This window comes from Moschus berezovskii, chromosome 6 (genome assembly GCF_049115385.1).
Source record: "Moschus berezovskii isolate FMDL1 chromosome 6, NW_MosBer_1.0, whole genome shotgun sequence".
Classification (NCBI taxonomy): Eukaryota; Metazoa; Chordata; class Mammalia; order Artiodactyla; family Moschidae; genus Moschus; species Moschus berezovskii.
Genome location: NC_142465.1, coordinates 60,929,729 through 61,354,530, shown reverse-complemented (window position 1 = coordinate 61,354,530; position 424,802 = coordinate 60,929,729). Strand labels below are relative to the sequence as shown.

The window sequence follows — 424,802 nt, the reverse complement described above, 5'->3', positions numbered from 1 at the left end:
AATACTGGAGCGGGAGGCCATTCCCTTCTCCAGGGGATCTTCCTCATTGCAGGCAGGTTCTTTACCCTCTGAGCCACCAGGGAAGCCCAAAGAACCCTTACCCAACTCCCAAAAGAGAAGCATTGCTTTTCATTCCTCCTCCCTCCCTGGCTCAACTTTCTCAGCCTATTCCTCCTTTCTTGAGGAAGTTATGGATCCAGCCACCTCCAGAAACAAGAGCCCTCCCCTTCCGTCTTAGCCTTGAAGTCTCAGCTCCAGCCTCAGCTTCCAAGTCAGTTCTGCCATCCTCCACTGGCTCCCCGGCTCCCTAGGGCCCCAGAGCAGAGCCATCCTTCTGGGGAAAAGGGGCGTCCTTGTTGATTGCTTGGAGGGAGGCTTGTGTCATCATCTGTCCACCAGGTGGCGTACACACTCCTGCAGCGCAGCTCATTCGGAAACCCAGCACAGCCCCCTCCTAGCACACTAATTATGCACCTGCCCTCGAACCCCCGTCCAGCCTCTCACTTCCTTCCCTGGGGCTATTCTGCCACACCCCCTCTACTCTCCTCCAGCCGGCTCCTCCCCCTCCCCCAGCGCCTGTCTGCTCCCCACCACCAGCAGCCCCACCCCCTCACTCCCTCCCTCTGCCAGCCGTGCATCTGGCGCCCCCGGGGAGCCACTGATTCTCTGCCTGTCGCCTCAAGATCCTGGGCAGAGCGAGAGGGGCCCCCAGCTGCGGCTTGGAACACACACCCCTCCAGTCAGCATCCTTCCTCTGCCCACCAGGATGGCCAGGAGAGGGTCTACCTGAAGGCAGTGCTCAAAAATTCCCCACCTGGCAAGGATGGCAGAGAGACCTAAGACAGAGATGAAGAGACCGGGACAGAACCAGAGGCTGATACAGACAGAATTAGAGACGGAGAGAGGGACTGGGGTGTGTGTGAGAGAGAGAGTGAAGAAGCTGGGGGGAGGAAGCTGTGACCTGAGACTAGCAAAAGGAGGCGAGGTGGGATGGTTAGGAGTCCAGAAAAACAGGATGGGCTTCTGTCCTGGGCACCATGGGCCTGAGTGTGCCCCCTACCCCCACTACCCACTAACACCTCAGCAGCCCCTGTGTTTGGCACTCGGGCTCAGGGTTCTGGATGGAGCCTTCCGGCCCGCGGCCTGGCTGTTCCTGCCTCTCCCTGCCTCCCTCTCTGCCCCACCTACACCCAGGTTCCTGGTCCAGGCTGCTGTCTGTCTCTCCCGGAGTACCTGTGTCCACTTCATCTTCTCAGCATTTCTGATCCTTGTTTTGTGTCTTGTCGCATCCATGTGTCTGTCTGTCTGTCTATGTGTGCCCAGGCTTGTCTTTTGGACTGCCAGTGCCAGCGTACACCTGTGCGTGTCCATCACTGTGAGAATGTCCACCTCTCAGTCACCTCTCTGAGTACCTGGCTGGGTAAGGGTGTCTCTTGATGAAAGTTGCATTTATCTCTCGGGTCTCTGTATGCACACTCTGTGTAAACCGACTGTGTCCATCTACGTGGATCAGCGCCACTAGGCATGCCCCTGTCTGTGTACATGTGCGCTGTTCTCCGTGTGAGTGTGTTTCACTCTGCCTGTATGTTCACCTCTACTGTGTGGCCTGCCCCTGCGAGGCACCTGCGTGCATGCCTGGGGGCGTGTGTGGGGTCTCCCAGTACGCATCTGTGTCTCTGTCTCTTTGCTTGTCCCTATCTCTCTCGCTGTCGAGGTGTCGGTCATACCACAACCTCAGCCACAGCCTCAGTGCATAGCAACAGCTGACAGCTGAAGACTCCCTGGGCAGGAGAGAGCGAGAGACTAGGGGGAGGAGGGAGCTGATGAAGAAACAGCCAAGAGGATCGGGGCAGAGACAGGACCAGACTGGGGACAGAGGCAAGGACAGGCCAGAGGAGAAAGGGGAGAAGGATCTAGAGCGACTGATGGTGGAAGATGGGACCCTGGGCGGAAAGGGATGGATGGAGATCGCACCGAGAAGCCGGGCCGCTGGTGCGGCTCCTGCCCAACCCCCACGCAGGGACGCTCTGGGCCGCGTGGGGGGTCAGCAGAGGGGGCGAGGGGCAAAGGCGAACGGCGCGTCTGGCGGAGGGGTCCTGAGACCGCAGAGGTGCCTTGAAGGCGGGGGTGGGGGCGGCGGGCGCCGTTTGTCAGCCCTATTGACAGACGTGATGGGGTTTCCGTCCGTGATCAATGATACTCATCTCCGGGCCGAATGAGCCGCGGGGCGCCCATCCATCCCCGTCAGCGCCGCGCGGCAGCAGTCGCCCGGGGCCCCGCCCGCCCTCACCTCGGCCCCTGCCCTGCTCCTGCCCGGGGACCCTCCAGGGCCCGGAGCACCGAAGAGGCCGGGAGCTCCGAGGGACCCGGGTCTTGCTGGGCTGTTGAGCCTCACCAGGCTCCCCACTCTCCGTGCCCCGCTCCGGGAACAAGGTCCCGGAGCCGGGAGCCCCACCCCCGGCCCTGTTCCTCAGCGGCGCACCCACCCAGCCTCTCGGGTCCGCGGCCCCCGAGCCCCGCAGCCCGCTCCGCTCCGCACCTGGGCCGGGGGCGTGTCTGGGGCGTGTCGGGGTGAAAGTCACCTTCGGTGCCCCCGGCCGGGCGGGAGGGGGCGCGCGGGGCGCGGCCGGGATTGGAGCGCCGCGGAGCCCCGCCCCCCCGCGCGCCCGCCCGGGTCCGACCCAACTTTCTCCCCCGCCCGCGCCCCGCCCCCGGCGCCGCGCTCCGCGCCTCTCGCCGCTCAGTCCGCGGGCCGCGCCGCCCGCTCCCGCCGCTCCGCCAGCCACCCCGCGGCACGCCCGCCGGGGCCGCGAGTCCCCAGGCCCGGCGCCCGCCCCGCCCGGCCGCCCGGGAAGATGCGGTTGCTCCCGGAATGGCTTCTCTTGCTCTTTGGCCCGTGGCTCCTGAGGAAGGTAAGGGCGGCCGGGAGGTAGTGCGAGCGCGGGGGTCCCGGACCCCAAGGTCCCAGAGTGAGAGGGGCTCCGCGCGCCCGCCTCGTCTACAGCGCAGAGCGTCTCAACTTTGCCCGGCTCGGGGTGGGAGAAGCGGGGGACGCGGACAGACAGACTCCCGGTTCAGGATAGGCGCTCTCCCAGCGCAAGTTGGCTGAGGGTCCCGGGTGGGGTGGTGGGATGGGGTTGCCAGGGTGGAGGCCCGACTCGGATCCCGCTCCAGGCGAGGCGGGGGAGGGGACGAAGCCAGACCCACGAGTGTGCCAGACGGAGCGGGAGTGCGAGACAGACAGACAAGCCAGCAGGGTGTCAGCCTTGCCGTCTTTCCGCGCCAACCTCACTCGCCTTCCTCGCTGTCTGTCCTTCCACCGCTCCACCCCCGCCTTCTCATTTCTCTCCTCTGCTCCTGTCACAATGCCAGGTGGGCACTGTGCTCCGAGCAGACTCGGCCTGAACACACGCGCGCACACACGGACCCACACAGATACCGCCGAACTTGGCTACCATCTCCCATCGCATTTCCCGCGGAGACACCGTCTCCCCTGCACAACCTCACAGACACACCCCTCTCGTGCGCCCGGCGGGTAGGGGGTGTGGGCTGTCTGGACAGACTCTCTCCTCCCGTCCTCTCCTCGCTCCATCTCCCCGAGGCTGGCCTGTTTCCCTGAAGCTCCAGGGCGAAGACAGGCTAAAGGGGCCCAGACTTGATCTGCGTCCCTCCAGACTTGGAGGCTTCAATTCGTTTACACCGGGTGCTCATGTGTGCTGGTGTGGAGTGTGTGGGTCAGCGTGTGCGCCTGTGTGTGTGCCTGTGTCCCGAGCAGCCAGGCTTGCGTGTCTAGTGCTGGAGTCCAGGGTGCGTGTATGCTGGTGGGAGTGTGGTGTTGGCTCTGAAGGGGTGAACGTGAGTCCCTGATTCACAGTGCAGCCATCTGTGCCCCGCTGTGCATCCCACAATGGGGGCCTAGGCCCTGGACCCCTATCTTCTTACACCAGCCCCCTGCCTCTGACTTTCCTGTTTCCTATCCTAAGTGTGACCTACCTAGTCTGGGGGCAGACAGGTAGCTCCCCAAAGCCCTACTCCCTGCATCCCAGCCCCCAGACCCTACAGAGTCTGGAAAGGGTGTAGACCCCACACACACACTTAGCCTCCCACCTGCTCATTCAGATCGCCTTCAGCAGCTCCAGCTGGGCGGGGGCCCTTAGTGAAGCTGGTGACAGAGCTCCCTGATTCTCTCAAACCAGCCTGGTGACCTTGAGGGGCTGGAAGGTGGGTGGAGGAGCCCCCTCCACAAATACTGCTTCCACTGGCAGGAGCTTCTCTGGGACCTGCTGCCTAGCTCTGCCCTCGTAGAGCACTCTGGGAGGGGGTCTCTGCCCCACAACCCACTGGGATGTGAAGGTCCCCCGGGGGGGAAGAGGTAGTGGGGCTGGATGGTCCTCCCCTGCCCCTCCTTCCTGGTTCCTCCCCACTCTCCTCTCCATCAAATAAACTCCCCTGTGGACAGATCTGGTTTAATTTCCTTTGCCCCCTGAAGGGGAATGAAACATCTGGTGAAGACTTGAGGGAGAGTGAGCGTGAGGATGTGAGCAATGGGGATCTGAGTGTGTGAGAGCTGCTGCTCTGGGCCTACATGTTGGAGTCCATGGAGGAGAGGGTGTCTGCCATTTAGTGCGGCTTGTCTGCATGTGAGAATCTGTGTTTGCATGTACATACAGACTGTGTGTGCATGTGTGTAACTGTGAAGGGGGGATGTGTGTAGGACAGTGTGTGTCTCCCTCTCTGTGTGTGCTCATGTGTGGTGTATGGTGTGGGTGTGTGCACATATGATGCACACCTCAGAGTATCGAAGTGTGTCTCTGGTGCATATCTGTGTGTTGGGGTGCCTGTGTTGTCTGTATGTGAGTCTCCGAGGCTTGCGTGTGTCTGTGTCTGCGTTCTTGTCATCTTGAGTGCATTTGAGTGTGGGGATGAGAAGGAAATGGCAACCCACTCCAGTACTCTTGCCTGGGAAATCGCATGGACAGAGGAGCCTGGCAGGCTATAGTCCTTGGGGTCACAAAGAGTCTGACACGACTTAGGTTCAGAAACAATAATGGGATTGTGAGCCTCAAGATGTGTTCATGTATCCGAATGTGGTTGTGTGTGAGTGCATGCGCTCAGGGCTGGCACTGGGCTGACACTAAGAGGCTGGTGGGGAACAGTTTGCAGGGAAACCCTAATTGTCCCATTTTAAGCACCCTGCCTTCTCCCATCTTGCTCACCGGCCCCTCCTGCAGGTGCCCTGTCCCTCCTCCCTCCTTGCTCCAGGCTCCTGGTCTCCTATGGGGCCTGCGACTCCTGGCTTCCACTGCCCCTGGGGCTGTGGCCCAGGTCTCCTGCAGGATCTTTCTAACACGTCTCTGACTTCTCGCCCTCTCTGTCTCTGTCTTCCCCACCCCTTGCCAAAGCAGCCGCCTACTGGGAGAAGCAGCAGGCGATCAATAGGCACTAATCACCAATCACTAATTACTAATTAGCTGGGGGAGGGCAGGGGCGGGGCCCTGAGGGACCTTCCAGCTCTAGGCTGCCTCAGGAAAGGATTAGGCTGAACTGAGTCTCTCAGCACTGGCTGGTCCCAGCCCTACATCTAGCCACCCTCTCCTGACTCCATATCCCCCTCTAAACCCCCAGCTAATCTCTGGCTGGGCCACTTAGGCACGTGCAGCCTGGGCCAGGGCCCAGAGCTGTCCTCGGGATCAGGGGCCGCAGCTGAGCCAGGAGCATAGGCCAGGGGGGGCGCTGATAGCTCCCTTGGGTCAGAGCCCCAGAGTATGGGAGGGGCACCCGACAGAAGAAGGTAGACTATCTTAGGTTTGGGGTGAGGGAGGAGCTGGGGGTCCAGGACTGGGTGGCTGGGGAAGAGGTGAGGTAATTTGGGGACAGAAACAAGGTAAAGAAGAGTCACTGGGTTCAGAGACAGTGTCCTTGGGGATGGGCGGGATAAACGTTCAGAGAGACCCGGTGAGTGGAGGGGGCATCATCGGGTCAGAGATGAAGTCATTGTGGAGGAGGTGCAGAACTTTGGACCGAACCCTAGAACTCCACGTGGGTGGGGACGGGGGACAGGGTCACAGAGAAAGGGCAGGGTCTGTCGTGGGGGAAGGGTTCCAGGACTCCCACCTGGCCGGGCGCTGTGGCGAGTCCCAGGGCTTGGGGTGGGAACGAGCTGCGGGCCAGGGATGGGGAGCGGGGAGCGCTTGCCTTGAGCGCTGGAAATTGGCGAGTCTCCCCCTCTCCCTAGCCTACCCCTCCTCCACATTCACCCCGCCCACTCCCCCTCCGGCTCCGGCTTCGGGAAATTACATCCCAGCTCCGCGGCTCCCACCCACCCCCCCACCGCGCCCCGGAGCCCGCGCCTTTATAGGCACATTTATTGCAATAATAAAGTGAGGCGCGGGGCTGGGGGCGGGGGGGCGGTCGTTCCCGGGGGGACTGCGCCGGCTCTAGGAAGCAGGGAAATAAAATAAAATAAAATCAAAATTCAGATAACGGTGAGCCTTGCGCTGCAGGCCAGGAGCAGGCGGGCAGGCGGGGCTGAGGGGGAGTGGGCGCCCGGCCCAAGGGCAGAGCCCGCCCCAGCAGCCATCCCCGCCCCCTCACGCTATAGCTATAGTAGGGTCTGCAAGAAGGTATCTTCACCTGCCCAGACCCCTCTGTGGCCTGATCCTGCCGGTCTTCTGCCTTTTTCTCTGGCTTGACTCCCATACCTGTCCTCAGCCCGTCTCCCCATCCCTGTCTCTAATCTCCTTCCTCCTCTCCCATTTCCCATTCCAGCCCCCATTCACATTCCCCATCCCCACCTCCTGGGTCTCTGCATCCTTCAGCATCCCCGTTTCTGCCCAGTAACCATTTCTCATCCCCCATCTCTGTTCCCACCCGCATCTGGTCCCATCCCCATCTCCCAATCCCCGTCCCACTCCCGTTCCTCCCAGGGCCCATCCCTCATCCACCATCCCTGTCTCCCCCATCCCCATTCCCATTTTAGTTCCCACCTTGTTCTGTTCCCCATCTTCACTGTCTTGGCCCCCGTCCCATCTGCACCCCAGTCCCTGCCCAGTGCCTGTCCACCGTTTCTGGCCTCCTCTTCCTTCCTGCTCCCATGCCTGCCCTCGTTCCAGCCTTGTCTCTGCACCGTGTGCCTCTGCTGCCCAGGCCTCAGCCCCAGCCCCCCTCCATCTCTGGCCCAGGCCTTATCGCATGCAGCCTGTCCTGTCCACCCCACCTCTGTCCTCACCCCCATCTCCATCTCTGCTTCCCAGCCAGACCCTGCCCGTTTTACCCACCCTGGCTGCGGGGTACCCCCGCCTCTTTCTAGGTGCAAGGCCTCAGTACGCACTTCCCTCTCCTTCCCCGACCCAGGCCTGGAGCACTCTCCTTCCCCAACTACTGGGTGCTTTCCCCTCCCGCAGTCAGAATCCTGAGCGGCCCCGCCTGACCCACACAGCAGAAAAGCCAACGACCAGTCTGGAGGCCTGGGGGAGGTGCACCCTGCAATGCGGCTGGGGGGCCGACAGCCTGATCCTCCCCCCATTCCCAGCAGTCCCGTCCCCAAAGAGCCCCCCACCACAAGTGGAGTTTGTTCAGCAGAAAAAGGCATCCTCAACTCCCCTCCAATGCGTGGGCTCGCTGCCTGGGGGGCAAAGCACTCCTGGCTCGGCTCCCACCCAGCTAGGGCCCAGAGGCGCCTGGTGAAGCGCACCCCCACCCTCACCCCCCCACTCCCTCCTGCCACCACACCTCCGCCCCCCCAAGCCGACAGCCAGGCTAGCCTCTCCCCTTCGCAAATGTCACTGCGCCCAATTAGCTTAATTAAACCAGCTCCGAAGCTACCGGGACCCCTCCTCGGACAACACCCTGCTCCCACTCTCGATCTAGAGGGGGAGGGACAGCACGGTGGATTCTAGGCAAACAGGGGCTCCCTTATCACCTTGCTTTCCCCTCCCTCCCACCCCCACCCACAGCTGGAGATAGACCACCTGAAGGGTAGAGGGAGAGAACCACAGTTAGACAGACAGAAACAGAAAAGCAGAATCACTGAAGAAAATTAGAGACAGAGACGAAAAGAGACTAAGAGAGCGCGAGGGAGATGGAAAACAGTGAGCGGGGGAGCGCGAGTGTGAGAGCTAGGAAGCCAGAGGCAGGGCTTGGTCTTATTTTATTCCATGTTCCCATTTCTCGGCTCGTTTCCTCGCAGACTCTCACCCCTCCCTGACTGAGTTCTCCCCCCAAGGTCGCTTCGGTCGCTCCCCCCAACTCTTCCGTTTTATCTTGGCTGTCTCCAGCGGCGGGTGGGGGGTGCGGGTGCCCAAAGCCCAGGGATTTGCCAGGATCAGAGAAGCGTAGACAGCAATTTGTCTGGGATCGGGGTGGGGGGACACCTGGCGCCCCTCACCACCCAGCCAAACCTCCTTCCCTCTCCAGCCCCTGCCTGGGAAGAGTGGCTGCACTGAAGCAGTGGACAGGTCCTGGACTGGGTGCAGGATGTCTAGTGCTGTTGGGGTGTGCTGGGGGAGGGGGCAGGCTCAGAGGTATTTGGGGTCATAACAGCAGGTGTAGGGACTCAGGGATGCCCCTGGAAAGAGCTAGTGGTTGGGTCCAGAGGGGTGAGGAGTTTAGGTGTCAGAGTTCAAATGACTCCTCCCAACCATTCTTGGACTTCCCCTGGAAGCTTCGATACACTCCCACCTCCAATGCCCTCTCCAGGGCTCAGGCCCTGCCCTCTCTAAGCCCACCTCCTGGAGCCTCGGTCCTTTCTGCTAGAAGGCCCTTCCCTCCTCTGCGGCCCAGGACCCCTTCCCCCATCCCCTCTCAGGCCCACCCTCTGGGTGTTAGTTGCCAGCTCAAGCTTGTCAGCCTGAGTCAGTCTCTCTTACCTCCCCCACCCCCCACACCTGAGCTGGGAGGAGAGATGGACGGGAGGAGGAATGAGGGGGGCGATAAATATGTATGACGAGCGGGTGGCGCGGCATTAATAACCCAGGATCGCAGAGCTGCGGGAATGGGACCAGGCGGTGGAGATTCGAGCCTAGCAGCTTGACTCTGCTGTTCCTGTCCCCGGTGGACACATGGTATAGACACATGGTATATGCAAACAGAGGGGGACACCCATGCTGCCCGGCCTCTTTACCTACTCAAAGCTCATCCTGTAGGCCAGTGTGGGGATCCCCCCACCCCCCAGGAACATTCATGTACAACTGACATGTATGCACCCCCCCCAGGGTAACACAATGAGACCACACTTGTTCTATCATTGTGAATACACTGACCCAGCCTGAGAAAGGGCTTGACACGTGGACAGAGCATGAGAGGAGATCACAGAGGAAAAGTGACTCCCTCAGTGAATCACACACAGCCACCCTCAGATCCACAGCCAGCCCAGGCATACGACTCCACCAGCCACAGAGAGGCAACCACCACAGCCCAAGACAGCCTCACTCAGACCCACACGCACGGACACAACCAGCCTAGGCACATGTATAAGCCAGACACCTATACAGAGCCGCCATGGACTGACACAACAGGCATTCAGCCACCACAAGCAGGCAGACACAGCCTCTTCAGACTGCTACACAGGGCATACAGATACGCATAGACACACACACACAGAGTCACCATGCGCAGCCACCCCAGGCAGACACATACACACCCATCACCAGAGGTTGAGACTTGAGCATGCGCGCGCACACACACACACACACACACAGTCATCACTCCAGGCAGATAGACAGATGCATATACAATATAACAGAAATACAATCACCCCAGACTCACTCATGGTACTCCCCCCCACCACATCCAAACCCACAAGCAGTAAGGGCCACACTGAATGGCCACAGCTAGCACGGTCTGACTGACACACTCTGACATGCACAGCTCCTCTCCTTTCCACTCCCCTTGCTGGAGCAGCATCTCCATATTTCTTCCTCTCCGCTCTCTCACGTCTCCTTCACTCGCGGCCACCCCCCACCCCGCCCTGGATAATTGATGGCCCGGGCCTGGCCCGGCCGCTCCCGCCTCTCGATCCATCTTGTACTCTCTCCGCGCTGTCTCCTAGATCGGCTGCCACCTGAGACACAGAGACGGTGGGGGGCAAGCAAGGCAGTCCTCCTCTGTAGCCCTCCTAGTCCAGGGGAGGACCACCAGGCGGCCTCCCCAAGAGCAGGAGCACTGGAGGTGGAGAGGGGTGCCCACTAGTAGCCCTGAAGCCTCAGCCTACAGCAACTATGCAGACTCTCCACTGCTCTCCTAAGCTCCATTGGTCTCCCATGCTCCACCCCTCAAGGGAGTAGAGGCTGAGGCCTGGGTGGGGGCTCCAGTCTTGGCAAAGGTGTGCTGGGAGGTCTCACTCTTTCCTGATGCTGGGCACTGACAGTGGTCATGGCCTCCCTTGTCTGAGTCCAGCTTCTCCATGGTCCATTACTCCCAATCAAGCCAGAGTTCAGAGCTCCAGTCCCTTTCAAACCCACACTGCTTTGGCACTTTTGGTTTTCTCAGCCCTGGTCAGAGTTCTGTGAGAAGACAAGGATTCTAGTGTCATTTCACATATGTAGAAACTGAGGCCGAGACCACACACCTTGAAAGAGCCGCAGGCCCATTCCAACGGGCACTCCCTGAACCACTGCTGTGGCAGCCCGATTCCATTTGTTCTCCCAGCTCCTGCGGACGGGGACCCGCTTGGCCCTGGCGGGTGGCCCCAGAGAGCTCCAGCGTCTCTCTTTTCCTCCTTCTTGGTCCCCAGGCCGTCAGTGCCCAGATACCGGAGTCCAGGAGGCCGCAGTACCTGGAGCTGCGCCCCGCCACGGCCGGAGGTGGTACCCCTGGCCATCAGCTCCCGGCAGCGCCAAAGTCCTCCGACGGCCTGGGCACCGCGCGTGCCTGGAGCTGGGCCTGGCCGGCTAACCACACAGGGACACTGGCCCGGGCTGGGGCGGCGGGAGCGCCCGCGCAGCGCACGAAGAGAAAGCCGTCCATCAAAGCGGCCCGCGCCAAGAAGATCTTCGGCTGGGGGGACTTTTACTTCCGGGTGCACACTCTCAAGTTCTCGCTGCTGGTGACGGGTAAGATCGTGGACCATGTGAACGGCACCTTCAGCGTCTACTTCCGCCACAACTCGTCCAGCCTGGGCAACCTCAGCGTCAGTATCGTGCCGCCCTCCAAGCGTGTCGAGTTTGGGGGCGTCTGGCTGCCGGGGCCCGCCCCCCACCCGCTGCAGTCTACGCTGGCCCTGGAGGGGGTGCTCCCAGGGCTGGGGCCCCCGCTGGGGATAGCGGCGGCGGGGCCGGGGCTCGGGGGCGCCCTCGGCGGTGCGCTGGCGGGGCCGCTCGGGGGCGCGCTGGGAGTGCCTGGGGCCAAAGAGTCTCGCGCTTTCAATTGCCACGTGGAGTACGAGAAGACGAACCGCGCGCGCAAGCACCGCCCGTGCCTGTACGACCCGTCGCAGGTGTGCTTCACCGAGCACACGCAGAGCCAGGCCGCCTGGCTGTGTGCCAAGCCCTTCAAAGTCATCTGCATTTTCGTCTCCTTCCTCAGCTTTGACTACAAACTGGTGCAGAAGGTGTGCCCAGACTATAACTTCCAGAGCGAGCACCCCTACTTTGGATAGCCCACCCCGCCCTCGTCCGGGGCCCTGAGCTTCCCGCGAAATCCCGGACTCCCTTAAGTGGAACCCCTGCCCCTACCCCGCAGCTCCTGTGGCCGCGTCCACCCCTTCCACTCTGGGGGTGGAGAGGAACAGCCCTTCCGAGACTGTCAGCCGGTCTGGATCCCCTTTTCCTTACGGGGAGTGCCCACGAGGCTGGGGTATCCCCCCATTGGCTACACCTCAAGTGGGGGGCCCATAAGGCAGCCCCAGAATCGGCGGGGCTTGGAGGCGGTCCCCGCGTCCCCTGCGTCCCCAGTGAGTCCTCTTCACGCCTGCCCCTGGCGCTGGGCTGGATACTCCCTTTGCCCGCAGCTTTAATAACACCTTGCCTGGCATCCTCATCCCACCCCTTACTCCCAGGCGCTTGTCTTCCACCCTATACCCATGTAAAGACCATAAAGGCCTATACACCGTGGCCTATTCTCAATCCCTCTGCCTGTCTTATGCCTGTCCCCATTTCCCCCGAACCCCAATAATTAGAGTAGGGGAAGCAAAACTCCTGTGCTTAGGCGATCCACTCGCCCGCCCTCTGCCCGCCTCCCTCCAGTCCCTGCCAGCCTTGCTCCACCTTCCGGCTGCTTCCTCTCGGTGATTTTTTTTTTTTTTTCCTAGGCCAAAACAGAAGGGAAAGGGAACAAAATAAAGTGAAATCCAATACGCGTCTGTGTGAGACCTTTAGGCAAGGGTGGTGGTGGTGGTGGTGTGCGTTTCTGTCTGGCAGAGACCTGGCCAGGGTCTTCTCCCTCGGCGGCTCATGGGGAAACTGAGGCAAATATTGACGGAGCTGGCACCTTGGAGGTCATCCAAGACGAGATCAGATTCAGACGAGGAGGAAGACCCTTGGGGTTGAACCCTGCAGGAGGTGGGTATTTTCCTCCCAGAGGTGGGCGGAGTGAAGCTGCCGGAAATGGGACGGGGATTAGACCTGAGAGGGGACCACCAGCGGGCTGTCTGGGGGAGGAGGAATAAGGCCTTGAATGAGAGGGAGATGGAGGGACCGCGTAGGCGGAGCGCTGACAACCTGCTAAGCTCCGCGGGCTGGCGGGAGGCGGCAGGTGGGGGGGGAGGGGAAACAGAGTTTGCGGCATCTGGAGTCATCGATCTTCCTTTTCCTTCCTAATTTCGTGGGCGCTGAGTTTGCAGACGGTTGGGGGAGGGAGAGAGGAAGGCCTGAGACGAGGGGATGGGGGAAGGGACGACTGCTAGTTTGGAGAACTGGGCAACGCCGCTCCCGCTAGCCGTCTGCAAACGCAAACAAGGGCCCCTTCAGCCAGCTGTCCACCCTCCCACCCCTGCAGACGCAGCTGCTAATTTTATCCGCCCCCAACCCTGGCCCAGGCGTTAATTGGCTGCGGCTTCATTAGCAGTTCTCAAGCTCAGCCGCCCCCCTCCCCTCGGGGGACCCCTGACGACGAGGCTAGGGAGGAGGTACAGACAAGCTGAGGCACAGAATGACACCTCCTCTATAGCCTTCCTTCGCTTTGAGTCCTGGGTCAAGGTAAAACTGCGAGGCAGCAGTGTTCTCCGGAGGATTGCCCGCTGGCTGCACCGGGAAACTGAGTCAGAGGTGAGTCTCACCCAGACACCCTGAGTCTCACTCGCGGAGTGGAAAGTCAGTAAAGGGAAAATAAATACGTGATGGATGGATGAACGAACTGAAAGGAAGAGGGAGGTGGGAAGTGGTTCTGGGTCAGAGATTGTAAGAAGAACGGGAACCGGGCTGACTCCCGACACCAAGCCTATTATTGGAAAAAGCTGAAAGCACCTGAGGCTAGAGTGGGAGGGAAGGAGATTAGAGCTAACTAAGGGGGGACTTCTAAGGTCTGAAAGGAGAACCAAGTGGGAATAACTAGAATTAGCAAATTAGCTCATCTGGGCCTCAGTTTCCTCACTTGTGATGCAATAATAAAATAGTTCTGGACACTAAACGGGACTTTGCAAGTGAACATGCTTTGTGATGGATTGTCCTCCCCCTCTGACTCACAAACTTGCCTCCACCACCATCCTTTCCTCCTCCTCCTTTCCTTGTTCTTAGGATGTCTGGACACCTGGGAGCAGAGTGAGATGCCCCTGCTGGTAATTACACTTGTTCACCTCTTAATGTCCTGGTAGTCAGTGATCTATTCTGCTATCTCCAGGGCTAAGGCATGCCTAGCATGGTGAAGGAGTTCAGTGTGTTTGCCAAATGAATGAATGAATGAATGAATGTGTAATATTGCTATGTAAGGCAGTGGTTCTCAAAATCACTGCTTATAGAATCACTAAGGAGAGGTTTTGTTGTGTGTCAGTGTGATTGGGCAAATGCCCACTCTTTAAGACCCACTCTTTAAGACTTAAAACCTCTGAGGAAACTCTCAACACTCATATATTTATATCACACAGCCAATTCTGATACCCAGGTTTGAGAACCTACTCCTGGAGGGATCAGTGAGTCCCTCCCCTAAAGGACAAGTCCAGATGAAGTCAGGCTATAAGGAAATCCCTTACAGCTCCAAGAATCTATAGCCCCAGGGTACAAAGAGAGCTCACTGATTGCTGGAGCATCGCTGAATTGGTAACAAAATTCAACCGGTGCAGTGAGAAGGGGGCACCTCAGTCAGCTCCCACATGTCCCAGGGAAGGAGATGGCCACAGAGGAGGCAGGTTTGTGAGGATGAGGTGAGGGGGTGATCCATCCAACAGCATGTTTACATACAGTCTCATTAAATCCCCACCACATGTTATTTTATTATTGATTTGCAAGTGGGGAAACTGAGGCTCAAATCACCTAATTTGTTAGTCCCAGAGTGGGAACTTGAACTCGAGTCTCTCACCCTTCCAATCCAGGGTGCTTTCTAGGGGGCTCTCCAGCTTGTACAGGAGTCTTTGTATTTCCCAGTGAGCCTAATAATAACTGGTTTCCCTGGTAGCTCAGCTGGTAAAGAATCTGCCTGCAATGCAGGAGACCCCAGTTCGAATCCTGGGTTGGGAAGATCCCCTCGAGAAGGGATAGGCTACCCTGTTCTTGGGATTCCCTGGTGACTCAGACGGTAAAGAATCCACCTGCAATGTAGGAGACCTGGGTTCGATCCCCGGGTTGGGAAGATCCCCTGGAGGAGGGCATGGCAACCCATTCCAGTATGCTTGCCTGGAGAATCCCCATGGACAGAGGAGACTGGTGGGCTACAGTTCAATGGGTCGCAAAGAGTACGACACGACTGAGCAACTAAGCACAACACATTCACCCAGTAGATACCCAATAAATTGCTATTGTCTGAACAGACGAACAAAGCAAAACAAACGCTGAAGAGCTTCAGGACAATGAGGAGACAGGGCGGCAGTGGATCTCTCATCTTTCAGGCAAGAGCTTCTCCAGTTGGAAAACGAAACTGAAGAGAAAAAAAACTACAATTCCCAAAAGACCCTAAAGGGCCCACCTTACGCATGCGTAGATCCCGCCCTAATTCCGTGGCTTCCCGGTAGCTCCTTTCGCGCCTGCGCCCTCCGATCAGTCGCGTTTCGACCCCTTGTTTTCCCCCCGCCGGAGTTGGTACCTGGATCTCGTGCGACTTTCAATCTCTTGTTGCGATGTTGTCCTTCTCTTTTATTTGGGCGACTCGGGTAAGAATGGGGCTCCAGAGAGTGGGTGACCCGTAGAAAGTAAGTTCCCAACCTATCCCAGTTAGTTCTATTCTAACGATTCACAAACTTGGGCTTCTCTGGGCTTTTAATCGCACGTGGTCAGGGTCCTCGGGGAGGGGAGAGCGGAGGGTAGTGCGGATGTGCAACTAGGGGATCCTTGAGACCCCCCGGTGCTCGTAGGGTGATTGGGGCCCCTTCTCATTCCGGGAACCAGATGACCCAAGGCCTTGTGACTGGCCGTTTGACGTGGCATTAGGGAAGAGAACCATACTGAATGCCCCGTGGACCCTGTACTGGCCAGCCAGCACGGTTTTTGGCCTGGACCCGCGAGCTGAATCTTTCTTGCCAGATCTGAGCCATGCGAATGATGCAACTGGTCACCCCTGCTTGCATCAGGAGTCCAGCAGCTCTGGGCTGGAAGGAGGTGGAAAGAATGGGGAGCTCAAAGGACAAGATACAGGTTTTGCCCTCTTCCCTAGAGGCTGCTAAAGGTCTATGTTTCCACCTCCATTGCTCTGGAAACCACCTGTACAGCTTATTGCTCTAATCCTTGCCAGATTGGTCGCCACCATGCCCCCCGACTAGGGGATCACTTTGTTAAGGCTCTGCAGGAAAACCATGTGTTTCTGTGGGTGGGGACTGCCCGGGGTTCCAGAGACACAGGCTTCTAGAAGACAAACTTTGCCCTGAGGCTTTGCAGAGTGTTTTAAGGGCAGAGGTGGAGGGAGATTCTGAGGTGAGCTGAATGGATCAAATCAGAACCACCCCCAAGATGTTGATCTCAGCCTTGGCTCTAGATCTGGTTTTTGAAGGTGGAGGTGGGGTTAATGAGAACTGAACGGACTGACTTTACAACTGACTGCTGGATATGGTGCCTGAGGACCTGATAAGCATAACTGAGGACTGTTTCATCTGGACACTTTTTCTTTGACCCGAGCTTTTCTTTCCCTAGCCTCTGCGGAGATGTGGTCAGCTGGTTGGGATGGCCGTACGGTGCCAGCACAGTGAGGTGCCCCAGACTCAGACCGGAGAAGCAAGCAAGGGCTGGTCAGGCCAGGAGAGTCTATCAGACAGTGACCCTGAGATGTGGGAGCTGCTGCGGAGAGAGAAGGACAGGCAGTGTCGCGGCCTGGAGCTCATTGCTTCAGAGGTGGGGCCTGGGGAGAGGGGCCAGGGCTTAGGCCACAGCTGGAAGTAACAGATCATCTTCCTGCTATTTCTCCAGATCTCCCTTTCAAACTCAGGGCCTTCCTGCTGGGCCTCATCTCCACCTCTTCTGCTGATCTCTGAAGCAAAGGCAGGGCCAGTCTGGGTTATGGACAGGGGCATTAGGAATCCCGCCAGAGCCTCCTGGAGCTCCTGTAGTTTAGTCTGGTCCCTCTTCCATCCGAGGAGGAAACAGAAGCCTGGAAGCACAGGCTCACGTGGACAGGAGGCTTTGCTGGAGACACCTATCATAGAAGCTGGGTTTCTTTTTTTTAAATATTTATTTGGCTGTGCCAGGTCTTAGTTGCAGCATGCAGGATCTACCCTGCGACATGTGGGATCCAGTTCCCCAACCAGGGATTGAACCTTGGCCCCTGCATTGAGAGCCCAGAGTCCCAGCCTCTGGACCACCAGGGAAGTCCTAGCAACTGGGTTTCTGAGAAGGATGCTCTGGCCCTGTCCCTGACCTGGCAGGGAATCCTAAATGAACAGAGCTTTCTATAGAACCCAGCTCCTCCCTGCAGCCTGGGGCTCTGTCCGGAGGGGGCTGTGGGGTCCAGGGAAGGGGGCTCGGTACCTTCTGACACTGCCCCCTCCCCCACCCCAGAACTTCTGCAGCCGAGCTGCGCTGGAGGCCCTGGGGTCCTGTCTGAACAACAAGTACTCGGAGGGTTATCCTGGCAAGAGGTGAGGGCTAGGCACCGCAAGGCTGGAGGACAGCCTCAGGGATGGTGTTCCCAGTGGGGGACACCTGCCTGTACCCTGCAAGTGTGTCTAGAGGATGGTCTTCCCAGTCCTTTGCTGCTGGTCCAGGGGATGGTGGAACCCTTTCTCTGTGCCCTGATCTGCTCCCCTCCCTTTGCAGATACTACGGAGGAGCAGAGGTAGTAGATGAAATAGAGCTGCTGTGTCAGCGCCGGGCCTTGGAGGCCTTTGACCTGGATCCTGCTCACTGGGGAGTCAATGTCCAACCCTACTCTGGATCCCCAGCCAATCTGGCTGCCTACACAGCCCTTCTGCAGCCTCACGACCGAATCATGGGGCTGGACTTGCCCGATGGGGGCCAGTGAGTGTCGGTGGGGTGGCGGGAGGGCTTGTGGGCAGTATGGGCGCGGGAGAAGAGTAATTTATTGAATACCTACCGTGTTCCATGCAGATGGAACAGGCCTCTCCCAGTCCAGGAGTGGTTGATGAAGATAAGACCCCATAAGTGTTGCTCAGAGCCACAGGGGTAGTACTTGCTAGGAGCAGTGTTCCAGAGATCCCAGCCTTTGGAGCAGGGCAGGAAGCCAGTGGCTAAGTTGGAAAGTTCCTGTACTGAACCTGCCTCTTTACTCTCCTATCCTCCCAGTCTCACCCACGGCTACATGTCTGATGTCAAGCGGGTCTCAGCTACATCCATCTTCTTCGAGTCTATGCCTTATAAGCTGAATGTGAGTGCTCTGGGGTGTGAGGAGGGAGCTGTGAGGATCTGCTCCGCTTCCTTCTTAGAGCTTTAGCTTTTTGTCTGTCTGTCTAGCCCCAAACCGGCCTCATTGACTATGACCAGCTGGCACTCACTGCTCGGCTCTTCAGACCACGACTCATCATAGCTGGTACCAGTGCCTATGCTCGCCTCATTGACTACGCCCGCATGAGAGAAGTTAGTGGTGGGCTGGAATCTCTGCCCCTCCCCAAGGGGTGGTGAGGTGACTTGGGAGGAGGGGCAAGCCTTGGGCAGGCCTGTCTGGGCCCTCCCCAGGCTGAGGCCTATCTCTGTCCTCCTCTGTGCCCGCGTAGGTGTGTGCCGAGGTCAAGGCACACCTCTTGGCCGACATGGCCCACATCAGTGGCCTGGTGGCTGCCAAGGTGATCCCCTCACCCTTCGAGCACGCAGATATTGTCACCACGACCACTCACAAGACTCTTCGAGGGGCCAGGTCAGGCTTCCCTGAGGTCTTTCTGTGCCTCTCCCTGTCTTCATGCCCCACCCCGGGGCATGGTTGGGGCAGGATGTGAGTTTGTTCCCACCAGAGGCCCTGTCTAGGATACTTCTCCTTTTCTTGCCCCTGGTGGCAGCTCCCTGGCAGGCAGTTTGGGGGTGGAGGTGAGATCTGCTCCCCTCAAGCCCTGGAGTCCAGCACGCTGGACACCACTGGGCTGGACTCTGTGAGCGAGTGGGGGCCAGGCCAGCCAGTCTCCTCTGCTCTCCCCATCCCAATGTTCTTTCTTGTCAGCTTAGATTCTGACCGCCTACCTCCCACACAGGTCAGGACTCATCTTCTACCGGAAGGGGGTGCGGGCTGTGGACCCCAAAACTGGCCGAGAGATCCCTTACACATTCGAGGACCGAATCAACTTTGCTGTGTTCCCATCCCTGCAGGGGGGCCCCCACAACCATGCCATTGCTGCAGTGGCTGTGGCCCTAAAGCAGGTTGGGGAGCCTACTCTTGTGCAGTGGGTGGGGGCAGGACCCAGAGGCTCAGACCCTGCACCTTGCTAGCTGAAACTGGAACTGATGGAGGGGAAGTGTCAGGCTGGGAGGGCGTGGGGATGGGGTCCCAAGTGTGCTGGGGGTGGTGGGGCAGGAGGGGCCGGGCTTAAGGCGACAGTGCTGCTGCCTCTTCTCCAGGCCTGCACCCCCGTGTTCCGGGAGTACTCCCTACAAATTCTGAAGAACGCACGGGCCATGGCTGACGCCCTGCTGGAGCGAGGCTACTCCCTAGTGTCTGGTGAGTGGGGGTGGGGAGGGGGAGGTGCAAGCCCCATAGCCTCAGCCAGAGGCCCAGGACACCACTCCCTGCTCACTCTCCCCGCCTCAGGTGGCACTGACAACCACCTAGTGCTGGTAGACCTGCGGCCAAAGGGTCTGGACGGAGCTCGAGCTGAACGGGTGTTGGAACTTGTATCCATCACGGCCAACAAGAACACCTGTCCTGGAGATCGAAGTGCCATCACACCTGGGGGCCTGCGGCTGGGTGAGACCTGGGTTCTGGTAGGGGTGGGGGATGACTGCCAGGTGGACCGGGGCTGTGCTAATCCTCTTCTGCTTCTCTCACAGGGGCCCCAGCCCTGACTTCTCGAGGGTTCCGTGAAGATGACTTCCGGAAAGTTGTAGGCTTTATAGATGAAGGTGTCAACATTGGCTTGGAAGTGAAGAGCAAGACCAGTGAGTGGACAAGACCTCCCCTGCCCCCCAGCCAGTTCACACTATCTCCCCCTCCTCCAGCTGATCTCACTGCCTTCCCCTAAGCTCTGACCACTTTTTTTCCTCATCCCTGTCTAGCCAAACTCCAGGATTTCAAATCTTTCCTGCTCAAAGACCCAGAAACAAGTCATCAGCTGGCCGACCTTAGGCAACGGGTGGAGCAGTTTGCCAGGGCCTTCCCCATGCCTGGTTTTGACGATCACTGAAGGCACCTAAGAAATGAAGCCTGCGGACTGACATTTCTCCCTCTTACCCTTCCTAGACAAGCTGGGAAGGGGGTGGTAACTGCTCCTCTTCCAGTTTACTGCTGGAGGAGGGAAGGGCCCCCCACTTAGGGCAAGAGCCATGTGTAGTTCCCCTTCTCAGAATGTGCAGCTAAGAAGGTTTCTTCTTGTAATAACACTTAGGAAGAGGAGGCTTGGAGCGTTCTGCCCTAACCTCTCCCATTATCTCAGTATTATAGACCCCCTGCCCTTTCTTGGGGAGGGGGGAGTTCCTCTCCTGAGCCAGAGGAAGGGGTGGATAGGCACCCTCCTTTCTGTTTTTATCTAATAAAATACTAACCTGCCCTGAGCTTCTGTTACTGGGGTGAGGTCCCCTGGGGGTCCCCTGGGCCAGGTGGTGATTCCTCTCCCTCAACGTGTTCCTCATTTCCTTCCCACCACCACCACAAGGACCCCCAAGGCTGCCTCCTCCTTTCTGATCAGAGGCAACACCAGACGTGATTAGCAGGCGCAGCAAATTCAATTTGTTAAATGAAATTGTATTTTGCCCACGGCTGCTTCTGTTTGATCCCTGGGGACCGAGGGAAGTAGGGGAAGGGTTGGGGAGGCCCAGGTGTGAGGCGGGAGGGGGTGCCCATTGGTATTAGAAGCGGAAGGGAAGCGGGAAGCAGCGCAGGCACTGGAGGAGTGAGCCGCACCTTCTTGGGGGTAGGTGCCTCACCCCAAGCTGGCTGGACTGTCAGCGACGAGCCTAGTCGAGCCCAGCCAGCCAGAGTAGCACCGCCCCCAGGCTGGCGCCAGGGAGCCTGGAGCCGGGGCTAACGTGGGGCCCGCCACGTCATTTGGCACTCAGGCCCCTGCTTGGTCTTGTCTCTCACGTAGGCCACGCTCAACACGTACGTAGCGTGCACCCCGCCCTCCGAAGTCAGGGTAACGGGGTAGAGGGGCTGGCATGAGCCTTTTGGGTTAGGCTACTCCCTGCCCTTTAACTGCTCCTCCCCCTCGTGGGACTGAAGCTGAGGGTCAGAGGCGCTTCCGCTGCTGGGAGCAAGGGAAGGGGGGTGGGGCTGCCTCCCCTCCTCGTGGGAACCCGGCTGTGTAAGCAGAAACTGGACTGGGTGGCTAGCGTGGCGCCTTGGGGTTGAGGGTGGAGAGTGGAAGAAACGAGGAGGCTGGCTGCTGGCGGCTCACAACTGGCACTGCAGCCGAGCTTAGAAGTCTGGCCTGTCTTTCTTCAGTTTCTTGTAGTCAGTGGAAACTGCAAGGAACTATGGAGAGAAAGGGGGACTGCACTGAGGGCCCCATGCTTCCCTTTGCTGGGGTGGGAGGTCCCAGCTGGGATCAAGAGATGAGCGGATGGAGGTGCAACCCGAAGGCCACTGGGAGGTACCTTGTATTGGTCATTGGGGCTCAGGCGGTTCCAGGGCTCCGGGTTGTTCTTTCGGTCCCAGCTGTGGAGACGAAGGTGGGGGTGGGGTGGGGTTAGGGTTTTCTCTCTGGGAGCTGGGACTCTGGAGCCTAAGGGGACCTATGAGATCTGTACCCCCACCCCAGCACCCTCTATCCTCCCGGGGGATGGGGGTGTGTTCATTTCCCAGAGACAGGGAGGGGAGGGGGCACGTTAGTGGGTGCTGACAACTGAGGCAAGAAGGCTGTCACCCTTGTCAGCGTGGGGCCAGGTGATAGACTTGACAACCTGGCCCAAGGACTCCCGCCTGTTCGGTGCCACCCTAGGCTAGCCCCGCAGAGCTGGGAGGTGGGAATCAGGCAGAAATCCCGAAATCCCGAGGTACTGGGTTTGCAGTGATGTGCCTCAAATTCACACAACGCCATGGGTGCTCCTGCCTGCTGGCAGACCCTCCATTCCCGCCGCCTCTCTCTGGCGCGGCTTGGAGTCTCCGCGCTCCCCTGGTTCCAAAGGCGACCCTGGCAGCTCACCCGGCCACACCCCCAGCGCTTGGGCAGCGAGATAGAGGTACCCAAAGGCCGCCAGCGGCCGGCAGAGCGGCGTCGTCATGGTAACGCGGCCGGGAACGGTGCTTGTTCCGCAGCCCAAAGCCGGCAGAATCCCCAGCTACTGAGGGTGGGCCCGAGGGGAGGCGGGGGTCTCCCAGGTCAGGAGCAGGCTCCAGTCCCGAGATGTCACCTGCCTGGGAGTCCCCGCGAAGACCATCATTCCTGAGAGTCCTGTGCATTCCTGTCCCATCTTGCCCCACCCAGGACCCCTTCCTGCGTCCCAAGCCCGGCCTTTACCAGACGTCCGGGCTGCGCAGGGCGAGTCGCAGCAAGTAGAGCGCAGCGCTGCCCATGCCCAGGCCGATGAAGCCGATCATCGGGATGAGCTGCGGGAAGACAGAAAGAACTTTCTTTCAGGGACAGCCCCCTCCCAATCGCCTTTTACAAGCTTTTCTGCTCGGCCAACCCCCACCCCACCCCATTCCAGGTCTGGTGCTCCCTCCCTTTGGGGAGAGAGGACCTGCAGCCTCCCACCACATTTCCTGCCATAGTCTCCCTCAACCTAGAGCTAACCTGTTTGAGGTGGATTCAAGAGACACGGGGACATACTGTAGGGACGGACTGAGGGCACTGCAGAGAAATACTAGGAGCTTTGGGGAAACTTGGCAATAAGCAGGGTACGGGGAGATTTCGGGGCTGCCAGGGCAGCTAGAGAGTTAGAAGGTAGAATCATGACTCCTGGGACCAAACTTACCCCGGGATGTCTCTTGATCTGCCTGTAGAAGCGGGCTCCGAGGCTGGTTCCCGCCATAGCGCCTTCCAGTGTCTGCTGCTCTCCAGCGGCCCTGAGCCCTTGCTCCTCCTGGGGTCCCGCCCCTCTCTGGGGAGGGGTCAGCCCAGCCCAGCCTGGCCCAGCCCCGGCAACTTCATCAGACTCACCCCAACCCCCATCTCTCTCCTTATGGCAGTTCCAGGATCGGCCAGGAAGAGAATTGTTGGGGAGCAGGGGGATTTCTGCTCATCCATTCTCCACTCCAAGGGGTCCGACCCTGGCCCAGGAGACATTATCATGCTTTGGGCTGGTCCAAGGGAGAGGCCTCCCAGACTCTAACTGAGAGACCGACTGAGGGGGATCCTGAAGTGGGAAGAGGTACTCAACATGGGACAGGCGCACCGACCTCCAGTAAAGTGCAGCTGAGGGGTGTTCACAGGTGGGGTGGAGGGGTGAGGGGACGGGGATCAGGGACATGTGAGGGCCTCTGTAATGTTTCCCTGACACCCCTAGAGCCACTCAGGAGCTAGCAGGGCCACCTCCCTCCAAGAACAGTGGGAAATGGGGGGGGGCAGACAGACCCCAGCCGCACTAGACCTGGGTGGCTTCTCCAACTTGTGTTGTGGTTAGCCTGGAAGACTGTGGAGGCCAGGGGAGCTGGGCATTATCTCAAACCTGGCTCAGGATAGAATAAATCAGTTGGTTAAATCTGGGGGTTAAGAGACTTCCTTCTCCTACCTACCTCGGGTATCCATCCAAGGAGACCACTTCTGCCTCTGACTCTGATGGAAAGAAAGAGAATGGAGTGAAGGAAATTGTAGAAGAAAGATAAGATGTTGAAAGAGAAAAGAGAACACATAGAGACAGAAGCTAGAGTGATTGCATTCGACTGGACAATCAACTAGGGTGCATGCTGTGCTATCAGGTGGGATGCTATGCTATCTCTGCCACTGCCTTTGGGGAACTGGGGTCCTAGGGAGCCCTGCAAGAGCTGAGCCCTAAGCACCTCTCCCCATTCCACGCTAATCTACCCACTCCTTCCCCTACTGCTGTCCTGGCAGCCGATTCCTATAGAGCGCTCCCACTTCTCCCCTCCAAAGCCTCGTGGTGCCCAGGCAGGGGCGAGCCGTGCACCCGCTGCTGTGCCTGTCAGAGTACCGAGAGGGAGGGGTCCCTTCCTGAGGGCCCCCTGCTTTCCCCTCCCGCGCCTGATACCTCCCCCACCTCCTGCGCTGACAAGCGCGGCTGTAATTAGGCTGCGGGGTCCCGAGCTCTCCGCCTCCCTCCGGCGGATAATGAGATAAAGTGTCAGAGACAGGGCGAGAACAAAGAGACAGAGACGGTGCTTACGTGTGTGTGGGGGGCGGGGGCGGGGGACTGACGGGATGTCGGAGCGTGGAGAGCTCAGAGCCTGGCCCTGAGTACCTGCACTTCCAGGGCCGGGTCAGGGGCTGGGGTGTCCTGTCACTTGTGCCCCTTAGCCCTCCAGTCTCTGGGACTAAAAATCAATCCTGGAGCTCGAGCTCGAGGGGCCGCACAGCTGGGCTGCACATCTGACTCTTGCGGCACAGCTGGAGCGATAGGGACGTCTGGCTCCGGTGCCGCGCCCCTTTGCTTCTTGGGCATCTTCCTTGCGGGGCCCTTTCTCTGAGTCACAGTGAGCCGCGCCTCGCGCATTCCGGGCCCTCCGCCCGGCTTTTTTCCTGGGAGCCCCAGTGATCCTCCTGCCTTGGGCCTCCGCCCTTGCTTTTCGAGTTTCTTACTACGTTATTGCTTCTGCCTCTCCGGGGCTCCTTGACCCTTCATCTGCTTCTGGTACTTTTCTCTGACCCCTTGTCTGTGACCCTATTTCTAAGGCTCCTCCCGTCTCTGGATCTTGGTCCAGAACTCCTTGAGTTCCAGATCTCATTTCTTCCCACCAGAAGGACTCAGGCTACGCTGACCGAGCAGACAGAAGTCATTAGCCGGGGATTAGGCGTGGCCAGGGGCGGGCAGGGGTCCCGCTGGGATCTCTCTCAAAGCTAACCCGCACAGGACACTAATCCGCGCTCTGGTGGAGCTGAACTTCAAAAGCAGCTGGACTCGCGGGAGCGAGCAGGCCGCGGGGCCATGGTCGCGGGCGCCCCCTGGAGGCGGAGGTGCTCTCAAACTCTTAGGGGCGATGTCTCAGGCGCCCCCTATCGGGCCTCAGCGGCCCTGCGCCTCGCGGCTTTCGAGCAGGGAAGTTACTGCCAGGAGTGTAGGTCCCGCTCTCGCCATTCCCGCCGCCAGAGAAGTGAGTCCAGCAACTTCCACTCATCTGTTGTGAGGAGGAGCCGAAGGGAGGGAAGGAGAGGGGACTCAGAAGCTCCCACTTCGCCTGTTGCGGGCATCCCAGGTTCAGGCTGGCTCCTCTTGCGGAGCTGGGCGGCCCCAGGTGCCCAGGGCTCCGTCTCAGCGCCGAGACTCTTCTCAGCCCTCTGACCCTACCTGCCCCAGTAGGATCTCTGCCTCTTCTTCAGGCCTTATCACTGTCTCTCTCTGCCTTCCCATTCTGTCTCTCCCTCCGCAGCTCTCTACCTGCCTTTGTCCCCCTGCATCTGTTTCTCTGCGTCTCCCTGCGTTTGTTTCTCCTTTCCTCTACATCTACCTCGCCGTGTCTCTCTTTATAAATGCCTCCCTGTCACTGTCTTTCTCCCCCCTCCCATTCCCTGGTTCTATTCCTATTCTCTGGCTTGCTGCCCCTGGGTGTCTGCAGCAGTCCAACGGGACAGCCCGCGGGCACCTCGGGGCTCTGCCCAGGGTCCCCTTCCTGGTCACCTCCATACGCCCGTCACCTTGGCGCAGACTCCGCTTTCCCTCTGCAGCAGTGGGGCGTGGAGGGGGCGCTAGGGAGGGAAGACACAGTGCCCAGCATCTGCTCGGGAGCCCCGGGGCCCCTAACCCCCCTCTGCCGCTATTAAGGGCGCCGGGTCCCGAGGCTCTGAGATGATCATGGTTGCATCAGCCAGACAGCCGCGGAGCCCGGAGCCTCGTAGCGAGCGAACCATCTAGACAAAGACGCCCGCGCCATCTGTTTATGCAAAGCGCTTTCCGCTGGGGACCCCGGCGTCCCGGTGCCTGGCCCGGCTCTGGACACAGGGTCGTGAGCTCTCAGGAGCTGCAGATGCAGCCCCGCCGCGCTGCGGTTCCCCCACTCCCCAGCACCCAGAGGGGCCGCGGGGCGAGAGGAACGGAGGAGGCGGGGGTGTTGATGTGATTGGAGCGGACGCGGCTGTTTCTTCAATAATGGATGGAGATGATGCGGACGGCGGAGCCAAGCCCGCCCGGAGAGGAGAGAGGAATAGAAATGGGGAGAGGTAGAGGCGGGGGCGGGGGACTCACCCTGGCGAGCGCACACGCGCGCGCGCTCACACACACACACACACACACACACACACGAGCGTGCGTGCGTCACACTGTCATTCGAATACACGCCGCCGCGCGGCTCACACCCAGGCACACGCCCACGTACTGTCACCGAGACACACACCTGCAGGCAGAGAAGCCAGAGCAACACACTCACCAGAGGCTTTTCCTGGTTCTCACACCACATGGTCCTGCAGGCAGAGGCACACGGAAATGCCCACACGCGGGGCACACGCAGGCGTGAAGAATGCACAGACACGTAGACACATCAGAGCACATATGCCCATCTGATGATACCCAGGGACTAAGACAGCCAAAAACCTCAGAGGGTGGGGTAGTGGAGCAGAATAGGGACAAGACACACAGTGGCACAGACATGCACCGGGGGCACAAGTTCCAGGGGCACACACATCAACACACACACACAACATCTGGGACTCTGATAGACACACCTCACATCTTCAGGGCGGACACATACATTGCACAGCAGGGGCACAGAGGCACCCCTCACACACTCAGAGTTTCCCACCCAACCATGCTAAAGCTGCTGCCTCTGCCCTGCAGTGGTGAAGTGTGGCAGAGAGGTCACTGGGATCCCCAAAGAAGGCCTTGTTAGTCTAGCCAGGTAATGAGGTTCTGATGACAGGAGATGCCTGGGGCTGTGGACACTGAGCTGCTGCTTAACTGCCTACCAACTTCCTTTCTTGGCCCCCAGAGCCAGTGGTGTGGGCCTTAGGCCTCTCTAGCTACAGCCAACCCTGCTGGCTTCAACCCCCAAAGCTGGGGGAGAGGTAGCAGAGCCATAGAGGGGTATCGAGGCTGCATAGGGAGACTGCCAGGATTCCCAGCACAGCCAGGAGGCAGGCGCACACCTGGTGCTGCCCATCTTCTCACTTCAAGGGGCACTTTTCTTGCTCAGAGCCAGGGGGCCCTGGGGAGGGTTAGGATGTGGGTTATCTTGGACCCTCCTAACCTGACCCCTCCTTCCGTCTGTTTTCAATTCAGTCAGCTCCTTGGCCCAGACTTATGACCTTTGCAGCCTGAGGCAGCACCATCCATCACCCAGGCGGCTGCTAGTGGGAGTGAGGGGCTCTGGGGGCTCACACAGGGTAGCTGTCCCTCCTGCCTCCATCTCTTGAGACCTGCTCTCTGCCCGCGGGCCAGGGCTCAATGGGCGGGGCAAGTACTGCGGGGAGGGTGTGACCAAGGGGCTCAATTGCTATAAATGAGCCTTGTGTCCCCACCCCTGATAGCCCAGCACCCTGTCCTTCGAGCTCGGTACAGTCAGCCTTCCCGCTCCTCCCGCCCTCCCTCTCTCGGGCCCTTTGCTTAATTTCCTATTAACTGCTGATAAATCCAATTAAACCGCAGCTCTAATTAGGGACAGCTGCCGGCTCTGGGAGGAGGGGGAGGAGGGTGCCCCCCCCCGAGTGTAGGGGGAGAGAACAGCAGCTCTCTCTGCTTCTCGGTACCCCCACACCAGCATTGCCGCCCAATGAGCCAGTAAATTGGTTTTGCTTCAGCATTGTGGCGGGGGGGTGGTGGGCTCTCGAGGATCTTGGGGAGTTCTGGTTTTGAGTCCCTTAGACTGCTTGATGAAGAGTTGCGACCCAAGCCCTAGCCGTCCCTGCTCCCTCCGCCCTTTGGTGGTAGGTGGATCCAAAGGAGGGATGGGGGCAAAAGGTTTGATTTGTGTGCGGCGGTGGAGGGGGGCCTGTGATCTGCTCCCGTTCCAGCCCAACTGCGGTTCAAAGGGGCTGCCTGACTCTTCATTGTGACCCCGCCGCCGCCCCGAGGCGTCCCGGACAATCAAGGGCAAAGGGAACAGGAAGCCGAACCAGTTTCTGAGACGAGTTGTCTCGTGTGCTTCCCTACCCCCAACGCACCTCAGCCTTCTGGATGGAAGGGGGGCGCTCCCGTCCTGGGCCCTTCTCTTCCCTAGCCCAGCTGAGCCTCTGCCCTCCCCCCTGCCAGCAGCAGATGGTGCCTGGGTTCCCGCTGCCAACCTTGCTAGGCGGTGCCAACCTCAGGCCTGGCAGACAACGAGAAGAGGCTCTCTTGGCTGGCCAGGGTGACCCTCCCCCACTCGCCATCAAGCTCAAGACCCTCAGCCGGCCTCATTCCAGCGGACCACCCCAGGTTGCCTCTCTCTGTTCCGCTCCCAGGTCCCTAAACTCCTCGTCTCCTTCAGCTCCCTTTCCCACACCTTCCGGCTCCCGGCCACCTGCCACCGTGACCGGGGCCGGTACATTTGCATATTTACATATGCAAATAATAACATTTGCATACGGCACACCACAGGGGCGGCTCCGCGTGAGCTGGTTAGCTGTCTGCCCCGCGCCCTCTCTCTCTCTACCTGTCGCTAAGGGCTGGGGCGGGGGCCGCGCGGGAGGGGTTAGGCCCCCCGGTCTCGCTAGCTCAGTTCCCGGAGGATTTGAGTAAGTGTTGCCATGGAGACGGCACGCACCCCACCCCCTCCCAGACCGAGGGTCTGGAGCTTGGTGTCTCCAGTTCTCTCCTCTCCCCCCAACCCCTCCCATCCCATCCCTCGCATTTCAACCGAGATCTTGCATCGCCCCCTGGCGGCCTACCTCGGAACTGAGCCAGGTTCCCGAAAATGGCAATGGGCTGCCCACGGCGAAATCGCTCTGAGCTCTAGGGAGCTACCCTGCTACTGGATCCTGCTCCCAGCGGCAGGGGCGCGGGGACCGTGACCTCAGTCCGACTCTCTTCATTGACGACAGAGGCCTTGCCGAGCGGACGCGTCTATCTCCCCACCTCGCGCCAGCCTCAGCCCAGGTGGGTCTCGGGTTACTCGATGGTAGTGAGGGGAGACTGCTGGGGGAGAGTCTCCACCCCTTTGGAGGCCTTCTCCTCCCTCTCCCCTCGGCCCCCAGTTAAACAGCAAACTTTTCTTAACTTTTGTCAAAACTTTAATAAATTCGCAATATTCGATGGTTCGTCTCAACCCCCCACCCCTCCCGTCTCCCTAATTGAGACGCATTCTTTCTACCCCCACCCCCCCACCCCAGATTTGGGAAAAAAAGGCTGGGCCTGAGGGTTACGAGTGAGGCTGCTCCAGGCACCAAGAATCCGACGCCCTCGGCGGGGGAGGGGGACGGGAACCAGTCCCTTCCCGGAAGCCCTGTCATGTTTCGGTGGCCTTCCCAGCCCTCCCCAACCCAGCCATATAGTTGCTTTCGCCCATTTTCTCCCCAACCTCCACTGGGCCTGCCCAGAATGGGGTTTGGGTATCTCCCACTGGCAGGCGTCAGCACGCCTAAATCTCCTCCAGAAAGTCGGTGGGGAACAGCCCCACCTTGCGGCCGGTGTAGACCTTGACGTAGCCGCCGGCTTCATCGCCTTTCTGCACCACAATCTAAAGGATTAAAGGACGAGGGAGAAGAGAAAATGGAAGAGCTGAGCAAGGGAGCCCAGAGCCATGGAGGCCCAATCTAGTCCCATGAATGAGTTACGATCTGCAAGGAGTGTAGTTGGCAGAGGAGCCTCTGGGCCTGGCTTTGAGTTGGGGCACCAGAGCTACCTGGTCCTTCTTGAGAGTGATCTGCCCTATCTCGCGGTTCCCCACGAAGGATCTCGTTACGCGGTGCACACGCTCTCCAGCCCGGACCCGAATGATGAAGTTTGGAGGGAAAAATCCAACCTTCTCCCCTATTTTCCCCTAGAGGAGATGGTAGGAAAAATTAATCTAACAGTCTCAAGCTCTAAACTCAACCCCGGTCCTATCTGAGCCTCAGCCATCTCTTACCCGCCACCACTCCTCGTTGGAGTCATCAATGACTGTGATCTTCTCTCCAGGCCTGGGACAGGAAGGAAGCGGCCTCTGAGATTTAGGGATCTTACACATTCCGTCCCTTGGCTGTGCCCAGGTCCAGCCCCAAATAGGTTCCACGCCCTGAGTCCCCCCTTTTCCTTTCCCATAGGGAGCTGGGCTCTCCGCTCTCCACTCCCAGTACACCCCCACCCCAATTCTAAGGTCTCTCACGGGAAATCCAGATCGTCCTTCTCCAGGGCTTTGAATCGATAGAGAGCCACAAAGTAATGAGACTGCTGGAAGCCAGGCTGCTTGTGCTGAGGGTGAAAGGGGGTGAAGAGTCTCAGGGCTCCTCTGTCCCACACCGAGGGGCAGGAGGCCAAGGCAGGGACATTTTCCAGACACACTACATTCCACCTCTCTTCTGTGTCCCTGAACTGAGAGGAATGTGTTGGTCATGTGTATGGGTGAGGTGGTGAAGAAGGCAGATTAAGGACTGGAACCCATGGAATACGTGTGAGAGCTGTCAGACCTGGGCTGGGGAGAGGACCGGGGTCCCCTTAGGGAGAAAAGATTCTCACTTTGTCATCAGGTGTCTTCTTTTCAGCTTTCTTATCCCCTTCAGGGTTTCCTAGAATGGGAAACACCAACAAATTGTCTCTGGCTTTTGGACGGTAGCCCTCACTCCCTTACCTTTCTGTTCCAGGGCCTCTTATCTCCAAACCTGGCATGCCCTTTGGCTCTCCATCCCTGGGGCCACGACTGAGCCCCAACCCTCCTCCATCTCAATGGATGGAGGTGGGTGTTACTCACCATCCTGGGGTTTGCCTTCCTCTGATCTGGCAGACTCTGGCTCCTCTTCCATCATGGCCGCTAGAGACTGGAGAGGGCACCAGCATTAGGAAGGTGGCTGTCTCGAAAACCCACATTGCCCTGGCTGTCAAGTCAGTCCAGAGAACTACGGAATAGGATCTCAGGTTTGGAAGGAGCCTTGGAGGAAGTATCTAGCCAACCACCTGCCTACTGCACGGATTTGCTCTGAAACATCCTACTAGGTTACCACCTAAATTGTGCTTGAATGTAGGTGACAGGAAGCTCACTATCTTGCAAAAATCCACGTCCTTTACGTAATGTCTGCTTTTCAAAATATTACAGTGTGTAAGAGAAAAACAGGCAGCACAATTTTTGTAATTCAAGACAATAGAACCTGAGTGGGCTAGCCTCTCTGGAAGCAGTCACATCACACTGATAGTGCCTTAGAAGTCATGGCTCACGCCACAGAAATCCCTAATTTGCACCTAACCTCCATATCAACTACTTTGAGGCCAGATCTCTAGTTGTGTTTTTGTGCAGTTGATTTTTTTTTTTTGATCTAAGAACAGTTAGGTACTTTTTCCTTACAAAAATTTTGGATTCTTAGTTCTTGGTCTTTCTTCTAGTCTGTAAGGTTTTTGAATATATAATTCAGTGTATAAGTTTTCCCTCAGAGGTTTCCTACAAACTTCATGGGACATATCATTTATATCTTCATTTGTAGCAGTGAGAAAAACGTCCGTAGGTGAGAACCAAGGACTAAAGCATGTCAAAAAGCATCAGAAACCTCCCTATAGTTGGAAGCTCCCTAAAGGACCAGGATCCTTTGGGTGCTATCATTCAATTAATTTTACAAATCCATCTAACTGTGATCATTATCCACATTAGTCCATCCTTGTTGTCCAGAAAGATATAAAGATATCCTTGCTGAGCTGAACACAAGTCTGTTGTATTACCAATCTAGGAAATGAAAGCGCTCTTGGCCACAAGCTTTGTGTCTCAGTTTCCTCCTCTTTAGGATAGATGAGTCAGAACAGATTGTCTTCACGGGCCCACACAGGGTTCTAGAATGGCATGACAAGTTCTCCTTCCCAAATCCAAAAGAATAGATCACTTCTGTTGCCTGGCAATGCCAGAGGCCTAGGTCCTAGCCTTTAGTTGAATTACGGTGGTTAATCTGACAAGTTCAGAAGGGAGTTTCTAGAGTAAACACATGCTGGAAGGAGATGCTAAACTGAGGCCCTTTAAAATTGCACACAGAAATTTGTCTGTTGGGTTATGTGCAGTTTTAGGGGAAAAGGATCCCTACTCTTGTCAGCTTTCCAGAGAGGAGACAGGACCTGCTCACTGGGGTCTCTGGAGCAGATCTCAGTGGGAAGATTGGGTGCTCACATTTTTCTTATCTGCCTGTCCCTTCTTCCGTTCTTTGTTTGCCATGATCACCCCAGTGCGAAGAGTTTCAAACACAGGGTCATTGCGATTGGCAGAAGCTAGTTGGATTGGGAGAAGAAAAGAGAAATTAGTGGGGAGGCAGAAAAAGGCTTGGAGGAAAGAGAGACCATCTAAGTAAGGGAGAGATGGGACTGAGTAATAGATACCCGAGTGTGTGTGTTTAGAATTAGAAAAGTGTTAGCTGGGTATACCTAGGTCATCAATTTATAAAGAACTCTAAAGACATCACTGGAAATATGATGGAGAAAAATATTTACCAGGACTCCTTCCAGGCCGAGCATTATATGTTGTTAGAAAGACAACTCAACCAGTAAGTTGCTTGGGAGCTGGGGAATGCTCAGAATCATTCTTTTCTAGGAGAGTGGGTCCTTTGTGTAACTTTTGGCTTTTATTCCTCTGAGTGGCATGTGCAAGCTGGGGTACTACCAGCAGTGGGTTCTTCTTTTTTTCCATCCATGCTCCTCACAGAGAGTTCAGCCTCTTCTTCAGATAAAGGGTGAGCAAATTATCAGTGACTACATTTTTAAAGGGTGACAAATTATGAATCTTCCCAGGATGCCCACAGCTTTTGATCTGGCCCTGAGTCTGGCATTATTTTGTAATAAGGAGATGAGGAGAGTGTAGTTCATGGTTACAAATGGTCTTGCATAGAAAGAGCACAGAGTTTGATAGAAAGAGCACAGAGTTTGAAGTCAGGCAGATGAAAGGTTCGGTCTTGGTTCTATCTCTTCCTTACCGTACAGAGCTAAATCTTATCTCCCCCAGTCATAAAACATGGGAATACTGACTTTGTATTCAAGATGGCTAAAACACTAGATTGAGTGAAAACGATGGGAAATAGAATCTGTTTCAGAATTTGGCTTCCAAAGCTGGAGACAGTGCTGAAACCACCTCTAGGCTTTCCCACTCCCTCAGGTTCCGTATGGGGCACTTACAGAGATCTTTGACACAAGCGTACTGCTGGTTGCTGTAGAGTGGAGAGCTATAGGCCCGATGGAAACCAGGGGGCTGTAGGATTGGACAGGAGACAACATTAGAGATACAAGGCAGGACCCAGAACCCCGTCTCTCCCACAGGTGTTTGCCCCTTCTTGGAGTGAAAGATGGGCTGAGGAAGAAAAAGCAGGGAAGTGGGTGGGATGACTTGAGGGACTGGCAGAGGAGGAAGCTGGCCATATGTCCCCTCCCTTCTACCTTCTTGCTCCCAGAGCCTACTCACGATCTTGCCGAAGCATCTCTGCATCTCCACGTAGGACTGACAGTGTTCGTGGATGTTGGTTTTGCAGTTCTTACAGCGAAGCCCAAATTTGTTGTTGACTTGGGAGATGGAGAGAATACTGGGTGAGGTTCCTGATTTCCCTCCCCCTTTGAATGGCTGCTGCTACTCTAGCTCTCAGGTCCCTTTTCTGTCTGGGAGCCAACACTGTCTGTAAGTATTTTCTTAGAGCCAGATCTTGCCACAGCCTATCTGATAAGACAAATACTTCTCTCCTAAACCCTTCCCCCACCCCTGCCTTCAACAGCACACTCTCCACTTCCCTTCGTGACTCACGCACAATCATCCGGGCACAGACATCACAGAACTTGGGCTTCTTGAAGAAATGATCTTTGAATTTGTGAGGTTTATCATTAACAAGCTTAGGAGGCTCTGGGGGTGGCTCCTCCTCCTCCTCCTCTTCTTCCTCCTCTTCCTCATAGATGTAGTAGATGGGCCCACCTCCAGCTCCCACTGCCTCCCCATTGGCCTGGGGCTCTGGGGGAAGCTCCATCTCCTTTGTCCCTGTAGACTCCTTCCTGAATAACTGTTTCAGCCGCTGTAGCTGAGGGAGGGAGATCCAGTGTTGAAAGAACTGTCTTGCTTTCTAGAGTAGGTAAGGCTGAGGCTATCTATACATTTTTCTACCTGGGACAAGGGCCACACTCCAGGATTGGGGGGTGTGGGGGCTGCGGGGGCTGTCGAGCATTTTAACAGTAAGTGAGATTTTAATATATACAAGTGAGATCAATTCAAACATTTTTCTTCAAGAGCTGCAGGGGCTCCCCAGCTCCTCACACCCCGTGGTCAGAGGCCCAGACTCACCCTACCCTTCCGAGTCTCTGATGGAAAAGAGGAGGACTCCAGCACCTCTTTTTCTGTCATCCTGCAAGAAGTTGGACCCACCGTGAAATCTCATCCCCAGCTGCCATTCTTCCCTCCCTTATTCCTGTCTCTTGTAGTAGGGTGGTCCTTGAAGGGGAGTCTTTGTGAGAAATTTGGTTAAAAAGAGATCCTTTCACAAGGTTTATGAGCAGGGAGGGCCAGAGAAAAGCCCAGCAGACTAAAGAACTTCCCAACTAGCTCCTCAAACCAGTAAGCATCCTTCTGCCCTGAGGGACAACCCAAGTTTACAGCCCCAAGGCTGCATGGTTTCCAGATTTTCCTACAGATACTTTGTTTCTCCTGGAAACCTGGGGCAACAGAAATGTTACACACACACCTTCCTAGATCCTCTTTCAAGAGGTTTAATGTGTGTGTCCACAAGCATGCAAGTATAGGGATGGGCTGAGGACAGTTGTTCTCCAGCTCTCTTGTGAGCCCTGGGGGCCCAGTGCCTAGTTCCCAGCCTGCCTCAGGCTTCAGCTATTTTAAGTTTTCAGAGTAATATGAGCCTTTCCTTCCCTTACTGCTCCATTCTCCTGCTCCCACCCTCACCCCACCCTCCAATCCTAGCTCTTATCCTTGAGTAGTATAATAAATGCACTCCTAAAACCCAAACTAATCACGAACAAGGAGGGAAATGCAGAAGCTGAATAGACTATGGATTGGGGAAGCTTGAGTGAGCAATCCTGGAAATGGAAAGAGGATGAAGAGGCAACTTACGTTTGGGATTCCCTAAGTCAGTTCACAGCCTGCAGAGGAAAGAGGGAGCCCCTGTGATCTTGATGGTGGTGCTGGGGGAGGACTGGTCGTCTTCCTTGGGGGCTAAGCCCCCCCAGTACCCTCTGTACTCACACCGGCTACCCAGACGGTGTTTGTAGACCTCCTAGCCTCTTGCCTTAGTGTCAGAGCTGAAATGACAGGGCTAGAGGAAAGTGGACAGCTGAGCGACACAGCTGACACAGAGAAATTGGACACGGGGAGGGCTGGACCCTAACTCCTCCCACCCCGCTGAGTGCTGTTGCCTAGTGTTTCATCTATGGTGTGCAGGTCAGAACTGGCTAAATTCAGGAAGGCACAGTGTCCATACTGCATACTCATGTGGATGAATTTTTTTTTTTTTTTGGTTGCTCCATATGGCTCGTGGGATCTTAGTTCCCTGACTAGGAATTGAACCTGGGCCCAGTGAAAGCTCAGAGTCCTAACCACTGGACTGCCAAGGAATTCCCTCATGAGAGTGACTTTAAATAACTAAAGGTAAAGATGAATTATAAACAGCCTTTTTCATCCCTTTATCCCAAGGTCCAAACACCTCCCTCGTTCTACTCTCTCTGCAATCTTAGCTTTCAGCCTCTTAGCCACTGTCTTCTTGTGTTTTTTTATACCCTCAAGCACTGATCTAGCCTCCAATCTTTAGGAAGGTGCTTGGAAACTGGTGAAGGAAGGAAAATTTGAATTTTCAGAACTCCTCAAAATCAGCTGATTGCTTTTCTATCCATGGGAAGCTGGAAGAATACCTTGCTGCTATTCTGTGAGGGAGTGAAGAACATGTGGTACTGCTTTGCTCCCTCTAGTAGCCCTCAGAGATATCTGTCTCCTATTCCTCTAAAATCTTGTCCTCGGGGTGAACAGAATTCTGAAAAGCTATTTTAAAAAGCCAGGCTGGGACTTCCATTTGAGAGGTTCTGGGGGAGTGAGGGTCTAATGATCACACAGAGATTGTTCTGATAATGCTGGACAGAAAGCAACAGCTGTCACACAGGGAGTCTTTGTCATCTGTAAGTAATGTGTCCTTTCCCATCTGCAAACTCTTGGAGGTAGGATGGCCAAGCCTCAAGCTTCCTTCATCATTCTGACTCCCTGATTCCATCTCCTTCCTCTGCTGCCCTGGCATATGAACCAAGGGGTCAAATAGATATCTGGCAGTCTTATCTTGCAGGGATGCAGCCTTTTCCTAGTCTGAGCTATGACATGGTTGAAAGAGGAGATACTCCCATCTCGAGGACAGTAATTTGGAGACGGTAATGTCATGTTGCTTTATCCTGTGTGTCTGCAAAAAGTAAAGGAACTTCAGAGAAGGCTGGCTAGAGACACTGCTATCCAGACCCCAGGGATTTCCACGGCAAGTGCTATGTCAATTCTACCTGCTGCTCTGTTTTCTTTAAGGGGAGGGTGATATTGAGAAGGGGCTGCTGGATGGTTCTGGGTCAACAGGCTCTTTAACGGCACTGGCCTGACTGGCTGAACAACAGGGTTAGCTTTGTGAAGACCGTGGAGCTCTATCTTATGGGCTCGTGACTTCTGTTCTTCACCTTTCTTCAGTTGCGCAGGACAGGGACTGCTAAGCACACCTGGACAGTATGACATCTTGGCACAGCACGTTCAACTGATACAGCTTTTATTTTAAGAAACATGCAATCCTGTTCCTATCAGGTAGAACCCAGCTCTCTGGCTTTGGAGTTAAAGAAAGGCCCAAGTCCTCCATCCCTGAAGAGTTTTCAGAAGATGAGATGGGCAGATATGAGGCCAGCATCTTGACCCAATTTTGACCTCACTCACACCCCTCTGGCTTAGCTACCAGAACCCTAAATGAATATCACAGAATTAACAGGGTGGAAGGAACCTGGAGGTCACCTAGTTAGTCTAAGCCTCTTATTTTACTGGTAAGAACTCAGAGGTCCAGTGTCTAGAGTGATGTGCTTGATAAACCACAGTTCGTGGCAGAGTCCTGTCAGAGACCCAGCCATCTATCAGAATCACTTGTTAAGGAGGATGGGATGCAGGGGACTGTGTTAGGCAGATATGTGTGCATATGCCAGAGAAAGCCATCCAGCCCACACCAAACCCATCCAGCCCCCATCCACACCAGGGTGGCAACAGAAAACAGGGACTGATGTCCAGTGACAGATTTTTTTTTTTTATATTTAAAAACAAAATCAACCTCCCCCCAAAGAACCCCCCAACAAACAAAAAATCAGATTAAATAAAATTTACAGTGAATATACCCAGCAAACATCTGTATGTGCAATTAAATACTGTGTCTGTTACTGCGGCACAAACCTCAAACAAACAATATACAAGTGTTCTGGGGGGGGTGGGGGTGGAAGGAGGCCCAAGTTTAAACTCTGTGGGGTTTGGAGAGACAAGATGGGGTGAGAGAAAGGGGAAATCAATTTTGTTTTTCTTAATTCTGTCCATATAAATATATTCATAAAGACCAAAAAAGAAAAGGGACCTTGGGATGGTAAGGAAATAGGAGAACAGGGGAGTGTGGGACACTCCCAATTCTACCTGACCAAAAAATATGAATTAATTTCATGGTGAGAGAAGAGATAAAAAATGATAGAAGAGGATGGGAAGAGAGGGAAGCGGACATGGGCCAACCAGGGAAACGGAGGGACCCTTGGCAGGGGAGTGAGAAAGTCCAGTGCAGTGTGAGTGTCTGTCTCCATCTTCATCCCCACTGTCTTAGGCTCCAGTTTAGTGTCTGCCTGTAGACCTTATCTTACTTTCTGCCTCTGTCTGTGGTCTGACAGGACCTCTTGGCTCCCTCCACCCTGCCCCCACCCCTGCCATGCTGGTCCCTTCTCTTCTCCATTTATTGGGAGCTGGCTCGCTCCAGGATCCTCAGGTCATAGTTCTTTTTGGCCACTCGAAGTTTGAAGCGACTCACGGAGTTGTTGAGGCGAAGGGAGGCATTTTGAGCAGCCAGGGGGCTGGGGAACACAGCCACAATGGTATACAAGGCAGCAAGGTCTGCGTGGCGGCCATTCTCAGCAGTCCCACCGTTGTCCCCCCCACCCCCACCAGGCAGCCCCTGAGCATCCTTGAGCCACTGGATCTTGGCGCCGGACATGGCAAGCTGAGTGAAGAGTTTGTCTGCCTCGGTACGGGTGATGCCCTCCGGGAGATCTGTCACCTCCAGTACCCGTCCCAGAACTGGAAGGGGAGGAGAGAGGACACGGTTGTGAGAGGTGCACAGTAGGCAGGACTGGACAGTGGCCTGGCCAAGGAGGATCTAGTTGACTAAGTCTGTATACAATGCCCTCAAAAGCCCAGCCTTTCTCACTCAGTCCTTTCCTTCCTTCCCACATCAACCCAACTCCCCACAGTTCAGACTCTGATCAGGGCCAACTAGGAGACACAAAGAACCTTTCTCTTCTCTTAGCTTAGAGATGTAGCAAGAAGAGACTGGGAATCAGAATGCCAGAGTTAAGATCTGGAAACCTATACCTTAGTTCTTGCATGGGATGCCATCACCATGAAGGAAGTATGGCTTTTGGTGATGTTCGTTCACAAAGTTAACAGCTCAATCTGAAATATGTTCCATTTCCTTCCCAGAGGCTGGCCCAGGTAGATTCCTCTTCCTTATCATCTAGGGACGTCAGTTTCCCTTCCTTTTCTTGTTTAGCAAATTGCTTCAAACAGGGGAAACATCAAGAGATCTTGTATGCCTAGTATGGAAGGCCTGCAGGAGGAGAGCTACTCCCTCATGTTCTAGTATCAAGCCCTCCTAAACTGGGTCTAGGCCTACCAGAGATAGATATTCTAGATCAGGACCACTTCCACAAGATTCTGCTAATAGCAGGCTCAGCAAACTTCATCACTGTGTTATCCCCAATTTTTACTCTCATCTTCCCCAAGACCTGGAATGGCTTGGTAAGGAGGACCGAGACACAAGTCCTCCAGCTTCTCCTTGCTCTTGATACAAAAAGGTCCTCTTCTGACTCCCCACTGACCCTAAGCTGGCCTTTCTCACCATCCTGGACCGGTAATGCAGAGCTGGAGGGTTAAGTTCTTCTTGTAGGGCTTCAGCATCCTATCACTCACCAACATCTGTTGTCCCCAGGTCAGTGGAGGCAGATTTGAGTGCTTGTCTCTTGCTCCGGTTTCCATGCTTCAATCCGCTCTGTCCCTTCAACATTTGAAAGATAACTCTCATTCCAGGTAAACAATATTGACTGCCTTGCATCCCAGTCTGTCTGAGAGATTAAGGAACAGTATTGCAGCCCTGAGGATCCCACCCTATCAGGCAGTCAGATTGGCCAGAGAGCAGCCAGTGAGAAATAAAGAGCCCCTCCCTACTGGCACTGGGAAGGGGTGAGGATGAGCACGGGAGCGGGGTACAGGATCCTTCTGCTTCGCCCACTCTCTCTGGGTTGTCTCCCTTGTCCACCCAGCTGGTTGAGGTGATGGCTCAGAAGCAGGGGCCTGGCTGAGAAGGAGATCCCAGTGGCCCTGAGGCTGACGGGAGACACCTTACCTGGTGCACCGTATAAGCTGACTGGCCATGGAGCAAGGGAGGGCAGAGGGACAGATTGTACTGTAACGGCTGGCCCAAGAGGGAGTAGCGACCATCACCTAGGCAGGAAGCACAGATGGTTTTCCGGGAGTCTGAGCTATTTGTTATGACTTCTGTAAGACTTCATGGGCCTTTGGAGATGGACTGCAACAATGCATACTATTCCTACTTTTTCTTTGACAGGAGTGCCCATGTCACTGATTAAGCGTTGTCTTTCTTCCTAACCCCTTTGGTTCGCAGTTGTGTCTTGGACAAAAGGGGTTATCAGGTCCCCTCATCTTTGAAGAAGGGCTCTGTTCATTGAAGGCAAAAGGCCCTGGAGGAAACCTACAGACTGTTACAACTGTCTTTTATTTCTCATACGGTTGCTTCTCACCCTAAACCCAGGGCTCAAGTTTCTGACTTACATGAGAGGCAATACAGTGTAGTAGACAAGAAAAGAGACCTGTAGCCAGACTATATTCAAATTCTGTCTCTGTTACTGAAGATGGGATGCTGGGTATGTTCTTCTCTCATCAGCACTGGTGCGGTTAAATGATTATAAGATATAGCACCTACGTGTTACCTATTATTGGTGACAAATACTGTATTTCACAGCACTCTGGAAGTTTTAAACCATATTCTCATCTTATTCTTATACTGCTTTTGATAGCCAAGGCAGAAAGCAGATAAGATTATTTCCATTTTACATGTGATTAACCTCATTTTATATATTAGAAAACTGAGGTCTGGTTCTAAGTAACATGGTAACATACTCAGCTTCCCAAAATTAGTTAGTGGTAGAACTAGAATTTGAACTCAAGTTTTTTTTTTTTACTTTTTAAGAAATTGAGTTATTTCTGAAATAAAATATTGGCTGTATGCTTTAAAGCTATAAAACTCTAATTCTTGTAAATTCTTGGTTAAAAATTTGACTGTGCTTATTAAAATGGTCATCTATGTTCTGCACTTGAGATTTGTGAAAAATAAAGTTTCTGTGGGAAGGTGACCTCTGGTTTCCTGATCATAGGAGGGAGGTGGTCGTCTGGGGCTTGGTGGCTTGGGACTAGTTTCCTTGGTCCACACACCCCAGGCTGGAGGAAGGGGCCACATCCCCCACCTGCCCAGGTGAAGGGAGTAGGACTCCCACAAGCTGGGTGGCATTCTCAACAGACTCATATAACTTGTGATTCTGATTGAAAGAACAGCAGAAGATGCTCCCTCCTCGTCTCCGACAGTCATAGCTGAGCCCTCCTTTGGTGTCCACCAGGGAATAGACAACAATGAGCAGCTGTTCTAAGCTTCTGTCACGGTAAGTTGGGGGTGAACCCAAGTCTTTTCACTCAAATCCAGCATTCCCTTTTCTAAAACCATACTGTTTCTGACACACCCCATATTCCTAGCCCTCAGACTGATGGGTTAAACTCTTCGCTTTTCATTAGAAAGTTCAGGGAACTTCTTTTCCCTGGCTCACAGTCTCTGGGGACTTGGAAAGAAATACTGACTACATAAAGGAGATCTAGAGTTAAGGTAACTATGGGCAGCACTAAAGAGGGCCGTGTTTTCGGCCTAAAGGGACATTAAAGGAGGAGCTGACTTCCACGAACTGGATGGCCAGCCACAGTGATTCTCTGTCTGTTGCTACCCTCCTGATCTCCCCACTTGGGAATGGGATGCAAAGGGTGAATCTGACAGCTGACAGCAGCCCACCTTACTGAACCCTTACCCTGTGCGGGACCTCCAGGCCGGGGAAACTGCGTGAGGACAGGCAGGGGACTGAGTCCTGTGCAGACGTTGCTGAGGCTGGTGACAGGAGAGGGTGCTGGAGATTGAGTAGGAGACGTGACAGGGCTGCTGCTCATCTGTGTGCTGGCCTGTGGGAGAGAGCGGAGTACACATCACATATACACCAGACCCTGCCCTCTGGATTACTCCTACAGCTTGGCTTAAAAGTTACCTCTCTCAGGAAACTTCTCTTGCTGAACTCTGTCAAAGTCAGAGTGCGCCTTCAAACTGGCCCCTGAGTGCCTAATTAGTTGGAATTATTTTAATATTCACTTCCTGACAACCTGTTTTAAGTATTCCCTTAGCATTTTTAAGCATGCGTCCTATCTGCCACCTTAGGTCTTAGGTTCCTTGAAAGAAGATGCTTCTTCCTCGCTTTCCTGTGTTTTTTCTGAAAAGTGCCCAGGGTAAAAGAGCGCACAAATAAAAGAGGCTGCGTGGTCAATGGCAAAGATTGCTGCCTGAAAAGAATCTGGTCACCTCTCTGCCAAGATAAAGCTGGGTTGCAGGACTCACCTGGGGGCTACTCTCAGGATTATACAAGTCTCCAGGTTTCTGACCCCGCTGGTCCATGCTGTAATATTTACAGTGACTCCACTGGACCATGGATGGGTTCTGGGGAGGCTGGGGTCCATTAGGGACATTCAGCTGCATGACCACCACACCCGGTCCAGAAGGTGACACTCCTGAGTGGCAGGAAAAAAAGGAGTTGGTTGTGAATTCAAACTACATTTTAGCCTGTCAGCTAACCCTGAGTGGGAAAGTCAGTAAGCAAATCCACCTACTGGCTTCAGGGTCACTTAAACTGTGTCCTGCCAGGAATCTGAGACAGTTGCTGATTTGGTTTCTGACTCTCTCTCCTCAAACCAGTGGAAGTTTGAGGGGAAGATGCCAATGCTCTCCTGGCCTTCACCTGGTTGAGGGGTACTTTGGTAGGCTCGGCCGAAAACTGCTCCGTTCTTACATAGTTAGGTATTACCAAATGCCCAGATCAGATTGCTCAAACGTCTGGGCATGGGACAGGTCCCAGTCTGGAGCTTGGGCCAGGGCTGCAGGCATGTGCAGGCTTTTCTGGTAATGGCTGTAGATAAGTCAGTGATCTCTGGTTGTTCTGGAGAAGATAAATGTGCACAGCTTCACTAAGCCAGATCCAGGACATTAATTCTTGGGCAAGGATAGGGTGAGTTGGAACACTTCAAGTAGAGGGAATGGCATAAGAGATATATGTCACATTCAGGAAATGACAAATAATTCAAGGTGTTAAGGAAGGCCCAGGAGCTATGTAGGGGAAGTACTAGGGGATGAGATACATCTCTTCATTTATTCAGCGAACATTTATGGAACATTTACCAGTACCAGTTCCTATGCCAGGCACTGGGTATACAACAAGAAAAAAACTGGTCTCTACCCCAATGGAATGAACAGTCTATTAGAGAGTTGGACATTAAACAAATAGCTGGTGTCAAGAATTTGAAGCACATTCAGGTAAGGGTTGTATCCCAGAGGTGTTGGTAACAGGACTTGTGCTTCAGAGCGCTAACCCTAGTGGCCAAATGTAAGATGGATGAAGGGAGGGGGAGACTAGTGACTGGAAGACTAGTTAGAAGTCTACTGAAACAGAACAAAGTAGTTATGAATTAGAGCAGTGACAGCAGGAATGAGTGGGAGGGTGAGACCCTCTGAAGATTTTACTGACTGGATGCAGCCGTGGGGTTTTAGTCCAGGCAACCATGGATGTAGTCTCACCCTCTCATAGGCTGGGTGAAGGAAAGGGCTCACTGAGGAGGAATACTAAGTCCTGAATCTTCCTCATGGTGAAAAGCAAGGTAAGGGGTCAGGAAGAAGCAGTCTGATGGACAGTTCCTGCTGGGAGAGATGGGCAGGAGCTCCGCTTCCCCACAGGGGACTGTCGAGTGTGAGGTTTGCTCTTGACCCACAGCCTGTATTCCTGAGGATGGACAGGGTGAGTTCATGTGTGTGTGTGGTGGCAGAGATATGGGGCTGGGGGTCGCTAGATCGAAAACCTGCTGCAGCGCTGCTGTCTTCATGGCTCAGTGCTCTGGGGCTGCCACTGCCGCCACCATCACACTGCTTCCTGTGACAGGAAATGTTGCAGCCTCTGCCCTGGGCACCAGTCATGCTGGGAAGTGAGCGTGATTGCTTTTCTCAGGTAGCATCGGTCAAAGGAAAGGAAAAGAAGTGGGGGAGGTCTGACAATAGCTCAGGAGACACAGCATCTGTTGTATCCTATTCCCCAATTTGTGCTCCTCCCCCATCCTCCAGGGTTCATCTAATCAGAGAGTACAAACACCCAGAAGCACAGGCTCACATCTTCCCTTCCCCTGCCAGAGGGAACAGGGTATTTATCAACACAGCCTGTGGAAGAGCCATAGGAAAACTGCACAGTGGTGAAGTGTCATGCATTTAACAACTCCCCCTTTACTTCAGTTGCTCTGGGCACTGTATCTCCCATCCTAGGAGCCCCACCTGCGCCTATGTCCTTTAGCCACAAAACTGCAACTGACTTTCTTCAAATACCTCACTGCTGAGGGGGCCAACGCAAAAATAATCAAATCCACAGCTTTTCTGGAAGGCAACATATAACCTAAGACCTAAGCCTAATGCCCTGGGCCAGGAAAGGGTAGAGGATGTGTGAATGTGTGGGGTATGGGCACAAGCAAGGCAGTAGATGCTCTTTATAATGCCAACATGTAGCCATAAGGAGCTATTAGGGGTCTAAAGTGGAGGGGGGAAGAGAACAAAGTCCTCATATTATTTTCTCTGATCCTAGCAAAAACAAACGCAGGGTTCTCAGTCGCAGCCTTATTCCTGAGCCCTCCCCCGCTGGCCGGGAGCGTTGTTCCTTCACTCAGCCGAGGACAGAGAGCACTACTCTGCTGATGAGCTGATTTTCATGCTTCTCATCCTCAAGCCAGAAGCAGGTGGCATCCATTAGCAGCTGAACTGTGGCCACTTCTTAATGCACATGGCAAAAAACTGCCCAAATCTCCCAAAACAAAACCCCCCACGGCACTGCCCAGTGACAGCACTTCTATCTTATCAGGCTGGGGGACGGAGCCTGGGTTAGAGTAGGAAGTGGGAGAAGGGAATTGAATAAGGAAATCAATTTCATCTTGAAAGCTCTGAAAAGAGAGGGGACGTGTGAATGGCTTTTTAAGTGGCATCGTTAAACCTGGGCAGAAAGGTCGATTGGGCAGAGCAAAACCCATAAATATAAACAGATGACATTTATGTCTGGCAGAAGTGGTTTTTGTTTAGTTGTTGTTTTTTTTTTTTAAACACTGAGGTAGAAAACTGATAAGGCTTCTTCTTTACCACCTGGAATGAAATCTATGGAAAGGAATGTCCAGAGAAATAAAATCCCTCAGGCATCTTTCCCAAATTACAGGATATAATCCTACAGTATCTTCCTCTTTTTCCTTTTTTTGGTGGGGAAGAGGGTTATCTTCAGGAAGTGGGGAGAGAAAAGAGTTATCTCCGCTTTGGAAAGCCCTCAGCTACAGAATGAGCCAGTAAGTATGTGGGAAGCTATTTCTGTATGTACCTCACTCTGGCCACGCTGCTGTGTCACTGTGAGTTGAGAGTCTGTGCATAGGTTTCACTGCCATTTCATGTCTGAGTGCATCTTCCCAAGACAAGCTTGCAGAAACCTCAAAGGACCTGCAAGTCATTATTTTAATGGGGAGAAAACTATTTCCTAGGGTTATAGTTCTATCTAAAATCACAGTGGAGGAATTAAGGTCCAGGCCTGGGGGCAAACTGGGCAACAACAAAAATGTATTAATAAACCAGAACAGTTGCTCCAGGAACAGTCAATCTTAATCCCTGCCTTTATTTTTGGAAAACTGACCATGCTGCTACATGGGAGAAGGGCGGGTGACTGTCCTCTAAAGGTGACATAGCAGCCCTTGTGGGCAATGCTGGCCTTCTAGCTTTCCAGTAAAGGGCAAACTGGAAAGGAAGACAAAAGAAGCACTTTTCCTTTTCTTCCACTTCCTCTTAAGATTCCCATGACCTGGGATTGAAGATTTTTAAGATCAATGATATGGTGAATAGGTCTCTTAGATGATGTGGGTGGAAGAGGGTCATCATCTAGGAAAAGTACAAGGGGTCAGTCGGAAGCCTAGGTCAATGAGGGTGGCTAGAAAGAAAGGAAATATATTAGAAAATTCTAAAGCAGCAAGGAAATTAGATGATGAAGAGGGTTTTTTCTATTTCTATTAATTTGGGGAAGAGCCTAGATTATCCCCTTCCAATTCCAGTCCAGGTCTCTAGTGCCAACTTTCAGAACCAATAGCTGTTTCAGTTTACTTATCATTAGGTCCACAGTAGGTACTGCAAAATTATTTTCACTTGATTTGTTTCTAATTCAAAGACGATGTATTTGTATATGAACAGACATAAATGCAGAGACCCAGTAGATATACTGATATACTACTAAGGATTTACACAGAAATTCACATACAACTATACCCATATGCACACGCACACACTTAACAAACAGGAGAGAAAATGCCCTGCGGTATCAAGCACCACCACAGGCTACAGCAGTTCTTGGAGCTAGTTTCCATCATTTCCATACCCCACTGGGAATTTCAAGGTCAGCTGCCCCTGGCGGACACTAGGAGATACAGCTGGAGAGACCAACAATGGAGTAAAGGGTAGTAAGGGTTGTTGAATTTTAAAACCTCAGCCTGTAAGAAAGAGATCCATGGTTGGTCTGGATAAAGGTATAAGTCATTACTCCTTGAAGTTAAGAATTGATCAGGTCTTGTGAGCAAGACTGATTCTGGAATCTATTCTACAACACCCAACATAGAATACAGAAAATCTTATGTGAAACATCCCATTTCCAAAATATGAAAAACTGGCAAAATACCTTATCTCACCAGAAGAGGGCACTCTGACGTTCCCACTGTAGAGCAGAATGAGGAGGGCTGGAGGCTACCTTAAGACCCCCTCCCCTCCAGAACCCCGAAGTCAATTTAAATCCCTGAAGTCAATTTAAATGCAGTGCAATGATATGTCAGGGTAGGGTGAAAGGGAAACAGCAGTTGTTCTTGGTATATGGAGGGGCACGGGTTCTAGGCAAAGACAGACAAGCTGTGTGGCATTAAGTGTATTCACCTGGGATAACCAGCCCCTCCAAAGAAGGCCTTTTTACTTCCATTGCAGGGAAAGGAACAGAGTACAGAAACCTGTTGAAAATGTGTCAGAGGATGTAGCAGGGGTTACAGAAAGTGAAAAGACCCAAGTTCAAGCTTTAGGATTGTGACCTTACACAAAATTTATCCCTCTTTTGAGTCTTACATTTTCTCTTCACAAAGTTGTGGAGAGAATTAAAAGGACACAATGTATGTGAGTACAAATGAAAAATTGCTAAACAAATCTAAGATACAATTTTAAAAGCATTTTATCAGCCTCCCTCACACTCCCAAGAGAAAAGAAAAGCTATTTACAGGAAGAATGAGTGCAAGAGACAGAGATATAAGCACTTTATGTCATAAAGGCATGTGAGTCGTAATCCCGTCGTAGTGCTGAATTCAGCACAGAGAGGAAGAAACAAAGAAGGAGAGAGAAAGGAAACAAAGAACCCAATTGACATGTGGTTCCCCAGGGGTAGGGATCAGGCAAACGACCTCACCTCTTGAGGGGGTTAATTTCAACACCTCTGGAAAACACTAGCCAGCCAGGACTTTGGTCTTTCCTCCGGATGAAGTCACAGCTGGGGACAGAGCCAGTCCCTGAACTTTTTCTGCCCTAACCAGTTCTAGAGCACAAGTCCTTCAGCAGTGTTTTGCTCTCACCAGTGCCCAAGACCCCTCCATTCTTTATGCTCTTACCTGAGTACTGCTGTGGCATCTGTGGTGGACTGCATGGAGAGGGGGACTGAGGCATCTGGTACTGCTCAGAGCCAGGAGGCTGCAGAAACCCCACAGAAGGGCTGGGGAGATGGAGAAGAGGGGAGTGGTAAAGCGGTAGAGGGAGGAACACAGCTCCTGGCAGACAGCTGTTGCCTCCTGGGCCTCCCCTGTGGGAAGTCAAGGCAGCTCCAAGCCATTCCCAGACCAATTTGCCATGCAATTTCTAAAATCATTCATCAGTTCAAAGTTAATTATATATATTTGTACTTGATCATCTTTCAATTAGGAAGCTGCTAATCAGCGCTACAGATGGAATGTTAGTAACACATGCTCTTCCCAACAGTGTAGAAACACCAAATAGACAACTCATGCGAGTACATGAGCACGTGTACACACATACACAAATTACACACACTCTCTCTGTCTCTTTGTCTGTCTCTCTGTCTCCTGCTCTCAGAAACACAACAGAGACGCAAAGAGTGCCAGAAACAGACACACAGGGCTAGAGTGCTAGCGAGAGATGGGTAAAAAAACAACTAAGGAGATTCAGGATATTTTCTTAATGGCAAGCACAGATCATCAATTAAAGAAAAACAGGGGAAAATCTCACAAAATTCAAGACACATTAAAAAAAAAAAAAGACAGAAATAAACATATGTGCACTGAGAGAGACACAGAAATACACCGACGTAGGCCCAGACTTGCGTTCTAGTCCCAGCTCTGCCTCTACTAGCTAGATGTATGACTCTGAGTAAGTTTCTTAATATCCCTAGCTGGAATTTCCTCATTTATAGAAGGGCAAAAAATAAACCAAGGGGAGTGGATTAGATTTATCTAAGATAAACTTCTATTTCTAAAATTATATTCATTATACTAAGATATACAAGCTTCCCTGGTGGCTCAGTGCTAAAGAACCCACCCATCAATGCAGCAGATGCAGGTTTGATCCCTGGGTCGGGAAGATCCCCTGGAATAGGAAATGACAACCCACTCCAGTATTCCTGCCTGGGAAATTCCACAGACAGAGGAGCCTGGCAGGCTACAGTCCACGGGGTCGCAAAGAGTTGGACACGACTTAGCAACTAAACAACAACAACATACTAAGATACATAAACAGACTTATAGAGACAACACCTCAGATTCATCCATGGCTACAGAGGTACATGGGAAAATTTACATATGTATACACCAAACTGCTTCATAATAAGCAGTCTCTATTTCATAGTTTAGAAAAACAAAAATTGGGGGAAATTATAAAGTCTGTTTCTGAAGCAGGAATTTTTTTCCTGCTAATGAATTCTTATGCAAATATCAAATTAACAAGGAGAAAGAACTCCCTCATGTTCTACCTGCTTTGGGGTACCCCTGATCTTTTAAAAAAATAAACATTTATTTGACTGCACCAAGTCTTAGTTAAGGCATGTGGATCTAGTTCCCTGACCAGGGATAGAACCCAGACCCCCTGCACTGGGAGCACTGAGTCTTAGCCACTGGAGCACCCGGGAAGTCCCTACCCCTGGGATCTTTACCCCTGCCTTTCTTTTCCAGTGGAATAAAAAACATGGTGCAACAGCTGCTAAAGGTCTGTGGGAGATGTGCCCTGTCTCTCTGGGAGCCCTCACCTTGTACCATTCTGCTGAGCTGGAGGGATCATGCTGTAATACACTGGAACACCTCCTGCTGGGAGGGCCCCCTGCACAGATTGGCTTGCAGGGACCAGCATGGGTTGCTGGAAAGGCGGCTGGACCACATTTTGTGAGTCATTACCCACTGGGACCTGGGTGAAGACAAGAAGAGAATGACCACTTTTACTCGCAATGAAGTCATCCAAAGAACAGCTTAGTCATCACTGGACAGGGACACTCTAACCTCCTTCCCTACCTTTAGAGATCGTCTTACTCTTCTCACCTAAAGGAAACGCCTAGTGCTACCTCCATTTCCCTTCTCCAAACATCACCTTTGGGCATCTGATGTACAGGAAGGAGCCTAATTTCCTCTAGATCCTACTTTTCTGGGCATATACTCATTTGCATGGTATAAAGACCACACAAAATAAAGACTCTTCTCAGACTCTCTGGACCTTCTTTCAGAGGAAGAAAACCTAAAAGTGCTAGAGGTAAAGTGAACAGTGTTTTAGTGTTCGAGTTGTCAGACTCGAGGACAGATGTGGGAACTGTCCTCCTTTTCCTCGTCCTGAGGACTGGGTGGTTTCCCCATTCAGAATGCACCCACTTGGTAAGAAGGCAGTGGAGTGTACTGAACCACCAGGCCTTGCATCTGGCCCCCCATGCCGCTCCTCTGGTTGCTGAGCAGGCCCTGGTTCTGTGGCTGCTGGACCCCAATCATGCCTTGGTAAGCCGCCTGCTGCTGGTTAGGCATCATGGGCTGTAAACCTAGGGACAGGCAAAGCAGAGAAGACGTCAGCATAGCCTCAACAATGTTTAGGAGTAATTTTCCTTCTTTTTTGGAGATCACAGGTTCCTCTTTAGGACCCTAACCATTCCGGCCACTACTCCCCTTCCCCACCGCTTTTTAAACAGGGAAAGTAATTCTCTCCCAGTTGCTGTCCTTCCCTTACTTGCTGCCTCCTTACATCAGCAGTTCCTCTTACCAGGCTGCTGGGATGGCTGAGGCAGCTGCTGACCACGCTGGGGGCTGTAGGCCACCGGGTGAGACAGAGGTCGGTATTGCTGGTTGGAGTTGGGATACTGTCCAGGGGAATAGTAAGACACCTGGATCTATGGTGAGAGGAAACAGATGCATGAGAAGGTCCCTCAAATTCATCCCCCAACATCCTCTAACTATTAAACACATCACAGTCCATTCCAGAAGTCTATAAACAGAAATATTTTGGGTCTGCAATTGCAGCATTAGTGTACAAGTTTGAAACAGAAGAGGAAGGACCTGTGTTATTTGATAGATGTTTCTGACTAGAAAGACAATTCTCAAGAGAAAGGTGGGGAAACGGAGGTGGGTAGCGGACAGGTATCTCTTCTGATCTGTCTAAACTAGAGGAAAAAAGAAGGTTTATAATACTGGATAAATTGAATTCATGATTTAGACTGGAAACCCAAACCACTTACCTGTTGAGGGGGCTGCATGTAGCCCTGGGGTGGCAGGACTTGCTGAGTAGGTGGTGCATGGCTAGAGGTGGAATAGTTGGAAGTAGGGAGGGGCTGCCCTGTAGAAGCCATGATGAAGCTAGTCTGCTGAGGGTGCTGGGAGATAAGTGGGGGCTGGAACAGAGCTGAGGATGGGTCAGCTGCTTCAGTAGAACCTTGGCGACTAAGGCTCATTTGTCCAAAGGGGTTGCTGAGATCATCTGCCTGTTGAGAGAGTGGGGGAGACCCAAGGACTGAGGTCATATCAAGCCCCAGGTCTTTGGCTTCAACACAGACAGACAGATAGAAATAGTAACCCTTTCTACCGCCTTCCTTCCTTACACCAATTTGGGATATTCCTACCTCTGTGCCCTGGGAGGTACTTTTTAGCCCTAAGCCTCTGTCATGTGGTATTTCAAATTGCTATGAATCGAAAGCTGTTTGAAGCCCAACTCCAGAGCCAGTCTCCCTACCACATATGAGGTAACAATGGCCACTCTGATTATGATCTTCATTAGAATTAGTCCTGGGGAGACGGGAGCAATGACACAACTTCTATATATAGAAAAAACAGGACAAACTAGTGGGGAAAAACAAAGACTATTTAAGTCTTTCCATTTCCTGTCTTCCTCATGCTTCCAACCATGCAAAGGGCCTATATGTTGTCATAAATCTCATTTTTATAATAAAGGACCCAGATAACACCTTGTGTGGATGATTGGTAGGTTCATGTGGCTCCCCAGCTCTGCCTATGCACTGGAAAGACTGGTGGGATCCCAGCTCCTGCTGCTTATCTCCTTACTCCCTCTTGAAGTCATTTCCACCTCTGTTCTCTGACACTTGCCTAGTGTTCTCCTGCCCTTCAGAAACCACTTCCAATTCTCACCTCTGAAAGGAGGCCAGGGTGAGCAGCTGGGCTGGGGAGAGAGACTGACTGACTAATCTGTAACTGCCTTCTCTCTCAGCCTTCATCTTCAAGCAGCAAGGGTGAGGGTGTTCCATCTCTCACTTGTATGGTGACAGGTTAGTCTGTTAACTTTCTCATCTCTTTTGCTCCATGGATAGTAATCAACATACACATACATATACACAAGCAGAGCAGAAGTTCTGCAATGAAACTAGTAGAAACAAAAGATAGTACTTTCCTGTGGTTTCACTCAGTTTTCAGGGATCTGATCTTAGCTATTTTGCTAACTTAGTGGGAAGGAACAGATGACAAGAGCACTGGATTGCAGTTACTACTTTGAGGTTCATATTCTAGAACTTTTCAGTATGGAGCTAAGAGGTGGGAGGAAAGAAGGGATTCTAGTGAAAAAGCAGACAGGTGTGATTAACACAAAAATTGAAAATAGTCAGGGCTCCTATAACCATGACAGAAGTCACCAACTATGAGACAGACCAGATCTTTATAAAGGGTTTGCTGTCAGGGTACAAACAATTTAAACAGTACATGCTATACAACAGAAGAGGGTATTTTTTATGTAAAACAGGGAAACATTTGAAGCTTTAACCAGTGGTACCAGAGAAATCTGCAACTGTGTTTTTATTTTTAAAGGAAATTATAGAGAATCATTCTCTACAGTACAGAATAAACTGGGTTCCTCCAACATGGCCTGGGAGCAGATGAGATGAAGAATGCACATGGCAGAGAGGACGAGGAGCCCAGGTTAGATCAACATCTGATTTTGTTCCCCCCTCCTGAAACTTGGAGGAACTCTATTCTCTGTCTTACATTTAGGCATCTTTGATGCCTGAAGTACTGTGAGGAGGTCATTAGAAATGAAGTATAGTTCAGCCTGTGCCGGCCCCTAAAGAAGAACTATATTCCTAACAATGGTCCTCTAAAAAGCATTAACTTCTTTGCAAGGTTGTCACAGACTGATCCAGACATGCCCATAGACACAGGCCACACACGAACAAGACAAAAAGGGGGAATGGAGTTTATACCATGTTGTACTGCTGGGGCGGAGAGACTGGCAGAAGGACTTGGGGACAGGAGCCTGGAGAGAACTGAACAGGCTGCGGAGAGGGCTGCAGAGCTGGGACTGGCTGTGGACCAGCAGTGAGACATGTGGAAAGGCAAGAGCAAAGGGAGGTATAGGGAGAGGCAGGGGTGGGGGTGAGGGTGAGGCAGAGAAGGGGAAGGAAAGGGGAGGAAGAACAAGGTTAATCATAAAAGAAATTTCACATGAAGAGTAAGGCAGCTGAGCAGGCTGGAGACCAAGTCCAGGACTTGGTCTCTAGCTTTCATATCTTTGACAGGCAATTTCCCCTATCAGTACAGACCCACTGCAGACACTACCCCGTTAGCCACTCAGAACTCTGTAGCTGCTGTATACAATCTCAGGACTCTCAGAGCCAGAGTTTGCCGCCCGATTCTAAACACAGCTTTTTCCCTAAGCATTTTTCCTGGGCACAGGATTCCTGGGGAGCATAACCCTCCTTGAGAAGGGATTCCTGCTTCTGTAGGAAGGGTCATCCAAGGTCTAGCTTGGCTCTCCCAGGCAGGCTCCTGACTTCATACCACAGCTCTCTTGAAGGAGTGCTCATTCACAAGGATCATCTCCCTCCCAAGGGCAGAGAAGGAAAAATAAGCCAGTTCATGTGCTACTTCCTCCTGCTCCATAATTCTTCTGTGCTCCTCCAGGCTGAGAGGGCAGTATTAAAAATGCTCCCATAAGCAAACAGGGAGGGATTTAGGAATAAAATATAAATAGCCTAGTTTTAGCTTTTGTTCTTGGGTTCCTTCACTTGCCTCAAGCAGGAGGACTTGTTTATTAGGAACACGGTGTGTTCTAAACCAACTAATAGGGAGTTATTTTTTTCTCTCTTCTTCCCCTCCAGTCATTTCAATCACCTCATCAGCTCTCCAGTCATAGCTTCTGGAGCCCTATGAAGAGAGGGGGAAATAACACTGATATACACTGCTCATTTACATACACTTATCTCATTACAACCTCACAATTATCTGATAGGGAGATAACGTGTATTTGCAATTAAGATAATAGGGCTCAGAGAAATTAAATCACATACCCAGGATCACACAGCTAATGTGGCAGAGCAAGGGACAGGAACCTAGTTTTGCCTGACATATGTTCTTTCCACTCCACTCCAGCAGTAGGGAAAAGGTAAAGGAAGAAGTCAAACAATTACATAAATATCTTTTTGATTGTATAATTCTCCTTCCTTCTTTCAAATTTAGAGTATTAAGAGTTAGTTGTGGGGGAACCAAGGCATCAATATATATATCTGCCTGCCATATATCTCCTGGGAGACCCTTTCAGAGGGGATTAACAGCTCCAAAGGCAGACAGTCCAGAAATTAGAAGACTCCCAACATGGAGAATACTCCTGATATCTGCACTGAATACAATGTAAGTCATCTTGGAAAAAGTTACCAAGAATCAACTATGTGACCTGAGTGAGATACTGCCACAGCCTTGAAAATAAGCTCTCAGCAACTCTGGCACACCTATTTTCTGTAAGCTGATGACATTCCAAATGTAACTGCTGGCCAACCTGTTCAGCATGAGCTACCTGTGCTGGTAACTTTTAGACCCATTTTCTATGATCCTAATCCATTTCTTCCTCTTGAGGGATGGCCTGCCATATTTCAGGCCTTACATTCTCTGGGGGACAATGGGAGACCTTAGGGACAGTGAAGTGGTAAAATAACTGCCTGTTTTTCCTCATGTTTGTGAGTTTTGGATAAAAAGTGAAGATAGGGATGGAGGTTCAAAAGGGAGGGGATATATGTATACCTATGGCTGATTCATGTTGAGGTTTGACAGAAAACAAAATTCTGTAAAGCAATTATCCTTCAATAAAAAAAAATAAATTAATAAAAAAAAAAAAAAGTGAACAGAAAAGAAACAATGCTCTTCTCTTCGGCATCTCCTGACTGAGGAAGGGAGTGGTAAAGGCAAGCGTTCTCAGTGCTATTTTTAAGTTAATCTACCACTACCCTCAGCCACAGTTCTCCTCTTGGAGAGTCTCAAACTCCAGATAGGGAACTTTGAAGAACCATAGGGAAGCCAAAGACTGGCCCTGAGGGACGTGACTGCCACCTATTGGTGACTTCTGGGCTAGATCATTGCTCTTGGATCCTGACTGGACTCCAGGGAGAGGCTCAGAGGACTCATTTTCATAAGGTCTGCTCTAAGTTAATTGGGCAAAAGGTAGCCACTGGTCCTTTAATCCTCACAATCACTGCCTGGTTTCAAACGTTCTATTGATATGTGATATAGAAGCCTGCTCTAACAGCAGGGGCTGCCAAGAAGGGAAAGAGCATAGTTTACCCAGAACTGTCCCCCAGGCCTGGGGCAAATGCTTGTTGCTACAAAGCTAAAGGTTTTTCTTCAAAAGGAAAACCTTTAGGGTAAGCACAGTGGTGTGCATGTGATCACTTCCTTCATCCCCTGTTACACACCACTGAGAAATGAAACGGTCAGTATTCTGGGGTTTAACGACTTGAGTTTGGAGAGCCACCAGTGTTGAGAGACAGGGGTAAAGAGAAAGGAAGAAAGAAAAAGGCAGGAGGAAGAGGAAGAAAGGGATAAAGAGAAAAGGAGATATATATAGTAGGGTGGCACTGGTATAATATTAGCAGCTACCATGAATGCTTCAGAGACACCAAAATTAACCAGCATAAGATTTTTTACTTTGGAGTTTGTGATCACAATTAAGTGCAAGAATAAATTTCTGAGATCTCTGTACCAAATAATGTTCCTCTTCCCCAATTTACAGGACCTAATCTAGCACTGTACTGCCTGGAGATGATCAGTTGATACCAACAACCAACCCACTGACCCTCATGACTCAAGAAGTACGGAAAGAATCTGAGTAAAAGTTTTGGATTTAGGGCCAGTCACCTGAACATTCTATCTAAAAGTTTTTCAGTCCCAAGTGGTTATTCTCTTTACTTATCTCTTCATCCCCCTCCCACTCTTGCTGTCTGTTTCTAGATATGGATGGATGGAGGAGACAGATGGAAGACTAAGAGGGAGACAAGGAAACAGAACTGTATTAAAATACACACATTTTAGAAAACTCAAAAAATATACTAGGACCTTAAAAAAGTAAAGCACACACACACAGAAACAGCAGGGGATGGCCAGAGGGAGAAGTTCAGAGTTTACTCACTTACAGGTCTAAATTAAGACACAGACGGGGAAAGCACACATACATGCTATGCTTCAGTACAGAGTGAGATAAGCTGATGTGAATGAGACTTAATGAGGTGGTAGAAAGACAGTGGGTGGCAGAATAAGAAAGTCAGGACTATAGAGAAACTGATTAGGGACTGAGATGAAGGACTTGGAATGACTGGCATGTGTGTGAAGCTACAAAGCAGAGTTTCCTAGATCTTCACTGTTCTTTATTTTAGTTTCATTTTCCAATATATTGAATGGGGTAGTGATGAGCCATTCTGGAGTGTTCCCTCTCTAGTTTCCAATCCTTAGGGTATCAGTGCTTAGGACTTCTTGTACCTATGGAAGAGATCTATCTGAGGCCAAGCTGGACTAACTGAGTATGGAGGTAAGAGAGTCTGGGAGGTGAAACAAGAACTTAAACTGCAGCAGAAAAAAAGTACAGACATATTGGCTTCCTGACTACCAGAGAATACTTCAGGAGAAAGTGTAGGCTCTATTCATGGAAGAAAAGCGTAAGTGAAGATCTCAGCAGTTCTCCTCAAGAGTATTAAAGAGACTTTAAACCTAAAACACGTAGGAGGTTCCAGTTTAGAATAGGATTTAATTCTTATGCTGATCACTTGCATGGTCTCCATAAAAGCAAAACTTTCTCAAACCCTAGTTGGTACCAATGTCTAACAGCCCAACAACAGAAGGAGAAAGAGAGCTCTTTTACGGTATGGGAAACAAAGACAACACTGGGAGGTTTTATGGTTGGGCTTCCTAGATGGCTCAGTGGGTAAAGAATCCACCTGCAATGCAGGAAACGCAGGTTCGATCCCTGGGTGGGGAACATCCTCTGGAGAAGGGAATGGCTACCCACTCCAGTATTCTTGCCTGGAGAATCCCATGGACAGTGGAGCCTGGCGAGTTAATAGTCCATGGGGTCACAAAGAGTCAGACACAACTGAAGTGACTGAGCATGTGCTTATGGCACATGAGTCTTGATAAGTATTATTTACTTTTCCCCAAACGCCAATATATAAATATTTGTTTATGGCTCAACAGTCATATAAATACATTCAGCTAGACTATGGTGGGAGCTGTGATCTTTTCAAGCTCCATGTATGGATGTAGGAAGCAAAACCACCTTGAAATTACACAGGATGTAGAGGGAGACAGAGTACAGCAGAAATACGGGATAAGGTAAAAGATCCCGCTGACCATTCCCAGAACAAAGAGAAGGAAATATAAAGCAGAAAAAAAAAAAACAAATCCTCCCAGGCTGACTCTACTAAGAGCCCTTTGGCCAAACCTCTGCCCTTACTCCTCCCTCCCACAACTAGCAAACAAGAAGTTGGGGAGGGGGAGGCATGTCTCCAAAAACAGATCTTTCCTGTCACCCACAGTACAAGAGACATGACTGTACGTCCAGAGCTTGCTTGAATCAGAGCTGGGCGGGGGGAGCTCCAAACCTGAGTGCTGACTCACCTGTGAAATCATGTGATTATTCAAGGGTGGCTGTTGTTGAGGCGTGGGTGGGAGAGCAGGAAGTTGCTGCTGCTGCTGCTGCTGCTGTTGTTGGGCAGTACAAGGGAGAAGGCCCCGGACAGACTGGGATGAGGTGACCTGGTTGCACACTTCTGGGGCACCTAGCGCCATACCTAAGGCAAAGAGGAGACCCAGCAAGAGATTTAAGCACAAGCCATGAACACACCACCCCTGGAGGGCCCAGTCGCAGGGCGTGACTCTTTCCTTGCTGTCTTCCTCATAATTCCCCTTCTGTCTATTTCCCGTCTTAGGAGATCCATGCACGAGCACAGATGCATTTCAGATGTCCTATTGATGGGAATCCTCATCTTAGCAGGTTTCCACTCCCAGGTGTCCATAACCACCTTGACTGTCAAGGTTTGGTTTTGAAAATGAACGTTCCTAGTCCCTTAAGAGACCTGTTTTCACTTTTCATTTCTTCTCAACTTGCAGCATCTGATAAAAGTTGCTGAAGGCAACCTCCAAGTACATGCCTGTGCACACACCCCCCACACAGCCATCATCCAACTATATTCCTCATTTCCAGGCTGTCCAAGTCATGAATGCATTTACACAAAATACTTTTACTGAATATGTACTACATGAGGCACTGTACAATGAACTGAGGATACAAAGGTAAAGGAAACACAGTCCTTGCCCTTGAACAGTACAGGATCTTCCAATGGAGATGGACATCCACGTGATTACAATCTGATAAGGATAAAGGGCTTCCCTTGTGGCTCGGCTGGTAAAGAATCCACCTGCGATATGGGAGACCTGAGTTCGATCCGTGGGTTGGAAAGATCCCCTAGAGAAGGGAAAGGCAACCCACTCCAGTTTTCTGGCCTGAGAATTCCACGGATTGTATAGTCCTTGGGGTTGCAAAGAGTTGGACACGACGGAGCGACTTTCAAGGATAAAGGATGCATCAGTGACATGAATAAAGTTGTATGAAAGCAAAGATTAGGAAGCATAACTCTTGGGAGGGTTAGAGGAAGGATTTAAAGAGGAAGCGGCAGAAGAGACAGGTTTGAGGGATGAACCGAAGACTTTTCAGGCTGAGAGGAGACAAAGCTAATGCCATACTCAGAAAATGGTTGGAGGGTCAGGAAAGGATGAATGTTTGAAAGTAAGATTGAGATGGCACACTGGAGTCAGGAAGTTATGCTGTATTAAGTAATGTGGATTTTATTATTCAAGAAATGCAGAACCATGAATGTTTTTAAGGGAGGACTGATGTGATTAGATCTATATTTTAGATTAGTAAACTGGCTCAAAACAGGGTTGAGAATAGTAAATTCCCTGACGGTCCAGTGTTTAGGACAATGAACTTTCACTGTTGAGGGACCGGGTTCAATCTGGGGTTGGAGAACTAAGATCCCTGCAAGCTGCACAGGACGGTCAGCTGAGGATAAAGCAGGGAAACCAGCTTGGATAAAGGCAGAGGCAGTGGGATTAGAAAAGAGGTAACACAGAAGCATAAACAGAAGCAAAATCTTTGCCACTACTGATGTCTATTGAGGACAAGACCAACAGAACTTTGGGGATGAAAGTCAAGAAATTCTTCAGAGGCAGGAGGATGGTGAAATAGCGACTTACTGGGTAAAAAGAGCTGAATGACCCTCTGCTAAGAGTGCAGCAGAAATCGATGGAGAAAGTTACACAGCAGCTCAGGAGAGCTGATGGATGCTCCAGGCTGGCAGGTGGAACACATGCTCCTTTACCGTGATTGGGCTCCAGAGAAGCAGTTGCAGCTGCTGCTGCTGCTGCTAAGTCACTTCAGTCGTGTCCGACTCTGTGTGACCCCATAGACAAAATTTCAAGCCTACTGGTTGCTACCAATTAATTACAAAATTACAAACTCTAAGGTTCCCTCTACTTTACAAATCCTCTTTATAGTCTCAGGGGCCTCATAATCATCCTAATTTTAGTACACAACCTGAACCGGGATTGACAGGGCTGTCCCGCCTTGGTCAGAAATCACGTAAAATAATCTAATCCCAATCAGTTTTTTTTCAATTAGGAAAAAAGGTTAGAAAGGAAATCAGAGAAGGAACTCAAAGGACAATGGATCCAAGAAATCAAACTTCCCCTTATCTGGCTGTGTTAGGTTTCTGGGACACAATATGGGACAAGTGTTTTGTTAAAAGTAACTATCAGTGATGTCCTGCAAAAGACACACAAGCCGTGATGGAAGGAGAGAAGCTGTGGCACCTGGCCTGGAGATCCTTCCTGCACTGCCACCTTTGCTGCTCCCAATGCTGTCACCCCGGGTGAGGATGGAGATTCCACTGAAGCTGCTGGCTTTGGTGACAGGGGGCCGCATGCTCCGGACAGAGCCATCGGAGTCCGTGCTGCTCCAAGGCCGTGGCTCCAGGGATTTGAGTTCGCTGTCTGTGCTGCTCTGGCGGCTGCTTGAGGTGCGGCTCAGCCCCTCACGGTTCCCCCTGCAGAGACCACAGTGGTCAGAGCACCTCCCACCTACCACTTCAGCAGAAGGGCTAGGAGAGAGTTCATTTCTATTCTTTCAGTAACAGAGAAGGGGTGAGGGTTGGGGAGAATGGACACTGACTTCGTGTTAGTTGGCTGGCCAACCAAGACTTGATGGGAGCAGACAGAACAAGATCCAGTACAGTACAAAGAGCACAGAGGCAAATCTGGAAGACAGTGCGCTGGCAACTAGTTCAATACAGCAGACCAGAGGTGGATGGGAAACCACGTACATGATGCTGAGATTGGCTGCGGTCTCTTCCCCTGGCCCTGCAGGGATCCCACACATGCAGGAAATAGTGGGGAGCACAGGGGTACCAGTTCCTTCTGGGAGTTCTTGAAACAAAAGGACTCCAAGAAGTTACTATTGCTAGAAGGCAGGAGTAGTAGCCAACGACATGGATAAATCTCACATCAGGTCTTCCATATAACACATGTCTGAGCCAGCAGAGATGTTGCTTACGGCCACTTTTTCAGGGTTGGGAAAAAGAGTATAGTGACTAAAGGGGTACTGAGTCTGGTAAGGAGAAAACTCAGTCTGATAGTCTGGAATCAACCCAACCTGTTCTGTGGAAGTCTTGTGTTAGCATCTGAGAACAATTTATTCCAGGGTCTCTAAAAGCTGACGTTCTCAGCAGAATCAAGCAAACATATCCTGAGGACTCAGGATGTCAAAGATGAGGGGGCTGCTTGCGCCTAGTTGCCTCCATATTAACAACACTGTTGCCCTGGGTAAGGCACAAGGCTACTGAGAACAGGGATTCATCCTCTTATTTCACTCTGGAAACATCAGGGTTAGCCTGATAGTATAATCACTGTCATTATAAACAGCTGTGCTCCTCAAGCTATCTGAGGTTAGCCTGAAAACCCTTAGTGTTGACTCTTACTGCCACTTAACTGATAAGCAATCAGCAATCAGGAATTTTCCTTTCGGATTCCCCACCACTCCAATAACTAATTACCTAAGAAAACCAAATTTTGATTTTGATATAAACCAAATAAAGATTTTGATATGTATGCCAGGGAGCAATTGAGCAACAATCATGGTAGCTTGGGTTCCCTCCTTTTCCCACCCAAAGCAAACAGAATACTCTATCCCAAAGCCCACAGCTCTTCAAAAACATCAGGCTCAGAGTTATTCTAATAAAGAAAGTTATTTTTCTTAAGGGGGTAATATTAAAGAAAATACTTTTCTTTATTAGAATATCTATTCCAAAGATACTGTAGGGAAAATAGACAAAATATCTGCTAGGGTCACTATTTTAGTTTTTAGTCAATCATGGGGGGCTAAGACACATTGGCCTAAATGGTTAGGGACATGCTAATTCTCTGAATCTTAAGTAGATGTATTGATACATATAATCTCAATGCTTCTCTCTATACAGTTAGAAGACTGGAAAATATTTATGTTTCCCCAATGCTTTACCCCTTTGCTCTTGGGGATGTCAAAAGTAGAATGGGAAACAAGACATAAGAATAACTCAGGAACTCTCCAGGAACAGAACCAACCTGAAATAAGAGCCAACAGCTCAAATCTACTGACTGGACTCAATAAAGATGTGTTTTTCTGTGGGATGTGGGAATACAGCAGCTGCAATGAATGAGGCTGCTCATTAGACACTGGAACTTGAATTTTGCAAGACAAGCCCTTATGGCCTTTTATATCTAAATCAAACACTATAGTCTCTATTAGAGCAATTCTGCCATTTACGTTCTTTTTCTACCAGGGATAGACAGTGAAATGAGTCAACTTTAAACCAAACACCTGGGAAACTTGAACCAAACTGGCAGCACTTCTGTACTGATCCAGTTTCCCCAAGACAGTAATGGCCTAGTGCTCAAATGTGGACTGTCTGATGATCTTCTAACCTGGGTTAGTACACTACACCCCTGGGAGTTGGAGAATCTAAGTTGAGTCTGGACTAGGAAGAGAGATCAATTCTATTTCTCTACAACTAAAGCTAATCTCTAGTCACGTCTTTGTACTTCACTAAAAATAAGGCAATTAGGGAAAGTTACTAGATCTAATTCTAAGCACTGGATTGGGTTGTGTATGTGTTGGTGAGATGGAGGTGAAGGACAGAGACATTCACACTTGATAGCACAATCAGGAGATGACTTAGTTTTTACAAGTAAATTTAGTGCTGGTGAAAAGTCCTGTTTATTGGCCTTGGGTAGAGAGGCCCATGAAAGAGGGGGCAATAAGCATCAGTAAACCTCAGGTAGCTTATTTATCAGTGGAGCAGTAGAGTAGAATCTTCCAAAGAACAGAGAAGTTGCCATAGTTATTATTATTATTATTATCCACATTATTGCTAATGTAGATAATGGAATCTATATATCAGTATTCGTTTCACACACCTGGGAAGAAAGATTTAAAAGTTAGAGAAAATCAGCTTCTAATCATTTGAGCTCTGGACTAGTACCCAAATAGAGGAAGAAGTTACCCCCTGAAGAGTCCATGGAGCTGCATTTTAGATGACCTAGATCTTTAATCAAAACTCAGTATGGAAAGCAGTAGCTTAAAAGGAGGTCTGGACAGAAGGCTGCACCTGCTCACTAGCTCCTTCAAGCTATTATCTGCACAGTTTGATGCAGTCTGATGCTCCACGGCACTAATAAGGGCGTCATTCTTATCAGTGAATCAATTAGGCGTGATATTTATAGACAGCTTGTGCAGAGTGGTGAAAAGAACACTGGACAGAGTCAGTCCCAGTTTTGCCACTAACAGCCATGTAAACTTGGCTAGCTACTTAATCTCTCTTGCTTTTGTTCTCTTGCATGTAAACCAACTCACCAAATCAGGATATTCAGAGAATTCAGACACAGTATACTGTGGCAACTATAAAGTGCTGCACATTGTCACACACACTTTTAAAAGTTCTGTTTATTAAAGGTATCCTGGAATGGTTACGGAGTAAGCTCTTTTTTAAGGGGGACTCTATCTTGACTACCACTGGCAATGCAGAGCCCTTTTGCCTGGGCTTTCAGATGGACCTCAGGGCAGGCTGGTCTAGGAGAAAGAGTTCAGAGATGTGGAATGGGAGATAACTCTCCTTCCCAAGAAGGGGAAATCTTGCTATCCCACTTTCCACACGGTTTAATTAGCTCTAGAAAGGGTGATAGAGAAGGGACTACTAAAGTACTGGGGCTGATAGCTGTAACTAATGTGTGTTAGTGAGCACATATCAAGCTTAGGGGGCTTCCCTGGTGGCTCAATGGTAAAGAATCCGCCTGCACCTGCAGTGCAGGAGACCTGGGTTCAGTCCCTGGGTTGGGAAGATCCCCTGGAGGAGGGCATGGCAACCCACTCTAGTACTCTTGCCTACAGAATCCCATGGATAGAGGAGGCTGGCAGTCTGCAGTCCATAGGGTCACACAGAGTTAGACACGACTGAAGCGACTAAGCAAAAGCAGCATCAAGCTTTGGACTGAGAAAAGAGATAAACCCTTTGGAAGAGTGAGACCTGAATCCTAGCATTAAATTGTCAGGTTATCTGTATTCTATAGTTTTTCTGTTGGTAAAATGGAAAGTATATACTTAAAATGAGTCAGTGTCAGGATACGATCCTAAAGTGCTTCTCTCACATTGCCTCTTGTAATTGTCTGGGATGGGACTGAGAGACTAAGATGACGCGAGAAGCTTACAACTGCTTTGTGGAAAACGGAGAATATGAGGCACAGAAGTTAGTACAGTAGCTTTCAGCAACATTAAGAGTAAGTCATGGACAATTATATTAAGGACATGCCCTAAGTCCATTCTAAGGCATTTCTGAGCTCTTCTTACACGTTACATTGTCCTAAAGAGAAAACCACACAGACAGAGGTGTTTGTATGTTTTTTTTTTTAATATGTGTGTGTACTATTCCTTCTTAAGGATACAAAACATTCCCCTATGCTGGGTGAGGGATAAGTTCTTCACATCTTTCCATAGATTTGGAAAAGGCAGCCAAAAGACACCTGTTCTTTGACCTTAATAGGCTTTCCTTGTGGCTCAGCTGGTAAAGAATTCACCTGCAATGCAGGAGACCTGGGTTCGATCCCTAGGTTGGGAAGATCCCCTGGAGAAGGGAAAGGCTTTCCACTCCAGTATTCTGGCGTGGAGAATTCCATGGACTGTATAGTCCATGGGGTTGCAAAGAGTCAGACATGACTGAGTGACTTTCACTTTGACATATATGCTGAAATCCTCCAAAAATGCTCAGTTTCAGCAAACTTCTGAAATAGAGCAGTACCTATCCTAAACATACTCATTTGGTCCCCTTCACCACCTATCCAGGACTTACAATGAAATCAGCAACAATAAAAGTAAAGTCATTGAGCACTAGCCATTTTTTTTAAATGGGGAAAATATCCAATGTTGCAAAAATCACAAACTGACTTATTCCACAAGCAGCCATGCATGGAGCAAACTTACTCCGCTGAAAAGATTACAGCAAAACAAATAAAATTAAAAAAACAAACAAACAAAAACAAGGGGAGATATAGACCACACAGAGGTACCTAAAAATCTGCCTTCTCTTGTGAGAGCTAGAAGAAAAGGCTTCTTTGGAGAGTCTGTTGGTTAACATCAAAGAAAAGCATCATTACAGGATTATATTAACCTCACTGACAAAGCTCAATGAGAAGCAGGGAACATGCTAAGTGGTACTAACCTGATGTCATTTAGATATCCGTTCTGGCCAGTCTAGGTGAAGGGGAGAAAACGGAAAATAACTTATAAGAAAACAGCATGGCATAACCAAAAAGGGTGTCCATGATGCTATGAATACCCAAGGTCCTCAAACCAAGCTCACCCCCCAACAGGGAGAGAGGGAGCAGGGACAGGATGACCCACACCCACACACCCAATCTGACTTCTCACCTTTAATGGGAAAGCACATTCAGAGTTTTTAGCCTTCCCACAGAGTGTTTAAAAAGAGAGGTCAATGAAGGTAGGAGTATGGAAAGGAGAAAGAGGAAAGTATTAACCTAACTATTAATTCCCTTTTTGGTTCTAAATTTATTCTCTCTATAGGTAAGCTGAGCATAGTAACTGGTGTGCTTGGTCCTAAAAAGTATTCAAAGAAAGGGGAAAGGGAGAGAAGAGAAAAAAATTTAGTTTTTGTTAGAAATCATCCTCAATGACTATCCCATTTCTGTCCTCTACGCTGGCCAAAATGAAAGACATTCTGACCTGATACCCAAGGAGAGTAAGAAATTGGGGAAGCAGGTATTTTTCAGAGCCTAGAAAAAATGAGAAAATTAAAAGCCTGAAACATTCCTTTTGGGGATCATTTCCTGACAAAGCCACTGAGCTGAGTGAAGTGAGCATTATGGTGGACTCCCAAACCTTAGAAAAAGGTACACAGAGTGTCCAGCTGCTGAGCACAGGGGCCTTCGTGCGGAGCAGAGCCTGAGTGGGGCAGCTTTCCCAAACACAGCTCAGCTCCAGAGAAGGCTGTAGCAGCAGCATTTCCATCCAAACACCCTTCTTGCCACTTCCCTTTCTTTTTGGACTGCCTCTTCCTCCCCTCTGTGGCAACCCACAACTCCACCCTTAATCAGTTCCCTTTGATTGGCCAGGTACTTTCCTCTCCACATGGGAATCTTTGGCATATAGTAGTCTTTGGCCACTTCCCCCTGCCTAGACCTTTTGAGATTCCTGATGCCTCTTCCACAGCAAGAGTTAGGAAGTGCTAAAATGAAAATGATAAATCCATAAGGATTTAACAAAGAGTACACCTATTAGTAGAGGCTTGAGAGACTAGATATCAGAGAAAAAGGAGAGAAGAGCTTCCTTTGTTATGGTAGTATAGATATAGTCCAGTGTTGTACATAATAAGCCCTAATATCCTATGAAAAGTTACTTGTGCTTTCAGAATGGCTTTGCTAATGGCTGGCATGGTGGAACAGTCATTTTCCATGTGTCAGTGAAGCAGAGGAGCACATCACAGGTAGCTATGCTATGATGTCACGGGAACTTCTTAATTTAAAAAGCCCAGAGCAGAGCTAGCTATTGAGAGGTGGTTTACTTAAGGGGTTAAGAGCGTGGACTCTGGAGCCAAGGACTGCCTGAATTCAAATATTGGCTCTTTCACTAAATAGTGGTGTGATCATAGGTTACTTAACCTCTTCATGCCTCAGTCCCTCATTTCTAAAATGAGGAAGATAATATAACCTATCACATAGGCCTAGTGTGAAGATTAAATAAATTTATGTGTGCAAAGTGTTAAGGACAGGGTCTGAAAGATAATAAGCACTATTTGAATGTTTGCTATTAACTTCCACCATTCTGCCCTGTCCACAATTTAGTGTCACCACCAGCTGTAGCCATGTACAAATGACCACTCTCCTAGCATTCCACTTAACTGATTTTCAGATTAAGTTAGAAAAACCCTCTCTGGGCCACAGTTGGATAATTGGAAGGATGGGTTTTTCTGACTCAGAATGAAAGGCTACATAACATAAGAAGAGTCCTTCTCCTCAGACTTTAGGCCAGAAGGTTTGCTATGTATCTGACCACAGTGAGGCTCCTTGGAACAACTGTGTCTTCCAAGACAATGGAACAAATTCACAGAGGAGGTCGGTTTTTATAAGTTAGAGACAATATTTTTCTGAGCTAGGTGATAATGAAAAGATACTTTTTTTTTTGTCTTGATGAGGGAGAGTGAGGAAGTGGGAGGGGAGAAGTGTGCATCTAAGTATTGATTAGAATTGGCCATCTTTTGATGACAAAGTGAGGCTGGCTCTTCTTTGTTTAATAATTTGACTGTAAGATGGTGCTGCTATCTGGATTGTCTATTTTCTGGAGATTTGTTTCTCTCTTGCCTTTCCTGAATTCCTCCTATACTTCTGTTCAGTCTGGTAGAAAAAGGCCACCAGACACAGGGATACCAAGTATATCTGATATGGCCCACAGTTCTTAAGAATAAAGTTGCCCATAATAACTCATGTTGCCTTTTAGCCCATGGAGCAGACCTATTCTAAGAAACAAGGTAAGAAATACAGGAAAAAAAGAGACTTCCTATTCAGGTCAAGACTGTATGGAATAGTGAGTGTACCCTCTGTGCGTGAGGAATGTGGAGCTCAGAGAATGGATGACACATCTGTGCTCTGATAATCACCAACATAGCCTAAAAATGAGCCAGACCAAACAAGATGAATGTACATAGGCTGTGTGGACACTAAGTCTTCCACTTAGAAGCAAAGATGCCTAAGATAGTGGAAGTGAAAGAGGGTAAGCGGGAGGAGGGTTTGACAGGCAAGATCCAGGGCCCTTCCGTAAGTCCTGCCAAAACCATTTCTATTTTCAGTCTAATCAAATCTACCAAATTCAGCCACTCCATTTGTTCTCTTTATAGGCCACATGCATTAACTATAATATGAATAAAAATCTGCAGCTTCTTAATAAGCTACATTTAATTTTAGAGATCAAATATGGGGCTGGCTGATGTTGGTTAAAAACAAAATCAGAAAAAAACAACAAAACATTTATGGAGGGTTCATTCCATTCACAGTTCCAAAGATTAAGAGCTAAAAGCTAGGGGCTGACAACTCTCAGAAGCTACACTTACCTCTCGGGCAAATATTCTCTCTCGGACCCTTTGATATTCCTCCTCTCTCTCTTCTATTGACTTGCTCCTCCTTCCATCCTGCAATGGAACTCTGATCTAGATCGATGAGCAGAATTAAGCTAGTTAAGTTCTCCTCGTACTGCAAGCTCACTGCACACCAGCAAGGAAGAGAAACCGGGAGAGTTTATAGTTGCCATCAAAAAAATGGAAAAATAAATAAAATTTCCAGTGTTGGACAGGTTTCACTGGGTACATCTGACCATGCAGTTTGGGAGATCAGGTTTTCTGGATGGTTGGGGCCTCACCAGCTCCCCACCCCCCCAACCAGAGTATCAAGAACAATAACTTTTGATAAGGATTAGGTTGCTTCCTTATGTAGCAGGGTACTCTCCAGTCAGTAAGGATGAAGAGAATAGCCCATGGAGTAAATAGCATTGCTTTGGAGGGAAAGCAAGGGATAGGAGGGAGCTAGAAAGGGAGAAGAGACAGGTATTTACCAGAGCTAAATTTAGAAGAGTTTTTACAGAACTAGCACCTGACCTTATCCCTTCTTTAGTCACTGATGCCATGGCCTGTAGATCCAAGTCACACATAGCTCAGCAAAGAGGGCCTTGCAAGTGAAAGCCCAAGGGCAAAGCTAAACTCAGAGCTTAAGCATTTTTTCTCATCTTAACTACAGCTACTGGAGGGAGGGAAAGGGTGAGAGCTTACAGAAATATACAGTAGAAAGAGAACACAGCAACACAAAGAAGAAAAGAGAAAGAAAAGGAGAACAGAAAGAAGGATGGACAGAGAAGGAACAGACAAATGAGGTATGGTAGAGAAAAGGGAGAAGTACAGTGATAGAAAGATAAGAAGGAAATAGAGGACAGAGAACCTTACATTCTCAGAAAAATGTAGTGAGGTGACCAGAGGGGATGGCTGGGCAGACCACCACCTCTGCGAGCCTACCACCCCTGCAAGCCTACCACCCCACTCTCCACCACCATCTTTTCCCCTCTTTGCCTGGGAGTTGTGAGCACTGTCCTGGGTAGGATGTTACAGAATGTCCTTTTTCCATACTGTTCTTGAAGGCAAAGTGTTCTGAGGGAGGTAAGTCATCAAATGCATGTCATCAGGTTATAAAAGATTCTGATCTTCAATCCAGAGGCTTTTAAAGTTTCAGATGAAGCAACCAAGGACACCACTGGTCTAGGCTGATCTTCCTGACCTTCACCAATTGCCAGAAGTAAGCATAATTTCAGGAGTATCTCAACTTTTGACTAGATGTAGTTCTCACTAGCCTAAAGAACCTAAATTCTACTAAATGTCCTTTTTACCAATCCCATGCCAAGAAGATATAGGACCTCAAGTGTTACATTGTCCTTAGCCCCTAGCACTGGTTAACCAGTGGCATAACAGATAGAGCATAATGGGCTTTGAGGTCAGGCAGAATCTCAGCTCTGCTACCTCCAAGTAATGTCACTGGCAACCAACTTAACATCTCCTAGCTCAGTTTACTTTTATTTAAAACAGGGCTAATAATCCCCATCTAGACTGGGTTGTGGAGAGGATTAAATGAGACAATGAATATAATGTATTTAGAACAGAGGCTAGCAGAGGCAAAACACTCAGTGAAATAGCAATTACTGTGTTTATTATTAATATCACAGACAGAAAGTGCATAGAGCCTACCCTATTATGGATCAAGCCTGAAGCCGAGAGATGAAACGTTCACAGTAGGGAGAGATTCCATCCCACCCAATGTGCCTCTAGGCCTGAATAATTCCTGATCCACAGAAAAGGGGTTTTGGGAAAGTGGAGAGAAGGGCATCAGGATGGAAAGGCTCTTTCTTGTTTTTGAATTTTGTCTTTTGTGTGTTTCATTGTTTTCAGTCAGACCCAGCATGTTTGTCCACAATAGATAATGGCGCTTTTCTCAAGAGGACTCCCTCAAATACTCAAGTAGCAAGCAGGAAAAGTCCTGGTCTCAGGACCAGACAATATTGAAAGGAAACTAATTTTGACTCTAGAGGTAAGATATTATTAGAGTTATCATGAATTAGCAAGACTAGTTATTGGCTTTACTCCACCGTATTATTTAAACTGTAATCCTGGTTCTCTACCTAACCTCCTTTGGAGGCCAAGCAGAAGCAGGCTGGATCTTAACCCCATATGAGGCTAGGAAACTAACTCCAAATAATCACTATCTGAAGGATGCACTAGAAGTCAGGGCAAAAGCCAGGCCCATAAATGAAGGGATGGGACAGACTTTTCACTTCCATTCCCACAGGAGTGGATCAAAATGGGGATACTGCTTGAGGTTTCAAGCATCAAAAGCCAAACTGACTCACTCACCTTGCTGGAAGGAGTTGGGAAAAGAATAAAGGGTTTGCAGAAAGGGATCAGAAACACCTTTACAAGTGGGTAAATCAGATAACAATTTTCCCAGTTCAAGGCTAGCTCTGAGACAGGAAGAGTTCAAGTGGGATAAAAGTAGCTTTGGGTGGTTCCCAAAGAAATTCCTAACTATTAAAGAAAAAAAGAATGGAGCCATCAGTTGAATCAAGGCTGAAGCAGGGAGGGACCTTGTTTTGTCCCAAAATGAAGTGGAGTTAGAAGTCAGTGGCAGAGCCAGGGAGTTCCAGGCCAAATGAGAAAACCCAGCAAACCTCAGCACCATGTCACTCTGGGGCTAAGAGGGTGGCATTTAGCTCAACAAGTGTACTTAATCCTCAACATTAAGCTAAAGCCAACTCAGTGTAGCTCAAGAGTTTCCTTCCATACTAAGATATTTTGAGTTTTCTCCATCCCACAAAAACTCTTCTCCCCTCCCAGTTTCTCTTACTGCAATCTCTCTGTATAGACCCAACCCTTTCCAGTCTTCACCTGGTTATCATCTCGGTCCATACTGGCATCATCTCTCTTAAGAATGAATCTCTGTTGAAATTCTGTATTCTTCTCATCCTTTATATGTTCTGAGAATCTCTGTTCAGGGCTGGGATTGGGAGAGAAATGTGGAAGGAAGGGAAGAAAGACTCTTCTGTTAGGAAGCAGACTGTCTATATAGTTCTTTTAAATTCCACAACTCCCACCCAGGAGATTTCTGAAGCCAGGCATTCCAAAAGTTTTAACGAAAGTTTTAACAAAATCCTCAAGGACTGTTCTTTATATATCTATAACTTACCTTCTTCCACAGTTATTCCTATTCTATCACTAAAGGTGAAGACAGCCAGAGGCCAGTCTTCACAAAATGCCAATGCCTCTAGAATCCATCTCCAAGGCTTCAAAAAGAGTAGAAATTGGTAATATAACCTACCCACTCCCTCCACTGTTCCCTCTCCAGAAACAGAAATCTTGCATCTTCCTCTCCCACCCCAGAGCTATCCTAGGAAAGTCTTCCCAATCTATGGTTTCCTCCCTTACATTCTTGTGTTACTGGTTTTGTTGATGATGACAGCTTTTCCAGTTTGATCTACATTGTGGTCCATCCCAAAATAGGCAGCTACCCGGTGTAATAGCATCCGGTGATATGAGGTCATCTGAGGGAACTTCTTGAACTGGTTGCTGCAGGGAAACCCAGGGGGGAAAAGTGAAATAAGAACAAATAATAGCCAATTGTAATTTTTCTTACAAGTGTTGAAAGTGGAGAAATTCCTAGGAGACATTATTATAAGGAAGATAGATATTTACTCAACGGTAACCAAACAAGTTCTCTCAGCTTTATCTATAGTATTGAGTAGATTCCTCTGACCCACTATCTTCATTAAGACTGCTCCTTAGACAAAAAGCCCTAGGTCTCACCCACCTGGATGATATTCTACAAAGAAAAAAGGGAAAAACTTAAGAGTGAAATATGGGACAAAGGGCTAGCTGCTGAAAAGATATAAATATTTTTTCCAACTCAAGTCTAAGTGATCATTTAAAAAGTTGATTTAGTTTCCACACATATACATTTTGATTCATTTTGATTCATTGTGATTACTTCTTCCCAACTCCTCCTGGATCCTAGTAAGTTAATTCAGACTTTAAGGGAACGATAAAAGAGGGATATCCTTAAATTTTACCTAAATTTATTTCCAGTACCCCCTCCCACCTCTAAGGTGTATTTCATTCAAGTAACTTACTTGTTGTCATTAATAAAGTCCAGAATCTCCTGTTCTAATTTTAGCAGCATCATTCTGTCCCTGTTTAAAAAAGATTAAAACACAACAAAAGGTAGCCCTCCCATAGACATTGAAACAAGGATTGAAAACACAACCTGCTCACTATAGAAGCTTAAGGGAGGGATAAATCCAAACTCCAAGAGTGGATAAAAATTCAAAGGCTGCCAACCTCACTACCCTGTCTTATGTTACTTTAAAAAAACAATCAAGCCTCCTAATCATGTCCTCTGTTTCCCTTATCAGAAACCTAATTCTGTTGGCAGTCACAGTCATACAAACACATACTTTATACTTATACTAATCGTAATTCTACACTCCATCTGGTTATTTATAGAATTTTTAAACAAGTATGATTTAGCTTTGTTACAAATCAATTCTTTTTTCTTCTGTACTTTCAAATTGTATTCTTAAGCCTTTATATTTCTTTGTCTGCATTCTTCTTCCACAGAATTTTTCTCAACTCTTCTGAAAGCAGAAATCTCAATATAAGGGTATTCTGAATCCCTCCACAGAATATAAAACTACTTTGGAGAGAAATGGTGGTGGGGGGTATAGCGGAACTGGGCATCCCAGATTCTAACAATAATAGAAAAACTCTGAGAAGCTACTTGGCTTCTTGGGTATTCTGCTGATCCCGGCCCCTTTCCCCCTTCCATCAAATCATGTTATTACCTTGGGTTCTTTTTCAGTGTATTTACAAGAAATTCATGTAGGTCTATTCCAGTGGAGTCCGTATATTCTTGGCTGGAGTCTAGAACACCACAATGAAATAAATTTGAAATAAATGAAACTGCTTTGTATGATATTTAACCCCAAGCAGAAGCCTACAATCTGATAAGGAGACATAAGAAGAAAAGTAGAATCAAACTTCAGGAGTTTTAGATTTCAATGAGAGTAACCTTGATTTACCAGCTTCTCAAAATTTCCCATGATAATGACAGAAGGTGGAATCTGGGTCACAGTGTTATATTCATATTACACTGAATAGTCACCTTGCCATCAGTAAGTATTTACCAAATGGCCAGACCAAAACAAAGGTTTTATTCTAGTTAAAGAAAATAAATTCTAGGTAAGGTCGGACAGGGCTGAATTTTCCAGAACGTCAGCAAATATATTCAAATGGTGATTATTTATATGTTTATATTTGCTTATAAAATTTTAATACTACAATTGCTTTTTCCCTCTTAATTATTGTTAAAAAAATTTTTTTTTGGCTATACTACATGGCTTGTGGGATCTTAGCTCCTTGACCAGGGATCAAACCTGGGCCCATTGCAGTGAAAGAGTTGAGTCTTAATGACTGGGCTCCCAGGGAATTCCCTCCATTTCTATGGACCATGTCTTTTTGCTACCAGCCCAGGAATTTAAAACCAAAGAGAGCTTAATCAGTTCAGTTCAGTTCAGTCGCTCAGTTGTGTCCGACTCTTTGCGACCCCATGAATCACAGCATGCCAGGCCTCCCTGTCCATCACCAACTCCCGGAGTTCACTCAAACTCATGTCCATCGAGTCGGTGATGCCATCCAGCCATCTCATTCTCTGTCGTCCCCATTCTCTGTCTTCCCCGTCTCCTCCCACCCCCAATCCCTCCCAGCATCAGACTCTTTTCCAGTGAGTCAACTCGTTGCGGACCACCCCAGGAATTTAAAACCAAAGAGAGCTTAATAATTACATGCAAATTTAATTATAAAAAAAAAATCACTCTTAGGATCTCCAAACCAAACTATAAATGGTATTGAATCTGCTACCAGTAATAATCCATCACTATTTATTCCAAAAGCAAGAATAAATTCAAAATTGACTACAACGTCCTCCCATCGGTAGCCCAATGTTAACAGAATAGCTCTCTGTCAGCCCTTAAGGCAGAGCTGGATAAAGCAGCAAAGAAAATAACCTAGTTAGGCACCTCCCCAAACAATGATGAAGTCAGCAGGACACTGTACAGTGTTGGGCCAATAAGGCCAGCGGGAAGATGGAAGGAAAGGGCACTGCAGAGCCAGGCCCTAGGACAGATGAGAAAGGGGGAAAAGTCTTCACCTCTCGAAAGCATCCTCCTTGGGACCTTTTCTTTGTTTTTGTCCTTATCTTCCTTTTCAGAGACATCCTTTGTGGACTTTTCTTCCTCCTTGTCAGAGGGACAGCTGATGTGCAACTGAATTATATCCTTGGACAAGGGGAAAGAGAAATATAATCAAAAGGGATGAAACAATTAACTCTCCTGCAGCTCCTTTAAAATCTAAAAGAAGGCAAATCTTAGGGTGATAGCATTGTATTACAAAAGAGAATATTTTAATTAAATTGTTTTAGCTTTTGTTCTACCAATAAGGTAGAGGCCAAGTCCTTTCTGCCAATAATCACAGCCTACTCTTTGGAGAGCTCAAGTTATGCTGGCTGTTTCTGGCATAAGAATTAGAATGGAAATGGTTCTAACCACCAGAGGGAAAGGTGTGGTTGGGAAAACATGATCCAGCCCTGGAATCTCCCAGTCTGCATCATCCTGGGTGGACCAGGTGTGAATACCTACACTTCATGCTTTCACCCATGCCACTTTACTGCAACGACTTGTTTTGAAGGTTTTTCTACCCCAATTTCCAAGCCTAATGTGGATGCCATGGTTGTGACACCACTGTTCAGCAAACAACTGCCAAACTCAAAAGCTGCACTTACTCTTATAAAGGACCTACCTGGGTTTCTAGTGGCCCGTCAGCAAATGGAGCAGAGGATTCCTCACATACTGCAAGGCTGCGCACCAATTTCAGCTTGGAATTAGACTGAAAAAAAAAAAATATATATATATACACACACGCGCACACACACACACACACACACACATACATATTCCCTTGGGGAACATTTGAAAATCTTTCCGCTGAATAAAGGGCATCCTCTTTGGTTCTGTTAGTTGCTGCTTCTATTAAAGAGGGTTTCTTTCCCTTCTTCAAACAGGTCCTTCTCATCCATTCCTGATCCACTTGAAAGATAATTCTCTTGCTTACAGGAGTAGATACATAACAACAAAACAACTACTTTTGGCTAGATGATAGGCAAGTCACTTTGTTTAGCTCTCCTCTCTCTCCAGCTCAGTGCTCCAATATTAGACTCAGAAGTTAACTGAGAATACACAGCAGCAAAGCTTAGCAGAAAGACTAGATTTAAGAGCCAGAAGTCCTAGATTTAACTTCTGGTTCAAACGATGAGATATGAGACCCTCAGCAAACTACGTGACCTCTCTGGATCCTCTTTTTCTCACAATGAAAATGGGATAGAAATGCCTAAGTTCTTGTGAGAATTATATAACATATGTAAACATATGTACCATAAATAGTGTTTAGCATACAGTAGACAACAAATGCTGCTGCTGCTGCTGCTAAGTCACTTCAGTCGTGTCCGACTCTGTGTGACCCCATAGACGGAAGCCCACCAGGCTCCCCCGTCCCTGGGATTCTCCAGGCAAGAACACTGGAGTGGGTTGCCATTTCCTTCTCCAATGTGTGAAAGTGAAAAGTGAAAGTGAAGTCGCTCAGTCGTGTCCGACCCTTAGCGACCCCACGGACTACAGCCAACCAGGCTCCTCCATCCATGGGATTTTCTAGGCAAGAGTCTAAACCTGAGGTGGCAATGTAATGGGGAAAAGTGTCTAAGAAAAAAGAGAAAGAAAACTTTCTAACACTTGGGGTTCAGTGTAATAAAGAACTAATCCACTTGGTTTATTTATGCTACCTGGAGAATCCCCAAAAGATCTGAAATTCACTTTATAAATCACTGCCCTTTCAGGGATCTCCAAAGTCAAAAATTATAGTGACTCATTAAAAATCTACCTATAAACATTTATTGAGAGTTCTTATAATAAAACAAAAGTTTACAGTAAACACAAAAGCACAAAACACAGTATGTGTGTTTCAGGTTGTACAGTACAGTGAAAAGAATTTCCGCCTGGCTTTGCCACTTACTAATAAATGTCCTTTGTCAATCTCACTCAAACTCTATTAAGCCCAAGTTTTCTCCTCTGTAAATGGAGACAATAACAATAGTAATTTTTTAAACTTTTCTGTCTTATTTCAAGAAGTTTGGAGGAAGTGAAATAGCAGAAAACATCCTCTGGTTTGCTCCCCACCCCACCCCCTTTATGAGGTGTGCCATGCAGCATACAGGATCCCAGTTCCCTGACCAGGTATCGAAGCTTTACCTCCCGCACTGGAAGTGTAGACAATTAACCACTGGACCGCCAGGGAAATCTTGAACATCCTTTTTACTGTCAAGTCCATTACTTGTGGATTAGGCCATGGAAGGCAGTCCACAGAAACAATTTATCATACATCATAGTATTCTTCAAACCCAAGCTACATACTGGCTGGGACATTCCCAAATTCTACCATTATTTTTCTAGGGGAAAAGGGTGGACACCCTTAATTACTATTTCTGTTGACAATTTTTCCCAATGCAGGACAAGTTTAATATTTTACTGTTCCCTAATTAAAATTAAAAAGCTATCACACACTAACACCTATACTCCTCCCTGATAACACTGCTTAAAATAACCTGTGATGTGCTAATTTTATCATACAATGATTAAAAACAAAATCCTCCTCCCTAAACCAACCTAAAAGGTGAACCAAACCAAACCAAAACAAAGCCTCTATTTTTAGGACGTCCAAAAATGTTGAACCATTTTACTAATGAGGGAGGATTTATCTTACAGAAAATTCTCGTGGCAAAAATCCCCAAAACTGTTGGGGGAAAAATAAGAGAGCCAGAGATGAGCAGAGAAACTAATTTTACAACAGAACCAGTATCAATCTGCTCAGGCTTTGTGGGAGGCTTTGGTTGCGTATCCTTTCAGGTAACAGATATAAAGATAACAGAGAAAAATAAAGCCAGACATTCCAACAGGACATATGTATATATGCAATTCATGTTTGTGATTATGTTTGTGTGTGTGTGTGTGTGTATGCATGTTCACAATTAGGGTACAAAGTATAGGCAAAAAACTTCACATATATATAACCTAAATAAACTAGATATTAGTGTTAAGTCCATTTGTACAATGTACTACTAATAACACTAGAAGTTATAGAGGAAGGGCTCTCACCTTGGCTCTTTTCCTGGCATGACCATGGTTGGATGTCCGCCTCTGTGAGAAGGGCATTAGAAAATATTAAAGGTAGGGGAAATAAACACTTAAGTTAAAAGCAATACAAATTTACAGAGAAAAAGCACTAACTTTAAAACCACTGTAACAGCCAAACTATGATGAGACCCTGTTGTCGTGGTTGTCCCCCAAGCTACAACTCTAGCAACTGTGACATGGAGGCGACCACAGGCCACCTACAGACAAATCACTCACCGTGAAGATAAAAAACAGAAAGAGACTCACTGGTTGGCCTAGTTCACAGATTGATAAAAATTACTTTTGAATAAACCAGGGAATCCTCTCCTGATTAGGATGGTTCCAGAAATATCACTACCATAGCATGATGAGTGTTTCTTCCCCAAACTTTGCTAACAGAAGCCTGTTTAGCCTATAATGGATGTGAGTTATGGCCCCTAAGCATCACTTAAAATATTATCTTTGTAGGACAACACACTGAGAGTTCTAACTTCAGATACTCGAAAGACCTGTTCCTATGGCTGCAGAAATGGAATGAAGGCTCTTCTTGGCAACTGCCTACTTCCTGGAATATGAGAATTCTCCCAGTGCTAAGCTCCTGGTTGTTGGCTCTTATAGCCTATTTGAGTCAGGGACATAAGATGGGACAGGATAAAAAGAAAGGAGCATGGAAGATGTGGACAAGACCTCCAGAGCAAAGGGAGGTAAGGAGAGTGAGTAAGGAGCAGGATAGAAGCTGAGGAAGATGAATGAGGGCCTGAGGTGGGATGAAGGGAAAAATGACTACTTAATATATGAGGTTTCTGAATAGCTGAGAAGTCAAAATGGGGACTCCAGATAAGAGGTTGGGTAGGGTTATGCATGGAGAAGGCAATGGCAACCTATTCCAGTACTCTTGCCTGGAAAATCCCATGGACGGAGGAGCCTGGTAGGCTGCAGTCCATGAGGTCGCTAAGAGTCAGACACGACTGAAGCGACTTAGCAGCAGCAGCAGGGTTATGCATTGATACTTAGGGCTTCTAAGATGTTTGGAATGGAACTGTCACTGGGGTGTGGAGAAAAAACTGAGGCTGGTGGGTGGAGGCAGAGTACCAGCATGGTTCTGGGTAGGTGAGGATTTCTCTTTGCTTTGTCCTCTTCAGTTCAGTTCAGTCGCTCAGTCATGTCCGACTCTCTGCGACCCCATGAATCACAGCACGCCAGGCCTCCCTGTCCATCACCAACTCCCGGAGTTCACTCAAACTCATGTCCACAGGGTTGGTGATGCCATCCAGTCATTTCATTCTCTGTCATCCCCTTCTCCTCCTGCCCCAAATCCCTCCCAGCATCAGAATCTTTTCCAGTGAGTCAACTCATCGCATGAGGTGGCCAAAGTATTGCAGTTTCAGCTTTAGCATCAGTCCTTCCAATGAACACCCAGGATTGATCTTTAGAATGGACTGGTTGGATCTCTTTGCAGTCCGAGGGACTCTCAAGAGTCTTCTCCAACACCACAGTTCAAAAGCATCAATTCTTCGGCAATCAGCTTTCTTTACAGTCCAACTCTCACATCCATACATGACCACTGGAAAAACCATAGCCTTGACTAGACGGACCTTGGTTGGCAAAGGAATGTCTTTGCTTTTTAATATACTATCTGCTGCTGCTGCTAAGTCGCTGCAGTCGTGTCCGATTCCGTGCGACCCTATAGACGGCAGCCCACAAGGCTCCCCCATCCCTGGGATTCTCCAGGCAAGAACACTGGAGTGGGTTGCCATTTCCTTCTCCACATATACTATCTAGGTTGGTCATGACTTTCCTTCCAAGAAGTAAGCGTCTTTTAATTTCATGGCTGCAATCAGCATCCGCAGTGATTTTGGAGCCCCAAAAAGGGAAGTCTGACACTGTTTCCACTGTTTCCCCATCTATTTCCCATGAAGTGATGGGACTAGATGCCATGATCTTCGTTTTCTGAATGTTGAGCTTCAAGCTAAACTTTTCACTCTCCTCTTTCACTTTAATCAAGAGGCTTTTTAGTTCCTCTTCACTTTCTGCCATAAGGGTGGTGTCATCTGCATATCTGAGGTTATTGATATTTCTCCCAACAATCTTGATTCCAGCTTGTGCTTCTTCCAGCCCAGCGTTCCTCATGATGTATTCTGCATATAAGTTAAATAAGCAGGGTGACAATATACAACCTTGACATACTCCTTTTCCTATTTGGAACCAGTCTGTTGTTCCATGTCCAGTTCTAACTGTTGCTTCCTGACCTGCTTTACAGGTTTCTCAAGAGGCAGGTCAGGTGGTCTGGTATTCCCATCTCTTTCAGAATGTTCCACAGTTTATTGTGATCCACACAGTCAAAGGCTTTGGCATAGTCAATGAAGCAGAAATAGATGTTTTTCTGGAACTCTGCTTTCTCCATGATCCAGCGGATGTTGGCAATTTGATCTCTGGTGCCTCTGCCTTTTCTAAAATCTGCTTGAACATCTGGAAGTTCACTGTTCACATATTGCTGAAGCCTGGCTTGGAGAACTTTGAGCACGACTTTACTAGCATGTGAGATGAGTGTAATTGTGCAGTAGTTTGAGTATTATTTAGCATTGCCTTTCTTTGGGATTGGAATGAAGACTGACCTTTTCCAGTTCTGTGGCCACTGCTGAGTTTTCCAAATTTGCTGGCATATTGAGTGCAGCACTTTCACAGCATCACTAGTTACCAAATAACACTGCTACAATGGAAAATGGAGAACTGGAAAGCTGGATGGAAAGAATAAGAAATGATGGCGAATCTGGTCAGTGGCAAGATCTGTTACAGTAAGAGAATAGTCCAGGGATATGAAGCAGTATTTGTCACTATTTTTTCAAATAAGAACATACACATGGCACAAAACAGAAGAGTAAGTCTCCTTTTACATGTGTTCCCCAGCTTACCTGGATCCCTCCTAAAGTATCAACTAGTACTGAATTTCTTGTAATCTTTCCAGAGATCTTTTATGTATCTATAAGTTTATTGTACATGTGTACACACACTTTAAAAAAAAAAAAAGGATATTGTACACACTGTCCTAAACTGTACTTTTAAACTTTTCTTCAAGGATATACCTCCACAGAAGAGATACTGTTTTTCTTAGTGGCTACATGGTATTCCTTTGTGTGGCCATACACAAACTGTACCATTTAGGATGTTTCTCATGTTTGTTAGTATAAACACTGCTTCAATGACTATATCATTGAGTATACATACAAATACGTGTACAGTCCATTCAAAAATTTTATAAAGTATTGCTAAATTGCCCTTCAAAGATGTTATACCAATTTCAGTCAGTTCAGTTGCTCAGTCATATCCAACTGTTTGTGACACCATGGACTGGAGCATGCCAGGCTTCCCTGTCCATCACCAACTCCTGGAGCTTGCTCAAACTCATGCCCATCACGTTGGTGATACAGTACAACCATCTTATCCTCTGTTGTCCCCTTCTCCTCCTGCCTTCAATCTTTCCCAGCATCAGGGTCTTTTCAAATGAGTTAGTTCTTTGCATCAGGTGGCCAAAGTACTGGAGTTTCAGCTTCAGCATCAGTCCTTCCAATGAATATCCAGGACTGATCTTTTAGGATGGAGTGGTTGGATCTCCCTGCAGTCCAAGGGACTCTCAAGAGTCTTCTCCAACACCACAGTTCAAAAGCATCAATTCTTAAGCTCAGCTTTCTTTATAATCCAACTCTCACATCCATATATGACTACTGGGAAAACTATAGCTTTGACTAGATGGACCTTTGTTGGCAAAGTAAAAGCAGACACTACTTTCTGCTTTTTAATATGCTGTATGGGTTGGTCATAGCTTTTCTTCCAAGGAGCAAGTGTCTTTTAATTCCATGGCTGCAGTCACCATCTGCAGTGATTCTGGAGCCCAAGAAGATAAAGTCTGTCACTGTTTCCATTGTTTCTCCATCTATTTGCCATGGAGTGATGGGACCGGATGCCAAGATCTTAGTTTTCTGAATGCTGAGTTTTAAGCCAGTTTTTTCACTCTCCTCTTTTTCATCAAAGGCTCTTTAGTTCCTCTTCACTTTCTGCCATAAGGGTGGTGTCATCTGCATATCTGAGGTTATTGATATTTCTCTTGGCAGTCTTGATTCCAGCTTGTGCTTCATCCAGCCTGTCATTTCTCATGATGTACTCTGCATATAAGTTAAATAAGCATGGTGACAATATACAGTCTTGACATACTCCTTTCCCAGTTTGGAACCAGCCTGTTGTTCCATGTCTGGTTCTAACTGTTGCTTCCTGACCTGCATACAGATTCCTCAGGAGGCAGGTTAGGTGGTCTGGTATTCCCATCTCTTCAAGAATTTTCCAGTTTATTGTGATCCACACAGTCAAAGGCTTTAGCATAATCAATAAAGCAGAAGTAGATGTTTTTCTGGAACTCTTTTGCTTTCTCCATGATCCAGCTGATGCTGGCAATTTGATCTCTGGTGCCTCTGCCTTTTCTAAATCCAGTTTGAACATCTGGAAGTTCATGGTTCACGTACTGTTGAAGCATGGCTTGGAGATTTTTGAGCATTACTTTGCTGGCATGTGACATGAGTGTAACTGTGTGGTAGTTTGAACATTCTTTGGCATTGCCCTTCTTTGTGACTGGAATGAAAACTGACCTTTTCCAGTCCTGTGGCCACTGCTGAGTTTTCCAGTTTTGCTGGCATACTGAGTGCAGCACTTTAACAGCATCATCTTTTAGGATTTGAAATAGTTCAACTGGAATTCCATCACCTTCACTAGCTTTGTTTGTAGTGATGCTTCCTAAAGCCCTCTTGACTTTGTATTCCAGGATGTCTGGGTCTAGGTGAGTGATCACACCATTGTGGTTATCTGGGTCATGAAGATATTTTTTGTACAGTTTTGTGTATTCTTCCTCCTCTTCTTAATATCTTCTGTTTCTGTAAGGTCCATGCCATTTCTGCCCTTTATTGTGCCCATCTTTGCATGAAATGTTCCCTTGGTATCTCTAACTTTATAAATACCCATTTATAACTCTACAAAAATGTATAAATCTGCAAATTTCTCAGAATGCATAATTTTCATTTAATAGTCAAACACATACTGAAGGCGTAGTATGTGTCAGACACCATGCTAACTACTGGAGGATACAGAGATAAAAGACAGAAACCTTGTCAAAAAGGAACTCATAATTCTGCTGAAGAAGACAGACAAATGGACAGTTACAATACAGGATATTAAGTGCATTACAGAGGTACTTATGAAGTGCTATAGGAGTGCAAGTATCTAAGACCTAGGAATTCACAAATTCACATGTTCATAAATAATGAGTGCCTGCAAGGAACTGTGTTGGGCCTTAGAGATACAATGATGAGACTAAACTGACCTGGCAAAGGCCAGGGAAAGAATACCAAGGAGGGTGTTCTAGTTAGAGAAAGCATGTATAAAAGCATGCTTTCTCCAAACTCTTCAGCTCCCATTTATAACCGGGACCAGGGAATCCATTAGGCTGAAGCATAGAATGCCAGAGGTGGATGGATAGCAGGCAAGGGGCTAGGTCACAATATGCCATGCTGACAAATTTGGGACCTAGCCTAGGGCATGAAGAGACATAGAAAGTTTGAAGAGAATTAACACAATCAGATCGTTATTTCATAGCCATCTTTCTAAAGCAGTATGGTAGATGAATCAGAGGGGATTACAAGTATAAAGGTAGAAAGCCTAGCTCAGTTCTTTAAAGGACCCACCTAAGAGTTCAGTATTTGTTACGTCAGGGCTCGCCCATTCTAAACTGAATTTCAGAACCTATCTTACATAGCACTGTTTTCATGCCAAAGATGTTCTGAATTCCAATTGCTGATTCCAAGAATAAGTCTCACACAGCACAAGTAATGAAAGTACCCTTTCCTCAAACTTTCCAGCTCCAATTCATAATATTCCAGAACAATATTTGGAACTATCCAGCTCTAATTCATAATAGGTACTCTCAGCATCAGTAAGATTCTTGGGGAGACTTAAGACGAGGGGAAGCTAAGAGAAAGAGTAAAATTTTTAGTGTTACTTAAGAGGAACACTGGTAGAGGGGAGAAGGCTTCTGAAGGGTGGCCAAGGGTGGCCAAGAATGAAGACTTTGTAGAAGGAGCAGGAGCTCCAGGAAATGGCAGCAGCAAATCAACCTGTGCTAGCAGCCACAAAAGGAGTCTGAGGGGAGGCAGGTTCCCTTCCCAGCCTCCCACACAACCTATCCGGACATTCTTAAACCAAGGAAGTATCCATAAGGCATATAAAACCTATAGTCATCCTTTCTTTTCTGCGTATCTTCAAGAAGAACACACAACAGGAGTTCAGAACACCACTTAAAATAGTCTCCTGAGAACAGAGTAACTTGGACCCAAAAGTTCGTTTAATTATTATCCTCCATGTAACATGACGGCACATAAATATTCAGCACTTATCTGTCCTGAGGATTTAAAATTCATTATTGGTATCAGTGGAAACTAAAAGTAGAGCTGCAACAGCGGCAGAGTGTCTCCACAAACTGGAAGGATGGGTGGGGAATGACAACTCACATGCAAAAGACAATGGAAAGAAAAGTAGCCATGACAGAGATCTGGCAAACTGTAAGAGGAAAAACAGTAAAAAAAGCAGGCGGCTAGAGAACAAAATATTTCAGAGAGTTGTCTGATTTTAATTTAATTTATCCCTTTGTATTGTTGCTGTCTTAACCTTAATGACAAGGCCTAGGTGAACTGGTTGTCAAGAAAAATCATGCTTCAAGTTTCCAGACCCTCAAAAATGTTATTGCTACTGTTGTTTAAACTAACTACAGTTAACAGTCTACCTCCTAGGCATATAATAATGACCAGTCTCACCCTGGGCAAGAAGGAAAAGATTTATACCATTTTGGCTTGGGTAACAGAGGAAACTAGTTATAACCACAAGGAAGAGAACTGGAACAGGTAAGATAGAGAAGGCTCAGAGTCCGGGCTGGCTGGGTACCAAAATGGAGCCCTGGAAAAAGCTCGGCTGGCAATCTACTGCCATCATATCTGCACTGCAGTATGAATTTGGATGGAAAACAACATGGCAACCAAAGAATAAAATTCTTCTTACGCACATTTACCAAGTGGCAAGTTCAGAGACTATTTCTGATCCAGAAAATACTGACTGCTTTAACACAACCAGAATATGAATTTAACACTGTGTAAAGCCAGGCAGTTCTCATTTTAAGAGTTTATTATAAGCCATATTATGACATCAAATATCACTATATAGTTTATCTTTTGATCATTAAAAAAATGTCAAAATGTAGCAAGAACCAGTGTTACTCAGGTCCTAACAGATTAGGGATTTCACTCTGTTTTCTTTGAACTTCATTGTGGACTCTGACAAAAAGTGGAAGAGATATGTCTTGAGAGTTTAAGTTGGGGTTTTAGGGGGATTCAAATGTCTGTATAACTGACTGGCTTCCTATAGATCCCCAATACTGCCCATAAGGACATTTCTGTTTTGCTGAAAAGAATGCACATAGGATGCACTTCTAATCCTTACCTGTGTCTCTTGACGCAAACTGGTATCTTCACTCTCTTTCTCAATTTCTTCCTTGCTTGGAGTCTTAGATATAAACTTGTTTTTGTTTACAGATTCTTCCACCAGCTTTTTTTCCGATTCTTTCATTATTTCCAGGGTCTCTTGAGTAGTGTTGCTGTTAGACATCTTCTTCAATAGAATACAGTAGCCTCTATGGACTCCTAAAAAACATGAACTGCATTAAACAGGAGTTGTGCATCTATACTTAATACACTTACAAGATTAGCATTTCACACAGAAGCCTACAATAGCCTTCCTATAACCCAGTATAGGGTTCTTTGATAAATGTTGCCCCTAGACTATCTAATTTCATTTTTTTTTTAACTTTGGGGTGTGATGTGTTAGTAGCTCAGTCGTGTCCAACTCTTTGTGACCCCATGGACTGACTATAGCACCTGCCAGGCTCCTCTGTCCATGGGATTCTTCAGGCAAGAATAATGGAGTAGGTAGCCTTTCCCTTCTTCAGGGGATCTTCCTGACCCAGGTTGATCGATCAAATACAGATCTCCTGAGGTAAAACTGACATAAATTTCATATATTTAAAATGTACTAGGAGAAGGAAATGGCAACCCACTCCAGCATTCTTGCCTGGAGAATCCCATGGACAGAGGAGCCTGGCAGGCAATAGCCCATGGGGTCGTAAAAGTCAGACACGATTTAGCAACTAAACCATCACCACAGGAATTCTCTGGCAGTTCAGTGATTAGACTCCACATTTTCACTGCTAAGGGCCCAGGTTCCCTGGTGGGGAATTAAGATCCTGCAAGCCACGTGGTACAGCCAAAAAAAAAAAAAGTACAATTTGATGAATTATGAAACATGCATACATTTGTGAAACATCATCACAATCAAAATAGTGGGCATATCATACAAGCTTCCTCCTGCTTCTTTATAAGCCCTTCTCCCCTCTCCATATTCCCAGCCAACCACTGTCACTACAGTTGTGTCTCCATTTTCTAAAATTTTACATCATACATTATATGGATTCTTTTACTCAGCATAATTATTTTGAGATTCACCGGGATTCAGTTCTAAAGCAATGCAGTATAAAGTCCCCTTGGCATTTTATTTGCCTCCCTTGTTCCCTCCAGAAATTTGCTCACATTTTCAACTTGAGCACTTCACAGAGTTAACTGACAAGACTCTTTTCAGAAAGGAGGAAAATATAAAGCTCTATTCAATATTAGAGAAGATAACTCTTCTTTCCCAAGGGAGAACCCCCATAGCTACCACAAACCACAATACTGTTAACAACTTCAAGTGTTTCCTCCATCAAAAAGCAGCAAAATCAGACAATGTTTACAGAATCTTAAATTCTTTTTTTTAATCTTAAGCAAACTGAAAAGGTAAGAAGAGTTTGTAGTCATCTGCTCTTCAGAAAGACTGGGTTTCTCCCTGGAGAAAGGGAGAATCTTTGCTTTGCTATTCACTATTTGAGTTCAGTCACTTTACTGCATCCCAAAGACACAGAGATTTATACTGGAGGGGTTGCTAGTTCTTGTCACTTACTATAGCTACCTGGGAAATCCTGTAATAAGGTCAACATAGTAATCTCAGCACATATTCAGAAACAGAAGCTGATGCTCTACACAAAGATTCATGTTCTCAACAACTGTTGAAGTCAAACATGCTTAGTTCCAACAATGGTTTATAATAGAGGCTTCTCCTTATGTGGATTACTGACTGTACTTGAATCCTAAATAATTCTATCCCCTCTTTAAAAAGATAAGACTGGAAACCCTCTCAGATGTCATGTCTCTTGGCATGTGACCCTAGAAACTAAGCCAAACAAACAGAAGTGCTTCAAGAAAATTGTCATGCCAGACATTTTTTCCTCCTTCAAATCAATTTCAAGGATAAGACCCAGAAGGTTCTTAAGAAGCATGTGTAACCTCAACCTGGCAAAAATTAGTCCGCAAGATTATTGCTTTGTTCACCTTTTGGTAGCTCCTGAGCAGCTGCCTGGAGACTTAAGTTTAAAAGGCTAGAGTCATTCATACACTCAGTCAAATAGTTGAATTTAAAGATGAGAAACACTGGAAGATACTGACTACACAAGGAAAACGGCTGATATTTTATTTTTAATTGATTCAGTGTCTAGCTGCTACTGCTACTGCTGCTAAGTCACTTAAGTCGTGTCCGACTCTGTGTGACCCCTTCGACGGAAGCCCACCAGGCTCCCCCGTCCCTGGGATTCTCCAGGCAAGAACACTGGAGTGGGTTGCCATTTCCTTCTCCAATGTGTGAAAGTGAAAAGTGAAAGTGAAGTCGCTCAGTCGTATCCGACCCTTAGCGACCCCACAGACTGCAGCCCACCAGGCTGCTCCATCCATGGGATTTTCCAGGCAAGAGTACTGGAGTGGCTTGCCATTGCCCTCTGTCTAGAGATTTCTATTAAAAGACTTCCCTGGTGATACAGTGGTTAAGAATCCACCTTCCAATGCAGGGGATATGAGTTTGATCCCTGGTCAGAGAGCGAAAATCCCACATGTCATGAGGAAACTGAGCCCATGTACCAAAACTACTGAGCCCATGTACTCTGAAGCCCATGCGCCACAACTCCAGAGAAGCCTGAGCACTGCAACAGAAGCTGCCACGTGTCACAACAAAGAAATAATGCAGCCACATAATTTTTTTTTTAAGTTATAACCTACAGAGCTTATGGTCATTGGCTGCACATGGGAACTGCATACACACACAGACTTGTCTTTTCTCTCCATGGATAAATCAAGCCTCAATTCTCTTCAGTCTGAAGGATAGTAAAACTTAGTACATCCCTTCCCTGTATCTCTTAGCTGGGAAACATCAATAAAGATGCGAATTGGAAGAGTTCTTAGATACAACCTCATGCAATCATCCCCATTCTCCCCAAAGAAGAGTTCCTTTGTGTGAATTCCTGAGAGAAACTTTCTTTCTTCTAGAAAACTCCCAGGTCAGGATCAATTCACCATTTTATAGCCTTAACTTGACTCAGCTGGTAAAGAATTCGCCTACAATGTGGGAGACCTGGTTGGGAAGAACCCCTGGAGAAGGGAAAGGCTGTCCACTCCAGTATTCAGGCCTTGAGAATTTCATGGACCGTATAGTCCACGGGGTCACAAAGAGCTGGACACAACTGAGCAATTTTCACTTTCACTTTTACTGTTGTATAGTTTCTCCCTATAGAAAGCTATGAACTGTTTCAATCCTGACCCTAAATCTGCTTTAAGAGTCAAACAAAATTAAGTTTACTACTTTTACCACATGATAGATCTTTAATATTTTTCTTTTTCAGGCTTAAATAACCTTAAACAGATTACTCTGTCAGAAAGAAAAGGTTAGAGGTGGGGAGTGGGGAAAACTGGATGAAAGTGGTCAAAAGGTACACACTTCTAGTGAAAAAATACATAAGTACTGGAGATGTAATGACTACAGAGATGACGATAGTTAACTGTATGGTACATTTTGAAAGTTGCTAAAAGAGTAGCTCCTAAAAGATCTCATCAAAAGAAAAGAAATTTTTTGGCCTGGAATTGTATTTAACTGAATTTTAAAAATTCACTCAACATAAATTAAGCACTTTGAAATGAATTCAGTGGATCTGTATATTCACAATGTTGTGTAATCATCACCTCTGTCTAGCTGCAAAACATTTTCATCAACCTAGAAGGAAACCATCTATGAGGAAATGGATGTTAACTAACTTATTGTAGTAATCATTTCATAGTATATGTATGTGAAATTATTAAGCAGTACACTTTAAACTTATACAGAGCTATCTATCAATTAAATCTCAATAAAACTGAAAAAAAGGGAGAAAGTGGCATGGAAAAATGTAAAGTAGCAGCTGTTTCTTTTTCCGGGATGGGCTTCAATTACCAAACAGGTATATTGTCAAATCAGAAATAATAACTTTGCAGCTCCTCTTTATATCTAAGGCAGAAAAGGCTCAACCGTCTGGACACCTGGACTAATAATAACTTCATGGTGTCCAAGCACTGTTATTCAGTCAAAGCACTAATGAAAAAATTCAACAAAAAACAGTCTTTCATAACAGCCACCTGTGGAATATGGTCACATATTCCAACTTAAGTTGCAGGGAGTCACATGGTTTCCTTCACTCACTGGGAAACAGGAAAACTTGGAACTTTAGATTAAGACATCCATAAAATAGACAGTGATTAATGCACCCACTTTTAAGAATTTTGACAGTCATCTCCACTTAGACTACTGGCCTCTTAAAGATCTGTGTGAAACAAAGTAATTCTTACTCTAAGGAAAGAGGAAGCAGCAGAGGAAAAGGTACAGTAGACCTTATACTGGCTGCCTATCCAAATCTCCTCTTTCTCCCACACTTCTCTAGCCCAGATTTCCTCTTGGTGTTTGCCTTCCTCTGAGGACACGATCAGCGAAGGTGATCCTATCCCTGAGGTGGATCCTAATTAGCTAGCCTAATCATGGTAATTCTGTTTTCTTTTGTGACTGGGCTGGGAAGGGACAAGTGACTCAATCATTACCAGCTAGACATGAGAGGACTTTGCTGGGTCGGTGGCTTTAAAGAAAGGCCATTGTATTTAAAAAACAAAACAAAATCCATTAGAGAAATGGTTTTCTTCTGCTGAAGGTTGTCTTCTGTGTAGATGATGCCTGGACTGCAACAACCTACAAACACACGGAGAAAGGTGCATCAGAGAGAATAAACTAGTAATGAGAGGTCAGAGTGTTACTCCGAGAGTTAAGACCCATCACAAGTTACACGGAGCTCAAAGCTGTATTACTTTGCTGGGGTTCTGTTTTGTTCTATAATTTTAACTACAGTCACTTCTAACCCTATAATCCTATGCAGAAGGCTCTCTTTATCTGTTGGGGCATAAGGATCCCTGGAAACAACTGTTTCTGGGCCAAAACAAAGCAAAAGTTGCAGCCAAGGGACAAGATAATTTATTAGCAGGAAGAAAGGAAGAAAAGAAAGAAAGGTCTTTAAAGAGCAAAAATAAAGTCAGCAGATAAGGGTTAAAAGGCAAAAAAGCAATTTCCGCTGTGGATGGCTTATTCAATGAAGAAAGGAACTATTTCATATACAACTTGACTAAAACAAAGCAAGACAGTAAGCTCCCAAGAGAGCCTAGATGTGTGCTTCCCTACAACCTATTTGTGTACATTGTACATTACACCCTGGCAAATAGCACAATTTTAAGGCAGAGTGTCTCCTGAGGACACTCAGTGGCTCGAAGCTGCACAAAGGGACTGTCAGAAGTAAGGGGCAAGGAGAGGGAGTGAGGAAATAGGATGATACAGGAGAAGATGATTGGAAGCCAAGATTTGGCAATTTTTTTCAGGGAGAATATTGCATATTTCCCATAAATTTTTTGACTGCCAAGTTAAGTACCTTCCAGAGCATTGTGAGATTATATATCCTTCCATCAACTCTATAAAAAACCTTCTAGGCATTGTGCCAAAAAGAATATATAGAGGATATTCAGAGACAGAAGGGCAATTTAATTTTCTTCCTTTTAATCTATGACCAGGTAGAGAGAATGAAAGAAAGAAGAAAATAACTAGAGGCTAATTCTGACTTACTCTGTGGCAAAATCCCTATAAAATTTCTAATCCTTTTCTTTTTTTTAATTTATTTTAATTGGAGGCTAATTACATTATTGTATTGGTTTTGCCATACATTGACATGAATCTGCCCCGGATGTACATGTGTTCCCCATCTTGAACCCCCCTCCCACCTCCCTCCCCATCCCATCCCTCTGGTTCATCCCAGTGCACCAGCCCCGAGCATCCTGTATCATGCATCGAACCTGGACTGGCGATTCGTTTTACATATGATAATATACGTTTCAATGCCATTCTCCCAAATCATCCCACCCTCTCCCTCTCCCATTGAGTCCAAAAGACTGTTCTATACATCTGTGTCTCTTTTGTAATCCTTTTCTAATTTACACATCAACAATAAGTTACTCCCAACTGATATTCATATTGAAAAAATATTTAAAATCTAGGGGCTCAGGAGAATGGATAAACAAATTGTGGTATATTCATATAACAGAATACTCTTCAACAATTTAAAAAATGAACTTCTGGTATCTGCTTTCCTCTGAGAACACATGATTAGGGAAGGAGACCCTATCCCTGAGCCCCTAGAAGGTGGATCAATCGTGGTAATTCTGTTTCTTGAGATTTGAGAAGAAACAACTGATTCAATGACCACTGACCCCACTGGCTATATACTGACATACACAAAAACATGCATGGATTTCAAAACTGTATGGTAGGTTCAGTTCAGTTCAGTCGCTCAGTCGTGTCCCACTCCTTGCGACCCTATGAATCACAGCACGCCAGGCCTGCCTGTCCATCACCAACTCCCGGAGTTCACTCAAACTCATGTCCATCAAGTCGGTGATGCCATCCAGCCATCTTATTCTCTGTTGTCCCCTTCTCCTCCCGCCCCCAACCCCTCCCAGCATCAGCAACGAGTATGGTAGGTAGAAGAAAGCAAATCTCTTTCCCTAAAAATATAGACTATGTAAATCCACTTACATGAATTTCAAGAACAGGCAAAACTACCTGACAGTGGTTTAAATCAGAAAGGTTTGGGGGTAAAATACTGATTCAAAAGAGACATAAGGGATCCTTTAGGAGTGATGGAAATATTCTGCTTTGTTTGGGGTAGTGATCACATGGGTGTATATAAATGTCGAAACTTAGTTATTAACTGAGTGCTTAATATTTGTGTAAATAATTTTACAGTGTCTGAGTTAAGCAGTGTATATAATTGTTCTAAATACACAACTTAGACATGTAAAAGCAACCACAGATCAATAATATGTTTGATTATCAAAAAAAATAACTCCATGAAATGACAGATATGAGAAATAAATTACTGTACATCTAGTGTTTGCTATTTTTTAGATTTATTTTTATTTATTTGGCTGTGTCAAGTCTTAGTTGCAGCGGGCGGGATCTAGTTCCCCGACCAGGGAGTGAACCCTGGTCCCCTGCATTGGGAGCAAGGAGTCTTAGCCATTTGACCACCAGAGAAGTCCCAGTATTTACTATTTCTTAAGCCAACATTTTCACTTTCACACATTGGAGAAGGAAATGGCAACCCACTCCAGTGTTCTTGCCTGGAAAATCCCAGGGAAGGGGGAGCCTGGTAGGCTTCCGTCTATGGGGTCACTCAGAGTCGGACACGACTGAAGTGACTTAGCAGCAGCAGCAGCAACTGTATGTTATTTAAACACACATACATACACAAAGAGAAAAAAATGCCCTTAGGAGTCAAGACAGTGGGGACAAAATATTCATAGGCTTAAAATGACAGGTTAAAAATAAAACAAACTGTCCAGGCACTCATGATGGCTTAGCCTATTCATACACTCTTTGACACTGGAGTTAGGACAAAAGGAAAAACCATTAATGTTTATTGAGCACAATTATGAACCTGGTGACTTTATGTACTTCAAACTGTATCAACCAAGAGTAGTTAAGGAATTTACCCAAGGTAACACTACTATTAAATGACAGAATCAGACCTCTGGTGATGATGCCAAAGATTACATTCTTTCTATGACTCTGATTACTGTTTCTATACATTACTTTAATCCTAACAAAATGTTAGGGTATTTTTCATATGAAGAAACCAAACCTCTGAGGAATTAAATAACTTTCCCAAGTTAATACAATCAGTGGGCAAAGGCAAGATTCTAGCCTAGCTATGTCTGATCCCAAAACCAAAGTTCTAGGTGTCCCAAGGTAGACATTCAAGAGTGTCCTGAGACATGAAATACAGGATGGAAGGAGTGCCCAGATCCAAGGACCCTTCAGACAGTGTCGGTGCGGGACATATTTTGGGGCTTGAAACTCTCCCATTTTTTGCCTCAATCTGAGTCACCTCTCAGGACTTTAAATTTTTTATATTTTTTAGAAGATATCTTGTTTGATCTTCTCAAGGTATAAAATATCATCATTTAATAAATAAAATACATTGTTGAGGGCCATACAGTCTGTAAAAGAAGCTAGAATTCAAACCAGGTCTTCTTGATTCCAAAATCCCATGTTCTTTCCACTACAGTGTCCAAAGGACAAAAAGCAAAAAAGTATGGTAACTGTATGTCTGAAAACGAAAACTGGTTCAACTGCCCTTGGGACAAGGACAAGAAAGAAGGCTGTACTGAGTTATGAGAGATACAGGTCCAACATTCCCTTCTCGTCAAAGAGAGAAAGCAAAATATGGGGGAATAGAGTACAAGGTACTTATGGAACATATAAAGCTATAGCTATGTGACAGTCACCAAGTCTTTCAAAGATTTCAGAAGTCAAATGTCATAGGTTTCACTAGTACTAAGCCAATAAAAGCAGCAGCAGCAACAACAACTGTGCCAATTCTCCAAAGCAGGGAAGCATGAGAAAACCATTCTACTCTATAAATGCAGAAGGATTCACTGGAGGGTAAGGGAGGCCACAGGAGTTGGCTGATGTCCACAGCAGTTCCTCAGGCAAAGTAAAGAGAAACAAGATTAAGATGTTCTGAACACATACCCTCTTTCTCTGCTCAGTATCTGTTATGGTTGTACTTGCCCCAAAATGAGAGCTGCAGGTGCTCTGATTAATGGACTGAAGTGTCAGCTGGGCTTCATTATAGTTTTATCGGCTTCTCTACATTCTTGGCCGAAAATGCCCATTTTATTTCCTTGAGCAAAACAGAACAAATCATATTTCCTCCTCTTTCAAACAAAAAGCAGCAGTGCTCCAACAGTGGAGCACCTCTACTACTTCCATATTCTTTAGCTTTATCACAGTAATGCCACTATGTAGAAAATAGCACAAAATTTTAGAAATGGAAAAGACTTTGAAAGTTTACACTGTCTTTTCCCACATCCTGGCAAAACTGCTCTCAACTAAACCCAGACAAGACATGCTAGGAAAGAAAACAAACAAAAAAAATCACAATTTACCTATTGCTTATGGCATTTCAAGATGCCTTCTCTTGCAAACTTAAACACCATGCAGCTAAGTGTGTATTGCCCACTGTGATGAACTCAGAGGTCAACCTATGAGGTAGAGAGGGCACCTAAGCCAACAACTTAGTTTTAAAATAATCCTTCTGAATCTAAAACTGAATGTGAGTTTGGCCAGAGAAATAAAGTAAGAACAATCTAATTTCACATGAAGGAACTGGAAAAATTTAAGAATCATTACTCCTTAAGCCTCCGCTACAAAGGAGAGCTTGCTGTTCATTCCCCAATATCCAATCACTTCTTTCTTAATACAACTATTGATTTTCAGTTGGGCACATGGCTGACTGTAAAAATGTTATACATATTCTAACTTTCATTATAGCTAAAAATGAATGTGTGACTAGGTTGTGGTCCATGGGATATAAGTAGAAAGAAGTATTATTATGGCTGGATTGTGTCCTCTCAAAATTCACATGCTGAAGCCCTACCCACCCCCCTACTCCCAGTACTTCAGAATGTGATTGTTGGAGATAAGGCCTATAAAGAGGTGATTATATTAAAATAAAGCCAAATCTGACTGGTATCCTTCTAAGAAGAGGAAACTAAAACATACTGGCTACCTCTGGATTTCCTGAATGTAAGAGAAAGACTTCTTTTGCCTTTTTTAAGATACTATTTGAGTTTTGCTGTAATATATATTAAAAGCACAACACTCCCTTAAAAAATGATAAAAAATAATACCAGACCACCTTACCTGCCTCCTGAGAAATCTGTATGCAGGTCAAGAAGCAACAGTTAGAACTGGACATGGAAAAACAGACTGGTTCCAAACTGGGAAAGGAGTACATCAAGATTGCATATTGTCACCCTGCTTATCTAATTTATATTCAGAGTACATCATGTGAAATGCCAGGCTGGATGAAGCACAAGCTGAAATCAAGATTGCCAGGAGAAATATCAATAACCTCAGATACGCAAATGACACTACACTTATGGCAGAAAGTGAAGAAGAACTAAAGAGCCTCTTGATGAAAGTGAAAGAGGAGAGAGAAGAAGTTGGCTTAAAAGCCAGCATTCAAAAAACGAAGATCAAGGCATCCGGTCCCATCACTTCATGGCAAATAGATGGAGAAACAATCGAAACAAGCGACAGACTTTAGTTTCGTGGGCTCCAAAATCACTGCCCATGGTGACTGCAGCCATGGAATTAAAAGACACTTGCTCCTTGGAAGAAAAGCTATGACCAACCCAGACAGCATATTAAAAAGCAGAGACGTTACTTTACCAACAAAGGTCCATCTAGTCAAAGCTACGGTTTTTCCAGTAGTCGTATACGGATGTGAGAGTTGGACTATAAAGAAAGCTGAGCCAAGAAGAATTAATGTTTTTGAACTGTGGTGTTGGAGAAGACTCTTGAGAGTCCCTTGGACTGCAAGGAGATCCAACCAGTCCATCCTAAAGGAAATCAGTCCTGAATGTTCACTGGAAGGACTGATGCTGAAGCTGATGCTCCAATACTTTGGCCACCTGATGGGAAGAACTGATTCACTGGAAAAGACTTTGATGCTGGGAAAGACTGAAGGCAGGAGGAGAAGGGGACAACAGAGGATGAGATGGTTGAACGGCATCATCGATTCAATGAACAAAAGTTTGAGCAAGCTCCACGAGTTGGTGATGGGCAGGAAAGCCTGGCATGCTGCAGTCCATGGGGTCGCAAAGAGTCAGACATGATTGAACAACTGAACTGAGCTGACTCTAAGGAAAAGGCTGAGCATCGTTAAAGGGTGAGTTAGGGATGGCTTCCCCTTCAAGGATCACTGCCTTGTTGTGGCAAAGGGGTGCGCATAACTCCGTAAAGCTAAGAGCCATGCTGTGCAGGGTCACCCAAGATGGACAGGTCATAGCAGAGTTCTGACAAATGTGATCCACTGGAGGAGGGAATGCAAACCACCAGTATAACCATAAGAACCATGAGAATCTTGCATACTGGGCTTCAGCATTATGTGAACCAAGAACTTCCAGATGTCCAAACTGGGTTTAGAAAAGGAAAAGGGACTAGAGATCAAGTTGCCATCATTCACTGGATTACAGCAAGAGAATTTCAGAAAAACATCTGTGTTTCATAGACTACACTAAAACCTTTGACTGTGTCAATCATGAAAAACCATGGAAAGCTGTCAGAGAGATGGGAATATCAGACCATCTTACCTGTATCCTGAGAAACCTATATGCAGGTCAAGAAGCAAGTCAGAACCCTGTATGGAACAACTGATTGGTTCAAGACTGAGAAAGGAGTATGACAGGACTGTCTGCTGTCACTGTTTAACCTATACACTGAGTTCATCATGAGAAATGGTGGAATCAAGATAGGCGGGAGAAACATCAACAACCTCAGATATGCAGATGATACCACTGTAATGGCAGAAAGCGAAGAGGAACTAAAGAGCCTCTTGATGAGGGTGAAGGAGGAGAGTGAAAGAGCCGGCTTAAGACCATGGCATCTGGCCCCATTAGTTCAGTTCAGTTCAGTCGCTCGGTCATGTCCGACTCTCCACGACCCCATGAATCACAGCACGCCAGGCCTCCCTGTCCATCACCAACTCCCGGAGTTCACTCAAACTCATGTCCACAGAGTCGGTGATGCCATCCAGCCATCTCATTCTCTGTCGTCCCCTTCTCCTCCCGCCCCCAACCTTTCCTAGCATCAGAGTCTTTTCCAGTGAGTCAACTCGTCGCATGAGGTGGCCAAAGTATTGCAGTTTCAGCTTTAGCATCAGTCCTTCCAATGAACACCCAGGATCGATCTCCTTTAGAATGGACTGGTTGGATCTCCTTGCAGTCCAAGGGACTCTCAAGAGTCTTCTCCAACACCACAGTTCAAAAGCATCAATTCTTTGGCGATCAGCTTTCTTCACAGTCCAACTCTCACATCCATACATGACCACGGGAAAAACCATAGCCTTGACTAGACGGACCTTTGTTGGCAAAGTAATGTCTCTGCTTTTTAATATACTATCAAGGTTGGTCATAACTTTCCTTCCAAGGAGTAAGCGTCTTTTAATTTCATGGCTGCAATCAGCATCTGCAGTGATTTTGGAGCCCAAAAAAATTACTGCATGGCAAATAGAAGGGGAAAACAGACAGATTTCCTTTTCTTGGGCTCCAAAATCACTGCAGACAGTGACTGCAGTCATGAAATCAGAAATCAGAAGACTACTGCTTCCTGGCAGGAAAGCGATGACAAACACACCTAGACAGTGTGTTGAAAAGCAGAGACATTACTCTGAAAATAAAGGTCCGTATAGTCAAGGCTATGGTCTTCCTAGTGGTCATGTACAGTTGTGACAGCTGGACCATACAGAAGGTAGAGTGGCAAAGAATTGATACTTTTGAACTGTGGTGCTGGAAAAGACTCCTGAAAGTCCCTTGAGCAGCAAGGAGATCAAATCAGTCACTCTTCAGGGAGATCAACCCTGAATATTCACTAGAAGGACTAAAGCTGAAGCCCTAGTATTTTGGTCATCTGATGTGCACAGATGACTCACTGGAAAAGTCCCTGATTCTGGGAGAGACCAAGGGCAGAAGGAAAAGGGGGTGTGAGAGGATGAGATGGCTGGAAGGCATCATCAGTGCAATGAATATGAACTTGGGCAAACTCCAGGAGATGGTGAAGGACAGGGAGGCCTGGTGTGCTACGGTCCATGTGGTCACAAAGAGTTGGACACGACTGGGTGACTGAACAACAGTATCAAGGGATGGCTTTCAGAGTTCCCTCTTCTACCTGGTTACTCAGTCTTTTCAGGTCTTTACTCAGATGCCATCCCAGGGAGCTTTTTTCTGGTCACAATAACTAAAATTACAAAATCCCAAATACTTCCCATCCTATTTTTCTAAGGCCTCCCCCACAAAAAATTAGTCAGATACCAAACAGATTTTTTGCTCCTCTCTGCTAAACAGATGAATTTGAAGTTTGGTTTTATTCCTCTGAGACAGAAAGTACAGTATGAGAAGTTCACAACTCACAGAGACTCAAATGGTTCAAAGGAGGAGAATAGACTCATGGACCTTTTGAGGTCTCCCTCAATCCTTCAAATCTGTAAATAGCCAAGCATGGGAACACTGGAGGAGAGAAGAACAAGACCCATCACAATTTCTCAAGTATTCCTGACACAAAATGTAAGAAGATAAACACAGTACTCTTTTTTCATTTGCAAGATCCAGAAGGGATACTTTCTTTATATGAATGAATCATTTTCAGTCATAAGGTACAGAGGAAGATCCATGCCATGATCTGCCATGACAGGGAACTAACACTGAGTTAAATGAACTCTCGCTCTCTTTTATGTTGATAAATATGAACAAGCTAAAGAAGTGAAGATAGAGAACTCAGAAGCTGCTCCCAGATCATTCTGTAACACCAGATCAAATAATGTGCAATATAACATTTACATGGACTATCATATCAGAGCGGAAGAGAAAAAAGAAAAAACAAGAAAAAAAGCTGCCAATTTCTGACTCAGCTCTAAAGCGACCAAAATAAGCAAGGCAGCTTCAGATAGCAAGACAAATCTCCTCTAGTCCAGAGGCCAGAGTTTGACTTAGACTTGGCATAAGCCCAACTGACTGCAGCAGCTGCTCAATTCACAGACAGGTGAAAGGTATTTCCCACATTTTCTCCCAGTCAAATCAAAGCAAGAAGATAATGTATTATTACAACTGTGTGCATTAAGCAGCAAATTTTGAAAGGGAAGAGAAAACCACCTTATACCATTCTTGAAACAATTTAGTTCACAACTCTATGTACAGTATTAATGTCATATATCGCTGAATAAATGAATTCTGCAAGGTTAAATGATGATGTATTTATGTTCTAACTGCTCATTGGCCCAGGGTCAGCCAATCTGATCCAGGACTCCATGGCAACAGGCTCTATCACTAAGAGCTACAAGATGATATTCCCCTTGCCACCACCTTTTTTTTTTTAATAAAACATTTTCCACAGAAACTGCTGCAAATATTGTCAAAGAATAGTCTTCACAGGCAAATAAGAAATGCTGATACATTAAAAATGAATAGTAGGGGGAAAAAAGTGAATAGCAATGACAATGAATCTATGCAAACAACAAGGGATCTCCCAAACTCCAAAAATCGTCTTTTGTTTAGCTTCAAAGGAGAAATTCAGGAATCTTTGCACTGAAAAATCATCAGTAGGAAAAATTGTGGGATTAGTATAAGTAAAGTGCTGCCTAGCTGAAATTCCAATATCAAAGTGTCCCATGCCACAATGTATGGAGAAAGCTAAACATTTTAAGACTGCTAATCATTGTAAAGAAAATGTGTCATCTGCTGACATGGATAGACTTGGTAACTATCATAGAGAGTGAAGTAAGTCAGAAAGAGAAAAATAAATATCGCACATTAATGGAATCTTAAAAAATGATACAGATGATCTTATTTGCAAAGCTGAAATAGAGACACAGACATTGAGAACAAACCGTATGGATGTCAAGGTGGAAAGGGGTGGGTGGGATGAATTGGGAGGTTGGGACTGACATATAAACACAACTATGTATAAGATAGATAACTAATGAGAACCTACTGTGTAGCACAAGGAACTCTACTTGGTGCTCCGTGGTGACTTAAATGGGAAGGAAATCCAAAAACAGAGGGGATATACGTATATGTATAATTGATTCACTTTGCTGGACAACATAAACTGACACAGCAGTATAAAGCAGCTATATTTAAAAAAAAAAATTCTCCCAACCTTTCTAAGAGGGCTTCCCAGGTGGCTGAGTGGGTAAAGAATCTGCCTGCCAATGCAGAGGATGCAAGAGATGTGATCCCTGAGTCAGGAAGATTCCCTGGAGGAGGGCACAGTAACCCACACAAGTATTCCTGCCTGGAGAATCCCGTGGACAGAGAAGCCTGGCTATAGACCATGGGGTCGCCAAGGGGAGGACATGACTGAAGCGACTGAGCACAACTTTTTTAAGTTTCCATAACTTTCTTTGAAATGTTAAAACAAACATCAAACTCCACAGATTTCAGGCTCTTGTTTTCCACATTCTCAAATCACAGTCAGTTTATATCGTTTCTGTAATTCTGTATTTTTCCTCTTTTCAACACTTCCCTCCCTCATCACCCTCCTCTATCCATAGAGAAAAAATTGCTATGTCCAAATGAGGACATGCAGTAGTTTCCATCCCCCACTCCCAATTCTGTAGCTTTGCTTTCCATGGTTTCAGAACTGTAGTCCAAAAATATTGAATGGAAAATTCCAGAAATAAACAATTCATAAGTGCTGTTCCGAATAGCATAATGAAATCTCAAGCCATCCCACTAAGTCCTGCCCAAGACAGGCATCACCCCTTTGTCCATCATATCCCATCAGTCAGTTACTTAGCAGTCCTCTCATTTATCAGATCGACTGTCATGGTATCGCAAATGCTAGTGTTCATATAAGCCTTATTTTACTTAATAATGGTCTCAAGACACAAGTAGTAACGCTGGCAATTTGGATATGCCAAAGAGAAGCCGTAAAGTGCTTCCTTTAGGTGAAAAGGTAAAAGTTCTCAACTTAATAAGAAAGAAAAAAAAAAAAAAAACACACTGAGGTCGCTAAGAATGAATCTTCTGTGAAATTGTGAAAAAGGAAAAATAAAACTGCTAATTTTGCTGTCACACCTCAAACTGTAAAAGTTATGGCCAATACATTATAAGTGCTTAGTAGGTAAGGTGGAAAAGGTATTACATTTGTACAATAAGATATTCTAAGAGAGAAAGAAAACTTTTACTAATATAATTGCCTTTGTTAATCTCCTACTATGTCTAATTTATAAATTAAACTTTTTCATAGATATGGATGCCTAAGAAAAAGTATATAGTATATACAGGGCCTGGTACTATCCAGGTTTCAGGAATCCACTGGGGGGTCTTGGAACATATCCCCCGTGGATAGGGAAGATCTACTGTAATATATTTGTTCTTCACAGTCCATATGTCCCAATTTCTTCACCCTCAGTTGCAATCTCCTTGAAGTAAAGAGGATTCAAGATAATTATAAACTAGATACGGAGACTAGACCAAAAAGCATATCTTTCTCCCTAGTGGTGCTCATTAATATTCTAAAATCCACCTGATGTATTATAAGGCATCCCCCTTTCCTCACAGGCTTTTTACTAGTAATTGACACAATATCCCTGTAAAAAGCAACTCTGGGCCATATCTTTTGGTATTCGGAGGTAAAGTGAAGTTGCTCAGTTGTGTCCGACTCTTTGAGATCCCATGGACTGTAGCCTACCAGGCTCCTCCGTCCGTGGGATTCTCCAGGCAAGAGTACTGGAGTGGATTGCCATTTCCTGCTCCAATATGGAGGTAAGTGAATGCTAACAAGTAGACAGAATCTGAGGTGTCAGGGTAGAAATTTAGCTGGGAAACTACATTTTCATTTAGTTCACACTGTTGAGTTTTTGGTTTTAACAGTGGTAAAATACACATAACATAAAAATTACCATTTCAATAATTTTTAAGTATAAATTTCACCAGTATTAAGTACATTCACATTATTGTGCCTTCTGGAAGAGAAAATGGCTTCAGGCACACAAGCCATGATGTTAAGACTACAGTCATTTTTTCTGTGACTTTATTAAACATGTATTTATTGTATAAGTCACATATTAAGAACTATAGTTATTATGAAGAATAAATAGTCAAAATTTAAGAATATCTGACACTACTGCCCAGTAAAAATAGCCAAGTGTATTTCCAGAATGTTTTTCATGTGTTGAAAGTAGCTTCTTAGATGCACATCTCAGTTCCCAAGCAAGTCCAAAGTAGATGGAAGTCTACATTTCTTTTTTTATCATCAGCTGAGTTCCAAGAGGTCCATAAGAGTAGACTAACATGAAAGGTCAGTCTTCATTCCAATCCCAAAGAAAGGCAATGCCAAAGAATGCTCAAACTACCGCACAATTGCACTCATCTCACATGCTAGTAAAGTCATGCTCAAAATTCTCCAAGCCAGGCTTCAGCAATATGTGAACCGTGAACTTCCAGATGTTCAAGCAAGTTTTAGAAAAGGCAGAGATCAAACTGCCAACATCTGCTGGATCATGGAGAAAGCAAGAGAGTTCTAGAAAAATATCTATTTCTGCTTCATTGACTATGCCAAAGCCTTTGACTGTGTGGATCACAATAAACTGTGGAACATTCTGAAAGAGATGGGAATATCAGACCACCTGACCTGCCTCTTGAGAAACCTGTATTCAGGTCAGGAAGCAACAGTTAGAACTGGACATGGAACAACAGACTGGCTCCAAATAGGAAAAGGAGTACGTCAAGGTTGTGTATTGTCACCCTGCTTATTTAACTTATATGCAGAGTACATCACGAGGAACGCTGGGCTGGAAGAAGCACAAGCTGGAATCAAGATTGCTGGGAGAAATATCAATAACCTCAGATATGCAGATGACACTACCCTTATGGCAGAAAGTGAAGAGGAACTCAAAAGCCTCTTGATGAAAGTGAAAGAGGAGAGTGAAAAGGTTGGCTTGAAGCTCAACATTCAGAAAACAAAGATCATGGCATCTGGTCCCATCACTTCATGGGAAATAGATGGGGAAACAGTGGAAACAGTGTCAGACTTTATTTTTTTGGGCTCCAAAATCACTGCAGATGCTGATTGCAGCCAGGAAATCAAAAGACGCTTACTCCTTGGAAGGAAAGTTATGACCAACCTAGACAGCATATTAAAAAGCAGAGACATTACTTTGCCAACAAAGGTCCGTCTAGTCAAGGCTATGGTTTTTCCCGTGGTCATGGATGGATGCGAGTTGGACTGTGAAGAAAGCTGATCACCAAAGAATTGATGCTTTTGAACCATGGTGCTAGAGAAGACTCTTGAGAGTCCCTTGGACTGCAAGGAGATCCAAACAGTCCATTCAAAAGGAGATCATTCCTGGGTGTTCACTGGAAGGACTTATGCTAAAGCTGAAACTCCAATACTTTGGCCACCTCATGCATCGAGTTGACTCACTGGAAAAAGAGTCTGATGCTAGGAAGAATTGGGGGTGGGAGGAGATGGGGACGACAGAGAATGAGATGGCTGAATGGCATCACCGACTCGATGGACATGAGTTTGAGTGAACTCCGGGAGTTGGTGATGGACAGGGAGGCCTGGCGTGCTGTGATTCATGGGGTCGCAAAGAGTTGGACACGACTGAGCGACTGAACTGAACGTGAGAAGCAACGGAAATTCTTAACTGTTTCAAGCTTTCTAAGAATTTTTAAGGAGACAACCCAGAAACGGGATAAAAGCAACCTGTAGTGGGACTCATAAATTATACCAAAGCTAAAAAAATTTTAAATCACTACAGAAAAATCATTACTAGGCCCCCTCTACATCAGTTTCCTTTACACCTTCATATGAGAACACCAACATTTCACTCTGGTCCTAAGAGTCATTTTGTTTTAATATCCTAGGCCAGACAAAATGCAACATGCCTTTGATGCTCCTGTCCAACATGAAAGGGTTCTGGTCCAAGAGGTGATCTTCCTCAGTACATAGGATCTACTGTTTATCAAGCATTTATGGCATTCCAAACACTATGCTTAGGAATTTACACGTCATCATTTATTTTCACTTTAACAGATTCTGAAATTTTACTTTCAGATGCTAACAGAAAGACTTTTATGATTAGAAAAGTACTATAGGCTTTATGGGCTTCCCTGGTAGCTCAGCTGGTAAAAGAATCTGCCTGCAATGCAGGAGACCCCGGTTCAATTCCTGGATCGGAAAGTTACCCCTGGAGGAGAGCATGGCAACCCACTCCAGTATTCCTGCCTGGAGAATCCCCATGGACAGAGGAGCGTGGCGGGCTGCAGTCCATGGGGTTGCAAAGAGTCAGACATGACGACTAAGCACACACATAGGCTTTATACTTACAGAAAAGACACACAAGTAGAAATAGAAAAGAAAAATCACCCATACTCTGTAGCTCAGAAATAACTGCTACTAATGACACTAGTGTTTTGAGGTATGCTTTTTAAAACTTGGTTTCCATATTCAAATGGAATTTGGATGTTCAGATACATTTGGATGTTTCTACACCTAACAATTTTTATGTAATTTATATTATACAGAACATTTTAAAAATACTATGCTTTTTTCTACTACTAGAACTGTGACCATTTCTACAATTATTAATTACTTCTACCAACTATCCAATATTCTATTACATACTGGTACAATGATTTATTTAACCATTTCCTTCTTACTGGATATTCAGGAAGCTGTTTATTTTTATAATAAAATAAGGCCGTGATGGGTATCTGTGCACCTAAATCTTTATTCACATTTCTCATCAACGCCCTAGGATAAACATGTCCAACAGTCTTGGAGATAAAAAATTTACCCCTCAGTTCATTCTAGAAGCAAGGCCAGTCACATTATCTAATTAGAGTGTTTCTCAACGTTCCCCCAGCAACACATAATATCCACTTAGCACATCCCTTGGCAGTGGCTGGACTTTGAGGACATTTACCTGGGCAGTGTGTCTTACTTTTTATTTTTCTTCAACTTATAAGTTCCTTTTTAATAATATTAACTCTCCGTCCCCATATAGTCCACTAAAAAGATATGTATCCAGTACTCCTTAAAACTCATTGGCCTAAGAAAATTAATAGGGAAAAAAGAAAACTTTACATATAAAGCTATTTTCTTCACAGTAAATGTTACACACATTACTAGCTATCGTCAGTATACATTGGTAGTTTAGAGAGCAATCCAAAAGGGGGAAGCCTCAAAAACCACAAGAGATTAATACTCTAAGCCTTTAATATAAAATTAAAAGAAGGTAAACGGACATGGTCATACTGGGTATTTGAATATTTGTGAGTTGATATTTGGTCCATTTACAATCCTAGGATTTTTTAACATGGCAAAGGAAACAGTCACTTAAGCCCGGGAAGCTATCTTAAAGGTTTTACATGAATTAACTCTTAATCTTCAAAATATTTCACGTATTTTACATATGGAGAAATGGAGCAGTTAAGTAATCTGTCCAAGGTCACAAAACCAGCAGCTGGCATACCTAGGATCTGTACTCAGGCAGCCTAACTTCAGAGTCCAAGCATTTAGCTACTGTCTGTGCTTTTCCAAAAAAAGAAGTTCCTAAACAGGCTACAAATCAGCAAGTGTAGGTGGGCTAGAGGTACTTCCCCAATGGCTCAGCAGAGTAAAGCCTGCAATGCAGGAGACAGGGGAGGCACCGGTTCGACCCCTGCGTCAGGAAGAGCCCTTGAAGGAAGAAAATGGCAACCCACTACAGTATTTCATAGACGGAAGAGCTTGGAAAGATACAGTCCAAAGGTTAGCAGAGTTAGACATGACTGAGCGACTAACCACACATACCACAGGTGGGCTAGGAAAGGAGAACTTCTGAGAGAAGTTTTTTATTATCCACATATTTGCTGCAATATTTAAATGCAAGGTAACTTTTAGACACAAAAACAGTCCCTCTCAATTTTGCTGTAAAGTTCTTCCAACATATATTATATTTTAATTATCACAAACAAGGTGATGGTAAACATCTTTTCCAAAAGCAGTTTTTTATCTTTTCCTTTTCTTGGGGAGATAGGAGAAGTGAATGAAGAAAGGATAAAAAGAAATAAACCTTATTTCAACATTTTTTCACAGCTTTTCTTTCCTAGACCTTTTCTAAAATCTTGATGGTTAGAAAACAAAGATTAAACAAGAAGGTACTTTTAGTTAAAACAAAAAGATCTCTCAGTAAATTTTCCAATGCTAATGACGGAAACATTTAAGAAAGACTTTCGGCCTATCCCACCCACTCCCAAATGGAAGGAAAACCAAGTTAACAAAACCGTCATCTTTAACTTCACAGCAGCTTTCTTCCCCCTCAAAGGCTATTCCTGTCCTCGTTGCAGACGGGGAACTGCTCCCAGTGACGTCAGAGCAGTCGCCTGGCAACGATTAATGAGGGTTGTCCACCACAGGGGTTTCCTGAAAAGCTAGCAAGAAATTATCCACATATTTGCTGAAATATTTAAATGCAAGGATGCAGTGGAATTTCTATTAACCCTTATAGCCCTGGTCTCTTGCAAGCTTCTAAATAGGTTATTCTTTCAGAATGCTCTTGGCTTACCCGAGGACGGTATTTCTTTACTTACCCCTACTTATTTCCAAACAAAATTAGAATTTTGTTAGTTTGAAATATTTATGGCTGTAATAAATGTTAATACATTTGAACTACCATAAAAATAGGACTGTATAATGTAAGATAAAAGCAGATATTACTCTTTTCACTGCACACAGAGAACTTAGAAGAAATGAAAGCACAAAAAAGAAAAGAAGATCAGAAAATAAGCCAGCAAGTTCTTAAAGGCACTTTTCAACATATTATATCCACACATATATTGGATCCAAATACAGGCAAACCTAAAATATTCCTAGGCTCTAGTCCACTGTAAAATTTTCACATTGGCCTCTGCAGGCAGCCCTCCAGAGATCAGATTATTAAAATAGAGTTGCATAAAGAGAAAGTGGAGGTCCAAAAACTTAACCCAAAAAAAGGTAAGTTAGATGCACACCTAAGAGTATAACGATTTCTTCCTAAATCTTTGCTTTAGCTTCACGCCTTCAAACTGAGTTTCACTCTAACTACTGTGGCAAACAATTTTATATAACTATCTATTTTTGAGGTCTGAGAAACAGTGTACAAACTGCCTGCTCAGGACCAGCACAAGTAAGGTAGAAAAATTTCAAATTCCAAAACCCAACCTAGAATTACTCATGTTTGGTAGGTTCAAGAAATCTCTTTATAAGCCCCCTTTTCATTCCATACTTAGAAAAGACAGTTAAGTAAAATTCATTAGCAGCAGGACATAAAGGGTTAAAGAAGGCACTCTGCTTCAGCAATCCTGACTTTGGGCTCAGCCTATTCTAAAAGGAAAATAGCATCCCTGTCATTAACAGCATCCCACTCTGGCTTCAGTTCTGTTCAACGGTACCCAGTTATCATCAAGGCATAGATGGGAGAACGCACCGCTTCAGATGGATTTTTCTTCTTCCTCTCTCTGTCCCCTCCCTTTCAGAAGAAAAAGACTGCAAACAAAATCACTACGTCACTGGAGGTAGAGGGAATCCCATCTCTACACCCTTTAGAAACCAAGGGGAGCAAACAAAAACAAACCAATTATAAGAAACAAACAAGTAATCCAAAATAAGAAGCAGTAAACCCACAGGAAATTCTTATGACAACCTCAATGTCACAAGGCATGTTTCACTAAAAAGGCTGAATAAATTCTCCTTAGATGTTCATAATCAAAAAAGCTTCCTAGACACAGCAAAGGCGACATGTTTCTTTTTAACACATTTAAAGACTAGGGGACAGTTATGTAAAGACATAGGACAGAGAGACATATTTACCAACTGGGTGTGGATAGCTGTGGAATGACACAGTGAAAGATATTTATAGGGGATTCCCTGCTTCCTGCAATGTGCGTCAACAGCATCATCGAAAAGAACAGAAATCACCACTATTCTCATAAGCGAAATCTGAATGAAGCATAACTTGAAATAGCCATAGAAAAGGTAGAATCTGACTACAGAAAAGTTCTAGCAAACCTAATTTTAAAAATATTTTAAAGATAAAAAACAAAAATCCTCACAAACTTAACACCTGAAAATTATCTTATTTCCCTAAATGTATTATACAGTTAAAATGGCCAAGATACAAAAGATATCTTTCTAGCTTTTCCCCTACCCAGTCTGTGGAGTTCAAGGACTTTTATATAAAAGAGAGAAAATTATCCAAAACTCACCCCAGATGGATCTGCACTTAAACCAACAGCGAGCTCACATTATTAATGGAGACCTCATTGTAAGAATCTGTTCTGCCGGAATTTTGCCGGAAGAAATTCCTTCTGGGAAACCTGTGCCTCTTCCCCCGCCCACAGGCCCCTCCCACCCCCTTCACCCTTGAATGAAACGCTACTGATCCTTGCTGCTGCGTCTCTAGCAAGCTAATTGCTCTGACAAGCAGCTCTGAAGCAGACCATGGCCCAGCTGTTCAGAGGGATGTCACCTAGAGCTCTGCCAACAGTCACATTCACATGTGCGCGCGCAGGGAAACACACACACACACAAAGAGGCTATAAGAGCACCCCTTTCTACCTCCTCTTCTTGCTCTCATTCAAGCACTTCAGTGACATGCCTGCTTCCACACTGCTCAGAGGATAGTTTTTAAAGACACAGCACCAGCTCTTTTCTGCTATATATGCTGAGATGCCAAAACAGTCTTATTAGAGAAGAAGAATGAGTTGCGGATGTGTATTGAATTATAAGTTCACGTTTAAACTTATTTTGCCTTTTTCTCACCTGCAAAATAACTGAAGTCAGAGAAATGGTCTTTGCCTAAAAGCTACTGGGCTGGACTTTAGAAACTAAGGGCAAATCTACATAAAAAGAATTTTCTTTTCAGCAAACTATATTTAATAATCCTTTTTCAGTTTGAACACAGGATACTAGCAGCTATCTATTCCTTCTCCCATATCTGCCCCCAGAATGATGGGGAAAAGACTGGCTATAAAATGGGTGTAATAAGGAAACCGTGAAGCTATCTTACTAACAACTTACTTACAACTGATGAAAAGAATGAGAGTACTCATGGGTGGAGATGGGGATAAACAGATTAAAATGAAGTGGCACCAAAGACACCAGGAAAGAAGAGCAATAGTTCCTGAAAGCATGTATGGCTCTGGGACATAATTTTTAAGGATTAAAAAATGTATTTAAAATTAGGTTCTAACTTTTAAGAGCCTAACAAAAGGGAATAAATAGGCAAGTAATAGACATTGTAGGTGGTGCAAGGTCTGCAAAATCACAAAGTAACATATAAGTGGGGTTCAGACATCATCCTGAGAAAACCAATAAAATCTGTCACAGAGACACAACTAGTCAGTCATTCATACAAACATGTCTGTCCTGTGTTTGTGTTCTTACTACAGGCCAAACATTACAATGAGTTCTAGGAATATAAGATAAATTAAAGGTCATATAGAAGAAGGAAAAAAAGGGAGGATTCGGGCTTTTACTCTGAATGAGATGAGAAGCCACTGGGGGTTTTGAAAAAGTTCATCCTGAAGGGCCAAATGGACCACAAAAAGGAATCTGGCTCTTACACTCAGTGAGATGAGAGGCCACTGGAAGTTTTTAAGAGGAGAAATGGCATATTTCTGACCTATATATTTTTTTCTGCCTCCAAATTTTTATTTGAGAAGTTTCTAACATACAGAGAATTTGCAAAAATAGTACAAGTCACCCAGATTCACATACAGATTTAGTACATATATGCTACAGTATGTATATATTCTTTTCAGAACTATTTGCAATGTTCTCATAATGACCTTTCATACCTAAAATAATTCACCATGTATCTCCTAACAGGTTGAACTATGAGAATAGCCACCAACCAAGTCCCATATGGGGGCTTTCCTGATGGCTCAAACGGTAAAGAATCCACCTGCAATATGGGAGACCCAGGTTCACTCCCTGGGTTGGGAAGATCCCCTGGAGGAAGGAATGGCAACCCACTCCAGCATCCTTGCCTGGAGAATTCCATGCACAGAGGAACCTGGGGAGCTCCAGTCCATGGGATCACAAAGATTTGGACACAACTGAGCAACTAACACACACACAAGTCCCATATGAGTTAATGGGTAGCGCACATGCAAAGCAGATCTAAATAGCACTGCAAAAGTTAAGAAAAATGAAACAACTTTGGAATCATCATCCACTGGAGGCCGGACAGAATTTGCAAGCTGAACCCCCAACCAGGTCAAGTATCTGCTAAAATAAAAGTCAACATTCGCCACAGCATTTAACAAGATCCAGATCCTTATAATATTCAAAAATTTCAGGATATGATCCAAAATTACTTAGAATACAAAGAAGCAAAATAATCTCAATCTGCATAGGAAGAGAGATGAACAGATACAACATGAAGTTGACATACATGAAGAAATTATCTGACAGCTATTAAATCATCTATTACAAAAAAATGTTGCCAAAACGTAGAGAAATCACTCATGAAACTAACAGAATGTTTCAGGAAAGAAATAGAGGCTATGAAAAGGAACCAAATGGAAATTTTAGAACTAAAAATAGAGCAACAAAAACATATACACTCACTTGATGAGTTCAATAGCAGAACAGAAATGAGAGAAGAGTCAGTGAATCTAAAGACAGATCAAATTCCAATTGAAGACAAATCAAATTTCAATAGAAATACCAAATATGAATCAATACCAAATATGAACAATAAAGAGAAAAAAGATTGAGGCAGGAAGAACAGATTATCACAGGCCTGTAAAATAATACAAAAAAGCCTATATCTGGGCTATCTGTATCCCAGAAGGAGGGGAGAAAGTGTGGTGAAACAATTAAAGAAATAATGGCTGCGAGCTTCACAAACTTGACAGAAGACAAAAACCTACAGAGTTAAGAAGCTCAGAAATCCCCAAACAGGATAAACACAATAAAATCCATTCCTGGATTCATCACAATCTAACAGGTTAAAAACTACAAAGAACAAATCTTGGCAAGTAATAAGACAGAAATGATGCAGGACTTACTAAGGGAACACTGACCTGAATGACTGCATATTTCTCATCAGAAACTATTAAAACTAGAAGGAAGTAGAATAACATGCTTAAAGTGCTTAAAGGAAAGAACCATAAACACAGAATCCTATGTCCAGAGAAAAGACCCTTAAGTAATAAAAATGACAAAAGACATTCTCAGATGAAGAAAAACTAAGAGAACTGTCAGCAAACCCACTCTAGAATGACCAAAGAAGGTTGTTCAAAAAGGTGAGAAACAATACAGTAAGACTTGGAATACCAGGAATGAGGGAAGAAAAACAAAAATGCTAAATGTCTAGTTACATATAACATTCTTTCCTATTTGGTTTTTTAAAACATATTTTGATGTTTGAAAACAAGAACTGTAAGATTATCTCATTAAGTTTTCAATGTATATAGATAAATGTAATGGACAGGACAACTATAACATTAGAGGGGACAGGAAAGGAACCTGGAAAGGCTTTGACACTCCAACTGAAATGGTGAAATAGTAAATCTAAGTAGATTGTTAAAATTTAGGTGTGCATAAAAAGGCTATCCACTCCAGTATTCTGGCCTAGAGAATTCCATGGACTGTATAGTCCATGTGGTCCCAAAGAGCTGGATACGACTGAGAGACTTGCACTGCACATACACATATGTATATGTGTATTTGTGTTTGCATGTGTATTCTGAGAGAAAAAAGAGCAAGAGACAGATCCCTAGAGCAACCAATAAAAAACTATACAAAGATAGCCAAAACCTTAAAGACAAACAAGAATAATTAAAAGACAAACATGAATGATTAAAACGGAATACTACAAAATGTTCAAATGACTCAAAAGGCAGGAAGAGGGGATCCTCAGAGTTTAAAAACAGAAGCAACAACAAAAACCAAATTAGATGATACACCTAAATCTAAACTACCCGTAATTACATTAAATGTAAATGGTCTAAAAATGCCAATTAAAGAGAGACTGTTCAAATAAATTACAAAGCCACTTCAAATACAGTGATATAGGCGAGTTAAAAGGAAACGGAATAAACTATTCTGTATGATACTTTAATCGGAGAAGGCGATGGCAAGCCACTCCAGTACTATTGCCTAGAAAATCCCATGGATGGAGGAGCCTGGTAGGCTGCAGTCCGTGGGGTCACTAAGGGTCGGACACGACTGAGCGACTTCACTTTCACTTTTCACTTTCCACTTTCACACATTGGAGAAGGAAATGGCAACCCACTCCAGTGTTCTTGCCTGGAGAATCCCAGGGACAGGGGAGCCTGGTGGGCTTCCGTCTATGGGGTCACACAGAGTCGGACATGACTGAAGTGACTTAGCAGCAGCAGCAGCAGCATGATACTTTAATAGTGGATACATGACATGTATTTGTCAAAACCCAGAGAACTGTACAATACAAAGAGTGAAACCTAAACTACAGACTTTAGTTAACAATAACATACCACTATTGGCTCATCACCTGTAACTCATGTACCACAGTAAAGCAAAATGGTTATTAATACATTATTGACCAGGGATGTATGAATATGTCTTTTATTACCCAAATGTTACTGACTGGAGATTTTTCAATATTCACCTATGTAACAAACTGCCAGCCACAGGCATTCGTTTCTGAAAAATCCCCCGGTAAATAATGTGCTAACAGGGAAACGATGCGTCTATTGGAGAAGAATAGCATATGGGAACTCTGTGTACTTTCTGCTCAATTTTTCTGTAAACCTAAAATTCTTCCCAAAAATAAACTCTATCAATTTAAATTTTAAAAGGTTAAAAAAGATACACTATACAAATACTAGCCTAAAAAAGCTGGAAGGGCTAAATCGGTATCAGACAAAGTAGACTCCAGAGCAAAGAAATCACATGGATAAAGAATATTCAGTTCAGTTCAGTTCAGTCGCTCAGTCGTGTCCGACTCTCTGCGACCCCATGAACCACAGCACGCCAGGCCTCCCTGTCCATCACCAACTCCTGGAGTTCACTCAAACTCATGTCCACAGAGTCGGTGATGCCATCCAGCCATCTCATTCTCTGTCGTCCCTTTCTCCTCCTGCCCCCAACCTTTCCTAGCATCAGAGTCAACTCGTCACATGAGGTGGCCAAAGTATTGCAGTTGCAGCTTTAGCATCAGTCCTTCCAATGGACACCCAGGACTGATCTCCTTTAGAATGGACTGGTTGGATCTCCTTGCAGTACAAGGGACTCTCAAGAGTCTTCTCCAGCACCACAGTTCAAAAGCATCAATTCTTCGGCGATCAGCTTTCTTCACAGTCCAACTCTCACATCCATACATGACCACGGGAAAAACCATGGCCTTGACTAGACAGACCTTTGTTGGCAAAGTAATGTCTCTGCTTTTTAATATACTGTCAAGGTTGGTCATAACTTCCCTTCCAAGGAGTAAGCATCTTTTAATTACATTATGATAAAAAGGGACATTCACCAAGATGACAACAATTCTAAATGTCTACCAACACAGATTCATAATACACAAAACAAAAACTAATAACTGAAATGAAATATTGTTGTGGTTGTTTAGTTGCTAAGTCATGTCTGACTCTGACTCTTTTATGACCCATGGCCTGCAGCCCGCCAGGCTCCTCTGTCCATGGGATTTTCCAGGCAACCTCTGGACTAGGTTGCCATTTCCTTTTTCAGGGGATCTTTCCAACCTAGGGATTGAACCCATGTTTCCTGCATTGCAGGCAAATTCTTTACTGCTGAGACCCAGGGAAGTCCTGAAATGAAAAACAGACATGCACAATTACAACTAAATATTTCAACACCCCTCTTTTAGGAATAGACAGAACCATTAGATCAAAAATCAGCAAGGATACAGGGCTTCCCTGGTGGCTCAAGGGTGAAGAATCAGCTTGCCAATGCAGGAGACACCGGTTTGATCCCTGGTTGGGAAAAATCCTACATGCTGCAGAGCAACTAAGCCCATGAGCCACAGCTACTGAGCCTGTACTCTAGAGCCTGGGAGCTGAAACTACCTAGCCTGTGTGCCCCAACTACTGAGGTTCACATGCCTAGAGCCTGTACCCCAAAACAAGAGAAGCTAATGCAATGTGAAGCCACAGCACTACAACTAGAGAGTAGCCCCCACTTGGAACAACTGGAGGAAAGTCCTCACATCAATGAAGACCCAGCACAGCCAAAAATAAATAAATTTTTAAAATTACTTTAAAAAATTAGCAAGGATACAGAAAGAACTGAATAAAATCAACAAACAACAGGATCTAGTTGACATTTACAGAACACTCCAACTATAAACAAAACGCATATTCTTTTTCAGTGCTCATGAAACATCACCAAGATAGACCATATATGCCAAATCATAAAACAACTTGAATAAATTTTTTTAAAAACCTGAAATCATACAAAGAATCTTCTCTGAAAGTCGTTCAGTCGTGTCCAACTCTTTGCAACCACATAACTGTACAGTCCATGGAATTCTCCAGGCCATAATACTGGGGTGGGTAGCCTTTCCCTTCTCCGGGGATCTTCCCAACCCAGGGATGGAACCCAGGTCTCCTGCTTTGCAGGTGAGTTCTTTACCAGCTGAGCCACAAAGGAAGCCATCTACTCTCACCAAAATGGAATTAAATTAGAAATCAATAATAAATATATAGCAGGTCCATCTCCACATGCTGAGAAATTAAACACCACACTTTAGGCTTCCAGTTTAAGATGGTGGAGTCAAAGGACGTGTCCTCATCTCTTCCCGTGAGAGCACCAAAGTCGCAACTAGCTGTGGAACATCCATCGACAGGAGGATGTTGGAACTGTATGTAACAGGAGGGAAAGCGTAGGGCACAACTTTTGAAAGAATGACATGGCCCAAGGACACAACATAAACTGATTAGAATCAAATGGGACCAAGATAGCAGACAAGACCAGGCCTTGATCCTGAATCAGCAAGTGAAATGACACACCCAGAGATGACAGTTCCAAGACACTGATAAAAGACCAAGGAGTGGGCGGTGGCCCAAATCCAGGAAATCTCCGCCCCTTCCCCAAAATAGTTGGAATAGTCCTCCTACTCATTAGCATAAAAATTTACCCAGCCTATAAAAACTAACCATGCCACATTTCACAGCCACCACATTCACTCTCTGCAATGGCCCACACACTGTCTGTGCAGTGTGCTTTTCTCTGTATCCGAATAAATCCACTTACCTATCACTTTGTCTCTCACTGAATTCTGTGATGAGACATCAAGAACCTGAGCTTCATTAGGTCCTGAAACCAGGTACCGTGGGTTTTGGCTGGGTTTGAGTCCCAGCCATGTGGGTTCAAGTCCCAAGCAGGGTTTTGGCTGGGTTCAAGTCCCAATCTGTGGTAAATGGTTTCAGAACCCACCAAAAAAAGATACCCACGTCCAAAGACAAAGAAAAAGCCGCCTCAAGATGGCAGGAGGGACGCAATCATGATAAAATCAAACCCCGTAACTGCTGGTTGGGTAATTCACAAACTGGAGAACAATAATACCAAAGAAGTTCTCCTACTGTTGTAAAGGTTCTGAACCCCATGTCAGGCTTCCCAGCCTGGGTATCTGACAAAGAGACTAGGAATCCCCGGGGAATCTTGTCCTTGAAGGCCAGCGGTATTTGATTACAGGACTTCCATGGGACTGGGGTAAACAGAGGCCCCAGGTGTGGGGGCACAAACAAAACCCTGCACACACCAAGACCCAGAGGAAGGGTGCAGCGACCCCACAGGAGGCCGAGTGAAACCACCTGCTCAGAGGGCCTCCTGCAGCAGTGAGGGTCCCAGGGGATCAACACAGGGCAGAGGCAGGGGCAGCAGTAGTTTAAGAAGGTCACTATTAACCCTACCACAGAGCCTGTAGACCCCAGGGCTGGGTCACCTCAGGCCAAACAACTCCCAGGGAGGGAGCACAACCCCACCCATCAGCAGATAACTGGATCTAATCATCTTTATTGAAGAAGGCCTTGCCCACCAAAGCAAAACCCAGTCCCTCCCATCAGGAAGTTTACACAAGTTACACATCAGGAGTTTCTTAGCCTCCTCCATCAGAGGGCAGACAGAAGAAGCAAGAAGAACCAGTCTTCTGTTTTTCTAAGACCACTCATAATAAAAACTGTCAACAAACTAGGAATAGAAAGAAATTTCCTCTCGTCTATAGATAAAAGGCATCTATAACAAACCTACAGACTGATGCCTTCTCCCTTAGATTAGAAAAAAGGCAAGGTTGTCCACCACCCTTGATAGTATATTAAAAAGCAGAGACATTACTTTGCCAACCAAGGTCCGTCTAGTCAAGGCTATGGTTTCTCCCGTGGTCATGTATGGATGTGAGAGTTGGACTGTGAAGAAAGGTGATCGCCGAAGAATTGATGCTTTTGAACTGTGGTGCTGGAGAAGACTCTTGAGAGTCCCTTGGACTGCAAGGAGATCCAGCCAGTCCATTCTAAAGGAGATCAATCCTGGGTGTTCATGAAGGACTGATGCTAAAGCTGAAACTCCAATATTCTGGCCACCTCATGCGACGGGTTGACTCACTGGAAAAGACTCTGATGCTGGGAAAGGTTGGGGGCAGGAGGAGAAGGGGACGACAGAGAATGAGATGGCTGGATGGCATCACCGACTCTGTGGGCATGAGTTTGAGTGAACTCCGGGAGTTGGTGATGGACAGGGAGGCCTGGCATGCTGTGATTCATGGGGTCACAAAGAGTCGGACACGACTGAGAGGCTGAACTGAACTGAACTGAAGTGTTAGTCGCTCAGCCGTGCCCGACTCTTTGCAAACTATAGCCCACCAGGCTCCTCTGTCCGTGAGATTTTCCAGGCAAGGATACTGGAGTGGGTTGCCATTTCCTTCTCCAGGGGATCCTCCCAACCCAGGGATCGAACCCGATCGCCTGCACTGCAGGCAGATTCTTTACCGACTCAGCTGCAAGGGAAGCCCCATGGATTTAGTATAAGTCTACTCAAAATTCCAGCAGGATTTTTTGTAGACACAGACAAACTAATTCTAATATTTATATGGAAAGGCAAAGGAGCAAAAGGGAAAACGATTTTTACCAACAAAGTTGTAGGAACTATATTACCAATTTTAAGACTTACTATAAAGTTACAGTAATCAAGATGGTATAGAATTGGTGAAGGAAAGAACATACAGATGAATAGAACAAGAGAGTACAGAAACAGATCCATACAAACATACTGTTTTTTTACAAAGATGCAAAGGCAATTTAATGGAGGAAATACAGCCTTTTCAACAAATGGTATAGAAGTCACGTACATTCATAAGCAAAATAAAAGAATACTGACTTTAACCTTATACTTACACAAAAATGAACTCAAAATGGATTGATCTAAATGAAAAATGTAAAACTCTTTCATTAGAAAACATAGAAGCAGTAAATCTTTGTGACCTGAGATTAGGTAAAGGGTTCTCTAAAGATATCAAAATCACAACACAAAAAATAAAAAAATCAACAAGTTGGACTTCATCAAAATTAAAATCTTTTGTTTTGCAAAAGACCCTGTTAAAATAAAAAGATAAGCTACCAGATGGAAGAAAATATATGCAAATTATGTATCCAACAAATGATTTGTATTCAGAATAAAGAACTCTCAAAACTGAATGATAATAAAGTAACCCAATTTTTAAAAGGGCTAAGGTTTTAAATATAAAATATTGATACTTCTGGCAAAGATATGGGGCAACTGGAACTCTCATACATTGGTAAAGCCACTGTGGATATTAGTTTGGCAGTTTCTTACACAGTTAAAATACACTTATCATATGACCCAGCAACCCCACTCCTAACTATTTAACTTAGAGAAAAGAAAATCTACATTCATACAAAACCTGTGTAAGAATGTTTACAGCTGATCTGTTCATAACTGCCAAAGGAAAAAGGAAACAACCTAAATATCCTTCAATGAGTCAATGGATAAATTGTGGTATATTCATACAACTGAATTCTACAGTGCAATAAAAATGAACTAACGATACACACAACAACTTGGATGAACCAGGATATTAAGCTGAATGAGACCAGCTAGTATGAAAACGTATATTATGTGATTCCATTTACATGACGTTTTGGAAAAGTCAAGAATTATATGAACAGTAAACAGATTAGAAGTTGCCAGGGTCTGGGGATGAGGAAAAGAGACCAACTACAAGAGGCAAAAGGGAACTGTTTGAGGTGATGGAATATTCTGTGTCTGGATTGTAGTGATAGTTATAAGATGCTATATGTCTGTCAAAATCTATAGAAATGTTCACTTAAAAAGGGTAAATGTTACTCTATGTAAAATTATCTTATAAACATGACTTTTACAAATAAGAAAAATAATCAAATAGGGTAATCAATGACTGGAGATATATAGATTGAACAAGAACAGTAAAATGTTGATGATTATTGAGGGGTACATGCAAGGATTTGTTATAATATTCTATTTAATTGGTATTTTTGAAAATTTTCACTAAAAAAAAGGTCAGGAGAACCAGCGAAGGAAACTGAGAAGCAGTGGTCAGTGAGAAAGAAAACTGTGATGTTTTGGAAGCCAAACAAAAAAGTGTTTCAAGGAGAAGGTTAGGTCAAAATAAGACGAGAACTTACAACTGATTATCAGGTTTAGGAATAGAGGGTAGTGCTAGTGAAAGCTTAAATGGAGTGGGGTTAAGAGAGAAAAAAGGAGAGAAATTAGTATTAGCAAGAATAGACAACTCTTTCAAACAATTTTGCTGTAAATAGAAATGAGGTGGTAGCCAGAGCAGGAGATCAAAACGAGGTTTTTTAAGATGTGACAGATTGAAATATATCTGAATGTTACTATTCTTTGACAAAGTTATTCTTTTAAAGAATCATCAGCTAAATCTGGATGGAGTATGTTAAGACCTTCAGGTCATATTAAGTGATACAAGCAAGTTACATTTCCGAAATTATTTTTGAGTGTTCTCTATGGTTTAGGCACTATTTTAAGCACATCGAATGTTTTTCACTGAAATTTCATTCTCAATAGTGAACATTATATAAAATATCTGCATGCAAAAATGTTCAAAAGCATTACTTATAATAGAGAAAAATCTAGAAATAACTAACCAATAAAGGAATTACAATAAATGATGACAAATTCAAATGAATGAAGTTCATAGTTATTCTCATGCTGTGTTTACAAATTTTTAATGACAAAGGAAATACTTACAATAGCCTAGAAAAATCTTATATAAAAGTATATTTATTATATATTATGTATTATATATATTATAGTTAATATTATGATATTAACTAAAATTTATGAAAAAAAATAAATTTTTAAAAATATAACAAGTATCTTTCTCTGAGGAGATTATAGGTGATATTATTTAACTTATATGCAGAGTACATCATGAGGAACGCTGGGCTGGAAGAAGCACAAGCTGGAATCAAGATTGCTGGGAGAAATATCAATAACCTCAGATATGCAGATGACACTACCCTTATGGCAGAAAGTGAAGAGGAACTCAAAAGCCTCTTGATGAAAGTGAAAGAGGAGAGTGAAAAGGTTGGCTTGAAGCTCAACATTCAGAAAACAAAGATCATGGCATCTGGTCCCATCACTTCATGGGAAATAGATGGAAAAACAGTGGAAACAGTGTCAGACTTTGTTTTTTTGGGCTCCAAAATCACTGCAGATGCTGATTGCAGCCATGAAATTAAAAGACGCTTGCTCCTTGGAAGGAAAGTTATGACCAACCTTGATAGTATATTAAAAAGCAGAGACATTACTTTGCCGACCAAGGTCCGTCTAGTCAAGGCAATGGTTTTTCCCGTGGTCATGTATGGATGTGAGAGTTGGACTGTGAAGAAAGCTGATCGCCGAAGAATCGATGCTTTTGAACTGTGGTGTTGGAGAAGACTCTTGAGAGTCCCTTATACTGCAAGGAGATCCAACCAGTCCATTCTAAAGGAGATCAATCCTGGATGTTCATTGGAGGGACTGATGCTAAAGCTGAAACTCCAATACTTTGGCCACCTCATGAGACGAGTTGACTCACTGGAAAAGACTCTGATGCTGGGAAAGGTTGGGGGCGGGAGGAGAAGGGGACGACGGAGAATGAGATGGCTGGATGGCATCACCGACTCTGTGGACATGAGTTTGAGTGTACTCCGGGAGTTGGTGATGGACAGGGAGGCCTGGCGTGCTGTGATTCATGGGTTCGCGGAGAGTCGGACACGACTGAGCGACTGAACTGAACTGAACTGAACTTGCTTTCTTTATATAGTTTTACTTGCATTTTCTAAAGTGTCTTTAATAAGCATGGCTTGATTCTGTAATCAGATATTAAAAAAGTCTTTCTTGTATTGAACTACATGAGCTAACAGATGACAATGACAAGGAAATTAGGAAACCGGCAATTTTTAGGTCCCTCCATGCTCAGTACAAGAAGGCTTAAATGTGAGCTTTACAAAACAAATCTTCAAAACTGAATTTAGAATCTTAGCTGGGTTATAGAACAATGATATGCTCAGATCCTCGTAACTGTGAACAAAGCAAGTCAGTAAGTTTTGACACGGACAGTATCATAACTACAGCAAAAGACCTCTAGTTCTACACTGCATCACAAAAAAATTCAACAACAGCACCTTCAAATAAAAATTAAGGAATTCACTGGTTCCCACAATCTGTTCAACTAAGAAGTTAAAACATATGGACCTTGTTTGGATCCATATTCACACAATTATAAAAAAAGATACCTTACAGACAACTGGGGAAAACCGAACATGAAATAAGTATTGTATGACATCATCATCATTGCTAATTTTATAAAATATGCAAATGGTATGGTAGTTATTAAAGTCATTATTAGTTGTAGACACATCCTGAATTGTTTACAGGCAAAATGATGTGTTGATTTGTTTTAAGATAGTCCAACTTCAATAACAACAACAAAAACCTGTGTTGACTAGATATTGAATTCATGGTGGTTCATTAGACAATTCTCTGGTGTATTTATGTTTAAATCTTCCATTAAAAAAACTGAAAAGAAAGTTTACATGAGTGGGGAGAGTGAGGATTTAGATAAATTTCCAAGAATTTTTCCCATATCTGGATGGCAAATAAGACATCAAATGTCTAAAGAATCCAAAACAATATGTAGAACAGGAAACCGTTGGTGATTCTGACAGTAAAAATATGCTTATGTAATGAATAAGATATATCCTGAATTAACTCATAATTAAGACTAAAAATCAACAGTGTTATTCCTATCAACAGGACATAAAAGGAAGCAATAACTAAGGTCTATAGATGGTGAGTACCGAGGTGCACATACGTGCTATTTCTACAGCACAGAACAGGCAGAGAATTCATAGCTAAGGAAGACGTCAGTACATGTTTCATTTTAGTATGTATTTCCTTCTACTTCTCAAGGAGAGAGTTTCCTCAATGTAAAGCACACGGACTAACACTGACTGATCTGCAGGCTTTCTACTCAGTAATCATGTAACTGGCAAGCTACTTTTTTGAACTTCATCTATAAAAATGAGGGTTAACTATACCTGCTTCCCAAGATATTACAAGTCACTGGCACAGGACCTGGCACAAAGTATGCAACCTTAGTAAGATGTAGGAAATGGCAACCCAGTCCAGTACTCTTGCCTGGGAAATCCCATAAACAGAGGAGCCTGGCAGGCTATATATATAGTCCATGGGGTCCCAAAGAGTTGGACACAACTTGGCGGCTAAACAACAGAGTATTATTACTACTGAGTTTAACAGGAAAAAGAATATCCATTAGAGTGAGGTATGATATAAGGAAGCTCACCATCACTGTTTTATTCAATACTAAATGGTAAGGCTTAAACAATAGCAGCAAGACACAAAAAAGAAACAAGAGATAGAAGAATTAGAAAAACAAAATTTCCCTGAATTTAGCAATGTTACTGTGTGGAATCCAGAATCCAAGGACTAACCATTAAGAATTTAAAAGAACTCAGGTGAAATGATGCTCAATGTAGCAAAATTAACAATGTATCTATATTCTAACAGCAATAGAAAAAAAGAACACATACACAATAACAACCAATACTACCCAGGGATACACCTAATAAAGGAAAAAGATCTTCAATGAAAAATAAAACATTATTATCAAAGGATATAAAAAACCCAAACAAATATAGAGACCATATGCCTCACTGGAAAGACTCAATATTGCAAAGAAACCAGTTCTCTCCTTAATCTATAAATTCAATGCAATTCCATCAAAAAAAGTCAATGGAATTTGAATAAGATCAAAGGAGATCTGCCTGACTAGGCATAGGCTTTATATACAGTAATTAAAATATGTGTAAATAGAGCAAAGCAATGGAAAAGAACAGAGATTCTAGAAGAGATCTCCACATATCCAACAACTTGGATTATATTACAGGAGACAACATTAATATTCAGTAACAAATGGTTTGGGGCAACTATTATCCATATAGAAAAAAAAATCAGAGTCTTTTTCATTGCCACACACAAATATGAATTCCAGGTGGATTAAAAAACTTACATATGAAAAGCAAATCCTTAAAACTTTTAGAAATACGTATACAAGAATCTTTATGACTTCAGCAAAAGAAGGATTTCTTAAATAAGAATCTGAAGCACAAAGGAGGAAAAAAGATTGCAATATTTAATGAATTTTTTAAAAATTTAAACTTTACACTTAAAAAATCATAAACAGTTAAAAGATACACTATAGATTTGAAAAAAATTTTTAATATACATCTATGATAAATATTCAGTGTACACAAAAAGAAATAAACAACTCAACAGAAAATTTGGCAAAGACTCAAGAGTAGAAACCTAAAACACCAATAATAAAAGAAGAGAAACTCACCTTCTACTAGTAATTAGGAAAATGAAAATTAATACAAGGAGATACCATGTTACACACAACAGACTGTCCAAAAAAAATTTTTAATGAATAGTTTTATAATATCATGTACTGGTACATCAATAGATTGTTAATTTTTATTGCTGAGCTGTAATCCATTATATACACCTCAAAATTTGCTCATTTACTTATCTGCTGAGTACTGATCTGTTTCCAATTCTTAACTATTACAAATAGATATGGTATAAACACTCATGTATATAAGTACTGAGGCAGACATAAAGGGACTCATTCCAGAGGTGGAATGGCTGTGTTGTTACAACAAATGTATTTTTTTTTAAGTCAAACTATTTCAAAGTTACATCATCCTACATTCCTATCAGTCACATATAAGAGTTCCAGTTGCTCCCCATCCTCACCAACATTTATATTGGTGAACCAGTCATATTTTTTAAGATTAATCATGCTAATAATAGTTGTGTACTGGTATCTTGTGATTTTAGCTTGCATTTCCCTAATGACTAATGCTGAACATCTTTTCATGGGTTTATTTGCCAACCACATATTTTCCATGGCAAAGTGTTCACATATCTTGCTAATTTTTTAATTGAGTTCTTCTGTTGGGGCTTCTCTGGTGGCTCAGAAGGTAAAGAATCCACCCGCAATGTGGGAGACCTGGGTTTGATCCCTGGGTTGGGAAGATCCCTTGGAGGAAGGCATGGCAACCCACTCCAGTATTCTTGCCTGGAGAATCCCCATCGGCAGAGGAGTTTGGCAGGCTACAATCCATGAGGTCACAAAAAGTGAGACAAGACTGAATGACTAAGCATAGCATCGTTGAATTATGAGAGTTCTACATATATTTCACATTCAAGTATTTTCCTGTAGATGAAATCAGGTGCATTCAGAGTGGTATGGCTGAAGATCAGTAATTTTTTTTTTCTGGCTGTGCTGGGTATTTGCTGCTGCTCGTCAGCCTTCTCTAGTTGCAGCGAGTGGGGGCTACTCTAGTTACAATGTCTGGGCTTCTCATTAGGTTGGCTCCTCTTTTTGTGGAGCACAGGCTTTAGGCACACAGGCTCAGTAGTTGTAACGCATAGGCTTAGTTACCCCACGGCATGTGGAATCTTCCCAGACCAGGGGTCAAACCTGTGTCCCCTGCGTTAGCAGGCAGATTCTTAATCACTGGATTACTAGGGAAGTCCAACAAGTACATTCTTAGACATATTTCTTCCAATCTGTTACCTGTCTTTTCATTTTCTTTACCATTGTCTTTAAAAAAGAAATTTTATTTTGATGAAATAAAACATCAAACTTTTTAATACTTTTGTGGTTTGTGTTCATCTTATGAAATTTAGCCTAATCCATGATAATGATGATATTCTCAGAAGTTTTCTTCTAGAATTTCAGTTTCAGCTCTTACATGTAAGTCTATGATCCATTCTGAGTTAATTTTTTGATGATGTCAAATAAGGTTATGAGTTTTTTTTGTAATTTTTTTTTATGTGATGAAGGGTAGCAGAAGCAAAAATGTCACTTCTAAGGATTATTTAAGAGAAGGCACTTGAAAAACAGATGCAAGAAAAGCTCTCTGTATTTGCCTAAAAGCAGGAATTAAATTTACAAAGGTATCCTCCTCCCCTCTCTACCAGGAAAGACAAAAGTTAATCACAGAATACCAGCCTGGAGATGGCACCAGAGGACTCTATGTAACAATCTTCACTAGCATTTGCTTTTCCACAATTTGCCACCCTTAGAGACTCAAGGTCTTTCCACTTTGTCCTGTCACATCTCAAAAAATTTACTGTTCCTTTGTTAAGCTATATAAGCCTAACTTCTAACTGAACCTTTGAGTTACTTATCTAAGAAATTCTTCCATGTACATATGAGATACACGTTAATAAATGTATTTTTCTCTTGCTAATATGTCTTTTGTTAAAGAGAACCAGCTGAGAACCTAGAAGAACAGAAGGAAAAAAGATTTTAATGGTTATCCAATTATTAAAGGGCTACTAACTAAAAAGATACCCTTTCCCCACTGAAATGCTTTGGAAACTATCAAAATTCAATTGACCATAAACCTGTGGATCTACTTCTGGACTTCTATATTCCATTAACCTACATGTTTACTTTCACACCAATACCACACTATCTTAATTACAAGCTTTTATAATAAGTTTGTGATCAGGTAGTAAAACTCCTCCAATGTGGATCTTTATTTTCAAATTTGTTTTGTTTACTCTAGATTTTTTGTGTTTCCAGATAAATTTTATTCAGTCTATCAACTGATTTGGACTGTGTTGAATCTATAGATCTGGGAAGAACTGAAATCTTAACAATACTGAGTCTTCTCACAGGCAATATTTTGTATTTCTTAGTATACAGCTATCACATGTATCTTGTCAAATTCAACCCTAACGATTTCATACTTTTATGTTTTTTGTAAATGCTGTTTCATTCACTTTAATTTCAGATTGCTCTTCCAAGTATATAAACATAATTTTTATATACTGATTTTGTATCCTACAACCATCTTAAATTTAATTCTTTATGATTTCCTATACACATCATGCTGTCCTCTGCAATGGGAAAATAGTTTTATTGCACTGGTGAGATTCATCAGTTCTGTATTGAAAAGAAGTGGTGAAAGCAAACAGTCACATCTTGTTCTTAGGAGCAAAGAATTCAGCATTTCACCATTAAGTATAGTATTAACAGAAGGTTCTTCAAAGATGCCTTCTATCATTTTGTGGAAGTTTCCCTTCTAATTTGTTGAAATTTTAACACAAATGAAAGTTGAATTTTCTCAAATGCTTTTTCTGTTTCTCTTGAGAGAAGCATATTTCCTTTTTTTGTCTATTAATACAGTTAATGACATTGTCTGAATTTTGAATGTTAAACCAACCATTAATTGCTGGGATAAACCCTACTCAGTCATACTGTATGTCATTTTTATAAATTGTTAGCTTCAATTTACTAAAATTTTGCTAAGGATTTTTGCACCTATGTTCATAACTGATACTGGTCTGTGATTTCTTATATCTTTGGTTTTGGTAACAAAACAAGGTTGGGCTGATACAATGATTTGAAGTATTCTGAGCTCCTCTGAGTTTGTCAAAAGTTTATGTAGAAATGGTACATAAATTTTTCCTTAAAATTGCTTCACAGTGGTGAAGTCCTCTGTGCCTGGAGTTTCCTTTGTGGAAAAATTTTAAACCACAATTCAGTTTCTTTAACAGAGATCAGGTTATCTGCCTCCTTTTGATTAAGCTTTAGCAGTCTGTGTCTTCAAAGAAACCTGTCCATTTAATCTAAATTGTCAAATTTACCAGCATAGAGTAATTTGTTGTATTCATTATTATCTTCATAACACCTTAAGAAGTATCAGTAATGTCCCATCTCTCATTTGTGATATTGGAAATGTGCTCTTTTTTCCTCTTCTAAGTCTGGCTAAAAGTTTATTAATTTTGTTAACTGTTTTAAAGAACTAGCTTTTTAATTCATTGACATTCTCTGTTTTCTGATTTTTTTGCTCTAATATTTGCAATTTCCTTTCCTCTGCTTCCTTGGAGTTAAGTTTGTTCTTCTAATTTCTTAAAGTGAGAGCTTAGGTCAGTGATTTTAGATCTTTTTATTTTCTAATATAAACATTTAATGCTATAAATTTCCTTTTAAATACTGCATCCTACAAATTTTGCTATCATTATTTTCATTCTTTAAAAAATATTTTCTAAAATTTTTTTTTCTAATTTCTCTTGTTCTTCTTTGAACTATATCTAATTCACTGTGTCTAATTTTCAAATGTTTGGGAATTTACCAGGCAATTTTTCTATTACTGATATCCAATTTACTACCTTTATGATAAAATAACATATTCTGTGTAATTTAAAGCATATATTTATTGAAACTACTTTGATGGCCCAGAATATAGTTTACTTTGTAAATATTATGTGAACACCAGAAAAGAATATGTACCATGATGTAGTTGGGTGGAGTGTTCTATAAATGTCAACTAGGTCAAGCAAGTTACTTACTGATTTTTTGTCTAATTGTTCTATCAATTATTAATAGAGTGGTGTTGAAATACCTAACTATACTGGTGGCTTCTCTATTTTTCCTTTCAGTTTTCTTTTGCTTTATGCATTTTGAAATTGTTATTGAATGCCTAAGTATTAGCAATTGTGAATCTGCCTGGAATGCAGGAGAGACCCAGGTTTGATCCCTTAGTCAGGAAGATCCCCTGGAGAAGGAAATGGCAACCCACTCCAGTATTCTTGCCTGGGAAATCCCATGGTCAGAGAAGCCTGGCAGGCTACAGTCAGTCCATAGGGTAGGGTCACAAGAGTCGGACACGACTTAGTGACTAAACCACCACCATCACCATAGTCGTCTTGAAGAACTGATCCTCTTTTCATCATGAAGTAACCCTCCATATCCATAGTAATATCCTTATCCTGAAACCTACTTTGTTTAATATTAATTAAACAAATTGATTAATTTGTCCTGCTTTCTTCTGATTAGTGTAAGCATAGTGTATCTTCTCCCATCCCTGTACTTTTAGTCTGTGTCTTTAAATATATTTAAAGTGGGTTTCTCATAGACAGCACCCAATCAGGTCTTGCTTTTAAATGAAATCTGATAATTTCTACCTATTAATTGTAGTTTCAGGTCATTTGCATTTAAAATGATTACTGATATTGTTGGATTAAAATCAACCATCTTGGTGTTTGTTTTCCGTTTGTCCAATTTGTTCATCTTTCCCTTTTAGACATCTTTTATATTAATTAAGCATTTTTATGATCCAACTTGACCTTCTTTATTGGCTTATCAACGATATCTCTTTGCTTTCTTTTTAAAAGTAATTTCTTTAGCATTTAGGGTATACATCTTCAACTTACCACTTTGTATGCTATAAGAACCTTAGAACAGTATACTTCTATTTTACTTTTCCCAACTTTTTGGGCAACAGCTATCATATGTCTTATCTCTACACATGTCATAAATCCCATAATGCAGTTTTATCATTTGTTTTAAATAGTCAATTATCTTTTAAGTGGTTTTTTTTCAAATAAGAGAACTCTAATATTTTCTATATAGATTTCTGCTCCTCTTCATACTTTTACATAGATTGAAATTTCCAACTGGCATATTTTTCTTCTGCCTTTAACATTTCTTATAATGGTAGTTTGATGGTGATTAATTCTATCAACTCATATATTTTTAAAAGGCTCTATTTAACCTTCAATATTTTTATTGTGTATAATTCACTTACCATACAATTCACCCTTTTAACATGCACAGTTCAATAGCTTTTAGTATATTTACAGATGTGCTTCTATTGCCAAAACAGATTTTAGAATATTTTTATCACGCTATAAAGAAATGCCTACGCCCATCATTAATAACTTCCCATTTTCTCCCAATACTTGGCCCTAAGGAACCATGAATGTACTTTCTGACTTGAGTGACTTGCCCATTTTGGACATATTCCTCAATTTTGAAAGATATTTTCACTGCATATACCATTTAAGGTTGACAGGTATTTTTTTTATTTAGGACTTTAATGCTGGGTGGCTTAAACAATAAAGGCTCCAAGTTCAGGTGTCAGCAGTCTGTTTTCTCCTAAGGCCTCTCTCTTTGGCTTACAGATGGCCGCCTTCTCACTCTGACCTCAGACAGTCTTCCTCTGTGCACCCATGTCCCTGGTGTCCCTGAGTGCCCAAATTTCTTCCTCTTATAAGAACACCAGTCAGACTGAATTAGAGGCCCTTCTTTTAAAGAAGGTTCTTTCCTCAAATACAGTCATATTCTAAGCTGCTGGGTGTTAGCGCTTCAACATATAAATTGGGGGGAATATAATTCAGCCCGTAATACTTCTGTAAGATTTTGGTATTTTTGTTCCTGCCTCCTTTGAAGACTTTCTCTCTCCACTAGTTTTGTGCAATTTGATTAAGATGTGCCTTGGTACAGCTCTCTTCATGATTTTTCTATTTTGGGTTCTCACAGAACCAAGCAGCTCAAAGAACACAAAACAGAAAAATCATGAAGAGAGCTATACCAAAGCATATCATAATCAAATTGCTTAAAATCAGTGATGAAAAGAAAATCTTAAATGAGCCTTTTGGATCTGTGAGTTCAGTTTTCAATAAATTTAGAAAACACACAGCCATCATTTTTCAAATATTTTTTCTGTCCCCATGCCCACATTTCTCAGACTACAATTATATGCATTCTTAGACTTCCTGATGCCACTTATTCATTATTCACTTATCACTGTATATTTATACTTTCAATCTTTTTCTTATGTTTCATTCTGGATGCTTCTATTGTTACATCTTGAAGTTCACTATTTTTTTCTTCTGCAACACCTATCTGCTATTAATCCCGTCCACTATAGTTTTTCATTTTAGCCATTGTAATTTTCAACTTAAAGAATTTTGAGTTATTTTTGTATCTTCCATGTCTCTACTTAACATGCTTAATCTTTCCTCTAGCTTTTTGAACCTATGGTACAGTTATTACAGCTACAATATCACTGTCTACTAAGTCTGTCATCTGTTATTTCTACTGACTATTCTTTTTCTTCCAAATGAACTATGTGCTCTCTACTTCTTTGTATGGCCTGATAATTCGTGATTGGATGTCAAACACTGTAAATTCTGCATTGTTAGCTGCTAGGGTTTTTCTTTAAATTTCTTTAACTTTGAGCTTTGTTTTACGAATCAGTGACTTGAAATAACTTGATCCTTCTTGAGGCTTGCTTTCTACTTAGTCAAATCCTTTAAACTGCAGCAAATCTGGCACCATTACTGAGGCAATACCCTTTTAAGCACTCTATTCAATGTCCCAGATGTCAGAGCAGCTTCTGCACTGGTTAGTGAAATCAAAATATTTGTGGCCCTAGATTCCAGTTCTGACTAATGCTTTCTAATAATCTTTTCCTGGTCTTGGGTTAGTTTCCTCACTAATCAAGAATTGACACTCAGCTAAAGAGATTAAGGCAATAAAAGAACTTACTGTGGTGATGAAACTGTTGCTACTGAGCATCTGAAATATGGTTAATGAACCCAAGGAACTGAATTTTTATTTAAATATCTACATGTGGTTAGTAGCTATGGTACTGGACCATGAAGGTTCAGGGGAAACCTCTGCAAATCTCTGGAGTCCTCTTTCCTATGAAACACTCTGCCCACAAATTAGCCGCCTTGGCTTCCCTGAACTTTTACCTCTGTCTCAATTCAGGGAGACTGCCAGCTTTGTTTAGGTATCCCTTTCAATAATAGGTGCTGTAGTCTGGGAACTCTCTTTAGGTGCAAAAGTGGGAACAGGAGAGGGTTCAACTTATTTTTTTCCCTTCTTTCAAGTAATACTACTCTGTGCTACCCTTTGTCCAATATCTGAAAGCAGTTTCTGAAATACATTTTGTACAGTTATTTATCTGTTTAAGGCAAGAGCATACACAAAACAACTTCTTGCTATTCCATCATAACAGAAGCATACATTCTCTTGCACTGAGTTAACTTTGAATTATATTTTTTTACTTTTAAAATATTTAATGGCTTGTTTTATAAATCAACCAGCATTGCTTTTTTCTCTTCTTTGTTATTCATGGTTTTTATGCACACTCTTATTTCATTAAATATATTTATTATTTTATGTTCTATATCAAATAATCCCAATATCTGAAGTTTCTGTGGATCTCAATCAATCGTTTCTATTGACACTTACTCAGTAACTTGTTTGCTGGTTATATTATTATGAGCTCATATTTGTTAACAATCCATCTCCGTAAATTCTTTGAAGCTACAGCTGAGGTATATTCCACCACAGATGATCTGAGTTTGCTTCTCTCAGGTGCCTAGGAGCTCTAACAACTTGGATCTACTTTTTAAAAAAATTCAGTTTATATATATCTAGCTTTTTGACCAGAAAATAAATATACGTGGTTCAAAAAATTTAAACTAGGGACTTCTCTGGCTGTCCAGTGGTTAAGACGCCACGCTTCCACTGTAGGGGCACAGGTTCAATCCCTGGTCAGAGAGCCAAGATCCCACATCCAAGTGGCAAAAAAAAAAAAAATTAAACTAGTTCCCTTCCCCTTTTACTTGGTTGGGCCTATGGTCTGAACTAGCATAGTATGTTGTAAAAAATGTAACTTTGCCCCTCAAAAAGCTCTGGTTTTTGCCTTTAGAGCCCTAGAAGTAATACTAAATTGCTGGAATGTGTTGTTGGATAAGAGTCTTTGTTTACTAGGGGACCATGAGCTGTGCCAAACAGCCTAACAATGTGATTTATGGCAGGAACTTTGAGTCACACAGTATCAGCTCCATCTGAGGAGGGGCTGGAGACTGAGGCTGTCTACCCAGGCAATCAAACATATCCAGGGGATGATGGGGTCCCCATAAAAACTCTGGACACCAAGGCTTGGGTGAGCTTCTTGGATTGGCAGTTGCCCTTGTGTACTGTCGAACGTCATTGCCAGGAAGAGTTAATGCTCTCCATGTCTCCACTGGGAGAGAACAACTAGAAACTCAGCTTTGGAACCCTCTTGGAGTTTATGCATGTCTCTTTCATTGGCTGATTTTAATCTGTGTCCTTCTGCTGAAATGAACCATAACTTTCAGTGGAACAGCTTCTAGTGAGTTCTGTGAGTCCTTCTAGCAAATTACCCCAAGGGTGGTCTTGGAGATCCTCAGAAATTGGTGCTAGAAGTGAGGGCAGGTTTGGAGACCATTCCCTAACTCCGCACAAAGTCAGCGGCATCAGCTGGTGGGGCTGGGGTGGGGCTAAGAAGGTGGCATAAGTAGTCAGGAGATTGACTTCATATAGAAGGATTAGGCAAATAAGTGTCCTCAAGTAGCTTTCCTTCTAGTCTTCACTCAGGAACCTTCATGATGCCAAATCTCACTTTTCCTATCCCCTCCTACTACCCTAGCACCTTAACATCATCAAGTGATAGAAGTGCTAGGAAAATGAAACACAGCTCCACTTCTTAAAAGATCAGGGACATTAGCTCTGAATTAAGATTTCTAAGGTAAACTCATGCATGTATACTGTCAAGGGGGGCTGGAAATAAGGTTAACAGCTCTGCAGATAATATGCGTTTCTAATTTTGAACGTCACCTAAAAGACTTTCACAGTAAACTAAGACGAACTCAAATCTATTAAGAATGTACAATTATACCATCAGACTGTCAGGGATAGACCTTTTGCTCAGGTAAGCCATCCTTCTAGCATGCCAGTAATAAATATGCTCTAATTTCATTATGCAGACAAAACTTAGATAGCTACTTCAGAAACCAAGCATATCTTCTGAACTTTCAATCTGTAATCTGTGTCATTTTAGTTTCCAAAATATAATTCCAAGTAAGACTGTAGTCTTAGTCTTCTCATCATTATAAAAGATCCAAAATAGAGAATATCCAGAACTTAGGGTCCCTCTTTCCCTACACTGATAACTATTATTATTCAATGAGACTGCCCTATGTTAAGGCAAGTGGCTGTCTACCACATGCTAAGACCAGTAGGAACAGTGCATCAGATTTCTTCTATAGAAAACAAGATACTTGCTCCTGTGCTCTTACAAATGAAAACTGGAATTTAAAAATATATATGTGAAATTTAAAACCAAAAGAAGTTAAAAAATAATTAGAATAATAAGTCCATTCATCTCTGATTCCCTCCTAAGATAAAGACTTCCTAGAGTACAAGGACTATGCTTTACATGATCAGCAACTTGAAAATAGAATAAATACAAAAACTAGGAGTACATACAAATTAATAAGAACTGGGTAGTTTGAACCATGGAAAGCTCCCTAAAGAACATAATTTTGCACTGGATTTTTCAAGAAGTCATGGAAATGAATTGAGAGAGAGTCAACGTAACTCAGAGGAGAGCAAAAGCACATGGGGCAAGACAGTAAATTTAATTTTGTTTAACTTGGCTGACACAGTCCAAATTGGCTGACACAGTCCAAAGAAAGGAATTTAATGAAATGTCAGAACAGTCTGTGAGTGGGGCTGTCCTTAGGTCCTGCTGAGATATGTTGGATTCATGCAACTGAGAACTACTATCACAGGGTAGCGAAATGATCGTAATGATAAAACCTACAATCACTGAGCAGTGAGAAGCAACAGAAGGCTATAAAACCTGTTCTAGTTCAAAACATAAAAGCATTTCATTATGCAAGAATGGGAACCAAGTCTATACTATGACTTTTGTTAAAAAGGTCCGAAGTAAACTCGGAGATGGACAACAGGGCAGTGGGGACAAACAAGGTTTCTCTTTCGCCCAACTTAGTGACAGCTACCTGTACTTTCTGTTTACAATGATATATAAGGGGGAAATTATTTTAAAAAGTAAAGAATATGCATATAGTAGGGTGCTCCCATTTCAAAGAGGAAAAAAAAAAAAGAAGGAAAAACACAGGACAGAGACAAAAAGAGAAACACCATTTCTGATGCACTGGAAAATAGAAAAGGGAAGAAACATTCAAAATAACTGTCTCACTCTTCGATTTTGCCACCCTTCTTCCAAGTCTACAATCTCTAAGAAAGTGAAAGAACAGGAAATGAGAAGAAGTACTCTCAAACAAAACAAATTAATTCCCCACAACCCATATGCCAAGACCAAAGAATTTCAAAATGCCCCCAAGTATCTGGGTCATATTTATAACTAAATTTGAAACTTGGTTCAATGTCACGTTTTTTTGTAGGGATTCCTTCCTCATCTCTCCTGAAAGTATAACTATAAAAACATAAAATAAGCTTCATAACAAAAATCAGCATAATAATCGCTCTTTGAATAGAGACTAAGGGAAGCACATGGCATAGCTTCTATCTTTCCCATTGGTGCCAAAACAAAATAACAATAATCTAAAAGCCTGAATGATCTTACAATGCCATCACAGATTGTGGCCTGTACCCACACTGCCATGCAGCCTTCCGAGGATGAGCCAGTGGGATTTAACATGAACCAGATCTGTCAACCAAGTCGAAGACAGACACGTGGGTTCTAATGAGCAGTGGCGAAAAAACATACTGCTCCATTCAGCTCCAAACAATGATAAATAATTCAGGAAAAGAACTGCTGCAAGTTAGAGCACAGCAGCAAGGCTTAAAAATAGAGCTTAGGTGGAAGAATCAGGAGTCAAGAGAAAATGATTTATGTTAACAATTCCCAAGCCATTTGCAATACAGGATGCTGCTGAAATTGTCACTCAAAACAGATGCCAGAAATCTAATGTGCTTTTTCAAAAAACAAGTACTTTTCCCAAGAACTTGGCAAAGCTGGTAACAAGATAGGTAATAAACAATAGTACTATTTGGCAATAGTAGGTATCATTTTTAAAAAAAGCAAATCCAAATGACATAGGGAAGACATGTTCTTAAGAAAAAAATTAGAAGGGGGATTAAAATTCTATTTTTCATACCACTACATTCTCGGTATAACATCAATTTAGACTTACTAATAATTATACCTCTAAAAATTGAGAGTACACAGCACTCAAGATTTTTCTATTCAGTTTTCCACCACTAACAGATCTGATCATGCAACACATGCAAACACAAGATTCTCTCCTGTTTAAAAAAAAAAAAAGAGGACCTTGAAAACTGAACAGAAGTCATGACTATATTATTTCCACATTTAAATTAAACTCTAAGTCTGATAAAACTGATGAATTTGGGACTTCCTGGCAGTCGAGTGGTTAGGATGCAACATTTTCACTGTCAAGGGCCCGTGTTCCATCCTGGTCAGGAAACTAAGATCCCGTCAGCCCTTGCAACTCAGTCAAAAAAAAAAAAAAGAACAAATTTATAATTAGATGAGGATAATCCAAGATCATGGGTTCATGTAGATTTTCCAGGTTTCAATCTACTCAAGAATGCTTCAAGAATGGGGTCTGAGGAATAGTGTGGCTGGACAGTCTTTCTTAAGACTGGTATCTTGTGGACTATTAATATAAGAATGACTAGAACCCAGAAGTATTCTACAAACTCAACAATCTGTATAATGAAAATCTAATATTCTACATCCAAACGGCAATTCTTCACAGCCACCAAAACACACACCACTCTCTCTTCCTAATTCTAAGATCAATTTCAGACAACTGAAAATTTTAAGACTATATAATGATGCCTAATCTGTGAAGAAAGCTGATCACCAAAGAATTGATGCTTTTGAACTGTGGTGTCGGAGAAGACTCTTGAGAGTCCCTTGGACTGCAACGAGATCCAACCAGTCCATTCTAAAGGAGATCAATCCTGGGTGTTCACTGGAAGGACTTATGCTAAAGCTGAAACTCCAATACTTTGACCACCTCATGCAACGAGTTGACTCACTGCAAAAAGAATCTGATGCTGGGAGGGATTGGGGGTGGGAGGAGACGGGGACGACAGAGAATGAGATGGCTGGATGGCATCACCGACTCGATGGACATGAGTTTGAGTGAACTCTGGGAATTGGTGATGGACAGGGAGGCCTGGCGTGCTGTGATTCATGGGGTCGCAAAGAGTCTGACACAACTGAGCGACTGAACTGAACTGAATCTACCTTTAAAGTATAATATACAACAGAAACCATAATCTTGTCCTTCTATAAATGTTTCATTCTAACTAAGCAAAGCAGGCAGTACTGAAGAAATTCTTGTTCAGCATAAACTCCAGACCAATGCATAAACAGACCAATATGCTTCTGCCTCACCTATCTTCAAAAGAAAATTTGGTTATGTCTCCTCATAGTCATTTAACTTAAACTGCAGAAAGATCAGAACACACTTAGAACAACTTTCATTTGTTTTTTTTTTCTCCCACTCTTAAATTCTCTAGAATCTAAGATTAAATACTAAATAGTATGTTAAAAGGTAAAACATACTGGCTTACTGAAAACATGATCCATCCAAAGCACTTCTCCAGGACTTCCCTGGCAGTTCAGTGGTTAAGACTTCGCCTTCCAATGCAGGGGGTTCAGGTTCTACGTGCATCTCGGCCAAAACACCGAAACATAAATAATATAATCAATACTGTAGCAAATTCAATAAACATTTTTTTTAAAAAAGGTCCATATCAAAAGAAAAAAAAAAAGCCAACTTCAAAGCACTTCTCCAAGCATGACAAAACATGGTCAAATTAGCTGTTTTCCATACCTGCTGCACTCACTAAACAATAAACAATCATGTCCTTTCTATGTAAATCCACACTTTCTCACTGTTGACAAAGGACAGTATAGTCAAATATACCTGAGTTTAAGTCCTGGTGCTAGTACCACCCTCGGCTATTGTAAAGAAAGCCTATTCTGAGTCTTGTACTTCAGACAGATTCACTCTGATGCTCTTCTGACCTGTCTATCCCCTCAGGGCAAGATGCTTACAGGACCAAGGTGCCACACCTACCGGAAGCCCCTGACTCTACCATCACCAACTATAGTCTCTGGATTCTAGAATGCCCTGCCCAAGGCTCAAACTTACTTTCAGGGCCTTCAGAGGGTCTCTCCTCAAACTCCATCCTCAACAGACAATACTTGTTGTTCTCATCCCACGGTCTGAATGGTGGGCAAGGGACAGATGATGAGACGGATGTAGACGGAGACTAGACTTAAGAGGACATCCCTGTACTACCCCCTTCCTGTCTCAGAACTTTGAGGAGTCCAAGAATTCTGACCTTCCAGGACATTATGAAAATATATCTAAGCAGGAGGACAATTTTTTTTCCCCAAAGTTGTGTTTAAAATTCTGATTTCGGGAATCCCTGGTGGTCCAGGGTTAAGAATCTGCCTTGCAATGTAGGGGATGCAGGTTTGATCCCTGGTCAGGGAACTAAGATCCCACATGCCGCAGAGCAATTAGGCCCATAGGCCACAACTCCTGAGCCTGAGCACAGCTAGAGAGTCTGTGCACCGCAATGAAAAATCCCACATGACGCAACGGAGATCCTGTGTGCTGCAACTAAGACCAGAAGCAGCCAAATAAATAAAATTCTGATTCAAAACTGAAATATCTAAACACATGGAATATACGCTTTCATTCACACTTTCATCCTGGGACTTAAAATTGTCGGGAACAGGTCTACCTAGCCACATCACACATCAGCTGTGTGATCTGAGTAGTAGCCACCTCTATAACCCTCACTTAACTGATCTGTAAAATAAGTAAGTTAAAAATGCCAATGTAGGATTTTAATGCAATTAAATAATTTTCAAAATTATTTTACAGGGCGCCTGATGCTCAGCAAATCTGTGACAAACTGAAACTATCATTTATTACATGTTCTGCCATCACATTTCTCCCTGGAAGGGCAAAATAGGTACCAAAGACAAAGAGAAACTACAAGCAAAACACCACCATCTATAAGTCTCACTTTAAGGAATTCCACATTAATTCCATGGAAGTTTGATGGCATTGATAATTTCTCCCAGTAAAATGTTAAGCTCCAATTTTTAAAACTACACAAAGAGATAAATATTAATAAAACTTTTTGCAGTAATCCTTTCTTATTCCAAGTCATCATGCAGTACATCTTAAACTTATTCAGAGTTACATGTCAATTGTATCTAGATAAAACTGGGGCGGGGGGGAATGTAAGCTGTACAAGGGCAAGGATTTTTCCTTTTCTTTTCACTGTTATATTCCTTACTCTCAGACAGTTCTTGGCATAACAAATAAACCACTGTCTACTACTTAGCTGCTTCCTCTAATTTCAGAACAGTTTCCTTAGAAATGAAACTAACTGAAACTGTAGAGTATGTCTTTAATATAGGACAATTTTGTTCTCCTTAACTTGATGCCTCACCTTCCTGCACAGGGATACTAAAAATACTCAGTAATTTCACACATAATCCTACCAGAGAGCATAATCCAATTAACTAAATTATACTGAAGTTCTTATTTTGAGCTCCAAATATGATGGGATGTAGTAGAAAGATATCCAAAAGAGCAGTTTAAGGAAAAAGCACCTTTCTGCATATCTCTCATGCTTTTCTCCCTAAGCCCACTGAATCTTGCATAGGCCAATCCTATCAGCTCTTAAAGAGCTCAAAGTAAGTCTATAAACCATATCCTGCACCCCATCACATTCTCAAAAACATTATTATGGGGGTTTCCCTGGTGGTCGAGTGGTTGAGAATCCACCTGTCAATGCAGGGGACACAGGTCTAGTCTGGGAAGATCCCACATGCCATGGAGTAACCAAGTCCATTTGTCACAACTACTGAGCCAGTGCTCTGAGCCCATAAGAGCTGCAACTACTTAAGCCCACACCCCTAGAGTTTGTGCTCTGCAACAAGAGAAGCCACTGCAGTAAGAAGCCCGTGCAACCACTGCGAAGTGTAGCCCCCATTCACCACAACTAGAGAAAGCCTGCCTGGCAATGAAGACCCAGCGCAGCCACAAATAAATAAACAAATCTTTTCTAAGAAACATTATGACTTTCAAATTTTCTTAAACCAATCCACTTATCTCTTTGGTGAATGCTTATTTTCAAACTAAAGGTTAAAATATTGTGGCAGAAATACGTAATTTGGAAACATATCTATTCTGAAACAGACTAAAACATTGACAACATTGTACCTAACACTTTCAGAGAGACAGAAGGAAGGCTGGTAAAAAGATAGTGTGGCAGCAAACCCTAAATAACTGAGAATTAAAAATGTGTCAACAAAGGGGACCTGTTGTGGATGTGCTTTTGGATTCACACAAACCCTAAAACTAGGCTGGTTGTTTAATAAAATTACATACATTCTCCATATTGGTCTGATTCCAAAACCCATCTACAACATACGGCATCATCTTAAAGAACTACTTTTGGTGACTTCAAAATACTATTAGCAAAAAATAAGTATCATATTTCTGGATACTGGCTAAATAAATCTGCAGTAGCCCTAAATTCCATGACTGAATTTAGATTAACAAGCTCCTCCATGAACTAAATTCAAAGCTTTCTTGAAAAAAAGAAAAAAAGACACAAAAGGCAAAAAGTTCCAACACATCCTATTCCAAACCAAAAATACAAAGCTATAAATGTCTAGACATGCCTCAAGGTGTGTAATTACTGAAGCTAATTAGCATTCTTAAAATTAAACATCCAGAGCAATGCTTAAGGGATGGGGGTGGGGGTTGGGGAGATGTATCTCTCAAATAAATTAAGAAAATAGGATTCTGGAAATACCTAAGGTAAGTTGCTAGAAGAAGAAAAATGATTATCAGCTTCCTAAGTCTCAACTAAAATGTGAGACTTCTTGTTGCTATTATTCACTGGAAAAGTAAGAATTGAATTGTGCAGGAAGCTCAGAACTGATATTAATTTTGTAATAAAGATAACAAGAAAGATCCTTTCATTCATACTAACAAGATGGTGTTTTAAAAAGAAAATACATTTTTAAAAATCTATAGTAAATTATCACTTTCTATAAGTTCCTGACAGTAGAGTTGCACCATATAATTTTACCTCTATTCCTCATTTATCTTTACCCTAACAAAGACTGCACTATGAGATCCTGGGGTAAAAAGTATTCAGTATTCTGTACAGTATTGTTTTTAGAGATTTCTAATTCCACACCTGCCACTTAAAAACTGTGTGATGTTGAATAAGTTACTTCTTTTCTTGGTGCCTCAGCTTCCCTTAGGGCTTTCCTGAGTGGCTCAGTGGTAAAGAATCCACCTGCCAAAGCAGAAGATGTGTATCTGATCCCTGGTCAGGAAGATCTCCTGGAGAAGGAAATGGCAACCCACTCCAAAATTCTTGCCTGGGAAATCCCATGGACAAAGGAGACTGGTGGGCTACAGTCCATTGGGGCGCAAAAGAGTTGGAAAAGACTTAAAGACTAAACAACATAAACCAAAACAAGATCAGGGACACTATTTTTTAAACTTGGAAGAATTAATATAGAAATATTCTTAACTGTTTTATGGTTTCTCTGAAATTGAGGGCCTTGCTGGTATAGAATGAACAGAGTAAGTAGGTCCAGAGTGACATTAGGTTTTAAGGCCCTCAATATGCACTCTCCTTTTAGAGATAAATATTCTGGGATGCAGACTAATTTTCCTACGCCAGAAGAATGAAGTTCCCTTCCTGTACCTACTAGGAAAATTAATGGTACAGGAGACAAATATGTAAGTTCTAATGTGCTAAGTGCTAGCTAGAGCTGCTTACAAGGTCAAATGGGAATAGAGGAAGCGGTCATCTAAATCACACTGGAGGGAAGGCTTCCAGAAGGAGATGCTTAAACCTAATCATCAAGGAAAAACAGCCAAACAGGAAATGGAGAAACATATCTAGATTCCATATTTAACAACTGGATAATGTGAAGCCAGATACTTAATCTTTCTAAACTTCAGTTTCTTCATCTATAAAATGAAATGTAAGAGTACTTCATTTGGAACACTGTGTGAAGATTAAATGAGATAATACATGTAAAGAATAATGCCAGGAACATAATGTGAACCCAACAAACAATAATATCATTAATACAGATGTATGGGTCACCATGATGTTTTCTCAGAACTGCAAGTATCGCATTAAAAAAGCTATACCATAAGACACCCACAGAAAAGTGGCTGCAAAAGAAGTTAGAGGTTAGGGAAACAGGCTCATGAAACATCTTGTGTAGTGGGACTTCCTGGTGGTCCTGTGGCTAAGACTCCACACTCCCAATGCAGGGGCTCTAGGTTTAACCCCTGGGCAGGGAACTAGATCCTACATGGACCCAGCACAACCAAATATATATGTACATTAATCTGGTGTACTAACTAAAGCAGTGGGAAACTTATAAAGGACATCCAGAAAGGAGATACATGATTTTATTTCTATTTTAAAAAGACTACTTTTGCTACAAAAGTAATGGGTTAAGAAAGCAGATAAACTAGAGGCAGAGACACTAACTAGGGGAAAGATGAGATAAGCATTCTGGCTGGAGAATGAAGGGACTCTGATCCAAGAAGCATTAAGGAGGTAGAATCATTAAGACATGGTGACACAGGAGACATATATGATGATAGGGAGAAGTCAAAGAGGACCTCCAGGCAACCAGAGACAAAAGCAGCTCTCAAAGTGTGGCCTGGGAATGCCTAAGACTTTTTCAAGGAATATGCTAGATCAAAACCATTTTTATAAGCATGTGAAACCTTATTCATCCTTTTCGTGTATCTCAAAGATACACAAGAGCATTTTCCGAAATGGCAACCCACTCCAGTACTCTTGCCTGGAAAATTCCAAGGACTGAGGAGCCTGGTGGGCTACATACAGTCCATGGGGTCGCAAAGAGTCGGACACGACTGAGCGACTTCACTTTCACATGACATGTAATATCACAACTAACTGAATGAAAAGCAGATATGAAATTCATCTGTATTCTATTAACCCCAACACTAAATTATTTGAAAAAATTAAAAACAATGACACATTTCTTATAAATTTTGTTGCTGTTGTGGGAAAAAAATATTTAATTCACTTTTATGTTAACATGTAATGGATTTATTATCATACTTGAACTAATGTGTTTTAAATTTCTCAGTTTTAATTTCTAATACATTAATATTGATAGATATAACCTACATAAACAAAAGCTCTTTTGGAGGCTCTGGTAATTTCCAAGAGTGTAAAGAGATTATGATACCAAAAAGTTTGAGAACTGGGGTACATAGACATTTCTCAGTTTTCTGAGATATGTATATTGAAGGAGAATATAAAGAAAGAAAGAATAAAGCTCTACTTAAAAAAACATGGTATATATGTGATGTACTGACATAAAGTGCCCAGTAGGCAGTTACACTGATAGAACTGGATAACTCGACGACCAGATTGTGACAGGAGCTGAAACCTTGGATTTTAAAGGGAGAGTGCATGGTGAGAACAGTGGCAGATTAACAGCAGAAAAGACTAGAAAGGTGAGCAGAGGTTTCAGGATACACCAATATTTAAGGAATAAAGAAGTAGAAAAGAATTCCACATAGAAGAAAAGAAAAGGTTACAAAAATTAGAGATAAAAATGAAAACTAAAGCAGCATGTGAAAGTGAAAGTGAAGTTGCTCAGTCGTGTCTGACTCTTTGTGACCCCATGAACTATACAGTCCATGGAATTCTCTTATCACCAGCTCTAAACTAAAGAGTAAAAAGCTGCTCAGGATGCTGAAGAAAAGCAAAGCACCAATTCAGCATTAGTAATGGCAAGAAAAATAGAGAAGATAAGTGAAATCCAGTATTAATTTTAAAACCTCATTTTAGGCAGGAGTTTCAATTTCTTCTCATACAGTACTCTTTCCTTATCGGAGTTATTTACAAACAATAGAATGATTTCTGGTTCATCTTTTTTGCCTTCTCTGTCCACCCTCTGGAGGAAATGCAGACCCAAGAAAATGACCAAAAGGATACAGATAGAAAAGGAAAGATCCTGGACAAAACATACGAAAGGAACTGACCAAAGCAGTGACTCAATGAAAAGGCATTCATTCATTCATGCAACAAGTACTCACTCACTGAGTAACCATTTTGTGCAAGGCATCCATGATACACACTGCGGAAAATCAGCTGACTAATAATATACCAAGCTATGCCCCTGTACATCAGCAGAAGCAATAGACTGGGAATAGAAGTAAAACTTTCCTAATGAGACTAGCATAAGCAGAGACAGCTCTATTCTAAAGGTGACTCTAGCAGCTTCCCAGAGCTCAGTTAACAAATTGCTGAAATGTGTCCTCATTCTACAAAATAACTCCAAAGAAGTATTTCCTTCAAGTGTTTGATAGCTACATGATCCTGTGGCAATGCTTATCTCTTTGAATTTTACACAGGCAAGTTCAGTTTTGAAATGCAGAGCAAACTCTTTAAGAAACACTTGTATACATATTAAAACATCAAAAGCTCTGATGTAAGCTCCAAAACTAATAATAAAGGTCAAAGGAGAATTACCCAGCTAGATGCACCTAAGCTTAAAAAGCAACTTTTTTAACTGGTTAACTCTACCCTTTAGATAAAAGAAAATGTGATTTTAAAAATACGGTCATTCATTCAAGACAAGGACTGTAAGGATAACAATAAAGATATTTGAAAATATCCAGAATCTAGCATTACATCCAAACAGAACCCTGAACAAGAAAGGATATATTATCACACACAAGCTGTCACAAAAATCTTTTCACATCATCATTGTGTTCTATGGTAGCTGACCTATTTCTAGCTCTAAACCTGTATCTGATTGATTTGCAAACTTCTGAAAGTACCTGGGCTTCAAGAGACACTGAACAACATCAGAAGTATCTTTTGTCTGAGTTATATTTAGCCTCCATTCCCACCTTATGCCCACCCTTTTTAAAAAACAATCTGAGAAAGGAAGGAATTTTTGGACAGTAGTTAATAACAATGGATGTTCCTAGTGTTACTGAAAATTCTGAGAGTGGGATGGGGATTTCACTTCTAACTAACTTGGAATAACAGGAATGATATTTATATTCCTGGCAGAAATAATAAAAAAATCAGACAAATGTACAAAACACTGGTGTTTAAGACACTGAACATCAGGCAATGAAGGACAATGATTCCTAAGAGATGAGGAAAAGGTAAGCTCTGTATTATACTGCGTGCTCAGTCTATCTCTGACTCTTTGCAACCCTATGGACCGTAGCCGACCAGGCTCCTCTATCCACGGGATTTTTCAGGGAAGAATACTGGAGTGGGTTGCCATTTCCTACTGAAGTGAGATCTTCCCAAACCAGGAATCGATCCCGTGCCTTTTGCGACTCCTGTGTTGCCAGGCAGATTCTTCATCACTGAGCCACCTGGGAAGCCCCAACCAAGTTCTATATTACCTAAGTTTAATGCCTAAAGAGTTTCCAAGAAATATTAAAAGGAAGAAAGAGTCTAAGGGAAACTCAGGCATGTTCCTACAGGCTTCCTAAGTGGAGAACACAGGAGTGAGAGCCAGAGAGAGCAAAGGAGTTACAGTAAGCAACAGATTGGAGAAAAAAATCTGCAAACCACATAACCAACAAAAGACTTGTATACAGAATATATAAAGAATTCTCAAACTCAACAGTAAAGAAACAAAAAAAAAAAAAAATGGGCAGTAGACATGAACAGACATATTGAAAATCAACCATTAGGGAAATACAAATTAAAACCATAATGAGATATCACTACACACCTATCATAATGGCTAAAATAAAAAATACTGTCAATATCAAATGCTGGCAAGGATGCAGAAAAACTGGATCACTGGTAGGAATATAACATGGCACAGCCACTCTGGAAGAAAGTAAAGCAGTTTCTTATGAAATGAAATACGCAGTTACCATGTTATTAAGCAACTGTAATCTGGACCTTTATTCTAGAAAAATAAAAACTTATACAAAAACATGTATATGAATGTTCACATGTATATAAATGTATAGCCTTATTCACAATAGCCTGAAACTGGAGCCAACACAAAAATCTTTCAACACATGAATGTTTAAACAGACTTGGGATAGCCACCACGGAACACTACTGAGCAACAGGCACTATTGATACACACAACAACGTATATGGATTTCAAGGGAATTATGCTGAGTAATGTGGGGAATGCCAAAGAATGCTCAAACGACCACACAATTGCACTCATCTCACACGCTAGTAAAGTCATGCTCAAAATTCTCCAAGCTAGGCTTCAGCAATATGTGAATCATGAACTTCCAGATGTTCAAGCAGCTTTTAGAAAAGGCAGAGGCACCAGAGGTCAAATTGCCAACATCCACTGGATCATGGAGAAAGCAAGAGAGTTCCAGAAAAACATCTATTTCTGCTTCATTGACTATGCCAAAGCCTTTGACTGTGTGGATCACAATAAACTGTGGAAAATTCTGAAAGAAATGGGAATCCCAGACCACCTGACCTGCCTCTTGAGAAACCTGTATTCAGGTCAGGAAGCAACAGTTAGAACTGGACATGGAACAACAGACTGGTTCCAAATAGGAAAAGGAATACGTCAAGGTTGTATATTGTCACCCTGCTTATTTAACTTATATGCAGAGTACATCATGAGGAACGCTGGGCTGGAAGAAGCACAAGCTGGAATCAAGATTGCCGGGAGAAATCTCAATAACCTCAGATATGCAGATGACACCACCCCTATTGGCAGAAAGTGAAGAGGAACTCAAAGGCCTCTTGATGAAAGTGAAAGAGGAGAGTGAAAAGGTTGGCTTGAAGCTCAACATTCAGAAAACGAAGATCATGGCATCTGGTCCCATCACTTCATGGGAAATAGATGGGGAAACAGTGGAAACAGTGTCAGACTTTATTTTTTGGGGCTCCAAAATCACTGCGGATGCTGATTGCAGCCATGAAATTAAAAGACGCTTACTCCTTGGAAGGAAAGTTATGACCACCCTAGATAGCATATTAAAAAGCAGAGACATTACTTTGCCAACAAAGGTCCGTCTAGTCAAGGCTATGGTTTTTCCCGTGGTCATGTATGGATGTGAGAGTTGGACTGTGAAGAAAGCTGAGCGCCGAAGAATTGATGCTTTTGAACTGTGGTGCTGGAGAAGACTCTTGAGAGTCCCTTGGACTGCAAGGAGATCCAACCAGTCCATTCTAAAGGAGATCAATCCTGGGTGTTCACTGGAAGGACTGATGCTAAAGCTGAAACTCCAATACTTTGGCCACCTCATGCGAAGAGCTGACTCACTGGAAAAGACTCTGATGCTAGGAGGGATTGGGGTAGGAGGAGACGGGGACGACAGAGAATCAGATGGCTGGATGGCATCACCGACTCGATGGACATGAGTTTAAGTGCACTCCGGGAGTTGGTGATGGACAGGGAGGCCTGGCGTGCTGTGGTTCATGGGGTTGCAAAGAGATGGACACGACTGAGCAACTGAACTGAACTGATGCTGAGTAAGGGGGGAAAAGGTCAATCTTAAAGGGTTACATGGTGTATGATTCCTTTTAAATAACATTTTGAGGACTTCCCTAGTGAATCTGTCTGCAAATCCAGGGGACACAGGTTTGATCCCTGCCTGGGGAAGATTCCACATGCCTCAAGAGTAACTAAGCCCATGGACCACAACTACTGAGCCTGCACTCTAGAGGCCGAGAGCCACAACAACTGAAGCCCATGCACCTAGAGTCTGTGCTCTGCAACAAGAGAAGCCACTGCAGTGAGAAGCCCACACACCACACTGAAGAGTAGCCCCTGCTCACCACAACTAGAGAAAGCCCATGAGCAGCAATGAAGACCCAGCAAAGCCAAAAATAAATAATTTAAAAGTGGCAAATGCAAAGAAAATGTTTTGAAATGACAATATTATAAAGATGGAGAACAGATTCTGGTTGTCAGGGTTACAGGTTTATTAGCGGGGTGGAGGGAGGTAGGAGTGGTTTTAAAAGGACAACGGGGACTTCCCAGGTGGTCCAGTGGTTCAAACTGCATTCCCAATGCAGAGGGCACAGGGAACTGGCTGGGAAGATCCCACATGCTGCACAGTGCAGCCAAAAAAAGGGTAGGGGCAACAGGAAAAATTCTTGTGGGAATAAAACTGTTCTGTATCTCCATGGTGGTGGCTGCAGATATACAAATTCACATGTGATGAAATTCCATAAGAACTACATGCACACTAATATACACAAGGGAATAGATCTAAAATGCTGACCAGGTGTGAATAAACTCTGCAGACTATACCAATATCAATTTGATAGCTTGATATGGTCCTATAATTATACAAACTGATACCACTGGGAGAAAATGTGTGAAAAACACATGGAACATGTGCAACTTCTTGTAAATTACACTTATTTCCTAATGAAAAGATAAATGACTAAGAAACAATGTAGACTATAGAATTAGTAAAGAAAGACATTTAGAAAATTATTATAACTATATATGCAAATATATTCTCCAAGCCAGGCTTCAACAGTACATGAATCATGAACCTCCACATGTTCAAGATGGATTCAGAAAAGGCAGAGGAACCAGAGATCAAATTGCCAACATCCGTTGGATCATTGTAAAAGCAAGAGAATTCCAGAAAAACATCTATTTCTGCTTTATTGACTACACCAAAGCCTTTGACTGTGTGGATCACAGCAAATTATGGAAAATTCTTGAAGAGATGGGAATACCACACCACTTGACCTGCCTCCTGAGAAATCTGTATGCAGGTCAAGAAGCAACAGTTAGAACTGGACATGGAACAACAGACTGGTTCAAAATCAGGAAAGGAGTACATCAAGGCTGTGTATTGTCACGCTGCTTATTTAACTTATATGCAGAGTACATCATGAGAAATGCTGGACTGGATGAAGCACAAGCTGGTATCAAGATTGCCGGGAGAAATATCAATAACCTCAGATATGCAGATGACACCACCCTTACGGCAGAAAGCGAAGAAGAACTAAAAGCCTCTTGATGAAAGTGAAAGAGGAGAATGAAAAAGTTGGCATAAAACTCAACATTCAGAAAACTAAGATCATAGCATCCAGTCCCATCTCTTCACGGCAAATAGATGGCAAAAATGTGGAAAGAGTGTCAGACTTTATTTTTCTGGGCTCAAAAATTACTGCAGATGGTGACTGTAGCCATGAAATTAAACGATGCCTCCTCCTTGGAAGAAAAGCTATGACCAACCTAGACAGCACAGTAAAAAGCAGAGACATTACTTTACCAACAAAGGTCCATCTAGTCAAGGCTATGGTTTTTCCAGTGGTCATGTATGGATGTGAGAGTTGGACTGTGAAGAAAGCTGAGCGTCAAAGAATCGATGCTTTTGAACTGTGGTGTTGGAGAAGACTCTTGAGAGTCCCTTGGACTGCAAGGAGATCAAACCAGTCAACCCCAAAGGAAATCGGTCCTAAGTATTCATTGAAGAACTGACGCTGAAGCTGAAACTCCAATACTTTGGCCACCTGATGGGAAGAACTGACTCACTGGAAAAGACCCTGATGCTGGGAAAGATTGAAGGCAGGAGGAGAAGGGGACGACAGAGGATGAGATGGTTGGATGGTATCACCAACGTGACAGACATGAGTTTGAGTAGGCTCCAGGAGTTGGTGATGGATAGGGAAGCCTGGCATGCTGCAGTCCATGGCTTTGCAAAGATTTGAATACAACTGAGTGACTGAACTGATATATGCAAAATTATAAAGAAAAAACTAAGCATGTTAGAAGTAAAAAAAAAAAAAACCTGACATATTAGAGATAAAACCACACTATGTAAGACTAACAGCAGATTAAAATTTTTAACAGAATAAATTAGGAGAAAAAATTTGAGAACATAGGACTAGAAACTAACCAAAAACAGAAGAAAAAAATAAAATGAACAAAGCAGTGAACTGTGGAATAATTTCAAATTAACTAATATATGTGTCAGTGGTATTTCCAAAGAAAATGAAAAAATATTTAAAGAAATAACTTACAAGTTTCTAAACTGGATTAAACTATAAATACACAGATCCAAGAAGCTCAAAGAAAAAAACAGACATATTATTAACAAACTACCTAAAACAAGTAATAGAGAGTAAATCTTAAAAGTAGTCAATGAAAAAGAACTTTTTATCTATAGAGCAACAAAGATGAAGATAACAACATAACTCTCACTGGAAACTATTCAAGTCAGAAGACAATAGAGTGGTATCTTAAAAGACTGAAATTTAAAAAACAAAACAAAAATACCCTGCCAACCAAGAATACTAAATTCACAGAAAACATTGTTAAAAAATGAAGGCAAAGTAAGAACTTTTTCAGACATACAAAAACTAAAAGAATTCATCACCAGCAGACCTGTACTAGTCCTTCAGGATGAATGAGTATAACAGATGAAAATCTGGATCTACACAAAGGAGTGAAGAGCACCACAACTGGTAACAATGTGGGTAAATATAAAAAATTATTCCTTCATTACTTAAATACCTTTTAAAAATAACCAGTTATTCAAAGGAAGAAAAATTAAAATATATTATTTTAATATATTAAAATATATTAAAGGTTTAGTATTGTAAAGTTCTTAACAATATAACAACATTACCTTGAAGCAGAAAGTATGGCCCACAAGAAAAATGACAGTCAAGAGAAACTTACTTAGCAAGCCCAAACATTGGACTTAGATATATTTAATTTTCAAAAAAATTGTTTAAATTATATTTTCGTATTAGACTTTAAATCAGTCATTTTAAATAAGATCAAAAAGGAAAGAGGGAGGGAAAATTTTTTTTTAATTAAGAAAACTATGACTAAAAAACTAAAGAAAAACTGTGAGAACAATGTCTCACCAAAAATAGAATACTGAATGAAAGGAACCAAAAATGAAAATTTTGGAGTCGGAAATTACAATCATGGAAATTAAAAACATTAGTAGAGAGTTCGACATGAGATCTGAGCAAGAAGAAATAATCAACAAACTTTCAGTTGGGTCAATTAGGTTAGATTTTGAGGAACAGAAAGAAAAAAAAATAAAGAAAAATAACAAAATCTCAGCACAAAACATAACAATTCATTTTGGGAGTCCCATGACAGGAGAGAAAGGGAAAGAAATGATATTTAATTAAATAGTATCCAAATTTTTCTCAAATGTGATTTAAAACACTAAATCTGCATATCCAAGAAGTTCATCAGAAACCATGGAGGTTAGAAGGCAATGGGAAGATTTATTCAAAGTGCTAAAAGAAAAAACTATCAAGCAAGAATTCTATATCCAGCAAAACCACCCTTCAAAATCAGAGAAGAAATTAAGACATTCCTAGATAAAAATGAAAGAACTCATCACCAGTAAATTTAGTCTATAAGAAATACCAAAGAGAGTCATTCAGCCTGAAATAAAAGGATACTAGGCAGTATCTCAAATCCAAACAAAAAAACTTTACTAGTATTTACCAATATTACTAGTATTGGTAAAAGTAACTATATAGGTAAATATTAAACATAGTATAAATGCTTTGTATGTAACTCTTTGTCTATCTAATTTCAAAGAAAACCAAATAAAGCTATAATTATAAAACTGTGTTGATGGGCATGCAATATAAAAGGATATAATTTGCACGTAATACCACAAAAGAGAGGGGAGGGAACAGAGCTAAACAGGCACAAAGTTTTGCACACAACTGTAAATGAGTTGGTATTAATTAAGATGTCACTGTTATAAATTAAGATGTCAACTGTAATCCGCAGAGCAATCCTAAGGAAATAGCTCAATTTCATAAAAAAAAAAAAAATCTACAAAGCTTCATATATGACATCCTACTTACAGATGGAATGCATTTATCCTAAGCTCAGTAACAAGACAAAGACATCCATTTTTGCACTGCAGGTTCTACCTAGGACAATGAGACATAAGAAGAAAGAAGCGGCACCCAGATTGGAGAAGGAGTAAAAACTATCTCTATTTGCAGATAACATGATCATGTATCTGCACAATCCTAAGGAATCCACTAAAAACTAGTAAGTAAGTTTAGCAAGGTTTCAAAACACAAGGTCAATATACAAAAATTGATTGCATTTTATCCACAAGCAATGAACAACCCAAAAGTGAAGTTAAGGGAAAAAATTATTTACAGTAGTAAGAAAAATAAGACAAGCCAGGATAAGCCCAGCAGCCCCCACCTTCCCCAAGCCAGGGTCCTTATTGCTCTGTGATGTCCAGGGTGGCCTGAGGCCTGTGCCAGGCAGAACTGGGACCCTTCGTTTCCAGGCTGGGAGACAGCCAAGGATGCTTGAGCTGAATCACATGGTGACAGTTCTTCAGGCATTTCTTTCACAATATTGGAATTGGACACATTGGCCAAATAAAGTTCAATTAAAAAAAAAATGGTGACTCGGCGGTAAAGGATCCACCTGCCAATGCAGGAGACACAAGTTTGACCGCTGTTCCAGGAAGATCCCACATGCCATGGAGCAACTAAGGCCGTGCATCACAACTATTGAGGCTGTGCTCTAAAGCCCGGGAACTGTAGCTACTGAAGCCCACTTGCCCTAGAGAGCCCACATTCCACAACAAGAGAAGCCACAGCAATGAGAAACCCAAGCACAGCAGCTAGTGAAAAGCCCGTGCAGCAACAAAGGCCCAGCAGAGCCAAAAATAAATAAATTTAAAAAATAATACTTAGATATAAACTTAATCAACTCTGAATATTCACTGGAAGGACTGATGCTAAAGCTGAAGCTCCAGTACTTTGGCAACTTGATGCAAAGAGCCAACTCATTGGAAAAGACCCTAATGCTGGGAAAGATAGAAGGCAAAAGAAGGGGACAGCAGAAGGTGAAATGGTCAGATAGCATCACTGACTCACTGGACATGAATCTGGGCAAATTCTGGAGCTAGTGAAGGACAGGGGATCCTGGCATGCTGCAGTCCATGGGGTTGCAAAGAGTCGGACATGACTGAAGCGACTTAGCCTGATGATATGTATGTTCTGGAAAAGGAAATGGCAACCCACTCCAGTGTTCTTGCCTGGAAAATCCTGTGGACAGAGGAGCCTGGTGGGCTGCTGTCCATGGGGTCACAAAGAGTTGGACACAACTGAAGCAGCTTAGCATGCATGCATGTATGTTTTACATACCAGAGAATGTATGATACTGTCAAGATGAATAACACTCCCAAAACTGATTCAAAACATCCCTATCAAAATCCTAGCTGGCTTTTTTATTCATAAACTGACAAACTGATCCTAAAATTCATATGGAAATGCAAGGAACCTAGAACAAACAACATAATCTTAAAAAAAAGAACAAAATTGGAGGACTCACATTTCCCAAGTTCAACTAACTACACAAAGCTATAGTAATCAAAACAGTATTGTAGTGGAATAGCACTGAAAGTCCAGAAATAAATCCTTACCTGTACAGTCAACTGATTTTTGACAAGGGTACCAAGACAATCAATCCAACAGGCCAAAGGAGGGCATGGCAACCCATTCCAGTATTCTTGCCTGGAGAATCCCCACAGACAGAGAGGCCTGGTGGGCTACAGTCCATAGGGTCGTAAAGAGTTGAACACAACTGAGCGACAGTCTTTTCAACAACAATCAAAAAAATAGATTAAGTGGATTTAATCAAATTTAAAACTTGTCTGTGAACAATATCATCAAGGAACTTCCCTGGTGGTGGTGGTGAAGAATGCAGGAGACGTGGATTCAATCCCTGATTAGGGAACTGAGATCCCATATGACACAGAGCAACTAAGTCCACATGTCACAACTACTGAGCCCACACATACCAGAGCCCACATGCCACAACTAGAGAGTCTGTGTGCTGCAACAAAAGCTCCTGCATGACGCAATGAAAGTCCCATGTGCTGCAACTAAGACTCAATGCAGCCAAACAAATAAATATTTTAAACAAAACAATACCATCAAGGAAATGAAACAAAACCCATGGAAAAACTATTTGCAAATTATGCATCCGATAAGGAATTTGTACCCAGAACTCTTACAATTCAATAATAAAAAGACAAGTTGTCCAATTTTTTTAAAAGACAAAGAATTTAAATATACATATTTCCAAAAAAGATATACAAATGGCCAACTTGTAAGTGAAAAGATGCTCAACATCACTAGTAATCAGAAAATCAAAACCATAATGAGATTCTATTTCACACCCACTAGGATGGCCAGACTCAAAAAGACAGATAAGAAGTTTTGTAAGGACAGACAAACTGGTACTCTCATAAACTGCTGGTGGGAAAGTAAACTAGTGCAACCACTTTGAAAGCAATTTGACAGTCCATTAACAAGTTAAACACAGAGTTACTATTATGCACATGTGCTCAGTTGTCTCTGACGCTTTGCAACCCCATGGACTGCAGTTCGCCAGGCTCCTCTGTCCATGGGATTTTCCAGGCAAGAATACTGGAGTGAGTTGCCATTATGATCCAACAAATAGACTTTGAGGTATATAGCCAAGATGAATGAAAACGTATTTCCACACAAAAGCTTGTATATAATTGTTCGTAGCAGCATTATTAATATTTCCACCCAAAAAGTGGAAAACAACTTAAAAGTCCCCTAACTGATGAATGGATAAACAAAATATGATATATTACCACACAACAGAATATTACTCAGTCATAAAAAAGAACAAAGTATTGGGAATTCCCTTGTGGCCTAGTGGTTACAATTTCAGGCTTTCACTGCTGTGGCTCAGGTTCAATCCCTGGTCAGGGAACTGAAATTCCAAAAGCCATGTGGCACATCCAAAACACGAAACAAAGTACTGATACATGCTACAAATTGGATGACTCCAACCATGGGATCAAACCCAGGTCTCCCACATTGCAGGTGGATTCTTTACCAACTGAGCTATCAGGGAAGCCTGAACCATGAAAACATTATGCTAAATGAAAGAAGCCAGCCACAAAAGTTTACATACTGTCTGATTCCTTTTATATTATAATGTCCAGACTAGAAAAATCCATAACAACAGAAATCAGATTCAGTTCAGTTCAGTTCAGTTCAGTCGCTCAGTCGTGTCCGACTCTCCGCGACCCCATGAATCACAGAAATCAGATTAGAAGTTACCAAAGGATGGGAGGAAGAGAGAATGGGAAAAGATTAGTTAATGAGCATGGGATGGTTCATGGAATAATCAAAGTTCTGAATCTAGAAAGTGCTAGTGATTGCAGAACACTATAAATATACCAAATACCAATTAATTGTACACTTTAAAATTGTATGCTATGTGAATTCACCTCAAAAAAAAAAAAAGAAAGGAATTAACTTGGAGGGAAAAGTAAAGTCTAAGTCCATACAAAGATTTGTATACAAATATTCACAGCATAGTGTTATCTATAACTGCTAAAAACTGGAATAAATCCAAATGTCTGTCAGTAAGTAAATGAATGAACAAATTGTGCTACAGCTATACAAAAGATCACTACTTAGCAATAAAAAGTAATGAAGTACTGATACATACAACAACATATATGAATCTAAAATAATTAACTTAAAAAGCCAAACCAAAAATAATTAAATATGAGAGTGTACACTTATGATTCCATTTATATAAAATTCCAGGCACTGCAAACTATTCTATAGTGACAGAAAATTGATCAATGGTTGTCCAAAGACCACAGAGGCTGGGAGAAGAATTACAAATGGGGATAAGAAAACTTGAGGGGTGATAAATATATTCACTATGCCTTGATTGTGGTGACAGTTTCATGATAAGCACATGTCAAAACTTTACAGATTGTGTCTTTTCAGATGTAGTTTCAGTTCAGTTCAGTCGCTCAGTCGTGTCTGACTCTTTGCGACCCCATGAATCACAGCATGCCAGGCCTCCCTGTCCATCACCAACTCCCGGAGTTCACTCAAACTCATGTCCATAGAGTCGGTGATGCCATCCAGCCATCTCATTCTCTGTTGTCCCCTTCTCCTCCCGCCCCCAATCCTTATTTTTAAAAACCTCAATTAAGCTCTTTTTCGAAAACTATGAGAGGACAATGTACTCCTGCTGGCCACTCAATAATTGATAAGGCATTAATAAAGCGGTTTTACTTTCCCTTACTGAGTGTACAGGCAACTCTTGGCAAAACTAAACAGAACCCCTCAAAGCAGCATATACATTTGAACTTTTGTAAACGTAAAAACACTTCCATTAACCTATATTATAATTTCAGACATGTTCCATCTTTAATTTTGACAGATCTTCAGTCTGTACTGCTAGAAACTCTGTCAGTTCTGGCAAGTACACAATTAATGTAATCTGTAAATAAGCATTTAGATACACCAAAAAAAGCTCCTATAAGAAACTCTAATAAGGTTCCTTAAACTTGGAAACATCTGTGAATAGTAACCCAAGTGTGATAAAATCAACAAAAAACACTATTATCTGTATTATCACCTCTTAAGAATTCCCGAATTATAGATTTTTACCTTTTGTAGACATCTACTCAAAAAATATAAACTTTTTACCTATTTTTAAAAAAAAAGTTTAAAAGCTTTAAGGTTAAAATTCCTAAACTGAATTTTTCTTTACCAAAAGATATTTTCACTGTTTTAAAGACAAACAAAAAGTATGATGCACTGAGCAACAGGAAAAAGTTATGGAGATGAGAGTGAACTACAGTCAATCAAAACCATTTTATACTCATATTTATGTCAGATAATGAATAACATCATCTAATCCAAGCTACTACATCTCTCACTTTGACTACTGCAGTAGCCTTTTTGCATTTTTTAATTAAAAATTAAAATTCAGATGAATTCAATCTTGATATACTGTGAGTCTCAACTTCTTCACCCATTATATGGGTACAATAACTCTCCCAGATTGTGTGAGGATTAAATGAGATCATGGGTAAGCATTTACTTTGTTGCCTGGCACATAAAAAGTATTTCATAAATGTTAACTATTATTACCTGAATAAATGTTCAGCCTCCATGAGTTCAGTGCTGGAATGGTGTCACATATAAGTAACAAGTCTAACCTCAAAAAAAGAAAAAAAAAGTAAGTTAAAAGCAATATTTCAATCTCAATATACTGAGACTCTCAAAGAAAATAAAAGAGATCTATTTAAAAATCCATAGCAGCTTCTTAATATTTCCTTTTTCAATTCTATTTGATCGCAATATTTCTTACAACCCTACACTTTGCCTTGAACCCTCGGTGAAAGTGAAGTCGCTCAGTCCTGTCCAACTCTTTGCGACCCCATGGATGGTAGCCTACCAGGCTTCGTTGTCCATTTCCAGGCAAGACTACTGGAGAGGGCTGCCATTTCCTTCTCCAGGGGATCTTCCCAACCCAGGGATCGAACCTGGGTCTCCTGTATTGCAGACAGATGCTTTACCATCTGACACACACACACACAGACAACAGATGCTTTACCATCTGACACTGACACACACACACACACACACACCACACCACCCCCCCCGCGGTATCTGCTGCTGCTGCGTCACTTCAGTCGTGTCCGACTCTGTGTGACCCCATAGACAGAAGCCCACCAGGGTCCCCCATCCCTGGGATTCTCCAGGCAAGATCACTGGAGTGGGTTGCCATTTCCTTCTCCAATGTGTGAAAGTGAAAAGTGACAGTGAAGTCGCTCAGTCGTGTCCGACCCTTAGCGACCCCACGGACTGCAGCCTACCAGGCTCCTCCATCCATGGGATTTTCTAGGCAAGAGTACTGGAGTGGCTTGCCATTGCCTTCTCCACCCCGGTATCTACCCCTATTTTAATTCACAATAAAACACTGGTCATTTGGCTCCTCCCCCTCTGCTGATTCCTTCTACTTATAAGCAGTTCTCAGTCCACTTTCTAATAAAGTCCACTTTCATCCAGTCTTACTCCGTGAACTTCTTCAGCTGTTTTTTTACCCATTATCCCTCTACACAAGACAAACCTAGAAAATGAGCTAGCAGAATAGCATCTGGTAGATGTGAAGCAAAAGTAGAGTGGTCAGAGAAAAAATTTTCCTGAGTAGAAAAAATATCACAAACACAGAATTTAGTATCTCCTCACTCCAACTGCAATATTTATTATTACTGTTTTTATAGGACTCTGAGGGCTGGTTGCTGCTGAATCCACTTTAGAAACCCAGGGTGCTGAGTGCCACCACCAGAACCCTTAATATGCTCAAGCCAGCCTGTCTCCAAAACCTAAGCCCTAAAAAACAAAAACAAACAAAAAAAAAAACCTAAGCGCTAATAAGATCTATACAGTGAGGAGTACCTCCAATTCATCATTTTGTTTTATAACTCTATTTTATGAATCACTAAGTCCACCTTCCCAGTATCTTACACAGATTTCCAAGAAAAACCTCTTCCAGTTTCTGTAGAGTCCCTTCCCCTCAGACTTTTGGCATTAGATGTGTGGTGGTTTGGTTAGGATTGGGAGGCATGACCCGAGGATACTGCCCTTCCCCTTTTCATCGCCAATCTTGGTCCTGAAACACTACCTGCACAGTGAAATTTTTCCCCACGAAATGCCTTGTTCTTCCTCATGCAAAGAAAGTACTTGTTGCCTTTCCCTAAAGGCCCTCAAGCCACGCCCAGATGCACCTTATTCTTAAGTAAGCAAAGGAGATTCAAGTTGAAGCCTTGCCACACCAAAAAGTCACTTTCCAACTCTTGAGTCAGAGAATCAAGAGCAACATAATTCAAAGCCCACACTAGTACTTATTGCTATGATGGTTTTCTTGCCCAAACTGTAATCTATCAAAATTAAAAATGAAATACTTTCTGAAAGAAGTTGAATTCCTTTTTGCTATCCATCCTCTTTAACCTCTATATAATTGCAATTTTTAAAAAAATAAAAGGCAATAGAATCTGCCTGGAATGCAGGAGACCAGGGTTTGATCCCTGGGTCTGGAAGATCCCTTGGAGAAGGGAATGATTACCCACTCCAGTATTTTTACCTGGAGAATTCTATGGACAGAGGAATCTGGTGGACTGAAAGTAAAATCTGGACTCAAAAAATAGATGCAATCTTACCTGGCAACACTGTTCTCTAGGTCTGTGGGGTTCAGATCCAAAGTTCTCAGGCAGCAGCAATTACCAAAAATCTGGTCACTAGTATTGCACTGAGGAAGAGCAGAACAACCAGGCTAATCTGAACCAAGTTGCAAATACTTGTAAGAGTATCATAGTTGATAAGAGTTCTGTGAAGCACTCCTCATAGGAGTAGGGAGATTTAGTTCAGTCATCAGACTAGTAGCACATTCTATAAAGCCTAAATAATGATCCTGTCACCAGAAAAACAGATACTTTGTCCCAGCCTTCCAATCAGCTGCATTTAGCAACCAACATCCATCTTTCACAATAAAATGCCACCTCTGAGTTCCTATTCCTATCAAATTATCACTGGTTTGGGCAACAGATAAATCAGAAACTACAGTTAACAAATCTACTTGTCTGGGACCCAAGACAATTAATTAAACTTACTCAGAGAAACAGAATAGCCTCTAGTCACCTGGAGACAAATTTCAAAGATGCAAATAACTGAAACACTTGGGCACATGAAAATGGCTATAATCTGAAGAACAGCCACACGTCACTTCCAATGGTGCATCTATACTGAAAGTGACCTTCCCCCTCCAAAAAAATAACGTTTAAAGTCAGCTGAATCTTGAACAAATACTCTGACTTTTCTTTAAAATAAGGGCTATGACAGCTACCTTAACGAGAGACCCAATAAACTCAGACAAGGGGCTCACTGTGCTGACACTGTCACCTCATTTAGGACTTGAGCTGATTTATCCTGATGGGCTGACAGGTCACTGACATCTGCACCTTACCCAAGATTCTTACCGATTTCACATGTAAAAAACACTGTCCACTCAAGACAACTGCAATCCAGACACCTTCTCCTGATAGGGAACCTTTCCTTTCCCGACTTCACTGAGCACCATGGAAAAAAGTTGTCATTTCAGGCCCACTTCAGTAACTCTGGATGACTAACAACTCTGAATGACTGAATGGCTGGGAACAGAGACCATAAAAGGACTAGAATGTTAAACCTTAGCAATTACAAATAAAAGGATTTTTTTTTAAAAGATCAAAATCACCTGAAGAAAAAACTAATCTCTCCTGCATTAAGAGACATCTGGTATTACAAAGGTAATTTGAAAAGAAGATAGAAAGTCAAGACATAAAAATATCTGGTCCTTGGCCACACCAAGAAATCACAGAAGAAATCCTTTAACCAAGTAAGCTTTGTTCTAACATGAATTTCAAGAAAAAGACAAGGCAAGGCAAGGTATTTTTTAAAAATCCACAAATTATCCACTTAACTTGAAGGAAGGAAGGGAGGTAAGAGAAGGAAGGAGAAAGAGCAAGAAGACAAAAAGAAGAGGAACAAGGAAAAGGAATGCCCAGTGTTACAGGTTAAACATGGCCACAGATTAATTGTAGCAATTCCCATCAGGAAGTGGAGCTCAGGGACTTCTCCGGTGATCCAGAGGCTAACACTCTGCACTCCCAATGCAGGGTATCTGGGTTCAATCCTGGTCAGGGAACTAGACTCCACATGCCACAACTAAAGATCTGGTATGCTGCAAGACAGTGAAGACCCTGTGTGCAGTAACTATGACCCTGCACCTAAATATATATATATACACACACAAATAACAAATGCTGAATAGGGTGTAGAGAAAAGGGAACCTTCCTACACTGTTGGTAGGAATGCAAATTGGTACAGTCACTACAGAAAAGAATATGCAAGTTTCTCAGAAAACTAAAAGTAGAATTACCAAATGATCCAGCAATCCTACTCCTGGCTATACACCTGGAAAAAAACTGTAATCCAAAGAGACACATGCATGTACCCTTTTGTTCAAAGCAGCACTATTTACAACAGTCAAGACACAGATACAACCTAAATGTCCATCGATCGATACATGAATGGATAAAGAAGATGTGGTACACATACATACACACACACACACACACACACATACACAATGAAATACTATTCAGCCAAAAAGAAGAATGAAATAATACCATCTGAAGCAACATGGACCTAGAAATCATCATACTATGTGAAGTAAGTTGGAAAGACAAATACCATATGATATCACTTGTAAGAGGAATCTAAAATATGGCACAGTGGGGACTTCCCTCGTAGTCCGTGGTTAATATTCTGGACACGACTGAGCGACTGAACTGAACGTCTTTTTAAAATTTTTTATTTTTTTCAAGTATAGTTGATTTACAATGTCATGTTCATTTCTACTGTATAGCAAAGTAGTTCAGTTATACACATACTATATATTTTTTCATATTCTTCTCCCTTATGGTTTATCACAGGATACTGAATATAGTTTGAGTGAACTCCGGGAGTTGGTGATGGACAGGGAGGCCTGGCGTGCTGTGATTCATGGGGTCGCAAGGAGTCGGACACAACTGAGTGACTGAAATGAACTGAACTGAATGAGACATTACTTTGCCAACAAAGGTCCGTCTAGTCAAGGCTGTGGTTATTCCAGTGGTCATGTATGGATGAAGAAAGCTGATCGCCAAAGAATTGATGTTTTTGAACTGTGTGTGGTGCTGGAGAAGACTCTTGAGAGTCCCTTGGACTGCAAGGAGATCCAACCAGTCCATTCTAAAGGAGATCAGTCTTGGGTGTTCATTGGAAGGACTGATGCTAAAGCTGAAACTCCAATACTTTGGCCACCTCATGCGAAGAGTTGACTCACTGGAAAAGACTCTGATGCTAGGAGGGATTGGGGGCGGGAGGAGAAGGGGACGACAGAGAATGAGATGGCTGGATGGCATCACCAACTCGATGGACATGAATTTGAGTTAACTCCAGGAGTTGGTGATGGACAGGGAGGCCTGGCGTGTTGTGATTCATGGGGTCGCAAAGAGTCGGGCATGAATGAGCAACTGAACTGAACTGAATAATACTTTGCATCTGCTAATTTCAAACTTCCAATCTATCCTCCCTGGCTCTTGGCAACCAGTCTGTTCTCTATGTTAACAAGTCTGTTTCTGTTTTGTTGACAGGTTCGTTTGTGCCATATTTTAGATTCTACATATAAGTGATACGTCTTTCTCTTTCTGACTTACTTCAATTAGTATGATAATCTCTAGTTGCATCCATGTTGCTGTAAATGGCATTATTTTGTTCTTTTTATGGTTGAGTAGTATTCCACTGTATATATGTACCACATCTTCCTTATCCATTCATCTGTTAATGGACATTTAGGTTGTAGTCATTGTTTTGGCTACTGTGGTGCCGCTATGAACATGTAAGTGGTATCATATGGTATTTATCATTCTCTTTCTGACTTAATTCACACTGGAGAGGATGCAGAGAAAAGGGAACCCTTGGTACACTATTAGTGGGAATATAATTTGGAAGAGTCATCATGGAATACAGTATGACGTTTCCTCAAAAAACTAAAACTAGAAATACCAGAGGATCCAGCAATTCCACTCCAGGGCATATATCTGAAGAAAATGAAAACACTAATTCAAAAAGATACATGCACCCCAATATCCATGAAGCACTATTTACAATGGCCAAGATAAGGAAGCAACCAAGATGCTCGTGGCTTCTCTCAAAGCTGAGATGATAAAGAATCTGCCTGCTAATGCAGGAGACCCAGGTTCGATCCCTGGGTTGGGAAGACCCCCTAGAGAAGGAAACAGCAACCCACTCCAGTATTCTTGCCTGGAGAATTCCCGTGGACAGAGAACCCTGGTGGGTTACAGTCCATGGGGTTGCAGAGTCGGACATGACTTAGTGACTAAACCACCACTACAAGATGCTCTTCAACCTATGAATAGATAAAGAAGATGTGAGACTGAGAAACACACAAACACACACACACACACACAATACACAAAAAATACTCCTCAGCCATAAAAAGGAATGAAATCCTGCCATCTGCAGCAATATGGATGGATCCAGAAAATATTATGCTTAGTGAAACATGTCAAACAGAGAAACATAAATACTGTGTATCACTTATATGCAGAATCTAAAAAATAATACAATAGGGGGCAGGGGAGGGTTGGATTGGGAATTTGGGACTAACAAATGCAAATTATTATATATAGAATGGATAAACAATGAGGTCCTACTGCATAGCACAGGTAACTATATTATTTTATAAAAAACAATAATGAAAGAGTATGAAAAAGAATATATATACATATATAACTGAAATAGTTTGTTGTACACCAGAAACTAACACAACATTGTAAATCAACCACACTTTGATTAAAAGTAATTAAGTAAAAAATTTAAAGCAAAAATAAAGAAAAATTAGAATAATACAAATGAAAATACAAACAAAAAAGAAACAGACTCACAGATATAAAACAACAAACTGCTGCTGCTGCTGCTGCTGCTGCTAAGTCACTTCAGTCGTGTCCGACTCTGTGTGACCCCATAGACGGAAGCCCACCAGGCTCCCCCTTCCCTGGGATTCTCCAGGCAAGAACACTGGAGTGGGTTGCCATTTCCTTCTCCAATGTGTGAAAGTGAAAAGTGAAAGTGAAGTCGCTCAGTCATGTCCGACCCTTAGCGACCCCACGGACTGCAGCCTACCAGGCTCCTCCATCCATGGGATTTTCTAGGCAAAAACAACAAACTAGTGGTTACTAAAGGTGAGAGGAAAGGGATGTGGTGCAAATTCAGTTCAGTTCAGTTCAGTTCAGTCGCTTGGTCGTGTCCGACTCTCCACGACCCCATGAATCACAGCACGCCAGGCCTCCCTGTCCATCACCAACTCCCGGAGTTCACTCAAACTCATGTCCATCGAGTCGGTGATGCCATCCAGCCATCTCATTCTCTGTCGTCCCCTTCTCCTCCCGCCCCCAACCTTTCCCAGCATCAGAGTCTTTTCCAGTGAGTCAACTCGTCGCATGAGGTGGCCAAAGTATTGCAGTTTCAGCTTTAGCATCAGTCCTTCCAATGAACACCCAGGATTGATCTCCTTTAGAATGGACTGGTTGGATCTCCTTGCAGTCCAAGGGACTCTCAAGAGTCTTCTCCAACACCACAGTTCAAAAGCATCAATTCTTCGGCGATCAGCTTTCTTCACAGTCCAACTCTCACATCCATAAGGAATTAAGAGATACAAACTACTACATATAAAATAGATATGAAACAAGGATACATTATATAGCACAGGGAATTAGAGCCACTATCTTATAATAACTTTTAACAGTATAATCTGTAAAAATACTGGCTCACTATGCGGTACACCTGAAACTAATATAATAATGTGGATCAACTATACTTCAGTTTTAAAAAAGAAAAATATACCCACTATGAAGGCTTTAAATTAATTGTGTTAAGTAGTTAACTAATGGTTCTGGGGTAGGGTCATGGTCTCCACCTTTTACATTTTTTGAATTATTTAAATTGCTTATAATAATTAATTATTACTTTCACAATTTGAATAATACAAATCTGTAAGATTACAGATACTGAACTTAAAAATCTATAGTCCTATCTTTGAATTGGAAATACTGATACAAACTTGTAATACACTTTCTTTCAAAAAAAAAAAAACTACAAAAACCTTATTTCCTCGCCTTCTTCACTAAAAACAGCAAGAAATAATGAACAATCCACTAAGCAATAGTGCCTCTTGCTCCCAGACTGTGGCTTCTAAACATCATTTCCCAAAAACAGGGCAATGGCTGTTGCATGCCCATGAATGGAAATGGAAAAGAGGATCTCTGAATATCAGGTCAGACCAGAAAACAAAGAAACTAGGAGGATCACATGAAAAGAACACTGGAGGGAATTCCCTGGTGGTCCAGTGATTACGACTCCACTCTCACTGCCAAGGTCCCAGGTTCAATGTACTAAGATCACACAAACAGTGCAGTGCAGCCAAAACAGAAAGTTTTTGTTTTTTTTTTTAAAAAAGGACACTGGAGCCAACTTAAAGAGGTTCCCATTTGCCATTATGAGTTAATCAATGAGATATCAATAAGAATAAAAAAGAAATAAGACTGAAACACATCAATATATTTAAATTGATGAGTTCACAATGACAATTCAAAAAGCTTACCAGTCACCTTTGCAGGATATTAGTGAACAAACTATTTTGAAAATAAAGATTCATTAATTAAAATAAAGATTCAAAGCATCTGTCTCACCTTTCCTGTGTAAGATACACCTGAAAGTAACCAAGTAAATAATGAGGGAAGTATACCTTTATAAAAGTACTCCAGGACTTCCCCAGTAGTCCAGTGGTTAAGAATCAGCCTGGCAATCCAGGGGACATGGGTTCGATCCCCATCCAGGAAGATTTCACATGCCGCAGGGCAACTAAGCCCATGCATCACAATTGCTGAAGCCCACGCACCCTACAGCCTGTGCTTTGCAATAAGAAGCCACCACAATGAGAAGCCTGCACATCACGGCTAAAGAGTGGCTCCCACTCACTTCAACTGGAGAAAGCCCACGCACAGCAATGAAGACCCAGAGTAGCCAAAAATAAACCAAAGAAACATTAGAAAATAAAACTGCTAAAAAAAATTCCAGCTAAAATACATTTTAAAATAATACAAATTGAGTATCATCATTTTATAACCACTAATGAAATTCAATAAAGGATGTAGACAAGGTTCATCAATGGCTGCTGACATAATGAAAATCAGACTAATAGACATCACACACTTCCTCCTAATAGGAGTACACTGTAAAGTATTCTAGCCAAAAACACTGAATCTGAATCTGATCAAATCCACTTTGTGGGAAATTACTGGACAGATAACCAAGTTTCTTCAACAAATACTGGGGGAAAAAAAAGGAGAGGGGAAAATTTTCAGATTAAGTGATTTTTAAACATATATTAACCAATAACAAGATACAGACTTTATTTGACTAAACATACAAGCTGTTTAGAAAATATGATATAGTCAGGGAAATATGAACACCAGATATTTAATATTCAGGAATTACTGTTAATTAATTTAGAAGTATAAATGGTATTGACATTATATCTTTAAAGTCATTATTTAGGGGTATATACTGAAACATTCAGGGTGAAATTATACACCAGATTCTCTTCAAGACAGTCAGGAAAGGGGATAGGATTATAGATGAAACAAGAGTAGCCACAAGCTAACAACTGCATATGGAAGTTCATTTAACTATTCCACTGCTTTCAAATGTTTGAAATTTTCCATAGTAAAGTTAAATTAGCAATTCTCAAAAAAGAAAAATATACATATGTGAAATATAGCCACTGAAATAAATTTTATATACTAATCTTTTATTGAAGCCCAGTTCAATTCCTACCTCGATCCCTACTTCCTACATTGATTTATATCTTTTTTTCTTTTATACTTGTTTCTACTGCACAGTTAGATACAACTAAATTCTACAACATTCCATCTATACTATAGAATCTAACTCACTATACCTACTGTTGTTTTGTTCATAAATTATCAAGTTTATCTCCACAGCTAGCCAGTAAGGTCTTTTAATGCACATAAAAATTTTTTTGATCCCACAGCCTTAAAATAGTCCTAAGACTTTTCTTAGGACCAAATACCTTATCTGATACTTAGGACCAAATACCTTATCTGATACTCAAGGTGTCTCTGAAAATCCCTGGGACCTAGGGGAAAATGCAACAGTCTTCCCTGTCACCCCAAAGACTACTAAGATTTTACTCTGGTAAAAGCATATAATATTGTCTTTTTCAAATTTAACTGAGGTTCCCTCTATAACATCAAAATGGTAAGTCTCCAGCAAGCTAGGGCGAGCGAATAAGCACAAGCTTTCCTCCCAGAATTCAAATGGGAACTTGAGTATTTATACTCTTTCACAAAAACAAAATTATACATTACTAGGTTTAAATAGAAAGTTTATTACCTAAGTGGTTGATTAAACACACTGAAATTATTTAATAAAAATTTCTGCTATAATATAAAGAAAGTTTGCCCAAAGAAATAGTCACAAAGCCCAGGAAAAAAGAACTCACCACCTAACTGGAGTCCAAGAGCACTGGAAAACAAGTCTATGAGCATACTTACAAGTGTCAAGAGTTGATTTATAGCCCCTTTATCCTTTTTAAAAATGTTTTAAAATAACTGACTTTTCCATCTAATCATAAGAGAAATCCATGTTATTTATAAAGAGATAAGCAAAAAAAGAAAATAAAAACCATCCTACTACCTCCTTCATAACATTTTGTCTTACTAAACAGTGTTTTGAGAGCAGGAAAAAAAAAAAGGCACATGGGCTTACAATGAGAATAAGATGCAGATTTGTCTTTCAATTTTTTTACATTTCACCATTTGTATAAGTCCAGGACCAGAAAATAAAAAAAAAACCTATATTCCACTCTGGGAATTTTCTTGGTTTAAAATAATTCGGGGGCATTTTTCTAATGTCCTCAAAATTTCTTACCACAGTAGCACCCAAGCCTTACATTTCCAATTGCCAAGTCAGGTAGTAAACACATCATATATACTCTATATAAAATCTGTCCCTATTTTAATTTACATTTAGTTACTCAAACTACCATGCCTTTAATTTGCTATTTTTTATGTCTATCCAACTTCATCAAGAGATTTTTATTTCATGTACAGCTAAATATACACTGAATAAGTTTCTCCTCAAAATATCCTAGACTAGTCTGAATCCACACATATGCAAAACAATTCTACTGTCATAAAACTCACCCACCAATACCCAACCATAATGCTCACCTGATCTCTAACTCAGATGTACTGCCTCATCCATCCTGGTGAAGTATAAAGAACTGCATTTATCAAGCATAATCTGAAGAGACATTGGAGAAAGGAGAGTGGATAGCCTCCAGCAATTCACCTAGGAGGAGGAAAAAAATTATCCCTTTCACCACCCAGAGTCTAAACTCCAACAAATTTTCAGCAACATTCAAATAAAATTCTCAGAACAGTTTTGACTTTTCACTGGCCTCAGTGCCTTAATTAAGTAGCCTAGGTGACAGTGCAAAAATTAATTTGAAGTTAATATTTTTCTACCTTATTTCAAAGAGCCAAATATTGTCTGTCTTGACTATTAAAATCCCCTGAGATTTCAATTCTGCAGGAGCTCTACAGGATTCTAAATTTAGTCAAGTAACAGAAATAGTTGGAAGGCATGCAATTCATTTTAATATCTCAGGCAGCTAATTTTTAAAGTACTCTTAGAGTAGTCATCTACATATAAAAGAACAAATACATAAGCCATGTAATTGAAATATTTATTACCTATAACTTCTGGAAGTGACCAACATCACTCCTCCAAAAATATATTCCATGCTTCTTCCACAGGGACAGAGTTTTAAATATTTCAACAAAACATGGGACTTTCCTGGCAGTCCAGTGGTTAAGACTCCACACTGCCAATGCAGGGGACACCAATTCAATCTCTGGTCAGGGAACTAAGATCCCACATGCCATGGCCAAAAAAAAAAATTTAATGTTAATAGCAATTTCCTTACAGCTTATTTATTTGTTTCCACTTCAAAGGAATATATAGATAGGTTTAAAGAGTTTCACCTTCAACACAAAACCTTTTTGTACACTTTGCTATATGATACAAATTAGCACAACACTGTTAATCAACTATACTTCAATTTTTAAAAATCAAGGAAAAAAAGTTTTGTAGAAAGGACTGACATGTCTATTTCATGTAGAGTCCCATAGCAGGACGTTCTCAAGTTGTTGGACCATTAGCAACTAGGGTGTACAAGATCTCAATTCTAAGGCCAAATCTATTTTGGATTTTTCTGAAACATCAGACCTCATAAGGAGCCATAAAACCAGGCTCCAGCATAAATGTTCAATACAATAAACACCCTAACTTCATGTCCGTTTCATAGATTGTGTACACAAACCAATGTGTAAAGCGTACAAGCACATGAATACAACATGCAGGTTCAAAATACAAAGTATTAAACAGCTGGATTACAATTTCCCTATCTAAGGAGATTTCAATTCAGAGAGCAGAAAATAACAAAGAGGGAAACAACTCTTAAGTAACTATACCACAGGAAAAAAAGCCTGGATTATATAAGAGTAAAAAGGATACAAATACTTGTTTTCACCTTCACAGGTCACCACCAAGTTAGAGGGGGAAAAAAAAATACAATGCCAATTTTCTAAACAACATCCTATTATTTCCCATGGCAAGTCATCGACATTGCCTGTAACTCACTTCATTCTGAGAAATAATTCAGACACTTTATTATTGAGTACGTCTAGGAAGACACAGAAGGGTCTTAGGTCTGGAATCCACTCATTTTTTTGTACTGGAAATAACTGACCCCATAAAGATAGCAAAGGATAGATAATTAAATATGAGCAGTTCCCCTTTAAAGGAACCATTCCCCACTAAAAGAATCAGGGTTCCTTGCAGAAAGGACTGATTCCAGGTTTGGAGCAAGTAAAGTACAAAGTGAATCCAAAATACCTTGTTGTGCCAGGATGTAAAGAAGTTCTCAGAACCTGACCAGGACAAGTCAAAAAAGCATAGGAATTAGTTTGAAGGTGCTCCGATTGACCAAGCTGACAACAATTGTTGTATGTATAATACTAAATACTGATAGTATTTTATACATTGATAAAGGACTGCAACATTTTGAATTTTTTTAAATACCAAGTCTATGATCCTCAAAAACAAAAAACGGGAGAAATAAAGTTCTGCTTTACAGAATAACACCAACTAGTAAATGGAGAAGGAATGACAAAAATCAACATTTTGTAACCACCAATGTAATAATTAATTCAGGCAAGGATCACCAACAAATGCTAACACTACTGCGTAAAATGTAGAGAAAAAGAACCATACAATCTTAACAGCACCATCCTACAGATATTTCCTTAATTACAAAGGGAAAAAGGCACTTTTACAAAGAAGAAATGCAGCCTATATCAATTCATCTAAGTAATCAAACTTATCACCAATAATACGGCAAAATGACATTGTGTGCACAGAGAAGCACACACATTACCTAAACAGTATTCTTGTCAAAACTGATTAATAAAATGACATAATCATGACAAATGCAAATTGTGAAACATTCTTCAACACAACTGGCCTAAACTCTTCAAAAGTATCAATAACCCAAGACACAAAAATGGAAAGAACTGCTCTGAATTAAAAAGCTAAAAAGATATGAAAATTAAATGTAATTCATGATCCTTGAATAAATCCAAGATTGGAAGGACAGCTATAAAACATTATATTAATATGATTGAGGAAATCTGAGCATACACTATAATTATTATATCACTGTAAAGTATTTTAAATAAGGTAATGAATTTGATAACAATATTGTAGTAATATAGGAAAATACCTTGTTCCTAGGTGACATATGCTTAAGAAATTCTGGGTGAAGTTTCCTGATGTCTGAAATTTCCTAATACAAATTCCTAATACACAGTAAAAAAATAATAATAATGTGTATATGTATAGGGAGGGAAGGGGAAGCGAGAAGTGAAATGTGACAGAAAGGGAAAGAGGGAGAGAGGGAAGTAGGTAAAGGTGTGAGAGCACAAATGTGACAAAACATTCAATAAATATTAGGCAAAATCATACGGGTGCTCATTATATCACTCCTTCAACTTTTCTGCAGGTTTGGAATTACACATAAAAACAAGGATGTAAAAAAGAACAAGCAGCAACATTAACCCAAGCTCCTGGCTATCCAGTATAAATTTTGCTGTGTTCTATTAATAAAAAGCAATTCCAGGTGATGCTTACAAGTGCAGACTTCAGCATGAAAGTGGGTTGTCCTGGCTGCACAATGAACAAATAACCTAACTTAACCTCTCTGCAATGGTCTGAATGTATCCTCCCAAAATTCAGGTTAAATCCTAACCTCCAAACATATTAAGAGGTGAGGCCTCTGAGGTGGTTAGGTCATGAACCTACTGTCTTACACAGAAAGATTCTAGAGAGATCACTAGCTCCTTTCACCATGAAAGGACATAATAAGATGCTGGCTATTAACCAGGACAAGGGTCCTCAGCAGAATCAGACCATGTTTGATCTTGAACTTCTCAGCCTCCAGAACAGTGAGAAATAAATTTCTGTTGATGAGCCACCCAGTACTTTGTTATAGCGCCCTGAACAGAAAAAGACACTCCCTGAACCTCACCTGTAAACAGGGATAATACAGTACTGATCCACAGGGACTATCTTATAAGAATTAAACCATCTAATATGTGTTACTATTATACTTCTGTGATACCACATTCTCTGTTCACTTATATTCCTTTTAAGTATATGGGGAGACTGGATCAATTTTTAGCCTTTTTCTGTCCTGGCAACTAGCTTATGAGCTATTAATATAATAACTTTACTAAAATTTACTACAATAACTTTACTAAAACTTTACTACAATTTTGTAAACTGCCAAATATATCCAAATTCAAATAAAAAATTAAAATGCATTCCATCTAAGGACCAATAAAAATAAATCCACCATTTACACAAATAACAGAGCTAACATACTCTACCATGTTAAAGCAGCAGCTTTTCACAGCTTATATCTGCTCCTTCCTCACGAGAGGGTTCTATGTCAGAAACAGATATAGCCTGCCTTGGCCCCCAAAATATCAATCTTTACATTAAAATCCAATGCCCTCACTCCAGAAATGCCTCTTAAATTCTGGTATTTCCTGGAGTTTCCTCTCAGTTCTCTTATCACTCTGTAAGTTTGTCTGCATGACCCTATTTCTTCTCATGGATTGAACACCATTCATGTACAGAGTACCTCAAAATCTAAATACCTCTGCCCCTCTGAAGAGCTCCAGATTCATTTAGACAACTATATTTCCAAAAGTGAACGTCCTACCAACACTCCTCTGCCCATTTTAAAATCAGATTGGTCTTTTTTCTATTGAGTTGCATGAGTACATTTCACATACTAACCTTTTTTCAAATATATGAGTTTTTTGAAAGTATAGTTTATGTACAATATTACCTAAACTACAGGTATACAATATAGTGATTCATAATTTTTCAAGGTTATATTCCATTACCTTAAAATACTGGCTATATTCCCTGTGTTGTACCAATAAATCTTTGTAACTTTTATATATAATCATTTATACCCCTTTCAAGTATATTATAAGCAAATATTTTCTCCCATACAGCAGGCTTTTTCATTTTGTTGATGGCTTCCCTTTCTGTGCAAAACTTTTTAGTTTGATGTTCAGTTCAGTTCAGTTAAGTCACTCAGTCATGTCCGACTCTCTGCGACCCCATGAATCACAGCACGCCAGGCCTCCCTGTCCATCACCAACTCCCGGAGCTCATTCAGACTCAAGTCCACAGAGTCCTTAATTCATTTTTACTTTTGCTGCCTTTGCTTCTGGTGTTAAATCCCAAGAATCCTAATACTGATGTCAAGGAGCTTACTCCCTATGTTTCTTTCTGCAAGTTTTATAGTTTCAGGTCGTATGTTCAAGTTTCTAAACTATTCTGAACCATTTTTTGTGTCTGGTATAATACAGTAGTCTAGTTTTCCCAACACAATTTGTTGAAGAGACCCTCTTTTGCCCACTGTACATTTTTGGCTCTGTTGTCATAAATGAACTGACCATGCGTGCATGGGTTTATTTCTGGGCTCTTTATTCTGTTCTATTAATCTACTCATCTGTTTCTATGCCAATACCATATTGCTCTGATTATTATGGCTTTGTAATATAGTTTGGTATCAGCAAATATGATACCTTCAGTTCTGCTCTTCTTTCTCAAGATTTCTTTGACTATTTGCTGTCTTCTGTGGTTCCACACAAATTTTAGGATTGTTTGTTCCCTGTAAAAAATGTAATGAGAAATACAATAGGGGTTGAATCTGTAAATTGGTTTCAGTGGTATGGACCTTTTTCAGTATGGACTTTTTAACAATATTAATTCTTCCAATCCATCAGCAGAGAATATCTTTCCACTAATCTTTCCACTAGTTCTTCAATTTCTTTCACTGATGTCTTACAGATCTTACAATAAAGTGTAAACGCTTTTTACCTCCTTGGTCAAACTTATTTCTAGGTATTTTATTCTTTATGCTACAATTGAAAGCGAGATTATTTTGAAAATTTCTGAGTTAACATATAGAAACACAACTGACTTCTGTATACCTATTTTGTATCCTGCAACTTTACTGAATTCATTCATTAATTCTAAGTTGGTGTAGTGTTTAGGATTTTCTATATATAATATCATGTCATCTGCAAATAGTGACAGTTTTACTTCTTTCTTTCCAACCTGAATGCCTCATTCCTTTTTAATAATTTTATTTATTATTTGCCTGGTTTTTGCTAAACTGCACTGACTAGGATCACCAAAACTATGTCAAATAAAAGTGGGAAGGAAAAGCTTTCAGCTTCAGTTGAGTATGTTAGCTGAGGGCTTGTAATACATGGTTTTTATACACAGGAGGAGTTTACAAAGACTTCTGATTTAAAGAGTTGCTTTAATAGAAGAAAAAGTTTCTTTAAAAAATATGGATTTTATGATGTTGAGGTACATTCCCTCTGTACCCACTTTGTTGAAAGTTGTATCATAACAGATGTTAAATTCGTCAGATCCTTTTTCTGCACCATTGAGATGATCATGTGATTTTTATCCTTCATTTTGTTAATAAGATGTATCACACTGATGACTTGCAGATGCTGAACCACCTTTGCCGCTCCAGAATGAATCCCACTTGATTATGGTGAATGATCCTTTTAATGTATTGTTGAATTTAGTTTGCTAATATTTTGTTGAGAATTTCTGCATCATATTCATCAGGGATACTGGCCTGTAATTTTCTTTACTTCCAGTGTTCTTGTCTTTTTTCTGTATCAGGGTTATGCTAGCCTCATAAAATGAGTTTGAAGTGTACTCTCCTATTTTGTTTTTTGCAAGAGTTTGAGGACTGGTAATAGCTCTTCTTTAAATGTCTGGTAGAATTCACCAGTGAAGCCATCTGGTCCTGGACTTTTGCTTGTTGGAAGTTTTTTGATTACTCAATAATCAAGATTATTTGATCCAGATTCAATCTCTTTACTAATATAGGCATACCTTAGAGATATTACAGGTTTGGCTCCAGAACACTGTAATAAAGCAAATATCAAAATAAAGCAAGTCACAAATTTTTTGGCCCTTCAGTGCATATGAAAGCGCATTTACACTATATTGTAGTCTATTAATTGTACAATATTATTTCATCAAAAAAACAATATACATACCTTAATTTTAGAATAATATTTTATTGCTAAAAAATTACAAGATAACATAATAGTAACACAGATTACCGAACACAGAGCACCATAATAATAATGAAAAAGTTTGAAACACTGAAAGAATTACCATTCTGTGACACAAAGACACAAAGTGAATAAATGCTATTGGAAAAACAGGGCCATGAGACTTACTGAATCCAAGGTTGCCACAAACCTTTAATTTGTTTAAAAAAAAAAAAAAATACAGGATCTGTGAAGCACAATAAAGCCAATTTCAAAAAAATGAGGTACACCTCTAACGGGGTTTGGTTCAGATTTTCTATTTCTTCATGATATAGTTTTAGTAGGTAGTATGTTTCTACGAATTTATCTATTTCTTCTTCGTTGTCCAATTTGTTGGCATGTAATTGTTCACAGTAGTCTCTTGAGGTATGAGGAATTAACGTCTCCTCTTTGATTTCTTATTTGAGTCCTCTTTTTTCCTTAGTAAGTATAGCTACAGGTTTGTCTATTTTATCTTTTTTAAAATATCTAGCTCCTAGTTCCACTGATCTTTTCTATTGTTACTCTAGTTCTAATCTAATACTTATTTCCTTTCTTCTACTAACATTAGATTTAGCTTGTTCTTCTAGTTCCTAGAGGTGTAAAGTTACGTTATTTAAGATCTGCTTTGTTTCTTAACTTTGGCATTTTCTCAATGAACTTCTCTTTTGCTTCATTCTATAGGTTTTGTATTTAGTACATTGTATTTTCATTATTCTCTGAATATTTATTAATTTTTCTTTTTATTTCTTCTTTGACCCATTGATTACTCAGTAGAATGTTGCTTAAGCTCTACATGTTTATGAATTTTGCAGTTTTCCTCTTGTCACTGAGTTCTAGTTTTATACCACTGTGGTCAAAAAGATTTGATAACTCAAATCTTCTTAAACTTATTAAGATTTGTTTTGTGCCTAACATATGATCTTTGAGAATGTTCCAATGCACTTGAGAAGAATGTGTATTTGGATACACATTTGCTTTTGGATAGAATGATCCATACATGCCTGTTAAGTCTATCTTGTCTAATTTGTAATTTAAGGCCAATGTTTCCTTATTGATTTTCTGTCTTGATGACTTACACACTGATAAAAGTGGGGAATTAAGGTCTCCTATTACTGCATTGGAGAAGGAAATAGCAACCCACTCCAGTGTTCTTGCCTGGAGAATCCCAGGGATGGGGGAGCCTGGTGGACTGCCGTCTATGGGGTCATACAGAGTCGGACACGACTGAAGTGACTTAGCAGCAGCAGCATTACTGTATTGCTATTTCTCCCTTTAGGTCTGTTAATATTTACTTTATATATAATTCAGTTCAGTTCAGTCGCTCAGTCGTGTCCGACTCTTTGCGACCCCATGAATCACAGCATGCCAGGCCTCCCTGTCCATCACCAACTCCCGGAGTTCACTCAAACTCATGTCCATCGAGTCGGTGATGCCATACAGCCATCTCATTCTCTGTCGTCCCCTTCTCCTCCCGCCCCCAATCACCCCCAGCATCAGAGTCTTTTCCAGTGAGTCAACTCATCGCATGAGGTGGCCAAAGTACTGGAGTTTCAGCTTTAGCATCAGTCCTTCCAATGAACACCCAGGATTGATCTCCCTCAAAATGGACTGGTTGGATCTCCTTGCAGTCCAAGGGACTCTCAAGAGTCTTCTCCAGCACCACAGTTCAAAAGCATCAATTCTTCGGCGATCAGCTTTCTTCACAGTCCAACTCTCACACTTTATATAATTAGGTACTCCTAAAACCTGCCCCCTTTCTTATCTCTGTTAACACCTCCCAGTCATCTAAGACAGAAACTGAGAGTCATCTGTTCTCAATGACTTCTCTCTCCTCCCATATTTAACCAATTTCCAAACTCTGGTACCATCTCCTGGATCCATCTGATCGTCTTAGCTCCTGTCCCTTCTTCTCCACTTCCATCATTGATAGGCAGAGAAATCAGTTAATGGGACAAGACCTCCAGAGTTCTTTTTTTCCTCCAGCAAAGCAGTTGGCAATGTTCCCATGGTGGCTCCTCTGCTGGCCTTTTAGCCTTTATCCTTGAATAACTAAAATTCGAATCTATCCAGATGAACATGTATTGTGAGAAATAAACTACTGTTTCAAGCTACTAAGATTTGAGGGTTGCTTCTTACCCACCATACCCATCTCTATCTTGATTTCAACATCTTCTCCACGACTACAATAGCCCCCTAACAAATGTCTCTCCCTCTACTCTTAATCCATTGTATTTTTCAAAACTGGTACCAGAGTTACCCTTGTAAAATAATCATTCTGTTTCTCTGATGATAATCTTCAGAGGTTCCTCTTTGCCTCAAAATATTTCAAATTCCTTAATGTAATTCTTAAAGCCTACCATGAAATTAGGCTCTACAGATATTCTCTCCAGTCAATCAAATAATGCTACCTCTCCGTACACACCATAGTCTTTAACATTCCTGGGATTTTGCCCAGGCTGTTCTATTTGCCTGAAATGCATTCCCACCCTTATACCACCTCACCCTACCTTTGCTGTCCTAGCCAAACAAACTCCTTGGCAACTATCCTTCCCATTCTCTCAACAGTTATTCAAATTTCTGTCTCTTCTCAAGGACTCTTTTACCAACTCTCTTATTAGAACACACCAGCCCCCTAACCCAAAAGGATAAGTCTCCTCCATCACAAGGAATATCAAGGCCCTAAAGTCAGAAGCTCCCTCAAACTCCTTTGTTCAGTGACCAAGCATTTGTCCCCATCCCTTTCTCGACCTTTTCCTCTATCTTAATGAAAGACATAAAAATAATTCTACCTCCCTTATGGCAGAAAGTGAAGAGGAACTAAAGATCCTCTTGATGAAAGTGAAAAGGCTGGCTCCAACATTCAAAAAACAAATCATCGCATACAGTCCCATCACTTCATGGCAAATAGATGGGGAAACAATGGAAACAGTGGCTGACTTTATTTTCTTGGGCTCCAAAATCACTGCACATGGTGACTGTAGCCATGAAATTAAAAGACATTTACTCCTTGGAAGAAAAGCTATAACCAACCTAGACAGCATATTAAAAAGCAGAGACATTACTTTGCCAACAAAAGTTCATCTAGTCAAAGCTATGATTTTTCCAGTTGTCATGTATGGATGTGGGCCTTGGACCATAAAGAAAGCTGAGCACCGAAAAACTGATGCTTTTGAACTCTGGTGTTGGAGAAGACTCTTAAGAGTCCCTTGGACTGCAAGGAGATCAAACCAGTCAATCCTAAAGGAGATCAGTCCTGAATATTCACTGGAAGGACTGATGCTGAAGCTGAAGCTCCAATACTTTGGCCACCTGATGTGAAGAACTGACTCACTGGAAAAGACCCTGATGCTGGGAAAGACTGAAGGCAGGAGGAGATGGGGATGATAGAGGATCAGGTGATTGGATGACATCACTGACTCAAAGGACCTAAGTCTGAACAAGCTCTGGGAGTTGGTGATGGACAGAAAAGCCTGGTGTGCTGCAGTCCATGGTATTGCAAAGAGTCGGACACAACTGAACTGAACTGCTCTGGAGTTCATTTTCTCTTCACTCTCAAGGACTTCACTCCATTATCACCACTCTCTAATGTCTTGCTCGTTCCCTGAACATATAAATGTGCTGAAGTCTCTCACCTTAAAAAACTCTTCCTTGGGACTTCCCTGGCAATCCAGTGGTTACAACTCCACAATTCCAATGCAGAGGGTGCAGGTTCAATCCCTCACCCCAATCCTCACCCCAATTCTTGGTGAGGAAACTAAGATCCCACATGCCATGCAGCATGGTCAAAAATATATAAGTTGATTATTTTTAAAAAAAAACTCTTCTCTGAACTCCACCTACTCTCACTATTGTCCTCTCTCTCCATCTCTTTGTAATCTTCCTGAAAAATAGTTTACTTTCTCCCACCTCCTATTTATTCCTCAATGAAATGCAATTTTGCCTCTGCTCTCATCACTCCAGTGATCCTGCTCTCACTGATGTCAACAATGACCTAAATCCAGTAAGTAAGGGCTTCCCTGGTGGCTCAGACCGTAAAGAATCTGCCTGCAATGCAGGAGACGCAGGTTCAATCCCTGGGTTGGGAAAATCCCCCAGTGAAGGAAATGGCTATCCACTCTAGTATTCTTGCCGAGGAAATCCCATGGACAGGTGAGCCTGGTGGGCTACAAACCATGGGGTCACAAAGAGTCGGTCACGACTGACAAACTAACACTTTCACATCCTTTCTATCTTTATACTTGACATTTCAACTACACACAAACACAATTACCTTCCTCCTCTTTGAAAGTTTCTCCTCTAAAATCCTATCACATGCACCTTACTGGATTCCCATCAACCTTCCTAGTTTCCTCAATTTTCTTCCAGAGCTCCTGCCACCGATCACATCTTTAACTGTCAGTGTTCTCCAAGGCTCTCTCAGCTTTTAGCTCTTCAGTCTTAACATGATCCTTGGAGGAAACAAACCTTTCCCTTCAACTACAATGTATATGATGTTGATTCCTAAATATCTCTCCAGCCCTGATTTCTCTCTTCAACTCCAGACTGAAGCATCTAATTTCCTATTATGCATTTCCACAGGGTTCTACAGATACTTCAAATTCAACCAGTCCAAAACCAAAGACCTCACCTTTATTTCCAAACATCCATCCCTAACTCATGAATGATGGTCACCATCCATTATGGCATGGAATCCAGAAAACTAGGAATCATTCAAGAGCTCATCCCTCCCACTTACAACTATACTCACATACATACACAACACACACACACACACACACACACACACACACACACTTTCAAGTCTAATAGATTCTACCTTGAAACATCTCTTGAATCTGTACATCTCTATGCATTTGCAGGACCACTTTAGAGCCTCACAATTTGTTATCTGGATTATTTATTATATATTAGCCCCTAAATAGGACTCCCTGGTTCTAGTCTACTTTCCAATCCAGTTCCCACATTGCTACAAGCAATCTTTTAAAATACAACCCTTCAATAGTTTTCATACTGTAACACGAAATTCATTTTAGCCTATGAAATAAGGCCTTCAAGATCAGGCCCCTACCTACCTCTCTCTCTAGCATTTTCTCTAAACAATCCCCACAAATATCCCATGTGAAGGCACATCCCTCTCCTTGAAGTTTGACTAGGGCAGCATGCTGTTCAGCTCTACACTCCCACCCTTTACGTGGGTAGTTCCTCCTCTAGAACTCTCTTCCTCATAAGCACCTGTTCACCTTGTTAACTCCTTCAGGTTAACTACCTGTCACCCCTTCAAGATTCCTAACTCCCTGACAGAAAGTCTTTCCAGATCTTTATTGTGCTTCCAAAGCACTTTGTGCATTCCGCTAGCTCAGAGGTCATCAGGCTGCAGTATCCTGACTTCTCAGTCTATGCTCTTTGAAGGTAAGGACTATGTCTTAACACCTCCAGCACCTAATCCTGTAGCTATTTATACGCTGGTTGAATTAATAAGCCCACTGAGACTAATTCAAATTTTACCTTCTCTGAAAAGTTGATTCTGAACCTGTCATTTAGAATTAAGCATTCTTTCTCCTTGCTCTCATATTCCATTTTATACGTCAAGGCTGTATATTGTCACCTTGCTTATTTAACTTATATGCAGAGTACATCATGAGGAACACTGGGCTGGAAGAAGCACAAGCTGGAATCAAGATTGCTGGGAGAAATATCAATAACCTCAGATATGCAGATGACACTACCCTTACGGCAGAAAGTGAAGAGGAACTCAAAAGCCTCTTGATGAAAGTGAAAGAGGAGAGTGAGAAGTTTGGCTTGAAGCTCAACATTCAGAAAACAAAGATCATGGCATCTGGTCCCATCACTTCATGGGAAATAGATGGAAAAACAGTGGAAACAGTGTCAGACTTTATTTTTTTGGGCTCCAAAATCACTGCAGATGCTGATTGCAACCATGAAATTAAAAGACGCTTACTCTTTGGAAGGAAAGTTATGACCAACCTTGATAGTATATTAAAAAGCAGAGACATTACTTTGCCAACCAAGGTCCGTCTAGTCAAGGCTACGGTTTTTCCCGTGGTCATGTATGGATGTGAGAGTTGGACTGTGAAGAAAGCTGATCGCTGAAGAATTGATGCTTTTGAACTGTGGTGTTGGTGAAGACTCTTCAGAGTCCCTTGTACTGCAAGGAGATCCAACCAGTCCATTCTAAAGGAGATCAGTCCTGCGTGTTCATTGGAAGGACTGATGCTACATTGGAAGGACTGAGGCTAAAGCTGAAACTGCAATACTTTGGCCACCTCATGCGACGAGTTGACTCACTGGAAAAGACTCTGATGCTGGGAAAGGTTGGGGGCGGGAGGAGAAGGGGACGGCAGAGAATGAGATGGCTGGATGGCATCACTGACTCTGTGGACATGAGTTTGAGTGAACTCCGGGAGTTGGTGATGGACAGGGAGGACTGGTGTGCTATGATTCATGGGTCGCGGAGAGTCAGACACGACTGAGCGACTGAACTGAACTAAATGGCTGCCTGAGGAGGCCTTACAAATAGCTGTGAAAAGAAGAGAAGCCAAAAGTAAAGGAGAAAAGGAAAGATATGCCTATTTGAATGCAGAGTTCCAAAGAAGAGCAAGGAGAAATAAGAAAGCCTTCCTCAGCGATCAATGCAAAGAAATAGAGGAAAATAATAGAATGGGAAAGACTAGAGATCTCTTCAAGATAATTAGAGATACCAAGGGAACATTTCATGCAAAGGTGGGCACAATAAAGGACAGAAATGGTGTGGACCTAACAGAAGCAGAAGATACTAAGAAGAGGTGGCAAGGATACACAGAAGAACTGTACAAAAAAGATCTTCACAACCCAGATAATCACGATGGTGTGATCATTCACCTAGAGCTAGACATCCTGGAATGTGAAGTCAAGTGGGCCTTAGGAAGCATCACTATGAACAAAGCTAGTGGAGGTGATGGAATTCCAGTTGAGATATTTCAAATCCTGAAAGATGCTGCTGTGAAAGTGCTGCACTCAATATGCCAGCAAATTTGGAAAACTCAGCAGTGGCCACCAGACTGGAAAAGGTCATTCCAATCCCAAAGAAAGGCAATGCCAAAGAATGCTCAAACTACCACACAGTTGCACTCATCTCACATGCCAGTAAAGTAATGCTCAAAATTCTCCAAGCCAGGCTTCAACAATACATGAACCGTGAACTTCCAGATGTTTATGCTGGTTTCAGAAAAGGCAGAGGATCAAATCACCAATATCCACTGGATCATCAAAAAAGCAAGAGAATTCCAGAAAAACAATTATATCTGCTTTATTGACTACATCAAAGTCTTTGACTGTGTGGATCACAACAACCTGTGGAAAATTTTTCAAGAGATGGAAACACCAGACCACCTGACATGCCTCTTGAGAAACCTGTATGCAGGTCAGGAAGCAACAGCTAGAATTGGACATGGAACAACAGACTGGTTCCAAATCAGGAAAGGAGTACGTCAAGGCTGCATATTGTCACCCTGCTTATTTAACTTATATGTAGAATACATCATGAGAAATGCTGGGCTGGAAGAAGCACAAGCTGGAATCAAAACTGCTGGAAGAAATACCAATAACCTCAGATATGCAGATGACACCACCCTTAAGGAAGAAAGTGAAGAGGAACTAAAGAGCCTCTTGATGAAAGTGAAAGAGGAGAGTGAAAAAGTTGGCTTAAAGCTCAACATTCAGTAAACTAAGATCATGGCATCTGGTCCCATCACTTCATGGCAAATAGATGGGGAAACAGTGGCAGACTTTATTTCTAGGGGATCCAAAATGACTGCAGATGGTGACTGCAGCCATGAAATTAAAAGACGCTTAATCCTTGGAAGAAAAGTTTGACCAACCTAGACAGCATGTTAAAAAGCAGAGACATTACTTTGTCAACAAAGGTCCATCTAGTCAAAGCTATGGTTTTTCCAGTAGTCATGTATGCATGTAAGAGTTGGACTATAAAGAAAGCTGAGCACCAAAGAACTGATGCTTTTGAACTGTGGTGTTGGAGAAGACTCTGGAGAGCCCCTTGGACTGAAAGGAGATCCAACCAATCCATCCTAAAGGAGATCAGTCCTGAGTGTTCACTGGAAGGAACATTGGATGTTGCTCTGTGGCATGTGGACATTCAACATTGGATGTTGAAGCTGAAACTTCAATACTTTGGCCACCTGATGTGAAAAGTTGACTCATCTGAAAAGACCCTGATGCTGGGAAAGATTGAGAGCAGGAGAAGGGGATGACAGAGGATGAGATGGTTGGATGGCATCACCGACTCAATGGACATGAGTCTGAGTAAACTCTGAGAGTTGGTGATGGACAGGGAGGCCTGGTGTGCTGCAGTCCATGGAGCTGCAAAGAATCAGACGTGACTGAGCAACTGAACTGAACTGTAACACTCATGACCTTGTAGTTTATTTACTTTTTTGTAATCTATAAAAATAAAACATGAAATAAGGACAATAGGGAATGATGACAATCCTTGACAATATCACATCTATCTTATTATCGTTAGTATATAATCTATCACAGTTACCTATTAAACAGCTGAGTAAATGAATGAGTTGCTCTTTTCATAAATTTTCTTGTCGTATTACTTTGGAAGCAGTTCTGTAAACCTGACTTGAAGATCACTCTTTCTATTGTAAAAACAGAGAAGAATCAGAAACTAAGAGAATACCTTCTAAGAAAGAACTAACCTGGACAGAAAACATATGGGTGATGTTTATTCTAACAAAGAGCAATAATAAACTGAGTTCCTCTGATTTCTAAGCTAATACTGTAGCTTAGAAATGTACTAGGCTCATGGTAAACCAAACGAAAAGCTGGGTTTGTAAGATGAAACAGTAGCAAGTGAATGACGGTAATTCTTAACTGAAAATCTATAATCAGGCTTCCCTGGTGGTCCAGTGGTTAAGAATCTGCCTTGCAATACAAAGGACATCGGTTCAAACCCTGGTCTGGTAAGATTCCACATGCCACAGAGCAACTAACGCCATGAGCCACAATGACTGAGCCGAAGCTCTAGAGCCCATGAGCCATAACTACTGAACCCACATGCTGCAACTACTGAAGTCCGAGTGATTAGAGCCTGTGCTCTGCAATAAGAGAAGCCACTGCAATGACAAGCCCACACATCACTATTAGAGAAAGCCCATGTGCAGAAACAAAGACCCAGCACAGCTGAAAATAATTTTTTAAAAAGAAATAGACTTAGAAAAAAAAAATCTATCATCTTTTCAGAGGGCCTCAGGTGGCACTGTGTGTGCACATGAATGTGTATGGCTAAATCTGTGTACCCTACTTTGGGAAATGAACAAAGCACAAGTCTACAATAAAGGACAAGATAGAACAGAAAGAACACAAGAGACTCAGGGCCTAAAACACATTATAGATCTGAATAGATTCTATAGCTGAATCCAGTCAGTCTACTAAATTGAAAAGACAATTGCTACTTCCCAATCTATAAGAAACTAATAGGCAGAAAAATATTTATGAAAGCAATGCTAATTCCAAAGAGAAAAAGGAAGAAAAAGAAAGAAAACAAAGCATGGAAATAAAGCACCATTTTATCTCTGCAAATATTAACTTCAATGCTGTTCTGTTATTTAGTAGCACTAGAGAATGTCATTTGCTGCTGCTAAGTCACTTCAGTCGTGTCCGACTCTGTGTGACCCCATAGACGGAAGACCACCAGGCTCCCCCTTCCCTGGGATTCTCCAGGCAAGAACACTGGAGTGGGTTGCCATTTCCTTCTCCAAGAGAATGTCATTTAGAGACTAGTAATTTGATCATATTTAATTTAATACAGACTATCCTTATGGCAACCCACTCCAGTGTTCTTGCCTGGAGAATCCCGGGGACGGGGGAGCCTGGTGGGCTTCTGTCTTTGGGGTCACACAGAGTCGGACACGACTGAAGTGACTTAGCAAGCAAGCAAGCAAGCATCCTTCTATGAAGGCTTCCCTGATACCTCAATTGGTAAAGAATCTGCCTGCAATGCAGAAGATCCTGGTTCGATTCCTGGGCCAGGAAGACCTCCTGGAGAAGGGACAGGCTAACCATTCCAGTATTCTTGGGCTTCCCTTGTGGCTCAGCTGGTAAAAAATCTGCCTGCAATGTAGAGACCTAGGTTCAAACCCTGGGTTGGGAAGATCCCCTGGAGAAGGGATAGACTACCCACTCCAGTATTCTGGCCTGGAGATTCCCATGGACTGCACAGTCCATGGGGTCACAGAGTTGGACACGAGTGAGCGATTTTCACTTTCACCCTTCTGTGAGGTAGGCAATGCTTGCTGATTGTGGCCACCACAGAGATGTAAATACATCCCAGGTACATGGAAAGTATGCTCATTAATATATGTAGACACCTCTTTTTCTCTCTTCTGTATCACCTACTAACTATAGGTGATAAAATATTGAAGCTAGTCTAAGAATTCATTAAGGGCAGCTCCAATCTCAAGTGTTTACATTTTAAATCAGTAGATGTATCAAGAAGTATTATCATACTTAATCTTAAAATAAGTTAAAAATAAATAACAGTTAAAAATTGACCTCCAAAAGTCAATTTTCCTGTATCCCAAAAGGCAACAGACCATCAACTCCATTTTACATATAAAGACCTGATTCAGCAGAGTTCATGAGGGTAAACACAGTAAAGCCTTGAAGAACCTCAAATAACGTTAAAAATTCAAGTCTCAAGCACTGGCTCTGATTTTACTCCCTCACAAAGCCTACAAAGAAACTAAACAGGTTTGATTCCTTTCAGTCATTCTATCTTAGCAGTCATTACACTTAATTTTTCAGCCATCACATTCATTTAGTTAAGAAGAAAGAAAAATATTTTTGCATTACCATATAGGGAAAATACACCCTGCTTATTTAACTTATATGCAGAGTACATCATGAGAAACGCTGGGCTGGAAGAAGCACAAGCTGGAATTAAGACTGCCGGAAGAAATTATCAATAACCTCAGATATGCAGATGACACCGCCCTTATGGCAGAAAGTAAAGAGGAACTAAAAAGCCTCTTGATGAAAGTGAAAGAGGACAATGAAAAAGTTGGCTTGAAGCTCAACATTCAGAAAACTAAGAATCACGGCAACTGGTCCCATCACTTCATGGGAAATAGATGGGGAAACAGTGGAAACAGTGGCTGACTTTATTTTTTTGGGCTCCAAAATCACTGCAGATGCTGATTCCAGCCATGAAATTAAAAGATGCTTACTCCTTGGAAGGAAAGTTATGACCAAACTAGACAGCATATTAAAAAGCAGAAACATTACTTTGCCAACCAAGGTCTGTCTAGTCAAGGCTATGGTTTTTCCCGTGGTCATGTATGGATGTGAGAGTTGGACTGTGAAGAAAGTTGAGCACCAAAGAATTGATGCTTTTGAACTGTGGTGTTGGAGAAGACTCTTGAGAGTCCCCTGGACTGCAAGGAGATCCAACCAGTCCATCCTAAAGGAGATCAGTCCTGGGTGTTCATTGGAAGGACTCATGCTGAAGCTGAAACTCCCAAAACTTTGGCCACCTCATGCAAAGAGCTGACTCATTGGAAAAGACCCTGATGCTGGGAGGGATTGGGGGCAGGAGGAGAAGGGGATGACAGAGGATGAGACGGCTGGATGGCATGACCGACTCGATGGACATAAGTTTGGGTAAACTCCAGGAGCTGGTGATGGACAGGGAGGCCTGGTATGCTGCGATTCATGGGGTTGCAAAGAGTCGGACACGACTGCGCGACTGAACTGAACTGATAGGGAAAATACTCTAAGGGCAAACCTTGTCTTCCTGGTTTTTTTACAGTTAAAAATACTGCTAGGATATGTGCTATAGCAAATGCAGCACAATACTAATTATTGGCTCTTAGAGGTAAGTTAGGGACATTGACTGTAAAATTTTTTCAGCTCTTCAGTATGCTTGAAAATTTTCCAATCAATGTTGGGAGAGAAAGCTAATTATAATGTAAAAAGACATTATAAAGAGATGTTTTCTTACTTTACTCACTTGTCAATATATGAGCCGGAGAGGGCAATGGCAACCCACTCCAGTGTTCTTGCCTAGAGAATCCCAGGGACGGGGGAGCCTGGTGGGCTGCCGTCTATGGGGTCACACAGAGTCGGACATGACTGAAGTGACTTAGCAGCAGCAGCAGCAATACATGAGCAGACAAGTTTATCTGTGAATAAAGTGTATGTGTGTGTATGTGTCATGAATCTGAAAGAAGGCTCATTTGTTAGTAAAAATCCACTGATGCTGACTAGGTTTCACAGGACACAGTGATATATTAGACTTGAATGTGTTTATCCTGCCTATAGCCCGCTTTGCCTACATGCAATGAACGAAACTCTTGTCTAACATGGAGTAGGGGGAGTGTTTTGACAATAGTAACTCATCTAATGCTTAAATATTAGTAACTGTGGCTTTGCACCGTTCAACTTTGCCGTTAGATATTGGAATACATTCTTAAATAAATGTGGTTATGTATGCACTTCTTGCTTTATGTTTTTTTGCTAATGACTTGCCATTTATTTTATACTCATTTTAGACTAAGGATATGATAGACAAAAAGCAAATTTGAGCGATTTTCTTATTTGAGTTCAAAATGGGTCAGAAAGTAGCAGAGACAACTTGCAACATCAACAGAGCATTTGGCTCAGGAACTACTAACAAACACATAGTGCGGTGGTGGTTCAAGAGGTTTTGCAAAGGAGAAGAGAGCTTTGAAGATGAAGCACACTGAGCCGGCCACTGGAAGTTGACAATGACCAATTGAGAGCAATCATCAAAGCTAATCCTCATAACTACACGAGAAGTTGCCAAAGAACTCAATGTCGACCATTCGTTCGGCATTTGAAGCAAACTGGACAGGTAAAAAAGCTTGATAAATGAGTACCTCAAAAGCTGACTGAAAATCAAAAAAGCACCCTTTTGAATTGTCATCTTCTCATATTCTATGCAACAATGATGAACCATTTTTCGATCAAATTGTGATGGGCAACAAAAAGTGGACTGTATACAACAATCAGTGATGACCAGCTCAGTGGCAGGACCGAGAAGCTGCAAAGCGGTTCCCAAAGCTGAACTTGCACCAAAAATAGATCTTGGTCACTGTTTGCCAGTCTGATTCACAAGTGCTTTCTGAATCCAGCAAAAACCATTACATCTGAAAAACATGCTCAGCACATCAATGAGATGCACCAAAAAGTGTTAATGCCACCACTGCATTATGTGCTTCCACTGCAAGGGCACAGGTTCAATCCAACCTCTGGTAAGATCCCACGTGGCACAGCCAAAAAAAACAAAAAACTGACCAAATCACAATCCAGACAATAGACCTCTAGAACATATACCTCAAATTATCTAATTATTTTTCTTTTCTTCTCTTTTCCTTTATACCTAATAGAGGAATAAGACAAAAACCACATGCTCTAGAGAGCTCTTTTGGCACTGGAGAGATGACGATTCTAGAAAATTTAACTTCAGTGTGAGTAGGAAACTCAGAATGGAATGTACAAAGGGAAATATGGTAAACTAAAGAAGAATCCAGATTTGTGAACATTGGTTCAAAAAAGGCAGACAAAATGAGAAGTCTAGGATGCCCTGAAGTGTTCCAGAATGTTACACCTAAGCCAAGGAAGGCATCTGTTGTTTTGGGGTGCAGAGGTGTCCTGTTGAAACAATGGTGTACCCAAGGGCAGGAAGGTGTAAGAACAGGGAAGGTAAAAGAACAAGTAATTCATCTGTAGCAGAAGCCTAACCCTGAAAGCAAAGGGAAAAAGAAAAATATAAGGCAGGTGAGATAAAACAAGCTAGATTTTAATATAAGTGTGTGTGTGTGTGTGTGTGTGCGTGTATATATATATATACATATATATGTATATATATATATATATATAGGGACTTCCCTGGTGGTCCAGTGGCTAAGACTCCATGATCCCAATGCAGGGGGCTCAGGTTAGATCCCTGGTCAGGGAACTAGATTTTACATGCCACAACTAAGACTTTGCATGCCACAGCTAAGATCTGGCGCAGATGAATATATTATATACATAGATGCTTTATTTTATTTATTTATTGGCCACTCACCATGTGATCTTGCATCAGGAGCACAGTCTTAACCACTAGACTACCAGGGAAGAGCGTGTGTGTGTGTGTCTGTGTGTGTGTCTGTGTCTGTCTGTGTGTTTGGCCTAGCCTTTGTACTGGGAGCAAGATGACATTTAAAATTAAGCTGGAGAAAATAAGAGACTTCAGTTTTGTTTGGCAGAAGGGTAAAAACTAAATGAAACATTAGAAGAAGTAAGACTAGGGCAAGGAGACCAGTTAAAAGCCATTACAGTTATCCAGATAAGAGATGATGGTGGCAATGCTGCTGGAGAGAAATTAAAAAGATTCATCAGAAATTGAGCAGATAAGAGGCTACCTAACTGCATGATTACTTAATATTAAAGAGTAAGAATGACTAAAGTATGACATCCAGGTTTCCAGCTTGCACAACTAGGTAGTATAATTCAAAGAAAAAAGAATTCATTTATGCTTTGGTCATACTGAGTCTGAGATGCTGTGCGGCAGTCATATGGAGATGTTCAAGAGGTCACTGAATAAATGAGCCTAGTGCTCAGGTAAAAGATCAAAATTGGACACAGAGAATTACAAATTGCCAGCTTATAACAGATGCCAAGTGAAGCTATCAGAGTGGATATGTGACAAACTATGTAGAACAATATTCTTCTAAATGTTATCCAAGACAACTGACCAGAGACATCACAAATACCTGGAATGTTTGTTAATACACAAATTCCTGGGCTCCATCCCAAGCCTACTAAGTCACAATCCCTGCGCATAAGCCCAGGAACCCATGTTTCACCCATTCACTCATTCATTCATTCCATAAACGTGTACTGAAAGACCATTCTAGGCATGTTATAAAATAAACAAGACCCCTGTACTTATAGGTTTGAGGTTTTGGCTATGGCCAGACTATAGACAAGAAAACAAACAAGATAACTAAGATAGTGTAAGTGCTATGGAGCAAATAAAACAGAACTGTAACGAAGGAATAGTAAGAACAGGGAAATGAGGTACAAGGTAAGTCACAGCAGTTGGCAGTGGTGAGATCATGAAGGCTTTTGTAAGTCACATTCTTAAATTCTCCAAGAGATGCTTATGCCATTATGGTTTAAGAATCAGAGGAAAAGAGAGAATACAATAGTAACCTTAAGGAAAATACATATTTAAGGGATGAGCAGGGGACAAAGGGCCTGGAATGCAAGTGGAAAAGAAACTAATAACACTGAAACATTTTAAGAAAGAGAAGGGTCAAAAGTGACAAATGCTCCAGGAAACTTAAATCAAGGATGAAAAGAAATCCATTACATTAACAAGGTCCACCATATCCTTCCCACTGATTTTGATGGCTGCTGGAAGCTGCTCCACCAACAGTACTAGAAATACTAAGTGACCATTCGCCTTCTAACAGTTGCAGCACACTGCTTCCTGCAAGTTATCAGCTGGCTACTGTCCTAGATCTTTTTCCCTTTTCCCCAGAATCACAAAGGAGACAACATAATTTGTGAGCACAGGAAGAAAAATATATTTCAAATACATCACTTATTAAGTATGAGTTGCCACTGCCTTGATTACTTTCCTCCTAGTTCTGTTACAAGGCTTATGGAAGTCTGAACCACTCTTGTCCAAGGCACAGAGAATGCCCATAGTGTTGCTCACGTGTCAAAACCGTGCACAAATTCTTAAAAACTGACAAAAGTTCTTGCAACTGGCACATGCAACAAAAACACTGCCCCTACAAAAATATAAACTGCATCCTTGGAAAATCTATCGTTTAATATGAATGTTGACCACTTTAAGGTTTGATGAGCTTTTAGGAAAAAGAAAATGCTTTGCAGATATGAAATATAGTTTTGATCATTATTAATAATAAACACTAAAAAAAAATAGTAATAAACACTGCAGCAGGTTATCAACATGAAACACACAAAAAACATCATATAAGATAATGAATCAAGTGGCAAAGGAAACTAGTTAATAATTAAGTTAAAAGTTTACTTATATGCTGTACACTAGACAAGAATTATACAGAAGACTAGCAGTGGGAGCAAAATTACCTCCAAAATGGCCATCATCAAAAAATCTAAAAATTATAAAACACACACACACAAAGAAAATTTAAAAAAAGAAAGAAAGAAAGAAATCTACAAACAATAAATGCTGGAGATGGTGTGGAGAAAAGAAAACCCTCCTAAACTGTTGGTGGAAATGTAAATTGGTACAGCCGCAACGGAGAACAGTATGGTGGTTCCTCAAAAAGCTAAAAAGAGGGACTTTCCTGATGGTCCAGGTTAAGAATCTGCCTGCCAATGCAGGGGACACAGGTTTGATACCTGGTCCAAGAAGATCCTACATGCCTCGGAAGAGTAGTGCACCATAACTACTGAGCCTGTGCAGTGAAACTATTGAAGCCCACATGCCTAATGCCTACGCTCCGCAAAAAGAGAAGCTGCTGCAATGAGAAGCCCACGCATCACAACTAGAGAGTAGTTCCCATTCTCCCCAACTAGAGAAAGTCCGCACACAGCAACAAAGACCTAGCACAAAAACAAATAAATATTAAAAAAAAAACTAAAGACCGAAATAACATATGAACCAGCAATCCCACTACTATGCATATACCCTGAGAAAACCATAATAACCATAATTCAAAAAGACACATGTACCCCAATGTTCACTGCACACTATTTACAACAGCCAGAACATAGAAGCAACCTAAATATCCACTGACAGATGAATGGACAAAGATGTGGTTCATACATACACTGAACTATTAGCCATAAAAATATAATGAAACTAGGTCATTTGCAGTGATGTGGCTGGACCAAGAGTCTGTCATACAGAATGAAGAAAGTCAGAAAGAGAAAAACAGTATCATATTAATTCATATGTATGGAATCTAGAAAGATGGTACAGATGAGCTTGTTTGCAAGGCAGGATTAAAGACACATATGTAGAGAACAGACTTGTGGACACATGGGGAAGAAGTTGAGGGTTAAGACAAATCAGGAGCGTAGGATTGACATATATATATTGTACATAATGTATATAATGTACATATGTATATGTAATAATGTACATAATGTATAAAATAGCTAGTGGGAAACTGCAGTATAACACAGGGAGCTCAGCTTGGTCCTCTGTGATGACCTACAGGGGTGGAATGAAGAGGTGAGATGGGAGAGGAAGAGGTTCAAGAGGGAGGGGATATATGTATCAGTTTAGTTCTCACTTTGTTGTACAGCAGAAACTGACATAACATTGTAAAGCAATTATATTCCACACACACACAGAAAAAGATACATACATCCCAACGTTCACTGCAGCACTACGTATAATAACCAGGACATGGAAGCAACCTAAATGTCCATCAACAGAGGAATGGATAAAGAAGATGTGAAACACATATACAGTGGAATATTATTCAGTCATGAAAAGGAATGAAATAGTGCATTTGCAACAACATGGATAGACTTAAGAGATCATCATTCTGAGTGGAGTAAGTCAAACAAAAAAACAAATACCATATATTAATGCTTTTATGTGGAATCTAGAAAAATGGTACAGATGAACTCATTTCCAAAGCAGAAATACAGATGTAGAGAAAAAACTTATGGATACCAAAGGGGAAGGGGGCGGATGGGATAAATTGGGAGATTGGGATTGACATATATATACTGCTACATATAAAACAGAAAACTAATGAGAACCTACTGTATAGCACAGGGAACTCTATTCAGAGCTCTGTGGTGACCTAAACAGGAAGGAAATCTAAAAAGGGTGGGATATACATATAAATATGTTTGTGTGTGTGTGTGTCTGTGTGTTTGTATAACTGTGTTTGTATAACTTCGCCGTACAGCAGAAGCAGAACATTGAAAAGCAAACATACTCCAGTGAAAATTAACTTAAAATAATTACCTCCAGGGCTCCCCTGGTGGCTCAGTGTTAGAATCCACCTGCCAAGGGGAGACATGGTTTGATCCCTGGTACAGGAAGATCCCACATGCTGCGGAGCAACTAAGCCCAGGAACCACAACCACTGAAGTCCGCACGCCCTAGAGACTGAGAAGTCACTGAAATGAGAAGCCTGCGTGCGCAGCACACCAAAGAGCAGACCTCACTGGCTGCAACGAGAGAAAAGCCCACACAGCAACAAGACCCAGCACAGCCAAAAACAGATAAATAAACAGTATCAAAAAACATTACCTCCAAAAGATCAAGCGAGAACTTGACCGGTCTGCAAGTCAGTTTTTTCTCTTTCTCTTCCCACTGCCTCAGATGCACAATCAACAAATACCAATTAGAAATAAACTAAGTTATTTTATTAAAGTTTTTGCACAGCAAAGGAAATCATAAACAAAATGGCAACCCTCAGAATGGAAGAAAGTATTTGCAAATGAAGCAACAGACAAGGGATTAAGCTCCAAATATGTATAAGCAGCTCATGAAGCCCAGTTAAAAAAAAAAAAACCCGATCAAAAAGAGGTGGAAGATCTAAATAGATATTTCTCCAAATAAGACACACAGAGGGCCAGCAGGCACATGAAAATATTCAATATCCTCAATATGTGCCTTACTACAGAAAGGCAATCAAAACTACAATGAAGTATCACCTCACACTGGTCAAAAGGCCATCATCAAAAAATCTACAAATAATAAATACTAGAGAGGGTATGGGGAGAAGGCAGTGGCAACCCACTCCAGTACTCATGCCTGAAAAATCCCATGGACGGAGGAGCCTGGTAGGCTGCAGTCCATGGGGTCTCGAAGAGTCGGACACGACTGAGCGCCTAAACTTTCACTTTTCACTTTCATGCATTGGAGAAAGAAATGGCAACCCACTCCAGTGTTCTTACCTGGAGAATCCCAGGGACGGAGGAGCCTCGTGGCTGCCGTCTATGGGGTCGCAAAGAATTGGATACAACTGAAGTGACTTAGCAGCAGCAGCAGAGAGCATATGGAAAAAAGAAAACCCTCCCACACTGTTGGCGGGAATATAAACTGGTACAGCCACTATGGAGAACAGTACTGTTTGTTTGTTGTTTAGTCTCTATGTCATGTCCAACTCTGCAACTCCATGGACTGTAGCGTGCCAGGTTCCTCTGTCCATGGGATTTCCCAGGCAAGAATACTAGAGTCAGTTGCCATTTCCTTCTCCAGGGCATCTTCCTGACCCAGGGATTAATCCTGCATCTCCTGCACTGCCAGGCCAATTCTTTACCACTGAGCCCCAGAGGCGGATTCTTCTCCAGCGAAGCCCCAGGGAACAGTATGGAGGTTCCTTAAAAAAGTAAAAACAGAACTACCACATGATCCAGCGGTCCCACTCCTGGGTATAAACCCGGAGAACACCATAATTCAAAAAGATACCTGCACCCCATTGTTCAGTGCAGCACTATTTACAATAGCCAGGACATGGAAGCAACCTAAACGTTCATAAACAGAAGAATAAAGAAGACGTGATACATATATATATATAGTGAAATATTATTCAGCCTTAAAAAGGAACGATACAGGAGCATTTGCAGCAACAAGGTTGGACCTAGAGATCATCATACTGAATGAACTAAGTCAGAGAAAGACAAATATTATATGATACTGCTTATATGTAGAATTTTTTTTAAATGGCACAAATGAACTTATTTACAAAACAGAAATAAAGTCATGAACACAGAAAACAAACTTATAGTTACCAAAGGGGTAAGGGGTGAGGAATAATTGGGAAACTGGGACTGATATATCCACATTACTATATGTAGAACAGATAGCTAATAAGAATCTGGGCCTCCCAGGTGGCTCATTAGTAAAAGAATCCGCCTGCTAATGCAGGAGACACAGGTTAGATCCCTGGGTGGTAAAGATGCCCTGGAGAAGGAAATATCAACCTCCTCCAGTATTCTTGCCTGGAAAATTCCAAGGCCTGGCAGGCTACAGTCCATGGGTCACCAAAGAGTTGGATATGACTTAGCAACTACACAACAACACAACAGTAAGAACCTGTATAGCACAGGGACTCAATACTCTGAAATTTGGGGTGGGATGAACTGGGAGATTTGGATCAGCATATATACACTATTGATACTATGTATAAAATAGACAACTAACCAGTCCATTCTAAAGGAAATCAATCCTGGGTGTTCACAGGAAGGACTGATGCTAAAGCTAAAACTCCAATACTTTGGCCACCTCATGCGACGAGTTGACTCACTGGAAAAGACTCTGATGCTGGGAGGGATTGGGGGCAGGAAGAGAAGGGGACGACAGAGAATGAGATGGCTGGATGGCATCACCGACTCAGTGGACATGAGTTTGCGTGAACTCCGGGAGTTGGTGATGGACAGGGAGGCCTGGCGTGCTGTGACTCATGGGGTCGCAAAGAGTCGGTCACGACTGAGCAACTGAACGGAATGAGAAACTACTATATAGCACAGGGAACTCTACTCAATGCTCTGTGGTGACCTAACTGGGAAGGAAGTCCAAAAAAGAGGGGATGTATGTGCATGTATAGCTGATTCAGGCTTCCCAGGTGGCACTAGTGGTAAATAGTGGTAACTAGTCTCCTGTTAATGCAGGAGACGCAAGAAACACCATTTCGATCCCTGCGTTGGGAAGAGCCCCTGGAGGAGGACATGGCAACCCACTCCAGTATTCTTACCTGGAGAATCCCATGGACAGAGAAACCTGACAGGCTATAATAGTCCATAGAGTCGCAAGAAGTCTGACACGACTGAAGTGACTCAGCACACATGCATACATAGCTGATTCACTTTGCTATACAGCAGAAACTAACACAACATGGTAAAGCAACTATACTCTAATAAAAATTAAAGGGCATCCCTGGTGGCTCAGTGATAAAAAATCTACCTGCCAATGCAGGAGACACGGGTTCGATCCCTGATCAGGGACGATCCCACATGCCTGCCACAGAGGAACTAAGCCCATGTGCCACAATTATTGAGCCTATCCTCCAGAGCACAGTCTCAAAAACAAAAATCTATTGAGCCATGTGCCGCAACTACTGAAGCCCACCCACCCTACAGCCCCTGCTCCGCAACAAGAGAAGCCACCGCAATGAGAAGTGTGAGCACCACAACTACAGAGTAGCCCCCATTCGCTGCAACCAGAGAAAAGCCTGCACAGCAATGAAGACCCAGCACAGCCAAAAATAAATAAATAATTTTTAATTAATTAGTAACTCTGTAATGAGCTGTATGGGGAAAATTCTAAAAAAGTGGATATACGTATAACTGATTCACTCTGCTGTATAGCAGAAACACAACACTGCAAATCAACTATACTCCAATAAAAATTTAAAAAAAAAAAGAAATTGAACTGTCTCATTTTTAACTTACAGAGCTTTATTTTTTTTATTTTTTTGGCCATGCCACGAGGCTTGTGGGATCTCCACCAGGATTGTAGTTCCTCCACCAGGGATTGAACGCAGGCCCTCAGCAGTGAAAGCACAGAGTCCTAACCGCTGGACTGATTATTTTAAACCCTGATGATGACCTCATTTATCTTTACACTTCTAGCTCTACAGGATAAGGACTCAAGCTGAGATATTTTGGGACCTCAAAGTAATCGTACGGGTATAAAACTACAGATTTTACTTGCCTGCAAAAGAGTCCGAGTCTTCAATGAAAAACAAACACAAACTGCAAAACACCACTAACACCTTTAGTGCACTGGTCTAAGTCAGGGAAGAGACCTTACAAGAACACTTAACAACCGGCTTCATTTTGTTCCCCCAAGAAAATACCCAGAAAGTCTAAAAATTATCTCCTAGCAGTTAAAGAGACTGAAAAGATTTTTTTCTCCTTGTGGTATACAAATTAAGGAGGAATAGAATAAAATGTCTTTTGAAAATTACCAGAAGTGTTCTGACTACTGGAGACATGACTGCCTGAGCTTTGGGGTGTTTTTTGTTGTTTTTCTTTACCTTTTCTCCTTATCCTCTCTTATCTCCAGGCTGGGGTACCCAATTTGATTAGTTCTTTTTTAAAACATTCCAGGAAACTTACTGTCAAAACTAGAAAGCTGACAGGACTTCTATGATAGTCCAATGGTTAAGAATCCGCCCAGCAATGCAGGGGATATAGGTTTCGATCCCTGATCAGGGGCACGAAGATACCAGATGCTGGAGCAACTAATAAGCCTGCTCACCGCAACTGGAGCATGGGCGCCACAGTGAAAAATCCTGCATGATGCATCTAAGACTCGGTGCAGCCAAATTAGCTAATTAATTAAGTAAACAAAAACTAGAAAGCAGAAAAGTTTTCCCAGTATAGAATCAAACAACTGGATTGAACAACTCACAAGAGATCTTGCATAAAAGCAAAAAGTGCCTGGATTTATGAAACATCCCAGAATCTTTCCTTTCAGCTCAAGTAAAAATGATGGAAGCACTGCAGATTACCGTAATTAGGGCTTTCAACACCCATTTTTTAAAGAGTTGGAGAAAACAGACACGTGCTAAGGAAATCTAAGGGAACTCAAAAAGGAATTAAAACAGATCAACGTTAAGAAATCTTTCCTATCTATATCTGTTTTCAGAAATAAACTCAAATTTAAGAAGGAACAGACAGAATAACTTTATCAGAGAGATGGAACAAGTGCTACTTTACCAAAGTGGCAACCATAGTAAGAACAAAAGGTAACCAGAAAAGACGATTAAGTGGAATGTTTTCCACAGAGCGTGAAAGGATACAGCAGGAGGAAAACACGAAAGCCACTGTGTATGAAGACAGTCTCTAAAATTAGACCCACCAACTGTATTCACGCACACATATTCAAGCCACGAGTCCAGTTATTTTTCCTACTTGTAAGTTGGCAGCACATTTCACACAGAGGGACATTTAGAGTCCTTTATCCCATCTCACTAGTAGACACAGGGGAAAAAATAAAAGAAAAACAACACCCGTGTGCATACACACAGAATTTCACAAAATTCTCTCCTCTGTACTTCCTGGGGCCTTGTGATGAAAACGCAGCACTTTTATCCCTTCCTCAAAACTTGCTTTCTCCTAAAAGCTTTCCTCGAGTTCATGAAGAGACCTGGCACAGGAACAAGCAATGCCTCATTCAGAAACCATTACCTATACTGAAACATCAGTACTCAGTACAGTATTTATCTCTTAAGAGGTGAGAATATAAGATGTTTGAGTATCTCTAGGTACTGAGACAGACTTCCTAGAAACTTTGTGAAGGGATTTTAAAAGGAACAAATGTGGTAGAAGCCTTTATCAATGTGCCAAAATTATACCAGAAAGTATTCACAAAATGAGAATATATGTCTCTACGTTAATAATAACAGTATCAGATCTAGTCCAATATACACAGGATCCCCAATTCTCCCACACTCCCACCCCCAACTCAAACCATTCTCTCATAGGATTGGAAGCTTTCAATGTCCTGATAAAAATTTAAACAAAAACAGCTTTGCAACCAGCATTCTTACAGTGTCAAAAGTGTCTCACCCCTTTCACCTTCCTAAGCTGAAAAACAGTAGCCAGGGCTGCCTCCAGAGAGAAATCTCATCCAGGCCACTTTAGCCAGGTCAATGAAGATAACGAATACACCAATCAAGAAATAAGAAGGGAAAAAATAAATGACGGAAAATCCACAGAACTCAGGGGGCCTGCTCCTTTATCCTCAGACTTAATCTAGCTGCTAAAAATGACCCCAAAAATGGGTTTGTGGAAAGAAGGATCAGACGTTCCCCACAATCAAACACTCCACCATTGTTAGAGAAGGGTTTTCTTACAAGCTTTCAAGCTCAACTGTCTCCCCATTAATGGGGGGGGGGGGCCGGGAATCTAACCCATACAGCCCAGACTATTTTAAAATCTTCAGTCTACTGAAAAATTCAAAGTGGAACCAGCCTACTTAGTTCTGAGGCCAAAGACGTAAGGATGGTGATATTTGTCTCTTCGAGGATGTGAACCAATCTCCAGGAAGAGCCTGAAACAGTAAAAATTCTGACCACATGAGATCTGAGATAATCTTCCTCTAAGACACCACGCTCCATCCTCTCTGCTTTCAAAGTGCTTTCACTCAAAGACCTGAAAGCACTAGACTTCTGTCAAAACAGAAACGTGGCAAGAACTGACAGAAAAAAACATCTCAAGTTCTTCCAATAAATATCTTATAAAAGCCTAGTGGAAATCCATGTCTCTCATTTATGACAATGAGAGAGTTCAAGAATAAAACTTCTTTACCTAGTCAGTCAATAAATTTGTTGAGTATCCGCTGCATGTCAAGGGTTATGCTAAAAGCTGAGGATACAGCAACTGAAAAAGATTATCTAAACCTCATGAAGCTTATTTTCTAAAGGGTTAGACTAAACATATATGTTATCTGTTGATGAGTAAGGAGGATATTAAATCAAAATGGGATAGAAAGTTATGTAACTGTATGTGGAGGAAGGGCTTTGCAATTTAGATAGTCTAGGAAATGTCACTGTTAGAGTGACTTTTGAGTAAAAACCTAAAGGAGGTGAGGATACAGGGTTATGCAGCTTTATAAGAAAAAGGTGATCCAGGAAGGCTCACCGGCACAGCTGCTGAGGCAGATGTGCCTGAAGAGCTCAAGGAACAGTGAGGAGACCAGTGCGTTTGCTGCTGGGCGCGAGAAGGGGGCAGCAGGTAAAGCTACTACAGATCTTGGACTTTAAAGACGACTGTAGTCTCTGGGTTTTATTCTGATACAGGAAGGAAGCCATCTCTTCAGACTCCTTTCGATTAAAAAAATCAGGCATCCTATTCTTACATACGCAAGTTTTTAAAATTTTGTTTTAAAACTGAAGATCAACAGTGTAAATCATATAGTGGACACTAAACTGGAATTTAAACAATGAAAAATAACACTGTAAAATATTATTAACTGTCAGTGAAAATTAGTAATACAACTTTTGCTGAGAGTTCATCAGACCCTCAAGAAAGGTTCTCCGTTCTCAGCCCTGTGGAGAAACGCAAAAGGAAGGAAAAATACAACTAAAAGTGAACTGAATTGATTACCACTTTCTGCCACTATTTAAGCCATTTCAGTCTTGATGCCCCAGACTCCTCGTGGTGGGGAGATAAGAGAAATAAAACGAGGTGGGGGAAGCATTTAGAAGAAAGAGGAGCACAAACAGCTGATTCAAATGTCAATCTGACTATCCAAAAATACAAAAAAAAAAAAAGGCTAGGTATTTGTGCAAGTTCTTAAGTGGAACCTGTCACCTCCCTCCACCAGTCACCATGTTGCCTACCAACAACACAGGGCTCAAGCTTCTCAATGTTAGTTAAGTCTACTTGGAAAAAATACATAAAAAGACATCCATGCAACTGAGAGCTGAATTTAAATTTTTCCACACCGGTCTCTGGTTTAACGAACCTCTGGGACTGTTATTCGGTCATTTTTCATCATTATGCAAGAACAATTCATTTTGAATGAATAAACACTCTGTGGAGTTACTAGGCTAATGGTCACAAATGTTGCAATTTGGGGCTCCAGAGGTAATCAAAACCGAGAAGAGTTTTCAAAGCCTCAAGAGTTAGCCGCAACTGCAAACGAAGTGTAGGCCCAACTTTTAAGCTCCAGAAAATCTTGTATGTGCCAACTCAAACCTCTGTCCCTCCAATAAACTCGGGCACCACCAAGATCTGAAACACTCCAACACCTTTCCCTCCCATTTTTCCAAGGCTCGAAGAAAAACGGAGGTCCAAGAAACACATGGGACTAGTCACCCTGGAGCACAAGGGCGCAAGTTTTCAGGTCCCACCGCACAGGCCACAGGTGGCCCCAGTCCCCCCACCACCGCCCCCCGCCCCGCGCCCCTCGCTTCTCGCCTGCGCTCCCGGTACACACCCGGGGCGTCTCTGGCCTCCGGGCCGTCCTTCACCGGAGGCTCGGGTCGACCCACCGCCCGCGGGTCCGCGCAGAGCCAGGGCGGGGAACCCAGGTCAGGGGGCCTCCGCCCGCCCGCCCGCCACGCCCCCGCCCCACGGGCCGCCCGCGTCGCCCGCCCCCCCGGCCCGGAGGTGGCCTCACCTCACGCGGGCCGTAGCGGGGAGGGCGCCAGCGTCTCCGCCCGCCGCCCGGGCCCACGGCCGCTCGGCTGCGGCTCGGCCCCGACGGCCGGCGGCGGCGCGCTTCTGGGGGCGGGCTCTTCTCAGCGGGGGTTTCCCCAGCGCCCAGGGCGGGGGAGCAGGGGGGACTGGGGCGGGGGAGGGGAAAGGGGCTTGGGAAGGAAGGGGGAGAGGGGGAGAAAAGGGGGAAACCAAACCCGGAAAGGGAGAAAAGGGGGGAGGGGGGAAATCAGAAGGGGAAGAAAGGCCCAGAGTCCGCCCCCCGCTGCGGCCTGCGCCCGACGTCACCACGTCCGGCGTAGTCGTCACCGCGTCCTGCGCCCGGCACTTCTGTGCTTCCTGTGTGCCTTTCTCCGCGCCTGCGGACCCCCTCTGCGTGTTCACCCACCTACCCCGTACGCTCACTCACGCTCTCAACTCTGTCGCTTCCGCTGCGTTACCTATGTCTTCAGCCGCCAATCCAGATCCACTGCTCCCCTTAGTTCACCTGAAAAAGATCAAGCCTGTCAGAGTCACCCTTGATTTAAACATGATACTAATAACTGAAATTTTTAAGTTTACAGAGTACTTTCAAAATCGCCTTTCACCTAGGACTGTAACTCCTGCTCCCAAAACAGCATATATGAAGTAGATACTTGTAGTATAAATGAATAAAGATCATGTAGTAGGTAAATGTCCATTTTTCCCTTGATGTAAAACTTTAACTCTACATAAAGTAGGTTTCAAATGGGTATATCTTTCCTTTTCTCCTTTGCCTTTAGCTTCTTTTCTTTTCATAGCTGTTTGTAAGGCCTCCTCAGACAACCATTCCAAAGAACAGCAAGGAGAGATAAGAAAGCCTTCCTCAGCAATCAGGGCAAAGAAATAGAGGAAAACAATGGAATTGGAAAGTCTGGAGATCTCTTCAAGAAAATTAGAGATACCAAGGGAACATTTCATGCAAAGATGGGCACAATAAAGGGCAGAAATGGTATGGACCTAACAGAAGCAGAAGGTATTAAGAAGAGGTGGCAAGAATAAACGGAAGAACTATACAAAAAAGATCATCATGACCCAGATCATCACGATAGTATGATCACTCACCTAGAGCCAGATATCCTGGAATGTGAGGTCAAGTGGACCTTCGGAAGCATCACTACAAACAAAGCTAGTGGAGGTGATGGAATTCCAATACAGCTATTTCAAATCCTAAAAGATGATGCTTCTGTGAAAGTGCTGCACTCAATATGCCAGCAAATTTGGAAAACTCAGCAGTGGCCACAGGACTGGGAAAGGTCAGTTTTCATTGCAGTCCCAAAGAAAGGCAATGACAAAGAATGCTCAAACTGCTGCACAGTTGCACTCATCTCACATGCTAGTAATGCTCAAAATTCCCCAAGCCAGTATGTGAATCATGAACTTCTAGATGTTCAAGCTGGATTTAGAAAAGGCAAAGGAACCAGAGATCAAATTGCCTACATCCATTGGATCATTGAAAAAGCAAGAGAGTTCCAGAAAAACATCTACTTCTGCTTTATTGACTATGCCAAAGCCTTTGACTGTGTGGACCACAGCAAACTCTGGAAAATTCTTCAAGAGGTGGGAATACCAGACCACCTGACCTGCCTCCTGAGAAATCTGTATGCAGGTCAGAAAGCAACAGTTAGAACTGTACATGGAACAACAGACTGGTTTCAAATCAGGAAAGGAGTACATCAAGGCTGTATATTGTCACCCTGCTTATTTTACTTATATGCAGAGTACATCAAGTGAAACACCAGGCTCGATGAAGCAGAAGCTGGAAACAAGATTGCTGGGAGAAATATCAATTACCTCAGATATGCAGATGACACCACCCTTATGGCAGAAAGTGAAGAACTAAAGAGCCTCTTGAAAATGAAAGAGGCTAGTGAAAAAGCTGGCTTAAAACTCAGCATTCAGAAAACTAAGATCATGACATCTGGTCCCATCACTTCATGGCAAATAGATGGGGAAACAGTGGAAACAGTGAGAGACTATTTTGGGGGGCTTCAAAATCACTGCAGATGGTGACTGCAGCCACAAAATTAAAAGATGCTTGCTCCTTGGAAGGAAAGCTATGACCAACCTAGACAGCATATTAAAAAGCAGAGACTGCCCGGCTAGCTTAGTCAGTAGAGCATGAGACTCTTAAAAAGCAGAGACATTACTTTGCCAAGAAAGGTCTAGTCAAAGCTATGGTTTTTCCAGTAGTCATGTATGGATGTGAGAGTTGGACTGTAAAGAAAGCTGAGCACCGAAGAACTGATGCTTTTGAACTGTGGTGTTGGAGAAGATTCTTGAGAATCCCTTGGACTACAAGGAGATCCAGCCAGTCCATCCTAAAGGAAATCAGTCCTGAATATTCATTGGAAGGACTGATGCTGAAGCTGAAACTCCAATATTTTGGCCACCTGAAGGGAAGAACTGACTCATTGGTAAAGACCCTGATGCTGGGAAAGATTGAAGGCAGGAGGAGAAGGGAACGACAAAGGATGAGATGGTTGGATGGCATCACCGACTAAATGGACATGAGTTTGAGTAAACTGTGGGAGTTGCTGATGGACAGGGAGGCCTGGCATGCTGCAGTGCATGGGGTCGAAGAGTCAGACATGACTGAATGACTGAACTGAACTGAACTAAAAGTAGGTTTAAGTCCATCCTGTTTAAAATCACTGATTCACATCACCACTCTTTAACACACAATTCTTTTTTAAAAGATCGTCTTAAATTTGCAACTTCTCCCACACTGTCCATCCTAGGCAGAATCAATTTAGTTACTGATTACATGTATTTGCATCATTTCTTTACTAAGTCCATCAAAGCATTGTAGTCGTACATGGATAGAATTCAGTCATTAAATATTTATTATGCAATGGTGCTAGTGGTAAAGAACCCACCTGTCATTGCAGGAGATGTAACAGACAAACAGCTAATATTTTATCAATATTATATATATGTGTGTGTATATATATATATATACACACACACACATATATGGGGTTTCTCTGGTGACTCAGTAGTAAAGAATCCATCTGCCAATGCAGGAGATGCAGGTTAGATCCCTGGGTCAGGAAGATCCCTAGAGGAGGGCATGGCAGCCTGTTCTTGCCTGGGAAATTCCATGGACAGAGGAGCCTGGTGGGCTACAGTCCATAGGGTTGCAAAGGGTCAGACATGACTTAGTGACTAAAGAGCAACAACAAACAGGTGCTGTAATAGAGATGTGTTCGATGTACTGTGGAAACTCAAGAAGGAGCTGTTAGTTCTTAGACGTCGTAAGAGAGATCAAATGAGCTACAGAAATGCTAAAGGTGAAATTTCAGCTAATTTCAGCTAAATTTCAGCTTGAAGAATATAAGTTGGAGTTCATCAGAGAGGCAATGGGTAACCAACAAGGCTGTAAAGATAAGAAATTCTCTGTTCCTTCAAAAATCAGCAGTTTCCAGGTTTTCAAGTTGGAGGCAGGAGGCAGTGATGGCCAGGAGGAAATAATAATTAATATTAGTATTAATGTTATGTATATATGTATATAGGACTTCCCTGGTGGTTCGGTGGTAAAGACTCTGTCTGCCAATGCAGGAGACATATGCAGAAGGTGCAGGTTCTATCCCTGGTTCGGGAAGAACCCCTGGAGAATGAAATGGCAATCCACTCCAGTATTCTTGCCTGGGAAATCCCACAGTCAGAGGAGCCTGGCGGGCTACAATCCATGGGGTTTGGAAAGAATTGGACACAACTTAGGGACTAAGGCAACTAAACAACAACAATATATGTACATGGAGTATAGGGTATGTAGCATTCTCCATCTGTTATTTCAATTTAATCCTCAAAACAGTAGGTATTGCCCTGTACTCATTTTATAAGAGAAGGGTTTCCCTGGTGGTATAATGGATAAGAATCTGCCTGCCAGTGCAGGAGACACCAGTTTGATCCCTGGTCCTGGAAAATTCCACGTGCCACGATACATGAGCAAAGAAGTATCACAGCTACTGAACCTGTGCTCCACAGCAAGAAAAGCCACTGCGGTGAGAATCCCATGCACTGCAACGAAGAGTAACTCCTGCTCCCCAGAACTAGAGAAAGCCTTCCCAAAAGCAATGAAAACCTAGCACAGCCAAAAATGAATAAAGAGAAAAAAAAACTCTAGTTAAAAAAGAAAAGGATAAGGAACCCTGGGGCAACAAAGTCCCAGATTTTGAACTGAGACATTTTATCTTCATAAACTGCTCTTAATCACTACACTCTTAGAAGTGCAATTGGACTCGGTGGGGGAGAGGGGAAGGTAGGGTGAACTGGGAAAATAGCATTGACATATATACACTACCATATATAAAACAGTGGGAAGCTGCTGTATAGCACAGGGAGCTCAGGTCAGTGCTCTGTAATGCCCTAGATTGGTGGGATGGGTTGGGAGAGACTCAAGAAGGAGGGGATGTATGTATACATACAGCTGATTCACTTTATTGTACAGCAGAAACTACCACAATATTGTAAAGCAATTATACTTTAGTAATAAAATAAAATTTAAAAAAAGATATGTAACTGAAAAGGGCAGGTTTCAAAGGATCTGTGTGTCATAATGCAGAGTGAATCAGTAGGGTCTTTTAGGGACAAATGCAGTAATTGAAGAACAGCTAGGGCAGAAACATGAAGCATCCACCCCTAGGAGAAACCCTGCTCTGTTTCTCCTGCTTTTGCTAACCTCTTATTTCCCACCTGTTTGTCAGAGAGAAGAGAAGCAGTTGAGATCATCTTAGAGTCTGAGGGGGTCTGGGAAATACATAATGTAATTAAGACATGAAACAAATAGCCATGTAACTATTTCTCCCAACCTCCAGGTAAAGTTATATCCAAGAATGAAATTAGGAATATTAAAATATTAGATATAAGATCAGTTCCTGTAGGTTGGAAGATTATTAGAAAATGACTACTAATAGGTACAGGGTTTCTTTGGGGAATGATGAAATGATTCTCAAATTAGATAATGGTGATTTTTGCAGAACTCTGTGAATGTACTAAAAACTGGTGAATTATATACTTTAAAGGGTGAATTTTTTTGTGTGTGAATTTTTTTGTTAAAATTCAATAAAACCCTTATTTTATAAATAAACCTATACTAGAAATTAAATCATAAATCTACTTCTATCACAGGTACGAATAAAGAAGAAGAGGGACTTCCCCAGCAGTCCAGTGGTTCCAACTGTGTGCTTCAATGCAGGGGGTGAAGGTTCCATTCCTGAGCGGGAAACTAAATTCCCATACACTTTATGGCAAAAAAAAAAGAAGAAGAAGAAAAGATGAGCCCCTGTTGAAGAGCTAATAAACTGTGACACAAAAATTCAATCGAGTGTGATTTCTGATAACCAGCCAGTACACTAGCATTGGTGTTGGAGAAGACTCTTGAGAGTCCCTTATACTGCAAGGAGATCCAACCAGTCCATTCTAAAGGAGATCAATCCTAGGTGTTCATTGGAGGGACTGATGCTAAAGCTGAAACTGCAATACTTTGGCCACCTCATGCGACGAGCTGACTCACTGGAAAAGACTCTGATGCTGGGAAAAGTTGGGGGCGGGAGGAGAAGGGGACGACGGAGAATGAGATGGCTGGATGCCATCACCGACTCTGTGGACATGAGTTTGAGTGTACTCCGGGAGTTGGTGATGGACAGGGAGGCCTGGCGTGCTGTGATTCATGGGGTCGCGGAGAGTCGGACACGACTGAGCGACTGAACTGAACTGAACTGAACACTAGCATTTATTCATCCAATAAGTGTTTTAACCACTTGTATTATAGTTCCTGTGTGCAGTGCTAAGAATATGAATGGCAGCATGTGCCACAATTTCTAAGCCTGTGCTCTAGAGCCAGTGTGCTGCAACAAGAGAAGCCCACGCACCACAGCTAGAGAAAGCCCCCACGCAGCAATGCAGCACAGCCAAAAATAAATAAAATTTTTAAAAAAACTTTACCCTATGCAAAGTTAAAATGTCATATTAAAAAAAAAAAGCATGTAGCAAGAATAATAATAAACTTTAATTAAGAGACTTCCTTGGTGGTCCAGGGGCTAAGTCTTTGTGTTTCCAATGCAGGGGGCATATGTTCGATCCCTGGTGGGGGAACTATGATCCCACACAACACGAAAAGTGACCAAAAAAATGAAACAAAAACACCCTGGTGCAGTCAAATAAATAAAATAAATATTAACAACAACAACAACAAAAAAAAAACTTTATGAAGATGGAAATGGCAACCCACTCCAGTATTTTTGCCTGGGAAATCCCACGGACAGAGGAGCCTGGCAGGCTACATTACATAAGTTCACAAAGAGTCAGAAATGGCTTAGTGACTAAACAACAACTATACAGATTTTGGATTTCTGTCTTTCAGACCTGTGCAAGAATAAATTTCTGTTGTTTTAAGCAAAAAAAAGAAAACTTTAATTAAGCACTTATTCTGTGCCAGCCAGTGTAAGTACTTTATAAAATTATTTAAATTTCAAAACTCTCAGAAAATCATTAAAGATCTGTAATTCCATATTCAAAATCCATAGGGCCAGGCATGTTTCAGAGTTTAGGAAATTTCAAAAAGGTAAAATGGGGAAATCCTTGGCAGTCCAGTGATTAGGACTCTGCACTTGTACTACCAAGGGCACAGGTTCAGTCCCTAGTCCAGGACCTAAGATCCCACAAGCCATGGGGTACATGGTCAAAAAATAGAAAAGTAAAATGGTACATATATATCACCCATAATCAAATAATATTTCTGGAGTAAAAATGTATAAATAGTCTCTAGTATGAGTTTTTAAAAGACCACGAGTAACCACACTTTTCTTCAGGTCAGGTTTGGTTGCCGTATGAACTACCTCCAAAGTAGTATGGATTACAAGGTTTTTTGGATTTTAGAATCATGAATAATCATTTTTCCCATTTCTCTGATGAAGAAATTGAAGTAAGAAAGATCAAGTTGCTTGCCCACAGTCATACAGCTTATAAAAGGAAGAGACAGAATTTTAACCCAGGCCATCTGGCTTAAAAATCTATATTCCTAACTCCTCCTGACCACCCCTGCCAGGTAAATCCCTGCTGTGGATGCAGAGACTTGTCCTTGGAGACCTGCTACAATCTCAGAATGTATTTTCCTAAAGAGGAGAAACCTCCAAGTCCGAGGAAATCTAGATCTCAAGCTCTTTCTCCATTTCAGACCTCCCTCTGAGGACCCAGAAGACCTGGCTAGCACAGTTCCCTTCCCCTTTTTTAACCTTCAGACTGGATGTGATTTTTGAGCCCCACAGGGCAAAACCCAACCCAGGGCTACAAAGGAGTCTGGACTGTGAGCCTCTGGGAGGGAGGAAAGGGCGGTAGGGCTTTGAGATGGACCAGGCAGGGGGAAATGAACTCTCAACAACCTACATGACAATGACCTTCAGTGTCCTGCCAATGACCCCCTCACGTTTGAAAGTCATGTTTTAACATTCTATCTTTAAACCTCTGATCTCCACACCCAACTCCCACCCCCTACTGCCAGGCTTCCGAGCAAGGCTATCAATCTGAAGAGGAATTTCATCTCTGACCTTTGTCCCCAGGCCTGGCAGCTCACATGGGTAACCCACCCTCTCCCAAAGTTGGCCGAGGGACAATCCAACCAACCTCGCCTCACATCCCCCACTCTGTACTTTCATTGACTATGTGGCTTCTGCCAGGTTCTACCTGTAACTGACTTCATCTCTCAAGTTGGAAGTTTGACAGCTCTACCCCCTACAACCAGGAGTCATGCCAGCTGGACACACTCTCCTTCCGGGGCCCCCGGCGGCCAGCAGGGAAGGAGCCGAGACCACAGCTGTTGAGACCCTGAACCCTGGGGTTGCAGCTCTATCTCAGGTCCATAGCTCAAGGAAGCCCCTTGGCGATGATCTGCTCCTTGTTCCTGGCCTTCCTGGTCCTGGCTGCAGCCATGGTGGCCACTCCCAGAACTGACAGACAGTGTGCAGCATGCGGGGAGCCTGCCTTGGACCTGGAGAGCCACCGGGAGCTGCTGCTTAACCTGGCCAAGAAGAGCATCTTGGACAAGCTGCACCTCAGCCAGCGCCCCACGCTGGGCCAGCCTGTGTCCCGAGTTGCTCTGCGGGCTGCCCTGCAGCGCCTCCATGGGCCCCCACAGGGTGCGCTTCCGGAAGCCGATAGGGGACAGGAGTATGAGATCATCAGCTTTGCCGAGACAGGTGGGTTCTTGGCCTATAGATTTTCCCCCAAACTCTATCTCCTCAGGAAACGAAAAGCTTCCTTCCCAATATCTAACCTCTGACTTTCTCCCCAAAACCATCCCAACTCTGGCCTCCCACAGCCTATAGTCTCCTAATCCCAGGCTCCCAACCCCCACCCACCCAAGCGCTCCCTTATAAGTTTAGACTTGACCAATGGGCACCTAGGAAGTGGGTACCTTTCACTTCTCTTTGAGACTGCCTACCCCTATCTCCCCTGGTTCCTTTCTCTGCAGGCCCCACACACTTCCACAGTCTGTGATGTGAGCCCAAACACTCCCTGAGCCTGGACTCAGGGTCTGGGACTGGACAGTCTGTCCCTCCTCTGGCCCCAGGATCCAGCCTCTCTGTACCCGCTCCCCCCCCCTCCCCAGATACCTCATTTGGGTAAAAGGTAGAAAAGTGAAACACTCCAATTACAATTTCACTCCACCGACTCCTGTCCTCTTGCCTTGATTACCTTCGGTCCCCACATCAGAATAAGGCCAAAAGGGGGCTCAGAAAGATATTTAAAGGATAGATAAAGAACAGGGGTGGGGTAGAGAATTTAGTGAACAGTTGGAGAGAATATCAAGAATTCAGAGACAGGGGAATTCTTTGGTGGTCCAGTGGTTTTGGAAATGGCAACCCACTCCAGTGTTCTTGCCTGGAAAATTTCATGGATGGAAGAGCCTGGAGGGCAGGCTACAGTCCATGGGGTCACAAAAAGTGGGACGTGACTGAGCATGCATGCCAGTGGTTTAGGACTCTGCACCCTCATGGCTGAGGGCCCAGGTTCAATCCCTGGTTGAGGAACTAAGATCTCAAAAGCTTCAAGGTGAGGCCAAAAAAAAAAGAATTCAGAGACAGGATCTGAGAAACAGAACATAAACAAATGATCTCTCTTGCCTCTGAGCTTCTTGCAAGTTTTGTCTTAGGTTTAGAAGGCCCTTCCCAATCCCGGTCCCTTTCCTTTGGTCAGCATCTATTCCCTTCAAGACCCAGCACCCCTATCCTGAAAATACCCACCCTGACTTGAGGCCGAGGGGCTCCCTCTCTTGTGGCCCCCATACTCTAACCCGGAACCTGGACCGTCCTTGTGGAATTGCCTGTTTCCAGATTTTCTATGAAGTCTGTCTTCCCATAGAATTCAACCCCTTGAGTTCAGGAACTGTCATTTATTCCTCACATTATCACCAGAGACTAGTATATAGTAGAAATAACTAACACTTATACAATATTTGGGCTTCCCCGATGGCTCAGTGGTAAAGAACCTGCCTGCAATGCAGGAGACACACAAGACTCAAGTTTGATCCCTGGGTTGTGAAGGTCCCCTGGAGGAGGACATAGCAACCCACTCCAGTATTCTTGCCTGGAGAATCCTATGGACAGAGAAACCTGGCAGGCTACAATCCATAGAGTCGCAAAGAGCTGGACGTGACTGAAGCAACTGAACACGCACACATACAATGTTTACAGTGTTCTAAGCCTTTTATAGATACCAACTCCTTGAGAGCCTCACAAGTCAGGTAGGCAAATACTATTGTTGTCTGTATTTTAAAAGTGATGAAACTGAGGCTCAAAGAGGTTGAGTAGCTAGCTCAAGGTCATATGACCAGTAAGTGGTCCTTGACGATTATACCACTCTGCCTCTTGCAAACAGAGTAAATGCTTGACAAACAACCAAACCATTCTGTAGGTCAGCTTGACCATGTCTAGAGTCCCCAGTGATGAATGAGACCCTATTCCATCTCAAAAAATGGTGTCTGCTCGTAATTAAGAACACAAACTCTGGAGCCAGATAAACTGGGCTCAAATTCTGGCTCAGCTACCTATTAATATATATCCTGGGTTGTTGATTGTTTTCTCAGTTGCAAAACAGAGATAATGAGAGGATAGTTGAGAGAATTAAGTGAACTAATTAATGTACTTAGAAAGAATGGTCTTCCTGGTGGCTCAAACAGCAAAGACTCTGACTGCAATGCAGTAGACCCAGGTTCAATCCCTGGGTCGGGAAGATCGCCTGAAGAAGGGGATGGCAACCCACTCCAGTATTCTTGCCGGAGAAACCCACGGACAGAGGGGCCTGGCAGACTATAGTACATGGGGTTGCAGAGTTGGACACGACTGAGCGACTAACACTTTCACTTTCTTTCACTTAGAAAGGAGAAGGTGGGAGGGAACTTAGAATACTCAACTTCTGCCCATGAAGAGTTTAATTGTTACTGCTAGGAATAAATTACTTAGAATACAAGGCAGAATGAAATTAATGCTGGATGAGGACACAAGTACTTGATGGCCAGAAGTCAGTCACTGGGACCTGATGGGACAGGAAAGTTTTTCAGAAGTTTCCAAATAGGCTAGATTGTACAGGAAGTTGACTTCAATGGGTAAAAAATGGTAAACAACATCCTAAATGGAAAAACACAAGTAAAACTCTGAAGAAATGGACTGCATTTGGAGTTGAAGGTAGTTTGGAGCGAATGAATACAAAGTGGACAATGGCCATGAAACCATGAGTCCTTTGAATACCACAATCCTGGTATGTTTTTATTATTATTTATTGCTGTTACCATCCTATCTGCAACTAAACCTTGTTAATTTATTTTTTTAATATTTATTTTAATTTTTGTTACACTGGGTCTTCATTGCTGTTCACAGGCTTCTCATTGCTGTGGCTTCTCTTGTTGCAGAGCACAGGCTCTAGGCGTGAGGGTGTCAGTGGTTGCAGCACGTGAGCTCAGTAGTTGTGACTCATGGGCTCCAAAGTGTGGGCTCAGTAATTGCATCTCATGGGGTTAGTTGCTCCTCACATGTGATCTTCCCAGATCACGGGTCAAATCCACGTCCCCTGCACTGGCAGGTGGATTCGTTACCACTGTGCCTCCTGGTTGGTTTTTTTTCACCTTTGTATCCCTGATGCTTAGCCTGGTTTCTGGCACATTGTGGCAGTAATGACCATTACCAGATATTTATTGCACCTGCCTCCTCTCAGTTAATCCTTGCATAAAGTGGACTTTATCATTCCCTGGTCACTCAGACGGTAAAGAATCTGCCTGCAATGCCAGAGACCCAGGTTCAATCTCTGGGTCAGGAAGATCCCCTGGAGAAGGTAATGGCAACCCACTCCAGTATTCTAGCCTGGAGAATTCCATGGACAGAGGAGCCTGGCAAGCTACAGTCCGTGGGTCGCAAAGAGCGACTAACATTTTATCATTCCCATCTTAAGAATGCAGAAACTGAAACTCGAAGAAGATAATTTACATGGTCAAGGTCATACAGCTTACAAAGGGCAGAATTCAAACACAGTTCTCTCTGACTTTAAAGTCTATATCTTTCCATATTTGCTAATCAATGAATGAATACAACATTCAGGCTGGAGGGGGTGTGACCCAAAATGAACTTTGGAGATGAGAATGACTGATCCCTGGATCCTATCTTTTACATTTAAATATTTTAGTTTCAAGTTTTCATTCCAGCTTAAGCTATCATCTCCACCATTGTGTGAAAGAGAAGATCTGAGAATTGTTCTTTCTGGAGATACAAAGAGAAAGAGCTTGGGGCCCCGCAGAAACCAGGGGAAGAACCTCCAGTGGCGTCCTGACGCTGGCTCAGACTGGCTCTTGAGGCCTGATGGTGAACATCTGCCAACTGTGCATCCAGTGGTATCACATTGGTAGTCTGAAATTGGCCAATGTAGCAGAATGTATTCCTCAGAAATTGGCTAACACTATTAATCAGTGCCTTTTCCCCCTACTCTGGAATCCCCTTGTTAAATATTTACCAGCACCACACTGCCTTTGACCTAAAAATTCAAGTTACCTGCTTCCCACATACCTAACGTACAATGCTGAGACAGGAATGGAATAACCATCATAGATACACCTGTTCAAAATGGGAGAGAGGGAAGGAAGATGCAGAGCAGTCACTGGTTCATGAAAATTCTACCCTAAGTCTGGAATTCCTTTAGTTAAGGCTTTTTTCTGCGATTTCCCTCTCCTCTTAAGAAGAGCCCACCATTGTTCTCCTAGGCTTCTAGATCCGTTCTCTCAACCCTAAGTGACAGCCCCAGAGTCTTTCCTTTTAAATAAAAAGTGGCCTGTGTTTGCACCTGAGTAGTTTTCTCAGCCTGCATCTGCCCAAAAAAGTTGGGGGCCTGGAAACCTGGAGACTTCTTTTCATTCTGAGTCATCTCTATCTCTTTTAGTCCAAATTGGTGCTGCTTTCACTATTAAAATTCTCTTTAACACTCTGTGAGCCTTCTAAATAATAAATTATAGTCTACTCAGTCAGACAAAAGGCTCTCCATTCTAACAAGACAGGTGCCCGTCTTTAGGTTACAAGTCAGGGTGTTGGGGGATAAGATTCTTAGAAGCCCTTCTGTCTAGTTGAGAGAATCTATAGAAAAACATCTTACATTTTAGGTCTTTGAACTTCCCTGGTGGCCCAGTGATTAAGACTCCGTGCTTCCACTACAGGAACACTGGTTCCATCCCTGGCTGGGGAGCTAGTGTGACCAAAAAAAAACAGATCTTAACAAAGATGTTAGACCCTAACAAAAGGTCTTAGAGCTTACCCTTTACTGTTTTGATCATAATTCTGAAGCCGTGTTTTACCTGCAGTGTCCTAGGGGTGATTTTTGCCCTGAGACCATTTCTTAGTTTGAGAACCTTTTGCCAGGCAGAGCTGAGGAATGAAAAAATATTTTATTGTTCAATCTAACAAGTCCTATTGGAAAGTTTTTCTCTAAATTCTGCTTGAACATTGAACAGTTCCTTTTTTAGTTCATCTCACTCTTGAGATGCCTTATCATAGGCAGCTAAAATAAGCCAATTGGCACTTTCAACATTCTGCCTGAAAATATCTTTAGCTAAATTCACAACTTTGTTAGATACCATTTCTAGCTTCCAAGTTACCAGAGACGATAGCCAATACATAACACAGGTTCCCCTTTCTCTAGCTTCCAACAGCGATTTCTTCACTGTCCTTCCTGCCGTCACTAACAGTCTCCCTGATGTCCTTCCATCGCTTGTCTGCCACCCAGTCCCTAAGCCTGCATTGCATTTTTTTGGCCTTTGCTATTGGTATACCCCCAGGAGATCCAACCAGTCCATTCTAAAGGAGATCAATCCTGGGTGTTCACTGGAAGGACTGATGCTAAAGCTGAAACTCCAATACTTTGGCCACCTCATGCGAAGAGTTGACTCACTGGAAAAGACTCTGATGCTGGGAAAGGTTGGGGGCGGGAGGAGAAGGGACGACAGAGAATGAGATGGCTGGATGGCATCACCGACTCTGTGGACATGAGTTTGAGTGAACTCCAGGAGTTGGTGATGGACAGGGAGGCCTGGCGTGCTGTGATTCATGGGGTCGTGGAGAGTTGGACACGACTGAGTGACTGAACTGAACTGAACTGAACCCCACTTCAGATACTTATTTCTGTTTTAGTTATCCATTAATATAGCAGATCAGCTCAAACATTGAGGTTTAAAGAGAAAAAAAATCAGTATTTTCTGTGATTTTATAGTTTTACTGGACTTATTCTGAGTAGTTCTTTCATTTGACGTGGGATCAGTGAGGTCATTCAAGCAATTGCATTCTCAGATGGGGCTGAAATCTCTAGGATGGCCTCTGATCTTCCGAAGTCTCTCTCCACATGGCTCCTCATCATTCAGTAGTCTAGCTCAAGTTTCTTTAAAGCATTTAGAGGTTTCCTGGACTCCTCTGGCAGTCCAGTGGTTAAGACTCCACACCTCCAGTACAGGGGGTGCAGATTCAATAACCAGTCAGGGAACTAAGGTCCCGCATGTGGCCGGATGAAACAAAGCAATTTAAAATAAAGGTTTCCTTCCAAGAGGAGGAAGCCTCAAAGTACTTATTAAGTACTTATTAAGCATCTACTTGCAGCATGCTTGCCTACCTCTCATTGACCAAATCAAGTCACGTGCCAAGCCCAGAATTAATATGGGAAAGGATTGCACAAAACCGTGAATATTGGGAGGTGGTGTTCACTGATGGTCAACAGTGTAAAACCATGGGGTGGTTTCCATGCTTCGTAAGAGTTCAAGGAACAGAAAAATCCAGTATAGGTCAAATATAGTCATTAAGTGGCAGAATGCCTAATCATACAAGTTTTCTATGCTCTGTGTGTGTGCTAAGTTGCTTCAGTTGTGTCTGACTCTGAGTGTCCATGGACTATAGCCCGCCAGGCTCCTCTGTCCATGAATTTCTCTAGGTAAGAATGTTAAGGGTTTTATTTATTCTAATTATGGCTGTTCTGAGTCTTCATTGCAGTGTGCAGGCTCTTCCTTGTGTGACTAGGCTTCTCCTCTAGTTGTGGCACTAGGGCTTAGCTGCACCACAGCATGTGAGATCTTAGTTGCCGGAGGATCAGGGATTGAACTCATGTCCTTTGTATTGGAAGGTGGATTCTTAACCACAGGACCACCTGTTAACCAGAGAAGTCCCTGTTAAGGGGTTTAGATTTTATTCAAATAGCAATGGGAAGCCTTTGAAGGGTTTTAAGCTGAGAGGATTAAGTTGATCAGATTTATGCTATAAAAAATTTACTCTGGGACTTCCCTGGTGGTCCAGTGGTTAAGACTCTGTGCTTCAACTGCAGTAGGTGTGAGTTTGATCCCTGGTTAGGGAACTGAGATCCCACATGCCACATAACACAGCCAGAAAAAAAAAAAACTTACTCTGACTAATGTGTGAAGAATGGTTTTGTGGGCAAGAGTGAACCAACCACTTGGCAAGCTATTGCCATAGTTCAAGAAAAAGATGACTGTGGGTTGAACTAATGTATGGTAGAGGAGGTGAGGTTAAGTGAAATTATATTATGAACTGGAGATGTAGTTGACAGGCCTGCAGATAATTTCAAAGAAGGGAATGAGGGCAAGCGAGACTTTGGTTTAAGCAATACCTTTATAGGGAAAAGGAAGATTGAAGAAGGAACAGGTTTGAGTTGGGGGTCGGGGAGGATAAACCTAGAGTTCTTCTCTGAACTTGAAAAGTTTGAGATAGCATTGGCTATCCTAATGGAATATCAGATCTGTGGCTGGATATACAAGACTAAGGCTCAGGAAGAGGTCAGGGCCACAGATACAAGTATCTGGGGAGTTATCAGCATATAGATGAAATTGAAAGCCAAGGGAATTGATGGGATCTTTCTGGGAGAGAGTACAGATAGAGAAGAGAAGGGAGCTGAGGACCTCCAACGTTTAGAGGTCAGGCAGAGCAAGAGGAGCTGTCAGTCAAAGAGACCAACATAGAGTAGCCAGAGTCATGAAAGCCAAGAGAAGGAAATATTTCCAGAAGGAGGGAATGGTCAACTGTGTCAAACTCCTGCTTAAAGTTCAGGTAAGGCAAACACAAAGATGAAACCATCTGGATATAGCAATGTGGAAGGTGTTAGTGATCCTGACAAGAGCAGGAGTGAAGGGAACAGAAATCCAATTAATGTGTTTCAGTAGGTCAGATGAGAGATGAAGAGAGGAAATCGGGCAACAGTGATAGGTACAGGAAGAAATGCAGAGCCATTTTTTTTTTGGCCGAGCTACATAGCATGTGGAATCCTAGTTCCCTGACCAGGAATTGAACCCACGCCCCTCGCACTAGAAGCATGGAGTCTTAACCACTGGACAGCCAGGTAAGGCCCTATGCCAGTCATTAGAACCACTCTGGTGAGGAACTGGATGTGGAGAATAAGGGAGGTGATCTTAGGGTTTCTAAAGATGATAAGCAAAGTAATGGTGCCACCAGTTCTAAGAACAGAAAGAGAGGTATATAGGGAGGAAAATATGATTTCTACATTTCCACAGAATGTGGCAAAATTCAGCAGTTAGAAGTTTAGGCCTGAAGCTTGGTGATTCCCAAGATGCAAAATGGTCTGGACTAGACTGACAGATTCGGGAATCACCAGTATAAGATTTGTGTTGGCTGCCCACAACTGTTGGAGAAGGCAATGGCAACCCATTCCAGTACTTTTGCCTGGAAAATCCCATGGACGGAGGAACCTGGTAGGCTGCAGTCCATGAAGTCTCGAAGAGTCGGACATGACTGAGCGACTTCACTTTCCTGCATTGGAGAAGGAAATGGCAACCCATTCCGTGTTCTTGCCTGGAGAAGCCCAGGGATGGCGGAGCCTGGTGGGCTACAATTTATGGGGTCACACAGAGTCGGACACGACTGAAGTGACTTAGCAGCAGCAGCCCACAACTGTGGGTCAGGCCTCCCCTCAGTGTACAGTAAAAGGAAACGGGACTTCCAGTGGTTAAGACTCTGAGCTTCCCCTGCAGGGGGGTGGGCAAGCTCAATCCCTGGTTGGAGAAATAAGGGTTAAAAAAAAAAAAGAGGAAATGAAGGTCAAAGACAGGCCAAAGAACTCTTGCACTGGAGGGATGGTCAGAGAAAGAAAAGGCAGTACGAAAATTAAGGAAGAATCCTAAGAGAGTCGTGAGAAGAGATTTTTAAGATGGAAAGGGTCCTTAACAATGCCAGGACTGTGGTTGAGAAGGAATGCACAGGGAGGTAGCAGGTAGAACTGACACTCAGAAGGCCACAATGATGGGGGCTTCTTGTGTCCATAGGCCTCTGCAACACCACCCAGACTCGTCTGGATTTCCACTTCTCCTCTGACAGCTCAGCTGGCGGCTTGGAGGTCCAGCAGGCCAGCCTCATGTTCTTTGTGCAGCTCCCTCCCAATACCACCTGCACTCTGAAGGTGAGGGTCCTTGAGCTCAGCCCACGTGACACCAACCTCACCTCAGCCACTCAGTACCTGCTGGAGGTAGATGACAGTGGTTGGCACCAGCTTCTCCTGGGGCCTGAAGCTCAGACTGCCTGTAGCCAGGGGCACCTGGCCCTGGAGCTGGCCCCCGAAGGACAGGTGACTTGGAGCCCAGTCATCCTGGCTGGGGCTGCACATAGGCCTTTCGTGACAGCTCGGGTGAGAGCTGGGGACAAGCGCCGGGTTCGTCGTCGAGGCATCGACTGCCAGGGCAGGTCCAGGATGTGCTGTCGACAAGAGTTCTTCGTGGACTTCCGGGAGATTGGATGGCACGACTGGATCATCCAGCCTGAGGGCTATGCGATGAACTTCTGCACAGGGCAGTGCCCCCTGCACGTGGCAGGCATGCCTGGCGTCGCTGCCTCCTTTTACACTTCGGTGCTCAATCTTCTCAAGGTCAACACAGCTGCAGGCACCACCAGAGGGGGTTCATGCTGTGTGCCCACCGTCCGGCGCCCCCTCTCTCTGCTCTACTATGACAGAGACAGCAACATTGTCAAGACTGACATACCTGACATGGTGGTAGAGGCCTGTGGGTGCAGTTAGTCTGTGTGTGGTACGGGCAGCTGTGGGGAGGGGGGACAGGCGAACACACCCTGATGGAGGTGCTCTTCCTTGATAGTAGGGTGTGGCCCTCTTACTGCCTCTGTCCCAAAGATGGACACCCTCTTCCTGAGCAACTTGGGGAAATTTTCCCCACTTTGATGTGAAGAGACCTTCATCTAGGGAGGGTCACTGTGATCTAGGGAGAGCCATGGTGCCATCTTCATAATGACCAGCCCCTTTCCTAGGGCAGAGTCCATTCAGCAAGCCCCACATGCTCAACTGTCACCCCAGGGACTCTGATCCATCTCCAACCGTGAGCAGTGCCATCTGAGTCCCAGACAGACACCCACAGCCCAACTGCAGTCCCGCCCACAATCCACTGTGCCTCCCTGCCCTTTCTACTGCACATCCCCCACTGCAGGATGAGTTGGCCAGCCCCGTTCCCTGCTTTTCTGGATCTCCAGAGAGTCCCTCCTTAGATTCACCAAACCTTACATCCTCTCTATGTCTTGAGCCCTTTTCCCTCTGACTTGCCCAGTGGGTTGCTAAAGGCTTGGAATGCCTTCACTCACTCTTTGTCCTCTGCATCTGGCTCTGTACCCTTGGGGGCTGACTCACCTGAGTTCCTTTGGCCTCTGGCTTCCTGCTGAGTTTGACTGGCCTAGCAAACTAGCAAGAATGGAAAGCTCTTGCAAGTCAAGAGTACGGAAGCAGCGATACCAGAACTTGGGCAGAGCTGGAGCTGTGGAGGGAGTGGGGAGCTGGACAGGAGTTGTAGGGATATGGGCATAGCCACAGTCACACAGAACCATGGAACCTAGGCAGAGGGAGAGGAATAAGAAACACGGTGGCCTCTGTCTCCTCTTAACCTTTGATCTGCCTTTTGCTAGTTCCTGGGTGCTCCAACATCCCTCCTCAGTTTCCTTAACCCTGCCCATACCTCTGAAAAGAGGTCCCTCATTGAGTCTTCTTAGAGATGCAAACATAGACAGCTGAGTGGGTCTTTTCTTTCCTGCCAGGACCCTGACTGGCACCCCCGATGACACAGAGCCTGCCCGCCCTGCCCACTTTTCTCTCCTCACAGTCTCCTTCCAGCTGTACTTTATGTCTGTCCCACATGTCATGACTCCTCCTTCCCCAGGCCACCTCCTTTCTTAGGCCCCGTCCACTTCCTAGAACCATCTTCACTGGTCTTCCAGCTAATAAAGACACGGGCTTTACTTGGTCCTCTCCTCCCTCTGTCCTCAGTCTGAGAGATGAGACAGATCACTGTTCAACCAGCAAGTAGGTGACAACCTGTGGGCATACACATGGTGGGAGGCGGAGACAAGGCAGCCTTCTTGCACTGATTCTCAGGGCTCCAGCCAGGAGTCCTGTCTGGGAGATGGAACTGGCCAAGGGCCACTTGAGTGGGACGGAGAGAAGAAAAGGAAAGTCTGGGGAGAGGAGAGGGAGGCATTTGCTCTGAGACTGAGTCCTCTCCAGACCTTTGCCCTCTTCCCCCACCATCTCCCCCCACCCCCGTTAGCTGGACAGCCCTGAACCATGGGGTCGATATTGTCTGCAACCCAAGGCCGAGATTGTGCAAAACCCATGTGTCCTTTGGGAAACGTGATGTCTGTGTTTGTTCAGCATATAACCCCCTCCTATCCAGGTCTGAGGTCCCTGGAAAAGGCACCCTAAAGGAGAAAGTCTGAAAGAGACCTCCTGGAGAAAGGCAAATCTGAGCTGCGGGCTTCGTGAGCAAATGCTTACTCACTCAGAAGATCTCTGTCCTTGGACTTTATGAGATCTTCACCTAAGGAGAGAATCTGAGGAAGCCTTCTGGTGCTCGGCTGCCCTCTTCTACCACTGTCACCCACCCCGAATCCGCCCCTCCCAGATCTACTCGCCCTCCTTCCAACTATAGCTTCAGTCCCCAGGTTCAAGACTAAGGTGAGGTGAAGTGAGGTACTTGCCTTGGAGATAGAATTTTAAGGGGATGTCAAAAATTCCATCAGTCAAGATAAATAATATTTTAATCCAATATTTTTTTAAAAATCAATGCAGAAATATCCAAGATGAACAAAATAGCAAATTTTAAAATAAACTAAATGTAACAGGAATCAGTGTTATTCCTTCGCTTTTTTGGCTCTGCTTTTGACAAAAAACAAAGAGTGGAATTGTCCTCTTCCCAACCTTTTCCTCCAGGGCTCCCTGGCCCCTGACACTAGGCTCCTCAGGCTTTTCTCTGTAGGGCAAGATACGCACTCAGGCTCCTTCTACTTCCTCACCCACTCTCAAGCCTGTCGCTACCCCCCAGCCCCCAGCCAGGTTGGTGGTAGGGCGGGCCTGTGAGGCAGATGGCTGGGGTATTTATAACCTGGGAGCACTTCTTGGGAAAAGTGACTAAGATGCTAAGAGCATATTTATAGCTAGGTTCTGACGTAAGTGTCACTGGGGAGGTAGGGGCAGGCCATGCACAGCAGCAAGAGGGTAAGAAGAGCTGGAAATTGGAAGCACCTCACAGAGAGGGCAGGGGAGGAATGGGGTTGGTGACTCCTGCAGTCACTTCTGGATGCTCCCTTGACTCAGGCTCACCCACAGGTTAGCCCTCGGAGACAGCACCACAGGCAGAAACCTCAACTTTGCAGTTCTAGGGTCCAGACCCCAGTGGGTAGAGAGGGCTGTCACTCACAAGCTTGACCAACAGAGAGGGCGCTGGCAGCTGGGGAGAGCCCTGGACAGAGGGGACTTGAATATGACTCAAGATCTAGGGAGAAAGGCAGGGTGGAGAGAGGGTCTAAAAGTCTCATTGGCTCCCTGCCCACCACAGGTGCTGTAGCCTGGCACCCATCACTGCCCTCCATTGCCACGTGTCAGTGATGAGGTCCAAAACAGAACTGAAGGTAGCAGTGGTGTGGTCCTGATGACAGCCTCGACTTTCCAGCAGCGGCGAGTGGAGAGAGCTGAGGCACCAGCTTCTCGTTCTTCTGGCGTAGAGGCAAGGTCCCCAGAGGGAGAGGTGGGGAAACAAGCCCTCTGAATCTCTCCACATCCCACAGCAGCCCCTTCCCTGGAAAGCTGGTCAGCGCTAAGCCTTCTGCTGTCCAGCGGCTCAGCACTGCCACATGGTGGACACTGGCGGTACTGAGTCCCGGCCCCCAAAGCGCCACCTCTCTTCCCCTGTGCCAGAATCTAGCAGTCTATCTTGAGAGCCACCAGCGGCTGAATAGCCCCGAGATTAACAAACTGGAATAGGGGCCCATTTCCCAAAACACACTCACTTCCTCCCAGCTTCTTGAAGAAACTGGGGCATAAGGAGAAAGGCTGATGATGTGAGGCCTTGGTCCTCCCATTTAAAGGCAGTGAGGAGTGTGATAAGGAAGGCTGGGATTGGGACTCAGGTTGCTATACTGGCCATGTTTTGTTCTTAAAATCCCATAAATCTTCCATGTCCCACCACCATTAACTGAGGCTGGCACCACTCCTGCTGCTGCTGCTAAGTCACTTCAGTCGTGTCCGACTCTGTGTGACCCCATAGATGGAAGCCCACCAGGCTCCCCCGTCCCTGGGATTCTCCAGGCAAGAACACTGGAGTGGGTTGCCATTTCCTTCTCCAATGTGTGAAAGTGAAAAGTGAAAGTGAAGTCGCTCAGTCGTGTCCAACCCTTAGCGACCCCACGGACTGCAGCCCACCAGGCTCCTCCATCCATGGGATTTTCTAGGCAAGAGTACTGGAGTGGCTTGCCATTGCCTTCTCCTAGGATACCCCAAATCTAGGCAGCTCTTGGAGTCCCCTGAAAGAGAGCCAGTGTCTGGAACAGGCCCTTCCAAGTCTCATGCCCTTCTGCCATCCTTGATGGACTCTGCCCTGATGTAATATTGCATCACCACCACCCCCACCTCTCCAGGTTTCCCCAGACATCACAGTGACATGCCATCCCCCGCCCAGGCTCCAGCCCTCGTCCACGTTGTGCTCCGGTCCAACTGGACTCTGGGCAGCCAGCACAGGCAAGGTCAGGAGGTAACTTCTGTGCCCCATGACACTGCCACCTTGGCCTGGGCAAGAGGACTCCAATCCTACCGCCAGCCCCCCGGCCTCTCACCCCTGTCCCAGTACCATTGCTAGAAATAAAAAAGAACCGAGTTCTCTTTCTAGCCCAGAAAAATAACCACTGGGATTCCCAGCTGCCTCATGGAAACTGCTGCAACAGTGGAGGCCAGGAGCTAGACAGACTGGAGGTATGGGGGGAAGTGACCTTCCCACCTTGCTCACATGGAGCTCCCTCCCCCGAGCCCCAGACCTTGGGGATTGAGCCTGTGAAATCCTCCTCCTTCTTGCATCATACGTGTGCACATCGCCCCCCACCCCCTCCACCCCTACCTCAAGCTCCGTGACCAGGGCCAGATGGTGAAACCTGAGCTCCAGGGGGGAACCTCCACCCACGGCAGGGGCCTGATGGGCAGCACAGCTGGCCAATCCTGGAGCTCAGAGGGTAGGTCTGCCTGCTGACCACTAGGTGAGGAAGCCCTAGGTTGCTGGCTCCAGAGAGGCCCCAGTCAGTAGCCAGACATGAGCTGTGAGGGTCGAACTGGCAGACTGCATTGAACATCGCTACCCATTGGACCATCCACTGTAGAAGACAGGTGGCTCTACCCTTGACCAAGGGTAGGTGTGGCACTGGTGGCTGCAGCCGCCGTGCCCTCCTCATTGGCCTCCACGCAGCCAGTCTCAACAGGAGGAGCAACGGCACTCCAAGGCCCCCAACGTGACCCTGGGCTGTTCACCAGGACCATGGGGCTCCCCAATGTCCAGCTCCAGCTAGTGCTGCTGTGGGCACTGGTGTGGGCACAGGTGGCAGGGTCTGCGTGTCCCTCCTGTGGGGGCCCCCCACTGGCACCCCAAGCAGAGCGAGCTCTGGTCCTCAAGCTGGCCAGGCAGCAGATCCTTGAGGGACTACAGCTGACCAGTCGTCCCCGGATGACTCATCCTCCACCCCAGGCGGTGCTCACCAGAGCCCTCCGGAGACTGCAGCGGGGAAGAGTGGTTCCAGAGAATGGGGAGCAGGTCATCAGCTTTGCTGTTCTCACAGGTAGGTGAGGGAGAGACAGGCAGAGATTTGACAGGGCAGGGAGGCAGAAGGGGAGCTTGACAATGATAGCAGGAGCAGAGGAAGCTGGGTCTGGAAGGAAGAGGAGGAACTGGAGCCGGGCTGGCCTCAGAGTCCCTGCCTCTTCCGAAGGTGGGAGCTAGGGAGAGCGGCGGGCAGGGCTCTCGGGAGTCTCAGGGGACAGCATCACCTCCGCTCACATTCTCCAATCCCTTCTCCATCTTTCTGGCAGACTCCTCCACTGCCACCTGCAGCTCCATGCTCACCTTCCACCTGTCCACTCCTCGGTCCCACCACCTGTATCATGCTCGCCTCTGGCTGCACGTGCTCCCCACCCTTCCTGGCCCTCTTTCCTTGAGGATTTTCCGATGGGGGGGCAGGAGGAGAGGCCGAGGGTCCCGCGTCCTTCTGGCTGAGCACCAATTGACAACCCCAGGCTGGCACGCCCTGACTCTGCCCTCTAGCGGCTTGAAGCATGAGGAGTCTGGTGTCTTGAAACTCCGACTGGACTGCAGTCCCCTGGAAGGCAACTGCACCGTCGCCCCACAGCTCCTGGACACAGTGGGAGAGCAGCGGCCCTTCCTGGAACTTAAGACCCGGCTCAGATTGCCTGGAGCAGGTCGGGCCAGGAGGAGGACCCCCAGCTGTGAACCCGAAACCCCCTTATGCTGTCGACGAGATCATTATGTAGACTTCCAGGAGCTGGGATGGCGGGATTGGATCCTGCAACCTGAGGGGTACCGGCTGAATTACTGCAGTGGCCAGTGTCCCCCGCACCTGGCTGGCAGCCCCGGCATTGCCGCCTCCTTCCATTCCGCTGTCTTCAACCTCCTCAAGGCCAACAACCCTTGGCCCTTGGGTACTTCCTGCTGTGTCCCTACTGCCCGAAGGCCTCTCTCTCTCCTCTACCTTGACCGTGATGGCAACGTGGTCAAGACAGATGTGCCGGATATGGTGGTAGAGGCCTGTGGCTGCAGCTAGCAAGACGACCTGGGGGTCTGGAGTGAAGAGATCAACCTAGGGGTCCCCAGGCAGAGGGCCTCTGTGGCTGGAGGCATCAGGTTCCTGACCCATACCTCCACCCCATGGGTCATCTGGCAATATGACTGGATTGACCCCTCTGAGACCCAAATGGGCACTTTTGTGTCCAGTCTCTGGTCCATTTCAGGCTGGTTGATATGTGGGGGAGATGGGGAAAGTGTGTCCTGTAAAGGAGTCTATTCAGAAAGTGTGAGTTCCTACCCTAAGCTGTCCGAGAAGATGGGAGGGAGTGTGGGAAGGAGAGGGCAGAGAAAAATCACTTAGTCTCTTCAGAGAAGAGAAAGTCCTCAAGTAAGGGAAGGAAGAAGCAACCAAGAGCCCAGCAGCCTTGGGATGGGGGAGACAGTCTGGTCAAGGGTAGGGGCTGTGGAAGTGCTAGAAGGGAGGCTCAACAGGGACCTGGGCAAGGGGCTAAGGGGAGGTATTTAGGAAAGCCCCAGAAATGGGAGTCCAGAAAGAACAGTGCTAAGCCTGAAAAATTTTCTGGTTTTCCTCTGGGGCAGGACCCATCGGAGAGGCAAATGTTTATACTTTCCTAATAAAAATGAAGAAAAAAACATCAGCAAGTGTGAATCATGAAGGGTTGGGATGATGGTCCAAAACAACAGTTCTCAGAGTGTGGCCTGGGAACTCCCAGGAGGTCCCTGAGACCCTTCCACATGGTCAAAACTATTTTCACAATAAAGCTAAGATGGTACTTGCCTTTTCATTTTCAACTTCTCAATAGTCTGGAGTGGAGATTTCCAGAAGCTATAGGACATGTGATTATATCATCTTTCTGACATCTTTGTTAATGGGATGTGTGCTTGTGTATTCTTGGGTTACAACTTTTTTTTTTCAGTTTTAATGTCTAGCATGGTAAGTTGATATAAACACATAAACAAAATCTCAATAATTTTTAAGAGTGATAAAGGGATATTGAAAGCAAATTGTTTGAGAATCACTGATCTAGATTCTTGGATGGGGAGGAGAAAGCAGTGTACTCTGAAAGAATTCCACTGGAAGGAATATTGCATGGTCCCTCCTCCAGTCATCATTGATCTTGCCTGACCCTCTGGGTTAAACTGGTGTCTGGGTCAAAGTCATGTGGGGGAGGGAGGTTAAAATAGGGTTCCTTATCTGTCCTCCCACAGTTACTACATATATTTGTCAGGCCTCAGACCTCTCCCTAGTTTCACTTTTCCCCTTGACCCTCAGACTGAACAGTTAACTAACTGACCCTCCAACCCAAGGAGGGGTGGTTCTTGGAAGCAGAACTAAGATGTGGGAGGTCTATCTGAGGGGTGATGGAAAAGAAAGAGGCTCCTTCCCCCCACCCATGTCTTCTCCCCTTTCTCCTAAAGAAAAGTCAGAGAGACTAAAATAGCTGCCCCTTTCCCTGCATCCGGTAACCATGGCAACACAAGTCCTAAAGAAAGGGCACTCCCCTATCAGACATCACCACCTTGCAGTCTGAACCTCTGCCAGTGTACCCCTCTGTTTCTTTGGGCTTATATAACCCCTCCATGGGCTCCCAGTTGGGCTTTGGTTGGGGGATCTAAGCCTCCCCTCTTCTCCTCTGCCTCCAATCAGACTTGGAGAAGGTGTCATGTGCCAGAAGGACCAGCAGAGGGAGCAGGCAGCTTTGCTGAGCAGCAAGGGTGCGGGCAGTGTAGAGGTGCAGAGGTGGCCCCAGCCTCCAGAACTTCGAGGTGAAGAAAAGCAGGAGTTCTCGGGGAACAGAGCTTCCGTCTCAGAGTTGCTTAGTAATTTTGTGAACACAAACCCTGCCCTACACCCAGTGCCTTAGCCGCTACTCCTCCTTTTTATACTGCCTGAACCTCTTACCTTCCACCCAGGGCTCCCAACCCAACTCTGTCCCAATCTTGTTTCCATCCCAACTCTGTACCAACCCCCTCATGTTCGATCCAAAGGGTGAGGCCGGCAGGAAAACTACAGGACTGTGGAATGCTCAGTTAGCACCAACTAAAGTCGACGACCCTACTTCCAATATTCTTTTTCCCGGGTGAGTTTTTTGGTCATTCCCTCCGCCCCCCGATCTATTTCTCAATTTGTTTTTTCTGGCTCTGATTCAGGACCTCTTGGTGGGCAGCCGATCCAGGGATCCAGGCCGGGATTTACTACCCACTAGGAGCAGCGTGTTCAGCCGGGGGGGGGGGGGGGGTAAGCAGTATAGGGTCCCTCAAGGGAGGGGGAGGATCCTGGGGGTCCTGGGGGTGCAATAAGCCCGGCACCCCCTCTCTTGCTTCCAGCTACCCCGCCTCATCCTCCAGAACGGCAAGAGGGAGGGACATAAGAGGGAGGTGAGGGGCGAACGGGAAGAGCGGCGGCGCGCCAGCGGCTAGAGCGAGAAAAAGTTTTTGCAAAAGGGAAAAAAAAAGTTTGCGCTTCTCACGGGTGGTCCCGGCTCGCGGCCCGGCGGGCTGGGCCGGCGGGAGGGCTGGGGGCCAGGTTGGGGGGGGTGGGGGTGGCCCTGAGGCTGCGCTGCTGTAGCCCTGTCCGCCCCCCTCCCCACCGCACACCCCCCAGCCCAGACTCCAGCTCTGGACCGTGCATCCCGAGCCCTGCGCCCAGACGGAGGTGAGAAGGGGGGCAGGCGGGGGACCACCTGGGAGCGGTGGGGGAAGGGACCTGAGGGGATGCTCTACTTGCGAGGGACTCTGCCCAGCCGAGGGGGAGACCAGGGGCACAGAGGCAAAATAGAGGTGGGAGAGTCTGGGATAAGATACTGAAAGTTTGGAGAATTTTTTCAAATGTATATCCCTTTCTCTATCTTTTTTCCTTCTGACAGTCCGTGTGTCTCTGTCTCAGACAACCGTGGATTTCTTTGTCTGTCTCTGCCTCTCCCATATACTAAAAACATCTCATTTTAATGAGGTTGAGATGAAGAAGTTGGGAGGACGGTTAGCTGGAGGTCTGCGTAGTAGAGCCCGAACCCCAGGTGTGACTATGAGTGCTGGGCAGGAAGACATCAGTGTTTCTGAAAGGAGGGAACAGCTCTGGAGAGAGTCCTAGATGGGGTGTGTGAGGCGACAAGACCACTGGGGGGCGGCTGGGCTTGAACCTCTGACCTGTCTTGTGACAGATGTGTTTGCTGGTGCATGTGTTTTGAGGGAAAGGAATTATCTTCTGGGGTCGGAAGGGGACTGGGGCAGTCAGTCTCTAGTTTAGGCCCGAGAAAGATTCTCCAAGGAACGTGGACTCTTTGGGTCCCAAGGGCTGCAGGCAGGGTGCTAAGAAGGAGCTGAGGAGACCTTGTCCTGACCCTCTGACCTCAGGACCACCAGGGCAGCGAGGGCAGCCACCAGGAGACCCCTACTGGGATGGGGCGGGACCACTGGCCGCTGCCTGACTGTGCATCCCCCGTTGGCCCTCCTCCCAACCGGGAGCTGGGGACTGAGGCCCCTCCTCTGGCTCAGACCACCCTGCCTGCCCTTGCTCCCCGCTCTGAAGCCTCTTTCAGGCCCCGTGACCCCGAAACAATCCTCCCTGGGCACCTAGCTTTGGGGACAGGATTAGGGAAAGGGAATCCCATAGACGGGGGACTGAAGGTTTTAGGGCGCTGGAGAACCGGGGTCTTCATAGGATAGGTCCCTATGGTCCAGTAGAGGGAGAAGTCCGGACAATTTCCCAGGGGGAACTTGTAAGGGCCAGCACAAGGTTGGTTTTTCCTTGGAGGCGGGGTCGAGATACCCTCCCCCCCCATTATCTCCCAGGCATCCCCTACCAGGGAGTATAGACCCCGCCCTTGACGTCACTAGGGGGTTCCCGGGGGTCTGGAGGGGTTAACCCTTAGGAAGCCAGCGGGGATACCCGGGAACCTAAGGTGTCCTGGCCCCTACCCTCCCCAGACACACCTTATTTTATTTACCCTAGTCACTTTCTCTCCGTATAGTTTCTGGATTCTTCTTTTCCACCCACCAAGGGGACTCCCATTCTCCAACAGTGCCCCCCCCCCCACCGCTCCGCCACGGGCGCCAATGCCAGCTCTCTGGTTACACTGAGGGGAGGAGGGAAGAATGTGTCCCGCCTCTCAATCCAAACCCCCCTCCACTCCGCCGCGGCTCGTCCGACTAGGCTCCCGGGGCGGGCGGGGGAAGCGGAGCCGTCTGCAGCCAGAGCCTGCGGCGGCGACTTGGGTGGGCCGAGGAGGCACGGGGGCGGGGAAGGCGGGACCCGGAGAAGGGGGCGGGGCCGACTCCTGGGAGTTGGGGAGCGGGGGTGCAAGGGGGGACTCTGGAAAACTGGGAGACACAGATGATTCAGGGCTCCAGCAAGGGAACCCTAGAGCTTTCTGCTCCATCCTGCGCCCTCATCCACACCCCAGAAAATCTTCATTTTCTGTAGCTGGAAAAGTTAGCGAAATATTCCTTTCACCAGTGTGAAGGGGAGACGTGGGTGGGCTGTGGCACTCATGGGTGAGGAGGGATATCGCCCCATTTCCATCTCGGTTCCCTTGTGGCTGGACATTGGGGCTGAAAGATGACTGGGTAGGCATGTTTGGGGGAGTCTCTTTAGATTTGGGGGTCTTCTGCTAGCCCCCGCCTCCTTAGATGAGTCATAGAGGAAGGAGGCGGGAGAAGTGTCCCCCCATCCAGCTGCCAGCCAGCTGTGCCCCCCCACCAACGTAATGCCAAGGTCGAGTTGGGAGGTCTTGGTTGCAGGACCCGGATCTCCGCTAGTAAAGGAGGAGCTAGGAAGGGTACAGCCCAGGCTGCGGGGATCGGCTGGGTCCTGGGGTCCGGGTTCCGCTCCGCATATTACCCCGCCCTCACCCTAAATCCCAGCATCCCGGGATCACCCACCGCGCCGGCCGGCCCGCTCCCGGTCGTTCTCCACCCTACCCCGCCCCGCCCCACCCTCATTCCCGGGAGACCGGAAAACCCGGGGTGGAGCAAAATCTGGAGCCTGAGGAGAAAAGTGGACAGCGGCACCCTCTTCTCCTTCACTACCTCTCTCCTCTCTAACGGATGATGACTTGTGGGTGAGTGCGCCCACGAATGTGTGTGTTTATTCTTCCAAAGCTTTTCCTCACAGTTCCTTTCCTGTTGCTCCAAAACAAACCAAAAGAGTTAGGTCAGCGGCCAGATTGAAACCACCCCAGTAACACCAGCTTCCATCCTTTGCACCAGCGGAGCTGGGAGGCTCTCCTCAGAAATTCGCTCCCCTTCCACACACAGTTTTCTTCCTTACAGAGCAAAGGGCAGATCGTCCAGGCTCCCTCCTGACCCCGTGAGCCTGTGTGGGCTGTGGCGAGGGCTCCCTCTGCTGGACACTGGAGAAGTTGTAGACCGGCTGTCCACGAGCAACAGATGAAGGAAAGGGAGAGGGTCTCAGGCTGATCAGCCAGCCCAGAGCTTGAGGTCAGTCACTCCTCCTCCTGAGTTCCCCCATCCCATCCCTGAAGGCTGGCCCCATGGTCAGAAGAAACAGGACCCATGGTATAAAAAGCACTTGAAGTTCCTAGTCACAATTTTAGTCCACAACACTTCCCCAACACACACACACTCCATCCAGGCATAGCTCCTCCCTAGTTCCTAAAAAGATCTCCAAGACTGTCTCTGTCTCTATGGGACTTCTCTCCTTAACCTCCCCTAGCTGAGCGATGCTCATTTCAACTTGATTTCCCATGGCAGATGTCTTGGAGGTAATCTGCCCGGGGTTCTGGGCCTGAGTGACTTATCTGACCTCCCATATTTCCCTCCTGCCTTTCTAACTTGCAGGTCTCCCTTCCCCTCCTGCAGTGACCCTCACACTCTCCTCTGAGACACCATGTTCAACTCGATGACCCCACCACCAGTCAGTAGCTATGGCGAGCCCTGTTGTCTCCGGCCCCTCCCCAGTCAGGGGACCCCAGGCATGGGGACAGAAGGTCAGTACATACACCAGTCCCTGGACCTTGACTACTGGCAGATCTCTCACCCAGCCCCAGGGGTCCCTCTTCTATCCCATTCCAGTTTCCCATATACAAAAAGATTTGAGGTCCCATGCCATATGGGATTGGGCCTTACTTGGGGTTTCAAGAGGGACTGTATGTGTCCTTCATTCCCATGCCCCATTCCAGCTGTATCTCTTTCCTAGGACTGCCAGGTCTGCCCTTCTGTCATCAGGCCACACTCATGCCCGGCCCCCACAGTTATGGGCCAGCCAGAGAAGCCAACAGCTGCGCGGAGGGTGAGGCCTCAGGCAACCTCTTTCCTTTCTGCCCCTTTGGGATTTGTCCTGAGGAAGAAAGTTGGAGGGCAGGGGATCCACCTTGGAAGAGGAAATGCCTAGAGATGGGATCAAGGAGTCAGAGCATGGTCAGAAGGTCACAGATGAGGTTAACAGGCCAGAGTCTAGTGTTATTTCTTTTTGCTGAGAGTCAGTCCTCATGGGTTAGATGCATGAGGGGCCTACTCCTTTACCGTATCTACCTCCCCTGTTTCCTGCCCCAGTGCCACTGTTTCCTCCTCCCCGGAGTGCAGTCAAATTGACCAAGAAGCGGGCACTGTCCATTTCACCTCTGTCGGATGCCAGCCTGGACCTGCAGACAGTTATCCGCACCTCGCCCAGCTCACTTGTGGCCTTCATCAACTCACGCTGTGCATCTCCGGGGGGTTCCTATGGTCACCTCTCCATCGGCACCATGAGGTGCAGAAAGCCTCAAGCTAAGAGGCCCCTAAGACCCTGCCAAACCCCATTAGAAGTCTCAAAGCCCTCCAAACCACCTGATTCTCTTTGAATCCTTATCGTTTCAAAGGTGTGGAAGTCCTCCTCAATACTTCCCCTGGGCTGCCTCCGCTGCTTCCCACACTGTCTTCTAGAAACCTTCCAAAGAGCCCAGGAATTCCTGAGGCTTTCTGAGATGACAGTCCTAAATAATTGCGTCTCCTCCTCCACAGCCCATCTCTGGGATTCTCACCCCAGATGAACCACCAGAAAGGGACCTCGCCTTCTTTTGGGGTCCAGCACTGTGGTCCCCATGACCCCACGCAGGGTGGGATGATGCTGCATCCTCAGTCCCGGGGACCCCTCCCAACTTGCCAGGTGAGAATCACCTGATTTCCCTCAGTTCAGGGTGGATGGGTGGTGGGCTTTTTTTTTAGAGGAAAGGTGAAGGAAGAATAGAGGATGTAAAAGTTTTCAGTCCCAGAAAAATAAAGGAGTATGGGTGCTGGGGGTTGACTCCTTGAGGTTCAGTCAGTCTCTTCCAAGTGAGATCCCACCTTTTGCTTACCCCATTCACCAGTGCAGTCTAAGGAGGAAGTCAAACTCAGGGGTTGCAGCTGCTAGGGTGGGACACTTAGGGCTGGAAGACTTGGCTGGGGTCCCTCTTCCTCCCTCCCACTTCTGCCTTCATCATCCTTACCTTCCTTTGGGAAAGCTGAAGTCTGAGCTGGGAGTACTGGTTAACAAGTGCCCAGAGGAGCCCTTGGAAGGTGATATGTCCAGTCCCAACTCCACGAGCACACAGGTAATGGGGAGCGGGGAACTTTACCTCTGGAACCTGAGTGAAACAAAAGCTGTCACCAGGTGACCCTAGGGTTTTCTCTCGTACCCTAGGACCCACTGTTGGGGATGCTGGATGGGCGGGAGGACCTAGAGAGAGAAGAGAAGCCTGAGCCTGACTCTGTGTATGAGACTGACTGTCGCTGGGATGGCTGCAGTCAGGAATTCGACTCCCAGGAGCAGCTGGTGCATGTGAGCCCCGGGGGTAACAGGAATGCTGGCTGGAACTTGTAGGACATTCTGGGTGGGACATGGTAGAGTCAGGCTAAGGGCAGGGCGTCAAAGATGGAATACCCAGTGGGTAGGCAGAAACTCAAGAGGAGCTGTGGCTTTGTTTAGAAACATGGAGGAACAGAGATGTGGGCTCTGATCTTCCTGCCTTTTCTTTCCCCATGACAGGAAGTCATGGAGGGATATGGTGGGGTGGGGAGGTCAAGAGAAGGTCTGTTCTGGATCTCAGGGGCATAGGGAACCTCGGAGAGCCTCTGCGTCTTCTCCCTCAGCACATCAACAGTGAGCACATCCATGGAGAGCGGAAGGAGTTCGTGTGCCATTGGGGGGGCTGCTCCAGGGAGCTGAGGCCCTTCAAAGCCCAGTACATGCTGGTGGTGCACATGCGCAGACACACGGGCGAGAAGCCACACAAGTGCACGGTGAGGCACCCCTCCCCAAGCTCAGGGCCCCTCCAAGGCAGGGGCCAAGCACAGGTCCCTTCCTCCACAAACAAACATTTAAAAATTGTGTTGTATTGACTGCTTTGGTATAAAGATGAACATATTGATGTTACATGTTAGAACACTTCCTGGGACCTAAAAGCTAATTTCTTTTCTCCCTTATTTTTACAAAAGAAATTAAAACATTTTTGTGGGCACCAGACAGTACAGTGGACCTAGGCACTGTGCTCACAATTTGGCTTAATGGAGACGCTCTGGACTGAGGACACACACTCCCAGGATGACCCCATCTTAACACAGTCTGGGCTCCCCGGGCAGGGAGACGTGCTCTGACTTGACCCAGAGTGCTCGCTGCCTCATCTCCACATCCCTGCAGGCAGAGTGCCTCCAGCTACTTCTGTCCCCTCAGCTCTTGCCTACCCTTGTCCCTGAATTTTGGGAAGTCGATAGTCCCAGCACTCTCCCATCCCCCCGTCCTCCCCTGCACTGCGTAGCATGTGGGATCTTAGTTCCCCAACCAGGGATTGAACTCAAGTCCCCTGCATCAGAAGCACAGAGTCTTAGTCACTGGACCACCAGGGAAGTCCCATGCTTGAGTTACATTCTCCGATGTATGTCCCTTTTGAGATTCAGGGTTCCGCTAATCTCCATGTCCTTCTGTCTGAGAGCCATCCTTTGACCCCATATCCCCTAGTTTGAGGGGTGCCGGAAGTCATACTCACGCCTGGAAAATCTGAAGACGCACCTGCGGTCACACACTGGTGAGAAGCCATACATGTGTGAGCACGAGGGCTGCAGTAAAGCCTTCAGCAATGCCAGTGACCGAGCCAAGCACCAGAATCGGACCCACTCCAATGAGGTGAATGCCCCACTCAAGAGACCCTCCTCCCTACTTAAAGAAGCCACCTACTGGGGAACTTCCCCCATAAGAAATCCCTTAGCCCAGCACCCACTTCACAGAGGTGAGTTCCCCTCCACCCATATAATTCACCTGGAGAAGGTCTTTCTGAAACCAAGAATTTCCACTTATCATCCCTCTCCCACCTCTAACCAGTCAAAGGGCTAAGCTAAAATAGGGTACCTTCAACCTCTGAATTTATGAGGCCTTACAGCCCTAGGTTCATCCCCTCGCCTTTCCCAGGCCTATTCGTTTTCCTAATCTTCCCCTTGATCTTTTCATCTTGTATTCCAAGGGCCCTACTCTCCTTCCTTCCTTGGGTGTTATGCATTCCTCCTCGAGTCCCCTTGTCTTCACTTAACGCCACCACTTTTTCCCATTTCTTCTGCATTGTCCCAATTTGATCCTTTTGCCTGCTGTCTTCACTCTCCACTCAACAGAAGCCCTACGTGTGTAAGCTCCCTGGCTGCACCAAACGCTACACAGATCCCAGCTCGCTCAGGAAACATGTCAAGACAGTGCACGGTCCTGATGCCCACGTGACCAAGCGGCACCGAGGAGACGGCCCCCTGCCCCGGGCACCGGCTCTTTCTTCATTGGAGCCCAAGAGGGAGCGGGACGGCGGCCCCATGAGGGAGGAGAGCAGACTGACTGTGCCGGAGGGTGCCACGGTGAGGCAATGCCCTGCCTCCATACCCCTGCCTGCCCTGCCGACATCTTTCTAGCCCCTTCCAACTGCTCCATCTCCTGCTATGCTCATCTCTCTTCTGTGGCTGGTCCCCAGTCCCTTATCCAAGTGTTGCTCCTTAGGCTACTTCAAATCTAGGGATTTTACTGTAATTCATTAGTGCCCGGGTCCAACAAGCTCATATAGGAATTGGTGTATTACTTTAGGCCTTCTACCAGTATAATTTCAGGTACGCCTCAAAACAACTTCATGAGAAAGGAACTTTTTCAGATGAAGAAACATAGAGAAATTGTCCAAGGTCATAGAGCACAAATTGGAGTTTAGTCTCGGTTCTTTTCGTCAACAACTTTCCCCTAGTTCACCCGTGTCTTTCACTTGATCAGCCCCCTCTACACCTGTAAGCAGTCACTGGGACACAGGCTCTAATCACTCATCAAGTTCAAGGAGCTGTGGGGAAGGAGGATGGGCGCCACCTTCAGCCCTCCTCTTCCCCACAGAAGCCACAGCCAAGCCCTGGGGCCCAGTCGTCCTGCAGCAGTGACCACTCCCCAGCAGGCAGCGCGGCCAATACAGACAGCGGGGTGGAAATGACTGGAAATGCAGGGGGCAGCACGGAGGACCTGTCCAGCTTGGACGAGGGGCCTTGCCTTGCGGGAACTGGGCTGTCTACTCTTCGCCGCCTTGAGAACCTCAGGCTGGACCAGCTACATCAGTTCCGGCCGACGGGGCCCCGGGGCCTCAAACTGCCCAGCTTGACCCACACCGGTGAGTGACAGGTGTGGGGCATGGTTGCAGGGCTGAGATCTGGCCCTTCTCTGAGACTGGAAGGAAGACTTCACCTTTCAGGGCTGCTGTACAATTAGAAAAAGGTCCCCTTTCCTCAAGATACTTTTCTTCCATCTATCAGAAAATTGTTGTCTTTTGAATGCTGTCCCCTATGATTGTGCAGTGTACAATCTGTAGGACTGTTCACAGCAACCCTGAATCTCTGGTGACCCAGAAGCAGAAAGGGAATGGGAGAAGGAGGGGAGAGAACTGAGGGGTTAAGAGTTAAGGAGCCTTCCCTGGAATTGCAGGACAAGGCTTCCCCTTGGGAGAGGCAGGGTGAAATTCAGAGGGCTCCCTGGCCAGTCTGTCTTTTCTTGCAGGCACTCCTGGCTCTCGCCGTCTGGGCCCCCCAGTATCTCTTGACCGCCGCAGCAGCAGCTCCAGCAGTGTCAGCTCAGCCTATACTGTCAGCCGCCGCTCCTCCCTTGCCTCCCCTTTCCCCCCTGGTTCCCCACCAGAGAATGGGGCATCCTCTCTGCCTGGCCTCACGCCTGCCCAGCACTACCTGCTCCGGGCCAGATATGCTTCAGCCAGGGGAGGTGGTACCCCACCCACTGCAGCTCCCAGCCTGGATCGGACGGGGGGTCTTCCTGCACCTCCCTGGAGAAGCCGAGCTGAGTATCCAGGATACAACCCCAATGTAGGGGTCACCCGGAGGGCCAGTGACCCAGCCCGGTCTGTTGACCGCCCTGCCCCAGCCAGAGTCCAGCGGTTCAAGAGTTTGGGCTGTGTCCACAACCCCCCCACAGTGGTAGGAGGAAGACAGAACTTCGACCCCCAACTCCCAACCTCTGTCTACTCACCACAGCCCCCCAGCATCACTGAGAATGTCTCCATGGATACCAGAGGGCTACGGGAGGAGCCAGAGGTTGGGACCTCCGTGATGGGCAGTGGTCTGAACCCCTATATGGACTTCCCACCTGCTGATACTCTGGGATATGGAGGGCCTGAGGCGGCAGCAGCTGAGCCTTATGGAGCTAGAGGGCCAGGCTCCCTGCCTCTTGGGCCTGGTCCACCCAACAACTATGGCCCCAACCCCTGTCCCCAGCAGGTTTCCTATTCTGAACCAGCCCCAGAAACATGGAGTGAGTTCCCTTCCCACTCTGGGCTCTACTCAGGCCCCAAGGCTCCAGCTGGAGCCTACAGCCAGTGTCCTCGTCTTGAACATTATGGACAAGTGCAAGTGAAGCCAGAACAGGGGTGCCCAGTGGGTTCTGACGCCATAGGACTGGCACCCTGCCTCAATGCCCATCCCAATGAGGGGCCTCCACGCTCACAGCCTCTGTTCTCCCACTACCCACAGCCTCCCCCTCCCCAGTATCCCCAGTCAGGTTCCTATACCCAGCCACCTCCTGATTATCTGCCTTCAGAAGCCCGGCCCGGCCTAGATTTCGAGTCCCCCACTCATTCTACAGGACACCTCAAGGCGCAGCTTGTGTGTAATTACGTTCAGTCTCAACAGGAGCTGCTGTGGGAGGGCGGGGGCAGGGGAGACCCCCCAGTCCAAGAACCTCTCTATCAGAGTCCCAGGTTTCTGGGGGGTTCCCAGGTCAGCCCGAGCCCTGCCAAGGCCCCAGTGGCCACATATGGACCTAGCTTTGCACCTGATATGCCCAATCACAAGCCGGGCTCCTATCCTACCCCTTCATGCCATGAAAATTTTGCAGTAGGGGCCAACAAGGCTTCCCATAGGGCAGCAGCACCACCCCGACTTCTGCCCCCACTACCAGCTTGCTATGGGCCCCTCAAGGCAGGAGGCACCAACCCCAGCTGTGGCCACCCTGAGGTGGGCAGGCTGGGAGGGGGCCCCGCCTTGTACCCTCCTCCTGAAGGGCAGGTGTGTAACCCTCTGGACTCTCTTGATCTCGACAACACGCAGCTGGATTTTGTGGCTATTCTGGATGAGGCCCAGGGGCTGAGTCCTCCCCCTTCTCACGATCAGAGGGACAGCTCTGAACACACCCCACCTCCCTCTGGGCCCCCCAACATGGCCGTGGGCAACATGAGTGTGTTACTAGGATCCCTGCCTGGGGAGACAGAGTTCCTCAATTCTAGTGCTTAAGGAGTGGGGGACCACAGATCCACATTTCCTGAGGGGTTTCCATCCCCACCAGGAAGTCCGGAGGAGGAGCCATAGCCCCCTGGGATGCCCCAGGGATGGGAAGGGTGGGCTGGGGCTGTACACAGTCTAAATATATTTGGGGAGGAATTTGATAATGACACTGTTTCCTGATAATAAAGGAACTGCATCAGAAAGAGCCCTGCTTTATAATGTGACTATCTAGGGGGAGGGGTGATGACCAGGAACTAGAGAAACAGGGGTTAATCCAGTCACCTTCCTCTTTAGATTAGTTTCCTCATCCTACCCCAGCCCCTCAGGTCAGACTCACAAAGGTGGAGACGGCCATCTGGGAGACACAGGATTTAAAGGGATGTCCTCAAAACAGAACACCCCCCACCCTCGCCCCTACCAAAGGCTACCCAACAGAGATCACTGGAAATACATTTTCTCTCCTTCGCCCCAGTCAGGGAAAGAGTCTGGTGAAGTTGGTGAGCATGAGCTGGACGACCTGCCCAGGGTAGACTACGTGGGCCACTGGATCCGATGTCTCCTGCTCCGGCCGGAATAGGGTTGGTCCAAACACAATTCCCAGGTTGTGGGGGGTCATGCGGTTCTTGTCTGAATGTGCTATCACCCTGCGGGTAAAGGCCAAGAGACGGGGCCATGGTACAGCAGCTTTGACGCTTCAAATAAATCGAACCCATCAAAGGTTTGAGGATGAGTCCACTTTGGGGCCCTTCCATGCAGTAGCTGAAGAAAACCAAGGAAAGAGCCTCCAGGGGGACAGAGCTGAGACCAGTAGAGAAACCTTCAGGATTCAACCTTCAGGACGCAACCGAGGATATACCCGCCTCTTCCGGACTTCAGAGACTGCCCCTAGAGTCCTCTCTGCTCATCATCTGGGAGGTTTTCATTCAAAGGGCTATCCTCTCTCAGAGGTCACTGCCCAGCTCTGCCAAATTAGTCATCCCCACTGTCCCAGTGAAAGACAATGAGGCAGAAGGAAGGTTAGATTCTTCCTTATTTCTCTCACAGCACCCCTGGACTTGTCTTGCTCCCTCGTTCCTCATTTGATGCTGACTGAACGAAATAGGTTTCGACCCTGGCAATATACCCTCTGCACAGAGGGTGCCTATTTCCTCAGTCACGGACTCACCTTCAGTGTTTCCCCACCTTCGCCCCATCTGAGCACAGAGTCCCGGCTGCAGGCCCCACCCCACCCTCCCCCGCCAGGAACAAAGATATTCAGTCTTCCTGACCTGCATAAATGCTCCAGGAGGTACCGCAGCGTGTCATGGTTGGGCTTTGGCATTGAGCTTATTAATTCTTGTATTTGAGAGAGGCACTGTTCTGATTCAGTGAGGGCTAGAGAGAAAGAGTGACAGGAAGGGCATGGGAGTGAGGTTAGGAAAGGTGTTAGGGCAGAGTGGGTAACCTCAGAATCCTTTCTGGTGCTTGGGGAAGACATCATTAATCGATCATCGCTTTCTTTTTCACTGAGTCCAACTACAATCTTAGAATTCTTTTTAACTCAGCCCTCTAAACACTCACACACACACAACTGGAGTGGGCATATTAATTGAAAATGAATGTCCATCTCTGCATTCAGGCTGGGACAGGAGTGGGAGGAAACCTCTACTCTACTCTTTTATCACTCATGCTTCCCTCCACCCCGTTCCAAGGCTATTGCCCAAAGCTCCAATCCTTTACCAATGGCAGCACGAAAATCGGGCAGCAGCAGTGAGGGCACCAGAGGCTGGGGTAGCTCCCTAAGAAAAAGTTTCAGGGCTCCCGTGATCACATGAATGTCATCCCATTCAGCACTGTCCAAATCTAATCGGCCTTCTGGAAGGAGAAGGAGGTACAGAGGGGCTCAGGGCTCATGAAGGGTTAGAGGGACCCAGAGACTAAGAGATCAGGAGTTTAGGGAAAGATCCAGTGAAGGCAGACCATGCAGCACCTAGGGGAGTCCACAGTGGGGCAGAGATCGGGATGAGAAAACCCCCTACCCCAGAAGCAGGACATGGGGGAGTCCACAGGGAGCAGGGATGGTATGGAAGACTTTTAAAGGTTGGAGGGGCCTTCCATGGAAGTACCTTGTCCTGGCTGTTCCGGAAACATGTACCTCCCATCCGAAGTGATGGCCCGCTCTGCAACAAGTAAAAGAGATCAAGAGCTAAGACATGTAGCTCCAGCCAGAAGACCTCCCCGGTTCTGCCAGCTCCCTCACTCGGACCTTTGGGTTCTGAGACATGAAGTTCTTAGTACTACCACCTGCCCACAGCCTTCTCACCTCTATCCACCAAGAAGCGAAGCTTCTGGACCACTGCCAAGTTCCCGCTCACCCGGTAAATGCCATCCACATCCAGACCTGGGAGATGAGGCAGGGAGCAGATAAAGATTCTTGATCTAAAATGTGTGCTGGTGAGGGTGGAGACAAAGGGCACACTAGGGTGGGGGAGGGGGGCTTTGGCTGGTTAGGGGAGACTCTGGGAAAGTGACCTCTCTTGTCCACAGCAGCAACGCAGAGCCGCACAAAGCTGGGCACGGTGTCCCCCTCCCGCTGGCACAGTGACTCCAACTGGCAGCCGAACACCTGGTCTGGGGAGGCACAGAATCAGGTGGGAAACCAGTGGCGGTGTCACCCATGGAGGCTCTTTCCAGCACAGGTCTTCACCCCAAAGTTGGGCTGGCTCTCCTGTCTGCCTGAGCAAGGAGGTACACCCCCTCCCCGCAACAATCAGCTGTAGGGAGGGAGCACGCCGAGGGGAAGTATTGGTCTCAGAAGACCACTGATCTAGTTCTGGGAAGCTCTACCCTGAGCCTCCCTGAAGTTGTCTCATCCAGGAAATAAGCTGCTGCCCAGATCCGGAATGTAAATAAAAGTGCTTGCAGAAACACCAAAGCAGGCAGGAACGAAGGAGAAGGGTACCAGGCGGTCCAGCCCCCCTCACCTCGGAGCAGACCCCGCTCCTGCAGGGTTTGCAAGGGCGGTCTCTTGGCGATTAGCCGCTTTAGTTTGTTCCGCACGCGGTTCTGCTCCGCTGTTTCGGGACACCGACCTGCGACAGCAAGTGCAGCGTGAGAGCGGCGGCGGAGGCTCGGAAGAGCGGGGGAAAAGCCCCCAGGCCCGCCCCTTACTGGAGCTCCGGCGGCCGCTGATCCGCAGCAGAGACTTGGACACTGGTTCCGACTCCTCTTCCTCGTCCTCCCCGGGGCTCAGCTCCTCCAGTTCCGCAGGTCCCGAGCCTGAGAGACGCCCCTCCAGGGGGTTCTCTCGATCCTAGATCCGCACCGCAGTGTTAGTCGCTCAGTCGTGTCCGACTCTTTGCGACCCCATGGACTCCATGCGACCCGCCAGGCTCCTCTGTCCGTGGGATTCTCCAGGCAAGAATACTGGAGTGGGTTGCCATGCCCTCCTCCAGGGGATCTTCCCAACCCAGGGACTGAACCCAGGTCTCCTGCACTGCAGGCAGATTCTTTACCGTGTGTGCCACCAGGGAAGCCGCACCGCAAGATGGGCCGAATCAGAGGTGGGAAGAGAACCAGGAAAGAGAGACATCTGCACCGCCGACCCGGCTGCTGGGGTCCCCTACCTCCCAGGCCTACCCTCTACCAGGAGGCCGCTGTGTCCCTTATCCATGACCCCTGCATCCTACAGTTCCTCCTCCACTCTTTCTGCCCGCCCACTCCTGCCCCTCTCACCAGGCGCTCGATGACCGCCCGCAGCGCGCTGTGCCAGGCTCGCAGTTCAGCCTCCTGGTCAGACTGCAGCAGGAACTCGTGGCCCGGGACCGTGCGGATCTGAGGTGCCCGCGGGGAAAAGCAGGAGGGGGTCAGCGGGCAGGAGCCAGAAAAGGGAGGCCGAGCGGGAGACCCCCGAGTGGGAAATTAGGGGCGCGCCCTCGGGGCTGGTGCGCATTGGGTGGGTGGGAGAATGAGAGGGCGGACACTCACGTGCAGGACGTGGCGGCGGCTGGACAGGTGGCGGCCGTGAGCCAGGGCCGCCCCCCGCAGGTCCACGCTGCTCTCCGGCCGGCTACCCGCTGGTCCCTGGCAACGAGGGGGGAAACTGAGGCCAGGGCGCTGCTCCCCTCACCGCCTCCCTCTCACCCGGAGGCCTGTGAGGCCTGGTGACCTCGCCCGCGCCACCTCCGCCCCCGCAGCTGGCCTAAGGCGGAACCCTTCCAGCTCCCCACTGCGCCCCTCCCTCACACTCACCCAGGCGGTGGAGGGGGCGGTCGGCGGCGGTTCTCGGTAGAACACCAGGCTGTTACCCGCTAATACCACCCAAGAGGGGCCCCAGTTCTTCCTGCAGGGTCGGTGGTAATAGAGCAAAGGTCACTGAGAGTCACATAAGGGAGGGCCTCTCCCAACCCTCCGCACTACCCGGGAACCCTCCAGCCCTAGTCCGGGCTGTGTTCCCAGTTCTCACCGGAGCTTGCGCCCGCCCTGGGCGATCTTGGTCATGTTGAGCAGGCCCGACTTTTCCACCTCCTGGGAAGTGGCAGGAAGGGCCTCAATAAGTCACCCAGCGCCCCTACAGTCACCATGGCTTTCCCCCAGGGGATCCCCCAGGAGTGAGGTCCTTTAAGGTTTGACCGGATGGGTGCTCGGTGAGAGAGAGTACCCAGAGATCACTCAGAAAGAGGAAGGCGTTTCTGAAGCAGCAAGAACTGGGGGCTGGGGCAGGGAGGATCTTGGCGTTCAAGAGGAAAACAGAGACTTACATGTGGGTCATCTAGGACCGTCGGCAGAGGCCGAGGGCACTGCAAAGATGAAGGCTTGTCGGGGTCCAGCTGGGAGGTGCGTCTGCAGAGGTAGGGTGAACCCTGAGGGAGGGGATTGGAGAAACAGGTGGGGAAACCTTTAACTTAGGAGTCCCTGGCTGTAGGGGGAAGAGGGATGCGGATGTGGGTGTGAGGCAGGGGGTTGCTGGGGTAATGTCTCCAGTAAAGAGAATATCTCAAGTAAAAGAGAAAATCTAAAAAGATGGCTTTTCTGAATGTGATCAGGAAGAGGAAGGGATCTCACCTGGGAGTCGAAAAGCTCTGATGTCTTGGGACCAGATTCTGCATCCTTTGCCTGAGGTTGCAAGATACCATTGTCCCTATTCAAGGTCTGTGTCGCCTCCATGGAGCCGGGGTTCTGGGGGGAGGGAAGGTAAAACTGCACCCATCGAGACGCCACCTCCGTTGGCTCTCAAAGTCCTCACAATTTTTTGATTCTTCTGATCAGTGAGAAAACATACTACTTTGGGGATCAGGAGGGGAAAGGAGAAGACTCAAGGGACAAGGGACAAGCAGGAGGGAAGGTCTCACCGTCTCTCGGGTTCGAGTGTGGCGTGGGGGCTTCCAGGATTTACAGCCAGTCAGTGAATTTATGTAGAAGCAGCGTCCAGAGTTGGGGTCCAAGTGCTGTTCCCAGGCATCCAGCCTCTGCAGTGGGGGGCAGACAGGGTTTGAGGGTGGGGACCGGGGACAGCGGCGAAGGTCCACCAGGTTGCAGTACACAGGGGCCTTTGACATGAGGGTCTGGGGTCTTGCCTGCAAGGAAAGGAGTAAGAAAGAGGTCGTTATTCTGCCGGGCCCCTCCCCAATCTCCTCTCTAACCACCCCCTCCTCTCTCCGCCACCATTTTCTCACCACCAGCTCCTGTCTGGGTTGACCCAGGTACTGAGGAGGAAACCCTAGTCCCCAGTGTTTTTTTTTTTTCTTTGACTCCCTCCCTCACCGTCTTTGCTTTTCTCCTCACTTCCTGTTGCCAACTTCCCTCCTCCCCCACCCCACCCCCACCGAAGGACCTCAGGAAAGGGGAACAGGCTTTGCTCGAGTGTGGAGGGAGGGGCAGCGTCCCACCCTCTTATCCTCCAGAGTAAAAGGAGACGGAGAGGGGTCAGAAAGCCCTGCTAGCTAGCAGAGTATGAAACAGGAGGGGCCATTTTTCACCCACTAGTAAGTAAGAGAGAGGTGAGGAGCCAAATCTTCAGGAAGATCAAAGGAGTTACATCTCTAGAGAAAGGAGTTACATCTCTAGAGGAAACTTGCTGGTAACCTGAGCTAGCAAGACAGAACACGGCAAAAAAAATCCCTGCACTGGGCCAGGAGTCAGGAGGCTGAGACAAGAAGAGCAAAGCTGAGCAGCCCTTTCAGTCCCTCTATCATTTTGTAGTTTCCACATACCCTCAGGATCTTTGCTACTTGCTGTCCCAGAGCTAGAATTCCATCTCTCCTCTCATTTATTTCAGGGCTGTCTCTTTCTCCTTATTCAGATTCAACTCTGTCATTTCCTCAGAGATGCCTCCCTAGACCAGTCATCCTTCACCACATTTAGCTTCTTGGTAGCGCTTATTAGTTTCAAAGGTTATCTTATTTATGTGTTCATCATCCCCATGGGAATCCTTGGAGGGCAGAGATTCTGTCTGTCTTGTTTGCCAATGTGCCTAGAACTGAGCCCAGCAGTGACAATTGCTCCAAATAGGTGCTATGACTCACCATGTTGGCATCGGTCTCTGTCAGCAAGTTTTCCTGGGAAAGGGATCTTCCACTTGGTCCTTCCGGGAAGGGCTTCAGGAGGCTGGGCCTCAAGTTGCTAACACTGACACTTCTACACATTTTAGGGGGAAGGGGAGGAGGCTGCTCCGATGTAGCCTGGGCTCTGCCTGGGGGTTCCTGACGCAGGTTCATCTCCTCCAGGGAGCCAGGAAATAACTTTGGCCCTGGAAACAGAGAAATGGGACGGCAGGGTCCCCCCAGGGTTCTTGGCTAGGTCCCCCATCCTGGGGGCTCATAGGAAAAGAGCAGGTGGAAAATTACATGAGATCTAGAAGGCTTGAGACTAGGAAGGAGAGGCAATGGGGACACCACAGAGGGGGGGAGTAGGAGTGGAGGGTCAGCAGAAGCTTGGGGGAAGGAGATATGTCCAACAATTCTCAGAAGCCAGGGAGGTAGGAAGGCGATGGGGGAGGACCTACTCACCAGGAGTCCAGAGAGACTGGCTGTGGGTGATGGTCGCTGGGCTGTGGGAAGGGCTAGATTCCTCTATCATGTAGGCGGCTGGGACAAAGACAGGGCGAGAGGTGGACGGTGCTCCCAGGCGCCTTGCCAACCACCAGTCTGAGTTGGTTTTTCGAAGCAGTAGGAACCTATCTCCTTCAGCCAAAGACACCTGCCGGCCATCTGCCCCAGTGTAAGTGAAGGCATATAGGGCACAGAGCTGGGATCCTCGAGAAGGGCTTCGGGACCCCAGCCCTAGGTTTCCCCAGGTGCTTGGCCACCACCGGCCCGATAGCATTGTTGTCAATACCATCACCTATGGGAAAATGGGGTGATGGAGATCCAGAAAAAGACAGGACTGACTGCTTGCAGGCAGAAAGACATGGTTCTAAGAGCAGTTTGGGGCAGAAGATAAGAACAGAAACCCTGTCATGAGAGGAGAGGGCAAGGCAGAAGACCCAAATGGGGGTCAGTAAAAGGTTTTGGGGTCTGAGAAGTCCTGGGTGATGTGTCTAATGAGGAAGTACATAAGTAAGGTGAGAGAGGATGTGGTCAGCAGGGCTGCGAGACCAGCACGGCAGGAAATCAGAGGAGGGGGTCTAGTTGGGTGATTTTCCTCCAAGTACCTTCTGGGGCCCAACAGAAGATCTAGGGACAGGAGGAGCTGGCCCTGAATGGTGGTGGGACTCTTGAGCTGGACACAGGAAGATGAAGAGAAAGAATCAGGTTTGAGACAGAACACAGGCAAAGAGTTAATGGATGACAAAGATACAAAAATTTGTGACCCTTTATTAAATTTACACAAGGATCAATATTTCCATTGCTGATGGCCACAGACCTGAAGCTGTGTGCTTCCTGTGCAGATTCAGAAAAGTATTAAGACAAAGAAACAGAAAGCCAGAGAAATAGTAAGATCAAATTGGTGAGAAAGAGAAAGTGGTTAGGAGAAACACAGAGGGGTTCAGTTTGAGGAAAAGGTAAAATCAATTTAGGATGTATTTTGGGGAGCTGAGAAACACTGATATGATCCTTGGTACGTAAGCCTCTTGGGTGGGACCCTACTTTAGTGTGTGGGTTCATTAATCCATGCTCTTAACAAGGGTTAGCTGACCACCTCCTGTGTGAAAAGAACAGCGTCAGCTACCGGAGATAAGAGAAGGGAAGGAGACAGACATAGCCCTTGCACTCTCAAAGCTTAAAGACACATATCAACTAATGACATAATATATGTATTAATTACAATTGAATCAGGGACTATGGACAAATAGCACAGGATGCTTTGACAGCTTATGGGGGTGAATGGAGGATTAATGTCAGTTTCTCCCTGGTGGAAGATGGGAACTGACCCCAACTGTCTGTTGCCGGAACTTTAAGCCCCAGAACTTTGTGCTTCCTCCTTACCTGATCACTCCTCTTCTCCCTTCTCTCAGCTTCTCTACTGCAAGTCACAGGCTTGCTCTCTGGCTTTGGAGACTTGGAGTAGGGAGAGCCCCACCCTCTTGGTGACATCAGAGAGCCAGCTCTCCTCCCCTGACACATGATCTGAGGCCTGGGTTGCCAGTACTGGGATTCTACCTTGTTGATCTTCTTCGTTTGCTCCACTTTCAACATATGGAGAATCTTGCCCCTCCACTCTCCCTTCCCACTTCCAAAATAGTGACCAAGGAAATGGCCATCCACTCCAGTATTCTTGCCTGGAGAATCCCATGGACAGAGGAGCCTGGAGGGCTACAGTCCGTGGGGCCACAAAGACTTGGACACGACTGACGACTGAGCGACTTTTTTTATTCATTTATTCATTCATCTGGTGGTTGTTAAGTGCTTAAATCTCATCTGCTTCTGCCTTCTCTCCTGCACTTTTTCCTCTTTATTGACTCCCTACCATTAGTTTTGGGCTTCCCTGGTGGCTCAGAGGTTAAAGCGTCTGCCTCCAATGCGGGAGACCCGGGTTCGATCCCTGGGTCGGGAAGATCCCCTGGAGAAGGAAATGGTAACCCACTCCAGTATTCTTGCCTGGAGAATCCCATGGACGGAAAAGTCTGGTAGGCTACAGTCCACGGGGTCGCAAAGAGTCGGACACGACTGAGCGACGGAACGGAACCATTAGTTTTCATTTTTTTTAATGCATTTCTCTTTTATTATTTATTTAATTAATTTTTGGTTGCACGAAGTCTTCATTGCTGCACTCAAGCTTTTTCAAAGGCACAGTGAGCAGGGGTTACTCTTCGTTGCAGTGCACGGGCTCCTCGTTGCGGTGGCTTCTCTTGGTGCACAGGCTCTAGGTGCACGAGCTTCCGTAGATGCAGCCCTCAGTAGCTGTGGCTCCTGGCTCTAGAGCACAGGCTCAGTAGTTGTGGCACATGGACTTAGCTGCTCTGAGGGATTTAGAATCCTCCCAGATCAGGGATCAACCCAGTCTCCCCTGCATTGGCTAACAGATCCTTATCCACTGTACTACCAGGGAAACCGTACCATTAGCTTTTAAACACATCCAAGTCTCTCCCATCTTTAGACAAACTTCCTTTCATTTACTGTACTCTCTAGTTGCTACCCTATCTCTCTCTTCCTTTTCACAGTCAAATTCCTTGAAACAGCTGCCTACACATGGAGGTCTCTATTTCCTCTCCCTCATCCCTTCACCTTTGCAAGTTCACTCCTCATAGGGTGTGGCCTGCCTCTGCAGAGACACTCTGCTGTCCTTATGTTGCTTGACATCTCAGCAACAGCCAACACAGTTGGTCTTTCTCTCCTACAAACATTGCTGGTGTCCCTCTTACCTTTTTTTTTTTTTTTTTTAGCAATTCCTTCTCTGTTGCATAAGGAAGAACTTTGCTTGTTTCTTGAACCCCAGAAGTCTGTCTAAGATCCTGTGCCCTTTGCCTTCTATATACCATTGGTGGTCTTATTCTCTTCCCATCTCATATGACCTCCATATGTCACTGGCACTGTATCTCCAGTCCAGATCTTTCTCTGGAGCTCCAGTCTAATCCATTGTCCACTGAAAAACTCCACTTGGGTTTTTCACAGGTACCACAAACATAGTATGTTCTGAATTGAGCTTGTCAGCTTCCCCCATAAACTTGTTTCTCTCTCAGTACCACTATTAAGTTAATTAATTTTTTGGGGGGGCCACACCATGCGGCTTGATGGATCTTCACCAACCAGGGATCGCACTGGGGCCATGGCAGTAAAAGCCCAGAATTCCAAAACCCAGGCTACCGCTACCAGGGAACTCCCAAGTTAAGTTTAAATTTATAAATATTTATTAAATAAATACTTATTGAATGCTTACTATCATACATACCAGGGCAAGAACTGTATGCTAGGCATTATCAATTAAGATGCCTTCTTTTAGGGAATTCCCTGGTGGTCCAGTGGTTAGGACTCGGCCCTTCCACTGCAAGAGGGAGGGCTTCCATCTCTGTTTGGGGAATTAAAATTCTGCATGCTGTGATGCGTAGTCAAAAATAAAATTGTTGCCCTCTCATTAAGGATTAAAATACTTGGTCACTATGACAGGGGAAATACTATCATCTGTTGGAGCACCTAGAGGGTGCACCCAATTGCCCATGCCAGAAATCTAGCAGCCAACCCTGTCTTGTTTCTTCAGCACTCATATTTAGCTGATTACTAAATCTTTGCAATCTACTTCCTTTAATCCCTATAACTACTGCTTTTTTAAGCCCAGATAATATAATTTCTGAACTAGTCTCCTTGCATATAGTTCTGCTCCTCTCCGGTCCATTCCTGGCACAGTGATGCTTCCAAAACATAAAAATGCCCTGCCACTCCCCTGACTTAACCATTCAAAGGCTTCCCATTCTCCTCAGAGTAAAGTCCAGATTTTACAGTGTGGTTTACAGAGACTTTCTCCTGTTAGCCTAGCATTTTCACACTTCCCACTACAAACTCCATATTCCAGCTACATACTAATTCCTCACATTCCTAAAATGCATTGAGGTCTCTGGTCCTTTGCATAAGTTGTTCCTTCTGCCTGAAACACTTCCTCTCTCCACTTCCACCAATCTTTATCAAACTAATTCTTACTCATTAGTTAGATCTCAGTTGAAAGGTCATTTGCACAAAAAAATCTCTCTTAACTCCTTAGAGTCAAGTAGGGGCCCTAACTAGGAGATCCTACAGCAAGCTTTACATTCCCTCATTATAACTTTCATGACACTTTAAGGTTATTTGACTTTTCTGACTTCCCAGAAAGTCTGTGAGCTCTGCTAAGGTAGAAGCCTATTTTGTGAAAAATTGTATCTTCAATGCTTTATATAGCTCAAAGTAACCTCTCTGTAGGGTTGAAAGTTTTCCTCATCTGAAAAATGAGAATGACAGAAGCTACCACACAGTCTTTAATTTAAAAAATAACAATTATTTCCTTAGAACCTATGATTTTATGGGGCAGAGACTTGGGCAGGGCTCAGCTGTGTGATTCTTCTGTCCCATGTAGTGTTGACTAGGATCACTTGGTGGTATTCAACAATCAGATAGATGGTTTGGTCTGGAAAGCTTCACTCACAAACCTGACTCCTTGATGAGGATGGATGGAATGCTGGGATCAGCGGGCACTGTCAACCAGCATGTCAACATGACACCACTCCTGCATGGCAATCTCAGAGAAGTAAGACTTCTTACATGGCAGTTGCATGCTATCAGAGTGTTCCAAGAGGCCTGGGCAGAAGCTGCAAGGCTTCTTATGGCTTAGCTTCAAAAGGCCCAGAACCCCCACAGAGTTTTTTGAAAATTAAAAATGTGGGTTTTTTTCCATTTAAAAAAATTAGTTCTTTTTGAGAAATATATATATAAAACAGTGCCAACCTCATAAATACTCCTATTAGGTATTAATTCATTTTAAAGGGATTCAAAGATGATTAAGAAGGTCCCTTTCTCAATTACTGATATGTGCTTCCTAGAATAGAATATACTTATTGCCCCTGGTTGCTCAGTGGTAGAGTCCACCTGATAATGGAGGAGACATGAATTCCAACCCTGGGTTGGAAAGATCTCCTGGAGAAGGAACTGGCAACCCATTCCAGATTTTGACTGAGAAATCCCATGGACAGAGGAGCCTGGCAGCCTACAGTCTGTGGGGTCACAAAAGAGTTGGACATCACTTAGCGACTAAACAACAACAATTGCCCAACTCTTTCCCTTCATAGTCCCCTCAATCTACTTTTCTATATGCAAGCTCCCTTCCCTTTAATGAGATTGCCAGTCTGCATATGCGCTTCAGACTGGTATTAAATCAATATTTAATAGTAACGTTCTCTTTTGTTAATAAGGCATCTACATTAATTTTTAATTGTCACTAACTGAAACTGCAATACTTTGACCACCTCATGCGACGAGTTGACTCACTGGAAAAGACTCTGATGCTGGGAGGGATTGGGGGTAGGAGGAGACGGGGACGACAGAGAATGAGATGGCTGGATGGCATCACCGACTCGATGGACATGAGTTTGAGTGAACTCCGGGAGTTGGTGATGGACAGGGAGGCCTGGCGTGCTGTGATTCATGGGGTCGCAAAGAGTCGGACACGACTGAGTGACTGAACTGAACTGAACTGAACGTTAAGTTAGTGTCCCTAACGTAAGTAATTCGGACATGACTCAGTGACTAAGCACATAGCACAACTTAAGTTTATCATAACTCTCAACTCTAGAACTCTGATTCTTACGAACTCGAATCTAGAGTCAGCCATTGCGAGTTGCCTCTGTCATAACAGCGCCACTTCAGCAAGAAAGTGGGGCCCTCGGTTTCCGTCACCGGCCTCTGGCTGCTTTAGAGGATTAACGTGCGCTGGGCCCTACACGTTAAGGTCTCCTCCAGTCCTCCCATCAGTAAAGTGTCGCTCTGGCACCGCACCTACGGCCTGTGCATCTCTATGACACTCCTTTCCTGTTTTCTAGTGTTGCATGATGGGAGGAACAGTCAGCTTTCCGGGAGCCAGGCCAGGGGAACGGCTTCATTCGGGACTCCATTTCCCGGCGCGCCTCGCGGCGGTCGGTCCGCCCTCTGGCGGGAGGCCGGTTCCGGTTGCATCAGCGTGGGGTCCACGGCGAAATGAGGTTGTTCGTGAGTGAGGGCGCTCCGGGGAGTCTGCCTGTGCTGGCCGCGGCCGGGAGGGCCCAGGGCAGAGCGGAGCTGCTCATCAGCACTGTAGGCCCAGAAGGTAGTCGGGCTGGTGCTGGTGGGCGGTGGATGAGACGGGCGGGACTGGAACACGCAGACAACGACCCCACAGTTGTCTTCGCCAACACTCCAGGCCCCAACACCATGCACTCCCGTTAACTTCCTCCCACGTTATCCTTCAGCACCCCATACCTTCTTCCCTTCCAGTGACATCTTTCATCAGTCACTTCCCTTAATTAGCCTCAGTGTACCCTTTTCTCATCTCTGGTCTCCCCTCCTTCCTCTTCTAGGATCTCGTCTCACTCCAGTGAACCTCTTTCCCCTCTCCAACCTTCTCCCACACCTACTGGGTACCCTCCCCACACGCCATTCATATGATAACCCCCAGGTTTTCTTAGGAAACCCTACTTTTCTTTCCTAAACGCACAGACACACATACTCCCGCACAGACACACATACTCCCGTCGGTTTACCTCTTCTCATTCCCAGCCGTTTGTGTGACTCCTAAGCGGTTCTCTTGTCAGTCCTCCCAGTTCTCTTAATTTTGTTATCCCAGGGTAGCTCAGATCACTTTCAGATATTCTTGTGCTCAGTCTCTCAGTTGTGTCCGACTCTTTGTGATCCTATGGATTGTAGCCTGCCAGGCTCCTCTGTCCATGGGCTTTTCTAGTCAAGGATACTGGGGTGGGGGCCATTTCCTTCTCCAGGGACTCTTCCTGACACAGGGATCGAACTCATGTCTCCTGCATTGGCGTGTGGATTCTTTAGCACTGAGCCACCTGGGAAAACATCAGATATCCTAGTTATTTTCAATTGTTCCAGTTCTTGGCTGCAGCACTACCTCAGTCCCACCACATCCTCTGCAATCCCCATCTGTTTCTAGCTGGCAGTCTCAGCTGAACACCTGCTTGTCTCTCCAGCTCATTCTGGACCCAGCCCCTTTCAGAGGTCCTGTCCTGGACCCTCTCCCTGTGACTGCCCATCTCCCCCGGACCCCTTCTGCCCCCCCAGCACCCCCCCCACGACTGTGAAGATGTCCTTTTAAGTTGACATAGTATTTCTTTTCTCTGTTCTTCACCCATCTTCCTCCCCTGTGTTAGAGTGTGTGGTCCCATTCCTGACCCGGCCTAAGGTCCCTGTCTTGCAGCTGGATAGTGGCAACTACCTCTTCTCCACCAGTGCAATCTGTCGGTCAGTATTGGTCCCTGATGCAGGGAGGTGGCTGAATAAAATTGGGTTACTGTCCTCTGTGTGGCCTTATTTACAACTGGGGTGAAAAATGGACTCGACCAGTGAGCCCCTTTAATTCTCCCTCTGTTGCTCTCTCTCTGGGTAGATACTTCTTTCTGTTATCTGGCTGGGAGCAAGATGACCTCACCAACCAGTGGCTGGAATGGGAAGCAACAGAGCTGCAGGTAGGACTGAGATGTGGGGATGGCAGGCAGACTGTTGCTCTGCATGGCTGTCCTGACCCGTGTCTCCTGTGTTTCAGCCAGTTTTGTCCGCTGCCCTGTACTATTTAGTGGTCCAAGGGAAGAAGGGAGAAGATGTTCTTGGTCCAGTTCGGAGAGCCCTGACCCATATTGACCACAGCTTGAGTCGTCGGAGCTGTCCATTCCTGGCTGGGGTGAGTTGGGCCTTGAGATCGGGGTTGGGGGAAGCTGTATGGTATAAGAATTAAGGAGGAGGACTGTATTCAAAGTTCAATGCCACCCGCCCAACTGCCCCTTACTAGCCGTGTAACCTTTAAAACTCATAAACTCTTTAATGTTCATTATTTCTCGTCTTTGAAGTGGGGGTAATATTAGTACCCTTCTCAGTGGGTTTTTGTGAGAATTGAGATAATGCTTGATACTTTATAAGTGTGTTCGGGAAATGTACAGTATTATTATATCCATGGGAAGAAACTGTCTCACCTGTGTACTTTTTTTTTTTGTTTCTTAACAAAGGAGACAGAATCTCTAGCTGATATTGTTTTATGGGGAGCGCTCTACCCATTACTCCAAGATCCATCCTATCTCCCTGGTGAGAACTGTGCATATCACTTCCCCACAAACCTGAGGAACTGGTGTAGGGGTTACAGAGTGGGCAGTAGACTATTGAGGACCTGTTTTGAGCTGTAACTTGACAGGGCAACTATAGCAGAAAGACAGCTGAGGGAACTGGGGATGGCAGCTGGAGAAACTTCATAAAGAAGGGGAGGAGGTCCCCTTCCAGCTCCCCATTCTAAGTCTTGTTGATTGCTTCCTTTCTCCCATGCCCACAGAGGAGCTGGGTGCCCTGCACAGCTGGTTCCAGACACTGAGTTCTCAGGAGCCATGTCAGCGAGCTGCAGAGACTGTGCTGAAGCAGCAGGGTGTCCTGGCCCTCCGGCCCTACCTCCAGAAGCAGCCCCAGCCCAGCTCCCTTGAGGGCAGGCTTGTCAGCAATGAGCCTGAGGTTTGGAACAAAGAAGAGGGGTACCCACACAGCCTCAGTGCCTGAGGTTGTAGGGGGTGGCTTGGAGAGAGAGTTTGAGCACAGCTGTTAACTATGTCAGTTCTTGGAGAGAATTTCCTTACCCTGTCCTCCTTACCTGGTGAGGGATACTGTCCACTCTTCATAGGAGGAGGAACTGGCTACTCTGTCTGAGGAGGAGATTGCCGTGGCTGTAGCTGCTTGGGAAAAGGGCCTGGAAAGCTTGCCTCCTCTTCGGCCACAGCAGAATCCAGTGTGAGTAGGCACAGACTCAGTGGGGCTTGGTTTCTTACGTGGAAATTGTTGATAGAGCCAGTACCTGCCTGTCTAATCCCCATTGCTGACCTTTCTGTAATTTTCTATCCTCTTAACCTCTTGGCTAATATTTTGGACATACTGTCCATCAGTTCCCCCCCCAACACCTGTATTTTCAGCTACTTTGTACCTACTGATTGTACCTTAGTTTGTTTTTCCCGTTCATATAGTTGTTCTGAGTTTTAGACATCTGTCGGACTACCTCCTTGATTCCTCCACCTCCACTGGCATTGCTAATTTACCATGTCCAAAACCAAACCTCTTACCTTCCTGCCAGCTTCTCTTTCTCCTTTAGTCACTTGTCTTAGTGAATGACTCCCACCTTCCACCTGAAGATCCAGGCCAGAAATCTTGGTGTCATCTATCTGTACCATTTTCTCAGCTCTTCCTGTATCATTTACTCCATTACCAGGTCATTGGTTCTAACTCCTAAGGAGTCCTTGTATCCATCCCTCCTCCCTGTCGTCACTGCTGCTGCCTGAAGTGGGGCCTTGCCATCTCTTACCTTCTCCTTCCCTGCCGTCCTGTGCTCCATATTGTCACCAGATGGCTGCTTAAAACTGCCGATATTATCATCTCATCCTCCTTTTCAGAATTCAACAGATGGTTTCTTTGTGTACTTCACCCGGTCTTTCATGATCTGGTTCCCGCCTGCATGCTTAGCATCATGTTTTATCACTCTTCTGATAGCTAAGATAATATTCACATACATACTAGGAATTTCCTGCTGGGTCCAGTGGTTAAGACTGGTGCTTTGACTGGTGAGGGCCCAGGTTCAATTCATGGTCAGGGAGCTGTGGTGTGGTCAAAAAAAAAAAAATCACACCCGTATGTAGATTTTTCCATTGAAATGAAGTATTTGTAGTTCTGAACATGTTGTTCAATAAAGATTTACGTGTCCACTCCTTGTCAGGCCCTGTGTGCTGGGAACTGGGTCTACAGGGGGGAGCAAACAGATAAGACTCTGGTATCATGCCACTTTGAGTCTAGTGTTATAGACAGGTATTTTATTTTATTTTTTAAATTTATTTATTTATTTACAGACAGGTATTTTAAAAACTGTAAGTTGTATGAAGGAAAAAACAAGTGCTGTGAGAAGATGTCACAGGAGGTTAACTTAGAAAAAACCAACATTTGAACTAAGACTTTTGGGAATTCCCTGGCAGTCTAGTGGTTAGGACTCCATGCTTTCACTGCTGAGGGCCTGGGTTCAGTCCCTGGTGGGGGATCTAAGATGCCACAAGCTGCGCAGTACAGCCAAAAAGAAAGGAGACCTAAGACTTGCAAGATGAGTAGGAGTCAGTCAGGCAAGGGTAAGTCTGGGGAAAGGCTGTCTCAGATAGAGGAAGCATCTTTATAAGGAATTTCTAAAAGGCCAGTGGCTGGAGGCAGGTCAGTCAGGGGACAGCTGGGTCAGAATGAGTTTTGAGAGGAAGGCAGGCTGAGATCATATACTCACGCCTTGGTGTGTTTGCTCATGCTCTTCTTCCTGGACGGCCTGTGTCTCCCCTACCTGCTGGACTCAGTTCAAGAGACTAGGTCTGTCATTTCCTTCTCTGTGCAGCTTGAGAGTCTTACGTGCTTCACCTTCTGGCAGCTCCCGTTGTCACATTTTATGGTAATTGTCTCTACGTGTCTGTCTCCTCACTAATCTGTAAGCTTATTGAAGGTTGGGGCTCTCTTTTCTTTTACATGGCATATCTTCTAGCCCAGGGCCAAGTATTTGGTAGATAATGGTAAAATTTGAATGAGTTAATGAAAGTTCATCTTTTGTTCATTCACTCATTTTGAATATTTCTGTGAGTACCTACTGAGGATTGATTTGGAGGTAATAAAGAATAGGAGGTAGACTTTTCCAGGTGTCTGTACAGGCTAAGTTGTTTAATTGCATATTTAGAGGAGGAGACAATTGGTGTTAAGCACTAGAGCAAATGCTTTTGCTTCTGACTGAAGTGCACCCCAAGAGTCTTGAATCTGGCAAATTCCCACCCATTCTTGAGAACCCAACCCAAGTAGTTCTGCCTCTGTGGAGTCTTTCTTTATTTTTGGCTGTGTTGGCTCTTCATTGCTGTGTGTGGGTTTTCTCCAGTTGTAGTTCATGGGTTTCTCTTGTTGCTGAGCATGGGCTCTAGACAGGTGGGCTTCAGTTGTTGTGGCTTACAGGCTCTAGAGCGCAGGCTCAGTCGTTGTGGTGCATGGGCTTAGTTGCTCCTTGACATATAGAATCTTCCTGGACCAAGGCTGGAATCCATGTCCCCTGCATTGGCGGGTGGACTCTAAAACACTAGACCACCAGGGAAGTCCCTCTGTGGAGTCTTGCGCTGGAGATGCTCAGCTTCCTTTGACCTCTGTGAGTACTTTGTGCCTCTGATCGCACTGATCCCAGTCAGAAGTTAATATGATAGAATGTACCCTCCTTGAGGGCAGAACCCCAGGCATGCTCACCTTTATGTCTCCACTGTAGGACGCACACACAAGATGAGGGAGACACTACAGAGCGACACAAAAAGGAGCACTGCGGCATGTGTGGTGCAGCTTGCTTAGGGGCTTAGCGTACAAGGATGACTGGGTGGAAGGCCGATTGTCAGTGAAGGAGGCTTTCCTGAAGGAGCTGATTTCTAAGCTGGATTTCAGAGAAGATTATGGTATTCGGTCATGGGGAGAAAAGTCAATGAAAGCAGGAGAGATTGGTGAGCACTCTCTGAAGAAATGAGCTGTAAAATGTTCCAGGAAGTAGATGGACCATCTAACCAGATATACAGCATGCAACTGGGAAGAAGGGTGAGGTTAACAGGAGGAAATCATTGGAGTCTCTGTTAGTAAGAGGTTCCGAGACTCAGTGAGCCTGCAGGGTGTCTACAGTTGAAGAACATGGTAATTGTTGGGAGCTGGCGGTTGTAAGTTAAGAATGGTTTGAAATAACATTGTAAATCAATTATACTTCAAGAAAAAATATTAAAACTGAAAAAAAAAAAAAAAAGATTGGAAAGATGAACCCTAGTGAGGTGTTAGTGCTGGGGAGGGCGGTGGATATAGGGTGTGTTCAGCCGAGCTGTCATGGGTGACAAAGCATGAAGAGAGAAGAGCAGATTGAGTGACTTCTGGCAGCAGTTTGAGTGGCATGACTTGGAATGATCCTGGGACAGTGGGGAGGAGATTATGGCTGTGAAGGCAGTGGCTGGTGCCTGCTGGTTTGAGACAGGCCATGAGGAAGTGACTGACCCACATGGGTTAGGGCATGAAGAGTCGTGGGATATGAGAGGACTTGGGAACGCTTGTGTGTGGGTTGGTGAACTGTAAGCATTTCAGGTCCTGACTAGAGGTAGTGCTAACATAGCGCTTGGAGAGAAGGGGAGAGGTCAGTGCCGGGAAGGTGTTCTTGGGTGGTGGTAAAGTCCGGGGAGTTAGTGAATGGTGGTTGAAGAGAGCCTGGGGAGAGTTGTCAGTACTCGGGAGGCTGGAGCCTGAGAACCAGCTGATGGGGAAGGAGCACTTAGGATTTTGAAGAGAGGCTCCTTAGGAGCAGTACACGAGGCTTGCTCGCTATGGGCAGGGTCCTGTATCCACAGCTGGAGGTATCTCATGGCCTCCGGGGAGGTTTAAGCTCTAGCAGCTTTGTGTGAGGAAAGACTTCAGATGGACGTGGCCCTGGGCAGTAGAATAGATGCATCTGGCTGCTCCGTGCACTTTGGGCCATTCTTGACCCTCTCATCTTCCCCTGGACTCTTCTCTTCCTTCTTCCCTACCAGGTTGCCCGTGGCTGGGGAGAGAAATGTGCTCATCACCAGCGCCCTCCCTTACGTCAACAATGTCCCGCATCTTGGAAACATCATCGGTTGTGTGCTCAGTGCCGACGTCTTTGCAAGGTGCAGCCAGCTACTGGGGGAGGGCCCCGAGGAAGCAGAGGGCCCCGAGGAAATAGGAGGCCTCAAGTGGGGATGCTGGAAGGATCCTGGGCACATGGGGGGTGCTGAGATGGGGCCTTATGATCACTACATTCCCTTTCAGGTACTCCCGGCTCCGTCAGTGGAACACCCTCTACCTGTGTGGGACAGATGAGTATGGTACAGCGACAGAGACCAAGGCTATGGAGGAGGGACTAACCCCACAGGAGATCTGTGACAAGTACCACGTTATCCACGCTGACATCTACCGCTGGTTTAATATTTCGTTTGACTTTTTTGGTCGGACTACCACTCCACAGCAGACCAAGTAGGTGTCCTTTGATCAGTCAGAAATGGAGTGGGTGGGGGGCAGTGGGAATATTGAGGAGACAGAAAGACAGAAGGAACCAAAGTTGTTGCTCCCCCTGCCCCCAAACATCTGGGTGTTGTCCTGAAATGTGATGTGTCTCAGGCATTATTATGGGGGTTCATTGTGTGCAGAAGTCTGACCAGGGCTGAAGGAGCCTCCGAGGTGGGGAAGAGACAGGACTTAGGCTCACAGGAAGGATCTGCCTCGCCTCTCCCTCCTCCCTTCGCTTACAGTCTTAGGACAGCCCCTCCCACTCCTGTGTGTTTATAGCAAACATTCATTCTCTGCCTGATTGTCATGCCTATAAAAACTACGTAGTAGGTAGGCTGCCAGAGAGTGCTGTGCAGTTTAGCAGTTGGACCGATTTAATTTTTAGGATATATCAAAGAACTAACCAGTCCTATCCTTTTGGAGATTTTTGTTAACAAAGAATATAAAACAGATAAATCTGTATTTGACCAAAGTAAATTCTAGAGTGATGAAGAAAGAGATCATGTGGGGAGTTGGAGAATGGATGTGAGGGGTTGGGCTCATCAGTAAACTCCCTACAGATGACTAGAGGGCCTCTTCCTGATTTCTTTGGCACTTGGACTGGGTGAGTTTGGGTCCTAGGTGGAGTGGCAGGAAGGAAGGGTGCATTGCTTCCTCTGACTTCCCCGGTCCCTTCCACATCTTGTCAGAATTACCCAGGACATCTTCCAGCGGCTGTTGGCCCGAGGTTTTGTGCTGCAAGATACTGTGGAGCAACTGCGGTGTGAGCACTGTGCCCGCTTCCTGGCTGACCGCTTTGTGGAGGGTGTGTGTCCCTTCTGTGGCTACGAGGAGGCCCGGGGTGACCAGTGTGACAAGTGTGGCAAGCTCATCAATGCCATTGAGCTCAAGGTAAGAGGAGGGTCTCCTGGGAGCCTGGAAGGGGTCAGTGTCTAGTTTTAAGGGACTGTCACTTAGGATTTTTTTAAATGAAGTATAGTTGATTTATAATGTTGTATTAATTTCTGCTGTACAGCAGAGTGATTTAGTTATACATATATATGCATTCTTTTTTATATTCTTTTCCATTATGGTTTATCCCAGGACATTGAACATGGTTCCCTGTGCCATACTGTAGGACCTTGTTGTCCATAGGATTTTTGATTTAGTATTCAAGACCTTTCACCAGTGGCTCTTTACTGCTGTAGTCTTGGCAACTGATCATTCATACTGAGCATTTACTATGTGCTTGGCATTGTGCTGGGAAATAGACAAGTTGAATTCATACTTTCCTACCTTTTCTCCTGCTTCACACCACCTGTTCTGCACTTGTTTAGTTCTTCCTTTCTTCCATAAATACCACCTTTCTTCTACTCCATGTTTATTCATTTGGTAGTTGTTCATTTATTCAGCAAACGTTTTTGAGTCTTTACAGTAGCGTTGTCGTAGTTCTGGTGATTGAGGTTGTAGCAATGAACAAGACAGATTTTTATCTAGTACGAGAGAAGACCAGCACTAAAGATAGAATGCAGTTGCTGTAAGCTGCCAGGAAGATGTAATAGAGAGTGACTCCTGGGGGGAAGAGTTGAGCTGGGTGACTAGGGAAGTCCTCTTAGAAGGTAACATTTGAACTGAGAGTTTAACTGAAGAATGAGAAGGAGCCAGGAGGCGAGAAGTGGGATGAAGGGTATTCTAAGCAGAAGGACCAGGAAATGCAAAGGCCCAAGGCAGCAGAGCAGTGTAAAGGGGAATTGAAAAGACCCGTGTGGCTCACAGTGGGTGGGGTTGGGGAGGTGGTGATGGGTTAGATGAGGTCAAAGACGTAGGCAGTGACCAGATTTCCGGGCACAGTTAGCCCTCTTGGAGTGGAATGGCAGGCTGCTCTGTGGATAATGGATGGGAGGGAAGCAAGAGAGAAAGCGGGGAAACCAGTTTGGAGGCCAAAGTGGCAGTAGCTCAGAAATGGAGTGATGGTAGCTTGGACTAGGTTAATAGCAGGGGGAATGAGGGGGCAGGGATTTGAGATGTGTTTTGGAGGCAGACTCTGTGGAACTGGACAGACTGGAATTCGAGGTGATAGGTAAGTCAAGAGAATGGAGACTTTACGTTTTTGGCTTGAGCAGCTTGGGTGGCTGGTAGCACCATCTACAAACATGGGCAAGACTGTGTCAATTGCTTTCTGGTGGAGTATGGTGACACTGTTTGGGTTTGTTAAGTTGGAGATGCCTCTTAGACATCCAAGGAGAGATGTTAGGTAGTTGTTGATACAGGCATGTGGAGTTCGGAAGAGAGGTCCTGAGAGAGTTATAATTTCTCACCTTCAAAAACCCAGATCAAAACTCACTTGCAGGCTTTCATTGTCTTGCCCCACCCACAGGAGTAACCCCTGTTACTCCTTTAGCTGTCATACTTCATCGTTTGTACTGTCATGTTGTGTCATGAAGATAAGTATTTCTCGACATTTTGCCATGTGAAGGCCTGCGCTTGTTTCTCATGCAAGCCCTCTCTCCCTGCTTGAGTGTAACTTCCTCAGGAAGAGGAGCCTTGTGTCTTCTCTTAGGTAGCTCTTTTCACTCCTCACACAGCTGCAGGGCTGTCTAGCCTGGGTCTATCTAGCCTTTGCTCAGAGAATGCATTTTTCCTGTTATTGGGAATGAAAGGACACAGACGTGAAACTCTGTAGCAAAAGTTGTGCCCTGCAGACCTGAGTCTTCCAAGTTCAGAGCCAGCCCAAGTAAGTAGTTCTTACTTGGTGGGGTGTGAGAATGAGGTGAAGTGTGGTGGCAGACAGGGGACCTCATCTCTCTGTGCCTCTCCCCTCACCTGGACAGCTCCTGGCCTGCAGCCTGATTCCAACTGCCCTGCCCTGGGTCACCCCATCTCTTGAATTTCCCTTCACAGAAGCCTCAGTGTAAAGTCTGCCGGTCGTGCCCTGTAGTGAAATCCTCTCAGCACCTGTTTCTGGACCTGCCTAAGGTGAGTGGGCCTTTCCCTCAAGCCAGTCTGCACGGCCTCTCCTGCACCTTCTGCCTTAGCGACAGGCAGCGACAAATGTGTGCCAAATCATTCTCCCATGTTTCTAATTTCCATTTTAAAATCATGCATGCTTAATGTGAAAAGATGTAACAGGAAAAGAGCACAGAGTGAAAGGCCATGCCCATCTGCCAAGAGGTAATTTTTGCTGCTGATTTTCCTCTATAGCACTTGCATGTGAATGTTTTATTTTAATTTTTGTGATTATTATTATTTTTTAATAGATTATTTATTTTTGGCTGCACTGGGTCGCTGCAATCTGGCTTTCTCTGGTTGTGAATGGGAGCTACTTTCTGGTTGTGGTGTGCTGAATGAAAATATTTTTATGCCTTTTGTCTTTTCCTTAATGTAAATTAGATCATGGCATTCATATTATTCTGCAGTCTACTTTCTTTTACTTCACAGTTTGTCTTGACCAATTTTTCACTTTAGTGGATCTGTCTTTTTTTTCCTTTTATTTGTTTAAAAAATATTTGGCCACACCTGGTGGCCTGTGGGACCTTAGTTCCCTGACCAGGGATCAAACCTGCACCCTTGCATTGGAAACTGGAGTATTAACCACCGGACTACCAGGGAGGTTCCTATTTATTTGGCTGCGCTGGGTCATGGGTTTTAGTTGCACACCACGCAGGATCTTCTGTTTTAGTTGCAGCTTGTGGAATCTAGTTCCCTGACCAGGGCCACCTGTATCGGAAGCTCAGAGTGTTAGCCACTGGACCACGAGGGAAGTCCCTTTTTTTTTCCTTTTAAACTTTTATTTTTAGATGATTTCAAACTTGCGGAAAGTTGTAGGAGTAAGCAATTCCTAGAACAAAGAACCTTGTGTTCTTTACCCACAAGAACCTCATGTACCCATTACCCAGATTCACTGGCGGTTAAGATTCTGCTCCATTTGCCCTAGCATATTCTCTCTCTCATACATGTATGTATATGTACTTACAGATCCTCTTTACTCTTAAATGCTTCAGGGTATGTTTTCTAAGAAAAAAGACATATTCCTGCATAACCACAGTATGGTTAACAGAAATTTAACATTAATATAGTTGTGTGATCTATCATCCATATTCCATTTTTGTCAATTATTCCAATAATACGCTTTCTAGCATGTTTTTTCCTGTAGTGCCAAATCTGGCTCTGAATAATGCATTTAGTTTTTCTGTCCTTTAGTTTCCCTTAATCTGAAACAGTTCCTCAGCTTTTATCTTTTATGATGTTAACAGTTTTTAAGAATATAGACCTTGATCCCCCTTTCAAAACAGAATATTTTTCATTTTGCATTTATTGACTGTTTTCCTCATGATTAAATTCAGATTATGCATCCTCAGTTGGAATATTGCATAGGTGATACCATGTTCTTTCCAGAGGCACGTGATGGCCATTTCCTCCTTATCAGTGATATAAATTTTGTTCAGTCAAGATGTTACTAGGCTTCTCCACTGTATAATTAATATGTTCCCCTTGCAACTGAAAGCAGTCTGTGGAAATGCACATTTAAGACCGTGCAAGTATTTTGATCTTCATTGAAAGGGTTCCTCTGAATTTATCATCCATTTATTTAATCATTCTTACCTGACCGGGTTTTTATTAAGATTTGCCAACTCTACCCCTCTCTCCCCACTTACCCTCCTCCTTCATTCATTTGTTTATCTATTTACCTATTTATTATCAGTGTTGACTCATGGATTCCAATTTTTTTCAGTGGTTTATAACTGATTCCTGTCTTAAATAATTTTGATGTTCTAATTGTTCCTTATTTGCCCAACGGGAGCCTCAAGGTGGTTTCTCTGGGCGTTTCTGAGGTCTCCTATCATTTTTAAGCAATTATTTTCTAGCATAGCAGGATATTCTAGATTCATCTTGTTCCATCCTGGGATTCAACCATTTCTCCACCAAGCCATGTTTTTTTTTAAAGCAGGGAACAGTATTAGAGGCCAAGTTTTGTGTGCTCATTGCTCCTGGGATGTGTTTGCTTCTCAGCCCTCTCAGCAGAAAGTTAGGCATTTATTTTAGGTTCACACTGACATTGCCATTCCAGTGCAGCCCCATGGAGTTGTTATTCACTTTCCCTCATCCCATATTTTTTATCTCCCTTCTTCCGCACAGCAAGTACTCTGGTTTCCAGCAACATTATTTACTCATTTATTTGATCCTACAGTACACCTAAAAATAATTTCAGAATTGCGTCACCCATCAGTTCAGTTCAGTTCAGTCGCTTAGTCGTGTCCGACTCTTTGCGACCCCATGAACCACAGCACGCCAGGCCTCCCTGTCCATCACCAGCTCCTGGAGTTCAGTCAAACTCATGTCCATCGAGTCGGTGATGCCATCCAGCCATCTCATTCTCTGCCGTCCCCGTCTCCTCCTACCCCCAGTCCCTCCTAGCATCAGACTCTTTTCCAGTGAGTCAACTTGTCGCATGAGATGGCCAAAGTATTGGAGTTTCAGCTTTAGCATAAGTCCTTCCAATGAACACCCAGGACTGATCTCCTTTAGAATGGACTGGTTGGATTTCCTTGCAGTCCAAGGGACTCTCAAGAGTCTTCTCCAGCACCATAGTTCAAAAGCATCAATTCTTCGGTGCTCAGCTTTCTTCACAGTCCAACTCTCACATCCGTACATGACCACGGGAAAAACCATAGCCTTGACTAGATGGACCTTGGTTGGCAAAGTAATGTCTCTGCTTTTTAATATGCTATCTAGGCTGGTCATAACTTTCCTTCCAAGGAGTAAGCGTCTTTTAATTTCATGGCTGCAGTCAGCATCCGCAGTGATTTTGGAGCCCAAAAAAATAAAGTCTGACACTGTTTCCACTGTTTCCCCATCTATTTCCCATGAAGTGATGGGACCAGATGCCATGATCTTCGTTTTCTGAATGTTGAGCTTCAAGCCAACCTTTTCACTCTCCTCTTTCACTTTCATCAAGAGGCCTTTGAGTTCCTCTTCACTTTCTGCCATAAGGGTGGTGTCATCTGCATATCTGAGGTTGATATTTCTCCAGGGAATCTTGATTCCAGCTTGTGCTTCTTCTAGCCCAGCGTTCCTCATGATGTACTTTGCATCTAAGTTAAATAAGCAGGGTGACAATATGCATACAACCTTGACGTACTCCTTTTCCTATTTGGAACCAGTCTGTTGTTCCATGTCCAGTTCTAACTGTTGCTTCCTGACCTGCATACAGGTTTCTCAAGAGGCAGGTCAGGTGGTCTGGGATTCCCATCTCTTTCAGAATGTTCCACAGTTTATTGTGATCCGCACAGTCAAAGGCTTTGGCATAGTCAATGAAGCAGAAATAGATGTTTTTCTGGAACTCTCTTGCTTTCTCCATGATCCAGCGGATGTTGGCAATTTGATCTCTGGTGCCTCTGCCTTTTCTAAAACCTGCTTGAACATCTGGAAGTTCATGATTCACATATTGCTGAAGCCTAGCTTGGAGAATTTTGAGCATGACTTTACTAGCGTGTGAGATGAGTGCAATTGTGCGGTAGTTTGAGCACTCTTTGGCATTCCCTTTCTTTGGGATTGGAATGAAGACTGACCTTTTCCAGTCCTGTGGCCATTGCTGAGTTTTCCAAATTTGCTGGCATATTGAGTGCAGCACTTTCACAGCATCATCTTTCAGGATTTGAAAGAGCTCAATTGGAATTCCATCACCTCCACTAGCTTTGTTCGTAGTGATGCTCTCTAAGGCCCACTTGACTTCACATTCCAAGATGTCTGGTTCCAGGTGAGTGATCACGCCATCGTGATTATCTTCGTCATGAAGATCTTTTTTGTGTAGTTCTTCTGTGTATTCTTGCCACCTCTTCTTAATATCTTATGCTTCTGTTAGGTCCATACCATTTCTGTCCTTTATCGAGCCTATCTTTGTATGAAATGTTCCCTTGATATCTTTAATTTTCTTGAAAAGATCTCTTGTTTGGAGAAGGGAATGGCAAACCACTTCAGTATACTTGCCTTGAGAACCCCATGAACAGTATCAAAAGGCAAAATGATAGGATACTGAATGAGGAATTCCCTAGGTCGGTAGTTGCCCAGTATGCTACTGGAGATCAGTGGAGAATTAACTCCAGAAAGAATGAAGGGATGGAGCCAAAGTGAAACAAATAGCCAGTTGTGGATGTGACTGGTGATAGAAGCAAGGTCCGATGCTGTAAAGAGCAATATTGCTTAGGAACCTGGAATGTTAGGTCCATGAATCAAGGCAAATTGGAAGTGGTCAAACAGGAGATGGCAAGAGTGAACATAGACATTCTAGGAATCAGTGAACTAAAATGGACTGGAATGGGTGAATTTAACTCAGATGACCATTATATCTACTACTGTGGGCAGGAATCTCTTAGAAGAAATGGAGTAGCCATCATGGTCAACAAAAGAGTCCGAAATGCAGTACTTGGATGCACTCTTAAAAACGACAGAATGATTTCTGTTCGTTTCCAAGGCAAACCATTCAATATTACAGTAATCCAAGTCTATGCCCCAACCAGTACTGCTGAAGAAGCCGAAGTTGAACAGTTCTATGAAGACCTACAAGACCTTTTAGAACTAACACCCAAAAAAGATGTCCTTTTCATCATAGGGGACTGGAATGCAAAAGTAGGAAGTCAAGAAACACCTGGAGTAACAGGCAAATTTGGCCTTGGAGCACGGAATGAAGCAGGGCAAAGGCTAACAGAGTTTTGCCAAGAGAATGCACTGGTCATAGCAAACACCCTCTTCCAGCAACACAAGAGAAGACTCTACACATGGACATCACCAGATGGTCAACACAAAAATCAGATTGATTATATTCTTTGCAGCCAAAGATGGAGAAGCTCTATACAGTTATCTAAAACAAGACCAGGGGGTGACTGTGGCTCAGATCATGAACTCCTTATTGCCAAATTCAGACTTAAATTGAAGAAAGTAGGGAAAACCATTAGACCATTCAGATATGACCTAAATCACATCCCTTATGATTATACAGTGGAAGTAAGAAATAGATTTAAGGGACTAGATCTGATAGATAGAGTACCTGAGGAACTCTGGACGGAGGTTTGTGACATTGTACAGGAGACAGGGACCAAGACCATCCCCATGGAAAAGAAATGCAAAAAAGCAAAATGGCTATTTGAGGAGGCCTTACATATAGCTGTGAAAAGAAGAGAAGCGAAAAGCAAAGGAGAAAAGGAAAGATATAAGCATCTGAATGCAGAGTTCCAAAGAATAGCAAGGAGAGATAAGAAAGCCTTCCTCAGTGATCAATGCGTCACCCATACCACTACGAAAAAACCTACTAAGGTGAGTTTAGGGTTAGTTTGCAGTCCTGCTCCTTCCCCTACAACTGAGGGTACATAATCAAATGTGTTCAACATTGTCTTGTCTTTCCCCTTTCAGTGTGGTTATGTTACTGAAATAAGCCAATAATTTAGGTTCATTTGCTTCTGGTTTTTTTTCTCTCCTCATACTTGTTTTTTGAAAATGTAGAACATTCAGTTCAGTTCAGTCCAGTCGCTCAGTCGTGTCCGACTCTCCGCGACCCCATGAATCACAGCACGCCAGGCCTCCCTGTCCATCACCAACTTCCGGAGTACTCTCAAACTCATGTCCACAGAGTCGGTGATGCCATCCAGCCATCTCATTCTCTGTCGTGCCCTTCTCCTCCCACCCCCAACCTTTCCCAGCATCAGAGTCTTTTCCAGTGAGTCAACTTGTCGCATGAGGTTAATATGCTTCTAAATCAAAACCCTGAGAAGCCTGCCATGCTGCAGTCTGCGAGGTCACAGAGTCAGATACGACTTGGCGACTGAACAACAGAATACTCAGAGAAGTGTCATTCCCTTTCCTGTCCATGCTGCCTTGTTCTCCTGTCTCCTGTAGGTGATTAGTTTTGTTTTCTGACTTAGTGTGTTTATTTTTATAAAGATAAGCTTTTATATATATGCATATAAAACATTTTATATATATATATAAAGATGAGCAGATAAATGTATGTATACATATGTATCTGTTATTTCCTTCTTACACAAAATATAACATCCTGTACATACTGTTTTGCATTTTATGTTTTTCACCTAACAGTATGTTCTAGAAATCATTCTGTATCAGGACTACTCCATACATGTCAGTTCATAAAGATCATTCTTACTCAGTCTTGTTTTGTTTTTGTTTGGCAGCATGTGGGCACCTTAGTTCCCTGACCAGGGCTCAAAGCTGTGTCCCCTGTGATGGAAGAGTGCAAGCCTAGTCACTTGGTCACCACAGAATTCTGTTTTTTCCTTTGAATTTTTATTTGCTTATATTTTGGCTGTGGTGGGTCTTCCTTGCTCTGTGGGGGCTTTGTCTGGTATGGCGGTTGTGGGCTGTTCTTTGTTGTGGTATTCCGGCATCTCATTGCGGTTGATTGTCTTGTTGCAGAGCACAGGCTCTAAGCACGCGGCACACAGGCTTAGTTGCTCCATGGCATGTGGAGTCTTCCCGGACCAGGGATTGAACCTGTGTCCCTTGCATTGCAAGGTGTATCCTTAACCATTGGACCCCCAAGGAAGCCCTGTTATTTAAACAGTTGCATAGTTCTTCATTCTGTGTGGGTACCATAGTTTGTTTAACCAGTTTCTTGTGTTCATCATTTAGGTAGTTTCTGGTATTTTGCAGTTAAAAATGCTGTCCCGGTGAATAACTTGTGCATATGTATTTTTGTACTGTGGGAAGTCTGTCTTCAGGATAAATTCCTTCAGGGATCACCTGCTGTGTCCAGAATAAATGCATATGTAGTTTATGGCCTAATTGTTCTCAGTAGGTGTTGTTCAGTTTTACCTTCCTCCCAGCAGTGTGTGTACCTGTTTGCCTCACCAGTACAGGTGTGTTGTTAGGCTTCCAGTGCTGTGGTGTTTCTGTGGATGAATCATGTGAACCATCCCTTATGAAAGATTTATCTTTGTTTTTCTGCCTACAAAAGCGATAAACACTTGTTTTTAAAATTTCAGAATGAGATAGGTGGTGTAAAAGTGGATATTCCCCCTAATCTCATGTGAGAATAAAGTACTAAGATATATTTTATGTTAATCTGTGTATTACTATTACTTATTTTTATAATGATAGGATTATATCTTATATTACTATTTTGAAGTTTGCTTTAATGTATTTCTGAGATCTTTACATATCAATACATACAGGTCTTCCTCCCTCTTTTTAAAAGCCTTAATAAATATTTCATTGGTTGATATACCATAGTTCTTTGAATTCTACTGAACCAAGTGAATTAGTTTTAATTTTTGGTGTGATGAGCGGTACTGTTCTCTTATAAATACATCTATACACACTTAGGTGAAAATTTCTGTTGAAAAAAATCCCAAGAAGTAGAATTGCTACGGCAAAGTCATGAATCCTGAATTTTAATTATATATCAATAAACTACTCCAAAAAGCTTGTATATATTTATCCTTATGCTGACCACACATGCAGCTGTCATAAACCAGCTCTCTGTGCTTCTCTGCCATTAGCTGGGAACGCGGGTGGAGGAGTGGTTGGAGAAGACGTTACCTGGCAGTGACTGGACACCCAATGCCCGGTTCATCATTCGTTCTTGGCTTCGAGATGGCCTCAAGCCCCGCTGCATAACCCGAGACCTCAAGTGGGGAACCCCTGTGCCCTTAGAAGGTTTTGAGGACAAGGTAAAAACCCTGTGCTTTATTCACATCTCATATTATTCAGCTTTGGGGTTGAAACCCTGGGCAAGCAGAACAGACCGTTGATTATGTCTTCTTTCAATCTGAGACTCTAGGTTGGCAGGGTTTTCCCAGTGTGCTTGCATTCTACCATGTCTCCTCCCTCCTGACCCTCCAGGTGTTCTATGTCTGGTTTGATGCCACCATTGGCTACCTGTCCATCACAGCCAACTACACAGACCAATGGGAGAAGTGGTGGAAGAACCCAGAACAAGTGAGTAGTTCTTGGTTAGCCTGTCCATGGGGCTTCCCAGGTGGTGCAGTGGTGAATTCTCCTGCCAGTGAAGGAGATGCAGGACATGTGGGTTTTATCTCTAGGCTGGGAAGAGCCCCTGGAGGAGAACATAGCAACCCATTCCAGTATTCTTGCCTGGAAAATCCCATGGACAGGGGAGCCTGGCAGGCTGTAATCCCTGGGATCACAGAGAGTTGGACACAGCTGAGCATGCACACATGTACCCATTGCCTGTCGGAAGGGTGAATGTGTAGTGGGGTGATTAGGATTGGGCACCTGATCTTTCTTAGGCCTTTGAAGAGGCTCTCAGGAGCTCTGTCTCCCAATTACATTTCATAGGTGAACCTGTATCAGTTCATGGCCAAGGACAATGTTCCCTTCCATGGCATCGTCTTTCCTTCTTCAGCCCTAGGAGCTGAGGACAACTACACCTTGGTCAGCCACCTCATTGCTACAGGTACCCTGGGAGACTGAAGATGGGGGGTGTTCCAGGGAGTGAGGGCCAAGGCAGTGCTTGGAAGAAGTTCCTGCAGAGGTGCTAGGTCTTGAGTTAGGAGTTGAGGTGAGGGAGGAGGGAGGTGGGAGGGGGAACTCATGTACACCCGGGGCGGATTCATGTCAATGTATGGCAAAACCAACCAATATTGTAAAATAATTAGCCTCCAATAAAAAAAAAAAGGAGGTGAAATAGGAAACAATTAGAACATGGACGCTCAACCCAGAAAAAGGAAACAAGGACCTGAAGAGAGCAGAAGTTCAGAGCTAAATTTTGTAATGGGTGGAAGTAAAGGGGAAAAGATCACATTGGAGAGGAAGGATCTCCCAAGTTCTATGCAGGCCAGCTACTCTAGAGCTGAGGTTGAGGAAAGAAGAGTTAGTGGGTCAGGGAGGAAGGACGTGATTTGAACAGAGGTTTGGCATTCTCCTTCTCTGTCCAGAATATCTGAATTACGAGGATGGGAAATTCTCTAAGAGCCGGGGTGTGGGAGTGTTTGGGGACATGGCCCAGGACACAGGGATCCCTGCTGACATCTGGCGCTTCTACCTGCTGTACATTCGGCCTGAGGGGCAGGACAGTGCCTTCTCTTGGACAGACATGTTGTTCAAGAATAATTCCGAGCTGCTTAACAACCTGGGCAACTTCATCAACAGGTGGGGTCTGGTGAGGGGTGAGAGGCAGCAGATAGCTGGGGGCGGGTGGGGGGCTTGTAAGGGGGGGGGAGTTAGTTGTAGAGATATGACTTTAGCAGAGTTCATCACCAAGTGAGTTTTTGCTAATTATTTTATTAATGTTATTGGAAGTGTCTCCTTTCCTAGTGCAAGTTCACTCGCAGGCCACTGAAAAGTTTGACTGAAAAAGGGGATTTTTTTAGCACAGGGGTAGGAGATTGGAGTTTTATTACTTCAGTCTCACTTTCCATTATTGGTCCCTATCTCAGCTATTCTGCAATCTAAAGAAATAATCTCTGTGGCTTCCCACCCTTTCAGATTTGGTCATTACCCACAATGATCAGGTAGTCTCTGCTAGAGGATATATGTGTTTGATATCGATTAATGTATACTGACTTCTGAAAAACAAATGGTTACTGAAAACCTTGTTATGAGGGATATCTGTATGTAAAGTATGTCTGTCATGTGAAGACATTTTCTTAGGGGAGAGAGAAAATAAGGAATTAAGTTTTGGTTTCTAGCTTGAGGGAGCCAGGTGGTTTCAGTTCTGAGAAAATGTAAAATTATGAAAACCGTGTCCAATTTTCTGTAAGGAGACTGAGCAGTAACTCTTCTTTTCTCTCCTCTCCTTCCCTACTCCTATCCAGAGCTGGGATGTTTGTGTCCAAGTTTTTTGGGGGGTTTGTGCCTGAGATGGTGCTCACCTTTGATGATCAGCGCCTGCTGACCCACGTCACCCTGGAGCTCCAGCACTACCACCAGCTGCTAGAGAAGGTTCGGTAAGTATCTACACCTCTGTCTCAACTCCGTGATCTGCTGGCATGTTGACAACCCCATACTGGTACCCCCAGGACCTTACACCTTGCCCTGCATCCTTCCTGCCCAGGATCCGGGATGCCTTACGTAGCATCCTCACCATCTCTCGCCATGGCAACCAGTACATTCAGGTGAATGAGCCCTGGAAGCGGATTAAAGGCGGCGAAGCTGACAGGTGGGTAAGAAGGTAGGGGTGGCTACAGAAATAAAGTGACTGGTTGGATGTGTCCTCTTGGAGGTCTGGACGAATATTTTTTCTTCCCCAGGCAGCGGGCAGGGACAGTGACAGGCTTGGCCGTGAATATAGCTGCCTTGCTCTCCGTCATGCTCCACCCTTACATGCCTACAGTTAGTGCCACCATCCAAGCCCAGCTGCAGCTCCCACCTCCAGCCTGCAGTATCCTGCCCACAAACTTTCTATGCACCTTACCAGCAGGACACCAGATTGGCATGGTAGGTCTGAAAGTTGGAAGATCCAGCCTCTCTTAAAATTTGTTTAAGAAATTATTCATTTATTGGCTACACTGAGCCTTTGTTGCCACACTCGGGCTTTCTCTAGTTGAGGCAAGCGGAGCTACCCTCTAGTTGTGGTGCGCAGGCTTCTCATTGTGGTGGTTTCTCTTGTTGGCTCTAGGCACACGGGCTCAGTAGTTGTGTATGGGCTTAGCTGTCCCAGGGTGTGTGGGATCTTCCCAGTCCAGGGACTGAACCTGCATCCCCCATGTTGGAAGCATGGAGTCATAACCCCTAGACCACTAGGGAAGTCCCTCAAAATTTCTGCCTTGCCATGCAGCCTTTGGAGGAGGGCTCAGGGAAGAACTTACTTTGGGTGTGACACTCTCATAGCTGTTCTCACAACCCATTCCACCCTCACCTCCACTCTGCACTTTAGGCTTGCTTCTGATATAAAGCCCTTGGTATTGGTTTACAAGCCCAATATTTTCTTTAGCCCATATATCCTCACCGTCCTTCGTGCCAGAACCCAGGGGGCAGGGAAAATACAGGGTAGCCACTTTCTCAAGACAAGGTGATAGAAATATGTACGTACTCCTCTAAACTTGTGCATCAACCTAGCATCATTAAATAGCCTAAGTCATCTTTGATCCTAATGAATGCCAGTGCTTTTTCTGGTTTTTTTACTGAAATCAGCATGTATTTTGCTCAGCGGTATACTCAACCTTTCTTTTGGAACATTGAGTTCCTAAATGTCAGAAGCTGGGGTGGCGAGGCCCTCTTTATAGTTGAATAAGAATTTATACCCCATCAGTGGATCATTCTGGAATTTTTTTCACAGGTCAGTCCCTTGTTCCAAAAATTGGAAAATGACCAGGTTGAAAGTCTGAAGCAGCGCTTCAGTGGGGGCCAGGTGAGAAAGCTAAAGACTCACCCACCAGCAGTCCTCCATGTCCCTCAGTAGCCCTCACTCATTCCTCTTTTGGCTCTGCTGCTTCCTCACTTAGTTTTTCTTTCCTGTCTTAGCTAGAAGAGTCTTTGGCATTAAAGGTAATCACTTGCTCCTGCAATCTTACATCAAACCTGAAGTCAGGGGATGTTTATGGTAGCAGGTGCTAACTCTGTCCTGTCATTGTTCTAAAGGCAAAAGCATCCCCCAAGACAGCAGCTGGACTGACAACAGCTGGACCACAGCAGATCCAAGCACTGACAGAGGAAGTGACCAAGCAGGTGTGGGGCTGAAGCCCTATGGGAAGCTGGAAAAGCTGAATCCTAAATAGGTCCTTGCTGGTCTCACTGTTATTCCCCCGCCCCCTCTCCTCTCAGGGCAACATTGTCCGAGAATTGAAGGCACAGAAGGCAGACAAGAACCAGATTGCTGCAGAGGTGGCTAAACTCTTGGATCTGAAGAAACAGTTGGCTCTAGCAGAGGGGAAACCCCTGGAAACCCCTAAGGGCAAGAAGAAAAAGTGAAAGTGATAACTTACCATAGAAAGTCACTTTAATGGATATGGACAATAATAAATAAATGTACAATCTCTATATACATGCTGAGACCCTTTTCTGTCGTCTATCCTAAGCTTCTCCCCTAGTGAACTGATGGTGGGTGGGGTATGTCGTTGGCACTGGTGACGTGGTCAGTAGATGCTTCCGGGAAGGGTCAGAAGTGGCCGGAAATGGAAGTGCTGGTCCCAGCTGTTCATGCTTGGTGCAGATTAACCATCCGGTCAATCAGAGCTCGGCGAGTTGCCTCCACTTCCCTGGTCAGGCGCTCGATTTCCTGTTTGAGCCGTTCATTCTCTTCAGCTAGCTGTGCCACTTTCCTTTCATTTTCTTGTTCTTTCTCCTTCATGCGTTGCTTGCCAGCCCGGGCCGGGGACTGGCCACTCTGTTTCCGTTTTCTGGGTCTTCCTTGGTCTTCCTCTTCTTCCTCCTGAGCCAGGGAGCTCTGACTGGACTCTGGAGAGCAGGGGCTCTGGGAGGTGCATGTGACCTCTGGTGGTCCTGGCTCCTCAGTAAGCCAAGCCAGAGAGGCGGGGTCAAGAGTGGTGAAGGTTTTTGATTCTTCCTTCAAGGAGATAAGGCAGGGTAGGTATGAATTAGTTCAGAAGGGAAGGGCAGTACCTCCTCTTCCCCCGGCATCAGGCCTAGCATTCTTACCTCCTTGTTTCCAGGGGGTAAAACATAGGTACCCCGATTTTCATCTGAGGACAGCACCTCCTGCAGGTCTTCATACCAGGCTTCCAGCTCCCAGCTGGACAGTGCCCCAAAGGAGAAAGGCAATGACTCAGCTGCCATCTCTGTGGCTGGATCAGGCTCTGGAAAAGGACATACTCAGGATAGTGGGGGTGAGGAAAGAAGCTCCATCAGTCAGTCTACAGGTAAGCACATTGGCCTACTGCCTGTCTTGGTAGATAAAAGTTTATTGGGAAGCAGCCACAGCTGTTTATTCACATGTTGTTTTACAGCTGCTTTCATACTACAATAGCAGAGATGAACAGCTGTGAGACTTTTCTGTGAGGTTCTCGCATCTTAAACATTTACTGTCTGGCCCTTTAAAATGTCTCAACCCCTGATCTAGAATGAGAATCCCTTTTTGCTTTTGCCCAGCACTTGAAGAAGCAAGTACCTGGACATGCATTCTTGTGGGTTCCTAGTAAAAGTCTTCAGCTTCCCTTGGGGAACTCCGCTGGTTGTTTCCAGGGGCGGTTACCAGACACCTGTACTCCTTTCTCCTCCTGTTGGGGGAGCCTAGGCAAACAGTCCTTGGGTCCATCTAACCTTGGGTGGGGAATGAGGTGTGGTGAGACCTCACCTGACTGCTGACTGTGCACTCAGAGCCAGCTTTCAATTAGGACATGCTCTAAGAATAGGGATTTGGTCACCTCTTAAAGGGCAGGCCAGGAGGATGGATGTGGCCTAACAGCAAAAACCTGCTCAGACTCAAACCCTCCTCTCCTGTCTCCTCTAGGTGTTTTCATAAGCAGCAACTCTTACGAGCTGGTTTGGGGAAACAGTCAGTTAAACTTACCTGCTTTCAGGTGTGGTGATGTATGAAGATACACTTCCTTCTGGAACACTGTGGGGATCAAAGATAAATATTAGCCAATTTTGGAAGGGTGGACAAAGGTTCTTTTTACCTCCAGCTTCCTACTGGTCCTTCCTTACTTCCTATTGATAGTTATCAGTCTATGTAGCCATTTCCAAGGACAGAGAAGAGCCTGAGTTCCTTTATTTTTAGTTGCTGACATTTGTAGTCCTGATTACATAATAGCAAAATCCTGGCCAACTCAGCTTTTTCTAAATTCAAGGCAGTCTTCAAATCTGCCAGGGGGGACGGGAACAAACCAAGTGGCCTTTTCCTAATTCTATTCCCACACTGACCATCTTCAAATGTGTATTTTCAGTCTAGACCTCTCCTGGGACCTCCTGGATATCTAACATGCATCTCAGACTTAATATGTCCCAAGACAAACTGGCTAATCTTCCCCTACCAAGGTCTTTCCCATCTCAGTATACAGCAACTCCAGTCGCTTGAGCCAAAAACCTTGGTATCATCCTTGATTCCTCTCCTCTCACACCCCACAATCCAGTCCAAACCAACAGCAAAACCATCATTCTTCAAAACCCCAGAATCTAAACACTTCTCACCAATTCCACTTTTTCTAATCTAGATTAAGTTACTCTCATCTCTCCTAGGTGACTGCAGAAGGTCTCAGTTTCTGCTCCTGCCAACCAACCCCTCCTGGAGTCTATTCACAACAGCAGCCAAAGTGAACCTTTTAAAACTTAAGTCAGGGTGTGTCATTTCTCTGTTTAAAACCTAATCTCACAAAAATTAAAGGCAGAAGTCCTTTAAATGGCTTAAAAGGCCCTCCACAGTCTGCTCCTTCCTTGCCTTGTTTTTCTCATTGACCTCCCCAGCTCTTGCTCACTCTAGTCCAGCCAACTGGCCTCTTGATCCCTAAAGATACTATACATGCTCCCACCTTAGGACTTCTGCTCTTGCTATTCCTCCTGGAAAGCTCTCTCTTCCCACATAAATCTTTCATTTAAATATCACCTCAGTGAAGGAATCCCTGACCACCCAGTGTAAACTGCAACCTCCACTCAGCATTGTCTACCCTTCCATGCTTTAATGTTTTCTATGGCACTTTACTGGAGAAGGCAATGGCAAGCCACTCCAGTACTCTTGCCTGGAAAATCCCATGGATGGAGGAGCCTGGTAGGCTGCAGTCCATGGGGTCACTCAGTTGGACACGACTGAGCGACCTCACTTTCACTTTTCACTTTCACGCACTGGAGAAGGAAATGGCAACCCACTCCAAAGTTCTTGCCTGGAGAATCCCAGGAACGGGGGAGCCTGGTGGGCTGCCATCTATGGGGTCGCACAGAGTCGGACACGACTGAAGCGACTTAGCAGCAGCAGCATGGCACTTTACATATTTGCTTACTGTATTTCTATTCCCACTGAAATGTAAACTCTGAGAGAGCAGACATTTTTTTCTCTTGTTTGTGGATAAATGCTGGGCCCCAAGCTGCATGGCACATAGTAGGTCTGGTTAAGTATTACGAATGAATGGATAAATTCTCCCCAATCTCTCACAGGGGTAGGAGGATGAAGCTCAAGGGTAGAGCAGCAGCTGCCTGCCCCTGGGGACTGCAGATGCAATATCGTCCTGAGTCTTTCTCTGCAGGGTTGTCCTCCCTGGGGAACCCTTCTTGCATTCCCGTGTGTGGGACAAGGCTTTCATCAGCAGTGGAGCCCCAGGCCAGAGGGCTGCAGAGCCAAACAGGGGGCTAGCCTGATGCAATGGTTACACAGAGATTAGTTGGGAGACAGGACAAGGGGAAAGAGGCATGCACTAATCCCAGAGGAAGGGCAACCCACTTGGGAGACCCCAAGTGGCTTCCCACACTTAAAAGACCCAAGATGCTCTCCTGAGCAGGAGGCTAGAGGCCTTTGGGGAAAGGAAAACTCATCTCCGTTCCCTGTCCATCGACACCCCTCTTCCCGAAGACTTGTGCCGACCTAAAATTTTCTGTTCTCTGCAAGGGTGCGGAAAGAATGTCCTGCGGAGGTCCAGAAGCCCCAGCTACTGACGTGGCTATGCTGGCCCCGAGACAGGACTGGAGGTTGGGGAGGGGGAGGGCCGCCGGCGGCAAAGCGGCGGCAGCGGCCCGAACCACTGGGTCACCAGGCTTTTCGGGGGTGTGTCCTGTTGCCCCGCCTCCCACCGGATAGGCCTAACAAGGAGGCCTAGGGTCGGCAACCCGAGAATAAATCTTCCTAGCTGGGGCCCGGTCGCCTAACAGCACAGATCAGGGCCTGTGCTCCGGGCAGGGGTAGGATGGTGCGGTCGTGTGAAGGACGGGGTGTCTGTCTCGTAAGCACTACTTTCAAATAAAGGATTCTCCTCATCCCTCCCCGGGACAGTCACTTCTCTTAGTGGAGGGGGTGGGGCGGGGCTACACCCTTAAGAGCGGATGCCTTAACTTTAACTCGTGTTCGCAAGGATGGGAGGGTAAAAGGTAGATGGGGAATCAGTACTCGCCTCTCTCCTCAGGTTCCGGCTTTGATTTTGGCTCTGTCGCTGCCACCCGCTCATCTTCAACATGATACACTCTATGCCTTAGACTCAAGCCTCTGACCTCGATCTTCGGAGCTGAGATCTTTTAACAGGGCCTTGCCCTCCTCTCTGGGCGGTTCCAGAGGTCTACCAATCAGAAAGCGGCACGCCGGCGTTGGCCCCGCCTCATCCCTTACATCCGCCACTCAGGGGCCCCGCGGCACCGCCCCCGTCGCTCCCTCCCGCTTGGGAATCGACTTAGTGTTGGACCCGGAAGTGGCTTTGGGTCACGAGGCTTCGCGGAGGAGGTGAGTGAGTCATGCGCGCGCGCGGAGGGGAGAGCTGGAGGGGGAGGGGAGGAAAGGGGGGCGGGGATGATGCAATGTTTGGCAACCGGTATCTGCGCGCGCACGCGCAGGGAACTACAAGGGTGGTGGGAGGTGCAGGGGGGGTGGAGGAGAGGAGAGAGGGCGGGGCGCCAGCTCCCGGTACCCAACGGCCCCAACGGCTATCCACTGTGGTCGCCCCTAGGCTGCGGTGTGAAGGCTCACTGCAGCTTGTCTCCCTCTAGAGCTCTTGTTCCGCCCATCTGACATTAGCCTCCGTTTTATCTTCACCAAAAGAAACTCCCATTTTCCTGGCCCCTGATCCCCTCCCTGCTAACGGACACCAGGTCTTTTAAACCTCCCACCTTTGAAAATTTGCATTCATCCATCAGGATTGTTTGCATCTTCTCGAGTCTTCTTAAAGGGGTCTTCTCTCAAAAGAAGCCAAGGAGCTGGACGCCCCTTGGTAGTCATTTTCAGCTCTTCCCTGAAGAGCCCCCTTAAACTTTATTCTTTGTAAAGTTTCTGATGAGCCCTCGGCATGCCAGAATTCGTGTTCTTTGCCGAGTGGCCCCGATCCCACTGTTTCGTCTAATCATCTCCCCCCAGTGGTGCTCTGGTGCCCTTCACCAAAGACCAGGCCCGCCCTTTTCAGTGTATCAGACCTGCAGGTCCTGTGACTCCCTGCTGTGAGGAGCTGGGCTTCAGGCCTCCTGCCTTAGGTGTTTGGGCTACAGTAGAGCCTTGTTGCCTGGAACACTGCGTGCACGTGAGCGCAAGAATGCCTGGGACTGGGTTCTCAGGAGCCCAGATTCTAGCCTCAGCGGTCCCTCACTTGCCCAGGGATCCTAGGCCAGTTACCTAGTCTCGCCGTGCTTCACCGTTCTTGTTCGTAAATAAAAGATCGCGTGCTGGAAATAAAATGAGATTATTATGAACTTGGAGGCAGCTTGAACAAAAGTGAAAAGCACGGTGGAAAATGCAAACTATATTTCAAGTGCCATTAGGTAGAAGACGGAAGCCATGTGGTGGCCTGATACATATCCTGTCATATCCTCATGGGGCAGCCAGAGTTTGTCCTAAGAAGCTGTCACAAGGCCAGTTGTGGCTGGATGGCAAGTATAGGCGGTGGTGTGACCGGTGACAGGTCCTTGGCCAGGCCTGCACCACTGCTCCAGAGCTCCATTTCTCCTTCTGTAAATGGGGGCGGGGGTGGCTTGGACCAGATGGTCTCTCCTGGCCCAAAGACATGACCAGGTTGTCAGTGACAGGCAGAGGTCATGTGACTTGACAGGCCGGGGTCGTGTTTTGACATGTTGACCTGGGGAGGCGGGTCAAGTCCCAGCACACTACCCGGGAAGCCTTTGGGGCGGGGCAGGGCAAGTCGCGACTTTCATCTTTTGGGGCCGGCTCCTCCCGGACCTGGCATTCCTGGCTCCCCCAACAGATTGTGGCTTTGGAAGGGGCCCCTCCCCGGGGAGGACTGGGATTGGCCACCAGTGGCCTGGGAAGAGGCTCGGATCCTTCCGCGGAGGGCGGGGGGGTGGCCCCCGCGTGGGGTGTTTGTTCTCTTGGGGATTAATGGGGGGTTGTGGGGGAGGGGTAGGCGCGCTCCCGCATGCGCACTGCGGCCCCTCCTGTTGGCTCGTCGTTGTCCGCTGGGCGGGGGCCCGGCCCCGCCCCTCTCCCGTCCGGGCAGCGGCGGCGGCTGCGGCGGTGGCGGCGGCGGCGGCGGCGGCGGCGGCGGCGGCGACGGCGGCGGCGGTAGCAGCCTGCGCGGTGCCTTCTGGGAACGGAATCCCCAGGGCTGCCCCTGGCCCCCATGGCGCATGCGCGGGAGGCCGCTCGGTGATCCGCGGCAGCGGCGGCGGCGCTTCCTGCTAGGACCGGCCGGGGCTGTACCGGAGGCTCGGGCTCCACCGACCCTCCTCCCACTCCCTCCCACTCACCCTCTGGGCCGCGACTGCGCAGGGCGGGGCCGGCCGAACCATGGGCCGCGGTGAGTGCAGGGCCCGGCCCCCCCCACCTCGCCCCTCCCCCTCCCCTCCTGTCCCTACCCTCTGCCCCCTCCGCGTCCTCTTGGCCCCTTTCCCTGGCCCCATCCCCACTCCCCCGCCCTCACCTGCTCCCACCGTTTCTCTCTCTCACTGCTTGACTTTTGCCTTCTTCACTTCCCTCCCCTCAGTGCTTCGCCCACCCTCCGCCCGCCCTCTCCCCAAGTTCCTTCCTACTTCGTGCGTCTTCCCCTCCTCCCCAAGCTGAGGGAAGCAGGCTGGGTGACAGGGCGCCTTGTTATGAGAGGGAAAGTTTAGAAGCCGCCAGTGTGGGGTGGGAGCGATGGTGGGGTTGGAGAGAATACTTTCAGGTTTGTGGGGCGTCCCCATATATATCAGAGGAGAATCCGTCTTGGAGCTAAACTGAAGCCAGTGGGACAGAAGGTGCTGATTCTTCTTGCCTTAGGCTTGGGGGGAAATCCGGAGCTTCTGAGAATAGTGGCAGAAGACAGAACTGTGATTCCACCGTTTCTTAAGAAGACCCGAGTGAACTAGATCAGTGATTGTCTAGTGCAGCCAGGCCATGGGGGAGTTACGCTGGTACCACCCCAGCGAGCAGTTGGGCAGTTGCCTGGTGATCTGCGGGGCAATCCATACTTTTCATATGATCTTCCTGAGGGCGAGGGAACAGCAGGGGCCAGTCTCTCTGGGAAACTTCCTAGAGATTATGGGAATTAACCCGGACTCCTGGCTGAAGGTTTCTATCCTTGGTGGGATGAGGGGGCCTTGCCCTTTATGTGTTTAGGGATTGGGCTGTGATTCCCTGGTCCCTCAAAGTTGTGGCTTTGACCCTCTGGTCCCTAGGGACTGAACGTGGAAAGGATGGTTGTGGACTCAGCCACCAGATCCCTGGGATCTTTCTGGGTACTTACCTCCTGTTAATAAGGATCTTTCTCTTGAGAGTATCCTGGTCTGTGGTGCTTTAGTAGGTTGGGCAGATTCCTGACTGTCCTTTCTCCTGTATTGCAGGTGTGGGCTAAGCCGGCGGCCCCGGCTTTAGACTGGACCCCACAATGTTTGCAGACATGTTCAGGTAGCCATGGTGGGCTAGCAGAAGGTTCCCCCTCATTCTCTCTCCCAGCTCTCTGACAGTTTCCCTTTGCTCCCGAGTTCTCTTGAGTCTCCCCACAACCTTTGCCTTGCGGGAATACTCCCTCAGGTACCCAACCCAGTTTAATCCTGCTAATGCCACATGAATGTCTGTGTTATCAGGCACGTGGGAGCTGATTACACACAATGAATGGGGGCAATGAAAGCAGTGGAGCAGACAGAGCTGGGGGCCCTGTGGCCACATCTGTCCCCATCGGCTGGCAGCGCTGTGTTCGAGAGGGTGCTGTGCTCTATATCAGGTGTGGCTCCCCAAAGTTCCCCAGTTTCTATCCCCAGGCCCTTCAGTTGCCTGAGTTTTCCCTCTTCTATTCCTTCCTCTCAAAGCCCAGATTGCTGGTGCCCTGTTGCTGTCTGTTCCTCTTCCTTCCTCAGCCTTTTTGCTCTCTGTGCCTCTGGTCCTGTGCACTTGTTCTTTCCATCTCTTCTTTACTCTCTGCCCTTCCTAGGAAGGTCTTTGAACTGTTCTTTCAGTGTTTTCCAGTTCAGTGTTATCTAACCTCACACTCTGACCCTATCCTCTCCCAGTCCAAGTGGCACAGAGCTGTCTTCCTTGGAGCAAACCCGGAGCTACCTCCTCAGCGATGGGACCTGCAAGTGCGGTCTGGAGTGTCCACTCAACGTCCCCAAGGTCAGAGTGGTGAGGGTGCGATTGTCAGAGAGACTTAATGCTGGTCACTGACCGAGGTAGCTCTTCTCAGAGTCTGCTCCCTCAGAGTCCTTGTCTGTGCCTTCCACCTTACAGGTTTTCAACTTCGACCCTCTGGCCCCGGTGACCCCGGGTGGGGCTGGGGTGGGGCCAGCATCAGAGGAGGACATGACCAAGCTGTGCAACCACCGGCGGAAAGCTGTTGCCATGGCAACTCTGTACCGCAGCATGGAGACCACCTGCTCACACTCTTCTGGTGAGTGTTCTCTACAGAGACTGAGGAAAACTTAAGGGTCTGGAAGAGAGGTGGTGCGAGGAGCTCTGTGAGAGGGAGCAAGAAGGGTGGAGTGGGGAACTACTTGGTGAGAGGAGGGCACAGGGAAGCTGGCAGTTTGTGGGAGGAAGGGATGGAAAAGACAAAGTTCTTGGAAGGGGAGCCACAGGTTGATCCTTTGTTTCTCATTTATTGCAGGAGAGGGAGCGAGCCCCCAAATGTTCCACACTGTGTCCCCAGGGCCTCCCTCTGCCCGCCCTCCTTGTCGAGTCCCTCCTACAACTCCACTCAATGGGGGTCCTGGCTCCCTTCCCCCAGAACCACCCTCAGTTCCACAGGCTTTCCCCCCTCTAGCAGGCCCTGGGGGGCTCTTCCCACAGCCAAGGCTTCCTGACCCTGTCCCTTCTGGAGGCAGCAGCAGCCCTTGTTTCCTCCCACGGGGCAATGCCCCCTCCCCAGCTGCACCTCCTCCACCTGCTATCAGCCTCAACGCCCCCTCATATAGCTGGGGAGCTGCTCTCCGATCCAGCCTGGTGCCCCCTGACCTGGGCTCTCCTCCAGCCCCCCACGCCTCCTCCTCACCACCTTCAGACCCTCCTCTCTTCCACTGTAGTGATGCCTTAACACCCCCTCCCTTGCCCCCAAGCAATAATCTCCCTGGTCCCCCTGGCCCCTCTGGTCCTGCCACTCAGCCACCAGTGTCTTCAGCCACTATGCACCTGCCCCTGGTCCTGGGGACCCTGGGAGGGGCCCCCACGGTGGAGGGGCCCGGGGCACCCCCCTTTCTTGCTAGCAGCCTACTCTCTGCAGCGGCCAAGGCACAGCACCCCCAACTCCCCCCTCCCAGCACTTTACAGGGCCGAAGGCCCCGTGCCCAGGCACCCTCAGCTTCCCACCCCTCATTGCCCCGTCCCTCTCAGCGTCGTCCCCGCCGACCCCCGACTGTGTTGCGATTGCTAGAAGGGGGGGGCCCTCAAGCCCCTAGGCGGAGCCGTCCTCGGGCCCCTGCTCCCACCCCCCAATCTTTTCCTCTCCCAGAGCCATCCCAACCGATTCTCCCTTCTGTGCTGTCCCTGCTGGGACTCCCCACCCCTGGCCCTTCCCACTCTGATGGAAGCTTTAACCTTTTGGGGTCAGATGCACACCTTCCTCCTCCCCCCACCCTCTCCTCAGGGAGCTCTCCCCAGCCCACGCACCCCATCCCACCCGCCCTCCCTGGGACCAGCAGTGGCAGCCTCAGCAGTGTGCCAGGTACGTGAGTGCACCAGAGCCCTTCCTTCGGGTACAAAGAGACCGCCAAGACATTGAAGGGAGAACTTAAGAGAGCTCTGTAGTGGTTTTCTGGGTTGGGGGGCAGGGAGTTTTGATTCTTTAGATACTGGGAGAAAGGGTCTCTCTAGAGCTGAACCTCTTTTTTTCTTTGCAGGTGCCCCTGCCCCACCAGCTGCCTCCAAAGCCCCCCTAGTCCCCAGCCCTGTGCTTCAAAGCCCATCTGAAGCGCTTGGGATGGGGGCCGGCCCAGCCGGCCCTCTGCCTCCCCTGGCTGGTGGGGAGGCTTTCCCTTTCCCCAGCCCCGAGCAGGGCCTGGCGCTGAGTGGAGCCAGCTTCCCCGGGATGCTAGGGACCTTGCCCCTCCCTCTGAGTCTGGGACAACCTCCACCTTCTCCATTGCTTAGCCACAGTTTATTTGGCGTGCTGGCTGGGGGAGGGGGACAACCTCCCCCTGAGCCCCTGCTCCCCCCACCAGGGGGACCTGGCCCTCCCCTAGCCCCAGGTGAGCCCGAAGGGCCTTCACTTTTGGTGGCTTCCCTGCTTCCACCACCCCCCTCAGACCTTCTTCCACCCCCTTCTGCACCTCCTAGCAACCTCCTTGCCTCTTTCCTGCCCTTGTTGGCCCTGGGCCCCACAGCTGGGGATGGGGAGGGATCTGCAGAGGGAGCCGGGGGTCCAAGTGGGGAGACATTTTCAGGTTTGGGAGACCTGCCCCCCCTGCTGTTCCCCCCACTTTCAGCTCCCCCCACCCTCATAGCTTTAAATTCTGCGCTGCTGGCTGCCAGCCTGGATCCCCCCTCGGGGACGCCCCCCCAGGTGAGGATAGGGGGTGAGTGGGTGGGACAGAACAAGAGGTAGAATCAGAGATGGGAGCTGGGAATCAAAGGCTTTCAGGTTCATGTCTGAGCTCTTCCTTAGGGCCTTTGAGGAGGGCTTAGTTCTTAGCTGGGGGTAGGATGGACTGTAAGAATTGGGTCTGTATTTAATAAGCATGGCCTACTTCAGTGGGGCTTCAGTTGAGATTGTATACGTGAAAGTACTATAAACTTACTGAATACTTTACACATGTAGATGTTACAGCCATTTTTTCTTCTTAGCCCTGTGTCCTGAGCGCCCCCCAACCTGGACCACCTACCTCCAGTGTCACCACGGCAACTACTGACCCGGGGGCCTCCTCTCTGGGCAAGGCCCCCTCCAACTCAGGGAGACCCCCTCAACTCCTTAGCCCTCTGCTGAGTGCCAGCCTGCTGGGTGAGTCTGAGGGAAGACTCTGGTGTGAGAGAGAAGAAAGGAAGCAGAAAAACTGGGAGTAGAGACTAGATGAATTGGGGAAGAAAGTCTGTGACCACTGAGTCGAGCCTAAAAGAATGGGTCTGCTCAGCCTAATTGGTTTGCCCAGGGAGACCCTTGATTTTACAATTCCTTAACAGGTGACCTATCTTCGCTGACCAGCAGCCCTGGAACCCTCCCCAGTCTGTTGCAGCCTCCTGGCCCTCTTCTCTCTGGCCAGTTGGGGCTGCAGCTCCTCCCTGGGGGGGGAGCTCCTCCACCCCTCTCAGAGGCTTCTAGTCCCCTAGCCTGCCTGCTACAGAGTCTCCAGGTGAGGGGATGGGTGTGTGTGTTATGGAGAGAATTTTTTTCCCAAACTGGAAATACAGACATTTCAAGTTAAAGTAGTTGGAACTGCATTTGAAACTGACAGAGATCTGTTTTGTCTGCAGATCCCTCCAGAGCAGCCAGAAGCCCCCTGTCTGCCCCCTGAGAGCCCCACCTCAGCCCTTGAACCGGAGCCTGCCCGGCCTCCCCTCAGTGCCTTAGCCCCACCCCACAGTTCTCCCGATCCCCCAGTCCCTGAGCTGCTCACTGGGAGGGGGTCAGGGAAACGGGGCCGGAGGGGAGGAGGGGGACTTAGGGGCATTAATGGTGAGGCCAGGCCAGGCCGGGGACGAAAGCCTGGCAGCCGGCGGGAGCCTGGCCGACTGGCCCTCAAGTGGGGGGCACGTGGTGGCTTCAATGGACAAATGGAACGGTCCCCGAGAAGGACCCACCACTGGCAGCATAATGGGGAGCTGGCTGAAGGGGGTGCTGAGCCCAAGGATCCATCCCCTCCTGGGCCCCATTCTGAGGACCTTAAGGTGAGTGTGGATTAAGTAATGGTTGTCCAGGCACAAAGGCCCTGAGGAAAGGTTGAGGCCAAGGTGCCTTTTTCTATACACAGTCCATCTTTTCTCAGATATCCCCAGGGGTAGTCAGAAAGTCTCGTCGTGGCCGCAGGAGAAAATACAAGTGAGTATACTGGCCTTTTCCGGCTTCTTGTTGGTTTTATAGCAATGGTTAAGAGTGATTTGGCTTTCGAAAAGGCAGTAGTTACTTGAATATGAATAAGGATATTATGCCTATACTATCCACATGTAGAAAGTTTCCCACCCAAAGTCTGAAATTCCCCTGGCACTCAGGGAAGTGTTCCTGATCCACCTGTGCCCTTATTTCAGCCCAACCCGGAACAGCAACAGCTCCCGCCAGGACATTACCTTGGACCCCAGCCCCACAACCCGCGTAAGTGTGCATCACTGTGTTGGTGGGTGGGAGTGCATATAAAGGATGAGAAGGAGGAGAAGATTAGTGGGAGTGGGGAGAAAATAAAAGACTTCCTGATACCTAGCTGTTTGATCACTTCTTTCAACTTCCCCTCTTGTATAGGCGGCTGTCCCTCTGCCTCCCCGGGCCCGCCCTGGCCGTCCTGCCAAAAACAAGAGGAGGAAACTGGCCCCATAGCAGCCATACCTGGAGCTGGATCTGACCCTGACTGGGGAGAGCTGAGTGCTGAGCCTCGGGAGCCCCTGCCAGCCACCTGCACCTGTGGACAGTGGGTGGGGGCACTACTCCCCACTCAGAGCACAAATGCAACCCCTTCCCCCACAGTCCCATCCTGAGCCATTGCAGGGGGTAGGGAAGCTCACCCCCTCCCCCCCAAAGCCATGTCACTGAAAAGGCCTGGGGGTGGTGGTATATGGCCCTCTCCCCACCAGGCTAAGGGGAAAACCCCCTCCCCCAGGTCTTTTATTTGTTTAAGTTATTTTTGCACAAATGACTCTTTTATATTTAATTCGACTTCATTGCCTCCCTTCTTAAAGCCAGCAGGCTCAGTTTACAAACCTGTGAGCTACTGTTGGCTGCTGCCCTCCTTCCCAACGAAAGGTACAAAGCAATAAGCATCATGCGTCCTCCCCTCACCCCTGCCAACACCCCTCTGCCTCTGGCTCAGGTTGCTCAAAGCACAGATCCCCCTCTTACCCTGTCCCCAGGTTTGAAACACATAGCCTCATTTCAAGGTGTAGCCAGCTTCCCTCCACTTTCCTCTGGGATATGAAGAGGGGGTAAGGGGGCAAAGAGAGCCCTCTGGGTCTCTCCTCCCATACACACTACACTGCCCCTTCTCCCCCATCAAAATGCTCAGAGACGTTGTGACGATGCGACTGAGGATTATGCAACATGGTCCAACCGGAGCGGCCAGCATGACCAGCTGTCCAGGGGCTGCCTCCTGCCTTTTCTTTTGTAAAGACAAGACCCTTGGGAGTTTTAATTCTGTTTTGTACTTGCCCTGTGGGGCCTCCACTGCTTTTCTATGGGAGACACTCTTAATTTAACAGATGAGAATATTTTGAAACTCTGGCTCTGACTCTGTCCTCATTTTTTCCTTAGTTCTGTAAAAACAGATTATAATTTAAATCCTTCTTCTGTGGTAGAGAGTGCTTAGACTGTCTGTTATGCTGTGTATGTCTCTCTCAGTGCTGCCTCTTCCCCAGGAAACAGCAGAGGCCACACAGAGTACAACAGCATTTAATGGTCAGAAACAGTTGTACAGTATTACAGTCAGCCACAGAAGCTGTGCTGGAGGACAGGACCCAATCCTCCCCCACATCAGGCAAAGCAGTATTTGGTAGGAGCTGGCATGTGGCTGGGCCACGTCCTCATCCCTGTGGTCTAAGGGGAGACCACCTTAATATCCCCAGCTTCCACTACTCTTCAGAGAAGGGGGTGTAAGCCCCACATGCAAGAAGCCCTTGCCCCCAGTGTCAAATGGGACGCAAGAGTTACGATTAAGGGGAAACCTTATGTAAGGTATTAATGGAGTTCAAAGGGGCAGGGATTACCCCTGTCCTCCATCACCCAAAGGTGCTCACTTTCCCAGTTTCTTCATCCGTTCATCAATGTTGGCAAAGTTCCCCTCAATTGTGGACAGGTTTTCACGCATCGTAGTCTGCACCTAGAAAGCGAGAGAGCAATTTTACTGTGTCAGGTTCAGGTGCTTACCTGGGTGAGGACCTGAAGAAATTCTCTTAGAGAAGACAAAGACATGGAGGAGAATTCCCTGGTGGTCCAATGGTTAGAACTCTGCACTTTCACTGCTGGGGCCCAGGTTCAGTCCCTGGTCGGGGAACTAAGATCCCACAAGCCGCACAACAAAGCCAAATTAGAAAAAAGAAATGGAAACAGCTTGTGGGCCCCAGAATGGGAAGGTGACTTGGAGCACCATGGACCTAGCAAGGGATCTGCTGAACAGGCAGGCCTCTTGAGAATTCCCATCCTGACTTTAACCAGAACAGTTCTTTCATCTGTTTTATGTACTGAGGGACAAATAGGATTTTGCTGAAGGGTTTCACTCGTCCAAAATTTTAGAAAACTGCTCTGGAGGAGGAACATATCATGCCAAGCACTTTAATTTCTCTTGACAGTCCTGTGATACCAGACCCCCAACTATAGTGCTTTCCCCCAGCACTGAGAACAGTGCCTCCACTGTTGAGGACTTGCTATGTGCTGGGCACTGCTTAGAGAATGAAGAGGTGACACTCACAGCTCAGCGTCAGGAGGGAAATGGCAAAGCCAGGTGGGAGCCTGGCTCCAGGTCTCAATGCCCGTGTTCTGTCTAGCGTGCTGTGCTCAGGAACATCTGGCTGAGGACCCAGGGAGGATAAAACCCAGCTGAGACTACAGAGGGAAAGGTAGGTTTCATAGGAAGAGTGGAGGTTTACTGATCTCTTACCAAATCACTCACATTACTTCATCTAATCCATATAACTCTGAAGCAGGTACAATTTGCCAGGTGGTGAGATGGAGGTTCATAGGTTAAATAAGTTGTCAGATGTCCCATGGCAACTGAGAAACAGTATGGAGACTCAAACCAAACCCCTGCCGCACCACTATGCCACCAAATGAGCCAAGGCAGAACCCTCTGGAGCTGAAGCTGGAGAACTTTGCCTGTGTGTGCTGGGGAAGGGAGGCAGCCAACCAACAAAGGGGCACTCACCTGAGTCAAGAGGGTGGCGTTGTCCTTGAGGGAACAAGCAATCATCTGCTGTGTGGTATCCAAGTGTGTCAGAAGCTGACCAAACTGCATGGCTGTGAAAGGTCAGAACGGTAGGCATGGTGTTAGAATCCAAGACCAGAGGGAAGGGTGCTCACTTTCCAATTCCTCTTGACACCCAATGTGGCTGGCCTCACCTTGTTCATGCAGCTGCTTGATGGTGACAAGTCTCTGTACCAGCTCAGGAAGGGAGGAGGCGATGGGGCTCCAGCGCTGTATGGTTTCATACAGCTGGTGCACCTGGAGGGACAGCACAGTGGCCAACCTTCAGCCAAATGCACACCATTAGGGAGACAAGTGCCGCATCAAGTGCAAGCTGGGGCAACAGGAAAGCACTGCCTTATCTCAGCTGGTAAGCGCTTATGAGGACAGTGACCTGAGGGTTCAGTGCTCTCATGCTTTGCTCTTCCCAGCAGAGAGAGTACATGAGGGAGCAGGAAAGGGTATGAAGATGGGAGGAAAGGTCTCTTCCTGACCTTGCTTTGTGTATCTGCATCCTCTACAGAAGCTTTATGCTTGGCAATCTCATTCACTTTTCCCAGCACACTCTGAAAGCACAGATTTTAAGGTTGATAGCAAAGGCATCAAGGTCTTCCAAAGTCACTAGCTGCCTGTAATCCAATTTTCCTCCACTTAATACCTGTAACCGAGCCTCCACTTGGTCCAAAACTGCAAGGTCTAGGGCGCCCACCTTCGCCTGCAACAGCTCTACGGTATCCTGGGGGCGGGGTCAGGACAAGTGTCAGGAAGCAGACAGAATCAGACTAGAAGAGGCCACCTCATATTCCACTGAAGGTAATGAATAAACAGCTACAGATCCAAAAACAATTTTCTAAGCAAACCCAATCCTGATATCCCCTCTGTCATCCAAAGACTCCGGTTCCTTTTGCACTCACCATGAGGCAGGCTCCCTGCAGACCTGCTGAAAGGGGATTCTGATGGGGAAAAGAAGCAAAGAAGTCAGTGGTTCTCATCTCTCCAGGTGATTACTACCTTCTCCCATCCTTTCTGGTTCCAGCAGGTAACTGCTGGCTGCTCCTGTAACTGGAACCTGTTCCTGACTCCTCCCTGGATTCTCTGGAATGCTGTGGACCTTAGGGCTCATGATGTGAGGGTCGGAACAAGTATAAGAGAGCACCTGACCTGAGCATCCTGATCACAGCGTACAGTGGCTTCCAGCTCTGTCAGGCGCTTTTCGAGTTCTGCCACCTAGGGGAGAAAAGAGGGGAGATTTGCCATCCACCTACCTCCCTTCTGCTGTAGTGGGAGGTAAACCCTGCTCTTTGCTGGTCCGCTTCTCCTCCCCTCCCCTCTCCCCACCACTCTGCCAAGGGATTTCTTTCTTCAGAACACAGCCCTAGTCACAGTCTTAAATGAGACATCAAGAGGAATCAAGCATTCCCAGCACCCTCTCCCCAGATGTGATTCCTTGGAGGGCAGAAGGAAAGTCTCCAGAGCCACGTCTTCCCTGGCCCCTTAACCAACATTACATACATTCACACACAAACATACTTTGGCAGCTTGAGAGAACTTGTCCTGCTCAGGCCGAGAATGCAGTTCATAAGTGACCAGGCTGCTATCTGAGGGGGTCCCACTGGTGGTCTTGCCCCCTGAACCAGTCCCTTTGGTGTTCTTTGTTGCTTCCAGCTGCAGCAGTAGGCGCCTGGATCAAAAAACCAGCAACATCATGACTTGAAGGATGTGGGTCAGCCCAGTCACTTGTTTCTGCCTCAGGGTCAGCATTAAGCAACAGCTAGGCCACCTCTCCCCTTCGCAGCCCTGTCAATACCTGGCTGGAGTCCCTCTACACCCCAATTAGCAATGATTTCCCAGCAAAGTCTGGCACCCACTTAGCCAGGGCTCCATCGGGGTCAGTAAGGTTGATTGCAGCATCTGGTCCCAGCAGCTTCTCCAGATGGGAAGCAACCAGCTGCTGCTTCAGGGCGGCCAGCTGTTTAGCCAGCACCACGGGGGTCAGCTTCTCCTCAGTGGCTGATTCCTTCACTGTTGTCTGGTATGAAAACAAATAGACAGTGAGGGGTGGGAAGAGTGAGTCAAGGAAAAAAACAGATCAAGACCCTTAAACATAGCTGTGGCTGAAAGTCACTGGGCTGCTCCTTACCCACTTACAGCACTAACTATAAATTCATGTGCATTCCCAAACTCTGAAAACCTCACCCCCTTAGGGAGGAGCTTAAGGAATCTTTCTCCTCCCGCTGGGAGGTCTTCCTCTGCTATGTAAGTCATAGCAGAAAGGCGAGAGGAGAGTCTATGGTTACCTTGATTTTTTCAACTTCAGTTGTCAGCTCTTGGACCTCATGCAGTAGTCTCTGGTACTTTTGCTGGGGTGTCTCCTTCACTCCCAGACCCTCTCCAAGCTAGAGAGCAAGCACAGATGGTGATGTCACACCTCCTAGAACAGGGAACCTCAAGAATGTATCCAAAAAAAAAAAAAATGTATCCAAACCCAGTTGGAGTTTGTAAGGGTATCATACCCAACAAAGAATCCACCATCATCCTCACTCAGAAGACCTGCAGAAAGCTGGAGGCCTGGAGACGCTCCACAGCCAACAGCAGGGGGACAAAGCATCCTCCCCTGCATCCAGCTGGGCTCCTCAGGACTCCCAACCATAGAGGAACCCGGAATCCCACCTATACCCCTGCTCTCTCTTAAATGCCCACTGGATAGGATCGCTGCACTATTCCCATCAACACACAAACAACAAACCATCTCATATTCTCCAGATTCATATCCCGTTCTTTTGGTTTTTCCAATTCGATCTGAGAAATCTGCCAAGAAAAGAAGATGGAATTGAGGGCCTGATCAAGACCTACGGCAGTCATGGTCTCAGTGACTGTGAGGGCTTCCATAAGACAGCTCTTTCCCCAAAGCAAATGTCAGTGAAGCCTGAGGTCAGGCTTCCCCATCCACTTTCCAACCAGTCTCACCAAGTCCCTTTGTGCCCACTCTCTTGTCTTTGAACTTGTCATAGGCAGCATTGGGATTGACAATGATATGCTCCACACTGGTACTCGTCAGCTCCTCCTGCAGAAACAGGTAGTTCAGGCCAGGGGCAGATTCATTCCCACCCTAGAACTTCCCAGAGCCCCCCAAATCCCCAAACCATTAGAAGACTGGGCTCTACTCTCCCAAGGGGAAAGAAGGACGGCGCCAATCCAAGCTACCGACCCAGGTTCACCCTAGGAAATGAAAACTTCCTGGTAAATTTGGAGTCTCAGTTGTATAAATATTAACACCCTGATTCAATTGGGAACAGAGGCAGCATAACCTCCCCACCCATTCTGTACATAAGCCTCCTCATCCCCTCCCCTTCCCCAATCCAACTGGGCCCTCCCAGTTATCTGGCAACAAGATGCACACAGGGCAAGAAACCAACCTGACCTCTTTTAACCTCCCCTTCCCAAAAGAAAATTTCCTTGCTGCTGAGGAAGTCCATTTTCAAGCTAACCTCCCATCCTTGCTGGAGGGAGAGAGGAGCAATCAGGCTACTAGCTCTTGAGTATCAGAACTTGCATGTGCTGCTAAAGGGAAGATAACAGCTTTTAGATACAAAAGAAGGTTGGCAGAGGACCTGGCCAGATGCCATTTCCAGACTGCCCTGAGGTCAGGGAATTCAGGGGATAGAGAGAAGAGGCAGATACTGTGTTATTTTTTAAGGGACATCTTAGAAGCAACAGCATACGCTGTATCTGTTTGCCAAGAGTACCCATGGGCAAAGATAGCCCTGCTTCTTCTCAAAGAGAAGCTGCAACACTTGCCTCGTCTCCCTGACCCTCTGCTACTTCTCAAGCACTGAAGCTCTTCCATAAGGAGGGGACATAAACAAAGTGAAAGAAATTTCACCCTAGAAATTGAGGCAGAAAGGTTCCCTCCTTACTAGATATCTGTTAGCTGTTCAGATTCTAATAACTACACCAAAAACAAGTCCTCCAGACTGCATGTCTCTCCTTCAATTGTCAGCAGTCCGACAGGTCTCATCATGCTACTGAAGGAAGTGGAAGGAGACCTGGAAAGCCTTTTCTCTTGGACTGGACATCACCTTCCACTGGAGGAAGGAAGAAAGTCTTCTTTCTTTTAACCAGAACGATGGTTCTCAACCCTGGCTGCAGAATCACTTAGAAAAGGGGTAGGGGAGAAAAGAGGGATGGGTTCACCTCTGCAGATTCTGATTGCATTGTTCTGAGGTAGGGCCAGGGTAGTAGGCCAGTTTAAAAGCTACTCAGATCATTCTAATATGTATCCAGGACTGAGACTCTCTGACTGTCAGTGGGTACTAGGGGTTGATGGGGGGCAGGGACAGGTTATGATGGAGAGACATGGACAAAGAGCAACAGACACAAGTTCCACCTTTCCTCTCTGCTCTGCTATTACAGAAGGAATCAGTGTGAGTGGTAGTTTTATAAACGAGGGAGGAGGCGGGTAAGGAGAAAACATCAACTGTGCTTTCTACCTCTTCAGGGAAGTGCTGGGCAGAGGGGCAGGAGCTAAAAAAGATTAAGGGGAAATAAAAGGTTTCAATGTCCCATATGAGAGCGCCTAGGGGAGAAAACAACTGAGTCACAAATTCTTCTCTCAATCTTCTCTGAAGTGTTATAGCCAGAGCACCCACTGGTCAAATAACTGAGGTCTCAGGCCTCTAAAAAGTGTGTGTCGGAGACAGATTCACGTTCAGGAAAGAATATTACCCTCTCTGAAGTTCACCCTCAAGAATAAGAATATGCCACTCCTCCCCTGACAATGAGGTAGGGAAAAAAAAAAAACACAAAACCTCTTTAGAAGGCTACAGACTAAGGAAAGCAATCACAGCTACCAGTTGGTTAAGCCCTTACTATGGGCCAGGCACTATGCAAACGAGAACATGCTTAGTTTTCTAAAGAGGGAATGTGTGGAGTAAAAAGGGTCACCACGTAGAGTGTGAGTGTCGGAGCCTCTGGACACAGCAGGGACAGTCAGTGCTTCCATCTCACTAGTCCTGTTGCAGGAGCACGTCCCGGGGCAGAAGGGCTGCCCAGCGCTGGCACCCTCCTGGCTCTCTGAGGGTGTGGCTCCAAAGGCTCAGGTGGACAGCACACTTGAGCCCTTCAGAGGCACCAACTCTGCCAGTGTCTTGGGGGTCTGGGGGCATGGGCTGGAGGTAGTGTCAACACAGTGATTCATGAGATGGGAAAAGGTCAGCTGGGGTTGGGGCTGAATAGAGGGACAGGAGATTTAGTAAAGACAAAAGGACAGAGAACAACTGCCCATCATAGCACACCCCGTTAAAAAGCAGATGAAAGGTCAGGCTTCTTACCAGCTCCTTGTGGTTTCCCCAGAGGTGAGAAAATCAAAAGAGTTAAAAGGAAAGGGAGTGGGGAAATGGGGGTGAGGGAGGGAAAAAAAAAAGACAAAATTGTTATTAGCAAATTGTCACATGCACTACATGATAGTCTTCAAATATACTGCATCACAGGGCCCAGGGGAGCCTAGCAAAATTTGGGGCCTGGCCAAGAAATTTCAGCTGGGGTCACTGCATACCCCAAGAGAAAGAAGAGCTTGGGACCCTTTCCTCTCTGGTGGTCAGGATGTTGTGAAGCTTTGCCGTGAACAGCAGCAATTCAGGATCACCTGGGAACTGAGGGTTAGGTGTTGCGAGCCAGTGGCAAGGAAGAAAGTGGGGGCAGAGAAGGCTGGGGGAGGAAGGGAGAAGCTGTAGAAATGGCAGAATGTGAAGCAGAGGCTGTGGAGATAAGAGTCTGAGGGCGTGTAGCTGATTGAGGGTCATGATTCTCAAGGGGGGTAGTTCATGGCTCAAGTCTTCCTTTCTCTTGGTTTCTCTAGTTTTGAAGAATTAGGCATTTGAATGGCAGAATCAATCATAATGCGGGTGCTTATGTAGGTGGTTTCATGTGACTTTGTGTTAAGCAGAACAAAATGAACCTTCGAGATGACAGATGGTAAGTTCAATGAAATGCGCAGTACCTAACTGCAGCCCCATCCTCATTCAGTTGCCAGAGGCGAGGCAGGGCAAATCCTGGTCCCTTGTGTAGTCTGGTGTGTTTGTATCCATCAAGTGCCTGGAAACTCATCCTACACTCAGGGATCCAGAGCAACTCTGCCATGACGTGCTAGCACAGAGTCCAAAAGACACCCAGATTCACAGCTACTCGACATGTGCAGAACATACTTCTTCAACCCTCTGTTCACAGAGGTTGGAGAGTATACAGTGGGGAAACGTAAGAGTCTTTCAAAAAGAGGCCTTATTTTAGCCCAAGCCACACAGATAAGGCTCCACTTCCAGGCAAGACTGGTTAAAGAATTGCCAGGAAAGGATGGATATATGTGCATGAAAAGACATGATGGAATAAAAACAACTACATTCTGCCCCAGAGACTTCAGCTAGATGCATCAGAACTTCAACCTCTAGCCCAGCCAAGACTCCTCTCTCAGTTCAGGGCAGAGGCGGATCCAGGTCCTGTGGTCTAAGGCTGGGATGTCTCTGCAGAGCGTGTGTAAGCACTTGCGGGTGCACACGTGCAAACTCACAAGAGGAGGCACACACTTTACCTTTGTCTTGCCTCACCAAGCTAAAACCAGCTTGATTAAAAGCTCAAGGGAAAAGAGAGGATGATGGGCCACAAGTTCAAGTCCAAGTCATGAGGAATAAGCAGAATGGGGGAGGACAAAAAAATTTCAAAAAGGAAAAGTGGTATATGTATATTAATTTGTAAATCATATATACCACCTCCAAGTCTGACCTACAGGTGGATTGGGAAATGAGATTTTTGGGATAATGTCTGTAATCTGGAGTAGTAACAGTCACCATGGGAGCCTACTACACCCAGCCAACTTGATTAGAATTCTAAGTGCCTTGATCCCAGGTACATGACTCCCCAGTCCCTCTCATTAATAACCTCCCAGACTCCCCAGGGCTGTTTGGCTAAGTGGCTGTGCCTCAGAGGGCAAGACCTGAGGTTCTAGATCAGAAACGGGAAGACGTCACTGCTGCTTCCTTAGCCTGCTCAGGCTCTTCGCCAACACCGCAGCCAGGGGGACTTCAGAACCATGAGGACAAGGAAGATGGATAGTGCTGTAGAATAAAACTGTCCAGGATGGACCAACACAGTGCTGAGCGTCCAACCATTGCTAAAGGAGGTACAGAAACAGGAAGACTTGTGCAAGCACAAAGAATCCAAGTTAGTCCCTTAAAATGCATGTTAACATCCCTTTCCTAGCCCATTTACCTTCCTCTAAAGGCTTAGCATAAGGGAATATTAAGATGAGCTTTTCATCTTAATCAGGTATAATCCACACACTGCTAAGAAGTGAGGACTGCTGCTGTCCCCCTTGTTCTTAACCCTTGTCCAGAATGGCTAAAAGTCATTCCTTTTCTCTTAACTCCATTTCAGTTTGCGGAGGAGAAAGGCAACCCTCTTCCAACTCCTGCTCTTAAATTCCTCATGTCCAGAAGTGTTCCTAGTCTCCATGTTTCTAGCCCATCCTCCACTGGACAGTTTTATTCTGCAGACCTCACAAGGGGAAGAGACAATGATTCATGAATCATAGTTGTGTTTCTAAACCTTGATTAAGAATCTTTAACCATGAGGCCAGCAGGCCCCTTAGTGACCCAGCTAGAGATGCATTAGAATTTAAAACAATTAGCTGCAACAGTAGCACAGTGACAGAGCATTGCATGCGAGATGGCAAATGAAAAAAAAAACATGCAGAGAAGAAGCATTGAATGATCTTACTTGTGCAAACTAGTGTCCAGGCAAGGTGGTGAGGAGGGAGGATGGGGGAAGCATTAGGAAAAACTCAGGTAAGTTCAAGTGCGCCAACAGTCAATGAACACAATCAAGCATACTCTGTGATATCCCAAACTGTAAGGAAGAGAACTTACTATTTCCCATCTCAGGCATCATTTACCCTTTGGAGAACTGAAGCCCCTGCCAGGGCCCCACCAAACTAAGGCTAGGTCATTTTTTCCCCTTTTACATGGCATCAGGATAGGTATGGCATAAAGGGAGGAACTAATCCTGTTTCTAGTGAGTTTTCTAAATTTACTTCCCCTTGCTCCAGCACTTCAAAAGCGGGGAGCCGAATGCCTATACAGACCCAAACATAGGCTGTGGACTCAGTGGGGAGGGAATTCCAACTGGGAATTAGTTTTCCTGACATTTTAAGAAAAGTTTCCAAAAAGCTCATGGCCCAAATCAACCCAGGAGTGTCTGATATGCAGAGGGGATCCTCATACATTGAGGAGGAAAGGGCTAGCCTGTGTGGTTTTCTGGCCCATTCACTTTAGAATATTTTAGCTCCTGCTAAAATTGTTTTAAAGGGATAGCAGGAAAATCAGGACCATTTTTACCTAAAATAAAACTTTCTACTATTTCCTCTTCCATCCTTCACACTATGGGAATTGCAAACTTTTCCGTTTAATTTAAACTAGCAATTACAATCTTTTGGGTGTATTACAGGGTATTATTTCCTTTGGCAGCCTGATTTCTTCCATAGTGGAGCGATCAAAGGAAGAAGGTGAAAACACAGGGAAGGTCGTCAATATCCTTTGACTACTTCTTTAAATAAAAATATGGAGACCGCCCTGAAAGGTTCCATTAAGAAGTTGATCAAATTGGTTGTCTCCAGGGAGGAACTGAGCATTGGCAGGCAGCAGTGGGAAGAGACACTTTTTGTTCTATGTGCATATATTACCTATTTTAAAAACTAATAAAATTAAAGTTCCAAATAATCTGGAGACTAAGGCAGAGCATGCTCTTGCTGGAGTTAAGAAGGGGACTGAAACCTCATGGTTCAGCCACAATAGTGGTGGCATGCACTGTGGTCCATACTGGGTCTTGGGAAGGTAAGTGAGAAGGGGACCAGCTGCTAGTGAGAAACCAGGCCTCAAGGAAATGAGGATGCTGGATTGTCTAAGTACAACCAACTGCTCCTCAAGTTGCACACTTACGTCAGTATTAAGAGCAGTGGCAGAACCATCAGTCAGCTGACTTCCCGAAAGCTGCCCTCGTAAGGCCCACAGGGACATGCAGGGGCCAGAGACATTAGCTGACATCAGGAAACATCTCAGGCCTCCCTCACTCCGCCAGGGCTTCTGAAGTAGCTGAGAGTCTCCCAACCCTACTCACTCCTCCCTAGTGACAGTGTCATTCTGCTGAGCCGGTGATGGAGGCAACTTAGCTCCTCTTGTGTTTACCATCCAGTTCTTATCTACTTCTATACTGGCATTCTGGCTACATGCTGCAGGAAATGAACATCAGCCCATCAGCCACCCCACTAGATGCTACTAAAATAGGCTGCTCAGGTTCAGCAGGGAGAAACAGCCAATCAGAGCGGAAGAGTCAGGTTCTTCCATGCCTGGGATGAAGGTCATGCTCTTTTTATTAAGAGATAGCCCATGATTTCAAAAGGAAAATTACAATTTATTTTTTGGTTTGGAAAGGGGACTGCTATGATATTACCTATTTGATCATGGTCAGTGACAAAGGGACAAACTTCCATTCATTATTTCACCATGAAGGCTTGACATTTTATAGGCAGAGCCCTAGGCCAGAGCTGAACAGTCTCTGAACTATGGTAGCAGAATGGAGTCCTCAGTATATACACTTCTGCCCTTTGAGTCAGAGATAGCTTCCTAATAAGATATCTCTTAGAGGAAAGGTGCACACCTAGGTCCTGAGCAATGACACCATCTGCATTATCTCCAGATACTCAAGTTTGGGGGACAGACTGACATGCCAGCAAGTACAGAAGCAACAAGGACACACCACTCAGAGAGGGGACAAGGAAGGTGTTCCCCACAAAGAAGGAACAACTTCCACATGGGGGAAATCAAATAAGGAATAAGTGAGTACGCCAAGCCATACATTGTAAGCCAGCAACCAGCATTCTCCAGAACTAACCAGCCCCACAGACGTAGCCACAGGACTCACAGACACACATACAGAGCCTGTTCCCATTGACTCTTGGTCACCACTTTTCTGAGATCTCACACCATCAGTGTGACCCTAGCCCAGCTCTCCTTGCAAATTATAGAACCTAAAATACATCCTACAAGACGAGTGAACAGCTCTTTGCTCCCCTTGGCACTTACACTCAGAGTTTCCACTATGTTCACTTCCTTCACTCAGTTTTTTTCTTTCATGTTTCCTATATGTATCCTAACTCCCCCATTGGTCTGGGGGATTTTTAAGGGCAGGGACATTTTTTCCTCTGTACTGCACAAAAATCAACACAAAATGAACACATTCAATAAACAATGCTAAGTGGTTTCCCTATGGTTAAAATGTGTCCATAGCTAACTCCTTCCTCTTGAGTTCTTCCTGAATCTGAAAGCTGTTCTTCCTCAAATTCGTTCTGCTCTGACCAGCTCTCTTATCTTTCTGGTTTCCAATTCATTTTCCTTGCCTAGTGGATTCTGGATACTCACGTAAAAGAGTATTCCTCTATACTTCAAAGTCTAGCTTGTTAGGATGTTAATGAACATTGAGTGAGTGATATAGTTTATGAAATAAAAGGTCTAGGTCTTAAACTCATGCACTTTTTAAGAGCTCAGGCTTCATGATTCGTTACCATGGACTAGCACTACCGGGGCTAAGTCACTAGCACCCAGCCTGTTTTGAGATATTTCCATTTTATTTAAAAGGCCTAAGTATCAGGCCTCTTAGTTTTAATTCCACTGACCTGACTCTCCTTCCTGGCATTGCTCATCTGCAAGTCCTGCAACCTACGTACCACCCAGGCTGGATTGGCATACCCGCTTATTGCTGTGGCTCGCCAGAAAAGGGAAAGGGCCTGCCTGGGAGAGAGAGATCAGAATCCACAGGAGTCCTGAGGCACCACATAGTCTTACCGCATCAAACTCGGCTTGATCATCCTCAGGCAGGTCGCTGGTTTCATAAACATCTGGCTCGTTCCTGGCCTGCGGGCAGAAGCAGTGACCATCCAACCTCACTACCCAGCACTACCCACCAACACTCCTGACCCCACTCCATTTGAACAAGTTAACAGAGAAGTCAGGCTGTGATGCCAGGATTCGGCCCCTTCTTACAGAGAAGTCAGGCTGTGATGCCAGGATTCGGCCCCTTCTTTCACCTGCCGGGTGAACTGCATGTCACTTGCCATGTCTTAACAGGGGTGGGGATAACAGTGGGGATGACTGATGGTAAATGGTCAGTGTTAAGTGATGACAAAGATGTTGCCCTGAATCTGAAGGGTGATGGGTTCTGGGCAATCAGAATTAGGACAGGAGCCATCATTAGGCCCTGCACACACTATCCTGGCACAAGGGCTGAGAGTGACTCAGGACCTTAGTACACAAGGTCCTATTCCAACCCCCCACCCCGTAAATGCAAGTAAGGCAGCACAAAGGGAGGTAACATGCCGGCATGTGCGGGGCTTGGGAAGGAGGCTCCCTAGAGGACAAGAGTTCTCTATCTGGGGTTCTGTCACGGTAACCTCCTCACTCTTTGCAGTGAAGGCCATCACCAAATGGCCTGGTTTGTGTGTCTAAGGTGGGGGTGAGGGGCTTATGGGAATATCTGGGGAGACACGGGAGGTGTAGACACGGATGGTAATAAGCACTAGAGAACAGTGGTAAGTGCCTAGAGACCATTTCTGGGCCGAGTAACCAGCGACTACCGGAAAGGGCCTTGTAGGCCTTCGCATAGCCCAGCCCAGTCGGGTCGGAGTCCGAAGGGTACTGGGGCCGGTCAGGCAGCTAGCGGCAGGAGCCCTCGGGGCTGAGGAGGGGTGCAGGCGGGAAAGGTCACGGGTTGGTGTCTGTTGGGGGTCTTTAGTAGGTTGGGGGCGCGGTCTTGGGGAGCCGGGGCCGGCCGTGTACTCACAATGCCGGGAAGGTCGGCGTACTTAGGGTCCGCCATGGCGGCGGCGAAGCGGGGCTGGGGGACCGGGGCCTCGGCAGAGCCGGGGCCGGTACTCGGGTAGGGGAGAGGATGGGTCCTGGTCCGGGTTAAGGCGGCCGCAAAGGGAGCGGCGGAGGAGGCGGAGGAGCAGGAAGTCTCGCGACAGGAGTAGTACAGGGGAAGGGTGAAGCAAAAGTCGCGAGAAGAGCCCGCTACCACACCCCTGGAGAGGCAGGGATTGGCGAGAACGAGGCTGGGAATGAGGTAATGGCAGGAAACCGCCGCCTAGGATTGTGGGATATGCAGTCTTGGCCCACCCGGCCTGGGCGGGGACCGACGTTAACGCGGTGTGGGAGCTGTGTCACATAAGTTATTTTCTTTCGTCTTTATAGCGAGTCTCTGAAAGAGCTTTTACAATTCCTATTTTTCGGTGGATAAGTTTGTTGTTCAGTCGCTAACTCCTGTCTGCTGCTAAGTCGCTTCAGTCGTTTCCGACTCTGTGCGACCCCACAGACGGCAGCCCACCAGGCTCCCCTGCCCCTGGGATTCTTCAGGCAAGAACACTGGAATGGGTTGCCATTTCCTTCTCCAATGCATAAAAGTGAAAGTGAGGTCGTTCAGTCGTGTCCGACTCTTAGCGATCCCATGGACTGCAGCCTACCAGGCTCCTCCGTCCATGGGATTGTCCAGGCAAGAGTATTGGAGTGGGCTGCCATTGCCCTCTCCCAACTCCTGTCCAGCTCTTTGCAACCCCATGGACTGTAGCCCGCCAGGCTCCTCTGTCCTCCACTATCCCCCACAGTTTGCTCACATTCATATCTATTGAGTCGGTGATGCTATCTAACCATGTCAAGCTCCCAAAAATTAAATGACTGCGTAAAAACAACACAACTAGGTATGCTAAGGCACAGCCAGGGCTTTGAAACAACAGTAAGTAAATTTAATAGAGATTTAATCATGTTGGGAATGAGAAAGTTAACTAACCTCAGGTTAGGGCTGTCAGATAAAATACAGAGCACTTAGTTAAATTTGAATTTCACATAAACAACTAATAGTCTTTACAGTATAAGTATGTCCCATAGGATATGTAGGACATACACATAAAATAGACACATTTTACTATTTTATCTGAAATTCAAGTTTAACCGAGAATCCTGTTTTTGAATCGGGCAATTCTACCACAAGTTCATAAATAAACACTTGGTAGCACCCTCTGTGTTCTTAATCCCTTCACTAATGGTTTTCACACTTTTTCATTTCACAGTTTAGTACAATTAAAACAATATCAAACCTTTTTGAGGATAGACATAGTATTGCTACTTTTTAATTTTGCCAAGTAAGTATTTGCCAAATCTATTCCCTACTATTACCATTATTACTTAGTAGAAAAGTACAGAAGGACATACAGTACTCTTAGAATAAAAGATATTCCTTTGAAACACAAATCCAGCTTTATGAAAAACCTACCGCATTCACATTGTGTAGTGTTTTTTTGCCGGGAGGGATCCATGCATAGTAAACTTGTCTGACCAGTGACCCTGCATTGACTAGTATTTTGCAACCCCTTCACTAAGGATGTCATCCTGGAGTCCCTTGGGGCCTAAGGTTGGGATATTTCCTGAGCTTGCAGGATGCTGCAACAATTAGAAATAGTGCCAGACCAAGTGACTGGAGAGATGCCTGTTTTCCTGAGTTTAGAACTCATTGTCATTCAATGTGTACTCTCCTGGCTCCTCCCCAAGCCTTTCTCTCCACAGTGCTACTGCCTTCCCCTCCAGTTTCTTATGCTGAACCTCTTTCCTTCAGTTTCCTTAAGATTCAAGGTGGGTTAGGGGTATATGTCCAACTCGGAAACCCCTTTAGCTGTGTTCTGAGTGGTTAGGTCATGTTTGGCCAGGCCATCATTCTCTCCTTCTTGCTTCAAGTGACCTTAGACACTTACCAGACAATTGCTAGGCAGAACCTCACTCCCTCCTTCCTTCTTCTCCCATCACCCTGCTCCTCCCCCTGGCCTAGAGTCTCAACTCCTGCAGTCTAACTCTGTTGGCCAGCAGAGGCCCTGTGACGTGGAGAAAAATCAATCCCGCCAGCTTCTAGGTGGTTCTGCCCAGGGGCTGCAGCAGGAGTCTGACCGGAGGGGAGGAAGGACCTGGAATTTCTAGACTTGGCCCTGTCTCTCTCTCTCTCTCTTTTTTTTGCCAGAGAAGGGGGAGAAACAGAAGAAAGGCCTGAGAAAGGGGCTGGAGTGTTGGGACTCTGTTCACCAGAGTACTGTGACAGGAAACATACTCACATAGGTGCCTAAACCTGCCTGAAGCCCAAATGCAGATGTCAGCTCTAGAGGTCCTTTCTTCAAGCCCCTCTGGTCTTACCCACCACCATCATCTCTCCTCTATCTCTGCTTTATGACTCCTCCCTCTTGCAAAAGTTCCTCTGGGTCACCATCATCCCAGCCCCAAACTATGAGGCAAAAATGAGAATTACCTGCTTTTGAATTCTGATAGACCAAAATAGGACCCCTCGTAGCTCAGCTGGTAAAGAATCTGCCTGGCAATGCAGGAGACCCAGGTTTGATCCCTGGGTGGGGAAAATGCTGGGGAGAAGGAAATGGCAACACACTTCAGTATTCTTGCTTGGAGAATCCCCATGGACAGAGGAGCCTGGCAGGCTACAGTCCATGGGGTCGCCAAGAGTCGGACAGGCCAAAATAGGAGACCACAGGCCAAAATAGGAGACTTAGTGGGGACCTAGCGTCTATGTTGGGGAGAGAGTAGAGTCCTTTAGGATGTAGGAGGGGAAGGGAAGAACCAGACCTCCCTTGACACTCCTCTTTGAAAAATGGACCCTGGACACCCACCTCCATAGGGGTACAAGTAGCTGCCCCTGAAGGTTTGAGTGGGCTGAGGATCTTTGAGAGGGTTGTGGGGAAAGAGAGGAGGAGACGTGTGCTGCCAATCTGGAGAGAGGACTGTGATGGAGGTGAAGGATGCCCTGGAATCAAGGAGGTGTGAGCGCTATTGGCTCTACCTCCGACGGGGAGACAGGCCCACCTCAGATCCCTTAGCCCTTCCAGGGGGGTGGAGTCCGAGGGAGGGACAGACGGGTCAGGGTGGTGAGGGTGGGACCCAGTGAGTGACTTGGGTGGGGAAGGGGTGAGGACACGTTAGTCTCCGAGCGTCAGGAGTGGGGAGAGGAGGCAAGAAGAGAGCAGCGGTGCTACAGTCCGTCGGTGGGCGCCGTGGGGTGGCAGCCCCTAGCCAGGGAAGCCCCGCCCCGCCCCGCTCCTCCGTCGCCGCCCCGCCCAGGCCCGCAGCGCGGCGCTGCAGCGCGAGGGGCGGAGAGGCAGAGCGCCGAGAGAGGACCAGACGCCCAGGTCGCTCGCATCCCGGTGCCGCAGGAGAGAGGAAGCGCGCCTCGGCCCTGCTCCCCAGCCTTCGCCCGGGCGCCCGCCTCAGCTTTCTGAACCCCCGGAGACAGAGCACCTGTCCTCCGCCTGGGCCTCAGCTGAGCCCCTCTCCTCCCGGAGCACAAGCCACCTCTGCAGCCGAAGTGCCCCAGCCCCACGCCGGTGACCACCATGGCCGAGACCAACAACGAATGTAGCATCAAGGTGCTCTGCCGATTTCGGCCCCTAAATCAGGCCGAGATTCTGCGGGGGGACAAGTTCATTCCCATTTTCCAAGGGGACGACAGCGTCGTTATTGGGGTGAGTGCCGCCCCTGGAGGGAATTTCGGAGAGGGGGCAGGATCTTTTACCCCCGCCGAGCCTCAGCCCCCAGCCTGTCTCAGCTCCCTCTCCCTGCGCTCATCCTCCTCCGTCCTTTTAGCCGCAGCCCCTCCTCTCCCTGCATCAGGAAGCCTGGGTGTGGCCTGGCCAGGCCGGCAGCCGAGTCTTGGCAGAGTGGGAGGGGGCTACTACCCCGCGATCCGGGGACCGGATTCCCCTTTGCTGCTCTCTGCAGCGTCCCCACCCATAGAGCCAGTCCCGTGTTTTTCTGACGTTTTCCCAGTTCCCTAGGGAAGGCGCATCTTCCCTTTGTTATTGGCTCAGAATCTCTACCCCCAGCCTCCAGGAAGGGAGGGGGAAGACTAGTGGACTGGCTAGATGGGAGGCGGGTTGTCCAGGGTCTCTGCCAAGGCACAAGTGAGGGTGGACCCTGGGGTCAAGGCCTCCATCATCCCCTGAAATAGTTACAGCCTGGACTTGGGGGGAGGGCACAGGTTTGGTGAAGGGTTTTCAGAGAAGGAAATACATTGGTGCCACGCCCAGTTTGGGGAGGGGGATCTTCTAGGTCCTAAAGAAATGTCTGCCTTTCCCTCCCAGGTATGGTAGGAAGAGGATTTCAGACCCTTCAACTCACCCTAACAAAAATAACTGATCCGTGAAATCCTATCAAGCAGTTGCTTATTCATCCTTTCTCTTGATGATCCAATACAAAGTAGCAAGCCACCTCCTCTACCTAGTCTTGACAGCCCCTACCCATGGAAGAGACTATTAAGAAGAACTAGTTTTTACTGTGCTTTTTACTCTACGTATATCATTTGATCTTCAAAACAACACTCTGAAGAAGGTGTTAATATTTCCACTTTACAGATGAGGAAATTGAGGCCCAAAGAAGTCAGATGACTTTCTCAAGGTCACACTGTTAATTCATGGCTCTGAACCTAAATCTGTCACTCCAAAGCTCACATCTTTCCTTCTGTATCACATTACCTCCACAGATTTCGGTTCTGGACTTTTAGCTGTGGTAGCCCCCAAAGGATTCCTAGGGAATTCCTCACCTCCCCTCCTTTCCTAGGCTGGTTGGGACTGTCAGGCTGTGGGGTGAAAGGATTTGGGGTTGAGTCTAGTAGGGAGTAGGACTTGAGGGTTGCTGGGCCAGGACACTTTAGCCAGTTCAAGAAGGGAGGAGCCCATATAAGGACCATTCTCAAGGTCAGGGGCACGTCTTATGTATCTTTGATCCATAGTGCTTGGCACAGGGCTTGCTTGTTGAAGGAATGAAGCAAAGAGGAGGAGGGAGCCTGGGTCTTCGGAGTCAGTGAGAACGGGACTTTGAGTAAACATGCCTTAGGAAGAGACTTGCTGACATGGCCTGTCCCCAAGGGCTCTAGTCTGTCACCAGTCTCTCTCACCTCCACTGTGGACTCAAATGGGTGCTTTTGCCTTGTGTATGTGCTTATGTATGTATGTTTGCCACACAGAGAGGGCCCCGTCTCTCTTTGTCTCAGGAACCTTAGACCTTGCAGTCTGATCAGTCTGGCCAGGCTGAAATAATGCCTGGATCAACCTTTCTGAATAGTCTGGACAGTGGGTGTTAGCCATGAGAGTCAGAGCTTGAGGACCCCCTGAGACAGAAAGGCTGAGAAATAGGACCGAGGTGGTTATGGAGGAACAAACCCACAAAAGGCTTCCACTTTTAAGCCTCACTTCCTTGCTCTAGGGCATTTAGGTTTATCTGAACCAACTCCCTTAGACTCTCTGGGGCATCCATCCTGGCATGGTGGGCTCAGGGCATGGGGCAATGTTAGGAGAAGGAGTTGTGTTGATCTGTCTCATTCCTAGCTAAATAGGAGAGACCTGGTGGAGGTGGGAGGGAGGAGAGAGAGAGAGAGGCCCAGGGCCCCCTGCCAGTTCAGATTTTATTTTACTCCACAGCTGTTCCTTCTGTATCTATTTTTTCTGATATTTGCAGGGCTGAACCTTTGTCTCGCTCTGTGTCTTGCCTTGCCCTAGCCCTTCCTGTCAGTGTCTCATGCCAAGATAAGTGCTTATGGGGGGCCATTTTGTCTCAGGCAGCATCCTTGGTGCTTGCCTTTCCAGGCTTTCTATTCATTCCTTGTTCTGGAGAATGAGGGTCATAAGTGAAGTGATTGTGAGGAGTGCCTTGAGGGTCCCAACAAAGGGAAGGAAATCTCCCACCTGCCTTCCTCTCTATTCCTCTAGCTCCCTTTGGGGCCTGTGTGTGGGAACTATCTAAGGAGTTAATGGAGGAAGCTGCTTCAGGATGTCTGGGAAGGCTGAAGGTGGGAGAGGCTATTCTCTTTCCAAGCCCAGCCCCCTGCTCCTCCTGTGATGGCTGTCCTCTCTGCACTGCGGCTAGCTCTGGGCTACGGAGTCCCTAATGTTCGTGGGCTTTTTCTGCTTGGCAGAATGTAGGAGAAAAAGCTGGGAAGACAGCTCTGTGAGCCTCATCCCCCTCCCACCCCATGACTTCTCCCTGGAATCTGGGGGATGGGGCTTAGCCCACGTTAATGGCCTGAGTCATAGTGGAAGGGTGTCTGGGTCACTGTCTGTGTGTGCTATGTACCTTGTCTTGCTCTTTGGGTCACTGGGAATCCACTGTGACTTCTTAAGTGTACCCATTTATGTGTCTCTCTGCCTGTGTCTTGGTGGGCAGAGTGTGGGCTGTGCATCTATACCTGACACGGGAGAATGGCAGGAGGGAAACCCATAGCCTCTCTGCCTCCCACCCCTGCTCCACTTCCCTTCTCTCTCCCCTTCCCTCCCTCCCTCATTCAGGTATCCACCATATTCTGTCTCCCTTAGATTTCCTGATGGCTAGGTGGATCCTTAAGGAGGCAACAAAGCAGGGCCACCAAGTACCTCATTTGGAAAAGCCAGGTTGGGGCCTGCAGGATTATTGGAGCAGAGTCAGTATTGTTTGAGGTGGCCCAGGATTCTTTTGATGCCTGATTGAGAGGAGCAGTTCTCCCCTTAGCCTTGGGGGAGTCTTGTCAAGGAAAACAGAGAGGGGAGGTAATGTTCACTGTGGCCAGTGTCTCTCCAGCATTGCCATGGCAACAATCCCCAGGGGTGTCACTATGGAAATCAGTCCTGGTGCTCTCAAGTTCAGTCTCTACCAAGTGCTTTAGTGAAGGTTTGAAGAGGTTGGTTATCTCTGGACCCCTGATCTTAGACCTTTCCATTAGCTTTAGTCAGCATCCTTTGTGGAAAACACCAGAAAGTGCTGGGAGACACAATTGGACAGGAGATGAGGAAGCTTGGAGTGGGTCAGAGGAGAACACAGAGTCCTGGGTTGTGGGACTCTGAAGAGAAGCCCTCTGGAGGGGCGGTTTACACTGCTGTGGGGGGAGAGAGAGTGGATCTCAAAGGTGGAAGGTCTCCCTGAGTGTTTCTAACTTACAAGTCTTCTAGTCCCTGACTAATCGAAGTCATGGATTAGTACCTCCTTGGAGAGGATGGATGGGAGAACTGCATTCTTCTAAAAAAGGAGTTGAGGTTGCAAAAAGAGGGAGATGAAGGGCTTTAGTTCTGTCCAGAAGTATTTGGAGAAACACCCACGTGGAGGGAGGAGGGGAAGGGAAGCTGTGATAAAGCTCGGACGCACTGTTGGCACGTCAGTTCTGGGATCACTTTGACAGTGTGGGTCTGGATTCAGATTGCTTGGGTTTGAAACCTTCTTCTACCACTACCCTACCTCTCTGAACTTCAGTTTTCACATCTATGAAATATAATAATAATAGTAGTACCTACATCCTAGGATTGCTGTGACAGGCACATCATAAACTCCCAACCAGAGTTAGATGTTATTTTTATTTTAGATGGGCTGTCTCCCCACCAGCTCGGCTTTGACACAACTGGGAAGTGGTTGACAGGTTGTTTCATCCAAAGATTCAGGTCCCTAGGATCTTCTTGCTCTCTTCTTCCATCAATATCTGTGTTTCTTCAACAGATATATTAATGAAGAGCCTCCTGTGGGCCAGGGACTCTGCTTGATGTTGGGGATTGAGAGGGGAACCTCTGTCTTCAGGAAACTCTTGGTTTACATGGTGGTCCAGGCTATGGAGTGGTCTTTGGCTGTGGTGGTCTTTGGCTGTGGCCTCCCAGGCCTGGCCAAAGTCCTGGGAGGGGGCATCAGAAATGGCTTTTGCTGTACATTCACTTCCCCACATTCTGATAAGAAATCCCCCACAACATACTACGTCTGACTCAGAATAATTATGTGTCATGAGAGATGTAAATAATGGTGACGTTTCCCAAGTGAGTAGTCTAGAAGCAAAAAAAGTGGAAAACCTCTGGTTGGGTTATTCTTTTAAAAAGATCTGACAGAACAAATTCACCCTGTAATAAATAGAAAGTTAAGGACATTCGTACTTTAACAGATATAAAAATCTTAGGAAAAAGAAATGAACTAGGTTTGAAACTTAAGGACCCAACCAAGCGTAGGAAGATGGTAGCAGGCCTTCCCAGAAACCCTAGAATTGTAAACATGGCTTTCTCTGCTCACGAGATTACTAAGTGCATCCACTTTTAGCTCTTGGATATTTTTTATTCTCGTGGTTCCAAGAATGCCACCCGTCCTCTCTCTCTGATCTCTCCCTGCCTAGGCTCAGGAAAATGAGTTCCTCAGGCAGTAATTGCCTTCAGCACTTGGAGAGCGCCCTCCCTTTTAAAGGGCCCACAGCACCCTCTGGAATCCTGTAGTGAAAGTGTTAGTCACTCAGCCGAGTCTGACTCTGTGATCCCATGGACTGTAGACCACCAAGCTCCTCTGTCCATGGAATTCTCCAGACAAGAATACTGGAGTGGGTAGCCATTTACCTTCTTCAGGGGGTCTTCCCAACCCAGGGATTGAACCCAGGTCTCCTGCATTGTGGGCAGATTCTTTACCATCTGAGCCACCAGGGAAGCCCCTGGAATCTTGCAACTGGGAGTGTTAGAGAGTTGATCTCCAGGTTCCCAGAAGGGAAGACGGAAAGGGTGAGGTTGGCTTGGGAGTTATATTTAATCCCCTTTGGCTGCATGCCTGGCTTCAATAAGCAGGGATAGACATCACTGATGGAGAAGAGGTGAAAGTCAATGGCTGAGATGGACATGTTTTGTTTGTTTCTGTTTCTTGGCATCTGGATGGGAGAAATATTGAGTTAGATTACAATTCAAGAATCAAGGTTCAGTTAAAGAATAAAATACAACAAAATTTAAAAAAAAAATTACCACTGAGAAGGAAAAGCATTAAGGCCACTTTAAGTCTGTTTATTGAAACACTGTATGATTTCATTCTGTGTAATAAGAATTTTATTCTTTGTAATAAAGTCTAATGATGAACTGTATAGATAAAAATGGTTTAAAAATGGTGAAAAATTTATGAAAGTCCTGTGAATAATTCATAAACTCAGTCAACCTTAAAAAAAAGAATCAAGGTAGATTTTTCTTTAACAGTAGTAAACATAATCTGGTTACAGCACTGTGCTGTCCCTAGTTGCTCAGTTGTGTCCGACTCTTTGCGACCCCGTGGACTGTGGCCTGCTGGGCTCCTCTGTCCATGGGGATTCTCCAGGCAAGAATACTGGAGTGGGTTACCATGCCCTCCTTCAGGAGATTGTCCCAACCCAGGGATTGAACCCAGGTCTCCCACACTGGGTTCTTTACCAACTGAGCCACCAGAGAAGCCCAGGAGTACTGTAGTGGGTAGCGTATCCCTTCTCCAGTAATCTTCCCAACCCAGGGTTGTTGACAAAGTTGAAAACAAAGAAAAGCACAAAGAAGAAATTAAAACTCACTGAAAATCTGCCCTACCCCCAGAATACTGTTAACAATTTGATGTATTTGTTTCCAGTAGTTTTTTTCCTACATATATACATATAATGATTTTAATAAAAGTGTATCATAAACTCTATGTTGTTTTGTAACCTGTTTTTCACCAACAAAGTACCATGACTATTTCACCATCATTAAATATTTTACATAATTTTATTTATTTAAAAAAATTTAAGTTAATTTTTGAATGTCTTACATACACATGTAACAAAATTCAAATGATGTAAAAAAGATACACAGTGAAGATTAGGTCTCCTTCCTACTCCTCTTTCCTAGCTACCCAGTTCCCCTTTCAGAAGGCAGCCTTATAGCCAGTTTCTTGTAGATTCTTCTAAAAGAATGCCATGCATTTACAAGCAAATGCATATGCATTTAATACATGCATGTACTTTTTTTTATACAAATGATAGCATACTATACATACTGTTCCGTACCTTGCTTGTTTTTACTTAATGAGGAGTCTTAGAGATCCTTCTACATCAGCACGTAAGTATCTATCTCATTTTTTTTAACATCTGTATGACTCACTGGAAAAGACTCTGATGCTGGGAAAGGTTGGGGGTGGGAGGAGAAGGGGACGACGGAGAATGAGATGGCTGGATGGCATCACCGACTCTGTGGACATGAGTTTGAGTGTACTCCGGGAGTTGGTGATGGACAGGGAGGCCTGGCGTGCTGTGATTCATGGGGTCGCGGAGAGTCGGACACGACTGAGCGACTGATCTGATCTGATCTGATGATTTGTTGTAGAGATATGCCATAATTTATTTAGCCAGGTCTCTATTGATAGATATGGATATTTTGGTTTGTTCTAATCGTTTGCTATTACAAACAATTGAATGACCATATGTATTAATATATTTAAGGGCCCAACCAGTGCAGTGCATCATCAGACTATTTTTGGCCAGGCCACTGCGGCATGTGGGATCTTAGTTCCCTTACCTGGGATTGAACCCATTCCCCCTGCAGTAGAAGTGTTGAGTCCTAATCTTTGGACCTCCAGGAAATTCCCCTAGAGAAGGCATCTTAAATTGACAGGCCTAGCATAGTCTAATATATTCATTTTTTCTTATTAACAATGAGTTTTTAAGTTTAAGTTTTAACAGTTTTAAGGGCCATTATCATATCATCTTGTGATGTTCTACTTTATGATAGCACTTAGGTATAATTTACTACAATGAGTGCACAAATCTTATGCAAACAGCTGTATGAATTTTATAATATATTTGGACACCTGTGTGACCACTACCCAGGTTGAGATCTAGAGCATTTTGATTGCCCCTTGAAAGCTCCCTTTTGCCCCCTTCCTGTGAGTATTACCCCAAGGCAACCACTACTTTGAGTTCCATCACTACAAATAAGTGTTGTTTACTCTTGAACTTATATAAAGGGAATGATACAGTATGCACTCTTTGAGTTTGAGTTCTTTCAACTCATTTTTGAGATTTATTGGTGTTCTATTATGTCATCCTTTTAAATAGTTGCAAAGAATAAAACATACGTACATGCCATAGTATAATCAATTCCTTGTATTAATCAGTTCCCTAAATGTAACTTCTTTCTGTTGATTTCAAATACTCATTACTATAAGCAGTGTTGATAATAAACATTCTTGTATTCACACATTGGAGAAGGAAATGGCAACCCACTCCAGTGTTCTTGCCTGGAGAATCTCAGGGACGGGGGAGCCTGATGGGCTGCCGTCTATGGGGTCACACAGAGTCGGACACGACTGAAGTGACTTAGCAGCAGCAGCAGCAGCCAAATATTTGCTACAGATAGTTCCATAGTGTAAATTCTTAGCAGTACAATATCTGGGTCTATGGATATGTACAATTCAAGACTTTTGCTTATACATTTCTGAATTGCCCCTTAAAAGTATGGATATACTGTCCTACCAGAAAAGAATGAAGGTGCTTCTTTCACAGAAATTATACCTTCTCGAATCCTCATCTATGCTGGGTATTACAATTAAGTTTTTGTTTTCCAGTTTGATAGGTGGAAAATGATGTTACTGTTTTTTCTTAAAAAATGTTAAACATCTTTATGTTTATTGAACATTTGTGTTTCTTCTGTTGTTAGTACATAACTCTTGTCCATATGTTTCTGGTTATTTTTTTTGTTATTTTTTTCTGTTAATTTTTTTTTGTTGTTATTAGTTTATGAGAGTTCTTTTTATAGTAAGAGTATCAATCTCTTTGTTTTTAAAATTAAAAATTTTCCTGTTTAAAAATTATATATATTTTAGAATACTTTTAAATCTAAATCAAAAAGAACAATAACAAAAAACTCCTAAAGTCCCACTGTCCAAGGATAACCACTGCTAACATGTTTCTCTATGCAAAGTATACATGTATATGTATCTTGTATACATATATAATACCATATGTCTTTACTGAAATATATGCTTTTGTGTGTGTGTGTTTTACACTGCACACTATTTTAAAAACCACCTTTTCCTTAAAATTATTTTGTGTGTAACTTATCATGTTATTACACACTTTTCTGTAACTCATCTAGACTATTTTCTTTCTTTAATTTCAAAGCAATATGTCATTGTAAAATATTTACATGTCACAGAAAAAATGTCATAAGCATAAGTTCCTATCATTCTGCTTTCCAGTGATAATCACTATTAACAGATCTATATATAGTCTTCATATCTTTTTTCTAAGACTATTCTATCCCTATGCTTTTTAAAAATATCATGTTGTACGAATTGTTTTTATTTTTTCATGTATTTGATCTTGGACATGTTTTCATGTATTTGATCTTGGACATGTTTTCATGTATTTGATCTTGGACATGTAAACCAAACTTGCTCATTGTAATAGGAGTAGATTATGGAGGTATCATAACTAGTATCTTCCTGATGGGTGTTTGAGTTGTTTCTTCTTTTTCTTTAATACAAATGGCTGCAGTGAACATCCATCTACACACATCATGAAGTGCTTAAAGCAAGTTGCAATATGGATGCCTAGCACTGAAATCTGTGGGACAGAGTATGACCAGTATGGACATTTAAACATTTAATAGAATTGTACTCCAGGAAGGCCCTGTCGGTCTACAGTACTCCCTTCATTGCAGAGAGCACTTTCACAACTTTTTTCTCTTTGTGGATTCTGTTTTTGGGACTTCAGAATCTCTCACTACAGAGAGACTAGATAAATATTCTTGGTTGACTTTTATCATAAATCAGATTTTGAAAATCTTTTAAATATTAAAGATAATACTTATTCGTATAAATATCCTTTTTGCAAAGAATTAAAAAGAAAAACAAAAAATACACTATTTTCTCACTCTCTTTGGAATTAAAAAATAAAAAACATAATACTTGTACCTGGTTTAAAAATGTAAACCTTCCAGGATAAAATGAAAGCCACCTCTCCCTACCAGTTTCTCTCCCTAAAGTAATCATTGTTAATATTTTTTGTACAATTCCTTTTGGAAAAAAAGTTTACCTATGTCAATGCAGTATTGTAGATATGCCCAGACCCACATCTCCAGTCTTCTCCAATGCTTATGATTTGTCTTAGTTAAAATATGTCTCCCAAACTCTGGTGTCTTTAGACTTGGAGGTTAACCTATCAGTTGAATAAAGATGGACTCTGTAGCAAAATAATTTGACAACTATGTCATAGTTTCTTGATACCAAATAATGGGAAAATATGACTGAAAAGTTGTCACTTATGATGGAAAGCAAGCATAGTCTCATTGAATTGTACCAGAGATCTTCCTTTTAATATGCTGCTGCTGCTGCTAAGTCACTTCAGCCCACCAGGCTCCCCCGTCCCTGGGATTCTCCAGGCAAGAATACTGAAGTGGGTCCCTTTAATATGATCAGATAGCAAATCTATTCTCTTTGGGTCCCTGGGTTGTAAATATTTTGTATTTTTAGTATTCTTTTCAGCACATATGGTGTATAACATTACCTGAATTGAACAAGATACTTGTAGGTCTGAGTGATTTGCTTCATAGTTTCTCTTTACTTACAGCTGTTTCCCTAAAGGGAGAACTGTATTTCTGATTTCATATATTTTTTCACAAAGAGCTTGTGTTAATATTTCCATAACAGCTCAGTAGTTCAGCATTTGTATATTTCATTTACACAGTAGGCAACTATACATCTGTCCCTAACTTTGCATCTTCCACTTATAATACATCTTTAACATCTTTTCATATCAGAACATATGGATCTATTGAGGAAGATGTTTGTTTTAACTTAGTGGTAGATTTTTAATGTCAGTATATTGTTCTTCACTCTCTGCAGCCTGTAGTCCTGTTGTCTTTTCTCATTTGACTTCCCAGGAAGGAGATCTGGGATGGTGAGTGTGTCACACCAAGGCTGGGATCCTCTCATGCAGTATTGCCATGTGACATTCCTCAGTGGCATTCTAGCCCACGGGTACAGCTCCTGGTGTCAATACAAAGCTTTGCTTCTCTTTGGTTTCCTTCATCCCATAATTGTCCAGGAAATCAGGTTGAGGAACAGGTGCCTTTTCAGGTGTTTCTTTTTCCCCACACCTCCCTACTGATGTCTGCCATCTTTTATTTCTACTCCAGGGGAAGCCATACGTCTTTGACCGTGTATTTCCCCCAAACACGACTCAGGAGCAAGTTTATCATGCCTGTGCCATGCAGATTGTCAAAGGTAATGAGCATATTTTGAGAGTGTACTTTTTCAAGCTCACCATTCCCTACCGTACTTCTCTCTACCAGTGGTCTTTCTCTACCATCTCTTCCAGATGTCCTAGCTGGCTACAATGGCACCATTTTTGCTTATGGACAGACATCCTCAGGGAAGACACATACTATGGAGGTGAGGGTTCTGACTTTTATGGGAGAGAGGAGTTGGGAGTGTTCGTGAGAGAGGCCAAGGAGTCTCAGTGGGGGAAGATCTAGGAATGAGGGCTGCCTGGTACAGCGTTATTGTGTAATACTGGGAGGGCGGTGTTCTTGTGGAAGTTCAATGGACTCCCTTCAGCTTGCTGTAGTTCACCCTCCTTTCCGCTACACCAGTTTTCTTCTTTTACCTGGAAAAGCAGCAGCAGTGACAGTTCAAAGGGCTGCTCAGTTCCCTCTTCCTTCCGCGAAAGGTAGTGACCATCCCCTAAGTCAGGACGGTCTTCTCAGCAGCTATTACCTCTGTGTTCGTCTGCCTCCCTCTGAACTGTCTGATTCCTCCTGAGCCCCAGCCTCATTCGGAATACCCTTACTCCCCAGGGAAAGCTGCATGACCCCCAACTGATGGGAATCATTCCTCGAATTGCCCGAGACATCTTCAACCACATCTACTCCATGGATGAGAATCTTGAGTTCCATATCAAGGTGATCAGGGCGTGACCACTGGGCATCCTCTTATGGGACTGGGAGGGGAGGGTCTAGCATGAACCCACTGAGATCCTGGGCATGCCAACTTATTCTCCTCCATGGTTACCTAAGTTCTTCTCTGCCAAAATAGTCTCTTCTGCCCTTTCCCTCCCACCACCACTATTTGAGTGGATCACATTAGTCTATGATACCTGAATCAGATTTAAGATAGGCCCCCATCACTTTATACTTCTCCTTTCTTCCTAACCCAGGTTTCTTACTTTGAGATTTACCTGGACAAAATCCGTGACCTTCTGGATGGTGAGTGATGTGTAATCCCAATGGGTGGGGTGGGGGGGGGTGAGGAGGGCAAGGAAGAGAATGATCACAGCGTTCTTGGCCTCCTGGGCTTAGGTGCTGTTTGGTGAGAGATTCAGCAGGCATGCGAGGACACACACACTTGTGCTCGTGGCCCTTGCCTTCACTCACCAAGAATTTCCAAAAACCGAAAGGGCCAGAAGATGAGCTTAGAAGCCCAGGCCCACATACAAACAACCTCAGCCTAGTTGGAGCCCTGGGGCTGGAATCCCGCAGGAGGACGAACAGCCTTCAGAGTGAGCAGGGAGTTTAGGCCTCACAGGGGAGTCTTCTTCCCTTTTGAACACAGAAGAATCATCCATCTGAGCAGACTACAGGGTAAAGGGGTTGGGTAGGTCGGGGGTTGGAAGTGCTGGTCTTGCTCACCCTGAATTGTCTCGATTCAGTGACCAAGACAAATCTGTCTGTGCACGAGGACAAGAACCGGGTGCCATTCGTCAAGGTGAGCATGGGGCCGGGGACAAGCGGGCGGGGCCAGGGTATTGAGAGTGCGGCAACGGGAGGAGGGGAGAGCACTGCCCAGAAGGCAGAGCGCGGACAGCCTGGACTGGGGAGGAGTCTGGGGCTGGGCAAAGGCACTGTCTTGAAGGGTCATTTGGTCACTGTGCAGGTAATTTAATCTGTAGACCAAAGTGTATGGGGTCACTGTCCATTTGTCCCCTACAGGGTTGTACTGAGCGCTTTGTGTCCAGCCCAGAGGAGATTTTAGATGTGATTGATGAAGGGAAATCAAATCGTCACGTGGCTGTCACCAGTGAGTGGGGGAGATCAGGGGCTCTTGAGTCTGGCCCCTGCCTCTCCTCTGTGCCCATGGGGGCTGAGGGACTCGAAAGTGGGCAGGGGAAGTCTGTGTCCTCCTCCGGAGAAGAGATGCTTGTCTGTGAGACCCTGCACCCCTACTACCAGGGATACATAGGGGCTGGGCTAGTCCCAGCGGACACCCCCGCTCTCAGTGGGTGGGGGCGGTGGTCCCTGGAAGCTGGGGACTGAGGCTTCATTCCACGGAGTTTGGTATAAGGACTGTCTTGTCCTGCCTCTTACAGACATGAATGAACACAGCTCTCGAAGCCATAGCATCTTCCTCATCAACATCAAGCAGGAGAATATGGAGACTGAGCAGAAGCTGAGTGGGAAGCTGTATCTAGTAGATCTGGCAGGAAGCGAGAAGGTGGGGGGTCCTGCCAGCATGAAGGGGGCAGGGAAGGAAGCCTTGGGGGGGTGGCCTGTTTAAACATCAAAATAACTCTCATTGAGCTAGAATTCACATACCGTGAAGTTCACCATTTTAAAGTATACAATTCAGCGTGTTTGCAGAGTTATGCGTCATCACCACTGATTCCAGAACCTTTTCATCACCTGTTAACAGTCACACCCTAGTCTCCCGTCCCACATCCCCTGGTAACCACTAATCTACTTTCTGACTCTGGATTTGACCTACTGGACATTTCACATAAATGGAATATTGTATAATATTGTGTGTGTAGGGGAGATAGTCTGTAGCAAGAACATTTAGGGGATCATCTTCTTTCCTATCCCCCTCTCCTTAGACTCAGCCAACTTACATAGAGAAGAGGAGCGGGGAGCCCACTCACTCTGCAACCACTCATGACACACTCATCCTTTGTGCCCTGATAGGTCAGCAAGACTGGAGCTGAGGGAGCCGTGCTGGATGAGGCCAAGAATATCAACAAGTCCCTCTCGGCCCTGGGGAACGTGATCTCAGCACTGGCTGAGGGCACGGTGAGTGCTCCTTAGGGGTCCTCACCCCATCTTCTGCCTTCTCCTAATGTCCCCACCTCGTCATGCCCAATTCATGGGTTGCTCCACCCCTAGTAAGCACTACCATCCTTTCTTTCTTTCTTTTTTAAAATATTTTAAAAATTATTTATTTGGCTGCACTGGGTCTTAGTGGTGGCATGTGGGATCTTTAGTTGTGGCGTGTGGGATCTAGTTCCCCAACCAGGGATTGAACCCAGGCCTCCTACATTGAGAGCACAGAATCTTTACCACTGGATGACCACCAGGGAAGTCCCATCCTTTCTTTCTTTTTTTTTTGGCTGTGCCATGCGGCTTGCAGGATCTCAGTTCCCCAACCAGAGATTGAACCTGGGCCATGGCAGTGAAAGCCTGGAATCGTAACCACTATGCCACCAGGAAACTCCCTTACCATCTTTTCTGATTCCCCCGCTGAATTTTTCTGACTCGAGGCCTCCCTTTTCTTCCAGAAAAGCTACGTTCCATATCGTGACAGTAAAATGACACGGATTCTCCAGGACTCCTTGGGAGGAAACTGCCGAACAACGATGTTCATCTGCTGCTCACCGTCCAGCTACAACGATGCAGAGACCAAGTCCACCCTGATGTTCGGGCAGCGGTCAGTGGCGGGGTCCCCTACTCCCTGGCCCAGCCCCTGCTGTGCTGTCCGCTCAGGGTCTTATGAGCCTTAATGGAGGTCTCATCTCTTCGTTCCCCTCTCCAGGGCAAAGACCATTAAGAACACTGCCTCCGTGAATCTGGAGTTGACTGCTGAGCAGTGGAAAAAGAAATATGAGAAGGAGAAGGAGAAGACAAAGGCTCAGAAGGAGACCATAGCGAAGCTGGAGGCAGAGCTGAGCCGGTGGCGCAACGGTTAGTGAGGGGTCCTGCGGGCGCAAGGAGCCAGAGAGGGCTCCTACAACCTCCAAGGAGGACTGTTTCTGGAGGGATGCTGTAGAGCAGTCATGAGGGAAAGCGAGAGGGGGCTGACTCCCTTTATTCCCCACCCCCAGAAAGGTGGACGGTCCACTGGGCAAGAGGCATGGAAGCCAGGAGGTCTCTGCAATGCACAGGGAGGGAGGAAGGGCCCGCGGGTGCAGCTGTCCCTGCCCCCACCCCTCACCTTGTTCTGCCGCCTTGCCAGGAGAGAACGTGCCTGAGACAGAGCGCCTGGCCGGGGAGGATGCTGCCCTGGGAGCCGAGCTCTGTGAGGAGACACCTGTGAATGACAACTCATCCATTGTGGTGCGCATTGCGCCCGAGGAGCGGCAGAAGTATGAGGAGGAGATCCGCCGCCTCTACAAGCAGCTTGATGACAAGGTGAGGGTGTAGGGCAGGGCACGGGGGTGAGCCTGGTGGGATGGTAAGTGAGGGATCAAAAGAGTAGCGTATCCTGACTTTTCTTCTGATTTTAAAAGAGATGAATGTTTGTTATTGAAATGTGGAATATAAATAAAAGCATATTGAAAATTTCAATCATCCCTCCTCCCACCATTCAGAAATAAACCCACACAATTGAGATTATACTGTATGTGTAACTTCATGTCCAATTTTTTCATTCTGCATTATATAATGAGCAGTTTCCTACTTTGTTAACAATTCTTCATTGAAGTATTTTTAAATGGCTGCCTTCCAGTCCATTTATCAGAATGCATTTAACCATTTATTTATTTACAGGTCTTCTAGGGTTTTGTGTTTTGTTAGTTGGTTATTTTTGCTATATAAATAACTTTGAAGTGACTATCTTTGTCTCTTGTCCATGAGACTTTGCTTCGATTAGAATGGAGTGCTGGAGTGGGATTTCTCAGTTAAAGGATGTGAACATTTGAAGACTTTTGCTTTACTCTGTCAAGGTTATACTAACTTCCAGAAAGAAAGGAATTAAAAAGTGAGGGCAGGAGTCAAGGAGAGAAGCTGAAGAAAAGACTTCTTTCTTTTTAGGATATAAAGTTCCTTTCTTTCTTTTTAAAATATTTATTTGTTTGGCTGTGCTGGGTCTTAGTTGCAGCACTCAGGATCTCTGATCTTCATTGCAGTATGAGGGATCTTGAGTTGCAGCATGGGAACTCTTATTTGGGGCATGTGGGATCTAATTCCCTGACCAGGGATCGAACCCAGGCTCCCTGCATTGGGAGCACAGAGTCGTAGCCACTGGACTACCAGGGAAGGCCTAGGATGTTTTGAACTCAAAGCCTAAACTATCTGGGTTTTCATCAACATCCATATCTGCCCCAAGCTTCCAAGTCTAAACTGGTACAAGCAGCTTCCCTTCATTTGGTCTTATCCCCTTGCCTCCGACAGGATGATGAGATCAACCAGCAGAGCCAACTCATAGAGAAACTCAAGCAGCAGATGCTGGACCAGGAAGAGGTAATGGGAAGGAGGGCAAGACACGAGAGGAGAGGGCTGTGTGTCCATCCCTGAAAGGCACGAAAAAGACCTTTTCTGGAAAGATGGAAGAAGGGGCATTCTGCTTAGGGGTTAGTCACCTCCCCGAGACAATAGAAATCTAGGGGCTTAATTGGGGTTTTGCTTAAAGCACGGAAGCTGCTGGAGTCTGGGTGCTCCTTCATTATGGTACCCTATTTCTATGGTACTCTTGCTTGGACCCTTCATTATGGTACCCTATTTCTCTTGACTCTTGCTTGGACCCTTGCCTCTCTCCCAGAGCTATACCTGGGTGAGGGGGGCTCAGCTTCCCCAGGCCAAGAAGCCGGCAAGCTGGTCACTGGCAGAGGACTCCTGCCCATGACCCACCCTTCCCTTGCAGCTGCTGGTGTCCACTCGAGGAGACAATGAGAAGGTCCAGCGGGAGCTGAGCCACCTGCAGTCAGAGAATGACGCTGCAAAGGATGAGGTGAAGGAAGTGCTTCAGGCTCTGGAGGAGCTGGCCATGAACTATGACCAGAAGTCCCAGGAGGTGGAGGAGAAGAGCCAGCAGAACCAGCTTCTGGTGGATGAGCTGTCTCAGAAGGTGGTGAGTGGCCAGCCAGGAGCACCCTGACCTCAGAACACCTTCTGCGTCCAGAGGGAACTCTGCTTCCTAAGAGGGTGGTATTGTATTTGTACCTCTGTGCTGTCCTTCAGTTTGTGGTGGGCCCCTCTCCTACTCCATCACTGCACTTTACCCTCCTGGCCACTCTCTCTTCCAGACCCTTCTGCAGGGCTTGTCTTCTCTTCCTAGCAACCATCAGGGTCATGCATGAAGGGAGAGGCCTCTGGCTAGGTGGGGGAGGGAAGCAGGAAGATGGTGCTGGCATGACCTGAAGGACTGTCCACAGGCCACCATGCTGTCCCTGGAGTCTGAGTTGCAGCGGCTGCAGGAGGTCAGTGGACACCAGCGAAAACGGATTGCTGAGGTACTGAACGGGCTGATGAAGGACCTGAGTGAGTTCAGTGTCATCGTGGGCAACGGGGAGATTAAGCTGGTGAGTGGAGAAAGACGTGGCAACCTTGTTCAGATCTTTCTTGTTCTGGGCACCGGTGGGAGGTGTAGGTGAGACAGTCATGTCCTCAGAGATACTGAGAAGAGGGGACAGAGATCCAGGAAGCACACCTGCAAACTAGACACAGGAAGACACGCAAGCGTTTGCATAGACTCAGCTGAAATACGCATTTTAGATCTTCATACCTGGTGGAATTCACATTGCTGCATAAGAAAGCAGTGGAGATGTGCTTTTAGCAGGATTTGGAGATGGGGGCACAAAATTAGGCATGATATAGACAGATCTGTGGCAGTGACAATGCCCCATCTGGGTGATCAAGTGGATCAGTCTGACTACAGAATATCCTATTTCTCTATAGAAAGGAAGAGGGTGACTATCAGAACAGATTGTTACGTGCAGAGAGGGGGATTCAGTGTGAGAAGCCAGGTGGTACAGAGCTGCTAAAAATTATTTGGAACATACCTGTCCCACTGGAGTCCCTGTGGCTGGGGGTGCATGCGGGGCTAGGCCGAGTAGAAGGAAATGGATAAGGGGCTTCTCAGAGCAAGGAGGCACCCCGTTCTTCCCATGTTCACCCCGCAGCCAGTGGAGATCAGCGGGGCCATTGAGGAGGAGTTCACGGTGGCCCGACTCTACATCAGCAAAATCAAATCTGAAGTCAAGTCTGTAGTCAAGCGGTGCCGGCAACTGGAGAACCTTCAGGTCGAATGTCACCGCAAGATGGAAGTGACTGGGCGGGAGCTCTCATCCTGCCAACTCCTCATCTCCCAGGTGAGTGCCAGAAGTCGAGAGCCTTTGGGTGCCGTGGGAGAGGGCCGGCAACTCTGTGGTTGTGGGATGACTGCTAGCACCCATGTTTCTGTCAAGGGCCTAGGGTCAACTGAAGTCAAGGACAGAAGAGCTTGGGCAACCAGGAGAGGGTCCAGGCTAGAGAATTGAAGGTGCAGGGGGATACTGCCCGCTGAGCCAAGAGGGTCTAAAGCAAGGCTCTCCAGAGAAATGGCCCTTGACCCTGCATCCTGGTGGAAGTTGTAGCAGGAAGCGGGGAGCTGGAGCTTGGGGAGGTCTGTGCTTGGGGAGGTCTGTGCTGCCTGGAGTTGTTCCTTGACTCTATCCATCTTCTTCTTCTCACCAACCCTCACCCCACCAGCATGAAGCCAAGATCCGCTCCCTGACAGAATACATGCAGAGCGTGGAACTCAAGAAACGGCACCTGGAAGAGTCCTATGACTCCCTGAGTGACGAGCTGGCCAAGCTCCAGGCCCAAGGTGAGACCTGCTTAAACCTCCAACCCACCCATCCTGGGATCTGAGATCAGAGAGGGTGTTGGGGGGCAAAGCGACAAACATCACAGGAAACTACCTGTCAGCACACTCACCAAAGCATTAGACTGAAATCCTGGAGTCCAACTCACATGCTGCTTAGCATGCTTTTACATGAAGCTCATTTTACATGAACCATAAACCCTCCATCATCCTCTGTCCCTGCTATATGAAATTGGACAGTCCTCACCCAGAACATCCCTGTGGGCCCATTCTAAGGGTAACTGTGCCCTGCACTGCCTGGCGCTCTGGTCACCATGTGAAGTTCTGTCTGGAGGTGGTAGGTGTGATGTAAACTGCTTCCTCCCTCTCCCTCAGAAACTGTGCATGAGGTGGCCCTGAAGGACAAGGAACCAGACACGCAGGACACAGAAGATGTGAAGGCAAGTGGGGAAAGTGTTGGGGAGACTGGGGCCTGGCAGGGCCGTGCTGACCCTCACCAAGCCGGTGGCTGGGAGTCTGGTATTGAACTTGGGTGGGGTTATGTTGCAGAAGGCCCTGGAACTGCAGATGGAAAGCCACCGGGAGGCCCATCACCGGCAGCTGGCCCGGCTCCGGGACGAGATCAATGAGAAGCAGAAGACCATCGATGAGCTCAAAGAGTAAGAGTTCCCCAGTGTGGCTCCAGTCTCCACCTGGTTCCCTCGCCTGGCTGGGCCCACTCACACACTCCCTCTTGCACCTGGATCCAGTTCTTTAACTTCCATGAGTCATGCCCCAGCAAAGACACGACTTTGCAGTCCAGCTCCAGGAGGTACAAGGAGTGAGGACTAGTCCCTATGCTCCAGGCTTCTCTGATTTGATAGCTCAGGGCCCCTTATTCTGCCATGGAATTAGTAGCCTGAGTCCGCCTCTAAAATACTCCGAGGTAGATGCGTCAGTCCTACGAGGACTCATGTGTACAGAAGGAAAGTGTTGAAGGAGTCAGTCTTCCCTTTGTCCCTTGCTGTCCCTCTCCTTGTTCTCCCCAATACCTCCTTGCCTTCCGCAGCCTGAATCAGAAACTCCAGTTAGAGCTGGAGAAGCTCCAGGCTGACTACGAGAAGCTGAAGAATGAAGAACATGAGAAAAGCACCAAACTCCAGGAGCTGACGTGAGTGATGGGTCCGCCTGCAGACCTGAGACCACATGGGCTCAGATGGCTATTCACACATACCGCAGGGACAGGACACAATCTAGATGGGAATATGGTGACCACAGGAAGCAAGGTCCTCAAAAGAACTTGATGGCGAGGGGGAAAACAGAGGAGACTTCTGTTCAGTATTAGCTGATGTGGAAAGATGTGGGTGATGTTCCATGAAGTGTAAAAAGCAGGTTATCCACAGTAGGAATGGTGTAATCTCGTAACATTTATGTGAGATCCTCATGCATGGAAGAGTCTGGAAAGGTGGACACCAGAATGTTCACGGTGGTTTGATCTGTAAGTGGTAGAATCATGGGCTTTTTGTGGAACTCATCTTACTTTTCTAATTTATGCACTGTGAACATGGGTAACTAGTATAGTAAGTAATAAGAAAACATAGATCAAGGAATGGAGGAGGAAGGACAGAGGGGCAGGGTGGCCCTGAGTGGTTTTTCTGTTTCTGTCTTCCTCCAGATTTCTGTACGAGAGACATGAGCAGTCCAAGCAGGACCTTAAGGGTCTGGAGGAGACAGTTGTGAGTGACTTCCCTTCTGTGCCAAGTCAACGGGGGGTGGGGAAGGGTGGCTTCAGTGTCCAACCCTCCCCCTGATTTCTTCTGCACCCTATTCCTCCTACCTTTCTGTGAATAAGTCTGTGGCATGATCAGGACACACCTTTTTGTAAAAACATGAGTGACTCACTTGTCTGGAGAGACTGAAGGATCCAGTAGTTTTGGACGGGGAACAGTGACCTGGTATTTGGTGGCCCAAAATTTTCCATCATTCTTTGCAGGCCCGGGAACTCCAGACCCTCCACAACCTTCGCAAACTGTTCGTTCAAGACGTCACGACTCGAGTCAAGAAAGTGAGTGCTGCCTCGGGGTCTTCCCAGCCCCCATAACCCTCTCCTGTCCTCAGGTTTCTCCAGCCCCTGTGGCCTTCAGTGGGGCTTCTGGGCCTGGTCTGAGTGGGGCCTGACTGGCCTAAGGATGGCCGTATCTTTCCCCCACCCCGTCTCTCTTCAGAGTGCAGAAATGGAGCCCGAGGACAGTGGGGGGATTCACTCCCAAAAGCAGAAGATTTCCTTTCTTGAGAACAACCTGGAACAGCTTACAAAGGTTCACAAACAGGTAAGAGCGAGGTGAAGAGAACTTTTGAGGCCTGGGATCCCTAAATCCTCAGAGGCCCTTGGATTTAGAAAAATCTTATTGCATGTTTTCCTTCCCTTTCCCTCTTCCCTCTCCTACTGACCCCTTCTTTATGCTGTATTCGGTTCCACGTTTACCCTGTTCTTGGTTCTGTGCCCGTTTTCCCTTTCCCAAAGCTCCCAGCCTGCCTCTGCTCAAGTGAAATTCCCAGGCCTATGTTGTTGGAGGGTGAGGTGAAAACCAATAGAAGTTTCAGAGGTGTGGGCCTGCGACTACGTGAGGGACACTGGGCAGACCTTAGCCGGAGTGGAGAGCACTGAGCCAGAGGCAGCCAGGGGAGCTGGGCTTTCTCTCGTGGCGAGGACTCCATCTGCCTAGGCCTGGGGCAGGCACACAGAGAAATGACATGATGTTGTCCCAAATGGTCCAGGCAGCCCCTGGTTGGGGCCAGTGAAAACTCCTGTATATTAAGTTGCTGCCTCTCTGTCCCCCTCCTTGCTGCTGCGGTTCCTTAGGTGGAAGACTGGGTTTCAAAGGTATGGGATGGGGAGGTGGCAGGGGCAGTCCAAAGGAGTCAGGACAGGAAATGTTTGGTGCCCACAGAGCAGGTAACCCTCCCTAGTGCCATACAGCTGAGCCTTGAAGACCAGTGCAACATACTGTCAGCTGGCTCTTTAAACAATTCTGAAAATAAACCCTAACCTATTCTTCATTCCTGTCCTTTCAAATCCACCTTAAAATGCCTTTTACACTCATATTCTCATTAAACTAGAGCTTCAGCTTTTCTTCTTCCCAGTGCCATACCCAGCATATACAGTCAATACCCAGGACACCTTACTTTTTAATAATGAAAAAACAAAAAAATCCTAGAGCTGTGGCCCAATGATGGTACCCAGGGTTTATTTTATTTGGACCTGCAGAAGGCCTTACTACCATTTTTTACCCTGTGCTTATTATCCAACAGTGTGACAACATTATAGAAAAGTTAAAAGACGGAAACAACATTTGTAATCAGTTTTGCCATTCTTTTTAATTTTTGTGTTCATTTTCCTTCTCTCTCCAAGTGCATATTACATTGCTTCCCTCCCCACCCCACCCCCACAACTTTTTTATTGTGGTAAAATACACATAACATAAAATTTACCACCTTTAATCATTCGCAGTGTACCATTCAGTGGTATTAAATCCATTCGTAATGTTGTGCAACCATCCCTACCATCCCGCTCCATAAGTCTTTTCATCTTGTAGAACTGAAACTCCATCCCTATTAAATAATAATCTCATTCCCCACTCTCCCCACCCCCTGGCAACCCCCATTTTACTTTCCGCCTCTTTAATTTTGACTGCTTTAAGAATCTCAGTAGAATCTAAGTGGAGTAATCTGGAATTTGTCCCTCTGCACCTGGTTCATTTGACTTAGCATAATGTCCTCCAAGTTCATCTGCATTGTGGCACATTTCAGGACATCACAGGTTGTTTTCTTCTTCCTTCTCTACCCCCCACCCCCATGCCTCTGTTCTAAGTCTTAAAGACCAGAAACTACTCACCTATAGGCTAAGACTCCTCCTAATTTCATCCCTCAGGGGACACAAGACTAGAAAGGAGAACACTAGCGATGTCAAACCTCTCAGTTAAACAGGACCTTAAATAGCCAGGGCTGCAGCCCGTGACAAATTGAACTGAGTTATTGTCACAGCAATAACATTGTTTATGATCTGTCAGTTGTCCCAAAATGAAAGGGGCAATTCTCCCAGTGTCCCCTGCTACATCGATGTACCTGATATCTTCCAAGGCCGGCTCCTTCTGCAATCTGTAGGCCCCCAGTCATTGTGTGAGACATTGTAAAAAGATCAGGAAGTCTCTTCTGGCTGTAAGATGGTTGCTACCATTGCTCTAGCTTAATTATAATGGGGAGAGGGCCAGCCCAGGGAATCCTCGAACATGAAGGTAATGAGCATAAATGTTTGTGAGACCTCAAACATTTTCTTTCCTCCCTATGGGGCAGCCGCGTGGATGGGGGCGGGGGCGCCTGTAATCCAGCTTCTGCTCCCGCTTTGCACTGCACCCAACCTGTGCTCAGCCCCATATCCACCCTCCAAACTGCTACTGTGCTCTTGCTGCCTTGCCCTGTGCATGCCTACATAGCCGTCTCTGGGTAAGGGGTGCCTTGTCCCCATGGTTGCCTTGGGGCTGTTGGTCTGGCACCAGCTGTGAGAAACTGGGGGTTTGGTGGTGTTTAGGCCAGGAAGAGACAAGAACAGGGCACTGTCACAAGAGTTCTAGGCTGAAAACTAAAGATTAATCTGTAGCATGCATCATTCCTTGGTTGAATTTTTTTATTTAAAAAGTGACCTAAAAAAAAAGAAAGCATTCTGGGCTAGCTACAGAGAAGTTGACATGTTTTGCTGCTCAGAAAATTATGTAACTTTTTAATGCCTGACCCCTCTTTGCTGAAGGAAGAAGGACAGAACTTTCCAGAGCAGCAATTAGGTAAAGGGAATGAGGCCTTTGGAGGAAACAGCATGGCGTCCACCTTCCCTGATGGGACTTTTCTGTATTCTCTCTCCTGCCCACACCCCCAACTCCGGCACCTCGTCCTCATCTGCCTTTCTCCCGGCCCCTGACCCGGGCTCACCCCACAGCTGGTACGTGACAATGCAGATCTGCGTTGTGAGCTTCCTAAACTGGAAAAACGACTTAGGGCTACGGCTGAGAGAGTTAAGGCCCTGGAGGGCGCACTGAAGGAGGCCAAGGAGGGCGCCATGAAGGACAAGCGCCGGTACCAGCAGGAGGTGGACCGCATCAAGGAGGCCGTGCGGCACAAGAGCGCCGGCAAGCGGGGCCATTCTGCCCAGATCGGTGAGTGGGCGGTGGGATCACACTCTGGGGGATCCTGGCAAATTCTTCGATGTTAAGCAGCCCCACCCCAGCCTCACCCCACCACTCCTGCCCCAAAAAGTAGAAAGTGAATTATCATCTTATAAGCAACTCAGTTCAACTGTATAGCTCAGGGACCCAGAGTGACTGTTGAGGAACAGGTAGTCTCTTCACGGTCATTTTCCTTTCTTTGCCGCAGCCAAACCCGTCCGGCCTGGCCACTACCCGGCATCTTCACCCACCAACCCCTATGGCACCCGGAGCCCTGAATGCATCAGTTACACCAACAGCCTCTTCCAGAACTACCAGAACTTGTACCTGCAGGCCGCACCTAGTTCCACCTCAGATATGTAGTGAGTGACTGGGCACAGGTGGAGCCCCAACCCAAGGCTCTCTGCACCTTATAAGACAAAAGATTGGGTTAATTATTGGGTGAGATTCAATTCTTTTCCTAAATAGCTTCATTTCTAACCCCTTTCTCAACTTCAGACCTTTGATTAGAAGGCGGGCATCTGCCCCCCTAATCTTCGGCCATGTTTGTTTTCTGGTCTTGGAGGCAGGGTGGATGGCTCCATCCCTGAGGGTGAGTGTGGATCAGTGGTCCTTGGAATGGTGGACGGTGGGTATTAGATGTTGCATCTTTCTCCTCTTCTCTATCCAGCTTCGCAAACTCCTGTACCAGCAGTGGGGCCACATCTTCTGGTGGCCCCTTGACTTCCTACCAGAAGGCCAACATGGACAATGGTGAGTGAACAAGATGGGTAACCAGACTTTGGGATCCCCAGGGCAAACTGGAAAGTATCAGAAGAATAAGTGACCCTGTGCCTACAGCTCAAACACTGCATCCCTTCAGGGTCTTGGACTCTTAGAAGTGGGGTCACATGCCTGTCCCCACCATTCCCTTCCCTCCCCCCACCCTTCCCTTCCCTTCTCCTCTCCTCTATGAAGGCTCAGGGAGATTTTTTGTCAAACAAAATAATGATGCAGCTCAGAGTGGTTGAAGACAAGAGTGCCACAGACCAAGATGGCAACTATGTTCCCAAGACTCTTACCTTTTTCTTCAAGGAGTTAGGATGAGAGAGGGTTTGAGGTGATTGTTTGTAACACATCTCTTTTTTCCCTTCTTCCAATCCTGTGTTTTCCACGGTGATCTCTACAGGAAATGCCACAGATATCAATGACAATAGGTATGCCAGTCCCCACTGCTCTTGGGCTCTCTGGGTGAGAACAGAAGAAATGGTTACCTTTCCCTTGTGCCCAATTTAGGGGCTCCCCAGAGCCTTTGGGGAGAGGAGGAGGAAATGAGAGCCATTCTCACCATCACCATGTTGTCCAGGGGATCCAGTCATTCCCCTGCCTCTGGGTAGAACATTGTCCCCTCCTCCAGTCCGCCCTCTTGGCTCCTCGCCATTGCAGCTGTGGGGGCGGGGGGAAAACCACCATGGACGTCTGATGACCTGGGTTTCTCTCCTCTGTTGGGGAACTTGGTGACCTTGGGCAGATCAGCTCCATCTCTCTGGCCTTGACTTGCCCAGTGTTGCTGTCCTTGGTTATCTCACGGGCATGCTGAGAGTGCAAAGTGACAGGAATGCTGTCATTCATACGGGAGCTGACGATGCTGTGATTGTGTTGGGTCTCTTCTTCCAGGAGCGACCTGCCATGTGGCTATGAGGCTGAGGACCAGGCCAAGCTGTTCCCTCTCCACCAAGAGACGGCAGCCAGCTAATCTCCTACAGGGGCTGCCGCAGACCTGCACTTTCAGGTAGATTCAGGCCACTTCCTCTGAACAGTCTCAGGTTGCTTCCTTCCTTGCCCTCAGCTTCTCTGTTTCTCCCGCTTTTTTAATCATCTCAGAACTTTTACTAAATAGTTGTCCCTCAACTCCTGCTATCCCCTCCTAGGGGCTACATCAGAACTGCCCGGTGTCCTCTGGACACGGGCCCCTCCCTCCTGCCTTGCGTCTGCTGATAGTGGGAGCCACAGTACTGCCTTTCTGCCACTAGGGGTCACTGCAACATGTCAGAAGAAGTGGGCAAGGCACTGTCCATCCAGAGCACCAACAAGGGTCATGGTAGATACTGGGAGATCTTAGGGACAGGGAGGCCTGGCAGGCTGCAGTCCATGGGGTCACAAGGAGTCAGACAGGACTGGGCGACTGAACAACAGCAACAGGTAGAAGAGCTCTGTGTCCTACACTCTGCCTATCTGTATATATCACCATTAAGCTGTAGGAAATGCACCAGGAAGCTGATGTTTTATTCCCCTAGCTGCTGTATCCACTCTCCTCCCGTCTTGCCGGTGGAGGCAGGAAACTGTGCATGCCTACCTTCAAGCCTTCCTCACCGCTGTCCCCTGTGCTCTCCTAGCAGCGCAGGCACCTTCCCGGTCCGCCTGTGTCACCAGGCTTCTCACCAGGGCTGCTTTAGGGCCCAGAACCGAGCACTGGGATCCTGTTTTATTGTCCACTTTGGATCCTTGGAGAATAAGAAACAAGAGATCATGGCCTCCTATTGGGCGGCATCCAAGCTGAGCCCTTTCCAGGGGTTTTCCAGAATAACAGGCCAGGCACACACACAGGCAGAAAGGCATAAGAAGCAAGCAGTAGGAATGGGGGAGGAAGAGATAGGGAAGGCCTGGGGGTGGAGGAGCAGGGGCTTGGGAGGGTGGCATCTGGTCGTTGGTATCAAACAAACAGCTTGTAAACCCAACCTGACCTAGATGCCACCCTGTTCCTGTTCAGTAGCCAGGCTGCAAGATGGTTCCTCACAATTTCTCTCTCTTTCTTCCCCAGTTTCTAAGAGGGACTGAGGCCTCTTCTCTCAGCATGCTGCAAACCTGTGGTCTCTGATACTAACTCCCTCCCCAACAACCCTTGTTGTTCGACTGTACTGTTTGATGTCTTCTCTTACTCTGTATCTCTTTGTACTCTGTATCTCTGTATCAAAAGCTGCTGCTATGTCCTTCTCTCCTCCATGTCTTACTCTCTACTATCTAATGATGTATTTAGCAATTTCTAAGCATAGTATACCCTCCTCATTTGGGGCCATAGGGAGGAGGGTCAGTGTCTCTTCTTTCTCTCATATATGCGTCTCTCACACTGAGTGGTGTTAGTCATGGAGATGATTAAAAAAGGAAAAAGGGGAGCTAGAGGGCTGTGATCCTTCACAAACACACACACACACACGCATACATGCATGCACACAAAGCCTTAAGCAGAAGAATGTCTTAGCATCATAAGATACAGAAATAGCCTCTTCCTCCCTCCTCTTCCACTTTTAGCACAGAGGAGGATAAAAGGAAAGGACTGCTTAAATTATACAGAGAATTTTCTTCAGACATCCCTCACCTGAACCGAGGGGTTCTGGGTGTGCACTTCTGCCCCTTGAAGTCTGCCTTTTGCCTCCTCCTTCCTATTCCCCCTGGAAAACCAAGAACATGGATTGCTCAAGGGACCACTTCCCTTTCTCCCTGAAACTCCTTTTGACATTCTCTACCCCAGAGCTCCTGACTAGAAGCCAAAGCTGCTTAAAATGATTTTGCAAAGTTAAGGAGGCCAACCTATTCCCAACAGTCTATCAGATGGTTGTTCACCTGTCCACAGGGTTAGTTCTAGCCAAGCAGAAGCAATAGGATTGCTTCTTTGGCTTTGGGGGGTAAACAGGCTGGAAAATTCCTAAGTGTTTTTTGCCACAGTGATGAGCTGGATTCCTTTCTCTGTCCCATATTGGGCTGCATATTCTTCCATGTCTCCACCTTTTGGTGTGGGGGCTTCCAGTTCATTGGCAAAACAGCTATCTCGAAATGCCTTCCTTTCAGGCTGGAGTCTGACTTTTCCCTGATATACATTAAAAAATTTTTCCCAAGAATTCTTTCTATAATGTTCTTATCAGGCATTAAGTGCACTTTAAAGAAAGGGGCAGGGCAGCTTTTCCAGAGGTGGAGGAGCCCAAGGGCTGGACCCGGGATATTGGGGGGGGGGGGGCTCTCCTGCTCCCATGTAATTGACAGGACTATGGTTTTGTTTTAATATCCTTTCCTACCACATGGTGCTAAGGGGGCTTTCCAGGTAACTGCAGGGATGCAGAGTGGAGGTCACAAGCCAGTCAAAATCAAGAAAGAGTCCAGATAGCCTGTCTTTATCTGGGATGGAAGAACAGGGTAGCAGACCACCCATCACTTAGTTTCTTAACCAGGAAAGAAAACTCAGTGTGAGTGCCAGCTGGTAAATACAGGCTGTCATGGCCCATGACTCCGTCAAGGGAAGAAGTCCCTTCTCCCTTTACCTGTTGGGCCTTTCAGCAACTAAAGAGAAATGCAGGGAAAAAAAGTATACCAGAGGGGTGTGGAATAAATCCAAGGCGGTGATATTCAAATGTTTTTCAGAACCAATCTTATAATAGAACCCTGATATAAAGAGTAACTAGAAGTGACGCAGAGCTGGGCATTTTGCATTTTTAGTTTGATGGAAAATGGTTCATTAGTTGAGGATCCCTTGAACGGTTCTAAGAGACCCTGAGGGTTCCTGTAGAGTAGTTTGAAAACCACTGCTCAGAGGAAAGGGATGTAATCTGGCTCCCCTGCCCCAAGCAAAGAGGGAAAGAGTGGGGTCAGTGAGCCACGCTGTCTCCAGACCCCGGTGAAGAGGAAGGAAGACTCCTGTGTACCTGGAGACTTGTGCTCATATCGGCCCGCAGGGCCCCCAAGACTCCAGTGGGTTTTACGTACTCTTGCCACCAAATGATTCTCTTCAAACATAGAAGAAAATGTGAACGTGTCGGGCAAATGAGGAGAGAGGTGACAGAGGGAGCAGCCTTCTCTTGAGCAAGATGTAAGGGAAACAATTCACTTACGCAAATAAGGAACACATAAAGCCTTCACCAGAAGCTTCACTCGACCTCCTTCCCCTCCCCTCACCCCTCACCCCCTTCCTCTCAGAGAGCCAGGGTCTCCACTGGGGCGCCTGGCCTGCTCACTCACTCCTGCCAAAATGTTGCATGCCAGCGTGGACGACAAACCAAACCGCACCAACCCCTGTGTGTATTTACTTGATGTACATAGATATCTTTAAAATGAAATAAATTCAGTGATGACTCTCTGGTGTTGCATCTTTATCCCTCCCCAGGCTCCCTCCCTTCCCTGCAGGTGAAGGGCATTATGACAGTGTGGGACATTGTGACAGTCTTCCAGGTGTTTTTCCATATAGTTACACGCAGGTTTCCCCTCTGACCGCACTTGACAATATATCCTAGAGATCTTTCATGTCAATATACATGCTTAGCTCACTAAAAAATATACATATATTTTTTCCACAAACTTACCCTATAATTTATTCAACCATTCAATGTTGGTGGACACCTATCCAAGTTGTCTGTAATTTTTAACAACAATGGGATCCTGTTTTCTTTCTTGTCCTCCCACAGACCACCGTCAGCCCCAGCATCAGTTCCATCCCTCCCTTGCCAAGAGCTCAATTCTCTAGGCTCAAGATTGTTCGCCACAGTCCCCCTTCTAACCCCCAACTCCAGGGCACAGCCCTACCTGTTGTCTCTGCTCTCACTTAAAAGCTTCTGAGATGAACAGAGAAAACCCCACAACTAAAACACTGGGCAGTTAAAAACAAAGAGCCACAGAGTTAACCAGACCTTGGTGCTGGCTTAACATTCCTTCTGTGTATCTCTGCTGTTTTCTCTCCCATTTCCTAGAGCAACTGGTCTAAACCCTCCCTCCTTAAATCCCTTACTTGCCTCTCTTAGGCAACAACTTTGTCTGTTTTAAAGCGTAAATTAAGGTGATGGAGTGTGAAATTCTTCATTCCCTCCCCAACACACACACCTACACACTTCTATCTACATAAATCCCTTTTGTTTCTACTTTCTGACAAGTGATAAATCTCCCTTCTCTGGACTAAATCAAGGCCCTTCTAGATTTTCTTTCTTAAGGTACTTACATAGACTCAGTAGAGAAAATAAAAGCGATGCAGTCTTGGGCAGTTTGCATCTTCTTTGTTAACTTCTGTTTTAATGATTTTGACTCTTCTCCTTGGTAAGGTCTCCCTAAAAAGTGTGTTTTACCATGTGTTTCCCTATAAGACACTCCCTGCCAGGTTTTCTCATAACCAAATTTCCTGAAAAAGTCTTAAGCTTTCCCTCCCCTCTTTCTCACTTCCTATTCATCCCTCAGCCCATCCTGATCTGGCTCTTGTTCTGCTGAAAGTGCTTTCCAAAGGTCACTAGTTGTGGGACTCTCCTGATAGTCCAGTGGTTAAGACTGCATTTCTATTGCAGAGGGCATGTGTTCAGTTCCCCTTCTGGGAACTGAGATTCCTCATGCTGCATAACACAGCCAACTAAGAAGAAAAAAAAAAAAAAAAAAAGGCCCAAGTTGCCAAAGACAACTAGTTGGCAAAGACAACGGGGCAGTTTCCCATTGTCTTGCGTCGCCTCTCCAGGACATTTGACAAGGCTCTCCATTCATTCCTTCTTGAAACTCAACTCCCTTGGCTTTTGTGACCCTGCTCTCCTGGCCCTTTTTATTTCTCTGGCCACCTCTTCTCAGTCTTCTCCCACTAGCCTCTCCCATGCTGGTCTATGCCAGGGTTCAGTCACTGGACTTTCCTTGGAGTTGTCATTCACACCTACAGATTCCTCACAAAAATTAAACCCGTATTCCCAGCCCAGATCATTCTGCTGAACTCTGGGCCCAGATGTCCTGCTGCCCTCAGGTGCCCCAAACACTGTTAGACAAAAGCCCGGGATTCATTCTCAGTGTCTCCCTCTCCCTCAAAGCCCACATCCACTATGACTTTTACACACTAACATCAAACTGAACCTTCAGATGCCCCTTCTACCCCAATAGTCACTGTTTTAGTTTCTCACCTCGTGCCTAGACTTTTGCAATACTCTGGTCATCCTCCAGGATGATGCCTGGGCGGTCTTTCTAAAAGCACAAAACCCTCTTAAGGGATCGCCTATTTCGTAAACGAATGCTTTCTGGTTAGCCTCAGGAGGGAGGTTATTCCTAGAAACTGGGCAAAACTGGAAAGCGGGCGCTTTACAGCTACGAAGCCCTCGACCACAGGGTTAAATCGGTCCAGCCCAAGAAGCAACCTCAACGCCTGGATGACTGGTGTGGGCCTCGAGGACAGCTCGCAGCCCTCAAAGGAAAAGGTTTCCGCGCGACTCCCATTCGTCAGGTGAGCCCACCCACCGCGCAGGCGTCGGGGCGCGCGGGCCGCCACCAGGGGGCGGAGCCAACCCACCCCGCCCTGCTCGCGCGCCAGCGGGCCAGCCTCCGGTCACGTGACGGAGGCGCAGGTGAGCGCCGCTTCCGGGGTCGGGAACCCGCATCGCAGACGGCTCAGGCTGCCAGTCGGTCGGGTTCCCGGGAGACTATGGCGTCCTCCTCTGTCCCGCCGGCCTCTGTACCGGCGGCGACAGCGGCCCCCGGCGCGGGTTTCGGCTTCGCCTCCAAAACCAAGAAGAAGCATTTCGTGCAGCAGAAGGTGAAGGTGTTCCGGGCGGCCGACCCGCTGGTGGGCGTGTTCCTGTGGGGCGTAGCCCACTCGGTGAGACCCTGCCCCGGCCCCGCTGTGGCCCTGTCCTGACCCCTCAGCTCCTCCGGGCGTGTCTGTTCCCAGGCTCCTGCTTCCGGAGCCCATCGCGCTGCCACTTTTCCATCAGGTTGTCCCGGTCCCAGCCCACCTACCCTCAGGTGTCCCCTCCACCAAACCTTCTTGCTGTAAAGCCGTGTTTTTTTTTTTTTCTTTTATAACGTAGGTTTTGTCTCTTCCTCCGCCCTTTACTTCTCCACTCTGTTTCCTTCTTCGCATGAAATCCAGCTCCCTGCCTCCTCCCAGTCAGTTCCAGCTTCAGCCTTAGGCCACGGAGCCCGGCCGGGACCTGAGTCCATCTGGAAGGACTTTAGGGGGAGTGACTGTAATAGGTTGGTGGCGGTGAGGTCTCCGGTGAGAGAGTGCATATAGAAGGGAAGCGGGAAGAGGAACTGTTTGAAGGGAAGTAACTGTTCATTTACTCTCCTTTGCCCCTTGCTTTCCAGCCGCCTTCCTTGACTATGGAACCTTGGCTCTGAGGGGAAGCTCCAGGCTTCCTGGATCTTCTAATCCTGCATGTCCCTTTCCCTTCCAGAGGTACAGCATTTCAGAGAGGCTACCCTGCCCTGAGCCTAGTGGTTGCACTCAGTCAGCACTTAATGTGTATAAGCCTTTGGTCTTACGTGCACCCTGTTGCTGGCTGGAGCAATGGTATTTGGTGTAACTGAGAGTCATCTTTGAATGAAGAGCTGGCAGGAGTTCTGGTCATGGGGACATTATGGTGGTGAATTTTAGAATCAGGGAGCTGCTTAGACGGTCGGCTTGGGAATCAGGAGGAGACCAGAGAGGCCAGCACATCTCTGGTTCATGAAGATACCTCAAGTGAAGAAAGCACAGCCATTGCCCTCCCTTCTCTCATGGCTGGAGTGGGAGGAGTGCAGTGATCTTGAATGTGACATGCAAAATTTTAAAACTTCAATTTCCTTGAAACGTTATAGTCATATGGAGTGTTGTATTATAGCCATCATATAGTGTTGAGGAGATGGAAGGGGATGGGGAAGAATACAGTTTTTGTCGTTCTTACTTTGGGGCTTAGGAAGTTATATGGGGTTGATCAGCTCTCTTTTGCATTTGTGGTCCCCAGGTCCCGTAATGTCTTATCAGAGAGTATTTGGTCTATGCCACTTGGTATGGGCAAGGCTGACGGAGGTAGGGCTTCCTCTCTTATGACTCATCCATCCCTTTCTTTTGGAAGCTCACGAAGGAGGGTTTTCCTTTGGTAAAGATTGGAGAAATTACACAGAAGACCTTCCTCAGCTTCCCTAGGTATGTCTATTAGTCCCAACACCCCATCTCTAGCCAGCACACATTTACTTAAAGGGTCTGGAACGGAGAAATTCCTTGAACATATGTCCTAGTGATGAGTCAGCCTCCTTAACAGCAGGTGGCGAGGAGTGGGCCATGAAGAACTATAGCTGAATTTTAGGCTGGAAATCTCTAGTGGCTTCTTTTTTTTTTTTTCTGGAGGAATATGTTCTATCTTTTTCTACCGAGAATGAGAGGAGCTGGTTTTTCATGGCAGTGTATGGGATTTAGGTTAGACTGAATTTCTGTTGAATGATCAAGTAAGAAAAAGCAAGGCATCCATTTATTCGGTTAATAAACACTTGGGGACCACTGTGTGCCAGACATTGTGCTAGTCACTTGAGAGATGTAGATGATGAGAACTGGTCCTTATGAGAGCTCACAGCCCAGGTGGGGAGCTCACATAAACTAGCAGTTAGAGTCAAGTGATAAGTGGACTACTTAGGGTGTGTGAAAGATACTGCAGCACCCTTATTAGTCACTGGGGAGAACGCACATCTCCTGAGCATTTCTTGGTACAGGAACCCCCTTTCCACCCTAAATTAGCAGACTGCTGATTCTTGGGGCTGAAGAGAGCATGTGGTGCTTGCATGCTTTGGGCTGTGGTTTGGCTTTATGGTAGATGACAAACGAGCTCATATCCTGTGCCTGCCGGCATTCCCTCAGAAATCAGCTGTTTTTCTCTTACCTTACATGCAGGCAGGTGGGGACCTACTCAGAGAACTGGGGCAGAGTGGTCTGAAAGAACAGATCCTGTTTGTAAGAAGATGCCTCCTTCAGGATTTTTTCCTGGACATTTCGTTCTTGCTGCTGTTGACCCCTCAGAGTCCCATTAACTCTCTGTACTTTGAAAACATCTTTTGTTTTGTTTCCAGCGGAGCATGGAACTGTTTGTCTTGAGTATCTTGAGTCTGCTGAAGGTTTTTTTTTTTTTCTAGAATTTCTCACAGCTTTAAAAATAATCCAGAGTTGCTTACAGAGTTTGCCTAATATAAAATGACTTTTGTGAGCATGAAGTTCCACGGGGGCGGGAGTGTGAGGGGCCGTGTGTGAGGGTTGCTTGCTGCAGGCCTCACTGGGCAGCAGAAGACAGTGTATACTCACCTTTGTCAGGCATATGCATAACCAGGGTATTTAAAGGAATGAGGTGGTGGTTGTTTAGTCACCCAGTTGTGTCCGACTCTGCGACCTCATGGACTGCTGCCCACCAGGCCTCCCTGTCCATCATCTCCTCATGGACTGCAGCATGTCAGGCCTCCCTGTCCACCATCTCCCAGAGTTTGCCCATGTTCATGTTCATTGCATCGGTAATGCCATCTAGCCATCTAATCCCCAGATGCCCTTTTCTCCCTCTGCCCTCAGTCTTTCCCAGCATCAGGTCTTTTCCAATGAGTCGTCTGTTTGCATCAGATGACTGAAATACTGGGGCTTTAGCTTCAGCAGCAGTCCTTCCAGTGACCCTTTTCTGACTCTTTCCCAGACACAGCGTATAAGTAGCTCTCCACACCCCTCCTCACTGCCTTCCCATTCTTATTCTGACTTATCAGATCAATGAGCTCAGCCAGGTGCCTCCCCCGGTGATGCTGCTGCCAGATGACTTTAAGGCTAGCTCCAAGATCAAGGTCAACAATCACCTTTTCCACAGGTATGTGGGAATCCCTGCTCTTCTCTTGTCAACCTTCCTAAAAAAGAGAAGAAATCATTTTAAGAGGGTTGACTGAGTTGAAGGTTTTAGATTTAGAAGGCAACTTACAAGTTCTTACTTTATTGCTTAAACTTCTTCCCAATGCAGAAATTCAGTATTTTTGTAAAGAAACCACTAAAATAATTTACAGTGTTCCCTATACACTTATCTACTAGATTGCCTCTGCTCTAGCCTGAAAATTCCACAGCATAAATACATTTAGTTGTCATTACCATTAGCTTCTGAGAGGTACTCCCTGAAAGAAATACCTGAATCCTATAAGCCCTCCTAATATCAGAAGGTACCATTCAAAACCTATTGCTGATTTAAGGATATTTCTGACTTGCTTGAGATTTGGGAAATGCTGCTGTTTGGATGGGCAGTAGATCCTGGCTCTACTTAAGCCACTTACCAGTCATGTGGTTTAAGGAGGTCACTCCGCCACCCTAAGCCAGTCTCCGTTTCTGTAAAACGGGACTAACATACTTATAAAAGACCTCACATGGATTCTATGAGAATCAAATAAGGTAATATGTGTGAAGGTGTTTTATAAACTGTCAAGCCCTTTATAAATGTAAGATAATATTGTTATTTTGTTTTCTTATCTTGAAAACCCCTATCACAGGGAAAATCTGCCCAGTCATTTCAAGTTCAAGGAGTATTGTCCTCAAGTCTTCAGGAACCTGCGTGATCGATTTGGTATTGATGACCAGGATTACTTGGTTAGTGTCCATTTTGGGGAAAGGGTAGGCTTTTCTCCCTAACAAGGGGAATCCTTGGGACAGTGTTGTTTGGAGAAATGAGGACCTTCACAGGTATTCTTTACCTTTTTGTGGTCATTACTATCCTGTGGTCAGGCGTCTTCAAAAATCTGAAGAAAGGTATAAAGCCTGTCCTTGGGGAGAAATGCAGTTGCATTAAAAATTTTGCTGCTCATTTCATTCAGTCTGTATATGGACACTGGATTTAGAACCCTTTTTCATCCTCTTATGCCAAGGTTTTATTTACTTTTAGATGTGTTCAGTTGACCACTGTCCTATGCATCTGTATATAAAGGGGGAGGAAAAGAGCTCCTAGCCTCTTCTGTGTCCCCAGGTATCCCTTACCCGAAGTCCCCCAACTGAAAGTGAAGGCAGTGATGGTCGCTTCCTTATCTCCTATGATCGTACTCTGGTCATCAAAGAAGTATCCAGTGAGGACATTGCTGACATGCATAGCAACCTGTCTAACTACCACCAGGTCAGACCTCTCTCAGCCTCACTCTTCCCTTCCCCTCTCTACTCATAGCTCAGTTTCAGAGCACTTGAGAGACTTCCTATCCCTCTTCCTCCCTATAGCCTATAGCACTCAACATGTTTTTGAAAAAACAAGGCATTTCAAAAAGAGAGCCTTCGCATACTTATTTGTATTTGATTAAATAAGAGTTTAGATATGTTCCTTCTCATTTGGTGCTTCTAATCTAAAGCCGCTGTGAATTGATAGATACAAAAATGGCACGTGAATAGCAAAGTATAAATTTCAGACTAAGTCAGAATTAGATAAAGTGCCAACATCAAATGTACTATCAGCAATAAATACAGTTTGGGGAGAAAACCACGGTGAGTGTATCATTGGGATAAATTGGAGGGAAGAAGCCATGATCATAACCAGCCCTAAGTGAGATTTAGGGAAGCTATTCTGTCTGAGCAGATGAATTTGGAATATGAAGTTTCTGGAATATTTTGGGAATAAAAAATACCTGAATATCTTTCTACTGAAGGAAAATCTCACCAAAATCAATGAGCAAGGGATAAATGAAAGACTCTAAAAGATTATTTGGTTATTCAACAGCTAACCCATGTCTGTTGTTATTAGGTCCTATGTCAGACAGTAAAGAAAGAGGTGAGTGAAATGGCTGTGGCCATTGAGAATCTCTTGTTCTAATGGCAGAGACTGGTAAGCTAGCATTAGTTAAACACAGAGCACAATGTGTGCAGGCAGTGGAGGTATGTAGGGAATACTCTGGGTGGGTAGAGGAAGAGCATCCCAGCTCACCTGGGGTAAGGGGTGCACCTGGTAGGCTCAAGGAGAGTTTTTAGAGGGAATATCCTAGGAGCTGATTCATGCATGACTAGTAGGGACCAGGCGTTGGACATGGTGGAAGAGAGTACTCTAGGCAAAGGAAAGCAGTACTCTAGGCAAAGGAAAGCAGCACTTGTAAAGGCACAGAGCCATGAATGAGCTTGATGTTGCAGAACTGCAAGAAATTCAGTGTGACCAGGATAAGGTATTGTAGAAGGACAGTTAGGCAAGAGCCAGGTGGTGAGGGCTTTATAAGCCACACAGAGAGTTTGGGCTTTATCCTGAAAGGTGGTTTGCAGGGGAGTGATGTATATGTCATTTAGAAATAGTCCTGTGTCAGAATTTTAGAGAATGGATTGTAGAGGGGAAGTACTGAGAGTGGAGATACCAGTGAGGAGGTAAGTGTCATAGTCCAGGTGAGAAATGACACAGGCCTGGAAGGGTGGTGGTGGAGGTGGAAAGGAAGACCTTTGGGAGAATTGTAGGAATTAAGGCAAAGGGGCTCCAAATTCCTGGGTGCCCAATTGGGAAGCAGGAAAAGAAACAGCTCTTTGGAGGAAGACAGTTCTGATTTAGGCATGTTGAGTTTCTGGTTTCTACAGTTCATCCGGATACAGATGTCCTGTGAATGGTTGGGGTATGGAGTTCGGGAGAAAGAATCAGATCTCTTTCTAATTTTAGATTTCTTTCTAGTCTAGATTTCAGAGCTACAGGTGAGTAAATGGTACTTATCACCATGAATATAGATAAGATTTTGTAAATGTAGAGTGAAATGAAAAGAAGGTTGAGGACAGAACCTTGGGCAAGTAAAGAGTCCATAAAAGAGACTAAGGAATGCTTTTTTTTTTTATTTTAACGTGATTGCCAAGTTTAATTCAACAGCTCCACTAACTCCTGCCTTGTAAAAATAACAGAATGCTCCTCTCCGAGGTACACTGTGCTGTGAGGCCAGGTTTGTAGTTTTTTATATAGCTCTACAAAATGTTGACGTGAAATGCACATAAAAAAAGTTTTAAGGTTTAAAAATACAGACTAGTAACTTATCAATACACCTTGGAGGCTGAGAATAGGATACTAAGATTTAATAAATCTTCCAAATACAGGCAGTCCCCAACATATAGAGAGCATTTTCCAAATACAAATGGCCTTCCCAATCAAGTTTAAAGGAGCAAAAACCTTTTCTTCTGCTCTTCCCAGTAGCTGGATTACCCAGGCTCTCTAAACCCACAACCACGACCCCAAGGAAGGAAAAGAGGAGGGGTGATGGGGACCAAGTAAGGCCACATGGTCACTGCTGCCCAAAGACTCTGTTGTGGTTGTTTTTTCCTTCTTCCCCCAGGCCTTGGTCCCCAGCTCTGCCCCAGAAGTCCCTGCCAGAGGACAGATCTAGAGAGCTCTTACCCTCATCTGACCGGTGAGGCTGAGGCTGAAGCCCCAAGGGCTAGCACCACATTTGGGTCTTCTTGGCTGCAGCTGTCGGATGCTCTTAATGATTTATGCCCTGCTTCATTCCACATAGGATTTGAGGACAGAGAGGAGTGGTGTGATGGGAGCTCAGGCTGGTCAGTGGTATCAAGTACCAGCCAGTTGCAACATGACAATGACAAGATGCCTGTTTGAGTTGGCAGCTGAGGGATTTGAGACAGTGAAGAGTAGAGACATTTCAGAGGAGAAATGAGTATAATCTGATTTCATTGGTTTGAAGTATGAATGAGAGAAAATGGACTGATAGCTGACTAATTTTCTGAGAAGGTTGGCTATGAAGAGAAGGGCAGCAACACTGAGAGGTGGTAGCACTTAAAAGGGGATTTTTTTAAGAATCCAAATTATAGGCCATCATGCAAAAGTTTTTACTGTGGGAATCTAGCCCACCAAGAAATATTAGCCTAGGTAAAATCATTTTGTTGATGTAATTTCTTGCTCCTGGTTCTGTGAATAAAGAGGGTCAAAAACAAGGATAACAGCACCTACCTTCCCCATCTCAAAGAATGATAAAGATGAAAGGAGAGAAGGCACTTTAAGAGATATTATACATCTGGGATAAATCAGAGGAGATGAAGATTCAGAAACTGCATGGATAACCTGGGGCATCTTCAGAAAGCCCCACACCACTTCTGACCTTCTATAACCTACGTGAAGTTTTCTGGCTCTCTGTGGAACAGGAGCATTTGAATTCCCATCCCTGAGCTGTTCGTCTCTCCTGCTTCCTCCCTCCCTTCTACCCCAGTACATTGTGAAGTGTCATGGCAACACATTGCTGCCCCAGTTCCTGGGGATGTACCGGGTTAGCGTGGACAGTGAAGACAGCTACATGCTCGTGATGCGCAACATGTTTAGCCATCGTCTTCCTGTGCACAGGAAGTATGACCTCAAGGTAAGGAGAGGAGGCAAGCACCGAAGGGGAGGCTCCTGATGGCCTGGGGCGGGTAGGGGGGAAGGCCAGGGAGGGCACTGGATGATTCATTTTAAAGGAAAGAAGGCTGTGGGTTTGACGACTTGTCTTAGGAGGTAGGTTCCGACTGTTCCTTTAGCCCCTTCTGCTGACTTGGTCTTTGGATCTCTCCACAGGGCTCCCTAGTGTCCCGGGAAGCCAGCGATAAGGAGAAGGTGATATAATTCTAGATGACAGGGTGTGAGGGGTGGGGGAGGGCAGGTAAAAGGGATCTTCTTAGGATAAAGAGAGGTAGGGATCCTTGGATATTAATTCTTATCTTAAACCATCAAAAAAGAAGAGAAATGTAAACTTTTCCTGATCCAGGGACTTATTGTCACTGTCTTGGGTTTGGGAATGGGTGAAAATGCCAGACTTCAAGAGCAAAATGTTCACTGACCACTTCCCATTCTGAGCTTTCATTCAAGCCAGCTGTCTTTGCTTAAGAAGAAGAAAGAAAAGTCAGAATGGAGTGTGTGAACTGAAAACCCTAGGCAGAAAGTAGTGGGGTGTGATTTGGGATACAGCTGCAGTGACTAAGTCTGGGGGCACCACTGGAGGTAAGAACAGACTCTGGGCAGCCTCCCAGTGTCAAGTCAGATGAGAGGGGTGGTAAACCTCTCCCCTGGGGGCCCCAGAGCGAGAGACTGAGCCCTACATAGAGCAGGGTTCACTGGCTGAGATGGTAGGGGAGGACTGTATTCCCAAGATGTCCCTTTACCTGTTCTCAGGTTAAGGAGTTGCCCACCCTTAAGGATATGGACTTTCTCAACAAGAACCAGAAAGTTTATATTGGTGAAGAGGAGAAGAAAATATTTCTAGAGAAGCTAAAGAGAGATGTGGAGGTGATTATTGGGGTGCTCTGGGAAATGACTTTGCTTCTCTTTTTTGCTTACCCCTGGGCAGCTGTCCATTTACAGTATGAGGGAACTCATCCCCTTCCCCTGGGGCTCTCTTCCTGTAGGGGATTTGGGCTTCCCTGATAGCTCAGTTGGTAAAGAATCCGCCTGCAAGCAAGAGACCCTGGTTTGATTCCTAGGTTGGGAAGATCTGCTGGAGAAGGGATAGGCTACCCACTCCAGTATTCTTGGGCTTCCCTTGTGGCTCAGCTGGTAAAGAATCCGCCTGCAATGTGGGAGACCTGGGTTCAATCCCTGGGTTGAGAAGAGCCGCTGGAGAAGGGAACTGGCTACCCACTCCAGTATTCTGGCCTAGAGAATTTCATGAACTGTATAGTCCATGGGGTCCCAAAGAGTTGGACAAGACTGAGCAACTTTCACTTTCATGAAAACCTTCTAGAGTTGACCTTTGGAGGGGGTGGCTGGTATGAATTGAAAGAATGATCTTAAAAGAATTCTTTAAAAAACACTGATCTGAGATACCAGGACATTTAGGCAATAAAGGGCAATAGTATGCTCCCAACCCTCTGTTTTTACACTTCCTTTCCCCAGGAGGGCCCTGGAGAGTCAGAGAGGGAGGTATAAGGGTGGTACATGGGAATGGAGAGAGCCATCTGGGGCTTCTGACCTGCCAGTGGGGTCTCAGTTCCTAGTGCAGCTGAAGATCATGGACTACAGCCTTCTTCTGGGCATCCACGACATCATTCGGGGCTCTGAGCCGGAGGAGGATGGACCAGTGCGGGAGGAGGAGTCAGAGGGGGATGGGGACTGTGGCCTTACAGGACCTCCCGCTCCAGTGGGTTCCTATGGCACTTCCCCTGAGGGTATCGGCGGCTACATCCATTCCCACCGGCCCCTGGGCCCTGGAGAGTTTGAATCCTTCATTGATGTCTACGCCATCCGGAGTGCTGAGGGTGAGAGTCTGGAAATTTTAAGGGCAGGGAGGGTAGTCCCTGGGGGACAGAGACCAGGGTGGTGGATGGAGAGGCTGGTTAGCTTTTCAGAAGAAATCTGACTGGTTCCTGGGGGAAGGGAACTGGGACTGTAATTGGTCTTCATCGCTGGTCTCTCTCCCCAGGGGCCCCTCAGAAGGAGGTATATTTCATGGGCCTCATTGACATCCTGACACAGTATGATGCCAAGAAGAAAGCAGCTCACGCAGCCAAAACTGTCAAGCATGGGGTGAGGGTTCCCTGAAGCCTTTCCTTTCCTGTCTTGACTATTCAAGAGCCTCTTGTGCCAGAGCAGTGGGGTGGCAGAAGGATGAAGGGCTGGGTATGGAAATGGTTAGGAGTGGGAAGAAGGGGAGGGCAGGGAGCGGGGGAGGGCTGTGGGCACTGACACCCTGTTCCACACCTTCCTCTCACAGGCGGGGGCAGAGATCTCTACTGTCCATCCTGAGCAGTATGCTAAGCGATTCCTGGATTTTATTACCAACATCTTTGCCTAAGAGACTGCCTGACTTCATGGTGACTGCTGCTCTGTGTTTCAGGTGGTGGGGGTCTGAGAGGCATGGGGGAATTGTGGATGTTCTGGCCACTAACTTCTCTTCCTCTCTTGCTAACTTCAGGCTACAGGCTCCTTCCATCCAAATAACTCCATCTTGTTGAGTAGGCTCTTCCTGGCCCCCAGAAATACCAATACATTATTTTCCCTCCCCTTCCTTCCCTTCTCTCCCTTCCCTCTTTCCCTTCCCCACCAAGTCGGCTTGCTTCGTTAGAGTGTTTACTGTTGTCTCTCTCCCAAGTGCCTTGATCTTTGTAAAATGTCCTGTTGTTTCCATAACAGAGGAGGAGCTGGGGGAAGGGGGTTGTTGGCCATCTTCAAGACCTGACTGGACAGATGGACCTGGCTCAAGCAACTTACTCTGGATGCACTTTGCTGTGTGGGATGAACTAAGAGTATCTGAATTTTGCTGATAACTTTATAGAACTCATTGTGGCATGCTTCCTTCCTAATAGGCCCTGGGATGGAAGATTTTCAAGACACTACAGATGTGGGTGCCAGCATGCACACATACATTGGGATGTGGCCAGTCTTACCCAGGTGGGGTGGAGAGTGGCTGGAGGGCTGGCAGCTTGTGGAGGTGGGACCTAGGAGGACTCCTGTGATTATTTAGGGAATTGGAGGTCTCTGTTGAAGGTTGACTACTCCGATCTCTTCCCTCACTCCACCTACCCCCACTAGAGATGGCCACAGTGTTGAATCCTGGGTGAAGCTGTTTGACTGCTGCTGCTCTTCACCAGGACCTCACATCCCTCCTAGGGCTGGAACCCTTCAGTGGGGGTGTGGTCAGTTCTGGAGGCTGGATGGATGAGCCAAGGGTGTAAGGTTCACTCCCTGTGTTAAATTTCGTTTCTTCATGTCTAGCCATCCCGGAGGTTTTAGTCCCAGCAGAAGGGAATACCTCTACTTGGGTTAACCCTGGTCATCTTAAGACAATGGAAGTCTCACGTGGGGGAGCCTCCTCCACTCCCCGGAACTGTGCCCCTAGCATACTTCCTCCCTGCCCCTTCTCAAACCCTTTTCCCAGTTGGATTTGTTATTCTGTTCTTTTCTGTCCATCTTAACTGCTACTGTGTCTCCCAGGGGACAGATGGCCCTCTTTGTCATCTTCACTCTCCACCCCCAGAGAGGAGTCAGAGCCATAACTCAGTCACCCAGCCCCCTCCAAAGAGGGTTGAGCTGATGCATGATATTCTCAGAATACAGTGGACCCTGATGAGCTGGGATAGTTCCCTTCCCTGCAATGCCTTTGGGGCTCAGGCAGCCATTCTTGCAATCCTGTATCTCCCTTGAGGTTTCTGCATTTCTCTGGAACACAAAGATGGGGCACCAGCAAGTGGCCTGTAGGGATACAGACTCTCTGCTCTGTATCTGACTGGACTGATCTGTCTCACAAGAAGTCATGAGGTCATAAAGGAGAATTCCTCCTGCCCCTCCATCTTCTGCTCCAAAGGAAGTAACAAGAGGAGTCCCCGGTTGAGGATTGGAGCCCCTATAAAATTTTCCTGTCAGGAGTCTCATGGATCTTTTTCATTCCACCGTCTACCTTTCCCTTGTTGAATGCAATAAAACTCCATGACACCAGCAACTTTGTTTAGAAATGGATATTCTGACCCATTTCTGGCTGATGTATCATAAGCATTATGGTTTTCATTTGTTGCTTCTGTTTTTCATCTTTTTTTGTTTTATTAATAAAAAGATCTCATGTATTTACTCCCATTGCTGTCACTATAAGGAAAATAAATTATTGAATTCAAATTCCTTCATAGAAATTCCTCTTTTTCTCCCCCACTGCTCTCTTTTGGAAGCCTGGGTTTAGGGGTGCAGCGACCAAGTAAAGAACTCTGATCTTTAAAGTATTGGGTCTCTAAGCATGGGGGTTTCAAGATAGATGGGTGTGAGCTTAAAGGGTGGCGAGGAGTGTGCATGGGGATGGAAGACATTCCCCAGTTTTGTAGGGGTCAGCTACAGGAGGGCCAGGGACAATTGAGGTGGTGACCCCCCCCACACTTTCCCCAGGGTTCTGGGCTAGATCACATCTGAGTGAGTCTTAACAGCACCAAGCACGCACGAGCTAAAGGTGAAGGAATCCAGTGTTTCCCCAGGCTTCCTGGGAAAGATGTCCTTTGTGTGGAGGACAGGAAGAGTACATCAGGGTCCTGGGAAAGTAAAGAAGGAAGTGACCAGCCGTCCAGCCTGGAGAGGGAGTGAAGAAAGTGGGTGGGTCAGCAGAAGTTGTTGCCAGTCTGAGAAATCCATCCAGTACTGTTTGGCCAAGGAGGTCTTCTGACGGTTGGAAAAACCTGGCCCCAAGGAAGTGAGTTGGACTGGGGGCGGAGACTGCTGGCTCTGATGTGGGAAACAGAAAAGGGTTCCCCCTGCTTTGTGAGTTTTTAACTCTTATTTCAACCATAGACTTGATACCATCACTCCAAGGCATTTTTTTTGGACAAAATGTATTCACTTCTCATTCTGCACCAACCTCAGTGTAAAGAGAAAAATCAGAGATCAATACCCATCTGAGAGCAGGTTTGACAGAAGGTAACAATCTAGGAAAAGGCAAGCGATAAAGAAGGGAAACGTTTTAGCCCTGGATTTATTTTTTAGAACCAATGCTTTTTACTATGACTCTTCTTTCTACCTCCTATTCCTCAAAGGCCTTTCTAGAAAAAGGATCACAGAGAAATTGCCCCCTCTTCCCCACCTACCTAAACCGACACTCCTCACCCACCCATCTGCCACCAGCTTCCAGAAGCTGCCACGCAGCTGGCTGGCAAAGAACAGGGAGAGGGCCCCTCTCCGGAGGGGAAAGCGAGAAGGGTAGCGTCTCTAAGGGATTTAACCTCCTACCCTGGGCTCCACGACACCACCCCCGCCTCCAAAGAGTGGGACGGCGCCACCATTTCTGTTTTGGGGCGGAAGGCAGGGGCTCGTGGATGGAAGCGGGTCAAAGGAAACGGTGATTATCACCTGGGAGGGGGAAGGGGATGCCATCCTCCCTCATTCCCTCTTCCTCAGTCTGTACCCCCTGCAAACTCTGCCCCCCACACACCTTCTCGGGGTCTCCCACCCCCCCGCCCTTGTTGCTAAGGCCCAGACCGTCATCCCAGCAACAGCCTCAGTCATGTGACCGGCAATGGCGGCGCTGACGAGAGGTAGGTGAGCCCGGCGCCCCCCACACCCACCGCGCGCCCCCCGGACCCTGCTCGCACCCCCCGCGCGCCCTCCCGCTTCCCCTGCGCCCCCTCCTCGGTCTCCTTCTCCTGCGCGCGGCGCCGGGGGTCCGGGCCCGGCCCCGCCGATCCTCTGTCTGTTACCCTCCAGCCTTGGCCTCCATTTGGGGGTTCTGGGGCCCGCGATCCGGCCGACATGCATCCCCACCCAGTGGTGGGGCTGCGGGGGCTCTGCAGAGCCGGGGATGCGGGGAGTTGGTTCCGGGTCGCGTCTGGCAGGAGGTCGTGGGGGGAGGGGTGGAGATGCCTCCGTGGATGCCCCCAGGGACACTGGCCCTGCCTGGCTGCCCCTGACCGCCGGCCCCTCTCGGGCGGGAGGGACTGGCCCCGTGTCCAGCCTGGGCTGCCCCAGAGGAATCGGACCCAGCGAAAACGGGCCCCGCCTCCCTTTTCTGTGCCAGCAGGACTCGGAGCAAAGGACACCTAGGTCCTGGCTTCACCCTGATGGGGAGGGGTTGTTCCACCTGGATGGACCGAATGAGCCGAGGCTCTCGGGTTCTGATTTCACTTTATGAATCTTGAGGTGCATCTGGCCTTGAGGGGACTGGGAAGGAGGCACAAACGGAGAGCTGCTCCCTTTTGGATCAGTCAAGGAATTGAGGTCACACTAATGGCCCTTCTTTCTATTTGGGCCACATTTGGAGGTTTTAGGGATAGCTCTGTAGCTGAACACAGCAAGACTGGGGCAGGGAGGAGGTGGTGGTGGTGGAGAATATCAGGGTGCTCCAGCGGATCCCCTGCGTGAGCTCCACCCCTCCTGAAATGCAGCCTAGGTTGCTGGCAGGCCTCGATTTCGCGTGCTGGGTTTAAAAGGTGACAGCGAGAACTTTGTTATTGCAGGGGCTTCTGCCACTTGGTCCGCATTCCAAACCGGCTCCAGCAGAAGGGACTGGGTTAACACTCAAGGAAGGCTCCCTAGCACTAGGAGCTGAATTATTGGCAAAATGTGGAGCAGGGCGAGAAGCTGGGGAGCAAAGGAGATATTCTTGTCCTTGTGATCTGAGGGAGGTGGCAAAACAGACCTCTCTGTGTGTGGGCTTTTCCCTTCCAGTCTTCTCTAATCTGTGTCCCTAGGCTTTCTTAAGAGCCCCAGAGCTGAGGAAGAGGAAAGTTAGCATGTCGAAGTTCCTTCTTTAGGAACTTGGCCAGAGACTGGGAATGAAATTCTGCAAAAGACAGGGAGAAGAAATGGAAGGAGGAGTTTTTGTTTGCTTCTGTGCTGACTGGGGGAAATGGTAATGTTTGTCATCCTAACCCCTCCTCTCCCCCTCCCCCCATCCCCTAGTCCTGGTCAGCTGAATGTGGAAACAGGGAATTCTGCTGTCACCGTCCATGGGCTTTCCAGGTATCTGCCTTTCATGAAAACCTCAACTTTCACCCTTAAATTGGTTTCCTTCATTCCATGTTCCCAGTAATCCCATTCCCAGGAGATTTACCCCCAGGTTCTGTCTGTCTCGTGGGCTGTTGGGTGGGGGCATGTGGGAATGGGAGAAGGGGTTTTCCACTCCTTTCCCTTTCCACCCACCAGGTCACACAACCTACAAGTAGGGAGTGGGGACAGAGAGCGCGCGCCTGCATGCCAATTCTAAGCTCTTCAGGATCAAAGTGAGCAAAAAGGAGGGTCGAAATCTCCTTTCCTTTTACAGAACCCAGTCCAGAGTTGGGGAGGGCCAGGATACTTCTGTGATCTAGGGAGGAGTGTAGGAGAACCAACACTGATGCTTACCTTAGATGATGATAATAAAGTTAGAGCAGCTTTCTTGCTCTTCAGGGGGTGCTGGAGTTTGAAAGAAGGGAGGAAGTAGAACGTGAACTTGGGGGAGGAGTTGGGGGTTGGGTTCTGAGAGAATAGAGGTAATATAAGACTGGAAAGGAAAGGGAAGTAGGAGGCTCTGATATCTGTGAAATGGGGACCCCCCCACCCTGAGTCCCTTTTACCCTGGGGGCAGTGTCGTTCGTCCTGTCCAGAATGGCAGCCTGTGGAGGCAACTGCAAGAACAAAGTGACTGTCTCCAAGCCTGTGTGGGACTTCCTGAGCAAGGAGACCCCTGCCCGGCTGGCCCGGCTTCGGGAGGAGCACCACGTGTCCATTCTCATAGACGGGGAGACTTCTGACATCTATGTTCTCCAGCTTTCCCCTCAGGGCCCTCCCCCAGCCCCTCCCAATGGGCTCTACCTGGCCAGGAAGGCTCTCAAGGGGCTGCTGAAGGAGGCAGAGAAAGAGCTCAAGAAAGCTCAGAGGCAGGGGGAGCTTATGGGCTGCCTGGCTTTGGGGGGTGGAGGGGAGCACCCGGAGCTGCACCGCCCAGGCCCGCCCGCTCTCCGCGCGGCCGCACTCCTGCCCCCAGGGGCCCGGGGGCTTCCCCCGCCTCCTCCTGCCCTGCCCCCTCCTCTTCCTCCCCGCCTTCGGGAAGAGACAGAAGAGCAGGAGAGCACCTGCCCCATCTGTCTGGGAGAGATCCAGAATGCCAAGACGTTGGAGAAGTGCCGGCACTCCTTCTGCGAGGGCTGCATTACCCGGGCCCTGCAGGTGAAGAAGGCCTGCCCCATGTGTGGCCGTTTCTATGGGCAGCTGGTGGGCAACCAGCCCCAAAACGGGCGGATGCTGGTCTCTAAGGATGCCACACTCCTACTACCCAGCTATGAGAAGTACGGCACCATCGTCATCCAGTACGTCTTCCCGCCCGGTGTCCAGGGGGTAAGAAGACTATGGCTGCCCTTACCCTTTGGTTTCCCCAGGCTCCTTGTTCTCTGATTGTTCTCTGATTTAGGAAAACTGGGTGCAAGGGGAGTATGGTTGTTAGATGTGATATAGTCGTGCTGTCCCCTGGGATGCCTTCCCGCTCAGCTCAGTGCCCTAGAGCAAGAGGCCCCCTTGAAGCCTAGCTTTTCCATCCCCATGACCCCAAGGCACCCATGAAAATCAGGTATGAAGGAAAGGAATCAAATTCTGTTTCCTTGATTAACTTGGATGTTGACAGCTATTGTCAGCAGAGGTGAAGTCTATGAGGATGGCGGCTCAGGTGCAGAACAGCATAGTGGGAAAAGTCTGACCTCCCCTCAACATGGGAATGTTAACTCCATTTCAGATTTATGAGACAGAAAATTTTGTTGACAGTCGAAGGTTAAAACATGAGTGGTAAAGAGCCTACAGGTGTCTTCCTGCTTGACAAAGAGTAATGTCCAGTTCTGGTTTGCAGAAAGATGAGGGATCTCTGAAGGAGAGGAATACAAAAATGGAACAGGTTAGACCATGGAAAATGTACTGGGAGTGCTTTCAGGTGGAGAAGGGAAAGCTGAAAGATAAATGATTCTGTCTTCACATTTCTGCTGAGTTATCTGGAGAGTAAGGCCCAGCTTACCTCCCATCAGTTTTGAGAATCCGTTTGTCGCTTGCTTGCGGGATTGGGAGAGCAGAAAGAACCTCTGAATGATGAGAATTTGTCTGGAAACAGGCTTCTGGCACCCAGACCCTAGAGCTGGTCCTTCCGTGGAAGGCTGTCACTGCCCCAGCAGCATTGGCTGGGGGTGCACAGCCAGAAGGCTGGCCATCACAACCCTCCATGGGCCTTAAGATGCACAGCTGCTCATTCTGCCTCCCTATTCCCCTAGGCTGAACACCCAAACCCAGGAGTTCGGTATCCTGGCACTACTCGGGTGGCCTACCTCCCGGACTGCCCTGAGGGCAACAAGGTGCTGACCCTGTTCCGCAAGGCGTTTGACCAGCGTCTCACCTTCACTATTGGCACCTCCATGACCACAGGGAGACCGAATGTCATCACTTGGAACGACATCCACCACAAGACCAGCTGCACAGGGGGACCACAGCTGTGCGACATTCCTTCTTTCCTTCTCTTGGCTCTACCCCTTCTCCCCATTTCAACAGAGGGAACCCCTTCTCTGTGGGAGCCTCCTAACTGGAGAGGACCACCCCTAAACTGTTCAACCATCTTGTCCATCCCAGTGTCTCCTATAATCGTCTTGGTCCTGATGTGCCCAGCTTAACCTACAAAAATCAGCAGAATTGGGCTCAGTTATCTTGGGTTTGGATAACCTTAAGGAAGGTGGGGAGGGGCTAGAATGGGGCACCAGAATGAGGGTGAGAATGGGGGTAATATGAGTAAGCCTGACGGGCTAACCCTGACCCTCATTTCTCTTTGCTCCCAGGTTTGGGTACCCGGACCCCACCTACCTGACCCGGGTGCAGGAGGAGCTGAGAGCCAAGGGCATCACCGATGACTGAAGGACAGCCCCTTCGGGAGGCCCCTGCTGTTCTCCAGTAGGACCCAATGGAAACCTCTGTTTTCTCTCCCTCTGCCCCCCTCACCACTCTAGAAGGGGACTGTCTGAGCGGGGAAGGAGTTTGCCGAAGGAGGGGCGATCCCTTCCCCAGCCCCCGACTGGCCGAGTGCTTCAGTGCAGTGTGAGCCACTCCCTTCTGGCAGAGGCGCTGTCCCAGGCTCTGCTCCCCTCCTCCCTGTGTACATACTCCCAGCTGCCCTGCCCCCTCCATTGCCCTTGGCTTTTTCTGGTATGTGCTGTGCTCCAGTGACTCTGCTGAGAAAGGACCTGGGTGGGAAGGGAGGGTCTCTTGAACCTCCCACCCCCACACACTGCTCCACTGCTGGACTTCTGTGCAGGGAGAGGGGTCAGGCTGTTGTGAGCAGCCCTGGAGCCGGCTGCGTGTGTTCTTCAGAATCAGTTCCCCCTTCTTAGCCTTGTCCTTTCTCTCCTGTGTCTCTGTCTCCGTCAGTCTTTCTCCCGCTCTTCTCTGCCCCCTATAAGGAGCCTCCTTATCCCGTTCTGGAATCGCCGCCAGACTGTAGCTTTTAATTTAATAAAAATAAAGTAAAATATGCAACTCTCTATGCCGCGCCCCTTCTGTTCTGTGAGCCGGGGCCGGGGCTGGGGCCTGGGCCGGGGTAGGGGTGGGCTGGGGGGGCTGGACCTGCTGAGAAGGGGCGGGGGCGGTAATGGGGAGCTCCCTGTGAGCCTCGCCAGGCTGCCTGCCTCTGGAGGGTCTGGGACAGCGGCACGCACTTAATGGGCTCCAGGATAACACAGCGAAGCCCTGGATCGTGCTTCGACGGAGGAGTTGGGATTAAGAGGGGTTTGTTGTTGAACGCCGGCTGCAGAGAAAGCGACAACCCTACCCCTTTAGAAAAGTTTGGCTGGGGTGGGAGTGGGGGCGGAGCCGGGCAGGGGGGCGGATTCGGCGGCGGCAACTCCCCGGACGCACGCAGGCCTCAGAGCCCCCCAGCTTCCGTGCCCCCTCGGCTCTGAAACTTGGAGGAGGGTAGGGGTCCAGCATGAAGCCCCCGGATCGCCCTGGCCCTGGCCGCACTGACCGGATACTGGGGGTCATGGGGGGCATGCTGCGCGCATGCGCCCTACCCGGGCAGGAGGGGGTAAGAATGGAGACCAAGGTGGGGTCGGGGTCTTTAGCGGGCTTCAGGACGGCTACACCCCACAACTCAATATACCCGCAGACAAGAATTCTGCGGAGTAGTCGCAGGAATTCAAGAGTTCCATTAAGAGGACCGTAGGCACGTTTTTGGGTGAACTAACTGCTTTCTCCACCCTAGCCTCGGCGACCCTTTTGTAAAGAGTGGATTTTGACAGAAGGGGAAGCGGGAGGTGGAGGCTGGGCGTGGAGGGCGGGTTCTTTACGACTGCTCTGTACCCGCAGCTCTCGAAAAGAAGCCCCCTAGGGCCGGGGGGTACCGAGCCAGGATCTAACTGTACGGAGGGGGATCAGAGAGGGGAGAGCGATCGTGAGATCCCCGCCTGGGTTCCTCTGCTCGGTAAGAAGCTGGGGGTGGGGTGGCGCCCAGTTTGCCATCCTGCGCAAAGTGGCGAATTAAAAAATATGCTGCTCGTATTAGCATAAAGGTTTGCATCTAATTTGCATGAGACTCATAGAAACGTTGAGACCTCCACGCTTCTTCTCGCCCTCTAGTCGGCTGTGAGTCCTCCACCTCAGCGGGTCCCAAGCCCCGCTGGCGGAGTGTCCCCGCGCCCCACCCCTGGCCCCTCGCCAGCCCAGTCTCCAGGACTTCGCCTTAATTGGTGATTAGCCTCTGCTGGAGTCCCGGGGCCTGGAGGAAAGAAGGGTCCGGCGAGAGGGCGGCATCTGAGCTGTGTTCCCCACAAAGAGCTCCCCATTCATGCACCCTCTACTGGGGGACCTTGTCCCCCGCCCGCCCTCCCCCCGCGCGGCTTGGGACAGTCCCAACCCCGGGACATCTTCGCGCAAGCCAAGGCCCCATCCGCCGCGCCCTTATCCGCTGCAGAGGCCGAGGGGCGACCCTGGCAGACCCCGCCGCGGGGCTCACCCCCGACCCCAGTACTCGGCCGCCGGAGCCGGAGATGCGGGAGGGAGGGGAAAGCCGGGGAATGGGGAGCCCCGGCTAGAGGGGAGGGGCGGAGGCGCTGGGGACGTGGAGTGGGAACGTGGTGGTGCCTGGGGGAGGGGGGTTCGGCTAAAGGGGGAGCCAGAGCGAGAGGGCGGAGCTGGGCCGCAGAGGCCCCTCCCCGCGGCGGCCCGGCGGCGGGGCCTGTTATTCCGCTTGCCGCTCGGCCAGGACCCGCGCCGCGCCAGTGACTCGGGGAGTCGGCCCCCGCCTCCTCCTCTGCCCGGGCCTAGAACCACCCCCAATCCGCGAGGCCAGAGACGGAGCGGGAGCGGCTGCAGCATCCCGGCCCAGCTTCCTCCACCATCCCTCCCCTCCCCGCTGGACATCTGGACCACCCTGGGCCCATCACCGGCTCCGGAAACCCTCCCCGCCCAGTTCGGCGGCCGGGCCCCGCGCCGCCCTCTCTGCAGAGCCCCCAGCCCTCTTCCAGACCAGACTTCCGCCTACCCCTGGACCCCCGCTCTCTATTCCCTCCCTCCCCCCCTCCCCCAGCCTGGAGCGGGGTAGGAGGGAGGGGGGGTGTGCACCCTGCGCCGTCCCCGCCCCCCGTGATTCCCCCTGCATGGCCCGCCCGGGTGGGAGGTGCGGGGGGGCCCGGGCGCCATGCGGGGGGAGCAAAAGGAGGGTCGCTGTGCCTGTCCCCATGTGATCAGAAAAGTGCTGGCAAAATGCGGCTGCTGCTTCGCCCGGGGGGGACGTGGTGAGTGTAAGGTCGCAAGGGCTGTGTTGAGTCGGGGGCGGGTTGAGGGGTTCAGGACTTGTGTTTGTCCCGGCCCTAGGGATTTAGAGGCTGTAGACTATACCTGTCTTTTCCAGGAGAGTGACTTAATAGCTGATCTCAAAGATTCCCCTCTGCCTTCATTTGTATCAGTTCAAGTTAAGGAAACTGGGGAAGGGGCAAGGGACTTCTCTCAACTGAGTAGGAGAAGAACCCATTCACAATCCGCTTAGGCCTAGAACCACATCTTCCCTCAAATCGTTTTGCTGAAAATCTACTTCAGATCTGCAGAGGGACAGGGGGGTGGAGGAATGAGGGGTGAGGGGCTACCAGGGCTCTGACAAATCTCAGCTCCTCTGTCCCTGAGCCCAGGCCAAGGATAACTCTGATGAGCTCTCCTCACTTGCCCCCTCTGTTGGGTTGGTGCTTCTGTTGGGCAGGTGGGCTGCAGAAGTCTTTCCTTTTTATAGTGTTTACTGAAATTGGTGGAGGAGGGGTCTGGGGGTGGCAGATGGGTTCTTAGCTCTTTTTCCCCCCCTTCTCAGAGAATGGTCTGTACCCATTGCAAGGGGGAGGGTTATAGGCGAGCAGATGGCCACCCCCAGCTTCCAGTGTCTGCCCAGATGGCTGCCCCCACTGCCATGCTCAGATATGAAGGAACCTCCATATGTAACTGGGGGTGTAACCCTCCCAAGGGTACCCTGGTGAAATTTTCTTCCGGGCCAAGTCAAATGAGGATGGCAAGAGAGTGAGCCCTGGGGGAGAGGGGCTGAGTATCACAGAATGGAGATTCTGGGAACTCCCTGGGGACCCTGAATCTAGAGCTGAAGCAACATCTGTCATTCCCTTTCTCCCCCCACCCCACCCCATCAGAGTCCTACTCCATTGCTGGTAGTGAGGGGAGTATCTCAGCTTCAGCTGCCTCGGGTCTGGCTGCCCCCTCTGGCCCCAGCTCTGGTCTCAGCTCTGGCCCCTGTTCCCCGGGCCCCCCACGGCCAGTCAGTGGTCTGAGAAGATGGTTGGATCATTCCAAACATTGTCTCAGTGTGGAGACTGAGGCAGACAGTGGCCGGGCTGGACCATATGAGGTGAGCAGGGAGCACCACAGAGGCATGGAAGACATCCATGAAGAACGATGGGAGAGGGCGGGTTGGGTGCCCTGGTCATGGGGAGACACAGCTATTGTCCCTGACCTTTGAGGCTTGACCTTTGGCCCCTAGAACTGGATGCTGGAACCAGCCCTAGCCACAGGAGAGGAGCTGCCAGAACTGAACCTGCTGACCACATTGTTGGGGGGCCCCGGGGATAAGACACAGGTATGAAGAAATAAAGGCTTCCCAGATAGCTCAGTGATAAAGAATATGCCTGTCAATCCAGGAGACACAGAGGAGTTGCGGGTTGGATCCCTGGGTCGGGAGGATCTCCTGGAGAAGAAAATGGCAACCGAATCCAGTATTCTGGCCTGGAAAATCCCATGGACAGAGGAGCCTAGGGGGCTATGGTCCATGGGGTTGCAAAGAGTTGGACATGACTTAGAGACTAAGCACACATGAAGAAATAAGTTTGGGGTGGCTTCCCTCACCCAAGGGTCATCCACTTGCTTACTCTGAGATGTTCTTCCTTCCAGCCCCCTGAAGAGGAGACTTTGTCCCAAGCCCCTGAGAGTGAAGAGGAACAGAAGAAGAAGGCTCTGGAAAGGAGTATGTAAGTGTCTACACACTCTCTCTCCCTGACCTCCCCCCTCCAGTCACACAACTTGCAGAGGACTGTCTCTCACATTTTAGATTTGAGACTTGGGATTTCCTCTGAGGTTGGCCGTGGGCTTCTAGTCCAGGAGAGAGGAAGTGGCTAAACCTGTTCTCTTCCCAGGTATGTCCTGAGTGAACTGGTAGAGACAGAGAAAATGTACGTGGACGACTTGGGGCAGATTGTGGAGGTAGTTCCCTTTTCCCTTTCCAGCCCTGGCCCAGCCCTTTCCCTCTTCCCAGGGCTATGTTAGGAGATGCTTCCTTGCTCCTCTGTCCCACCTTCCCAGTCTCCCAGACTTCCTGGACTTTTTGAGGTTCCCACTGGGACGGGCCCCACGAGCACACTCGTGCTCCCTTCCCACTTTCCCACAGGGTTACATGGCCACCATGGCTGCTCAGGGGGTACCCGAGAATCTTCGAGGTCGTGACAGGATTGTGTTTGGGAACATCCAGCAAATTTATGAGTGGCATCGAGAGTAAGTGGTGGATTCCCTGAGAGCAAGGAGGAGGAGCATATGTTTGGTGGCCTCTGTGTCCTCCGGATGAGCCCACTGTGGCCTGAGGAATGTCTGAAGAGACTTCCCGGGGAACACTACGGGGCAGACAGCTCTAACTTGCCAGGGATGGGGTATTTGACCTTTTCCCTGTCTACCCCTCCAGCTATTTCCTGCGGGAGTTACAGCGCTGTTTGAAGGATCCTGATTGGCTGGCTCAGCTATTCATCAAACACGTGAGACTTGAGGGCGTGGTGTCTAGAAGGGGAGGGGCTTGGGAGTGGAACGGGCCTCACTGCCTCGACTTTTTCTTAAAATTTACCCCTGTTAGGAGCGCCGGCTGCATATGTACGTGGTGTACTGTCAGAATAAGCCCAAATCAGAGCATGTGGTATCAGAATTTGGGGACAGCTATTTTGAGGTCAGTGGCTGAGATACCTTGGGGAAAGGGGGACAGAATCATCGGTACAAGTGGGCTTTCCAGGCTGCAAAACCACCCCGTCTGTCCCTGTCCCCAGGAGCTCCGGCAGCAGCTGGGGCACCGCCTGCAGCTCAACGACCTCCTCATCAAACCAGTGCAGAGGATCATGAAATACCAGCTGCTACTCAAGGTCAGGGCCACCTGTTTGTTTTCTGGGGGGCACAGCAGGTTGGGACAACCTTTTCTTCATTCATCTCCCCAGGGTTCCTAAGGCTCCCCCTCGACTTCCTGGGGACCTTCACCTGTATCCTCAGGGGAAGGTGTGAGGGGTTTTGAGGATGTCCTCATGACCTTCCTGAGAATTCCTTTTCTGCGTCTTAGGATTTTCTCAAGTATTATAGGAGAGCTGGGATGGATACCGAAGAGCTGGAGGTGAGGGCTCCCATGTCTTGTAGGACGTAGGATGCACCAGGCACACCTTATCTTCTTAGTCTCCTGGGTTCCTTTATAGCACTCTCTGGTTTATAGGGGGAGGCTGGTTGAAGAGGTCTGAAGAGGCCTCTTTCCCAACGTTGACAACGCTCCTCTCTTTACCTGCGTCCCAGCAAGCGGTGGAGGTCATGTGCTTCGTACCCAAGCGCTGCAATGACATGATGACCCTGGGGAGACTTCGGGGGTTTGAGGTATGGGGATGGAGCAGAGAGTCCCTGCAGGGAGCTGTCCTCTTCTCCTGGGGTTGACAGGAGCTGGCTGGTCAGAGTGTCAGGGGAAGGAGGGAGGAGCAGAGAGTTGCCACCTATTCTCTTCTGGTTTCTCTCAAAGGCCACTCTCCTTTGGTTTTAGGGCAAACTGACAGCTCAGGGAAAGCTCTTGGGCCAGGACACATTCTGGGTCATGGAGCCGGAGGCTGGGGGGCTGCTCTCTTCCCGGGGCCGAGAGAGGCGTGTCTTTCTCTTCGAGCAAATCGTCATCTTCAGCGAGGCCCTGGGAGGAGTACGAGGTGGAGCACAGCCTGGTTATGTGTACAAGAACAGCATCAAGGTGGGGAGGGGGCTCTCCCTGGGAGGGGTCTGACTGGGTCAGGGAGGCCTCTGAGAGGATGTTTGGCTCTGGGATATTTGTTGGAGGGGGCAGGACCCAGAGTAGGGGCTGAAGAATTTGGGGGCTACCTCCTCTTTGCCAATCCAGGTGAGCTGCCTGGGACTGGAGGCAAACCTCCAAGGTGACCCTTGCCGGTTTGCACTGACCTCCAGAGGGCCAGAGGGTGGGATCCAGCGCTACGTCCTGCAGGCTGCAGACCCTGCGGTCAGTCAGGCCTGGATCAAGCAAGTGGCCCAGATCCTGGAAAGCCAGCGGGACTTTCTCAATGGTGAAGCCCACCCCCTCACTCCTTCCCATCCTCCCTGGGCCCTTTGATCTCCTGAATCCCTCCTGCCCAGTCTCCGATCCCTGCCCTCTCCCCTCATCTCCACTTTTTCACTACTAACTCGAGATTTAGTAACTCAGAATCCCCCTAAAGCCTCAAGCAACTTACACTGGCTGACCATCCTTGGGAGGGGAGGGCAGAGTGGGAGAAGATGGCCTGAGCAGAGCCCCTGGGAAAGGGTGTGTTTCTGCTGTGACCCTCCTTCTGTCCCTCTCTTTGCCCCAGCGCTGCAGTCACCCATTGAGTACCAGAGACGGGAGAGTCAGACCAACAGCCTGGGGCGGCCAGGAGGGCCTGGGGTGGGGAGCCCTGGGAGAATTCGGCCTGGAGACCGGGCCCAGCTCAGCACACACACACCCATCAATGGCTCTCTCCCCTCCCTGCTGCTGTCACCCACAGGGGAGGTGGCCACAGCCCCCCTGCGCCTGGACACACAGGTACGAGGAATGAAGTTCCCTGGTTGTAAGGGCAGGATGGGGAGGGCTTCTCTTTAAGTTCCATGTCCCCAAACCCCCATATCATTCTTTTCTTCCACCACCTTCCTGTTGTCTGCCCCTTCCTACTTCCCATCTCTTGCCCTCCCCCACTCCAGTTTAACCCTGGGAGAAGCTAATGGTCTCAGATGATCTAAGATGTCTGGCAAGAGGGTGTGGCTTGACTAGGGGCTTACATTGACAAGAGAGGAGTGAGGGTGGATGCCTGAACTTCTTTGATTCTCTGACTTGAGTCTCTTTTCAGGCCCCCAGTGCCATCCCCCAGGCTCCTCATGACTCTCCTCCAGTTCCACCAATTCCGGACACCCCTCCCTGCCAAGCCAGACTTGCCAAGCTGGATGAAGATGAGCTGTAACTGGTGAAGGCCATGGGGGTGGTGCTGACTCAGCCACTCTGCTCCCCCAGGAACTTCAGGGCAATCTTTTGGCACCACTCCAGAATTCCTCCCTCTTGGTGTGTCTGGAGGGTGGGCAAGGCTGGGAGTGCTGTCAACTTGGAGGAGGGCACCTAGATTCAAAAAGACTTCTTTCTGCCCAAGGAACACAGGTTCCTTCAGCTCCCACCCCTATGCATGCATCACAGGCCCCCCCAAAAGGAGGATATGTGGGTGGGTGGGAGGGCTGGGGCAAGGGCCAGATAGAAATTATTGGTTTTGTTTTTGAGTTTTGTTTTCTGAGAATAAAGGTTTTGTTATATCACTAAAGCTGTTGTCTTAGCAGAGGGAAGGGGAAGCTGAAGTTGGGGTAAAGGAGTGTGGAAGAGATCAGATGGCTCCTCAGATCAGTCGTTGAAGGAAGGGTCTGGTGAAAGGAGAAGGGTGCGGGATGTAAGATAAAAAAAAAAAGTATTTATCTTTGTCCCTCACTTGCAATTGCAGCATCTCTCAGTCCTGGTCTTGGGACTACAGGAAAACCCTAGAACCTTGATGTATCCTCCCTTTTACCCAGCCCCTTTCCCTCCTGTCTGGTCTCTGTTCTAGACGCCACTGGAAAACCCGCTGTGGGCTGACTTCCCACCATTCCGCCAACACCCAGATGCTAATGCACTGAATGCCCACAGTACCTTTCTTTCTGAGGCCACCATGTTCAGCTGAGGGAACATGGGGAGGTGGAGAGGATGCTGGGGGGCTCTGGCCCCTTCTGGTTCTGCATCTCCTTATTTTTGCTGTCTGGGAGGTCTCAAAGCATATCCATATTGAGCAGGAAGGGATTCTTCTTCAAGCCATAGACCTAAGAGTGGAGGTCTTCACCCCTTCCAACTTCTGGGACAGCCCCCGGGACCAAGACCCAAACGTGCAGAGATTCGCGTCCAGGTACCCTGTCCTGCCTGGGTCCTTGGGCATCCGTGTGTCCACTGTGTCCATTCATCCCCTGGGCCCAGTCACGTGTACTTGAGCTTCCTCAGCAGACAATAGACTGCTGGGGTGGGAGGCTGACGAGGAGCTGGAGCCTCCCTGTGGGCCTGAGGTCTCTCTGGCCACAATGGGGGGAGGGACCTCTAAGGGGGGGACAGGACGTACAGCCCAGATAAGACTTCTGGGGAACAATAGGAGGAATTGAAGAGGGGAGACCCACCCTCACTGTACCCCACACCCAGGGCTTTGGGGTCAGGGACTAGGGACCCGAGGGTGATGGGGAGGGGTGCTAAGAATTCTTGTGAATGGAGGAGGGGATGGGGCAACTAGCAGGATTCTGGAGCTCAGAAGCTTTGTATCTTTTCAGGGACCTCAGGGGTACATGACGTGGGTAGGTGACCCTTTCATACTTAATTTAACCACATACGTATTGTTGACTGCCTACTTTGTGAATTGCACTGGAATGCAATAAATAGTGCTTCAGTGTTTTTGCCTTCTGAGCAATAAAATCAAAATTTGTTGTCTGTTCAGTATTCCCCCCGAGGCCCTGAATTGGGAATTTGGGCCCAGCCACTCCCAGGAGAGGTGTGGGGTGGGGGTCCCTCAGGTGGTCCCTATCCAGTGCGTGTAGCTGCTTCCCATCTAGGTGGTCTGTGAAACAGCTGAGGTCAATGGAGCCCCTTACACTTTCTGGTGAGAAGCTCTGCCCCGTGAGAATCAGGGTCTGCGGGGAGAAAGGGAGGTTGGAACACCGCTGAACTTTCTTGTGGGCCATGCAACAGCGCTGAGGATGACCAGCAACCCCAGAGGAGTCAGCATCTGTCTGTACCCCAGGTGCTAATGTGGAAAGAAATCACCGGGAGTGAGAGAGAGGCGGGAGTCAAAAGACCTAGGAGCGTTAGTGGGTGTTGGGTGCTTGGGTGCGTTTGTTTTCTGGCCTATCTCTCTGGTTCCTCCACAGCAGGCTCCAGAGCCAGCGATCGGGCCAAGGATGTCTGGGGGAAACGCCTAACACAGAGAAGCCCCCACCCCAAGGTGCAGCTGTCTCCCGAGTGTAGAAGGTCCCCAAGAGAGGGCTCCCTCCGGGACGGGATTGGACTCTGCTCCAAGGAGGCGGGCCGCGGGGCAGGCGGGCCGAGGGGTATTTAAGGCTGGGCGGAGTTGGAGGTGGCCAAGGCGAAATGAGTGGGCTACCGGGCTCCAGGACCTGCCCAGGTCCGGGAGAGGCCTCCGACCTTAAGTTCCCCCTGGGCGCCAAGTTCAGGGAACCTCTCACCGAGACCCGGTTCCAGCAGCTCTTCGGAGACGCAGAGCAGGAGCCTGAGCTGCTCGCGCCGCCGCGCTGGTCCCGGCTGTGGCGGCGGCGGGCCCACGCCTGCTCCGGACCGGGGGCGTGGCGCCTGCTGCTGGCGCGGCTGCCCCCACTGCGCTGGCTGCCCCACTACCGCTGGCGGGCCTGGCTGCTCGGGGACGCGGTGGCCGGACTGACCGTGGGCATCGTGCACGTGCCCCAGGGTGAGCGGCCCCAACACCAGCCTGGCAGGGGCCCAAGCTCTAGGGGGCTTCGGGTGGGCACAGGGCCTGGCAACCGGGAGCGAAGCGGGTGGTCTAGTGTGGCTGCGGGCTCGTCGACAGGGACCCGAGGCCGAGTTCTGGGTAAGGACAGTGGAGCTCCATCAGATCCCCACCCCCAACTCCCCTCACCTGTGCAATCCTGCTTGAAGTCTTGGCCACGGTCTGGCTCAGGGCACTGGAGAGACCTCTCGGCTTGAACGCCGGCCCCCCCAGGACGCGCGGACACGGATCTCTGACCGTGACCGCCCCACGATCCCCCACCCACTGAGGCCTGTTAACCCCTCAGTTCCCTCCTGTGGTGTGATTTAGCATGCCTGTGCCAGCTTCCAAGAGCGTGGGAGGGGAAAAGCGGTCCTGGAGGGTGAGCCCCCAGCCCCTCACCCACACACCAAAGACCTTTCCTTCCACTACGCCCCCAGGCATGGCTTTTGCCCTCCTGACCTCTGTGCCCCCAGTGTTCGGACTCTACACTTCTTTCTTTCCCGTCCTCATCTACACCTTGTTGGGTACTGGGAGACACCTGTCTACTGGTGAGTGACCCACGGACTCCTTTCCCTCTCCATAGGGTGAAACGGACGGGGGATTGAGGCTTCCCTTCTTATAAGCTCCCGTGCTCTTACTCCCCTCTTTAGTCCCTCAGCTTCCTTTCCACCATCCCCTGGACTGCCCTAAGCCTCTGACCTAGTCAGTGCCTGCTGGGGGTTTGAGGGGGTGCAAAGAGGCGGGCGTTTACTCGGACTTTTCCTCTCCATGAAATCTGGTTTAAAAGAACGTCTCTATGACTTGAAAGAGGGGAGAAGAGATGCACTGTCACCCAGAAGAGGGCGAGGCCGCAGGGCATCCGCAGGAGGGGCAGGGGCAGGGATCTCGGCCCCGCAGCCTTCACCTGAGCAGCCAGCCTTCTAGGAGAGGTGGTCTGACAACAGCCTTTCTGGCAGAGTGCCCGGAGCCTGGGCGGTCACCTTGCCCCTGGCCGGCACATCTGGTGATGTGTGCGTTTCTCCCCTGGCCCTAGGAACTTTCGCTGTCCTCAGCCTCATGACGGGCTCAGCCGTGGAGCGGCTAGTGCCCGAACCCCTCTCGGGGAACCTGAGCGGAATTGAGAGGGAACAGTTGGATGCTCAGCGGGTTGGTGCGGCTGCGGCAGTGGCCTTCGGGAGCGGGGCCCTGATGGTGAGGGGGTGCGCAGGGGGGAGGACTGGGGGAGTCCACGCTGGGGGGGCCAGGGGCGAGGGAGGGACAAGTGTCCAGCGGCGGTCTAGGCAGAAGAGGTGCGCGGAGAAGCCGGTGGCCCGGTGCAGGGACTGGTCTGTTCTTCTCCCGTGGTGATTCGGGCATCTTCTCCTCTGCAGCTGGGGATGTTTGCCCTGCAGCTGGGCGTCCTGGCCACCTTCTTGTCGGAGCCTGTAGTTAAAGCGCTGACCAGCGGGGCCGCCCTGCACGTGCTCGTGTCCCAGCTGCCTAGCCTTTTGGGGGTGCCCCTCCCACGTCAGATTGGCTGCTTCGCTCTTTTCAAGGTGGGGGTGGGAGAACAGCGAGGAGGCTTCCAGTGATCCCAGGAAGAGGGAAACCTGCAAAGGAAGGAAGGAGGGCCAGTGGAGGGACGTGTGTGGTGGTGGTGGGGCAGTGAGGGTCGCCGAGGAGGTGGAAGCCCTGCTGGGAGCCAGGAGAGAAGGCCTCGCCTCAGTCTGGGGATCGGACTGCCGGCAGCCGACCCTGGCCCCAGGCACCTCTGCTCATCGCCCTGCCCACAGACGTTGGCTGCCGTGTTGACGGCGCTGCCCCGGAGCAGTCCCGCCGAACTGACCATCTCGGCACTCAGCCTGGCGCTGCTCGTGCCGGTCAAGGAACTGAACGTGAGATTCAGAGACAGGCTACCCACCCCCATCCCGGGGGAAATCGCCATGGTGAGGATGGCTCCCGGGGTGCCAGCCCCGTGCAGCACGCAGACCCTGCTTGCCCTGTAGGAAGTGGCCGCTGCCGCCCCCTCGTGGAGCGCGGAGAGGTCACACATGCGAGGTCCTGCTCACACGTGTGCTTTGCCAGGCGTCTTCTCTGAACGCTTTGACCCTCGGGAATCCCCCACCCACGGGTTCGCCTTTCTCTCACAAAGACTCTAAGAAATCCTTCTTTCTCCTTACAGCGCCCCCTTGCGGTGTCTCTGGCCACGACACCTCCACTCCCGTTTTTTCTCTTCCCTCACCCGGTCTTTCACTGTAACTCAAGGCTCATCTTCCTTCCGGCGTCCACCTGCGTTTCTCTTTCTCCTCAGTTAAACAGCATTCCATTCATACCCCACAGATACCCCATACATCCCTAGATGTAACCCAGATTCCCTGCTTAGAATGGCTCGGTTGTACCTCTCGATATCCACCATCTCTCATAGCAGTCCCCTCTCACTTCCTCTGGTCCATCTCTCTCCATAGTTCCAGGCACACATTTCTCTTTCCTTCATTCTACTTTTTTTTTTTGAACCGCGGCGCGGCTTGCAGGATCTTAGTTCCCAGACACCAGGGACTGAACGGACTCCTTAGAGAACAGAGTCCTAACCATTGGAGAACCAGGGAATTCCCTCTTCACTCTAAATCAGTTGTCAGGCACCCATCCCAAACACACCCCAGCTCCCTCAGTTGCCAGGCTTCTGCAACCCCTAATCCTGAGTTACAGTCCTCTCATATTGAGCCCCTTCTAGCCTCTGCTGGAGGCCATCTCCACCCATGCTCTAATCTGCTCTCTTTCCCAGGTGCTTCTGGCCTCTGTGCTCTGCTTCACCTCTTCCCTGGACACAAGATACAATGTCCAGATAGTTGGGTTGCTGCCCGGAGGGTAAGAGAGACTGAAAAAGCACTTGTTTTCTTTTCTCACAACGCTCCCACCCAATGCCTCCTCCTGCCCTGCCCTGTCCTATTTCCTCTGTCTTCCTCATATCCTTATTATTCCCAACCCACCCTCACCGAGGACTCTTTCTGCAGATTTCCCCAACCTCTCCTCCCCAGCCTGGCTGAGCTGCCCAGGATTCTGGCCGACTCGTTGCCCATGGCGCTGGTTACCTTTGCAGTGTCTGCCTCCCTGGCCTCCATCTATGCAGACAAGTACAGCTACACTATTGACTCCAACCAGGTGTGACTTTGAGTGAGGACCCCAGCCTCATTCAGGAGACAGACGGCCCCCGAACGTGATTTCCCCCTCCTAGCCATGCCTTCGTATCTCTCCTCTTCTTCCCACTGCATCCTTTCAGGAGCTCCTGGCACATGGTGTCTCCAACCTCGTCTCCTCCCTCTTCTCTTGCTTTCCCAACTCTGCCACGTTGGCTACGACCAGCCTATTAGTGGATGCTGGTGGGAACACACAGGTAAGAGCCATGTTCTTGGGTGAGGAGAAGGAGGGAGGGACATCCATGTTGGGTGGTGGTGGAACAGGTGGAAGATTGGAAGATACCCAGGTGGCAGTCCTGTAGAGGACAATGGGAATCTGTGAGGGAAAGTGAGTGGGGAGATGGGATTATCTGGGAACAATATGGAGAAAAAAGGTCTGTTAAGATCTCTGTGGATTCTAAGCACTGAGAAAGGGCATGGTGTCCTATATGTAGTTCAAAATAAGGACAATACTAATCTGGAAAATGAATTTAAGAAACAAAATTCTGGACTTTTTCCTTGTGAGGACATATTCTTTTTCAAAGAAATGTCACATATTAAAGTCTCTCCCTAATATTTTTGGTTTCCTATATTTGTTGGTGTCCTAAGCATGTGGTTAGCCTGCTTTTTAGTGTCATCCAACAGTGGCTTTTAAAATGGAGGTAGGCTACAAAAATAGGGATTTTGAACTATATCTTGGGGGAAACCAACAAATGACAGGTATTTAACTGGGTGAGGGGGAAAGTGAGCAGCACAACATCGAGAAGGGGTTAGGGAATGAGGAACAGCAGTGTGGAAGGGGGTTTGGGGAGGAGGGAGACTTCCAAAAAGGCTGACACAGAGGCAGGAGACCATCTCTCAGTAGGGGTGGGTTGAGGCTACCTCCCTTCTTTGCTTCTGACCCTCCTGCCCTGCAGCTGGCAGGCCTCTTCTCCTGCATGGTTGTCCTATCTGTGCTACTGTGGCTGGGGCCCCTCTTCTACTATCTGCCCAAGGTAAGCAGCAGAGGAGGCCGAGGGATGGCTGGGAGGGGCGGCTACCTCCCCACACATGGGGGTGGTCAGCCTACCTCCTCTGCCCTAAGGCTGTCTTGGCCTGCATCAACATCTCCAGCATGCGCCAGATGTTCTTCCAGATGCGAGAACTCCCTCAACTATGGCGCATCAGCCGCGTGGACTTTGTGAGAAATGGCAGCATTGCTCTCAGATGCCCCCTCCCACCTTCCTAGCGTCCCCAGCCTCTGCCCTTGATCAAAGTTAACTGTTCCAGTCCTGAGTTCTGCAGCCTACCCACCTTCAACTTGTATACCTCCTAATCCCTTTACTCAGAGACAAGGTGAAGGGTCAAGCTTGAACCTCTTCAGACCTGAGTATTTGTAACTCCCCATGTGGTTCAAGGATTGAGGTCCTTACACTTGGTGTGTATCCCCTATTAGGTCAACCTCATCCCTTCCTTCTGTCATTCTTCCTACTTTCTCCCGGGCCCTCCCTCCCCGTCATTTGCCCTGGCAGTCGCTGCCCCTGGACCCTCCTTCCCTGGCAGTGAGGGCTGGCATTCCTTCTGGGCATTTCACTCCCATCCATGTCCTGCAGGCTGTGTGGATGGTCACATGGGTGGCTGTCGTGACCCTGAGTGTGGACCTGGGTCTGGCTGTCGGTGTGGTCTTCTCCATGATGACTGTGGTCTGCCGCACCCAGAGGTGGGAGCAGAGATGAGGGAAGTCAAGAGCAGGGGAGAGAACAGAGTGCTTGGGGTGACTCTCCAGCCAGATCAGGCTGGGAATCTGACCCCAGCTTCCTACCCAGGGTACAGTGCCTGGCACTTGGACTGGCTGAGGGGACAGAGCTCTACAGGCCACTCAGAGAGAGCCACAAGGTGGGTGGGCTACAGCCAAAGATGGAAGGGAAGGTTAGACTTGGATGGTTCACTGACCCGCTGACCCCTTAGCTCCTCCAGGTCCCAGGGCTCTGCATTCTGAGCTATCCAGCACCGCTTTACTTTGGGACCCGAGGGCAGTTTCGCCGCGTGCTGGAGTGGCATCTGGGGCTTGGAGAAGGAAGCAAGGTGAGGGACCTGGTCAAAGGGAAGTGTGGCTTCTTTGGGGCTGGGAGACAGGTGGGTGTTCCGAGGGGGATTCTTGGGCTCACTGGGTGCACGTTTGTGCTCATGTCTCAGAGGTGGTGACTCCCCTTCTCTACTCACAGGAGGCTCCAGAGATAGATGCCTCACCGGATGCAGGTGAGGTGGGAGGATAAGGAGGGAGATTTGGCACCACCCACAGAGGCATCTTAGTCCTCCTGCCTTCTCCCATCCTAGCTGCCGAGCCTGTCAGGGTGGTGGTCCTAGACTGCAGTGGTGTCACCTTTGTGGATGCTGCAGGGGCCAGAGAAGTGGTCCAGGTGAGGGAGAGGGTAGGCTAAGGAGGAAGTCCCCTTGTGGTTTCGTGAACACCCTCTGATGTAGGACTTAACTCCCTCCCCCACCCCCACCCCTGCAGCTGGCCAGTCGATGCCGAGACGCTGGGATCCACCTTCTCCTGGCTCAGTGTAATGGTGAGATGCGCAGGTGGAGGGGTCCGGAGACAGGGGAGTGACTGGACACTTGGCGGGGAGGGAAGAGACACAGTGTGGATTAGGACCTGAGGACCTGATCCCCTCTCCACACAGCCTCAGTGCTGGGGACACTGACCCAGGCAGGACTCCTGGACCGAGTGACCCCAGAACAGCTGTTTGTGAGTGTCCAGGATGCAGCTGCGCATGCCCTGGAGAGGCTGGTGAGGCAGCAATAACAGTGGGGTGGAAGCTGGGAGGTGCTGGCCTATGGCGAGGGGAGATGTGAGTCAGACTAAAGACCCTGGCAGAGGGATTTTCGAAGGGGCCATAGGAGGAAGATGAAGGAAAGGGATGGGGATGAAATGATTAGTCAATATAAGACCAAGCCAGGGAGACTGGGCCCAGCTGTGAGTGAAGAACTGAGGAACTAAAGTTCCAAAGCAGGCAGTGTGCCCCTGAGAGGACTGCCAAATCATGGGTGAGGGAGGGGAGCACCAAATCTGCTTCTGACATGTCCCTTCCCTGTTCCAGGAGCTCAATGGTCCAAAGACTTGCACAGTGTGGGTCTGACATGGTCATTTGGTGTGTGGAGGGCCCCAACGAGACATGTATGAGGCGGGCCATGGCCCCTGAGTCCCCTGACTTCATGTAACTAATAAAATGAAGCTGAGAGCCTCTGGGGTTCATGAAATGAGTCTGGGTGTCTGCACATGGACCCTTGGTGCCCCTTCCTCTACTCCCAAAGCATTGCAAAGACACAACTAAAAATTGCTTTCTCCTGTATGTTCACCAGCCCCCATTCCAACTCCATTCTCTCCATGGGGGTGAGGCTGCAGCCACTGCACAGAGTCCTGGATCCAGAGATAGGGGCACAGCCCTGGGACTATATATTGGGGACTTCCCCAACCCCTTAGTACCAAGGAGATGAGAGGAGAGTATTTCTGCTTTAGGTTTTTAGAGTCCCCCTTTGGGCTCTTTGGCACTTGAAAAGCAACCCCCCACTTCCTGCCCTAGGGTAAGGGGTGGGGGGGAGGACTTGGCACTGGCTGTGGGACAAGTTATGGCTCCATCATGCCCCTGGGCACTTGCAGAAAGGAGGAGTGACACCAGGACAAGCCCCTGTTTGGGATCAAGTTCTGAAGGAGACTGGGACAGTCAGTGGAGAGGTCACTGGCTGGTGGGGTTTGCTAGGAATTCCTGGCAGGGACAAGGAGGCAGGTCCAGTCTGACAGCTAAAAGGCCCCAAGTGGCCATCACTCTGAGGTCATGCACTGGAGCCGATGTTTGAAGAAGAGCAGGCGATGTTTGGCCACCTGACTCTCGTCCAGTGATCCCGGGTAACGGTATCGAGCATAAGTCTCTGCCTTCGCATCCTTTGAGATCCAAGGCAACTTTAACTTGGATGCGTGATCCACAACGACATCTGAGCAGGAGCCCACTTGAAGAGAACCAAGTCCATCCAGGAAGAATTCTGGGGGCAGAGGGAAGGGGAGTACACAATGAAGGGTCTTGAGGATACAGAGGCACGGCTGCCCCTAAAGGAGAACTGAGATTTGGGATATGGTGGGTGCATATGCAAAGACTCCATCTCTAAGGACCTTAGGCGTGTAAATCAGCCCTTTTGAGTCTTGTATAAAATGGAGTCAATATCCTTACCTTGTGCTTTGAAAACTGATTCCCTCCCTTCCTCCTTCCCGCAACACACACACACACACACACAGATTCAATAAATGCGGACTTGGCTGCTCCAAGGTGGCCTGAACCAGGAGATTCGGTTGGGAGCAGGATAGAGGCCAAGGTGACAGTGGTAGGGAAGCTCAAGGCAGACCCAGTGGCTGTACTGGCCGCTGAGGTTTAAATGATGTTTGGGGCTGGGATGTTTGAAGCTCTCTCTGTGGCCGGGGCTCGGGTCTTGGGAAACCTTCGTAGAACTGCTCTAGGGACCCCGGTGGCAGCTGTGGGCTCCGCGGGGTGGTCGGGCAGTAGTACCCAGGGCCCCAGGCACCTTACTGCCCCACCACCCCGCGGTCCCTGGTCCCGAGCCCCGAAGGGTCCCTGCCCGGCCTGGAGGGGGCGCCACTCACCCAGGTGCGCCACGCGGCTGAGGCGCGGGTCAAAGCCGACCTCGCGCACCTTGTCAGTGCGCGCCAGGAAGAAGTTGACCACGCCGTCGGTGACCACGCACCCCGGGAAGCCGACGAGCTCGTGGTGGAAGCCGCGCTTCTGCCGGAGGCAGTTCCCGCGGCCTGGCGCGCCAGGCTCCACGCTCAGCAGCTGCCGGTAGGTGGTGGCGAAGCCGGAGATCTCGCGCACCGCGCCCCCTACCTGCCGGGGCGGGAGGGTGGCTGCAGGCCGGCCGCGCACTGGAAGGGCTTAGGGCTGGGCTCCCTCTCCCCACCAGGCTGGCCTCCCTGCTGGGTCCTTTCCCGCCCCACCCCTGCAGGACCCAGACAGTGGCCCAGGCTCCGCTTCCGTCCCGGGCTGGCGGCTCTCGGGCCTCCGGCCTTGGCCTTCGCCTGCCGGAAGCCCTCCTCCCACCCTCCATCCCGCGGCCCCTCCCCTACCAGGTCCAGCGGCGTCCGCTCCAACACGTCCACAAGCCTCTCTAGTCGCGTCCGCGCCGTGAAGACGAAGTCATCGTCCACCCACAGCACGTACTTGGTGGTTACTTGGGATATGGCCAGGTTCCGGCCTGCGAACCAGCCCTGGGGGAGTGTAAGTACGGTTGGCGATGCTATCGAGATAGGACGCAGCCCTCTGCCACCTTTCCTCCTCACTCCTGAACCCTCTCAACAGCCTCTGGCTGTGCGTGCGTGTTCAGTCTGCGACCGACTCTGCGACTCCATGGACTGTAGCTCGCCAGGCTCCTCTGTCCATGAGATTTCCCAGGCAAGAATACTGGAGTGGGTTGTCATTTCCTCTTCCAGGGGATCTTCCCTACCCAGGGATCCAACCTGCATCTCCTGCGGGCGGATTCTTCACCAAAGAGCTACCTGGGAAGCCCCTCAACAGCCTGTGCCCCTCTCCAAACTTTGGAAGTGCTTAGAAACGGCAGGGAGCTAGGTTTAAAAAAATGCAGTTTCCCATGGCCAGAGGCTCCGAGTCGGTGTTCTGAGGGAGAGTCTTGGAATGCATTTGATTCATGTGTTCATTCATTCATCAACTATTTATTGAGCCCCCACTAGGTGCTAAGCACTATTCTAAGAAGGCAGCTCAAATAAGACAGCACGATTCCTGCTCCTGTGGAGCTTACATTTCAGAAATCCTCATGCTGGATTCACTACCCTGGAGACTGCGGCCTGAGGGCATGCCCCCTCCCGGTGCCCTGTGGCTGTGCACCTTGCCAAAAGGCATGAGATAGTGCTCGATGTGGGGACCTCTAATGCTCTCTGGCTTGTCGCTGTCGTCGGCGATTACCACTGTGACCGTTGGGTAGAAGCGGCGGATGCTGGCGATGAGTGCCCGTAACCGATTGTAACGAAGGAAGGTCTTAGTGGCGATGGTGACCAGAGCGCTGATGTTGTACTGGGCTAGGAGTGAGGGACAGAGTTAGGTGCAGAGGAGAGTGGCGAGTGAGGAGAAGGAAGACACTTCCCAGAGCCACCCTCTCCCAACTTTCTTCCTGTCAGGCTGGATCTATGCCCCTGAGCATACCAGTCTCACCTCCCTGGGGTAGAGATCCAGGTGGGTACAGCCGAGGGTTGGGTGGGTGTCTTATGCGGATGGTGAAGGCAGCTTCGTGTCCCTCGGTGGAGAAATGGACTGGGAAGAAAGATATGAGATGTGGCCCCTAGGGCTTGGACAACATTCTCTTTTCAGTAAGTCAATATTTAAGTGCCTACCCTGTGTTGTACTTTTCTAGGCCCTGTTAGATAAGAATGCAAGGTTCGTATCCCCCTGGAACTTACATTTTAATGGGTGGGAGAAAGATGATAAAAATTTTCATTAAAAGCTAGCCTTTATTGAGCATTTACTATGTGCCAGGCACTTTTAAAATTACGTTAACGATATGAACTCATTTAATCCTCACAATAGCCCTCTTAAGTAGATTCCTACTACAGAAAAAGAAGGCACAGAGAAATTAACTTGTCCATAATTACCCAACTCTTAGGCAAGAAAGCTGGGGTAGGAACCTAGTCCATCTGGTTCCAGGTTAAGTAAATAAGAAAATTCAGATACAGATAAGTATTGAATCGAAAATAAGACAAGTATTGTGAGAGTGAAGAGGAGCCATCTGAGCTGAAATCCAAACGATAAGGAGCCAGCCATGCAAAAATCTGGGGGAAGAGCATTCTAGGCAGAGGGAACAGCAAGTGCAAAGGCCCCCCAGTGGGAGTAGGTTTGGTATAGAAGCCTTGGAGAGAAGCAGAAGGGCTGTTATACCCCTTTTGCCAGAGGAGAAATGGGGGCTCTGGGAGAGAAAGCTCTTTGCCCTCTAGTAAGTGGTGGGCTGGGAATAGAGCTTGAGTCTTCTAGTTCCTGGGTCAGGTCACTTCCTGGGGCCCCCATTGTTGGCCTGAAGGGGGGACACACCCAAGGCTCGGGTTTCCCTCTGGCCTGTTCCAGCCCCAGTTGAACAAAGGCCCCTTCTCTCCCTCTTTGGCCCTGCTGGCCCAGCTGAAATGCCCATTGTGTGTCTGGGCAGCTCTGGCCATTGCCCGAGTGTCTCCCACACCCTCTGCCATTTGCTCGCTCCTGCCTTTCTGGCTTCCTGTGTTCACCCAGCCTGTTATTACATCCACCCAGGCCTCGCACCTGTGTCTGCTGTGTTTGCCTGGTAGCTTCGGCTGCTGTAAGTGACCAGTTGCAGCTGCCGATTGAGTTGGTCCAGCCCTGGGCTGGTGAGGGTGAGATCTGGCTGCCCTTCTCCGGTGAGAGTCACTCCAGTTACTTCCCCTGCCACGTCCCAGGTGCCCAAGGAGGCAGTCAGGTTCACCTGGGAGAGGGGATTGGCGAGTGCAGGGTGATGTCCCCTACCCACCTCTTGCCTCCCTGCTTCTTCCATCTGTCCTTTGGCAGCCTCGCTGCCCTCCCTGCATCATTCATGCCCATCTGGCCTCCCCACCCTCCTGTTTCTTCTCACCTGGTATACCTCCTGACCAGAAGTGGCCTGCAGGCCCAGTCCTGGAAGCAAGGAGAGGGAACCGGAATCACAGACAGCCTGGGATTCCTCCCTTTCTCCTCCCTCGCTTCTCCCTCTTTCACCTCACACAGCACAGAACTTCTCACCCATCCCTCCTGTTGAGGCCACAGCAGGGCACATTGCAGGGCACAGCCCAGAGTAACCGATTTCTCACTCCTTCCCATCAAAGCAGTAGGTCTTGTGTGGCCTGCCCTGCCTGTCCATTTAACTTCAGCCAGTCAGCAAGAACACACCCTTCTCCCCAAACCTCTCCAGTTGTCTTCGGCAATTCCCCACAATCCTAGAGTCCCTTCTGTCCCCATCTCCATCTCCCACCTCATGAGCCCTCCCTGACCTCCAGTTTCCCTTTCATTAGAAGCCCCCCACTTGGCATTCCAGTCTTCCCTCATTCTTTCTCACCCAGCCTGGGCTCTGCCACCCTCACAGTGGGTTAGGCCCTCCCCTTGGACCCTCCTCCCCACCTGGCACCAAGATGCTCCTGAGGGGCTGGACCTCTACACCCTGCAGGGGGTACTGTAGCGGGGAGTTGGCTGGGGCTATGAGCAGCTGGTCAGCAGCAGACTGGCTCCTGGCAGTGAAGGAGGGGGAGGACAGAGGAGGAGTCAAGGGGAGCCGTGTGCTCCCTCCTAGCACACCCTCCCTCCAGACCTCCCACGGCTCTCCACAGGCAGAGTCACACCCTCCTTTCCGCTGGGTACCTTGAAAGGAAGGCCTGGAACTCCTGCTCCCTTGAGGCAGACACAGTGCTCAGCTCCTCAGGGTCAAAGGCCTTGGTGAAGTCAAAGGCTTGGACCTGCCTCTGGAAGGGGAGGTGAAGGCTCCCCTCACTGGACTCACAACTGCAATTGTTCGAAGACAGCAGCCTGTGGAGCCGGGAGGAAGGGTCCTCAGAGCCCAGCCACACAGCTCACTCATCCCACGGAAGGTTGACACAGCATCCGCACCTTTGCCGTTCAACCCTGTTCATCCAAAATCTGTTCCCTTAATCACTGCTCTTCAAATAGTCCCCCCCAGGAGGGACCACCCATGGGATGACCCATCCTCTACATCTGGATTTTACAGAGATGTAGAACAGACCAAATGCTACACACCATCAGGACTCCAGCTCGACTCCTTTCTCAGGGAATGACTAGGACTCAGAAAGTCAGGGCCCTCCCCTGATTGCAACCCTCCCTTCCCCATTCCCGAAGCACAAGACTCAGTAACCCCGCCACCTCTCACTTCACCCCCTCCCCCCTCCCCCCCCCCCACAACCAGTTTGGGGAACCCAGGCATCAGAGCTCAGCAGTAGAGGAAACAGAAGCTTCCCAGACTACCCCCCGGCGAGTGCCATGCTGTCACCCCGACTCCTTACACTCACCCCACCACTTGCTCCTTGATCCTGACCGGGATGTGTGCGTATCTGGGCTCAGGGGCAAGACCTAGCAGTTCTGGCCTGGGGTTGCCCTGTAGGGGCGTCCACAGCGCAAGAGGTGCCCGGAGGCCCGGCGCGACCCGGGTGCTCGCGTACAGGAGCCCCAGCGAGGCGCAGGCGAGCAGCAGGACGAGCACACAGAGGGCCCGGCGGCCCAGCCGCATCCTGGGTGGGCGAAGGAGTGGGAGGGTGAGAAGGTGGTCAGCGAAAGGTGGTTGAGACTCTGGGGTCCGGCTGGGGCGTCCCCATCTCGCGCGCCAGGGTTTGCATAGCGAATCGGTACCCTCGTCCCCCTCCCCTCACTCCCCGGGCCTCGGGTCTCCTGGTCTCCTTTCTTCTCGCCCTCTCCCACATCTCGCTTTCCTTTCACGCCCGAGGCCTGTTATCTCGATGAAGCAAGAGACCTTTGGAGGTAGCGGTTTCGACGCGGCGGCTCGTAAGTAGAAAAAGCACCGTTTTATTAGAATAGCCGATTTCCGGAGCCCGCCGCCTCCCTTGGTCCACGCATCCCCCACCCCCTCAGTCCGAGCATCACCTGGCCCGGGTGGGCTGCAGAGGGCAGCGTCACACCTTGCCTGTCATGAAAAATGCAGAATCACGCCCGCGCTGCTGGGTGGCCCCGGCGGAGGTGACCCCGTGAGTGGCCTCGCGAAGCCGTGCGGGGCGGCAAGGTGGACCGGTGCGCGCGCCTCCGCCCGCCTCCGGCTCAGTCCCGCGTCCCGCCCCGGCACTGACCTGTCTTAACGCTCTAAGGCCGCCGCAGGATTTCGGTCAGGGCTGTGCCAGGCTCTCAGCCCTGGCCTGAGGGTCCTCATGGGGCTGGAGGCGGCCTGATTGGGGAGCCGGGCGTGAGTCTGAGAGTGAGGGGGAAAGCCTCCTGCCTCCCGAGCGCGCACGACCCCGCCCGCCTTTGGACTCTCCGGGCTTTGTAGACCACCGCGCTGAGGTGGTTCTGGGCGTTTCCTGCGGGGTTGGGGGATCGGAGTCGAGAAACCGCCGCACCTCAATCCCAGAAACAAACCCGGGGCTCCCTGGGACCCTGTCCCACTTGCCGGGCCGGGAGAGCCCGGGCCGCCGCCCGGCTTTTCAGATCGCGGCGGCTCGGCTCGGGTGCTGGCTGCGGAGGAGCGTCGGGCTGCGCGCCGAGAGTGAGCGCGCTGGGGCGCCTTCTGGTGGGCGCGGAGGACACTGCGGGGGCGCGAAGCCGGCGAAGCGCAGAGGACGCCGCCTCCCTCCCCGCCAGCCCTGAGCCTGCGAGCCCTGGCATCTCCCCCGCCCCACCGCGGTCCCAGTCACTCTATTCCTATTCGTTCCGAGCCGTCTTTCCATCGAGACTGTAGGCCAGGCCAGGCGATAAGGGCTTTGGGAAGCGATGGGGTGGGGACGCCCTGTAACCCCATTTCAAGGAAGATTTGGATACTTAGGGTGACATAAAGGAACCCAGACAAGACTGGAAAATAAAGACTGCCTAGCTAACAAAGACAAGTTGACAAGCCTCCCTCCCAGCATCGCCTTCCCCACCCTCCAGCCCCCACATATCCCAGTTATCTAACGAATACTCAGTGATGTAACAAACACTCAGTAATTCAAGGGCCTGCTTCTTCTGGCTGCTCCTTGTTGCAGACTTGCGGAAGGGAAGAAACCGCAAACAGTGCCTAGATTGGTTGTACTTACCCGTGCAAGCTGCAGACCTGTACTACCTTAGCTGTAGCTGGCTTCTTGATGCTGCCCTAAGTTCTGTGGTTCCATGATTCTAATAAAAGATGTCACAATTTAATAGGGAAAAAGATATAATAAGAAATGTAAAGCATAATGAAAATGGGGGGCAGTGGGGAGGGAAGATTGGATTATTGGATGAACTGTGTACAAAGAAATGACTAATCAGCTGGAGGGAAAGTGAGATTCTCACCCTCTTTACACCAAAATAAATTCCAAATCAAATATTTTATTATTTTGATATTTATAAATATCAAATATTTTATTATTAAAAATGTAACCACAAAGAGTAGTAAAATAATTCATGGAGTTTGTTTTTTTTATAATCTTGGAGTGGGGAAGACATCTCTAAGTAAGATATAAAAGGACATATTAATAGATTTGCCTGCATTAAAAGCTTGAGTGAAGAAATTTCTGTAAACAAACTTGAGAAATGACAAACTGTGAAAAAATATGTGCAACATGTTAGACAGATAAAGGTCTATTTTTCTTAAGAGCTATAAAACATCAATAAGAAAAAATTATCAGTCACCCCCAAAGGGGCAAAAATTGTGATTAGACAGTTGAGGGAAAAAGTAAAAATGGCTTTTCAAACATATGAATGTACACTTGACCCTATTCATAATAAATACAATCCAAATTAGAGTGACAATGAAATGGTTTTTGTTTAGCAAGTTAGTAAAGGTCAAAGAGTTTGCTAACACAAGTGGTCAAATATTTGAAAAAATAGTCACTACCATACACTGTTGTGAGTGTAAATGGACCCAGCTTAGAGCAATTGGCCAATCTGTTAACAATTAAAATATTAATCATTTAAATCTTAAATATTAGTAAGTTAAAATTTTAAAGATATGATTCAACTAGACAATGGGACACTGGATTAATCTATATCTACTGATACTGAATGATATCCAAAGCTGTTAAGCAAAATAAACAACACCATATATAGTCGGCTCCTGAGTGTGGGTTTTAGCTTCTAGGATTGTCCAAATACTAGAAATGAAGTGCTGCCATAATAAAAACCTAACAATGTGGGAATGGATTTGGAACTGGGTTTTGGATAGAAGCAGGAAGGAATCTAGGAGTGTTAGTGAAAGACTGAAAAATATTGAAGAGCATATAAGTAGAAGCCTCATGTCCTTTGAGGAGGCTGCTGATTAAAGTGAGGAAAGTAGGGAAATTGAGGGGCTTCCCAGGTGGCACTAGTGGTAAAGAACCTGCCTGCCAATGCAGGAGATGTTAAGAGATGCAGGTTCGATCCCTGGGTTGGGAAGATCCCCTGGAGAAGGTCATGGTCACCCACTCCAGTATTCTTGCTGGAGAACCCCATGGACAGAGAACCTGGTGGGCTGCAGTCCATGGGGTCTCACAGAGTCAGACATGACTGAAGGGACTTAGCATGTATGCATACATACCTAATGAATTGGGGATCCCATTGAGATTTTCAAGCGGAATGTTGAAGGTGCCTTCAGGTTTCTTCTTGTCACTTTTAGTAGAATATGTATGAAAAGAAAGAGATAAGCGAAAGAAAGGAATGCCAATAAAAAAAGTCCTGGGGATTGTTAGGTTTGAAATTTCCTAGCCTCTCTAAGGACCAGTGAGGCTAGAATTTTTAAAAAAATGGCTTCCAGGACTTCCTTGGTGGTGCAGTGGATAAGTATTCACCAGCCAGTGCAGGAGACATGGGTTTGATCCCTGGTCCAGGAAGAGTCCACAGGCTGTGGAGCAACTAAGCCAGTGCACCACAACTACTGAGCCCATGTGCTGCAACTACTGAAGCCTGAGTTCCTGTAGGCGGTGCTCCGCAAGAGAAGCCACCACAATGAGGAGCCGGCACAGGGAAAGGAAGAGTAGCCTCCTGCTTACTGCAGCTAGGGAAAGCCCGCATAGACCAAGGAAGACGCGACGCCGCCAAGAAAAAGTAAGGCTTCCAGGGAAAGACCATATCTAAGGAGTGCTCAAGAAATTCTTGTCTGAAAATAAAGCCAAGGATATAAACATAAATCCTCTGTTAAAGAGCTAAGGCAGTGCCTCAGAATGGTTCCATTAAACAATAGGACACTCAGGGATCAAAAAAGCCCAAGGAAGAGAAAGGTTTATCTCGATAATATTTGTGAATATGGCTTTCATGTGATGTAGTTAATCTCAATAAGATTCACAAGAGAACTATAAAGATTTTAAGAGAATTGTATTTGCCGAATTTTATTGATGATAGAATAATTTTCTTTTACTATTCTGATAGATATATGTTTGCTGTTTTAAATTCCCCAAGTTTAGAGTAATGTATTACATAGCAATAGATAACTAATTCAGAATATTATATAGTTGACCTTGAACAATGAGGGGGTTACAGGCACTGCTTTATTTAAAACAAATAACCAAGAAAAAATTCTAATTATTTTTTTTGGTTATTCATTTTAAATAAAGCAGTGTGTACATGTCAATCCCAAACTTCCTAACTATCCCTTCCTTCCCCCTCTGCGTTTCCCTCCGGTAGCCGTAAGTTCATTCTGTAAGTCTGTGAGTCTGTTTGTAAATAAGTTCATCTGTATCATTTTTTTGATTCTGCATATAAGCTATATCATATGATATTTCTTTCTCTGTCTGACTTACCTCACTTAGTATGACAATATCTAAGTCCATCAAATTGCTGCAAATGACATTATTTCATTCTTTTAACAGCTGAGTAATATTCCTATCACTTCATGGGAAATAGATGGAAAAACAGTGGAAACAGTGTCAGACTTTGTTTTTTTGGGCTCCAAAATCACTGCAGATGCTGATTGCAGCCATGAAATTAAAAGACGCTTGCTCCTTGGAAGGAAAGTTATGACCAACCTTGATAGTATATTAAAAAGCAGAGACATTACTTTGCCGACCAAGGTCCGTCTAGTCAAGGCAATGGTTTTTCCCGTGGTCATGTATGGATGTGAGAGTTGGACTGTGAAGAAAGCTGATCGCCGAAGAATCGATGCTTTTGAACTGTGGTGTTGGAGAAGACTCTTGAGAGTCCCTTATACTGCAAGGAGATCCAACCAGTCCATTCTAAAGGAGATTAATCCTGGATGTTCATTGGAGGGACTGATGCTAAAGCTGAAACTCCAATACTTTGGCCACCTCATGAGACAAGTTGACTCACTGGAAAAGACTCTGATGCTGGGAAAGGTTGGGGGCGGGAGGAGAAGGGGACGACGGAGAATGAGATGGCTGGATGGCATCACCGACTCTGTGGACATGGGTTTGAGTGTACTCCGGGAGTTGGTGATGGACAGGGAGGCCTGGCGTGCTGTGATTCATGGGGTCGCGGAGAGTCGGACACGACTGAGCGACTGAACTGAACTGAACTGAATATTCCATTGTATATATGTACCACATCTTCTTTATCCATTCCTCTGTCGATGGACATTCAGGTTGCTTCCATGTCTTGGCTATTGTAAACAGTGTTGCAATGAACATTGGGGTGCATATATTTTTTGTACCATGTTTTCCCCTGGATATATACCCAAGAGTGGGATTGTAGAATCATATGTTTAGTCATATGTTTAATCATATTTTTAGTTTTTTAAGGAACCTCTGTACTGTTCTCCATAGTGACTGTATCAATATACATTCCAACCAACACTGTAGGAGGGTTCTCTTCTCTCTACACCCTTTCCAGCATTTTTTGTTTGTGGATTTTTTTAATGATAGCCATTTGACTGGTGTGAGGTGATATCTCATTGTAGTTTTGATTTGCATTTCTCTAATAATTAGTGATGTTGAACATCTTTTCATGTGCCTCTTGGCCATCTGTATATCTTCTTTGGAGAAATGTCTATTTAGGTCTTTTGCCCATTTTTTGATTGGGTTGTTTGTTTTGATATTAAGCCATATGAGCTGCTTATAAATTTTGGAGGCTAATCCCTTGTCAGTCACATCATTTCCAAATATTTTCTCCCATTCTGTGGGTTATCTTTTCATTCTGTTCATGGTTTCCTTTGCTGTGCAAAAGCTTTTGAGTTTGATTAGGTCCCATTTAAGTTGCAGCAATAACTTTTTCAATCCATCTCCTAGAGTGATACCTGTATTCTACTTTAATAGAAAGAATCATACAGAATGTAGTCTTCTATGTTTTGATTTTTCTTCTTTCAGCATTATGAGTTATTGTGTATAGCTGTAGATCATTTATTCTCAGTCTATACAGTTGACCTTTGAACACACAAGGGTATTGTTGAACTGTGCAAGTCCATTTATACGAGGATTTTTTTTCACTGAATACATACTATGGTACTATGCAATCCAACACTGGTTGAATCCATGAATGCAGAACCCCAGATTCATCGAGGACTGACTATAAAGTTTTACATGGATTTTTTTATTTAGAATTTTTTTCTTGGTTAAAAAATGTAGAATATAGGCAAAACTAATCTATGTTTGTAGTCAGAATTGTGATTACCTTTGAGGCATGGAGTAGTAACTAGAAGGGGTCAATCTGGGTGCTAGTAAAGTTGTGTTTCAAGATTCAAGTGTGCTTAATTTGTAAAAATACAAATTGTATACTTTTGATGCTTTTGAACTGTGGTGCTGGAGAAGACTCTTGAGAGTCCCTTGGACTGCAAGGAGATCCAACCAGTCCATTCTAAAGGAGATCAATCCTGGGTGTTTATTGGAAGGACTGATGCTAAAGCTGAAACTCCAATACTTAGGCCTCATGCGACAAGTTGACTCACTGGAAAAGACTGATGCTGGGAGGGATTGGGGGTGGGAGGAGACGGGGACGACAGAGAATGAGATGGCTGGATGGCATCACCGACTCTGTGGACATGAGTTTGAGTGAACTCCGGGAGTTGGTGATGGACAGGGAGGCCTGGCGTGCTGTGATTCATGCGGTCACAAAGAGTCGGACACGACTGAGCGACTGAACTGAACTGAACTGAATCTGTACTTTCCTGTATGTTTATTATACATGAATACACAGTTTAAAAATATGAGAGAACACTTGTAATCTGCTTTTGAAAATAGTCAGAAGCTTTTTTCTTCAAGCAGTACACCTACTTTCAGTGGGGTGATTCTTCTGATAGTCAGGTTGGGTTGATCAGGTAGCTGTAGGCAACTGGCAGCTCAGCTGAGGCTGGATGACACAAGTTCCCTTTTCTCACATGATGGGAGTTTGGTGCTCTTGGCTGAACCTCTCTTTCTTTGTGGTCTTTCATGGCAGTCTCAGGGTAGCCAGTGTGTGAGGGTGGAAGCTTCAAGCTCCCTTGAAGCCTTGCTTGTAATTCACGCAGCATTATTCCTTCCCCACCCTCTCTCTCAAGAATATTTAGGTGCTAAGGCAAATTATCAGGTTATCCCAGATTCAAGGAGTGATTATACTCCATCTCTTGATGGATATAAATGCAAAACATTTATGACCATTCTATTTATTTATACATTTTTGTTTATTCACCTATCTATTTGTTTCTCTTTGGCTCTGCTGGGTCTTCACTGCTATGAGAAGACTTTCTCTAGTTGCACTGAGCAGGGGCTGCTTTCAAGTTGTGGTGCACGGGCTTGTCATCGTGGTGGCTTCTTTTGTTGCAGAGCGCAGGCTCTAGGCACTCAGGCTTCAGCAGTTGCGGTGTGTGGGATCAGGATTTGCGGTGTATGGTCTTAGTTGCTCTCAGACATGTGGGATCTTCCCAAACCAGGGACTGAACCTGTTTTTGAGGTAGGTTCTTAACCACTGGACCACCAAGGAAGTCCCATGACCATTTAAAATCTTCCATTATCACCAATAACCAAATCTTTAAGTGCAGGAATTGTTGCTTAATTAGGTACTTTTAGAAAGGAAGAATGTCTGAATAACTTGGTATCTACATTATAAGGAATATTGCTCTGAAATGACACAACATTATACACAAAGGTGCTTGGAAATAAACATGTACCCAAAACAATCAACAAGAGACCCAGATCTTTTAATGCCCTTTTCCACCAAAAGGAACCAGGGTCCTTGGATTCTTTGCAGGTCCTATCCCAGGGCTGGGACAGGAAAAATTAAAGATGAACTTGGAATGTCAGACTGAATAAATTAATGTAGGAAAAGAGAAATTGCTGATTGACAAATATAAGGGAAATGATGAAGTAGAAAATAATTCTTCAACCATCAGAGTAAAAATTGGTTTGGTCAAGTGTCATCAATGAGTGCTAATTTTAAGGGAGGAAGTTTCGTGAGGAATAAGGTGTTTGCATAGTTTAAAGTGTTTCCCCACAGTTTGCTTGTTAGTTATAAGAGGAAAAATTATACCTGCACAGTGGGAAAAACAGACAGCATTGACTAGGTGGTCAAAATTAATACTACTAATGAGAGGCAGAGGAAGTTGTGAGCCTCCAGCTATGTGTCTCCACCCCAAGAAAGACACAGAATCACTTAGGGAGTATTCTGGCTAGGGGTACATAATTTGATTCTAAATATGGGAAAACACAGAAGCCCCAGTTGAGGAATATTTTATATATTTAAAAGAAACTGGCCAGTGTTTTATTTTTAAATGTTAATGTCGTGAGAGACAAAGATAGAGTAACGGTTCCAGAAAAAAAGGAGACAAAAGAAACAACTAAACGCAATGTGTGATCCCAGATGGAGTCCTGTCCTTGAGGGGGAGCAAATGCTGTAACAGACACTTTGGGGACCAAGTTGGGATAGGGATGGTAGCTTAAAGTCACTGTTTTATCTTTGTTAAGAGATAGATGGTAAATGTTAGATTTCCCATAGTTGATAACTGTGGCTACCAGTATCCTGTTCTTAGAAAACGTACCCTGTGTGTTAAAGAGATAAGGTGGCATGATGTATGTTATCTACTTTCAAATGACTCAAGAAAAAGAAAGAATTGGGACTTCCCTGGTGGTCCAGTGGTTAAGACTCCACACTGCCAATGCAGGGGGCCTGGGTTCAATCCCTGGTCGGAGAACTAAAACGTACAAGCTGCTGCTGAAGCGTCCACATGCCACCATAAAGATCAAGGATCTCGTGTGCTGCAGCTGAGACCCAGAGCAGCCAAAATAAGTAAATAAATAAAAATAAATGTAAAATAAATAATAGAATGCATTGTATATATGTGTGCATGTGATATATACAATATATAATTTCTGTTTTATTAATATAATTATTGGGAGAAGGAAATGGCAACCCATTCCAGTATTCTTGCCTGGAGAATCCCAGGGACAGAGGAGCCTGGTAGGCTATGGGGTTGCAGAGTCGGACACGACTGAAGCAACTTAGTAGAGAGAGAATGTAATTATTAATTATTTATTATGAACTATATAAAATTATATCTATCAGTTCAGTTCAGTCGCTCAGTCGTGTCCGACTCTCCGCGACCCCATGAATCACAGCACGCCAGGCCTCCCTGTCCATCACCAACTCCCGGAGTTCACTCAAACTCATGTCCACAGAGTCGGTGATGCCATCCAGCCATTTCATTCTCGGTCGTCCCCTTCTCCTCCCGCCCCCAACCCTTCCCAGCATCAGAGTCTTTTCCAGTGAGTCAACTCGTCGCATGAGGTGGCCAAAGTATTGCAGTTTCAGCTTTAGCATCAGTCCTTCCAATGAACACCCAGGATCGATCTCCCTTAGAATGGACTGGTTGGATCTCCTTGCGGTACAAGGGACTCTCAAGAGTCTTCTCCAACACCACAGTTCAAAAGCATCAATTCTTTGGCCATCAGTTTTCTTCACAGTCCAACTCTCACATCCATACATGACCACTGGAAAAACCATAGCCTTGACTAGACAGACCTTTGTTGGCAAAGTAATGTCTCTGCTTTTTAATATATTATCAAGGTTGATCATAACTTTCCTTCCAAGGAGTAAGCGTCTTTTAATTTCATGGCTGCAATCAGCATCTGCAGTGATTTTGGAGCCCAAAAAAACAAAGTCTGACACTGTTTCCACTGTTTTTCCATCTATTTCCCATGAAGTGATGGGACCAGATGCCATGATCTTTGTTTTCTGAATGTTGAGCGAATGATAAAAACAAATGACAAAGAAACAAATGACAAAACAAATTTTGACAAAATGTCCAGAATTGGTGAAGCTGGGTAAAAGATACATGGATTGGATAGGAGAAAAGTGATAAGCCGGAAGTTATCTGAGAGCAACCAGAGGTGGCCACTTCAGCTAACTGTTGAATAGGCACCTAATCCCACCAAGCAGTTTTCCAGCCCTGCCCAGTAATATGCTCACTAGTACTCCAAAAATAGTCATGGGGCTGTAAACCTCCCCCCACCAGGCTGGCAGGACTTGCCCTACCTCTAGCACATGCCCACACCTCACAGTATCCTGCACTAAAGTAATCTTCTGCGGCCACTGGACTGCTTGTGAATATTCCACAAATACATACATCTAATTATAACAGACCAAATTATGGGAAGAATATGTGAGGTAGCATATCTTCTTATATAACCTGCAGTTGTCAATCATGGCTGTCCATCAATAGCCCCCCTGGATTATGCAAATAACCCTGCCTTAAAAACTGTACCCCAGCTCTCCAGGGTCATTTGCCTCCCTTGGCATGGCCCACCTCTCTCTTCAGGTATTCTCTCTGTTTTTTCTTTGTGTGTGCTCAGTTGTGTCCAATATTTTGATCACCTGATGAAACAGCTGACTCATTGGAAAAGTCCCTGATGCTGGGAAAGATTGAGGGCAGAAGAGGGCATTGGGGGATGAGATGGCAGAATGGCATCACTGATGCAATGGACATGAACTTGGGCAAACTCCAAGAGATGGTGAAGGACAGGGAGGCCCGGCGTGCTGCAGTCCATGGGGTTGCAAAGAGTCAGACATGACTGGGCGACTGAACAAGTCACATCCAACTCTTTGTAACCTACTCTTTCTTTCCTTATTGTTAATAAACTTTCTTGCAACAGATAAGACCTTAGATTATTCTTTTCATCTTTGAGGGCTTACCTTCTGGAGGAAGGGTCTCCAGACTCTCCTTCTGCTAACAAAAGTGGTCAAAGAAGAAAAAAAGATATGTGGGAATACTCTGTGTGTATTTTCCAAATTTCTAAGTTTGAAATTGTTTCAAAGTAAAAATTTAAAAAGAAAAAATTTGCTTCTTCACTGCTTTAGTTAAAAGTGAGCATCTATTTAGTAATTTAGTGATGTGCTAAGGAATTATTTCACCATTTTACTGTCACATTTATAAAAACGGGCAAGTAAAAACTGTTAATAATGAAATAATATTTAACAATGCTTAAATAATATAAGCATTCTAATACAGTTTCATCTGTTTTTTGTATCTCAACATTTCAGTCTTTGATGGAGATATTTACTTTCAGCTAAATACTGATTTTATCACTCTGTGTACACACACATGCACACACATTATTTTTGCTGAGCCATTTGAGTTAGTTGTGACTTTTTATTCCTAAATACCTAAATGCTTCAGTATCTATCTCCTAACAACAGAGGTATTCGCCTAAGTAACCAATATGACTGTCAAACTGTGGAGGTTTATTACCAACAGAAAAGTGAAAGTGTTAGTTGCTCAGTCCTGTCCAACTTTTTGCGATGCAATGGACTGTGACCCACCATACTCCTCTGTCCATGGAATTCTCCAGGCAAGGATACTGGAGTGGGTAGTTATTCCCTTCTCCAGGGGATCCTCCTGAGCCAGGGATTGAACTGGGTCTCCTGCGTTGCAGGCAGATTCTTTACCATCCAAACCACCAGAGAATCCCAAATTTAAAAAAAATTATCTAATACACAGTCCATATTAAATTTCTCCAGTTGTCATAATGATGTCCTTTATAGCTTTTAAAAGAATTTCAATCAAGGAGTGCTTATTGTATTTCTTTATCATGTCCCTTTCCTTATCTTTGAGGATATTAAACATACTTATTTAAAACATTTTTCAAGTTTGTCTGTTATTTCCTTTTAGGTAGAGTGAATTCTTCTATTTATTCAGTTTGTTGACTGTATGTCACAGTGGTACTTTTCATTATGAGCTTTGAAATTTTAGTTTGCTAGCTTGTCTTTTGTGTTTCATTCTCACATGTGTCTTGGTTAGTGTCTTTATAGATTAGGTGTTTGTTGCTCAGCATCAGTTGACTTACAATGTCGTTCTGGAGGTTTTTTTGCACTAGTGATAGTGCCTTCTGTAGACTTTTGGAAATTTGTGGGGGTATTTTTGGTGCTGACAGCGACTGGTGAAGCTAGTAGCAATTGGTGGGAAGGTGTCAGCTAAGTTAAATTAGTAGAACAAGCCTAAGCAACAAAGACTTGACCTTCCCTAGATGCTGATACAAACTTGTTGAAAATACTGCTTTAGGCACAACTTGAAGGAATAGCCCTGAGCCTCTAGCATCAGCAAAATGGAAGTCACAACCTCAGCAAACTTCTGAAAACAGGAAGCTGCTTATTGAAGAACTGCTTGACCTCTACTATAGTCACATCCCTCCTCCCCCAATTTAAGGCTATCCCTACTCAGGGTTCTTAGGCATGCATCTAATTGATAAAGGAATGGCTAGCTGCAAGGGATTTGGAGAAAGGCAGTTTTTAGTACTCCAGTTTCTGCCACAGAACCATATACATTAGAAAAAGGTGCTAAATATACTGGTCCATTTCAGAGTTGTAGGTTTCCCTCTCTCCCACTGCATCCATCCTTACTAAGTGGTTTTGTGACTGTCTCCCTAGTCGAGAACCATAGTCAATGTTGAACATGCAGGGACCTGATTGAGGGTGATGTTGCAATCCTGTCCTCTGCCAGCTGTGGGTGTAGTTTATTTACCACAGTAGCCTGGGGGGGCTGGCTAGCCTAATCCTCTCTGCTCTTTGCAGTCACTCCAGGCAAGCATTTTTTAAAAATATTTTATTTATTTGGTTGCTCTGGGTCTTTATTGCTGCGTGGGCTTTTTCTCTAGGTCGTGGCCAGCGGAGGCTACTCTCTAGTTGTAGTGTGCAGGCTTCTCTCATTGCAGAGCAGGGGCTCTAGGGCTCTGGGGCTTCAGTTGTTCTGGCACATGAGCTCAGTAGTTGCAGCTCCCGGGCTCTGGAGTACAGGCTCAATAGTTGTGGAGCAAGGGCTTAGTTGCTCCTTGGCATATGGGATCTTCCTGGACCAGGTGTCAAACCCATGTCTCCTGCATTGGAGGCAGATTCTTCACCACTGAGCCAACAGGGAAGCCACAGGCATGCAGTTTTAATGTATAGAGCCCATTCAGAAGTCACAACAGCATACAACCTGTCATGCTGCGGAACATCTAGGAAACACTCCAGTGGAACTGGTTCCAGGTGGCTAATACTGGTCCTGTAGTTTCACTCCCCAACCATCATATTTTCATTTCCAGTTCATGGAGATTCTAATTTTGTTTTCGTTTTAAAATGGGATGCCTTTTAAATACACATTTGGAATGCATTATCAGTCTGTTATTGTATCTGTTTGAAGTTTTTCTCTAAAATTCACTGAATCTGTTTGATAGGAAGTGACCCTATAAAACTTGTCTACTTATGCAATTATTTTTAAGCAAAGAAAAGATTGTATTATACTCATTGAACTGTACACTGCTTATTGAAGAACTGCTTGACTTCTACTATAATCCTGTCCAGAGGACAGGATTGCAACATTACCCTCAATCAGGTCCCTGAGTGTTCAACATTGACTAGGAAGACAGTCACAAAACCACTTAGTAGGGACAGATGCAGTGGGAGAGAGGGAAACCTACAACTCCGAAATGGACCAGTATATTTAGCACCTTCTTCCAATGTATCTGGTTCTGTGGCAGAAACTGGAGTACTAAAAAACCGTACACTTTTTTTCACATGACACATATATCTTGGATATCTTTTTATAAGAACATATGAAAATATATCTCCATTAAAAAATTGACCGCATATTATTTATTTTAAATGAATATATCATATTCAGACAGTCCTGATTGACATCTTGTTTCCTTTACCAACAGTGATGCAATAAACCTGCTAGATGAACTTTTGTGAATATGTCTGCTTTATATAAACCAAATGCCATTTACTATATTTAAGAGCACATTTAATTTAGATTTTTGACTTGGGTTATGACAAAGAACCCGTCCAAAAATGTCAGTCTGAGGAAGCAACCGAGAAAATTGTGAGCCACTTGTTGCTGCCGTACACAGATTTATTCTCATTTGACAAGTTAATGAACGATCAGCACATTGATCGATTAAACAGCAAGCTGAAAAGCCCTGTGCTACTGAAACCACAGAAACGTGTCTCAAGGGTAGGGGGTGGATTCCAAGGAGCTCTTGTTTATATCTCAGCACAGAAAGAACTCACTTTGCCAAATTGTTCTCTGTAAAGACTATATTAATTTAAACTCCCTCCAAATACTACATCATTGTTTTTGAGGCTGCCTAGTATTCTGTCGTATGGATATACCATAGTTAAAAATGCTTCAAAGAGTGTCTGGTCCAGGGAGTGTTGGTTGTCATGATTGCTTTTACTACAAGAAATTTTTCACTTTTTTGTGCTAGTATTACGATATTGTATTGCTGATATTTACTTGGCACTTTTGCCATTTTCTTTTTCTTATCACTTAGCTTCCTCCCTTATTTCTAGTTTTATTGAGATATATTTGACATACAGCACTGTGTAAGTTTAAGGTATGCAGCATAATGATTTGACCTACATAATCATGAAATAATTATCACAAAGGGTTTACTGAACATCCGTCATCTCATATAGATACTAAATAACAGAGAAAGAAAAAAATGTATATATAATTCTTGTGATGAGAGCTCTCGGAATTTGCTCCCTTAACTACTTTCACATTTAACCTACAATGGTGTTAATTCTATTTATCATGTTGTACATTATGTCCCTAGTACTTATTTATCTTATAACTGGAAGTTTGTCACTTTTGACTACCTTCATTTAATTCCCTCTCCCTCCAACCCCTCCTCTGGCAACCACACATCTGATCTCTTTTTCTATGAGTTTATTTGTTTGAAGTACAAATGATTTATTATGTTAGTTCCTGATACACAATACAGCGATTCAACATTTCCATACATTAAAAAATGATCACCATGATAAGTCTGTCACCATACCAAGATATTACATTATTATCAACTATTATATCTCATCTATTTCCTCATCCCCCTAACACCCCTAATCCATCAACCACCTGTTTATCCTCTGTATCTATGACTATTTCTCTTCTGTTATGCTTATGTCTTTGTTTTCTTTTTAGATTCCACATATAAATGAAATCATACAGTCTTTGTCTTTCTCTGTCTGACATTTTACAGAGCACAGTGTTCTCTAGGTCCACATGCATTATCACAGATGGCAAGATTTCATTCTTTGTTATGACTGATTAAAATTCCATTGTGTGTATTCTTTAACCATCTCTCTATCCATCTATCAATGATTGCTTCCATATCTTGTCTATTGTAAATAATGTTGCAATAAACATAGGGGTTCATCTTTCTTTTGGAATTAGTGTTTCTGTTTTCTTTGGATAAATACCCATGAGTGGAATTGCTGGATCGTATGGTGGTGTTGGAGAAGACTCTTGAGAGTCCCTTATACTGCAAGGAGATCCAACCAGTCCATTCTAAAGGAGATCAATCCTGGATGTTCACTGGAGGGACTGATGCTAAAGCTGAAACTGCAATACTTTGGCTACCTCATGCGACGAGTTGACTCACTGGAAAAGACTCTGATGCTGGGGAAGGTTGGGGGCAGGAGGAGAAGGGGACGACAGAGAATGAGATGGCTGGATGGCATCACCGACTCTGTGGACATGAGTTTGAGTGTACTCCGGGAGTTGGTGATGGACAGGGAGGCCTGGCGTGCTGTGATTCATGGGGTCGCGGAGAGTCGGACACGACTGAGCGACTGAACTGAACTGATGGTAGTTCTATTTTTAACTTTTTGAGGAATCTGCATATTGTTTTCCATAGTGAAAGTGAAAATGTTAGTCACTCAGTTGTGTCTGACTCTTTGTGACTCCATGGACTGTAGCTCACCAGACTCCTCTGTCCGTGGAATTCTCCAGGCAAGAATACTGGATTGGGTTGCCATTTCCTTCTCCAGGGGATCTTCCTGACCCAAGGATTGAACCCAGGTCTCCTGCATTGCAGTCAGACTCTTTACCAACTGAGCCACCAGGCAAGACTATAGTAGCTACATCAATTTACATTGCCACCAATAGTAATGAGACTTCCCTTTTTTTCTACATCCTCGCCAACACTTATTCTTTCTTATCTTTTTGATAATAGTCATTCTGACAGGTGTGAGATGATATCTCACTGTAGTTTTGGTTTGCATTTCTTTGATGATTAGTATATTGATCATCTTTTTATGTGCCGGTTGGCCATCTGTATGTCTTCTTTGGAAAAATGTCTATTTAGATCCTCTCAGTTCAGTTCAGTTCAGTTCAGTCGCTCAGTCGTGTCCGACTCTTTGCGACCCCATGAATCACAGCACGCCAGGCCTCCCTGTCCATCACCAATTCCCGGAGTTCACTCAAACTCATGTCCATCGAGTCGGTGATGCCATCCAGCCATCTCATTAGGTCCTCTGCTTATTTTTAAATAGGATTGTTTGCTTTTTTCCTATTGAATTATATGAGTTCTTTGTATGTTTTGGATATTAACCCTTTATCAAGTCTGTTGTTTGCAAATACCTTCTACCATCCAGTAGGCAGTCTTTCATGTGTTGATAATTTGCTGTTCTCAAGCTTTTTAGCTTGATGTAGTCTTATTAATTTATTTTTGCCTTTGCTACCCTTGCTTGAAGAGATATATTAAAAAATATTGCTAAGGTATGTCAAAGATGTACTGCCTATCTTATATTTTAGGAGTTTTATGGTTTCAGGTGTTACACTTAAAGTCTTTAATCCATTTTGAGTTTATTTTTGTGTATAGTGTGAGAAAGTAGTCCAGTTTGATTCCTTTCATGTAACTGCTCAGTTTTCCTAACACCATTTATTGAAAAGGCTGCCTTTTCTCTGTTAGAGATAGATTCCTACCTCTTTTGTCATGGATTACTTGACCAATACATATACATCGTGGAGCTATCTATTCTGTTCCATTGATCTATGTGTCAACTTTTTTGTCGATACCATACTGTTTTGATTACTGTAGCTTTGTAGTAAAGTGTGAAACCAGAGAGCATACCTCTGGCTTTGGTCTTCTTTCTTAATATTGTTTTGGCTAGTCAGGGTCTTCTGTATTTCCATACAAACTTTAGAATTATTTGTTCTAGTTCTATGAAAATGCCATTGGCATTTTTATAAAGACTACATTACATCTGTAGATTGCCTTGGGTAATATGGTCATTTTAATAACAATATTAATTTTTCCAATCCATGAGGACAGTATATCTTCCCATTTGTTTGTGTCATGTTCAATTTCTTTAATCAGTGTCTCATAGTTTTCTGAGTACAGGTCTTTTACCTCCTTAGTTGGATTTATTCCTATGAATTGTTAATGAAATCGTAAACGGGGTTGTTTATTTAATTTCTCTTTCTGATAATTCATTGGTAGTATGTAGAAATGCAATATATTTCTATGTATTAATTTTCTATCCTATAACTTTACTGTATCCAATAATGAGTTCTAATAGGTTTTGGTAGTGTTTTTATGATTTTCTATATATAGTTTCATGTCATCTGGACAGTTTGATTTCTTCCTTTTTGACTTGGATGCTTTGGGTTTGTCATGCTGCTGCTGCTAAGTCACTTCAGTCGTGTCCGACTCTGTGTGACCCCATAGACGGAAGCCCACCAGGCTCCCCCATCCCTGGGATTCTCCAGGCAAGAACACTGGAGTGGGTTGCCATTTCCTCCTCCAATGTGTGAAAGTGAAAAGTGAAAGTGAAGTCGCTCAGTCGTGTCCGACCCTTAGCGACCCCACGGACTGCAGCCTACCAGGCTCCTCCATCCATGGGATTTTCTAGGCAATAGTACTGGAGTCGCTTGCCATTGCCTTCTCCGTGGGTTTGTCATAGCAAGTGCTTATTATGTTGAAGTACTCTACCCACAGTGTCGAGCCATGTTCTTTTTTTTTTTTATTATAAAGTATACATAAACAAACACACACATATATACAAACTAGAAAGAAGAATTACCAAAGTAACTCCTGCATACCTACTATTTGGTTTAAGAAATAAAACATTACTTATTCCTTTAAAGCAGCTATTCTCAAAGTATGGTCTATGTATGCCTGAGGGTACCCAAGACCCTTTCTGGGGAATCCATGAGGTCAAGGCTGCTTTCATAATATACTAAGATGTTATTTGCCCTTTTCACTGGGTTGACATTTACACTGAGGGTACAAAAGCACTAGTGGGTAACTGCTGGCCCCTTAGCACTAATCAAGGCAGTGGCACCAAACTGTACTATACATTGTGTTCTTCACTGCCACATGTTTGCAGTCAGTAATGCCAGTTTCACTCAAGAATGTCCTTGGACATCCCTGGTGGCATAGTGGATAAGAATTCTCCTGCCAATCCAGTGGATTTGATCCCTGGGCTGGGAAGATTCCACAGGCCGAGAAGCAAATAAGCCTGTATGCCGCGACTACTGAACCCGTGCTCTAGAGCCAGCAAGTCACAACTGAGCCCACGTGCTGCTACTACTGAAGCCAGAGTGCCTAGAGCCTGTGCTCTACAACAAGAGAAGATGCTGCAATAAGAAGCCTCTGCAGCACAACTAGAGAGTAGCCCCTGCTCTCTCTAACTAGAGAAAGCCTGTGCAGCAACAAAGACCTAGGGCAGCCAAAAATAAATAAATAATTTAAAATATTTAAAAAACAATGTCCTTGATAAAGCAGTAAATACCATTAATTTTGTTAAATCTCAACTCCTGCGTGTACAGGTATATGTGTGTGTGTATATATATATATATATATATATATGCACATATATATATATTAAAAGTATTTACTTGGCTGTACTGGGTCTTACTGCAGCACTTAAGATCCTTGATCTTCACTGGGACATACAGGATCTTCAGCGGTGGCATGTAGGATCTAGTTCCCTGGCCAGGGATTAAACCCACACACCCTGCATAGCAGGGTGAATTCTTAATCCATTGGATCATCAAGGCAGTCTCTGTGTTGTTGTTCAGTCGCTAAGTCTTGTCTGACTCCTTGTGAGCCCATGGACTGCAGCACACCACGCTCCTCTGTCTTTCCCAGTCTCCTCAGTTCAGTTCAGTCACTCAGTCGTGTCCAACTCTTTGCGACCCCATGAACACAGCACGCCAGGCCTCCCTGTCCATCACCAACTCCCAGAGTTTACCCAAACACTTGTCCATTGAGTCGGTGATGCCATCCAACCATCTCATTCTCTGTCGTCCCCTTCTGTTCCTGCCCTCAATCTTTCCCAGCATCAGGATCTTTTCCAATGAGTCAGCTCTTCGCATCAGGTGGCCAGAGTATTGGAGTTTCAAGAGTTTTCTCAGTTTTATGTCCACTGAGTCAGTGATGCTCTCTAATCTTCTCATCCTCTGCCACCCGCTTCTCCTTTTGCCTTTCAATCTTTCAATCAGGGTCTTTTCCTGATTGAAAGTCGGCTCTTCGCATCAGGTGGCCAAAGATTTGTAGCTTCAGCTTCAGCATCAGTCTTTCTAATGAGTATTCAGTGTGTATTTCCTTCAGGATTGATTGGTTTGATCTCCTTGCTCTGCAAGGACTCTCAAGAGTCTTCTCCAACACCACACTCAGAAAGTGTGAATTCTTCAGTGGCTCAGCCTTCTTTATGGTCAACTCTCACATCCATATAAAACCACTGGAAAAACCATAGCTTTGACTATACGGACCTTTGTTGGCAAAATAATGTCTCTGCTGTTTAATGTGCTGTCTAGATTTGTCATAACTTTTCTTCCAAGGAGCAAGCATATTTTACTTTCATGGCTGCAGTCACCATGTGCAGTGATTTTGGAGCCCAAGACAATAAAGTGTGTCACTGTTTCCACTGTTTCCCCATCGATTTACCATGAAGTGATGGGACTGCCATCAGTTCAGTTCAGTTGCTCAGTCATGTCTGACTCTTTGCAACCCCATAGACTGCAGCATGCCATGCCTCCCTGTCCATCACCAACTCCTGGAGTCTACCCAAACTCATGTCCATTGAGTTGGTGATGCCATCCAACCATCTCATCCTCTGTCATCCCCTTTTCCTCCTGCCCTCAATCTTTCCCAGCATCAGGGTCTTTTCAAATAAGTCAGCTCTTCTGATCAGGTGGCCAAAGTATTGGAGTTTCAGCCTCAACATCAGTCCTTCCAATGAACACCCAGGACTGATCTCCTTTAGGATGGACTGGTTGGACCTCCTTGCAGTCCAAGGAACTCTCAAGAGTCTTCTCCAACACCACAGTTCAAAACCATCAACTCTTTGGTGCTCAGCTTTCTTTATAGTCCAACTCTCACATCCATACATGACTACTAGAAAGACCATAGCCTTGACTAGACGGACCTTTGTTGACAAAGTAATGTCTCTGCTTTTTAATATGCTGTCTAGGTTGATGCTGGGAGGGATTTGGGGCAGGAGGAGAAGGGGATGACAAAGAATGAGATGGCTGGATGGCATCACCCACTCGATGGACATGAGTTTGAGTGAACTCCGGGAGTTGGTGATGGACGGGGAGGCCTGACGTGCTGTGATTCATGGGGTCGCAAAGAGTCGGACATGACTGAGCGACTGAACTGAACTGAACTAGGTTGATCATAACTTTCCTTCCAAGGAGTAAGTGTCCTTTAATTTGATGGCTGCAATCACCATCTGCAGTGATTTTGGAGCCCAAGAAAATAGTCAGCCACTGTTTCCCATTTATTTGCCATGAAGTGATGGAACTGGATGTCATGATCTTAGTTTTCTGAATGTTGAGCTTTAAGCCAAATTTTCCACTCTTCTCTTTCACTTTCATCAAGAGGCTCTTTAGTTCTTCTTCACTTTCTGCCATAAGGGTGGTGTCATCTGCATATCTGAGGTTATTGATATTTCTCTCAGCAATCTTGATTCCAGCTTGTGCTTCATCCAGCCCAGTGTTTCTCATGGTGTACTCTGCATATAAGTTAAATAAGCAGGGTGACAATATATAGCCTTGATGTACTCCTTTCCCGATTTGGAACCAGTCTATTGTTCTATGTACAGTTCTAGCTTTTGCTTCCTGACCTACATACAGATCTCTCAATAGGCAGGTCAGGTGGTCTGGTATTCCCATCTCTTTCAGAATTTTCCACAGTTTGTTGTGATCGACACAATCAAAGGGTTTGGCATAGTCAATAAAGCAGAAGTAGATGTTTTTCTGGAACTCTCTTGCTTTCTCCATGATCCAGCAGATGTTGGCAATTTGATCTCTGGTTCCTCTGCCTTTTTTAAAACCAACTTGAACATCTGGAAGTTCATAGTTCACATATTGCTGAAGCCTGGCTTGGAGAATTTTGAGCGTGACTTTACTAGCGTGTGAGATGAGTGCAATTGTTTGGTAGTTTGAGCATTCTTTGGCATTGCCTTTCTTTGGGATTGGAATGAAAACTGACCTTTTCCAGTCTTGTGGCCACTGCTGAGTTTTCCAAATTTGCTGACGTATTGAATGCAGCACTTTCACAGCATCATCTTTTAGGATTTGAAATAGCTCAACTGGAATTCCATCACCTCCACTAGCTTTGTTTATAGTGATGCTTCCTAAGACCCACTTGACTTCACATTCCAGGATGTCTGGCTCTAGGTGAGTGATCACACCATCGTGATTATCTGGGTTTTGAAGATCTTTTTTGTACAGTTCTTCTGTGTATGCTTACTACCTCTTCTTAATATATTCTGCTTCTGTTAGGTCCATACCATTTCTGTCCTTTGTTGTGCCCACCTTTGTATGAAATGTTCCCTTGATATCTCTAATTTTCTTGAAGAGATCTCTGGTCTTTCCCATTCTATTATTTTCCTCTATTTCTTTGCACTGATCACTGAAGAAGGCTTTCTTATCTCTTTTTGCTATTCTATGGAACTCTGCATTCAAATGGGTATATCTTTCCTTTTCTCCTTTGCTTTTGGCGTCTCTTCTTTTCACAGCTATTTGTAAGGCCTCCTCAGACAGCCATTTTGCATTTTTTTTCTTGGGGATGGTCTTGCTCCCTGTCTCCTGTACAATGTCACAAACCTCCGTCCATAATTCGTCAGGCACTCTGTCTATCAGATCTAGTCCCTTAAATCTACTTCTCACTTCTACTGTATAATCATAAGGGATTTGATTTAGGTCATACCTGAATGGTCTAGTGGTTTTCCCCATTTTCTTCAATTTAAGTCTGAAATTGGCAATCAGGAGTTCATGATCTGAGCCACAGTCAGCTCCTGGTCTTGTTTTTGCTGACTGTATAGAGCTTCTCCATCTCTGGCTGCAAAGAATATAATCAATCTGATTTTGCGTTGGCCATCTGGTGGGACTGCCATGATCTTAGTTTTTTTCCGTGTTGTTTCAAGGCAGCTATTTTACTGTCCTCTTTTACCCTCATCAGAAAGCTTTTTAGTTCCTCTTCACTTTCTGTTATTAGAGTGGCATTATTTGCATATCTGAGGTTGTTGATATTTTTCCTGGCAATCTTGACCCCAGCTTGTGATTCATCCAGCCCGGCATTCTGCATATGATATATTTTGCATATAAGTCAAATAAGCAGGGTAATAATATATAGCCTTGACATAGTATCCTTTCCCAATTTTGAGCCAGTCAGTTGTTCCATGTCCAGTTCTAACTGTTGCTTCTTGACCCATATACAAATTTCTCAGGAGACAGCTAAGGTGGTCTGGTATTCCCATTTCTTTAAGAATTTTCCGCAGTTTGTTGTGATCCACATGGTCAGGGGCTTTAGTATATTCAATGAAATAGATATTTTTCTGGAATTTCTTTACTTTCTCTATAATCCAATGAATGTTGGTGATTCCTATTTGGCTTGACTTTTGAGGATTATGTGAGGTGGTGGATTCAATTTATTTTCTTTATGGACTTCTAGTTGTCCCAATATCAATTACTGAAAAGTCTATCTGCAGTGCTCCTCTGTCATATTATATCATGTCTGAATGTGTGGTCTGTTTGTGGGTTCTCCTTGCCCTTCTGTTCTTCCATTTATGTTTCCTTGCACCGGTATTACACTGTTTTAATTAATATAGCTTTAAAACTGTCTTTATACCTAGTAGGGTAAATTCTCCTATCTTGTTATTCTTCATGACTACTCAGCCATACAAATTTTAGAATCAGATCATCAGGAGCAACAAAAATAACTTAGGTCTGACTGATATTTCTTTCTTTTCTCTATTTTTCATTTCACTTAAAATGTTTTGTGTATCTTTTCATGTTAACATTGTTCATGGTGTCTTATTCTGTAGATGATCTACATTTTTAGGTAATCAGATCACTCAACCTTTCCCTTTATGGTTTCTAGGTTTTGGGTCATGCTGATGCAAACTTTTCCCATCCCAACATTTCAAAATATTTTTTTGTATTTTCTTCAAACTTTAAACAAATCTGTGTGTGTGTGTGTGTCTATACATGTGTGTTTAATCCTCTGGTATGTACTTTTGTATGTGATGCAAAATAGAGATGTAACTGAAATTTCATTTTAATCTATGGATGTGTTTGAGAACTAATATATTTTTAGTATTTACTCTTCCAATCCATGGGCATAGGCAAATTATTAGTATCATAGAAAGCCAAGTTCCCTAATCAGCAATTGTTATAAACCAGTAATAGAAAGAGTCTCATAAAACACCATACCTTTATAAATTAAAGAAATAGTTCTTAGTAACTCAAAAGTCAAAGAAGGAATGAGTATCCTCTTCTTTTTAGTAGATCTTGTTAATGGTTGAAAATGAGGATTTATAGTTCTCTCCCCAGAGATTTTGTACAATTTTGTTAGATTTACTAGGCACTTTATATTTTTATGCCTCTGTAAATAGCATCTTTTTAGACATTTAATTTTATAACTTTTTACTAGTATCACTGACTCTGTGGACATGAGTTTGAGTGAACTCTGGGAGTTGGTGATGGACAGGGAGGCCTGGCGTGCTGTGATTCATGGGGTCGCGGAGAGTCAGACACGACTGAATGACTGAACTGAACTAGTATATAGAAATTTGATTGACTTCTGTATACCAATTTCATCTTAGTAGCCTCTTTAAAGTCTCCTTTAGGGACTTCCCTGGTGGTCCAGTGGTTAAGACACCAAGATTCAAATGCAAAGGGTGTGGGTTTGATCTCTGGCTACAGTCCATGGGGTCGCTAAGAGTCCCATACGACTGAGCGACTTCACTTTCACTTTTCATGCATTGGAGAAGGAAATGGCAACCCAGTCCAGTGTTCTTGCCTGAAGAATCCCAGGGACAGAGGAGCCTGGTGGGCTGCCATCTATGGGGTCGCACAGAGTCGGACATGACTGATGTTACTTAGCAGCAGTAGCAGCAGCAGGGGAACTAAGACTCCACGTGCTGTGTGGCATGCCCCCCAAAAAAGAAAAGGAAGTTTCCTTCAATTTCTTATGAAATTAAAAAAAAATTGGTACAGTTTCATGATTTATTCTAAGGTGAAAGTCTTTGTAAATACCATCCAAGTAAATAAGTAGAAGTTTACCAGATATTTCATGGTTACATCCTTGTGCCCCTTTCCAATCGTTATTTTCCACTAAAAGAAACCATTATCTTGATTTTTATACTAACCATTTCCTTACATCTCCCTATGGTTTAAGTTTCCAAATGTGATTCCCTAAACATGATAGACTTGCTTAAGACCCAGTCTTAGCCTTCTCCTTTCATGTCACTTTTAAATAGACAAGCATTTTTAAACAGTTACATTAAGATATAATTTACATGCCATAAAATTAATCCATGACATGTGTACAATATTATAATTTTTACTTAATAATTGTTGTGCAACCATCATGGCCATCCAGTTTCAGAACATTTCTATCACCCCCCAAAGTTCCCACCTGCCATTTTCAGTCAACCCCCACTTTTACCCCCAGCCCAGGTACCCCTGATCAGTTTTCTTTCCCTAAGATTTGTTTTCTCTGGCATTTCATGTAAATGAAATAATAAAATATGTAATCCTTTGCATCTGACTTTTTTCATTTCACATAATATTTTTGGGACGCATTCATGTTGTAGCATGTGTCAACAGCGCTTTCCTTTTTAGTACAGAATGATATTCCACTGTAGGGATATATCACATTTTGTTTATCCATCACTTGATGGACATTTGAATTGGTTCCTGTTTTTAGTTAGTGTTAGTCGCTCAGTCGCATCTGACTCTGCGACCCCGGGGACTGTAGCCCTCCAGGCTCCTCTGTCCATGGGATTCTCTAGGCAAGAATACTGGAGTGGGTTACCATTCCCTTCTCCAGGAAATCTTCTTGACCCAAGGATCAAACTTGGGTCTCCTGCATTGCAGGCAGATTTTTTTACCAACTGAGCCACCACAGAAGTTGGCTAGATACTGAAAAAAGGAACTGAGAGTTTGTAGGGTAAGTTTATGTTACTTTTCAAAGAAAACATCACTTCCCAAAGTGGTTGTACCATTTTACATTATCTCCGAAAATTTAAGAAGAGTTCCAGTTTCTCTGTGTCTTGCCAATGTTAGTTTTGTGTCCTTTTCATTATATAGCTATATAGCTGTAACTATTCTAGTGGGTATGTAGTGCTGTCTCATTGTGGTTTGAATTTGCATTTCCCTAAGAAAGCTGAGTGCTGAAGAATTGATGCTTTTGAACTGTGGCGTTGAGAAGACTCTTGAGAGTCCCTTGTACTGCAAGGAGATCCAACCAGTCCATCCTAAAGGAGATCAGTCCTAGGTGTTCATTGAAAGGACTGATGCTAAAGCTGAAACTCCAATACTTTGGCCACCTCATGTGAAGTGTTGACTCATTGGAAAAGACCCTGATTCTGGGAGGGATTGGGGGCGGGAGGAGATGGGGACGACAGAGGATGAGATGGCTGGATGGCATCATCGACTCAATGGACATGAGTTTGAGTGAATTCTGGGAGTTGGTGACGGACAGGGAGGCCTGGCGTGCTGCGATTCATGGGGTCGCAAAGAGTCGGACACGACTGGGCGACTGAACTGAACTGAATGACTCATGATATAGAGCATAATTTCAAGTGCTTATTATTATCCATTTGTTTATTTTCTTTGGTGAAGTATCTTTTCAAATCTTCTGTCCATTTAAATTTTTTAATTTTTATTTTAAAATATTTATTTATTTCCTTGGCTGCACTGGGTCTTAGCTGCAGCTTGTGGGATTTAGTTCCCTGACCAGGGATCAAACCCGGGCCACCTGCATTGGAAGCTCAGAATCATAATCACTGGAAAACCAGGAAAGTCCCCAGTCTACTTTTAAATTGAGTTTTCTTCTTCTTATTGAGTTGAAAGAGTTTTTATATATTTTGTGATACGCATCAATATGCTCTCCCAGGCTTTTTTTTTCCATTTTCTTAATGATGATTTCTATATAGTCTAATTTACTAATTTTTCATATCAATAACCTCAGATATGCAGATGACACCACCCTTATGGCAGAAAGTGAAGAAGAACTAAAGAGCCTCTTGATGAAAGTGAAAGAGGAGAGTGAAAAAGTTGGCTTAAAGCTCAACATTCAGAAAACTAAGATCATGGCATCCAGTCCCATCACTTCATGGCAAATAGATGGGGAAACAATGGAAACAGTGAGAGACTTTGTATTTTGGGGCTCCAAAATCACTGCAAATGGTGACTGCAGCCATGAAATTAAAAGACGCTTGCTCCTTGGAAGAAAAGCTATGACCAACCTAGATAGCATATTAAAAAGCAGAGACATTACTTTGTCAACAAAGGTCCATCTAGTCAAGGCTATGATTTTTCCAGTAGTCATGTATGGATGTGGGAGTTGGATCATAAAGAAAGCTGAGCACCAAAGAATTGATGCCTTTGAACTGTGGTGTTGGAGAAGACTCTTGAGAGTCCCTTGGACTGCAAGGAGATCCAACCAGTCCATTCTAAAGGATAACAGTCCTGGGTGTTTGTTGGAAGGACTGATGCTGAAGTTGAAACTCCAGTACTTTGGCCACCTGATGCAAGGAGCTGACTCATTTGAAAAGACCTTGATGTTGGGAAAGTTTGAAGGCAGGAGGAGAAGGGGACAACAGAGGATGAGATGATTGGATAGCATCACTGATGCAATGGACATGAGTTTGGGTAGGCTTTGGGAGTTGGTGATGGACAGGGAAGTCTGGCATGCTGCAGTCCATGGGGTTGCAAAGAGTCCAACATGACTGAGTGACTGAACTGAACTGATTATTAACTATAGTCACCATGCTGTACATTATATCCCCATGATTTATTTATTTTATAGCTGGAAGTTTATATCTTTTGACCCTCTTCACCTATTTTGCCTATCTCTCATCTCCCACCTCTGGTAACCACCTATCTGTTCTCTGTATCTATGAACTCAGTTGTTGTGTTTAGCTTTTAGATTCCAGGTATGAGTGAGATGTTACAGTATTTGTCTTTCTCTATCTGACTTATTTTGGGCTTCCCTGTTGGCTCAGAAAGTAAAGAATCCATCTGCCAATGCAGGAGACCCAGTTTTATCTCTGGGTTGGAAAGATCCCCTGGAGAAGGGAATGGCTACTCACTTCAGTATTCTTGTCTGGAAAATTCCACAGACAGAGGAGCCTGGTAGGCTACAATCCATGGGGTCGCAAAGAGTCGGACATGACTTAACAGTTTCACATTTCACAATGCATTCAAGTTCCATCTATGTTGTCACAAGTGGCAAAATTTCATTCTCTTTTATAGCTGAATGATATTCCATTGTGTGTGTGAATATATATACACATACATATATGTATATATATATACCACATTTTCTTTATCCATTCATCCATTGATGAACAACTTAGGTTGTTCCATCTCTCACTATTATAAATAATACTGCAATGAACATTAGGATGAATACATTTTTGAGTTAATGCTTTCATTTTCTTCTGATAGATAACCAGAAGTGAAATTGATAGATCATATTGTTGCTGTTCAGTCACTCAGTCATGTCCGACTCTTTGCCACCCCATGGACTGCAGCATGCCAGGCTTCCTTGCCTTTCCACATCCTGGATGGACCATATGCTAGTTCTATTTTTAGATTTTTGAGACTCTTCCATATTGCTTTCCATAGTGACTGCAAACTTTATGGTTCTGCCAATAGTGCAGAAGAGTTCCCTTTTCTCCACATCCTCTTCTTCCTGTTCAGCATTTGTTATTTCTTGGCTGTGGGGCATGCAGAATCTTAGTTCCCCAACCAGGGATGAACCTGTGCCTCCTGCAATGGAAGTCCCAAGCCTTAACCACTGGACTGCCAGGGAAGTCCCATTGTTTTTTTGATAATAACCATTCTAGAGGTGTGAGGTGATATCTCTTTGTGGTTTAGATTGCGTTTCCCTGATGATTACCGATGCTGGGCATCTGATTTTCATGTGCCTGCTCTTCTTGTCTTCTTTGTAAATATATGTATTCAGATCTTCTGAACATTTTAAAATCAGACTGTATGTTTTTTTGCTATTGAGTTATATGAGTTCTTTATAGATATTGACTATTAACTCTTTATCAGATATTGTTTGCAAATATCTTCTCCCATTCAATAGGTTGCATTTTCATTTTGTTGACGTGAAACTCCCTTTGCCTTGTGGGAATTTTTTAGTTTGATGTAGTCCCACTTGTTTATTTTGCTTTTATTGCCTTGGTTTGGTGTCAAATCCAAAAACTCATCCCCAGGCCAATGGCAAGGAGCCTACCACCTGTTTTCTAGTTTGTTAATTGTTTAACACACTGATCCTGAGAGGTAATGACTTGTGGTTTTTCCTCCTAGTTCTTTTCCTGTCTTTCTCATGTTTTGGTGACAAGGGTATACTAGCCTCAAAAAATAAATTCAAAATGTTCTCTTTTTTTCTTCTTACTCAAAGGAGTATGTAAGATTATAATAATCTTTTGTTCAATTTTTTAAAATAGAATTCACTCGTAAAACCATCTTGGCCTAAGTTTTCTTTGTAGAAAAATTTTAGACTAGGATTCACTTTCTTTAGTAGTTTTAGGACTATTTAAAGCTTTCAGTTTCTGGTTGGATCAGTTTTAGCAAGTTATATTTTTTAGAAATTTATCTAGTTTATATGATTTTTTATATTTATCATCATCAAGATGTTCATGATATCCTTCTATTGTCTTTCTAATCTCTGTAGCCTCTGTAATTAGGTTCCTCTTTTCATTTTTCATGGATTATTTTTCCTCATTCTTGTTATTGGTCAGTCTCTCCAGAGGTTGTTTAGTTTTGTTAGTTTTTTCAAAGAACCAATTTTTGGCTCTGTTGGGCTTCTGTATTATATTTATTCTCTATTTTATAAATTTTCACTCACTTTGTTTTCCTTCTGCTTTGGGGGGCTTAATTTGCTGTTCATTTTTTCAGCTTCTTTTTAAAAATATTAAGATATTTTTGTCTTACAACATTATATTAGTTTCAAGTGGCCAACATAATGATTTGTATACATTGCAAAATAATAAGCCTGGTTAACATCCATCACCACACATAGTTACAATTTTTTTCTTGTGATTAGAACTTGTAGGATCCACTCTTTTCACAACTTTCAAATATATAATGCAGCATTATTAACTATATTCATCATGCATATCCCCAGCACTTATACCGTGTTCATGGATTGGAAGAATCAATATAGTGAAAATGAGTATACTACCCAAAGCAATCTATAGATTCATTGCAATCCCTATCAAGCTACCAACGGTATTTTTCACAGAGCTAGAAAAATAATTTCATAATTTGTATGGAAATAAAAAAAACCCTCTAATAGCCAAAGCAATCTTGAGAAAGAAGAATGGAACTGGAGGAATCAACCTGCCTGACTTCAGGCTCTACTACAAAGCAACAGTCATCAAGACAGTAGGGTACTGGCACAAAGATAGAAATATAGATCAATGGAACAAAATAGAAAGCCCAGAGATAAATCCACACACCTATGGACACCTTATCTTTGACAAAGGAGGCAAGAATATACAATGGAAAAAGACAATCTCTTTAACAAGTGATGCTGGGAAAACTGGTCAACCACTTGTAAAAGAATGAAACTAGAACACTTTCTAACACCATACACAAAAATAAACTCAAAATGGATTAAAGATCTAAACGTAAGACCAGAAACTATAAAACTCCTAGAAGAGAACATAGGCAAAACACTCTCCAACATAAATCCCAGCAGGATCCTCTATGACCCACCTCCCAGAATATTGGAAATAAAAGCAAAAATAAACAAATGGGACCTAATTAAAATTAAAAGCTTCTGCAAAACAAAGGAAACTATAAGCAAGGTGAAAAGACAGCCTGCAGAATGGGAGAAAATAATAGCAAATGAAGCAACTGACAAAGAATTAATCTCAAAAATATATAAGCAACTCCTGCAGCTCAATTCCAGAAAAATAAATAACCCAATCAAAACATGGGCCAAAGAACTAAACAGACATTTCTCCAAAGAAGACATACAGATGGCTAACAAACACATGAAAAGATACTCAACATCACTCATTATCAGAGAAATTTAAATCAAAACCACAATGAGGTACCATTTCATGCCAGTCAGAATGGCTGCTATTCAAAAGTCTATAGGCAATAAATGCTGGAGAGGGTGTGGAGAAAAGGGAACCCTCTTACACTGTTGGTGGGAAGGCAAATTAGTACAGCCACCATGGAAAACAGTGTGGAGATTCCTTAAAAAACTGGAAATAGAACTGCCATACGACCCAGCAATCCCACTGCTGGACATACACACTGAGGAAACCAGAATTGAAAGAGACATATGTACCCCAATGTTCATCGCAGCACTGTTTATATTAGTCAGGACATGGAAGCAACCTAGATGTCCATCAGCAGACGAATGGATAAGAAATCTGTGGTACATATACACAATGGAGTATTACTCAGCCATTAATAAGAATATGTTTGAATCAGTTCTAATGAGGTGGTGAAACTGGAGCCTATTATACAGAGTGAAGTAAGCCAGAAAGAAAAATACCAATACAGTATGCTAACGCATATATATGGAATTTAGAAAGATGGTAATGATAACCCTGTATGCGAGACAGCAGAAGAGATACAGATGTATAGAACAGTCTTTTGGACTCTATGGGAGAGGGCGAGGGTGGGATGATATGGCAGAATGGCATTGAAACATGTATATTATCATATGTGAAACGAATTGCCAGTCCAGGTTCGATGCATGATACAGGATGCTCAGGGCTGGTGCACTGGGATGACCCAGAGGGATGGGATGGAGAGGGAGGTGGGAGGGGGGTTCAGGATGGGGAACACATGATGTACACCCGGGGCAGATTCATGTCAATGTATGGCAAAATCAATACAATATTGTAAAGTATTTAGCCTCCAATTAAAATAAATAAATTTATATTAAAAATAAAAATAAATAATTTTTTAAAAGTGAAAAAAAATAATAAAATTGGAATCAACTTCTTGAATGCTTAGCTCATTCATTCCCAGCTTCTCCTCTTTCATAATAGGAACATCTCATAAATTTCTTATCAAGGACTACTTTAAGTATTTCTCACAAGATTTTTTATCGCTATTTTAACTTCCTTATATAATTTAAAAATGAATAATACTTTCCTATGATTAAAACCCATCTTTGCATGAAATGTTTTCTGTCCTTTATCGAGCCCATCTTTGCATGAAATGTTCCCTTGGAATCTCTAATTTTCTTGAAGAGGTCTCTTGTTTTTCCTATTCTGTTGTTTTCCTCTATTTCTTTGCATTGATCACTGAGGAAGTCTTTCTTATCTCTCCTTGCTATTCTTTGGAACTCTGCATTCAGATGCTTATATCTTTCCTTTTCTCCTTTGCTTTTCGCCTCTCTTCTTTTCACAGCTATTTGTAAGGCCTCCTCAGACAGCCATTTTGCTCTTCTGCATTTCTTTTCCATGGGGATGGTCTTAGTCCCTGTCTCCTGTACAATGTCACGAACCTCCGTCCAGAGTTCATCAGGCACTCTATCAATCAGATCTAGTCCCTTAAATCTATTTCTCACTTCCACTGTATAATCATAAGGGATTTGATTGAGGTCATATCTGAATGGTCTAGTGGTTTTCCCTACTTTCTTCAATTTAAGTCTGAACTTCGCAATAAGGAGTTCATGATCTGAGCCACAGTCAGCTCCTGGTCTTGTTTTCACTAACTGTATACAGTTTCTCCATCTTTGGTTGCAAAGAATATAATCAATCTGATTTCGGTGTTGACCATCTGGTGATGTCCATGTGTAGAGTCTTCTCTTGTGTTGTTGGAAGAGGGTGTTTGCTATGACCAGTGCATTCTCTTGACAAAACTCTATTACCCTTTGCCCTGCTTCATTCCATGCTCCAAGGCCAAATTTGCCTGTTACTCCAGGTGTTTCTTGACTTCCTACTTTTGCATTCCAGTCCCCTATAATGAAAAGGACATCTTTTTTGGGTGTTAGTTCTAAAAGGTCTTGTAGGTCTTCATAGAACCGATTAACTTCGGCTTCTTCAGCATTACTGGTTGGGGCATAGACTTGGATTACTGTAATATTGAATGGTTTGCCTTGGAAACGAACAGAAATCATCCTGTCATTTTTAAGATTGCATCCAAGTACTGCATTTCGGACTCTTTTGTTGACCATGATGGCTACTCCATTTCTTCTAAGGGATTCCTGCCCACAGTAGTAGATATAATGGTCATCCGAGTAACATTCTGAAAGAGATGGGAATCCCAGACCACCTGACCTGCCTCTTGAGAAACCTGTATGCAGGTCAGGAAGCAACAGTTAGAACTGGACATGGAACAGACTGGTTCCAAATAGGAAAAGGAGTACGTCAAGGTTGTATATTGTCACCTTGCTTATTTAACTTATATGCAGAGTACATCATGAGGAACGCTGGGCTGGAAGAAGCACAAGCTGGAATCAAGATTGCTAGGAGAAATATCAATAACCTCAGATATGCAGATGACACTACCCTTATGGCAGAAAGTGAAGAGGAACTCAAAAGCCTCTTGATGAAAGTGAAAGAGGAGAGTGAAAAGGTTGGTTTGAAGCTCAACATTCAGAAAACAAAGATCATGGCATCTGGTCCCATCACTTCATGGGAAATAGATGGAAAAACAGTGGAAACAGTGTCAGACTTTGTCTTTTTGGGCTCCAAGGTCACTGCAGATGCTGATTGCAGCCATGAAATTAAAAGACGCTTGCTCCTTGGAAGGAAAGTTATGACCAACCTTGATAGTATATTAAAAAGCAGAGACATTACTTTGCCAACAAAGGTCTGTCTAGTCAAGGCAATGGTTTTTCCCGTGGTCATGTATGGATGTGAGAGTTGGACTGTGAAGAAGGCTGATCGCCGAAGAATCGATGCTTTTGAACTGTGGTGTTGGAGAAGACTCTTGAGAGTCCCTTATACTGCAAGGAGATCCAACCAGTCCATTCTAAAGGAGATCAATCCTGGATGTTCATTGGAGGGACTGATGCTAAGGCTGAAACTGCAATACTTTGGCCACCTCATGCGACGAGTTGACTCACTGGAAAAGACTCTGATGCTGGGAAAGGTTGGGGGCAGGAGGAGAAGGGGACGACGGAGAATGAGATGGCTGGATGGCATCATCGACTCTGTGGACATGAGTTTGAGTGTACTCCGGGAGTTGGTGATGGACAGGGAGGCCTGGCGTGCTGTGATTCATGGGGTCGCAAAGAGTTGGACACGACTGAGCAACTGAACTGAACTGAACTGAACTGATGATTAAAACCCAGAAATTTTAAAATTATAGAAAAGTGTATAAAAAAAGAAATTATAGAAAAGTGTACAGTGAAAAATCTACCTCCCAAACTTATCTCCCATCTGCTCAGTTCTTATTGTGCCCTCCCCCGCCACCAAGGTAACCGTACTGTTAGTTTTTCATGTGTCCTTTCAGTCTTTGTGCATTTACGAGTAATTGTCGCTAGGGATTCTTTTTTCTGGTCCCTTTGTTCACACACAGATATAGGATATTAAATGCACGGCTCTGCAGCTTATTTTTATTCCCTTGAATAAAAATTGTGTTCCTCTTAGAGTTAATTGTGTTCCCCCTTAGAGTGTTTTCAGCAACAATACACATAGAGCAGCCTCCTTTGTTTATATGGTTGTATATTATTTCATTTAGGAATGTTCCATCATTTTGTTCCTATTACTATCCTGATTGAAATTGTTCCCCCAATCGTTTGTTATTCCAAAAGTTTATCACATGATAAATATATAAATATAAATATAACATGTTTTTGTGCTTAGTCACGCAAAAGAGTTGTGTCTGACTCTTTACAACCCCATGGACTGTAGCCTGCCAGGTTCCTCAGTCCATGGAATTCTCACGGCAAGAATACTGGAGTGGGCTGCCATACCCTCCTCCAGGGGATCTTTCCAATTCAGGGATCGAACCCCAGGTCTCCCACATTGCAGGAAGATTCTTCAATGTCTGAGCTACCAGGGAAGCCCAAGAATATTGGAGAGGTAGCCTATCCCTTCTCCAGGGGATCTTCCCGACCCAGGAATCAAACCGGGGTCTCCTGCATTGCAGGCAGATTCTTTACCATAAGGACATATAAATACATCCATAAAAGTATAGTTACTTTGCAAAGAGTCAGACATGACTGAGTGACTAACATTGGGGAAAAGGTATGTTTATTTAAAGATTTCATTTTAAAAAACATTTTGTTATCAAAAATTCAAAACAACTATAAAATCAGAAATATTATTATGACTCCCTATGTATCACCTGGCTTCAACAGTTATGGCCAAACTCATTTCATTTATCCCCTGCCCACCTCCCTGCACTACCCCCACCACTCATAGATTATTGTGAAACAAATCCCAGACATCATCCATATGTGAAACATTTTTCTGTTTTTACCTCTAAACAATAAAGCCTCTTTTAAAAACATAACCACATACCATATCACACTAAAAAAATAACAGTAATTCTTTAACATAGTCAAATATTTGGCATTTCCAATTTTTCTAATTTAAAAAAAATATTTTTTAATTGTATAATAGCTTTACAATCTTGTGTTGTACAACAACATGTGTTCTGCTGTACAACAACATGAATCAGCTATGAAAGTGTTAGTTGCTAAACCATGTCTGGCTCTTTGCCACCCCATGGACTGTATCCCACCAGGCTCCTCTGTCCATGGAATTCTCCAGGCAAGAATACTGGAGTGGGTAGTCAATCCCTTCTCCAGAGGATCTTCCCAACCCAGGGATCAAACCTGGTCTCCTGCATTGCAAGCAGTTTCTTTACCATGTGAACCACCAGGGAAGCCCATTAAAACTTACAGTGCATGATACAGGGATTAAACCTGTGACCTGGTGTTACTAGCACCATGCTTATAAGTATACATATATCCCTGCCCTCTTCAACCTCCCTCTCACCTCCCCATCCCACTCATCTAGGTCATCACAGAGCACGGAGTTAAGTTCCCTGTGCTCTACAGCAGCTTCCCACTAGCTAGCTGTTTTACACACGGTAGTGTATATATGTCAATGCTACTCTCTCAATTCGTCCCACCCTCTCCTCCACCCACCCCACGTTCATGTCCTCTGCACCACATTTTTCTAATTATCTCAATCTTTTTAAATAAGAAAACTATACTTGGCTTGTTTGAATCACAATCCAATAAGGCCTATATACTCCATTAGATTGTTATAGCTCTTAAAATTTCCTTTAATCCGTGGGTAATTCTGCTGTCATTTTTTATTTTCTGTGCATCATTTGTTAAAGAAACTAAATATTTGCCTCCTTGTTTTCCATAGTCTTCTTTTGCTGATTGCATCCCCAGGGGTCTTTTGATGTTTTCCTCAGTTCCCCTGTGTTCTCTGTAAATTGGTAGTTAAATACTGATCACATTCAGATTTCTATTTTCTCTCTTTTGTTGATTCCACAAGTTTTGCTATAATGATATTTTCATTACCAAATAATTGCAAATGTTTTCTAGTTATATTATGATTTCTACTTTGAACCATCAACAAATGACAGAAAGAACATGATGATCACACAGGATATTTACAGGGCCAGGCCTGAAGGTAGTGTACATCACTTCACGCACCACTGGACAAAACTCAGTTACACAGTTCCATCTAACTACAGCAGAGACTAGGAAATATAATTTAGCTGTAGGATAAGTAAGAAAATTAAACAGGTTTGGTGAACACAGGATGTGGCTTTTACCTGAGTCAATCCTTTTAGTCACCAAATATGCATTTTATTTTTACTCACACAAGTACATTACACACTTGCCTCAAGTTTTGAGAGAACCCAAATTCCCAACTAGTACTTGCATCAAGTTCAGCCCAAAATTTCAGAATGAAATCTTCTTCCTCAGTTCCAGGTGTGGCTCCTCTCTGCCTCCACCCCCTCCCACCCCTGGCATAGGTACAGAAGAGCTGCAAATAAACACTCAGAAAATCGCAATGGTGTGATCACTCACCTAGAGCCAGACATCCTGGAATGTGAAGTCAAGTGAGCCTTAGGAAGCATCACTACAAACAAAGCTAGTGGAGGTGATGGAATTCCAGTTGAGCTGTTTCAATCCTAAAAGGTGATGCTGTGAAAGTGCTGCACTCAGTTCAGTTCAGTTGCTCAGTTGTGTCCAACTCTTTGTGACCCCATGAACCGCAGCACTCCAGGCCTCCCTGTCAATCACCAACTCCCAGAGTTTACCCAAACTCTTCTCCATTAAGTTGGTGATGCCATCTAACCATGTCATGTCGTCCCCTTCTCCTCCTGCCTTCAAACTTTCCCAACATCAGGGTCTTTTCAAATGAGTTAGCTCTTTGCATCAGGTGGCCAAAGTACTGGAGTTTCAACTTCAGCATCAGTCCTTCCAACGAACACCCAGGACTGATATCCTTTAGAATGGACTGGTTGGATCTCCTTGCAGTCCAAGGGACTCTCAAGAGTCTTCTCCAACACCACAGTTCAAAAGTATCAATTCTTTGGCGCTCAGCTTTCTTTATAGTCCAACTCTCACATCCATACATGACTACTGGAAAAACCATAGCCTTGACTAGACGGACCTTTGTCGACAGAGTAATGTCTCTGCTTTTTAATATGCTGCCTAGGCTGGTCATAACTTTCCTTCCAAGGAGTAAGCATCTTTTAATTTCATGGCTGCAATCACCATCTGCAGACCTACAAGACCTTTTAGAACTAACACCCCAAAAAGATGTCCTTTTCATTATAGGGGACTGGAATACAAAAGTAGGAAATCAAGAAACACCTGGAGTATCAGGCAAATTTGGCCTTGGAGCACGGAATGAAGCAGGGCAAAGGCTAATAGAGTTCTGCCAAGAGAACGCACTGTTCATAGCAAACACCCTCTTCCAACAACACAAGAGAAGACTCTACACGTGGACATCACCAGATGGTCAACACCGAAATCAGATTGATTATATTCTTTGCAGCCAAAGATGGAGAAGCTCTATACAGTTAGCAAAAACAAGACCAGGAGCTGACTGTGGCTCAGATCATGAACTCCTTATTGCCAAATTCAGACTTAAATTGAAGAAAGGAGGGAAAACCACTAGACCATTCAGATATGACCTAAATCAAATCCCTTATGATTATACAGTGGAAGTGAGAAATAGATTTAAGGGACTAGATCTGATAGATAGAGTGCCTGATGCACTATGGATGGAGGTTCGTGACATTGTACAGGAGACAGGGACCAAGACCATCCCCATGGAAAAGAAATGCAAAAAAGCAAAATGGCTGTCTGAGGGGGCCTTACAAATAGCTGTGAAAAGAAGAGAAGTGAAAAGCAAAGGAGAAAAGGAAAGATATAAGCATCTGAATGCAGAGTTCCAAAGAATAGCAAGGAGAGATAAGAAAGCCTTCCTTAGTGATCAATGCAAAGAAATAGAGGAAAACAACAGAATAGGAAAAACAAGAGACCTCTTCAAGAAAATTAGAGATGCCAAGGGAACATTTCGTGCAAAGATGGGCTTGATAAAGGACAGAAATGGTATGGACCTAACAGAAGCAGAAGATATTAAAAAGAGGTGGCAAGAATACACAGAAGAACTATACAAAAAAAGATCTTCACGACCAAGATAATCACAATGGCGTGATCACTGACCTAGAGACAGACATCTTGGAATGTGAAGTCAAGTGGGCCTTAGAAAGCATCACTACGAACAAAGCTAGTGGAAGTGATGGAATTCCAGTTGAGCTATTTCAAATCCTGAAAGATGATGCTATGAAAGTGATGCATTCAATATGCCAGCAAATTTCAGAAACTCAGCAGTGGCCACAGGACTGGAAAAGGTCAGTTTTCATTCCAATCCCAAAGAAAGGTAATGCCAAAGAATGCTCAAACTACCGCATAATTGTACTCATCTCACATGCTAGTAAAGTCATGCTCAAAATTCTCCAAGCCAGGCTTCAGCAATACATGAACCATGAAATTCCAGAATTTCAAGCTGGTTTTAGAAAAGGCAGAGAAACCTGTATGCAGGTCAGGAAGCAACAGTTAGAACTGGACATGGAACAACAGACTGGTTCCACATAGGGAAAGGAGTACGTCAAGGCTGTATATTGTCACCCTGCTTATTTAACTTATATGCAGAGTATATCATGAGAAACACTGGGCTGGAGGAAGCACAAGCTGGAATCAAGATTGCCAGGAGAAATATCAATAACCTCAGATATGCAGATGACACCACCCTTATGGCAGAAAACAAAGAACTAAACAGTCTTTTGATGAAAGTGAAAGAGGATAGTGGAAAAGTTGGTTTAAAACTCAACATTCAGAAAACTAAGATCATGGCATCTGGTCCTATCACTTCATGGCAAATAGATGGGAAAACATTGGAAACAGTGAGAGACTTTATTTTCTTGGGCTCCAAAATCACTGCAGATGGTGATTGCAGTCATGAAATTAAAAGACGTTTACTCCTTGGACGGAAAATTATGACCAACCCAGACAGCATATTAAAAAGCAGAGACATTACTTTGCCAACAAAGGTCTGTCTAGTCAAAGGTATAGTTTCTCCAGTAGTCATGTATGGATATAAGAATTGGACTATAGAGAAAGCTGAGTGCTGAAGAATTGATGCTTTTGAACTGTGGTGTTGGAGAACACTTTTAAAAAAAATTATTTAATTTACTTTACAATGTTGTAGTGGTTTTTGCCATACACTGACATGAATCAGCCATGGATGTACATGTGCCCCCCATCCTGAACCCCCCTCCTACCTCCCTCCCCATCCCATCCCTCAGGGTCATCCCAGTGCACCAGCCCTGAGCACTCTGTCTCATGCATCGAACCTGGAACCTGGACTCTTGAGAGTCCCTTGGACTACAAGGAGATCCAACCAGTCCATCCTAAAGGAAATCAGTCCTGAATATTCATTGGAAGGACTGATGTTGAAGCTAAAACTCTAATACTTTGGCCACCTGATGTGAAGAATTGACTCATTTGAAAAGATCCCGATCCTAGGGAAGATTGAAGGTAGGAGGAGAAGGGGACAACAGAGGATGAGATAGTTGGATGGCATCTCCTACTCAATGGACATGAGTCTGAGTAAACTCTGGGAGTTGGCGATGGACAGGGAGGCCTGTCGTGCTATAGTCCATGGGGTCACAAAGAGTCAGACACTACTGAGTGACTAAACTGAACTGAAACATTCACACTCAGCAAAGGAAGGAATGGAGCGAAGACCAGCTGTGGCCAATGGTGCTTAGTGACCTGGGCATCCAGCAGGGCAGACCGACAATTTCTCTGATTATATTCTGGTTCTGTAATTTGAATAAACGTTGCCATCTTTATTCTCCATGACTCATGGATCCACTTTTGGCATGGGTGGGAGCTTACTTTTTTCCCCTATCCTCATGATTGCATCGCAAGTGCTTTGGAGAATACTCTCTCCTTGGGGCTATAGAAGTTTTATAGCCAACTTCCTATATGTAGAAATTTGGATGCCTTATAGTGGTTTTACATTTGAACCATCAGAGACAGTTTGTGGTTTCTGTGCAGTGCAATGATGCAAAAACTTAGACGAGATTTTTATGCCCTCTTAATTAAAGACAGGACACATTATTAATCTGTGTTTTGCCACAAGGCAGGATACTCATGAGACTTTTTGATCAAGGCCTTCTCAATTTTGTTTCCCACTGTTTTAAGTCTTGAAGCAATAGATTTTTCCAACACTTTAAGACCTAATGTTTCTGGACATATAATTCCCTTTAATATTTACTTGCAAAAAAAGGCCAGTTCTCCCCTGAACTCATCTCTTTTTTTGTAATGCAGCCAGAATTTTCCAGTACATGCTGGCCATTTGATTCTTTTCAACATTTTCTTTTGAGCTCAGTAGCATGTAGTGTGTTTTCCCGATTATTTCAGGCATCATTTTACCAAGGACTTTGTCACCATGTAACATGATGTTCCAGATAGTGTCTTTGGTCTCTCAGCTTCATACTTATCAATTTAGAACATCTTTTCTAATGTCAAGTAAGACTACTTTCCTCCTCGTGTGGTTTTCTGTTAGGTTCTGACAGTGAAGGAATGATGACATCCACTGCACTGCAATGATGCCAGTGGAGGCAGTGGGGTCCTGAGTTCCTGTTCAGGCAGCTGGATTTCAAGAGCAGCAGTCTCAGTGCTCAGCAATGGTAGCTTCTAGGGAACACCATTTCCCCTTTTGCTCCTCTGGGGGTTAGTGACTTCCTGCACCTACTAATCATTGAATAGTTTTATCTTCCCCTTTTTTCCTACTCCATCCCTCGTGACAGTTTGTAAATGATTTTCTGTATTAAATTATCTCTATCTGATACCCAGAATTGTTTCTGTTTTCTTAACTGAACAGTGTTTACCGTCTTGCTTGCTGACACAAATAAATCTCCATCCTTTGAGCCTCCAGTATTTTCTCATTGGAAACCACATGGTTGCTATGTTAGTTTCATATATTTTGGTTTTAATTATAGCAGCATTTCACTTCCACTACCATAACCCTGATACTTAACGCAGACAAAGAACTACAGTAGAACTATAGACAAGTATCCTGTATGAATGAACATAATGCAAAAATCTTCAATAAACATTTATATTATTTCTATTCTAGCAAATAGAATTCAGCAACAACAGAAGGGATCCCTGCTGGTCCAGTGGTTAAGACTCCACTCTTCCATGGCAGGGGACATGAGTTCTACCCCTGGTCAGGGAACTAAGATCCCACATGCCTTACAGTGCAGCCAAAAAGGAAAAAATAAAAGCAGTCACACACCCAAAAGCAAAGTTGGATTAAAAAAAGAAAATAATTCAGCAGCTTATTAAAAGGATCATACACTATGACTAAGTGGGATTCATTCCTGGAATGTAAGAATGATTCAATATAAAAAAATTGATCAATGTAATATCCCACATTAACAAAATGAAGGGAAGGGATCACATAATCACCTCAGTTGATATAGAGTAAGCATCTGATTGCTGGAGAGGGTGTGGAGAAAAGGGAACCCTCCTACACTGATGGGAATATAAGTTGGGTAAGCCATTGTAGAATGGAAGTTCTATGGAAGTTCCTCAGAAAACTGAAAACAGAACTATCATATGACCCTGCAATCCCACTTCTGGGCATATACCCAGACAAAACCGTAATTCAAAATGTTACATGCACCCTTGTGTTTATAGCAGTACTATTTACAATAGCCAAGACATGGAAGGAAACTAAACGTCCATCAACAGATGAATGGATAAGAAGATCTGGTACATGTATACAATGGAATACTACTCAGCCATGAAAAGAACAAAATAATGCCATTTGCAGCAACATGGATGCAACTAGATTTCATAGTAAGTAAATTTAGTCAGAAAGAAAAAGACAAGTAACATATGGTATCACTTATCTGTGGAATCTAAAATATGACAAATGAACCTATGTATCTGTGAAACAATAGAATCATGGACATAGAGAACAGACTGCTGGTTGCCAAGGGGGAGGGGTTTGGGGAAGGGATGAGGGGGAGTTTGGAATTAGCAGATGTGAACTATTATATATATAATGAATAAATAACAAGGTTCTACTGTATAGCACAGGGAACTATATTCAATATTCTATGATAAACCATAATGAAAAAGAATATCTTTTTAAAAAAGCAGAGTCTCCTCAGTCAGACGGGTGCGGAGATGCTTCTGGAAGTAACATCGCGATGGCTGCCCAAGGAGAACCCCAAGTTCAGTTCAAACTTGTTTTGGTTGGTGATGGTGGTACTGGAAAAACTACGTTCGTGAAGCGTCATCTGATTGGTGAATTTGAGAAGTGTGTAGCTACCTTGGGTGTTGAGGTCCATCCTCTTGTGTTCCATACCAACAGAGGATACAGTTGGTCAGGAGAAATTTGGTGGGTTGAGAGATGGTTATTATATACAAGCTCAGTGTGCCATTATAATGTTTGACATAACATCAAGAGTTACTTACAAGAATGTGCCTAACTGGCATAGAGATCTGGTACGAGTGTGCGAGAACATCCCAATTGTGTTGTGTGGCAACAAAGTGGATATTAAGGACAGAAAGGTTAAGGCAAAGTCAATTGTCTTCCACCGAAAGAAGAATCTTCAGTACTATGACATTTCTGCCAAAAGTAACTACAACTTTGAAAAGCCCTTCCTCTGGCTTGCTAGAAAACTGATTGGAGACCCTAACTTGGAGTTTGTCGCCATGCCTGCTCTTGCCCCGCCAGAGGTGGTCATGGACCCAGCCTTGGCAGCACAGTACGAGCACGATTTAGAGGTTGCTCAGACAATTGCTTTCCTGGATGAAGATGATGACCTGTGAGAAAGTGAAGCTGGGGCCCAGCGTCAGAAGTCTAGTTTTATAGGCAACTGTCCTGTGATGTCAGTGGTGCAGTGTGTTTACCACTTTATTATATAGCTAAGCAGAACATGTGCTTAATCTTTGGATGCTGAAGGAGATGGATGGGCTTTGGAGTGAATGTGGCAGTTTAAAAAAAAATACCTTCATTTTTTGGACCTGCATATTTAGGTGTTTTGGAACACAGTTGTTTCCTCCTTGAGTTTCAAATATAAGACTGCTATAGTCACATGACAATATGAGAGGTGGAATCTTGTTTGTTACTGTCATTCCCATTCCTTTTCGTTTAGAATCAGAATAAAGTTGTATTTCAAATAAAAAAAAATAAAATAAAAAAGCAGAGTCTCAAAGAGATTTTTTAATATTTATTTTTATTCATGTATTTGGCTGTGCCAGGTCTTAGTTGTAACACACAGAATCCTCGATCTTCATTACCACATGCAGGATCTTTAGTTGCAGCATGTGAAGTCTCAGTTGCAGCATGTGGAATGCAGCTTGCTGACAAGGGATTTAATCCAGGCCCCCTGCATTGGGAATGCAGAGTGTTAGCCACTGGACCAACAAAAAAGAGATATTTGTACACTCATGTTCATAGCAGCATTATTCCCAATAGCTAAAATATGTAAGCAACTCAAGTGTTCATCAAGACAAGACTGGATAAGCAAAATGTGGCATATACATGCAAGGAACTATTATTCTGTAATATGCTTCCACATAGATGAAACTTGAGGCCTTTATACTGAGTGAAATGTCAGTCACCAAAGTACAAATACTATATGATTTTGCTTTTATGAGGTACTTAGTGTAGTCGAAATGGTAAAGACAAAAAGTATAACGGTGGTTTCCAGGGGCTGGGGTAGGGGATCAGTTCAATTCAGTTCAGTAGCTCAGTTGTGTCCAACTCTCTGCGACCCCATGGACTGCAGCACGCCAGGCTTCTCTGTCTATCACCAACTCCTGGAGCTTGTCCAGACTCATGTCCATTGAGTTGGTGATGCCATCCAACCATCTCATCCTCTATCATCCCCTTCTCCTCCCACCTTCAGTCTTTCCCATCATCAGGGTCTTTTCCAATTAATTAGTTCTTCACATCAGGTGGCCAAAGTATTAGAGCTTCAGCTTCAGCATTAGTCCTTCCAATGAATATTCAGGACTGATTTCCTTTACATTTGACTGGCTTGATCTCCTTGCAGTCCAAGGGACTCTCATGAGTCTTCTCCAACACCACAGTTCAAAAGCATCAATTTTTCGGTGCTAAGCTTTCTTTATGATCCAACTCTCACATCTATACTTGACTACTGGGAAAACCGTAGCTTTGGCTAGATGGATCTTTGTTGGTAAAGTGATGGCTCTGCTTTATAATATGCTATCTAGGTTGGTCATAGCTTTTCTTCCAAGGAGCAAGCGTCTTTTAATTTCATGGCCGCAGTCACCATCTGCAGTGATTTTGGAGCCCAAGAAAATAAAGTCTCCCACTGTTTCCATTGCTTCCCCATCTATTTGCTATGGAGTGATGGGACCAGATGCCATGATCGTTGTGTTTTGAATGTTGCGTTTTAAGCTAGCTTTTTCACTCTTCTCTTTCACTTTCATCAAGGGGCTCTTTAGTTCCTCTTCGGTTTCTGCCATAAGGGTGGTGTCATCTGCATATCTGAGGTTATTGATATTTCTCCCAGCAACCTTGATTCCAGTGTAATAGCCACAGAGTTTCACTTTTACAAGATGAAAAGTGTTTATAAGATGGATGGTGATGATGGCTGCACAGTGTGAATGTACTTTATACCACAGAACTGTACACTTAAAAATGGCTATGATGGAACATTTTCTGTTATGTATATTTCAACACAATAAAAAAATCTTTTAAAACTTTGTATACCAGTAATGAACAAGGGAAATTTGAAATTAAACTCACAATATCATTTACTTTAGCATTCCTCCAAGTGAAATAATTAGGTATAAATTTAACAAAATGTGTATTGTATCTTTATGAGGAAAACTAAAATTCTGATGAAGGGAATCAATGAAAAATTAAATAAATGGAGAGTATTCATGTTCATGGATAAAAGGCCTCAATATTGTCAAGATGTCAGGTCTTCCCAACTTGATCTATAGATTCAACACAATTCTAATCAAAACACCAGCAAGTTATTTTGTGGTTATTGACAAACTGGTAACTAAAGTTTATATGGAGATGGCAAAAGACCCAGAATAGCCAACACAATATCAGAGGAAAAGAACTAAATTGGAGATTGACACTGCTTGACTTCATGACTTCCTATAAAGCTGCTGCTGCTGCTGCTGCTGCTAAGTCACTTCAGTCGTGTCCGACTCTGTGTGACCCCATAGACGGAAGCCCACCAGGCTCCCCCGTCCCTAGGATTCTCCAGGCAAGAACACTGGAGTGGGTTGCCATTTCCTTCTCCAATGTGTGAAAGTGAAAAGTGAAAGTGAAGTTGCTCAGTCGTGTCCGACCCTTAGCGACCCCAAGGACTGCAGCCTACCAGGCTCCTCCATCCATGGGATTTTCTAGGCAAGAGTACTGGAGTGGCTTGCCATTGCCTATAAAGCTATAGTAATCAAAAATAGTGGTATTGATGAAAGAAGAGACAAATCAATGAAGCAGAATAAAAATATCAAAGATAGACCTACATAAATATAGTCAACTGATCTTTGAGAAAGGAGTGAAGTCTGAGAATTTCCTGGTGGTCCAGTGATTAGGACTCTGTGCTTTCACTGCTGAAGGCTTGAGTTCAATTCCTCATGGGAGAATTTAGGTCCCAGAAGCAGCATGGCATGGCCAAAAAGAGAGAGAGAAAGAAGTAAAGGCAGTATGATGGAGAGATTTCAGTCTTTCCACAAATGGTGCTGGAACAACTGGACATCTGTACACCGAGAGAGGGAGAGAGAATCTAGACACAGACCTGACACCTTTCACAAATATTAATTCAAATGGTTCGCAAATGCAAAATTATAAAACTTCTAAAAAATTAGCGGAAATCTAAATGATCTTGGGTATGGCAATAACATTTTAGATACAACACCAAAGACACCATCTGTGAAAGAAATTACAAGCTGAACTTCCTTAAAATTAAAATTTTCTGCTCTGTGAAATATGCTGTCAAGAGAATGAGAAGCAAGCCACAGACTGGGAGAAAATTTTTCAAAAGACATATCTGATAAAGTAATGTTATCTAAAATATACAGTGAAACTCTCAATTTCAACAGTAAGAAAACAAATAAGCCAATTAAAAATAGGAAAAAACACCTGAACAGAAACCTCACCAAAGAAGATATACAGATGGTAAATAAGCATATGAAAAAATGTTCCACATCCTATGTCACTAGGGAACTATAAGTGAAAACAACAGTAAGATAGCACTAGCACATTCTGTGTGGATCACAACAAACTGGAAAATTCTTCAAGAGATGGGAATACCAGACCACCTGACCTGCCTCCTGAGAAACCTGTATGCAGGTCAGGAGTCAACAGTTAGAACTGGACACGGAACAACAGACTGGTTCCAAATAGGAAAAGGAGTACGTCAAGGCTGTATGTTGTCACCCTGCTTATTTAACTTATATGCAGAGTACATCATGAGAAACGCTGGGCTGGAGGAAGCACAAGTTGGAATCAAGATTGCCGGGCGAAATATCAATAACCTCACATATGCAGATGACCACCCTTATGGCAGAAAGCAAAGAAGAACTAAAGAGCCTCTTGATGAAAGTGAAAGAGGAGAGTGAAAAAGTTGGCTTAAAACTCAACATTCAGAAAACTAAGATTATGGCATCTGGTCCCATCACTTCATGGGAAATAGATGGGGAAACAATGGAAACAGTGAGAGACTATTTTCTTGGGCTCCAAAATCACTGCAGATGGTGACTGCGGCCATGAAATTAAAAGACGCTTGCTCCTTGGAAGAAAAGCTATGACCAACCTAGACAGCATATTAAAAAGCAGAGACATTACTTTGCCAACAAAGGTCTGTCTAGTCAAAGCTATATTTTCTCCAGGAGTCATGTGTGGATGTGAAAGTTGGACTATAAAGAAAGCTGAGCACCAAAGAATTGATTCTTTTAAACTGTTGTGTTGGAGGAGACTCTTGAGAGATCCAACCAGTCTATCCTAAAGGAAATCAGTCCTGAATATTCATTGGAAGGACTGATCCTGAAGCTGAAACTCCAGTACTTTGGCCACCTGATGCAAAGAACTGACTCATTTGAAAAAGACCCTAATGCTGGGAAAGATTGAAGGCAGGAGGAGAAGGGGACGATAGAGGATGAGATGGTTGAATGGCATCACCGACTCAATGGACATGAGTCTGAGTAAACTCTGGGAGTTGGCGATGGACAGGGAGACCTGGCATGCTGCAGTCCATGGGGTCACAAAGAGTTGGACATGACTGAGCAACTGAACTGTAGCACACACCTATTAGAATGGCCAAAATCTAGAACCCTGACAATACCAAACAGCAATGTGGGTCAGAAGAAACTCTCATTCATGGCTGGAGGGAATACAAAATGGCACAGCCTCTTCAAAAGACAGTTTGGTAGATTCTATCAAAGCTAAACATACTCTTAGCATACAATCTAGCAACGTGGGCCTTGGTATTTATGCAGATGAATCAGAAACTTACATGCACACAAAAACTTGCACACAAATGTAATAGTGGCTTTACGACAGAGAATTAGATGGCTGGATGGCATCACCGACTCTGTGGACATGAGTTTGAGTGAACTCCGGGAGTTGGTGATGGACAGGGAGGCCTGGCGTGCTGTGATTCATGGGGTCGCGGAGAGTCAGACACGACTGAGCGACTGAACTGAACTGAACTGAATACCTGGATGAAGGGCAAAGATGTCCTTAAGTAACAGAATGGATAAATAAACTGGGGTACATTCAGACAATAGAATATTATTGAGCAGTAAAAAAAAAGCTATCTAAGCCATGAAGAGACATGGAGGAAACTTAAGTGCTTATTACTAGATGAAAGAAGCCAATCTGAAAAGGCTACAGACTGTATGATTCCAACTATATGACACTGTGGAAAAGGTAAAGCTATGGAAACAAAACGATCAGTGTTTGCAGGAGTTAGTGGAGAAGGGATGAATAAACAGGTCACAGAGCATCTTTAGGGCAGTGAATCTATTCTGATGTTACCATTAATTGTAGATATCATTACAACATTTGTTAAAACTCAAGGGAAACAAGGGCTTCCCTGGTGGCTCAGTGGTAAAGAATCCACCCACAATGCAGGAGATGCAGGAGACAGGGGTTCGATACCCAGGTAGGGAAGATCCCTTAGAGGAGGACATGGCAACTCACTCCAGTATTTTTGCCTGGACAGAGGAGCCTAGTGGGCTATGGACCCTGGGATTGCAAAGAGTCAGACACAACCTAAGTGACTGGGCATGCATGCCTGGGATCCAGAGGCCCAGGCTGGGTAGGGAGCTCAGGCAGCTGGTTTCAGGAGGAGCGGAAGCACTTGGCCACAGTAGAGACCTCCCAGCCAATCACAGGAGCGGAAACCTTGACGGACACCAAGATGCCTGGTGAATGGCAGATTGAAGAGTGTGGGGAAAGGAGGAGGAGAAAGAGATACAAGACGAGATGGTACTGCCAGTGAAGAGGGAGGAGGATGAGGGTGACGAGTATGCTGTGGTGACACTCAAGAGCCCCGTGGACCACAAGGAGGTCTCCAGCAAGGTGCCAGCGCTATTGGCCAACATGGCAGGTTCACACTTGGGCTGACTTGCAGCCACACCTTTGCTGGCCTTCCACACTGGCCAAGTACCCACTGACATGGGTGAGAGGCCCTTCCTGTGCACTTAGTGCAGCCAGGGCTTCTTGGTGAGATGGGTGCACATCAAATATAGCCAAAAGAAAAAAAGAAAAAACCCTCATAGAATGTATCACTATAGCACCGAGAGTGAATGAACCCTAGTGTAATCTGTGAGCTTCGATGATGTGTCATTGCAGGCTCATTGATTATAAGGGATGGGTCACTCTTGTGTGGGACGTTGATAGCAGGGGAGACTCTGTGTGTGTGAAGACAGGGGATATATGGGAGCTCTCAGTACTTGATACTCAATTTTTCTGTGAACCTGAAATTGCTGTAAAAAATAGAGTCTGTTTACAAGGGAAAAAAATGTAGTTTTCAAAATACAAGCCCCAGAACCACAGTGGTATATAGAAGGGTGAATTTGAAGTGGAAAGACATATTCGATAATCAGCACACTCTCCTGCAGATAATACAAGAAACCTTGAAATTTTTAATTTGGTTCATCAAGTTCCCAATGTATGTTATTGCTTTGGTGTGTTTTAATTCCTCCCTCTTAAGAGTTAAACCCTAGAAGACATTAGCATTGGTTTTTTCAACTGTCAGTAGTCACGTAGGAGTTTTACCTATTTTTCCACTTCATTCCTTCCTATACCTCAGACCTTTTGTTTAGTATCCCTGGCTTTCCTCTGAAGTATATCTTTTAGACTTTCCTTAGTGACAGTCTTCTGGTTGCAAACCCTCCTGGGGGAGTTGTTTTTGTTTGGTCTGGAAAATATTTGTATTTTGCCCTCATTATTGAAAGATATTTTCAGTAAAATTACCAGTGGAGCTTTTTTGTTTCATCACATTGAAGATATCATCTATTGTCTTCTGGCTTCCATTGCTGTCACTCAAGAAGTCAGTTCTCAGTTTGACAGCTACTCCTTTGAAGATAATCTGGTTTTCTGGCTGCTTTGAAAAAAAATTGTTTTTTGGCTGCACTGGGTCCTCGGTGCTTGCCTGGGCTTTCTCCAGCTGGCGGGGAGTTGGGCTGCTCTTCGCTGTGGTGTGTGGTGTGTATTCTTCCTATTGCTGTGGGTTCTCTTGTTGCGGAGCACAGACTCTAGGGTGCATGGGCTCAGCAGTTGTGGTGCACAAGCTTAGTTGCTCCGCAGCATGTGGGATCTTCCAGGACCAGGGCTGGAAACCGTGTCCACTGCATTGGCAGGGAGATTCTTAACCACTGGACCACCAGGGAAGTTCCTCTGGCTGCTTTTAACTACTTTTATTGTGGTAAAATGTACATGTAGCGAAATGCACAGGACTTTCTGAGCTCTGAAGAATGTGGAACCCACACCCTGGGTGCTTTTAGTATCTGCTGTTTTTCTTCAGTGTCACTCAGTTTCATAGTGATATACCTATGAACAGACTTCTTTTCTTCCATTCTGCTTTAAAATTTTAGTCGGGGGCATCTTGAATCAGTGGATTTTGTACCTTTCATTAGTTCTAGAATATGCTAAACCATTATCTTTGCTTCATTCTTTCCTGAACTTTAATCAGTTTTCTCACTTTACTCTTTATACATCTTATTTTCTGTTTCATATTTGTCCCTCTGTTGTTCTGTGCTTCATTCCGGGTAACATCTTCCAATGTATTTTCTGCCTCACTAACTGTATCTTCATCTAAGTTTAAACTGCTCTTTGAGATTTTAAAAAGAAAATTTAAATGAAAAATTTTCAAATACAAAGTTAAGTGTAATGAATCTCTATGTACTATCATGCTGCTTCAACTAAAAATATGATCAATTTTGTTTCATCTATGCTCCCACCACTTCTCCTAGACTCCCACTATTTTCAGGCAAATGGCAGTCATTACACTCTTTCACTGGTGAATACTGGAGTATGCAATCCCAAAGAAATAAGAACTATCTTTTCAACATAACCATAATGCCATTATTAAATCAGCAAAATTAACAATGGTATCTTAATTAGCATATAATAGCTAGTCAGGGTCTGAATCTCCGTAACTGACTCATGAAAGTCTTTTTATAATAGTTTGATTTAAGATCCAAACAAGAGTTATATGTTGCATTTGACAGATAGGTTTCTCAAACCTCTTTTAAACTATAACAATTTTTCCCCCTCCTTTTTCCTTACAATGTATTTGTTGAAGAAACTGGAGCATTGATCCCTGTTTTATTCTTGATTACACTCTGATGGTGTTCAACATATTGTCCTGTTTCTAATATTTCCTGTAAAACCAGTATTGTATTTATAGTCTTGTGTTTTTTTTTGGCAAGAGTCCTTTGTGGAAAATGCTCTGTGCTTCCTATTGTATCCCATCAGGAAGCACATACTATCTGGATTCTCCTCTTTTCGTAGTGTTAAGTTTTATCAGTGTATGCACACGGTGTCAGTTTGATTCATGTATAAGCCTCTTGCTTAATATTTCTGATAGTCATTGATGACTATTGCCTAGATCATTTCATTAGGATTGTAAAATGATGACCATATATAATTCCTTCTGCTCTTATTAGCTAGAATTCTTCCTAGAAATAATTGCTTTTTAAACTACTTAGTTACTTTATTCAGTTTTTAGCTTAAAACATTATAATTTTATTTCTAGAATTTCTACTTTAAATTATTATTTTTATAGCTTCCTGTTTTCTGATATATTTTCAAGTTTCTCTTGTATTTCTTTAAGTATAGTAGGCATGATTATTTTATAATCTATGTCAGATAATTTTAATATCTGAAGTCTTTGAAGCTCAGTTTCTATTGTTGTTTCTTCTGGTTCTCATTCACAGTGTCTTATCCCCTTTTGGGTTTAGTTATTTTTCATTACAAGTCACTAACTTCCCTAGGAAAATGATCTGTAGGAGTTCTTTGGGGCCTGGGATGAAGGGGACATTTTTCCAGAGTGAATTTGCATTTACTTCAGCTAAGTGCCTACAGCATTATTTTCTCCTCCTCGGGACTATGTAAATCTAAATTTACAGCTTGAATTAAAAAAAATTTTTTTAATGTTGTGCAATTGTTCTGTAAAATTTTTTAAAGTCCTACTTTAATCACACATTCTCCATCTTTGTTTGGTATAAGGGTACCTTCCTTGCAGGTCTCTGGAGCTGCGGAGCTGGGGGCAGGTCCACCAGCACTAGAATCTTTCCTCAAACTCTCCACCCCTGATGGATCGTCTTTCCTCTCTAGAGAGCAAAGCTCACATCTGCACATTGTTGGTGGGAATGTAAATTGGTGCAATCCCTGTGGAAAACAGTATGGTTTCTCAAAAAACTAAAAATAGAGCTACAATATGTTCCAGCAATATGTATATACATACAATGGAATACTCCTTGGCTATAAAAAAATAATGAAAATCTGTCATTTGCAGCAACATGGATGGACTTGGAGGATATCATGCTAAGTAAAATGTCAGACAAAGAAAGACAAATACTGTATAATATCACATATATCAGATCTGGAAAATACAATAAGCTAGAGAATATAGCAACAAAAAAAAGCAAACTCACAAATATAGAGAAAAAAGCTAGTGATTACCTGTGCAGAGAGAGAAGGGAGGAGAGGCAATAGAGAGTAGTGGATTAAGAAGTACAAACTGTTGGGCATAAAATAAGCTACAGGGATATATTGTACAGCACAGGGAAGATGACCAATATTTTATAATAACTATAAGTGGAGTTTGAGTGAACTCTGGGAGTTGGTGATGGACAGGGAGGCCTGGTGTGCTGTGATTCATGGGGTCGCAAAGAGTCGGACACGACTGAGCGACTGAACTGAACCTAGCTGAATAAGTGGAGTATAACCTTTAAAAATCATGAGTCAATACACCGTACACCTGTAACTTACATAATTCTGTATATCACCTATGAAGTGAAGTGAAGTGGCTTAGCCGTGTCCAACTCTTTGCAACCCCGTGGACTGTAGCCTTACCAGGAGTTCAAAACATCCATTAAAAAAACAAAGCTTAATTCTTCAAATTTGGCAAATGCCCTCCAAGCAAATGTGACTACAGGGTTTTGAATACCTCTCTAGGTTTCTGACTTAATTTAGGTTTTGGCCTGTTAATTCTTTACTGTATGTTGGCTTTATCCATGCTTTAAGAAGGAAGATAATTATATTTCATTCAGCATTTTAAATTATCTTTAGTGCAAGGTTAACCAACTGTGCTGAAGAAGACAGAAGTCTGGTTAGCTTTTCCAGCACAACTTTTTATCTTCATCAGAATTAATGTGTTTTTTTTCCCTTAACTTTCTACATGTGTGTGCGTGGGTTTGTTCAGTCATGTCTGACTCTTTGACGTGCCATGAACAGTAGCCCCACTAGGCTCCTCTACATACTTATCATTAATATATCCCCAAGTTCTCCTCTGGTTAAGCAAATCTCTCTTCAGTAAGTTCCAATGTCTTAGGTATTCTATCAGTTTTATTTCTTAAAAAATTCTCTCTTGAATCCTGAATTTCTCTAATTTTGATGAATTGATCTCTGGTCCTTCCCTACAACTTGAAATCTCTCTTTAACATCACCTTGGGGATTCCTTTTTCTCTTTTGTGCTGGATACTCTGTTTCATGAATTTCATACCTTTCTCTCTTTTGACTAATTTATTTGTCTTGGTGTAGTAAATCCTCTCCTAACTTTCTGAAGAACAATGCATGGAATATCTGTATTTTGAATTGCATGTCTGAAATTGTCTTTATTCTGGACTCATAGTTAGATCATAGTTTGGCTGTGTGTATTAATAGAATTCTATTTTTTTAAATTTTTATTTAATAAATGGTACAAAGCACAATGCCAAAAACATTAACAGTTAAAATTTCACCAAATGAAAAAACACTATAGAATACACAGTTGTAAAAAGCTACATTATTTTACAACTGCCTCAAGCTGCAAAAAGAAAAAAAAACCCAATGCCATACCTAAGTTATCCCTCTCTCAAAATAACGCCATTTATGTTATAAACCATGAGCACCCCATCAAAAGACAGGAACTGCTTTTGTTAATTCATATATATATATATATATATATATATATATATGACTGTATCACTTTGCTATACACCTGAAACAAACCCAACACTGTAAATAAAATATAGTACAATATAAAATAAAAATGAGTAACAGACCTTTGGGGCTTTACACCGAGTTAGAGTTCCTATAAGAGGGATAACAGCACTTCAGCTGTACTGAATCCTCATGAAGGAGGCACATGAATAACTGGATTACAAGAGTTACAGGAATGAGAGCTGCTCACTTCCCAGAAACTACAGCTCACAGAAAACCAACAAAGGCATGAGATACAGACCATTTACTTATGAATGTGCAAATAATAGAATTCTAGGTTGGAAACAGTTTCCTTCAAAATTTTGAAGCCATTCTTTACTGTCTTCTATCTTACAGAGTCTTGATAAGCCAAATGCTATTCTGATTCTTGATCTCTGTATGCAACTTGTCCTTTTTCTCTGGAAGCTCTTAGAATTGTTTGTCTGTGGCCAATGGTCTGAAATTCTATGATGAAGGATTTGGTGTGGGTTTGCTATCAGTGTGCCCTTCCAATTTAGAAACTTTCTTCATTTTATGATAACACAATAATTAATTTATCAAATTAATTAATTTAACAAATTAAAGTAATTTTGGTGATTATTTCTTCCCTTCTGAGTCTGTTCTTTTTGTGAAACCCTCGCTATTCAGAGAGGCTTCCCTGGTGGCTCAGTGGAAAAGAATCCACCTGTGACGCAGGAGACCCAGCTTCAATCTCTGGGTCGGGAAGATCTCCTGGATGAGGGAATGGCAACCCGCTCTAGTATTCTTGCCTGGAGAATTCCTTGGACAGAGGAGCTGATTGGGCTGTGGTCCATGGGGGTCGCAAAGAGTTGGATACAACTGAAGCAACTGAGCACGCACGTATGCACTATTCAGATGCTGGACCTGCTGGACTGATCCTTTACTTTTTATTAATTTTCTCCTAAAGTAGGACAAATTTCATTTTCTTTCTCTCAAAGACTTACTTGTTTGTTTATTTATGGCTGCACTGGGTCTTCACTTTTGCATGCATGACCTTCCTCTAGCTGTGGAGAGAGGGATCACTTCATTGTGATGCTCAGGCTTCTCACTGGAGTGGCTTCTCCTGTTGCAGACCCCAGGGTCTAGAGCACTGGATCAGGAATTGTGGCGCACAAGCTTAGTTGCTCTGAGGCTTGTGCAATCTACCCAGATCAGGGATTGAAGCCATATCTCCTGCATTGGCAGGCAGATTCCCAACCATTAATTTTCAACTTTATCCTCTAGTCTTTCTATTGAATTTCTATTGAATTTTTATTTTTATTTGTTTTGATTTCCAAGAGCTCTTTTTTCTTATCTGAATAGTAGCTGCTTTTAAAAATTGCTTCCTTTAAAAAAAATAGCTTCCTGTTGCAAATTTTTTAAGTCAAAAATTTTATTTCTAAAATATAATCCAATGACTTCATGACCTTTCATGAACAAACATACCACCAATTCTCTACAGGATAAAGAAAATTGAACCTGTCTG

The 424,802-nt window shown here is 45.9% G+C and overlaps 21 protein-coding genes and 2 long non-coding RNA genes across 72 annotated transcripts; 14 read left to right on the top strand and 9 right to left on the bottom strand.

The window, feature by feature from the left end:
* Nucleotides 1-2,731: 2,731 nt before the first annotated feature.
* Nucleotides 2,732-12,294, top strand: NXPH4 (neurexophilin 4). The gene is made up of 2 exons (XM_055395780.2): nt 2,732-2,912; nt 10,733-12,294. The coding sequence occupies exons 1-2, from the start codon at nt 2,856-2,858 to the stop codon at nt 11,594-11,596; spliced, it is 921 nt and encodes a 306-aa protein (XP_055251755.1). The 5' UTR covers nt 2,732-2,855; the 3' UTR covers nt 11,597-12,294.
* A 561-nt stretch (nt 12,295-12,855) lies between these two features.
* SHMT2 (serine hydroxymethyltransferase 2) lies at nt 12,856-20,325 on the top strand. Of its 6 annotated transcripts, none has more exons than XM_088837083.1 (12): nt 13,004-13,202; nt 16,209-16,406; nt 17,070-17,149; nt 17,328-17,528; nt 17,814-17,895; nt 17,982-18,104; nt 18,242-18,381; nt 18,710-18,875; nt 19,074-19,173; nt 19,264-19,419; nt 19,503-19,610; nt 19,728-20,323. In XM_088837083.1, exons 2-12 carry the CDS (start codon nt 16,239-16,241, stop codon nt 19,853-19,855), a joined length of 1,452 nt encoding a protein of 483 aa, XP_088693209.1. In that variant the 5' UTR covers nt 13,004-13,202; nt 16,209-16,238; the 3' UTR covers nt 19,856-20,323. The 6 variants fall into 6 exon arrangements, with proteins under 6 accessions (XP_088693211.1, XP_088693209.1, XP_055251752.1 ...); XM_055395777.2 differs by lacking the exon at nt 13,004-13,202 and adding an exon at nt 15,076-15,235 and having other exon boundaries at nt 19,728-20,322; XM_055395778.2 differs by lacking the exons at nt 13,004-13,202; nt 16,209-16,406 and adding an exon at nt 15,076-15,235 and having other exon boundaries at nt 19,728-20,325.
* Nucleotides 20,326-20,425: 100 nt separating this feature from the next.
* Nucleotides 20,426-23,033, bottom strand: COXFA4L2 (cytochrome c oxidase hypoxia associated subunit FA4L2). Of its 2 annotated transcripts, none has more exons than XM_088837086.1 (4): nt 22,769-23,033; nt 22,127-22,215; nt 21,264-21,324; nt 20,426-21,141 (listed from the first exon to the last, which is right to left on the bottom strand). In XM_088837086.1, exons 1-4 carry the CDS (start codon nt 22,898-22,900, stop codon nt 21,085-21,087), a joined length of 339 nt encoding a protein of 112 aa, XP_088693212.1. In that variant the 5' UTR covers nt 22,901-23,033; the 3' UTR covers nt 20,426-21,084. The 2 variants fall into 2 exon arrangements, with proteins under 2 accessions (XP_088693212.1, XP_055251756.1); XM_055395781.2 differs by lacking the exon at nt 22,769-23,033 and adding an exon at nt 22,584-22,712.
* A 5,432-nt stretch (nt 23,034-28,465) lies between these two features.
* On the top strand, nt 28,466-55,077 carry LOC148777623 (uncharacterized). The gene is made up of 3 exons (XR_016037612.1): nt 28,466-28,787; nt 51,772-51,882; nt 54,962-55,077. It is a non-coding gene; the product is annotated as an uncharacterized LOC148777623 (long non-coding RNA).
* On the bottom strand, nt 29,009-35,105 carry STAC3 (SH3 and cysteine rich domain 3). The gene is made up of 12 exons (XM_055395909.2): nt 34,888-35,105; nt 34,108-34,168; nt 33,580-33,847; nt 33,247-33,344; nt 32,964-33,036; nt 31,969-32,066; nt 30,577-30,643; nt 30,345-30,394; nt 29,995-30,080; nt 29,758-29,809; nt 29,533-29,670; nt 29,009-29,367 (listed from the first exon to the last, which is right to left on the bottom strand). The coding sequence occupies exons 2-12, from the start codon at nt 34,165-34,167 to the stop codon at nt 29,269-29,271; spliced, it is 1,089 nt and encodes a 362-aa protein (XP_055251884.1). The 5' UTR covers nt 34,168; nt 34,888-35,105; the 3' UTR covers nt 29,009-29,268.
* Nucleotides 37,061-197,132, bottom strand: R3HDM2 (R3H domain containing 2). 22 transcript variants are annotated; one of them, XM_055395889.2, is made up of 29 exons: nt 196,947-197,083; nt 164,273-164,393; nt 153,504-153,566; nt 134,068-134,166; nt 88,240-88,384; nt 83,705-83,904; nt 76,157-76,198; nt 73,752-73,838; nt 73,105-73,231; nt 71,741-71,819; nt 71,030-71,089; nt 70,329-70,469; nt 69,792-69,900; nt 66,924-67,019; nt 64,023-64,054; nt 63,871-63,924; nt 59,092-59,324; nt 56,839-57,011; nt 52,164-52,265; nt 50,199-50,441; nt 49,727-49,853; nt 49,348-49,508; nt 48,738-48,892; nt 47,095-47,195; nt 41,747-41,916; nt 41,172-41,319; nt 39,428-39,525; nt 38,995-39,079; nt 37,061-38,103 (listed from the first exon to the last, which is right to left on the bottom strand). In XM_055395889.2, exons 6-29 carry the CDS (start codon nt 83,867-83,869, stop codon nt 37,763-37,765), a joined length of 3,129 nt encoding a protein of 1,042 aa, XP_055251864.1. In that variant the 5' UTR covers nt 83,870-83,904; nt 88,240-88,384; nt 134,068-134,166; nt 153,504-153,566; nt 164,273-164,393; nt 196,947-197,083; the 3' UTR covers nt 37,061-37,762. The 22 variants fall into 22 exon arrangements, with proteins under 22 accessions (XP_055251864.1, XP_055251861.1, XP_055251871.1 ...); XM_055395886.2 differs by lacking the exon at nt 88,240-88,384 and having other exon boundaries at nt 134,076-134,166; nt 153,504-153,571; XM_055395896.2 differs by lacking the exon at nt 134,068-134,166 and having other exon boundaries at nt 153,504-153,571.
* Nucleotides 197,133-204,887: 7,755 nt separating this feature from the next.
* On the top strand, nt 204,888-214,555 carry INHBC (inhibin subunit beta C). Its single transcript, XM_055394307.2, has 2 exons — nt 204,888-205,200; nt 213,810-214,555. Exons 1-2 carry the CDS (start codon nt 204,888-204,890, stop codon nt 214,553-214,555), a joined length of 1,059 nt encoding a protein of 352 aa, XP_055250282.2.
* A 4,418-nt stretch (nt 214,556-218,973) lies between these two features.
* Nucleotides 218,974-221,175, top strand: INHBE (inhibin subunit beta E). The gene is made up of 2 exons (XM_055395942.2): nt 218,974-219,630; nt 219,881-221,175. The coding sequence occupies exons 1-2, from the start codon at nt 219,333-219,335 to the stop codon at nt 220,627-220,629; spliced, it is 1,047 nt and encodes a 348-aa protein (XP_055251917.2). The 5' UTR covers nt 218,974-219,332; the 3' UTR covers nt 220,630-221,175.
* A 4,540-nt stretch (nt 221,176-225,715) lies between these two features.
* Nucleotides 225,716-233,463, top strand: GLI1 (GLI family zinc finger 1). The gene is made up of 12 exons (XM_055396686.2): nt 225,716-226,052; nt 226,413-226,561; nt 226,771-226,863; nt 227,127-227,322; nt 227,574-227,718; nt 228,056-228,145; nt 228,235-228,372; nt 228,684-228,833; nt 229,549-229,713; nt 230,193-230,423; nt 230,938-231,205; nt 231,589-233,463. The coding sequence occupies exons 2-12, from the start codon at nt 226,462-226,464 to the stop codon at nt 233,328-233,330; spliced, it is 3,318 nt and encodes a 1,105-aa protein (XP_055252661.2). The 5' UTR covers nt 225,716-226,052; nt 226,413-226,461; the 3' UTR covers nt 233,331-233,463.
* A 214-nt stretch (nt 233,464-233,677) lies between these two features.
* On the bottom strand, nt 233,678-240,623 carry ARHGAP9 (Rho GTPase activating protein 9). Of its 4 annotated transcripts, XM_055396694.2 has the most exons (17): nt 240,308-240,377; nt 239,825-240,048; nt 238,652-238,876; nt 238,365-238,478; nt 238,061-238,162; nt 237,766-237,827; nt 237,552-237,642; nt 237,288-237,383; nt 237,036-237,134; nt 236,472-236,613; nt 236,285-236,392; nt 235,833-235,931; nt 235,624-235,701; nt 235,427-235,480; nt 235,041-235,175; nt 234,590-234,695; nt 233,678-233,965 (listed from the first exon to the last, which is right to left on the bottom strand). In XM_055396694.2, exons 1-17 carry the CDS (start codon nt 240,375-240,377, stop codon nt 233,794-233,796), a joined length of 1,977 nt encoding a protein of 658 aa, XP_055252669.2. In that variant the 3' UTR covers nt 233,678-233,793. The 4 variants fall into 4 exon arrangements, with proteins under 4 accessions (XP_055252669.2, XP_088693205.1, XP_055252670.2 ...); XM_088837079.1 differs by lacking the exon at nt 235,041-235,175 and having other exon boundaries at nt 240,308-240,623; XM_055396695.2 differs by lacking the exons at nt 239,825-240,048; nt 240,308-240,377 and adding an exon at nt 238,976-239,058.
* MARS1 (methionyl-tRNA synthetase 1) lies at nt 237,993-268,342 on the top strand. Of its 2 annotated transcripts, XM_055396692.2 has the most exons (23): nt 237,993-238,136; nt 246,241-246,503; nt 247,564-247,654; nt 247,800-247,878; nt 247,956-248,090; nt 248,413-248,488; nt 248,730-248,902; nt 249,069-249,175; nt 252,985-253,101; nt 253,244-253,447; nt 254,170-254,371; nt 256,361-256,435; nt 263,971-264,141; nt 264,314-264,409; nt 264,770-264,887; nt 265,369-265,582; nt 266,248-266,379; nt 266,487-266,591; nt 266,683-266,869; nt 267,711-267,782; nt 267,896-267,919; nt 268,013-268,099; nt 268,196-268,342. In XM_055396692.2, the coding sequence occupies exons 2-23, from the start codon at nt 246,395-246,397 to the stop codon at nt 268,340-268,342; spliced, it is 2,721 nt and encodes a 906-aa protein (XP_055252667.1). In that variant the 5' UTR covers nt 237,993-238,136; nt 246,241-246,394. The 2 variants fall into 2 exon arrangements, with proteins under 2 accessions (XP_055252667.1, XP_055252668.1); XM_055396693.2 differs by lacking the exon at nt 267,896-267,919 and having other exon boundaries at nt 237,994-238,136.
* A 10-nt stretch (nt 268,343-268,352) lies between these two features.
* On the bottom strand, nt 268,353-269,167 carry DDIT3 (DNA damage inducible transcript 3). The gene is made up of 2 exons (XM_088837081.1): nt 269,030-269,167; nt 268,353-268,937 (listed from the first exon to the last, which is right to left on the bottom strand). Exons 1-2 carry the CDS (start codon nt 269,165-269,167, stop codon nt 268,569-268,571), a joined length of 507 nt encoding a protein of 168 aa, XP_088693207.1. The 3' UTR covers nt 268,353-268,568.
* Nucleotides 269,029-272,493, bottom strand: LOC129537221 (DDIT3 upstream open reading frame protein). The gene is made up of 3 exons (XM_055396697.2): nt 272,425-272,493; nt 269,901-269,948; nt 269,029-269,187 (listed from the first exon to the last, which is right to left on the bottom strand). Exons 1-2 carry the CDS (start codon nt 272,485-272,487, stop codon nt 269,907-269,909), a joined length of 105 nt encoding a protein of 34 aa, XP_055252672.2. The 5' UTR covers nt 272,488-272,493; the 3' UTR covers nt 269,029-269,187; nt 269,901-269,906.
* MBD6 (methyl-CpG binding domain protein 6) lies at nt 272,430-281,793 on the top strand. 8 transcript variants are annotated; one of them, XR_008681956.2, is made up of 15 exons: nt 274,627-274,764; nt 275,789-275,852; nt 276,032-276,168; nt 276,455-276,557; nt 276,672-276,831; nt 277,048-278,100; nt 278,276-278,937; nt 279,219-279,372; nt 279,552-279,721; nt 279,843-280,256; nt 280,340-280,407; nt 280,614-280,677; nt 280,822-280,991; nt 281,256-281,319; nt 281,579-281,793. XR_008681956.2 is itself a non-coding variant. In XM_055396688.2 (13 exons), the coding sequence occupies exons 3-13, from the start codon at nt 276,056-276,058 to the stop codon at nt 280,894-280,896; spliced, it is 3,036 nt and encodes a 1,011-aa protein (XP_055252663.1). In that variant the 5' UTR covers nt 272,430-272,747; nt 275,789-275,852; nt 276,032-276,055; the 3' UTR covers nt 280,897-281,793. The 8 variants fall into 8 exon arrangements, 4 of the variants coding, with proteins under 4 accessions (XP_055252663.1, XP_055252664.1, XP_055252666.1 ...); XR_008681957.2 differs by lacking the exon at nt 281,256-281,319; XR_008681954.2 differs by having other exon boundaries at nt 281,256-281,793.
* LOC148777621 (uncharacterized) lies at nt 273,738-274,956 on the bottom strand. Its single transcript, XR_016037611.1, has 2 exons — nt 274,888-274,956; nt 273,738-274,642 (listed from the first exon to the last, which is right to left on the bottom strand). It is a non-coding gene; the product is annotated as an uncharacterized LOC148777621 (long non-coding RNA).
* A 152-nt stretch (nt 281,794-281,945) lies between the features above and the next one.
* On the bottom strand, nt 281,946-295,537 carry DCTN2 (dynactin subunit 2). Its single transcript, XM_055396696.2, has 14 exons — nt 295,349-295,537; nt 294,355-294,423; nt 286,436-286,532; nt 286,215-286,276; nt 285,766-285,864; nt 285,337-285,497; nt 284,999-285,149; nt 284,630-284,695; nt 284,383-284,421; nt 284,127-284,204; nt 283,963-284,034; nt 283,624-283,726; nt 283,430-283,521; nt 281,946-282,388 (listed from the first exon to the last, which is right to left on the bottom strand). The coding sequence occupies exons 1-14, from the start codon at nt 295,382-295,384 to the stop codon at nt 282,302-282,304; spliced, it is 1,212 nt and encodes a 403-aa protein (XP_055252671.1). The 5' UTR covers nt 295,385-295,537; the 3' UTR covers nt 281,946-282,301.
* Nucleotides 295,538-298,559: 3,022 nt separating this feature from the next.
* KIF5A (kinesin family member 5A) lies at nt 298,560-327,373 on the top strand. 2 transcript variants are annotated; one of them, XM_088837077.1, is made up of 29 exons: nt 298,560-299,072; nt 309,492-309,579; nt 309,674-309,747; nt 310,152-310,256; nt 310,511-310,559; nt 311,003-311,058; nt 311,283-311,370; nt 311,660-311,784; nt 312,252-312,356; nt 312,842-312,990; nt 313,096-313,244; nt 313,516-313,691; nt 314,673-314,741; nt 315,142-315,348; nt 315,653-315,799; nt 316,400-316,588; nt 316,968-317,085; nt 317,458-317,522; nt 317,632-317,741; nt 318,131-318,232; nt 318,737-318,797; nt 319,055-319,126; nt 319,287-319,391; nt 322,052-322,268; nt 322,486-322,639; nt 322,948-323,030; nt 323,446-323,473; nt 323,934-324,048; nt 325,078-327,373. In XM_088837077.1, exons 1-28 carry the CDS (start codon nt 298,944-298,946, stop codon nt 324,010-324,012), a joined length of 3,099 nt encoding a protein of 1,032 aa, XP_088693203.1. In that variant the 5' UTR covers nt 298,560-298,943; the 3' UTR covers nt 324,013-324,048; nt 325,078-327,373. The 2 variants fall into 2 exon arrangements, with proteins under 2 accessions (XP_088693203.1, XP_055250682.1); XM_055394707.2 differs by having other exon boundaries at nt 323,934-327,373.
* Nucleotides 327,374-329,586: 2,213 nt separating this feature from the next.
* Nucleotides 329,587-341,490, top strand: PIP4K2C (phosphatidylinositol-5-phosphate 4-kinase type 2 gamma). 5 transcript variants are annotated; one of them, XM_055394714.2, is made up of 11 exons: nt 329,592-329,850; nt 332,748-332,845; nt 333,510-333,606; nt 333,980-334,123; nt 337,173-337,319; nt 337,514-337,552; nt 338,108-338,221; nt 338,922-339,189; nt 339,354-339,457; nt 339,645-339,744; nt 340,237-341,490. In XM_055394714.2, exons 1-10 carry the CDS (start codon nt 329,677-329,679, stop codon nt 339,723-339,725), a joined length of 1,266 nt encoding a protein of 421 aa, XP_055250689.2. In that variant the 5' UTR covers nt 329,592-329,676; the 3' UTR covers nt 339,726-339,744; nt 340,237-341,490. The 5 variants fall into 5 exon arrangements, with proteins under 5 accessions (XP_055250691.2, XP_055250689.2, XP_055250687.2 ...); XM_055394712.2 differs by having other exon boundaries at nt 340,064-341,490; XM_055394715.2 differs by having other exon boundaries at nt 339,645-339,767.
* Nucleotides 341,491-342,869: 1,379 nt separating this feature from the next.
* On the top strand, nt 342,870-347,880 carry DTX3 (deltex E3 ubiquitin ligase 3). 3 transcript variants are annotated; one of them, XM_055394710.2, is made up of 6 exons: nt 342,870-342,936; nt 344,300-344,359; nt 344,543-344,619; nt 344,983-345,712; nt 346,627-346,844; nt 347,182-347,880. In XM_055394710.2, the coding sequence occupies exons 3-6, from the start codon at nt 344,591-344,593 to the stop codon at nt 347,255-347,257; spliced, it is 1,053 nt and encodes a 350-aa protein (XP_055250685.2). In that variant the 5' UTR covers nt 342,870-342,936; nt 344,300-344,359; nt 344,543-344,590; the 3' UTR covers nt 347,258-347,880. The 3 variants fall into 3 exon arrangements, with proteins under 3 accessions (XP_055250685.2, XP_055250684.2, XP_055250686.2); XM_055394709.2 differs by lacking the exon at nt 342,870-342,936 and adding an exon at nt 343,021-343,537; XM_055394711.2 differs by lacking the exon at nt 342,870-342,936 and having other exon boundaries at nt 344,964-345,712.
* Nucleotides 347,881-348,224: 344 nt separating this feature from the next.
* On the top strand, nt 348,225-355,333 carry ARHGEF25 (Rho guanine nucleotide exchange factor 25). 3 transcript variants are annotated; one of them, XM_055396055.2, is made up of 16 exons: nt 348,229-348,422; nt 348,704-348,818; nt 351,022-351,236; nt 351,369-351,464; nt 351,776-351,852; nt 352,018-352,084; nt 352,269-352,372; nt 352,557-352,626; nt 352,722-352,811; nt 352,909-353,001; nt 353,193-353,243; nt 353,417-353,494; nt 353,655-353,852; nt 354,000-354,180; nt 354,463-354,674; nt 354,976-355,333. In XM_055396055.2, the coding sequence occupies exons 1-16, from the start codon at nt 348,324-348,326 to the stop codon at nt 355,084-355,086; spliced, it is 1,857 nt and encodes a 618-aa protein (XP_055252030.2). In that variant the 5' UTR covers nt 348,229-348,323; the 3' UTR covers nt 355,087-355,333. The 3 variants fall into 3 exon arrangements, with proteins under 3 accessions (XP_055252032.2, XP_055252030.2, XP_055252031.2); XM_055396057.2 differs by lacking the exon at nt 354,976-355,333 and having other exon boundaries at nt 348,225-348,422; nt 354,065-354,180; nt 354,463-354,625; XM_055396056.2 differs by lacking the exons at nt 348,229-348,422; nt 348,704-348,818 and adding an exon at nt 349,446-350,130.
* Nucleotides 355,334-357,266: 1,933 nt separating this feature from the next.
* On the top strand, nt 357,267-364,128 carry LOC129536856 (solute carrier family 26 member 10-like). 3 transcript variants are annotated; one of them, XM_088837075.1, is made up of 19 exons: nt 357,267-357,600; nt 358,080-358,190; nt 358,676-358,833; nt 359,013-359,177; nt 359,415-359,516; nt 359,628-359,708; nt 360,404-360,486; nt 360,633-360,780; nt 360,899-361,012; nt 361,712-361,789; nt 361,879-361,974; nt 362,387-362,493; nt 362,600-362,669; nt 362,742-362,858; nt 362,999-363,032; nt 363,111-363,193; nt 363,292-363,346; nt 363,461-363,567; nt 363,878-364,128. In XM_088837075.1, the coding sequence occupies exons 1-19, from the start codon at nt 357,267-357,269 to the stop codon at nt 363,914-363,916; spliced, it is 2,082 nt and encodes a 693-aa protein (XP_088693201.1). In that variant the 3' UTR covers nt 363,917-364,128. The 3 variants fall into 3 exon arrangements, with proteins under 3 accessions (XP_088693201.1, XP_055251985.2, XP_055251987.2); XM_055396010.2 differs by lacking the exon at nt 359,628-359,708 and having other exon boundaries at nt 359,415-359,567; XM_055396012.2 differs by lacking the exons at nt 357,267-357,600; nt 359,013-359,177; nt 359,628-359,708 and having other exon boundaries at nt 357,942-358,190; nt 359,415-359,567.
* On the bottom strand, nt 364,060-371,014 carry B4GALNT1 (beta-1,4-N-acetyl-galactosaminyltransferase 1). Its single transcript, XM_088837076.1, has 12 exons — nt 370,906-371,014; nt 370,639-370,733; nt 369,850-370,068; nt 369,188-369,352; nt 368,951-369,057; nt 368,430-368,470; nt 368,102-368,282; nt 367,010-367,108; nt 366,686-366,876; nt 365,911-366,051; nt 365,431-365,671; nt 364,060-364,817 (listed from the first exon to the last, which is right to left on the bottom strand). The coding sequence occupies exons 3-12, from the start codon at nt 370,065-370,067 to the stop codon at nt 364,600-364,602; spliced, it is 1,602 nt and encodes a 533-aa protein (XP_088693202.1). The 5' UTR covers nt 370,068; nt 370,639-370,733; nt 370,906-371,014; the 3' UTR covers nt 364,060-364,599.
* A 41,048-nt stretch (nt 371,015-412,062) lies between these two features.
* On the top strand, nt 412,063-412,479 carry LOC129536325 (GTP-binding nuclear protein Ran-like). The gene has a single exon (XM_088836699.1). It carries the CDS (start codon nt 412,078-412,080, stop codon nt 412,462-412,464), a length of 387 nt encoding a protein of 128 aa, XP_088692825.1. The 5' UTR covers nt 412,063-412,077; the 3' UTR covers nt 412,465-412,479.
* The last annotated feature ends 12,323 nt before the right edge of the window (nt 412,480-424,802 follow it).

What these genes read in the sequence shown, in the direction of transcription:
- NXPH4 (XM_055395780.2), top strand. Translation starts at nt 2,856, where the DNA reads ATGCGGTTGCTCCCGGAATGGCTTCTCTTGCTCTTTGGCCCGTGGCTC. An exon ending in GCCCGTGGCTCCTGAGGAAG is followed by an intron (nt 2,913 to 10,732) that starts GTAAGGGCGGCC and finishes CTTGGTCCCCAG; the next exon opens with GCCGTCAGTGCCCAGATACC.
- SHMT2 (XM_055395777.2), top strand. Translation starts at nt 15,203, where the DNA reads ATGTTGTCCTTCTCTTTTATTTGGGCGACTCGG. An exon ending in CTTTTATTTGGGCGACTCGG is followed by an intron (nt 15,236 to 16,208) that starts GTAAGAATGGGG and finishes TTCTTTCCCTAG; the next exon opens with CCTCTGCGGAGATGTGGTCA. An exon ending in GGAAGTGAAGAGCAAGACCA is followed by an intron (nt 19,611 to 19,727) that starts GTGAGTGGACAA and finishes ATCCCTGTCTAG; the next exon opens with CCAAACTCCAGGATTTCAAA.
- COXFA4L2 (XM_088837086.1), bottom strand. Translation starts at nt 22,900, where the DNA reads ATGATAATGTCTCCTGGGCCAGGGTCGGACCCCTTGGAGTGGAGAATG. An exon ending in CTGCGCAGCCCGGACGTCTG is followed by an intron (nt 21,325 to 22,126) that starts GTAAAGGCCGGG and finishes TCGTCTCCACAG; the next exon opens with CTGGGACCGAAAGAACAACC. An exon ending in GCCCCAATGACCAATACAAG is followed by an intron (nt 21,142 to 21,263) that starts GTACCTCCCAGT and finishes TTCTCTCCATAG; the next exon opens with TTCCTTGCAGTTTCCACTGA.
- STAC3 (XM_055395909.2), bottom strand. Translation starts at nt 34,167, where the DNA reads ATGACAGAAAAAGAGGTGCTGGAGTCCTCCTCTTTTCCATCAGAGACT. An exon ending in CAGAGACTCGGAAGGGTAGG is followed by an intron (nt 33,848 to 34,107) that starts GTGAGTCTGGGC and finishes TCCCTCCCTCAG; the next exon opens with CTACAGCGGCTGAAACAGTT. An exon ending in CTGTGCCCGGATGATTGTGC is followed by an intron (nt 33,345 to 33,579) that starts GTGAGTCACGAA and finishes CCATCTCCCAAG; the next exon opens with TCAACAACAAATTTGGGCTT.
- R3HDM2 (XM_055395885.2), bottom strand. An exon ending in TGGACCGAGATGATAACCAG is followed by an intron (nt 67,020 to 69,791) that starts GTGAAGACTGGA and finishes TCATCGATCTAG; the next exon opens with ATCAGAGTTCCATTGCAGGA. An exon ending in CAGCTTATACGGTGCACCAG is followed by an intron (nt 39,080 to 39,427) that starts GTAAGGTGTCTC and finishes CAAATGTTGAAG; the next exon opens with GGACAGAGCGGATTGAAGCA.
- INHBC (XM_055394307.2), top strand. Translation starts at nt 204,888, where the DNA reads ATGATCTGCTCCTTGTTCCTGGCCTTCCTGGTCCTGGCTGCAGCCATG. An exon ending in CATCAGCTTTGCCGAGACAG is followed by an intron (nt 205,201 to 213,809) that starts GTGGGTTCTTGG and finishes TTGTGTCCATAG; the next exon opens with GCCTCTGCAACACCACCCAG.
- INHBE (XM_055395942.2), top strand. Translation starts at nt 219,333, where the DNA reads ATGGGGCTCCCCAATGTCCAGCTCCAGCTAGTGCTGCTGTGGGCACTG. An exon ending in CAGCTTTGCTGTTCTCACAG is followed by an intron (nt 219,631 to 219,880) that starts GTAGGTGAGGGA and finishes TCTTTCTGGCAG; the next exon opens with ACTCCTCCACTGCCACCTGC.
- GLI1 (XM_055396686.2), top strand. Translation starts at nt 226,462, where the DNA reads ATGTTCAACTCGATGACCCCACCACCAGTCAGTAGCTATGGCGAGCCC. An exon ending in CTCTCCATCGGCACCATGAG is followed by an intron (nt 227,323 to 227,573) that starts GTGCAGAAAGCC and finishes CCTCCTCCACAG; the next exon opens with CCCATCTCTGGGATTCTCAC. An exon ending in GACCCCTCCCAACTTGCCAG is followed by an intron (nt 227,719 to 228,055) that starts GTGAGAATCACC and finishes CCTTTGGGAAAG; the next exon opens with CTGAAGTCTGAGCTGGGAGT.
- ARHGAP9 (XM_088837079.1), bottom strand. Translation starts at nt 240,623, where the DNA reads ATGCTATCGGGCCGGTGGTGGCCAAGCACCTGGGGAAACCTAGGGCTG. An exon ending in CCGCCCCCTCCACCGCCTGG is followed by an intron (nt 237,384 to 237,551) that starts GTGAGTGTGAGG and finishes CCTCGTTGCCAG; the next exon opens with GGACCAGCGGGTAGCCGGCC. An exon ending in GGAGCGGGGTCTGCTCCGAG is followed by an intron (nt 235,932 to 236,284) that starts GTGAGGGGGGCT and finishes GTGCCTCCCCAG; the next exon opens with ACCAGGTGTTCGGCTGCCAG.
- MARS1 (XM_055396692.2), top strand. Translation starts at nt 246,395, where the DNA reads ATGAGGTTGTTCGTGAGTGAGGGCGCTCCGGGGAGTCTGCCTGTGCTG. An exon ending in TCCACCAGTGCAATCTGTCG is followed by an intron (nt 247,655 to 247,799) that starts GTCAGTATTGGT and finishes CTCTCTGGGTAG; the next exon opens with ATACTTCTTTCTGTTATCTG. An exon ending in AAGAGTCTTTGGCATTAAAG is followed by an intron (nt 267,920 to 268,012) that starts GTAATCACTTGC and finishes ATTGTTCTAAAG; the next exon opens with GCAAAAGCATCCCCCAAGAC.
- DDIT3 (XM_088837081.1), bottom strand. Translation starts at nt 269,167, where the DNA reads ATGGCAGCTGAGTCATTGCCTTTCTCCTTTGGGGCACTGTCCAGCTGG. An exon ending in TACCCCCTGGAAACAAGGAG is followed by an intron (nt 268,938 to 269,029) that starts GTAAGAATGCTA and finishes ATCTCCTTGAAG; the next exon opens with GAAGAATCAAAAACCTTCAC.
- LOC129537221 (XM_055396697.2), bottom strand. Translation starts at nt 272,487, where the DNA reads ATGTTGAAGATGAGCGGGTGGCAGCGACAGAGCCAAAATCAAAGCCGG. An exon ending in GCCGGAACCTGAGGAGAGAG is followed by an intron (nt 269,949 to 272,424) that starts GCGAGTACTGAT and finishes TGATCCCCACAG; the next exon opens with TGTTCCAGAAGGAAGTGTAT.
- MBD6 (XM_055396688.2), top strand. Translation starts at nt 276,056, where the DNA reads ATGAATGGGGGCAATGAAAGCAGTGGAGCAGACAGAGCTGGGGGCCCT. An exon ending in GCTGAGTGCCAGCCTGCTGG is followed by an intron (nt 279,373 to 279,551) that starts GTGAGTCTGAGG and finishes ATTCCTTAACAG; the next exon opens with GTGACCTATCTTCGCTGACC. An exon ending in GCCTGCTACAGAGTCTCCAG is followed by an intron (nt 279,722 to 279,842) that starts GTGAGGGGATGG and finishes TTTTGTCTGCAG; the next exon opens with ATCCCTCCAGAGCAGCCAGA.
- DCTN2 (XM_055396696.2), bottom strand. Translation starts at nt 295,384, where the DNA reads ATGGCGGACCCTAAGTACGCCGACCTTCCCGGCATT. An exon ending in ACGCCGACCTTCCCGGCATT is followed by an intron (nt 294,424 to 295,348) that starts GTGAGTACACGG and finishes TTCTGCCCGCAG; the next exon opens with GCCAGGAACGAGCCAGATGT. An exon ending in AGTGGGCACAAAGGGACTTG is followed by an intron (nt 286,277 to 286,435) that starts GTGAGACTGGTT and finishes TTTTCTTGGCAG; the next exon opens with ATTTCTCAGATCGAATTGGA.
- KIF5A (XM_088837077.1), top strand. Translation starts at nt 298,944, where the DNA reads ATGGCCGAGACCAACAACGAATGTAGCATCAAGGTGCTCTGCCGATTT. An exon ending in AATCCGTGACCTTCTGGATG is followed by an intron (nt 310,560 to 311,002) that starts GTGAGTGATGTG and finishes GTCTCGATTCAG; the next exon opens with TGACCAAGACAAATCTGTCT. An exon ending in AGATGCTGGACCAGGAAGAG is followed by an intron (nt 314,742 to 315,141) that starts GTAATGGGAAGG and finishes CTTCCCTTGCAG; the next exon opens with CTGCTGGTGTCCACTCGAGG.
- PIP4K2C (XM_055394716.2), top strand. Translation starts at nt 329,677, where the DNA reads ATGGCGTCCTCCTCTGTCCCGCCGGCCTCTGTACCGGCGGCGACAGCG. An exon ending in ACCTGTCTAACTACCACCAG is followed by an intron (nt 334,124 to 337,172) that starts GTCAGACCTCTC and finishes CTTCTACCCCAG; the next exon opens with TACATTGTGAAGTGTCATGG. An exon ending in AGCTAAAGAGAGATGTGGAG is followed by an intron (nt 338,222 to 338,921) that starts GTGATTATTGGG and finishes GTGGGGTCTCAG; the next exon opens with TTCCTAGTGCAGCTGAAGAT.
- DTX3 (XM_055394709.2), top strand. An exon ending in ACCGTCCATGGGCTTTCCAG is followed by an intron (nt 344,360 to 344,542) that starts GTATCTGCCTTT and finishes TCCACCCACCAG; the next exon opens with GTCACACAACCTACAAGTAG. An exon ending in CTAAGCTCTTCAGGATCAAA is followed by an intron (nt 344,620 to 344,982) that starts GTGAGCAAAAAG and finishes CGTCCTGTCCAG; the next exon opens with AATGGCAGCCTGTGGAGGCA.
- ARHGEF25 (XM_055396055.2), top strand. Translation starts at nt 348,324, where the DNA reads ATGAAGCCCCCGGATCGCCCTGGCCCTGGCCGCACTGACCGGATACTG. An exon ending in CGCCTGGGTTCCTCTGCTCG is followed by an intron (nt 348,819 to 351,021) that starts GTAAGAAGCTGG and finishes CCACCCCATCAG; the next exon opens with AGTCCTACTCCATTGCTGGT. An exon ending in AAGGCTCTGGAAAGGAGTAT is followed by an intron (nt 351,853 to 352,017) that starts GTAAGTGTCTAC and finishes TTCTCTTCCCAG; the next exon opens with GTATGTCCTGAGTGAACTGG.
- LOC129536856 (XM_088837075.1), top strand. Translation starts at nt 357,267, where the DNA reads ATGAGTGGGCTACCGGGCTCCAGGACCTGCCCAGGTCCGGGAGAGGCC. An exon ending in ATGCTGGTGGGAACACACAG is followed by an intron (nt 361,013 to 361,711) that starts GTAAGAGCCATG and finishes CCTGCCCTGCAG; the next exon opens with CTGGCAGGCCTCTTCTCCTG. An exon ending in AGATGCCTCACCGGATGCAG is followed by an intron (nt 363,033 to 363,110) that starts GTGAGGTGGGAG and finishes CTCCCATCCTAG; the next exon opens with CTGCCGAGCCTGTCAGGGTG.
- B4GALNT1 (XM_088837076.1), bottom strand. Translation starts at nt 370,067, where the DNA reads ATGCGGCTGGGCCGCCGGGCCCTCTGTGTGCTCGTCCTGCTGCTCGCC. An exon ending in CTGGTCAGGAGGTATACCAG is followed by an intron (nt 368,283 to 368,429) that starts GTGAGAAGAAAC and finishes CCCCTCTCCCAG; the next exon opens with GTGAACCTGACTGCCTCCTT. An exon ending in ATCTCATGCCTTTTGGCAAG is followed by an intron (nt 366,052 to 366,685) that starts GTGCACAGCCAC and finishes ACACTCCCCCAG; the next exon opens with GGCTGGTTCGCAGGCCGGAA.
- LOC129536325 (XM_088836699.1), top strand. Translation starts at nt 412,078, where the DNA reads ATGTTTGACATAACATCAAGAGTTACTTACAAGAATGTGCCTAACTGG.